The following is a 576,716-nucleotide window of genomic DNA, read 5'->3' as shown; positions in this document are numbered from 1 at the left end:
TTGTGAACCATGGCAATGCCATACTTAGAATTGTGAACGCTAAGTAAAGGCCGCACTTAGAAAGAATTGTGAATGCTAAGTAAAGGCCGCACTTAGAAAGAATTGTGAATGCTAAGTAAATGTCGCACTTAGATAGAATTGTGAATGCTAAGTAAATGCCGCACTTAGATAGAATTGTGAACCATGGGAATGCCTCACTTAGATAGATTTGTGAACCATGGCACTGCGGTACTTAGAAAGAATTGTGAACGCTAAGTAAATGCCGCACTTAGATAGAATTGTGAATGCAAAGTAAATGCTGCAGTTAGATAGAATTGTGAACCATGGCAATGCCATACTTAGAATTGTGAACGCTAAGTAAAGGCCGCACTTAGAAAGAATTGTAAATGCTAAGTAAATACCACACCTAGATGGAATTGTAAATTGTAAGTAAATGCTGCTCTTAGATAGATTTGTGAACCATGGAAATGCCGTACTTAGATTTCTGAACGCTAAGTAAATGATACGCTTAGTTAGAATTGTGAATTCTGAGTAAATGCTGCACTTGGATAGAATTATGAACCATGGCAATGCCACACTTAGATAGATTTGTGAACCATGGCAATGCCATACTTAGAATTGTGAATGCTAAGTAAAGGCTGCACTTAGATAGAATTGTGAATGCTAAGTAAATACCACACCTAGATGGAATTGTAAATTGTAAGTAAATGCTGCTCTTAGATAGAATTGTGAACCATGGCAATGCCGCACTTAAATATATTTGTGAACCATTGCAATGCCATACTTAGAATTGTGAATGCTAAGTAAAGGTCGCACTTAGATAGAATTGTAAATGCTAAGTAAATACCACACCTAGATGGAATTGTAAATTGTAAGTAAATGCTGCTCTTAGATAGATTTGTGAACCATGGCAATGCCTCCCTTAGATAGATTTGTGAACCATGGCAATGCCGTACTTAGATTTCTGAACGCTAAGTAAATGATACGCTTAGTTAGAATTGTGAATTCTGAGTAAATGCTGCACTTGGATAGAATTATGAACCATGGCAATGCCACACTTAGATAGATTTGTGAACCATGGCAATGCCATACTTAGAATTGTGAACGCTAAGTAAAGGCCGCACTTAGAAAGAATTGTGAATGCTAAGTAAATGTCGCACTTAGATAGAATTGTGAATGCTAAGTAAATGCCGCACTTAGATAGAATTGTGAATGCTAAGTAAAAGCTGCAGTTAGATAGAATTGTGAACCATTGCAATGCCGTACTTAGATTTCTGAACACTAAGTAAAGGTCGCACTTAGATAGAGTTGTGAATACTAAGTAAAGGCTGCTCATAGATAGATTTGTGAACCATGGCAATGCCTCCCTTAGATAGATTTGTGAACCATGGCAATGCCGTACTTAGATTTCTGAACTCTAAGTAAATGATACGCTTAGTTAGAATTGTGAATTCTGAGTAAATGCTGCACTTGGATAGAATTATGAACCATGGCAATGCCACACTTAGATAGATTTGTGAACTATGGCAATGCCATACTTAGAATTGTGAACGCTAAGTAAAGGCCGCACTTAGAAAGAATTGTGAATGCTAAGTAAATGTCGCACTTAGATAGAATTGTGAATGCTAAGTAAATGCCGCACTTAGATAGAATTGTGAACCATGGGAATGCCTCACTTAGATAGATTTGTGAACCATGGCACTGCGGTACTTAGAAAGAATTGTGAACGCTAAGTAAATGCCGCACTTAGATAGAATTGTGAATGCAAAGTAAGTGCTGCCGTTAGATAGAATTGTGAACCATGGCAATGCCATACTTAGATTTCTGAACGCTAAGTAAATGCTACACTTAGATAGAATTGTGAACGCTAAGTAAATGCTGCACTTAGATAGAATTGTGAACCATGGCAATGCCGCACTTAAATATATTTGTGAACCATGGCAATGCCATACTTAGAATTGTGAACGCTAAGTAAAGGTCACACTTAGATTGAATTGTGAATGCTAAGTAAAGGCTGCACTTAGATAGAATTGTGAATGCTAAGTAAATACCACACCTAGATGGAATTGTAAATTGTAAGTAAATGCTGCTCTTAGATAGAATTGTGAACCATGGCAATGCCGCACTTAAATATATTTGTGAACCATTGCAATGCCATACTTAGAATTGTGAACGCTAAGTAAAGGTCGCACTTAGATAGAATTGTAAATGCTAAGTAAATACCACACCTAGATGGAATTGTAAATTGTAAGTAAATGCTGCTCTTAGATAGATTTGTGAACCATGGCAATGCCTCCCTTAGATAGATTTGTGAACCATGGCAATGCCGTACTTAGATTTCTGAACGCTAAGTAAATGATACGCTTAGTTAGAATTGTGAATTCTGAGTAAATGCTGCACTTGGATAGAATTATGAACCATGGCAATGCCACACTTAGATAGATTTGTGAACCATGGCAATGCCATACTTAGAATTGTGAACGCTAAGTAAAGGCCAGGCTTAGAAAGAATTGTGAATGTTAAGTAAATGTCGCACTTAGATAGAATTGTGAATGCTAAGTAAATGCCGCACTTAGATAGAATTGTGAACCATGGGAATGCCTCACTTAGATAGATTTGTGAACCATGGCACTGCGGTACTTAGAAAGAATTGTGAACGCTAAGTAAATGCCGCACTTAGATAGAATTGTGAATGCAAAGTAAATGCTGCAGTTAGATAGAATTATGAACCATGGCAATGCCGTACTTAGATTTCTGAACGCTAAGTAAATGCTACACTTAGATAGAATTGTGAACGCTGAGTAAATGCTGCACTTAGATAGAATTGTGAACCATGGCAATGCCGCACTTAAATATATTTGTGAACCATGGCAATGCCATACTTAGAATTGTGAACGCTAAGTAAAGGTCGCACTTAGATAGAATTGTGAATGCTAAGTAAAGGCTGCACTTAGATAGAATTGTGAATGCTAAGTAAATACCACACCTAGATGGAATTGTAAATTGTAAGTAAATGCTGCTCTTAGATAGAATTGTGAACCATGGCAATGCCGCACTTAAATATATTTGTGAACCATTGCAATGCCATACTTAGAATTGTGAACGCTAAGTAAAGGTCGCACTTAGATAGAATTGTAAATGCTAAGTAAATACCACACCTAGATGGAATTGTAAATTGTAAGTAAATGCTGCTCTTAGATAGATTTGTGAACCATGGCAATGCCTTCCTTAGATAGATTTGTGAACCATGGCAATGCCGTACTTAGATTTCTGAACGCTAAGTAAATGATACGCTTAGTTAGAATTGTGAATTCTGAGTAAATGCTGCACTTGGATAGAATTATGAACCATGGCAATGCCACACTTAGATAGATTTGTGAACCATGGCAATGCCATACTTAGAATTGTGAACGCTAAGTAAAGGCCGCACTTAGAAAGAATTGTGAATGCTAAGTAAATGTCGCACTTAGATAGAATTGTGAATGCTAAGTAAATGCCGCACTTAGATAGAATTGTGAACCATGGGAATGCCTCACTTAGATAGATTTGTGAACCATGGCACTGCGGTACTTAGAAAGAATTGTGAACGCTAAGTAAATGCCGCACTTAGATAGAATTGTGAATGCAAAGTAAATGCTGCAGTTAGATAGAATTGTGAACCATGGCAATGCCGTACTTAGATTTCTGAACGCTAAGTAAATGCTACACTTAGATAGAATTGTGAATGCTAAGTAAATGCTGCACTTAGATAGAATTGTGAACCATGGCAATGCCGCACTTAAATATATTTGTGAACCATGGCAATGCCATACTTAGTATTGTGAACGCTAAGTAAAGGTCGCACTTAGATAGAATTGTGAATGCTAAGTAAAGGCTGCACTTAGATAGAATTGTGAATGCTAAGTAAATACCACACCTAGATGGAATTGTAAATTGTAAGTAAATGCTGCTCTTAGATAGAATTGTGAACCATGGCAATGCTGCACTTAAATATATTTGTGAACCATTGCAATGCCATACTTAGAATTGTGAACGCTAAGTAAAGGTCGCACTTAGATAGAATTGTAAATGCTAAGTAAATACCACACCTAGATGGAATTGTAAATTGTAAGTAAATGCTGCTCTTAGATAGATTTGTGAACCATGGCAATGCCATACTTAGAATTGTGAATGCTAAGTAAAGGCCGCACTTAGAAAGAATTGTGAATGCTAAGTAAATGTCGCACTTAGATAGAATTGTGAATGCAAAGTAAATGCTGCAGTTAGATAGAATTGTGAACCATGGCAGTGCCGTCCTTAGATTTCTGAACGCTAAGTAAATGCTACACTTAGATAGATTTGTGAATGCTAAGTAAATGCCGCACTTAGATAGAATTGTGAACCATGGGAATGCTGAACTTAGATTTCTGAATGCTAAGTAAATGCTACACTTAGATGGAATTGTGAATGCTAAGCAAATGCCACACTTAGATAGAATTGTCAACCATGGCAATGCCGCACTGAGATATATTTGCGAACCATGGCAATGACATACTTAGAATTGTGAACGCTAAGTAAAGGCCGCACTTAGATAGAATTGTGAATACTAACAAAAATTTCGCACTTAGATAGATTTGTGAATGCTAAGTAAATGCCACACTTAGATAGAATTGTGAATGCTAAGTAAATGCCGCTCTTAGATAGAATTGTGAACCATGGCAATGCCTCACTTAGATAGATTTGCGAACCATGGCAATGCTGCACTTAGAAAGAATTGTGAATGCTAAGTAAATGCTGCACTTACATAGAATTGTAAACCATGGCAATGCCGTACTTAGATTTCTGAACGCTAGGTAAATGATACACTTAGTTAGAATTGTGAATTCTAAGTAAATGCCGCACTTGGATAGAATTGTGAACCATGGCAATGCCACACTTAGATAGATTTGTGAACCATGGCAATGCCATACTTAGAATTCTGAACGCTAAGTAAAGGCCGCACTTAGAAAGAATTGTGAATGCTAAGTAAATGTCGCACTTAGATAGAATTGTGAATGCTAAGTAAATGCCGCACTTAGATAGAATTGTGAACCATGGGAATGCCTTGCTTAGATAGATTTGTGAACCATTGCAGTGCCATACTTAGAAAGAATTGTGAACGCTAAGTAAATGCAGCACTTAGATAGAATTGTGAATGCTAAGTAAAAGCTGCAGTTAGATAGAATTGTGAACCATTGCAATGCCGTACTTAGATTTCTGAACACTAAGTAAAGGTCGCACTTAGATAGAGTTGTGAATACTAAGTAAAGGCTGCACTTAGATATAATTGTGAATGCTAAGTATATGCTGCACTTAGATAGAATTGTGAATGCTAAGTAAATGCCACACTTAGATAGAATTGTGAATGCTAAGTATATGCTGCACTTAGATAGAATTGTGAATGCTAAGTAAATGCCACACTTAGATAGAATTGTGAATTCTAAGTATATGCTGCACTTAGATAGAATTGTGAATGCTAAGTAAATGCCACACTTAGATAGAATTGTGAATGCTAAGTAAATACCACACTTAGATGGAATTGTAAATTGTAAGTAAATGCTGCTCTTAGATAGAATTGTGAACCATGGCAATGCCTCCCTTAGATAGATTTGTGAACCATGGCAATGCCGTACTTAGATTTCTGAACGGTAAGTAAATGCTACACTTAGATAGAATTGTGAATGCTAAAAAAATGTTGCACTTAGATAGAATTGTGAATGCTAAGTAAATGCTGCTCATAGATAGATTTGTGAACCATGGCAATGCCTCCCTTAGATAGATTTGTGAACCATGGCAATGCCGTACTTAGATTTCTGAACTCTAAGTAAATGATACGCTTAGTTAGAATTGTGAATTCTGAGTAAATGCTGCACTTGGATAGAATTATGAACCATGGCAATGCCACACTTAGATAGATTTGTGAACTATGGCAATGCCATACTTAGAATTGTGAACGCTAAGTAAAGGCCGCACTTAGAAAGAATTGTGAATGCTAAGTAAATGTCGCACTTAGATAGAATTGTGAATGCTAAGTAAATGCCGCACTTAGATAGAATTGTGAACCATGGGAATGCCTCACTTAGATAGATTTGTGAACCATGGCCCTGCGGTACTTAGAAAGAATTGTGAACGCTAAGTAAATGCTGCACTTAGATAGAATTGTGAATGCAAAGTAAATGCTGCAGTTAGATAGAATTGTGAACCATGGCAATGCCGCACTTAAATATATTTGTGAACCATGGCAATGCCATACTTAGAATTGTGAACGCTAAGTAAAGGTCGCACTTAGATAGAATTGTGAATGCTAAGTAAAGGCTGCACTTAGATAGAATTGTGAATGCTAAGTAAATACCACACCTAGATGGAATTGTAAATTGTAAGTAAATGCTGCTCTTAGATAGAATTCTGAACCATTGCAATGCCGCACTTAAATATATTTGTGAACCATTGCAATGCCATACTTAGAATTGTGAACGCTAAGTAAAGGTCGCACTTAGATAGAATTGTAAATGCTAAGTAAATACCACACCTAGATGGAATTGTAAATTGTAAGTAAATGCTGCTCTTAGATAGATTTGTGAACCATGGCAATCCCTCCCTTAGATAGATTTGTGAACCATGGCAATGCCGTACTTAGATTTCTGAACGCTAAGTAAATGATACGCTTAGTTAGAATTGTGAATTCTGAGTAAATGCTGCACTTGGATAGAATTATGAACCATGGCAATGCCACACTTAGATAGATTTGTGAACCATGGCAATGCCATACTTAGAATTGTGAACGCTAAGTAAAGGCCGCACTTAGAAAGAATTGTGAATGCTAAGTAAATGTCGCACTTAGATAGAATTGTGAATGCTAAGTAAATGCCGCACTTAGATAGAATTGTGAACCATGGGAATGCCTCACTTAGATAGATTTGTGAACCATTGCAGTGCCATACTTAGAAAGAATTGTGAACGCTAAGTAAATGCAGCACTTAGATAGAATTGTGAATGCTAAGTAAAAGCTGCAGTTAGATAGAATTGTGAACCATTGCAATGCCGTACTTAGATTTCTGAACACTAAGTAAAGGTCGCACTTAGATAGAGTTGTGAATACTAAGTAAAGGCTGCACTTAGATATAATTGTGAATGCTAAGTATATGCTGCACTTAGATAGAATTGTGAATGCTAAGTAAATGCCACACTTAGATAGAATTGTGAATGCTAAGTATATGCTGCACTTAGATAGAATTGTGAATGCTAAGTAAATGCCACACTTAGATAGAATTGTGAATTCTAAGTATATGCTGCACTTAGATAGAATTGTGAATGCTAAGTAAATGCCACACTTAGATAGAATTGTGAATGCTAAGTAAATACCACACTTAGATGGAATTGTAAATTGTAAGTAAATGCTGCTCTTAGATAGAATTGTGAACCATGGCAATGCCTCCCTTAGATAGATTTGTGAACCATGGCAATGCCGTACTTAGATTTCTGAACGGTAAGTAAATGCTACACTTAGATAGAATTGTGAATGCTAAAAAAATGTTGCACTTAGATAGAATTGTGAATGCTAAGTAAATGCTGCTCATAGATAGATTTGTGAACCATGGCAATGCCTCCCTTAGATAGATTTGTGAACCATGGCAATGCCGTACTTAGATTTCTGAACTCTAAGTAAATGATACGCTTAGTTAGAATTGTGAATTCTGAGTAAATGCTGCACTTGGATAGAATTATGAACCATGGCAATGCCACAATTAGATAGATTTGTGAACTATGGCAATGCCATACTTAGAATTGTGAACGCTAAGTAAAGGCCGCACTTAGAAAGAATTGTGAATGCTAAGTAAATGTCGCACTTAGATAGAATTGTGAATGCTAAGTAAATGCCGCACTTAGATAGAATTGTGAACCATGGGAATGCCTCACTTAGATAGATTTGTGAACCATGGCCCTGCGGTACTTAGAAAGAATTGTGAACGCTAAGTAAATGCTGCACTTAGATAGAATTGTGAATGCAAAGTAAATGCTGCAGTTAGATAGAATTGTGAACCATGGCAATGCCGCACTTAAATATATTTGTGAACCATGGCAATGCCATACTTAGAATTGTGAACGCTAAGTAAAGGTCGCACTTAGATAGAATTGTGAATGCTAAGTAAAGGCTGCACTTAGATAGAATTGTGAATGCTAAGTAAATACCACACCTAGATGGAATTGTAAATTGTAAGTAAATGCTGCTCTTAGATAGAATTCTGAACCATGGCAATGCCGCACTTAAATATATTTGTGAACCATTGCAATGCCATACTTAGAATTGTGAACGCTAAGTAAAGGTCGCACTTAGATAGAATTGTAAATGCTAAGTAAATACCACACCTAGATGGAATTGTAAATTGTAAGTAAATGCTGCTCTTAGATAGATTTGTGAACCATGGCAATCCCTCCCTTAGATAGATTTGTGAACCATGGCAATGCCGTACTTAGATTTCTGAACGCTAAGTAAATGATACGCTTAGTTAGAATTGTGAATTCTGAGTAAATGCTGCACTTGGATAGAATTATGAACCATGGCAATGCCACACTTAGATAGATTTGTGAACCATGGCAATGCCATACTTAGAATTGTGAACGCTAAGTAAAGGCCGCACTTAGAAAGAATTGTGAATGCTAAGTAAATGTCGCACTTAGATAGAATTGTGAATGCTAAGTAAATGCCGCACTTAGATAGAATTGTGAACCATGGGAATGCCTCACTTAGATAGATTTGTGAACCATGGCACTGCGGTACTTAGAAAGAATTGTGAACGCTACGTAAATGCCGCACTTAGATAGAATTGTGAATGCAAAGTAAATGCTGCAGTTAGATAGAATTGTGAACCATGGCAATGCCATACTTAGAATTGTGAACGCTAAGTAAAGGCCGCACTTAGAAAGAATTGTAAATGCTAAGTAAATACCACACCTAGATGGAATTGTAAATTGTAAGTAAATGCTGCTCTTAGATAGATTTGTGAACCATGGAAATGCCGTACTTAGATTTCTGAACGCTAAGTAAATGATACGCTTAGTTAGAATTGTGAATTCTGAGTAAATGCTGCACTTGGATAGAATTATGAACCATGGCAATGCCACACTTAGATAGATTTGTGAACCATGGCAATGCCATACTTAGAATTGTGAATGCTAAGTAAAGGCTGCACTTAGATAGAATTGTGAATGCTAAGTAAATACCACACCTAGATGGAATTGTAAATTGTAAGTAAATGCTGCTCTTAGATAGAATTGTGAACCATGGCAATGCCGCACTTAAATATATTTGTGAACCATTGCAATGCCATACTTAGAATTGTGAACGCTAAGTAAAGGTCGCACTTAGATAGAATTGTAAATGCTAAGTAAATACCACACCTAGATGGAATTGTAAATTGTAAGTAAATGCTGCTCTTAGATAGATTTGTGAACCATGGCAATGCCTCCCTTAGATAGATTTGTGAACCATGGCAATGCCGTACTTAGATTTCTGAACGCTAAGTAAATGATACGCTTAGTTAGAATTGTGAATTCTGAGTAAATGCTGCACTTGGATAGAATTATGAACCATGGCAATGCCACACTTAGATAGATTTGTGAACCATGGCAATGCCATACTTAGAATTGTGAACGCTAAGTAAAGGCCGCACTTAGAAAGAATTGTGAATGCTAAGTAAATGTCGCACTTAGATAGAATTGTGAATGCTAAGTAAATGCCGCACTTAGATAGAATTGTGAATGCTAAGTAAAAGCTGCAGTTAGATAGAATTGTGAACCATTGCAATGCCGTACTTAGATTTCTGAACACTAAGTAAAGGTCGCACTTAGATAGAGTTGTGAATACTAAGTAAAGGCTGCACTTAGATAGAATTTTGAATGCTAATTATATGCTGCACTTAGATAGAATTGTGAATGCTAAGTAAATGCCACACTTAGATAGAATTGTGAATGCTAAGTATATGCTGCACTTAGATAGAATTGTGAATGCTAAGTAAATGCCACACTTAGATAGAATTGTGAATTCTAAGTATATGCTGCACTTAGATAGAATTGTAAATGCTAAGTAAATGCCACACTTAGATAGAATTGTGAATGCTAAGTAAATACCACACTTAGATGGAATTGTAAATTGTAAGTAAATGCTGCTCTTAGATAGAATTGTGAACCATGGCAATGCCTCCCTTAGATAGATTTGTGAACCATGGCAATGCCGTACTTAGATTTCTGAACGGTAAGTAAATGCTACACTTAGATAGAATTGTGAATGCTAAAAAAATGTTGCACTTAGATAGAATTGTGAATGCTAAGTAAATGCTGCTCATAGATAGATTTGTGAACCATGGCAATGCCTCCCTTAGATAGATTTGTGAACCATGGCAATGCCGTACTTAGATTTCTGAACGCTAAGTAAATGATACACTTAGTTAGAATTGTGAATTCTGAGTAAATGCTGCACTTGGATAGAATTATGAACCATGGCAATGCCACACTTAGATAGATTTGTGAACCATGGCAATGCCATACTTAGAATTGTGAACGCTAAGTAAAGGCCGCACTTAGAAAGAATTGTGAATGCTAAGTAAATGTTGCACTTAGATAGAATTGTGAATGCTAAGTAAATGCCGCACTTAGATAGAATTGTGAACCATGGGAATGCCTCACTTAGATAGATTTGTGAACCATGGCACTGCGGTACTTAGAAAGAATTGTGAACGCTAAGTAAATGCCGCACTTAGATAGAATTGTGAATGCAAAGTAAGTGCTGCAGTTAGATAGAATTGTGAACCATGGCAATGCCATACTTAGATTTCTGAACGCTAAGTAAATGCTACACTTAGATAGAATTGTGAACGCTAAGTAAATGCTGCACTTAGATAGAATTGTGAACCATGGCAATGCCGCACTTAAATATATTTGTGAACCATGGCAATGCCATACTTAGAATTGTGAACGCTAAGTAAAGGTCGCACTTAGATTGAATTGTGAATACTAAGTAAAGGCTGCACTTAGATAGAATTGTGAATGCTAAGTAAATACCACACCTAGATGGAATTGTAAATTGTAAGTAAATGCTGCTCTTAGATAGAATTGTGAACCATGGCAATGCCGCACTTAAATATATTTGTGAACCATTGCAATGCCATACTTAGAATTGTGAACGCTAAGTAAAGGTCGCACTTAGATAGAATTGTAAATGCTAAGTAAATACCACACCTAGATGGAATTGTAAATTGTAAGTAAATGCTGCTCTTAGATAGAATTGTGAACCATGGCAATGCCTCCCTTAGATAGATTTGTGAACCATGGCAATGCCGTACTTAGATTTCTGAACGGTAAGTAAATGCTACACTTAGATAGAATTGTGAATGCTAAAAAAATGTTGCACTTAGATAGAATTGTGAATGCTAAGTAAATGCTGCTCATAGATAGATTTGTGAACCATGGCAATGCCTCCCTTAGATAGATTTGTGAACCATGGCAATGCCGTACTTAGATTTCTGAACGCTAAGTAAATGATACACTTAGTTAGAATTGTGAATTCTGAGTAAATGCTGCACTTGGATAGAATTATGAACCATGGCAATGCCACACTTAGATAGATTTGTGAACCATGGCAATGCCATACTTAGAATTGTGAACGCTAAGTAAAGGCCGCACTTAGAAAGAATTGTGAATGCTAAGTAAATGTTGCACTTAGATAGAATTGTGAATGCTAAGTAAATGCCGCACTTAGATAGAATTGTGAACCATGGGAATGCCTCACTTAGATAGATTTGTGAACCATGGCACTGCGGTACTTAGAAAGAATTGTGAACGCTAAGTAAATGCCGCACTTAGATAGAATTGTGAATGCAAAGTAAGTGCTGCAGTTAGATAGAATTGTGAACCATGGCAATGCCATACTTAGATTTCTGAACGCTAAGTAAATGCTACACTTAGATAGAATTGTGAACGCTAAGTAAATGCTGCACTTAGATAGAATTGTGAACCATGGCAATGCCGCACTTAAATATATTTGTGAACCATGGCAATGCCATACTTAGAATTGTGAACGCTAAGTAAAGGTCGCACTTAGATTGAATTGTGAATACTAAGTAAAGGCTGCACTTAGATAGAATTGTGAATGCTAAGTAAATACCACACCTAGATGGAATTGTAAATTGTAAGTAAATGCTGCTCTTAGATAGAATTGTGAACCATGGCAATGCCGCACTTAAATATATTTGTGAACCATTGCAATGCCATACTTAGAATTGTGAACGCTAAGTAAAGGTCGCACTTAGATAGAATTGTAAATGCTAAGTAAATACCACACCTAGATGGAATTGTAAATTGTAAGTAAATGCTGCTCTTAGATAGATTTGTGAACCATGGCAATGCCTCCCTTAGATAGATTTGTGAACCATGGCAATGCCGTACTTAGATTTCTGAACGCTAAGTAAATGATACGCTTAGTTAGAATTGTGAATTCTGAGTAAATGCTGCACTTGGATAGAATTATGAACCATGGCAATGCCACACTTAGATAGATTTGTGAACCATGGCAATGCCATACTTAGAATTGTGAACGCTAAGTAAAGGCCGCACTTAGAAAGAATTGTGAATGCTAAGTAAATGTCGCACTTAGATAGAATTGTGAATGCTAAGTAAATGCCGCACTTAGATAGAATTGTGAACCATGGGAATGCCTCACTTAGATAGATTTGTGAACCATGGCACTGCGGTACTTAGAAAGAATTGTGAACGCTAAGTAAATGCCGCACTTAGATAGAATTGTGAATGCAAAGTAAATGCTGCAGTTAGATAGAATTGTGAACCATGGCAATGCCGTACTTAGATTTCTGAACGCTAAGTAAATGCTACACTTAGATAGAATTGTGAACGCTAAGTAAATGCTGCACTTAGATAGAATTGTGAACCATGGCAATGCCGCAATTAAATATATTTGTGAACCATGGCAATGCCATACTTAGAATTGTGAACGCTAAGTAAAGGTCGCACTTAGATAGAATTGTGAATGCTAAGTAAAGGCTGCACTTAGATAGAATTGTGAATGCTAAGTAAATACCACACCTAGATGGAATTGTAAATTGTAAGTAAATGCTGCTCTTAGATAGAATTGTGAACCATGGCAATGCCGCACTTAAATATATTTGTGAACCATTGCAATGCCATACTTAGAATTGTGAACGCTAAGTAAAGGTCGCACTTAGATAGAATTGTAAATGCTAAGTAAATACCACACCTGGATGGAATTGTAAATTGTAAGTAAATGCTGCTCTTAGATAGATTTGTGAACCATGGCAATGCCATACTTAGAATTGTGAACGCTAAGTAAAGGCCGCACTTAGAAAGAATTGTGAATGCTAAGTAAATGTCGCACTTAGATAGAATTGTGAATGCAAAGTAAATGCTGCAGTTAGATAGAATTGTGAACCATGGCAATGCCGTACTTAGATTTCTGAACGCTAAGTAAATGCTACACTTAGATAGAATTGTGAATGCTAAGTAAATGCCGCACTTAGATAGAATTGTGAACCATGGGAATGCCTCACTTAGATAAATTTGTGAACCATGGCAATGCCGTACTTAGAAACAATTGTGAACGCTAAGTAAATGTCACATTTAGTTAGAATTGTGAATTCTAAGTAAATGCCGCACTTAGATAGATTTGTGAACCATGGCAATGCCATACTTAGAATTCTGAACGCTAAGTAAAGGCCGCACTTAGAAAGAATTGTGAATGCTAAGTAAATGCCGCACTTACATAGAATTGTGAACCATGGGAATGCCTTGCTTAGATAGATTTGTGAACCATTGCAGTGCCATACTTAGAAAGAATTGTGAACGCTAAGTAAATGCCGCACTTAGATAGAATTGTGAATGCTAAGTAAAAGCTGCAGTTAGATAGAATTGTGAACCATTGCAATGCCGTACTTAGATTTCTGAACACTAAGTAAAGGTCGCACTTAGATAGAGTTGTGAATGCAAAGTAAATGCTGCAGTTAGATAGAATTGTGAAACATGGCAATGCCTCACTTAGATAGATTTGTGAACCATGGCACTGCGGTACTTAGAAAGAATTGTGAACGCTAAGTAAATGCCGCACTTAGATAGAATTGTGAATGCAAAGTAAATGCTGCAGTTAGATAGAATTGTGAACCATGGCAATGCCGTACTTAGATTTCTGAACGCTAAGTAAATGCTACACTTAGATAGAATTGTGAACGCTAAGTAAATGCTGCACTTAGATAGAATTGTGAAACATGGCAATGCCTCCCTTGGATAGATTTGTGAACCATGGCAATGCCGTACTTAGATTTCTGAACGCTAAGTAAATGATACGCTTAGTTAGAATTGTGAATTCTGAGTAAATGCTGCACTTGGATAGAATTATGAACCATGGCAATGCCACACTTAGATAGATTTGTGAACTATGGCAATGCCATACTTAGAATTGTGAACGCTAAGTAAAGGCCGCACTTAGAAAGAATTGTGAATGCTAAGTAAATGTCGCACTTAGATAGAATTGTGAATGCTAAGTAAATGCCGCACTTAGATAGAATTGTGAACCATGGGAATGCCTCACTTAGATAGATTTGTGAACCATGGCCCTGCGGTACTTAGAAAGAATTGTGAACGCTAAGTAAATGCTGCACTTAGATAGAATTGTGAATGCAAAGTAAATGCTGCAGTTAGATAGAATTGTGAACCATGGCAATGCCGCACTTAAATATATTTGTGAACCATGGCAATGCCATACTTAGAATTGTGAACGCTAAGTAAAGGTCGCACTTAGATAGAATTGTGAATGCTAAGTAAAGGCTGCACTTAGATAGAATTGTGAATGCTAAGTAAATACCACACCTAGATGGAATTGTAAATTGTAAGTAAATGCTGCTCTTAGATAGAATTCTGAACCATGGCAATGCCGCACTTAAATATATTTGTGAACCATTGCAATGCCATACTTAGAATTGTGAACGCTAAGTAAAGGTCGCACTTAGATAGAATTGTAAATGCTAAGTAAATACCACACCTAGATGGAATTGTAAATTGTAAGTAAATGCTGCTCTTAGATAGATTTGTGAACCATGGCAATCCCTCCCTTAGATAGATTTGTGAACCATGGCAATGCCGTACTTAGATTTCTGAACGCTAAGTAAATGATACGCTTAGTTAGAATTGTGAATTCTGAGTAAATGCTGCACTTGGATAGAATTATGAACCATGGCAATGCCACACTTAGATAGATTTGTGAACCATGGCAATGCCATACTTAGAATTGTGAACGCTAAGTAAAGGCCGCACTTAGAAAGAATTGTGAATGCTAAGTAAATGTCGCACTTAGATAGAATTGTGAATGCTAAGTAAATGCCGCACTTAGATAGAATTGTGAACCATGGGAATGCCTCACTTAGATAGATTTGTGAACCATGGCACTGCGGTACTTAGAAAGAATTGTGAACGCTACGTAAATGCCGCACTTAGATAGAATTGTGAATGCAAAGTAAATGCTGCAGTTAGATAGAATTGTGAACCATGGCAATGCCATACTTAGAATTGTGAACGCTAAGTAAAGGCCGCACTTAGAAAGAATTGTAAATGCTAAGTAAATACCACACCTAGATGGAATTGTAAATTGTAAGTAAATGCTGCTCTTAGATAGATTTGTGAACCATGGAAATGCCGTACTTAGATTTCTGAACGCTAAGTAAATGATACGCTTAGTTAGAATTGTGAATTCTGAGTAAATGCTGCACTTGGATAGAATTATGAACCATGGCAATGCCACACTTAGATAGATTTGTGAACCATGGCAATGCCATACTTAGAATTGTGAATGCTAAGTAAAGGCTGCACTTAGATAGAATTGTGAATGCTAAGTAAATACCACACCTAGATGGAATTGTAAATTGTAAGTAAATGCTGCTCTTAGATAGAATTGTGAACCATGGCAATGCCGCACTTAAATATATTTGTGAACCATTGCAATGCCATACTTAGAATTGTGAACGCTAAGTAAAGGTCGCACTTAGATAGAATTGTAAATGCTAAGTAAATACCACACCTAGATGGAATTGTAAATTGTAAGTAAATGCTGCTCTTAGATAGATTTGTGAACCATGGCAATGCCTCCCTTAGATAGATTTGTGAACCATGGCAATGCCGTACTTAGATTTCTGAACGCTAAGTAAATGATACGCTTAGTTAGAATTGTGAATTCTGAGTAAATGCTGCACTTGGATAGAATTATGAACCATGGCAATGCCACACTTAGATAGATTTGTGAACCATGGCAATGCCATACTTAGAATTGTGAACGCTAAGTAAAGGCCGCACTTAGAAAGAATTGTGAATGCTAAGTAAATGTCGCACTTAGATAGAATTGTGAATGCTAAGTAAATGCCGCACTTAGATAGAATTGTGAATGCTAAGTAAAAGCTGCAGTTAGATAGAATTGTGAACCATTGCAATGCCGTACTTAGATTTCTGAACACTAAGTAAAGGTCGCACTTAGATAGAGTTGTGAATACTAAGTAAAGGCTGCACTTAGATAGAATTTTGAATGCTAATTATATGCTGCACTTAGATAGAATTGTGAATGCTAAGTAAATGCCACACTTAGATAGAATTGTGAATGCTAAGTATATGCTGCACTTAGATAGAATTGTGAATGCTAAGTAAATGCCACACTTAGATAGAATTGTGAATTCTAAGTATATGCTGCACTTAGATAGAATTGTAAATGCTAAGTAAATGCCACACTTAGATAGAATTGTGAATGCTAAGTAAATACCACACTTAGATGGAATTGTAAATTGTAAGTAAATGCTGCTCTTAGATAGAATTGTGAACCATGGCAATGCCTCCCTTAGATAGATTTGTGAACCATGGCAATGCCGTACTTAGATTTCTGAACGGTAAGTAAATGCTACACTTAGATAGAATTGTGAATGCTAAAAAAATGTTGCACTTAGATAGAATTGTGAATGCTAAGTAAATGCTGCTCATAGATAGATTTGTGAACCATGGCAATGCCTCCCTTAGATAGATTTGTGAACCATGGCAATGCCGTACTTAGATTTCTGAACGCTAAGTAAATGATACACTTAGTTAGAATTGTGAATTCTGAGTAAATGCTGCACTTGGATAGAATTATGAACCATGGCAATGCCACACTTAGATAGATTTGTGAACCATGGCAATGCCATACTTAGAATTGTGAACGCTAAGTAAAGGCCGCACTTAGAAAGAATTGTGAATGCTAAGTAAATGTTGCACTTAGATAGAATTGTGAATGCTAAGTAAATGCCGCACTTAGATAGAATTGTGAACCATGGGAATGCCTCACTTAGATAGATTTGTGAACCATGGCACTGCGGTACTTAGAAAGAATTGTGAACGCTAAGTAAATGCCGCACTTAGATAGAATTGTGAATGCAAAGTAAGTGCTGCAGTTAGATAGAATTGTGAACCATGGCAATGCCATACTTAGATTTCTGAACGCTAAGTAAATGCTACACTTAGATAGAATTGTGAACGCTAAGTAAATGCTGCACTTAGATAGAATTGTGAACCATGGCAATGCCGCACTTAAATATATTTGTGAACCATGGCAATGCCATACTTAGAATTGTGAACGCTAAGTAAAGGTCGCACTTAGATTGAATTGTGAATACTAAGTAAAGGCTGCACTTAGATAGAATTGTGAATGCTAAGTAAATACCACACCTAGATGGAATTGTAAATTGTAAGTAAATGCTGCTCTTAGATAGAATTGTGAACCATGGCAATGCCGCACTTAAATATATTTGTGAACCATTGCAATGCCATACTTAGAATTGTGAACGCTAAGTAAAGGTCGCACTTAGATAGAATTGTAAATGCTAAGTAAATACCACACCTAGATGGAATTGTAAATTGTAAGTAAATGCTGCTCTTAGATAGATTTGTGAACCATGGCAATGCCTCCCTTAGATAGATTTGTGAACCATGGCAATGCCGTACTTAGATTTCTGAACGCTAAGTAAATGATACGCTTAGTTAGAATTGTGAATTCTGAGTAAATGCTGCACTTGGATAGAATTATGAACCATGGCAATGCCACACTTAGATAGATTTGTGAACCATGGCAATGCCATACTTAGAATTGTGAACGCTAAGTAAAGGCCGCACTTAGAAAGAATTGTGAATGCTAAGTAAATGTCGCACTTAGATAGAATTGTGAATGCTAAGTAAATGCCGCACTTAGATAGAATTGTGAACCATGGGAATGCCTCACTTAGATAGATTTGTGAACCATGGCACTGCGGTACTTAGAAAGAATTGTGAACGCTAAGTAAATGCCGCACTTAGATAGAATTGTGAATGCAAAGTAAATGCTGCAGTTAGATAGAATTGTGAACCATGGCAATGCCGTACTTAGATTTCTGAACGCTAAGTAAATGCTACACTTAGATAGAATTGTGAACGCTAAGTAAATGCTGCACTTAGATAGAATTGTGAACCATGGCAATGCCGCAATTAAATATATTTGTGAACCATGGCAATGCCATACTTAGAATTGTGAACGCTAAGTAAAGGTCGCACTTAGATAGAATTGTGAATGCTAAGTAAAGGCTGCACTTAGATAGAATTGTGAATGCTAAGTAAATACCACACCTAGATGGAATTGTAAATTGTAAGTAAATGCTGCTCTTAGATAGAATTGTGAACCATGGCAATGCCGCACTTAAATATATTTGTGAACCATGGCAATGCCATACTTAGAATTGTGAACGCTAAGTAAAGGTCGCACTTAGATAGAATTGTGAATGCTAAGTAAAGGCTGCACTTAGATAGAATTGTGAATGCTAAGTAAATACCACACCTAGATGGAATTGTAAATTGTAAGTAAATGCTGCTCTTAGATAGAATTCTGAACCATGGCAATGCCGCACTTAAATATATTTGTGAACCATTGCAATGCCATACTTAGAATTGTGAACGCTAAGTAAAGGTCGCACTTAGATAGAATTGTAAATGCTAAGTAAATACCACACCTAGATGGAATTGTAAATTGTAAGTAAATGCTGCTCTTAGATAGATTTGTGAACCATGGCAATCCCTCCCTTAGATAGATTTGTGAACCATGGCAATGCCGTACTTAGATTTCTGAACGCTAAGTAAATGATACGCTTAGTTAGAATTGTGAATTCTGAGTAAATGCTGCACTTGGATAGAATTATGAACCATGGCAATGCCACACTTAGATAGATTTGTGAACCATGGCAATGCCATACTTAGAATTGTGAACGCTAAGTAAAGGCCGCACTTAGAAAGAATTGTGAATGCTAAGTAAATGTCGCACTTAGATAGAATTGTGAATGCTAAGTAAATGCCGCACTTAGATAGAATTGTGAACCATGGGAATGCCTCACTTAGATAGATTTGTGAACCATGGCACTGCGGTACTTAGAAAGAATTGTGAACGCTACGTAAATGCCGCACTTAGATAGAATTGTGAATGCAAAGTAAATGCTGCAGTTAGATAGAATTGTGAACCATGGCAATGCCATACTTAGAATTGTGAACGCTAAGTAAAGGCCGCACTTAGAAAGAATTGTAAATGCTAAGTAAATACCACACCTAGATGGAATTGTAAATTGTAAGTAAATGCTGCTCTTAGATAGATTTGTGAACCATGGAAATGCCGTACTTAGATTTCTGAACGCTAAGTAAATGATACGCTTAGTTAGAATTGTGAATTCTGAGTAAATGCTGCACTTGGATAGAATTATGAACCATGGCAATGCCACACTTAGATAGATTTGTGAACCATGGCAATGCCATACTTAGAATTGTGAATGCTAAGTAAAGGCTGCACTTAGATAGAATTGTGAATGCTAAGTAAATACCACACCTAGATGGAATTGTAAATTGTAAGTAAATGCTGCTCTTAGATAGAATTGTGAACCATGGCAATGCCGCACTTAAATATATTTGTGAACCATTGCAATGCCATACTTAGAATTGTGAACGCTAAGTAAAGGTCGCACTTAGATAGAATTGTAAATGCTAAGTAAATACCACACCTAGATGGAATTGTAAATTGTAAGTAAATGCTGCTCTTAGATAGATTTGTGAACCATGGCAATGCCTCCCTTAGATAGATTTGTGAACCATGGCAATGCCGTACTTAGATTTCTGAACGCTAAGTAAATGATACGCTTAGTTAGAATTGTGAATTCTGAGTAAATGCTGCACTTGGATAGAATTATGAACCATGGCAATGCCACACTTAGATAGATTTGTGAACCATGGCAATGCCATACTTAGAATTGTGAACGCTAAGTAAAGGCCGCACTTAGAAAGAATTGTGAATGCTAAGTAAATGTCGCACTTAGATAGAATTGTGAATGCTAAGTAAATGCCGCACTTAGATAGAATTGTGAATGCTAAGTAAAAGCTGCAGTTAGATAGAATTGTGAACCATTGCAATGCCGTACTTAGATTTCTGAACACTAAGTAAAGGTCGCACTTAGATAGAGTTGTGAATACTAAGTAAAGGCTGCACTTAGATAGAATTTTGAATGCTAATTATATGCTGCACTTAGATAGAATTGTGAATGCTAAGTAAATGCCACACTTAGATAGAATTGTGAATGCTAAGTATATGCTGCACTTAGATAGAATTGTGAATGCTAAGTAAATGCCACACTTAGATAGAATTGTGAATTCTAAGTATATGCTGCACTTAGATAGAATTGTAAATGCTAAGTAAATGCCACACTTAGATAGAATTGTGAATGCTAAGTAAATACCACACTTAGATGGAATTGTAAATTGTAAGTAAATGCTGCTCTTAGATAGAATTGTGAACCATGGCAATGCCTCCCTTAGATAGATTTGTGAACCATGGCAATGCCGTACTTAGATTTCTGAACGGTAAGTAAATGCTACACTTAGATAGAATTGTGAATGCTAAAAAAATGTTGCACTTAGATAGAATTGTGAATGCTAAGTAAATGCTGCTCATAGATAGATTTGTGAACCATGGCAATGCCTCCCTTAGATAGATTTGTGAACCATGGCAATGCCGTACTTAGATTTCTGAACGCTAAGTAAATGATACACTTAGTTAGAATTGTGAATTCTGAGTAAATGCTGCACTTGGATAGAATTATGAACCATGGCAATGCCACACTTAGATAGATTTGTGAACCATGGCAATGCCATACTTAGAATTGTGAACGCTAAGTAAAGGCCGCACTTAGAAAGAATTGTGAATGCTAAGTAAATGTTGCACTTAGATAGAATTGTGAATGCTAAGTAAATGCCGCACTTAGATAGAATTGTGAACCATGGGAATGCCTCACTTAGATAGATTTGTGAACCATGGCACTGCGGTACTTAGAAAGAATTGTGAACGCTAAGTAAATGCCGCACTTAGATAGAATTGTGAATGCAAAGTAAGTGCTGCAGTTAGATAGAATTGTGAACCATGGCAATGCCATACTTAGATTTCTGAACGCTAAGTAAATGCTACACTTAGATAGAATTGTGAACGCTAAGTAAATGCTGCACTTAGATAGAATTGTGAACCATGGCAATGCCGCACTTAAATATATTTGTGAACCATGGCAATGCCATACTTAGAATTGTGAACGCTAAGTAAAGGTCGCACTTAGATTGAATTGTGAATACTAAGTAAAGGCTGCACTTAGATAGAATTGTGAATGCTAAGTAAATACCACACCTAGATGGAATTGTAAATTGTAAGTAAATGCTGCTCTTAGATAGAATTGTGAACCATGGCAATGCCGCACTTAAATATATTTGTGAACCATTGCAATGCCATACTTAGAATTGTGAACGCTAAGTAAAGGTCGCACTTAGATAGAATTGTAAATGCTAAGTAAATACCACACCTAGATGGAATTGTAAATTGTAAGTAAATGCTGCTCTTAGATAGATTTGTGAACCATGGCAATGCCTCCCTTAGATAGATTTGTGAACCATGGCAATGCCGTACTTAGATTTCTGAACGCTAAGTAAATGATACGCTTAGTTAGAATTGTGAATTCTGAGTAAATGCTGCACTTGGATAGAATTATGAACCATGGCAATGCCACACTTAGATAGATTTGTGAACCATGGCAATGCCATACTTAGAATTGTGAACGCTAAGTAAAGGCCGCACTTAGAAAGAATTGTGAATGCTAAGTAAATGTCGCACTTAGATAGAATTGTGAATGCTAAGTAAATGCCGCACTTAGATAGAATTGTGAACCATGGGAATGCCTCACTTAGATAGATTTGTGAACCATGGCACTGCGGTACTTAGAAAGAATTGTGAACGCTAAGTAAATGCCGCACTTAGATAGAATTGTGAATGCAAAGTAAATGCTGCAGTTAGATAGAATTGTGAACCATGGCAATGCCGTACTTAGATTTCTGAACGCTAAGTAAATGCTACACTTAGATAGAATTGTGAACGCTAAGTAAATGCTGCACTTAGATAGAATTGTGAACCATGGCAATGCCGCAATTAAATATATTTGTGAACCATGGCAATGCCATACTTAGAATTGTGAACGCTAAGTAAAGGTCGCACTTAGATAGAATTGTGAATGCTAAGTAAAGGCTGCACTTAGATAGAATTGTGAATGCTAAGTAAATACCACACCTAGATGGAATTGTAAATTGTAAGTAAATGCTGCTCTTAGATAGAATTGTGAACCATGGCAATGCCGCACTTAAATATATTTGTGAACCATTGCAATGCCATACTTAGAATTGTGAACGCTAAGTAAAGGTCGCACTTAGATAGAATTGTAAATGCTAAGTAAATACCACACCTGGATGGAATTGTAAATTGTAAGTAAATGCTGCTCTTAGATAGATTTGTGAACCATGGCAATGCCATACTTAGAATTGTGAACGCTAAGTAAAGGCCGCACTTAGAAAGAATTGTGAATGCTAAGTAAATGTCGCACTTAGATAGAATTGTGAATGCAAAGTAAATGCTGCAGTTAGATAGAATTGTGAACCATGGCAATGCCGTACTTAGATTTCTGAACGCTAAGTAAATGCTACACTTAGATAGAATTGTGAATGCTAAGTAAATGCCGCACTTAGATAGAATTGTGAACCATGGGAATGCCTCACTTAGATAAATTTGTGAACCATGGCAATGCCGTACTTAGAAACAATTGTGAACGCTAAGTAAATGTCACATTTAGTTAGAATTGTGAATTCTAAGTAAATGCCGCACTTAGATAGATTTGTGAACCATGGCAATGCCATACTTAGAATTCTGAACGCTAAGTAAAGGCCGCACTTAGAAAGAATTGTGAATGCTAAGTAAATGTCGCACTTAGATAGAATTGTGAATGCTAAGTAAATGCCGCACTTACATAGAATTGTGAACCATGGGAATGCCTTGCTTAGATAGATTTGTGAACCATTGCAGTGCCATACTTAGAAAGAATTGTGAACGCTAAGTAAATGCCGCACTTAGATAGAATTGTGAATGCTAAGTAAAAGCTGCAGTTAGATAGAATTGTGAACCATTGCAATGCCGTACTTAGATTTCTGAACACTAAGTAAAGGTCGCACTTAGATAGAGTTGTGAATGCAAAGTAAATGCTGCAGTTAGATAGAATTGTGAAACATGGCAATGCCTCACTTAGATAGATTTGTGAACCATGGCACTGCGGTACTTAGAAAGAATTGTGAACGCTAAGTAAATGCCGCACTTAGATAGAATTGTGAATGCAAAGTAAATGCTGCAGTTAGATAGAATTGTGAACCATGGCAATGCCGTACTTAGATTTCTGAACGCTAAGTAAATGCTACACTTAGATAGAATTGTGAACGCTAAGTAAATGCTGCACTTAGATAGAATTGTGAAACATGGCAATGCCTCCCTTGGATAGATTTGTGAACCATGGCAATGCCGTACTTAGATTTCTGAACGCTAAGTAAATGATACGCTTAGTTAGAATTGTGAATTCTGAGTAAATGCTGCACTTGGATAGAATTATGAACCATGGCAATGCCACACTTAGATAGATTTGTGAACCATGGCAATGCCATACTTAGAATTGTGAATGCTAAGTAAATACCACACCTAGATGGAATTGTAAATTGAAAGTAAATGCTGCTCTTAGATAGAATTGTGAACCATGGCAATGCCGCACTTAAATATATTTGTGAACCATTACAATGCCATACTTAGAATTGTGAACGCTAAGTAAAGGTCGCACTTAGATAGAATTGTAAATGCTAAGTAAATACCACACCTAGATGGAATTGTAAATTGTAAGTAAATGCTGCTCTTAGATAGATTTGTGAACCATGGCAATGCCTCCCTTAGATAGATTTGTGAACCATGGCAATGCCGTACTTAGATTTCTGAACGCTAAGTAAATGATACGCTTAGTTAGAATTGTGAATTCTGAGTAAATGCTGCACTTGGATAGAATTATGAACCATGGCAATGCCACACTTAGATAGATTTGTGAACCATGGCAATGCCATACTTAGAATTGTGAACGCTAAGTAAAGGCCGCACTTAGAAAGAATTGTGAATGCTAAGTAAATGTCGCACTTAGATAGAATTGTGAATGCTAAGTAAATGCCGCACTTAGATAGAATTGTGAATGCTAAGTAAAAGCTGCAGTTAGATAGAATTGTGAACCATTGCAATGCCGTACTTAGATTTCTGAACACTAAGTAAAGGTCGCACTTAGATAGAGTTGTGAATACTAAGTAAATGCTGCACTTAGATAGAATTTTGAATGCTAATTATATGCTGCACTTAGATAGAATTGTGAATGCTAAGTAAATGCCACACTTAGATAGAATTGTGAATGCTAAGTATATGCTGCACTTAGATAGAATTGTGAATGCTAAGTAAATGCCACACTTAGATAGAATTGTGAATTCTAAGTATATGCTGCACTTAGATAGAATTGTAAATGCTAAGTAAATGCCACACTTAGATAGAATTGTGAATGCTAAGTAAATACCACACTTAGATGGAATTGTAAATTGTAAGTAAATGCTGCTCTTAGATAGAATTGTGAACCATGGCAATGCCTCCCTTAGATAGATTTGTGAACCATGGCAATGCCGTACTTAGATTTCTGAACGGTAAGTAAATGCTACACTTAGATAGAATTGTGAATGCTAAAAAAATGTTGCACTTAGATAGAATTGTGAATGCTAAGTAAATGCTGCTCATAGATAGATTTGTGAACCATGGCAATGCCTCCCTTAGATAGATTTGTGAACCATGGCAATGCCGTACTTAGATTTCTGAACGCTAAGTAAATGATACGCTTAGTTAGAATTGTGAATTCTGAGTAAATGCTGCACTTGGATAGAATTATGAACCATGGCAATGCCACACTTAGATAGATTTGTGAACCATGGCAATGCCATACTTAGAATTGTGAACGCTAAGTAAAGGCCACACTTAGAAAGAATTGTGAATGCTAAGTAAATGTTGCACTTAGATAGAATTGTGAATGCTAAGTAAATGCCGCACTTAGATAGAATTGTGAACCATGGGAATGACTCACTTAGATAGATTTGTGAACCATGGCACTGCGGTACTTAGAAAGAATTGTGAACGCTAAGTAAATGCCGCACTTAGATAGAATTGTGAATGCAAAGTAAGTGCTGCAGTTAGATAGAATTGTGAACCATGGCAATGCCATACTTAGATTTCTGAACGCTAAGTAAATGCTACACTTAGATAGAATTGTGAACGCTAAGTAAATGCTGCACTTAGATAGAATTGTGAACCATGGCAATGCTGCACTTAAATATATTTGTGAACCATGGCAATGCCATACTTAGAATTGTGAACGCTAAGTAAAGGTCGCACTTAGATTGAATTGTGAATGCTAAGTAAAGGCTGCACTTAGATAGAATTGTGAATGCTAAGTAAATACCACACCTAGATGGAATTGTAAATTGTAAGTAAATGCTGCTCTTAGATAGAATTGTGAACCATGGCAATGCCGCACTTAAATATATTTGTGAACCATTGCAATGCCATACTTAGAATTGTGAACGCTAAGTAAAGGTCGCACTTAGATAGAATTGTAAATGCTAAGTAAATACCACACCTAGATGGAATGGTAAATTGTAAGTAAATGCTGCTCTTAGATAGATTTGTGAACCATGGCAATGCCTCCCTTAGATAGATTTGTGAACCATGGCAATGCCGTACTTAGATTTCTGAACGCTAAGTAAATGATACGCTTAGTTAGAATTGTGAATTCTGAGTAAATGCTGCACTTGGATAGAATTATGAACCATGGCAATGCCACACTTAGATAGATTTGTGAACCATGGCAATGCCATACTTAGAATTGTGAACGCTAAGTAAAGGCCGCACTTAGAAAGAATTGTGAATGCTAAGTAAATGTCGCACTTAGATAGAATTGTGAATGCTAAGTAAATGCCGCACTTAGATAGAATTGTGAACCATGGGAATGCCTCACTTAGATAGATTTGTGAACCATGGCACTGCGGTACTTAGAAAGAATTGTGAACGCTAAGTAAATGCCGCACTTAGATAGAATTGTGAATGCAAAGTAAATGCTGCAGTTAGATAGAATTGTGAACCATGGCAATGCCATACTTAGATTTCTGAACGCTAAGTAAATGCTACACTTAGATAGAATTGTGAACGCTAAGTAAATGCTGCACTTAGATAGAATTGTGAACCATGGCAATGCCGCAATTAAATATATTTGTGAACCATGGCAATGCCATACTTAGAATTGTGAACGCTAAGTAAAGGTCGCACTTAGATAGAATTGTGAATGCTAAGTAAAGGCTGCACTTAGATAGAATTGTGAATGCTAAGTAAATACCACACCTAGATGGAATTGTAAATTGTAAGTAAATGCTGCTCTTAGATAGAATTGTGAACCATGGCAATGCCGCACTTAAATATATTTGTGAACCATTGCAATGCCATACTTAGAATTGTGAACGCTAAGTAAAGGTCGCACTTAGATAGAATTGTGAATGCTAAGTAAAGGCTGCACTTAGATAGAATTGTAAATGCTAAGTAAATACCACACCTGGATGGAATTGTAAATTGTAAGTAAATGCTGCTCTTAGATAGATTTGTGAACCATGGCAATGCCATACTTAGAATTGTGAACGCTAAGTAAAGGCCGCACATAGAAAGAATTGTGAATGCTAAGTAAATGTCGCACTTAGATAGAATTGTGAATGCAAAGTAAATGCTGCAGTTAGATAGAATTGTGAACCATGGCAATGCCGTATTTAGATTTCTGAACGCTAAGTAAATGCTACACTTAGATAGAATTGTGAATGCTAAGTAAATGCCGCACTTAGATAGAATTGTGAACCATGGGAATGCCTCACTTAGATAGATTTGTGAACCATGGCAATGCCGTACTTAGAAACAATTGTGAACGCTAAGTAAATGTCGCATTTAGTTAGAATTGTGAATTCTAAGTAAATGCCGCACTTAGATAGATTTGTGAACCATGGCAATGCCATACTTAGAATTCTGAACGCTAAGTAAAGGCCGCACTTAGAAAGAATTGTGAATGCTAAGTAAATGTCGCACTTAGATAGAATTGTGAATGCTAAGTAAATGCCGCACTTACATAGAATTGTGAACCATGGGAATGCCTTGCTTAGATAGATTTGTGAACCATTGCAGTGCCATACTTAGAAAGAATTGTGAACGCTAAGTAAATGCCGCACTTAGATAGAATTGTGAATGCTAAGTAAAAGCTGCAGTTAGATAGAATTGTGAACCATTGCAATGCCGTACTTAGATTTCTGAACACTAAGTAAAGGTCGCACTTAGATAGAGTTGTGAATGCAAAGTAAATGCTGCAGTTAGATAGAATTGTGAAACATGGCAATGCCTCCCTTAGATAGATTTGTGAACCATGGCAATGCCGTACTTAGATTTCTGAACGCTAAGTAAATGATACGCTTAGTTAGAATTGTGAATTCTGAGTAAATGCTGCACTTGGATAGAATTATGAACCATGCAATGCCACACTTAGATAGATTTGTGAACCATGGCAATGCCATACTTAGAATTGTGAACGCTAAGTAAAGGCCGCACTTAGAAAGAATTGTAAATGCTAAGTAAATACCACACCTAGATGGAATTGTAAATTGTAAGTAAGTGCTGCTCTTAGATAGATTTGTGAACCATGGCAATGCCTCCCTTAGATAGATTTGTGAACCATGGCAATGCCGTACTTAGATTTCTGAACGCTAAGTAAATGATACGCTTAGTTAGAATTGTGAATTCTGAGTAAATGCTGCACTTGGATAGAATTATGAACCATGGCAATGCCACACTTAGATAGATTTGTGAACCATGGCAATGCCATACTTAGAATTGTGAACGCTAAGTAAAGGCCGCACTTAGAAAGAATTGTGAATGCTAAGTAAATGTCGCACTTAGATAGAATTGTGAATGCTAAGTAAATGCCGCACTTAGATAGAATTGTGAATGCTAAGTAAAAGCTGCAGTTAGATAGAATTGTGAACCATTGCAATGCCGTACTTAGATTTCTGAACACTAAGTAAAGGTCGCACTTAGATAGAGTTTTGAATACTAAGTAAAGGCTGCACTTAGATAGAATTGTGAATGCTAAGTATATGCTGCACTTAGATAGAATTGTGAATGCTAAGTAAATGCCACACTTAGATAGAATTGTGAATGCTAAGTATATGCTGCACTTAGATAGAATTGTGAATGCTAAGTAAATGCCACACTTTGATAGAATTGTGAATTCTAAGTATATGCTGCACTTAGATAGAATTGTAAATGCTAAGTAAATGCCACACTTAGATAGAATTGTGAATGCTAAGTAAATACCACACTTAGATGGAGTTGTAAATTGTAAGTAAATGCTGCTCTTAGATAGAATTGTGAACCATGGCAATGCCTCCCTTAGATAGATTTGTGAACCATGGCAATGCCGTACTTAGATTTCTGAATGGTAAGTAAATGCTACACTTAGATAGAATTGTGAACGCTAAGTAAATGCTGCACTTAGATAGAATTGTGAACCATGGCAATGCCGCACTTAAATATATTTGTGAACCATGGCAATGCCATACTTAGAATTGTGAACGCTAAGTAAAGGTCGCACTTAGATTGAATTGTGAATGCTAAGTAAAGGCTGCACTTAGATAGAATTGTGAATGCTAAGTAAATACCGCACCTATATGGAATTGTAAATTGTAAGTAAATGCTGCTCTTAGATAGATTTGTGAACCATGGCAATGCCTCCCTTAGATAGATTGTGAACCATGGCAATGCCATACTTAGATTTCTGAACGCTAAGTAAATGATACGCTTAGTTAGAATTGTGAATTCTGAGTAAATGCTGCACTTGGATAGAATTATGAACCATGGCAATGCCACACTTAGATAGATTTGTGAACCATGGCAATGCCATACTTAGAATTGTGAACGCTAAGTAAAGGCCGCACTTAGAAAGAATTGTGAATGCTAAGTAAATGTCGCACTTAGATAGAATTGTAAATGCTAAGTAAATGCCTCACTTAGATAGAATTGTGAACCATGGGAATGCCTCACTTAGATAGATTTGTGAACCATGGCACTGCGGTACTTAGAAAGAATTGTGAACGCTAAGTAAATGCTGCACTTAGATAGAATTGTGAATGCAAAGTAAATGCTGCAGTTAGATAGAATTGTGAACCATGGCAATGCCGTACTTAGATTTCTGAACGCTAAGTAAATGCTACACTTAGATAGAATTGTGAACGCTAAGTAAATGCTGCACTTAGATAGAATTGTGAACCATGGCAATGTCGCAATTAAATATATTTGTGAACCATGGCAATGCCATACTTAGAATTGTGAACGCTAAGTAAAGGTCGCACTTAGATAGAATTGTGAATGCTAAGTAAAGGCTGCACTTAGATAGAATTGTGAATGCTAAGTAAATACCACACCTAGATGGAATTGTAAATTGTAAGTAAATGCTGCTCTTAGATAGAATTGTGAACCATGGCAATGCCGCACTTAAATATATTTGTGAACCATTGTAATGCCATACTTAGAATTGTGAACGCTAAGTAAAGGTCGCACTTAGATAGAATTGTAAATGCTAAGTAAATACCACACCTGGATGGAATTGTAAATTGTAAGTAAATGCTGCTCTTAGATAGATTTGTGAACCATGGCAATGCCATACTTAGAATTGTGAACGCTAAGTAAAGGCCGCACTTAGAAAGAATTGTGAATGCTAAGTAAATGTCGCACTTAGATAGAATTGTGAATGCAAAGTAAATGCTGCAGTTAGATAGAATTGTGAACCATGGCAATGCCGTACTTCGATTTCTGAACGCTAAGTAAATGCTACACTTAGATAGAATTGTGAATGCTAAGTAAATGCCGCACTTAGATAGAATTGTGAACCATGGGAATGCCTCACTTAGATAGATTTGTGAACCATGGCAATGCCGTACTTAGAAACAATTGTGAACGCTAAGTAAATGTCGCATTTAGTTAGAATTGTGAATTCTAAGTAAATGCCGCACTTAGATAGATTTGTGAACCATGGCAATGCCATACTTAGAATTCTGAACGCTAAGTAAAGGCCGCACTTAGATAGAATTGTGAACCATTGGAATGCCTCACTTAGATAGATTTGTGAACCATGGCAATGCCGTACTTAGAAACAATTGTGAACGCTAAGTAAATGTCGCACTTAGATAGAATTGTGAATGCTAAGTAAATGCCGCACTTAGATAGAATTGTGAACCATGGGAATGCCTTGCTTAGATAGATTTGTGAACCATTGCAGTGCCATACTTAGAAAGAATTGTGAACGCTAAGTAAATGCCGCACTTAGATAGAATTGTGAATGCTAAGTAAAAGCTGCAGTTAGATAGAATTGTGAACCATTGCAATGCCGTACTTAGATTTCTGAACACTAAGTAAAGGTCGCACTTAGATAGAGTTGTGAATGCAAAGTAAATGCTGCAGTTAGATAGAATTGTGAAACATGGCAATGCCTCCCTTAGATAGATTTGTGAACCATGGCAATGCCGTACTTAGATTTCTGAACGCTAAGTAAATGATACGCTTAGTTAGAATTGTGAATTCTGAGTAAATGCTGCACTTGGATAGAATTATGAACCATGGCAATGCCACACTTAGATAGATTTGTGAACCATGGCAATGCCATACTTAGAATTGTGAACGCTAAGTAAAGGCCGCACTTAGAAAGAATTGAAAATGCTAAGTAAATACCACACCTAGATGGAATTGTAAATTGTAAGTAAATGCTGCTCTTAGATAGATTTGTGAACCATGGCAATGCCTCCCTTAGATAGATTTGTGAACCATGGCAATGCCGTACTTAGATTTCTGAACGCTAAGTAAATGATATGCTTAGTTAGAATTGTGAATTCTGAGTAAATGCTGCACTTGGATAGAATTATGAACCATGGCAATGCCACACTTAGATAGATTTGTGAACCATGGCAATGCCATACTTAGAATTGTGAATGCTAAGTAAAGGCTGCACTTAGATAGAATTGTGAATGCTAAGTAAATACCACACCTAGATGGAATTGTAAATTGTAAGTAAATGCTGCTCTTAGATAGAATTGTGAACCATGGCAATGCCGCACTTAAATATATTTGTGAACCATTGCAATGCCATACTTAGAATTGTGAACGCTAAGTAAAGGTCGCACTTAGATAGAATTGTAAATGCTAAGTAAATACCACACCTAGATGGAATTGTAAATTGTAAGTAAATGCTGCTCTTAGATAGATTTGTGAACCATGGCAATGCCTCCCTTAGATAGATTTGTGAACCATGGCAATGCCGTACTTAGATTTCTGAACGCTAAGTAAATGATACGCTTAGTTAGAATTGTGAATTCTGAGTAAATGCTGCACTTGGATAGAATTATGAACCATGGCAATGCCACACTTAGATAGATTTGTGAATGCTAAGTAAATACCACACCTAGATGGAATTGTAAATTGTAAGTAAATGCTGCTCTTAGATAGATTTGTGAACCATGGCAATGCCATACTTAGAATTGTGAATGCTAAGTAAATGTCGCACTTAGATAGAATTGTGAATGCTAAGTAAATGCCGCACTTAGATAGAATTGTGAATGCTAAGTAAAAGCTGCAGTTAGATAGAATTGTGAACCATTGCAATGCCGTACTTAGATTTCTGAACACTAAGTAAAGGTCGCACTTAGATAGAGTTTTGAATACTAAGTAAAGGCTGCACTTAGATAGAATTGTGAATGCTAAGTATATGCTGCACTTAGATAGAATTGTGAATGCTAAGTAAATGCCACACTTAGATAGAATTGTGAATGCTAAGTATATGCTGCACTTAGATAGAATTGTGAATGCTAAGTAAATGCCACACTTAGATAGAATTGTGAATTCTAAGTATATGCTGCACTTAGATAGAATTGTAAATGCTAAGTAAATGCCACACTTAGATAGAATTGTGAATGCTAAGTAAATACCACACTTAGATGGAATTGTAAATTGTAAGTAAATGCTGCTCTTAGATAGAATTGTGAACCATGGCAATGCCTCCCTTAGATAGATTTGTGAACCATGGCAATGCCGTACTTAGATTTCTGAATGGTAAGTAAATGCTACACTTAGATAGAATTGTGAACGCTAAGTAAATGCTGCACTTAGATAGAATTGTGAACCATGGCAATGCCGCACTTAAATATATTTGTGAACCATGGCAATGCCATACTTAGAATTGTGAACGCTAAGTAAAGGTCTCACTTAGATTGAATTGTGAATGCTAAGTAAAGGCTGCACTTAGATAGAATTGTGAATGCTAAGTAAATACCGCACCTAGATGGAATTGTAAATTGTAAGTAAATGCTGCTCTTAGATAGAATTGTGAACCATGGCAATGCCGCACTTAAATATATTTGTGAACCATTGCAATGCCATACTTAGAATTGTGAACGCTAAGTAAAGGTCGCACATAGATAGAATTGTAAATGCTAAGTAAATACCACACCTAGATGGAATTGTAAATTGTAAGTAAATGCTGCTCTTAGATAGATTTGTGAACCATGGCAATGCCTCCCTTAGATAAATTGTGAACCATGGCAATGCCGTACTTAGATTTCTGAACGCTAAGTAAATGATACGCTTAGTTAGAATTGTGAATTCTGAGTAAATGCTGCACTTGGATAGAATTATGAACCATGGCAATGCCACACTTAGATAGATTTGTGAACCATGGCAATGCCATACTTAGAATTGTGAACGCTAAGTAAAGGCCGCACTTAGAAAGAATTGTGAATGCTAAGTAAATGTCGCACTTAGATAGAATTGTGAATGCTAAGTAAATGCCGCACTTAGATAGAATTGTGAACCATGGGAATGCCTCACTTAGATAGATTTGTGAACCATGGCACTGCTGTACTTAGAAAGAATTGTGAACGCTAAGTAAATGCCGCACTTAGATAGAATTGTGAATGCAAAGTAAATGCTGCAGTTAGATAGAATTGTGAACCATGGCAATGCCGTACTTAGATTTCTGAACGCTGAGTAAATGCTACACTTAGATAGAATTGTGAACGCTAAGTAAATGCTGCACTTAGATAGAATTGTGAACCATGGCAATGTCGCAATTAAATATATTTGTGAACCATGGCAATGCCATACTTAGAATTGTGAACGCTAAGTAAAGGTCGCACTTAGATAGAATTGTGAATGCTAAGTAAAGGCTGCACTTAGATAGAATTGTGAATGCTAAGTAAATACCACACCTAGATGGAATTGTAAATTGTAAGTAAATGCTGCTCTTAGATAGAATTGTGAACCATGGCAATGCCGCACTTAAATATATTTGTGAACCATTGCAATGCCATACTTAGAATTGTGAACGCTAAGTAAAGGTCGCACTTAGATAGAATTGTAAATGCTAAGTAAATACCACACCTGGATGGAATTGTAAATTGTAAGTAAATGCTGCTCTTAGATAGATTTGTGAACCATGGCAATGCCATACTTAGAATTGTGAACGCTAAGTAAAGGCCGCACTTAGAAAGAATTGTGAATGCTAAGTAAATGTCGCACTTAGATAGAATTGTGAATGCAAAGTAAATGCTGCAGTTAGATAGAATTGTGAACCATGGCAATGCCGTACTTCGATTTCTGAACGCTAAGTAAATGCTACACTTAGATAGAATTGTGAATGCTAAGTAAATGCCGCACTTAGATAGAATTGTGAACCATGGGAATGCCGTACTTAGATTTCTGAACGCTAAGTAAATGATACGCTTAGTTAGAATTGTGAATTCTGAGTAAATGCTGCACTTGGATAGAATTATGAACCATGGCAATGCCACACTTAGATAGATTTGTGAACCATGGCAATGCCATACTTAGAATTCTGAACGCTAAGTAAAGGCCGCACTTAGAAAGAATTGTGAATGCTAAGTAAATGTCGCACTTAGATAGAATTGTGAACCATGGGAATGCCTTGCTTAGATAGATTTGTGAACCATTGCAGTGCCATACTTAGAAAGAATTGTGAACGCTAAGTAAATGCCGCACTTAGATAGAATTGTGAATGCTAAGTAAAAGCTGCAGTTAGATAGAATTGTGAACCATTGCAATGCCGTACTTAGATTTCTGAACACTAAGTAAAGGTCGCACTTAGATAGAGTTGTGAATGCAAAGTAAATGCTGCAGTTAGATAGAATTGTGAAACATGGCAATGCCTACCTTAGATAGATTTGTGAACCATGGCAATGCCGTACTTAGATTTCTGAACGCTAAGTAAATGATACGCTTAGTTAGAATTGTGAATTCTGAGTAAATGCTGCACTTGGATAGAATTATGAACCATGGCAATGCCACACTTAGATAGATTTGTGAACCATGGCAATGCCATACTTAGAATTGTGAATGCTAAGTAAAGGCTGCACTTAGATAGAATTGTGAATGCTAAGTAAATACCACACCTAGATGGAATTGTAAATTGTAAGTAAATGCTGCTCTTAGATAGAATTGTGAACCATGGCAATGCCGCACTTAAATATATTTGTGAACCATTGCAATGCCATACTTAGAATTGTGAACGCTAAGTAAAGGTCGCACTTAGATAGAATTGTAAATGCTAAGTAAATACCACACCTAGATGGAATTGTAAATTGTAAGTAAATGCTGCTCTTAGATAGATTTGTGAACCATGGCAATGCCTCCCTTAGATAGATTTGTGAACCATGGCAATGCCGTACTTAGATTTCTGAACGCTAAGTAAATGATACGCTTAGTTAGAATTGTGAATTCTGAGTAAATGCTGCACTTGGATAGAATTATGAACCATGGCAATGCCACACTTAGATAGATTTGTGAACCATGGCAATGCCGTACTTAGAAACAATTGTGAACGCTAAGTAAATGTCGCACTTAGATAGAATTGTGAATGCTAAGTAAATGCCGCACTTAGATAGAATTGTGAACCATGGGAATGCCTTGCTTAGATAGATTTGTGAACCATTGCAGTGCCATACTTAGAAAGAATTGTGAACGCTAAGTAAATGCCGCACTTAGATAGAATTGTGAATGCTAAGTAAAAGCTGCAGTTAGATAGAATTGTGAACCATTGCAATGCCGTACTTAGATTTCTGAACACTAAGTAAAGGTCGCACTTAGATAGAGTTGTGAATGCAAAGTAAATGCTGCAGTTAGATAGAATTGTGAAACATGGCAATGCCTCCCTTAGATAGATTTGTGAACCATGGCAATGCCGTTCTTAGATTTCTGAACGCTAAGTAAATGATACGCTTAGTTAGAATTGTGAATTCTGAGTAAATGCTGCACTTGGATAGAATTATGAACCATGGCAATGCCAAACTTAGATAGATTTGTGAACCATGGCAATGCCATACTTAGAATTCTGAACGCTAAGTAAAGGCCGCACTTAGAAAGAATTGTGAATGCTAAGTAAATGTCGCACTTAGATAGAATTGTGAATGCTAAGTAAATGCCGCACTTAGATAGAATTGTGAACCATGGGAATGCCTTGCTTAGATAGATTTGTGAACCATTGCAGTGCCATACTTAGAAAGAATTGTGAACGCTAAGTAAATGCCGCACTTAGATAGAATTGTGAATGCTAAGTAAAAGCTGCAGTTAGATAGAATTGTGAATCATTGCAATGCCGTACTTAGATTTCTGAACACTAAGTAAAGGTCGCACTTAGATAGAGTTGTGAATGCAAAGTAAATGCTGCAGTTAGATAGAATTGTGAAACATGGCAATGCCTACCTTAGATAGATTTGTGAACCATGGCAATGCCGTACTTAGATTTCTGAACGCTAAGTAAATGATACGCTTAGTTAGAATTGTGAATTCTGAGTAAATGCTGCACTTGGATAGAATTATGAACCATGGCAATGCCACACTTAGATAGATTTGTGAACCATGGCAATGCCATACTTAGAATTGTGAATGCTAAGTAAAGGCTGCACTTAGATAGAATTGTGAATGCTAAGTAAATACCACACCTAGATGGAATTGTAAATTGTAAGTAAATGCTGCTCTTAGATAGAATTGTGAACCATGGCAATGCCGCACTTAAATATATTTGTGAACCATTGCAATGCCATACTTAGAATTGTGAACGCTAAGTAAAGGTCGCACTTAGATAGAATTGTAAATGCTAAGTAAATACCACACCTAGATGGAATTGTAAATTGTAAGTAAATGCTGCTCTTAGATAGATTTGTGAACCATGGCAATGCCTCCCTTAGATAGATTTGTGAACCATGGCAATGCCGTACTTAGATTTCTGAACGCTAAGTAAATGATACGCTTAGTTAGAATTGTGAATTCTGAGTAAATGCTGCACTTGGATAGAATTATGAACCATGGCAATGCCACACTTAGATAGATTTGTGAACCATGGCAATGCCATACTTAGAATTGTGAACGCTAAGTAAAGGCCGCACTTAGAAAGAATTGTGAATGCTAAGTAAATGTCGCACTTAGATAGAATTGTGAATGCTAAGTAAATGCTGCACTTAGATAGAATTGTGAATGCTAAGTAAAAGCTGCAGTTAGATAGAATTGTGAACCATTGCAATGCCGTACTTAGATTTCTGAACACTAAGTAAAGGTCGCACTTAGATAGAGTTTTGAATACTAAGTAAAGGCTGCACTTAGATAGAATTGTGAATGCTAAGTATATGCTGCACTTAGATAGAATTGTGAATGCTAAGTAAATGCCACACTTAGATAGAATTGTGAATGCTAAGTATATGCTGCACTTAGATAGAATTATGAATGCTAAGTAAATGCCACACTTAGATAGAATTGTGAATTCTAAGTATATGCTGCACTTAGATAGAATTGTAAATGCTAAGTAAATGCCACACTTAGATAGAATTGTGAATGCTAAGTAAATACCACACTTAGATGGAATTGTAAATTGTAAGTAAATGCTGCTCTTAGATAGAATTGTGAACCATGGCAATGCCTCCCTTAGATAGATTTGTGAACCATGGCAATGCCGTACTTAGATTTCTGAATGGTAAGTAAATGCTACACTTAGATAGAATTGTGAATGCTAAAAAAATGTTGCACTTAGATAGAATTGTGAATGCTAAGTAAATGCTGCTCATAGATAGATTTGTGAACCATGGAAATGCCTCCCTTAGATAGATTTGTGAACCATGGCAATGCCGTACTTAGATTTCTGAACGCTAAGTAAATGATACGCTTAGTTAGAATTGTGAATTCTGAGTAAATGCTGCACTTGGATAGAATTATGAACCATGGCAATGCCACACTTAGATAGATTTGTGAACCATGGCAATGCCATACTTAGAATTGTGAACGCTAAGTAAAGGCCGCACTTAGAAAGAATTGTGAATGCTAAGTAAATGTTGCACTTAGATAGAATTGTGAATGCTAAGTAAATGCCGCACTTAGATAGAATTGTGAACCATGGGAATGCCTCACTTAGATAGATTTGTGAACCATGGCACTGCGGTACTTAGAAAGAATTGTGAACGCTAAGTAAATGCTGCACTTAGATAGAATTGTGAATGCAAAGTAAGTGCTGCAGTTAGATAGAATTGTGAACCATGGCAATGCCATACTTAGATTTCTGAACGCTAAGTAAATGCTACACTTAGATAGAATTGTGAACGCTAAGTAAATGCTGCACTTAGATAGAATTGTGAACCATGGCAATGCCGCACTTAAATATATTTGTGAACCATGGCAATGCCATACTTAGAATTGTGAACGCTAAGTAAAGGTCGCACTTAGATTGAATTGTGAATGCTAAGTAAAGGCTGCACTTAGATAGAATTGTGAATGCTAAGTAAATACCACACCTAGATGGAATTATAAATTGTAAGTAAATGCTGCTCTTAGATAGAATTGTGAACCATGGCAATGCTGCACTTAAATATATTTGTGAACCATTGCAATGCCATACTTAGAAAGAATTGTGAACGCTAAGTAAATGCCGCACTTAGATAGAATTGTGAATGCTAAGTAAAAGCTGCAGTTAGATAGAATTGTGAACCATTGCAATGCCGTACTTAGATTTCTGAACACTAAGTAAAGGTCGCACTTAGATAGAGTTGTGAATACTAAGTAAAGGCTGCACTTAGATAGAATTGTGAATGCTAAGTATATGCTGCACTTAGATAGAATTGTGAATGCTAAGTAAATGCCACACTTAGATAGAATTGTGAATGCTAAGTATATGCTGCACTTAGATAGAATTGTGAATGCTAAGTAAATGCCACACTTAGATAGAATTGTGAATTCTAAGTATATGCTGCACTTAGATAGAATTGTGAATGCTAAGTAAATGCCACACTTAGATAGAATTGTGAATGCTAAGTAAATACCACACTTAGATTGAATTGTAAATTGTAAGTAAATGCTGCTCTTAGATAGAATTGTGAACCATGGCAATGCCTCCCTTAGATAGATTTGTGAACCATGGCAATGCCGTACTTAGATTTCTGAATGGTAAGTAAATGCTACACTTAGATAGAATTGTGAACGCTAAGTAAATGCTGCACTTAGATAGAATTGTGAATGCTAAGTAAATGCTGCTCATAGATAGATTTGTGAACCATGGAAATGCCTCCCTTAGATAGATTTGTGAACCATGGCAATGCCGTACTTAGATTTCTGAACGCTAAGTAAATGATACGCTTAGTTAGAATTGTGAATTCTGAGTAAATGCTGCACTTGGATAGAATTATGAACCATGGCAATGCCACACTTAGATAGATTTGTGAACCATGGCAATGCCATACTTAGAATTGTGAACGCTAAGTAAAGGCCGCACTTAGAAAGAATTGTGAATGCTAAGTAAATGTTGCACTTAGATAGAATTGTGAATGCTAAGTAAATGCCGCACTTAGATAGAATTGTGAACCATGGGAATGCCTCACTTAGATAGATTTGTGAACCATGGCACTGCGGTACTTAGAAAGAATTGTGAACGCTAAGTAAATGCTGCACTTAGATAGAATTGTGAATGCAAAGTAAGTGCTGCAGTTAGATAGAATTGTGAACCATGGCAATGCCATACTTAGATTTCTGAACGCTAAGTAAATGCTACACTTAGATAGAATTGTGAACGCTAAGTAAATGCTGCACTTAGATAGAATTGTGAACCATGGCAATGCCGCACTTAAATATATTTGTGAACCATGGCAATGCCATACTTAGAATTGTGAACGCTAAGTAAAGGTCGCACTTAGATTGAATTGTGAATGCTAAGTAAAGGCTGCACTTAGATAGAATTGTGAATGCTAAGTAAATACCACACCTAGATGGAATTATAAATTGTAAGTAAATGCTGCTCTTAGATAGAATTGTGAACCATGGCAATGCTGCACTTAAATATATTTGTGAACCATTGCAATGCCATACTTAGAAAGAATTGTGAACGCTAAGTAAATGCCGCACTTAGATAGAATTGTGAATGCTAAGTAAAAGCTGAAGTTAGATAGAATTGTGAACCATTGCAATGCCGTACTTAGATTTCTGAACACTAAGTAAAGGTCGCACTTAGATAGAGTTGTGAATACTAAGTAAAGGCTGCACTTAGATAGAATTGTGAATGCTAAGTATATGCTGCACTTAGATAGAATTGTGAATGCTAAGTAAATGCCACACTTAGATAGAATTGTGAATGCTAAGTATATGCTGCACTTAGATAGAATTGTGAATGCTAAGTAAATGCCACACTTAGATAGAATTGTGAATTCTAAGTATATGCTGCACTTAGATAGAATTGTGAATGCTAAGTAAATGCCACACTTAGATAGAATTGTGAATGCTAAGTAAATACCACACTTAGATTGAATTGTAAATTGTAAGTAAATGCTGCTCTTAGATAGAATTGTGAACCATGGCAATGCCTCCCTTAGATAGATTTGTGAACCATGGCAATGCCGTACTTAGATTTCTGAATGGTAAGTAAATGCTACACTTAGATAGAATTGTGAACGCTAAGTAAATGCTGCACTTAGATAGAATTGTGAACCATGGCAATGCCGCACTTAAATATATTTGTGAACCATGGCAATGCCATACTTAGAATTGTGAACGCTAAGTAAAGGTCTCACTTAGATTGAATTGTGAATGCTAAGTAAAGGCTGCACTTAGATAGAATTGTGAATGCTAAGTAAATACCGCACCTAGATGGAATTGTAAATTGTAAGTAAATGCTGCTCTTAGATAGAATTGTGAACCATGGCAATGCCGCACTTAAATATATTTGTGAACCATTGCAATGCCATACTTAGAATTGTGAACGCTAAGTAAAGGTCGCACTTAGATAGAATTGTAAATGCTAAGTAAATACCACACCTAGATGGAATTGTAAATTGTAAGTAAATGCTGCTCTTAGATAGATTTGTGAACCATGGCAATGCCTCCCTTAGATAAATTGTGAACCATGGCAATGCCGTACTTAGATTTCTGAACGCTAAGTAAATGATACGCTTAGTTAGAATTGTGAATTCTGAGTAAATGCTGCACTTGGATAGAATTATGAACCATGGCAATGCCACACTTAGATAGATTTGTGAACCATGGCAATGCCATACTTAGAATTGTGAACGCTAAGTAAAGGCCGCACTTAGAAAGAATTGTGAATGCTAAGTAAATGTCGCACTTAGATAGAATTGTGAATGCTAAGTAAATGCCGCACTTAGATAGAATTGTGAACCATGGGAATGCCTCACTTAGATAGATTTGTGAACCATGGCACTGCTGTACTTAGAAAGAATTGTGAACGCTAAGTAAATGCCGCACTTAGATAGAATTGTGAATGCAAAGTAAATGCTGCAGTTAGATAGAATTGTGAACCATGGCAATGCCGTACTTAGATTTCTGAACGCTGAGTAAATGCTACACTTAGATAGAATTGTGAACGCTAAGTAAATGCTGCACTTAGATAGAATTGTGAACCATGGCAATGTCGCAATTAAATATATTTGTGAACCATGGCAATGCCATACTTAGAATTGTGAACGCTAAGTAAAGGTCGCACTTAGATAGAATTGTGAATGCTAAGTAAAGGCTGCACTTAGATAGAATTGTGAATGCTAAGTAAATACCACACCTAGATGGAATTGTAAATTGTAAGTAAATGCTGCTCTTAGATAGAATTGTGAACCATGGCAATGCCGCACTTAAATATATTTGTGAACCATTGCAATGCCATACTTAGAATTGTGAACGCTAAGTAAAGGTCGCACTTAGATAGAATTGTAAATGCTAAGTAAATACCACACCTGGATGGAATTGTAAATTGTAAGTAAATGCTGCTCTTAGATAGATTTGTGAACCATGGCAATGCCATACTTAGAATTGTGAACGCTAAGTAAAGGCCGCACTTAGAAAGAATTGTGAATGCTAAGTAAATGTCGCACTTAGATAGAATTGTGAATGCAAAGTAAATGCTGCAGTTAGATAGAATTGTGAACCATGGCAATGCCGTACTTCGATTTCTGAACGCTAAGTAAATGCTACACTTAGATAGAATTGTGAATGCTAAGTAAATGCCGCACTTAGATAGAATTGTGAACCATGGGAATGCCGTACTTAGATTTCTGAACGCTAAGTAAATGATACGCTTAGTTAGAATTGTGAATTCTGAGTAAATGCTGCACTTGGATAGAATTATGAACCATGGCAATGCCACACTTAGATAGATTTGTGAACCATGGCAATGCCATACTTAGAATTCTGAACGCTAAGTAAAGGCCGCACTTAGAAAGAATTGTGAATGCTAAGTAAATGTCGCACTTAGATAGAATTGTGAATGCTAAGTAAATGCCGCACTTAGATAGAATTGTGAACCATGGGAATGCCTTGCTTAGATAGATTTGTGAACCATTGCAGTGCCATACTTAGAAAGAATTGTGAACGCTAAGTAAATGCCGCACTTAGATAGAATTGTGAATGCTAAGTAAAAGCTGCAGTTAGATAGAATTGTGAACCATTGCAATGCCGTACTTAGATTTCTGAACACTAAGTAAAGGTCGCACTTAGATAGAGTTGTGAATGCAAAGTAAATGCTGCAGTTAGATAGAATTGTGAAACATGGCAATGCCTACCTTAGATAGATTTGTGAACCATGGCAATGCCGTACTTAGATTTCTGAACGCTAAGTAAATGATACGCTTAGTTAGAATTGTGAATTCTGAGTAAATGCTGCACTTGGATAGAATTATGAACCATGGCAATGCCACACTTAGATAGATTTGTGAACCATGGCAATGCCATACTTAGAATTGTGAATGCTAAGTAAAGGCTGCACTTAGATAGAATTGTGAATGCTAAGTAAATACCACACCTAGATGGAATTGTAAATTGTAAGTAAATGCTGCTCTTAGATAGAATTGTGAACCATGGCAATGCCGCACTTAAATATATTTGTGAACCATTGCAATGCCATACTTAGAATTGTGAACGCTAAGTAAAGGTCGCACTTAGATAGAATTGTAAATGCTAAGTAAATACCACACCTAGATGGAATTGTAAATTGTAAGTAAATGCTGCTCTTAGATAGATTTGTGAACCATGGCAATGCCTCCCTTAGATAGATTTGTGAACCATGGCAATGCCGTACTTAGATTTCTGAACGCTAAGTAAATGATACGCTTAGTTAGAATTGTGAATTCTGAGTAAATGCTGCACTTGGATAGAATTATGAACCATGGCAATGCCACACTTAGATAGATTTGTGAACCATGGCAATGCCGTACTTAGAAACAATTGTGAACGCTAAGTAAATGTCGCACTTAGATAGAATTGTGAATGCTAAGTAAATGCCGCACTTAGATAGAATTGTGAACCATGGGAATGCCTTGCTTAGATAGATTTGTGAACCATTGCAGTGCCATACTTAGAAAGAATTGTGAACGCTAAGTAAATGCCGCACTTAGATAGAATTGTGAATGCTAAGTAAAAGCTGCAGTTAGATAGAATTGTGAACCATTGCAATGCCGTACTTAGATTTCTGAACACTAAGTAAAGGTCGCACTTAGATAGAGTTGTGAATGCAAAGTAAATGCTGCAGTTAGATAGAATTGTGAAACATGGCAATGCCTCCCTTAGATAGATTTGTGAACCATGGCAATGCCGTACTTAGATTTCTGAACGCTAAGTAAATGATACGCTTAGTTAGAATTGTGAATTCTGAGTAAATGCTGCACTTGGATAGAATTATGAACCATGGCAATGCCACACTTAGATAGATTTGTGAACCATGGCAATGCCATACTTAGAATTCTGAACGCTAAGTAAAGGCCGCACTTAGAAAGAATTGTGAATGCTAAGTAAATGTCGCACTTAGATAGAATTGTGAATGCTAAGTAAATGCCGCACTTAGATAGAATTGTGAACCATGGGAATGCCTTGCTTAGATAGATTTGTGAACCATTGCAGTGCCATACTTAGAAAGAATTGTGAACGCTAAGTAAATGCCGCACTTAGATAGAATTGTGAATGCTAAGTAAAAGCTGCAGTTAGATAGAATTGTGAATCATTGCAATGCCGTACTTAGATTTCTGAACACTAAGTAAAGGTCGCACTTAGATAGAGTTGTGAATGCAAAGTAAATGCTGCAGTTAGATAGAATTGTGAAACATGGCAATGCCTACCTTAGATAGATTTGTGAACCATGGCAATGCCGTACTTAGATTTCTGAACGCTAAGTAAATGATACGCTTAGTTAGAATTGTGAATTCTGAGTAAATGCTGCACTTGGATAGAATTATGAACCATGGCAATGCCACACTTAGATAGATTTGTGAACCATGGCAATGCCATACTTAGAATTGTGAATGCTAAGTAAAGGCTGCACTTAGATAGAATTGTGAATGCTAAGTAAATACCACACCTAGATGGAATTGTAAATTGTAAGTAAATGCTGCTCTTAGATAGAATTGTGAACCATGGCAATGCCGCACTTAAATATATTTGTGAACCATTGCAATGCCATACTTAGAATTGTGAACGCTAAGTAAAGGTCGCACTTAGATAGAATTGTAAATGCTAAGTAAATACCACACCTAGATGGAATTGTAAATTGTAAGTAAATGCTGCTCTTAGATAGATTTGTGAACCATGGCAATGCCTCCCTTAGATAGATTTGTGAACCATGGCAATGCCGTACTTAGATTTCTGAACGCTAAGTAAATGATACGCTTAGTTAGAATTGTGAATTCTGAGTAAATGCTGCACTTGGATAGAATTATGAACCATGGCAATGCCACACTTAGATAGATTTGTGAACCATGGCAATGCCATACTTAGAATTGTGAACGCTAAGTAAAGGCCGCACTTAGAAAGAATTGTGAATGCTAAGTAAATGTCGCACTTAGATAGAATTGTGAATGCTAAGTAAATGCTGCACTTAGATAGAATTGTGAATGCTAAGTAAAAGCTGCAGTTAGATAGAATTGTGAACCATTGCAATGCCGTACTTAGATTTCTGAACACTAAGTAAAGGTCGCACTTAGATAGAGTTTTGAATACTAAGTAAAGGCTGCACTTAGATAGAATTGTGAATGCTAAGTATATGCTGCACTTAGATAGAATTGTGAATGCTAAGTAAATGCCACACTTAGATAGAATTGTGAATGCTAAGTATATGCTGCACTTAGATAGAATTATGAATGCTAAGTAAATGCCACACTTAGATAGAATTGTGAATTCTAAGTATATGCTGCACTTAGATAGAATTGTAAATGCTAAGTAAATGCCACACTTAGATAGAATTGTGAATGCTAAGTAAATACCACACTTAGATGGAATTGTAAATTGTAAGTAAATGCTGCTCTTAGATAGAATTGTGAACCATGGCAATGCCTCCCTTAGATAGATTTGTGAACCATGGCAATGCCGTACTTAGATTTCTGAATGGTAAGTAAATGCTACACTTAGATAGAATTGTGAATGCTAAAAAAATGTTGCACTTAGATAGAATTGTGAATGCTAAGTAAATGCTGCTCATAGATAGATTTGTGAACCATGGAAATGCCTCCCTTAGATAGATTTGTGAACCATGGCAATGCCGTACTTAGATTTCTGAACGTTAAGTAAATGATACGCTTAGTTAGAATTGTGAATTCTGAGTAAATGCTGCACTTGGATAGAATTATGAACCATGGCAATGCCACACTTAGATAGATTTGTGAACCATGGCAATGCCATACTTAGAATTGTGAACGCTAAGTAAAGGCCGCACTTAGAAAGAATTGTGAATGCTAAGTAAATGTTGCACTTAGATAGAATTGTGAATGCTAAGTAAATGCTGCACTTAGATAGAATTGTGAACCATGGGAATGCCTCACTTAGATAGATTTGTGAACCATGGCACTGCGGTACTTAGAAAGAATTGTGAACGCTAAGTAAATGCTGCACTTAGATAGAATTGTGAATGCAAAGTAAGTGCTGCAGTTAGATAGAATTGTGAACCATGGCAATGCCATACTTAGATTTCTGAACGCTAAGTAAATGCTACACTTAGATAGAATTGTGAACGCTAAGTAAATGCTGCACTTAGATAGAATTGTGAACCATGGCAATGCCGCACTTAAATATATTTGTGAACCATGGCAATGCCATACTTAGAATTGTGAACGCTAAGTAAAGGTCGCACTTAGATTGAATTGTGAATGCTAAGTAAAGGCTGCACTTAGATAGAATTGTGAATGCTAAGTAAATACCACACCTAGATGGAATTATAAATTGTAAGTAAATGCTGCTCTTAGATAGAATTGTGAACCATGGCAATGCTGCACTTAAATATATTTGTGAACCATTGCAATGCCATACTTAGAAAGAATTGTGAACGCTAAGTAAATGCCGCACTTAGATAGAATTGTGAATGCTAAGTAAAAGCTGCAGTTAGATAGAATTGTGAACCATTGCAATGCCGTACTTAGATTTCTGAACACTAAGTAAAGGTCGCACTTAGATAGAGTTGTGAATACTAAGTAAAGGCTGCACTTAGATAGAATTGTGAATGCTAAGTATATGCTGCACTTAGATAGAATTGTGAATGCTAAGTAAATGCCACACTTAGATAGAATTGTGAATGCTAAGTATATGCTGCACTTAGATAGAATTGTGAATGCTAAGTAAATGCCACACTTAGATAGAATTGTGAATTCTAAGTATATGCTGCACTTAGATAGAATTGTGAATGCTAAGTAAATGCCACACTTAGATTGAATTGTAAATTGTAAGTAAATGCTGCTCTTAGATAGAATTGTGAACCATGGCAATGCCTCCCTTAGATAGATTTGTGAACCATGGCAATGCCGTACTTAGATTTCTGAACGGTAAGTAAATGCTACACTTAGATAGAATTGTGAATGCTAAAAAAATGTTGCACTTAGATAGAATTGTGAATGCTAAGTAAATGCTGCTCATAGATAGATTTGTGAACCATGGCAATGCCTCCCTTAGATAGATTTGTGAACCATGGCAATGCCGTACTTAGATTTCTGAACACTAAGTAAAGGTCGCACTTAGATAGAGTTGTGAATACTAAGTAAAGGCTGCACTTAGATAGAATTGTGAATGCTAAGTATATGCTGCACTTAGATAGAATTGTGAATGCTAAGTAAATGCCACACTTAGATAGAATTGTGAATGCTAAGTATATGCTGCACTTAGATAGAATTGTGAATGCTAAGTAAATGCCACACTTAGATAGAATTGTGAATTCTAAGTATATGCTGCACTTAGATAGAATTGTGAATGCTAAGTAAATGCCACACTTAGATAGAATTGTGAATGCTAAGTAAATACCACACTTAGATTGAATTGTAAATTGTAAGTAAATGCTGCTCTTAGATAGATTTGTGAACCATGGCAATGCCTCCCTTAGATAGATTTGTGAACCATGGCAATGCCGTACTTAGATTTCTGAACGCTAAGTAAATGATACGCTTAGTTAGAATTGTGAATTCTGAGTAAATGCTGCACTTGGATAGAATTATGAACCATGGCAATGCCACACTTAGATAGATTTGTGAACCATGGCAATGCCATACTTAGAATTGTGAACGCTAAGTAAAGGCCGCACTTAGAAAGAATTGTGAATGCTAAGTAAATGTCGCACTTAGATAGAATTGTGAATGCTAAATAAATGCCGCACTTAGATAGAATTGTGAACCATGGGAATGCCTCACTTAGATAGATTTGTGAACCATGGCACTGCGGTACTTAGAAAGAATTGTGAACGCTAAGTAAATGCCGCACTTAGATAGAATTGTGAATGCAAAGTAAATGCTGCAGTTAGATAGAATTGTGAACCATGGCAATGCCGCACTTAAATATATTTGTGAACCATGGCAATGCCGTACTTAGATTTCTGAACGCTAAGTAAATGCTACACTTAGATAGAATTGTGAACGCTAAGTAAATGCTGCACTTAGATAGAATTGTGAACCATGGCAATGCCGCACTTAAATATATTTGTGAACCATGGCAATGCCATACTTAGAATTGTGAACGCTAAGTAAAGGTCGCACTTAGATAGAATTGTGAATGCTAAGTAAAGGCTGCACTTAGATAGAATTGTGAATGCTAAGTAAATACCACACCTAGATGGAATTGTAAATTGTAAGTAAATGCTGCTCTTAGATAGAATTGTGAACCATGGCAATGCCGCACTTAAATATATTTGTGAACCATTGCAATGCCATACTTAGAATTGTGAACGCTAAGTAAAGGTCGCACTTAGATAGAATTGTAAATGCTAAGTAAATACCACACCTAGATGGAATTGTAAATTGTAAGTAAATGCTGCTCTTAGATAGATTTGTGAACCATGGCAATGCCTCCCTTAGATAGATTTGTGAACCATGGCAATGCCGTACTTAGATTTCTGAACGCTAAGTAAATGATACTCTTAGTTAGAATTGTGAATTCTGAGTAAATGCTGCACTTGGATAGAATTATGAACCATGGCAATGCCACACTTAGATAGATTTGTGAACCATGGCAATGCCATACTTAGAATTGTGAACGCTAAGTAAAGGCCGCACTTAGAAAGAATTGTGAATGCTAAGTAAATGTCGCACTTAGATAGAATTGTGAATGCTAAGTAAATGCCGCACTTAGATAGAATTGTGAATGCTAAGTAAAAGCTGCAGTTAGATAGAATTGTGAACCATTGCAATGCCGTACTTAGATTTCTGAACACTAAGTAAAGGTCGCACTTAGATAGAGTTGTGAATACTAAGTAAAGGCTGCACTTAGATAGAATTGTGAATGCTAATTATATGCTGCACTTAGATAGAATTGTGAATGCTAAGTAAATGCCACACTTAGATAGAATTATGAATGCTAAGTATATGCTGCACTTAGATAGAATTGTAAATGCTAAGTAAATGCCACACTTAGATAGAATTGTGAATGCTAAGTAAATACCACACTTAGATGGAATTGTGAATTCTAAGTATATGCTGCACTTAGATAGAATTGTAAATGCTAAGTAAATGCCACACTTAGATAGAATTGTGAATGCTAAGTAAATACCACACTTAGATGGAATTGTAAATTGTAAGTAAATGCTGCTCTTAGATAGAATTGTGAACCATGGCAATGCCTCCCTTAGATAGATTTGTGAACCATGGCAATGCCGTACTTAGATTTCTGAATGGTAAGTAAATGCTACACTTAGATAGAATTGTGAATGCTAAAAAAATGTTGCACTTAGATAGAATTGTGAATGCTAAGTAAATGCTGCTCATGGATAGATTTGTGAACCATGGCAATGCCTCCCTTAGATAGATTTGTGAACCATGGCAATGCCGTACTTAGATTTCTGAACGCTAAGTAAATGATACGCTTAGTTAGAATTGTGAATTCTGAGTAAATGCTGCACTTGGATAGAATTATGAACCATGGCAATGCCACACTTAGATAGATTTGTGAACCATGGCAATGCCATACTTAGAATTGTGAACGCTAAGTAAAGGCCGCACTTAGAAAGAATTGTGAATGCTAAGTAAATGTTGCACTTAGATAGAATTGTGAATGCTAAGTAAATGCCGCACTTAGATAGAATTGTGAACCATGGGAATGCCTCACTTAGATAGATTTGTGAACCATGGCACTGCGGTACTTAGAAAGAATTGTGAACGCTAAGTAAATGCCGCACTTAGATAGAATTGTGAATGCAAAGTAAGTGCTGCAGTTAGATAGAATTGTGAACCATGGCAATGCCATACTTAGATTTCTGAACGCTAAGTAAATGCTACACTTAGATAGAATTGTGAACGCTAAGTAAATGCTGCACTTAGATAGAATTGTGAACCATGGCAATGCCGCACTTAAATATATTTGTGAACCATGGCAATGCCATACTTAGAATTGTGAACGCTAAGTAAAGGTCGCACTTAGATTGAATTGTGAATGCTAAGTAAAGGCTGCACTTAGATAGAATTGTGAATGCTAAGTAAATACCACACCTAGATGGAATTGTAAATTGTAAGTAAATGCTGCTCTTAGATAGAATTGTGAACCATGGCAATGCTGCACTTAAATATATTTGTGAACCATTGCAATGCCATACTTAGAAAGAATTGTGAACGCTAAGTAAATGCCGCACTTAGATAGAATTGTGAATGCTAAGTAAAAGCTGCAGTTAGATAGAATTGTGAACCATTGCAATGCCGTACTTAGATTTCTGAACATTAAGTAAAGGTCGCACTTAGATAGAGTTGTGAATACTAAGTAAAGGCTGCACTTAGATAGAATTGTGAATGCTAAGTATATGCTGCACTTAGATAGAATTGTGAATGCTAAGTAAATGCCACACTTAGATAGAATTGTGAATGCTAAGTATATGCTGCACTTAGATAGAATTGTGAATGCTAAGTAAATGTCACACTTAGATAGAATTGTGAATTCTAAGTATATGCTGCACTTAGATAGAATTGTGAATGCTAAGTAAATGCCACACTTAGATAGAATTGTGAATGCTAAGTAAATACCACACTTAGATTGAATTGTAAATTGTAAGTAAATGCTGCTCTTAGATAGAATTGTGAACCATGGCAATGCCTCCCTTAGATAGATTTGTGAACCATGGCAATGCCGTACTTAGATTTCTGAACGGTAAGTAAATGCTACACTTAGATAGAATTGTGAATGCTAAAAAAATGTTGCACTTAGATAGAATTGTGAATGCTAAGTAAATGCTGCTCATAGATAGATTTGTGAACCATGGCAATGCCTCCCTTAGATAGATTTGTGAACCATGGCAATGCCGTACTTAGATTTCTGAACACTAAGTAAAGGTCGCACTTAGATAGAGTTGTGAATACTAAGTAAAGGCTGCACTTAGATAGAATTGTGAATGCTAAGTATATGCTGCACTTAGATAGAATTGTGAATGCTAAGTAAATGCCACACTTAGATAGAATTGTGAATGCTAAGTATATGCTGCACTTAGATAGAATTGTGAATGCTAAGTAAATGCCACACTTAGATAGAATTGTGAATTCTAAGTATATGCTGCACTTAGATAGAATTGTGAATGCTAAGTAAATGCCACACTTAGATAGAATTGTGAATGCTAAGTAAATACCACACTTAGATTGAATTGTAAATTGTAAGTAAATGCTGCTCTTAGATAGAATTGTGAACCATGGCAATGCCTCCCTTAGATAGATTTGTGAACCATGGCAATGCCGTACTTAGATTTCTGAACGGTAAGTAAATGCTACACTTAGATAGAATTGTGAATGCTAAAAAAATGTTGCACTTAGATAGAATTGTGAATGCTAAGTAAATGCTGCTCATAGATAGATTTGTGAACCATGGCAATGCCTCCCTTAGATAGATTTGTGAACAATGGCAATGCCGTACTTAGATTTCTGAACGCTAAGTAAATGATACGCTTAGTTAGAATTGTGAATTCTGAGTAAATGCTGCACTTGGATAGAATTATGAACCATGGCAATGCCACACTTAGATAGATTTGTGAACCATGGCAATGCCATACTTAGAATTGTGAAAGCTAACTAAAGGCCGCACTTAGAAAGAATTGTGAATGCTAAGTAAATGTTGCACTTAGATAGAATTGTGAATGCTAAATAAATGCCGCACTTAGATAGAATTGTGAACCATGGGAATGCCTCACTTAGATAGATTTGTGAACCATGGCACTGCGGTACTTAGAAAGAATTGTGAACGCTAAGTAAATGCCGCACTTAGATAGAATTGTGAATGCAAAGTAAATGCTGCAGTTAGATAGAATTGTGAACCATGGCAATGCCGCACTTAAATATATTTGTGAACCGTGGCAATGCCGTACTTAGATTTCTGAACGCTAAGTAAATGCTACACTTAGATAGAATTGTGAACGCTAAGTAAATGCTGCACTTAGATAGAATTGTGAACCATGGCAATGCTGCACTTAAATATATTTGTGAACCATTGCAATGCCATACTTAGAATTGTGAACGCTAAGTAAAGGTCGCACTTAGATAGAATTGTGAATGCTAAGTAAAGGCTGCACTTAGATAGAATTGTGAATGTTAAGTAAATACCACACCTAGATGGAATTGTAAATTGTAAGTAAATGCTGCTCTTAGATAGAATTGTGAACCATGGCAATGCCGCACTTAAATATATTTGTGAACCATTGCAATGCCATACTTAGAATTGTGAACGCTAAGTAAAGGTCGCACTTAGATAGAATTGTAAATGCTAAGTAAATACCACACCTAGATGGAATTGTAAATTGTAAGTAAATGCTGCTCTTAGATAGATTTGTGAACCATGGCAATGCCTCCCTTAGATAGATTTGTGAACCATGGCAATGCCGTACTTAGATTTCTGAACGCTAAGTAAATGATACTCTTAGTTAGAATTGTGAATTCTGAGTAAATGCTGCACTTGGATAGAATTATGAACCATGGCAATGCCACACTTAGATAGATTTGTGAACCATGGCAATGCCATACTTAGAATTGTGAACGCTAAGTAAAGGCCGCACTTAGAAAGAATTGTGAATGCTAAGTAAATGTCGCACTTAGATAGAATTGTGAATGCTAAGTAAATGCCGCACTTAGATAGAATTGTGAATGCTAAGTAAAAGCTGCAGTTAGATAGAATTGTGAACCATTGCAATGCCGTACTTAGATTTCTGAACACTAAGTAAAGGTCGCACTTAGATAGAGTTGTGAATACTAAGTAAAGGCTGCACTTAGATAGAATTGTGAATGCTAATTATATGCTGCACTTAGATAGAATTGTGAATGCTAAGTAAATGCCACACTTAGATAGAATTGTGAATGCTAAGTAAATGCCACACTTAGATAGAATTGTGAATTCTAAGTATATGCTGCACTTAGATATAATTGTAAATGCTAAGTAAATGCCACACTTAGATAGAATTGTGAATGCTAAGTAAATACCACACTTAGATGGAATTGTAAATTGTAAGTAAATGCTGCTCTTGGATAGAATTGTGAACCATGGCAATGCCTCCCTTAGATAGATTTGTGTACCATGGCAATGCCGTACTTAGATTTCTGAACGGTAAGTAAATGCTACACTTAGATAGAATTGTGAATGCTAAAAAAATGTTGCACTTAGATAGAATTGTGAATGCTAAGTAAATGCTGCTCATAGATAGATTTGTGAACCATGGCAATGCCTCCCTTAGATAGATTTGTGAACCATGGCAATGCCGTACTTAGATTTCTGAACGCTAAGTAAATGATACGCTTAGTTAGAATTGTGAATTCGGAGTAAATGCTGCACTTGGATAGAATTATGAACCATGGCAATGCCACACTTAGATAGATTTGTGAACCATGGCAATGCCATACTTAGAATTGTGAACGCTAAGTAAAGGCCGCACTTAGAAAGAATTGTGAATGCTAAGTAAATGTTGCACTTAGATAGAATTGTGAATGCTAAGTAAATGCCGCACTTAGATAGAATTGTGAACCATGGGAATGCCTCACTTAGATAGATTTGTGAACCATGGCACTGCGGTACTTAGAAAGAATTGTGAACGCTAAGTAAATACCGCACTTAGATAGAATTGTGAATGCAAAGTAAGTGCTGCAGTTAGATAGAATTGTGAACCATGGCAATGCCATACTTAGATTTCTGAACGCTAAGTAAATGCTACACTTAGATAGAATTGTGAACGCTAAGTAAATGCTGCACTTAGATAGAATTGTGAACCATGGCAATGCCGCACTTAAATATATTTGTGAACCATGGCAATGCCATACTTAGAATTATGAACGCTAAGTAAAGGTCGCACTTAGATTGAATTGTGAATGCTAAGTAAAGGCTGCACTTAGATAGAATTGTGAATGATAAGTAAATACCACACCTAGATGGAATTGTAAATTGTAAGTAAATGCTGCTCTTAGATAGAATTGTGAACCATGGCAATGCTGCACTTAAATATATTTGTGAACCATTGCAATGCCATACTTAGAATTGTGAACGCTAAGTAAAGGTCGCACTTAGATAGAATTGTAAATGCTAAGTAAATACCACACCTAGATGGAATTGTAAATTGTAAGTAAATGCTGCTCTTAGATAGATTTGTGAACCATGGCAATGCCTCCCTTAGATAGATTTGTGAACCATGGCAATGCCGTACTTAGATTTCTGAACGCTAAGTAAATGATACGCTTAGTTAGAATTGTGAATTCTGAGTAAATGCTGCACTTGGATAGAATTATGAACCATGGCAATGCCACACTTAGATAGATTTGTGAACCATGGCAATGCCATACTTAGAATTGTGAACGCTAAGTAAAGGCCGCACTTAGAAAGAATTGTGAATGCTAAGTAAATGTCGCACTTAGATAGAATTGTGAATGCTAAGTAAATGCCGCACTTAGATAGAATTGTGAACCATGGGAATGCCTCACTTAGATAGATTTGTGAACCATGGCACTGCAGTACTTAGAAAGAATTGTGAACGCTAAGTAAATGCCGCACTTAGATAGAATTGTGAATGCAAAGTAAATGCTGCAGTTAGATAGAATTGTGAACCATGGCAATGCCGTACTTAGATTTCTGAACGCTAAGTAAATGCTACACTTAGATAGAATTGTGAACGCTAAGTAAATGCTGCACTTAGATAGAATTGTGAACCATGGCAATGCCTCCCTTAGATAGATTTGTGTACCATGGCAATGCCGTACTTAGATTTCTGAACGGTAAGTAAATGCTACACTTAGAGAGAATTGTGAATGCTAAAAAAATGTTGCACTTAGATAGAATTGTGAATGCTAAGTAAATGCTGCTCATAGATAGATTTGTGAACCATGGCAATGCCTCCCTTAGATAGATTTGTGAACCATGGCAATGCCGTACTTAGATTTCTGAACGCTAAGTAAATGATACGCTTAGTTAGAATTGTGAATTCTGAGTAAATGCTGCACTTGGATAGAATTATGAACCATGGCAATGCCACACTTAGATAGATTTGTGAACCATGGCAATGCCATACTTAGAATTGTGAACGCTAAGTAAAGGCCGCACTTAGAAAGAATTGTGAATGCTAAGTAAATGTTGCACTTAGATAGAATTGTGAATGCTAAGTAAATGCCGCACTTAGATAGAATTGTGAACCATGGGAATGCCTCACTTAGATAGATTTGTGAACCATGGCACTGTGGTACTTAGAAAGAATTGTGAACGCTAAGTAAATACCGCACTTAGATAGAATTGTGAATGCAAAGTAAGTGCTGCAGTTAGATAGAATTGTGAACCATGGCAATGCCATACTTAGATTTCTGAACGCTAAGTAAATGCTACACTTAGATAGAATTGTGAACGCTAAGTAAATGCTGCACTTAGATAGAATTGTGAACCATGGCAATGCCGCACTTAAATATATTTGTAAACCATGGCAATGCCATACTTAGAATTGTGAACGCTAAGTAAAGGTCGCACTTAGATTGAATTGTGAATGCTAAGTAAAGGATGCACTTAGATAGAATTGTGAATGCTAAGTAAATACCACACCTAGATGGAATTGTAAATTGTAAGTAAATGCTGCTCTTAGATAGAATTGTGAACCATGGCAATGCTGCACTTAAATATATTTGTGAACCATTGCAATGCCATACTTAGAATTGTGAACGCTAAGTAAAGGTCGCACTTAGATAGAATTGTAAATGCTAAGTAAATACCACACCTAGATGGAATTGTAAATTGTAAGTAAATGCTGCTCTTAGATAGATTTGTGAACCATGGCAATGCCTCCCTTAGATAGATTTGTGAACCATGGCAATGCCGTACTTAGATTTCTGAACGCTAAGTAAATGATACGCTTAGTTAGAATTGTGAATTCTGAGTAAATGCTGCACTTGGATAGAATTATGAACCATGGCAATGCCACACTTAGATAGATTTGTGAACCATGGCAATGCCATACTTAGAATTGTGAACGCTAAGTAAAGGCCGCACTTAGAAAGAATTGTGAATGCTAAGTAAATGTCGCACTTAGATAGAATTGTGAATGCTAAGTAAATGCCGCACTTAGATAGAATTGTGAACCATGGGAATGCCTCACTTAGATAGATTTGTGAACCATGGCACTGCAGTACTTAGAAAGAATTGTGAACGCTAAGTAAATGCCGCACTTAGATAGAATTGTGAATGCAAAGTAAATGCTGCAGTTAGATAGAATTGTGAACCATGGCAATGCCGTACTTAGATTTCTGAACGCTAAGTAAATGCTACACTTAGATAGAATTGTGAACGCTAAGTAAATGCTGCACTTAGATAGAATTGTGAACCATGGCAATGCCGCACTTAAATATATTTGTGAACCATGGCAATGCCATACTTAGAATTGTGAACGCTAAGTAAAGGTCGCACTTAGATAGAATTGTGAATGCTAAGTAAAGGCTGCACTTAGATAGAATTGTGAATGCTAAGTAAATACCACACCTAGATGGAATTGTAAATTGTAAGTAAATGCTGCTCTTAGATAGAATTGTGAACCATGGCAATGCCGCACTTAAATATATTTGTGAACCATTGCAATGCCATACTTAGAATTGTGAACGCTAAGTAAAGGTCGCACTTAGATAGAATTGTAAATGCTAAGTAAATACCACACCTGGATGGAATTATAAATTGTAAGTAAATGCTGCTCTTAGATAGATTTGTGAACCATGGCAATGCCATACTTAGAATTGTGAACGCTAAGTAAAGGCCGCACTTAGAAAGAATTGTGAATGCTAAGTAAATGTCGCACTTAGATAGAATTGTGAATGCAAAGTAAATGCTGCAGTTAGATAGAATTGTGAACTATGGCAATGCCGTACTTAGATTTCTGAACGCTAAGTAAATGCTACACTTAGATAGAATTGTGAATGCTAAGTAAATGCCGCACTTAGATAGAATTGTGAACCATGGGAATGCCTCACTTAGATAGATTTGTGAACCATGGCAATGCCGTACTTAGAAAGAATTGTGAACGCTAAGTAAATGCCGCATTTAGTTAGAATTGTGAATTCTAAGTAAATGCCGCACTTAGATAGATTTGTGAACCATGGCAATGCCATACTTAGAATTCTGAACGCTAAGTAAAGGCCGCACTTAGAAAGAATTGTGAATGCTAAGTAAATGTCGCACTTAGATAGAATTGTGAATGCTAAGTAAATGCTGCACTTAGATAGAATTGTGAACCATGGGAATGCCTTGCTTAGATAGATTTGTGAACCATTGCAGTGCCATACTTAGAAAGAATTGTGAATGCGAAGTAAATGCCGCACTTAGATAGAATTGTGAATGCTAAGTAAAAGCTGCAGTTAGATAGAATTGTGAACCATTGCAATGCCGTACTTAGATTTCTGAACACTAAGTAAAGGTCGTACTTAGATAGAGTTGTGAATACTAAGTAAAGGCTGCACTTAGATAGAATTGTGAATGCTAAGTATATGCTGCACTTAGATAGAATTGTGAATGCTAAGTAAATGCCACACTTAGATAGAATTGTGAATGCTAAGTATATGCTGCACTTAGATAGAATTGTGAATGCTAAGTAAATGCCACACTTAGATAGAATTGTGAATTCTAAGTATATGCTGCACTTAGATAGAATTGTGAATGCTAAGTAAATGCCACACTTAGATAGAATTGTGAATGCTAAGTAAATACCACACTTAGATGGAATTGTAAATTGTAAGTAAATGCTGCTCTTAGATAGAATTGTGAACCATGGCAATGCCTCCCTTAGATAGATTTGTGAACCATGGCAATGCCGTACTTAGATTTCTGAACGGTAAGTAAATGCTACACTTAGATAGAATTGTGAATGCTAAAAAAATGTTGCACTTAGATAGAATTGTGAATGCTAAGTAAATGCTGCTCATAGATAGATTTGTGAACCATGGCAATGCCTCCCTTAGATAGATTTGTGAACCATGGCAATGCCGTACTTAGATTTCTGAACGCTAAGTAAATGATACGCTTAGTTAGAATTGTGAATTCTGAGTAAATGCTGCACTTGGATAGAATTATGAACCATGGCAATGCCACACTTAGATAGATTTGTGAACCATGGCAATGCCATACTTAGAATTGTGAACGCTAAGTAAAGGCCGCACTTAGAAAGAATTGTGAATGCTAAGTAAATGTCGCACTTAGATAGAATTGTGAATGCTAAATAAATGCCGCACTTAGATAGAATTGTGAACCATGGGAATGCCTCACTTAGATAGATTTGTGAACCATGGCACTGCGGTACTTAGAAAGAATTGTGAACGCTAAGTAAATGCCGCACTTAGATAGAATTGTGAGTGCAAAGTAAATGCTGCAGTTAGATAGAATTGTGAACCATGGCAATGCCGTACTTAGATTTCTGAACGCTAAGTAAATGCTACACTTAGATAGAATTGTGAACGCTAAGTAAATGCTGCACTTAGATAGAATTGTGAACCACGGCAATGCCGCACTTAAATATATTTGTGAACCATGGCAATGCCATACTTAGAATTGTGAACGCTAAGTAAAGGTCGCACTTAGATAGAATTGTGAATGCTAAGTAAAGGCTGCACTTAGATAGAATTGTGAATGCTAAGTAAATACCACACCTAGATGGAATTGTAAATTGTAAGTAAATGCTGCTCTTAGATAGAATTGTGAACCATGGCAATGCCGCACTTAAATATATTTGTGAACCATTGCAATGCCATACTTAGAATTGTGAACGCTAAGTAAAGGTCGCACTTAGATAGAATTGTAAATGCTAAGTAAATACCACACCTAGATGGAATTGTAAATTGTAAGTAAATGCTGCTCTTAGATAGATTTGTGAACCATGGCAATGCCTCCCTTAGATATATTTGTGAACCATGGCAATGCCGTACTTAGATTTCTGAACGCTAAGTAAATGATACGCTTAGTTAGAATTGTGAATTCTGAGTAAATGCTGCACTTGGATAGAATTATGAACCATGGCAATGCCACACTTAGATAGATTTGTGAACCATGGCAATGCCATACTTAGAATTGTGAATGCTAAGTAAATGCCGCACTGAGATAGAATTGTGAACCATGGGAATGCCTCACTTAGATAGATTTGTGAACCATGGCACTGCGGTACTTAGAAAGAATTGTGAACGCTAAGTAAATGCCGCACTTAGATAGAATTGTGAATGCAAAGTAAATGCTGCAGTTAGATAGAATTGTGAACCATGGCAATGCCCTACTTAGATTTCTGAACGCTAAGTAAATGCTACACTTAGATAGAATTGTGAACGCTAAGTAAATGCTGCACTTAGATAGAATTGTGAACCATGGCAATGCCGCACTTAAATATATTTGTGAACCATGGCAATGCCATACTTAGAATTGTGAACGCTAAGTAAAGGTCGCACTTAGATAGAATTGTGAATGCTAAGTAAAGGCTGCACTTAGATAGAATTGTGAATGCTAAGTAAATACCACACCTAGATGGAATTGTAAATTGTAAGTAAATGCTGCTCTTAGATAGATTTGTGAACCATGGCAATGAAATACTTAGAATTGTGAACGCTAAGTAAAGGCCGCACTTAGAAAGAATTGTGAATGCTAAGTAAATGTCGCACTTAGATAGAATTGTGAATGCAAAGTAAATGCTGCAGTTAGATAGATTTGTGAACCATGGCAATGCCGTACTTAGATTTCTGAACGCTAAGTAAATGCTACACTTAGATAGAATAGTGAATGCTAAGTAAATGCCACAATTAGATAGAATTGTGAACCATGGGAATGCCTCACTTAGATAGATTTGTGAACCATGGCAATGCCGTACTTAGAAAGAATTGTGAACGCTAAGTAAATGCCGCATTTAGTTAGAATTGTGAATTCTAAGTAAATGCTGCACTTGCATAGAATTATGAACCATGGCAATGCCACACTTAGATAGATTTGTGAACCATGGCAATGCCATACTTAGAATTGTGAATGCTAAGTAAAGGCCGCACTTAGAAAGAATTGTGAATGCTAAGTAAATGTCGCACTTAGATAGAATTGTGAATGCTAAGTAAATGCCGCACTTAGATAGAATTGTGAACCATGGGAATGCCTCACTTAGATAGATATGTGAACAATGGCAATGCCGTACTTAGAAAGAATTGTGAACGCTAAGTAAATGCCGCACTTAGATAGAATTGTGAATGCAAAGTAAATGCTGCAGTTATATAGAATTGTGAACCATGGCAATGCCGTACTTAGATTTCTGAACGCTAAGTAAATGCTACACTTAGATAGAATTGTGAATGCTAAGTAAATGCTGCACTTAGATAGAATTGTGAACCATGGCAATGCCGCACTTAAATATATTTGTGGACCATGGCAATGCCATACTTAGAATTGTGAACGCTAAGTAAAGGTCGCACTTAGATAGAATTGTGAATGCTAAGTAAATGTCGCACTTAGATAGAATTGTGAATGCTAAGTAAATGCCGCACTTAGTTAGAATTGTGAACCATGGGAATGCCTTGCTTAGATAGATTTGTCAACCATGGCAGTGCCATACTTAGAAAGAATTGTGAACGCTAAGTAAATGCTGCACTTAGATACAATTGTAAATGCTAAGTAAAGGCTGCAGTTAGATAGAATTGTGAACCATTGCAATGCCGTACTTAGATTTCTGAACGCTAAGTAAAGGTCGCACTTAGATAGAGTTGTGAATGCTAAGTAAAGGCTGCACTTAGATATAATTGTGAATGCTAAGTATATGCTGCACTTAGATAGAATTGTGAATGCTAAGTAAATGCCACACTTAGATAGAATTGTGAATGCTAAGTATATGCTGCACTTAGATAGAATTGTGAATGCTAAGTAAATGCTACACTTAGATAGAATTGTGAATGCTATGTAAATGCTGCACTTAGATAGAATTGTAAACCATGGCAATGCCGCACTTAAATATATTTGTGAACCATGGCAATGCCATACTTAGAATTGTGAACGCTAAGTAAAGGTCGCACTTAGATAGAATTGTGAATGCTAAGTAAATACCACACCTAGATCGAATTGTAAATTGTAAGTAAATGCCGCACTTAGAAAGAATTGTGAATGCTAAGTAAATGTCGCACTTAGATAGAATTGTGAATGCTAAGTAAATGCTGCATTTAGATAGAATTGTGAACCATGGGAATGCCTCACTTAGATAGATTTGTGAACCATTTCAATGCCGTACTTAGAAAGAATTGTGAACGCTAAGTAAATGCCGCACTTAGATAGAATTGTGAATGCAAAGTAAATGCTGCAGTTAGATAGAATTGTGAACCATGGCAATGCAGTACTTAGATTTCTGAACGCTACGTAAATGCTACACTTAGATAGAATTGTGAACCAGGGCAATGCCGCACTTAAATATATTTGTGAACCATGGCAATGCCATACTTAGAATTGTGAACGCTAAGTAAAGGTCGCACTTAGATAGAATTGTGAATGCTAAGTAAATACCACACCTAGATGGAATTGTAAATTGTAAGTAAATGCTGCTCTTAGATAGAATTGTGAACCATGGCAATGCCTCCCTTAGATAGATTTGTGAACCATGGCAATGCAGTACTTAGAAAGAATTGTGAACGCTAAGTAAATGCCGCACTTAGATAGAATTGTGAATGCTAAGTAAATGCTGCAGTTAGATAGAAGTGTGAACCATGGCAATGCTGTACTTAGATTTCTGAACGCTAAGTAAATGCTACACTTAGATGGAATTGTGAATGCTAAGCAAATGCCACACTTAGATAGAATTGTCAACCATGGCAATGCCGCACTGAGATATATTTGTGAACCATGGCAATGACATACTTAGAATTGTGAACGCTAAGTAAAGGCTGCACTTAGATAGAATTGTGAATACTAACAACAATTTCGCACTTAGATAGAATTGTGAATGCTAAGTAAATGCTGCTCATAGATAGATTTGTGAACCATGGCAATGCCGTACTTAGATAGATTTGTGAATGCTAAGTAAATGCCACACTTAGATAGAATTGTGAATGCTAAGTAAATGCCGCTCTTAGACAGAATTGTGAACCATGGCAATGCCTCACTTAGATAGATTTGCGAACCATGGCAATGCTGCACTTAGAAAGAATTGTGAATGCTAAGTAAATGCTGCACTTAGATAGAATTGTGAACCATTTCAATGCCGTACTTAGATTTCTGAACGCTAGGTAAATGATACACTTAGTTAGAATTGTGAATTCTAAGTAAATGCTGCACTTGGATAGAATTGTGAACCATGGCAATGCCACACTTAGATAGATTTGTGAACCATGGCAATGCCATACTTAGAATTCTGAACGCTAAGTAAAGGCCGCACTTAGAAAGAATTGTGAATGCTAAGTAAATGTCGCACTTAGATAGAATTGTGAATGCTAAGTAAATGCTGCACTTAGATGGAATTGTGAACCATGGGAATGCCTTGCTTAGATAGATTTGTGAACCATTGCAGTGCCATACTTAGAAAGAATTGTGAACGCTAAGTAAATACCGCACTTAGATAGAATTGTGAATGCTAAGTAAAAGCTGCAGTTAGATAGAATTGTGAACCATGGCAATGCCGTACTTAGATTTCTGAACGCTAAGTAAATGCTACACTTAGATAGAATTGTGAACACTAAGTAAATGCTGCACTTAGATAGAATTGTGAACCATGGCAATGCCGCACTTAAATATATTTGTGAACCATGGCAATGCCATACTTAGAATTGTGAACGCTAAGTAAAGGTCGCACTTAGATAGAATTGTGAATGCTAAGTTAAGGCTGCACTTAGATATAATTGTGAATGCTAAGTAAATACCACACCTAGATGGAATTGTAAATTGTAAGTAAATGCTGCTCTTAGATAGAATTGTGAACCATGGCAATGCCGCACTTAAATATATTTGTGAACCATGGCAATGCCATACTTAGAATTGTGAACGCTAAGTAAAGGTCGCACTTAGATAGAATTGCAAATGCTAAGTAAATACCACACCTAGATGGAATTGTAAATTGTAAGTAAATGCTGCTCTTAGATAGATGTGTGAACCATGGCAATGCCATACTTAGAATTGTGAACGCTAAGTAAAGGCCGCACTTAGAAAGAATTGTGAATGCTAAGTAAATGTCGCACTTAGATAGAATTGTGAACCATGGCAATGCCGTACTTAGATTTCTGAACGCTAAGTAAATGCTACACTTAGATAGAATTGTGAATGCTAAGTAAATGCTGCACTTAGATAGAATTGTGAACCATGAGAATGCCTCACTTAGATAGATTTGTGAACCATGGCTATGCCGTACTTAGAAAGAATTGTGAACGCTAAGTAAATGCTGCACTTAGTTAGAATTGTGAATTCTAAGTAAATGCTGCACTTGCATAGAATTATGAACCATGGCAATGCCACACTTAGATAGATTTGTGAACCATGGCAATGCCATACTTAGAATTGTGAACGCTAAGTAAAGGCCGCACTTAGAAAGAATTGTGAATGCTAAGTAAATGTCGCACTTAGATAGAATTGTGAACCATGGGAATGCCTCACTTAGATAGATTTGTGAACAATGGCAATGCCGTACTTAGAAAGAATTGTGAACGCTAAGTAAATGCCGCACTTAGATAGAATTGTGAATGCAAAGTAAATTCTGCAGTTAGATAGAATTGTGAACCATGGCAATGCCGTACTTAGATTTCTGAACGCTAAGTAAATGCTACACTTAGATAGAATTGTGAATGCTAAGTAAATGCTGCACTTAGATAGAATTGTGAACCATGGCAATGCCGCACTTAAATATATTTGTGAACCATGGCAATGCCATACTTAGAATTGTGAACGCTAAGTAAAGGTCGCACTTAGATAGAATTGTGAATGCTAAGTAAATACCACACCTAGATGGAATTGTAAATTGTAAGTAAATGCTGCTCTTAGATAGAATTGTGAACCATGGCAATGCCTCCCTTAGATAGATTTGTGAACCATTGCAATGCCGTACTTAGAAAGAATTGTGAACGCTAAGTAAATGCCGCACTTAGAAAGAATTGTGAATGCTAAGTAAATGTCGCACTTAGATAGAATTGTGAATGCTAAGTAAATGCCGCATTTAGATAGAATTGTGAACCATGGGAATGCCTCACTTAGATAGATTTGTGAACAATGGCAATGCCGTACTTAGAAAGAATTGTGAACGCTAAGTAAATGCCGCACTTAGATAGAATTGTGAATGCAAAGTAAATGCTGCAGTTAGATAGAATTCTGAACCATGGCAATGCCGTACTTAGATTTCTGAACGCTAAGTAAATGCTACACTTAGATAGAATTGTGAATGCTAAGTAAATGCTGCACTTAGATAGAATTGTGAACTATGGCAATGCCGTACTTAAATATATTTGTGAACCATGGCAATGTCATACTTAGAATCGTGAACGCTAAGTAAAGGTCGCACTTAGATAGAATTGTGAATGCTAAGTAAATACCACACCTAGATGGAATTGTAAATTGTAAGTAAATGCAGCTCTTAGATAGAATTGTGAACCATGGCAATGCCTCCCTTAGATAGATTTGTGAACCATGGCAATGCGGTACTTAGAAAGAATTGTGAACGCTAAGTAAATGCCGCACTTAGATAGAATTGTGAATGCTAAGTAAATGCTGCAGTTAGATAGAAGTGTGAACCATGGCAATGCTGAACTTAGATTTCTGAATGCTAAGAAAATGCTACACTTAGATGAAATTGTGAATGCTAAGCAAATGCCACACTTAGATAGAATTGTCAACCATGGCAATGCCGCACTGAGATATATTTGTGAACCATGGCAATGACATACTTAGAATTGTGAACGCTAAGTAAAGGCTGCACTTAGATAGAATTGTGAATACTAACAAAAATTTCGCACTTAGATAGAATTGTGAATGCTAAGTAAATGCTGCTCATAGATAGATTTGTGAACCATGGCAATGCCATACTTAGATAGATTTGTGAATGCTAAGTAAATGCCACACTTAGATAGAATTGTGAATGCTAAGTAAATGCCGCTCTTAGATAGAATTGTGAACCATGGCAATGCCTCACTTAGATAGATTTGCGAACCATGGCAATGCTGCACTTAGAAAGAATTGTGAATGCTAAGTAAATGCTGCACTTACATAGAATTGTGAACCATGGCAATGCCGTACTTAGATTTTTGAACACTAGGTAAATGATACACTTAGTTAGAATTGTGAATTCTAAGTAAATGCCGCACTTGGATAGAATTGTGAACCATGGCAATGCCACACTTAGATAGATTTGTGAACCATGGCAATGCCATACTTAGAATTCTGAACGCTAAGTAAAGGCCGCACTTAGAAATAATTGTGAATGCTAGGTAAATGTCGCACTTAGATAGAATTGTGAATGCTAAGTAAATGCCGCACTTAGATAGAATTGTGAACCATGGGAATGCCTTGCTTAGATAGATTTGTGAACCATTGCAGTGCCATACTTAGAAAGAATTGTGAACGCTAAGTAAATGCCGCACTTAGATAGAATTGTGAATGCTAAGTAAAAGCTGCAGTTAGATAGAATTGTGAACCATTGCAATGCCGTACTTAGATTTCTGAACACTAAGTAAAGGTCGCACTTAGATAGAGTTGTGAATACTAAGTAAAGGCTGGATTTAGATAGAATTGTGAATGCTAAGTATATGCTGCACTTAGATAGAATTGTGAATGCTAAGTAAATGCCACACTTAGATAGAATTGTGAATGCTAAGTATATGCTGCACTTAGATAGAATTGTGAATGCTAAGTAAATGCCACACTTAGATAGAATTGTGAATGCTAAGTATATGCTGCACTTAGATAGAATTGTGAATGCTAAGTAAATGCCACACTTAGATAGAATTGTGAATGCTAAGTAAATACCACACTTAGATGGAATTGTAAATTGTAAGTAAATGCTGCTCTTAGATAGAATTGTGAACCATGGCAATGCCTCCCTTAGATAGATTTGTGAACCATGGCAATGCCGTACTTAGATTTCTGAACGGTAAGTAAATGCTACACTTAGATAGAATTGTGAATGCTAAAAAAATGTTGCACTTAGATAGAATTGTGAATGCTAAGTAAATGCTGCTCATAGATAGATTTGTGAACCATGGCAATGCCTCCCTTAGATAGATTTGTGAACCATGGCAATGCCATACTTAGATTTCCGAACGCTAAGTAAATGATACGCTTAGTTAGAATTGTGAATTCTGAGTAAATGCTGCACTTGGATAGAATTATGAACCATGGCAATGCCACACTTAGATAGATTTGTGAACCATGGCAATGCCATACTTAGAATTGTGAACGCTAAGTAAAGGCCGCACTTAGAAAGAATTGTGAATGCTAAGTAAATGTCGCACTTAGATAGAATTGTGAATGCTAAGTAAATGCCGCACTTAGATAGAATTGTGAACCATGGGAATGCCTCACTTAGATAGATTTGTGAACCATGGCACTGCCGTACTTAGAAAGAATTGTGAACGCTAAATAAATGCCGCACTTAGATAGAATTGTGAATGCAAAGTAAATGCTGCAGTTAGATAGAATTGTGAACCATGGCAATGCCGTACTTAGATTTCTGAACGCTAAGTAAATGCTACACTTAGATAGAATTGTGAATGCTAAGTAAATGCTGCACTTAGATAGAATTGTGAACCATGGCAATGCCGCACTTAAATATATTTGTGAACCATGGCAATGCCATACTTAGAATTGTGAACACTAAGTAAAGGTCGCACTTAGAAGTGTGAATGCTAAGTAAAGGCTGCACTTAGATAGAATTGTGAATGCTAAGTAAATACCACACCTAGATGGAATTGTAAATTGTAAGTAAATGCTGCTCTTAGATAGAATTGTGAACCATGGCAATGCCGCACTTAAATATATTTGTGAACCATGGCAATGCCATACTTAGAATTGTGAACGCTAAGTAAAGGTTGCACTTTGATAGAATTGTAAATGCTAAGTAAAGGCAGCACTTAGATAGAATTCTGAATGCTAAGTAAATACCACACCTAGATGGAATTGTAAATTGTAAGTAAATGCTGCTCTTAGATAGATTTGTGAACCATGGCAATGCCATACTTAGAATTGTGAACGCTAAGTAACGGCCGCACTTAGAAAGAATTGTGAATGCTAAGTAAATGTCGCACTTAGATAGAATTGTGAATGCAAACTAAATGCTGCAGTTAGATAGAATTGTGAACCATGGCAATGCCGTACTTAGATTTCTGAACGCTAAGTAAATGCTACACTTAGATAGAATTGTGAATGCTAAGTAAATGCCGCACTTAGATAGAATTGTGAACCATGGGAATGCCTCACTTAGATAGATTTCTGAACCATGGCAATGCCATACTTAGAAAGAATTGTGAACGCTAAGTAAATGCGGCACTTAGAAAGAATTGTGAATGCTAAGTAAATGTCGCACTTAGATAGAATTGTGAATGCAAACTAAATGCTGCAGTTAGATAGAATTGTGAACCATGGCAATGCCGTACTTAGATTTCTGAACGCTAAGTAAATGCTACACTTAGATAGAATTGTGAATGCTAAGTAAATGCTGCACTTAGATAGAATTGTGAACCATGGCAATGCTGTACTTAAATATATTTGTGAACAATGGCAATGCCATACTTAGAATTGTGAACGCTAAGTAAAGGTCGCACTTAGATAGAATGGTGAATGCTAAGTAAAGGCTGCACTTAGATAGAATTATGAATGCTAAGTAAATACCACACCTAGATGGAATTGTAAGTTGTAAGTAAATGCTGCTCTTAGATAGAATTGTGAACCATGGCAATGCCGCACTTAAATATATTTGTGAACCATGGCAATGCCATACTTAGAATTGTGAACGCTAAGTAAAGGTTGCACTTAGATAGAATGGTGAATGCTAAGTAAAGGCTGCACTTAGATAGAATTGTGAATGCTAAGTAAATACCACACCTAGATGGAATTGTAAATTGTAAGTAAATGCCTCACTTAGATAGATTTGTGAACCATGGCAATGCCGTACTTAGAAAGAATTGTGAACGCTAAGTAAATGCCGCACTTAGATAGAATTGTGAATGCTAAGTAAATGCTGCAGTTAGATAGAAGTGTGAACCATGGCAATGCTATACTTAGATTTCTGAACGCTAAGTAAATGCTACACTTAGATGGAATTGTGAATGCTAAGCAAATGCCGCTCTTAGATAGAATTGTGAATGCTAAGTATATGCTGCACTTAGATAGAATTGTGAACCATGGCAATGCCATACTTAGATTTCTGATCGCTAAGTAAATGATACGCTTATTTAGAATTGTGAATTCTGAGTAAATGCTGCACTTGGATAGAATTATGAACCATGGCAATGCCACACTTAGATAGATTTGTGATCCATGGCAATGCCATACTTAGAATTGTGAACGCTAAGTAAAGGCCGCACTTAGAAAGTATTGTGAATGCTAAGTAAATGTCGCACTTAGATAGAATTGTGAATGCTAAGTAAATGCCGCACTTAGATAGAATTGTGAACCATGGGAATGCCTCACTTAGATAGATTTGTGAACCATGGCACTGCCGTACTTACAAAGACTTGTGAACGCTAAGTAAATGCCGCACTTAGATAGAATTGTGAATGCTAAGTAAATGCTGCACTTAGATAGAATTGTGAACCATGGCAATGCCGCACTTAAATATATTTGTGAACCATGGCAATGCCATACTTAGAATTGTGAATGCTAAGTAAAGGTCGCACTTAGATAGAATTGTGAATGCTAAGTAAAGGCTGCACTTAGATAGAATTGTGAATGCTAAGTAAATACCACACCTAGATGGAATTGTAAATTGTAAGTAAATGCTGCTCTTAGATAGAATTGTGAACCATGGCAATGCCGCACTTAAATATATTTGTGAACCATGGCAATGCCCTACTTAGAATTGTGAACGCTAAGTAAAGGTCGCACTTAGATAGAATTGTAAATGCTAAGTAAAGGCAGCACTTAGATAGAATTGTGAATGCTAAGTAAATACCACACCTAGATGGAATTGTAAATTGTAAGTAAATGCTGCTCTTAGATAGATTTGTGAACCATGGCAATGCCATACTTAGAATTGTGAACGCTAAGTAAAGGCCGCACTTAGAAAGAATTGTGAATGCTAAGTAAATGTCGCACTTAGATAGAATTGTGAATGCAAAGTAAATGCTGCAGTTAGATAGAATTGTGAACCATGGCAATGCCGTACTTAGATTTCTGAACGGTAAGTAAATGCTACACTTAGATAAAATTGTGAATGCTAAGTAAATGCTGCACTTAGATTGAATTGTGAACCATGGCAATGCTGTACTTAAATATATTTGTGAACCATGGCAATGCCATACTTAGAATTGTGAACGCTAAGTAAAGGTCGCACTTAGATAGAATGGTGAATGCTAAGTAAAGGCTGCACTTAGATAGAATTGTGAATGCTAAGTAAATACCACACCTAGATGGAATTGTAAATTGTAAGTAAATGCCTCACTTAGATAGATTTGTGAACCATGGCAATGCCGTACTTAGATTTCCGAACGCTAAGTAAATGATACGCTTAGTTAGAATTGTGAATTCTGAGTAAATGCTGCACTTGGATAGAATTATGAACCATGGCAATGCCACACTTAGATAGATTTGTGAACCATGGCAATGCCATACTTAGAATTGTGAACGCTAAGTAAAGGCCGCACTTAGAAAGAATTGTGAATGCTAAGTAAATGTCGCACTTAGATAGAATTGTGAATGCTAAGTAAATGCCGCACTTAGATAGAATTGTGAACCATGGGAATGCCTCACTTAGATAGATTTGTGAACCATGGCACTGCCGTACTTAGAAAGAATTGTGAACGCTAAATAAATGCCGCACTTAGATAGAATTGTGAATGCAAAGTAAATGCTGCAGTTAGATAGATGCAGTTAGCAATGCCATACTTAGATTTCTGAACGCTAAGTAAATGCTACACTTAGATAGAATTGTGAATGCTAAGTAAATGCTGCACTTAGATAGAATTGTGAACCATGGCAATGCCGCACTTAAATATATTTGTGAACCATGGCAATGCCATACTTAGAATTGTGAACGCTAAGTAAAGGTTGCACTTTGATAGAATTGTAAATGCTAAGTAAAGGCAGCACTTAGATAGAATTGTGAATGCTAAGTAAATACCACACCTAGATGGAATTGTAAATTGTAAGTAAATGCTGCTCTTAGATAGATTTGTGAACCATGGCAATGCCATACTTAGAATTGTGAACGCTAAGTAACGGCCGCACTTAGAAAGAATTGTGAATGCTAAGTAAATGTCGCACTTAGATAGAATTGTGAATGCAAAGTAAATGCTGCAGTTAGATAGAATTGTGAACCATGGCAATGCCGTACTTAGATTTCTGAACGCTAAGTAAATGCTACACTTAGATAGAATTGTGAATGCTAAGTAAATGCCACACTTAGATAGAATTGTGAAACATGGGAATGCCTCACTTAGATAGATTTGTGAACCATGGCAATGCCATACTTAGAAAGAATTGTGAACGCTAAGTAAATGCGGCACTTAGAATTGTGAATGCAAAGTAAATGCTGCAGTTAGATAGAATTGTGAACCATGGCAATGCCGTACTTAGATTTCTGAACGCTAAGTAAATGCTACACTTAGATAGAATTGTGAATGCTAAGTAAATACTGCACTTAGATAGAATTGTGAACCATGGCAATGCTGTACTTAAATATATTTGTGAACCATGGCAATGCCATACTTAGAATTGTGAACGCTAAGTAAAGGTCGCACTTAGATAGAATGGTGAATGCTAAGTAAAGGCTGCACTTAGATAGAATTATGAATGCTAAGTAAATACCACACCTAGATGGAATTGTAAGTTGTAAGTAAATACTGCTCTTAGATAGAATTGTGAACCAAGGCAATGCCGCACTTAAATATATTTGTGAACCATGGCAATGCCATACTTAGAATTGTGAACGCTAAGTAAAGGTCGCACTTAGATAGAATGGTGAATGCTAAGTAAAGGCTGCACTTAGATAGAATTGTGAATGCTAAGTAAATACCACACCTAGATGGAATTGTAAATTATAAGTAAATGCCTCACTTAGATAGATTTGTGAACCATGGCAATGCCGTACTTAGAAAGAATTGTGAACGCTAAGTAAATGCCGCACTTAGATAGAATTGTGAATGCTAAGTAAATGCTGCAGTTAGATAGAAGTGTGAACCATGGCAATGCTATACTTAGATTTCTGAACGCTAAGTAAATGCTACACTTAGATGGAATTGTGAATGCTAAGCAAATGCCGCTCTTAGATAGAATTGTGAATGCTAAGTATATGCTGCACTTAGATAGAATTGTGAACCATGGCAATGCCATACTTAGATTTCTGATCGCTAAGTAAATGATACGCTTATTTAGAATTGTGAATTCTGAGTAAATGCTGCACTTGGATAGAATTATGAACCATGGCAATGCCACACTTAGATAGATTTGTGAACCATGGCAATGCCATACTTAGAATTGTGAACGCTAAGTAAAGGCCGCACTTAGAAAGTATTGTGAATGCTAAGTAAATGTCGCACTTAGATAGAATTGTGAATGCTAAGTAAATGCCGCACTTAGATAGAATTGTGAACCATGGGAATGCCTCACTTAGATAGATTTGTGAACCATGGCACTGCCGTACTTACAAAGACTTGTGAACGCTAAGTAAATGCCGCACTTAGATAGAATTGTGAATGCTAAGTAAATGCTGCACTTAGATAGAATTGTGAACCATGGCAATGCCGCACTTAAATATATTTGTGAACCATGGCAATGCCATACTTAGAATTGTGAATGCTAAGTAAAGGTCGCACTTAGATAGAATTGTGAATGCTAAGTAAAGGCTGCACTTAGATAGAATTGTGAATGCTAAGTAAATACCACACCTAGATGGAATTGTAAATTGTAAGTAAATGCTGCTCTTAGATAGAATTGTGAACCATGGCAATGCCGCACTTAAATATATTTGTGGACCATGGCAATGCCCTACTTTGAATTGTGAACGCTAAGTAAAGGTCGCACTTAGATAGAATTGTAAATGCTAAGTAAAGGCAGCACTTAGATAGAATTGTGAATGCTAAGTAAATACCACACCTAGATGGAATTGTAAATTGTAAGTAAATGCTGCTCTTTGATAGATTTGTGAACCATGGCAATGCCATACTTAGAATTGTGAACGCTAAGTAAAGGCCGCACTTAGAAAGAATTGTGAATGCTAAGTAAATGTCGCACTTAGATAGAATTGTGAATGCAAAGTAAATGCTGCAGTTAGATAGAATTGTGAACCATGGCAATGCCTTACTTAGGTTTCTGAACGCTAAGTAAATGCTACACTTAGATAGAATTGTGAATGCTAAGTAAATGCTGCACTTAGATAGAATTGTGAACCATGGCAATGCTGTACTTAAATATATTTGTGAACCATGGCAATGCCATACTTAGAATTGTGAACGCTAAGTAAAGGTCGCACTTAGATAGAATGGTGAATGCTAAGTAAAGGCTGCACTTAGATAGAATTGTGAATGCTAAGTAAATACCACACCTAGATGGAATTGTAAATTGTAAGTAAATGCCTCACTTAGATAGATTCGTGAACCATGGCAATGCCGTACTTAGAAAGAATTGTGAAGGCTAAGTAAATGCCGCACTTAGATAGAATTGTGAATGCTAAGTAAATGCTGCAGTTAGATAGAAGTGTGAACCATGGCAATGCTGTACTTTGATTTCTGAATGCTAAGTAAATGCTACACTTAGATGGAATTGTGAATGCTAAGCAAATGCCGCTCTTAGATAGAATTGTGAACCATGGCAATGCCTCACTTAGATAGATTTGTGAACCATGGCAATGCTGCACTTAGAAAGAATTGTGAATGCTAAGTAAATGCCACACTTAGATAGAATTGTGAATGCTAAGTATATACTGCACTTAGATAGAATTGTGACCCTTGGCAATGCCGTACTTAGATTTCTGAACGCTAGGTAAATGATACACTTAGTTAGAATTGTGAATTCTAAGTAAATGCTGCACTTGGATAGAATTGTGAACCATGGCAATGCCACACTTAGATAGATTTGTGAACCATGGCAATGCCATACTTAGAATTGTGAACGCTAAGTAAAGGCCGCACTTAGCTAGAATTGTGAATGCTAAGTAAATACTGCACTTAGATAGAATTGTGAATGCTAAGTAAATGCCGCACTTAGATAGAATTGTGAACCATGGGAATGCCTTGCTTAGATAGATTTGTGAACCATGGCAGTGCCATACTTAGAAAGAATTGTGAACGCTAAGTAAATGCCGCACTTAGATAGAATTGTGAATGCTAAGTAAATGCTGCAGTTAGATGGAATTGTGAACCATTGCAATGCCGTACTTAGATTTCTGAACGCTAAGTAAAGGTTGCACTTAGATAGAGTTGTGAATGCTAAGTAAAGGCTGCACTTAGATATAATTGTGAATTCTAAGTAAATACCACACTTAGATGGAATTGTAAACTTTAAGTAAACGCTGCTCTTAGATAGATTTATGAACCATGGCATTGCCGTACTTAGAAGGAATTGTGAACGCTAAGTAAATGCCGCACTTGGATAGAATTGTGAATGCTGAGTAAATGCTCCAGTTAGATAGCATTGTGAACCATGGCAATGCCGTACTTAGATTTCTGAATGCTAAGTAAATGCTACACTTAGATAGAATTGAGAATCCTAAGTAAATGTCGTACTTAGATAGAATTGTGAACCATGGCAATGCCGCACTGAGATATATTTGTGAACCATGGCAATGCCATACTTAGGATTGTGAACACTAAGTGAACTCCGCACTTAGATAGAATTGTGAATACAAAAAAAATGTCGCACTTAGAAAGAATTATGAACGCTAAGTAAATGCTGCACTTAGATAGAATTGTGAATGCTAAGTAAATGCTGCACTTAGATAGAATTGTGAACCATGGCAATGCCATACTTAGATTTCTGATCGCTAAGTAAATGATACGCTTATTTAGAATTGTGAATTCTGAGTAAATGCTGCACTTGGATAGAATTATGAACCATGGCAATGCCACACTTAGATAGATTTGTGAACCATGGCAATGCCATACTTAGAATTGTGAACGCTAAGTAAAGGCCGCACTTAGAAAGTATTGTGAATGCTAAGTAAATGTCGCACTTAGATAGAATTGTGAATGCTAAGTAAATGCCGCACTTAGATAGAATTGTGAACCATGGGAATGCCTCACTTAGATAGATTTGTGAACCATGGCACTGCCGTACTTACAAAGAATTGTGAACGCTAAGTAAATGCCGCAATTAGATAGAATTGTGAATGCTAAGTAAATGCTGCACTTAGATAGAATTGTGAACCATGGCAATGCCGCACTTAAATATATTTGTGAACCATGGCAATGCCATACTTAGAATTGTGAATGCTAAGTAAAGGCCGCACTTAGATAGAATTGTGAATGCTAAGTAAATACCACACCTAGATGGAATTGTAAATTGTAAGTAAATGCTGCTCTTAGATAGAATTGTGAACCATGGCAATGCCGCACTTAAATATATTTGTGAACCATGGCAATGCCATACTTAGAATTGTGAACGCTAAGTAAAGGTCGCACTTAGATAGAATTGTGAATGCTAAGTAAATACCACACCTAGATGGAATTGTAAATTGTAAGTAAATGCTGCTCTTAGATAGATTTGTGAACCATGGCAATGCCATACTTAGAATTGTGAACGCTAAGTAAAGGCCGCACTTAGAAAGAATTGTGAATGCTAAGTAAATGTCGCACTTAGATAGAATTGTGAATGCAAAGTAAATGCTGCAGTTAGATAGAATTGTGAACCATGGGAATGCCTCACTTAGATAGATTTGTGAACCATGGCAATGCCGTACTTAGAAAGAATTGTGAACGCTAAGTAAAGGTCGCACTTAGATAGAATTGTGAATGCTAAGTAAAGGCTGCACTTAGATAGAATTGTGAATGCTAAGTAAATGCCGCACTTAGATAGAATTGTGAACCATGGGAATGCCTCACTTAGATAGATTTGTGAACCATGGCAATGCCATAATTAGAAAGAATTGTGAACGCTAAGTAAAGGTCGCACTTAGATAGAATTGTTAATGCTAAGTAAAGGCTGCACTTAGATAGAATTGTGAATGCTAAGTAAATACCACACCTAGATGGAATTGTAAATTGTAAGTAAATGCTGCTCTTAGATAGATTTGTGAACCATGGCAATGCCGTACTTAGAAAGAATTGTGAAGGCTAAGTAAATGCCGCACTTAGATAGAAATGTGAATGCTAAGTAAATGCTGCAGTTAGATAGAAGTGTGAACCATGGCAATGCTGTACTTTGATTTCTGAATGCTAAGTAAATGCTACACTTAGATGGAATTGTGAATGCTAAGCAAATGCCGCTCTTAGATAGAATTGTGAACCATGGCAATGCCTCACTTAGATAGATTTGTGAACCATGGCAATGCTGCACTTAGAAAGAATTGTGAATGCTAAGTAAATGCCACACTTAGATAGAATTGTGAATGCTAAGTATATACTGCACTTAGATAGAATTGTGACCCTTGGCAATGCCGTACTTAGATTTCTGAACGCTAGGTAAATGATACACTTAGTTAGAATTGTGAATTCTAAGTAAATGCTGCACTTGGATAGAATTGTGAACCATGGCAATGCCACACTTAGATAGATTTGTGAACCATGGCAATGCCATACTTAGAATTATGAACGCTAAGTAAAGGCCGCACTTAGATAGAATTGTGAATGCTAAGTAAATACTGCATTTAGATAGAATTGTGAACCATGGGAATGCCTTGCTTAGATAGATTTGTGAACCATGGCAGTGCCATACTTAGAAAGAATTGTGAACGCTAAGTAAATGCCGCACTTAGATAGAATTGTGAATGCTAAGTAAATGCTGCAGTTAGATGGAATTGTGAACCATTGCAATGCCGTACTTAGATTTCTGAATGCTAAGTAAAGGTTGCACTTAGATAGAGTTGTGAATGCTAAGTAAAGGCTGCACTTAGATATAATTGTGAATTCTAAGTAAATACCAAACTTAGATGGAATTGTAAATTATAAGTAAACGCTGCTCTTAGATAGATTTATGAACCATGGCATTACCGTACTTAGAAGGAATTGTGAACGCTAAGTAAATGCCGCACTTGGATAGAATTGTGAATGCTAAGTAAATGCTGCAGTTAGATAGAATTGTGAACCATGGGAATGCCTCACTTAGATAGATTTGTGAACCATGGCTTGGCTGATTTCTGCAATCACTCCTTTTTCCACTGGATCTTTTCCATCACTCCTCAAGCACTCCCATGCGCACCCTCTGCTCAAAAAGCCTTCTGTCAATTTTTCCTGTCTGGCTAACTGCACCCTATTCCCATTACCCCTTTCCTGGACAAATCCTTAGAGAAGCTGCCCATCTCCCAGCTCATCCACCAGCCTGAATCTGTTGGCTGTCTCCACAACCACCAGTCTGTCTTCAGAGCTGCCAGAGGCCTGGAAACCGCACTCCTGAACACCCGTGAAGACTTGCTCTCTAATCTCAACTCTACTTCTATTCTCATCCTTCTTGACCTCTCCTCTGCCTTTGATACGGTCCTTCATGCCACCCTTATAAATTGGCTCTGTGATACCCTTGGCATCACAGACCTGGCTCTGGACTGACTGACCTTCTTGCTCTCTGAGCGGCCTTCCCAGGTTCAACTGGGACCTTTTCTCTCCTCTATCTCACTCTCCACCCCATGGCTCTATTCTCCCACCTTGGCTTTTCAACATCTACCTTGCCCTCCTAGCCCATCAGATTTCTGCCTTCTCTCCTAACTTCGACTGTTATGCAGACGACATGCAGCTCTCCTTCAAGCTTCCCTCCTCTGCCTCCTCCTCTTCCTCTCTCACACCTGACTGTCTGCTATTTAGTTATGGTGACCCGCTAATGATCTCTGCCTAAATGTCAGTAAGACCAATATCCTTCTTAATGGGATTTCTTCTACCTCCTTTCCCCCTACACTCTGGCCATCCTCCATGTGCCCCTTCGCCTCACCCTCCTGTGAGGCAAAAAACCTAGGTGTGTTCTTCAACTCCACTCTATTTTTCTCTCCTCGCATCAGGGACCTTGCCGGGGAGGGTCACTTTCGGCTTCAACTCCTCAGAGGCATTATTCCTTTCCTCACCTTCCCCCCGAACCGAATGTCTCCAGAGCTGTGGTCCTCTCCAGACGGGACTACTGTAACAGCCTCTTCCTTAACCTACCTAACTCCTCCCTTCACCCCCTTCAGCTAATCCAGACTAGGACTGCAAGGCTTATCCTTGGCCTCAAGCCCAGGGGCCGCATCTACCAAACCCTAAAATAACTCCACTGGCTCCCGGTTGCTGCAAGGATCAAGTCCAAAACCTTCTGTATCATCCACCTCTCTCACCCTAAACACCTCCCTGCTAGAGCTCTTCGGTCTTCTAGCTCCAACTCTCTGCAAATCAGACAGTTCTCCAAGCAGAGAGGGGGGGTAGATCTCTCTACTACACAGAGGTTCCTCCCTCTGGAATGGCCTCCCTGGCCCTTGCAGACTTGAGCTGGATCTCCTTAAGTTACGGAAGCTTTTCAAGACCTTCCTTTTCTCTTCCTCATTCCCTTGCCCCCTCCCTCTGCCTCTTGACTACCTGCCTCATTGCTTCAGATTGTCACAGGGCATCAGGCCCTCCCCTACCAGTCTACCCCTGCCCCTGGTCTACTCTCACCCATCCAACCTGCACTTGCCCTTCTGGGCTCCCTCCCCCTGCACTATCCTGGCTGGGCTTGCCCCCCCCCACCCTTCCAGACGATTCCTTGCACTTAGCATGTGGACCTTCTGCCCCTGCACCCTCTTCTCCCTGGGCGCTGTACACCTGGCTTCCTCTGGCACTCGCTTAACCCTCTGGAGCATCCCCCTCCCCTCTATCCTGCACTTCTAATACTGCACTTGCACGATCTGAATATCACAAGGCCTAGTAGGACCATTTCTGTTTCATCACTCCAGCCCCCTTGAAACACATTGTGTGTAGGAGCATTATAAAAAACCCAGTAAATTAATAAATAAATAACATGAATCATCTTACTTCTTAATGCTGTGTCTCTTCTGCTCCTTAAACCCCTGCACCTTTGGCCTGTCCTTGTCCTCCATTACCCAGACCATGTCCCCCTTTTTCCTTCAAGAATGTTTTCCACATGCTCCATCACACTCTCTGTTCATCTCAGTGCCTCTCTTTTGCATACACCTGCTGCTTTCCCTCACCAATTTTCCATGCCATGGCCATTACTCTCTTCAACTCTCTGACCGCTCCCCTTTCCTTCATTCCCCATGACCCTTAACTGTCCCTGTACCTGCTTTTCTGGGACCGCCACCATCACTGAGTCGTGTTGGTCTCCTTGCCTTTATCACAGCCACCACTTTGTTGCCTTACTCTCTAACTTCAGCTCACAGAGCTTTCTCTTTTATGTCCATATGTGTACTGTTCTCTTCCACACTCTAGAGCATTCCACCGTTCTCTCACTTCACTTTTCTGAAGAATGCAGGGGAGACTACTTTGGCCACAACCCGATCCTTTTTCCCTCCTGTTTCTTCCCCTACGCCAACCAGCTCTATTTCCTTCCAAGCTATCACCCCTTTCTGCTACTTATCTATCTGTTACATATTCCAGCATACCACATACCCTTTCAGTCCCGATCTTCTCTAAACATCCCTTACTTTTATTTATTTTGGCCTTTATAAAGCGCAACCCTAGGGTGTCTGGGTGCTGTCCCTGTCAATGCTGGTACCTTCTGTTTCTTTCCCAGGAGATATCACAACACCTTTTCTTGTCCCTCTTATGCTGGTCTTATTGTGTGGCTGCACCTTTGGCCAAACTGCCCATTCCTTAGTTCATGGCATCAGACCTCAGTTCATCTGCTTCCATCACACAAGAATTTTCCATTTCACTCCACTCTTAAGGTTGTTCCACTTTGTGGACCCATACATCAACCACCATCTGTACCCCAGTCACGAAATTGTCCCTTGTGTCGCCATCTTCTTTCACCCCATGTCGCCTACTCAGTTATTATCTGCTCAGCCCCTCTACACCTATTCGTGTCATTGGCCCCATCCTTCATTCTGTTATCCACTCCAAATGACACTTCACTATCACCCCATTTACACCTCCTTGGTACAGCCCGTTTTTCTTTTCTTTGCTTTGGGGGGAAAATATTCTGCTCCCCGCGAGCCTCATTGTCATGCTTCCTGCCCCTTTGGACCTGGTCTTTGCCCTAGTAAAGGGCATTTCCCTTCCTGTAGTACCATCCTGCTCCTCCCTGGATCTTCTTGGCTCCATCTTTCCATTACCTTCATTTTGTCCCCTAGGCTCTGCAACACCGCCACGTCTCCTTTTGGGTCCCAATATGCCTAAATGGTTCACAGTATACCAGTTGATGGAGCCCTCCTTCTGGGCCTCCCACTTTCTTCAACATCACTTCTTCCCCCTTCTTCACTTCCCCCACTCCACATACAACCTGCTTCTTGCAGTAATGCAATGGCTGTTTTGATCTATGCTTTAGGAGCCGCTGTATGAGGCTTCCATCTTCTCAACTTAAACAAGGTGTCCTCCCTCCTCCGAGTGAATTGTTTTGCGATGCTGGCACTGCATGACATTGCGCTTTCTCCCTCATCTCAAAACAAACTGCTCTTGGCCAGGATTGTTACTTTCCTGCTCATGGGGCACTCTTTGTTGGAAAACGAATGCCCAGAAAGAGCAGGAAGAGGTTGGCCATGTGTACAGAGGGTTCCAAGCCCTCCCTCCTCAACTGATATAGAGATAACATGGTAGGTCGGTCAAATAGTTCACTCTCCTGTCCATCAGTGTAGAAATCAGGATTAGGTTGCCTTTATTAAAAGTAAAAAGTACTTTGGAAATAAGGGATCACGGCACATACTTGGTTTGAGGTGGCACGGGAAATAATATGATATGATATAATATGATAGTTTATTTATATAGCACCTATACACAATGGCCCTCATTAGGACCCTGGCGGAGAGGGGTTTACGCCAGCGTAATGCATGGCGTACCTCTCCGCCAGACTACGACATTCCGTAGCGCCATGGAGATTTTTACGCCTGCTTTTTGCAGGCGGAAAAATCCATGGCGCTACGGGACTTGTTGTTAATTACGCCACCGTAATTTACGGTGGCGTAATTAACGCCTTCCCCACTCCCATTATACCCTATGGGGCAAAAATGAGAATGGGGAAGGGTAAATGGGGATTGGGGACTTACCGCCCCGCCAACCTCGGAATGGGCCGGTGAGTCCGCCAACCCCCATGGCGGTGTTGGCAGCTCTGCGCCATGGTCCATGGTGCAAATTGCACCATGGACCTCCGCCAGGGTCGTACTGAGGGCCAATGTGTTTCAAATGAGGGATGCATTCATATTACACACTCTCTATAGGTGCTAAATAGAAGAAAAGCACAGTGTCAGATAAATATGTATTTTACACAAATGCAAATGGTTTCCAGGCCTATAAAAGCCAGGAGTGGGGAACTATTAACCATGCCCGGGGTTTTGAGATAAGCAAGAAGGACTCATGCACGGATTTTGGCAGCACATTGTAACACGATAAGAGGCTTGGTAGGTTAAAAATGGAATTGGCATGGAAATCAGACAAGAATCAGATACGGTTAGGCAATTAATTAAAGCTTCTGACAAAAGTAACTATGTTCTTGAGTTCTTGTGGAAAACGTGCACAAAGTGTGTCATATCAATTTAGTTTCAATGCTCAGTTGTATTATTTGGCACCATAAATATGAGGATATATTCTCCAACAGAGTTGTGTACCAGAAAACTGAGCATAACCTCAGGAAGTAGATAAGCTGCAGACATTGACGCATGAAGAATGTCCTTGGCAGGAGTTGAGCACTTTCATAGTTGTGTCCAGCCAAGTCTAAAATAGGCATATTAATTTTGTGCATCAGTGAAAAGCTGTGGAGGCAAGTTATGCTAATGTGGAATTATTGTGCACGTGTGATAAGTTATCCAATGGTAATGGATGGATGGATGGATGGATGTTTGCCCTTTAATTTAATTTACAAGGTGCTAATGTGCATACAATGTTTGCATAATCTTGTAAAATCTATAGAGAGGTTGGATGCAGACATGCTTTTGAGTGTGTTCTTTTTTCTTGACAATTAAAGACATGTTTTGACTCCAGGGCATCTGTTTTTTCCCTGTTTCTGCCTGATGGATGGGAGCATGAGAACCCATGGATGTCTGATGAAGTTGTGGGGTATGTGGGGAGAAGGACCCCTGTACACATGTCTAAGCATTCATCTTCAAAAGATTCCTATTAACAAGACCTGTAAATAAGAAATGACGGGAAAAGTGAATTGGGTGTACTGTAATAAGCCCAAATGAAACTAGATAGAAGGGAGGAGGTCCAGCAGTAAAATAGGATGTATATGTATATTTACTGAGAATGTGGAATGAGATTGCAGCACAAAAAAGGACATGATAAAAAAAGGAAATTTGTTCACAAGGGCCTGTGGAAAAATAAGGGAATAACACTTTAAGAAAAACAAGGGTAAATCTTAGAAGCGTGTACACTGGGTGAATAAACAGCAGGCATTTTCTGGGTGGCTGGATGCATCGTCCAATCCTTATCAGTGGTCATATTTCTAAATATGATGCCATGTTTTCATATAACATGGCACCTTTTCAGTTTTGTCTAGTAGATGGTTCTAGAAGCACTGCTTATAAGCTGAAACTATTAGCATGGGTAGTGAAAATATGAGGGATAGAATATGAGTAGGGACACACACCCCATGGGTAGTGTTTAGTTTTTTACCTACGGGTTGACTGCCCATGACTTGGCAAATCTCCAAGGCCATTGCCATCCACTACTTGCCCCTTCCAACACAAAACACACCCCTCCCTAAGAACTCTCTGTTATCTATCTCTGTGCTTTCATGAGGATGGCAATCCTATTTTTAAGAAGTCTTCAGAAATGTACAGGCTTAATTGCACTGGTAAACAATATCGTGGTGTAACAAAATTTCATACCCAAGTGTGCCTATAGCCACTTCATTTAGAAGTCATGTGTTTCCTTAAATCTATGTTTGCATCCATTTCCCCTTTACAGCAAGCATTGGTAAAGCCAACAGTTTCAGCAATTTTAAATGAATTATATAGACAATGCCATGTGCGGCCAAAATCTAAAACGATTTGCCAGCTATTTAATCTGATGGCCATCTAGCACCCGTAGTGCAGTGCCTGGGAAATGCCCAACCCATGCCTAACCTAAAGCCAAAACGGTACAGATGTTTGCTTCTTGTTGCCTGCACAGTGAGGAAGTCCACCAAATCCAGATTTTCCATCAGGGTGACCGCCTATAATGGGTATTCCATAGTCTGACTTCCGATGCACACACACCATCACAGTAGCATGGATTCAAATGCATGTCAATTAATGTTTTAAAGATGGGGTAGGCATGGTTTTGGAAGTAGCCCTAGCTACCACTACCCCCCCATGCTCATGTAATAATGGTCCCCTTTATCCAGTACAGATGCTTTAGCAAGCAACACTCTGTGTGCTGGAACGTATAGGCTTGTAGTCAGAAATATACAACTCATCACACAACATTGGCAGACAAAATAATCAGATCTGTTTTCACATTTGAACTCTTAAGAGCATGATGGCTGACAGGGTGGGTGACAGCGAAAGGCCAACATCTCTAGACACCGCAGGAACATGTTTCCTAATTGATATAAAGGTTGTGGCACTGCAACCCAGGAATCAATTTGAATTATTGGCTATCGAGGATATGGGTACAGTACTTTTTTGCTGGTTTTGTTAAAAAATCATAACCAAGAGTGGAGTTTTAGGGCTAATTACCCCCAAGAGTGTCCCCTCATTCACCTAGAGTCCTTAGGGACTCGATGGGATTGGGCACTTACATTTTGCCAGTGCCTGACTTCCCAGGCCGCTGGAGTAGTAATCTCCCAGTGGCACCGGGAAGTCAGGTGCCGGTAAAATTTACAGGTGCAGTGGCAACCCGCCGGTAGCACCGGCAGGGTTACTGCGGGACTTGCAATGAAGCCCCTTGTGTAACCATATATGTACCTGTGACCCCACAATCCACTTAAGTATTAACTGATTAACATATTCCAGATATTAGCATGTGGAGAAGCTGAAGGAATATATGGCATGCAGATGTGAATAGTCTTGGATCTTTGCTCGCAGAGGAAGAGAGTTGCCCACCCATTGGTTCCTGCCCTGTGGCTGGGAGTGTGGGCGATGGGGGCTATGATTTCCCAACTACACCCTTCATCTTTCTTAATCATCTTGTGACAGAATGCTTCTGGCACCCCACAATAAAAACAGAGATTACAGAGTTTCTCCTTTCTCTTTTTTCTACTGTCAAGGGGACTCATTCCCCAACAACAAAATAGTCTGCCTTTCCGCAGGGGTAATTTATGCAGTATGTAGCGGATGGTGCTGCCACCTGCAGTGCGAAGCTGGGCCCGAAAGATGTACACAGGGATTTCTCAAACCATCCCACCATCCCACCTTCCCACCATCTCACCAGCATGGAGGTGGAGAAGTGTCAAGGAGTCATACCTGCCTTAGACCCTTTCCATTTAAGAGATACTCCTCTGTACTGTGATTCCCACCTGAGGCAATCCACACAGAGCTGACTGTATATAAATCTATAAAACAGTATTGCAATCATGTGTTTCAGGTTTTCAGACCATGTGTTGCACTTCGGCAGAGAAAAGCTTCCCTGCGGAGTATGTCTCATTCACAGGTTCCTTTGTGGAGCAGATACAGGTTGCCATGGCGCCTGTACAAGCTACGGCGGAACCCGTGTCAGCTAACACGTCTCGTACGTGATGGGCGTACAACAAGGCACGCCCCCATGCGGGTTTAAAACTGCCGTCTTCCATAGGGCTTGTTGCTGCTAAATAGTGTTTCTTACTATTTGCGGTTACATCCGTTTCCTTCGTGAAACCTTTGACACGAAATCCCGACTTGATCTCCTGGTTCCGACCCACGCTTGACCTTTGGATTGTTACATCTTCTACTCTATTGGTACTTCTTACAGACCACTACAGTATCGACCCGGACTGCTCCTGGACTGCCTTCTCTCCGTCCTTATCATTGTTGTGATCTCCTGGTATTCGACGCGGAATGTTATTTGGATTGTCCTTCCCTGCTCCTGCTGTCTTTGCAGCACATTCCCCAGCGGTTACTCGGAACACCTCAGTTGCTCCTCGTCTGGAAAGTGTGTGTTTCAGGTAAACTGCTGTGTTTGTTTTCTGCAATTTCTGCCAACACCATCTTTGACTATTGTGCCTCATTTACCTGCTGCTCTGTTGGTATTCCTCTCTACTGGATTTTGGGACATTCATTGGACGACAACACTCAGTGAACTTATTTTCAAAGTGCATATTGACGCTCTCCTGATCCTGCACCAACCCGACTCTAGCGCGACCCTCGCGCCGCCCGGGTTTACTTCCCTGTACTAACTTACCTGTTTATTATTTTATCCTGTCGTTTTCTCCAATCCTGGAAATCGTTAACCCTTGAGAGTCCCACAATTCAGGTCTGTTGTTTTGGCCAAAAAACTCTATAGGAAGAATACATTAGATTATTTCGCTCATTTGGGTTTAATTCTTTACTTGTAGGTCCATCCCGGGGAAAGTTCCACTCCAATCCTTGCCTAGGCATTTTCTGTCCAATACTGTTGCTTGATTGCTTATTTGTTTCTCTCAGCACTTTTATTCAACTGACACCTCTGTCTGTTCCAATAGAAACAGCAGAGAGGTACGTTGTAAAGAAGAGTCCCTCTTTGAGGAAGCCTGAGTCTTGTACTCAGGGGAGCTGGAATTGGAGGCTGAATTTCGATTCCTGTATACATATCGTCTCCAAGGTCATCTATCTATCTTCCTGACCTGTTTACGGAGCGATGAGTAACACCATGTCACTCCATGAACTCCATGAACAAGAGTGTGGGAGCCCCTCTACTGAGACTGAATTTGATTCAAATAGCCTGTTCTATGGAATTCCTACCACTCAGGATGGTCTACAACCACATGTTAGCTCACTGCACCCTTCACAGAGGAGAAATATCCATTTACATATCAGTCTGGTCCCTCCCACAAGAACAGTCCAGCACCGAAATGCCAGGTAATTCTCCCATGAACAAGAGTACCATCATCAACCACAGACAAGTGTTTCAGCCTTCTTGGACGTCATCAGTGAGGTGAAGCTGCCTTATAAATCATGAGACACATCTGTCCCTGTTCCCATACATTAGCCAGAGGGGAGGGGCTTGGACCTTATAAGTGGTTCAAGAAAAAGTTGCAGGTGAAGAAGGTGGTGAGTGTGTGACAGATGATGCTGCAGGCAGATACAGTTGGAGATGAAGGTGGAGCGAGGAGACGGAAAAAAAGGAGGCTTAGAGGCAAGAAGAAAACGTGCAGTGAAGGAGCTTGAGAACAGAAGAAAGAATGTAGAGAGCAACAAATGGAGGAGGAAAGTATAGAAGTGTTGAGGAGAGATGCAAAAAGGAGATTGGGAAGGGAGGAGAAGAGGTGGAGGGAGACATCAGAGAGAGGGACAGAGGAGCAAAGGAGAACAACCACATTTTCAGAGTAGAGAGTGGGGGAGGGGACCAGAAGACCAGAGGAAAACATTTCAGAAATATTCAACAGAGAGATGCTATTGAGGTAATAGATTTGAGATTAGAAGAAATACTGAAACCACAGTACGTACCAATAGAATGTTTTATGTCTTTCTTAGAAATAGCTTTGTGTAATAATGTATTTGTGTTCAACAATGTTGTTTCCATCAAATCAGAAATCAAAGAAGATGGCTTTCACCCCCATGAAAGAAGAAATAAATAACGAGGCTGAGTACCACAAAGGAAATACACCAATCATGGGCTAAAAAGATTCACCGATCTTTTATTACTTTACAGTTTACAAAGCAAAACAGATAGCTATCTGGCTCCCAACACCTCGCAGTGTGTACCAGCTGACAGGGAGAGGTGAGAGAGTGTTTGACATTGAAACATTCGTGCATTTATACAATTTGTGTAATATTGTCCAGCCTCTCTTCACGTTAATAATTTGTGTTCTAGAGTTTGTGCAAAGTTCACATACAGATTATACAATATTACGCAAAGGATTACAAAGGGGAGGAGGGAGGATCGATATCTCTACGCACCCTAGACAAAATTAGCAATCTGGGGATTGAAAGGATTGAGGGAATGGAATCTATATCTCTTAATAATCATAATGGGGCAAAAGTCTTTAGAGCTATGCTACTTCATGTCAGATCAGCTGTCAAGCATGCAATAGATATTCGTGATCTTATTCTATCACAGGAGCTGGACTATTTATTCCTAACAGAAACATGGTTTAATGAGACCTCGCAGGCTGTGTTTCACCTCCTGGTTCGACAAGGCTATTTGATAAAACATATCAGTAGACTAGGAAAGAGAGGAAGAGGGATTGCAGTTATTGTTAGGGCACCACTGAAATTGTCACGCCTGCAACCTTTAGACTGGGATGAAGACTCCCAGATGGGGCATCCCTGTATTCAGTGCTCTCCAAATAAAACTATAAAAATTCTCTTTGGGTACCGACCACCTGGCCCAGCACAGACTTTCCTAGAAAAACTAGAATTATTTCTGGCAGACACCGGGAGTAAGCATGATGAGTTGCTATGTCTGGGGGATTTTGATATATGTGCTCAGGACATGACAATGGGAGATGGGAGAGAATTAAGGGAGACCCTGGAAGCACATACTTTGGAACTCTTGGCATCATCCCCGTCACACTGTCAGGGCCACTGTCTTGATGTCTTGCTATACCGAGGGAAGATAATTCAATAGAGACAATTCCAATATCATGGACGGACCATTATGCCAGAGTATTTGAACTGGTAGTGCATAAAAAGTCTTCAGATGTGCACACAGATATTGGGGGTGGCAGTCCCGTAAACCAAAAGATCTACTGAAAATTTCAGGGGAAACACTTGATTGAGGATGCTCTTGCATGTGAGGAGTTCTTTAATAGAGGTACGGAAATCATGGCTATGATTTGTAATGAACAGCCCCCTATCCAACAAGAAAAAGTTAGGAAACTCACTAACCCCTGGTTTTCACCAGATTTGGCCAAAGCAAGGGGACAGGTGAGATCCTAAGAGAGAAAATTGAGAATAAAATCGCACAGAGCATAATTTAGAACAAGTCAAGAGCCACAGAAGAATATATGGAAAAGCCATCTTTGAAGCCAAAGCCAAATTTATAACCAGAAAAATCGATAAAGTTATGAATAGGCCACGGGAACTGTATGCTGCAATCTCCCAGTTAGCAAACCCTGGGTGTGCATCAGCAGCACCAGAAGCATCACAAGCACAGGCGGATGCATTTAACAACTATTTTGTGAATAAAATACAGTTAATACAAGGGAAGATTAGGGGCATTTAACCGTCAGATCCCCAAGAGGATCTGGAAGTAACAGAGGAGATTAGTTCAGAACGCATAGCTCATGATGATGACATTGGAGTGTGTCAGAATGTATTCATATTTACGGAAGTCTCTGAGGAAAGGATCTGCTCTTTGCTCTCCGCCTTGAAGCCAACTATTGATACGCTATTTGCCATTCCATCATCAGTTGCTAAACAAATAGCACCAGATATTAACCCATTTATTACAAAATTGTTAATAAATCTCTTACATCGGGGGTAGTACCGACAATCTTGAAAAAATCGGTGGTACACCGCGGCTGAAAAAAGCCAATTTAGACCCCAAGAATTTCCAGAATTATAGGCCAGTGGCAGGATTGACATGGCCATCTAGGCTCCTGCAGAAAATTGTGACTACTCAACTGCAGGAACATGTGGATCAGGAGAATCTGCTAGACCCATTACAATCTGGTTTTCGCCCAGGTTTTGGGACTGAGACAGCATTGTTGACGGTCTGGGATGATTTGTTAGAAACAACAGATCAGGGGGGCAAGTCCTTGTTGGTCATGCTGGACTTGTCCGCCACTTTTGATACAGTGGACCATGGGACTCTGTTGAGACGTCTGACAAAAGTAGGAGGGGTGGGGATAACAGTCCTGCAATGGTTCAGATCCTTTTGTTGTAGTAGAGAACAAAGAGTTCGACTTGGAGATTTCCTGTCGGACTCAGTACTACAAAGATGCGGAGTTCGCCAGGGATCCTCCCTTTACCCACTGCTTTTTAATCTATATGTAAAACTACTTATGGATATTCTGAGAAAGCATGGCATACAGTTTCACTTGTATGCGGATGACACTCAGGTGTTCCTGAGGATACAGAATCAAGAGGAGACATACAAGATAGTGGAACGATGCATACAAGAAATACAGGTCTGGATGTGTGCGAATCAGTTATTGCTGAATAACAGCAAAACCGAAGTGACTGTATTTGCCTCAAAATACCATCTACAGAGGGAGAAATTGCATCCCTCTTTCCTACTGGGGACACAGGTGAACTTTTCCAAGAAAATTAAAAACTTAGGCTGTGTCTGGGAGGACAACATGGGAACATGGGAAGTGGAGCTCAGGTCAGTGCGAAGGTGCAGGCAGCAACACACTCTACAATTCATTGCAAATGAGGACAGAGCGGCAGTTATCGGTACTCTGGTCAACTCGAGGCTAGATTATGGTAATGCATTGCTATCGGGCATCCCAGCCTATCAGCTGCGAAGACTGCAGGTGGCTCAAAATGCAGCAGTTAAACTGGTGCTTAGGGCAAAAAAAAAACAGCTACAACTTCTATTTTGAGAAGAGCCTTACATTGGCTGGCAATACACGGGAGAATAGAGTTTAAGGTCCTCTGTCTGGTTTATAAGTGCATCAATAAGATAGTACCAAAATACTTATCAGACAAAATTAGGAGGTATGTTCCCACCCGACACCTCCGCTCTGCAGACCAAAATCTGCTTTACATACCAGGTACCAGGTGTGTGAACAAAGGTGACCGTAGATTTGGAGTCTACGGTCCAAGAGCATGGAACAAACTGCCCAGAGAACTCCGTGAGATTAAACCACTCTCGGCCTTCCAGAGGGCCATCTGTTTTGTTAGTATTCTTTGTGTACTTTAGCTGGTGCCAAGTAATCTCATATGACCTAGTGGACCGTGTCATAGACAAACGGCAATTGATACATCTGCGCCCAATTATGATTTAATTCGTCCGGTGCGCGTTACAAATATTTCAATTCAATTCATTTCAATTCAACTACATAGGTTTTCATTTCCATGAATGCACAATGGTGATGTATTTTCTCGGATCCTGCGGTAAACCTTGTATAATTTTCCTTTACAATGCAGCTCCACCAATGTATACACTCGAGGTTTGTTCTTCATTGTCCCGATGTTTATACAAGGATGAGTCTTGTGAGCGTAGACAACACTTAAACAACAGTCCATATGAAGCACAAGGTCTCATTACTTAGGGCCTCATTACGACCCAGGCGGACTTCGCGGTGCTAAATGCACCGCGAAGCATGGCGGAAAGCCGCCGATAGCGCCATGGGGGTTGGCGGATTTACCGCCCCATTCCGACCTCGGCGGAGCGGTAAATCCCCAATCCCCATTCTGCCCTTCCCCATTCCCATTTTCGCCCCATAGGGTATAATGGGAGTGGGGAAGGAGTTAATTACGCCACCGTAAAATACGGTGGCGTAATTAACAACGAGGTCCCGTAGCGCCATGGTTTTCTCCGGCTGGTAAAACCAGGCGGAGAAAACCTCCATGGCGCTACGGGAACTCGTAGTATGGCGGAGAGGTACGCCATGCACTACGCTGGCGTAATACCCTCTCCGCCAGGGTCCTAATGAGGCCCTTAGTCTAAACAGTTGGCTCTCGGACAGCCTAAACATTAACAGAACTCAAAGGTCAAAAGGCTTGGTTGCAAGTTGAAAACATAGTCCACCATTCTAGCACGACAAACACACGAGTAGAAATCAAAATGACAGATGAATCTTAAAATGGTGGCAAAGTTAACTCGAAAATCGGAACTTTTGCAATGCGGTTTTCCGTGTAGCGCGAGTAGGCTTAGGCCAATATAAATACTAAGGAGGCACTATATAATTACAATTTAACAAACCTTCCTTTTGGCCTAAGCCAAGAGCCTTACTAAAAATATTCGCTGTACACGTAACTCCACGTTTCAATGTCCGTACATCCTGAATCACATTCATCATATATATCAATCACCATCAAATCCTTAACAGTAATAGCCTTCATTACAAAAACATTAGTCATCTTCTCAGGTGTGTGTATTTTTGGTCCTAATGTTCCTACAGTTTGCGCACAACATCCCCCTAACATCGAACATATGACAGGAAGACATTGTATGCAACAACAACACAACAACAGGATACCACGTATTACCATCAAGACTGAAAAAAGTTTCCATCGGCAAGACCATAAAAAGTCCCAGAACCAAGTACTAAGATCCCAGTTTCCCTCAAAAAACATGCACTTCTGTACTTAGGACGTATTGCCTTGAATATGGTTGGGGAGGAATCAGGTACGAAAACGCAACAAGCAGATCCCACCAATATATATACTCCACCACGCTCAGCCAGGATGACGTCTAACACCATCCGGAGCCACTAATCTAATTGCTTTCTGTTCTAGTGTCATGTTGTAGAGTATATCGGTGGTCCGGTTGATGGTTCTCTCCAATACTCCTGCTAGTCTCCAAATATCCTCGGAATTCATGATCTGTCCTCAAAATGGCACAAAGGATTTCACTACATCACCCATGAATTGAGAAGGAGTATCACGATTCTCGTCCTGCCTTGGACGAGCCCTGCAGACCTCAGAGGTGCTAGCTACATATACCCCTGGTAGCAAGATACTCAAATAACAGGTACCCTGCCGATCCCTAGGTAGCCACGGATAAGCGTCATTACCGCAAATGAAATAAACAGGATCACCTACATACAAAGGTCTGTCCTCACTAGTCAAGTTTGCAACATTAGTACAACCCTCACAATTACCCATTGACTGAGAACCATTCCTTTGTATGCAGAAGGAAAGAGAGTTGGGGCTGTGATTGATAATATAGGAAGTAGGCGTAGCATCCCGGTTGCCTACGGGAGCCATCTTGAAAGAGATTAACGATTGAAAAGGTCTAGATAGTCTATCGGAAGGCCTAATAGAAGCAACATTGAGCTTGCTCCTATTTGCAAAAAGAGAGCATCCCAGAGGCATCAGGGCTCACCTTTCAAACTCATTCAAATTAGCCCCATCAAAGTTCCCTGAGATGCTATCATGCCAACGACCAAAGAATAACGCCCTTAGAGAGGCATAGCATGCAGTAGTTAGAGGCAAAGGATGAATATACCAGCCCAACCCTTTTCCCCGTGTTGTGGTAATGCAAACATATCCAACAATTAGTTCTATTCAGGATCGCATGAGTCACATTCATTATTAACAGAAGGGCATTATTATGATAACTATGTCTGTGTTGGGAATCCCTAGGAGATAGAGTGTGCAGATGCATGAAAGGTGTAGACATAGTGGGAATACTTTCAGTAGGTAAAAGTGTTTCAAATGGACGCACCCCTTCAATGTGCCAAAACCCAAGAGCAATTACTACTCTTAGACCGGTTAACATAATTTCAAGGAAACAATACGTCCTCAAGAACCATGTATTTTTCTGTCCAATGTCTTTGTTAGCTACACAATCGATCGGTTGCTCCGTATGAGTAGAGATAGCGACAGGCATTGTTCCTCGAAGCTCTTTCCCAAAAACACTGTAGTTCGTTTGCTGGTGATCTCCTGATCACGTGATCTTGATTGAAGATAGCTTTTCCCGGTCCCAGCCACTTACTTATGTTTCTGCGCAAAAGTGGCAAAGGACAAGTTCATCAGTTGTTTCCGGTGGGCACAGCCATGCTGTGCAGTAAGTCTAGTGCCATGGATGCAGATCGTACCTCAAGACTTCAGGTACTGCGTGATCTGCGAACAGTGTGTCGTTGCTTTCTGATGGAAGTGGTGAAACAGAGGTAGAATCGTTCGAGGGTGTAGAAAGATTGGAAGAAGAATTCAGCGACAAAGCAGCAGTCTCCCCAGGCCCGTGGGCTCAGGAAGAGTAGCATAAATACCCTTGGTGTCGTTCAAGACCCATTGATCATCAGAAACAGAGCAAGTAGTTTTCTTCTTTTCTTCTCCGTCGTGTGGCAAAGGGAAAGGTATCCTCTTGATGTGTGTCACATGTATCCAATGTTGTTTTCCAGCTACTCGTACAGCCGTCTGTGTGGCCAACACGACTTGGAATGGTCCTCTCCAACGCGGTGCGAGGCTGGATGCTCTCTGAAATGACTTTGTGAGCACCCGGTCGCCAGGTCGAATTCTGTGACCTGGCTCATCTTATTTAACTGGGAGGGCTTCTCGCACCTGTTGATAAACCCTTAGGGCAGTGCCTGGAAAATGCCCAACCCATGCCTAACCTAAAGCCAAAACGGTACAGTTGTTTGCTTATTGTTGCCTGCACAGTGATGAAGTCCACCAAATCCAGATTTTCCATCAGGGTGACCGCCTATGATGGGCATTCCATAGTCCGACTTCCGATGCACATAGCATGGATTCAAATGCATGTCAATTGATGTTTTAAAGATGGGATAGGCAAGTTTTTGGAAGTAGCCCTAGCTACCACTACCCCCCCCCCACGCTCATGTAATAATGGTCCCCTTTATCCAGTACAGATGCTTTAGCAAGCAACACTCTGTGTGCTGGAACGTATAGGCTTATGGTCAGAAATATACCACTAATCACACAACATTGGCAGACAAAATAATCAGATCTGTTTTCAAATTTGAACTCTTAAGAGCATGATGGCTGACAGGATGGGTGACAGCGAAAGGCCAACATCTCTAGACACCGCAGGAACATGTTTCCTAATTGATATAAAGGTTGTGGCACTGCAACCCAGGAATCAATTTGAATTATTGGCCATCGAGGATATGGAGTACATTACTTTCTTGCTGGTTTTGTTTTGTCTTCCTGACCTGTTTAGGGAGCGGTGAGTAACACCATGTCACTCCATGAACAAGAGTGTGGGAGCCCCTCTACTGAGACTGAATATGGTTCAAATAGCCTGTTCTATGGAATTCCTACCACTCAGGACGGTCTACAACCACATGTTAGCTCACTGCACCCTTCACAGAGGAGAAATATCCTTTTACATATCAGTCTGGTCCCTCCCACAAGGACAGTATAGCACCGAAATGCCAGGCAATTCTCCCATGAACAAGAGTACCATCAGCAACCACAGACACGTGTTTCATCCTTCTTGGACTTCATCAGTGAGGTGAAGCTGCCTTAGAAATCATGAGACACATCTGTCCCTGTTCCCATACATTAGCCAGAGGGGAGGGGCTTGGACCTTATATGTGGCTCAAGAAAAATATGCAAGTGAAGGAGTTGGTGAGTGTGTGACAGATGATGCTGCACATAGAGACAGGTGGAGAAGAAGGTGGAGCAAGGAGACACAAATAAAGGAGGCTTAGAGGCAAGAAGAAAATGTGCAGTGAAGGAGCTTGAGAACAGAAGAAAGAATGTAGAGAGCAACAAATGGAGGAGGAAAGTATAGAAGTGTTGAGGACAGATGCAAAAAGGAGATTGAGAAGGGAGGAGAAGAGGTGGAGGGAGACATCAGAGAGAGGGACAGAGGAGCAAAGGTGAACAGCCAAATTTTCAGAGTAGAGAGTGGGGAAGGGGACCAGAAGACCAGAGGAAAACATTTCAGAAATATTCAACAGAGAGATGCTGTTGAGGTAATAGATTTGAGATTAGAAGAAATACTGAAACCACAGTACGTACCAATAGAATGTATCATGTCTTTCTTAGAAATAGCTTCGTGTAATAATGTATTTGTTTTCAACAATGTTGTTTCCATCAAATCAGAAATCAGAGAAGATGGGCTTCACCCCCATGAAAGAACAAAGAAATATCGAGGCTGAGTACAACAAAGGAAATACACCAATCACGGGCTAAAAAGATTAATCGATCTTTTATTACTGTACAGTTTACAATGCAAAACAGATAGCTATCTGGCTACCAACACCTCACAATGTGTACCAGCTGACAGGGAGAGGTGAGAGAGTGCTGGACATCTAAACATTCGTGCATTTATACAATTCGTGTAATATTGTCTAGCCTCTCTTCACGTTAATAATTTGTGGTCTAGAGTTTGTGCCTAGTTCACATACAGATTATACAATATTATGCAAAGGATTACAAAGGGGAGGAGGGAGGATCGATATCTCTATGCACCCTAGACACAATTAGCAATCTGGGGATTGAAAGGATTAAGGCAATGGAATCTATATCTTTTAATAATCATAATGGGGCACAAATCTTTAGAGCTATGCTACTTAATGTCAGATCAGCTGTCAAGCATGCAATAGAGATTTGTGATCTTATTCTACCACAGGAGCTGGACTATTTATTCCTAACAGAAACATGGTTTAATTGCAGGCTGTGTTTCACCTCCTGGTTCCACAAGGCTATTTGATACAACATATCAATAGACTAGGAAAAAGAGGAGGTGGGATTGCAGTTATTGTTAGGGCACCACTGAAATTGTCACGCCTGCAACCTTTAAACTGGGACGAAGACTCCCAGATGGGACATGCCTGTATTCAGTGCTCTCCAAATAAAACTATAAAAATTCTCTTTGGGTACCGATCACATGGCCCAGCACAGGCTTTCCTGGAAAAACTAGAATTATTTCTGGCAGACACCGGGGGTAAGCATGATGAGTTGCTATATCTGGGGGATTTCAATATATGGGCTGAGGACATGACAATGGAAGATGGGAGAGAATTAAGGGAGACCCTGGAAGCACATACTTTGGAACTCTTGGCATCATCCCCATCACACTGTCAGGGCCACTGTCTTGATGTCTTGCTATACCGAGGGAAGATAATTCAATATATAGAGACAATTCCAATATCATGGACGGACCATTATGCCAGAGTATTTGAACTGGTAGTGCATAAAAAATCTTCAGATGTGCACACAGAAATTGAGGGAGGCAGTTCCGTAAACCAAAAGATCTACTCAAAATTTCAGGGGAAACACTTGATTGAGGATGCTCTTTCATGTGAGGAGTTCTTTAATAGAGGCAAGGAAATCATGGCCATGATTTGTAATGAACAGCCCCCTCCCCAACAAGAAAAAGTTAGGAAACTCACTAACGCCTGGTTTTCACCAGATTTGGCCAAAGCAAGGGGACAGGTGAGATCCTAAGAGAAAAAATTGAGAAAGAAATCGCACAGAGCATAATTTAGAACAAGTCAAGAGCCACAGAAGAATATATGGAAAAGCTATCTTTGAAGCCAAAGCCAAATTTATAACCAGAAAAATCGATAAAGTTATGAATAGGCCACGGGAACTGTATGCTGCAATCTCCCAGTTAGCAAACCCTGGGTGTGCATCAGCAGCGCCAGAAGCATCACAAGCACAGGCGGATGCATTTAACAACTATTTTGTGAATAAAATAGAGTTAATACAAGGGAAGATTAGGGGCATTAACCCATCAGATCCCCAAGAGGATCTGGAAGTAACAGAGGAGCTTAGTCCAGAACACATAGCTCATGATGATGACATTGGAGTGTGTCAGAATGTATTCATATTTACGGAGGTCTCTGAGGAAAGGATCTGCTCTTTGCTCTCCGCCTTGAAGCCCACTAATGATACGCTCTTTGCCATTCCATCATCAGTTGCTAAACGAATAGCCCAGGATATTAACCCATTTATTACAAAATTGTTAATAAATCTCTTACATCGGGGGTAGTACCGACAATCTTGAAAAAATCGGTGGCTACACCGCTCCTGAAAAAAGCCAATTTAGACCCCAAGAATTTCCAGAATTATAGGCCAGTGGCAGGATTGCTATGGCCATCTAAGCTCCTGCAAAAAATTGTGACTACTCAACTGCAGGACCATGTGGATCAGGAGAATCTGCTAGACCCATTAGAATCCGGTTTTCACCCAGGTTTTGGGACAGAGACAGCGTTGTTGACGGTCTGGGATGATTTCTTAGAAACAGCAGATCAGGGGGGCAAGTCCTTGTTGGTCATGCTGGACTTGTCTGCCGCTTTTGATACGGTGGACCATGGGACTCTGTTGAGACATCTGACAGAAGTAGGAGGGGTGGGGATAAAAGCCATGCAATGGTTCAGATCCTTTTGTTGTAGTAGAGAACAAAGAGTTCGACTTGGAGATTTCCTGTCAGACTCAGTACTACAAAGTTGCAGAGTTCGCCGGGGATCCTCCCTTTACCCACTGCTTTTTAATCTATATGTAAAACTACTTATGGATATTCTGAGAAAGCACGGCATACAGTTTCACTTGTATGCGGATGACACTCAGGTGTACCTGAGGATACAGAATCAAGAGGAGACATACGAGATAGTGGAACGATGCATACAAGAAATACAGGTCTGGATGTGTGCGAATCAGTTATTGCTGAATAACAGCAAAACCGAAGTGACTGTATTTGCCTCAAAATACCATCTACAGAGGGAGAAATTGCATCTCTCTTGCCTACTGGGAACACAGTTGAATTTTTCCAAGAAAATTAAAAACTTAGGCTGTGTCTGGGAGGACAACATGGGAAGTGGAGCTCAGGTCAGTGCGGAGGTGCAGGCAGCAACATACTCTACAATTCATTGCAAATGAGGACAGAGCGGCAGTTATCGGTACTCTGGTCAACTCGAGGCTAGATTATGTTAATGCATTGCTATTGGGCATCCCAGCCTATCAGCTGCAAAGACTGCAGGTGGCTCAAAATGCAGCAGTTAAACTGGTGCTTAGGGCAAAAAAAACAGCTCCAACTTCTATTTTGAGAAGAGCCTTATATTGGTTGGCAGTACATGGGAGAATAGAGTTTAAGGTCCTCTGTCTGGTTTATAAGTGCATCAATAAGATAGTACCAAAATACTTATCAGACAAAATTAGAAGGTATGTTCCCACCCGACAACTCCACTCTGCAGACCACAATCTGCTTTACATACCAGGTACCAGGTGTGTGAACAAAGGGGACCGTAGATTTGGAGTCGACGGTCCAAGAGCATGGAACAAACTGCCCAGAGAAATCCGTGAGATTAAAACCCTCTCAGCCTTCCAGAGGGCTATGAAAACCCATCTGTTTTGTTAGTATTCTTTGTGTACTTTAGCTGGTGCCATCTCACATGACCTAGTGGACCGTGTCATAGACAAACGGCAATTGATACATCTGCGACCAATTACGATTTAATTCGTCCGATGCGTGTTACAAATATTTCAATTCAATTCAATTCAATTCAATTACATAGGTTTGCATTTCCATGAATGCACAATGGTGATGTATGTTCTCGGATCCCGCGGTAAGCCTTGTACAATGTTCCTTTACAATACAGCTCGACCAATGTATACACTCGAGGTTTGTTCTTCATTGTCCCAATGTTTATACAAGGATGGGTCTTGTGAGCGTAGACAACACTTAAACAACAGTTCATATGAAGCACAAGGTCTCATTACTTAGTCTAAACAGTTGGCTCTCGGACAGCCTAAACATTAACAGAACTCAAAGGTCGGAAGGCTTGGTTGCAAGTTGAAAACATAGTCCACCATTTTAGATCGACGAACACACGAGTAGAACTCAAAATGGCAGATGAATCTTAAAATGGCGGCAAAGTTAACTCAAAAATCGGAACTTTTGCAATGTGGTTTTCCGTGTCGCACGAGTAGGCTTAGGCCAATATAAATACTAAGGAGGCACTATATAATTACCATTTAACAAACCCTCCTTTTGGCCTAAGCCGAGAGCCTTACTAAAAATATTCGCTCTACACGTAACTCCACGTTTCAATGTCCGTACATCCTGAATCACATTCATCATATATATCAATCACCATCAAATCCTTAACAGTAATATCCTTCATTACAAAAACATTAGTCATCTTCTCAGGTGTGTGTATTTTTGGTCCTAATGTTCCTACAGTTTGCACACAACATCCCCCTAACATCGAACATATGGCAGGAAGACATTGTATGCAAAAACAACAGAACAACAGGATACCAAGTATTACCATCAAGACTGAAAAAAGTTTCCATCCCCAAGACCGTAAAAAGTCCCAGAACCAAGTACTAAGATCCCAGTTTCCCTCGGGAACATGCACTTCTGTACTTAGGACGTACAGATTTTGTATTGCCTTGAATATGGTCGGGGAGGATTCAGGTACGAAAACGCAACAAGCAAATCCCACCAATTTATATACTCCACCAAGCTCAGCCAGGCTAACACCATCCGATTCTGTAGAGGCACTAATCTAATTGCTTTCTGTTCTAGCGTTATGTTGGAGAGTATATCGGTGGTCCGGTTGATGGTTCTCTCCAATACTCTTGCTAGTCTCCAAATATCCTCGGAATTCATGATCTGTCCTCAAAATGGCACAAAGGATTTCGCTACATCACCCATGACTTGAGAAGGAGTATCACGATTCTCGTCCTGCCTTGGATGAGCCCTATAGACCTCAGAGGTGCTAGCTACATATACCCCTGGTAGCAAGATACCCAAATAACAAGTACCCTGCCAATCCCTAGGTAGCCACGGATAAGCTTCATTACCACAAATGAAATAAACAGGATCACCTACATACAAAGGTCTGTCCTCACTAGTTAAGTTTGCAACATTAGTACAACCCTCAAAAGTACCCATTGACTGAGAGCCATTCCTTTGTATGAAGAAGTAAACAGAGTTGGGGCTGTGATTGATAGTATAGGAAGGAGGCATAGCATCCCAGTTGCCTACGGGAGCCATCTTGAAAGAGATTAACGATTGAAAAGGTCTAGATAGTCTATCGGAAGGCCTAATAGAAGCAACATTGAGCTTGCTCCTATTTGCAAAAAGAGAGCATCCCAGAGGCATCAGGGCTCACCTTTCAAACTCATTAAAATTAGCCCCATCAAAGTTCCCTGAGATGCTATCATGCCAACGACCAAAGAATAACGCCCTTAGAGAGGCATAGCATGCAGTAGTTAGAGGCAAAGGATGAATATACCAGCCCAACCCTTTTTCCCCGTGTTGTGGTAATGCAAACATATCCAACAATTAGTTCTATTCAGGATCGCATGAGTCACATTCATTATTAACAGAAGGGCATTATTATGATAACTATGTCTGTGTTGGGAATCCCTAGGAGATAGAATGTGCATATGCACGAAAGGTGTAGACATAGTGGGAATACTTTCAGTAGGTAAAGGTGTTTCAAGTGGACGCACCACTTCAATGTGCCAAAACCCAAGAGCAATTACTACTCTTAGACCGGTTAACATAATTACAAGGAAACAATACGTCCTCAAGAACCATGTATTTTTCTGTCCAATGTCTTTGTTAGCTATATAATAGATTGGTTGCTCCGTATGACTAGAGATAGCGACAGGCATTGTTCCTCAAAGCTCTTTCCCGAAAAGTTCCTGCGAAAAACACTGTAGTTCGTTTGCTGGTGATCTCCTGATCACGTGATCTTGATTGAAGATAGCTTTTCACGGTCCCAGCCACTTACTTATGGTTCTGCGCAAAAGTGGCAAAGGACAAGTTCATCAGTTGTTTCCGGTGGGCACAGCCATGCTGTGCAGTAAGTCTAGTGCCATGGATGCAGATCGTACCTCAAGACTCCAGGTACTGCGTGATCTGAGAACAGTGTGTTGTTGCTTCCTGATGGAAGTGGTAAAACAGAGGTAGAATCGTTCAAGGGTGTAGAAAGATCGGAAGAAGAATTCAGAGACAAAGCAGCAGTCTCCCCAGGCCCCGTGGGCTCAGGAAGAGTCTCAGAAATACCCTTGGTGTCATTCAAGACCCATTGATCATCAGAAACAGAGCAAGTAGTTTATTTTCTTCTCCGTCGTGTGGCAAAGGGAAAGGTATCCTCTTGATGTGTGTCACATGTATCCAATGTCGTTTTCCAGCTACTCGTACAGCAGTCTGTGTGGCCAACAAGACTTGGAATGGTCCTCTCCAACGCGGTGCGAGGCTGGATGCTCCCTGAAATTACTTTGTGAGCACCCAGTCACCAGGTCGAATTCTGTGACTTGGCTCATCGTATTTAACTGGGAAGGCTTCTCGCACCTGTTGATAAATCAAATACAAGTTTTGAGTTAGCTGGTCACAGTATTCAGAAAGAAACAAATGCTCTACATCCTTTAATTGCTTTGACTTGGGCAGGCTCCAAATGTTAGCTGGCCTCCCCATAATAATATCATAGGGGGAGAGCCCAGTTCTAGTCTGTGGTGTTGTCCGCATGGACAGTAGTGCTATAGGTAAAGCGTCTGGCCATTTCAAATTACTGCTAGCACAGACCATGGCAATTATATTCTTCACGATACCATTGTGGCGTTCTACAAGTCCAGCATGTCTAGCCAAATGGAACCGTTTATCGTTCTGTAATCCCGTGCATACTTTCACAATAACAGCAGCGATAAAATGTAGACCATTATCCGACCAGATGACCCTCGGCAAACCAAACCTAGGAAAATATTCCTTATGCATGGTTTTCGCTGTTGTCATTGCTGTAGCATCTTTCACAGGGAAGGCTTCAACCCACTTGCTAAAGGCACAAATGACTACCAAAACAAACTTGTAGTTGTTACGATGAATTCGAAATGAATTACTTCAAAAGGCACAGAGGGGGGACCAAAACTACCCCTCGGTGTCATCGACCCCTCAGCACCACCCTCCGGAGCAGGAGCTCTTAGGCTGCCTGTGCTGCAGGAGCAGCATCAACTACTTGAAGCTAGTGAAGCTGAGGTAAGCCTCACTATTGCCAGCTGCCTTGAAGGCAGTACCTCTCCCAGTAGCCCGCCGCTACCATCACTGCATGTGATGATGTCCATATAGATTTGTGCACCTGAAGTGCACCAAATCCCCATATTCGGGATTTCCTTGTTTGCTCGCCTCATCCGACCCGCGAGATGCGGGATGCAACATCTCCAAAGATGGCCGCCACCGTGATGTGTTGCTTCGCCTGACTCTGTCCGCCGACACCAGGCACACAGTCCCCGCCGATTGGCCCAGCCGCCCTCTTCACCATTGGCCAACCACCGACAGGCAGAGTAAGGCCCAGGAAGAAGGCTGACTGAGCTGACCGAGCGCAGTCGGCGCTCGGTGCCCATTCCTTTTTCACATTCGCAAAGACGCTGCATGCATAGTATGCCGCAATATTCCTAAGGTGAGAAGGAAAGTAGGTGCTGCATTGAAACTGTCCCCATTCACGGGCCTTGTGATTGCACAGATATCTCTGCTAAACTGTATTTTGCAAATCCAAAATGGCGGCTCAACGTGCAACGAAGCACTGCCTAACATGTTGACCAGGCGCCTGTCGGCAACATAGCCTCTTTGACACTGCAACCAATTAAAGTTACTGCTAGTTCTCTACACAGCTTATATTATATGCTCTCCTTTATACCCTGTTCATTACCTTCTGCAAAACCGAATCTGGGTGACTGTATGTCCATTCTGAATTATCTCCCTTCTGGTTCTAACTACAAATATTTGCTTCAGTATGTGTGACACTTGCTTAGCCCCAAAGCACAGCGCATGGTTACTACGCACCCAACTCTACCAGATCTGTTAAACTCATGTTGTTACACACAATAATGGCCTGCAGCCTGATGCTACAAACCACATTTGCACATGCACCTTAGTCCCAGTGTGAATTCTGTATCTAGGTGAGCCCTGTCGGCACATGCATATTAGCCCTAGCGTGAATTCTGTATCTAGGTGAGCCCTGTCTGCACATGCATTTTAACCCTAGCGTGAATTCTGTATCTAGGTGAGCCCTGTCTGCACATGCATTTTAGCCCTAGCGTGAATTCTGTATCTAGGTGAGCCCTGTCTGCACATGCATTTTAGCCCTAGCGTGAATTCTGTATCTAGGTGAGCCATGCCGGCATATGCATTTTAACTCTAGCGTGAATTCTATAAGAGGTGAACTGTGATTACATTTGCATCTTGCATCCTTGATTTTAACTAGCATGCCTCCACTGCTTATTAACTGCCTTGCCTGCTCCCTGCTCCTCTTAGTCACCATCATACTGCCCAACATGTTGCCTCAACTTCCAACTACCACGTGCACGACCTTACCTAACTCCATCTCATCCAACGGCATACCGCCTATGATAAGTGAGGCAGCCTTTGTGCCACTAGTTAGCATCCCCTGCCCCACCATAAACAGGAATACTAGACTCAGAGCTAGATTAGCCAAAATCCACAAGCCACTCGCCCGTTCCTTGCCCACCACAACGAGACCTAGCACCACTCCCACCAACCCCACCAACTTCAAACTTGAATCATCTCTGAACCACCTTACAAAATACCCACCTCACCCCACTAACCAGAGAAATACTAAACCCATACAGAAGTTGTCAGCCTCTACTTCCACTGCAACCTTAGCGAGCCCCCAAATCAAGGGTGCGTTAATCAACGCCAGATCCCTAGTAGCTCACGCAACTGAAATTGCAAACTTAATTATTAATGAAGACCTAGACCTCCTTGCCATCACAGAGACCTGGCTCCATCCGGCAGCAGGCCCCATGCTTATGTTAGCAGTCCCTGATAATTACACTATCTTGAGACAAGACCGACCGAACTCCAGAGGAGGCGGTGTTGCCATCATTCATAAATGTAGCCTTACTATTAGAGTAGCTACCACCATCAGCGTCCCCTCTTGCGAACTACTCTCAGCCAAAGTTCCCATTACCAACGCCCAAACCCTTAACATCCAGGTGATCTATCGCCCTCCAGGCCCATTAGGTACATTCGATGAGGATCTTAACACTATCCTATCGACTAACATAAAAAACTCTACACAGGTGCTCACCTTTGGAGACTTCAATTTGGGTTTCAACGACCCCGAAGACCAAGCCGCCATCACCCCGCTGAACACCCTGACTGAATTAGGATTTACTCAAAGAAGCCTACAACCCACCCATGACAAGGGGAGAATACTTGACTGGGTGGCTGACTATAATTGCCTAGCTAACATCACTGACATCTCTCCACTAGCCTGGACCGACCACCACCTGGTATCATTCCTGCTGTCCACCACCAGACCCCCTCCTATGCAGTCTAGTAGGGCCCCACCCACTCTCACGAGAAACAAAAAGAGCATCACGGCAGAGAGACTCATCCCTCACCTTCTCCCCACACTTAACTTACTCCCTCACAACCTGAATCCTGAGAGCCTAGTCGAGGAATATAATAAAATTATGTCCACCTCCCTGGACATAATCGCCCCTTTCAAACTTAGGTCAAGCAAGCCCAAAACACACTTGAACAGCACACACCATTCCTCAAAAGCTTAAGACAGAAAAAAAGAAATTGTGAAACTATTTGGAAAAGAGACCCATCAGTAGCCAACAAAATCAAATTCACCAAACTAGCGGCCATGTATAAAAAAGAAATCATCTTAGCCAAACGCACATCCTTTGACTCCCGCATCTCCCAAGCCAGTTCAAACATGAAGGAACTATTTTCTATTCTGAAAGAAGTGGAAACCCCTATAGCACCACCAGACAACTGCATTAAGGATAAGAACTGGTGCAGCGACATCCAAAATGCCTTAGCTAACAAAATCGCCACGTTACAAAATAAAATATCCTGCAAAAAAGCATCTTTGAATAACCCTGCCCTGTCCAAGCTACCAGAGAAGCAGACTACAAGTGAACATACCCGATTCAATTTCACAAAAGTGACCATCCTCGAAGTCGAGAAAATCATCTTGTCACTGAAGCCTTCTAACTGCCAGGGAGACCTATGCCCAGCTCAGCTTATAAAAGATGCTGCACGTGACCTCTCCCCATTTATCACAAAGTTAATCAATGCCTCCTTCGCTACTGGGTCCATCCCAACTAATCTAAAACAATCCTGGGTTCTACCTTTACTAAAAAAACCTACTCTTGACCCAGCTACCCCCACTAATTACAGACCCATAACAACGGTACCGTTCCTCCTGAAAATCCTGGACAAGGTAGCCTATGTTCAAATACAGAAGCACTTGGAAGAACACCACCTGTTAGGAGCCAGACAATCAGGCTTTCGACCACAACATGGGACTGAGACAGCTCTCATCGACCTTAAAACACAGATCGATCTGCTCAGAGACAATGGCCAATCAGCGTTACTCCTCCTCCTTGACCTCTCTGCAGCTTTCGACCTTGTCGACCACTCGGTCCTTTTCACCCACCTACACACGGCTGCCCATTCCTCCCCCGAGGCCATTACATGGATTAGATCCTTCCTCGATGGCAGAACCATGAGTGTTTTTTCACCCATAGATGCTGCAGGCCCTTTACCCATCACCTGTGGCATACCTCAGGGCTCCTGTGTCTCCCCTACACTGTATAACATATTCACCAAGCCCCTTTTCGATGATCTGGATCATCTCGGTATCACCTACACTAACTATGCAGATGATACTCAGATCCTCCTTCCGCTTTCTGGAGATTATGGAAAGGATTTGGCCTTGGTGAATAGGGTTTACATCATCATCCAGGCATGGATGGCCACCCACGGTCTATTCCTGAATGATGATAAAACTGAACTCATCACCTTGGGTACCACTGCCAGCCTAAAGAAATTAAGCACAGCTTACTCCTCCTTCATGATTGATGGCAACATCATCAGAGTGGGACATGAAGTCAAAACACTGGGCTTCTACTTGGATTCCAACTTCTCCTTTAATAGACAAGTGAACTCACTAGTCCTCCTCCACGGCTTATACGTGCAAATTGATCCACACAGCCAAACCCTTTCTATCCATCACCAGCTGCCTAACCTTGGCCAGAGCCCTCATACGTTCCCGCTTAGACTACTGTAACGCGATTTATCTTGGATCCTCCAAAGCCATTACTAGCAAGCTTCAAACCCTCCAGAATAATGCACTTAGAGCGGCTTTGGGCATCTCCAGAAGAGACCACATAACAGTATACAGCCAGCAGAACAATTGGACCCCCATTAAAGACAAAATCTCCCTTAAAACTGCCTCACTCACCCACAAATCCCTTAATAATGCGGCCCCCATCTACTTGACAGACAGATTTCACAGACTGACATCCTCGAGACCGACAAGGTTAGCATATAGAGACTGCCTCTCCGTCCCTAACTAAAAACGCTCTACCATAGGAGGCAACAGCTTCCCAGTGAAAGCGGCGAAACTGTGGAACTCCCTACCACCCACTCTTAGAATGGACTTACCCTACCAAAACTTCCGCTCCAAGTTGATGTCTTGGCTGAAGACAGCTGCCATCTAAACATACTGAACCAGGACGCCTCTCCCTCCTTTCATCCGATTATGCAATTGTTAACTGTATATATGTATATACTGTGTGCTCTCCTACATTATTACTGCGTATATGCCATGCATATATTTTACTGTCTGTAACTAAGCTTCGCAAATTCTTGTATCTGCTGCGCCCTGTTACCCTCGGGTCTTCTGGCGCATTACAAATAATAAATCAAACCAAACCATCGCACCCTTCCCCGCATTATGCTGTAAGCAACACATACAATTCTGGACACAAACGCTCAGCAGTTTTTGAGATGTTAACATTTACCCAGACAGATTGTAACATTTTGTAGATTTTCCTAGCACATATATGATTGGGACCATGGGCCATTGTGATCATGGCGGTGACATATGCATTTGGTAACATCCATCTTCCTTTTGAATTATCTACCCAACACCCTTCCTCATCCAACTTCGCCAAACCCTCAGCCCAATGTTTAAGTTCTTCTAAAGTGGCATCTTTATCGAGTCAATCCCTTCATCTACAGTACAAGTGTTTGTGGCTTCCTTTGTAACATAAATTTCAGAGTACAAATCAGTTGCAGTCTGTTTAGCTATCCTGTCGGCAAAAGCGTTCCCTTTCCCTGCATCATTTGCTTCTTTCTGATGTGCCACGCACTTCATGATTGCTAGTTGAGTAGGAAGCGCTAGTGCTGAGAGTAGCTGAACTATCAAGGTGCCATGTTGGATTTTCGTTCCATATGAGGTCAAGAAACCTTGTTCTGCCCATAGTCTACCGAAGTTGTGAACCGGCCCAAAGGCATACTGGCTGTCAGTAAATATATTCACTCTAAGCCCTTCGGAAAGTTCGAAAGCTCGAGTCAGTGCAATAATTTCTGCGGCCTGCGCAGAGTTATGCGAAATTCTTTTGGTTTCCATGATCGTGCTTAGTGTAGTAATGGGTTAAGCAGCAGTGGATGTACCATCTGGAAGTTTGAAGCAGGAGCCATCGCAAAACAGCTACCATTGTGGATCATTCAGAAGTGTATCCTACAAATCAATCCTGCCTTTAGTTTCTTGTTCTGTAGTATAGAGGAAGTCATGTGACATTTCGTCAATGCACGCAATATCTTGCGGGAGAGGTAACAATTCAGCCGGATTCAATACACAACAACTTTTAATTTGAATATGTATATAGGTGCAAACAAGATCAGTTCATATCTTGTAAATCGTGCGGAAGTAAGGTGTTGCGTTTTCGTTCTATTTGATAGAAGGTCTACAGAGTGAAGTACCAACACAGTTAAAGTATGGCCTAGGACCATACCCTCGCTCTGCTTTACAGAGGCGGCAGCAGCAGCGACAGCGCTCAAACATCTCGGAAAAGCGCATGCAACAGGATCAAGTGTGGAGGAAAAATAACTGCATGGTCTATTCTTCCCCCCATGTTCCTGCGTTAACACAGCAAAAGCACATCCATCAGGTTCATGCATATACAACTCGAAGGCCTTATCATAATTTGGTGTGCCCAAAACTGGTGCTTGACACAGTGCAGTCTTGAGCAGATCAAAAGCTTTCTGGTGTTCCAAGTTCCACGGTAATGGCAAAGAAATGCCCTTCTTTGTCAATGCCAACATTGGTTTGATCACTAGTGAGAAATTATGGATCCACTGTCTACCGTAAGAAGCCTGACTTCCTTCTGTGTGTTTGGGACAGACATGCTAGAAATGCTCTTAATTCATTCATGTGTCAATCTTCTTCCCTCCTTTGACAGGAGATCGCCTAAATAGGCGATCTCCTGTCGACAATACTGAAGCTTTTTCAATTAAGCTTTATGCCCATGCTTTGCTAAATGAATAAGCAACAACACAGTGCCTTCCTTGAAAGCACCTTCTGAGTATGCAGCTAAGAGAAGGTCATTGACATATTGTAGCAATGTACAAGTAGAAGGCAACTCAAGTGTATCAAGCTGCTCTTTCAAAGCCCTACTTTAAATGCTCAGTCTCTCTGTGTACCCTTGTGGTGCACGGATGAATATAAACGAGCATCCCCCTAAGGTGAACACGAACAAATATCTACTATCCACGTGTATGGGAATGCTAAAGAAGGCATTCTTAAGATCCACAACACTGAAATGAGTAGCAGAAGCTGGAATCATTGTTAGTATTGTCATTACATCAGGCACAATTGGAAATTGTGGCGCAACAATCTTATTGATAGCACGCAAATCAATAGTGAAACGGAAAGGAATCGCATTATTGTTACGCTCACCTGGTTCCCACAGGGGCGTCGATCGGACCTGGACAGCTGCGTTCTCCACCAACGTGATGCGTAGTGAAGAGATGACAGTCTGGACTGGCCCACCTAATCTTGTCTGCTGGACTCGTAGAACTATTCTCCTGCAAGTGGAGAAAGGGATTTAGCCACCCGTGGACTTTAGTGATGGCCCCCCAACAGTTCTCGTTCTTCCCACAAATCACCTCCGATATCCCCTTTTGGTAATCTCACCTTATGTTTTTAAATGATGAACTCTCCATCCTGCATGGCATGCAGGGGCCCGTAGATACCAGTTACTTCACTGGGTTGAAGGTACTGGAGGAGTTCCGGAGGAATATTAACTCCAGTGTCTATAAAGTTCAAAGAGTTCAATATGTCCGATGTTCACTCTTGTTCCATTCCCTCGTTAGGTTGCAGCTGGGTCTAAAAGAATATTGCCTGGAGGCAGCTGATGGTGTTCAGGTAAGATTCTGTGTTACCAAACACTGTCCGGTAAAAGTTGCATGAGTTTAACTTGCTGTTTTCTTTCCCTTTATAGGTGCGGCATAGGAAGATGCGGCGAATTAAAGAATAATACCTCCGGTGGTAAAGCAGGTAAGCCTATGGTGGCAAAGAGATTGTCTTTGTCGGTTTTCTCGGCTCACCTTGTTATTCCTTTTGTTTTCCCCCCAGGTGCTGGATTTAGACGAAGAAAATGATGGATGCAGCGCCGAGTCGAAAGATGCGGTGGACTGGTGAGTATAACGCAGTGAAGCAAAAATGTGAGGCAGAAATTTGCTGTGGTGAAATCGTCAAACGCACTCCATCCGAAGAACAATGAATTACCACATTTAATTCCTTCAACAGATTCATCCCCAACAAATTCTCTCCACAGTTCGTTGTCAGAAGAAACGGACAGTAATCCGTAAATGGATCCAGTTAAATTGGTACTGCCAGAGAAACCGGACTAACCACTGGCGTACCAGAAAACCATACAGAAACATTATTCTGCCCTGACAATGAAATGTCTGGAACCCGTGAATGATCAATGGAACTCTTCTGTGCTCCTGTGTCTATCAGAAATAGATACTTCCTATTCCCCACCATCATCTCAACGTAGGGACCTTTCTGATTAACGGGAATAGGTGTCGGTTCCAGACCCTGCTACGGGCTGTCATAACGGAACAATATATCGTCAAAGACAAGATCTTTAGAAAGATAGGCAGTTGAAGGATTATCAAAGATATTTCTGCTATCTACACTAGGTTGCTGATTACCTTGCGAAAAAGACTGCGAATTTTGAGCAAACTGGCTTCTACCAGCACCCCCTACCCTAGGGCAATCTCTGGATCGTCTACCCATGACACCATATGTGTTATTCGACCTTTGCTGGAGTATCAGGCATTGTGCTCGCCAATGACCCTCTTGTCTGCAATAAGCACATTGGTTCGCGTGTACAGGACCAAATGGCACATTACTTTGTGGGACGAACTGACCTCAAAACTGCGTACTACAACCTCTAGGCCCTCTAACCATCTGTTGCAATAATACCTTAGTTTTTAGATCTCCCTGTTTCTTTTCAATCCTTTCTTTCTCATTGTTGACTCTATTCTCGTAATACTGAGCCATATGCAATACTTCGGACTGTGATTTAGTTTGCCAAGCACTCTCGGAAGTCATAATTTGTGACTGGATATCAGGCAACAATCCATGCACACATTTATCCACAAACAATCGTTTTCCTGACTTGGTGCTTAAATCCTGTTCGCTAAAATCTAAGAATACTTGTTTGAACCGATTAAAGAATTCGGTAGCACCTTCAGATTTTCCTTGGGTACAAGCAGTGAGTTTGTTCCAAACAATCCTGCTCTCGGGAATTAAAGTCTTCAATTTCGCTACTATTCCACCTGGCAAAGTCAGTATCACCTGTGGTGGTCTTTCACCAGCTGTTCTTTCTCCATCTAACCTAACCAATTTAACCCATGTGTCACCAAAACCTGCTGGATCATCTACAGTCCTGATCTGTTTCCATAAATCAGTAGGAAGTAGCACAGGAAACAACAAGTCTATATCACCCAGAGTGAAAACTGATGAATGCAAGAATGATTCTATTTCTTTGTAAACCCTGTTGGATTTTTCCTAATATCTGGAATCGACTGTCTAATAGTATTCACTTCCTGTCTTGAGAACGGGACGTGAACAAACTGTGATATGTAGTGAGCATCAATATCATAGGCTGCTGCACCTGTTGCAACATTAGCAGGAATCTCAACTTTGGGAACAAATGTCGGAGGAACCTCTCTCATAGGCAACTGAGAAGTTGGCAACTCCGAACGTTTACTAAGCAACAGAGCCAAATCGAGCGCTAAAGTGGTGGAAGTAGTATCAGACACAAAAGCTCTCTTAGAGATATTCAATAATTCTGGGGGACAACAAATCTTTTTCTTTATACATTCATCCTGCAGGTATTCTACAATTACCTGTAACACTTTCCTCTGCATTTCTGGAGTATACTGACTATACGTAGCATATACTTCTACGGGAGATATCGACATATCTGAAATCCATCCAAGCGCATCCCTTGTGCAAATTCGCGTTTCTTCACTCGTTGATTTACAAGGAGGAAGGAATCGTTTCTGCACGTAAAAAGCGTCCAAACTATCACCATCTATTTCATCATTCTGCAACCGTTCTAACTCCCTTCTAAACTCAAAAACCCTCCCGACATGCTCATGTACTTTCTCCGCAGTATCCCTTGAATAAGCTAAACATTCAAATCTCTCAACCCTTGTGGAACATCTGTGTCCGTCAATCTATTCCACATTACAGACAAATGTATCCCCATCCCCTCAATAAAGACATTCTGATCGGGAATACTTTCTAGATTAGAGAGCGTAGCTAAGACAGTATATTGTTCACCTTTCTCTATACATTGCTTAGCCCATGAATTCAAATTTCTCCTTGTCTCTTTGGAAACTGTGTTCCGCGTTACAATTTTTGATTCAACACTCACTCCTTTATCAGCTACAAGCAGAGCAGAACGGCTTGGAAAAGAGAGAGTAGACAAATCCTCTACAACAGGTATTGGAGACACTATCGCTGGCACCAAAGATGGATCTGTTGGAACCGTAATAGTCGGTAAAGGTGGAGGTATAGGCAGAGGAACAACAACAGGAAGCGGAGCAATAACTGGTGGCGGAGGAGCAACAGGAAGAACAGGAATTGTACAGGAGGAGGAATGACAGCAGGAAGAGGTAAGATAGCAGGAATAGGTAGATAAGGAGGTGGTGCAGTGACACCAGGCCTACGTTCATTTAAGAGTTTATCAGTTAGCTCATCTGAGGCATGAAAATCTTTAGACGGATATATTTTCTGTATACCAAGTTGAAAAGCCCTATCCATGTTTCTAACAGACTCTGACTGTTTTTGTTGATCATACAATAATGCCGTTTCTGAGTTTGACATGTGTCGACGTCTATGCTTCTCTTTACTCTTAAGTTGCTGCATAGCTTCCTTTTTCCAATTTTGTATTACATCAAATGCTGCAGGTCTAGCTTTTTTCTTTAACAATATGGATTCTAAATACTCTATTCGGGCAATCTCAAAACTACCATTGATTGGCCACTGAAGTTCGGAAGCATGTCTAGTTTGTCTGTGCCAAATATCATTGAATACTATTCTACCAATGCCGTACTTACAGTACATAGCACATGCCGGCGACCCCTCCTGTAGTGCCGGATGGCCAAATTCCAAAGATTATCTGTCTCTGCGGAATAATGCCCTGAAACAAGCAGAACATTTCCCAGGCATGTCAGATTACTGGTGTTACCTGGCACTGATTGTGCTCGCGAGTACAATACTACAACCAAATATCAGGATACCTAGGAATCGGGGTACGACTCACCTGATTCAAAGGACTAAGGGAGGTCCGATCGGATAACAAAGGCCAACAAAGGACCCTTGTATTTGGTGATTTCGGCAAAACTGCTTGCCTCGATATATGGACCCTCGTCAAGATGCCGTCTCGGACCGCAAGCTCACTGCCCAGGGATCGGATCGTGCAGTACTGTTGAGGTGTCGCGTCTCATCCAAGAAGGGGCCCCCTTTCTCACCGTCCGATCCCAGTCTGATAGCCGCGTCAACTCTTCAACGAGATGGCATCAATCTTGAGGGTCTCTATTCAGGCGCCATCTTAAAGAACGAAGAAATATCGAGGCTGAGTACCACAAAGGAAATACACCAATCACGGGCTAAAAGGATTCACAGATCTTTTATTACTGTACAGTTTACAAAGCAAAACAGATAGCTATCTGACTCCCAACACCTCGCAGTGTGTACCAGCCGACAGGGAGAGGTGAGAGAGTGCTGGACATATAAACATTCGTGCTTTTATACAATTCGTGTAATATTGTCCAGCCTCTCTTCACGTTCATAATTCGTGGTCTAGAGTTTGTGCCTAGTTCACATACAGATTATACAATATTATGCAAAGGATTACATAGGTTTGCATTTCCATGAAGGCACAATGGTGATGTATGTTCTCGGATCCCGCGGTAAGCCTTGTACAATGTTCCTTTACAATACAGCTCGACCAATGTATACACTCGAGGTTTGTTCTTCATTGTCCCAATGTTTATACAAGGATGAGTCTTGTGAGTGTAGACAACATTTAAACAACAGTTCATATGAAGCACAAGGTCTCATTACTAAGTTTAAACAGTCGGAAGGCTTGGTTGTAAATTGAAAACATAGTCCACCATTTTAGAATGACGAAAACATGATTAGAAATCAACATGGCGGATGAATCGTAAAATGGCGGCAAAGTTAACTAAAAAATCGGAACTTTTGAAACACAGTTTTCCGTGTAGCGTGAGTAGGCTTAGGCCAATATTAATACTAAGGAGACACTATATAATTACCATTTAACACCCAGACTAGGCAATGTTTACATGGCCCAATTTAAACAGCAAGGCACTTTCAGTTCAAATCTTTTTTCATAGAATGTAGCTTGCTGTAAAAGGTTTATTGACAGTGTGTTCCACATTTGGAAGAGTGTCAGAGACCATCTTAACAGCGTCAACCAATGCTTCACTGCCTACAACACTCATTTGGAATTCTTATGGAATTGAGGCTGAGATCCTAATTGTGGATGCCATCATTAAAAACGGCAAAATGGCAGATTTAAAACCACCCTGAGCCATAAATCCATGGGCATAAATACCATTTTACACTACAACAGGCAACAGACCCTGAACCACAAAAAAGATAATTTGCTGCGTAATCAATTTTATGGAGAAATAATACTCAGATGGCTGATTTCTTGGAAAATACCAAACCTCTCCATAGATCGATTGCTTGAACCGGGATATCGATGGCACCTTTCAAAAGCAGGTGGCTAAGAAATAGACGTTCGCCCACTTGAAGCCGTTATCCACCCCTCAGGAAGAAATGCCTGAGAAACAGAATGAATTATCTAACCACATTTTCTCTGCACACTAACAAACTGAAGCATTTTAGAAGCAAAACTCTGAATATTCTCAAATGAAATGACAACATGTAGCTTCCACCAATCCTTGTCCTAAACCCAAGACATTGCTTGGTTCATTTTAGTAACCACACTATTTAAATATCTATTTTCTCCAATTTTGATCACCTGCTAATGAGGGGTCGTTTTCACTGTGGCCAGTGCAGAGCTTGTCCAATAAAAATATTCAAAAAAGGCAACCAAGCTAACCATTGATACCTTCAATCTATCACTTAAACATCTCAACAAGCTGAAAAAGATATTTTAAGATATTCACTGGCTGCTCTAAGTCAGTGATAATCATTTGAACATAGCATGGTCTACAACCTTTGGCTCTCCAGATGTTTTGGACTACAACCAGCATAAACCCTAGCCACAAAGGCAATGATGAGGGATCATGGGAGTTGTAGTCCAAAATATCTGGAGCGCGCAGGTTGCAGAATTCTTGTGTATATTGTCTGTTTGTATGTACGTTTGAATCAAAACTGCAAGTGTTTCCTTATAAATTCTGTAGACTGACGTCATTTCAATATTCCATTTAGTAAAATCACAGGCTTTTATTATGCATGAGGATCCAATTCATTTCAGAGCATGTTGTTATTCAGGGATCTGCATTCATCACAAAACAAGGAACAATGATCTGTACTAAAACTACATAACATATTGTTCTCAAATCATTTATTCTTCAATGTGTCCTCAAATACCTCTACATACCTACCTGTGTTACAGCTTGTCACAAGGTCTGTAAGACATAAAAAACAAACAAACAATAATGCCAGTCTTATTCCCTAAATATTACTCACATATAAGTGTAACTAATGTTCATATGAATGATCATTTCTTTTTTTTATTATGAAATTGGTTTATAGTAGTAAACCTCACACAAAAAAACATTAAAAGACAATGGTTATTACAAAATACCTACAGAGGAGAGGAAAGAGAAAAATATTCGATATTGCTTATACAACATTGTAAAATACAAAATTCCAAAATCATATAATAGAATTTGAATGTATTTCAAAAATAAAGTGTGCAGTAAAGTACTTAATACCTGCTTAAAAGGTTGGTAATGTCCCCTACGAAGTATAACTGTATAAAGTTGAAGTGTGTTATTCTCAAAATAATACTTACAAGACAAAGTATAATTTGTGGTGTCATTCATGGTATTACCAGCTGATGGAAATTAAATTAATTCGATACAGGAATTTTAGTACTGCAATTGTAAGTGAAACTCTGTTACCACAGACTAATGGAAGACAGTACCCAGAGTCAACAAACATACTGAATATTGTGACACTCAATTTACGCAATGTTGGGCAGTATACCAGAACAGCAGACGAATAATAAATAATGCACACATATTTTAAAAAGCATATTATTTTAAATATTATTATTATTATTATTATTATTATTATTATTATTATTGTATTCACGGTTTACAAAAAACCTTACACAACACAGATCAAAGTATCAAAAAACAAATACAAATTAGTACATACAAATCTCATAAAAACATAACATAAAATAGCAAATTTCAATTAAAAGGAAAAAAAGGAAAATATCACATCAATGTCGTAATAGATCATGACAAATTGTGTTGTTCCCGTTCCGTTATGACATACGTCAAGAACCTGTCTAGGGCCAGGAACAAGGAAATATTCATACCCCACATGCACCTGCTCCAGAATCGATCCGTGGAAACCTACAGGTTTTTATCAAATGTATCCTTGAAACTCATTAGATGTATAGGTTCAAAATCAGAACATATGGTAACTAAATGTCTCAGAGTTTCAGGAGTATCCTTGTCCTCACAGAATCTACAATGGTTTAAAGAAAGATTACTGGCAGTCAACATAGATGGGTCCTTCCAGTGCTTGATCCTCTCATATGTAGCAAGCTGATTGGGCCTAAAACCCTTGTAAATCATGCGAATAGCACAAGTGAATCTTTGGAGATATAAAGGAATACATTCCCTTGCGTGAACAAAGTATGAATATTCCCTATACGTAGAATAAGAGGCGATACAATCAATGGTATCCACCCAGTTGGCCCTAAACAAAGTCCTCTTAACTCATGTCTTATGACCGCATTTTGAATGGCCATAGAAAAGCCCAACAGCTCCTTCCAAAGTTTCCCTTTTATCGTATTCAGGGTAGAACCCACATCATGAGTGGACAAATCGAGGCCATATAAGATAATGGGCTCAAATTTGACCAGATAGTATTGCCTCACAGGAAGCAATGAAAATGTACATACTTTATGTTTCCAAAATTTAAGTTGAGTTTTGAGTTTGTAGGCCTTGTCAGATAAGCTAGTTTTCCAAGATTCAAGGCTAGCACTATTAGTAAGATTGTACCCCAAATAGGTAACATCCTTGACCTGGTCCACTTTTTCCTGCCCTTAGCCCAGGCATATGTCTTCATCTTAGTACCCCTAGAGAAAAGAAGGACCTGTGATTTGGACACATTTGACAGGAGATTGTTGGCCACAGCGTATTAAAAAAAACAGATGCATTTTCCTTCTAAGGACTTGCGGTGTTCTTTCAAACAAAATAAAATCATCCGCAAAGGCCATCCATTCAAGCCTAATATTCCCCAGCCTGGCGGGGGCAATGGAAGGACCCTGCCACAGTCTCTCCACATCACACACGTACAGGTCAAAGAGTATAGTGGGCCAGTGAGCAGCCCCGTTTTACCCCAACAAAGGAAAAAAATCTCCTGTGAAAGCGACCCTTCCTTCGTAAGTCGAACACAAATGGTGGTATGAGTGTGCAAAAGTGCAAGAAGTTGAACAAGCTTACGCGGGATATTCATATCAAGCACTTTGGACCAAAGCCTTGACCTGATGACCCTGTCAAAAGCACTGGTCAAGTGCAGTGCAGCTAAGAAGACGTCCCCCACACGTGCATGATGTACAGAGTGTCTCATGTAAGCAAGAATGGTCGCATTTAAGGGGGTACCCATATCCTCCCTGAACCCTACCTGAAATTTTCTCAAAAGAGAGTTACTTTTAACCATGGAATTCAGGTCCCTGAGAAGTAAGATGGAAAACACGTTCTTTGTAGCGTCTGTCAGCGCTATGGGCCCATAATTGTTAGGGTCAAGCACATCCCCCTTTTTGTAAATGGGTACAATTATGGACTGTACCCAAGAAGCAGGGACAGTATTGGTCTGGAAGATATGTTGAATATAGACTTCAGAAGTTCGGCCCATAGACTGGGAGACTGTTTGAGTAAAAAAGGAGGAATGCAATCAGGTCCTGGGACATGGAAGGGTTTGAGTCTACCAATAGCCCAAGAGATGTCATTGTAATCCCAGGTGCACTGTCCTACAACAGGAGTACCCAAATGAAAACCCCCGATTTTACGGAATTTCTTAGGCAGGGCACATTTTTTGGTATAGAAAGTAACCCAAACATCAGCCTGTATGAGGCAATTCAGACTCTCCTTATTGGTCTCAAGAGTCCTATTAACAATAGACGAAAATGTACCGTCCTTCCCCTTGCAGAGTTGTTCCAGCATGGTCTGGTGGGACCTAAGACATTCATTCATCCTCAAGGATCTCACAAAGTTTTTATGTCTTTAGGAGATTTTTTTTAAGGGTCGTATACTCATATGCAGTCAAAGCCTGCTTTTTGAGAGCACCCAGGTACCTACGTTTAAGAAGCTTGGAATGGTATACTCTAATATCTCCCAAATATCAACTCGGTCTGATGTTAGCCTTAGGACCAATACTGCTAACCTTATAGGACAAGCCAGTATGATGTTGTTGTAAGAATCCTCAAAGCCTCTATTCCCTATCCACATAGCAGTATCGGCCAAAGATTCGGTTAGAAGATGTTTAAACTGAGAGATAGTTTTCCTATTCCAAGAGACTGTCCTCCCTTGTTTGCTAATATAGAGCCCCATTAAGTCTGGTCTAAAATCGAAAGTGGGGGTAGAAACAGTCAAGGTGAAGGAAAGAGGAATATCTTCTCCTAAGTCAGTGTAAATGTGTTTGAGATAACTACATGTATTCCTAATGCCATTAGCTATGTACAAGAAATCAATCCTAGAACTGTAGGGCCCTCTATGCCAAGTGTGGTTGTAGGTGGAGAAAAAAGGGGGATGATCCAACATGGTCAAGTCCCATTCCTCCAAAAAAAGATACCATCCGACAGCACGTTTAACATTAGGGTGAAGAATGGAAGGAGTAGCCCTGATGTTATTCCATGATGCTCGATCAGCACACAAGGAGTTCAAATCTCCTCCCAACACTATACGTTTCCCGTTGCCCATCTCATACCATTCACCAAGAACGTTACTCACCTTCAAACGGGACCCTCAAGGGGTTCCAATAGAGGTTAAGCAACAGAATGGGCTGCAGACAATCCTCCAAATCCAGCTTAATCACCAAAAGCCATTTTATACTGCATGCAACTTCACATCTAAACCTCAAATTGCAGTCAATCACTACTGCCAGTCCCCCTCTAGGTCTCCCCTCCAACCCCCTAACAGCTGGGCACGAAAGGGTATGAAAACATTCAATAACGGGGTGGACCAAAAGCATGGTTTCTTGTAACATGTATATACAGGGAAGGCCCCTGGTAGAAGAATTAGCCATAAATGTAGTCATATTATCCCGTGCATGCACATTCCAAGAGAGCACTTGGATCTCAAAGGTGTCATCCACTCCCTGTTCCTTGTCTAATGTTTTCCAATGACTTTAGCGCCGGGTGGATCCAGGACCAATTTTGACCATTACTCAAAAGATTAGTGATTAATGTCAATGCTGTACTTGAGTCTCGTAATGGGTTAGGATTGGGCATCCCCACTATCTCAGTTGGTATTGTAGCGTGTTCCTTAAAAGCAAAGAAAGTCTTAGCTTCGGCAACACTCAAATCCCAATGACTAGCTTTTTCTCTTGTCCCCTCACCATATCAGCGACCATCTACAAGTTTAAATTACTTACCCTTCAAGTATTATAAGTGATGGGAAGTGAGATAGCATCAATATCATCCGAAGTAAGGGATCGTAGGAGTGGGATCTTTTAAAAAATATTTAGTAGATTGATCCTATTTAGTTTTGTCGTTTTATCATATTTGTTGTTACTAATCCACCCAATTATTTTGCCCTTGTTGGTTGTTGAGCCCGGACCTTGAGGAGCATCAGCCTTAAGCTGATCCTGAAGGCCCAAGGAAGCACTGCTATTTATAGGGTTATCCTCCTAAGATGTAATATTCTTCGGGGAAATGTCACTCCTGGATATGTCCACAGCACCACCCACCAATGGTCCTAGGGGCAGAGAGCCCACCCCATGAATAGGAGATGTAACTAAGGGCTGCAAACCAGTAGATACCCAAGCATGTATCATGCTAACAATCTTCCCAAAAGCAGTCATCTTGGTCTGTTTAATTTGGGGACAATCAAGTAAGCTTTCCACCCAACCATCCAGGTAGGATCCCGCAGAGTTACTCGGGCCCTCCCTAAGCCGTTCACTGCCACTGCCTGTCACATCATGTGGTACAGCCTGACATTCCAACAGTTCCCTAGAATGTAATCCTTCTCTCCCTTGTGATGGTTTACAGGGGCTTATAATTATGACTTGTTCCTCTTGCTCGGGTATCTGCCAAAGAGCCTTACGATTTGAGTTCCTCCCCTTCATTTTGGCCGCAGGCATGTTTTTAGTTTTTTTAGCAAATTTGGATTTCTTCTTCCATTGGTTACCCCTGGGAGGAGAGGTCTTCGGTGGATCTGGAATTACATTGATGGGAATAGGAGGAGGCGGCCTCTCAGTCAACACTTTAGCATCTTGTTGAGGGTCTCCCCGTCCATAAGACTCGTGGCCTCCACCAGGGCCGATGGACTCTCAGGAGTACAAATTAACTCTCCGACCTGATTTGGTTCCCGAGGGGTCTGACAGAGAATCACAGGCTCCTCCCTCAGACCCCTAGTAGTAGAAGAAGATGCCCACTCCCCAGAGATAAGAAGTTCCAGTATCATTGTGAGCTTGGCATCTAGAGCTGATAGTCTGGCATTATATTCATCAGACATCCCCCTATTTTCTGTAGGATTATCATCAAAAAGAGTTTTTCCCTTGACAAGAACCTCCAAAAATGCCATAAGTGACATTAATTCATTAAAAGCTGTTTGTTGACCCACCAGAATCCCTCCCAAATTCTCCTGTGTGTTTCCCAGAGTCCTAAGCGCCAAATTCAAACGCACATGCAAATTAGACAACAAGGGAGATATCAGCTCACAGACACCCAGCACATTAGAATCTTTTGTGCATTCAGCCGGATTTTGAACAGCTGGACCCCCCTAGCATTTGTATCAGCAATTGGTGTGAGAAGAGCACGGGCACCAGGTTCTGGCAAGCGAACCATCACAGGGAACCTTGGGTTAATCATCCCCGATCTTATCTCAGAGGGACATAGGACTTCACTTTGAACCAACTCATCTAGGTCCCACCTAGGGGAAGTGGGTTGGGCTGCTATACACAACCCATTCACCCTCTGTGTTCCCTGGTTGGAATCTTTATGTTGACTCCACAAGGAACTTTGCATCCCCCGGGATAGGTTCTTTGTTTTGTCTAGGTGGGGCCCAATTACCACAAGGAATAAAGGCTTGGTTTAGGCCAATAGAAGCATCATGTTTTGCACCCACCATTCGAACATGCACCTTTTCTCCTTAATGAGATTAAATTCACCAACACTATATGGCATGTCTAAGTCTACTATTGCTTTCAGCAGATCCCCTTTAACATCAGCAATGTGTTGAAATGAATCTTCAAGACCAGCTCCCGCCTGTAGCTGCTCCAAGGTAGTTGCTTTAGGGTATCTTTTCCCTCATTCATAGTACAGGAGTTCTGTAGCTTAGTAAAGCACCCTGGTTGCTCCCAGCTTCCTCATTAGACCCTGCGAATACAAAAACCTTTGAAGGGCCAGAGAGGGGGACCACCTTCAGGGGTTGTGGTTTACTAGTGGAAGTGCTTGTACCACCACCATTAAATGAGTTTGTAAAACTCATTGAGCTTCTAGCTCCCATCTTACCACTCAGACGGGCAACATGCAACGGCGTTGGGGCATGAAATCTAACCACCATTCTTAGAGCAGGTAAGCATTCTTGCAAACATTAGGCATGTGTGCCCACAGTGATATGGGCATTTCCCGATGTAGCTTCTCCAACATTGGCTACCGCATCAGTCAATGCATGTGTGCCCGCCCACAGTGCTATGGGAATTTCCCGATGTAGCTTGTCCAGCATTGGCTACAGCATCATTCAACTCATGCGTGCCCACAGTGACATGGGAATTTCCCAATGTAGCTTCCCCAGCATTGGCTACAGCATATAGTCAGCGCATGCGTGCCCACAGTGCTATGGCAATTTCCCAATGCGGCTTCCCCAGCATTGGCTACAGCATATAGTCAGTGCATGCGTGCCCACAGTGCTATGGGAATTTCCCAATGCGGCTTCCCCAGCATTGGCTACAGCATCAGTCAACTCATGCGTGCCCACAGTGATATGGGCATTTCCCAATGTGGCTTCCCCAGCATTTTTTACAGCATCAGTCAACGCATGTGTGCCCACAGTGCTATGGGAATTTCCCAATGCAGCTTCTCCTGCATTGGCTACAGCATCAGTCAACTCATGCGTGCCCACAGTGATATGGGCATTTCCCGATGTAGCTTCTCCAGCATTAGCTACAGCATCAGTCAATGCATGTGTGCCCACAGTGCTATGGGAATTTCCCAATGCGGCTTCCCCAGCATTGGCTACAGCATATAGTCAGTGCATGCGTGCCCACAGTGCTATGGGAATTTCCCAATGCGGCTTCCCCAGCATTGGCTACAGCATCAGTCAACTCATGCGTGCCCACAGTGATATGGGCATTTCCCAATGTGGCTTCCCCAGCATTTTTTACAGCATCAGTCAACTCATGCGTGCCCACAGTGCTACGGGAATATCCCAATTTAGTTTCTTCAACATTGGTTATAGGCAAAGCATCTAAACACGGCTCCCCATTGTCATTTTCAGATAGCACTCCATTATCCAAAGCAACCTCGATGCCCATGGCATCTGACTCATTCGACTCCCTTGATCCTTTATAGAGTTCATCATGCACTGTGAGAGGTTCTTAGGCAAGGGCTGTGACCCAATGTGGTTCATAGTGTGCGGCTTGGCAGATATAATGCTAGGCTCCATGTTAAAATGTCCTTCACTGGAGCTAAAGCCGCTTCTCAGTATAGGTATAGATCCACTGAGAACAGCGCAAGGAATGCAACCAGAAAAAAACAAGCAAGAAACGTAACATAAAAAAGGTTGCACTAAATCCAAAAAGGCTATGAGACTCAAGGCCCATGGCCCGCAGTCAGCTCACGTTGGATTACAAGTAACTCTCCAGACCCCTCAATCAGAAATCATAACTGCTGAACCCATATGCATGCATTAGTATTGGCCGACCCCCAAGCCCTCACCGGTAATAATTGGCTCACAACTTGTGTCAAGAGTTGGCAATAAAAGGCCGTAGGATTTTATTGTACAGATATGGTTATGGCAGTACACAATATCACATATCATAATAGTATCATACTTTTGGGCACCGGGTCCTGAGGTTACCCCCTCTGGCCCGTGCCCGCCTTCTTGTGTCCCACGACTTGTTGTGGGCACTGTACAGTGCCCTGTACTTCTTTTTGTTCTTCTCCCCTTTTTTTGTAGGGTGGGAGGGTTCTGTGGTAAAGAAGAAAAACGATTTGGAAGACACTGAGTAAACAGTGAACCTCCTGTTTGTTTGGGTCCCCGTTCAGGGTCCACAAACAGATTGTGTTTACTCAGAGCATGCTGCTCTTATTTATAGGACCCAGAGAGGCCCTGAGTCATTGTTATGTATGCAATGGGGGCTGCTGTTGTCACAGCCCCCGGCCGGATAGCCGACTGTCTGGCCCCCTAATGGGGGCAGGTCTTTGAACCTGGGCCCTGCCTGACTGTTGGTTTCCTTATGGTGCTTAGCACCTTGTTGTTTGGAGGAAGGGTGAGGTGTCTGTTCACACCTCACCCTTCCTTGGCTTTGTGCTGCAGAGACTGCGTGTCTCTGTAGCTGGGGGGAGGAGAGGAGCAGGCTGAGATAAGGTTGGGGCTTCCCCTCTCCCAGGCTGCTGATGGTAACAGCAGTTACCCTGCCTCGCTTTTGGGATGCCCTGCAGCATTGCCCATAACTGCTGAACCCATATGCATGCATTAGTATTGGCCGACCCCCAAGCCCTCACCCGTAATAATTGGCTCACAACTTGTGTCAAGTGTTGGCAATAAAAGGCTGTAGGATTTTATTGTACAGATATGGTTATGGCAGTACACAATATCACATATCATAATAGTATAATTTGTTTGGGCAACGGGTCCTGAGGTTACCCCCTCTGGCCCGTGCCACCACACGCGGGCAGGTTGTGCGGCTGACCGTGTTCCCCCAGAAGTATGCCCTAAAGACAACCCCTGGAGGTGAGGGTGGCAGTGATTTCTCGAAAGAAATGCTCCTTGCCCTGGTTAGATAAATGTGTGCCATCGTGGAGAAAGAGGTCTGGGTTGCCTAATGTAATGGCTGGGTGTTTTATGAAGCCCAGTCCTCTTGTCGTACAGAATCTCTCTATCCCCCTGTTCAATTTTCTTCTGGAGGTGTCTACAGATTTGTAGCAGTTGGCCCCTAGCCATTTCTTTCTGGGCAGGATGGCTGAGAAGTATATTTCTGTACCCCCCAATTGTGTGAAATGCCTGCTAGGGAGGAGCAGATTTCCTCGCATAGAATTTGTCTACCCGTGTTGACTAGGTCATTGCCCCCTAGATGGATGATCAGGAATTCTGGGGGGTCCCTGTATGCCACTAGTTCTGCTAGTGTTTCGTGGATGTCGGCCCACCGTAGGCCTCTGTATCCCCACCATGAAGCGGTGGTTTTTCTGAAAGGTGGCCCTTCTTAGGTCTCTTCTGCCCATCTGCCTGTCCTAAAGATGAATGAGTGGCCGACTATCCATGCTGATCGCAGTGCAGTCCTCACTTCGCCTGTCGTTTCTGTAAGGGGGGGGGGAGAAAAAGAAAATTGAAGGATGGCTATATCAGTTGTGGTCTGATATATCTTTTGTAACAGTCTGACTTCCATCCCCCTATGATTTTTTGTTGTTGCGGTGCTAGGCCTCCCTGCCATGCTGCAGTGGCGGGACCTATCCTGAAGGAGTGGGTGCCGAAACCTTTGGGGTCCCACCCCGCTTTGCTGATTGCTTTCATCAGCACCCCTTTAAATTGGTAGCGGCTTAGCGCCGATGAATTCTTGTGGATTAGGAACCCCCCCCCCCACCTTGGGTCGTGGTGCGTAATAGAGATTAGTGATGTAAACTGGACAGTTTGTTGCTTCATCCATGCAACAAATGTTGATGGTTCTTTTGTCACCCGTTTTTGACTGTTGCATTTCTATGTTAACACTCTTTTGTCTTACCCTGACCTCCATGACACCCATGCCGTTTGTGGCCTTGGTGCTGGAAGCGATGAGTTCTCCTACCGGGAAAGCTACAAAGTAGGCTAGAAAAAATGCTGTTTTTAATAGAATTATCTCGTATGGGTGCCAACATATGGCTTCCAACTGGCTTGCTATCTGCACAAGTTTGTTGAAATCAAGGGGTCGGCGGTTGTCCACTTGGGGACCCTCTATTCTGCCCCATCCTTTCATTGCATAGAAGATGAGGGCGTTCTGGGTGGGATCTGAATCGCCCCGTAATTTTTGTAAAGTATGAGACTGCCACCAGGTGTCTTTTTGCCCAATCTCTTTTGAACCCTTGTCCCCGAGCCCATTTTAAAAATACTTCTGTGTCTTTAATCGTTATTAACTGTACATGGTTTAAACCTGTGGCTTTAAATACTGTTTGTAAAACTTACTGTACTGTGCTGCGGTAGTGCTTGCCACTGCTCTCCCTGCCATTTCCGTTAGGAAACCTGTGAGGTTGTTGGCACCCGTTTTTGATGTGCCTGATTCTTGTTGGGCATCCCGGCCTGGGCTCTCTGGCACTGGCGTTGATGCCAATGTGTTGTTGGCACCCGTTTCAGAGGTGCCTGGTCTCTGTTGGTCATCCCGGCCTGCGTCCTCTGGCGCTGGCATTGATGCCAATGTGTTGTTGGCACCCGTTTTAGAGGTGCCTGGTTTCCGTTGGGCATCCCGGCCTGTGCTCTCTGGCGCTGGCGTTGATGCCATTATTCATGTCTTCCCATTATTGCCCAGCATTCTGCTGGCATTGGCGTCATCTGTTCTTGGGCGTGCGGCACTAGCTCTCGGAATCTTGTCCACTGGAAGCGAGATAAAGCATCAGCAATGTTATTATCTGCCCCTGAAATGTGCTTCGCTTTGACCACAATGTTTTCTTGTAGTGTGACTGCTGTAATGGCTTTTAAGAATTTCAGCACTAAAGGGCATTTTGTAGACCTTCTGTTTATGGAGCCCACTACAGCCATGTTATAGCACCAGATCAAAAGTTCTGTGTTCGCTAGCTGCCTGCCCCAGATGTGTAATGTTAGCCAGTTGGGAAATATTTCTAGGAGGGTGATGTTTTGTGTCCACCCTGCTGGTTGCCATGAATTGGGCCAGTGTCCTGCCAACCATTCAGAGTCTAGTATGGCTCCAAAACCCTTGCTCCCGGCTGCATCGGTGAATAGGACCCTGTTTGTCCAGGTGTTTAAAGGTGTTCGCCAAAGTAAAGTCCCATTGAACTCTCTGAGGAACTTTGCCCATGTTTCCAGGTCCTGTTTAACCTCTTTGCCTAGCCAGATGTGCAAGTGGGGTTTGGTGAATGATTTGATTTTGAACTCTAGGCTTCTGGAAAATATCCTCCCTTAGGGTATTATTCTGGAGGCGAAGTTGAGACTACCTGCTAGGGATTGTATTTCTTTTACTGTCCCCTTATCTTTCGTTATCAGGTTTTGTATTTTTAACAAGAGTTCTGTTGTTTTTGTTTTTGGGATTCTGCAAAGCCCCTTTGCTGAGTCTATTTCGATACCCAGGAAAATTATGCTGGTGTCTGGCTTGGTGGTTTTCTCCTTCGCCAGGGGAATTCCCCACTGTGCGGCCATATGTTCTAGTTTTGCTAAAACCCGGCCGCATTCACCAGAGTTTGGTGCTCCCATGACCATGAAGTAATCAAGGTAATGTACTATTTTTGTCCCTGGTCTCTGTTTTTGGAAAGCCCATTGAAAAAAGGAGCTGAATTGCTCAAATAGTGCACAGGATACAGTGCACCCCATGGGGAGGCATCTGTCTACATAGAATTTGTTGTCAAAAGTGAAACCTAACCATTGCTGGGAATCTGGGTGGACTGGCAAGAGTCTAAAAGCGGATTTGATGTCAAGCTTGGCGATCAAGGCGCTCCTGCCACATTCCTGTATGAGTCTTACCGCTTCTTGGAAATGTGTGTGAAATGCGGCGGATTCCGTGTGTGGGATGCCGTCGTTTAATGATTGGACTTTGGGGTATTAAAGATGATGGGTTAGCCTCATTTTTCCGGGTTCTTTTTTGGGGACCAGGCCTAGTGGGGATATTAAGTAGTTATTTAATGGCATGCGGTCCCAGGGAACTGCTATCCTGCCTAGTTACAATTCTTTCTTGATTTTGGTTTCCACTATCTGGGGGTTGTCCCTGGCTGACTTTAGGTTCATCGGGACGGTCTGAGACCCTGTGCCCTTAAATGGGATGGAAAAACCCTTGGTGAAGCCCTGCCATATTGCCATGCTTGTTTCCTTGTCTGGATAGTTGTTAAGGGCTTCTCTAAAGTTGCCCGGATTGATGGGCATTCATCCTGGTTCTAAAATTGGGATGTCATTCTTTCTTGGCTGGTAGTCTGGTGCAGTTGCTTCCTGCATGGTCACCGTTGCAGTTTGTGCAGGTGTGTTTGTACCAGCATTCTTTGCCCCATGTACACTGGTTTTTCCCAAAATTTCTGCATGGGATGTTGGATTTGGCAGCTTGGTTTTTGTCCTGTCGGTGGGCATTATTTTTAGCCGCCCATGGCTGGTTCTTCCGAAAGGGCTGCTCCCCTTTCTTGGTTTTATCATTATCATTGGACCTGTTACCCTGAGTGTTTTTGTTATTTTTGGAGGAAGATTGCGTGGTATCTTCCTCTGGTGGGGGCTCAGCTTTGAGGGTATATAAGTCATTCTGGACCTCATCCCACTCAATGGCTGGCCTTTCTGACATGCTGCTCCTGAATCTGATATCATATGTTAGCCATGTTTTCCCCCTCCGGGTTACTTTTACTTCCCTTATTTTATCAACATATGCCCAGAGTTTCCCACAATCCATGGGGAATTTTTCTTCGTATATTGTTGCCAAGATGGCAAAATCTTGTAACCAGTTGTCCCAATTTTGTTCCACCTGGGCATTTCTGGCAATAGCCTTTTCTTCTATCTTTTTGGGATCTCTGAAAGCATCTTTCCCTTTGCGCTGGGCTTCTGTTAATGAAAAGATTTCTATGAATTCCTTGGCCCATATGGCTTCTTTGATTGTGATATCAATGTTCCATGCCAGGCATCTTTTGTATCTATTTAATATCTCTGTTTGGAAAGATTTCATTTTTTGGTCTAAATGTGCGTTACAGATCGTTACAATGTCTGTTGTACTGCTGCCGGGTGTCCCCGTCACGCCCATGTTGTCTGCGATAGGGGTTGCCCATGCTTTTAATGCACCTGCTGGGTCTGTTGATGGAGCTGTTGGGGCTATTGCATTTATTGCTGTGGGTGCTACTGGCACCTGCTGTACCTGTTGTGGCGGGTTGCTATAGGTGGCGTTACCAGGGTGTTGACTATTGTTATTGCAGGTTCTAATGCAATGGTGGGGTTTGGGGCCCCAGGTTCCCCTGCGGACGGTGTTTGTTTCGCCCTTACTCCTAGCATTAATCGCTGCAATTCCGCTGCATTCTCACATAGTATTGACAATTTTGTGTTACCTTTTTTGGCACCTTCTGATAGTTTTCTCTTTTTTGATGGTGCAGTGCCCTCCTCTTGGCTGGGTGGCCTGGCAATTCCTTCCCTGGGTAGGCCGTACATGTTTTCTCCAAACCATGCCCATCCGTAATGTTCTGCTGCTTCAATGGCTGCTAACAGCTGTGGTGATTTGGGCTTTTGTGCCGGTGTTGTGGGCGCCTGTGTTTTCCGTTTGGGCCCCATGCTCCTTTTTGGCCTGTTACAGGGAAAGGAAAAAATGTTTTACCAGGGTTTAGGGCTGTTGTTATCGGCGCGCTCCTTTGAGCTTTCTCTATTTGTTGCCGGTGTTGGGTAACTGGTAGCTGTTGCCCTCGTGTTGCTAGCATATGTTTTCTGCTAGCTCTTTTGCTAAAGAAAATGTATCTCCATTTGTTAATCTATGGAGGGTTCAGGGAAATGTCTCCTATTGCCCACCAAGTGTGGTGCTTATTTTCAAATAAATGGGCAGCCCCCAGAATTGTTTCATGTGTCTCTGTTGTTTAAAATAATGGTTTTGCTGTGGGGGCGCCCGCGTAAAAATTTAGAAGATATTTTTTAGTCAGCAGTATTTGGCCCCCACCGAATTGAATTTGCCAGGAACGGTGTCGGTACTACAGGCATCCCCATCCCCATTGAGCCCTATGGGGCTTAAATGGGAATGAAGATATACCAGCTCCGGCACCCGCGACCCATCCCCATTGAGCCCTATGGGGCTTAAATGGGAATGGATATATACCGGCTCCGGCACCCGCGAAAGGGCAATTACCGTGTCCAGCTGGGCCGGAATACCCCGGATATTACACATTCGCGGGTGCCGCATTTTCTTGCCGGTTTGGAGGTAGCCTTGCCGGTTTTACCAGCAAGGCTACCTCCAACCTCGTAATGAGGCCCAATGTGTACTGTGTAAAGCTATTGCTTATGTATTGTCGGCATCCACTGCTCTTAGGATGGGCAGAACAGCTCCTGCTTGTGTATGGAAAAATGGCTAAATGGAGCGCGTGTGTAGCAAAAAGCCTGGTAAAAAATACTATTTGAACAGTGGGGTCCTCTTTTTTAGGGGAGGCTTGTGGATTTGGACAGAAACATGGGTACACATACAAGTCCACGGAAAGCTACCCCGCTTTTACACAATATGGCGGTGGGTACAACAAATCAGTGTAGGAATGAACCCCTTGTCATTACTTAGAAGATCACAAAGGTCAGTAAAATGTTCAACATATTTTATTCAAAAAGTCATGGTTAAAAAAACACTCAATCATGGTTTAACCACAAACATTCCAATGGTCTCCATAATACATGTACATCAATTAGGTGTAAGACAGATATCAATATTGCCAATTTACTATTGGCTTCAAAAACAGGATGTGCCTAAACAGAAAGATCAGGTGAACACTGCTTCGAAGATGACTGTTTCTGGAGCAATGTGTGACTAGACAGAAGCTACCTGAATCAATCTCTTTCTTTTTTCAGTTGTTCATATGCTCATGCAAAGTAGTCAATGAACTGGCAAGTGATGCCGCGCACGTCGATAATACTGAATAGACTACAACAGGGGTCATGCAAGAAACATCCCCACAGGTAAATGACGTGGCTAAATAGGAACTGAAATCCAAATCGGTAATTTAGTCCGGGTTAGAAACAAGTCATGTATGTAGACTATCATTCCCGTTCATTGTAGATTTGATACTACAGTAATAACTTGAAGGCCATTTTAAATGACGCCTTTGCAACATTTCAGCTTGACACATCACTAAAGAAATAAAAAGCGGGTAAAATGGGGTTCAACTCAGTGTAAAACAACAGTCACAACAAAGGTCCGTTTTAACATGTAAATTTAGATTTTGTTGCTTTTTAGTAACCTGTCACCATCACAATTGTGCTGGAAGTGGCCGGAAGCCTTCCTACATCCTAGTTGCGTTTTGTGTCCTGATGATGGATTGAAAAACAGCTCAGGAAAGAGGAATGTATCTATCCATCATTCTGCTTGATACCACTATTACTCTTTCAATCCAGAAACACACGTGAGTGTTGACACCTAATAGAGAGAGCTATTGTAGAATTGATTGCTGCCAATTGTTTCTCTCACTCTTGTCATGTGGTATCTCAGTAAAGAAACGGGTGCGACCCTCATGTGTTTAAGGGTCTTTCTTTTTATCCCAGCGCTCCCTCACCCTCCGCACACCAACTCTCTCACTCTCCAACTGACAAGACCCATCAGCCGCGTTCCTACCGTCCCATTCATCTATTCGGAACACATTCTCACCATACACGCTGTGAAGGGAGCGCCAGCATGACACCATGGCACCTGCAATATGCACGTGAAAGAACAAAGAATACAACATATCCCACAAAGCAACTATATACAAACAGCAATTGAATCATAATAAAATGACAACAGAGTTCATCTCTAGGTGCAATAAGCGACTTTAGGAAAACATTCAAAACGGCATCTTTAGAATGCCACCAAATCTGATCAACTTCAAAGTGTTACAGGCTAATTCATCACATAGTCCCTGGACCATGCAGGAGGTTTGCTAATCCTACCCCCAGACCAGTCCATACTATTTTCAACATCATCCGCACACACACACCTGTGAACACACCACCTTGCTCTACTCTCCTCAGCCTCACCTCTCTTCCACCATCGTCTTCGAATAACTCACCCGCATTTCTTTTGCTTTCCTCACATGTAACAAACTCACCTTGCCACCTCCGCCTGCTCACATGATATAATTTCCAAATGGAACCATCCGGAACCCTGACTCCATTCATAAGAAATGAGTACGGAAAAATACAGAGAAATATGTGGATGGTACGGATGAAATATGTGAATGGTGTACATAAAACAACTTAAAAATACACAGAACGGATCGAAGTACATGGAACAGATTTGAATACATGGAACGGATTCAAGTGCGTGGGACAGATTCGAGTGCATGGAATGGATTGGAGTGCATGGAACGGATTGGAATGCGTGGAGCGGGCTGGAGTGCGTGGAGCGGGCAGGAGTGCACGGAGCGGACTGGAGTGTACAGAGCAGACTGGAGTGCATGGAGCGGACTGGAGTGCATGGAGCGGACTGGAACGCATAGAATTGTGTGACTTACATGGAATGGTTTGGAGTGCATGCAACGTTCGAAAGAGCATGTACCCCATCATATCACATCACCACGCTTACTCTCTTCTTTACACCACCATTCAACTGAAACACAGAGATACTATGACACCATTCGGTATATCTGTTCTCATACCAACATCTGCCTCATACTACCCATCACTCTAACTAAACACTGCTGGTTACACACCCCCCAGCCAGGCATTATCCTCAGGCCAAACGCAGCCACAATCGGTCTGGATAAATCCTGCCAGAACGAACACATACTCGTGATCTCTCAGCCACCACACCTACCGCTAAGAAGCAGTGATCACACGATTGCCACACCAGCTGCACACATATCCGGGGCTCACACGCACCTTTGACTCTCTCTACTCTCTCTACTGATGTGAACTTCGGTTCCCAAGGGTGTTCAACCTACCAGCGCCTTCAGACCATACCAATGGTACATAAGGCGCTATACAAATGCAAAGTAACATAACATAACATAACATAAACTCCTCCTTGACTCTCATGGGCTTGGAATATTTAGACTCCCCTTTCCTTACCATCCTCCCTTTCATAATCCTGAGCAAGCCACCAGGATTAACATTCGTTGTAATAGTCTTCTCGGGACCCACATCCTTGTCATCATTCATCCTCCATCTCCTATGCGTTACCGTCACCGGATTCAACATAGTGTTAGGCTCTCTACCCCTCCTTAACTCAAATGGTGATTTGCCAGTGTCACTTCTAACCGACGTCCTACTAATCCACAATTTTTCCTGCAACACCCTGTCAACTGACATATTATTGTTCAACGCTTGTTCCACTGTTTCCACTATTTCGCTGTTACATCTTCCTACTAATCCACTGGTGTGAGGATGATAATTCGCCGAGAATTTCCACTCAATGAATACCTGTTTGGCAAACACACCATCTCCCTGCTCCTGAACTGTGCACCATTATCACTGATAATCACCTTGGGAAATCCCTCTCTCCTGAATACTTGTTGCATGAACTTGATGACTTCCGAAGAGTCTGTTCTATTCACCACCTTGATTTCCATCCACTTGGAGCAATAATCCAGCATCACAATCAAAAATGTCCTTTCTTCCCCTAAGTTGTCATAGGGACCTATAGTATCGATGCCAATCCGTTCCCACGGCACGTATCTTAATGGGTGCGATCTTCAAAACACTTTGCAGCTCTTATCACAATTTTGGCAAGGCCAACAACATCTCAAAAATCTTTCTACCATGATATCAATTCCGGGCTACCAATACTTGGTGCAAACATTACGTTTCATGCCTGAGGAACCTGGATGACCCTGATGAGCTTTCCCAATCAACTCTTCACGTAAACTAAGAGGCGGTTTCAACTTATCTCCTCTAAGTAACAGCCTGTCCTCCAACGAACATTCATCTCCAATCTCCCAAAATTGAAGGCAACCTTCATCCAACAATCTTTTCTCAGGCCAACCTTTCCTGATATACTCGATGACCTTGCCTAACACTTCATCCCCCTGAACCTCCTCAATCCATTTCTCTCCTCCTCAATCCATTTCTCTCTTGAAGTCACCTCTACATCCACAGCTACACCTTCCACATCTTCACTCTGATCCACTTCTTCCATTTCCAAGGGCAACCTCGAAAGAAAATCAGCTACTTGATTTTTTTTTCCTGGAACAGACATTACAACAAAATGATAGTCCTGTAGCTTCAGACTGAACCTGGCTAACATGGGAGGTGCCCGACACATCCCTCGCACTGACATCACCTCCAGCAAAGGTGTATGGTCAGTGCAAACCACAAACTTGGTCCACACAGATACTTCCTGAAATAGTTCACCGCCCATGCACATGCTAACATTTCTCTTTCAATCACCGAATACCTGACGTGTAACATATGACTTTCTCATTTCCACTTTCAGGAATTTGTGAGAGAACTGCTTCTAAACCCACACCACTGGCATATTCAGTCACTCTGGTCTTCCTACCAAACATGAATCCTCCTAGGTCAACTGACTCACATATACACTTTTTAATGCATTCCAACAATTCTCCACATTCGCTGTTCCACACAAACTTTACATCTCTCTTCAGCAATCTCCTCAAAGGTTCTGTAAAACTAGCAACATTTTGCACAAACTTATTATAATATTCACATAGACCTAAACATGATCTAAGGTCTTCTTTACTCTTGGGTCTGGGTGCCTCTCTGAGGGCCTTCATAGCTTCCACTGTTGGTCTGTACCATTTTCCACTAACTACATGTCCCAAATATTCCACTACTGCTTTCTTAAACGTGCACTTACTCTGCTCTACTTTCAACCCTTTCTCACTCAATCTGGATAAGACACTTCGCAACCCCTCATCATGTTCATGTTCTCCTTTACCAAACACTATGATGTCATCTTGATATACCAATGTCCCTTTTACTCCTTTAAGAACTTGTGTCATCACTCTATGGAATACGGCAGCCGCGGAGGCCAAGCCAAACAGCATCTTCTAGTATCTATACAAACCAAATGGTGTGATGAAGGCTGTGAAACTTGTACAATCTTCTGTAGGCTGATCTGGTAATATGCATATGATAAGTCTAAAGTAGTGAAAACATCTGCACCTTCGATGCAATTTAGCATATCTGAGATGATGGGTAATGGATACATGTCCACTACTATGTTTTTATTCACTTGTCTACACACATTCTCAATTTACCATTTCTTTTCACTGCAACTACAATGGGTCTCACCCATTGAGACGAGTCTATCTTTTCAATCACGTCCTCTCTCTCCAGCCTTTCCAAATCTTGCTCCACTTTGTCCACCAACGCAAAAGGTATTAGTCTGGCCTTATTATATGCTACAGGTTTTTCCCCTTGTTTCATCACTATTCTGTGAACATAATTCTTCAATAAACCCAATCGCTCTTGAAACACATTTCTGGAGTCATCACTCTTATCTTTCTTCACCGCAGCCTTGTCATTGTTACTTCTCCTTACTTACAACACTGGTTCCTTTTCACATGGGTCTAGTCTTATCCTTAATGCTGCTTGGTCACCCCAACAAAGTACATTCACTCCCTTTTTTGCCACATACATTTTGATCTCCGCCTGATGATCTTTGAATTGAACTAAGCTTTTGAAACATCCATAATATGAATTCTCAACCCTTCAAATCCTCCAGGATTTCTGATGTCAGGTGGATGTAACTTTGCCTTGAGACCTTCCTGTATCAACCTCTCCAATGTTCCATTTGTGATTATGGTGTGGGGCGAGCAACTGTCAACCCATGCTGAGAGCTCAAAATTCTCAAAAATGATGTCACAACGTGGACATTTCAATTCATTTTAAGGTGTTGTATGGACAACCACCACCCTTTCTTCATCAGACTCCTCATCCTCCTGTACCACTGATATTCTATTTCTGTTTCTGCATACCACCGCAAAATGTCCTCTCATTCTGCGATTTGCACACATTTGGTTAATCGCCGGGCAATTTTTTGAGTTTGCATAATGCCCAAACCTGCCACACTTGAAACACTTGTCTCTGCTTTGAAAGGAAGCTGTTCCCGTCTCATTCCTGAACCACGGTTTCTTCATGCTGCTCTTAGACCCTTTGTAGTCTTGTTCTCTAGATGTATAATACCTTCAACTAGACTCATCTAATTTTTCTCTTTCACCTTTGCTCAGGACCACACTCACAGATGCTTGCTCTCCTGAATCTTGGGTAGTTTTGTTTATGCCTTGTCCAACACCTTGAGCCTTGCCAGTCTCTAGTTTTTTGTTCTTAATTTCTTTTGAGCATAGTTGTGTGTGTTCAATTCTTTTGGCCATGGCAATACTCTCTGTTAATGTGGGATTCCTTACCATCCATAACCTGTCTTGTATTAATGAATCCTTGGTGTGAATGATTATTTGATCTCGGATTAGTTTGTCTAGAGTGATACCTGTACTAAACCGGCAAGTTTGAGCCAATTTCCTCAGAGCAGACACATATTATTCAACTGACTCTTCCTCCTTTTGTACTCTGGTGTAGAAGTTGTATCTGTTGGTCGCAATGTTCACTTCCAGAGCATAATGCTTATCTAATTTCCTCAATTCCTTCTCATATTCGTCCACGTTGCCTGCTTCCTCTCCTGACAATTCGGGTAATTCACTATGTTTCTTTTGACCTTCCAGGCCGAAAGCATGTGACAACAGTAACTTCGTCTTTTGCGCCGACAATCCATCTTGTTCCACAGTTTTCATATAATTCTTCCAATCCTCTCTCCACTCTGGCCATACCACACTTGGTTGACATGGATTCAGCAGAAAATATGCTGGAGGATAAGCAGTAATTCCTTGCATGCTTTCTTAGTAATATATATTTTCCTGCTGATGTAATGTTCAAATCTCTCTTCTTGTGTTAAAAATCTCTCTCCTAATGTAAAGCCAATCTCGCTTCTTATATTGTTAATATAGTTCACCTTCCACATAAAGGAGGAGAGATAAAAAAACACTTTTTTTTTGTACTGTGAGAAGGAAGAGTCTGACTTGTAATGATTAGCGCCTGACTCGGTTCCGAAAAATATAATTTATTCAAAATGGCATCACATATTGTGATGCTTCTAGGTCCTTTCCTCTAGTATCCCTGTACTCATTTTAATGCGGCTATGTACCTTCGTTGGTAAGCACGTACAAAGCCTTTGAACTTAGCGTTTCTTTCTTTCTTTTACAATACACCGCTGCTGCCTTTCATGTATCGCTGCCGCATTCCTACTTACTGGAAGATTTACTGGGCCGGGCAGTGTTGTGGATCTGCACAGAGGGAGCTTAAAATTGACAATATCGATATCTGTCTTGCACATAAATATTGTACATGTATTATGGAGACCACAGACATTTTTGTGGTTATACCATGATTGAGTGGTTTTTTACCGATGACTTTTTTTTGACCTTCTTAGTAATGACAAGGGGTTCATTCCTACACTGATTTGTTTTACCCACCCCCATTTTGTGTAAAAGCGGGGTAGCTTTCCATGGACCTTGAATGTGTAACCATAGCATAAAGCATGCAAAAAGGTTAACTCGATGATGCCATTGCCGTGCTGATGTTGTGGCTGTTATGACGTCAGCACGCCGCAGCATGTCGTGCGCATGTGTATAGAAATAAAAACAGAAATATGCTAATATTCAGGAAATCTATTATACCTAATGAATACTATAATGTACCCAGCATTTATCAGTTACCCACATGTGTGCTAAAACATATGTATTTCTTAAAAATTAGTATGTGAATCATGTAAAGCATGATACATCCTAAAAAGTAACACATGTTGACTTCGCTCTGATATAAAAGCTAGCAATTATTTAGATCTATGATGCATAACACATTCCTTCTAATAAGAGTGAAACCTTTATCAGTAATCTGTAACAAAAGCTGCTAGAGGCTACTCTTTACATCACGTTGTTGCTTTGTTGACATTGACATATTGTTGGTGTATTTATTGAGTGCACACCTAGCCTCGAGATGCAACAGAGCGCTTTAAAGAGGTATAAAACAACCCAGATACATAATGGAGTGCTTTTCAGCGGTAGCAACATAACAGATAAACAGGGGGGGGTAGAATACAGGGCGGCACAGAGGAGGGGTACAGCTGTACCAGGTTGCAGGGAGAAGAGGGACAGGCAGCATCTAGCGAGTCAGGTAGCGGGTTGTTCTAGGTGTTGAGGAGAGACTCCTTGAGGAGGTGGGATGTGAGCTCTTGTTTTAATTGTAGGAGCGTGGGGTCGATGCTGACCGGGAGGAGGTTCCAGTACTGGGGCGTAGGCAGAGAAAGACTGTTTTCTGGTCCTTTCCTTTTTGGAGCAGCAGATTTCAATCCTGCACGTGTCCTGGCTTCGGCTGCTGCGCTGTCGCAGGAGATGTTGAGATTTTCTGCGAGGTGCCTGGGTGACTTCAGGGTGGTTGCCTTATAGATGATGCAGCAAGACTGAAGGTGATTAGTCTGTGTAGTGGGAGCGAGTGAAGGTCGATAAGGGCTGGAGTGATGTGGTCATATCTGCGTTGACCCTTGATGAGGCGTGCAGCAGCAGGTAGGACAATTCTCAGGGGCACATGGGACGATGACGGGAGGCCTTCAAGGAGTGCATTGCCCCCATCCGGGTTGGATAGAACCAGTGCTTGAACAGTGGATCTAAAGTTGTCTTGAGGGAGGAAGGGCTTGGCTTTCCACTGGAGGGAGAGCTGATACCAAGCTGTCTGAGTTTTCTTAGCTATGTGTGTATTGAAGGAGAGGTGTTTGTTGTGTGGATCTCGAGGGACTTGACACAGGAGGTGAGCTCAGGTGTGAAGCCTAAAGAGTTTGTGGTTGATAGTCAAGTCTGTATGTCTGGGGGTTCGGTGTTGAATGTGAGGAGTAGGAATTTGGTTTGAGATTAAAGTATGCTCTGGACATCCAACACTGGATCAGCGAGAAGCATGTTTTGAGTCTATGGATGTCCTTGATAGAGTCGATCTTGAGGTACAGCTGTATATCATCAGCATATCGGTGGATGTGGATGTTGTGTGTGGATAGGAGGGCATTCAGCGGCTCCATGTATAGATTGAAGATCACTGGGGAGAGGATGGAACCCTCCGGGACACCACATGTGATGGGTAGCATTGGCAATCTAGAGGAGAGAACAAAAGAAATTGTGCTTTATGACAAACACAGAGATCAACCACGACACAATACAATACAAACAAGATTGACAATAACTAAATGATTGTTCACTACATTAGTTGGTAAACATAACATTTTAAAAATAACTCCTTAATGCAGCACCTGCATCAAAATCAGGGGGTGACAGAGAATGAGAGAGAGAGAGAGAGAGAGAGAGAGAACAGAGAGAGAGAGAGAGAGAGAGAGAGAGAGAGAGAGAGAAAGAGAGACAGAGAGAGAGAATGAGACCAGCCTGAGACAGAGAGAGACATACCGACAGACCGAGAGACTGAGTTAGAGAGTGGGGGGGCACAGAGCAAGAGAGAAAGAGAGAGAGCGAAAGAGAGAGAAAGAGTGCGAGAGACGAAGAGAGACTGAGTTAGAGGCGGGACAGAGAGAGAGAGCAAGAGGGAGAGAGAGAAAGAGAGAGAGAGTGGGAGAGAGAGAGATAGTGCAACTGTGCATTGAGAGAGAACGAAAGAGGCAGATCGACACCGAGAGACTGAGTTAGAGAGTGGGGACAGAAAGAACGAGTGAGAGAGAGAAGAGAGAGAGATTGCGTTAGAGAGTGGGGGAGAGAGAGAGAGCGAGAGAGAAAGAGAGAGTGAAAGAGAGAGATAGGGAGAGAAAGAGACAGAGAGAGACTGAGTTAGAGGGGGAGAGAGAAAAATAAAGAGTGAGATAGTGAGACTGGGCCGAGAGAGAGGGAGATATAAAGAGATAGACAGATCCATGGAGAGAGAGAGATACTGAATTAGAGAGTGAGAACAGAGAGAACGAGTTAGAGAGAGAGAGAGAGAGACAGAGAGAGAGAGAGAGAGAGAGAGAGAGAGAGAGAGACTGAGTCAGGGAGAGAGAGAAGACGAGAGAGAAAGAGGAACATAGAGTGAGAGACATAGATATATATATATATATATATATATAGAGAGAGAGAGAGAGAGAGAGAGAGAGCAATAAGGGAACAGAGAGAGGGAGGGAGAGAGAGAGAGAAAGAGAGAGAGAGGGAGAGAGGGAGAGAAAGAGAGAGAGAGAGAGAGAGAGAGAGAGAGACAGATAGAGAACTTTCACTTGGTTTTGAGGTTCCAGTAAACATGTACATTTCAAAATGCATTACCAGTCATCAATCTACCCACATCTTTTGGGGGTGCTGTGCTGAACAGATAAGTTAGCATTTTGTTGCAGATAGTGTTTTTTTTTTATTGGGGGTGGGGGTACATCTTTCCCACAAACATTCCAGAGCAACCAAGCATAGCAAGGTAGCCCAAACTAAACAAGAGGAGCTTGGGCCATTCTCCTCCTGAGAAAATGCTTTGAAGATTGGTGCATTTTACAGCATACTTTAAGTCAAAAATCGAGGAAATGTAAGTCACCAACAATACAGAGGAGCATTTTCCAACACATTTTTATGATGACTTTACCCCCAATATATCCCAGTATAAAACATTTTCACACTGGCTGTGTCCATATATTTCCCTGCTGTGGACACCAATATATGCCAGTATTCCCATATAAGAACTTACTCATGTTTGCTTTGCACTTAATGCCAGTAATGATGCTATAAGAAAACATGTCCAAGCAGGCGATGGCGATATATGCCAGTACCCACACGTAAGAACATACTCCTGTTGGCTTTGGCATTAAAAATACCATGCCACATTATGAAAACATGTCCACACTGGCTCCAATGTAAGCCAGTCTATCCACGTAATAACACATCATGCTTGCTGCATCATGGACACCAAATAAAACAAAATGTCATGTCAATGTAAGAACTAGCTTGACTGGCTGCACCAAAATGCCATTCTGTCCAAGTAATAACACATATCATGCTTGCTTTAACACAGAGGCCCAGTAAAAAAAAAATGCCATGCCAAAAAAATATCTAGACTGGTTTAACCAAAATGGAAGTTTAACCACATGATACCACTTACCACGCTTGCTTTATTATAGATGCCCAGTAAAGCATGATGCCGTTGTATTCCAATCTCAAAGCAGCTGAGGGAGAATTCGTTTTTTACTTGGATGGCTCGGCTCTTTCATAATAGGCAAGGGTACGGGTGGGTCGACACTCCCTTCCCCATTAAGGACGAACCGCTACTGAGTGTTTCTATTAGTGTTTTTCTTTCCTAATGGGAAACAGTTTTTCGTCTCAGCCACAACATGTGGAGGGATAACTTGTCAAACCATTGAGCCTGTCTCAAAATGGTGACATGGATTTCCCGTCCTTTGTTTGCTTGTGGAGGTAAGAAATGGAGCTGCTGGCAGCGCAGGACGGAGAAATCAATGGCTCACCTGACCATGCTTGGGCTATGTAGTCTTGGGCTAGTAGACCGTGAGGCTTGTTTCTGTTCCCTAGATTGAAATGTGTGCCTCCTCACTGCTTGGTGGGCAGGTCTATGGATTTCCAATGCTGAGCCATTCTTCTGTGATTTACAGGCCTGTGACTCTCCAGGAATGGTAGGAGGCGGGCGCGGCGTGACGCAGAAGCCGTCCCACGGCGGGCCCGCCGCTCATCCACATCCTTTGACTTCTGCTTTCCTCTAGGAATAAAGAGAGATGCAGTGCCCGGGAAAGAGGATAGGTTCCATGGGTGACATCACACATTGCCTCAGTGACATCACTAATACCTTATGACATCATCAAAGAAGGGGTTGCTGTACACAACGTGAAACTCGAGTGTACACCAAACACAGCCCGATATGAGCATGCACATGGTATACCAACACTCAAAATACCATCATAGCATTGAAACCATCTCTTAAAATATGGCAGTCATGAGAAATGTTGAGGAATTGCTGTTAGGAGTAAGTACCGCATGCGGTCATTACCCTCACTGCATGTGATGTTGTCAGTGGATTAGTTGGGGTGACCATGTCTATGGTTGTGTGGTTATAACTGTGTTTTGGCTTGCATCACATCTGTGCAGTTTGCGGAAATGTGTTCGGTGGAAGGCCGGGGATGGAGGATGTCTGGTCTGATGAAGGTATGAAGCAAAAGCAGGAAGTGAATTATGGTTTTGATTACAAGACTCACAGCGTAAGCCCCATCCTGATATGATATGATCGTTTATTGATATAGTGCTTATACAAAATGTGTTTTAAAGCGCTTCAAGACAAGGGGGGGAAGAAGGGAAAATACATGACATTCTTTCAGGCCATGAACAGTAAGGATGTGAAATTAACTATGGGATTCGGTCTGACGACATGTCAGATAGTGCTGGGGGGGGGTCTAATGGGGGGAGGAGACAGACAAGGTTGCTATCATACTAGGTCCAGGGATAATTCTGATAGAGTAAGTACATCTTCATGTGTAAGGCCTTCCAGTTGTTTTCTCCTGATGCTTACTGACATGCATTCAGAGGCAAACATTTCCAAAACAGGTTCTTGGTCTTCCCAAACCTTTTCCAAAGGAGTTTGATGGGTTTTTGGGGCGGTAAGAGCACAATGAAGACCAGAGCTATCTTAAGTGATGTTGGGACGGACACGTGTCCCCCTCCCAAAACCTAAGAATGAAGGGATCCAGGATCTCTGTCCTCCCTCCCCCTGTCACAATCAGAACCCACAATTGTGTATGCAACCCCAACAGTGATCAAATTAAGCATGCATACTCCCTTCAAGTGCCCTTACCCACTTCATTCCTGCTGGAATAAGAATAATAAGTAAGCGCCATTTCAAGGGCAGCATTACCGGCACACGACAGGAGCACTTCTGTTCTAGAAGAGGTGCAGGGCAATTTTTTAACAACAGCAGCCACAGGGAAGGTACTCATGTTGCAGTGTAGATGCAGGACACGGCTCAGTGGCTATGTGACAATGCACACATAAACCAGTTGAAGACAGAGCACAGATCAGCAGCCTCGCAGAATGAAAAAGTGCTCAAGCATGGATACACAAGACAGATTGGAAGCATCGAAAAAGGTACACATACTAGATAATGGGCCTCATTACACAGAACGCGGTAAGGATTTACCGGTATCGGTAAGGGCACCGGTACCGGTAAACCCTTACCACCCTACTACGAGGTCCCTTTTCCGGACCCGACCTCAACGGCTGGTTTTAGCAGCCGTTAAGGAACAGGCCCGCAAAGGGACCTTGGTGCTAATTACGGTACCGCAATTTGCGGTACCGTAATTAGCTCCTTCCCCATTCCCATTCAGCCCTATGGGGGCAAAAATGGGAATGGGGAAGTGCCATGCTGAATGGGGAATTACCGCCCTGCACACCTTGGAATGGGGCGGTAATTCCACCATCCACCAAGGCGGACACAGTAAAATACCGGCGGCAACCATGGCGCTAATAGCGCCATGGTTACCGCATACCGTGTAATCAGGCCCAATGTGTTCGGAAGTAGAAATGAGCAGGAAAGTGCACATTTCCAAACATGGGCTGAAATGGCAAGCAGGCCTTGATTTTCAAGTGGTGTTTCCATTAGTAAACTAAGAAACACATGACTTTGTGGTGTACAGTATGTAAATGGTCACTGTTATGATACATGTAGTAATACTACAAACAGTTACACCATGAGTTTGTTTTTTTTAAGTGCACCCTGAGGGCTCATTACGAGTATGGCGGTGCAGGGAAAAAGTGGGGGTAACGGAATTACGGCCACTTTTCCCACACCGCCTTACTACGAGTTTGGCCCTGGAACGGGTGATGTACCTCTAGCAAGTGCTTGGAGGTAAATCCTCCCACTTTCTGCAGAGGAAAATCTGTAAATTCAGCAGAATTACTGCAGCATTAATTCTGCTGAAATCCCCAGTGGAGTCCTACGGACTACAAATTAATGGGGACTTACATCGCCACCACCACTTGTAATCTGGCGGTAAATTCACCAGACCAAGTGGCGGTAACGGTAATTCTGTTGGCCGGTATTCCAGCAGATTTCATCCCAGAATACCAGCCAACTCATAATGAGGCCCCATTGGGGGCTGACAATTTTGAAATATTAAACTACTGGTAATGTAGGCAGCTTATCCAATATGTCATTATATGAGTTGCCGAGGGTGACACGCCTGGTTAAGAGGTCAAGCTGAGATTTCAACTCTTTCGGCTCTTTCTGCATGTGACCATATTGTCCACGTTCTTGTGCTGCAGCAAGGTGCAACTATTTGTGTTTCTTTGACTTCCATGAACTAAAATCATTCTCATCCTCTGTCTAGTAGATCTGACTTGGAAAGTGCACAACTCACATAGTAACGTATCAGGAAAATCGCTAAGAAACCTGCAAGAATTATCTTATGTAAAAGTAGAATGATGCAAACTTATATTTTTCAATTTAGGAAAATAAACAAGCATCAGAAAACTAATTAGTGGGAGCCCATACAAATAGCATCTGAATGTACTACTGGATGTTCAAGCTTTAAATACACCTGAACTACAGATTTGCCGATTGTTATTCATGATGTGCAGAAGGACATTTGAAATTCTACAATAAGCAAACAATGTTAATGTCAAATAAGCATTTAGCTGTTTATTTATTTATTTTGAATGTATACAGTGCCTTTACAGCAAATGGCCTTTTATGGCGCCTCAGGATTAAAGAGGGTTTGGGGTGGGGGGCACGGGGATGAAGAATCACAGACGCAGTCCTACTAGGTCATGTGACATTCAGATCGTGCAAGTTCAACAACAGGAAGTGCAGGAGAGTGGAGAGGGGTGCTGGTCACAGCGAAATGCACTCATGCTAAGATTGGAAGGGAATAGAGGAGAGCATTAAAGTGCTGGGGGGAGATGGAGGGGTAAAGGGGTATCCTGGGCTAGGTGAGTTCTAAGGGGAGGCCAGGTGGACAAGTGCCAGGGGATAGCAGGGAGTGCAAGGAGTGAGGGTCCACCTGCTAAGTGTGAGGATGGAGCTGGGTAGGGCTCAGTAGGGGTGTAGGCGCTGCAAGGCTAGTACATGGGGAGGGAGCTTGGTAGGGCAAGTTCAGGTTTGGGGAGGTCAGGGGAGAACACAGTGCTTGGGTAGACTGGGCGAGGAGGGCCTGGTGCCCTTTATGACTCTGAAGGAACCAGTCAGCCAGTCAACATGTGGCAGGGGGGACATTAGCAAGGGAGGGGGAAAGGAAAGGAAGAAGAGAGAAGGAGTGTTTTGAGAAGCTTCCAGAACTTAAGGAGATTCGGCTGAAGCCTGAGATGTGCAGGGAGGCCATTCGAGAGGGTGGCTCTGGCGGAATAGAGAGATCTACCCCCACTCTCTGTTTGGAGAAGCATCTGATCTGCAGAGAGTTGGAGCAAGAAGACCCAAGGGCTCCAGCAGGGAGGTATTTAGGGAGAGAGAGTTGCAGGTAGCATGGTTCCAGACCTCAACAGCCTTGCAGATGATGCAGAGGGTCTTGAAATTGTTCCTCGGAACAATCGGGAGCCATTGGAGAGATTTGAGGGCTGGAGAGATGCGGTCCCTGGGCTTGAGGCCATGGATAAGTCTTGCAGTCCTATTCTGGATTAGTTGAAGGGGGTAAAGGGAGGAGTTCGGCAGATTGAGGAAGAGGATGTTGCTGTAGTCCAGCCTAGGGAGGACCAGAGATCTGGAGAGAGTGAGCTTCTGGGGGAAGGTGAGGAAAGAGAGAATGCCTCTGAGGAGCTGCACACCTGATAATAAGCCTGCCAGAGGCATGCAACATGGTCAACACTCCTCTGTGTATGGCCCCTTCTGCGCAAATGGACTGACTGGCAATGGGCATATTAATACCACCAAAGTATATTTGCACACAGGCTTATCAGGCACACAGAGAGAAAGGCTAAACTGGTCTTGCAGGGATTTTGTACAATCATCCAGCACATGAACACAGCTCTTACAACATGCTTGACACATTGAATATTTTCTCAACATTGCGGCGCTCACATGTATCATTGTGATTTTAAACTTTGCTTATTGCTTGTGATCAATATATTCCCAAGAAAAAGGCAAAAAATTCTCCATGATGTGTGCGGTAGCAAAAACATAACTGTACTATAGTGAACACAGAACGCATTACAGGATTCCTAGATCAGGTCGGAATGTACTTGTCAACAACAACCGCATCCAGTTCAGACCGTGAGCAGAACACTAGACAATATTGACATGTTACCTATGTTTTGTAAGAAATGGACATTGACTCCTTTGCAACCATATTAGGGCCCATCCCAAGGTGTGGGCCAGGTCACCTGGCTGTTTTAACAGCCCATAAAGACATGTCTGATGAAGACTGCCCTTGCATTTCTACCAATCTCCTTGCAATGCTTGAAGCTCATGGGAGGTTTGAGGCATTTTGAGGTTATTCAAAATGCAGAGATGTTTGTCAAACACTGAAGGTCCCTGTAGCTCAGTATGGTAGCTCAGAGGGTTAACAGACCTGCTGCAGTAAGCCATGTGCATCCCATACTTCACAGACTCAAATGTAAGCAGGGTGGAAACAGCCTTTTTAACCTCTGAATGAGTACCATATTCAAGAAATAAGTCCTATTGTTGCATCCAGACACAATTTCACAATATGAATAGCATTAACAGAACTGTTTATTCATAAGCCATAGACTGGCAGTTAACAGCCAAATGGTGACTTGTGTGTATTTTGTTTCTCACACACAGGTTCACCCGTCTGTCCCAGCCACGAGACACATAAAAGAGGTGGTAAAGTACAAACCCGCCTTCTTTTCAAATTTTGACACTTGGTAGGTACTGATTAGACCTACTTTGTTGTTGAACACCAAAAGACTGTCCTGAAGAAAGTGGCCATAATACACAAGATGCTGCTGAAACCAGTAGACAGTAATTGCTACACTATATAGACACCAATCTAACCTTCTGTATGTGAGCAAATTTTACTTCACCCCACTTGATGCTGTAATATTAAGATCCTGAAAAACACCAAGTGGAGTGCGTATTGTCTTTATGTTGGTCTGTGACACAAACTTGGAGTGTCTGTATTTTGTGTTTTTGTGTCTTTCTTTTAAACTTCGGTGCACGTGGTTTACACACAATCCCTCAGTCACTAAAGTTATGTATAACCAAATTGATGTTTGTACACCAAACCACTAAAAGCACCGACCTATTGTCTGGCTATTTGTCTCTTCCAATACATACACATAGTGGAAGAGAGTGGTTGATGGGCATGATTGGAACAAGGCTGAATGTTTTACAATAATTAGAAGTAAGTAGTTTATCTTCTTATCCTGTCCCCTGTTTTGTAGGAGTTACACCAGCGCACCATAGGGATAGACGTGGATAGGAGGAAGGGACATCTAGAACTTCACCATATCCTTTGTTGTCTTCCTCCACAGCCTTGTCACTGCTGTTGTCGTTTTTCACAGCAGTTCTCCTTTCTCTTGAAAAATATTTCTGCCCTCAACCACAGTAGTTTTATCCAAAAAAACAGGCTGTTGCTTCTCCTGTGTTTTTGGAAATCAGACATTTTTGGCTGTAACCAAATTGCATTACAAAGTCTACAAACAAAATCAGAAGGGTTGGAGGCTCCCTCCTGATCAGGATCTTCTTAGTATGGAATACATTCCAACATAAATGTGACTGTAATTAGCATAGTTAGGTTGTGGATGCAGCTTTGTGCATGTGATTTACAGCGATTTACAGTCAACATCACTGACAATTAGATTGTGGCCGCAACGTCATCTAAGTGATTTACTGTGACGGTTACCGGCATCGGCTTATTTTGGCTGCAGTCTCATAGACATGACATACAGTGACTACTACTGGCATGGAAAGGTTGTGGTTCAGGCTCATGCAAGTGATTTAGAGTGAAAGAATGTGGCATGGCTAGGTTGTGGGCGCAGCTTCATGTAAATGAATCGCAGTGACCATTAATGCTAATGAGAGATTGTGGCCACAGATTCATGCAAGTGATTTAGGATGGCCATTACTGTCATAGATCGTTTATGGTGGCAGTCTCATGCAGAGGATTTATAGTGGTCAATACCGGCATAGCTAGATTGTGGGCCCAGCCTCAGGCCTAGGATTTACACTGACCACTGCATTTACTGGATTTGTTCAGGTGTTCTACAAGAAAATCAATTGTACAGACATTATTTAAAAAATAATTTGCAGGGAAGACGCACCCTCCCAAACTGCCTACATTATTACGGCTCCTTCACTAGTCTTGGTTGTTTGCACTAATTTGGGGAAATATTTAGGGCCCAGCACAGACAATATTGACCAGGAATGACTGGCCTTGAATCATTAAAGTTCACACATTTGTTCATGTGATACACTAGAGAATCAATTCTAAATCGCATTGCTTTTTACCTTATTTTTCTCAAAAACTAAGCTTTTAAAATGCAGCATTCCAACATATTATTTTTAAACATTTTCTCAAGGAGGACCCCCTACTCCCCGAACCACCAGCATATTTTTTGGCTCCCTTATTACACTTGGTCGCTCACAATAATTAGGGTAAATATTTAGGCCCCACCTCTGAAAACATTCATCAGACATGAATCATGAAAGTTATAGGATGTGTTCATGCATTACTCTAGAGAATCAATTGTAAATTGTATTACTGTGTCCCCTGTTGTTCTAGTCTCGGAAATATGAAGGCCCCTCCACTGAAAATATGTCCACTCAGGAGGACTGACACAAGAATTGTTTGGAATCCTAGTGCCTCTTCTACTCCCCAGAGCCATCTGCTCTACTGGCACCAAGAGCTTCCTCTGCCACTGAGGTTTCCTTGTTTTCAATGTCCACACCTCTTCACAGGGTCCTCAACTATTTCCAGGACCATCTCTTTCCAAGGATCTGAGATCTTCATGTCACTCTTCCTGGAGTTATTAGATCTTCAGACTATGCCACTATGCCAAGGGTTCTCAGACTTTCAGTCGTTGCGACTCTGCCCAGGGTCCTAATAACTTCAGGCTATGCCACTCTGCCCAGTTTACTCACAACTTCAGACTCTGCCAGTCTTCCTAAGGTTTTCAGACATTCAGTCAATGCAACTCTTCCCAGAGTTCTCAGATGTTCAGGGAATGCAACTCTGCCCATTGTTCTGAAAGCTTCAGGCAATGCACTCTACCCATGGTTCTCAGACTTCCAAGCCATGCCACTCTGCCAGTGTTCTCTGACCATCAGGCTATGTCATATACACATGGTTCTCAGACCTTTTGTCTATGCCATTCTGCACCAAGTTTTTACTCTTTGGGCACTCCACTCATGGTTCTAAAAGAATCAGGCTATACCACCCTTCTGAGGGTTTTCAAAGCTTGAGGTTATGCCACTCTTCACAGGCTTCTCAGAGCTTCAGACTATGCCACTCTTCCCAGGATTCTCAGCGCTTCAGGCAATGGCAGTCTTCCTTGGGTTCTAAGAACTTCAAGCTATGCCACTCTTTCCTGGGTTCTCAGAGAGTCAGGCTATGCCACTCTTCCCAGGGTTCTCAGAGCTTCAGGCTATGCCACTCTTCCCAGGGTTCTCAGAGCTTCAGGCTATGCCACTCTTCCCAGGGTTCTAAGAGCTTAAGCATATGCCACTCTTCCCAGGGTTCTCAGAGCTTCAGGTGATGCCACTCTTCCCAGGGTTCTAAGAGCTTCAGGCTATGCCACTCTTCCCAGGGTTCTCAGAGCTTCAGGCTATGCCACTCTTCCCAGGGTTCTAAGAGCTTCAGGCTATGCCACTCTTCCCAGGGTTCTCAGAGCTTCAGGCTATGCCACTCTGCCCAGGGCTCTCAGAGCTTCAGGCTATGCCACTCTCCCCAGGGTTCTAAGAGCTTCAGGCTATGCCACTCTTCACAGGGTTCTCAGAGCTTCAGGCTATGCCACTCTTCTCAGGGTTCTCAGAGCATCAGGCTATGCCACTCTTCCCAGGGTTCTAAGAGCTTCAGGCTATGCCACTCTTCTCAGGGTTCTCAGAGCTTCAGGCTACGCCACTCTTCCCTGGGTTCTCAGAGAGTCAGGATATGCCACTATTTTAGGTTCGCAGAGAGACAGGCTATGCCACTCTTCCCAGGGTTTTTATTTATTTATTTAACATTTATGTAGCGCCCAAACCGGAAGGTATCACAGCACTGGAACAGAGTCAGTGAGGAAAGAAATATGCAGACAGTGCATGGCTTAATTATGCATACTTATTAAACAGCCACATTTTTACACGTTTTGTGAAGGCAAGGTGAGATGTTTTGTTTCTTATGTGACCAGGGAGAGCGTTCTAGAGGGTGGGCACAGTGATGCAAAAACTGGATTCCCCCCACGCACTTGGGGTTGAATCTAGGCATGTATAGCAACAGGTAGGAAGAGGAGCGCAGGGAATTCATAGACGTTTTAGCTATTATGCAGGGACTAAGGTCAGACGGGGTAATCTGGTGTAGGCAACGGTGGCTAGTGCACAATGTTTCAAATTAAATTCTAGCTTTAATAGGAAGCCAATAGACCTCTCTTCTTGTGGCTTATATGTGGTCTGAGAGTTTTACACCTAGTGCTGCCCTTATTGCCTTGTTTTGGAAAAGCTGTAGTTTAGTAATGTTCTTGGAGTACGTGCCTGAAAAAAAAAAGAAACATTTCAATAATCAAGCTTGCTGCAAATCATAGCGCGTGCGAGAGTCAGGCAGTTCTTTGAGGACATTGATTTTCTACTTAGGGTGATGAGTTTGGCAGTATGCGCAGTGGCAGAGACAAGAGCATTGATATGCTGAGTCATGTTAGGTTTGGCATCAAGGTAAACCCCCATCGTCTTCAGATGTTTGGAGACTTGGATGGACGTTCAGTAGCAGTTCAGTTTTCTCATCATTGAGCTATAGATTATAGGTGGCCATCCAGTTCTAAATGACACTGTACGTTTCGGTAAATTGCTTTGATGTCCTGGTTGTAATTCCCTGATATTGGAAACAAGATTTGCGAATCATCTGCAAAGTTTGTGTAGGGTATGCCCAAGGAATAGAGGTGGTCAAAGAGGAGCTTAGTGTAGGTGTTTTAGAAGGAGGGGGAAATGCCTAAGCCATGGGGAAACCCCACATGGGACGGGATGGAGTCAACAGTGGGGGCAGAGATGAAGATCCTGGAGCTGTGCTTGCTCAGGAAGGATTTAACCCAGAGGGCTGCTTCTTGGGTAAAGTGAAAGTTAGTCACAGATGCTGGTAGACGATGCTGTGATCCACAAGATCAAAAGCGGCTGAGAGGTCAAGGAGGAGCAGGATGGCAATGTTGACTGAGTCTCGGAAGCTGTCAAGTTCGATTTTGAGGTCTAAGAGCACAGATTCTGTGCTGTGTTGAGGCCAGAAACCTTTTTGTCTGGTCCCCAGTAGCTTGTGTTGTTCAGGCCCTTGGCCTACATCTGCACTCGTTTGTCTTGACTGCTGACCTTCGACCTGCTATGTATTGATTTGTCGTCCGTCTCATAACATCTGTGTAAACTCTCAAGCAATGCGCCCAGATACCTCCGGGTTAGGTGTGCTATATAAAAGAATAAATAAATAAATAAAATAGGTTAACACCTTTGAAAATGCAATGCGGTGAAGGATTTTCATGAGGAAAGGAACTGTGGTTATAGGCCTGTAATTTGGAAGGAGCGCAGGGTCAAGGGATGGTTTATTGATGAGTGGGGAAACCCATGCTGCATTGAGGCAAGTGGGGACATTGTTGGCAGCAAACGAGGTATTCACAAGATCAGCTATAGCTGGTGCCGCGGTGGATGTGCAAAGTTTGACAATGTGGGCTGGGCATTCGTCCCCTTTGAAATTAGAGGGTTTGTGGTGCTGTATCATGGTAGTGATGTCTTCCGATGTAACAGGGAAGAAGAATAATTGCATAGGTGCAAGAAGGGTGGGTGAGAGTAGGGGGGACAGGACAGAGGGTTTGGCTAAAAGTTGTAGTTTATTCTCTGTAATTTTGGTTTTAGGTTTTTGAAATGTATCTGAGAGGGCTGATTGGATGGTTTAGCGCCAATCTTTATCGATAAGGACAGATGAGGGTGCGGGTGAAGGGTTTTCCAGTTCTTTGAGGATGGAAAATAGTTCTTTAGAGCTGGAGCTGGCTTTGTTGATCCTATTATAGATTTGATCATGATGAGAGCGTTTTTAAAAGCTTTAGAGGCAGTGATAAAAGCATTGTGGTTTAGAGGTGTGAGGGGTTTTCTCCAAGTATGCTCGCTAGCTTGTTTGAGTCTGCGTAGAGCGATACAGTCATCTATAAACCACATGTTCACACTTCTGTCAGGTTTGGTAGCTTTAAGCTTGAGTGGTGCATGTTGGCTAATAGTAGAAGAGAGGGCTTGTATGATACATGTGGCTTGGGCAAGTGGATTATTAGTGTAAACGAGAGGATGGGCAAGATGTGTGAGCAAAGAAGGAGCAAGACTATCTTTAGTAAGTCTACGTGTGTTGCGGGAAAGGATGTGTGGCAGAGTCTTAGCTGGTATGAATTCAGAATGAGAGTGGGAGAGGCAGAACTCAATGAGAGAATGGTCAGACAAGGGCACCAGCAAAATAGATGTGATATTGACAGTCATATTTAGTGCGAGGAGCCAGTCCAATGTACACCCCTTGGAGTGAGTGGGGGATCTGCTGGGTGAAGTTCAATGCTTCGAGAGAGCTGACGAGGTTGGTAGCTTTAGTGTCGGCCTGGTCATTGAAATCTAACTTGAAATCACCTAGCAGTAGAAATTTGGTGGCAGGTTTGAAGAGGGGGAGAGGAGGAGGGGGATGTCCAGCTCAGGGGGGCTCTGTTGGTTAGGTTGGCGGTATAACAAGAGCATGTTGATGGTGGTTTGGGGTTTGAGGAGATGTTTGGTCAGCAGAATTTCAAATCCTGGTTGTAGGAGTTCAGGATCTCCCTGAGAGCTAGTGAGGTTCTGTTAATGAGGGCAACACCACCACCTGATTTGTTCAATCTGTCAGCTCCTTCGATGGAGTAGCCCAGCGGCATGGCAAGTACAAGGGATGGTCCTGCAGCACTGTGTACCCAGGATTCTGTGATCGCTAGGAAGTCCAGCTGGTATTGGGTAATGATGTTGTGGATGTTTGTGACATGTACGCAGGGTAGACGGGCATTGATAAGTGCCCCTCTAAGTTATATATTATTGTTGGGTCGGGGATCCTTATTCTGAAGACTGGGAAGCTGGTGGGGTCAACAGGAAATGGAGGGGATATGATGTAGGAAGATATCCTGTGGGCTTGTAATGTCCCTGTGATGGAGTGGCTGGTCGGGTACTCTCGGGGTGCCGTTCTGGTTTGCATGTTAGCTAGTATGCGGGTGCCAAGACAAGGAATCGTTTGAGCTATGACTGGCTGAGCGCCTGAGAAAAGGGTAGACTGGTCATAGATAGGGGGATTGCTAGTGGGGATGAAAGGCAATGGGATGGCTGTAGATGGTCTGAACAGGGGCTGAATGGTCGTGGTCCTTGGCAGTATGGTCATGGAAAGAACCTCTCTGTGTGGTGCAAGCCTGGCTGCCTGTAGCATCAACACTGGAATAGGGTGCATGGTGCAGCGACTACCAAAAGAGGCATGTTTGGGCAATAATAGCATGGGTGCTGGAGGCATCTGCCCAGGACTAGGCTGCATGGTGCAGCGACTACCCAAAACGGCAGGTTTGGGCAAAAATAGCATGGGTGCTGGAGGCATCTGCCCAGGACTAGGGTGCATGGTGCAGCGACTACCCAAAGAGGCAGGTTTGGACAACAATAATGTGGGTTCTGGTGGCATCTGCACAGGGTTAGGGTGTATGGTGCAGGGACTACCAAAATAGGAGAGTTTGGGTAAACATAGCGTGGGTGCGGGGTGCTTTGGCACTGGATTAGGGTGCATGGCAGAATGGCTGCTAAGAATGATGCGTTTAGGGAGTAATGCTATTTATTCTGGTGCTGTTAGCACTTGGTTCTCAGAGCTTCAGGCATTGCCACTCTTCGCTGGGTTCTCAGAGATTCAGGGTTCTCAGAGATTCAGGGTATGCCACTCTTCCCAGGTTCTCGTCGAGTCAGGCTACGCCACTCTTCCTTGGTTCTCAGAGAATCGGGCTATGCCACTCTTCCCAGGTTCTCAGAGAGTCAGGCTATGCCACTCTTCCCAAGTTCTCAGAGAATCATTCTATGCCACTCTTCCTAGGTTCTCAGCAAATCGGGCTATGCCACTCTTTACAGGGTTCTCTGGGAGTCAGGCTATGCCACTCTTCCCAGGTTCTCAGAGAGTCAGGCTATGCCACTCTTTCCAGGGTTCTCTGGGAATCAGGCTATGCACCTCTTCCCAGGTTATCAGAGAGTCAGGCTATGCCACTCTCCCCAGGTTTCTCAGAGCTACAGGCTATGCCACTCTTCCCAGGGTTCTCAGAGCTTCAGGCTATGCCACTCTTCCCAGGGTTTTTGGAGCTTCAGGCTATGCCACTCTTCCCAGTGTTCACTCTTCCCAGGGTTCTCAGAGAGTTGGGCTATGCCCCTCTTCCCTTGGTTCTCGGGGAGTCAGGCTATGCCACTCTTGCCAGGTTCTCAGAGTCGGGCTATGCCACTCTTCCCAGGGTTCCCAGGGAATCAGGCTATGCCACTCTTCCCAGGTTCTCACAGAGTCAGGCTATGCCACTCTTCCCAGGTTCTCAGAGAGCCAGGCTTTGCCACTCTTCCCTGGGTTATCAAGGAGTAAGGCTATGCTGTTCTTCCCAGGGTTCTCTGGGAGTCAGGCTATGCCAGTCTTCCCAGGGTTCTCAGAGCTTCAGGCTATGCCAGTCTTCCCAGGGTTCTCAGAGCTTCAGGCTATGCCAGTCTTCTCGGGGTTCTCAGAGAATCAGGCTATGCCAGTCTTCCCAGGGTTCTCTGAGAGTCAGGCTATGCCAGTTTTCCCAGGGTTCTCAGAGCTTCAGGCTATGCCAGTCTTCCCGGGGTTCTCAGAGAGTCAGTCTATGCCGCTCTTCCCAGGGTTCTCAGAGCTTCAGGCTATGCCAGTCTTCCCGGGGTTCTCAGAGAGTCAGGCTATGCCGCTCTTCCCAGGATTCTCAGACCTTCAGGGTACGCCACTCTTTCTAGGTTTCACAGAGCTTCAGGCTATGACGCTATTATCTCGGTTGATAGAGCTTCAGGCTATGCCAGTCTTCCCGGGGTTCTCAGAGAGTCAGGCTATGCCACTATGTCAGCGTTCTCTGACTGTCAACCCATTAATTTACTTGTAGGACCAGTAATCCTATTAACCCATTTATGTACAGCACTCGGCTACTTCTTGAAGCTTGGTCTGTGCTCAATAAAAACCCAAACTAAACAAATAAATGAAAATATAGGATTGTGTACGCACATCTCCCAAAAATAAAAAACATTGCCCAAAGAATTCCCTTGCCATAATGGGTATTTATCCTGGAGCCCCCTGCTTCCCCCATCCTCTTAGAGTGTTTTCCCACAGTGGCGCACAAGACCAGCCAAAAGGTCCCGACAAACAGAAAACAATGCACACCCTGTCCCCCCACCACCCACCCCTATGCCCATTTCTAATACCAGATGAGAGGCTATAAATGGAAAGGTCAAGGTTCACTGAACATTCTATGGGGGAGGGGAACTATTATGATGCCTAGTAATATTTATGAGTCGTAAAGCACTAGAGCAAGGATCAGACTGATAATCAATACACGAGTGATGCTTTTAACTTCCATCCATGGTAGTGAGGGGGAAGGGGGACGGGGTGAAGTGTGCTGGGGGTGGTAACGTTTGGTCACTTTCCTTCATGTTTGCCTCACCTTGGCCTGAATCACCCTTCCCCCGAATGGGCTCAGGTAGAAGTGGATAATTAGAGACTGTTTTTGTTTTGTTCATCCCTATTTTGTATTTTTTATGGTGTATATTTTTTGATTGAGCTTTTAGTTACCAGAGCCGCCTATTAGCCAAAACGATTGCATTTGAGTACAGACAGGGAGAATTGGCATATGAGGAGGGAAACACAGCTTGTATGTGTTGTTTAGTAATTTGCACACTCATGAACTGCCCACGGCCATGTCAATCGCTATGGCCATTCACACCCAGTCCCTGTCCCTCCCCGCCCAAAAGACCTTCTCATGGGAACTCTTTGAGCTCCCTTTATTCAAGCCTTACCATCAAACGTTGCACTCAAAGTGCCTGCCACTGTTTTTTCAGAGTGTTATTCTGATACTTAATGACTTAATTGGGTCTGTAAACATGCTACCGGTCTAATACAAATGTCTTATCCAGGTCTGCCTTCAGCCACTCGATTTATAAGCCTTCTGTGTGTCTTTCACTGAAGTCCTGTTAAAAACAAGCATTGGCAAAGCCTTCATTTTTGGCTTGTGTATAGGTTGCAGGCATGTGCCAGTCACTGATAATATATGCAGAGGTACTCACACCATTTGGAAGATGCTACCATCAATGGCTTAATAGCAGTACAGCAGTGCCTGGCAAGTGCCCTTCTCATGCCTACACACACGCCCAAACTGTCGGCATTGCCAGTGCTTGTTCTTCCAGGAGGGGGGATGTGTCTCTATGAGTCATGCCATTTATGTATGTGCGCATTTATTTATTTCAATCTCTTTATAGATGTTTATAATGTGTTGACTCAAACGGTGGATTACTTCTGAGCGCAAGGTTTGAGTGGGGGGGCAAAGGGGGGACCTCGAAGAAGCCATTGCTTGGGTCTCTCTGCGATGAAAAAAGCTTTAAAGTTATTTCATGTTAGTTTTCTTTGTGCGATGTAGGTGGAGGTATGACAGCAAGCTGAGAACGAGTAGATATGAATTCACAAGTCTTCGTGCAAGCATTAATTTACGATCAAGAATAATCTGAGGGAACATAGGGTTAAATATCAGAAGAAGACTAAGTGGGCCATGTCATAATATCGTGCAGCAAACTATGGTTTACCTTAGAATCGTCCTCATATTGGATGAGCGACAATTGGCTGAAATTGAGATGAACGGCGATAAGACGGAGGTACTGGTAGTTGGTCAACCCTCAGCCACTTCCCTTTGGACTCCTTTGTATTGGCCCCCTTCGATGGGGCCTTGTCCGACTCAGGTCTCAGTGGTCAATGATTTGGGTGTCAAGTTCTCAGTCTCTCTGTCTGCCGAACTCCAAATCAGTGCTCTTTGCCAATCCGGTCACTTCAAACTAAAGACTCTACAGAAGGTCCTTCCTTAGTCTCAGGAGGATAGCTTAGTGGCAACGTGCTCGCCTTGGAAGCAAGACGACATGGAACTGCACAGGTTCGATCCCCGGGTCCACGCTTAGAATCCTCGGGGTATTAAGTGCGTTATAAATAACCCATCATATCATATCGTTTACCAGCCCATATGCAGTCCCGAGTAGTTGCTTCCTTGGTCTTTGGTACGATGCACTGTTGCAACTCTGCTCCTAGTGCAGCCAACATATTTAATTCAGTGCCTGCAAGTTCTGCCATTGCGGCTACTAATTCCCTGTATGGGGCACAAGTTGCTGCTATTTTGCGTTCACTTCATTGGCTCCCTGTCCTTAGTCGTGTCCATTTGAAATCACGGTGCGCGTGCGGAATACCGTCAATCTACGTTTCATCCTTAGGTTCCCTCTCGAGCCCTTCGCTCTCAGGACGCGTGTCTTGTTCAGGTTGCACAGTTTAAATGCTCCCGGGTTGGCGGACGCGCGTTTTCAGTGGCTGCGGCTGGGCTGGGAATCAACTTCCACGCTTACTACGGGTTATTGAAAATCATGTAATCTTTAGACGTAACCTGAAAACGTACATGTTTTAGTTAGGTCCAGCCTGGTGTTTTTTTTTTTTTTGTAACAGTCATTCTGCATGGGTTTATATAGCGCCAAGATGCTACAGAATGTCCATTAAATACATCAGACCGTGACCGATATTTTGTCTTTCTATGCAAGGTGTTGACTTACCTTTTGAGCAATGATTTTGTGACCCTTCCACGCCAGGTTCTCTCTGAGATAAACAGCCAAGCTTCGGCAGGTGCTCATCAGGGGTCTTATCTGCAAATCCCTTCACCATATGCCCATTTTCCTGCAGCTACTCCACTAATGTCATGATGTCATTTCGAAGTACTCGTAGAAGGCACTCGGTGCTCTGCAACATGTAGTCTGAGTGTTTACTGAGGTAATGACATGGTGTCATTCAGACGAACTCATAGAAGGCACTCGGTGCTCTGCAACATGTAGTCTGAGTGTTTACTGAGGTAATGACATGGTGTCATTCAGACGAACTCGTAGAAGGCACTCGGTGCTCTGCAACATGTAGTCTGAGTGTTTACTGAGGTAATGACATTGTGTCATTCAGACGAACTCGTAGAAGGCACTCGGTGCTCTGCAACATGTAGTCTGAGTGTTTACTGAGGTAATGACATGGTGTCATTCAGACGAACTCGTAGAAGGCACTCGGTGCTCTGCAACATGTAGTCTGAGTGTTTACTGAGGTAATGACATTGTGTCATTCAGACGAACTCGTAGAAGGCACTCGGTGCTCTGCAACATGTAGTCTGAGTGTTTACTGAGGTAATGACATGGTGTCATTCAGACGAACTCATAGAAGGCACTCGGTGCTCTGCAACATGTAGTCTGAGTGTTTACTGAGGTAATGACATGGTGTCATTCAGACGAACTCATAGAAGGCACTCGGTGCTCTGCAACCTGTAGTCTGAGTGTTTACTGAGGTAATGACATGATGTCATCTAGAAGAACTCATAGAAGGCACTCGGTGCTCTGCAACCTGTAGTCTGAGTGTTTACTGAGGTAATGACATGATGTCATCTAGAAGAACTCATAGAAGGCACTCGGTGCTCTGCAACATGTAGTCTGAGTGTTTACTGAGGTAATGACATGATGTCATTCAGACGAACTCATAGAAGGCACTCGGTGCTCTGCAACCTGTAGTCTGAGTGTTTACTGAGGTAATGACATGATGTCATCTAGAAGAACTCATAGAAGGCACTCGGTGCTCTGCAACCTGTAGTCTGAGTGTTTACTGAGGTAATGACATGATGTCATCTAGAAGAACTCATCGAAGGCACTCGGTGCTCTGCAACCTGTAGTCTGAGTGGTTACTGAGGTAATGTCATGATGTCATCTAGAAGAACTCATAGAAGGCACTCGGTGCTCTGCAACATGTAGTCTGAGTGTTTACTGAGGTAATGACATGGTGTCATTCAGAAGAACTCATAGAAGACACTCGGTGCTCTGCAACCTGTAGGCTGCGCGTTTACTGAGATAATGGCACAACGTTATTTAGAAGAACTCATAGAAGGCACTCGGTGCTCTGCAACCTGTAGGCTGCGGGTTTACTGAGATAATGGCACAACGTCATTTAGAAGAACTCATAGAAGGCACTTGATGCTCTGCAACCTATAGGCTGTGCTTTTACTGAGGTAATGGCACAACGTCATTTAAAAGAACTCATACAAGGCACTTGGTGCTCTGCAACCTGTAGGCTGCACGTTTACTGAGGTAATGACATGATGTCATCTAGAAGAACTCATAAAAGGCATTTGGTGCTCTGCAACCTGTAGGCTGCACGTTTACTGAGGTAATGGCACAACGTCATTTAGAAGAACTCATAGAAGGCACTTGCTGCTCTGCAACCTGTAGTCGGAGGGTTTACTGAGATAATGGCACAACGTAATTTAGAAGAACTCATAGAAGGCACTTGGTGCTCTGCAACCTGTAGTCTGAGTGTTTACTGAGGTAATGACATGATGTCATCTAGAAGAACTCATAGAAGGCACTCGGTGCTCTGCAACCTGTAGTCTGTGTGTTTACTGAGGTAATGGTACAACGTCATTCAGAAGAACTCATAAAAGGCACTTGGTGCTCTGCAACCTGTAGGCTGCTCGTTTACTGAGATAATGGCACAACGTAATTTAGAAGAACTCATAGAAGGCACTTGGTGCTCTGCAACCTGTAGTCTGAGTGTTTACTGAGGTAATGACATGATGTCATCTAGAAGAACTCATAGAAGGCACTCGGTGCTCTGCAACCTGTAGTCTGTGTGTTTACTGAGGTAATGACATGATGTCATCTAGAAGAACTCATAGAAGGCACTTGGTGCTCTGCAACCTGTAGGCTGCGCGTTTACTGAGGTAATGGCACAACGTCATTTAGAAGAACTCATAGAAGGCACTTGGTGCTCTGCAACCTGTGGGCTGAGTGTTGACTGGGGTAATGACATGATGTCATCTAGAACTCATAGAAGGCACTCGGTGCTCTGCAACCTGTAGTCTGAGTGTTTACTGAGGTAATGACATGATGTCATCTAGAAGAACTCATAGAAAGCACTTGGTGCTCTGCAACCTGTAGGCTGCGCGTTTACTGGGGTAATGGCACAACGTTATTTAGAAGAACTCATAGAAAGCACTTGGTGCTCTGCAACCTGTAGGGTGCGCGTTTACTGGGGTAATGGAACCACGTCATTTAGAAGAACTCATAGAAGGCACTTGGTGCTCTGCAACCTGTAGGCTGCGCGTTTACTGGGGTAATGGCACAACATAATTTACAAGAACTCATAGAAGGCACTTGCTGCTATAGAGGAGCAGGTGGATACATTTCCCGAACTCCTGCCCCCTCACTGCCGTCATATTGGAATAGTAGGAGAAGGCCCTGCATGGGACTTGTGTTGTCCCTATACCCCATCGGGTTTACGAAAGACTCTATCAAATTTATCCTCGCACTGAGAGAGTGGAAGGATGTCGTGTGGAAGGATGTCAGGTAACGGGAGGGATAGCCCTTAATGTGGAAGGATGTAGAGCTATTATAGAGTAGAGAACAAAAAGGGGGGCTCCAACCCCATATCAACTTGTTGACAAAACATTGATATTTGTATGTCTTCTGATTTTTCAAACTGAATTACATAACCATGCTTCACAAGTAAGCTTAGTATCCCTTAATTTGGTAGTTTAAATGTGGTCTCAATCCATGTACATATCACTGAGCGACGATTTAGCTCATGAATCTGCTTTATTGTTTTAGCAGATATTCTGTTGCCTGCTTGCTAGGCAGACATCTTTAGTGGTGTCCAGTCAATATGTCGAATGCATTTTTTTGAAATGCAAAAATGTCGAAAAAATAAAGTCGAATTTTTTTTTTCTAGTGTATTATTTTTTTATTTAATACGTTTTTTGGGCGGTTTTGTAAGAAAAATAAAGTGTTAAAGAAAAAAAACAGGGGTTTGGGGGGGAACCCCCCCATAAAAAAAGAAGAAACTTCCGAAGAAAAAAAATTCGACTTAATTTTTTCCACATTTTTGCATTCGAAAGAAAGTAATTTGAAATATTCACTAAAACATGTCTTTAATATTGTACTTCATACATATAGAGCTAAAAACATATTCAGCATAAAGATAGGCATAAATGTAGCACAAAACATAACAAACAATATTTGAATCATAAGTGTGTTAGTTCTGTGATCAAAGAAAATATTGCATCATATTTATCAACCAACTCTTTTTAGTGGTACAAAAGTGAGAAACAAAGCAAACGGGCTAATAATCAAGTATTTCCTTGTTGTCGTTTGGGAGGATCATAGTTGGAGCCTGTATCTGGTACAGGTGGATATTAGTCTGTTATCTTAGTTAGTCTTAAAGGCTGGCCCTTGCTAGGGGGACCAGATTAAGGGTGGATTGAATGTCTCAACAGAGGACCAAACCGTTGGTCTAAGCCAGGGGCAGGAGCCCCCTAAAAGTTCAGGAGGACTTTTGAGCTTGCTGTAAATTGGGTCCACAGGCGTTTCGACCCCTGGTTGATAAGCCTTCTTCTAGGCCTCTGGGATAGTCTCTCTGCAGGGGGTCTTGCGGTACACACTGGGGTCGGACATTCCCAGCAAGCTAGGCAGTGATATCCTGGTTGGGAACAGAGCATGGGTCGATCCTACAAGGGTCGGTTGGCTTGAAAGGCCATGCAGACTGTTGGCTAGCTTGGCACTGGTCTATACATCTAAAGGGTAGCTGGATCCCTGGTCCGATGCCATGAGTAAAAGGAGGGGAAGGTGGAGCCTCTTATTGTGTCCTGCAGTATGTGGCACATGGGCCTTTGTCGCTGCTGGTATGGCGATGTCTTTGTTCGGGTGCAGGTTTAAACGGAGGCAAACTCTGGGGATCAGATGAGGAGTGGGCATAAGTCAGTAGCGCTGCTGGAGTCGGCATGCGAGACCTGGATCGAGCTGTGTGCTCAACAGGTTATCGCGCATGCGTCAGGCCATAGTGTGGAAGGATGTCAGCATGTACCATTGGGCATCATGTAGTGCTGAGTGAAATCTGATGATGAGGGCAGAGTAATGTCATGAAGAAGATGTGCGAAGAAACACTGAAACAATATGAAAATACTTAAGAGGGGGGATGTAACTGAAGTGACAGGAGAAACATGTATGCAATGATAAAGTAATCATATTTAAAGAAATTGATGTAACTTTCTGACCAATACGTGTAAATATGCAGCAACGCAAGGTAGATAAGACATAGAGAAGCTTGCTATAGAGGAATATATAATGTGGCTAGGACAGCCATAATTGGAAGATGGACGCCAGCTCATGCTAAGACTCAATCCAGCTACCTTAGAGACAGACCAGGGGTGCAGCAGCAGGAGATGCTGGAAAACAGCTTTGTGTACAAATCAAAGAGGAGTCTATTTTGGCCTGGGATCAAGGATGCTATTTTTAAGGAATAGCTGTAAGGCACAAAGGGAGGCACACAGATAAGCCATGGATGTAAGACATATTTCTCTTAAATTAAAGAAGAAGAAAACATGTGCAAGAGCTAAATATTGGACAATTAAAAGTGTATAACGTCAATACAAGATGGAGTGAGCACATTTTTAGAGGCCAAAAGGAACAATGACTCCCAGCATAACTGAATTAAATAGCAGTAGATAAGAGGTAGAAATTGAAAAATTTGTGGTCTGTTCATACGTGATTCAGAAGTCAAAAACAAGGGCTAGTCATTAAACTGTGAATAAAGATAGTGATGTGCTCACACTCCCTTGAATATACCAACAGAGAACAGGCTACATGGTCAACTACAGATGGGAAACTTTGGCTCATGGTTGGACTGATGACAGATGATGGACTAATTGGGAAAGTGGGGAGTAATCTGACGTGACTCAAGCACCTGGATTTAATTTCACTTACGTGCTGGTAACGAGCTGAAAGCCAAAGGCTGGGTGGGGGTGCCAACCAATCAGTGGGTCTATGAGTAACCTGCTATACAATATTTCATAGACCAATCAGTTGTTATTCTGTCGACTATAATCAGTATTATATGTATTTAAAAATAGTTTGAGGTGTGCCTTACAGATAAGAGGCAGCCAATGGTGTAGTAACACTTATGTATTCTATAAGTAGATAATTTCCCTCAACCAATCCCTCCCATCAATAGGTTTAACAGTTTGCCACGTAGGATGACGTCATAGATTATACATATTGGGGTACAAAACCTCTGTGCAATCTCGTTTGTGTGTGAGTTTCCAAGCATCAGTCCAATGTCTACCAGTTTGCCCTGCTTCATTAAATTGTGAATAAAGTAATACTTTGCCATATTCTTGGAGTTGGTCCGGTTATTTGGTCTGAGCTCTTTATTGGTAATCCCATCTAGCACAAGAGACGCTTCAAGGTGCTAAAGCACATTTTGGTAGCTGTGCGGATGAATCAGCTCTAATCGACCTAGACCAAGATCCAGTCCTCGGGACGCTCGGCTGCTCCCGCCCTTAGACAGAATACCACAGAGCTTCCTGTTGAGAACAGCGTGCAAAAACACGTGTAAGAAGATATGGTTGACAGGTACCCCTTTGATGAAATTCCTGTCCATTCCCTGCAGGTGCGCCGTGGATGGAAGCTGAACCGGTCGGTTAAGGGAGAGTCGATGCAGAGGGACTCGAGCTGAGCCACAGAGGTAACTAGAACATTGAAAGTGGCAAAAAAAGGAGGACGAGGGACTTTGCTGTAAATAATACAAATATATAAAAGTAACAGGATTGGGGGGGATTATAAGAAGTGAAGTAGATACCTCGATTCCTGGTGGACGGAAGGGTATGCACTAAAAACACTCTAAATAGGGGTGTTAAGGATTCCTGAGGCAAGACCAACAGGGTGACTGCGTATCAAACGCCAAGATGGAGCAACATTAGATGTGATTCATTTACTAACGATAGCAAAGGAAGGCATACGCAGAAACATTTACAAAGTGAACATGTGTGGGGTTTTAAATATGTCAGTATTCTTCTTTTGTTGTGTTTAAACTAATAGATATAAAATTATAGTAAAATATTAAGGTGATAATTACATTTTTTTAATCAAGAGATTGACGTCAATCAGGAGGATAACAATCAAAGGAAACTAATGAATGAATAAAGAAGAGATTCTTAAAATATCAATGATAAAACAATGAGATACTAAAAATTGATAGAAAGTGTAAACGAAGGAACAAAAAGAACATTGTTGCATGGATTTTGAAAAGAGGTAAATAAACCTATACATATATATTGTTGATTTTTCGGCTAAATAAGCAGGGATTGATGGTGCCTGCTCAAATTGATCAGTGTGGTATAATTGATAAATTAAAGAAAACAGTACACGGTCGGCTAAATGTAGACTGTCGGGATCGACTTGTCATTATGGAGGACACTCCTCTTCTACACTTATGTAGGACTTTACCAAGATGCACACTAAGATAAGGAAATAGCATCCGGAGTGGGTCCTAGGCACGACTAATAAAACACTCATGCCATGGCCTCAAGAGGGTCCATGGTCAGAAACAATATTGTGAGATATGACAGCATATATGCATGTCATATATAAGGGAAAGAAATTATAGAAAAGACTGGCTGTTTTAGAGTTATGGAAAATGGACCAGAGTGAGAAAGAAGATCCAGTCGGGAAGGAGTGGATGCTTAATCAGCATAAAGGGGAGGATATAGCACCTTTGGCACCTTTTCCCCTCCTAAAAACAAGAGCATAGATACAGAGGAGAAAGGATTTTATCCTTTAAAGGAATTGAAAGGAAGAGAACAAAAGCAGAGAACGTGATTATATCTTGATACAGATGAAAGTAAACAGCGTGATGAGAGAAAGAATAGGCAAGATAAACAGATGGAGATCATGGAAGAATCAAGGAAGCAGAACAAAATGACATATCAAGTTAAGGGAATAACAATAGTACCGAATGAATGCATGGAGGGACTAATATTACTCAAGCTGGACGATAAGGGCATTGATGGGGTTCGAGAAAGAGAACCGAGAGAAGAGCGGGAAAAGAAAAAAAGGGAGAAGAGAGAGCATATAAAGAAGAGAAAGAAAGAATGCAAACAAAGGGAAGAACGAAGAAGGTACGAGGCAAGGAAAGAAAAGGAGAGACTAGAAGAGAAGAGAGGAGGGGCGGTAGAAGCGCAAAAAAAGAAAGTACAAAGGTTGCAAAGAAAGCGAGAGGAAGATGAATTGAGGGAAATGAGAAAAAGAGAAGAAGAAATGAACAGACGTAGGGGACTAAAACATGTCGAGGTAGATTATCTATGTCATAGAAGCATAGTGCTGATCAAAGCGCAGGAACGATTTGTGGAAGAGAGAGGGTTACAAAAGTTCCGCAGGGAGCTGCAAGGAATACCACGAATACCAACATGGGCTGATGAGCGAGATACAGAAGACATAGGGAAAATAATTGGAGCTATACATAGACAGGTGAGGAATAAAGAAGGGTATAAACCCAAGAGAATGTAGTAGGATCTCTATCGAGGGAAACTGGAGCAAGGCTAGATGACGCCATAACAACCGAGCACGGAACGCTGTCTTTAAGTAGACTAGAGGATGTGGAAAAGGATAACATCCAAACAAGCTGGGGCATAATAATGTCAGACGAAGAAAGGGAAGACAACGAGAGAGCGTGAAGGGAGGGCATATGCAGATTTTCAAAGGAATTGAGTGTAGAACAAGGGGTAAAATGGTCAGATCTAGAGAACCTTAAAGAAAGAACACCTGAATCGACACAATACACTGATCGACCACAAGCACAATCGCGCAGTGCAGGGGATGTATCCCCACCATATGTAGGCAGATTAAGGGCATTACAAGGACAGAGACAAATGGGTGTGACTAGCCCAGGCTGGAAAACAGGAAGTGTAGGCAGGTATGATTATGGACCAGGATTTTCACAGTTCGCATAATTAGAGAAATGGGGAGGAGGACACTACCTCATAGGAGTACCAGCTACTCATAGTAGTTTGGTCTACTGTAGATAAAATACCCTCGCTTAAGAGTCAGAAAAAACATCTTTCAATCTTGGGGAAAGAGTGACACGAAAAAGTGATGAATACCTGCAGGAGCCTCAGTTGATCTATTCATTGGCCAAGAAATGTGTGCATCATTAATTAAATGTTTGCAGGAGGGGCGGGGCTCAGAGGGGGGTTGATGTTATCAAAGGTGACCAGATTCTCAACCTACATGTCTGAAAAACTCACTCTCTCCGGAGGGAGCAAAATTAGCCAAAAAATCCCTGGACCAGAAATCGAGAAAGGACAGGCAAACAGACAATCTCCAGCCACGCTCCAGGAATATGGAATAACATGGATGGACTGGCCTATAGGGAACTCTGGGGATTTCCAGGTAGGCCACTGCACCTTGGTCAGGGATGGACTGGCCTAGAGGGAACTCTGGAGATTTGCTGGTGGGTCTCTGCACCCTGGGCAGGGGTGGACTGACCTATAGGGAACTCTGGAGTTTTCCAGATAGGCCTCTGCACCTTAGGCAGGGGTGGACTGGCCTATAGGGAAGTCTGGAGATATCCCGGTAGGCCTCCACACTCTGGGCAGGGCTGGATTGCCCATAGGGAACTCTGGAGATGTCCCTGAAGGCCTCCACACTCTGGGCAGGGGTGGACTGGCCTATAGGGAACTCTGGAGATTTCCCGGTAGGCCTTTGCACCTTGGGCAGGGGTGGACTGGCCTATAGGGAACTCTGGAGATTTCCCGGTAGGCCTCCACACCCTGGGACTCTTTTGTGTGATAATCTATTTTATTTTCAAATGTTCTGATAGGAGAAGGGTTGGGCTTGCTGAAAATGCGCAAAAAGGGGCCACTTTGAAAATGATTTCCAGGGCCACTTTTGGTTCCCAGTCCACCCCGTCATCTCGTGCCACAACAGTCTGTCCGCTCCTCCCTCCATGTAATTTGCAGCCTGGATATCATAACCCCCTAAAGACCTACCAACCTTCACTCTTTGTTTTCCAGTGCACCCTCCTAACCTCGACGCATCCCTGCTTTTATCAATAATACAAATGTGTGCTCCTGTACAGGGCTTTATGCCAGATTCCTCCAGTTTCCAGGCGCTGTAATAGCAGGTATCATCCCTTGTAATGGTAATTGATTTAATCGACCTCGTAAGGATGAAAGGCTTAGTCGGCCCTGCTGGAGGGTTCATGTGTAGACGAACTGCCACGGAACACGGTAGCTCAGTGGATTGTGGGCCTGCTGTAGAAACATCTGAATAAACTGCAGTTAATAGGTTTGAATTCAAGGACATACTTTCATCCTTCTGAGATGGCTGAAATGAGTACCATGGTGCGTGTAACCCGATCACATATGATGCACCTGCCAGGAAACATTTGAGCATTGGATGTGCACTACATAAATGCTCAGCATTTCCAAAGAATGCACTATCCTTTGTTCGCTGATCCTCCCTTCCCAGGAGGGGGAGGGCCGGGCTACCCCCACAACTCCCACCTCTCCCTGCAGAGGATGATATCATGCCTAGACTATTAAATAAAGGCGGGTTGGGTGGGAGCTGTCATCCCTGCCTGGCAAATGCGGGGGACAAACATCTCCTCCCCCCTCCTCGGCCTGCCCCCTCCAGACTGCCCGTGCCACATCCTTCAGCGCTGAGTGCCTGCTTGTGCATTCCGCTCGGGAACTCTTTAAAATCAATGAGTAATGCGGCCTTTATCATTAGCTTCTCAGTGCAGTGAGCGTTCTCTCGCTCTCGCTCTCTTGTTTCCATTTCACTGCCAGGCAGGGGACTTCATGGAATTCATTATCGGCGACACAGCTCAGTGGGTTGTGCACCTGCCGCAGAGAGCTGCGCGCAACCTGCCATTCATCACGTCGACTACGGCGGGACCTAGCCACCCACCAGTCAGAAGTAAATAAAATGACAGCCATTAGGTTTGGGAGTGGAAGCACGTGTGTGCACCGCTCTGAAACGGTGGAACCGTGAGTTGTGTCTTTACATGTTTCATTCATGCTTCTCCCCACCCCTCGCCTCTCTCCCATATTCACAACCCTCTTCGTGTCATGCCCATTTCCTCATTTTCTCCCTGGCCGCCCGCAACCGCACCTCTGCACAATGTTTTCACCTAAGCAGTATAGTGAGGGCATCACAAAGTCACCCTTTGAAACAAGGTGTTATTTACCCTATTTCCACCCATTGTGTTCTGGGGTTGATGTTCCATTGTCCCAGTGGATTAGGGGGAAACATTTCACGTGGACACTGACACGAATAAAAAGCAAGCATCGCCAAGGGCAACAATGTGTGCTTTTGTGTAGGCATTGGAAAGTCACTTGCCAGACACTGCCGTAGGGGTATTAGGTGGCCCTTGGTGGCAGCAGGTGCATCTAATGGCAGTGCCTGGCCAATGCCTAATACCTACACAGAAGCCAAAACTGTTGGATTTGCCAATGGTTGTTTCTGACAGCACTTCAGTGAAGGACAGACATGGTGCTTATAAATCAAGTGGCTGAAGGCAGACCTGATTAAGACATTTGTATTACAGAAATATTGCATTTATAGCTCCAATTAAGTGATTAACTCTCAGAAGACTTCTTTAAAATATCTCTGGCCGGCCTTTCGAGGTCAACGTTTGATGGTAAGGCTTGCGTTAACCAAGCTAAAAGAGTTGTCATGAGGAGGTGGTTTGGATGGCTAGGGGCAGGAAGTGGGTGGGAAACGCCACAGGGTTTAGCATGGCCATGGGCTCTCAGTGGGTCAGCAAATAACCAAACAACACCAACAAGCTGTTTGTTTGTTTGTTTGTTTATTTATTTGGTAATGCGCTCCAAGCCCGTGGGCATCTGGGCGCAGCAATACAAGAGGACTCGAAACTTAGTTACAATGCCTGACACAGGCTATTACAGAAAAACAGTGGTCGCTTACAATAGGTGATACAATGCATATAGAATAACAAGGGTTAAGCGCATAAGAATAACATTTTAACAGGTTGTAACGTTTCCGCTAGGATGAGGATCGTTGCCTGTCGTTGTTGTGCAGCCATTTGAGAGCGTAGGATCTGAATCTTGTGTAAGGTAAAGGGCATCTAAGGTCGGATGGGAGTGTGTTCCATGATTGTGCAGCTCTAACTGGGAAGCTCGCTCCGCCCGCTGTGGTAAGTTTGAATCTAGGGACTTCCAGTAGGAAGGTGTTGGCAGATCTCGTCAGTCGGTTAGAGGGTCTCCAATTGATTCTTTCCGCTAGGTAGGGGGGTGCTTGATTGTTGAGGCATTTAGAAGTGAGGGAAATAGTTTTAAGGAGGATTCTGTCCTTTATCTTTAGCCAGTGGGCTTCTGTCCGGTGTTTGGAGATATGTTCTCTGCGTGGGATGTTCAGAGCTGCTCTAAGAGCGTTATTTTGTAATCTCTGGAGTTTGTCAGTGACCGACTTGTTAGCACCTGAGTATAAGGCGTTGCAATAGTCCAGTCTGGACATGACAAGGGCATTGGCCAAGGTGAGGCAGCTGGCACTGGACAGGAAGGGTCTGGCGGTACGGATTAGTTTACACGTGTAAGTGGTTGAGGAGGCGAGGGAGTTCACTTGCTTTTTGAGGGTGAGAGCTGAGTCGAGGTAAAAACCTAACGTTTTGACCTCGCGCATAACCTTAATAGTATTGTTATCGATGTTAAATGAGGCATAGTCCGGGGTGAGTTTGGATAAGTTGTGGTCTGAACCGAGGAGCAGGATTTCAGTTTTATCGTCGTTCAGGCAGAGGCCATGTGTGGCCATCCATGCTTGAATGAGGATGTAAATTTTATTCACCAGAGCCAAGTCCACTTCATAGTTGCCCGAAAGGGGTATGAGGATCTGGGTGTCATCTGCGTAATTAGTGTAGGTGACGCCCAGTCTGTCCAACTTGTCGAACAATGGCTTGGTGAAGATGTTGTACATAGTGGGTGAGACACAGGAGCCCTGTGGGACTCCACATGTGATTTGGATGGGATCGGCACAAGTGGAAGAGGAGAACACTCTCAAGGTCCGGTTGGCTAGAAAGGATTGGACCCATGCTATAGCATCTCCTGTGAAGTTGGCAGCCAGCTTGAGCTGTGTGACTGTCCTCATATTCCATTCCTCCCTAACTGTACTCTGGTGCAATAGTTTCTGCTTATAGGTGGGGCAAACACTACCTTGTAATCAAACTAAAAACTAGAGTGGGATAGACAGCTGTAAGGTGAGGTAGTGCGTATCGAATCAAATATTTGATATGGTTATTGGAAAATGTCAACATGTTAAAAATAGGCGCATTCCTCGATAAGTATATTCTTTTTAGTTACAAGTGTGTCTGTGAGTGAGTGAGTCTTTCTGAGTAGGGCAGTGTAGGCCCTGACTTTGACCCCAGTGAATCACTCATGAGACTGGCATCACCCACTTTAATCTAAAAAAGCTCCGAACAGCACAGAGGCCTGTCAGGAACAGCTCATGCCCAAATTTGCGGATGATGGCACAGGCCAGGAGGGTTTGCGGGGGCATGCTGACAAGGTAAGGAACGGGGTGAATAAGAGGCTGAGGATGTGGGTTGAGGATGGGGGTGTGGACAGGGACGGCATCATGACCTTTCATCCTCTTCAAGTGTACGGGGCCCGTGACTCAGGGACAGGGGCTGCGGGGGGAGGGGTGGGAGACAGTAACTGTCTCCATGTTGCCAGTCAGCAGTCTTGTAACACGGTAAAATATACATTTTCTATTTCTATACACTTTGCAGCGCAAGCATTAGAAGCTGCTTTTTCTCTTCCCATATAAATACAGAAGTGTTATCACCTCATTGCCTTCTAACACTGGTTCCTATACATTGGCCACTTGCTGACAAAGAAGGGTTTATAGCTCTTCAGTGGGCATTTAATGTTTAAGCTCCCCGCTGCCTGGCTGGCTCATGACAATCAGCAGCTACTAACCTTATCTCCATTATAATGTATGCATCCCATGGGAGCCTCAGACGGTTTTAGCTCTCTGCAGGGGGCCCCCAACCATGTTGAAATAGGCCCCAACCTATCGTCAGCCAATCCTGGGTGTGCAGAAAGTATGGCTGAGGGAGTGGAAGCGAGAGGCGGCTGGGGTGGGGGGGGTTGCAGGGAGGGCATATCCACAGGTTGTGGAGGTGCTCTTTGCATCAGAATAGGGGGCTGGGAGCAGCACTCCATGACAACATGTTTCCCTGCAGTACTAAGGCTGGACCTGGGAAACCGGGATACAGCGAGACTGGCCCTGTGTGGAAATCGCATGGATTCATGACACTCAATGAGGCCTTAACATATCTGCGGTTGTTTGTTTCCTTGCAGGAGGGACTTTGCAGGCAAGTAGCTTTAGAACTCTACCCCCTTTCAGGGTGGGGTGTAGAATGATTTGCACCAAAGCTCAGCACACGGTGTATACCGAGCTGAAACCGCCAACAGCACACCACTTCTCCCTCTTCTCCCACTCTCCTACTCCCTGTCCACCCGACTAACCCCACCCGCACCCGTTCTTGTTTATAGATCCGCCAGAGCATGTTAAATGACTCCAATCAAGCAATCCCACTAAGTCAGTGCCTGGTCTGGGATTCCCAAGGGAAGGCCTTATTTATATATTGTATGTCCAGTTCGTGTACTCTGGATGACAACCCTTATATAACACCCCTCTCTTAGAATCCCCCTGACCTCACTGAGCCAAGAAGTAAGTTTGTTTTGTAAATTTAAAAGGTTTATTTGAGAATTAAACAATATATATATATATATATATCGCACTTTTATAATAAATTAATAATTGATATCACACTTGTGAATATGAGCAGTAATCAGCAATAGGTAATCCTACAATAGCACAGTTCTGGTGACTTATGACTAGGAACAGGGGAATAAGGCATCAGAGAATGCTTTATGGTTTCAAGGAGATGCAAAGATGAATAAAAGGCAGTACAGAAATAAACTTGATATGATTTCAGCAAAAGATAATGTGATCACTTTTTCTTTGACAATTCACTCCCCCCCTATGCAATGTAAGGAGATGGAAGTAACACGCACAATTCTCAGGAATACACACAAATGCAATACAAAGTTCCAGTTCCCCCAGCGAGCTTAGAGGAAAACAGGTATGATTTTAAACACAGGCAAAATCCTTATAAATGTGGTGGCAATGAAGTGAAAAATATGCTCAAATTTCTTTTAATTCCCTATGAAGGTTCAGGGTGAGTGAGAGATACTTTAAATCAGTTCAAGCCAGCCCTATCAATGATTCAGGGATGGTTATCAAGTTGAAAACAGAATTCCGTGATGGAAGCAAAAGATAAATGTTTTTACACATGGCTGGAATGAAGCAAAATGTCAAATCGCAGCAATTTAGTCGCGTGCGTCGAGCGCAATTACGGAGGAAGTATAAGGAGTAGAAAGACTTGCTGGAAAGCTTAGAATCTCAGCTTTAAAATAAAAGTTAAATCTCGTTCCTAGGACAAACGGTTCCGGAGATACGGACGATTTTGTGAAGGTAGATTCTCAAAATGAAATTTTAAAGTTCAGAAAGACAGATGACAGTTTTGCAGCTTTGAATCAAAAGAAGGGACACAATTTCTATGATGCAGTTCTCAATAGGTTAAAATAGTTTGAATTTGATTATCTTAAACTAAGAGATTGGATTTTGCACAGTTCTGGCTGAGTACTCACACTATATGTTGGACAGGAATGCGACTTCGTCATGGATCGGGTCAGGATTGGCTGTGGTTCTCTCCCCACTGGGTACTGGTTCTCTGGTTCCGGATCTCTGGTTCTGGTCTCTGGTCCTGCTCACAGCGATCTGGGTCAGCTGTCAGCGATCTGGTCTGGGTTTGGTCTCTCTCGATAATTCTGCTTTCTGGGTCTGCTACCGGTTCTGGCAAAAGTTCTTGGCAAAGAATTCAAACAGCCTTCCCGGCTGTGAATAGTTTGTTAGGTTTCGAGGCCTGCTGAAGAGAACTCAGCTTGTGGGTTAGGCCTTTGCTTTGAGTTCTGGAGTCAGAGTTCTAAGTTCTGGTCTCTGTCTTGCTGGAGTCAGTCCGGATCACTGGATGTGAAGTCGTCTGTCAGCGTGCTCAGCAAGGAAATGGAAATTGAATGTCCCTATCTGTCCTGCACAGTCTCCTTTTATGTGTTTAGAAAGTGGGTGGGTCGGCTCATTCTGCATGCCCAACCCTCTCAACTTATCATTGGCCAGTTCCTCCTCTCTCCCTTGATTGGGGGAACTGGGTTGTGAGTCAGAGTGATGAGGTAGGTTTATGGTCAGAGGATCCTCCCCTTGTCAAATTGCACACAAATCTATTTCTGATCCAAATACATATTTATCTATGTACCATTTTTCTAATATTATATGTCCAGTTAACATATTTTCTGTAGCACCAAACCATCCGATCCCTGTCTTTGTAAGATGTTGTGTCCACTTATGACAGAATTCTGCCCTTTTCATCCAGATAACGACCTCTAAACCTTTCCAGATTTTACACAAACGTGCACCAGGGATATGGGTTTCAGATGATAAAGTGTCAGATTTTTAACATGCATACATTTGGAGTACCAGCCTTTTTTCCGCTACTATCCCCAAGAACATACCACAGAGTCCGAACACCTCTTAAAATGTGCACAGAAAAATCACAAGAATGATGATGTTATTTATATAATTTTTACAAGTCCGCACAATGAATTATCCATCTTTTTAAAATTATGCTCTGGCCCCAAAGGGGTGTGATTTCCAAAGCACATGGTGGAATTTCTGGTTTATCCACTTCCCCCAAGCTCAGCTTGCTCACAGATGCAGTGCCCCTGCCCGTTTCCTTCCAAGAGGAAGCCATTTACGACCCCCATAAGTTAACATTTGCCTGGGCCAAGGACAGTGCTTTGTTTAGTTTCCTGCAGTCCCCAGGTGCTCCTCCCCTAATTCAATCAGAGAGGTGTCATCTCCTTTTGGCAGGGGCAGCAGAATGCAGCCAGGCCTGGGAACACAGCTGCTGATCAAGTTTCAACTCCTGTCGGGGTTAGTTGCCGGGCAGAATTCACTCTCTTAAGCCAGGCTTCAGCTAAATGTCACTTTGGTTCCCAGTTTTTCTTCATCCAAATCAAACTTACAATTTTTACACATGCAGCTAGAACACTGATTCTAAGTTCAAAACTATGACATTTAACAGTTGGAAACTATGTGACACTGAACAGTAGGTCACTCATTTATTTTAAACATTTACAGGGTAATTCATAGAAATTCACACAAAAGTGGCGCACGCGACTGGTGCACAGCGTGCCCATGCGAATGTCTGCGCCAGCCGCGTGCGCTAAAATCGATTTCCGCGCACAGCGTATTCATGGATTTTCGCATCCAAAACCAGCCGTGGCGCAGCGTGGCACAGCGACCCTGCAGCAGCACCAGTTACGCCCCCAAGAACGCCCTTGCGCAAGGAAAAGCCTTCAAAATCCCCAAATAATCGCAAAGGGCTGCGATAACCCTGGACCAGTTCACAGGGCTGGCAAACAGCAAACGCAAAGCGGGGAACGTGTATTTCAGTGGTTCGCAGGAAGTTGCACACGCGATTGTCCTGTGTACGTGTGCATTAGGGGTGCGCGGGAAGTATCACACGCAAAATCAGCAGGGTACGTGTATTTCAGAGGTGCGTGGGAAGTATCACACGCGATTCCAGCAGGGTACGTGTATTTCAGGGGTGCGCGGGAAGTATCACACGCGATTCCAGCAGGGTATGTGTATTACAGAGGTGCGCGTGAAGTTCCACACTCGATTTCAGCAGGGTACGTGTATTTCAGGGGTGCGCGGGAAGTTCCACACGCGATTGGCCCCGTGCGAACAGGGTACGTGTATTTCAGGGGTGCGTGGGAAGTTCCACACGCGATTGGCCCCGTGCGAGCAGGGTACGTGTATTCCAGGGGGGCGCGGGAAGTTCCACACGCGATTTCAGCAGGGTACGTGTATTTCAGGGGTGCGCGGGAAGTTCCACATGTGATTGGCCCCGTGCGAGCAGTGTACGTGTATTTCAGGGGTGCGTGGGAAGTTCCACACGCGATTTCAGCAGGGTACGTGTATTTCAGGGGTGCGCCGGAAGTTCCACATGCGATTCCATCAGAGTACGTGTATTTCAGGGGTGCGCGGGAAGTTCCACAAGCGATTGGCCCCGTGTGAGCAAGGTACGTGTATTCCAGGGGTGCGCAGGAAGTTCCACGCGCGATTTCAGCAGGGTACGTATATTTCAGGGGTGCGCGGGAAGTTCCACACGTGATTTCAGCAGGGTACGTGTATTTCAGGGGTGCGCGGGAAGTTCCACACGTGATTGGCCCCGTGCAAGCAGGGTACGTGTATTTCAGGAGTGCGCGGGAAGTTCCACACGCGATTGGCCCCGTGCGAGCAGGGTACATGTATTCCAGGGGTGCGCGGGAAGTATCACACGCGATTCCAGCAGGGTACGTGTATTACAGGGGTGCGCGTGAAGTTCCACACTCGATTTCAGCAGGGTACGTGTATTTCAGGGGTGCGTGGGAAGTTCCACACGCGTTTGGCCCCGTGCGAGCAGGGTACGTGTATTCCAGGGGTGCACGGGAAGTTCCACACGCGATTTCAGCAGGGTACATGTATTTCAGGGGTGCGCGGGAAGTTCCACACGCGATTGGCCCCGTGCGAGCAGGGTACGTGTATTTCAGGGGTGCGCGGGAAGTTCCACACGTGATTTCAGCAGGGTACGTGTATTTCAGGGGTGCGCGGGAAGTTCCACACATGATTTCAGCAGGGTACGTGTATTTCAGGGGTGAGCGGGAAGTTCCACATGCAATTCCATCAGGATACGTGTATTTCAGGGGTGCATGGGAAGTTCCACACGCGATTGGCCCCATGCGAGCAAGGTACGTGTATTCCAGGGGTGCGCGGGAAGTTCCACACGCGATTTCAGCAGGGTACGTGTATTTCAGGGGTGCGCGGGAAGTTCCACACGTGATTTCAGCAGGGTACATGTATTTCAGGGGTGCGCGGGAAGTTCCACACGCGATTGGCCCCGTGCAAGCAGGGTACGTGTATTTCAGGGGTGCGCGGGAAGTTCCACACGCGATTGGCCCCGTGCGAGCAGGATACGTGTATTCCAGGGGTACGCGGGAAGTTCCACACACGATTTCAGCAGGGTACGTGTATTTCAGGGGTGCGCAGGAAGTTCCACACACGATTTCAGCAGGGTGTATTTCAGGGGTTCTGGGGAGTACTACACGTGAATTGGCCGTGTGGGTCCTCCCAGGTGTTCGCTCTACAACCTCCACGGCCCCTGCAGGCAGCCCACACCACGGGGGACTACCCTGCACCCCTGCTCATGTCCCGCAGGCAGCCCATCCACCATGGGCATGCCCCCAAGCCAACGCACATGTCACCTTGCACTACTGATCAACAATGCATGTCTCCCAGCACCCCCACCCCCCAGCAGTCAGGGGCACCCTCCACCAGGCCCCCACTCCTCTCTCCCTGCACCCTCACCCCCCAGCAGTCAGGGGCACCCTCCACCAGGCCCCCACTCCTGTCTCCCAGCACCCCCACCCCCCAGCCACCAGGGGCAGCCTCCACCAGGCCCCCACTCATGTCTACCAACCCCACCCCCCAGCCACCAGGGGCAGCCTCCACCAGGCCCCCACTCATGTCCCCTATTACCCCCACCCCCCAGCAGTGCAGGGGCAGCCTCCACCAGGCCCACACTCATGTCTACCACCACCCCCACCCCCCAGCCATCAGGGGCAGCCTCCACCAGGCCCCCACTCATGTCCCCTATTACCCCCACCCCCCAGCAGTGCAGGGGCAGCCTCCACCAGGCCCCCATTCATGTCTACCACCACCCCACCCCCTAGCCACCAGGGGCAGCCTCCACCAGGCCCCCACTCATGTCCCCTATTACTCCCACCCCCCAGCAGTGCAGGGGCAGCCTCCACCAGGCCCCCACCCATGTCTCCCACCACCCCCACCCCCCAGCCACCAGGGGCAGCCTCCACCAGGCCCCCACTCAAGTCTCCCACCACCCTCACCCCCCAGCAGTGCAGGGGCAGCCTCCACCAGGGCCCCACCCATGTCTACCACCACCCCCACCCCCCAGCAGTGCAGGGGCAGCCTCCACCAGGCCCCCACTCATGTCTCCCATCACCCCCACCCCCCAGCAGTGCAGGGGCAGCCTCCACCAGGCCCTAACTCATGTCTACCACCACCCTCCACCCCCAGCAGTGCAGGGGCAGCCTCCACCAGGCCCCCACTCCTGTCTCCCTGCACCCCCAAACCGCAGCAGTCAGGGGCACCCTCCACCAGGCCCCCACTTCTGTCTCCCTGCACCCCTTACCCCCCAGAAGTCAGGGGCTCCCTCCACCAGGCTCCAACTCCTGTCTCCCAGCACCCCCACCCCCCAGCAGTCAGGGGCACCCTCCACCAGGCCCCCACTCCTGTCTCCCTGCACCCCCACCCCCCAGCAGTGCAGCGGCAGCCTCCACCAGGCCCCCACTCATGTCCCCTATTACCCCCATCCCCCAGCAATGCAGGGGCAGCCTCCACCAGGCCCCCACTCATGTCTACCAACACCCCCACCCCCCAGCCACCATGGGCAGCCTCCACCAGGCCCCCACCCATGTCTCCCACCACCCCCACCCCCAGCCACCAGGGGCAGCCTCCACCAGGCCCCCACCCATGTCTCCCACCACCCCCACCCCCCAGCCACCAGGGGCAGCCTCCACCAGGCCCCCACTCCTGTCTCCCTGCACCCCCTACCCCCCAGCAGTGCAGGAGCAGCCTCCACCAGGCCCCCACTCATGTCCCCTATTACTCCCACCCCCCAGCAGTGCAGGGGCAGCCTTCACCAGGCCCCCACCCATGTCTCCCACCACCCCCACCCCCCAGCCACCAGGGGCAGCCTCCACCAGGCCACCACTCAAGTCTCCCACCACCTTCACCCCCCAGCAGTGCAGGGGCAGCCTCCACCAGGGCCCCACCCATGTCTACCACCACCCCCACCCCCCAGCAGTGCAGGGGCAGCCTCCACCAGGCCCCCACTCATGTCTCCCATCACCCCCACCCCCCAGCAGTGCAGGGGCAGCCTCCACCAGGCCCTAACTCATGTCTACCACCACCCTCCACCCCCAGCAGTGCAGGGGCAGCCTCCACCAGGCCCCCACTCCTGTCTCCCTGCACCCCCAAACCGCAGCAGTCAGGGGCACCCTCCACCAGGCCCCCACTTCTGTCTCCCTGCACCCCTTACCCCCCAGCAGTCAGGGGCTCCCTCCACCAGGCTCCAACTCCTGTCTCCCAGCACCCCCACCCCCAGCAGTCAGGGGCACCCTCCACCAGGCCCCCACTCCTGTATCCCTGCACCCCCACCCCCAGCAGTGCAGGGGCAGCCTCCACCAGGCCCCCACTCATGTCCCCTATTACCCCCATCCCCCAGCAATGCAGGGGCAGCCTCCACCAGGCCCCCACTCATGTCTACCAACACCCCCACCCCCCAGCCACCAGGGGCAGCCTCCACCAGGCCCCCACCCATGTCTCCCACCACCCCCACCCCCAGCCACCAGGGGCAGCCTCCACCAGGCCCCCACTCCTGTCTCCCTGCACCCCCTACCCCCCAGCAGTGCAGGAGCAGCCTCCACCAGGCCCCCACTCATGTCTCCCTGCACCCCCTACCCCCCAGCAGTCAGGGGCACCCTCCACCAGGCTCCCACTCCTGTCTCCCACCACCCCCACCCCCCAGCAGTGCAGGGGCAGCCTCCACCAGGCCCCCACTCATGTCTCCCTGCAACCCCTACCCCCCAGCAGTCAGGGGCACCCTCCACCAGGCTCCCACTCCTGTCTCCCACCACCCCCACCCCCCCAGCAGTGCAGGGGCAGCCTCCACCAGGCCCCCACCCATGTCTCCCACCACCCCCACCCCCCAGCCACCAGGGGCAGCCTCCTCCAGGCCCCCACCCATGTCTCCCACCACCCCCACCCCCCAGCCACCAGGGGCATCCTCCACCAGGCTCCCACTCCTGTCTCCTAGCACCCCCACCCCCCAGCCACCAGGGGCAGCCTCCACCAGGCCCCCACTCATGTCCCCTATTACCCCCACCCCCCAGGAGTGCAGGGGCAACCTCCACCAGGCCCCCACTCATGTACAACTCATGTTCCCCTGCACCCCCACCCCCCAGCACTGTGGGGCTCCTGCCAGCAGGCCCCCACTCATGTCCAACTCATGTTCCCCTGCACCCCCACCCCCCAGCACTGTGGGGCACCTGCCAGCAGGCCCCCACTCATGTCCAACTCATGTTCCCCTGCACTCCCACCGCCCAGCACTGTGGGGCACCTGCCAGCAGGCCTCCACTCATGTCCAACTCATGCTCCCCTGCACCCCCACCCCCCAGCACTGTGGGTCACCTGCCAGCAGGCCCCCACTCATGTCCAACTCCTGTTCAACTGCACCCCCACCCCCCAGCACTGTGGGGCACCTGCCAGCAGGCCCCCACTCATGTCCAACTCATGTTCCCCAGCCAACATGTCATCACAATCTAGATCCCCGGTCCCTATGGTCAGCCTCCAAATGCAAAACACCCACCCGAGTATTGCATCCACACACTCAGAAATGGCAATAACATGATAGAACAGCAATTGCAAGTTTGGAAACGAACACATGTCCCTCACATACACCCAATGGGTGTCAGTGAATCTCAAAACCCATATCATGATATGCATGAAACCAATGAGATGATAACACACATTGAAGTTTGATCAAAAAATATGTATTAAAGGAAACATGAATTGAATCAAAAATAAACTAACAGAAATGGGAATGTAAAAAAAGTAAAAAGAAGCATGTCCGTGAAAAAATGCAAAACCAAAAATCAGAATCCAAAGGAATGGTGTCCAAAGTCACAGTCCACAAAAGAAAATCCAATGGGAAATTATAATTGAAAGCCATTGCTCCATGGGTAAATTGTAAAAAGAAAAGAAAATTCAACAGTGAACTATGTACAGGTGAACAAGCCAGGGTCCATGATCCCAACAAAAGAAATGAAACCTATCTAACAACACTACCTAATAAAAAATAACTATGTACAAAAATGTGTCCCATTGTCCAAAGGGTCCAAAGAAAATGCAAAAACAAAGGAAACCTAACACTAACTACATAACTATTTACATGGGCAGCGAGCTAGTCCAATGGCTCACTGGATGTCATCATGGGCCATGGCATCATCGAACTCCTGTTCAATGGCTTGGAGGCGAGCATGTTCCCTGGCCCCGAGGTCTCGCAGGGATAAAGCAGTGTCCAGCTCCAACTCCCTGCGAAGACCCTCGAGCACTGAGCCCGCCTCAGCGCCCTCCGCATGGAGTTCTCCGCCCTGACCATTGTGAGCCGTACCTCCTCTGCCCGCTGCCGCTCCGCACCTATCTGCTGGCCCAACCGCTCCCACACGGAAGCCACTACCATTCCAGGGTTCTCCTGCCCTCCGGCCGATGCCTGCACCCCTGATGTTGATGGCCCCGAGCCATGATGCCTCCCACGTCGAGCCTGCCGCTGCCTCCGACGGAACTGCCTGTGCCAGCACGACGGCATCCAGGCTGATGGAATCCACCGACGCCGTCATGCACGTGCCCTGCCCGATGATGCCGTCACATCCTCCATCTGCTGGGGTCCAGTTGCTGGTGTGTCCACCCCTGCTGGACCTCCGACTCCCGACTGTGGCAGGGATGGGATCTCCACCGAGCCAGCTGCATTGGTCGGGGCAGGTCCACAGGGGGCCCTGGTGGCATCTGGGCCGGAAGACGGCATGGAGAACGACTGAACGACTGGTGCATAGTCTCCACAGAGGAGGAGAGGGTCGCCAGATTAGCCGTCACATGTAGGAAACCCCCCACCATGGCCGATCCCAACTGGGCCACATCGGCACGGTGCTCTCCGTGATGACGTGCATGCTCCTCCCGGGAAGTACGCACCTCATCACGAATTGCACCTGTGCGCAACGCGACACCAATCAGTACCTTCTCCATACGGCCAGGGGTCTCCTCGTCTGCAGGTGGAGGGGAGTCAGATGATAAGGACATCCCCCCTACCTGCGGACGGGCCTGGGATGGGGCATCCCTGCTGGTGCATGGTGGTGCGTCACAGTGTCAGGGACAGTGACATGCACAGGCCCCTCCACGGCGACCTGTGCTGCCTCCTGCCCCTGGACTGCAACACTTGCACCAGCAGGGATGCCCCCACCAGGCCCCATGTGCGCCTCAGTAGCGGCCTCCTCCTCCTCTGTGGAATTCACCAACCTGGATGGCTCCACCCCGTCTTGCCCCGTTGCAAGCCACTGTGGGGGCTCACCCACCCCTTCCGCTGCAGCTGTGGGGGCATCCCCCCTGCTTTGCTCCACAGAGCCGTCTCTGCCCTCTTCTTCACGTGGCGCTGTGTAGAGGGAGACATAGAACACAAGCATCAGGGTACTTTACAATGGTCCCCTAGACAGGAACCAATAGCAGATGAGTGGCACTGTCAAAGATCACTTCCATCATGTCCCTCCACAACACATGGCTCAGTGCAGGTAAAACACATGCGGTAACAGGCATGGTGCATGCTATGGACATTAGCATACATGTCCAAGTGATTCTTGAAACATACACTGTTGTTTGGGAACTCACATGCATCATGGGCCATGCCTATCACATACACACACTTCACCCTAGTTTCATCCATCTGGCCTCGTACACCACAGACAAAGTGGATACAAGGATGACTAGGCTGCATCAGTGAACCTGAACATTGCGACAGACATGTGTCATGCATCCCTGGCATTCACAAGTCACAGACACGCAGGTCAGACACACAGACATGGACAGCATACATGTACATGGCATCAGCACCCATCCCTCACCCATGTCCAGGAACAGAGACTGGCATGCTTTCATGTGGCCATTCTGCATAGGGCAACCCATGTTGCATTTGAACACATGCACCAACCGTGTGGTTCACACATTACTGGTCTCACATGCATGACGTCCCTGCACACACACATGCATACATGGCCTATGTCACACATACAGGCAAGTATCAGACAACCAGCACACTGCGACATGCCCTGTCTCACACAGCAATGCTTGGCCACTTACCGCTCAACTCCAGACGGGTCTGCCTTTCAAGGATCTGGGCGTGGAGCGCTGGGCCTACGCGTTCCAGGACCCTCATCTGGTGGTACTCATGTGTCCCCGGTCCCCCTCCACGAGGCGCCGGGCCTTCAAGAGGGTCCTGGACCTGCAGTCATCCCACCGCTTCTTGACATGTTGGTAGTCTCGGACTGCCACCCCCTCCGCGTTGATGGCAGTCACGATGTCCGTCCAGATCCGAGTCCGTCCTTCCTTGTTGGCGCGCTTACTTCCGAAGAGGGCATCATACTGCCCCAGGACTTGCTCCACCAGGACACCAACTTCGGTGGCACTGAAGCTGGTGCCCCTCTGCCTCTCTGGCCGGGGGTTGCCACTGGTGCCAGATGTTGCAGTGCCCGACATGGCAACCCCAGAGGCTGGAGTGGGTGGGCAACTGGGTCCTGGGGCTGGGCTGTGGAGCGATGGTATCCTAGTCGGGAGTCTTCTGTTCCAGCAGGGGGGGACACAGCAAATGGACCCCTGCAGATGGCTGATGTGCAGGCACCAAATGGCAGGGCACGGTGGAAGCAGGCAGGCAGGCAGGCAGCAGCAGCTGGCTCGTGAGAGGCTGCTCGGGGCTCTGGGGGGCAGTAATTCGGCCTTTTGGGCAGGAGCATGGTCTTCCGTGTGCTTACGCGTGGCCAGCTTGACACAGAGTGATTTGGCACTTGAAAATCCTGCACGTCGCGTGTAAATCGAGGAAAGGCCCTTAGCGCGTATGCACGTCAGCACGCATATGCGATTTCATTGGACCAAAGGCCCTTAGCGCGTGAGCGCGTCTGTGACGTGAGGCGCGCGGGTGTTTCCCTCATTACACGTGATGACAGAGCACATGTGGATTTCCACCAATCGCGTGTGGAACTTCCTGCGCACCCCAGAAATACACGTACCCAGGCCAATCGCGTGTACGCTCACTTCCCTCCGATTACACGCGATGACACTCGGACGTGCAGTTTTACCACGTGTGCTCGCATATGCGATTTCATTGGCCCAAAGGCCACCATGCGCAGCTGTGACGTCACGCGCATGGCCGTAGAGAATGGCGTGTGTAAAAATGAAGAGATATACGTCCGAGTGTCAAAGCGCGTAATTGTTGGAAATGGCCTCATCGCGTATGCGCGTCTGTAACGCCTGTATAAAAGGTACGTGTAGAACGCCATTTCCTTGTACGTGCTTTTCGTGGAGTGCGAGTGGGTGAAATCTGTACTTCTTGTCGGTTCACACGCGATTTACTTCACAGCGTTTCCAGTTCGTACTCCCTGTTACCTCTGACAGCTTTTTCTCTTTTCCTCTTTTTCCTGGGCCTGTTTCCTCAAACAGCGTTCCCCACTACTGTTGTCCTGTCTCCTCAGACAGCGTACAATTCTTCTTTTGGCGGGGGTGTTTCCAACGCACACACGCGCATATTTTTCACGCTTTTGTTCCTGGCAGACGGTGAGTCGCGCACATATTTAATATCTGTGCTTGCTCCGTGTGTCGCGTACCCCTTCAGAGGTCATTCTAGGCTGCGTGTGACACGCATACATTCATTCTTGTGTTCCTGGGTGCCACAGCGTAGTGCAGGTTTATTTTTCCACGCACGTGGTCTAGGAGGGATTGCGTGCACCTTACTTTGCTTTTTTGGGGTGCCTGTGCATTGCGTGACCCGTCATCTTTCCCCAGGGGTGAAATACAGCCTTGCTAGAGCACTAGGGTACGATTACCATCTGGTACCCAACCTCTTTGACCCCCAATTGCCCAGGACAATAGTTCACATTGACTCCCATACGCACAATAACATCAGTGCCATGGCTGGGAGGCGACTAAGCCGTAAGGGTGGCAAAGGTGGCCGAGCCCCGAGTGGTGGCCGTGGTGGATCCAGTAGGGGACGTGGCCGTGACTTGCAGGGTGCCCCTAGCCCCCCATGTGTGGAGGAGCAGTCAGGGACACCCATGCCCCCCCCCGGTTGAGGTTACCGTGGCTGACACCATCCATGCTCAGCCCTTGTTGGACCAGCCCACTGTGGAACCAGACCTGGCACAGGGTGACTCCATGGCTGACTTCCAGGTCAGCAGGTCTAGGCCACGTGCGCCGGTGAACGTTGGTGTCATCAGGCCACGTGGATCAGGGGCAGTTAGGTCATTTGCTGCCCCGCGTAGGCAGGCTGGGGAGGGTGCAGGGGCAGCTGCGGCTCCATCCACCCCACCTCTCACACACCCATCCGGGACAGTGTCGGTCCAAGTCCATCATGCTGACATTCCCCCTGACACCATCACACTTGAGATAATGCCTGCACCAACTCCCATGCTGAGTGTGCAATCCCACGCTCCTGCCCCTAGTGTCCAGAGCGGCCTATGACACTCAGGATCCCCACCACCTTCCAAGCGGAAGAGGAAGAGTGCTCGTCCAGTAGAGGCTGATGCCCCAGACACGGCTACACAGTCCGGCCCGTCAAGGAAGCCCAGCTTCAATGAGGCCGAACTGAATGCACTTGTAGAGTATGTGTCCGCACATGACCGCGAAATGGTGATTGTTGCAGGATCCAAGACCACACCTGCACAATGTCAGGCACACTGGCAGACCATTGCGGACATCATAGGTACCCTTGGAATCGTGAGGCGCACAGCTAATGAATGCTACAAGTGCTGGAATGACCTGAAGCGCAGGGCAAAGAATAAGCTGGCCTCAAGTCATGCCGCAACTCTAGTGACTGGAGATGGGTCTCCAGCAGACGACATAGAACTCACTCCACATGAGCAGGTTGCTGGGACCTACGTCACGGAGGAACAGATCCAAGGCGTGGGAGAACTGGCAGATTACGAGGCATTGTCCGGTGAGTGTACATGCATGTGTGTGTCATCCATGTGCATGGTGTGTGTGGGAGGGCTTCTGTTTGGGTGCCAGGGGAGGGTGTGTGTGCCTGCGTGGTTCGGCTCACCCATGTGCCTCTTCCTATACATTCTTGGCAACAGCATTTGGGTATAGCAGCATCCCTTCGGCCAACATTAGACATCCAGCCCAACACCACGCCAGTTGCCCTTGGAGTGTCATCTTGCCAAAACACTGTTGCTTATTTACCTCTGTTTATTCTGGCAGATTGTTTGCATAACACCACTTTTACTCGGGATTTCTCAGTCCTATTGTCACATGTCTGACATGGCTATGGTACAGTGGACTGGCTCAGTTTCGTGGACATGATTAGTTTGGACATGTCCCTGTGCTATAGGACCATTTTTGACTGGCAGCTGCAGGTTAAACATTTGAACCATTACAATGAAAATAATCAATTATATGAACAAACTGGACTGAATGAACAATTGGTGACCTCCTCTCCCTCTTCACTTCATGGCTAGGGTACATGCCATCTGTGTGATGGCATGTGTATTTGACCTGCCAATCACTGGCCAATGTGTGATGCCACTGCTAGGCAGCATGCAGCAAATGTGTTCATCTTCCATCTTGGTGTCATCAATGTGTGCCATCTGCATCCCCATCACACGCAGTGACGGTGCATGCATGGGGGTGTTTTAGTCATGTGGGACATGTGTCAATCAAGTACTGTTTCTGTAGCCTCTCAGCCCTAATTGTGTGCCATGGTGCTAATGCCTGTTTCCATTTGTTTTCTTTTATGTCTTTGCAAGGGAAGACGCACTTGATACTGCTGGGGTTGTGGAGATGGTGCAGACCCAGGAGGGGTCTGAGGGCCGACCGACCACCAGTGAGGGACGTGGTGTGGTGGTGGGTGAGAACCCACAACTGCTGCAGGTCGTGCTCTCAAGGGGTGTCTCTGGCTGCACCTCCCCCAAGCTGTACTCAGGTGTCGATTCGGATGATGAGACCTACGTGCCGTCGCAGGTGAGTGTTCCTGGGAGGGATTCTGTTCTGTCCGACCCACCTGCACCAGGGTTAGAACCCTCAATGGGGATGTCAGTGTTGGCAGGTACGCCTTTGGTGGTTACGGATGCAGGGTCACACTCCGCGACATCTGATCCTGTTCCTGGGCCAGCAGATCAGAGGGGGAATGCAGTCCTGCAGCCTCAGGCAGTGCCGGCACAGCAAGGCGCAGTTCGCCTTGCGCCAGACAGGTGTGGTGCCCGCCGACGTGGTGGTCGCACGCCACCTGGCAATACCGCATGGGAGCAATCCATTTATGGTATGGCAACCCAACAGGCAGCATCATCAGAGATGATGGCTCAGGCCATGGATAGGCTGGCCACTTCCATTGTCCCCCCCGAAAGGCTGATGGAGCGACTACAGCAGGCAACCGACTCCATCTGCCACTCACACAGGGAGGACATGTTGGCGTCCAACAGGGACAGGCGGGAGGCACTGGCGACTCTGCAGGAAGCCATCTCCATAGAGTCCCAGGGCCACAGGGAAGCCCTGAGGCTGGAACTCCTTCACCTCAGGACGACTCTTGTTGAGCTTGAGGCTTCAACAAACCGAAGGACAGAACAGCAGCTGGAGCGTCTCACCCGTACGCTCTCAGCTGAGATGCAGGCAACTAGGGTGGAGGTCCGGGCATCCCGTGAGTTGTTGCGTGGGGACCTCCGCACACTTATCCTCCAGAACGAGACCTACCACACCCGCATGCTTGCAGCCATGGAGGAACAGACTAGGGCTTTGCGTGGGCTGCCTCCCTTAGTGCCACCACCTCCTGATGCAGCTGCAGAGGGTGAGGATAGCGACAGCAGTGATACTCCCACAATAGGGTAGTCGTGTAGGCCATGAGCCCATGGAGGTGTTTTTTTTTAGCAAGATCCACACAGGTGGGTTTTGGTGTGCACCCTGTCCTCGGACCTCCTGGGTGGCCTCCCCCACCCCCCTGGGCCCATTAAAGGGCATTTTTTTTTTTTGTTTTTTTTTTTTGGACTGTGTGTCGCCTTGTGTGGCTCCCGTGGGCATACGCTGCATTGTGGCTGGGCACATGCAGGCTTGTCATGGATTTGGTTCAGATGCTTGGGTTTTTGTCACACACACCCTTCCTGCTTCCTGTTTCCATGGGCTTGCAAAGGGTGTGCCCAAGTGACATTGACGTACATGGTGACATTGGACTCCCATGAGCTGTGTGGGCAGTCTGTAGTCAATACTGTGTATACATTCATAGTGCATATTGTTGTTGTATTGTACACTGCGTGGTGTATTGATATGTGCCTCTGCATCCATCTCATCCTCCATATTTGCAGGTCCATTCCTCATGTCTTCACAATGCGGTCCACCTTGGAACTGGAGTCCATGTTGTAAGCAGTGCACCTACACTCTTGCGCTAACACTGTATATTGGAAGTGTTCGGAGGGCTGTCATCATCAGGTGGTGAGGCTAGCTAATTTTTAAGTCTGTAATGTCATGTTTAAGGTAGGTAGGAGGTTGTGTAGGTGATTGGTATTCTTGGTAAGTATTTGGTAATGTGGGTTCTAGGTCCTGCATTACTGTGAGCATTTCATGTGTGGACATGTTTCCATTAGGGACACTGTAGCTGATGACACTTGGGGCATGTTGTGGGGATGAATTTCTTTCCTCTCACATTGCATGACATGCCATGGTGTGTTGTGTGGCCATGGTGGAGAGGGGGTGGGTGACATGGCACTGTTTTCATGTAGTATTTTGCAAGTGGGTATTCATTTCTGCAGCATGGAAGTGTCTTTTCATGACACTGCATTGGTGGTGTTTGTGTAGGTAGGGATGCACACATTGTGACACTTCCACATGAACAATCTCAGGCTGCTATGGTTCTGACAGTTGACAGTCCCTTTGTTCGTCTTAATTGTCAGGTCGAGTCATCATTGCTTATCAGATGGTATGTGCCAGGCCTGTGTGCACTCCACTGGGGTGTGATTTCTATGTGAAGTAATTAGCCACCAGCTGCGTACGGGCTGCCTCACCCCGTGCCCTCTCCCCTCCCATGCACAGCGGCCGTGCATGTGGTTGGGGATGTGGGGGCACCACCAGGTCCACAGCCAGGCCCCGGCGTGTTGCAACATTGTGCAGGACACATGCTGCCACTATGATCCTGCACACTACTGGGGGCGCATATAACAGCTGCCCGCCAGAACAGTCAAGGGAGCAAAAGCGTGACTTGAGCACTCCGAATGTGCGCTCCACTATGCCCCGGGTTGCAATATGGGCTGTGTTGTATCTTACCTCTGGATGCGTGATGGGGTTCCGAATTGGCGTCATCATGTGGGTGCTCAGAGGGTAGGCACTGTCCCCTGGTGAGGAGGTGATGGGTATCATTAATGGGGTAGTGACACTACTCTGCATCTGACATGCATGCATGTGCAGTGGCATTCATACTCACCAAGCAGCCATGTATCGCCATGCCGCCCAGCTTCTAGGTCCCGGCTTAGGGTAGACATTCGGTAAATGAAGCTGTCGTGGGTGGACCCTGTATAGTTGGCATAAACTGAGGTGATGATTCCCTTAGCATTACATACTACCTGCACATTGATGGAATGCCAGTGCTTGTGGTTCCTATAGATGTGCTCAGATGCCCTGGGGGGACGTAGTGCCACATGGTCAGGTGTCCTGGGCAGGTATATGTGCCTACGGACTGATGGGCGTGCAGTGATGATGTTCAAGACCTGGTGTAGGCAGCGTGACTGAGTGGCCTGTGACACCCCACCCACTATGGCACTTGTCCGCTGAAATGATCCTGTGGCCAAGAATTGCAGTACATTGAGGACCTTCTCCAGAGGGCTGAGTGCTTGGGAGCACAGGGTGGGTGATGTGAGGTGATCCTCCCACTCACTGACCAGGTCCAGTATTTTGTGTGGGGGAAACCTCTACCTCCCATACACCTGGTCATCAGGCATCCCAAAAAGGCAGGTTCTGGGAGTGAAAATTCGGGCCCTCACTGACCTCCTCCTCCTTTGGTAACCCATGGCCACTGCTGCTAGGAATGGTATATTCATCCTGGCGTATGAGCTTGTTTGTTGTTTGCGCGCACTTTTATGCTGCGCGGGTCGACGTACGCCTGCTTCATGCTGGCGTACGTGTCTCAGGATTGGACCATTAATTTTTCGGCACGTCGTAGGTGAACGTGTGAATCTTCCCGCCCACCCCAGGAATACACGTAGCACGCTCTCACAGGCACAGTCGCGGGTAAATATTCCCGCCCACCCCTGGAATACATGTACCCCACTCTCACAGGCCCAATCACGTGTGGAAGTTCACGCGCACCCCGAAGTACATGTACCCAGGCCAATAGCGTGTGGGACTTCCCGCGCACCCCGAAGTACACGTACCCAGGCTAATCGCGTGTGGAAGTTCACGCGCACCCCGAAGTACACGTACGAAGGCTAATCGCGTGTGGAAGTTCACGCGCACCCCGAAATACATGTACCCAGGCCAATCACGTGTGGGACTTCCCGCGCACCCCAAAGTACACGTACCCAGGCTAATCGCGTGTGGAACTTCCCACGCACCCCGAGGTACACGTACCAAGGCCAATCACGTGTGGAACTTCCCGTGCACCCCGAAGTACACGTACCCAGGCAAATCGCACGGCTGGGGGGTGGGGGTGCAGGGGGACATGAGTGGGGGCCTGGTGGAGGCTGCCCCTGCACTGCTGGGGGGTGGGGGTAATAGGGGACATGAGTGGGGGCCTGGCGGAGGCTGCCCCTGCACTGCTGGGGGGTGGGTGTGATGGGAGACATGAGTGGGGGCCTGGTGGAGGCTGCCCCTGCACTGCTGGGGGGTGGGGGTGGTGGTAGACATAGGTGGGGGCCTGGTGGAGGCTGCCCCTGCACTGCTGGGGGGTGGGGGTGCATGGGGACATGAGTGGGGGCCTGGTGGAGGCTGCCCCTGCACTGCTGGGGGGTGGGGGTAATAGGGGACATGAGTGGGGGCCTGGTGGAGGCTGCCCCTGGTGGCTGGGGGGTGGGAGTGGTGGTAGACATGGTTGGGGGCCTGGTGGAGGCTGCCCCTGCACTGCTGGGGGGTGGGGGTGGTGGGAGACATGAGTGGGGGCCTGGTGGAGGCTGCCCCTGGTGGCTGGGGGGTGGGGTGATGGGAGACATGAGTGTGGGCCTGGTGGAGGCTGCCCCTTCACTACTGGGGGGTGGGGGTGCATGGGGACATGAGTGGGGGCCTGGTGGAGGCTGCCTCTGCACTGCTGGGGGGTGGGGGATGGTGGGAGACATGAGTGGGGGCCTGATGGAGGCTGTCCCTGGTGGTTGGGGGGTGGGGGTGGTGGTTAGACATGGGTGGGGGCTTGGTGGAGGCTGCCCCTGCACTGCTGGGGGGTGGGGGTGGTGGGAGACATGAGTGGGGGCCTGGTGGAGGCTGCCCCTGGTGGCTGGGGGGTGGGGTGATGGGAGACATGAGTTTGGGCCTGGTGGAGGCTGCCCCTGCACTACTGGGGGTGGGGGTGCATGGGGACATGGGTGGGGGCCTGGTGAAGGCTGCCTCTGCACTGCTGGGGGGTGGGGGATGGTGGGAGACATGAGTGGGGGCCTGGTGGAGGCTGTCCCTGGTGGTTGGGGGGTGGGGGTGGTGGGAGACATGAGTGGGGGCCTGGTGGAGGCTGCCCCTGGTGGCTGGGGGGTGGGGTGATGGGAGACATGAGTGTGGGCCTGGTGGAGGCTGCCCCTGCACTGCTGGGGGGTGGGGGTGCATGGGGACATGAGTGGAGGCCTGGTGGAGGCTGCCTCTGCACTGCTGGGGGGTGGGGGATGGTGGGAGACATGAGTGGGGGCCTGGTGGAGGCTGTCCCTGGTGGTTGGGGGTGGTGGTAGACATGGGTGGGGGCCTGGTGGAGGCTGCCCCTGCACTGCTGGGGGTGGGGGTAATAGGGGACATGAGTGGGGGCCTGGTGGAGGCTGCCCCTGGTGGCTGGGGGGTGGGGGTGATGGGAGACATGAGTGGGGGCCTGGTGGAGGCTGCCCCTGCACTGCTGGGGGGTGGGGGTGGTGGGAGACATGAGTGGGGCCTGGTGGAGGCTTCCCCTGGTGGCTGGGGGGTGGGGGTGGTGGTAGACATGGGTGGGGGCCTGGTGGAGGCTGCCCCTGCACTGCTGGGGGGTGGGGGTGCATGGGGGCATGAGTGGGGGCCTGATGGAGGCTGCCCCTGCACTGCTGGGGGGTGAGGGCAATAGGGGACATGAGTGGGGGCCTGGTGGAGGCTGCCCCTGGTGGCTGGGGGGTGGGGGAGGTGGTAGACATGGGTGGGGGCCTGGTGGAGGCTGCCCCTGCACTGCTGGGGGGTGGGGGTGGTGGGAGACTTGAGTGGGGGCCTGGTGGAGGCTGCCCCTGCACTGCTGGGTGGTGGGGGTAATAGGGGACATGAGTGGGGGCCTGGTGGAGGCTGCCCCTGGTGGCTGGGGGGTCGGGGTGGTGGTAGACATGGGTGGGGGCCTGGTGGAGGCTGCCCCTGCACTGCTGGGGGGTGGGGGTGGTGGGAGACATGAGTGGGGGCCTGGTGGAGGCGGTCCCTGGTGGCTGGGGGGTGGGGGTGATGGGAGACATGAGTGTGGGCCTGGTGGAGGCTGCCCCTGCACTGCTGGGGGGTGGGGTGCATGGGGACATGAGTGGGGTCCTGGTGGAGGCTGCCCCTGCACTGCTGGGGGGTGGGGTGGTGGGAGACATGAGTTGGACATGAGTGGGGGCCTGGTGGAGGCTGCCCCTGCACTGCTGGGGGGTGGGGGTGCTGGGAGACATGAGTGGGGGCCTGGTGGAGGCTGCCCCTGGTGGCTGGGGGTGGGGGTGGTGGTAGACATGGGTGGGAGCCTGGTGGAGGCTGCCCCTGCACTGCTGGAGGGTGGGGGTAATAGGGGACATGAGTGGGGGCCTGGTGGAGGCTGCCCCTGGTGGCTGGGGGTGGGGGTGATGGGTGACATGAGTGGGGGCCTGGTGGAGGCTGCCCCTGGTGGCTGGGGGGTGGGGGTGATGGGAGACATGAGTGGGGGCCTGGTGGAGGCTGCCCCTGCACTGCAGGGGGGTGGGGTTGGTGGGAGACATGAGTGGGGGCCGGGAGGAGGCTGCTCCTGGTGGCTGGGGGGTGGGGGTGATGGGCGACATGAGTGGGGGCTTGGTGGAGGCTGCCCCTGCACTGCTGGGGGGTGGGGGTGGTGGTAGACATGGGTGGGGGCCTGGTGGAGGCTGCCCCTGCACTGCGGGGGGTGGGGGTGCATGGGGACATGAGTGAGGGCCTGGTAAGGCTGCCCCTGCACTGCTGGGGGGTGGGGGTGGTGGGGGTGGTGGGAGACATGAGTGGGGGCCTGGTGGAGGCTGCCCCTGGTGGCTGGGGGTGGTGGGAGACATGGGTGGGGGCCTGGTGGAGGCTGCCCCTGCACTGCCGGGGGGTGGGGGTGCATGGGGACATGAGTGGGGGCCTGGTGAGGCTGCCCCTGCACTGCTGGGGGGTGGGGGTGCATGGGGACATGAGTGGGGGCCTGGTGGAGGCTGCCCCTGCACTGCTGGGGGGTGGGGGTGGTGGGAGACATGAGTGGGGGCCTGGTGGAGGCTGCCCCTGGTGGCTGGGGGGTGGGGGTGGTAGGAGACATGGGTGGGGGCCTGGTGGAGGCTGCCCCTGCACTGCTGGGAGGTGGGGGTGCATGGGGACATGAGTGGGGGCCTGGTGGAGGCTGCCCCTGCACTGCTGGGTGGTGGGGGTAATAGGGGACATGCGTGGGGGCCTGGTGGAGGCTGCTCCTGGTGGCTGGGGGGTGGGGCTGGTGGTAGACATGGGTGGGGGCCTGGTTGAGGCTGCCCCTGCACTGTTGGGGGGTGGGGGTGGTGGGAGACATGAGTGGGGGCCTGGTGGAGGCTGCCCCTGCACTGCAGGGGGGTGGGGGTGGTGGGAGACATGAGTGGGGGCCTGGTGGAGGCTGCCCCTGGTGGCTGGGGGGTGGGGGTGATGGGCGACATGAGTGGGGGCCTGGTGGAGGCTGCCCCTGCACTGCTGGGGGGTGGGGGTGGTGGTAGACATGGGTGGGGGACTGGTGGAGGCTGCCCCTGCACTGCGGAGGGGTGGGGGTGCATGGGGACATGAGTGGGGGCCTGGTGAGGCTGCCCCTGCACTGCTGGGGGGTGGGGGTGGTGGGAGACATGAGTGGGGGCCTGGTGGAGGCTGCCCCTGGTGGCTGGGGGTGGTGGGAGACATGGGTGGGGGCCTGGTGGAGGCTGTCCCTGCACTGCTGGGGGGTGGGGGTGCATGGGGACATGAGTGGGGGCCTGGTGGAGGCTGCCCCTGCACTGCTGGGGTGTGGGGGTGGTGGGAGACATGAGTGGGGGCCTGGTGGAGGCTGCCCCTGGTGGCTGGGGGGTGGGGGTGGTGGGAGACATGGGTGGGGGCCTGGTGGAGGCTGCCCCTGCACTGCTGGGGGGTGGGGGTGCATGGGGACATGAGTGGGGGCCTGGTGGAGGCTGCCCCTGCACTGCTGGGGGGTGGGGGTAATAGGGGACATGAGTGGGGGCCTGGTGGAGGCTGCCCCTGGTGGCTGGGGGTGGGGGTGATGGGTGACATGAGTGGGGGCCTGGTGGAGGCTGCCCCTGGTGGCTGGGGGGTGGGGTGATGGGAGACATGAGTGGGGGCCTGGTGGAGGCTGCCCCTGCACTGCTGGGGGGTGGGGGTGGTGGGAGACATGAGTGGGGGCCTGGTGGAGGCTGCCCCTGGTGGCTGGGGGTGGTGGGAGACATGGGTGGGGGCCTGGTGGAGGCTGCCCCTGCACTGATGGGGGGTGGGGGTGCATGGGGACATGAGTGGGGGCCTGGTGAGGCTGCCCCTGCACTGCTGGGGGGTGGGGGTGCATGGGGACATGAGTGGGGGCCTGGTGGAGGCTGCCCCTGCACTGCTGGGGGGTGGGGGTGGTGGGAGACATGAGTGGGGGCCTGGTGGAGGCTGCCCCTGGTGGCTGGGGGGTGGGGGTGGTAGGAGACATGGGTGGGGGCCTGGTGGAGGCTGCCCCTGCACTGCTGGGGGTGCATGGGGACATGAGTGGGGGCCTGGTGGAGGCTGCCCCTGCACTGCTGGGTGGTGGGGGTAATAGGGGACATGAGTGGGGGCCTGGTGGAGGCTGCTCCTGGGGGGTGGGGGTGGTGGTAGACATGGGTGGGGGCCTGGTGGAGGCTGCCCCTGCACTGCTGGGGTGTGGGGGTGATGGGAGACATGAGTGGGGGCCTGGTGGAGGCTGCCCCTGGTGGCTGGGGGGTGGGGGTGATGGGAGACATGAGTGTGGGCCTGGTGGAGGCTGCCCCTGCAATGCTGGGGGGTGGGGGTGCATGGGGACATGAGTGGGGGCCTGGTGGAGGCTGCCCCTGCACTGCTGGGGGGTGGGGTGGTGGGAGACATGAGTTGGACATGAGTGGGGGCCTGGTGGAGGCTGCCCCTGCACTTCTGGGGGGTGGGGGTGGTGGGAGACATGAGTGGGGGCCTGGTGGAGGCTGCCCCTGGTGGCTGGGGGTGGGGGTGGTGGTAGACATGGGTGGGGGCCTGGTGGAGGCTGCCTCTGCACTGCTGGGGGAGGGGGTAATAGGGGACATGAGTGGGGGCCTGGTGGAGGCTGCCCCTGGTGGCTGGGGGTGGGGGTGATGGGAGACATGAGTGGGGGCCTGGTGGAGACTGCCCCTGGTGGCTGGGGGGTGGGGGTGATGGGAGACATGAGTGGGGGCCTGGTGGAGGCTGCCCCTGCACTGCAGGGGGGTGGGGGTGGTGGGAGACATGAGTGGGGGCCTGGTGGAGGCTGCCCCTGGTGGCTGGGGGGTGGGGGTGATGGGCGACATGAGTGGGGGCCTGGTGGAGGCTGCCCCTGCACTGCTGGGGGGTGGGGGTGGTGGTAGACATGGGTGGGGGACTGGTGGAGGCTGCCCCTGCACTGCGGAGGGGAGGGGGTGCATGGGGACATGAGTGGGAGCCTGGTGAGGCTGCCCCTGCACTGCTGGGGGGTGGGGGTGGTGGGAGTCATGAGTGGGGGCCTGGTGGAGGCTGCCCCTGGTGGCTGGGGGTGGTGGGAGACATGGGTGGGGGCCTGGTGGAGGCTGTCCCTGCACTGCTGGGGGGTGGGGGTGGTGGGAGACATGAGTGGGGGCCTGGTGGAGGCTGCCCCTGGTGGCTGGGGGGTGGGGGTGGTGGGAGACATGGGTGGGGGCCTGGTGGAGGCTGCCCCTGCACTGCTGGGGGGTGGGGGTGCATGGGGACATGAGTGGGGGCCTGGTGGAGGCTGCCCCTGCACTGCTGGGGGGTGGGGGTGGTGAGAGACATGAGTTGGACATGAGTGGGGGCCTGGTGGAGGCTGCCCCTGCACTGCTGGGGGATGGGGGTGGTGGGAGACATGAGTGGGGGCCTGGTGGAGGCTGCCCCTGGTGGCTGGGCGGTGGGGGTGGTGGTAGACATGGGTGGGGGCCTGGTGGAGGCTGCCCCTGGTGGCTGGGGGGTGGGGGTGATGGGAGATATGAGTGGGGGCCTGGTGGAGGCTGCCCCCGCACTGCTGGGGGGTGGGGGTGGTGGGAGACATGAGTGGGGGCCTGGTGGAGGCTGCCCCTGGTGGCTGGGCGGTGGGGGTGGTGGTAGACATGGGTGGGGGCCTGGTGGAGGCTGCCCCTGGTGGCTGGGGGGTGGGGGTGATGGGAGATATGAGTGGGGGCCTGGTGGAGGCTGCCCCCGCACTGCTGGGGGTGGGGTGGTGGTAGACATGGGTGGGGGCCTGGTGGAGGCTGCCCCTGCACTGCTGGGGGGTGGGGGTGCATGGGGACATGACTAGGGGCCTGGTGGAGGCTGCCCCTCCACTGCTGGGGGGTGGTGGTAATAGGGGACATGAGTGGGGGAATGGTGGAGGCTGCCCCTGGTGGCTGGGGGGTGGGGGTGGTGGTAGACATGGGTGGGGGCCTGGTGGAGGCTGCCCCTGCACTGCTGGGGGGTGGGGATGCATGGGGACATGAGTGGGGGCCTGGTGGAGGCTGCCCCTGCACTGCTGGGGGGTGGGGGTGGTGGGAGACATGAGTTAGACATGAGTGGGGGCCTGGTGGAGGCTGACCCTGGTGGCTGGGGGGTGGGGGTGGTGGGAGACATTGGTGGGGGCCTGGTGGAGGCTGCCCCTGCACGGCTGGGGGGTTGGGGTGCATGGGGACATGAGTGGGGGCCTGGTGGAGGCTGCCCCTGCAGTGCTGGGGGGTGGGGGTGGTGGGAGACATGAGTGGGGGCCTGGTGGAGGCTGCCCCTGGTGGCTGGGGGCGATGGGAGACATGAGTGGGGGCCTGGTGAAGGCTGCCCCTGCACTGCTTGCGGGTGGGGGTGGTGGTAGACATGGGTGGGGGCCTGGTGGAGGCTGCCCCTGCACTGCTGGGGGGTGGGGGTGCCTGGGGACATGAGTGGGGGCCTGGTGGAGGCTGCCCCTGCACTGCTGAGGGGTGGGGGTAATAGGGGACATGAGTGGGGGCCTGGTGGAGGCTGCCCCTGGTGGCTGGGGGGTGGGGGTGGTGGTAGACATTGGTGGGGGCCTGGTGGAGGCTGCCCCTGCACTGCTGGGGGGTGGGGGTGGTGGGAGACATGAGTGGGGGCCTGGTGGGGGCTGCCCCTGCACTGCTGGGGGGTGGGGGTAATAGGGGACATGAGTAGGGGCCTGGTGGAGGCTGCCCCTGGTGGCTGGGGGTGGGGGTGGTGGTAGACATGGGTAGTGGCCTGGTGGAGGCTGCCCCTGCACTGCCGGGGAGTGGGGGTGGTGGGAGACATGAGTGGGGGCCTGGTGGAGGCTGCCCCTGGTGGCTGGGGGGTGGGGGTGATGGGAGACATGAGTGTGGGCCTGGTGGAGGCTGCCCCTGCACTGCTGGGGGTGGGGGTGCATGGGGACATGTGTGGGGGCCTGGTGAAGGCTGCCCCTGCACTGCTGGGGGGTGGGGGTGGTGGGAGACATGAGTTGGACATGAGTGGGGCCCTGGTGGAGGCAGCCCCTGCACTGCTGGGGGGTGGGGGTGGTGGGAGACATGAGTGGGGGCCTGGTGGAGGCTGCCCCTGGTGGCTGGGGTGTGAGGGTGGTGGTAGACATGGGTGGGGGCCTGGTGGAGGCTGCCCCTGCACTGCTGGGGGGTGGGGGTAATAGGGGACATGAGTGGGGGCCTGGTGGAGGCTGCCCCTGGTGGCTGGGGGTGGGGGTGATGGAAGACATGAGTGGGGGCCTGGTGGAGGCTGCCCCTGGTGGCTGGGGGTGGGGGTGATGGGAGACATGACTGGGGGCCTGGTGGAGGCTGCCCCTGCACTGCTGGGGGGTGGGGGTGGTGGGAGAAATGAGTGGGGGCCTGGTGGAGGCTGCCCCTGGTGGCTGGGGGGTGGGGGTGATGGGACACATGAGTGGGGGCCGGGTGGAGGCTGCCCCTGCACTGCTGGGGGTGGGGGTGGTGGTAGACATGGGTGGGGGCCTGGTGGAGGCTGCCACTGCACTGCTGGGGGGTGGGAGTGCATGGGGACATGAGTGGGGGCCTGGTGGAGGCTGCCCCTGCACTGCTGGAGGATGGGGGTGGTGGGACACATGAGTGTGGGCCTGGTGGATGCTGACCCTGGTGGCTGGGGGGTGGGGGTGGTGGGAGACATTGGTGGGGGCCTGGTGGAGGCTGCCCCTGCACGGCTGGGGGGTTGGGGTGCATGGGGACATGAGTGGGGGCCTGTTGGAGGCTGCCCCTGCAGTGCTGGGGGGTGGGGGTAATAGGGGACATGAGTGGGGGCCTGGTGGAGGCTGCCCCTGGTGGCTGGAGGGTGGGGTTGATGGGAGACATGAGTGTGGGCCTGGTGGAGGCTGCCCCTGCACTGCTGGGGGGTGGGGGTGGTGGGAGGCATGAGTGGGGGCCTGGTGGAGGCTGCCCCTGGTGGCTGGGCGTTGGGGTGATGGGAGACATGAGTGGGGGCCTGGTAGAGGCTGCCCCTGCACTGCTGGGGGGTGGGGGTGGTGGGAGGCATGAGTGGGGGCCTGGTGGAGGCTGCCCCTGGTAGCTGGGTGTGGGGGTGATGGGAGACATGAGTGTGGGCCTGGTGGAGGCTGCCCCTGCACTGCTGAGGGGTGGGGGTGGTTGTAGTCATGGGTGGGGGCCTGGTGGAGGCTGCCCCTGCACTGCTGGGGGGTGCGGGTGCATGGGGACATGAGTGGGGGCCTGGTGGAGGCTGCTCCTGCACTGCTGGGGGTGGGGGTAATAGGGGACATGAGTGGGGACCTGGTGGAGGCTGCCCCTGGTGGCTGGGGGGTGGGGGTGATGGGAGACATGAGTGGGGGCCTGGTGGAGGCTGCCCATGCACTGCTGGGGGGTGGGGGTGGTGGGAGATATGAGTGGGGGCCTGGTGGAGGCTGCCCCTGGTGGCTGGGGGGTGGGGGTGATGGGAGACATGAGTGGGGGCCTGGTGGAGGCTGCCCCTGCACTGCTGGGGGGTGGGGGTGGTGGTAGACATGGGTGGGGGCCTGGTGGAGGCTGCCCCTGCACTGCTGGGGGGTGGGGGTGCATGGGGACATGAGTGGGGGCCTGGTGGAGGCTACCCCTGCACTGCTGGGGGGTGGGGGTAATAGGGGACATGAGTGGGGGCCTGGTGGGGGCTGCCCCTGCACTGCTGGGGGGTGGGGGTAATAGGGGACATGAGTAGGGGCCTGGTGGAGGCTGCCCCTGGTGGCTGGGGGTGGGGGTGGTGGTAGACATGGGTAGTGGCCTGGTGGAGGCTGCCCCTGCACTGCCGGGGAGTGGGGGTGGTGGGAGACATGAGTGGGGGCCTGGTGGAGGCTGCCCCTGGTGGCTGGGGGGTGGGGGTGATGGGAGACATGAGTGTGGGCCTGGTGGAGGCTGCCCCTGCACTGCTGGGGGTGGGGGTGCATGGGGACATGTGTGGGGGCCTGGTGAAGGCTGCCCCTGCACTGCTGGGGGGTGGGGGTGGTGGGAGACATGAGTTGGACATGAGTGGGGCCCTGGTGGAGGCAGCCCCTGCACTGCTGGGGGGTGGGGGTGGTGGGAGACATGAGTGGGGGCCTGGTGGAGGCTGCCCCTGGTGGCTGGGGTGTGAGGGTGGTGGTAGACATGGGTGGGGGCCTGGTGGAGGCTGCCCCTGCACTGCTGGGGGGTGGGGGTAATAGGGGACATGAGTGGGGGCCTGGTGGAGGCTGCCCCTGGTGGCTGGGGGTGGGGGTGATGGAAGACATGAGTGGGGGCCTGGTGGAGGCTGCCCCTGGTGGCTGGGGGTGGGGGTGATGGGAGACATGACTGGGGGCCTGGTGGAGGCTGCCCCTGCACTGCTGGGGGGTGGGGGTGGTGGGAGAAATGAGTGGGGGCCTGGTGGAGGCTGCCCCTGGTGGCTGGGGGGTGGGGGTGATGGGACACATGAGTGGGGGCCGGGTGGAGGCTGCCCCTGCACTGCTGGGGGTGGGGGTGGTGGTAGACATGGGTGGGGGCCTGGTGGAGGCTGCCACTGCACTGCTGGGGGGTGGGAGTGCATGGGGACATGAGTGGGGGCCTGGTGGAGGCTGCCCCTGCACTGCTGGAGGATGGGGGTGGTGGGACACATGAGTGTGGGCCTGGTGGATGCTGACCCTGGTGGCTGGGGGGTGGGGGTGGTGGGAGACATTGGTGGGGGCCTGGTGGAGGCTGCCCCTGCACGGCTGGGGGGTTGGGGTGCATGGGGACATGAGTGGGGGCCTGTTGGAGGCTGCCCCTGCAGTGCTGGGGGGTGGGGGTAATAGGGGACATGAGTGGGGGCCTGGTGGAGGCTGCCCCTGGTGGCTGGAGGGTGGGGTTGATGGGAGACATGAGTGTGGGCCTGGTGGAGGCTGCCCCTGCACTGCTGGGGGGTGGGGGTGGTGGGAGGCATGAGTGGGGGCCTGGTGGAGGCTGCCCCTGGTGGCTGGGCGTTGGGGTGATGGGAGACATGAGTGGGGGCCTGGTAGAGGCTGCCCCTGCACTGCTGGGGGGTGGGGGTGGTGGGAGGCATGAGTGGGGGCCTGGTGGAGGCTGCCCCTGGTAGCTGGGTGTGGGGGTGATGGGAGACATGAGTGTGGGCCTGGTGGAGGCTGCCCCTGCACTGCTGAGGGGTGGGGGTGGTTGTAGTCATGGGTGGGGGCCTGGTGGAGGCTGCCCCTGCACTGCTGGGGGGTGCGGGTGCATGGGGACATGAGTGGGGGCCTGGTGGAGGCTGCTCCTGCACTGCTGGGGGTGGGGGTAATAGGGGACATGAGTGGGGGCCTGGTGGAGGCTGCCCCTGGTGGCTGGGGGGTGGGGGTGATGGGAGACATGAGTGGGGGCCTGGTGGAGGCTGCCCATGCACTGCTGGGGGGTGGGGGTGGTGGGAGATATGAGTGGGGGCCTGGTGGAGGCTGCCCCTGGTGGCTGGGGGGTGGGGGTGATGGGAGACATGAGTGGGGGCCTGGTGGAGGCTGCCCCTGCACTGCTGGGGGGTGGGGGTGGTGGTAGACATGGGTGGGGGCCTGGTGGAGGCTGCCCCTGCACTGCTGGGGGGTGGGGGTGCATGGGGACATGAGTGGGGGCCTGGTGGAGGCTACCCCTGCACTGCTGGGGGGTGGGGGTAATAGGGGACATGAGTGGGGGCCTGGTGGAGGCTGCCCCTGGTGGCAGGGGGGTGGGGGTGGTGGTAGACATGGGTGGGGGCCTGGTGGAGGCTGCCCCTGCACTGCTGAGGGGTGGGGGAGGTGGGAGACATGAGTAGGGGCCTGGCGGAGGCTGCCCCTGGTGGCTGGGGGGTGGGGGTGATGGGAGACATGAGTGTGGGCCTGGTGGAGGCTGCCCCTGCACTGCTGGGGGGTGGGGGTGCATGGGGACATGAGTGGGGGCCTGGTGGAGGCTGCCTCTGCACTGCTGGGGGGTGGGGGTGGTGGGAGACATGAGTTGGACATGAGTGGGGGCCTGGTGGAGGCTGCCCCTGCACTGCTGGGGGGTGGGGGTGGTGGGAGACATGAGTGGGGGCCTGGTGGAGGATGCCCCTGGTGGCTGGGGGGTGGGGGTGGTGGTAGACATGGGTGGGTGCCTGATGGATGCTGCCCCTGGTGGCTGGGGGGTGGGGTGATGGGAGACATGAGTGGGGGCCTGGTGGAGGCTGCCCCTGCACTGCTGGGGGCTGGGGGTGGTGGGAGACATGAGTGGGGGCCTGGTGGAGGCTGCCCCTGGTGGCTGGGGGTGGGGGCGATGGGAGACATGAGTGGGGGCCTGGTGAAGGCTGCCCCTGCACTTTTTGCGGGTGGGGTGGTGGTAGACATGGGTGGGGGCCTGGTGGAGGCTGCCCCTGCACTGCTGGGGGCTGGGGGTGCATGGGGACATGAGTGGGGGCCTGGTGGAGGCTGCCCCTGCACTGCTGGCGGGTCGGGGTAATAGGGGACATGAGTGGGGGCCTGGTGGAGGCTGTCCCTGGTGGCTGGGGGGTGGGGGTGGTGGTAGTCATTGGTGGGGGCCTGGTGGAGGCTGCCCCTGCACGGCTGGGGGGTGGGGGTGGTGGGAGACATGAGTGGGGGTCTGGTGGAGGCTGCCCCTGCACTGCTGGGGGGTGGGGGTAATAGAGGACATGAGTGAGGGCCTGGTGGAGGCTGCCCCCGGTGGCTGGGGGATGGGGGTGGTGGTAGACATGGGTAGGGGCCTGGTGGAGGGTGCCCCTGCACTGCTGGGGTGTGGGGGTGGTGGGAGACATGAGTGGGGGCCTGGTGGAGGCTGCCCCTGGTGGCTCGGGGGTGGGGGTGATGGAAGACATGAGTGTGGGCCTGGTGGAGGCTGCTCCTGCACTGCTGGGGGTGGGGGTGCATGGGGACATGTGTGGGGTCCTGGTGGAGGCTGCCCCTGCACTGCTGGGGGGTGGGGGTGGTGGGAGACATGAGTTGGACATGAGTGGGGGCCTGCTGGAGGCAGCCCCTGCACTGCTGGGGGGTGGGGGTGGTGGGAGACATGAGTGGGGGCCTGGTGGAGGCTGCCCCTGGTGGCTGGGGGGGTGGGGGTGGTGGTAGACATGGGTGGGGGCCTGGTGGAGGCCGCCCCTGCACTGCTGGGGGGTGGGGGTAATAGGGGACATGAGTGGGGGCCTGGTGGAGGCTGCCCCTGGTGGCTGGGGGTGATGGGAGACATGAGTGGGGGCCGGGTGGAGGCTGCCCCTGGTGGCTGGGGGGTTGGGGTGATGGGAGACATGAGTGGGAGCCTGGTGGAGGCTGCCCCTGCACTGCTGGGAGTGGGGGTGGTGTGAGACATGAGTGGGGGCCTGGTGGAGGCTGCCCCTGCACTGCTGCGGGGTGGGGGTGGTCGGAGACATGAGTGGGGGCCTGGTGGAGGCTGCCCCTGCACTGCTGCGGGGTGGGGGTGCATGGGGACATGAGTGGGGGCCTGGTGGAGGCTGCCCCTGCACTGCTGGGGGGTGGGGTTACTAGGGGACATGAGTGGGGGCCTGGTGGAGGCTGCCCCTGGTGGCTGGGGGGTGGGGGTGATGGGAGACATAAGTGTGGGCCTGGTGGAGGCTGCCCCTGCACTGCTGGGGGGTGGGGGTGGTGGTAGACATGGGTGGGGGCCTGGTGGAGGCTGCCCCTGGTGGCTGGGGTGTGAGGGTGGTGGTAGACATGGGTGGGGGCCTGTTGGAGGCTGCCCCTGCACTGCTGGGGGGTGGGGGTAATAGGGGACATGAGTGGGGGCCTGGTGGAGGCTGCCCCTGGTGGCTGGGGGGTGGGGGTGATGGGACACATGAGTGGGGGCCGGGTGGAGGCTGCCCCTGCACTGCTGGGGGTGGGGGTGGTGGTAGACATGGGTGGGGGCCTGGTGGAGGCTGCCACTGCACTGCTGGGGGGTGGGAGTGCATGGGGACATGAGTGGGGGCCTGGTGGAGGCTGCCCCTGCACTGCTGGAGGATGGGGGTGGTGGGACACATGAGTGTGGGCCTGGTGGAGGCTGACCCTGGTGGCTGGGGGGTGGGGGTGGTGGGAGACATTGGTGGGGGCCTGGTGGAGGCTGCCCCTGCACGGCTGGGGGGTTGGGGTGCATGGGGACATGAGTGGGGGCCTGGTGGAGGCTGCCCCTGCAGTGCTGGGGGGTGGGGGTAATAGGGTACATGAGTGGGGGCCTGGTGGAGGCTGCCCCTGGTGGCTGGAGGGTGGGGTTGATGGGAGACATGAGTGTGGGCCTGGTGGAGGCTGCCCCTGCACTGCTGGGGGGTGGGGGTGGTGGGAGGCATGAGTGGGGGCCTGGTGGAGGCTGCCCCTGGTGGCTGGGCGTTGGGGTGATGGGAGACATGAGTGGGGGCCTGGTAGAGGCTGCCCCTGCACTGCTGGGGGGTGGGGGTGGTGGGAGGCATGAGTGGGGGCCTGGTGGAGGCTGCCCCTGGTAGCTGGGTGTGGGGGTGATGGGAGACATGAGTGTGGGCCTGGTGGAGGCTGCCCCTGCACTGCTGAGGGGTGGGGGTGGTTGTAGTCATGGGTGGGGGCCTGGTGGAGGCTGCCCCTGCACTGCTGGGGGGTGCGGGTGCATGGGGACATGAGTGGGGGCCTGGTGGAGGCTGCTCCTGCACTGCTGGGGGTGGGGGTAATAGGGGACATGAGTGGGGGCCTGGTGGAGGCTGCCCCTGGTGGCTGGGGGGTGGGGGTGATGGGAGACATGAGTGGGGGCCTGGTGGAGGCTGCCCATGCACTGCTGGGGGGTGGGGGTGGTGGGAGATATGAGTGGGGGCCTGGTGGAGGCTGCCCCTGGTGGCTGGGGGGTGGGGGTGATGGGAGACATGAGTGGGGGCCTGGTGGAGGCTGCCCCTGCACTGCTGGGGTGTGGGGGTGGTGGTAGACATGGGTGGGGGCCTGGTGGAGGCTGCCCCTGCACTGCTGGGGGGTGGGGGTGCATGGGGACATGAGTGGGGGCCTGGTGGAGGCTACCCCTGCACTGCTGGGGGGTGGGGGTAATAGGGGACATGAGTGGGGGCCTGGTGGAGGCTGCCCCTGGTGGCAGGGGGGTGGGGGTGGTGGTAGACATGGGTGGGGGCCTGGTGGAGGCTGCCCCTGCACTGCTGAGGGGTGGGGGAGGTGGGAGACATGAGTAGGGGCCTGGCGGAGGCTGCCCCTGGTGGCTGGGGGGTGGGGGTGATGGGAGACATGAGTGTGGGCCTGGTGGAGGCTGCCCCTGCACTGCTGGGGGGTGGGGGTGCATGGGGACATGAGTGGGGGCCTGGTGGAGGCTGCCTCTGCACTGCTGGGGGGTGGGGGTGGTGGGAGACATGAGTTGGACATGAGTGGGGGCCTGGTGGAGGCTGCCCCTGCACTGCTGGGGGGTGGGGGTGGTGGGAGACATGAGTGGGGGCCTGGTGGAGGATGCCCCTGGTGGCTGGGGGGTGGGGGTGGTGGTAGACATGGGTGGGTGCCTGATGGATGCTGCCCCTGGTGGCTGGGGGGTGGGGTGATGGGAGACATGAGTGGGGGCCTGGTGGAGGCTGCCCCTGCACTGCTGGGGGCTGGGGGTGGTGGGAGACATGAGTGGGGGCCTGGTGGAGGCTGCCCCTGGTGGCTGGGGGTGGGGGCGATGGGAGACATGAGTGGGGGCCTGGTGAAGGCTGCCCCTGCACTTTTTGCGGGTGGGGTGGTGGTAGACATGGGTGGGGGCCTGGTGGAGGCTGCCCCTGCACTGCTGGGGGCTGGGGGTGCATGGGGACATGAGTGGGGGCCTGGTGGAGGCTGCCCCTGCACTGCTGGCGGGTCGGGGTAATAGGGGACATGAGTGGGGGCCTGGTGGAGGCTGTCCCTGGTGGCTGGGGGGTGGGGGTGGTGGTAGTCATTGGTGGGGGCCTGGTGGAGGCTGCCCCTGCACGGCTGGGGGGTGGGGGTGGTGGGAGACATGAGTGGGGGTCTGGTGGAGGCTGCCCCTGCACTGCTGGGGGGTGGGGGTAATAGAGGACATGAGTGAGGGCCTGGTGGAGGCTGCCCCCGGTGGCTGGGGGATGGGGGTGGTGGTAGACATGGGTAGGGGCCTGGTGGAGGGTGCCCCTGCACTGCTGGGGTGTGGGGGTGGTGGGAGACATGAGTGGGGGCCTGGTGGAGGCTGCCCCTGGTGGCTCGGGGGTGGGGGTGATGGAAGACATGAGTGTGGGCCTGGTGGAGGCTGCTCCTGCACTGCTGGGGGTGGGGGTGCATGGGGACATGTGTGGGGTCCTGGTGGAGGCTGCCCCTGCACTGCTGGGGGGTGGGGGTGGTGGGAGACATGAGTTGGACATGAGTGGGGGCCTGCTGGAGGCAGCCCCTGCACTGCTGGGGGGTGGGGGTGGTGGGAGACATGAGTGGGGGCCTGGTGGAGGCTGCCCCTGGTGGCTGGGGGGGTGGGGGTGGTGGTAGACATGGGTGGGGGCCTGGTGGAGGCCGCCCCTGCACTGCTGGGGGGTGGGGGTAATAGGGGACATGAGTGGGGGCCTGGTGGAGGCTGCCCCTGGTGGCTGGGGGTGATGGGAGACATGAGTGGGGGCCGGGTGGAGGCTGCCCCTGGTGGCTGGGGGGTTGGGGTGATGGGAGACATGAGTGGGGGCCTGGTGGAGGCTGCCCCTGCACTGCTGGGAGTGGGGGTGGTGTGAGACATGAGTGGGGGCCTGGTGGAGGCTGCCCCTGCACTGCTGCGGGGTGGGGGTGGTCGGAGACATGAGTGGGGGCCTGGTGGAGGCTGCCCCTGCACTGCTGCGGGGTGGGGGTGCATGGGGACATGAGTGGGGGCCTGGTGGAGGCTGCCCCTGCACTGCTGGGGGGTGGGGTTACTAGGGGACATGAGTGGGGGCCTGGTGGAGGCTGCCCCTGGTGGCTGGGGGGTGGGGGTGATGGGAGACATAAGTGTGGGCCTGGTGGAGGCTGCCCCTGCACTGCTGGGGGGTGGGGGTGGTGGTAGACATGGGTGGGGGCCTGGTGGAGGCTGCCCCTGCACTGCTGGGGGGTGGGGGTGTATGGGGACATGAGTGGGGGCCTGGTGGAGGCTGCCCCTGCACTGCTGGGGGGTGGGGGTAATAGGGGACATGAGTGGGGGCCTGGTGGAGGCTGCCCCTGGTGGCTGGGGGGTGGGGGTGGTGGTAGACATGGGTAGGGGCCTGGTGGAGGCTGCCCCTGCACTGCTGGGGGGTGGGGGTGGTGGGAGACATGAGTGGGGGCCTGGTGGAGGCTGCCCCTGGTGGCTGGGGGGGTGGGGGTGATGGGAGACATGAGTGTGGGCCTGGTGGAGGCTGCCCCTGCACTGCTGGGGGGTGGGGGTGCATGGGGACATGTGTGGGGGCCTGGTGGAGGCTGCCCCTGCACTGCTGGGGGGTGGGGGTGGTGGGAGACATGAGTGGGGGCCTGGTGGAGGCTGCCCCTGGTGGCTGGGGGGTGGGGGTGATGGGAGACATGAGTGGGGGCCTGGTGGAGGCTGCCCCTGCACTGCTGGGGGTGGGGGTGGTGGTAGACATGGGTGGGGGCCTGGTGGAGGCTGCCCCTGCACTGCTGGGGGGTGGGAGTGCATGGGGACATGAGTGGGGGCCTGGTGGAGGCTGCCCCTGCACTGCTGGGGGATGGGGGTGGTGGGAGACATGAGTGGAGGCTGACCCTGGTGGCTGGGGGGTGGGGGTGGTGGGAGACATGGGTGGGGGCCTGGTGGAGGCTGCCCCTGCACTGCTGGGGGGTGGGGGTGCATGGGGACATGAGTGGGGGCCTGGTGGAGGCTGCCCCTGCACTGCTGGGGGGTGGGGGTGGTGGGAGACATGAGTGGGGTCCTGGTGGAGGCTGCCCCTGGTGGCTGGGGGGTGGGAGACATGGGTGGGGGCCTGGTGGAGGCTGCCCCTGCACTGCTGGGGGGTGGGAGTGCATGGGGACATGAGTGGGGGCCTGGTGGAGGCTGACCCTGGTGGCTGGGGGGTGGGGTTGGTGGGAGACATCGGTGGGGGCCTGGTGGAGGCTGCCCCTGCACTGCTGGGGGGTGGGGGTGCATGGGGACATGAGTGGGGGCCTGGTGGAGGCTGCCCCTGAACTGCTGGGGGGTGGGGGTAATAGGGGACATGAGTAGGGGCCTAGTGGAGGCTGCCCCTGGTGGCTGGGGGGTGGGGGTGGTGGTAGACATGGGTGGGGGCCTGGTGGCGGCTGCCCCTGCACTGCTGGGGGGTGGGGGTAATAGGGGACATGAGTGGGGGCCTGGTGGAGGCTGCCCCTGCACTGCTGGGCGGTGGGGGTAATAGGGGACATGAGTGGGGGCCTGGTGGAGGCTGCCCCTGGTGGCTGGGGGGTGGGGGTGGTGGTAGACATGGGTGGGGGCCTGGTGGAGGCTGCCCCTGCACTGCTGGGGGGTGGGGGTGCATGGGGACATGAGTGGGGGCCTGGTGGAGGCTGCCCCTGCACTGCTGGGGGGTGGGGGTGGTGGGAGACATGAGTGGGGGCCTGGTGGAGGTTGCCCCTGCACTGCTGGGGGGTGGGGGTGCATGGGGATATGAGTGGGGGCCTGGTGGAGGCTGCCCCTGCACTGCTGGGGGGTGGGGGTAATAGGGGACATGAGTGGGGGCCTGGTGGAGGCTGCCCCTGGTGGCTGGGAGGTGGGGGTGATGGGAGACATGAGTGTGGGCCTGGTGGAGGCTGCCCCTGCACTGCTGGGGGGTGGGGGTGGTGATAGACATGGGTGGGGGCCTGGTGGAGGCTGCCCCTGCACTGCTGGGGGGTGGGGGTGCATGGGGACATGAGTGGGGGCCTGGTGGAGTCTGCCCCTGCACTGCTGGGTGGTGGGGGTAATAGGAGACATGAGTGGGGGCCTGGTGGAGGCTGCCCCTGGTGGCTGGGGGGTGGGGTGGTGGTAGACATGGGTAGGGGCCTGGTAGAGGCTGCCCCTGCACTGCTGGGGGGTGGGGGTGGTGGGAGACTTGAGTGGGGGCCTGGTGGAGGCTGCCCCTGGTGGCTGGGGGGTGGGGGTGATGGGAGACATGAGTGTGGGCCTGGTGGAGGCTACCCCTGCACTGCTGGGGGGTGGGGGTGCATGGGGACATGTGTGGGGGCCTGGTGGAGGCTGCCCCTGCACTGCTGGGGGGTGGGGGTGGTGGGAGACATGAGTTGGACATGAGTGGGGGCCTGGTGGAGGCAGCCCCTGCACTGCTGGGGGGTGGGGGTGGTGGGAGACATGAGTGGGGGCCTGGTGGAGGCTGCCCCTGGTGGCTGGGGGGTGGGTGTGGTGGTAGACATGGGTGGGGGCCTGGTGGAGGCTGCCCCTGCACTGCTGGGGGTTGGGGTAATAGGGGACATGAGTGGGGGCCTGGTGGAGGCTGCCCCTGGTGGCTGGGGGGTGGGGGTGATGGGAGACAAGAGTGGGGGAATGGTGGAGGCTGCCCCTGGTGGCTGGGGGGTGGGGGTGATGGGAGACATGAGTGGGGGCCTGGTGGAGGCTGCCCCTGCACTGCTGGGGGTGGGGTGGTGGGAGACATGAGTGGGGGCCTGGTGGAGGCTGCCCCTGGTGGCTGGGGGGTGGGGGCGATGGGAGACATGAGTGGGGGGCTGGTGGAGGCTGCCCCTGCACTGCTGAGGGGTGGGGGTGGTGGTAGACATGGGTGGGGGCCTGGTGGAGGCTGCCCCTGCACTGCTGGAAGGTGGGAGTGCATGGGGACATGAGTGGGGGCCTGGAGGAGGCTGCCCCTGCACTGCTGGGAGTGGGGGTGGTGGGAGACATGGGTGGGGGCCTGGTGGAGGCTGACCCTGGTGGCTGGGGGGTGGGGGTGGTGGGAGACATGGGTGGGGGCCTGGTGGAGGCTGCCCCTGCACTGCTGGGGGGTGGGGGTGGTGGGAGACATGAGTGGGGGCCTGGTGGGGGCTGCCCCTGGTGGCTAGGGGGTGGGGTTGATGGGAGACATGAGTGTGGGCCTGGTGGAGGCTGCCCCTGCACTGCTGGGGGGTGGGAGTGCATGGGGACATGAGTGGGGGCCTGGTGGAGGCTGACCCTGGTGGCTGGGGGGTGGGGTTGGTGGGAGACATCGGTGGGGGCCTGGTGGTGGCTGCCCCTGCACTGCTGGGGGGTGGGGGTGCATGGGGACATGAGTGGGGGCCTGGTGGAGGCTGCCCCTGAACTGCTGGGGGGTGGGGGTAATAGGGGACATGAGTAGGGGCCTAGTGGAGGCTGCCCCTGGTGGCTGGGGGGTGGGGGTGGTGGTAGACATGGGTGGGGGCCTGGTGGCGGCTGCCCCTGCACTGCTGGGGGGTGGGGGTAATAGGGGACATGAGTGGGGGCCTGGTGGAGGCTGCCCCTGCACTGCTGGGCGGTGGGGGTAATAGGGGACATGAGTGGGGGCCTGGTGGAGGCTGCCCCTGGTGGCTGGGGGGTGGGGGTGGTGGTAGACATGGGTGGGGGCCTGGTAGAGGCTGCCCCTGCACTGCTGGGGGGTGGGGGTGCATGGGGACATGAGTGGGGGCCTGGTGGAGGCTGCCCCTGCACTGCTGGGGGGTGGGGGTGGTGGGAGACATGAGTGGGGGCCTGGTGGAGGTTGCCCCTGCACTGCTGGGGGGTGGGGGTGCATGGGGACATGAGTGGGGGCCTGGTGGAGGCTGCCCCTGCACTGCTGGGGGGTGGGGGTAATAGGGGACATGAGTGGGGGCCTGGTGGAGGCTGCCCCTGGTGGCTGGGAGGTGGGGGTGATGGGAGACATGAGTGTGGGCCTGGTGGAGGCTGCCCCTGCACTGCTGGGGGGTGGGGGTGGTGATAGACATGGGTGGGGGCCTGGTGGAGGCTGCCCCTGCACTGCTGGGGGGTGGGGGTGCATGGGGACATGAGTGGGGGCCTGGTGGAGGCTGCCCCTGCACTGCTGGGTGGTGGGGGTAATAGGAGACATGAGTGGGGGCCTGGTGGAGGCTGCCCCTGGTGGCTGGGGGGTGGGGTGGTGGTAGACATGGGTAGGGGCCTGGTAGAGGCTGCCCCTGCACTGCTGGGGGGTGGGGGTGGTGGGAGACTTGAGTGGGGGCCTGGTGGAGGCTGCCCCTGGTGGCTGGGGGGTGGGGGTGATGGGAGACATGAGTGTGGGCCTGGTGGAGGCTACCCCTGCACTGCTGGGGGGTGGGGGTGCATGGGGACATGTGTGGGGGCCTGGTGGAGGCTGCCCCTGCACTGCTGGGGGGTGGGGGTGGTGGGAGACATGAGTTGGACATGAGTGGGGGCCTGGTGGAGGCAGCCCCTGCACAGCTGGGGGGTGGGGGTGGTGGGAGACATGAGTGGGGGCCTGGTGGAGGCTGCCCCTGGTGGCTGGGGGGTGGGTGTGGTGGTAGACATGGGTGGGGGCCTGGTGGAGGCTGCCCCTGCACTGCTGGGGGTTGGGGGTAATAGGGGACATGAGTGGGGGCCTGGTGGAGGCTGCCCCTGGTGGCTGGGGGGTGGGGGTGATGGGAGACAAGAGTGGGGGAATGGTGGAGGCTGCCCCTGGTGGCTGGGGGGTGGGGGTGATGGGAGACATGAGTGGGGGCCTGGTGGAGGCTGCCCCTGCACTGCTGGGGGTGGGGGTGGTGGGAGACATGAGTGGGGGCCTGGTGGAGGCTGCCCCTGGTGGCTGGGGGGTGGGGGCGATGGGAGACATGAGTGGGGGGCTGGTGGAGGCTGCCCCTGCACTGCTGAGGGGTGGGGGTGGTGGTAGACATGGGTGGGGGCCTGGTGGAGGCTGCCCCTGCACTGCTGGAAGGTGGGAGTGCATGGGGACATGAGTGGGGGCCTGGAGGAGGCTGCCCCTGCACTGCTGGGAGTGGGGGTGGTGGGAGACATGGGTGGGGGCCTGGTGGAGGCTGACCCTGGTGGCTGGGGGGTGGGGGTGGTGGGAGACATGGGTGGGGGCCTGGTGGAGGCTGCCCCTGCACTGCTGGGGGGTGGGGGTGGTGGGAGACATGAGTGGGGGCCTGGTGGGGGCTGCCCCTGGTGGCTAGGGGGTGGGGTTGATGGGAGACATGAGTGTGGGCCTGGTGGAGGCTGCCCCTGCACTGCTGGGGGCTGGGTGTGCATGGGGACATGAGTGGGGGCCTGGTGGAGGCTGCCCCTGCACTGCTGGGGGGTGGGGGTGGTGGGAGACATGAGTTGGACATGAGTGGGGGCCTGGTGGAGTCTGCCCCTGCACTACTGGGGGGTGGTGGGAGACATGAGTGGGGGCCTGGTGGAGGCTTCCCCTGCACTGCTGGGGGGTGGGGGTGCATGGGGACATGAGTGGGGGCCTGGTGGAGGATGCCCCTGCACTGCTGTGGGGTGGGGGTAATAGGGGACATGAGTGGGGGCCTGTTGGAGGCTGCCCCTGGTGGCTGGGGGTGGGGGTGATGGGAGACATGAGTGTGGGCCTGGTGGAGGCTGCCCCTGCACTGCTGGGGGGTGGGGGTGGTGGGAGACATGAGTGGGGGCCTGGTGGAGGCTACCCCTGGTGGCTGGGGGGTGGGGGTAATGGGAGACATGAGTGGGGGACTGGTGGAGGCTGCCCCTGGTGGCTGGGGGTGGGGGTGATGGGAGACATGAGTGTGGGCCTGGTGGAGGCTGCCCCTGCACTGCTGGGGGGTGGGGGTGGTGGGAGACTTGAGTGGGAGCCTGGTGGAGGCTGCCCCTGGTGGCTGGGGGGTGGGGGTGATGGGAGACATGAGTGTGGGTGTTAGGGAGAATTCTCTGTTAAGGCTGAATTTCCTAACCTAGTGAGTCCCCCAGCAGCTTTGCTGGATTTCTGGAGTTTGTTTTTTTCCATCCTGCCAAGAGTGAGACTCTTTTCTCCCACTCTTGGACATGTATGTGTCTGTAATTCCTTTGAGATGTCAATGTGTTCGATGGGCTATGGGGTCTTTTACTCCATAGGGTCTCATATGTTTTTCTATGTGTGTTACACCGCACCCGACGTGCCGTAACACTGGGGCGTCCTAGTGGACCCCCACCATAGACTCCATACCCGGGGACTGACTACTGTCTCCCCGGGCATGTAAAGTCACCATTGGCTTTACTAGACCTACATTTACTAACAGGACTAGTACAAACCATCTTATTGTGGACGTACTAGTAGGGGTAATTCGATTACTCCTAGACCTGTTACTCGAGGGGGCACTGTCCCGTCCCCCCTCGTCGAGGTTTGGCTGGTGGCAGTGGAAACTACTTGTTATGTTCGACCCCGAGCATAACCCTATGGGATTCGTCCCATTGTTGGAGATTGATACTTTTTCTCGTTAACCTCCAACGTACCACCGGTCTACTTATCCTAAATATGTTTATCGGATGGTATTTTCTGCCAGAACTCGGTTTTTAAAATGGCGTCTGTGTTCGTCGCTGTGACTCCTAAACCAAAGTTTGAGCCCTTTGTTCCACTTTGGGCGGGCCTCTGTACAGAGACCCTCCAAAGTGGTGCCATTCTGTCTGGGTTACCTCAGGGTTGTGGGAGGGGGTTTAGGCACCCTGGACCGAGTTGCCTTGCCAACTCAGGTCGCACTCTGGAGTGATTGGCCCAAGTGGTGAGCGTTCCCGCTCACCACTTAGCATGTGTTGATTGACAGCTAGGCTGAATGAATGGGGGTTTTCTGTATAAAAGCAGGGCTTTTGGGACTGGATCTTCAGAAGTCGCCACAGGACCTAAGAATCCGACGAGGGTAACGCTGAGCCGACCTGCACGACGACACCTCCGGTGGAGCCCTGCGGAACCGACTCACCACTTCCCGACGACAGAGGCGATCTCCCTGCCGGAGAGTCTCTTCCCCTGGCTGGTGGGAACAACCAGCCCCCTTTGCTTTTTATTCGCCTCAGGACGCAGTGGTCGAATTTCCCGTGCAGAGCACCCCGGCAACCGGATAGCCACTACCCCTGTACCACGACCTAAAGGTGGTGCCTTGTGACGGAGCACTCCGCGGCTGGTCTCTTCCCTGGTGGTGCACCGGACTTCCTTTTTCTTCGACGACGAGAACCTCTCTACTCTTGGCAAAGACCCGCCGTGCATCCACCACCAGGAACATCTGCCCCCGCCGGAGCTGCTCTCCACAATAAGGTACCGTGTATGCCTGGCTTCCCTTTCGATCGGATTGAGCGAGGTGTTTTAATCCTCTCCTTTCCGTTGGGTCGCCTCCAAGCTTTTCTCATTTATAGTTCTGAACTGGTTCAACCTGCCGATAACAATTTGCTAAAAAGACTTGAATGCATCTCCACTAAAGACTTTTTGGGACATCGCGCCTTGCCTCTCTCCGAGTGGGCCTGGCCTCTGAACTTTATGATCTATTGTGATTCTTGCCTTCCTGCCTTGCATTTTATCCGCGAAGGATTGAACTGTGTTGATTTCATGACCTGCCTATCTTTTTCTCTCCCGTCCTAACTAATGTTCGAGTGTCATCTAGGTTGAGGTATACACCTCTGTCTGAAAATTAGTGATACCGGTAGAACCTAGAGTTGTCGAAATATTGCTAGGGGGATTGATCGTTTTCTACTTCGTAGAGTAACTGTGTTTGATTTGTTTGCCGTGATTTGCCTTAGTGTTTTTCATAGATGTTCTGCTATAAATAAATGCCTTAATATCTTTACACTAAGCCTCGTTGCGTGTTTGCTTGTCTTGCTGTGAAGAATTGCCCTATTTTGTATACTCCACATACTGCTCAACTTTTCTTGAGAGAAGTCTGACTGCTCAGCCACAGCTACCAAGTGAATCTGTGTGGTACAGACTGCTACCAAGTGGGTTCACCACCAAACGCCTGTAGTCCTAAATCTTTTGCAGTGGTCCCAGAGGGAACTGCACAGGTTTCCGCCTAACACTGGTGTACAGCTGTGGGATTTGTATCGAGTATACAGTTTAGAGTGCTTTTCGACACTGTAGGATAACTAAACCACAAAACTTTGCACAAAAAGCAACTTTCAAAAACATGTCTACGATGGAAACTTACAGTCAAGAGTCTTTGTCAGGTGAAAATACTGAGAGTTTGCGAGCTCTCTGTAGGCAAGAGAATCTTTCTGTAAGAGGCAAGAAGTTAGAACTAATCGAGAGATTGCTGGCAAACCAAAGTCTGGGTACTGGTTCAGAGGAACCAATCTCTCCAGCGACTGTAGATAACAGTGATGGTGTTGATCTAAATCGTAATTCTGATGATAGCGATGAAGAGGCTGACGAGGACGGCGAGGCTAACGAAACTGTCTCACCTGCTCCTCTACCCGCCTTACCAGCTGTGCCTACGGGGCCCATACCAGGTCCCACAAGTAAACCTGCTTATTTTGAACTTGAAAAAATGAAGCTCGAACTAGAATACAAACGGTTCTTGGCTCAATCTGAACGAAACCAAGAGCTCGAGTTCAGATGGATGAATGCCCAGGCTGAGCAGAAGCAAGCTGAGTTAAGACTCCGGGAAATAGAACTTAATCACGAGTTAGAGATGAAAAAGTTGTCTATGGAAAATGCTTCTCTCTCCTCTGGTTCCTCTAGGAGCTCCAGTCCCAAAAGACCCCGGATGCCGAAGGAATTAGTGGGTATGTATGAACCGAGATTGGATGTGTTGGATTGGTTGAAACTGTTTGACTACAATCATGGGCTCCAGGACATCACCGGGAATGCTTTGCTTCCCTGGTTGTTCTCTAGGCTCCCTCCTGTTGCGACTGATGTGGTAATGGAGTTGGGGGAGGCGGATAAGACGGATTACGAAAGTGTGAAACTAGCTTTAATAGCTAGATTCGGGAAGACCCCTTCCCAGTATCTTAAGAGGTTTAGAACCCTCAAAAAGCATTTGGACTTCCTCCTCTGGGCTACCTGGGTGAGTGAAGGGTTGAAAAACTTAGAGGGATGGATTAAGGGTTACAAAGTGAACACTTATGAAGGTATGAGGAATCTTTTTATGTTGGAGTCTATTTATGATGCCTGTTCTCCTGAGCTCAGACAGCACTTGGCTGATTCGAAGGAATTGGATTCCAGAGAGCTAGCTAAGGCTGCTGACTTGCGGGTTGCCAACAGGGCTACTCATAAGGATTCTGGGGCAACTCAGAAAAAGGATGGGGGAAAACAGCCTAAAAAAGACTCAAAAGAGAATTCTAATAGCTCACATTCCAAAGAGGGCCCCAAACAAAACCAGAAGGGTAAGCCACCGGGAAAACCACAGCAGAATAGTATGCCTTCTGGTGCCAAACCGGAAGGAGGGCAGAACAAGCCACCATTCCAGAAAGCATTTGGTAAATGCTTTGTTTGTGGCTCGACTGACCACGTGAAAGGAGATCCCAGATGTAAGGGTAAACCTTCAGGGGTCCAGCTTGTCTCCTTAGCCTTCGCTCCAGAGGAGGAAGTCCAAATGGCAAGTGGAAACTTTCTACTGCTAGCTGACAAACCCATTGGAGTCTCAGTCAGCGTTTCTTTAGTATCTCTGGGGTCGTGGGAACAACAGAATTTAGATGTCTATAATTCTATCCCCGATAATACTAAAGAGTATTATAAGGACAGTGTCCAGGTAAATGGTCAGGAGACGCCTGCCATTAGGGACACTGGGGCCAGCATAACTGTGGTGGATAAATCGTTTTTTCAGGCTGAGGATGTTGCTAAGGCACCCAAACGCCTCACCAAGTTAGCTGGAGGGCCTGTGCAGATGCTTCCCCAATTACCAGTTCTCATCCAGTGTAACGACATGACTGTGAAGATACCTGTCAGCATACAGAGTGAGGTACCAGGACGTGTACTGTTGGGTAACAATTTAAAAACTCTCGGAGTTGTATCGCATACTCCCAGACCTCCTAGTAAATGGTTACAGGAGCTAACCAGACCTGCAAGAGAGAGGACCATGCGCAGAACTCTCCAGGAGATGATGAAGAAAGATATCACTCCTGCTCCACTGGAATTGTCGGCCGCTGTCTCCAAGAGATCGGAAGCGAAAGGGAAACCTAAGACTTCTATCCCGAAACCAGCAGCCAGCATTCCAGTGCAGCCAACACGGACTTCCCCGAGGTTGTCCAAAGTTACACCCCTAACTCCAGCTCCAGCCGAGGCTGAGAGGGAGGTACAACCCTGTGTGGTAGAATTAGACTCTGAGGAAGAGCTAATGGAAGGCCAGGAAATCATTGGAGATCTGGATCCTGTTGACCATCCTGAGCTGTAGTCGTTACTGGCAGAAGGTGGACCCATCAGGGCAGACTTCAGTAAGGGACTGAGAGAATGTCCAACTCTGGAAGGTCTTCGCCACCAGGCAGAAGCTCAGGCTGAAGGGCAAGAGCCTGGAAAACACAGGTTGCACTGGGAAGATGGCCTCTTCTACAGTGAACCGACCGAGTCTGCACCTGGAGACTACAAACGACTTGTAGTACCCCAAGAGAACAGACCACAGTTCTTGCAGTTAGCCCACGAGATTCCTTTGGCTGGTCACTTGAGTTTCAAGAAGACTAAGGAAAGGCTCTCTCTCTACTTCTATTGGCCAAAGATGGGGGCCGAAGTAGAAAAACACTGCAGGAGCTGCCACAACTGCCAGACCTCTGGTAAGGTTGGTTCCAAGAATGTGGCACCTTTAGTGCCTCTCCCAGTCGTGGGAGTCCCATTTGAGAGAGTAGGGATTGACATTGTTGGTCCCCTTGATCCTCCTACCTCCTCAGGCAACAGGTTTATACTTGTTGTAGTAGACCATGCTACTAGGTATCCTGAGGCAATTCCTATGAGGACTGTTACAGTTCCGGCTGTGGCTAAGGCCATCCGTTGTATTTTTACTAGGGTCGGGTTTCCGAAGGAAGTAATCTCTAACAGAGGGTCGAACTTTATGTCCCACTATATGAAAGCCATGTGGAAAACCTGCAGAGTTACTTACAAGTTCTCAACGGCTTACCACCCCCAAACCAATGGGTTGGTGGAACGGTTCAACCGAACCATGAAGAGCATGATAGGTGCTTTAGAGGAACCCCTTAAGCGTAAGTGGGCCTTCTACTGCCATGCCTTCTCTTTGCTTATAGAGAAGTCCCTCAGGAGGGAGTAGGTTACTCTCCCTTCGAACTACTCTATGGTCATCCCGTCAGAGGTCCATTGGCCCTGATTAAGGAGGGGTTGGAGAGTGCTCCTTCCCCCAAGCCAGTCAGAGTGACTGACTACGTGATAGGTCTCCGGAGGAGAATGTCGCACATGATGACGGAAGCAAGCGATAACTTGAAAGCTGGACAAGCATTGGTCAAGCACTGGCACGATCAAAAGGCTAACATGGTTGTGTTCGCTCAAGACCAGCTCATTCTCGTTATGATCCCAACAAGGCAGAGGGCCTTGCAAGATAAGTGGATGGGACCCTTCCGAGTAGTGGGTAAACTCGGAGAGGTTAACTATCTGGTGGACTTGGGCAATCCTAAGGAGGCTTCGACAGTCTTTCACACCAACCGACTTAAAGCGTATGTCTCACGACCTGATGTAGGAGCGTTGCTTCTAGCATCATCTGAGGAAGAAGAAGAGAGTGAAGCTCTTCTGGATCTCCTCAAAGGCATGCCTTTAGACGAAACAATTGAAGGAGTAAATCTCTCCTCCAATCTGACACCCGAGCAACAAGAAGAGTGCAAATCGATGTTGAATCAGTTTGCCCCTCTGTTCTCGCTTTCGCCAGGCTTGACCCCTTGGGGCCAGCACGACATACTCACTGGTGACTGTCTGCCGGTCAAGAGCAGAGGATACAGAATGTCAGAGAAAGTACAAACCCAAATCAAAGGTGAGGTCAGCAAGATGCTCGATCTCGGGGTAATAGAGCCCTCTACTAGTCCATGGTCTAGCCCCGTTGTGTTAGTACCAAAGGCCGGATCTAAAGAACTTAGATTCTGCGTGGATTATAGAGCTCTTAATGCAGTCACCAAGACTGATGCCCACCCTTTGCCAAGAACAGATGAGTTGGTGGATAAACTTGGCGCCGCCAAGTTCCTCAGCACATTTGACTTGACGTCAGGCTATTGGCAAATAGCCCTGACAGACCATGCCAAGGAGAAAACTGCATTTTCTACCCCCGTTGGCTTATACCAGTTTAAGGTAATGCCATTCGGATTGAAAAATGCACCTGCTACGTTTCAACGGATGGTAAACCAGGTTCTGAATGGGATGGAGGACTTCTGCATGGCGTACTTGGATGACATCGCAGTGTTCAGCAATTCCTGGGAAGAACATGTAACCCACCTGAGAGATGTTTTGCAGGCTCTTGGACGAGCCAGTCTGACCATAAAGGCGAGTAAATGCCAAATTGAACAGAGTAAGGTAGTCTATCTTGGGCATGAGGTAGGCGGTGGAGAAATAAGGCCTTTGCTCAGTAAGATTGAAGCTGTGCAAAATTGGACAACACTGACTACTCAAACCCAGGTGAGAGCCTTCCTAGGCCTCACCGGGTATTATAGGAATTTCATAGAGAACTATGGGACCATAGCTTCTCCACTGAATGTCATCTCCTCTCCCAAATTCACTAAAAAGGTTAAATGGAACGAGGAGTGCAATCAGGCTTTTGAAAACCTGAAAAAGGCTCTTTGCCAAGCCCCAGTACTCAGAGCTCCTGATTACCGCCAACACTTCATTGTGCAGACAGATGCTTCAAATGTAGGAATAGGTGCCGTACTCAGTCAACTGGATGGGAAAGGTAGGGAGCACCCCGTTTGCTTCATCAGCCGCAAGCTGAAGGATCCTGAAACAAGGTGGGCAACAATCGAAAGAGAGTGCTTTGCTATCGTAAGGGCTCTGAAGATGTTTAGGCCGTACTTGTATGGTTCTACTTTCGTCATTCAGACTGACCACCAACCCTTGAGATGGTTAATGCAAATGAAAGGGGAAAACCCAAAACTATTGAGATGGTCGATCTGCCTGCAAGGGTTTGATTTCACCATTGAGCACAGGTCAGGGTGTCACCACCAAAATGCTGATGGTCTCTCTAGGATGTATGTCATCGACTAGAGGTATGAGATTCATCCAGGAGTGGATTAAATCCTCCTGTCCCTTAGTCTGGGGGGGGCGAGTGTTAGGGAGAATTCTCTGTTTAGGCTGAATTTCCTAACCTAGTGAGTCCCCCAGCAGCTTTGCTGGATTTCTGGAGTTTGTTTTTTTCCATCCTGCCAAGAGTGAGACTCTTTTCTCCCACTCTTGGACATGTATGTGTGTGTAATTCCTTTGAGATGTCAATGTGTTCGATGGGCTATGGGGTCTTTTACTCCATAGGGTCTCATATGTTTTTCTATGTGTGTTACACCGCACCCGACGTGCCGTAACACTGGGGCGTCCTAGCGGACCCCCACCATAGACTCCATACCCGGGGACTGACTACTGTCTCCCCGGGCATGTAAAGTCACCATTGGCTTTACTAGACCTAAATTTACTAACAGTACTAGTACAAACCATCTTATTGTGGACGTACTAGTAGGGGTAATTCGATTACTCCTAGACCTGTTACTCGAGGGGGCACTGTCCCATCCCCCCTCGTCGAGTTTTGGCTGGTGGCAGTGGAAACTACTTGTTATGTTCGACCCCGAGCATAACTCTATGGGATTCGTCCCATTGTTGGAGATTGATACTTTTTCTCGTTAACCTCCAACGTACCACCGGTCTACTTATCCTAAATAAGTTTATCGGATGGTATTTTCTGCCAGAACTCGGTTTTTTAAAATGGCGTCTGTGTTCGTCTCTGTGACTCCTAAACCAAAGGTTGAGCCCTTTGTTCCACTTTTGGCGGGCCTCTGTACAGAGACCCAATAAAGTGGTGCCATTCTGTTTGGGTTACCTCAGGGGTGTGGGAGGGGATTTAGGCACCCTGGACCGAGTTGCCTTGCCAACTCAGGTCGCACTCTGGAGTGATTGGCCCAAGTGGTGAGCGTTCCCGCTCACCACTTAGCATGTGTTGATTGACAGCTAGGCTGAATGAATGGGGGTTTTCTGCATAAAAGCAGGGCTTTTGGGACTGGATCTTCAGAAGTCGCCACAGGACCTAAGAATCCGACGAGGGTAACGCTGAGCCGACCTGCACGACGACACCTCCGGTGGAGCCCTGCGGAACCGACTCACCACTTCCTGACGACAGAGGAGATCTCCCTGCCGGAGAATCTCTTCCACTGGCTGGTGGGAACAACCAGCCCCCTTTGCTTTTTATTCGCCTCAGGACGCAGTGGTCGAATTGCCCGTGCAGAGCACCCCGGCAACCGGATAGACACTACCCCTGTACCGCGACCTAAAGGTGGTGGCTTGTGATGGAGCACTCCGCGGCTGGTCTCTTCCCTGGTGGTGCACCGGACTTCCTTTTTCTTCAACGACGAGAACCTCTCTACTCTTGGCAAAGACCCGCCGTGCATCCACCACCAGGAACATCTGCCCCCGCCGGAGCTGCTCTCCACAATAAGGTACCGTGTCCGCCTGGCTTCCCTTTCGATCGGATTGAGCGAGGTGTCCTAATCCTCTCCTTTCCGTTGGGTCGCCTCCAAGCTTTTCTCATTTATAGTTCTGAACTGATTCAACCTGCCGATAACAATTTGCTACAAAGACTTGAATGCATCTCCACTAGAGACTTTTTGGGACATCGCGCCTTGCCTCTCTCCGAGTGGGCCTGGCCTCTGAACTTTATGATCTATTGTGATTCTTGCCTTCCTGCCTTGCATTTTATCCGTGAAGGATTGAACTGTGTTGAATACATGACCTGTCTATCTTTTTCTCTCCCGTCCTAACTAATGTTCGAGTGTCATCTAGGTTGAGGTATACACCTCTGTCTGAAAATAAGTGATACTGGTAGAACCTAGATTTGTCGAAATATTGCTAGGGGGATTGATCGTTTTCTACTTCATAGAGTAACTGTGTTTGATTTGTTTGCCGTGATTTGCCTTAGTGTTTTTCATAGATGTTCTGTTATAAATAAATGCCTTAATATCTTTACACTAAGCCTCGTTGCGTGTTTGCTTGTCTTGCTGTGAAGAATTGCCCTATTTTGTATACTCCACACACTGCTCAACTTTTCTTGAGAGAAGTCTGACTGCTCAGCAACAGCTACCAAGTGAATCTGTGTGGTACAGACTGCTACCAAGTGGGTTCACCACCAAATGCCTGTAGTCCTAAATCTTTTGCAGTCGTCCCAGAGGGAACTGCACAGGTTTCCGCCTAACAGTGGGCCTGTTGGAGGCTGCCCCTGCACTGCTGGGGGTGGGGTGGTGGTAGACATGGGTGGAGGCCTGGTGGAGGCTGCCCCTGCACTGCTGGGGGGTGGGGGTGCATGGGGACATGAGCGGGGGCCTGGTGGAGGCTGCCCCTGCACTGCTGGGGGGTGGGGGTAATAGGGGATATGAGTGGGGGCCTGGTGGAGGCTGGCCCTGCACTGCTGGGGGGTGGGGGTAATAGGGGACATGAGTGGGGGCATGGTGGAGGTTGCCCCTGGTGGCTGGTGGGTGGGGGTGGTGGTAGACATGGGTGGGGGCCAGGTGGAGGCTGCCCCTGCACTGCTGGGAGGTGGGGGTGGTGGGAGACATGAGTGGGGGCCTGGTGGAGGCTTCCCCTGGTGGCTGGGGGATGGGGGTGATGGGAGACATGAGTGGGGGCCTGGTGGAGGCTGCCCCTGCACTGCTGGGGGGTGGGGGTAATAGGGGACATGAGTGGGGGCCTGGTGGAGGCTGCCCCTGGTGGCTGGTGGGTGGGGGTGGTGGTAGACATGGGTGGGGGCCAGGTGGAGGCTGCCCCTGCACTGCTGAGGGGTGGGGGTGGTGGGAGACATGAGTGGAGGCCTGGTGGAGGCTGCCCCTGGTGGCTGGGGGGTGGGGGTGGTGGGAGACATGAGTTGGACATGAGTGGGGGCCTGGTGGAGGCTGCCTCTGGTGGCTGGGGGGTGGGGGTCGGGGTGATGGGAGACATGAGTGGGGGCCTGGTGGAGGCTGCCCCTGCACTGCTGGGTGCTGGGGGTGGTGGGAGACATGAGTGGGGGCCTGGTGGAGGCTGCCCCTGGTGGCTGGGGGGTGGGGGTGATGGGAGACATGAGTGGGGGCCTGGTAGAGGCTGCCCCTGCACTCATAGCTCTCAACCACCTGTCTCGCAAAAGCGGGTGAAATCACCCCATTTTGTTTTTGGCGGGTGAGACGCCCATTGGAATGAATGGGCGTGCAGGAGGCTTAGCGGGTGAGTCAGCCCTTTGCAAGGCGGGTGACACCCGCCAAAAGCGGGTGAGTTGAGAGCTATGCATGCAATGCTGGGAGATGGGGGTGGTGGTAGACATGGGTGGGGGCCTGGTGGAGGCTGCCCCTGCACTGCTGGGGGATGGGGGTGCATGGGGTCATGAGTGGGGGCCTGGTGGAGGCTGCCCCTGCACTGCTGGGGGGTGGGGGTGGTGGCAGACATGAGTGGGGGCCTGGTGGAGGCTGCCCCTGGTGGCTGGGGGGTGGGGGTGGTGGGAGACATGGGTGGGGGCCTGGTGGAGGCTGCCCCTGCACTGCTGGGTGGTGGGGCTGGTGGGAGACATGTGTTGGTGATCAGTAGTGCAAGGTGACATGTAGGTTGGCTGGTGGGCATGGCCATGGTGGATGGGTTGCCTGTGGGACATGAGCAGGGGTACAGGGTAGTACCCTGTGGTGTGGGCTGCCTGCAGGGGCCGTGGAGGGTGTAGAGGGAACACCTGGGGGGACCCACATGGCCAAATCACGTGTAGCATTCCCCGGCACCACCGAAATACACGTACCCTGCAGAAATCGCGTGTGAATCTTCCGCGCACCTCGGAATACACGTACCCAGGCCAATTGCGTGTGGAACTTCCCGCGCACCCAGTAGTACACGTACCCAGGCCAATCGCGTGTGGAACTTCCCACGCACCCCCACCTACCCAGGCCAATCGCGTGTGGAACTTCCCACACACCCCGTAGTACACGTACCCAGGCTAATCGCGTGTGGAATTTCCCACGCACCCCGAAGTACACGTACCCAGGCTAATCGCGTGTGGAACTTCCCGCGCACCCAGGAACACGCGCACACGCTATTTTTCACACAGCGGGTGTCCGTGTTTGTCGGTGCCCCTTTGCACCTCATTTGTCCTAGAGGGCCACTGTATGGGCCATTCATCATGGCTGTATATGGGTGCTTTTTGTTAGCGCACATTTTGGCGCACATTTTTTTCAGTCGCAGGGGCGCTACCGCCTGCTTTCTTGTGGCGTACTTGTTTGCCCTGTGCGCGTCTTTGACTGTGTGCTGGTTTGCCCTATTCGATTCCATGAATACGGGTTGTAGGCGAGCGTGTGGGCGTTCCGCGCACTTGCCTCCTGTATTTCCCTCGTGACGCCCATATTTTCACGCGTTGTTCCCCATTCTGAGTGTTACGCCCCGTGTTCCGCCTACTTTTGTGATGTGCGCCGCGCTATGTGCGATTTCGCAGTGGCCGTGGCGCACGCTGTTGGATGACCTGTGCGCCGGCGTGCGCGGCGCACATTTTTAGCGCACATCCAATGTTTTTCTCAAGCATGGAGTTCCATGAATCGCTGTGCGCTGGTTTTCCTGCGATTTTCGCACTTGCACTGCGATTTTCCCACTTTTCCTGCGATTCGCACGTTTTGGCACCTCTGCGCGGGAATTTTCGGCGCACATTAATTCCATGAATCGACCCCTAGATTTTAGTGTCTTTCAGTCCCATTTCCCATTTCACTTCAGCTGCTGACATCCACAGCTCAGCCAGTTTTGTTATGAACATTGTTTTGGGCTCTTTCTCTTTCCAGATTTAGTATGCACACAAGAATACATTCTGCCAAATGTCTGCTGGTGTTCAGTGAGATTTTTTAATATCTTGCAATGTTTAAAATAGGCATTTTAGCTTGCGTTTCAGAGAAAAAAAGGTGATTTCAAAGCGCTTTCTGAGCTAACCGGCACTGCTGTTTTTTCTTTGGCACCACCTTTCACCCCTGGCGCTTCCGGTCCATCACGCTTACACTGGTGGGTGGCAGGTTAGGCGACCATTTTGTTGTGCGCAAAGACTGCGCGGTTCTCCAGGATTCTGGTGCAAATGTGGCCTTTTCCGCCCTCTTGGATTTCCTAAGCCCACAGCACCAAATGTTGCAGCATAATAGTCCAAACGTGGGTCATGACACCCAACAAGCACCAGGGGACCAATTCCGTTGGTGACGGTGCGCTATATAAGTACCTTTAACATAACATATGAAGTCCCTTTACTGTCAAAGCACAGACGGTCCCAAAACGATGGAGTGGAATGCCACCCAGAGGATTATCCACGTGTTTAGGAATTAAATAACAAGGAAGGCCCTCACATGCCACAGGCTGTGGAGCAATCGGCACCAGCTCCTTGGCATGCCACTTCTAAGCACTGCAGTAATTGCTGGCATTTTTATTATTATGCAATTCAATGGTTGTGAATATATTTCTTTATTTTTTAATTGTATGCAGTTAGACAAATGTCAACCTTTACAATAACCAAAAAATATTATAACCTAAATATTCCATTAATTAAAAAAATTAAAGCGAACACATCAACACAACTTAATTGTACAAATATTTTTAAAACATCCTCTCATTATATCCCTAAATCTCTAAAGAAGTCCATAGATATAAGATAAAAGAATAATATGAACAGTTTAAATTAAGCTGTCTATGCATATTTTTCACTCTGTCTGGGGGGTCAATTTCAATTCTTTTTTAAAATCCAAATAGTGCACGAGCAACTGAAGTCGGATGGTCACCCAGACATTGGGGGTCATTACGAGGTTGGAGGTGACCATGCCGCAATTTGCGGTTACCGGTTACCGGGTCGGGGTTCCTCAAGTGGTTTCTGGTTCATTCATTTCTTTTGAAAGTCAACAATACGACTTATCCTGGGATATCAATTTACATCGCAACAAGATCACTTTTTTTGGATAAAGATTCCATCGGAACCTTGAGAATTCATCCCAAAGGTGTCGGTTAGGAAAAAATATTCAATCACGGCCCTACAACACCTAAGTGTTAATGTTCATGAATGAGGTAGGTTATAGAGGCGTAACTCTGGAACATATCTATTGTATTGCACCAGTGAGCCTGATACAGTGCTGTGTTCACTGCACCGGGATTTTCCACAAGATGTAAAGGACCTTTCACAATGTCAGAATGCATACAGTCACACAGTTCACAAAATGGATTCACAACTCTTTCATTTTTAGCCTTTAAGATACCTTCAAAGTCCTCATATACTGAATTTGTAATGGGACAGATCATTTTACTATAACGAGTAAGAAGTCTCCATTGTGCTCTTACTTGCAACGACTTAAGTCCCAATTCGTACGTAATCGCTGCAATCTGAACTTTCCACCAAATTAGAGCTTCCATTTTCCCAAAGCTCTCTAGTACCCATGACCGCAATACCTCGACTCCATAAACAAGCTTAAGGGTAGGTTTACCCTCGTAAACATTCAGCCCTAGTTTCATGGAACACCTTCCATACTGCAGGTTGATCTGTACTATTTGACCAGAAAGAATTTGGGCATACATTTTACAGGGAAGCCAAGAAAAATCCAATCACCAGGTGCTCTAAAACGTCCGTTTGCAAAACCACTTAAATAAGGACTTCCTGTTGTGGGTAGCGATTTGCATAACCCTGGTTTTCCCTATGTTTATTTTTAATGTGTTACTTTGTGCAAAAGCGGAAATAGTGGTAAGCAACCTTTGCAGTCCGATTGACCTAGAATCAAGTAATAAGAACTAATCTTCATAGGTGAGTCAGGTCAGATTAAGTGAGCCACGTTTTAAGGAAACAAAAGATGCACGAGTCACATACTCGGGAAACAAAAGATACCTGAGTCACATACACGGGACACAAAAGATGCCTGAGTCACATACTCAGGAAACAAAAGATGCCCGAGTCACATACTCAGGAAACAAAAGATGCCCGAGTCACATACTCGGGAAACAAAAGATGCCTGAGTCACATACTCAGAAAACAAAAGATGCCTGAGTCACATACTCAGGAAACAAAAGATACCTGAGTCACATACACGGGACACAAAAGATACCTGAGTCACATACACGGGACACAAAAGATGCCTGAGTCACATACTCAGGAAACAAAAGATGCCCGAGTCACATACTCGGGAAACAAAAGATGCCTGAGTCACATACTCAGAAAACAAAAGATGCCCGAGTCACATACTCGGGAAACAAAAGATACCTGAGTCACATACTCAGAAAACAAAAGATGCCTGAGTCACATACTCAGGAAACAAAAGATGCACGAGTCACATACTCGGGAAACAAAAGATGCCCGAGTCACATACTCAGCAAACAAAAGATGCCCGAGTCACATACATGGGTCACAAAAGATGCACGAGTCACATACTCGGGAAACAAAAGATACCTGAGTCACATACACGGGACACAAAAGATGCCTGAGTCACATACTCAGAAAACAAAAGATGCCCGAGTCACATACTCGGGAAACAAAAGATGCCTGAGTCACATACTCAGAAAACAAAAGATGCCTGAGTCACATACTCAGGAAACAAAAGATGCACCAGTCACATACTCGGGAAACAAAAGATGCCCGAGTCACATACTCAGGAAACAAAAGATGCCCGAGTCACATACATGGGTCACAAAAGATGCACAAGTCACATACTTGTCAATGTCTGACACATACAAGTAGAAGAGGCAGGGAGCAAGAATGGATCCCTGCCTCAATCCCAACCTCGATTGAATTTTACAGGATTAAGCCCCCTCAAGATTCAGTCTGACCTGTATGACTAAATTCTTGTGCTGACCGATGATCAACCTTAGGGCACCTGGTGGGATTCCCCTCTTTGCTGATTTAGAACACAGATGGTTGCAGTTATTGTGATCAGACGCTGCTGAAAGGTCTATGGAAGCTGCATTAATAGCGGATTTCTTCCCTGACCAGACTAACCCCTGCAAGCTTTTTACAATAAAGCAATTTAGACTAGTGCTAAGAAGATTTCTGAACCCATTTTGAGTATTTTTTTTTTTAAACCTTCCCACACGTTGATTGTTTTCTGGTTTAGAAAGCTTGGCAGTTTGCAATTCACACCCACGCCTGAAGGTGGCACCAATATCCATCATAGCCGTTCATAAAGTATACTTTTGTCACTGTGCATTGCAGTGTATTTGCCTGTTTTTTATTGCCTATAACATTGAGGTGTTCTGGAGTAGATGAGTGAAAGAGAAAAAGATATCATCTGTCTACATTCCACAGGCTTTCGGAAACTGAATTACACAGGAATGTGTAGAAAAATGCTCCTGGGTCACCATTAAGTAGGGTCTCCTCTTGACCCCACATCTTGCACGCCACTTCCCCTAACTCAACCCTATTGTCCAGTTCCATGGCACGCCCATCCTCATTCTCTTCTTCCTGTCCACTCCCGCCAACACATCCTGCCCGCCCCCTTCCTTTCTGCCTGTCATGAATTAGAAACCAATGGACGCCACATGGATCAGGACCGTGCGTTAAGGGGGATGCCCTCTTTCATATGATGTATGTACACACCGTCATGGAATTATACCCTGTGTACGAAAAAGACATCTTCTTGCCGCATTAGAAGTATCTGCGGTGTCGAACATCAATATTGCCAAGATCTAATTTGAAATGAGTTTGGCCACCTGTTTAAAGTGAGACACTCATGATCCATTGTTTTTCTGGCCTCATTTATTGAGACCTTAACCAGTTGGTTGTCTGTTCCCTTACCCTGAAACATACGATTACCTGATGCAAGTATATATATGTTTTTCCTGATGAAGACGTTGATCAAATCATCTCTACACGTCGAAACCAGTCGAAAGAAACTGGGCATGCGATCATTGGACAACATCTATTTGATCCACTCCACTAGTTGAACACATATGTTATAACTGTAGTGGTTTTGTACGGTTTATAGTCATAATCTCGAATTTAGAAATCTCGAAAAAAAAATGTCGAAAAAAAAGGCTGAAAAAAATAATGTCGAATTTTTTTTTATGACGTTTTTTTTTTCGAAATGGGGGGGTTGCCCCCAACCCCCCTTTTTTATTTTTTTTTTACCTATTTTATTTATATATACTAGAGCCCAAAAAAAATATAGAAAAAAAAAAAATCGATATTTTTTTTTCAGCCTTTTTTTCGACATTTTTTTTTCGAGATTTCTAAATTCGAGATTATGACTGACCACCGTTTTGTACATTGAATGCATTATACGAAACAAGATTGTTAGTTGTGACTATTAGAAAGGTCCTATTACATATCAAATGTATTTTGGTATAGTTTTAGAAGTCAGTTGATGGATGAGTGGTGCTGAATGTGGACGAATGAGTGAATGATTCACTGTCTGTTTTTCAAATCGGCATGTTTTTATTGGTATGTTTTCCTGCAATGTAAACACAAGTTTAAGTCTCAATTAATATGATTAACTCATTTCTTACAAATGGTGTATCACGTTAAATACATTTTTGATACTTTATTAAAAACTAATGTCCTCTGGACAATCTTTCTGTATAAATCTGTCATGAAATAGAGACCAGCCCTGCCATTATGGCTCAGTAAAGCCTTGTGCTGCTACTTCGGCGTGGTAAAGACCTGTGATGCTAATGAGGATGTGTTACGGCACATGACATGCGGCTTACACACAAAATGTGTTTTTCTTTTGTTTAGATTACCATCCGTCTGAAAGGCACATCTCGGCATGGCCGGAGCCAGCCTCAAAACATTGGACGCTGGAGGACAGCTTTAAAATTCAGGTTGTAAGTGGGGCTATTAGTGCTCTCCCAACACCCAATGCCTCCCCCACATGTCCTCACGAAGACTATCAGTTCTGCGTTTGCTTTGTGAACTCTGACCTCGGTAACCTTCATGCATGATATGATATGATATGGCATTTTATACACAAGTGTTTCAAGGCGCGACGAGGCAAGGGAGGGGGAACAAAGGGAAGACAGACAGCGATCTTACTAGGCCAAGTGCCATTCAGATCGCGCAAGTGCATGGGAAGGGGGAAAGGGAAAAGTGCAAGGGGGAAGGGAGAGGAGAAAGTGCAGTACATGGGAAAGTAGAATAAATAAGATAAATAAAACGGCCAGCTTGTGGCAAGTGCAAGGAAAGTGCAGTCATAAGTGCTGGTAGGAGGACTGTAGGGATACAGAAAACAGTACCCGGGCGCATAGGTTGCCAGGGAGGCAGTGCAAGTGTGCAACTGGCAGGGCCTGGGCCGAGATCAGAAAGAGTGGCCAGTTAACCAGTGCAGTTTCAGCCAGGAATTCAGCATGGGAGAGGGGGGAGAAAGCAGAAGTAAAGAGGAAGGTTTTGAGGTGCTTACGGAACCGGAGATGGTTCTCCTCAAATTTCAGGGAGGTAGAAAGGCTGTTCCAGAGGGAGGCCCCTACTGAAGAGAGAGATCTACCAAAACTCGTTGCTTGGTGAAGCGGCTGACCCTGAGGGAGTTGGAGGCAATGAGCGAAAAGCTCGAGAAGGAAGATGTTTAGGAAGAGAGAGCTGAAGGTATTGCGGCCCCAGAAGGCCTTGTGGACAATGCAGAGGGTTTTGAACTTAATCCTCGCAGCCACTGGGAGCCAGTGCAGAGATTTCAGTCTTGAGGCCAAGGACAAGTCTAGCAGTCCTGTTCTGGATAAGTTGCAGAGGGCAGAGAGTAGAGGCAGGCAGATTTAGATAGAGGCTGTTTCAATAGTCCAGCCTAGAGAGAACCAGGGCTCTGGAGACAGCGAGCTTCTGGGGGAAAGAGAGGAAAGGAAGAATACCTCTGATGAGGTGCAGCTGGTAGTGTGACTTCTTAGAGACGTCAGAGATGTGAAAAGAGAAGGAGAGTGTGGAGTCAAAAATGACCCCGAGGTTTTTAGCCTTGCAGGTGGGAGCAGGAAGAGGGCCAAGAGAGGCTGGCCAGAGAGCTGCAGGGAAGGAGGGAGTGGGTGTGCCAATGAGTAGAATCTCAATCTTACTGGCGTTTAGGCAGAGGTCATTGGCGGCACACCACTCCTGGATAGCAGACAGACAATCGGAGATGAGGGAAGGAGAGGAGGAGGCCGAGGATAGCCTGAAAATGAGCTGGGTATCATCCGAATCTCTTTGGTCCCAAATATCCTGAAAAAGTAGAGGACAAAAAGTAAATTGTAGGGGTCATCGTTGATGCATTACTCGTGCTGAGAATCACACAAGGCGCCATCTTATGGAAATGTGAGGTGACTACAGCTCCCAGCATGCCAAGCAGACCTGTATGAGTTTCTCCACTCCACAGTTGGTGCCTTAACCCATTTCACCGGCATTGGGGAGGGCAACCCCTGCCTCTCAAATAGGGATGTTGAATTCAGCAGTCATCCCTTTGTCGGGGCATACCGGCGTGGTAGTTGGCAATCAGCACAAACCCAGGCAGGCACGAGGAAAACGAGGGCCTCTCTGAGAGATCAGGGTCGCTACTGGGCTGGTACGCCCCTGGCCGTTATTGGTCCATCAGAATTGATGCAGATTAGTGATGTCATCGGTGATGCTATTTGTGATATCATCTTTGATGTCCTGGGTTTTAGTCCGAGCGGTGCATGGTGGTGGCACAAGGTGTGGTTGATTAGCTTATCATAACAAGCATTTCTTTGGATTTTTGATTTTGAGCTGCAACAATCACGTCCCTTTTAACAAAGCTTTTTCTGTGAATTTCAAAGATTTTTATTACAGAAACTTAACCATAACATCTTTTTTTGCATTGATGTATATATATATATATATATATATAGATAGATATATTTTATGAAATAAAGATAACATTTAAGATTTTTAAAAGCATTCATAGTTTTACCAAAGAAGTCCACATTTCACAACTTTTCAAAAAGTTGACATCTTTAAACTTTTTATATCTTCCAGCAATTTTCTTAAAATGTTTCATATTTTGTGAACAAACACAAACAAGTGTCGCCTTTTTTTAATGTAATTGTGAGTTTTTTCAGAAACAACACCGACTTTTTAAAATACATTTGTGCCACCGTTTGATGGAAAACAATCCCTGCATGTCAGGCAACATTCTATTTTTAGGAAGAAAAAGTCCTGTGGCGAATTGTACTGTCCACAAACAGTGAACACAGTGAAAACAGCTAACATTTCCAGTTTCTTCTTTGGCAAAATAAACTTTGCCCATCATTAAACATCTCATAATCTCTTTAATATTTTCATAAATTGTGTGTTATGAGGTTTTTCCGTAGTTTGCAATGATTGGAGAACATACTCAGCAAAATTACAAAACATCCAGTAAACAGAGCACAATCACGCATGCATTTTCTAGTTGACAGTGAGACATGTTCTGCCACATGTACGCAAGTCATGTGAGGCCTATGTAGCCAATCCTGGCCTTTTGTTCAGCACAATTCAGCATTATGGGATTTGTAGTTTCAATTCTCTATTATAAGTGCAGACTTTTTAATTATGCACATTGCTCTACTAACTTGGAGAAAGCAACTCCGACTATCCTTCTGATATGCGTGCAAAGGAGGGTCTCTACCCGAACAACCAGACCTGGTTAATTCTTTTAGGGTTTAACCCTCGTCAAGCATAGCAACTCAATATGGCCGAAAGAGCTATTTTAAAATGTGCTGCCACTCCTCACTGTCACCTGAATAAACGTCCCATCAACACTGAATGCCGTCCGCGCAGCTCTGAGAACCAGCTTGGGTTTGCACCTGTTATTTCATTTTCATACGATATTGCACGGGTCTGCAACCTTTGGCTCTCTAGTGGTTTTGGACTACAACTCCCTTTAGCCCTTGCTGGAAGGGTCACTGCTTAGGGGTCACAGGAGTCGTAATCCGAAACATCTGGAAATCCGCAGGTTGGAGACCTGTGCTGTACTGGAAACAAGCCTTGCATTGCTCATCCATCTTACCACATATGCAATTCCTGAAAGTCATCTATTTGTATTTATGCAGAGACAATATTTGAATTAGGACATTCGGATAGTTTCAGTTATTCCAAAAGTGTGTGTGTCTTTAGCAGAAGATTTGTACTTGAGCACCATCCCCTACTCTGATCGGGACTGGGTCAACATTATCAAATGTAACACACAAGGTTGTCCCGGCAGGTAACATTTTTTTAATCCGAAACTTAATTGTTGTTACTTAGCAGGAGATTGACGAGAAAGAAAGCATTGCTCCATGGACCGTCAATACACAGAAGCCGGCCAAAGTTCTTGCATGGAAGAGGTAAGACGTTTTCAAGTCAAGAAATCCGGCTGAAACCTGAAGAGATCTCCTGAAACAGATCTGTGTAATGCACGGTTACATGTTATGTATTCTTTCTCTCTCTGTGTCTCTCTCTCTCTTTCTCTCCCGCTCGCTCTCTCTCTCATTCGCGCTCTCTCGCTCTCTCTCACTCGCTCTCTCTCGCTATCTCTTGATCTCTCTTTTGCTCTTTCGCGCGCTCTCTCTCTCTCTCTCTCTGGTTCTTTCGCTCTCACTCTCGCTCTCTCTCGCTCTCTCTCTCTCTCTCTTTTTCTCTCTCATTTATTCATTCACTGAACACATCTCAATTGAAATAACTGATTTAACACACAACACCTTTGAAATGTGGCAAGTGTTGGAGGCTTTGCCCTCTTAACGCTGTGCCCCATATTGTGCAACCCATGAGTGCACTCATGACATCACCGTTGACATCAGTTATGAGAGCATCTGGTGAGCCAGTTTATGAGGGTGTATAAAAAAAGTCGGACATAGGGGACGAAACAAAAAACATGTGACTTACAAAGGTGACATTACCTCCAGGGGGCAAGTGTTGGAAACTGAAGAGGAGTACTGTATGAGTATATAAAGAGCATTATTACGTGGCACTCGAGGGAGTGGTTGCGTGAGGTATCGAGTGGCGCATGCGTGCATAGGTGCGCACACCAACTTTCTCTCTGACCCCTCCGACCCCCTGCAAAGACCTATTTTGGTCATACGAAGCTTGAATAGGTTTAGTTTCGGTCTCTAAATTCTCCAAGAAACGACTGGGTGGCTGAAGGCTTGTGGTCCAGCCTACACCCTCCAGAACTCTTTACCATTACAGCTCCAGGGGCAACAGGGCCTCTCCTGCTTCCCTGATGCACTAAAGACGGTTTTATGTTGGTTACATCGACAGTCTCTTTTTCGATGTTTTTTTTTCTTTTTTCTCGAAAATTCTCAAAAAATGTTTTTTTATAAATTGTTGGGGGGTTATCCCCTCCCATGATGCTTTGTCTCTATTCCTGACCTCCACCCCATATATGCCCTTAGTCAAACCTCTATTTTCTCAATTATTTTTTCAGAAAAAACTATTTTGAAAAAAAACCTTAGAAAAAAAGACTGCTGATGTAACAACATCGTACCCTAAAGACCCATTTGTTTACCTTTATCCACGAACAAACTCACTAGATCTGTTCTTCTGGTGCTGCCATGTTCGCTGCTGCCTTTTCACCAGTCCCTTTTCCGCCATCTGATTGCATCTTGCCCACTAGGCTCTATAGTGACCAACCGGCCTGATGGCGGCGCGGACACAACGGGTTAACCGCGTCCCTCTAGGCCAAGTGGAAGAGCGTCTGATTCTCATCAGTCTCCAGCTCTTTCCTCATCTATCAACGCTGATCTAATTAGTTTACGCGTGACGCGTGCATACATTACGAGCTGCCTATGTATGATTTATACGTCCTGTTAATAGTGTTACCAATTTGTATCTTCATATTTACGTGAGCCGGAGTCGTAAATCGTGGCGTGGACCAAGACGTTAGACCGGGGGGTGGGCGATGCTGGCCATTCTGCTGGAGGTTCGCGGTGAAATAAGCATGAGACCAGAAGAAGGATAACTGCTCCGCGGACTATATGGACAATGGAAATAATGCCTTATGAGTACATGTGGAGGCTATGCAGTAGGAGTCATTATATCATAATAAAGGTCAAACATATAGGTTCCTGTGCAGTCTCTGGGAAGACTGGGCAGCAGACAGTGCACACGCCAGGACCACTCCATGATCCACAGGGAGTGTGCAGACGAGTAAGACTCTCCTGTGTACAATTCCGCTACCATAATCTATACATCATCGGCTTGCAGTTAGGGGTTCCCTTTGAAATTCCCCTTCGCTCCCATATTTACAAATGACAGGGGTGCGATTACCTAACTTCATATGGCCGATGCACTACAACAAAATGGCATGTTTTTATGCGGCACAAGACGTAAACCTACAGTATCACACCTGTTGGGGCTCTGCAGGACTTGTCCCTATGCAGGCTAGCATTTTTCTTGAAATACATAAAAACCCACCATGTCAAGCTCTACTCCTGTCCTATGAAAGGCTAGCATCGTCCTTGAAAGACAAAACCCAACCTGTCAAGCTCTACTCCTTTCGTATAACAGGCTAGCATCTTCCTTGAAATACAAAACCCAACCAGTCAAGCTCTACCCCTTTCATAAAACAGGCTAGCATCTTTCTTGAAAGACAGAGCCCAACCTGTCAAGCTCTACCCCTTTCAATAACAGGCTAGCATCTTTCTTGAAAGACAAAACCCTACATGTCAAGCTCTACCCCTTTCCTATAACAGGCTAGCATCTTTCTTGAAAGACAAAACCCAACATGTCAAGCTCTACCCCTTTCCTATAAAAGGCTAGCATATTTCTTGAAAGTTCACACCCAAAATGTCAAGCTCTACCCCTTTCCTATAACAGGCTAGCATCATTCTTGAAAGACAAAGCCCAACCTGTCAAGCTCTACCCCTTTCCTATAACAGGCTAGCATCTTCCCTGAAAGACAAAACCCAACCTGTCAAGCTCTACCCCTTACCTATAACAGGCTAGCATCTCCCTTGAAAGACAAAACCCAACCTGGCAAAGCTCTACTCCTGTCCTATAACACTTGGCACCCCTCTGGCTCTGTCTTATATCACCCATCTTCAGGTTCTCTGTGTGTCTCCTTGCAAGCATCGCCTGCGCCTATGGATGCCACTTCTATAGGTAAGCAGATGGCACAGAGGTCCTTCTCCGCCGCGATGAGAAACATTGCCCCATAACACTCCTCCTTTGTCACACCTCCAGTCTAGGATTTCAGGGTTGGGATCTGACCGAAACTCAGCTACCCAAAGAGTGAATTTATTCTCCATGGTGAAGGCCCCAACCTCTGATGGGAAAGTGTCTGGCCACCGCTCCTTTGCGAAGAAGATCTCCTCTTCACACTCTAACTGAGCCCTGTCATCAAGACTCAAACTCCCATACAATGCAGTCCCCTGTTTATTCTTTCCCAAATGATTCACTGCCGTAAGCACCCTAAACTCCTCCTACCTTGACAATAACAATAGTCTCTAACTGTCCCACCCATCCAAGCAAAAGGCCTCTATCAGGTCCAACATGCCATGGCCAAGCTCTTACTCCTGCTTGACCATACATTTCGCCAGCATTGTCTTCCCTCCACTGGCCTACTATTGAAAAACAAACTACATTCAGTGCCACCTATGTGTTATATTAAGTTTTCATGTACTCTTTCAAGAAATCCTCATTTTCAAATGCATCACTCACACCAAAAGCTGGAATCTGTGATCCACAAATATTAGATCCTAGACATCCCAAAAGAATATGAGGCGGACCAGTGGAGAATGAGGCGTCCCCTGTGTTAATACCAGGCTGAGGGTCTCCCTCCACACTTCGCGCCACCCTGAACTCAAGTTCCTCAGGTCCAGAAAGGACATCAAAACCTAGTGGTTATTCTGAACTTACCCGCCCCCCTCCATTGGCCCCTTACTCATCTTGCTGTCCAACTCATCATGACCTCGCGCTCTAAGAGCAGCAGTGGTATCCACCGTGTAGCAAAAGATAAATAAGTAAACAGATCAATATCAAACAGAATTGTAGATGGGTTCCTATCAACAATGGAATGCATGTTCCACCAAGGTGGTGCGAGTGATATCTGATAATTGCAGCCTTTTTCAGTTCTACCCCGCTTTGACATCTACCTGCTGCTGGACCAATGCAACTGCCTGAATTCAGAACCACCAAACAGCACAGGGAAGCCGGGTTCGCCGTTGTGTTGAACCTCCAGAACATAGCAAAGATATTATTGACTGATAACTGCCCCACTGGTCCATTTTGGGCTCGGGAGAATGGCCAGGTCACATTAATCACTTTTTGCAACTCAATAACATTTCCTTTTGAGCAACATATTTTTTTTTGTTGCCTTTTCTTCCTCTGTCTCATTACCCAGAATGCCGCATCTTGCTATTTAGCATATTCTGTGTTCTTTCTACGGGGTGGCTTTTTTTTGTAGTGTTTTCTATTTAGTTATTGCATACGGTGTGTTTAATTAAAGTTTAAATATTTTTATAGAACGCTGATTGGACCTTGCCTTTATTGTGGACTGTTATACTTCATGTTTTGGGGTGCTACTTGAGAGTTTAGCCTTCCCTCGGCCCACATTACCACAAAAGGCGAAGGAGGTATATCGCTTAACTGTGCCTGTTTTACCCTTATGATTGTGTGAGCTCTTGGTTTGTGAAAGTGGGGGGCTGAGTGGGTGTTTTAGCCTCTGTTCATCCTTGTACGCCCGCAGGGCAGAGGTCATTTAGTCACATTTGCTGATTTCTTCCTTCTCACACATTCCCAGAAAAAGTCCAGGACGCCATTGATGTGGACACCATTTTGTTTGATGTGCCCTCGTACTCCCGGGGATCTGCACAAAGACTGCAGATACCTTCAATGTACCTCACTGTAAAGCTAACACCATGAAATCCAACACAATGCAACTCAATAGGAGTGTATACAAAACAAGCACAAATACCCACAACAGAGATGGAATGTAACGGTCTAGCCATTATGTCTAAAACATTGGCATTCCATTGTTCTTGTGTCTTCCCATACCGAATGGAAGCAAACAAATGCACATCAAACTTGACTCCTCCCCTAGTTGCAACAAGACTCCCTGGAAAGACATGTCTCTTCTGCCCAGAAGCACATGCAACACCCCGAAGAAGTCGCTGTAGCCTGCTTGTGCCATTGAAAACCTGTAACAACCATATGCAAATATAACCCCAACCCCCAACCAATCCACAGCAAAGTTTCATTCTTGGAGATAAGAGATAAGTTTGAGCAAGTTACACAGAGACGACATTCATTGTGCATCTATAAAAAAAGAATCCACTGCAGGAATCTGAGATTTTATATTCTGGAGACAAAAACACATCAGATTTTTAAAAGTCTTCACTCACTTGTGTGTGCCAAGTGCGCTTACAAGTGAGAAACATGCATCTGCACTGTGTACTGATTCACAAGAGGGGATCTAGATATGCAAGTCCCTTTGTGCTTTTGGTTCCTGTGCAACCACCTGTGCGCTCTGCTACGGAGTGGCACATGCATCCCATATGGTATCCCCCATTCATAAAGGGGTGAACTCTGGGATCAGTTTTCGCTGTGTGTGATCTTACCTGTTGGAAGCCAGGTACCGTAGAAAGGTGAAGGCAAATAGGGTCTGCACTGACAGGAATATTGATGCCAAGCATAAGCATTTCTATTTTTTTTTACATTTCCACCAGAGCAACAGGCATGCAAATGTAAACACTGCATGAGCAGTGAAGGGTCCCTTGAGGCCTTCATTTCCAATTCACACTCTTACCTTTTACTTTGCTTTTACTTTACTTTACGTCATTTATACCGTGTATCCTTGGACCCTTGGGCGTTAGGGCACACACATAACAAAAACAGCAACATAAAACACAGAGAGATGAATCCTAATGTATAGCCAGAAGATATGAATCAGAGTGGGATCTCTCCAAAGAGCCAGGTCTTCAGTTTTGTCTTGAAACTAATAAGCAGTGCTTGATCCCGCAGATCTGGAGGAAGAGCATTCCAGGCTGCTGGGGCTGCAGTAGAAAAGGCTCCCTTTTCCATCTTTTTAGATTTGCTTCTGGGATTGTTCATTAGGTTCTGGAAGCTGGATCCAAGGGGACGTCTATTCGATTTCTTCTAAATCAGGCCTTGAAGGTAATTCGGCATTAAGCCAAGCCTGCATTTCATGGTTATTGTTAATAACCGAAAGTGGAGTCGAGATGCTACAGGGAGCCAATGCAAGGACCTTCTTGCTTGAGAAACGTGATTGCGGCGGGTCAATCCGACTACTATTCTAACAGCCCTGTTTTGCACTATTAATAGTCTATTAATAGTATTTTTGCTAGATCCAATGAGAAGGCTGCCACAATAGTCCATATTTGATCCCATAATGGCTCTAGCTAGGGTCTCGGCATTTGCTTGAGTGATAAAAGGGTACAAATGAGCGAGCAGTTTAATAAAGTAGATTGCTGAGGAAACCAGACTTCTCACGTGAGCTTGCATATCTAGATGTTGATCGAATACTACACCTAGAGTTTTCACTTTCTTCTGTGGTTTGATGATAACATTGCCAAGATGAAATTCAGAGTAACATGATCCCAGCTTCTTGATCATAGAGTGTGTGCCAATCAACATTAAATCAGTTTTATCCCTGTTGAGGGCTAGGTTGTTTTCTATCATCCACTCTTCCACTACGGAATAAACTCTGTTGAGTTCCTCCCCATCACAAGAATGGGAGCCTGCCAAAGGGACGACACACTGGGTGTCGTCAGAGTAATTGGTGAATAGCACTCCCTCTTGTTCTAAGGTGTTGAAAAACGGGGCATTAAAGATGTTATAGATACAAAGGGACAGGCAGACCCCATGGAGCACTCCAAACGATACAGTCACAGGGTCTGCTGTTGCCTCATCTATGAAGGCACGGCTGTTTCGGTTGCCAAGAAACAAGATGGTCCATTGAATTGCTTCAGGAAAAAAGTTAGCTACTTCCCCTAGCCTGTCAGCCAAGATCGCATGATCGACCAAGTCAAATGCGGCTGCGCCCTTATCCATTCTTTCCAAAAGCCTTGATTTTAATTCTAGTAAAGCAGTCTCTGTACCAAAACCCGTTCGAAATCTAGATTGATGAGGATTTAAAATAGGATATAAATCGAGGTGTTGAGAGATTTGATTATAAGCTGCACAATCTATAATTTTGAGTAAAAAAAGAATATTCGTTATTGGCCTATAATTCAAGGGATTGTCAATAGCCATGCCTGATTTTTTCAGGATTGGTGAGACCCAAGCTTGCTTGATATTGGAAGGTACTTGGCCTTCTGAGAACGAGGCATTAATGAAGTTGCAAATAGCCTCCAGGAGAAGCATAGGGTAGGTTTTTATGATTAAAGCGGTGCATGAGTCTTCCTTACAACATGTTGTTTTGAGTTGTTCAATAATACGGGACAGATCCTGCACTGATCAACAGTTAAAATGAAATTGAGGTATCGATGGACATCTTATGAATGAAGCCTTCTCTGTGATGGTCTGTGATATGGCCTTTTTTTGGGCTATATTTTCCCTGATTGTAGAAAGTTTGTTTTGCATAGAGTCCTGTATATCTTGGCACCAAGAGGCACCTGTCTTTATAGAGTGATCTCTGGGTTTAATGCCAGTTTCATTTTCTTTTAAAATGTTGAAAGATTCTTTAATATTAGACTTGGCATTTGTTATTCTATTGTTATGAAAGGATTCTTTCACCATCACAATCGCTAGTTCATAGGCTTTTGCCATTGCTTTGTATGTGGCCAGATGCTCAGCAAGAGTTTTTTTTTCTGCAAATATAATAGGATTTTGTCATCAGAGACTTACTCTTTTGTAGTTCTGGTGTGAACCAAGATTTACTGGTTCTTTCAACTATGGTTTTATGTTGTTTTAGGGGTGCCAATGCGCTAGTAATATAACGTAGGTTAGCAGTGATAACCTGTGACATGGATGCAGCTGAGTTCTCCTTAGAAAACTGTAGCCCTGGAGCTAACAGCAGCATAATCTTCTACGTGGTCATAAATTTGCTATTTCTAACATGAGGGCCCAACATGCTGTCACGACCCACATCCGAAAACCCCCCTGGCAAGCCCATGGGCCAGGAGAGGTCTTGGCTCAGGTCTCCAATAAGCCTTGGCATCCACTTTCTAGGCCTTCTTGGAGCCAGTCCTGGTGCCTATGGCGCAGACTCATACACAGTGATGACATGTGCTTGGGGAACTACTTTATTTTGAAACTGCCAAGCAACATGGAGGCATCCACATAGCTTGGCTCCTTGGAACCAAGCTATGCGGCATAGTGTTTTACACTTGCTGTTACTTTGCAATCTTGCAACGTGACGTTCACCGTGTCCAGCTATACCCTCGAACCTCGGAGAAACAGCACCTGTAAGGAGACAAAAGGAACATTGTTAGCAGCAGCATCTTACCTGCAATTTTCATCTTTAGCTGCCCACAGCTCCTGCGAACAGCTTCCTAGGATCAGCGCATCTCCCGGACCGACGGATCTGCAAAAAGGAAAGAAACAAGGTATTAGAGACATTACAACGTAACAAACTGTGCCGAAAAGCTTACCTAGCAGGTCGCCCCTCGACCAGCATCGCCTCAGAAATCCACACCCTGGGTGAACAGCGCGATCTATGGGAAAAGAAAAGAAAACAGGTTAGCAAAGGCAAGGCATCACTGCGCTGCACAAAGCGTCTACTTACCGCATCATAGCACTCATTACACGCAATCATTTACCGGCAAGACCCAATTCAGCCAATGCACCACACTGGACTTACGCACATCTAAGGAAGAGAAAGAGACATTATTAAACCAAGAAAGGCATGCAGGAATAACAACAATATACAACAGCAATAAGACCTACCTGAAAGACTTCAAACGGGCGGGCATCAGTGAAGTAACTAGATTGCATCCGCCCACAAAGGACAACGCGCCCCTGCCAAGAAGGCAGGACGGAGAGCATACCTGAATCAACAATAAGGTGAGGAGAGGCCCCAGAGGGGCTGAAGGCATACGGGGTGGTGGGAGGCTAATTACCCCAGTTGGCCAGTCCTGAACATAGCCCTCCTGTATTACAGGCAGAACCTTCCCACTGGCCACATCCGGGAACCACAGAGAAGGATACCAGTGTCCATACGGCTGGGTGGCGTCCCCGTGCATACCAGGTGAGCGTAACACATTCCTGTACATTTATTCTTAGATGGAAACTCCACTCTGATAGTAAAGTGGATGAATGAGTGATCAGACCATGGGCATGATAGTATCTTGGTGACCCTGTTCTCAATGTTATTGGTTGAGATCCAATCAAGGGTATGGCCCAAAAGATGTGTGGGAGCTCAAACTCTTTGTATGAAGCCCAATTCCGATAAGCCTTTTTCCATATCTGTAGCCAGACGATCGTCTAAGTGATCCAACCACAGGTTAAAATCACCCATCAATAGGCACCTGGAGTTAGGTTTTAAGAAGGAGAGTAAATGCTTTGAGAGCACGGAAAGGAAATCCACTGTGCAGGATGGAGGTCTATATATCAGAACAAGATTAAGGGTAGTTTATACATTCATGCCTAGTTTGACAAGAAGGGATTCTATGGATTCTACACCCTCCAAAGTACAATTTTGAGTTTTCCAAATGTGAAGGTCCGCCCTAAAAGTAAGTGACACTCCACACCCCGCCACCTTCTATTCCGTCTTGGCGTAGCATTGCATAGCCCTCAGGGATGGCTATATCAAGCGAGGGGTCTGCTGCTATAGAGGCCCAGGTTTCAGTTAAAGCACATATGTCAATGTTGTTATCTGTGATATATGGGCATGTTTAATGAGAGAGTGTGTGTTGAGAAGAAGACATTTAAGGTCGTATATGGGGTGATAGGACAGATAATCATGGTTTTAACAATGGTAGGTAGAAATTCTTTTATAGTTTTGTGAGTATTAATAAGTTCACAAATAGGGAGTACTTCTTCATGTAATAGTTGCGATGGTGTTAAATCTGCTAATACGTTATTACATGAGTTATCATTGGAAATGACCATGGGAATCATAATAGGCAGATGGGACACAGTGCCTTTTGAATCAACCTCACGTGATGCATGATTCAGTCTCACGTTTTCTGATAATTGTTTTCTGCCCAAGGAAGCATTTCTAGCTACAGAGATGGCAGCAAGTACGTCTTGTAATCCCATAACGTAGAAGAGCAGAGACGTCCACACGTCCCAAACACGGACTGGCACAGACCGGCTAGTTGCTTTTGCGCCAGCCCGTTCACGCCGGGTTCGGAGATAAGAAGGCCTGTGAACTGCAGGGAATGATGGGTAGTGTAGTCTAGGAAGCCGCGAGTACGTGCAGAAAGCTCTGTGTATTTCTTCCTACCTTGAGGTAGGGCTGTTCTAGGCTTTACCCATGTGGGTGTTGGGAGCATGCGCTACATTCCATGGAGCTCTCAGCCAGTGAATTTCCCTGCATCCAAACCTTCATCATGAACCAGTGGATGTGTGCACTGGCAGGTGCAGGGGGTGACCGTGAAGGCTCCTTTTCCTCTTTGATACAGATGGCCTCAGAAATCCACAGACAAAGATAGTAGATTTAAGGAGTTTTGAACCTGTCTGCGAAGACTTGGGCGGTGGAAACTAAGCAGGTACCTACCACTCTCTCACCCACCATGTGGGCTCCTTCCACTCTAGCCCAGGTGCTCCTAACCCCCACCAGAATCTCCCAGACATACTCTAAACCAAGATAATCCCAACTATATAAGTCTTTACAATCTTGCCAGGGAAACCTAAAGGCTGCAGCCTTTTCAATCTATCGACATATGGGACTTTGTAAGGCATACCTCTGGTCTGTTGGACTGCCAGTTGTCACCAGGGTTTCCTCTTCCAGTCTCTACCCATGTCACTCTCTAACTCTATCTCTATATCCCCTCTCCTCCCACCGTTATCTTCCTCATCTCTCTCTCTACCTCTACCCCTTTCCTTTCCCTCTCATTTATCTCCCTTCCCGTCTCGTTCTATCTGCTCCATCCACCTTATCCTCTCCCGTCTCTCCACCACCCTCGCACCTCTCTCCTCTGCCCTTTTATCTCCCTCTCTTCCCTTTTCTCTAGCAGCCTTTGCTTGTCTCTGAATCCATTCTCCTCCCACTCTACATTCCCCCACTTCCTTCTCTCACCCCTTCTACTTCTCTCACACTTTAAAACCTCTGTGCCCTAATATAACTCACGCTCTCTGTCTATCTGTTCCAACTACCACCCCCCTACTGCTTTACTCTGCCCTCATCCCTATTCCTACTACCAATTTGCACTCTCTGCACACCCTAGTACTCACTCAAAGTTAATTTTCTGTTGCCCCAAAGTCTGGGGGTGGTAGATCGTGTTTTCATCGTTCTATCTTTGTTTGGCAGGAAAAATCCCAGTCTACTCCATTTCTGGTCTCGATTGCATTCCTCTGGTTCTGGTCCAGGTTTTCTTGGTTGCTTCCAGTTGCATTTTGGGATTTGCTGTCCTGTGAAAGAAAAAAGAGAACATATCCAATGCACCATGGGGTGGTGGGAGGTCATGCCCCCCTACTCCTTCACCATGCCTCTGGGGTAGGATCGGCTCTGGCAGACACCCTGGTATTCTGCCCATCTAATACTGGGAATGGTCCTTGCAAGCCCTTTGCCCACCCCCGGTCCGGATGGGTCCCTGTTCCCCATATGGGGTCATGACCCTGACCCTGTCACATCTTACATTCTTCTGATGCATCTCATTTGGATTCACCATATAATCCTCCTGGATTATTGTACATGCAAGTCAAAGGGCTTGTAAAGTCATGGTGACTTCCTGTACTTCCCGCCCCTGTGTCCCTCACTTTGCTCTCCTCTCCCAACCTCCAATAAGAAGCTGTTGAGGGGATACAATTGCGGCAAGGGGTGGGAACACTCCTTCAGTAACTAAATGTTTTATGAATGTATGCTTATTGCACTTTTTCCCCACGAGTGATGGCACTTCCTGTGATTCCACAAGGCTCAAAGGTCATGTGACATATTTTCCTGCAAGATGGCGGCGAAGGGGGCGGTGACTCAAAGGTTATCTGATGCCACTTGTTCAGCTGCACAACTTCGCTTCTGCTACATTTGGCACTTTGGTGAATTTACATCCTTGCAAAAATACTCATGTAAATGGTTTGAAATATCAAACAATGTATTTGCAGTCCCTGGTCCTTTAACCCTTTTCACTACGACAGTGTCCTGTCAACCATCACCATGACAGCGGATTGCCAGGGACACACTGTAGCTTGCATTCTGCTGCGACACTTTTGGGTATTAGCCCTGTGGTGTCAATTTCACTGCGTAATCAGAGGTCAAATCCTAAAAAAGTGTGGGTCTCATTAACATACCAAATTGAATATGGCCTCAACAGAAATGAGTATATCAAGGTGGCCACTGAAAAAAAGGGGGGAATCCGTCCACCCGCGTGTACCCTCGACTTGAGCCCTGTGCTTAATGCTTGGCAGAATGTACACTTCCATACAATTATATTGACATAAATATTCTACTATGCAAAATTTATGGAATTAAACTCCATTTCTAATCTCCATCGTGTGAGGCATTTCTATGGGGAACATTCAGCAAAGAAATTCAATGTTTTTCCGCAGGCTTTTCCGCACGCGAGGAAATCGCGCAGCGTCCTGTGAGGCCGCCAATGAAGGGGAAACAGCCAATAATGCATCGCGAGGCTTCAGGTTTATTTGGCCCGATAATATAATCGTTGCCCATGTGCAAAAAGTTAAGCAACTTAATTTAGCACCAATTTTGCGGCTTGTGTAATAGGGAATTGAGAAACAGGTTTTGCCCCTATCTGGATTATATAAGTGTTTTCAAACTACTTTTTGCTATGTTTGTTAGTAACATAAAAAAGGAATGTGTGGTAACATAAAGAGGAATGCAATTAGCACATTTCTTTTTATATTACACATCAAACATAGTACAAAAACCAGTCTGCTTAATTTTTATTTGGGCTGCCCTCTTTTAACAGTAGCGCAGTACTGTGAGGTCTGTGCGTCGGCAAGTGCGTCCATTGGAATTAGTCCTTGGTCAGGTGTTGTTGAAAGAGCCATGTTTTGAGTGAATTGCGAAATTGGAGATTTGTGGGGGCATTCCGCAGTCGAGTTCCAGAGGGTGGGTGCATGACAAGAGAAGGGGTGTTAGCGGGTCCTAGAGGGTGGGTGCATGACAAGAGAAGGGTGGTTAGCGGGTCCTAGAGGGTGGGTGCAATGCAAGAGAAGGGTGGTTAGCGGGTCCTAGAGGGTGGGTGCATGACAAGAGAAGGGTGGTTAGCGGGTCCTAGAGGGTGGGTGCAATGCAAGAGAAGGGTGGTTAGCGGGTCCTAGAGGGTGGGTGCAATGCAAGAGAAGGGTGGTTAGCGGGTCCTAGAGGGTGGGTGCAATGCAAGAGAAGGGTGGTTAGCGGGTCCTAGAGGGTGGGTGCATGACAAGAGAAGGGTGGTTAGCGGGTCCTAGAGGGTGGGTGCAATGCAAGAGAAGGGTGGTTAGCGGGTCCTAGAGGGTGGGTGCATGACAAGAGAAGGGTGGTTAGCGGGTCCTAGAGGGTGGGTGCAATGCAAGAGAAGGGTGGTTAGCGGGTCCTAGAGGGTGGGTGCATGACAAGAGAAGGGTGGTTAGCGGGTCCTAGAGGGTGGGTGCAATGCAAGAGAAGGGTGGTTAGCGGGTCCTAGAGGGTGGGTGCATGACAAGAGAAGGGTGGTTAGCGGGTCCTAGAGGGTGGGTGCAATGCAAGAGAAGGGTGGTTAGCGGGTCCTAGAGGGTGGGTGCAATGCAAGAGAAGGGTGGTTAGCGGGTCCTAGAGGGTGGGTGCATGACAAGAGAAGGGTGGTTAGCGGGTCCTAGAGGGTGGGTGCATGACAAGAGAAGGGTGGTTAGCGGGTCCTAGAGGGTGGGTGCAATGCAAAAGAAGGGTGGTTAGCGGGTCCTAGAGGGTGGGTGCAATGCAAGAGAAGGGTGGTTAGCGGGTCCTAGAGGGTGGGTGCATGACAAGAGAAGGGTGGTTAGCGGGTCCTAGAGGGTGGGTGCATGACAAGAGAAGGGTGGTTAGCGGGTCCTAGAGGGTGGGTGCATGACAAGAGAAGGGTGGTTAGCGGGTCCTAGAGGGTGGGTGCAATGCAAAAGAAGGGGTGTTAGCGGGTCCTAGAGGGTGGGTGCAATGCAAGAGAAGGGTGGTTAGCGGGTCCTAGAGGGTGGGTGCAATGCAAGAGAAGGGTGGTTAGCGGGTCCTAGAGGGTGGGTGCAATGCAAGAGAAGGGTGGTTAGCGGGTCCTAGAGGGTGGGTGCAATGCAAGAGAAGGGTGGTTAGCGGGTCCTAGAGGGTGGGTTCAATGCAAGAGAAGGGTGGTTAGCGGGTCCTAGAGGGTGGGTGCAATGCAAAAGAAGGGTGGTTAGCGGGTCCTAGAGGGTGGGTGCAATGCAAGAGAAGGGTGGTTAGCGGGTCCTAGAGGGTGGGTGCAATGCAAGAGAAGGGGTGTTAGTGGGTCCTTTCTTTGTGGACGAGTTGTGATTCAAGCAGGTTGGTCGATTTGCTGGGCGAGGAGCATGTGACACCAGATATGTGGAGCTTAGCCGCCAAGTACGCTGGTGTGCTACTCCTGACTGCCTTGTAGATGATACATGCAGGCTTGAACAGTACCCTGGACTGGAGAGGAAGCCAATGTAGTTTGTTTTTAGGTAACATGGATAGTGACAAAACCTCTTTGCTCCATTCCATATTATCAAAGCATTTGCTCAATTGGTGGCATCAGTACAAATGTAAGAAAATCTGCCGCCTCCCCCGACGCCCTCCGGTTTGGCATGCAGCAGCACACTGGAGGCTTGTGGGCACCCATGTGCCAATCTGTTTCGTGAGTTGGTGGCAGGAGATAAGATTCTGCGCACACAAGAGGCGTGCAATCAATAACCTCCTCCTATAGGTATTGTAATGGTGTGTAAGTGATCTTGGAAGGGCAGCTAGAAATCTTTACAGCAGGGTCTTTGGCAATTCAGTAATCTTAATAGCAATCATTTTAATTCCAGATTCCTACCTCGGTGTGGTGAAACCAGAATTGCTTTTTTTTTAGATTTAGTTCATTATTTGGGTGAAATGAGCAGGTTATGAAGCAAGACATTAGCATAAGAATTCCAAGGAAAGAGCGGCGTGTTTTCATTTTGAAGAGTTGCAGAAATTCACTCTGCGCTTTTAGTTCTTAGATAGAGAAATCGTGTAGATAAGGTATATTTCATTTGAATTATTCAAAGCAGCGAAGCGAGATAGATGGACTCTGGTCAGAGCTATGTAGGTTTGGAAACGGTGCATTATGGGAAATCGTACTCCAGTCAAACACTAGCAGCTCCTGGTGTCTGATCAGCCTAAAGCTTTTTCCTCCCTATGCAGTATTTTTTTTAAAGCAGGCAAACAAGTTTAACTCTTTAAAATCTATAAAAAAAAACATTTTCCTTTCATGCTAATAAAAAATGTCACATTGATAAAAGAAAGATGGATCCAGAACCTGGAAACTCCTTTGTCCTCATTGCCGGGTTCTCTTTTTATTATACTTTCAAATGATGAAGTGCCTTCCTCTTTCCCTCCCCCTCCCATCTATATTTCTTTTCCCCTTCTTTAGTGCTCGCCATCCTATTTGTCTGTCCTCCAGTCTCTCTTCCTTATGTAGGGCTCATTCAGAGGAGTCTGTAAGAATTGCAGTACATCGCGCGACCGAAAGAGCGGTCACAGCCATGCGCTCCTCCCATTGATTTTGACCCTCTATTCCTCACTGAGAGAGTATGCATTGGGGGCTGGAAGTCACAAGCAGAACTGACAGAAAGCACCACACATACATGCGGGTGATGGTTAGATTGTGGTTTTCATGATCGCTGTGGGGGATGGGCATGGCCGTTAACGGCTAGTCAGCCAAGCCAGGGTAGGCTCGAGCGAAGCTGGGACAAGTCACTACAGCGCCGACAGAGGAGGAACTGCTGAGCAGTCTCCCTCTTTGCAGGAAACCCAAGTAAGGATGCCTATTTGCTATGGCGCGTTATAAATAAATAAATAACAAATAAGGACTATTTGGGACCTACATGGTAGGTTTTGCACTTTCAACAATTCCACACACCTGATAACTAGAAAGTTGCTATTCTTATGTACAAGAAAATGTCATTTTGGGTGACTGTCGAGTACACAAACCCCTGGCCCTAGAATATGCATGGCGCTTGCCTCATGGGCGGAGGGGCAATTGAGCATACTACTCCCAGGAAGACAGAACTCTAGGATTGACCTGTTGCTAATTGACAACTGCCGTGTTCCTGTGGCAGAAAAGGTTGTGCTCCAAACCATAGCCATTAAAGACAAAGCCCCCTAAATTCAGAACACGCTCCAACCCCAAATGAATAGAGTTCCAGGGTTGGGAGGTTGGCCACCCACATCTTTTGTGGCCCTTTTATTTAAGGGTGAAATCGAACAAAGGGTTTAAGATCATATGCTAACCAATGGCAAGGGAGCTGTGTCCAGCAGCCCACTTGGGGCGTGTACCCTGGGGGGAGTACCCTGAAAACAGTAGTGAGGGGCAAGATAATCTCATTGCCATCTACATTTTGCAGAATTAAAGAAATAGATAAGGAATGGTTGGAGAGTGACTTCGGGGAGTGGGAGACTAAAGACAACGCCAGAGGATTCTGGCAGGCCTGAGCAAAAATAGGTACCACAGAGGGGGAATTCAATATTGTACTCAACACAGGGGCTCAACTATGTTTAAAAAAGTTCAACAATCATGGTAAGAAACCACATGAGATACTAAACAGTCAATTGAAATCCAAGTATGAAACATGTTATAGGGATTTCCTTCTGTTGCTAGGGGAGTGCAAAAGTTCACGGTGAACCCCAGAAGTTAGACAGATTTTGACATGTTTATTAGAACCTCTATGAGGCTACCAGCAGGCTGCAGCATGTATGTATGTATGTATGTATGTATTTATTTATTTATGTGTGTGTTTATTTATTTATTTACAGGAGGATCAATGCTCTTTTGATCACAAAAGAACCTACAATAGATAACAAATCAGATATGACGGGAAGTAGGGAGCTTCTTACAATGGGGTGAGTTTGAGAGGCATTCTGACAGGTTGTGGGGGGCTTTAATCGCAACAGTCACTGGGGACAATACATAAGTGGCCATACATAGATGAAGGACAACCAACAATGGCCATTTGCAAGTCATGTAGGTGGTACAGTCAGCTGTGCTCAGGATGTGACCGTGATGGGTGAAGTGCTAGAGGGAGGGCAGAGGAACTGAGGGACAGAGTCAGTCTAGAGTCGAGGAAGCAATGTTAGCTAGCAGGCAGATGAGAAGAAGGTTACGAGGGCGACTCAGAGGTGAGGTTGTGGGCTTTTAATTTGGTTTCGAACAAATCTGTGTGGAATGTTTCTAAGATGTTCATGGGAGAGAATTCCATGCAAGTGGAGCAAGAAGAGAGAAAGAGCGGAAGCGAGAGGAAGCACAGGGAGGGTGATTAGCCACAAAGTTAGTCGAGGAGGCAGAGCAGAAATTACGAGATGGATTGTAGAGTTGGATAAAGGAGGATAGATACAGTGGTGCCTCACCGTGGATAGATTTGTGAACCAGGAGAAGACATTTAAATCTGGTCCTGTTTTCATAATCAGCCTTCCAGCCTGGTGATGGTATAAGGAAGTAGGTGTGAAGTGAGGAGATTCAAAGAAAGTCCTGGTTGCAAACTTAATGATCTTGCCGCTAGGACAGAAAGCATAGTTGGGGAGACCAGAGGGGATGTTGGCACAGTAGTAGAGTTTAGAGAATGCAAGAGTGGTTATGAGATGCTTGGCAGTGTTGAAAGAAAGGAGGTGGCTAATTTTCATAATATATAGGAGGTTGAGGATCGCTTCTGTTCCAGTTTTGGAGATAAAAATAGAGAAGGTTTGAGAAGGGTTATAGAAGATACTGAGGTTTCGAGCTGAAGATGAGTAGGGAAGGGATTCAGGTGGGAACTGGTTAGGCAGAGGAAGACATGAGAGAGAGCTTTTGGCAGAGATGAAGACCACCCCTGTTTTTGTAGATTTTAACATCAGAGGGTGCAAAGCCATCCAATATTTAATGGCCGAGAGACAGTTCAGAAAAAGAGAAGAAGATGTTGGTGTCATCAGGGAAGTGCTGTTACGAGAACCCAAAGGAGGAGATTAGTGCCCCAAGAGCAGAGGTGCAGAGTGTAAAGTGGAGCAGACCCAAGAGAGAGACTTCTGGGATGTCAACAGTTAGAGGAGTGAGTTGAGAGGGGCTGTTGCTCCAGGAGACAGAGAATTGCCAAGGTGCAAAGTAGGAATCAATCCAGGCAAGGGCGTGTTCGAGAATCCCAAGAAGAAAGAGAGTATTAAGGAGATCAGAGTTATTGAAAGTGTCAAAGGCAGCAGACAGGTCAAGGAGAATTAGGATAGAAGATATGTTGGAGTGCTTAGCAGAGGCGATGAATATAGAGACATTCATAAGAGCAGTTTCAGTGGAGTGACAGAAGCAGAAACTCGCACGTAGGAGGGTCTCAAATATTGTGGATGTCTAAGAAATTGGTAAGACGGTGGAACACAACCCTTTCGAGCACTTTAGAATAGTGCGGAAGGAGACAAACTGGGTGAAAATTAACTGATAGGTTCAGTCAGACCCTTGCTTTTGTAGAGGGGCAGTTGCATGCCTCTGCAGGAAACCCCACCTCTTACCTCCTGTATGTTGGAAGCCTGAGATTGTACCATGTTTGACACCAGCAGTTGTGACCATACCACAGCAAAAATTCAAAAGAAATTAGTCTCTGAGAAAACCCTATCAAATGTATTCCCGAAGATATGACAATCTGAGGGAGGAACTCCCTGAAGGAATATGTGGACCTTATAGAAACTGATGACGAAGTTAAGAATCAAGAACATTTTCATATGGGAGAAGTCGAGTACATGTGTGAGACGCACTGCAGAAAATACAAGCCGTTCAATAACTGTACAGATGCTGTAACGCAAGTAGACTAAGTGATCATAGAAGTTGGCTATACATAGTGAATAGACTGCAGGCAAAGCCACCATTGTATAGAAACTGGACATCAGTGTCATGAATTTAGTAAGCCCGGACCCATGGTGAGGAATAGCCGAAAACTGTGTGGCAGCAAGGAATTAGCTGAAATCATGGATATGAATGGCGAGGCTGTTTGGCCTGGTGTCAAAGTCAAAGCAGCCAAGGCCGGTTATCTATTCTTGAAGGCAGTAAACATGCAAAGCTGAATCCTCCCGTCTTAAGGTTCATTTATTGAAGACATTTAAATGCTGCAAAATGGACCAAATCGTGGTCTCCTGTCACGTGAGCCAAGAATGGAAATAGAGTTCAGCTTGGAGTTCTAAAACAATGATAGTGCATGCTCACACTCCCTTATATTCCCAGAGACAAGAATACTCTGCAAGGCTAAGTTCAAAGACAATCTTCATGGCAGAAGGAATGGGTGATGAGAGACGATGGGCTAAATAGGTGGAGAGGTAAAGTCAAGTCCACCTCCTGGGACCTGGGTTTGAGCATACGTGCTGCTAAGTGAGCTGAATCTTCCAGACATGACACGAGCGTGCCAACAAATTGTAGAGGTCCATATAACAAAGGGCCTTATAGTTTAAGAGCCAATAATATACTGTGTTCTTAAAAGTGTTGAAGATTACATGTTTTAGAGGTAGCCATAACTTGTCCACCTGACAGTAGAGATCCAATCACAATCCCATCCCTTATAGAAAGTATATATAGATGTTTCCCTTGAGCCTATCACAACCCCTCATAGGTTTTTCTCATTTGCCACATAGTATGACATCGCCTATAACTATTCTTTTTATATAAATGTGTTTTTGTGTGAAATGTACTGAGAACTCTAGCGAACGTCCGTTGATGTCTGTTGTAATTCTCTGCTTTAGACAATTGATATTAAAACCGTAAACTTTGACATCTTCCTGAGTTGGATCGATTATTTGGTGTCAGAGTTATTCTGCATCCCCATCCATTGCATGCATGATACCCAAAAGGCTCTACGCTCACTTTTTTGGGAGAGCGATGACTGTGGTTGTTTTGAAAACAGAGGGAAAGCAAGAAGAGTCAGAGGACAGGCTGAGGAGTTCAGCAAGGTGAGATGCCATTAATGAAGTGATAGGCTTCGCTAGATCAGGAGCAAGAGGGTCTGATGAGGCACAATAGGGGTTAGCCTTCATCAGTAGGGATAGTCAGTATTAGCAAGACTAAAGTGGCAGATTGAGGCAGAGGATGATGGTAAATGAGGGTAGAGTAGGCAGAGTGTAAATGTAGGAGCAGTGAGTGTGATTAAGGTCAAGACATAGAGCCTCATTACGAGCTTGTCGGTCCAGATACAATGGTATCGGTAAGCTTGGCGGTAGCGTTGTACTCGAACCGTAAAACTCAGAGTTGTGATCGCGGGTGCCTTTCATTCCACCAGGTCTTACCTGGCAGAATGAAAGGCACCCGTGAGCACCGTAGGTTGGATGCACAGGCACCGTTATAAACGGTGCCTGTGCATCTGACTTCCCCATTCCCATTGAGCCGTATGGGGCTCAAATGTGAATGGGGCAAAAACATTTCCAGCGCCCAGGCATGGGCAAATACCAGGTCCAGCAAGGCCGTAATGACCCGGTAATTGGCCATTTCTGGGCACCCGTTTCTGGGCGGCGGAAAAAAATGAATACCGGAAACAGCTGTGCCTGTATTACAGGCGCGGCTACCGCCAGCCTCGTAATGAGACCCATAGGCCCTCATTCCGAGGTTGGTGCTAGTCATGGCGCTATTAGCGCCATGACTAGCAACAATACCGGTACCGCCACCGACGTGGCATTATGGGGATTTACCAGTCCATTCCGCCCTTTGCAGGACCGGTAAATCCCTATTTGAAATGCCATTCCCCATTCCCATTTGAGCCCCCATAGGTATCCCTTTGCGGGTCCCGTCCTTAACGCCTGCTAAAACCAGGCATTAAGGAAGGACCCGCAAAGGGACCTCGGAATAGGGTGCAAAGGGATTACCAGCACCGGTGTCATTACCGGTGCCCTGTATCCCTTTGCGCTCGGGTCGTAATGACCCCCATAGTCTCTAATTCTGGAAATCTTTGCAGCAAAGTATTCAGCTAGGTAAATAGCTGTGAGAGTGGAGTTGATAGTCATAGACTTAGAAGGAGTAAGGAGTGAGTTTAGGGTGCCCTCTGGTCAGCAAGGATGGTTGGAGTGAGAGTCAATGAGCATTAGGTAGAATTCCCTTTTGCTCTATCAAGAGTGGACTTGAAAGAGTTCAGGGCTCAGAGGATAATTTGCAGGTCCTAATGCAAGTGGGTAAACCTCCATTTGCACAGCAGCTGATGCATGTCTCTGCAGAGAGACCGTATGAATGGGGTGACCCATGGTTGAGGATAATGTCACTTAGCGGTGAATGTAACCAGTGGGAAGTGAGAGGAGAATGAGTCATGTAGGAGGTATTGGAATCTGGATAAGGCAATTTTAGTGAAAGAGGCATTGGGTGTTAAGGAGGAGAGTCAGAGCTGTCGGTCAGAGCAAAAGGGGTAATGGTAGAAGGTTTCAATTTCCTTTTAGTACTAGGTTAAGAAGTGGTGAGGAGAGGTCAGAAGGTGGAAAGGAGATGGTGGTGGAAGCAATTGACTGATCAGATATGGATGGTGTGACGGTAGTGTTAGTGGCTCAGAGAGAGGTGGTGATGAATAAGATATCCAAAGAGATCCAAAGAGTTACCCCTTGTGTGGGTAGATTATGGATAGAGTGGGGACCGTGATCAATAAGAAAAGACTGAAGTTCAGATATCTGAGCAGCGGTTGGAGAAGGCAGGTCAAAGTTACCTAAGCAAATTAGGTGATTTTTAGTCGAAATGGAATAAAGCAGCTCCCCAAGACCATAACGGAACGGTCCAGTGGGACCAGGAGGGCAATAGATGGAGATAAGATGTGAAATCAGTGAGGCAGAGCAATAGTCGAAATGGTGAATTCAAAAGAGCTAGGAAGGAATGTGGCATTGGAGATTTATGGGGCATTAGGGTGGGAAGACAGTAGGTGTCCGGCGCCGTCACCTCTTCAATTGAGTCAAGGAGAGTGAATGAACAATAGTTTGGAGTTGTGTAGAGCTGGCCGGGTGGAAGTGGCAGTGGCAGAGGGAGATATCCAGGGTTCAGTGACAGCTAGAATGACTAGGGGAGGGGAGCTGGAGTGAAAGTAGTCAGCAATAAAGGACATTTTGCTCCATAAAGACTGAGCATTCCAGAGTGCAATGTTCATTTATGAGGTAAGTAAGAGTAATGAAGTTGAGTCTCAGAGGAAGAGAGGCGAGGTGGATAGGTGTTAGGGGAGGTTTTGTGCACTCATCGGCTTTGTTTGTTGGAAGGAGGTGGAAGAGAGATGCAGAAGTGGAAGTTTTGAGCTGCGAGGTTTATAATAGTGATAGGAAAGGAGGAAGTTGTGGCATGATTGGAGAAAGCATGGGGAGAGGTGAGTAGGAGCAGCAGGAAGATCAGGAGTGAATGCATTATGGGTGAGTAATACAGTGTGGACAGACAGTGCAGTAATTAGGAAGCTTGGGGTACTCGCAGGGAGAAAGGCAAAATCAAAGGCTCATAGGCAAAGAGGCAAAGAGGCTGGTCAATATCTGATCTTCACACTTTACTGTTAAACCCTTAACTGGGACGCCCCTGGTTGGACGCCCTCGGAGGTTCAGAAGGGATGACACATGCTCTTGTCACCTGATTGCCTAGGCCATCACTGGTTGGCCTCTCAGATATTGTCTCTGGTGTTGCTGGGATGAGGCAATTTCTTCCTATTTGAATGCATATTTAGAGAGGGTGTTGCTATTGTTGTTAAGCACTGAACCGAGAGGCAGCTTAGAGGAGCCCATAAAAGTAGAAGTCATACAATGGCTCAAAGGAAACAAATCCTAGAACCAGGGCCTTGTATGCTATGTTATGTTATGTTATGTTATGTTATGTTATTTGGCATTAATATAGCGCTCTATATATCATTGGTATGACCTCAAAGCGCTGATAGGTTGAACGCCCTCGGGGACCATTTTTGACAGCAAACTATCTGGGATTTCACCTATGGCAAGACTGGTCAATTCCTTCCTGCATTCATCTTAGGTCACTCGCTCTATGAGATAGGTAACTGAGTCAGGGATCCGAAGATGTATTACTATAAACTGGTATCCCAGCATCTAGACTGCAAAGAGTGATAGAAAACCTGCTTGACTCGAACCAGACAAGGTTTGCTGCTGGTGTTCAAAACTAGTGAACATGTTAGATCAGTTGTCTACGATTTCTGTTACAGACAACTGTTTAAAGAAGACCCTCATTAGTGCTTTTAACATTAGATGTCAAAAACGCATTCAATAGAATTGATTGGGATTTCTTTAAGTAAATTGCTAGTAAAGGTGGCACTCGCTCTTAATTCTGCTCCACATGTTATGGTTAACTACTCTAACCCATTTGCAAGGATCAGAGTTAATATCTATCTCTTGAAAAGCGGAACGAAACATTGTTGCTATCCCTCCCCGCTCTTGTTTGGTGAAGGACACCCTGGTGGTCTCCATCAAAGGCAATAAGGACATCAAAGACATTAAACGGTGGATAACTAGAGTAGTTCAAATGTTTGCAGATTACATCATAGTTTCTCCTGCCTCACCATATCAATCAATCATGGGCAATGCTACAGGAACTCCATAAATATCAGATGCATTCTGGGTCTGAGATGAAGTTTGGGAAGTCCTTACGGATTCCTTTGAGGGAGTCAAATGGAATCTTCACTGGTTGTTGCTGTTTATATGGGCTGATACATCAATAAAATGCAAAGGCATTCATGATCGATATCTGAACAATAACTGAAAGAGCTGGATCAAGAGAGTATTCAGCCACTCAATATTCTGGTGCCATAAACTAAGAACACATTTAAACTTCCCCAAAAAAGATCCACTGATCAAATAGGAATTGAATATGCAAAAACGAATGATATGATATGGCATTTATAACGCACCTAAACACAAGTGTTTGAAGAAATCTAGAGAGGAAATGGAGAAGCTTCCAAAATGAAAAAAGATACACTTCGCTTTAGAATCCAAGCACAAGGATAAGAAGCACTGGTTCAAAGGAAAAACATAACTGTATTCCCACAACGTGTGGCCTCAGCAATAAACATCACTTTTGAAGTATTTGACATCCTCAGGGAACTTTGTGTTCCTCCTCAATCTACAGCATCACTGGCATGCTCTCAAAACAAAGCAGATACATCAGCGAGGTCCTTTGCAGATAAAATACAAAAATACAAGAGTCAATAAAAAAACCTAACCACGTCAAAAAGAAATATTGAACACAGTGCCCCACCCTCTACATCGTTGAAGTCTTTTACCTCCAGCAGAGTATATCACTGTAACTGCCAAAATATGGAAGGCCTTGGGGTTAAAATGGAACCCTATAACTAGAAACCTCTATTTCAGGATACTAGCACTTACTCTCTCTGCTCCCTGCCAGTCGCTTTATTTGTATCTTCTTTTGATTTGTGATTAGTTAGGGATAGGGAAGACTATGTTGCTTTCAATGATTGCTGAGGCTGGACTCCCCTAGTCCCTATGACCCTGGATCTGGTGCCCTGAGTAAAACCTGTTGTGAATGTGCACGCTACAAAACACAACTAATTCAAATAAAATAAAATGCACCTAGGCCATTTGAAAAATGCTTATATGAGTCGACGTGGGCCCTCTGCTAAAGAATACAAGACGTGACGTGCAAAGATAGCATTCTGGAGCCGTATCTTGGATTTGTGGAATAGTTCTCGTTAAGATGAATATTCTACCCACACTTCCTGCTTAGACCCACCCTGGTACAACTTTAAAAACTATTAAAAGTGACTGAAAGAAATGTAGTAATCTATGTGGAATTGTGAACAGAACAGTGTTCATGATGCTGAGACATGATGGAGGGGGATTGGAATACCAACACTTTCTAAAGATGGTCATACTTTGGTGTAGCTATGATTTCTGAACGAATGTTCAAGGACTCCTTCCTTTAACAGTCGGTGACCTTGAGTGACGCAGCCAATGATCATCCCACTCTAATCTGCAATATTTCTTTCCAAACCTCAGAGGTCATCCTAGCTTTACACAGACCCAATTATGAGAACCACTATGATGGTTTTTAATTACTGGGTTAACAAAGTTAACTCTGCCTCTTTTCCATGGTCGTGGGTGCACCCCTTGTTTCCCAAACCCTATATTGTTGCCAGCGAAGGTCATTAGGTCCACCATGCCTTGAGACAGAAGGCGGTGAGAAAGAGCCACGCAACATTTTAGAAACAGCGGCATTAGGTCCTTTCCTCCACGTAAGCATGAGAGGGATTTGACCAATCCTGAGTGGTTCAGGAAGACTCAACTACGTCAGTGAATGATGAGCAATCAGTGCCGGATTCACAAGGACAACTAACACATCTGTAGAGATGAACATTTTTGATTGAAACACGTTCTGGAATGACCAGGGTATAGACTAATCCAAAGAGCCAACACAGCAATGGCGGAATTGCCATGTGTCAACAACTGTCGGATGGAACTGCGGAGGGAGACGAGGGATAACAAATGGATTTTTTAATCTGGGTATTGCTCCCTTCCTCAACACTGAGTGCTCATTAGATGGAAACCAGCAGTGAGATGCCACTTAAAGGGATTCATACACTGACCTTATGGAAAATGGACCCAGGGATTTCTCCGCTCTGTTGGAAAAATTGAAATGGGCCGAAATCTATCTCATACCTTATCCTAAAACGCCAAACATTGTTGGCTTTGAAGAACTCTACTCCAGCACATTGACGGTGCATTTGTAGAGGTTTTCGATAAAACCCCACAGGAGGTCTTCTTTGATCTCCAGGTAAAATGTATTTACCCATTACGATCACCAGTCGGCCAAATCATTGCTTCACTTTTCCTGGCAGTCAATAGTCATGGGTGCCTAATTCACTGATTGACCTAAATTGGTGGCAAGACTTCACTCATCAGATATTTTCATGAAGTCAAACCATCTTTTCTTAGTGATCACAGTCTCCATTGGATGGAGTGTATCGGGTGAAAGATGGTGCTAGAGATGAGGGGATATAGCTTGACATGTGTGCTGTACTACAACAGATAATGAAGGCCGAACCCTAACATTGGACATGCCAGTGATTATACAACTCTGTTTTTGTTGTCATCATCGCTTTGCGGTTGGTTGACAATTGGGAGTTTGCTGTATTAGTTGCAGTTTGTTTGTTATGAAGATAACCATTATGTTGCATAATATAGTGAGAGGAGTTGGCTTAAACCTTTGGAATTGAAAAATGTACCTCTTGGGTGACGGCTCTATATGGGATCAGAACAGACCCGAAAAGACAAACCAAGTCATCAAAGGACCTACAACCACTCACTGATATACATAGATAGGGAGTTGTATCAGAGCCATGAGGAAGGAGATACAGTGGGTGTGGGCCGGGTGGAATCTGTGTTGAAGGAGTGAGAGAACACAAGCCCTTGCCCCTTGCAATCATTTTAGAACAGGATTATGGATGGCTGTGTTCAGCACATTGTCACTGTTATGGTGTGTCCGGTGTTGTATACCTCCTGCTGAAAATGCAATGTCCTTCGTTGCAGGCATCAGGTTGGTGGACCTTCCATGGGGAAGCAGGCATGGCTGACTCATGGTAAAGGTAAGGTTCCTTCAGCATTATACTAGAATTATGTGGCTCCTAAGAGTAATGTATTATTTCTGCTGCGGACTCTCCCTGTCTTTTTTTTCTTTTTGACTGTTTTTCTAGCTTGTGTTAATATGTGATGGTATAACACAGTTAGATCATTGAAACTACATTAATCCAAGCTGGCATATTTTGGTATGAAGCCCCTTACTACTTTTACTTTATAATTGGTTATTTATAGCACACTTAATACCCTGAGGTTTCTAAACCAGACCCAGGGATCAAACCTGCGTTGTTCTAAGCCATCTTGCTTTCAAGGTGAGTGCATTGCCCCTGAGCTATCCACCCAGCGTGATGATAAATAATCTTGTTAGTGTGATGATCGCATTTTGACAATATTATGTTATGTGACTAAGCCTCTCCCCTGTCTAATACTAAGGAAAGTGGCAAGTTATAAACTCTTTGACCATGGTTATAATTTTTTCACATTTGTATGCCTAAATCTTGGCAAGCATTATACACCATTACCGCATGCGGAGCTCAGAGGGAATCCAGCTGATTATGAGTATATCAATGGGGTTGTGCTAATGGGATGTCTTCTTACAGATAATTCAAGGCTTAGATAGGTTGGGGGATGCAGAGTGAGGTGGGATTACCAGGCCCTTTGCGGTAAATGACTGAGCCCTCCTAAAGTCGATCAGTGAGAGTCAAAGACTCACACCGTTTGCATAATCCAGGCTAGACATTACCAAGGCCCGTGTAAATTAGGGTCCCATCCCCCCCACACCGGGAATTGGCATCTCTGGGTCAGGAGGGCACCCTGAAGCACATCAGGAAACCGAAGCAGGATTTTCAAAGTCATCAAGTTTATTTTCTTCCAGAAGGTAGGACATATCATACAGCACCAAAGACATCTCTGCAACACTCCTAAAGTTATAAAATGTCCCTCCTTATATACTCTTCTTGGTTGTCTCAGCTCCCTATGTATGATGCAGTGCACTCTCATAGGTGTAGGCACTCCAAGACAAGCTTCTTCCCCTTCTAGGGTTGGTTTACTGAACTGTCACTTCACAAAGCTCCCATGTCATACCTACGTATGTAACTGATTAAAATTGTGTGTGATGTACCTGACCTTTAAAATGGGAACATTACTGACGTCAGTCCTGAGATAATTTTAGCAACAGCATCATGCCTTCCTGTCACAGATGCCCAAATATGGGCATCAGCTGTGCCCTCTCTGCTAATTGAAACAGCTGCATGCAACAGTTACTATCTTCCCTTGAACACTACCTCACTCCCCCAGCTCGTCACTGCCAAGATTAGACCTGAGAAATCCAGACACCATGTCCTTGACTACTGAACTCTCACTGAACTACCATGAGGTAATTCTTTCATCATTTCAGCATGGTTTTACAGAAATCCACTATTGGTATGCCCAGCATTATCTCAGAGTTTGCCTGACTTTGTCCCACCCAAAACGGCTGATCACTTATGAAATGCCTGACTAACCCAGTTTTTACTTAAAACTTGGTACCTGCTCAAATTCGTATCTAGTTTTTCAGTAATTTATACTAAGCATATGCTACTTAACAACCCTTCAATCACACAAGACATTCTGACCACATAAAATAGATCGTCCTTCAAAGCGCTTTTCTGCAAAGCACTATATTTCTGATTTTTACAACATTTAAAGTCATTGATCACCCTGACAAGTTATAAACATTTGGTTTGAGGTGGGTGGGGGGTTCTATCTCCACTACATTCAGTTTGAGGGGGATGTAACAAGCTTCTGTACACTCCCTCCTCTGATTTGTATTTAGTCATTTACTCAATACATATCACTACAACCATGTCCACCCTCCATATTTTTAAATGTACCAACACATCTCTGACCTAATCACCCTTTTCTATAAGACAATTTATTTCAACCTGCAAGGTATCCTAACACATTCCTACAACATCAGTGCTAACACATTATACTCTCCTAGTCTAAACATGTATGTGTTCCTAAAAACTACTTTTATTTACTTGTATCTGAGCCTCACATACATTACCCAATTTACTTTAAACTAACTATATGCCTCAGATAATTTTACAGCCATTATGACATAGACAGTCACTCCTTGAGGTATCCCACCATCCCGTTCATCATACAGTGTTCACATGTGACTTTTACTCCACATTTTTTCTGTCACTCCCACCCTAAGACATTTTCCTTGCTCCCATTTTCTTCCCCATGCCACTTTTCAATGCTTCAAAAGTTCTGTTTTTTCTTTTCACTGGTACATCTTCCACACGACTGATCTTGGGTTGGCATCCACGGACCGTCTTTTGTCCTGGTAAAGTTTTCCTTTTTTGGGTTGCCTTGGGGCAAGTCCTTGGGCCCTTTAGTTCAAAGGCCAATCCTGTCGCATTTTAGTGTCTCTTTTTTCCACATAGCACTCATATTCATAGTTCATATTTCCATTTAAAAGTCACCACCAGGCGGCATTTAGCTTGGGAACGCAAGGATGGGGAGTATTTTGCAGAAACAATTTGAACTGGGGTGATTTATAATTGGGCATTCCTCTGTGACTTCTGTCTGCTCATATGGTCCGATGCTACCAATTCTCTGAGTCACAAAAGTCACTCGTTGTTCACCTGTAATAAAAAACGGAATGAGTTTCCTTTAAAAAATAAGTATGTCTCTTTTATCAATACATTTCTTCTCAACCCAAAGCTTAAAATCTACACTCATATGTCTTTCACACACTCCTGCCTCCTAAACAAAACGTCACTGACTTATTTTCTGAACATCCCTGCCTCCTAGAAAAACTTCATCAGGCAACACTTTTGAACATCCCTATCTCCTAGAAAAAGCTTCATCAGATATTTTGGTTCTTTGTATACCAACGCTACTAATTCTCTCCCTTTTTTGGACATGATCACATTTACTTTACTAAATGTGGTCTGCCTGCTGCGACCTGGTTTGTTTACAATAAACATATTCAGTTGCGTCTATTTTATTAGGCAATAAATACATCTGCCTGTCTCATTTTGTCTGCCCTTATGTCTTCTGGGCTTGTTTCTTCCATTTACAAAATTGTATATTCCTTCAGGGGGCATACTTATCTATCCCCTACATTGACATTTTCAAATGTAGAGACACTTAAAATAATACATGATAAACAAAAACAACATCTCAAAAAGGCATGTTGTCGTCGTCTCCATCTCGTAGGCACATCTGTAGCAGAAGAGGACTTTTTAGCAGGGATCCCTGTTTTCTGTTGAGAATTGAAAATAGAGACAAAAGTCATTCAGGAACTGGCAAGGAGGTCAAGTTTCTTTCTAACCTAAATTCTTTCTCCTTGCTGCTAACAAAACATGTTTTCTACATTAGTTTCTATTTTTTTTTTTAGCCCATTTAACTCATAGGCTGTCCCTAACTCGTTGGTGCACAAAATAATGATACTTCCTATTAACTCTGTTTAATCCTAGGGCTGATACTTAGGGCCTCATTATAACCCTGGCGGTAGCCGTGCCTGTAAAACAGGCACGGCTGCAGCTGGAGTTGTATTTTTTCAGGCACCCGTCAATGAGGAATTACTGGACCTGGTAATTCTTGCATTGCCGGGTGCCTGTCAGTCCCCATTCCCATGGCAATTGGGACGTTAGATGCAGTGGCACCGTCAATGACGGTGCCAGTGCATCCGACATGCTGCGCTCCCGGGTGCTGCTCTACCCGCAAGGCCAGACCTGGCTGGCTGAAAGGCGCTTGCGAGCACAGGTCGTAGTATGGCGGTCCAAAAAACTATGGTAACGGCATGCTTACCGGTACCGTAGATCCCAGACCGCCATGCTTATAATGAGGCCCTTAGTCTTTTTCTCTGCTTGGCTGAACAGTCTTTGCCAGTCTGCTATAAATGCTTCATTCTGATTTGCTGCATGTGCTTCCTGCTATGCTGTGAATGCTTCATTCTGCTTTGCTGCATGTGCTTCACCTTTCCTTCGCCATCTTCCTTTCGATCGAGTTGGACCATGGTAATTTTCTTTCTGTGCTTTGTTTTCATCCTGTTGAGACAAAATAAACTGTTATGCTGCACATTATCTCCTCCTAACCCCCACTACACTAATCTAGTCTACCCCTGTTTTTCTAGACTATGGCACCAATTCTTACTATGTGCCTTGCCATTTTATCATGAAACTACTTTGTTTGCCTATACTAAACATTTTTATACACTCACCAAGTCTATCCCTTTTGGCGTCTTACCAATAAAAAAAGGTTACCCACCTTCCATTCAGCATCTTCTATTTATTTTCTGCATGTGTCTGTGGTGGCCATGCTTACCTTTAGATGCTACTCTATTCACACCTATTTACACCTATCTTGGGAAAAAATGGCTACATAATTGAAGGCACTGTGTCTCTATCTGCCTTTTATTCTGTTACTCACCTGGGTCCTCTTACTCTTGATAATGATCAACAGTGTGTCCACACCCTGTGGTGTGAACCAGCACCTACCTCTTTTTTCTTTTCTCTTCTCCCTATCAAGGCCATGCAGACATTCCACCTATGTTCATGCAAGGTCCTTCATTTTCACCTGTAACATAAACTAACATCGTTACAGACACTCAAAAAACTGTATTTTACATACTCTTGTATTTTCTTCTTGAATTGGCTCTGTACAAAATGTTCTTGTCTGGTTAACCCAGTTTTGGTCAACTATACCCCTTTTGGTTTCTTCATTTTAATCCCGTAATTCTTTTTCATTGCACTGCGCAACTTTTTCAATTTTGGCCTTCAACCTTTATTGGTGCTGTTTGTTTTTCAACTTTAGATTTCTTGCTTATTTTATGCAGGGTTTAATTTTTCTGTCCATTTATTCACATTAATCTTTTCCATTCATACATGTTTAATGTATTTCTTTATTTCATACAAATAACAAAAAAAACATTTTTTTGAACTGAGCTCTTTACTCCTATAATGTTTAACATAAATTATTTATTTTCATCTTCTCCTAATTCATTTTTCTGGACCCATACCAAAAGGCCCAAAGTCTACCTAACGTTTTTGACACTATCTCCAAACTTCTTTAGTTTATACTGCATGCTGCTTCATAATTGCCGTATATACTAAAATGTTTCCTTTCCTTTCTTTTTAATGTGTGATGCTCGTAAAGAAAGCACCACTTCATACTCCATCAAGCCCTATCTAGATATATTGCTACCCGTAATGATACTTAACCTAAACCTTTTTATGAGAACCATTACTGTCCTCCATGATTCATTTTTATTATTCACTCCTTGATCATTTGCCATGTTTCTTTATACTATGACTGTTTCTAATTTCATGGAGGTCATCTGTTCCCTCCATCCTCTTTGTTTATAAATATCCGTGGTCTGAGACTAGATTCACCAAATATTTTCACCACTTTTCCACTAGGTCACACAGTTATCTATAATACTGTGCTTTTACTATAACAATAAAAACCTCTGGTTTCTACCAGAAACGTCTCATCGGGCCTTTTGCCCTGTACATGGCACTGTGCATGCACCCATATTCAAATGGTGCATTCCTAAAACAAAACACGCTTTTCCTTAATCACCTAAACAACATCATCATGCTTAGGCTTGTATTATCCGCTTCTCTCCTCAGAACACTGGCAAGTGCCTGTTACAAATGTAACAAAAATTTGCAACAACACACTCACCTCCAGAGACTACTAATTCCTCACTAGGCAAAAAACAACATTTATAGTCTTCAATAAACACCCTCAATCTTTTAATATTCATTCACTACCTTTCTGTCTTTGCTGCATGGACATACAGTCCCAATGTCTATCATTAGAACAAGCATTGTTCTCCCTTTTCCATATTAATTCTTGGCACTCTTTGTGGCCTAGAGAAACTAACAATTATGACCACATCAAGTCACTCTATGAGGCTGTCCTACTGTGGATGCATGCATTCCTCTATTTTTGTAAAAACATTTTTTCCCTTTTATAATAACACTTTTACTCCTGTGTGTCACTATTTATTTCAAGTTTGCATATTGCTGAGCATGCATGTGGGCTCACTTACTTGCCCTCTGCAATAAACCGCTGTGCCTGCTGCACTCTCAGCGCTCATGTCTGGTACAATGTCTGACCTTGGTCAAAAACCCTTCCTTGATTTGTAAGCTACATACTGGGGTGTGTGGCTGTCCCCCTCTCGAGAATTGTCAATTTCTACACAAATCCTTGGCTTCTACACATGTGTGCAAGGTGCTCTGACATACCGTATGTCTAACCTACAGGAGGTCTCCTAATGTGCCCCTCATGCATGTTTTGATGATTATTCTGCATGCTTTGAAACCCACCTGGGTTACTCTGGAAATGTCCCTGATTATTCTGAAAGCCTCTACCTCGGGAGCCTTCCCTACCATGTGGTACGAATCCATTATTACCTTGATTAAACTACCTTTGGATACACACCTGCGGCATGCTTGCTGTTTGCTGTGAATCCGATCCTTCCCCACTAGTCAACATTGTCACTTCTTGGTGTATTTTGACTATTTTTTCTGCACTAATTTCGCCTCTGCATCTTTCCTAGCATCATTTTTCTTTCAATTCTACTCCTGCAGGAATCTACAATAATGTGCGATGGTCAGCTGAATCTCTGACCATGGCTTTGCTTCCAGGCCCACTAATTTCTTAAGCTGCTTCTGCATGGGTTTTGACATCCTTTGGCATGTTTATAGCTCCCACATCTGATGTGTCCGGATACAGCACTCTTAAGCGATTTCCAGACTGCCGCCCTACAATTGTTTAAACTGTGTTCCATCATGAGCGGTGCTCAACATGGTAATACTCAAATTTCCTTCCCTTGACCAAATGTCATCATCCCTTTTTCCCAAGAATAGCGGCTAGAAGACCTTTAATGTCTTCTGTAGCTAATGTGTCTCTTCCTGTCATGTTTTCTAGTTCACATATCCTTTTCCCAGCATTGGAAATTATACCCTAAAGTTTGCATCTTAAATTGTCATTATCCATCTATAGCCAGTGAATGTGCTGTGGCCTAGCGTCTCCTTTCTCTAACAAAGGAAGCTGTGAAATCCCAAACTCACATTCATCTCATCTCCCAATGTCTGTCTGCTTATAACAGGGACAATGGCTTTGCACCGCCTTATTCCTTGCCGCGACCTTAGCCTACTAAAATATAGTGGCAAGTCCCCCCTCTTGATCATAGTACTGCTCATTTAGGTCGATTTGGCCGCGTCAATGATTTTGACGCCCTCTATTTTTGTAGGTCTGGGTGTGACCATCCCACTTCTTTGTCTGTTTAAAAACACCTTTCCCCTTGGGATCATATGTACAAGCACCCTGTTTCTCTCAAAAGATTCTCCCTGTCTTGATCTGACATATTTTTGTTCCCAACTTGCCATTCTAGTCTTTATTTTAAATCAACCTGTCCACAGACAAGGCTATATGCTTCTGTACACTGTGCGCTCTGTCACATCTGCATGGGTGCAAGCTGTTGTTTACAAAAGCCTTCTTAACTCTTAATTATTTGCCCGCAATGCACTCACTGAGTGCCACATTCCCAACTTTCTTTATCACTAGCCAATTTTAACTTTGGCAGACTTTTCCTCAGGGCCGCCGAGAATGTGTGATACTGCTGCACTCCTCTCCTGCGATCTCACAGCACTCCCACGTTTTCCCAAACTGCTTTCCTATCTACTTTAAAAAGTCTTTGCTTACGACTGCAGTAAAATATAATTGCTGTTCTTCATTCTCACTGACGTACTGCAAGAATCTCAGTATTTGTAAATATAAATATGGAGATCTCTACTCTTTCTAGTTATCCAAAAAGGACCAGCTATTCTTTCTGTCAGCAATCATTTTAACTTGTAAAAGACATTGGGCCTCATCAAGAGACTGTCGGTAACCCTTAAATGTGGTGGTAGTGCTATTACCACCGCATTTAAGGGTCCGCTAGATCATGGCCTTGGCGGATTTGCGCCCAGCTCAGAGCTGGGGGGAAATCCACTGCAAACTTGCTGATTTTCGGCCCTATTACCGCCAGTGGGAAATCTGCTGGCGGTAATAGCGTGAATTTTCTCCATTGGGCCCAATGGGGAATGAGGAGTTCCCGAATGGGCGCAATGGGGAATGGTCACTAACCGTTCCGCCAAACCCGTGATCCGGCGCTAATAGTGCCGGGGAGTTTTGCAGTAGGGCTAATAGCACTGGCGATAATAGCGCCAAAGTTACCGCCCAACTTGTGATGAGGCCCATTCTGTGTATACATGGGTGTGTGCTTGCAAGTGTGCATGCACGTTCTTAAATGCATTGTCCATGATGCACAGATTACTTACACTTCCATAAGATGATGTGGACCTTTGTATATGTGTCTGCATGTGTGCGTGTCTGTGTGTGTATCCTTTCTCATGTCAGTGCATCTTCGTGGATGACTTTCATATGCAGGTACAGCTTGCTAGCACTTCCTTCATTGCTTTACCGCTTCTTTTAAACTGCATTTAATATTTTTCCTAATTTGCCATGTTAGCTCAAACATGTCTCTCAAATAATGTTTTTTCCAATTTATTCTGTCTTTTCCCATAATTTATTTGCTGTGCCTGGTCCAACCACTGTCCTCTAGCACATTGTGTTTTGCCATATTTTGCCCACAAAACACATTTTGAATCTCAGCTACACCCCTCTCAACTTGTGTGATTCTGAACAAATCTTTTCCACGTTTGTCTCCAAATGTCTTCAGAATCCTCAGACATAATACATATTGCTATAGTTCACTTTCTCCTGCCTAAAATAATTCTAATCCCAATGTATTCCTATCGGAAAATTAACTTCTCCCGATTTCTCTGACTAAATCACGCCCCCCCAGGTGCTTCAGAATGTTGGCATTTATGCTATGGGACTCCATGGGAAAAGGAATTTACGGTACCACAGCCGTCGCCTGTGATATCACGTTAGCAGCTGGATGTCAGGTGGCAGTAACAGGGTTACAGGGTTACTGGTAACCCACCGGCTACCAGTGGGTTTTACTGGCAACCTCGTAATGACGCCCAGTATGGTCTGTACAGTTATGGGGTTAATATATTTCACCTGTAACTGTCTAGTCTTTAGTAAATGATAATACCTACTGTAGGGTATGATCTCTCTGGTGTGGATACGGTTTAGATAAATGTATACAATTCTTGACTTCGATGTCTTCCGCAAGGTATGCCTGAGAAGATATGGTGGAGTCATCAAACCTTTTGATAGTAAAATGAGACTAGTCAATAATCAAAGATGGAATAAAATAGTAAATACCCAGCATTTTAAGTAATATAGTCAAATGACCAGGAGAGGGTAAATAGATAAAAAGACATGAACTCTGTAGTGAGACAAAGAAAAGAAAAATAATGTTTTCGGGACACAGGGGGTCAGACATGGGAACAATCCTACACGTGGTTGTCCTCGGAGATAACAAGTACCTCTTCTCTACTTTTAAAGTGGAGATTGGGCAACAGGTGTTTTTGGTTGAAGGGAAGGCCACTAATTGTGGGATCAGCCTCCTCATTTAAACAGGTCAAATGCATTAATTGCTTCTTATTGTTGTAGGGTTGAGCAAGCATTGATTAGGGCAGCCTTCCAGCACACCTGATTAGGGCAGCCTTCCAGCACACCTCAGTGCCGGGTCTAGCTTCAACATTCTGTTCAGAGAGGGGAGGCATTGTGATGGGAATGGAATCAGCCTCGGTCCAGAGCGCTAGATTATGACAATTTTACAGATAGTGATAGGGAGAGACAGCACCTGTCGCCACAGCGAGCTAAGTTTTGAAGACGAACTGGGCACCTTACCAAGAAACTTTGTTGAAGTGGACAACATGTTGCTGCCTGGGAATGGCTCTAGTTTGACTGACCTGTCTTTGGCGTGATATCCGTGCACACGATGTGTGGGTGTCTGCTGTGTGGACCCGGACCCAGACCCGGACTCATTTAAATAGACTAGGAATGAGGAACGGGGCAAACGATCACTGTACGGACCGGCCATCTAGCCACGGCCATTTGTATCCTGTTTAAAGCCCATTATTTCACCAATAAAGTGTAAGTGTGGAATGGAAAAATATATAGTCACATCCTTTCAACACAGCCAGAGCATTTAAACCATATAAACAATGCAAATCTATAGCATTTAAAACAAAGCAAAACCTAGAACAGCAAAGCACATGTGAATGTTTAGAATTAGATTTGGTAAGTGTTTCAGCAAAGTTGCTAGTTTAGAAAATCATCAGAGGTCTTTGTAGGTAAGTACATGCAAAGCATTAAAAGGTACAAAGTTGTTAGGCAATAGCTTTGGGGCTGGATGGCACCCAAAACGTAGGCCAAAAACCAAGGGAAAGTTGAGTCAGGCATTCCATACTGGGGGTGTTGACTCCTCTCCCCCTCCATCTGTACTACCACATCCCCCTGTCCTGCAATTGCAGCATAAGCAGCTGTACATGGTTGATGGACATGAGTGCCAAATACATGTTACTGCACATGAGGAATTCTGACCTTTCGACAGCTATAAGCTTCTTCAGATGATAGTCTGCACCTGGCTGGGAAACCAAGGTGAGTGGTATTGTAATGTTAAGATTGGCCCAGATATCAATAATCAATTAACACTCAATAACCAATGTAACTCTAAGTGCACAAAGAAACCCAGCTTTATTCCAATACAGTCAGCTGCCGGGAGGGTGTTCAAAAGGAAAATCTCAAAATAGTGTCAAGGACAACAACTTTTTATATCAAAACTGCATCACAGATGCCGTCACAACAGGTAGTATCATAAAACATCTATTCTAGTTTTGGATTGGATGTTAGAGTATAGGATATATAGTTATATATAATTGAATCTCATTATAATTGGTTCTTCTACAACTAATATCTCCTCCTCGGTTCAACCTTTTACGATACATTTCTTCTTAACATCTTATTGTTTGCCACTATACTACATTAGTTGATAGAAGAACATGACATGATTGTCCAGACCTTCGTTCATCCGGCCTTGGACACGGTTATGCTGTGCCAAGTAACGTGGTGAGGAAGGAGAAGTGAGCAAAACGCCATGGTCGTGCGAAAGTAATACTCCTATACTCCTAACTCATTCCCATGCTTGAAGTCCATCTACCATCTTTGTTCATGGCCTCGGGCATCTCGTTTTGGTGTCTAGACATGCTAGAGATATGGAAGGTGCACTATTTAATTGGGCCTTGAATGAATGAACATTGTTTTGGTCATGTGGTGAGGGACCGCTGTGCTAAAATAATTTCAACCATTTATTGGGATTTTCATACTGTTCTACATGTGTGTGCTTTCCTTCAGTGGCCATTTGGGGGGGGTATGTTTGTTCATTGTGGGATCAATTGTCACAGTAGCTACCTGTACCTGGCATTCAAAGATGTGTGTTTTTTTCACTGCTACCAATTAAAACTAATTAACCTTACAATTGTATGCAATGGGTTCTGGGAAACGTTATCGTGTGTAGTTTCCTCAAGCAAACCTCACTTCAGCGCACTAACCTTGGTGTTGCTCTGCTGTCTGTGTTTCATGAGGCCTGGAAAGCTCTTTGCTGAGCAATTTATGTTTGGATGCAATACTTCAGAATTCAGACATTGCTAAATTAGGTCAGAGTAATTGCAGCACTTAGGGTTTCTTTCTGCCATATTAGTGTTCTTCATGTCTGGTGTATGTTCTTTGTGTCTGCTGCATGTGTGCCCTATCTACGTGTTCTGGAACCTAGTACTTGTGCCCTACTTTTGTTGCATAGCATTTCTACTCTTAATTGTAGCTATGCGCCTCTTTGTGTTTGCTGACAGTTCACTGAGCATTTCTTAGTTTGCATCACTGTTCATAACTGGGAGAAAATGGGGGTGGGGCCTGGCCTGGTGCAACTCTCATCTCCATTGCCACAGTAGCATGTTAACACCAGTGACCATGTTCATAAAGTTATTATGTTATGTTAATGATATTTGTAGAGCCCACTATCACCCGGAGGCATCATGGCATTAATGGAGGAGACAAAAAGAAGAGAACGGAAGAGACAAGCTACAGAGAAAAGGCTCGGAACAGGAGGGTTTGAAGGCGACACCGGAAAAGCACATGATTATCAATGGTGTGAAGGAGAGCGGAAGCTTATCCAGAGAACCGTGGCAGACATCGAAAAGGTCTGGCCACCAGTGCTCGTCCAATGAAACCTGGGGACCTGAAACAAAAATCAGAGGCGGAACACAAAGCTCTGGCCAGTATATATAGCGACAGAACTTCTGCTGCAAAAACTCTGCACCCTGGTCAGCAAAGGCTCGATGCAAAATGCATAGAGGGTTAAATTGAATATGGCGGCTAAAAGGGTGCCAATGAAGGTGACGTGGAGAGGTGGAGATGTGATCCTGAATAGAAAGGCCAGCAACCACTCTGGCAGCAGTGTTCTGCAGTATGTAAAGACGGTTAATTAAGTAAGAGGGCTGAGACAGAAAAAGAGCGTTGCAGTAGTCTAAGGAGACAGAGATAGAGGGAGCCACCACAGGGGCATGCATGTCACGAGGCAGGAACGGAAGAATCTTCTGTAAGATTTTAAGTTTGAAGTAGCCTCCATGACAAACTGAACTAACTTGCGTGTCCATAGATAGTGTAGCTGAGATCTTAACTCCAAGGTCCTTAACAACGCAACAAGTTTAAATGGACCAAGATAGGGGGCCAATACTCAGGCATTCAGGCTGAGGCCATTGATGAAGAGGCACCCACAATTAAAACTTTGGTCCTTCCCCATTCAGTTTAAGCCAGTTCTGCCTCATCCATTCACCAATAGCACTCAAGCAATTCCTAAGATTGTCTGAGGCCTCAGAAAGGGCAAGAGAGGAACCAACCTTGGTATCTTCCGCATAGATGCAACAGCGGAGACCAAAGGGCTGGATGTGACAGCTAAGTGAAAAATGAATACAAAGTTACTACATTTAATGACAATGTTACAAATGCAGCCCCATTGCAGAAATGGAGAAAATGACATTAAACATTGTTTAAAAATCAGAGGTAACGTCTATAAATAATAAGTCTTGGTCAGGAGCTTGCCGGACCCCTAAGGGACTAAGGACAAAGGAATAATGTTGATGTGCAGTAAGTACCGCAGAGTCAATCCTGCAGAGTTTCGAATCAGGTTCAAAGTGCCATAGGAATGAATGAAAGGAGTTAAAGAACCATCAGCTTTAATGGCAGTAAGTATGATCTACCCCACAGGTATAGATTCTGCTAAGAGCAACCACAGGAAGGACAGAGGAGACCCAAAGGAAGTGTCCCAGACAGGGCCAGTGCTAGGCCTGTGCAGCAGGGGCAGCTGCACTTGACCCTGCGCTCATAGGGCCTCGCGCCAAGGGTGACGTTAACTCCCTCTTCTTGCAGACTGCAGCATGGGCCGTGTGCTCAGAGTACCTAAGCTTGCTACTGTCCACTCTGAGCGCAGGGCTGGCACACGCTGCAGCATGCATGATGAAGGAGAAGCTTATCTTTTTGAAAAGCAGCTGTTCTCCCTCGAGGTTTGGCTCCCTTTTGTTTCTTCTGGTGACGCAACATGTTGCCTGTCAACTTCCTGCTGCGACGCTGGAGAGACAAATGCCCCCCTCTTAGCTGCCCAATAGGTGCTGCGGGCCTCGTAAGCACTGCTGATCACTTTCTTTCTTAAAGCAGAGCGTTTAAAGTGGGTGCGATTTACTAGTGATGGCCCATTTAAGAGACCATTGTTGTGGACAAGGCCTTCTTAACGTGTTAAGAACTGCAAAGGTGCATTTTTATTTTAAAAGCACATGCAAAGCAGCAGTTAGCTGCCTAAAATCTGTGCCTTCCTCCAGCACAATTAAACATGTCGCACAAAATCGATTTAGCTATTTGCCTTATGTCCACATGTTAATATTTCCCAAACCAAAAAGCATTTAAGTAGAATGTAACTTTTTCCTCACATTATACATGAAGCATGCAAGTGAGCCATGAATATTTACCAAGGATGTTACAAGAGAGGTTATCATCCTGGAGACTCGGGATAGTTTCTCTGGTTCTGGCCTTGCACTGATTTTCAGGGCACAAATCAATAAATGTTAGTGGACAGTGTTTGCCCACTTTTTTCAACGGGTGGATGCAACCCCTGTTGTGTGTTTTTGAGGCCAGCCTTAAAAAACGTTTGCCTGCTCAAGTGTTCAGTTACTAGGATTTCACACCAGGTTGTCATGTTTCCAATGCAGACGCTTACCCACAGGAACACATAAAAGTGCCATTAAAGCTCAAGTCTCATGTTTGGATCTTGCTTTCTTTGGAATATTTCATTATACATTGTTGGGCTTAAAAGGTGAGCATCTTTTATACTTTGCTGGTGTAGGTATTGGAAATGTTCCTCTCAGTTTATTTAGTTATTTACATGTATATATGTTCAGTAAAAAAACTTTGTTAAAGGGACGTTATGGTTAAGTTGCGCTACTAAAAACCTATGAAATTCAGTAAAAAACTTTGTTAAAGGGACGTTACGGTTAAGTTGTGCTACTAAAAACCTATGAAATTCAGTAAAAAAACTTTGTTAAAGGGACGTTATGGTTCCAAGTAAAACCGAAAACCCCTGAAATTTGCCAGTTATGGTAAGCTAAGCAACCATAACTCGCGCCACCACCGTGCACTCTTAAGACTAACACCCAGGACATCAAAGATGATATCACAAATGTCATTGATGACATCACTGATGACATCACATGTCTGGCTCCCTCTTTTTTCCTTTACTGACATATCTAGGCCACATGGTTTACTTCAGTAACAGTCAGGAACTAAAAATTGTAAACGTACTATATTTGTAGACTTATCCTTCAAGTATGTTCTTACAGTAATTCCCTTAGGGTCCAGTCACATCATATGAAACATATACATAGGTGAAGACACAAGCTTGAAAGACAGCAATCCTTTCTGTGCATGAAGATAATCAGTAGAGTTATCAGCACTTTCTGATAGTTCTGTTGTTTTTGTATTACTGTACTTTCCTTGCATATTCTCATATTTGTATACATTGCACTCACACTACTTTCCTTAGGGTCCAGTCACATCATGTGACACATATACATAGGGAAAATAGCAGCTTTGAAACAGAGCAATCATTTATTTGCATGAAGATAATCAGTTAGGTTATGAATCGGTTCTGCTACTACTTCTGCTTTCTTTTGCTTACTTCACTTTCTCTGTATATACCCATATTTGTATGTGTTCTTGTCTCTTTGTGTTTTGTCTGTAGTAATGCAATTATGTAATACGTGGGTTTTATTAGCTACTTATTACATATTTCACAGTACGCAAAACTCTAATAAGAAAGCAGTTATCATTTCATTATTCAACATATCAACATTATGAATATTGCACCGTCATCATGTATGCTGCACACAATGCCTATGTTTCTGCATGAGTAGCTTAGTATACTGGATAGAACTTCATAATAGAATGCTCTTTATATCAATGCATTGCTTAATGCACTAATTAGCTCATGATATTTATTCCAATGATCCTTGACACTTTTTTCTCAACATTATAATAAAAATCCCTTGTACAGACATGAAAAGTAAATGCACATGTGATGTCATCAGTGATGTCATCAATGACATTTGTGATGTCATCTTTGATGTCCTGGGTGTTAGTCTTAGAGGTGCACAGTGAAGGCACGAGTTATGGTTGCTTAGCTTACCATAACTGGCGAATTTCAGGGGGGTTTCGGTTTTACTTGGAACCATAACGTCCCTTTAACAAAGTTTTTTTACTGAATTTCATAGGTTTTTAGTAGCGCAACTTAATCATAACATCCCTGTAACAAAGTTGTTTTTACTGAATTTCATAGGTTTTTAATAGCACAACTTAACCATAATATCCCTGACTTTATATACATGTAACATAGAACATACTGAACCCCAGCTAGTGATTTTGATGTCCGCGGACTGTGCGAGTGTCCGCGGACAGACGCGGACAACAGCAATACTACACAAAAACACAGGGGGTATCTTAAATTGTTATATCATGCCATATGAACACTTCATAAGTTCAAAAACCAGTACACAAACATGTTATATGTACTAATAAATAAGAAGTGGAACCTATATATCTAACACATCAACCATTCATTTAAATACAATATGTTCTAAAATGGAATATACCAAAAGAAGAAAAATAGCCTTCCAACATGATTACCTCACAGAAACTCCACAGCTAAGAGCAACAGTGTCCGTAGAACACCAACGCGCATGCGCAAAACAGTTTCAGTGCATTTGATGTCCTGCGGACACCCGCTCCCTTCGCGGACATGTTCGCGAAGCTATCATATGACCGCACCCACACTGTGCGTGTGTTCTGACTGCGGACACTGTTTGTGTCCCCAAACAATTTAAAACTACTTTTTCAAGCAATCCACAATATTTTTCAATAATAAATCACCATAGCACAAGTCCCAGACGTGTCCATGAACCGTGCACAAGCACCCCTATAAAGGGACACACCCTAGAACACATTCTCATTGTGTTTCTGGCTAATTTACAGAACACAGTGCATTTTGCTGCTAACTTTCCAGATTTTCATCTGAAACCTGATGGCATCCATGGCTGCAGTACTGCCACCTGGTGCTACATATGCCTCAGCACCACCCCCAACCCCTCCACCACCACCACCTCCCCAAGGGCCTGAAGAGGGGAACAGGAGTGAGGATGCCCATGAGGATGAAGAGTATGATGAGAATGAGATAGTGGAAGTCCCTACTACCAGCACTCGCTGTGAGTCTTGGGTGTGGTGGATATTTACCATTTATGGTAACGTACCTAAGGCGTGTACGAACCAAGTCACTTGCAACCAGTGCAAAATGGTACTGAGTCACGGGAGGCCTCGTTCATACAGATTTGGTACGACTACTATGAAGCGACAACTAAAGTCGTTCCACACGGGGGCCGTTCGCAAGGTTGTACCTTGCGAGGAGCATAGTAGGTTGACTTCCTCTACTACATCCTCTGTTTCCGATCCTGTCACCACAAGAAACACTCCTTTAGGACAGCGTATTGCTCAAGCTGCCTCACAGGCCATACGCAATGCTGATGACCCTTACCTTTCGAGGGTCACAGTTATGTGTATGTACTGCGATGCAGTACTCTGCAGGGGGGAGAGACTTCGAAGTGCTTTTGAGACTCTGATCTCAGAGCACGGGAAGATCTGCTCACTATCTAAGTAAGACCCACTCTACATCTTCCTCTCTCCACCCACCCTTTCTTATCCCTGTGGTTGGTGTCCCCCCCTTACCCTCCTTTTCCCTCCTCTCCTAGTGTGTCGTATATAAAAAAACCCAAAAGATATAAAACAACAAAAATAAAAAAAGGCTCTTTTCAGAGCCGCCTTTCACAGTTTAAAAATAGAAGTGAAAATAAATTAAGCAGTGACTTGTGTATTTTTTAGAAGTCCGCAGACAGTCCGCGAACATCTAAAATTTTGGAGTGCTGCCCTATCATAACCATTGCAGTTTTGTCTGGGAGGAAGTTGTGGCTCTGAAAAGAGCCTTTTGGTGGTGTTTGTTTGTGTTTGAAAAACTTGAAATGCTCAACACCTACTTCAAAATAGATGCTGTAATTCCAAGAAAGGTCGCAATGCATTTTGTACATTTCTCAGAAAAATCTGATTGCCAGCATAAGTAAGATGGACTCCATCTCTGCGAAAAATGTATGTGCTACGAAACATAATATTTTCATTGTGAAAAGAGGACATGCCAAAATCTCTTAGAAAGGCACAGACAGCCTTATTGACATTGCGCCTTGCTTTCTCCATTTGTGGACGATATGAAGAGGAATTAAGCCACATTTGTCTGTGCGCAATCCGTGAAAAAAATACTTAAGAATTTGGAAACATGTCCATGACCTTCCCAAGACCTTCTTTCATTGCAAATTGCAAAGACATTCCAGACACATGTCCTAAATTGATCCCTCCACAATGAATTACAATTATGTCTGGATGTTGCTCTGTCTCCAAAGTAGCACAGAGAGGTAGCAAGTCCAACCACTTCATTCCAAGTACTCCATGCCAGTGCACTTCCACATGTGGGAATCCAAGATCTACAGCTACTCCACAGCTTTCTGCATGCACCTTCAACCAATGTATCCACAAGTCTGCCAAAGTCCAAACAATCTGTTTTCTGAAACACACAGCCATAGCTATCTGTTCTTCTCTCAGCAAAAAGAGTATCTGAGAAACTATCTCCTGGCACAACACACCCACTAAACTTTACTGACCAATCCCTTGCTCTGCTCATTCTCATTTGCATGCCTCCCCACCCCAAAATCCCTGGATGTAACACGCGATGTCCGCGGACTACCGCCATGTCCGCGGACATATCGTAACATGGACAGTCCTTCTACCATTTCCATTTCACTTTCTGTGCCATTCCCTCATTGGACATAGCTAAGCAATCACACAACCATCCACCAATCACATCCAAGACCTCTACATCTAACTGCATCATCATAGATCAGCACTTCAAATGTACTGTTAATCTCTTTGAGTACAAGTGTCATATCATTGGAAAGCACATTCTACAAGAAATACTGTACAAGTCTCCAAGATTTCTACTTGCAGCCAGCTGCATGCATATCCATATACATGAACACAAACTGCAGGTATACATATTTTCTGTATAGTACATGTACAATTCTTATAGATTCATATAAACAAATTAACTGACTTTTACCTTGTATAACCTATAAAATGAACTTACTGTCATTTTTCCATCTCCTATAAGCAGCTGTCACTTCCAAACCTATCTGCTATTTAATTTCTTTTTACACACACATTTGCAAAGCATGTTGAACTAACATATTTAAAGTACAATATAAAGAGTTAACATACTTAAACAAAATTGCATGCACACACTATGTTCAAATGTCAAAAAACAATACTGTCAAGGAGTTCGCCTCTTCTCACCTGAGTTAGATCTTTGCTGGATTTCTTGGTCGATGCCTTCTTGCGGACGGATCGGGTTTTGAATAAGGCTGCAGGAGTCTCTTCCGACTCCAGCGTGCGTTCAAAGTTCTGGGATGCAAGGGTCTAGGAATCTGGGAAATTTACAGAGTGCGCTACAAGCACACAAGTCCAAGAATCAAGAGGGGAAGGAAAGGGACTAGGAATGGGGTAGGCTGGGAAAGAACCTAGGAAACAATACCGCGAGCTATGGAGCACACGTCTGGTCGCTATTTCGCAATAGCATTGAGACGCGCAGAGCCGCGGGAGGTGTGGTCTATTAATAGAACACACTACATCCAACATGTAGAGCAAGAAAGGTGTTTCACAGTGGGCGGCCATGTTGGGAGTACAAGGGAGTGTAAGCTGCGTTGAGACAAGGACCAGGAAGTCCAAAAGGGGTGTGTTCTGTAGGTCATGACAGCATGCCTCCTCCAAAGAACCGTTCCTCTGGGTTTGCCTGGGTGTATAAGGTGAAATCTTCTGAGCAGTCGAGGGGCCTTGAGATTAGAAAGTGGTTCCCAGGTTCTTTCACTAGGAGGATATCCTTTCCATTCAACCAGGTATTGAAGCTGACCCCGTTTATACCTGGAGTCACATATTCGGGATACTTCCTATTCCAACTGGTTGTCGACCAGCAGAGGAGGAGGTTGGAAGGATTTCTGAGAGGATTGGGTGTAGGGTTTTAATAAGGATGTGTGTAATACTGGGTGGATTTTCTTCCAGGAGTCTGGTAGTCTGATCCGGTATGAAACTGGATTGATCATTTCCTTGATGGGAAATGGACCATAGTACCGAGGGGCCAACTTGTTTGGCCGTAGATGTTGGGGTAGTAGTTTCAAGGACAACCAGACTTGATCACCAATTGCATAAGAAGGACCTGGTCTTCCTTTGGAATCCGCATACCTCTTAGTCTGTGTTCTGGCCTTCTCATAATTTTCTTTGGCCTCGTGGTGTACGTTGATGAGGGTTTCTATCCAGGAGTCGACAGTAGGTACTGGTGTAGGATAAAGGAGAACAGAGGGTAGAACCGATGGGTGGAAACCTTGGCTACAATAAAAGGGACTGGTCTTAAGTGCTGAATGATCAGAATTGTTGTAGGTGAATTCAGCCACGGGTATCAGGAGCAACCAGTCACCCTGAACCTTGGTGGCGAAACATCGAAGATACTGCTCCAGGGTCTGATTAGCACGTTCTGTGGCCCCGTTGGTTTGGGGATGATAACCAGATGAGAGGGCACGTTGGATTCCCAAAATGCGACAGAGATGTTTCCAGAAATGAGAGACGTATTGAGGTCCTCGATCAGATATGATCTTGGAAGGAAGTCCATGCAAACAGAATATGTGTTCCAGAAAGATTCCGGCAAGCTCGGACGAGGATGGTAGCTTACACAGAGGTGTTAAATGAGCCATATGAGTGAACAAGTCTATGGTAACCATGATGGTCGTGTATCCTCGGGAAGGTGGTAATTCCACAATGAAGTCTGTAGCAATGAATTCCCATGGCCTTGTTGGCAGTGTAGGTTGCAGTAGAAAACCCGCCGGTCTCTTGTTATCATGTTTATTTTGACTACAGATAATACAAGCTTTGATGTACTGCTGTACGTCGGTCTTCATTCCAGGCCACCAAAACTGTCTTTGTATGAGACGGAAGGTGTTGGTTATGCCACAATGTCCGGAGTGAAGGGTATCATGACAGAAGTTTATTATTCTTTGTTGTAATTTCTGTGTAGGAATGACCAGTGAATTGTCCTTGAATAAATATCCTTCCTTAACACTTAGGTTCCATGGATTCCTCCTTGAAATATCCTTCCAGAGGTCAGAGGACTGGGTTTGCACTTGAATTTCTTCCAGGAGATTGACTGCTTGAGCTACAAAGATTGTGTGGGGAAACATCTTAGGATAGGCCTTATCTTCAGTAGCTACATAGGCAGGATGTCGAGATAAGGCGTCAGCAATCAGGTTTTGTGATCCGGGAACATGAGTGATGTGGAACTGGTACTGGGCAAAGAAGTAGGCCCAACGTGCCTGACGACTGTTCCTAAACTCCATTGATTGTAGAATTTGAAGATTCCGATGGTCCATGAGGACCTGAACTGGATATCTAGCACCCAGGAGTAGATGTCGCCATTCAGTGAAGGCTTGGCGGATGGCTAACAGTTCCTTTTCCAGGACGGAGTAATGTGTCTCACTGGGAGTCAGGGTTCGTGAAAGGTAAGCAATGGGGTGTTCCTGTGTATCCTCAAGTTCCTGCTTCAAGACCGCTCCTGTGGCGTAGTTAGAGGCATCCGTTTCCACTAGGAATGGTCGATTTATGTCGGGTTGGGCCAAGATGGGGGGTTGTGTGAACTCTGTCTTTAAACGTTGGAATGCCTTATCTTGAGGTGTAGACCAGATAAAGGGGGTGTGTTTCTTCAAGAGAGCAGCGATTGGCTGAACGATCGCGGAAAAGGTAGAAATGAACTTCTGGTAGAAATTGCCAAGCCCCAGGAAGGATTGAACTTGTTTTACAGACGTGGGAGCGGGCCATGCTAGTATGGCCTTTACCTTTGAAGGGTCCATGCCAATTCCTTCTGGGCCAAGGATGAATCCTAGGTAGTGAACAGAAGTAACGTGAAACAAGCATTTTTCGGGTTTGGCTAAAAGTTTGTGTTCACGGAGTCGTTGTAATACTGCCTTTACATGTTCTTCATGCTTTAGAGGATCCTTGGAAAAGATCAATATGTCGTCCAGATAGACAATGACGAAGAGGAATAACATGTCAGAAAACACCCTATGCATAAAATGTTGAAAAACTGCGAGGGCATTAGCTAGTCCAAAGGGCATGACTAGATATTCATAGTGACCAAAGGGTGTTCTAAAGGCTGTTTTCCATTCGTCTCCTTCCCGGACACGGATCAAATGATAGGCACCCCCGGAGATCCAACTTCGGGAATATTACGGCACCTCTCAAGCTTCCAGGATATCCGAGATCAGGGGCAGTGGGTACCGATCTTTGAGGGTGCATTGATTTAAGCCACGATAGTCGAGGCCTTGAGTTCCTTGGTGTCCTTCTTGGGAACAAAGAACAACGAAGAACCCACTGGAGATTTTGAGGGTTTTAGGGTGCCGTTTTCAAGGTTGGTATCTAGGTATTCTCGGAGGGCCCTTTTCTCTGGTTCGGAAAGGATGAACATTCTGCCGAAGGGAATCACTGCTGAGGGATCTGTATCTATGGCGCAGTCTTCAGGTCTGTGAGGGGGTAAGGCCTGGACTATGGCAGTTTAAAACACATCAGCATATCCCTGATAGGCCTCTGGGACTTGTATGATATTGGAAACCGTGAGTGGTGTTTGCTGGTCTCTTGCTGGTTCTTTAGGGGCTGTCGAGGAGGAATCCAGGAATAGACAGTGGGTCATACAAAACTCTGAGCCTAGGAATAGTGATCCTGCTGTCCAATTGATATACGGATTGTGCTTCTGTAACCAGGGCATACCCAACACCATGGGGTAATGAGCTGACTTAATGATGTCGAATGTAATCCGTTCTTGGTGATGGTTTATAGAAAGCTGGATCTCTTTTGTCTGCAGGCTTATGGGTCCTGAAGTGAGGGGTCTTCCGTCGATAGCTTCCACCGGCTGCATGGTGCTTCTTGACTCGTATCGAATAGGACGACTAACAACCCAGTCTTGATCAATGAAAATTCCCATAGCTCTGCAGTCTACCAAGGCCAGAATGGGGTAGGTCTTATTCTTGGAGGGCGACAGCAAGGTCTGTAGTATCACCAAATTGTTTTGTCCAGGAGAGTTCAAGGATGGAATTGATGTGGAGCAAACATCTCTCTCCCGAAGCTCTGCTCCATCTAGGATCGGGAGCTGGCGTTTCCCGAACGCAGAGGAGGGCTAGAGGACGCTCCCTAACCAAGTGTTTGTCTGAGGCACAATACATGCACAACCCCGTATGAATCCTTCTCATCCTTTCTTGCGGGGATATAGGTCCACGGAAGGCTCCTATCTGCATGGGTTCTGGTTCAGAGACTGAGCATGGGTTTGTGTTCGTCTTGGTGGTACTCTCAAAGGACACTTTCGGAGGATTACCTCTGGATTTCTTCTTCTCTGCCTTCCTTTCCTGGATACGGAAATCTATTTGCATGGCAAGGTCCATTAGTGCCTAGAATGAGTTTGGGCGGGCCACTCTGGCCAACTCATCCTTAATCTCCTCATTCAGTCCTCTCCTGAAAAGGGTAAAACTTGCCTCAGGGGACCAATCAGCTTCCTTGAGTAATTGATTGAATCGGGTAACATAGGTAAGCATATCCTGGGATCCTTGCCGAAAGTCTAACAGGCGTTCCTGGGCACTATAGACCTGCTCTGGACGTTCAAACATGGTCTTAAGGGCTTGTATGAATCCATCATAGTCATCTAGGAGAGCATCGCCGGAATTAACGAGGGGCGTAGCCCAGGTTAAGGCGTTTCCTGAAAGATGGGAAATTATGAACCCCACCTTAGCCCTGGGAATCGAAAGGTAGTAGGGCTTAAAAGTAAAGTGGACCCAACATGAATCCAGGAATCTGCGAAGGGTTTTTGCCGACCCATCGTATTTGTCCACTATGCCGCCCAGCAACACACTTTCTTTTGTGGCAGAATCACGGGATAGAACTAATTGTTTGAGAGCAGCGTTTTCCGCCTTTAGATTCTGCACCTCGGTTGATAGCTCTTGCATGCCACGCATCAGGTCCTGGACGGCCGCTTCCATGACCGTATCGAGTTCGGTCGGGTGGCTTCTCAAACTGTCAAGGAGTTTGCCTCTTCTCACATGAGTTCGATCTTTGCTGGATTTCTTGGTCGATGCCTTGTTGCGGACGGATCGGGTCTTGAATAAGGCTGCACAAGTCTTTTCTGACTTTTTTTTTCAAAGTTCTGCGATGCAAAGGTCCAGGAATCCGGGAAATTTACAGAGTGCGCTACAAGCACACGAGTCCAGGTATCAAGAGGGGAAGGAAAGGGACTAGGAATGGGGTAGGCTGGGAAAGAACCATGGAAACAATACCGCGAGCTACAGAGCACAGGTCTGGTCGCTACTTCGCAATAGCATTGAGACGCGTGGAGCCGCGGGAGGCGTGGTCTATTAATAGAGCATGCTACATCCAATGTGTAGAGCGAGAAAGGTGTTTCACAGTGGGTTGCCATGTTGGGAGTACAAGGGAGTGTAAGCCACGTTGAGACAAGGACTAGGAAGTCCAAAAGGGGCGTGTTCTGTAGGTCATGACAAATACTTGTACAAAAACATAAAAATCAATGTCTAAATTAAAAACAGTATTATATACAAACAGAATTACTAATTTGTTTCCTTTACAATTGCAGTGAAGACCACTCTCCTGGAAAGAAGCAGCCAAATTTGAAGTACAAAGAAGAACTAAGAAGAAACCTGCTCATTCCAGAAAAAAGTAAGTTAAATGCCACCATGATATTTGTACTAATATTATGCAACTAATACTTTGCAGTTACTGCACTACAAAACTTGACAACAACCAAACTCCTTCACGTGCTATCACAAATAATTTGGAATTATTTCCACTACTAAAACCCCTACACCAACTCAATTTATATGAGAGCATCATAATTAAAACAGTGCACTCCTTTCAGGCAATAATACGCCTTCAACCAAAAACAGCAAAATTACCTCCTCTGAATTAGTGAAAGGTATTCAGAAAAAAGTAGTATATTTACCATTAGATCTAAAACAAAATGGCACACTCTGGGAGTGCAACGTCCAATGGAGCAATCTTTAAGTATCTTAGTAAATGGTGTACCTACAAAAGACAAAAAATTGGCAACAACTGGTAGATTTACATAAAGTTAGACAAGCCTTGCAATTTCTAAAAGACAATAATGAATACTACAAAGAATTAATATTGAAGAAAACCTCTGAAATAATTCAAGAGACACAAGAAGCTGGTCAATTTGAGCTCCTAGATCCTGCCACAGTATCTGATACTTTAGACCATTATACAATTCACCCATTGCACTCTAATGACACTGTAGAAGGTGCACTAGAAACATACCAAATGCGACAAACAAAAGGATCACCAATAAGCATATGGGAAAGAAAGTATAGAAGCACATGCTTTTCCTCTACTCTTTCCTACTGGCAAAGGAGGAAGATACGATGATAGACCTATTCAAATAACAGCATCGGAATACCGCTCGTTACGGATGTATTCTGAAGATCCCAGATTTAGACAAAATGTGGAATACATATTCCACCTACTCTTTGAAAGTGAACTAGCAACTTTATGTTACGGAGTTGCACACACATTAAAATCAGGATCCCACTTTCAAAATATGTCAGCTACACAATTATTACAAAACGTGCAACAAAAAGATGAGGTTTTACAATCAAGTATTACAATCTATTTGCAAACATGCGTAGTACTAAAGAGTACTGGTTTCAACGTCATGGAGATGTACGTTGTATGATAAGAAACCTTGGCCCACCCACTTGGTTTGTTACATTAAGTTGTGCAGAATATGCTTGGGAAGATTTACATGATTTCCTACGCATATCAAACAAAAACAAAACAAACATAGACATACTAACACCTGGAGAACTTTGTTCTCTAGATCCTGTTAATGTTTAAAGATATTTTCACCATCGCTTCATTGATATGCTAAACTTTATTCGGAGAAGTGCAACACTTCTTTTGGAGAAAAGAATACCAAGCCAGAGGAGCACCACATAACCATATGCTTTTATGCATTAAAGATGCTCCTAAATTCGGTCAAGACAATGGCGCCACTGTGTTACAGTTTATTGAAAAATATGTCACTTGTGAAATTCCATCAGATGCAACAAATAGTGATCTTCATGCACAAATTATACAATTTCAAAGACACAAATGTGGCAAATATTGTCGTCGCAAATAAAAAAACAAAGGGAAATACTACACCAAATGCCGCTTTGGTTTCCCTAGACCGGTTACAAAAACAGGTCAAGTGAACAACTTCATGTCTTCAGTTAGACATAGTGTTAAAGGTAAATCACCTAAAAATACATATTACATAAAAAGAACAGAAGACGAAAAATATATCAATGATTACAATGCAATCATTGTCCACTTATGGAACGCAAAAATAGATGTGCAGTACATTGCAGACAATTCCACTGCAGTTGCACGATATGTTACAGCATACTTAACAAAAGCAGAAAAAACAGAGCTCCAAGACCTCTGGAATGACCTGTCATCAGACAAAACACTGTCTCAGAAATAATGCAGCTTGGGCATAAAAATGCTCTCCCATAGAGAATGTGGCTCCTATGAAGCAGCAGATCGTTGAACTGGTACTGCTCTGTATGGAAAATCTGAAAATATAGTATGGCTAAGTCTTGGTCCTGCTAAATCTAGAAAAAGAGTTCTAAAATCATACAAAGATATAGAAACAATAGCCCAACAGCCGAGACAATTTAAAAAACAATTTACTGGACGCATACTACCCAAACAAAAGTAACACTTTGGAAACCATGTGTCTATACCACATAGCCCAAAACTTCACATACATAAATAATATCCGACCCGATGAAATAAAAGGTAAATACAGACTGACAAATTGTGAAGGCAGCTTAGTAAAACTCACCAAACCAAATGTTATTAATCATATCAAATTGTCATTAAAGACTCCTCAACATAAAGAACCATATTACATGTCCCTACTACAACTCTTTAAACCATGGAGAAAAGAAGAAGAAATACTAGATAACTATGACTCATAAGAAGACGCTTTCAAAGCAAATGAAAGCACTATAGCCGATGTAAACTTTACACAGTACAAAACAATGTTGCACAATGAACAGCAACACAAAGAAGAACTCCAGGCCCAACTAGATAAGGACACTCCTGACAGTAGTCAACCTTCTGCAACAGGAAGCCAAGAACCACTGGGAGAGCCACTAATTACAAATTAGGCAGAATTAGGTATGACGGAAGTAGAAAACACCATGTGTCAGTATCAAGATAAAGAAGACTTAACTATACTACAATCAAAACTAAACAATGAGCAACATAGCATTTTTCAAGAAGTAACAAAAGAAATTGCACATGGTGTACAACATGAAAACAAAGAATGCACCTGCCAAAATTACAAACCTATACTACTGTACGTCAGTGGTGAAGCTGTTTCTGGCAAAACATTCTTAATCAAAATCATCAGTAAGTTCCTTCAACAATTGACAAACAACAAATTGTCAGCTGTTGTCACTGCCCCCAAAGGTTTAGCTACCTACAACATTGGAGGCGTCACTTTACACCGATTACTACTCCTGCCAGTAGAACACCAAAACAAAATAGACTATTACAAACTTTCTACAGAAGCTGCAATGGAACTACGCACAGTATTAAAACAAATGAAAATGCTACTAATAGATGAAGTGAGCATGGTCTCCAACCTAATGTTGGCTTTGATTCACCTCAGACTACAAGAAGTACTCACAACAAACTACGAAGAGCTCTTTGAAGGAAAACACATTATTGTTTCGGAGATCTTCTTCAATTGACACCAGTGAAAGGTGAGCCTATTTTTAAAACATTAGGGCACAAACTCTGCCGTAAAACTTTTGGCAGCATTGGAATTGTCAACCTTTGGCAACATTTCCAATACAGAGAATTAACACAAAATATGCGTCAATCTGCAGATCTCACTTCTGCCAACATCTTAAAAAGTATTAGAGTTGGTATACTATCTCAAGAAGCACAAGCAATATTGAAAACCCAGCAGATTCATGCACTTTATGGCGATAATGTATGTGCAACAGATGTTATGGAACAATTAGCCCACAAAAATGTCAATTGTATGGCCTTAATGCCAACTCTTGCAAGCTGTTTCAAATTCAATGAAACAATGTTAAATAAAGCAATGCAACCAATAATGGAAATTAGCGCCACAGACAAACTAGACATACATGGTATGACACTACCCATGTGTGAGCAAGCCACAACAAGACTAAATAGTTTAGAAAATTCAATCTCCAACCCAGCTGGGTTGGAAAAAAATATGAAAATTATCCTTAAATTGCAGTGTAATGCTTAAACGTATCCTTGACGTGGACCAAGGACTAGTTAATGGAGCACTGGGTACAGTTGGCTTTCAAACATACCCACATGACAACAACATTCAGTTTGTCAATATTCTCTTTGACAAACTTTCAGAAGTAAAAAGGATAGGATGCTCAACAGCTCGATCCCTTCTCTTCAAAGACATGTATGTACGCATAGCACAATTTTCTCTAACTCTTGCATACGCAGTCACCATTCATAAATCACAAGGTTTTACCCTAGACAAAGCATTAATAGACATTGGTAACACAGTCTTTAAAGAAGGCATGAGCAACGTAGCACTATCATGCTTACGAACACTTGATTGTCTATTTCTAATCAACTTTGATGCAAGTAAAGTAAACGCTGATATTCCTTGAATTTTAGAATACAATAGACTTCGTTCACTATACACCCCCATCTAAAAACATATCTGTTCCACACAAAGTAAAATGTTGTAAAAGAAAAGTAAATCAAACAGAAATACAACAGGATAGCACTGCAAATCCTCCAAAGAGAGTAAAAGAAACTAATACTTCATCAAGTACCACAAGCAAAAAAGAACCAATTAGGGAAAGTAAACCAGGTACTTCGTCAACGAAGGAAGACAAACTAAAATAAAATCACTCAGATACAGAATTACCTGGTCCATTTAAACTCTCAAATATAATTGGTGTAAGTTGCTACGCAAATGTAGCAATGAATATTCTATTTCATTTACCACCAATTGTTGACAACATATACTTACACAGTACAGACCAATTGTGTTTGCAAATGTTAGTACTTCATAGAGATGCAACAAACAATCCTAATAACACATGTAGTGTTTATGGAATAAGACAACAATTGGACTACTGTGCTGGAATAATGAAATTCACTATAAACTCACAGGAAGATCCACAAGAATTTCTAATGTACTTACTACAAGTACTGGAAAACAAAAACATACCTATAAATGAAATCTTCCAGATTTCATACATGTGGAGACATACATGTACCCTCAGCAACAATGTGACACAAGAACAAATGCCCAATGAGTGTTTCATGTATGTATCAATACCTAATTGTGAATCCGTTCCATTTCAGCAACTTGTACAAAATGCAAAGCATGGTAGATTATGTACTACCTGCAATTCGGATAATCGCTCCACCTTACTAATACAAACACATAGTAAATACATAATACTAATGCTTCTACGTTACAATGCAGATGGTACCAAAAAAAACTGCAAGCTGACTGGATTCACACTTGGTCAAGTATCACTTGGTAAGAAAACGTTCACAACAATAGGTATAATCTACCACAGAGGATACACAACCAATGCAGGTCACTATACTGCATATATAAAAAAGAATGTGGATGGTTCTAATGTAATGATAGTACCATTACTCTAAAGCAGAGATTACCTGCAAATCTTACAAATGCTTATTCAATCTTCTTAAAACCAAAATTCATTATCTAAACTGTACTTAAACCTTAACTAAACTTCCATTAAAAAAACTATAAAATGTTAGAATATGCCAACAGCCCCAAGATTCTACAACAACTAAACAGATAAATGAATACCACTAAATTATATCAAACAATAAACAGTTATAATACGCCAACTGGTATCTAACTACCCCAAGATTTTCAATAACCAAACAGATAAGTCAATACCACTACATCATAACAAAAAAATAGACAGTTAGAATACGCCAACTGGTATCTAACTGCCCCACAATTTTACAATATCCAAACAGATAAATCAATACCACTTAATTATAACATAAAATAGACTGTTAGAATATGTCAACAGGTATCTAACTGCTCCAAAAATCTGCAACAAGCCAATATATAGAGCATTAGCCAGAAACAACAAGTGAACACTGAAAACAAACAAACAAATAGACTGTAGCATAACAAAAAAAGGTTATTTTTTTAATCCAACATGGATTTTTTTTTCTCCCACAGACCCAATGAGTTTAGCAACAAACACAGAAACTGAGCAGATTGCACAGTACACTGGTTTGTAACCTACTAAATATGAGGGTAAAAAAAGAAATGTTGATTATTCAATGTTATAAGTCATTACAAAATAGCAATACTAACATGATCTTTTCTTTTATCACAGAAATAAACAAGAAATACATGTACTTCATTTACTGAACCAAACAGTAGTATGTTATAATAAGTACAACCATCGCAGCAAATCACACCGATAGTGACTTATAACTTTGGTGCTTATAAATTTGGTGTTGTCCATGCACCCAAGACTATACGCTCTGCCCACAACCACCACAGCATATCACACCCATAGTGGCTTACAACTTTGCTGCTTATAAATTTGTTCTTGGATCCCAAAGTTATAAGCCACTATGGGTGTAATATGCTGCGGTGGTTGTGGCCAGGGCATAGAGTCTTGGGAGCATGGCCATGCACCCAACACTCTATGCCCTGGCCACAACCATAGCAGCATATCACACCCATAGAGTCAAACATTTTGACTATGCCATATGGGCACTTTTAATGTCCGCGGACATGATAAGTGTTCTTAGAACACTTTCAACTTGCCAGCGAACAATACGGACAGCGTCCTCAGGACACCCCCATTTCGTCTATTTACGAACAGTTCAGGACACCGCAAGCCTTCTTAGAACAGTTTCAACTTGCCTGCGAACAAAACGGACAGGCATACCGTCGTCAGGACACCCCCATTTTATTTATTTACGAACATCCCAGGACACATCATTTTTTATTAGAACAGTTTCAACTTGCCAGCGAATAATACGGACAGCGTCCTCAGGACACTCCCATTTCGTTTATTTACGAACATTTTTGGACACCACGAGTGTTCTTAGAACAGTTTCAGCTTGCTTGCAAACAGTACGAACATTCATACCGTCCTCAGGACCCCCCATTTTGTTTATAGACGAACACCCACCGTCCTCAGGACACCCCCATTTTGTTTATTGACGAACATCCCAGGACACATGATAAATTCTTAGAACAGTTTCAACTTGCCTGCGAAGGAAACGACAGACATACCGTCCTCAGGACACCCCCATTTTGTCCATTTACGAACATTTCAGGACACCGCAGGTCTTCTTAGAACAGTTTCAACTTGCCTGCGAAGGAAACGGACAGACATACCGTCCTCAGGACACCCCCATTTTGTCCATTTACGAACATTTCAGGACACCGAAGGTCTTCTTAGAACAGTTTCAACTTGCCTGCGAATGAAACGGACAGGCATACCGTCCTCAGGACACACCCATTTTGTTTGGTTGTTAATTTTATTTATATCGCGCACCTGACCGGGGGGTAATTGGGCACTAGAGGATGGTGATGGTTACATGGCATAGTATAGCATTCACAGAAAAAAAATACAATGGTACATATATACATAATAGACATTGTGCATATTATACATAGGTCATGGCAGTAGTATAGGATGGATGACACATGCTAGTTGTACAGATCATCTCACGGTTAGTGGTGACAGGAACTGTAGTTTTATGTTTTGTTGAGTATCCATGTGATGACATGGCTTCTGAATTTGTTAAAGGTTTCAATAGCCTGAATATTCTGAGGAAGAGTGTTCCAGAGCTGGGCGGCTAATACCGGGAAGCTGGAGACTCCGGCTCTTTTTAGATTATATCTGGGCACTGCCAGACATGGTATGTTGGATGATCTAGTGATTCTTTTGGATACCTTCCAAGTGAACTTGTCTGTGAGATAAGGGGGGTGGGGAGGCTTGGTAGTTAAGCGCTTTGTGAGTTAGGCAGATAGTTTTTAGGACAATTTTGTCATGTATGGAGAGCCACCTGTAGTGTTTTCTAGTTTCTGATATGTGCTCTCTTTTGGGAATATTCAGTGCTGCTCTGAGCGTGTTATTTTGCATAATCTGGAGTTTATTTAGGATGGTTTTGTTCTCTCCTAGATAAAGGCTGTTGCAATAATCAAGTTAAGATTGTATAAGCGCTCTCGCCAGCGTAAGGCAGCTGGTGGGGGATAGAAAAGGTCTACAGGCTCTGATCAGCTTGCCTGTGTAGGCTGTGGCCGATGAGGTCATGTTAATCTGCTTAATTAGGTTGGACTGGGCATCGAAGTAGAAACCTAAAGTTTTTACATGTTTGGCAATGGGTATACTGTTCCCATCGATGAGGATATTTGTGTAATGATGACTTAGTTTGTGAAGGTTGTTGGATGATCCGACTAGGAGTAATTCTGTTTTATCATCATTCAGGCAGAGGCCAGGTGTGGCCATCCAAGCCTGAATGATGATGAAGACTTTGTTAATCCGCGCAACGTCTCTGTCATAGGTTCCTGAGAGGGGTAGGAGTATCTGGGTGTCATCTGCATAGTTTGTGTAGGTGACACCCAGACGGTCCAGTTTGTCAAATAGTGGGTTTGTAAAGATGTTATACAAAGTGGGCGAGACGCAGGATCCTTGAGGGACTCCGCAGGTGATGGGGATGGGGTCGGCAGCTGCTGAAGGTGAGAACACGCACATAGTTCTATTATCGAGGAAAGATTGGATCCAGGCGACTGCAGAACTGGAGAAATGGGCCGCTGACGATAGGTGGTTGCAAAGTATGGAGTAATCCACCAGAGTGATCCACCAGATCGAAAGCCGCCGAGAGGTCGAGTAGAAGTAGGATGGCCATCTTTCCTTTGTCTTTTAATTCATCGATCTGGCTTTTAAGGTCAATAAGTGCGGTTTCTGTTCCGTGCTGGGGTCTGAAGCCAGATTGACGGGTGCCGAGTAATTTGTGGGCTTCAAGGTAATCTTGTATTTGCAAGTAGGCTATTATGTCCAAAATTTTCAGTAGAAAGGGGACTGTCGTAATTGGTTGGTAGTTAGTGGGTATGGCCGGATCTAGGGTCTGTTTTTTTAATAGTGGTAGAACCCATGACTGTTTAAGGTTACTAGGGATGGAGTTGTTAGTGAAGGAGGAGTTTACAAGTTTAGTAATGAATGGGGCAAGGTCTCTAGCTGCATCTTTTATAATCTGGGCTGGGCAGCTATCGCCCTTACAGTTAGATGGTTTAAGAGACGCAATGATTTTGTGGACTTCGGGAATGGTGACTTTTTTTAATGTGAAACCTGAGTTAATGTGAGGGGTAGGGGTAGGTGCTGGTGTGATGACTGTTAGTTGGGATCTTTTGTCAGCTATTTTAGTCTGTAGTCCTATAATTTTATTGGCGAGGGAATTTTGAATGCTCGTGCACCAGGCTTTATCCTTAGTGCATGTCTCTGGTGGTGGGTTGGGGTTCTCTAGTTCTCTTAGAATGTTGAATAATTCTTTAGTGCTGGAGCTGGCTTGGGCTATTCTGTTATTGTAGGTTTCTTTTTTAGCCTGGATAATCTTAAATTTGTAGGTGGCAGTGGTGATGGCAAGATTGGTTTTGTTTTCAGGCGTAGGGGATGATTTCCAATGTGATACACATGTTCTTTTTTCAGTGCAAAATGCTTTTAGCTCTGGAGTGAACCACGAGTTGAGATGGGCTTTGGGTTTGCTTTTTCGTAGTTTAAGTGGGACAATAGCATCAATGGCTTTAGTCATGGTCTCATTGTAGATGTTAATTAGCGTGTTGGGATCATTAGTGTCCGGTAGGGCATTGAGTAAGGGGGCTACCAGGGGAACTAGTGCTCCTGCTGTAATGTTTCGTTTATTCCTTGTGTGGCAGGCGGGAGCAATAATGGGCTTTTTCTTTTCCAAATTGTCGATGTGCACTTCGAAAGTGATAAGGTGGTGGTCTGACCATACTACTGGAGTCAGATCTAGTAGGGTAGTGGTGCAATTGAGAACCGCAACCCAGTCAAGTATCCTTCCTTTTTTGTGGGTGGGTTTGGTGCAAGTTTGAGTATAGCCTTGTTCTAGTAATGCGGAGGCTAGAGAGATGGCGTGAGGGTCGCTAGTGTCCTTGTAACCAAGGTCGAAATCTCCTAAAATTATATTTTGTGTTGTAGGTTTGGTGGTGTCGGCTGCTAAGGCTATGATATCTTCTTCAAAGGACCCAGGGGGTGCTGGGGGCCTGTAAATGATGTGTAGTGTAATGGTGCTGTTAGGTGAAGTTTGGAACTTAACTGAGAGGAGTTCGCATGATGCCAGTGACATAGGGGTGGCTGGTCTTATATTGAGAGTGGTTTTAAAGATAATGGCTATTCCCCCTCCTCGAGTCATTGGTCTGTCTACGCGGAGAATGAAATAATTATCTGGGACGGCTAGGGCAATAGAAGGGCCTGCTGCCTCATGCAGCCAGGTTTCTGTCATTACAAGGAAGTCAAGGTTATTGTTCACAATAATATCGGCAATCTCAATAGCGTGTGCTACCAATGACCTGACATTCAGTAATGCTCCTTTAGTGGGCTGTATTTGTGTGACCTTCGCTGGTTGACTAGGGCTAGTGTCTCCTGGGTTGTTCAGAGGGGCTGTACACCTTTTCTTTTTGTGCCTGCGATTATTGTCAGTGCATTCAGGGTGATCTGAACGTATGCTCTACTGATGAGTGTCTGCTAGGCGGTAGTCTGCTGGTTAGTCTCTCGTTACGCTTAGAAATGTCAGGAGGGGAGGTGGTTGAGGCTATAGGCACAAGGGGCAGCTTATCATGTGTATTGCACATAGTGGAAGCTGGATGTAGTTTGGTTGTGATTGATGTGGGAAAAGGGGGTTGTATGGGAAGGAATGGTGTGGGGCAGGGGAAAGGGTGGTGACGAGGACATCTCAGTCTTCCTAACCCTTCATCAAACTTAATGTAATGACCTCTAGTGCAGGGGGTGGCAGATGGTATAGTGCAGAATGGGAACATGGTTAATGTTAGCAATGCCTGCATTCTGTAATGATAATAGGCGACTATAGAGAGAGCTTACTGATACAGGGTAATTTACGAGGCACAAGTGTACTGCAGCCTATATTCAAGATTTAGCAGATAGGGCATAAACAACATACAGTAAACGGTTACCATTGATAACAGGTAGGCGCTAGGCACAAGTATACCACTGGGTTTGACTAGGCTAGTATGCATAGAGTAGGTGCAGAAACGGCTGTGGCTTAATGAACATTAGTTTGGGCTGATTCAAAAGCATAAACAGGGCACACCTAGATTCAGGATTAGCAGTGTGAGCCAGAATGGCACTAGTTCACAAGCATAGACAGGGCACACCTAGATTCAGGATTAGCAATGGGAGTCAGAAGGGCGCTAGTTCAAAAGCATAAATAGGGCACACCTAGATTCAAAATTAGCACTGGGAGCCAGAGTAGCGCTAGATCACAAGCATAAACAGGGCACACCTAGATTCAAAATTAGCACTGGGAGCCAGAGTGGCGCTAGATCACAAGCATAAACAGGGCACACCTAGATTCAAAATTAGCACTGGGAGCCAGAGTGGCGCTAGATCACAAGCATAAATAGGGCACACCTAGATTCAAAATTAGCACTGAGCGTCAGAGTGGCGCTAGATCACAAGCATAAATAGGGCACACCTAGATACAGGATTAGCACTGGGAGCCAGAGTGGCGCTAGTTCATAGGCATAGCCAGGGCACACCTGGGTGTATGTTGGGCCAAATACAAATCAAGGCTAGGCTCGGCAGTCTGGCAGAATGCAAAGTGGGCTAGGGTGTGTTAATTAGGCAAAATACAAGTATTAGATGTACAAGTTACAAGTCCGAGCTAGGGCACAGAGGTAATGCTGGATGTCAATCAGGCAGAGAGCAAGGTAAAAGCTAGACCTCTATATTCAGGCAGTATATAATGCAAGGCCAGCGGCGTATTAGTCAGGCAGGATGCGAGATAAGGCTGGAGCCTGGTGGGTCAGGCAAAACGCAGAGCAAGGATAAGGTGCGACATTCGTACGTATGGCAGTTTGACTGAGTAGTACATAAGCAGATGAATAGCACTGTGTACATATATATGTGGGTGAAGGTCAGCAGTCCTTCAAAGTGAACTAGTGGTACAGAGGGGTACCTATCATGGTAGGCGTGGGGCTCAGCAATAATTGTGTGTGATTCATGAGGTAGGGACAAATAGAAGCAGTGTGGGAAGCTTACTCCACGTGGCAGACAATCAGTACAGGAGCATACAATCAAATTAGGGGTGGTGTGCAGCACAAAAGATAATTTGTGACAGGTATTGTGAGGAACATTAAAGAACAATGTTTAGACAATAGTGTGGGCGGGTGCTCATAGAGGGCCACTTTAGAATGTCGTTACTAAAGTCATAAGGATGATGTGGCAGTAGCTTTCGGGCGGTTAGTGCAAGCAATGTGTCACCATCAAAGTAGGGGTCCAGGCAGGAGGCAAGGCTTAGAGACCTGGCGCAGACGCAGCTCGGCACGCTCGGTCAGCTCAGTCAGGATCTGAGCCTTTTCTGCCAGCCTTCTCTCGCAGGCCGGCTCACGCCTCCCGGGGACCCGATTGGCCACTTGGTGGGCTGGTGAGCCAATCAGGGTGCTCACATGCAGCAGCAGAGGGATGAGGAGGTAGAGGCCTTTGCGTCAGCCATCTTGGAAGGGGTATGAAGCCTCGTGGCTTCCAATGGTGCCAAATGGTGGTTGGATGTTGTAAAGGGGCTCAGCTCCTTTATTGCACCAAGATACTGGGTGAGTCCTTGTAGGCTTCCCAGTTGCGGCAGAAAAAAATATTAATGCCGATTTTGGCAATTTTTTAGCGCATACGCGGGGGTCGTGGCCCTGAGGAGCATTCAGCCCTCTCTTCCCAGTGCATCTCGGGATGGTGAGGAGGTGGAGGGTTGCTCCTAGGACGGAGGGGCCAGGCCAGGAGCTCCTGATCTGGTGGTGACGTCTTCCAGATAGAGGCTCAGTCGGGTCTGAACCTTTTCTGCCAGCCTTCTCTCGCAGGCCAGCTCACGCTTCCCGGCGACACTTATTTACGAACATCCCAGGACACATCATGTGTTATTAGAACAATTTCAGCTTGCCAGCGAACAATAGGGGCAGCGTCCTCAGAAAACTCCCATTTCGTTTATTTACGAACATTTCAGGACACCGCGAGTGTTCTTAGGACAGTTTCAGCTTGCTTGCAAACGATACGGACAGATGTAGCGTCCTCAGAACACTCACATTTTGTTTATTGACGAACATCCCAGGACACTTCATGTGTTCTTAGAACAGTTTCAACTTGCTTGCGAACAGTACGGAAAGTGGGACCGTCTTAAGTCACACCCATTTCATTTATTTTCGAACATATCAGTACACCACGTGTGTTCCTAGAACAGTTTCAACTTGCCTACGAACCATACATACGGACATAGTGTCCTCAGAACACCCCAATTAAATTTATTTAGAACATTTCAGGACATCTGTGTTGTCCGCGGACAAATCGAACACAACAAGGAGATCTACCACCTAAATAAATACAACATTTAACCCATCTCTTACTCCCCCACCCTCCCCAAACAGTCTTACACACCAACACACTCTACTAAATAGCATTTCTCCACCAAGTTTCACTGCGCTGTCCGCAGATTCAAGATGTCGGGGGTTCCCGAAAATCTGACGCGCTTCACGCTCTTCGCCGTCCAATCAGCGAACACATTGCATGTCCGCGGACATGACGCAAGCCGGTTGGCCAATCAGGACACTGTCCGCGGAGCGAACAGGGAAGTGTGTTCGCGGACCGAACATAGATATCACTAATCTTTTTTAACCTATTTTTTGCTCATTTTATAAAAAACTACTGGACGGATTTTCACCAAATTTGGTGAAAATGCATCCAGCGGTTTGGGCTGTAGGCATGAGCAAAGTTTTTTTTGCCATTCAGTCTATGGGAAAAAAGGAAGTTTTGGGACCCCCCTTATAACTTTGCCCCCCCTGGACCAAACCTCACCAAACCTTGCAAAAAGAATCAAAGTGACCCTTATACGTTTTTTGCAAAGTTTAGTGAGGATTCGTCCAGGGAGAGCGAAGTTATAAGCCACCCAAAAAGGGCTCTTCCTATGGAAACAGCAATTTAACCATAACTACACAGCCACTACTGTGGCTGTGTAATATTGTAGCGCCTGGAGACCTCAGGGCTTTTGCCTCTATAAATAAATAGAAATAGAAATGTGTATTTGTTTTTTTTTCTCCATGTTTTAGCTCCTGCCTACATAGATAGTGGTCATTACCTTGTGATGTCACTTTCTGTGATGTCACTTCCTGTGATATCATCAAATGCAAATTAAGGGGCCCTGCACTTAATTTGCTGCACTTTGCTCCACAAATCCTATTGCCGGCCCTGCTCCCAGAGGTCAGAAGATGAACCCGGGGCCCCAGAGGAAGAAGTAGCAGAACAGAAGGACCTCCAAGAGCACTCTCTGGGAATTGTGGAACATCTAATCTGTACCAGAAGGAATACTGGGGTTAAACGATAACCCTGGAACCCAAAGGTAAGTACTCACATCAGAATGTTCATTGAAAATTGATCCAGGAGCACAAAATAACCCAGTGAGAGAGCGTCTCTTTTCCCCAGGGTTCGGTTGTCAGGGACTTGCACCCTGGGCCAACGAAGACCCCCAGATGCAGAAAAAAACAATAAAGGCTCTTCCCAGCACCTTTACCCTCAAGCCTAAATTGGAGATTTCAGCAAAAAACACCCCCGGAATATGTAGGACCCTGAGAAAATGGCTAAAAGCAGCTCAATGAGCACACGATGAAAGCAGCACAGCAGGACATTGTCCCCAGAACAGTGCCAATAGCTGGAGGCCACCTTGGGCATCCCAAGCTGAGGATCTGGTAGAGGGATGCAGGCTTAGCACCCCTCTGGACACCTGAAGATGATCCTGGCAGGTAAACGGCCCAGAAAACAGTTCCAGTGTTTAAAGCTCTACCCTATACATGTGGGGATTCACCAGTAGTCTCCATTAAGCACAGCTGAAGCGGCCGTGGCGAAAAGACATAATCAGAATATGCCTTAGCCCCTGCGCATAGCACATGTCTCGAATTGAGAGCTATGCAAATGGCAAAGACAGGGAAACTCCTTCAGCAGGTCAGCAGACATGCTACCTTCAAATTGCAAAAGCAGAGGCAGGACAAAGCCCACATACCCAATCACTAACAGGGGCTGGGGCAAAAGGTCTGATGGACAACCTTTCTAGTTGGTCACTAGGACTGCCACTTAGCCAAAGCCCCCCTACCCCCATAGAAAGTGAGAGGGATAGCCCAGGGACATATACTGGCCTAAAACATATCGGTGGGGGCTGCCACTGTGGACTCCCAAAGAGATTACCTAGTCAGAAGAGCCATTATAAAGCCACCCTGTGGTTACCCTGAACAAAGGAAGCCCTAAAACAGAAAATGTGCTAGAGCCGAATAAAAAAATTAAAAAAACTTTGGTGCCTCAAATAAGTACATTGGGCTACCAATTTGGCAAAATGGCTTGTACGCTTGGTGAAGCCAGAACAATAGTACAGCTGCCATCAACCTACTCCAAAAAACCTGTGTAGGGTGATAAAACTACTCTACAACCAAAATGGGGAGCCTGAGAGGCGCCCCTGGTACTGGACACCCTTGGAGCTGCCTAATACTTTAAAGCTTAAGCAAGGGATTAAGGGACATAATGGCAGGCAGACTTCAGGGGTGCTCCTTCTGACCCTCACAAATAAGTCAATGAATCAAAAAGACATGGGAAAAATCAAAGTGTTGAGGAACTCCAACAAATGGTCCTAGTACATCCAACAAAGGGCTTCTGATTTAACAGGGGTAATGCCCATGTCAGGAGTTTAGTCAGTGGACTTTCCTAGTTGTATCTGTGTATCACACGTTATAAAGCACTTCACGGTCAATTAGTTCACTTGGCGCTGGGAAAAGAACAGAAAAAAGCAAGAGCGGTATCAGTGAGGAAGAGCAGTGAGATCAAGTACTGTCCAACAGCATGGACTTAGGCGATCATCCAAATGCCTCATAATTACTAGGAGGGTGTTTCACATCATGTCCACATGAGCCAAGAGGGCTCGCGCTCGCTGAACGAAGGCATCTGGAGGGAGTATATATCTTAATTTAAATGTGTCTATTCCAAACCTGGGGTCATTGCCCAAGATGGCATAAGGCCCAGACGTGCTGCTTTACACAAGATTCTATCACACACTGGGAGTCACAGCGGGCTCCTGAGGACGGGGGCCATGTGATCCCTCTTGGTCCAATGACATGCAAGCGTAGTCTGAATCATCTCTAATCTGAAAATAGATGCCTCAGTAATGCCTGGACATACTGTGGTGCAGTGAGAAGGAATGCTGTCATTGGCACAATTAACACCCTCACACTCTTTCCCGGGTGTCATTAACGCAGACTGTGGCAGTAATCTGGCGTCTGAAAACTGGCCAGTCCAAAGATTGTGAAGCCAGATATCTGGTCAGTGGGAGTATGGTGAGTCAGCAATCTGGTCAGTTAGAGTCTCCTGAGTCAGCACGCTGGTCAGTGGGAGTATCATCTGGTCAGTGGAGTATGCTAGTGTCCGAAATTGGAACAGAGTGGATATCTGTGACAGTTTAAATGCCTGGTCTCCCTTTTCTCCCCCTTCTGTCGAACTCTCCTCACCTGAACCGCCGGAATCGCTGTCGGGGTCCTGCAGATGCCGTCGGAGTAGATAATCCTTCTCCTTTTTCCGATGAGCTTGCTTGTTATGGAGGGAGGCCACCGTGACCGCTGAAGAGAACAGCTCTCCGAGGACCTCCCTTCCGGAACCAAGCCGAAATAGGGGAAAAAACCCTGAATGGGGTAAAACCCTTGGACTCCTCTGGTCTGTAGCCCGGAAGGCGTAGTTCCAGCAGAAAGTAGACTTTCAGATGGGTCGGAGGTAGATAGTAGACTGGATCCGTATGCTTCCAAAGGATAGTTGCAACGCAGGGACCGCTGGGCCGGGAGAGAAGATATACTCCCAGCTGCCCCGCGCTACAAGGAGGAAAAAGTAACGGACACAAAGGAGGGACTAGTACCTCCCGTACCTACGTCCCAAAACCCAGCGCGGAAGAAACCGCCATTCGGAACGCCTGCGGGTGACAGTATGCCCCCTTCCAGTCCGCACCACCCCAGGCTTCCCCGGGTGCAGGCGGTGGAACCTGGCGAGCAAGCGAGGAGCATGCACCTGAGAAGCAGGTTCCCAAAAGTCCTCCGACTCCGGATAACCCTTCCAGGACAAAAGGTATTCCAACCTCCCTCGGTAGAACCTAGAGTCTCTAATGTTGGAGACCTCAAATTCTGCTTGATTGGGTGTCTGTGAGGGAGTGTGTCTGGGCACTGGTCTGTGATGAGAATCGGAATAGAAAGGTTTAAGGAGAGACGAATGAAATACAGGGTGAATGCGATTCAGAGAAGGAGGCAGCCGAAGACGGTAAACCACAGGATTGATCTTGAGAAGAATGGGAAAGGGACCCAGAAAGCGAGGGGAGAGTTTAGAGGGCCTTGTCCATCTGGGTAAAAACCGAGTGGACAACCACACCTTGTCGCCTGGCTTCCAATCTGGACATTCTTTGCGGTGTTTATCTGCTCCGATCTTCGATCGTCTCCTGCTGTTCTCTAAACTCCGCAATGCCGTGGCATGGGCATCCTTGATCTGATCCAATACCTCTTCGGCCGCTGGGGAGTTGGTGAAACTGGGAACCTCAGGAAGAATGGACTTAGGGTGGACCCCATAAGTACAAAAGAATGGCGAGAGACCAATGGCAGCGTGCCTGGTATTGTTATACGAGAATTCTGCAGTAGGCAGTAGTGAAACCCAATTGTCTTGATGCTGAGTGACGTAACATCTCAGATATAGTTCGAGAGTGGCGTTCAGACGTTCCGTCATCCCGTTGGATTGGGGATGGAATCCCGAAGAGAGTGCTCTCTCAATCCCCAATCGGTTACACAGGGCTGTCCAGAATCTCGAGGTAAACTGATTACCCCGATCAGAGATGATCTTGTCAGGTAAACCGTGAAGTCTGAAGATGTCTCGTGCAAACACCTCAGCCATCTTGGTGGCTGTAGGAACACCAGAAAAAGGAGAGAAATGTGCCATCCTGGAGAACGCATCTCCCGTGACGATGATGCAGGTACAGGATTCGGATACCGGTAGGTCTACAATGAAATCCGTAGAAACCAACCCCCAGGGGCGAGTAGGCATCTCAACTTGGGTGAGTAACCCCAACGGTCTCCCTGTAGGATATTTAGACCGAGCACAAATAGGACAGGTCTTCACAAAGTCCAGGGTATCTCTTCTCACGGTGGGCCAGGAAAAATTCCTCGAGATGAGCTCCAGGGTGTTAATTCCCCCGCGGTGACCTGCAGGGCGAGAAGTGTGACACCAATCCAGAATCTTCTTCCGCAGCATACCTTCCGGAACATACAGTCGTTTCTTGAAGAACAGCCAGCCGTCCTTCTCCTGGTAAGGAGAGTCGGAGTGTAGCGGTAATTGGGGAAGTTCCTGAACCACAGCGGCTTTAACCTCTTGTAGGAAAGAGCTAACAAGGGCCAATATCCGGTTGCGATGAAACATGGGTTCAGTGGATAACGAAGCCCTTTCCTTGCTGGAGTCCTTGCGGGATAGGGCATCTGCCAGGTGGTTTAGTGACCCAGGAATGTAAGAAATCTGGTAATCATATTGCGAGAAAAGATAGGTCCAACGTGCTTGCCTGGAATTAGAACACTTCATTTCCTGGAGGGCTTTCAGGTTCTTGTGGTCAGTCCTGATAAGGAAGGGATGTCGGGCCCCCATGAGCAGATGGCGCCATTCGTTGCAAGCCAATTTCATTGCCAACAGCTCCTTTTCTAGGACAGAATAATTCAATTGACTGGGTGAGAGTGTCTTGGATAAGTAAGCTACCGGATGTTCCACTCCACCGACAGCCTGAAGTAGTACCGCTCCGATGGCAATTGCAGAGGCATCGGTCTCCAGGATGAAGGGCTGAGTTTGGTCCGGGTGTCGGAGAATCGGAGCTGAGCAGAAGAGATGTTTCAGCAACTTGAAACTGTTCTCGGTATCGGTTGACCAGCGGAACGGAGAGGCCTCCTTCTTGAGTAGGCGAGTGATGGGGTACACCACTTCCGAGAAGTTGGGGATGAACCTTCGGTAATAGTTGGAGAGTCCCAGGAACCTCTGCACCTCTCGGACAGAAGTGAGGGCGGGCCATTCGAGAATGGCCTGAACCTTCCTTTGATCCATGTCTATTCCTTCTTCCGATAACTTGTAACCCAGATACTGCACAGAAGGTACTGCAAATTTGCACTTCTCGGCTTTAACCAATAGCTCGTTCTTCTGTAGACGTTCAAGAACTTGAGTGACATGAACGATGTGTTCCTGTAAGTTTGAGGAGTAGACCAAGATATCATCCAAATAGATGATGACAGAAGTGGAAAGCATGTCGGAAAACATTCTGTCCATAAATCTTTGAAAAGCTGCAGGAGCGTTAACCAGTCCAAATGGTATCACCTTGTACTCGTACAGGCTAAATGGAGTGCGGAATGCCGTCTTCCATTCGTCACCCTTGGAGATTCTGAGCAGATGGTATGCGTTTCTGAGGTCAAGCTTGGTAAAAATTTTGGCTCCTTGTACAGCCTCGATGATATCGGAGCTCAATGGCATGGGATAACGATCTCGGATAGTCACCTTATTTAGACCTCTGTAGTCTATACAGGGTCTAAGTTCAGTGGAATCCCTTTTCTTGATGAAAAATAAGGGAGCCCCTGCAGGGGATTTCGAAGGCTGAATCAGCCCATTCGTCATTTTTGTGTCCAAATAGTTACGTAACACAAGCTTCTCCGTAAGTGTTAAAGAGAACATTCTGCCGAAGGGAACTAGTGCATTGGGTACCAGATCTATGGTACAGTCCTCGGCCCGGTGGGGTGGCAGTTTGGAGTGAAGGCTTTCTTGGAATACTTCGGAGTATTTCAAACAAAAATTGGGTAGTGCAAAAACCCCCACACAGTTGGAGGTGTGAGCCGTAATAGATTGAAGGCCCTTCTGACTCTTCGGTGGAAGACAGTGTTCGGTGCAGTATGCAGAAAAGAAATTCAGCTGGTTCTTTGTCCAATCGATTCCAAAATTATTCCAATTATTTTCCAATAATTCCCAAAATTATTGGAAAATGTGCAGCCCGGATGATGTCGAACCTTATCACTTCCGAGTGCTGAAAAACTGTTAAGGATAGCTCTTCAGTGGTATGGGTGATGAGTCCGGATGATAGTGGAGAGCCGTCAACTCCTTCTATCTTCTGACCTTCCTTCCGGGGTATCCTGCGCAGACCGACCTTATCGGCCCATAGGGTATCAACGAAGTTTCCTGCTGCTCCACAGTCCAATAATGCGAGAGTCTCCACCTTCTCGCCTTCTATCATGATGATAGCTGAAACTACCATGAGTCTGGAATCTTCCTTGGAGTCAGAAGAAGAAACTGTTAGAGAAACATAGGCACAATTAGACAATTAGACAGAACTGGAAACCCCCGGACACTAGTCCCTATTGATGCCGAGGGTGATCGTTTCCCTGCCTCTTGTTAAGCAGTTCTGTGCAGTCTTTTAGGAGGTGTTGATCCGACCCACAGTAAGCGCAAAGTCCTTTTTCTCTTCTTCGCCGTCTTTCGGCAGCAGTCAGAGGTGCTCTTGTGAAGCCAATCTGCATCGGTTCCCTTGAAGCGGCAACGGGAGAACGACTAGGGGGAGAGTATGTCCGAGAATCCGGGAGGAATCCTGAGCCTTGTTGTTTGCGTCTTTCCATCTTCCTTTCCTGTAGGCGATACTCGATATGTAGTGCAGCAGTTAGCAGGTCCGAGAAAGTAGGTGAGCGAGTAGATCTGGCTAACTCATCCTTAATTTCCTCTTTTTGACCCCTCCTGAAAATGGCATACTGTGCCGGTTCTGGCCAGCCTGCGCCAGAAGCTACTGTTTTGAAAGCAGAGATATAAGACAGGACGTCCAAAGAACCTTGCTTTACATCCAACAACTCTTCAGAAGCAGTAAATGACAACTCTGGGCGTTCGAAAGTCTGTCTCAGAGAATTTTGGAACGCTGCGTAATCTTGGAGAATGGCATTGTTGCTTGTGACTAGGGGAGTGGCCCAGGTAAGAGCGTTGCCTGTCATGTTCGAGATTAGGAAGCCGACCTTCGCTTGGTCTGTAGAGAAAGTGCGGGGTCGGAAAGTAAAGTAGACGGTACACGCCTCTAGGAATTCCTTCACTTTCTTCAGGGCACCATCAAATTTTCCCGAGGAAAGTGTTGTAGGCGGTAGTTCTGGAGGAGGAGGTTCCCGAGCGGATACCATTTGTCTAAGGAGGGCGTTCTCAGCTTTGACTCCCTGAAGTCCTGAGACATAGCTTGAATAGCCTTCCAAAGTTCTTGCACTTGCCCTTCGGCTGACATGGTGTCTTTCTTTGGCGTTGCAATCTGTGACAGTTTAAATGCCTGGTCTCCCTTTTCTCCCCCTTCTGTCGAACTCTCCTCACCTGAACCGCCGGAATCGCTGTCGGGGTCCTGCAGATGCCGTCGGAGTAGATAATCCTTCTCCTTTTTCCGATGAGCTTGCTTGTCACGGAGGGAGGCCACCGTGACCGCTGAAGAGAACAGCTGTCAGAGGACCTCCCTTCCGGAACCAAGCCGAAATAGGGGAAAAAACCCTGAATGGGGAAAAACCCTTGGACTCCTCTGGTCTGTAGCCCGGAAGGCGTAGTTCCAGCAGAAAGTAGACTTTCAGATGGGTCGGAGGTAGATCGTAGACTGGATCCGTATGCGAAACTGAAGGCAACACTGCAGCGGAACAGGGGAGTCCTGTCGTGGGAGCCGGAACACCCACCAGCCAAGGCCGCAAGCGGAACAAGGGCAAGGAGGAGAGGTAAGCAAAGGAGAAAGGTGCCAGGCAAGTAGCGGAGAGAGAAAAGAAAAGCGCTGGGAAAGGGGCGGCGCCTATATGCGGGGAGGGGCCCGCAAGAGAAGAGAAACAGAAACCGCCGAGGCGCGGCGGCAGCAGAGAAAACTGGAGGGGAGAGAAAGTAAGAAGAACACTCGCTGTAGGGCGCGAGTGACTGGAGCCTGGACAGAGCGAGGCAGGAGCGAAGAAACCCGGAAGAGCGAGAGCTTCCAAAGGATAGTTGCAACGCAGGGACCGCTGGGCCGGGAGAGAAGATATACTCCCAGTGGCCCCGCGCTACAAGGAGGAAAAAGTAACGGACACAAAGGAGGGACTAGTACCTCCCGTACCTACGTCCCAAAACCCAGCGCGGAAGAAACCGCCATTCGGAACGCCTGCGGGTGACAATATCCTGGAATCAGAAACGTGGTCAATAAGAATGAGGTGGAGTCCGCAATCCAGTCAGTGGGAGAGTCCTAGTGTCAGGAATCTGGTCAATGGTAACATCTTGGGACAGAACTCTGAACAGTGGGGGTATCCCGCTGCCAGGAATCTGGTTAGTGTGAATATCCTGGTGCCGTAAAGCAAGTCAGTGTGGGTGTCCAGAATCTGGTCAGTGGGAGTATCCTGGAGTCTGAAATCTGGTCAGAGGGAATATCCTGGTATTAAGAATGTGGTCAGTGGGAATATCATGGAATCAGAAATCTCGTCAGTCAAAGTATCCTGTGTCAGGGATCTGGTCAATTGCACTCTATTGGGAGAACGACATGTGGTCATTGTGAGTATCCTGGAGTCTGAAATCTGGTCAGTGGGAGTAAACTGGTGTCCAGAATCTGGGCAGTGGAAATATCTTGGGAGTCTTCAATGTGGTCAGTGGGAGTATCCCAGTGTCAGGAATCTGGGCAGCGGGAATATCCTGGAAGTCAGAAATTCGGTCAATGGGAATATCCCAGTGTCAGGAATCTGGTCCGTGAGAATATCCTGGAATTAGAAATCTGTTGTCTTCGAGTATCGTGGATTTTGAAACACGTGCAGTTGGAGTGTCCTGGTGTCAGGAATCCGGGCCCTGGGAATATCCTAGAATGAGAATTATGGTCAGTATGAATATGCTGGAATCAGAAATCTGGGCAGGTGGGAGTATCCTGGTGTCAGGAAACTGGTCCTTGGGAATATCCTGGAAGTCCGAAATGCGGTCAATGGGAGTATCCGGTGTCAGGATTTGGTCAGTGGGAATATCCTGGAATTAGAAATCTGTTGAATTAGAGTATCATGATTTTGAAACAAGTGCAGTGGGGGTGTCCTAGTTTCAGGAATCTGGTCCCCGGGAATATCCTGGAATGAGAATTATGGTCAGTATGCATATGCTGGAATCAGAAGTCTGGACAGTGGGAGTATAATGGTGTCAGGAATCTGGACTTCGGAATTACATCTGGTGCTAGGAATTTAGTACATGAGATTATAGCCATGTCAGGAATGGGGTATTCAATGCAATTCACTGCTTCCCCTTTTTATCGACGGTAATTAATGGGGTCAGTCTGATGGACCCATTTCTCTCGGAATTATATTTTTGCAAATAGAATTTCTTTAAGCACTTCTAAGAGACAATTTGAGAAATGTGGCGACGCGATTGGCAAGCATGTTGTCCGGATGGGCGATGCAAATGTTATACCTCCTCTCCTAAACCGAGGGTGGGTGTGTGCATAAATGATGTGCCTTCTTTCAGGCTAGTGGGTGGTGGGTGGGGCGGGGGTTCCGGTCGCGCTTCCGCCTCCCACTGCAATAGCCGTGCGCCAAAGCCTTGATGAACAGAAGCACTTTGCACGAGCCGGAAAGCACACGTTGAAGCTTCGCACTGACGGCCACGTGAGACTGATGGATAGAAGATTTATTTCCTGTATTCCCCTCCACTCAGGCTCAGGAATTTAGTGCCAGTTTGGAGACCTGTGTGTCAGAGCCCTTGCGATGGCCAGAAACATGTAGTGTCTCTAGTAGAGTGAGGTTTTAGCCAAAGAGTTAGGGCCTCACTACCGTTTGGGCCGAATTTGGGGTAAAATACCACTGGAGCTATTTTAAAAACCCTCCCAATTACAGAAATACCGGCGACCAAGTGGTAACGGTAGTGGTTTTTAGAATACCGCCAATGCTATCAAAAAATACCACTTGATGCAGTTTTATGATTTCCTTAAAATGTTTATATCCAAAAATACTGCTAAAAAAATGGCCCCATCCATTTTCCTGACCATTCATTGGATGCAAAGTTGGTGAGAGATTGGGCCCTCGCTATGCCCGCTTTCTCACCCACTTCTAATTTCTTCATCACTACAAGTCTGTGTTTGTCTCTATCGAAAGGAAATGCATGTTTCCTTTCAGTGATGCCCAAACCCTTTTAAAACTTCTAATGTTTACCTCCAGACTTAAAATGGAAGCACCCATTGCTAAATTCTGTAATCAGATATTCCATTGGAATACTGTGCAAGTGCAGAGACATCCAAACATGTGATGAGGAGGAAGGGTGGAGGAGGGTGGGAGAGGGTGGGAGAGGGTGGGGTAAAACCCGCCACAGGAGGTTTATCCTGACCCAGGTCCTCTTTCCATCTGGGAAGTGAGAGCATCCTCGTGGGATAGGAGTGGACGGACACTGCAGAGAAGAGTCCGAATGTATTTCAGAGGCGTTCGTTAAACAAGCAACATATATATTTATTTATTTCATCGTATTTTTTTTTTTTTTTATCACACGCCTAATACCGTACGGTTCGGTTTCTAAGCGCGGATCCGGGATTCGACACGGCCATGCTACTAAGACCAGCGCGTTGCCCTGTGCTATCCTCCGTTCACAAAGCCCAGGTTGAGTCCATTGGGTGGCAGGAGAGTGGGGGGAAGGAGGGGGCGGACAAAACAAGCGTTGCAGTCACTATTCAAAGATGAAGCAAGGAATTAGATACAGGAGTAATTGAAGAATTGAGCTGGCACAGATGCCTTGAGGTACCCACATGAAGGACCTTCCGAGCACACCTAGACACGCTGGGCATGCATCAGTGGGGGGGGGGGGGGTGGGTACAATGTATTATCTTTCCCACAATGGAGCCACTAGGAACACTTGCACGTGTCCTCCTGGGTTAGTGCACCGGCTGCACAGATTTGTTGTAACCAGAAGGGCACACACTTGAATCTGGGTAGGGACGACTCCGCCTTTCATCCTTCTGACGGTGATATCGTGCCTACCATTCAAGTGGGTAACATGAACATACCTTATGGAAGACCTACATCTCCAGGGCAGAGTCACTCACATATGGCGAATGACTGAGTCTGTGTTTCCCTCTTTGGAGGTTGGGAAAATGAGTGCCCTAGAGAAAGAGAGGGAGAGAGAGTGTGCGTATGTGTGTGTGTGTTATTACAATATTGTCAGTTCATAGCAGTCCTATACCCTTAAGATGCCTCTATGGTTCAGACAGAGTCAGTCACATGTTGAGTACACACGGTGCCGCCGCCTGTTCGTTTGAAGTTACTAACATGAACACTGTTGTAGTTGCTAATATTGGAATAGTCAAAGTGCACAACATTGTTAATACTGAAAGCTGTGTCGGCTGAACCAGACACAAGGGAAGCATGCATAATGTTGCATGTCCTCATTTTGAAGTCGTTTATATCATGTAGTATGGGTCATATTACAATGGATAGAGGTAATAGCAGACATGTACCTCTGAAAGCCCAATACAACATGCATCTCTTCAGCAAACAATGTCAGGATACGGGTTCTATTTTCACTGAAAAAAAGGTCAATTTCATGGCCGGCACGGTGTAAAGTGTCAAGGACGAGTATGCTCGTCCTTTTTGCATAGACTTTGATATTAGCCTGGCACTTAAGGGGTTTTAAGGTGATTAAATTAGTAACAATTAGATGGGTAATTTTAAATTGAACAGAGGTAATGGCAGGCCGTATCCTTTAAATAGCCAATAGAACATGGACCAGTGAATGAATTTAGGATAGGATTTCATTTTTGCAAGCTCAGCACAAAGAGTCAATTTTGGTTTTTTCAGAGAACAACTGCATGTATCGATGTAAGCAAAGTCTTACGAGGGCCATTTTCTTTCCTGTGAGGATGTTTAGACAGAGAGGCTCCGACCTTTTTATCCCACTTTTTACAGAGCCTTTCAGCAGGATGACACTATCAACAGACGTACCCCAAACTTCGAAAAGGTTTGTGAGGTTCATTGAGCTTCCACTGCTCTGAAGGTTCAGATTGATTTGGGTTTGGAGGAAAAAGAAGGCTATTGGTAGAACTAGGCCGGGCCAATTAATAGAAAATGGCGTGATCCAGAATCCAAGCACCCCGCAGTGTGGATCCAAGAGAGAATCCAATGTGTTCCCCTATTGGTAGGGTGACCAGATAAAAAAATAAAAATAATAGTGACAGGCCATGGACATAGAAGTAGGACTACAGTAAACATACCTATGACTCTGATAGAAACCGTGGTCCTACATCTATGTCTCTGGCCTGATGCAGGGGATGGGGGTGGTGGGTGCTGGTACGGGAATGGGGAGGAAATGGGGGTGTGAAAAGTATTCACACGCAGCACCGGGCCAATTTCGGGATTTTGGAATCGGTTCCTGCAAAATCCAGGACCTTATCCACCCACCCATCCAATCCCTGGACCCCGGGACGGCGGGCGATTGCCCAGGACTGTCCCGGGAAAACCAGGTCGTCTGATCACCCTACCTATTGGGCTCCACAATGTGTGAAGAAAGGCAGGTCCCAATTCTGACCCTTCTTCTCTCCAGTAGAACTTGACAGCTACTAGTGTTCCAATCCCTGGAACTTCCTGCTGCGTCGCTACTTTACTAGAGGTGGGCACAGTTTTATTGAGCGAAGTTCCTGACTTCACAACTAAGGTAATAGGGTCCTTACCAGTGCCAAGAGGGCAGGTCTCTCATCCTCTGTTTCACATCCAATAGTGCTTGTTTAAGGGCACCCGGCAGTCCCCTCTGTGTTCTCCTCAGTTATGTGATGTTGTGCCCTCCTGGAGATACGGGCATAGCCGCGTGTTGCCTGTTGTGATGTGACGTCTCCAGACGGGAGCTGGAGAGTAGCATATGCAAGCTTTGCAGCGACTAATTTTCCTTATATGCTGGGTCATGGACTCAGTCGTGAGACGGTCCCACAGCTATTTCCCATTTTCTGCTGGATGCATATATATGTGGGGTAGGTGTTTTTGCTCTTTGCTCCCGTGAACCTCACACTTGCCCCCACGCTCCTACAATTCAGAAAACAACTCAAGACCCAACTCTTCAAAGAGTCTCTCCTCCTCAAGACCTAGGCCACCACGTCGGCCCTCGTGCCACCTGACTCACGAGACGCTGCCCGCTCCTCTCCTCCCCGGCACCCATTACATTTGTACCCCTCCTCCGTACCCCTCTGTATCCTGCCCCCCTGCTGCATATCTGTTCTGTTGTTACCAATGAAAAGCTGTATATCTGTACTGTTGTATACCTCTGTAAAGTGCTCTGTTGCTTCTTGAAGCCAGGTCCGCGACCTCAATAAATACAATAATAATAATAATAATAATAATAATAATAATAATAATAATAATAATGATAATAATAAAAGCTCCGGAGAGTGGGTTTTCTCGTTCACTAACCCTTTCCTGTATCCTTCCACACTGTCCTCTTGGTGTAAGTGACCTGATTGCTGCAATCTGCAGATTCTCTGGTATTCTGGGGTTCCACCCTCTTGGTTCCTTGCAGCAATGTTGTTTCACTTTTCCCCAGGCGAGGTGTTCTGACATTCTTGAGCACAATCCATTTCTCTTTTGGTTTTGAAAAGTGAGTTGTTTCTCGATCTTAGGTCTCTGGTTGGTTGGTAGAGTTTGTTTGTTTGTTTTTTTATTATATTTCTATAGCGCTCCGGACCCGGGAGTATAAGGGCGCTTAGTACAGTACATGGTAATAATCAGTAGTAGTAGTAGATCAACAAATACACATAGTAAATATACATATATATATATATATACAGAATATACAGACAGTAGAGGTAATAGCAACCAATAATGACAGAAGTGAGACATGTGCAATAAGTACGGTTTATAGCTGAGGTCTAACTTGAAGGTTGACTTTTTGTCAGAAGCCACCCAATGGCAAGCTTCCTGAACAATTGGAAGGATTTGAACGACTTAATATTCAGTGGCAGGGTGTTCCAGAGTTGGGAGGCGAGGACAGTGAAGCTCGAACCTCCGGCTCTTTTAGAGGTAAATCTAGGTACTGTGAGACATAGGGTATTGGAAGATCTCGTAGTTCTAGGGGAAGATTTCAGAGTGAATTTGTTAGTAAGGTAGGGAGGGGCTAGCTGGTTGAGGGCTTTGTAGGTAAGGCAGAGAGTTTTTAGATCGATTTTATGTTGGATGGTGAGCCATTTGCATGAGGTTCTAGTGGCAGAGATGTGCTCACGTCTGGGAATGTTTATTGCTGCCCGTAGCGCATTATTTTGTAGGACTTAGAGTTTGCTAATTATATCTTGATTGGCACCTAGGTAGAGGCTATTACAGTAGTCTAACTTAGATTGTATAAGAGCTCTAGCTAGTGTGAGGCAACTGTTAGAGGAAAGAAATGGTCTAAAAGCTCTGATTAGTTTTCCTATATAGGCAGTGGCTGAAGCGGTCGAGTTGACTTGTTTGGTGAGGTTGGTATTGGCATCGAGGTAAAAGCCAAGTGTTTTTACATTTTTGGCAACCGGGATAGTATTACCATCGATTATGATGTTGGAATAGTTGGGACTTAGTTTTTGTAAGTTGTTGGGTGAACCAACAATGAGCAGTTCAGTCTTCTCGTCATTCAGGCAGAGGCCATGTGTGGCCATCCATGCCTGAATGATGGAGAAGATTTAATTGATCCTAGTTACATCAGTTTTGTAGTTGCCCGAGATAGTGAGGGATATCTGGGTGTCATCCGCGTAGTTTGTGTATGTGACACCCAGACGGTCCAGTTTATCAAAGAGGGGCTTTGTGAAAATGTTGTATAAGGTCGGTGAGACACATGAACCTTGTGGGACGCCGCAAGTAATGGGGATAGGGTCTGCTGATGCCACCGGAGAGAAGACTCTCATGGTTCTATTAGCCAGGAAGGACTGTATCCACGCGACAGCAGAGGGGGAGAAGTGGGCAGCAGAGGAGAGGTGATTGCAGAGAATCTTATGGTCAACCAAGTCGAACGTGGCTGAGAGATCTAAAAGGAGTAGGATGGCAGCCTTGCCCTTACCTTTAATTTCTTCAATCTGGCTTTTAAGATCAACAAGGGCCGTTTCTGTTCCATGCTGAGGCCGGAAGCCAGACTGACGCAATCCAAGTAATTGGTTAGACTTTAGGTAATGCTGCATTTGCAAATAAGCAACTCTGTCAAGAATTTTTAACAGGAAGGGCACGGTTGTGATAGGCCTGTAATTAGTAGGGATGGCTGGGTCCAAGGTCTGTTTTTTTAGTAACGGGAGGCCCATGACTGTTTCAAATTATTAGGTACCGAGTTAGTGGAGAAAGACAAGTTTATGAGCTTGGAGATAAAGAGGGCGAAATCTCTTGCTGCGTCTTTTATAATCTGTGCAGGGCAACTGTCCCCTTTGCAGTTTGACGGTTTGAGGGAGTTTATGATGTTTTGCACTTCTAGAACAGTGACTTTTTTAAAGGTGAAGCCATGGTTAGTGTTAGGGGTGGTGGGTGAGCTGGGGATAGGGTGCCTGGGGGTGGGGCTGCTATTAGAGAGTTGTAGTCTTTTGTTTTCAATTTTAGTTTGTAGGCCAGTGATTTTGTTCGCAAGGGCATCTTGGATACTGGTGCACCAGAGTTGGTCCTTCACAGACGTGTCCGTGGGTGGATTAGGGTTTTCTAACTCCTTCAGGATGGTGAATAGTTCTTTGGTACTGGAACTAGCATTACTTATTCTTACATTATAGGCTTTCTTTTTGGTGCAAATTATTTCTCTTTTATAAAGGGAGGATGCATTTGTGAGATTGATTTTATGTTCCTCAGATGGGTTCATTTTCCAAAGGGCTTCCAATTTGGACTTTTTATTTCTTAGTATTTTAAGTTCAGGAGTGTACCAGGAGTTGAGATGTGCTTTAGGTTTACCTTTACGTAGTTTTAGAGGGGCGACAAGGTTGATAGCTTTGGTCATGGCGTTATTGTAGGTGTCTACTAGTAGGTTAAGGTCCGCTGAGTTGGGGATCATATTTAGAGTGGGTAGAACCAGTGGAATGAGGCCTTCAACGGTGATGTTCCGCTTATTTCTCGTCAGGCATGCTGGTGCAGGTGGGCACGGTATATAGTGTGGATTATTAGTGCTAATGTCAAATGAGAGTAGGAAATGGTCGGTCCATATGAGTGTTTGGGGGTCCTTACAGATAATGTTGCAGTTATGGGCAGCGAGCCAGTCTAAGGTTCTGCCTTTCTGATGTGTGGGTAGGGTGTTAAATTGAATTTAGTTCTGTTCGCCAAGTGCCTTGGCAAGGGCGGATGCTGGAGTGTCGCGAGGATCGTTGTATCCCAAGTTAAAGTCACCTAGAATAATGTTCTGTGATGAGGGTTTGGATTTTTCAGCTATGAGGGACGTTATATCTTCCTCGAAGGAACCTATGGGACCAGGAGGTCTGTATATTAATTCTAGGGTGATGGTATTTTTAGGGGTAGTTTGAATTTTAATGGATAGGTGTTCACAGGAGTTTAGAAGAAGGGAGATCACAGATCTAATATCCAACGAGGATTTGAATATAAGTGCTACACCTCCTCCACAGGCATTAGGTCTGTCGGCCCTAAGGATGGAGTAGTTGTCTGGAACCGCAAGGGTTAGGGAGGGACCTGCTGCGGCATGAAGCAAGGTTTCTGTGACGGCGAGGAAATCCAACTTTGCTGAATGGATGATGTCGGCGATTTCCGTAGGGTGGGCCACAAGGGATCTGACATTGAGTAAGGCTCCTTTGAGTAGTATAGTGTTTGCAATGATGTTTTTGTTAGTGACTTTAGATGTAAGATAGTTGGTCATTTTGTTAAGTAAGGTAGGGAGTCTCCAGCCTAGTCTATTGTTGCGAGTCATAAGGTTAGGGTGGGCTGTAGGGCGATGTTCGAGCAAATTCAGAGTGGTTGTCTGTGACGAGGTTAGGTGGAGGGTTACCTAGAGTAATGCTAATTTTAGTGCTTTGGTCTGTTGGAGCAATGTGGGGGAAAGGAGGCTGGGAGGGCAGGAAAGGTGTGGGGCAGGGAATGGGGTGGTGTCTTAGACAGCCAAGCTTGGTGAGTCCATTGCTAAATGGGATATAGCTGTTTCTGCTGCATGGTGTGCAATCGGGCAAAATGCAGAAGGGTAGCATGATGAGTACTAGCCAGGCTGGCATGGTTCAGAAATAGGATCGGGACGGGATACTAGAGGGATGATGGAAATTGTAGGCTACGCTAGTGCTTATAGGCCCAAGGGGCAGACAGGCTAGTTAGAGGTATCGCTAGACTAGGGATTGAAGCATGCTTACAGGTAGCTTGTGAATGGCACAACTAGTAGTTGGTTTAGTGTAGCAGCTAGCTAACGGCCATGAGGTACAACACAATCGAAAGTGGTCTACTAGTGACCATGGGGCATAACACAATCAAATGTGGTCTGATGATGATGATGAAGAGTGATGATGAAACTCACCCGGTTGCTATTACCTGCAGATTCCTGGTCGGCCTCCCATGACTCTGAGGGCTTCACCTGACTTTTGGCACCTGCCCCTCTTGGCTCCCTGCAGAGGTGTTGAGTCACCTTTCCTCCAGGGATCCTCCTCAACCTCCAGGTGAATCTTACATTCACCCCCAGGTTGTGATCTGAACAGTTGCAAAGCTTCCTGTTTCTATTCCCTGACTTCCCCGACAGAGACGTTTTTATGCATAACATTCATTTAGCCAATGGAACTTTCCTTGGTGTATCTTTGCAGCTAAAACTCATTGCACACATGTACATCTAGTCAAAAAGAAAAAAACACATAACCACAATTGTGAACTCCATTACTCTTTAAATAAAATTTAGTGGAAAACAAAATGCACAAAACCTCATTTGCTGAAGTTTATTACTGATAAAATAGCAGAAAGCAATGCACGCTTAATCACAATTTTATCCTTCCTAATAAAAATGTATTAAAAGTTCACTAAAAACGAATTCATGAGTTCTAAAAAATAGAAATGAGTTGTGTTTTAGGATAACAATATTGAGGATCACATCTCAGATCAAAGTTTGCCTTCAGATTTTTCTAGTCCAAAAGATTCCCTCGCAGGGCAGTCACCAGATAATCTGGAAGTGGAAGTGATATACTTCCCATCCTGTTGTCTGTAGTGCATAACATACACCACTCTTGCACCCTTTTTAGTTTTGGCTATTAGGTGGCGCGGAAAGCGTTATCTATAAAGCCGAAAATATTGTCATTAAAATAACATGAGAGCTAGAAATAGGGGCTTTGAATGTAGGTCTGTAAGGCTTTTCAATGCAGAAGACATATGAGGATGGCTATATGTAGTTTGGCTACGCGTCCAACCCATTTGACGCCCATTGCTAATTGAAATCTATAGGATTTTCCGCCCATTCCCACAAGTTCTCCCTCCAACCACACCTCTTTTTGCACTCTTTGGCTGAATTTGTACTGTGTGGTGAATTTGTCAGCCATTTTTCCTTCCAAAATGGCGGTTGCCATGCTTTAATGCTATTAAAACTGTTTTTTGACTTGATTGATGCTTTAAAATATATGTACTGCAGCTTTCAAGTTATGTTGCACATTTTTCAGTATTTTGTATTAAAAATAAACAAGATAGTGTAATAGTTACGCTTTTATTTAAAATGGCTGTGAAAACATACATCTACTGACTTGTGAGGGATTGGTCAAGAGTTTTTGATGTAAGGAGCACCCGATTAGCTGTGTAATTAGTGATGTGATTGGCTGTACAGTCTGTGTGTGTTTGTTGATGTAAGCCATTTTGTTTCTTGTAGCCTATTTTCTTTGTACGTTTGAAGAGAGCACTAAAGCCCTTTTAGTTTTTTATTTTATTTTACTGAATGTTTTTTGAATCTGCTTTAATTTGACGCCGCCACGGCTTGTTTTGTCTAGCATTATAAAGCCGCCAGCGGCACTCAATTTGTTTTACTAACATATGTATGTTAAGTTGTGTCACCGGCTGAAAGCCGTCGTCGTTATTAATTTTGTTTTACTAACATTTGAAAAATGTTTTTAACCCGCCGCTAGCACCTATTTCTAACGTTATTGAAACAAATTTAAAGTCAGCGGCTGCTTGGCTTGCCTGATGCCACTGTCGATGACTTTGTTTTTCTAAAGTTGCAAATATGTTCAAATATGTGCCAGAGGCGGCTTAACAACATTGCAAAGAACCGACAACACATGTTTGCAACTTTAGTAAAAACAAATTTGGTGCAACCGCTGGTGGCTTGCTTTCCCTAATGGAAAGCCCGCACCGGCAGTGAATTCATTTTGCTAGCTTTGCAAATCTGTGCCAGCCGTGGCTTGCAACGGCACATGTTTGCAACTTTAGTAAAACAAATTTGGTGCCGCCGCCGCCGCCGGCAGCTTTTTTATTAAAGCTACTAGAGTCTCTAACCAGTGGTGGTCCTCTGTACCTCTGTGCCAAACAAACTGGGCCCTGACTTCAATATCTCAGCCACAAGCACTTTCAGTTCACAGTATTCAAACGGAATGCCATTTGCAGTACCACTCATTTTGCTGACCAGTTGTTTTTATGTTTACCTCAGTGGGATTCTGCCTGCAAGATCCTGGATAGGTGTACAACAGAGACTCGCTCTATAGAAGAAGAGAAGAGCGTTTATTTGGTAGAACCTCCGTGGCGTTCTCCTGAGTTTCTAAGATATGTGCATTGTTCCAGCCACACATGGGAGCGTCCTTGCCGTTCCTTGCTGCTCTGGTAATTTTGATTTATTGTGGGTGGCCGGTAGATATCACTTCTGTTGGTAGCAAACTGTGCTTTGGCTCAATGTTCACCTGTGTTATGTCCACTGCGTCGGCAGGAGGGCCACTGACCCATATCAGCAGTACGCACTCATGGTGCTATTTTTTGTGCCAAATTATAATTTGGTAAATGATTCTGGGAAAACACAAAGCCACCATTTCCCGAGGAAGATTAGTATCAGGGCTCCCAAATAGGCAATGAGGCAGGCAGGGAGCAAGCATCAATGAGGCGGGCACTAAGTTAGGAATGTATAATATTTATTGTCAGTCAGCACTCTGCGCTATTCTCCAAAATGATGCAGAGCCAAAAATGCAATGGCCCCGTTCTGCTGGCAATGTTGCCATTGAAGCCAATGACTGGGGGTCCGTGTAGATTTCTCAGTACTTTCCTGCCATTATGGAAGCTTCTCCCTTAAGGGCAAGGATGAAAGTAATCTATGCCTTTTGTTGATTAGATATTGCGATAGTCAGATCTATGAGTTCCTAAAGAATTCTATGAACGCAATAGTCAGGCATTCGCATAACGTCTGATGGCAAGCAGGAAAGACTAGCGGCATTTTAAGGGTACAACGTCCTTTCATGGCCGGATTTTTCACAGCCTGCCACTTCACTGTGCACTAATGTTCATCGAATTTTTTAGGGGAGGGAGATAAGCGTTTGGGGGGGTTAGGGAATAGGTAAAATAGATGGGGGAGGGAGGTTCGCTGGGAACGCCCACAGTCCCCCAAAACACATTTTTTTAAAAATGTGATGAACATTTCCACGTTGAAATGCCAGGCTTTGAAAATTCCGGCGATGAAATGACATGGAACCATTTCAGTGTTGCTAGGGTCCTCCCTGGTTTGGCGTCTGGGTAGTAGGCCCGCAGAGATTTGCTAAGACCCCATAGTGTCCTTGGCTCCCCTAAGATAGCTGTGATTGCGTAATGAAGGCCAACGCTCTACAGGATGGGTGTAGAGGGTGGAACAGCATACTGTGTAACACACACTCACCCTCGGATCTCTCATGGCAGGGCATGTACTGGAGCAGACTCCCGAATGCTTGTGACGCAAGCATGCTGGACCTGTCGGCTTAGTCCCAAACATGAGTCAAAGGCTCTGTGGAGCTGAGGATCATTTCACTCACCACAGACGGGCCATCCATTTAGTGTAAAGTGCTATATTCCTTGTTTGGTATTGCTATGTTTCCACACGTTATCTAATAACACGCACTGAAAATGCCAACAGTTTGGGCTTTTGTGGAGACATGGGAAAGGCACTTGCCAGCCACTGCCGTAGTGGTATCAAGTGGTCATTGACGGTAGCAGGTGCAAAATGGTGCGAGTACCTGGGCATCTAATAGCAGTGCCTGGCAAATGCCTAATACTTAAAAACAAGCCAAAACTGTTGGCTTTGCCAATGCTTGTTTTACATGGAAGTACATATTTTGCGAGGATTCATTTGAAATAGTTTTTGGCCAGAACATTTCTCTGAACCCCCTTCCTTGTTTCCATGGGTATACAGGAAAACGGTTTCACTGTTATGGCTCTTTGTAAGGGGGAAACCCACAGCACCTCCAGAGAGCCATTTACAGGGGCGGACTGGCCTATAGGGAACACTGGAGATTTCCTGGTAGACCTCTGCACCCTGGGCAGGGGTGGACATCCTGGTAGACCTCTGCACCCTGGGCAGGGGTGGACTGGCCTATAGGGAACTCTGGAGATTTCCCGGTAGGCCTCTGCACCCTGGGCAGGGGTGGACTGGCCTATAGGGATCTCTGCAGATTTCCCAGTAGGCCTCTGTACCCTGGGCTAGGGTGGACTGGCCTATAAGGAACTCTGGAGATGTCCCGGTAGGCTTCTGCACCCTGGGCAGGGGTGTACTGGCCTATAGGGAACTCTGGAGATTTCCTGGTAGGCCTCTGCACCCTGGGCAGGGGTGGACTGGCTTATAGGGAACTCTGGAGATTTCCCAGTAGGCCTCTGTACCCTAGGCCTCTTTTGTGCGGTAACCTATTTTATTTCCAAATGTTCTCTTAGGAAAAGGGTTGGGCTTGCTGAAAATGTGTAATATGGGGCCATTTTTAACATTATTTCCAGGTCCACTTTTGGCTGCCAGTCCACCCGTTGCCACTTATCGTGCAAATAATTGCATGTTCGCAGTTAAATTCCAACACAACCCAATTTGCTGCCATTTAATGGCACCTGCAAACAATGTTGAAACTTTGTGAAATGTGCAAAGTTTTACAATAAACCACAAAAAGTACGTGATGGAAAAGCCGGCAACTTTGCACAGTCCTACATTTTACAGAGCAATAGTTCCAAACGTGCATGAAGCAGGCCATGGCAGGTCATGGAGTGTCGCCCTGGTGCCTTGAGACGGTTCACTCTGTAGGTAGGCGCTTGATAAACGTCTTTTCATTCATTCATTTCTTCATCTTGAAGGCAGCTCTTACGTCTCGATTTTCGAAAAGTTAATTTCTTTGATCCATTTAAAAAAGTGATTGGTGATCACCATCGACGATTTAAGGACATTTGGGGTGGGCCGGCAAGCAGGAGACACGAAACCGGGTCTGGGGGCAGGAGCGAATGAGAGTGGCTGGGAGTCGGCGCATGCAAATAAGGCGGTGTTAAGATGGCGTCGAAAAGTCAAGCAGAGTAGTCTGCCTTCTTGACTCCTCCACCCCAGCACCACCCCTCCTTCCCTCGTGGGGGCCCTGCTTCTGCACATCAGCGTCTGATTACCGTCTTAGTGCGCACTCTGCATTACCGCACGGTTATTACTGATTGGGTGCGTCTTGTAAAGCTGAGCGCTAGAGTTTAACTTGTTTTTTAAATTGATTTTGCAAGTGCACAATTAGTAAATCATTATAACACAGCAATTATACTACAGTTTTCCAATTGTTATGCATGTAGTGGTATAGATTCTAAAGCAAAATCAATAAATAATTAAATAAAAAGGTAATAACATCCAAGTGGTTCTGTATTCGAGCCTGTTAGGGAGTCAATGAGAGTAACTTGATTTTATCCTGCTATTTCTATGTGTGATGCTTCATTAAATTGCTGTTACTAGGGGTTGCTATGACCTAAATCAATAGTGAAACACCGAGCAGGGCAGGATGGGAAGCTAACCAGTAACATGCAGGTTACACCTAGACGGCAACAGATAGTGCTTAATCAAATAAGTTGTGTCAACAGACCGTTCATAGTAGTTATCTCGTGAGAGACGACACGGTGGTGAACTTCTTACAGGAGTTATGGTGGTCAGAGATCACATGATGGTGAACTTGTGAAAGTAGTTATGCTGGTCAGAGATCACATGGTGGTGAACTTGTGACAGTAGTTATGGTGGTCAGAGATCACATGGTGGTGAACTTTTCATAGGAGCTTTCATGATGAGAGACCATATGGTGGTGAACCTATCACAGTAGTTATCATGCTGAGAGACCACACAGTGGTGAACCTGTCACAGGAGTTATCATCGTGAGAGACCACATGGTGGTGAACTTGTTAAAGGAGTTATGGTGGTCACAGATCACATGGTGGTGAACTTGTGACAATAGTTATGGTGGTCAGAGATCACATGGTGGTGAATTTTTCACAGGAGCTATTCTGGTGAGAGACCATATGGTGGTGAACTTATCACAGTAGTTTTCGTAGTGAGAGACCATACAGTGATGAACTTGTCACAGGAGTTATTGTGGTGAGAGAACACATGGTGAACTTGTTGCAGGAGTTATGGTGGTCAGAGATCACATGTTGGTGAAGGTGAAATTGTCACAGTAGTGATCGTAGTGAGAGACCACATGGCAATGAACCTTTTACAAGAGTTAAGGTGGTAAGAGTTCACATGGTGGTGAACTTGTCACAGTAGTTATGGTGGTCAGAGATCCCATAGTGGTGAACTTTTCACAGGAGCTATCGTGGTGAGAGACCACATGGTGGTGAACATATCACAGTAGCTATTATGGTAAGAGACCATACGGTGGTGAACTTGTCACAGGATTTATCGTGGTGAGAGACCACATGGTGGTGAACTTGTAACAAGAGTTATCATGGTGAAAGACACATGCTGGTGAACTTGTAACAATAGTTATCATGGTGAGAGACCACATGCTGGTGAACTTGTCACAGTAGCTATCATGGTGAGAGACCACCTGGTGGTGAACTTGTCACACAAGTTATTGTGGTGAGAGACTACATGGTGGTGAACTTGCCACAGGAGTTATTATGGTGAGAGACCACATGCTGGTGAACTTGTCACAGTAGTTATCATGGTGAGAGACCACATGGTGGTGAACTTATCACATGAGTTATCGTGGTGAGAGACTACATGGTGGTGAACTTGCCACAGGAGTTATCATGGTGGCAGACCACATCGTGCTGAACTTGTCACAGGAGTTATCATGGTGAGAGACCACATGGTGGTGAACTTGTCACAGAAGCTATCATGGTGAGAGACCACATGGTGGTGAACTTGTCACAGGAGTTATGGTGGTCAGAGATCACATGGTGGTGAACTTGTCACAGTAGTTAGGGTGGTCAGAGATCACATTGTGGTGAACTTTTCACAGGAGCTATCATGGTGAGAGACCACATGGTGGTAAACCTATCACAGTAGGTATCATTGTGAGAGACCATACGGTAGTGAACTTGTCATAGGAGGTATCGTGGTGAGAGACCACATGGTGATGAAATTGTTGCAGGAGTTATGGTGGTCAAAGATCACATGGTGTTGAACCTGTCACAGTAGTTATCATAGTGGGAGACCACATGGTGGTGAACTTTTTACAGGAGCTATAGTGGTCAGAGATCACATAGTGGTGAACTTGTCACAGTAGTTATGGTGGTCAGAGATCACATGATGGTGAACTTTTCACAGGAGCTATCATGGCGAGAGACCACATGGTGGTGAACCTATCCCAGTGTGTATCATGGTGAGAGACCACATGGTAGTGAACTTGTCACAGGAGTTATTGTGGTGAGAGACCACATGGTGTTGAACTTATCACAGAAGCTATCATGGTGAGAGACCACATGGTGGTGAACTTGTCACAGTAGTTACCATGGTGATAGATTGCATGGTGGTGAACTTGTCACAGGAGTTATCGTGGTAAGAGATCACATAATGGTAAACTTGTCACAGGCGGTATCATGGTGAGAGACCACATGGTGGTGAACTTGTCACGGTAGTGTGCAGCAGAACTTTGAAGCGTCTCATGTGCATGATGGAATTACCAACAATGATCTCAGACAAAAATAATCGCACAGATGCAAAGAATATGGCAAAGTGCTATTTTATTATCATTATTATTTAAATTCTTATTAGGCACTACATGCCCATGGGCCTCAGAGCGCACGGGAGAAACAAGAAGGAAACAGAAGAAGAATACAGAGAGGTCAAAGCCAGGGAAGCAAAAGGAAGGAGCCATTCAGCTCAGTCAGCGGAATTAAAGGGCGGTTTTGATAGTCCTCTTAACCGACTGTTTGAGTCAGTAAAGATCTGACAGTAGATGACAAAGCATTCCATTCCTGTGGGGCACGGACATCAAAACTTGTACTGCCAAATTTCTTCAACCGAATACAAGGTTGATTCAGAAGATGCTTTTCAGTGCACCGCAGCGTCCAACCAGGCTGTCTTAACCTAAGCCCTTTAATAAGGTATTGGGGAACAGCCTCAGTCTGACATTTGTAGGCTAGAGATAGGATCTTATGACTTACTCTTTGCTTTATAGGCAGCCAGTGTAGCTTTCGGCTGTAGGCCGAAATGTGATCATGCTTGTAGAGTCCAAAAACAGCACTGACGGCTCCATTTTGAGTGAGATGAAGGCGATGGAGATGTGCCTCTGATGTACCCGTAAGGAGGCTATTGCGATAGTCCAGCTGTGACATGACCAATGCAGTGGCTAACAGTGATCTGTTCTTTAAGGAGAGATAAGGCCTGATCTGATGGAGCAATTTAACATGTCCACATGAAGAACAACCTGTGAGACGTGTTGTTTCATGGAGAGTTCGGCATCAAAATGGACACCCAATGTTTTCACTGATTTGCTCACGGGGGTCAGGTTACCAGAGATCAGAAACTGGGCACACTGAGTGTCAAGTTTCTTTAAACCTGGACCAGAGGCCACAATAAGCAGCTCTGTCGTCTCATTTTTGAGGGCCAACACATTTAGTGCCATCCACATTTAAATTTCGTTGAAGACTTTGTTGATCACCAGCACATCATCCAAACATATACCAGTCAAAAGGACCTGGGTGTAATCAGCATAATTTGCATATTGGACACCCAGTCCATCCAGGAGATGAGCAAGGGCTTGGAATAAATATTTAAGAGCAGGGGGGATAAACGTGAGCCCTGTGGGACTACACAGGTCTGGGAGATGGATGAGGCTTGAGCGTTCTTTGTGGACACTCTGGAGGTCCTAGGGCCCAAGAATGATGTGATTCCTAAAGAGGGCTTTTCTGAGCAGTTGGTGATGGATATTAGCCTCTAACAGAGCCAATTATGATCCACAAGATCAAAAGCAGTGGAGAGGTCCAACAGCATAAATAACACAGGATGACCTTTCTCAATTACCAGAGCGATGTTTGATTTTAGGTCCAGAAGAGCGGTCTCCGTTTCATGATTTGTTCTAAAACCCGATTGACAGGGGTTGAGAATGTTCTTTTCTTCCACAAAGTTTTGTAACTGCAAATATGCTTCTCTTTCTATAATCTTAAACAGGTAAGGCACATTGGTGATTGGTTGATAGTTCTTTGCTACTGCTGGATCAAGGGTGATCTTTCTTAAGAGTGGAGATATGCAAACATCCTTCAAGGAGGTGGGAACAATGCCACCCCCAAACAGGAATTGGACTTAAGTTTCATAACAATCGCAAGCAGCTATGTTTCCGAGCAGCTGTGAAATCAAACTTTGGGGGTGTTGCAAGATTATCCAGGATGATGGTGTTATGATTATCTTGACCTGTATTAGAAGCAAGGCAGGATTGATGGTTTGCAATGGTCATCTGTTGCCCAATGATTTTGTTTTGGAATTCACCTTGTATAGACTGACACCACACAGAGTCTTTACAAATAGGTGCAAATGGTGATGTGTGTCTCTCACAGTTTTTGAGAATTTTGAAGAGTTCATTGGAACTAGATTTGGCATTCTCAATTTGTGAGTTATATGTTTTTGTTTTTGCTTCAGTAATTGCATAATTATAGGCGTACACAGATTCTTTTATATTTCTCTAAAGTGTGTGGACAAGTGTTCTTTCACCAGTCTCATTCCAAGGCTCTTTTTACATTCCTAGCTTCCAGGATATTATCATCAAACCATCATTTATTGATGGTTACAGATGTCACTTTCTTTTTCATCTCGGGATAGGGTAACGATAGTGGCCTTGATGGCTGATGAAAGATGAGATGTCAGATCAGAGATCTTCTTGAAAATATCTATAGTGCCCAACTTATTTGAGAGTAGAGTGGAAAAAGCATCCAATGAAATATTTTTGGTGTTCCTGCATTTAATCTCAGTTTTTATATTCCTGTCAAGTCTAGCAGGGGGAATAGGTAGCAGGACAAGTTTGACCAGGAAGTGATCGGACCTGGGACAGGCCTGAATATCTATTGCTTTGCTTTGCAGATTATGGGATAGAATCCAGTCTAGAATGTGTCCACTTTGATGTGTTTGACCCTTTACTAACTCAGAGTAACCAACGGCTTCTAAGGAAGAGAGCAAGGATGCGGCCTGTAAGTCGGCAGGGTCATCGGCCCATGGGTTAAAGTCTCTGAAAACCAGTATGTGTGAATTGGGCTTAGTAATGCTTTATTACCAGCTCAATAAAGTAGGGCAATCTGGCGAACAAAAAGCTGCAGTCCATGCACTCACACTTCAGTATTAATTACACAAAGGTTTAATACCTCAATGTACGTCACCTGTGATGTCATCCTATGTGGCAAACTTAAAAACCTATTGAAGGGAGGGATTGGTTAGGGGAACATATGTACCTATACTTTGTTTAGGTGTTAGTGATATAATTGGCTGCCTCCTCTGTTAGACACGCGTTGAACCACCTCTAAATACGTATAATACAGATTATAGTAGAATAACAGCAGCGGATTGGCCTGTGCAACACTGTATAGCATGTTGATACATAGACCCCTATAATTGGTTGGCATTTTCTCCCAAACTTCGACCTTCGGCTCATTAGCAGCATGTAGCTGATCTGGTCTGCATGCCTGGAACTTCTTCTCTTGCATCGCAGTCAACAGATGTCATCTGGGTCGGGGTCTCTCCTTTGCAGAGCTTCACATCATTCAGTTGGTAATCTGAACCAGGCTGGATTCTCAGTAAGAACAAAGCAAGTGGTAAGCAATGTAAACACCCCTTCTTTAAAGTAATTTTTATTTTAGCTGTCCTTTCTTTAAGGAGTCCGTTTAAATGTTTGCAAATACCATCCACATGTGGGTGATAGGCAGAAGAGAACTTATACTTTATTCCTAACAAAAGAGTGATCTGCATAAATAGTTATTTTACCAAATGCGGTCCATTGTCAGACCGCAGGACTTTGCCCACACCCCATCTTGGAAATACCTCACGTACGAGAAACATGGCAGCGCATGTGGCATCGGGGTGCATACATGGACCTGCCTCAATCCATCTCGAAAAGGGACATACTACTACCAGCATGTACCTATAGCCATTGCATACCTGCAACATATCCATATTGTCTATATGATATGTAGATGCTGAAAAAGAGCACTAGGCCTTGAGATTGCTCCTCTCACTGTTCTTAAAGTGTGTCCTGCTGTGAATTTCTGACACACGATGCAGTTCACAATAAACTGTGCCACATGCTCTAATACATTTGGTGTGAACCAGTCTTCTGCAATTGTTACAGCAAGACTATCTCTTGTTATGTGCATTGAGTAGTGAGCCTGCTCCAGTGTCACCTTCAATAATGCTAGAGGCATGACCAGCTTTCCAGTGCTGTCCTGCCTCCACAAGCCCTCAGTGGTGGATAAAGAACGCCCCCGTTTTTTCCATAGATCATATTCTTCCTGTGGTGCTCGACCATGCAGCTCAATTAATTGTACAATAGATAACATATTAAACCCTTACTTCATCATCATGCATCTTCCTGGCAATTGCTTAACAATCTCTACATCAAAATCGATAATGTTTGGGAAATACAATACTCTTTTGGCTTCTACATCTGCAGCTTTGTTAGTGTGAGAAATTACATCTGCACTTTTAGATTGGACTGCGCACTTCACAATGGCGATAGCCAATGGAGGCTTTAGTACTTTAATAGCTTCTTTTCCGATGTGACAATCCTGCATGTACGGTTGATGTCACATAGCTGGAGTCAGAGTACACTGTCACTTCCTCATCCTTGTTTCTCTGGACTGCGGCAATAAGCGCTACTAACTCTGCAGCTTGTGCTGAACAGTGCAAGGGTACTGTCTCACTTGACACAACCTCAAATTTGCCCTCAGGGTTCCATTTCACTACTGCTGTCGCATTATGCCTTTCTTTCACTAGTCATCTGGTCAATTTTTGAAGAACCATGAATAAAAATAACTTCCCCTCTGCAAGAGCATTTTCTCTAACATTGGGAATATCATCATAGAATTCAGTATACATTGGCCCTCATTACGACCCAGGCGTTGGACCATGGTGCTAATAGCACCATGATCCATGCCGGTAACTTACCGACTCCGCCATGGCGGAATGGGGAATTACCGCCCCATTCCGAGGTTGGCGGGGCGGTAATTCCCCATGCCGCCATGGCCCTTCCCCATTCCCATTTTTGCCCCATAGGGCTCAATGGGAATGGGGAAGGCGCTAAGTAAGGTGCCGCAAATTGCGGCACCGTACTTAGCACCAAGGTCCCTTTGCGGGTTGGTTTTTTAACGCCTGCTAAAAGCAGGCATTAAAGTGCCACCCGTAAAGGGACCTCATAATCAGGCGTTAAGGGTTTAACAGCGCCGCCACCTTTTACGGCGCCGTGAACCCCTTAACGCCTGGGTTGTAATGCGGGCCATTGTACAATCATGCACATAGTCTTATTTCCCTACCAGTTCTGCTACAAATATAACTGGATTAACTACTCTGCATCTAACAATATTTATTGCTGGATTCAAAATAATCTCCTCATACCCTGATGCTCTTTGTGAAGCTGATGGACTTTTTGGTTTCACTTAAATAGCAAATAAGTCATGTTCGACAAATAAGGTAATTGAGCACCCCATCATAATGCTTGCTGCCTTTTCAATCGCAAATGCAGCAGCAGCTTAAGCTTGTTCACAAGGGTAATGTCCTTGCATTACTGGGCCTAAAATCCCACTGTAATATGCTAATTGTTTTTGACCATGTCCTAAAATCATTTTCTGTGTAGTGACTGCTGTCATCATTACTCCATTTGAATGTGAGAATAAGTAAATTTCTTCATTATAATCTGGTTTTCCTAGCACAGGGGTTCTGTTCATTGCTCTTTTATTTCTTCAAATCCCTCAGTCATTTCCTCATTCCATATTATTGTTTTTTCTCGTCCACCTGTGCTTCCTTGAGTCCCTTTAAAAATGGTTGAATATATGTACTGTATAGGCCTAGAAATTGTTGCATCTCTCTTCCAGCCTCTGGTTGAGGAGTCTTTTGATTTGCTTCTGCTCTTTCGGGTGTGACTTTTCTCCCATCTTGAGGGATCAACTGTCCTATGTATAGGACCTCTTCCTGACAATACTGTAGTTTCTCAGTTTCTCCTTGTCTACTTTATATACATTCTCTGCTAATATAGTCATAAGTTGAATTGTGTCTTCTCTTCATCTTTCTGCTGGCTCGCTGCACTCTAATATTTCATCTATGTACTGGATTATGGTACCCTCAAGCTGTAAATTGCCTAGGTCAATCTGAAGGACCCTATTACAGATTGAGGGAGACTTATAGTACCCCTGAGGCAAACAATTGTGTTTTAGGTGCATATTTCCATATGACAATGAAGTCAAATCCTGTGAATGTACAGGTGCTGGCTCGCTGCACTCTAATATTTCATCTATGTACTGGATTATGGTACCCTCAAGCTGTAAATTGCCTAGGTCAATCTGAAGGACCCTATTACAGATTGAGGGAGACTTATAGTACCCCTGAGGCAAACAATTGTGTTTTAGGTGCATATTTCCATATGACAATGAAGTCAAATCCTGTGAATGTACATGAAGGGAAATTGAGAAGAACATGTTTTTTAAAATCTATTGCTGTAAAATATTTGGCTGTTGATGGAAGGCTGTACAATATTGTGACTGGGTTTGGAACTAGACCAAACTCTGCTTCAACAATATTATTAAGAGGGCAGATATCCTGAATAAATCTTCATGGCTCCCTTTTGATTTCTTCACACTGTACATAGCCATGTTGCATGGAGAGTATGATGGTACTAATATTCATTGTTGCATTTAAAGTGGAAATGGTTTCAAATATGCCCTCATCAGCTTTTCTGGACATGGGGTATTGTTTTGCTCGTGGCAAGATAGCTCCGGGCTTGAGCTTAATTTTGACTGACCCATACTCCTTTTAGCAGAACTGCATCATAAGGACTACTAGTCCACAAGATGCTTGGCGATTTCTCTAAGTCTTCCTGGAACTATGAAGATTTCTGTCTCACTAATGTCATTCCTTGTGGGATGTCCCTGTTCACTATTTTAATCCAATAAGTAAGACTTACAAAATAATACCAATTCCTCTTCTGTCAAATCTGTCAGTCTATATCCTTCACCAAGGGCTATCACTGCCCTCCATCATCTTCCCTCATCGTCTGTCCCATGGACAACCACCCTAACCTCTCTGACTACTGCTGCTTCTAATTCTAGAGGAATTATCTGTCTGTCTTTATTATCCATAGGTATTTCTGGTCTGAACAAAAATCCATTAGGTATTATCAATATTTTGCTTACTAGTCCGGGAAGCCATGTTAACAAAATGGTTACTCCGAACAAAAATACTTCCGGATCTATGAACCCTTCACAATGGTTTATATTTTGCAAATGCTAATATAAACTCTCTCACATTCAAAAAACGTAATCCTGGAGGGGAGCACACAATCCAATTTGTCAGTAAAGATATGTTAACTGTTTTTTGTTGAGAGAACATTAATGGCATGTATCTGTCATGTTCCCCTATAGAAATTGGTAACTCATCAGTAAAAGGAAATAAGCATGTTGCCCCAAAAAATCCCTGCACATTCATGGCAATGCCAGACATTGGGTATTTGCCATCGAACACAGGAACAAGTCGCTCCAGTCTCTACAATAAATAAAAATGTTTTGCCTCCTATTGTTACCCTGACCCGTAGTTCCTCTTGGGGGTCGGGTGTCACTGATAATATTGAACACATCAGGTCATCCTGGGGCTGTCCTATTGTGGATATAAATTCATCCCAGTTCCCGTGAAAGGATTTCCTCCTACCACAGTCCCACTCCCGTTCCTGGGTGTTGGTGCTTGTGGAGCCCCTGCATTCATATTCTATTGGTGTGCCACTGCTAGCTGAGTATGTACTTGCTGTGCTTGTATAGGCGCTTGCTGCAGATACCCTTGTGGCATTTGCACTTGTGTTGGGCTTTGTTGTGCCTGCTGTATTTGCAGTGCATGTGTCTGATTCTGTGTGTGATCTTGGGCATAATACTCCTGTGATTCTGGATTATGCTGTGGAGAATATTCCATGCCCCCTCTTGAGGCTTGCCAGTTCGGTTTCATTCCTCCTCTACTTCTACATATTCAGGCTATATGTCCCATTCTTCAACAGTTCCAATATTGCTGCGGCTGACCTCCATTAAAACCTGCTTCACCCTGGGAACTCTGAAATCCCCCTTGTCCTCCTCTAAGTGTATTCCCTCTGCCTCGTGGCCAAATCTTATACCCACTCTGATCCATAAGATACACTACATTACTTTGCTGTGTTGGCTGTACTCCTTGTTTTACCACAACTTCACCACTTGTCAATACCGCTTCTTCTACACCAAATATGGACAACTTTTTCTGAACTAGCTTTGCTTCCTCTTGCTTTCTACCCTCAACTTTTTTTTCATAGTCATCTCTTGCAACCTTTGGCAATGGTGTACAATAGTCAACTGTGTTTATGGTGAGGGCTTCCCTTCAATTCCCCCTGTTTCTTCATCTGACTTTGCACTGTCGGGCAGTCCCTGACACAAAATGTGGTAAAATAGTGGCACAGTTTGTTCCCAAGGCTCTCTCATCTCAAGCCACCAGCGTTCTTGAATCTCTTTAATAAATTCTTGAATCTTTTGAATAAAGGAAACAGGGTTTTCATCCGCCCCCATTTTCCTTGTCATAATTGTGGCTATGTCTGATGTGTCGGGGTACTATACTGAAAACACTCCCAATATGTCTGCTCTACAGTTATTGAATCGCGCTCCGTCATGTGTCATGTTTTGTGCTGTTACACTTGCATACCCTGCTCGTCTCCAAATGTCATCAGCTCTCTCCCCTAGAATACCTGCTAGTAGGACTTTTATGTTACCCACTGCTAATGTCATTCCCGCAGTCATTCCTTCTAATTCATACATCAATTTTCCCGCACCTGCAGTCAAACCAGGCAATTCACACTTCAAGTTTTCTTTATCAATCTGCGAGCCACATAATATATTGTGGTATATATTGTGGTCTTCTTCCCCCTTTCTCTAATAATAGGAATAACGTATACCATCATCCATATCCACACCTACACTTCTCGTTTTCCTGGTGGGGCTAGTTTCGCCTATCTGTCTTCAGCCAGATATATCCCCTGCACTGCATGATTGTGCTGGTTACCGTTCAGAATATGATGTCAATTCCAGTGTTTTTTCTTTAGGGACTTCTAAATCTTACAATTTTACCCCTTTAGCTCTGCTTGGATCTATTTAAAAACCACATGCACCCTCTCTATGTGTCTTCTCGTTTTGTTCCCTTTCTTGGTCTGACATCATTATACCCCAGTTTGTATGGCTATCGTCCTTTTCCTCGTCATCAAGATCTAACCCGGTTAAGGACAATACCCAATGCTCATCTGTCATTACATCACCCAATCTACTTCCTGTTCCTTCTGTTAAAGATCCTTCGGCATTCCTTTTATCTTTATATCCACCCTTATCCCTGATTTTCCTGTATAAATCCCTGACCCTTTATCCTATATTTTCTGCCTCATACTCGTCAGCCCATGCCTGTGCTCTCGGTATTCCTTGCAGCCCCTTCAGGACTGTTGTGACCCTCTCTCTTCCTCCCACTGTTCCCATTCATTAAACTGGCACCATACTGCTATTAACAAGATCATCTATTTCGTCATCCTTTTGTTCCCTACTTCTTAACATTTATTCTCCCCTTCTCCTCATCTCCCTGTTCTCTTGTTCCTCTCGCCTTCTTTGCAACCAACATTCTTTCATTCTTTGGGCTTCTATTTTACTGCGTTTTCTGTTTTCTATTCTTTCATTCTTTTTCTTTTGTTCCTCATACCTTCTTTGTTCTTCCTTTGGTTTCCCCTCTTTCTCCTTTTCCTCTTAGTATGCTTTTTCTTGTGCCTTTTATTTCTCTCCCCAATCTTCTCTCTCATCCCTCATAAAAAACAATCAATGCCCTTTCCGTCTAACTTGAGTAATATCTGTCCTCCCATTTACTCGTTTTGTACTATAGTTCCTTCCTTGGTTTTATCTGTTCCTTCTTTTTGTCTTTTAGCTTCCTCCTCTTTTTCTACCTGTCTATATCTTCGTTCATCACACTCTTTACATTCATTGCATGCTGATATATTTTTCTGTTCCTTAATCTTACTCTCCTCCATACTTTCCTCACTGTTATAATCGGGAGGTGCGTATGTTGGATTAATATACCCAGCCACAACTTTAATTCCCTTAAAGGATACATTCCCTGTTCGTCTTCCATTGTGCTATCATTTAAAGGAGGAGTGGGAGGAGTGAGGGCATTACATCCTCCTCTTTCTGCTGATTAAGAATCAGTTATTTTTCGGGTAAGTCTTCTTTTTCATTTTGATACATCTTCCAAAGTTCTAAAATGGGTAACCTTTTATGCAACTTCTTACCTGTGTATGTAGCATACAAATACGTTGTCATGTGTTAAAAGACTGTTTTTGACAACGAGCCCTCTTGAGGCCACAGCATAATTGTTTTATTAGTTGTGCCTCTGTCCCACACTGCACGATACTGTCTTATCTTGGGTGTGTATCTCGGCAGTTTCCTGCATAAGTGTAGAAGAGGATTGTCCCCCATGATGACAAGTCAGTTTTGGCTGTCAATAGTTACTGGATCTTTTATTCTTTTATTTACTTTATCAAATACACTACATCAATAGACTGGAGCAAGCACCATTAATCTCAGCTCTTAGCCACGAAAGATCAATATTTTAACCAATTAAAAAAATATATACAATAATATTCATTTTTATTCCTTCGTTTACACTTTCTATCAATTCTTGCTGTCTGGTTATTTTATTATCGACATTTCAAGAATTTCTTGTTTATTTAGTTATTATTCTCCTTTAATTTTTATCCTCCTAAATGACGTCAATCTCTTGATTTAAAAATCTGAAGAGCACCTCAATTTTTAACTATCATTTTATATCTCGTAATCTAGACACACTAAAAGTTTGACTCTGACAAATTTCTAACCACAGACACATGTGCACTTTTCATTTTTTGCAGACGCCTTCCTTTACTATCTCTAGTAAATGTGTCTCATCTCACTATTTACCCCATTTTGTAATGTGCATTCTTCTCATTGGCGCGTGCCTCAGGAATCCCTACCATATACTCTTCTTAGTCTAAGGCATATTCTTAGATCCCCTCACAACCCAATATGGCGGTATCTATCTCTTTATACACAAATCATGTTACCATATATATATATTTGGTAGCGGCCGTGTAATTATGGTTAAGTTGCTCAACTCATAGGAAGAGCATGTTTTGGGCGGCTTATAACTTTGGTCACCATGGACAAATCTTTACCAAAATTTGCAAAAAAAAGTATATGGCTTGGTCTGAATTATTTTGGCTAGTTTTGTGAGGTTTTGTAAAGGTGGGGAAAAGTTATAGGGGGTCCCACATTTTATTTCTTTCCATAGACGCAGTGGTAAAAAGATGTGGCTCATGCATACAGCCCAAACTGCTGAATGGATTTTCACCTAATTTGTGGCAGAAGCTGCGGCGTGGTCCCCAAAGCGTGCTTTTGTAAATTTGGTGTAAATCTGTCCAGTAGTTTTCTTTAAAACAGGCTAAAAGCAGATAACAAAAAAAATGATGATATCTGGGTTCGGTTTGCGGACTCACTTCGCTGTTCGTCCACGGATGGGCATCCAATTGGCCTAGAGGGTGACGTGATGTCCGCGGACACCGGACTCGCCCACTAATTGGATGGTGAAAAGCGTGAAGTGCATCAAATTTTTGGAAATGCCCGCCATGTTGGATTCGTGGACATCCGCCAGTGTACACGAACATCGCGGTAGAAACATGAAAAAAAAAACATTTCACTTGTCAACCTTATCAAACAATCTCTGGGGAGGTGAGAGGTGATGAGGATGGGATGGGATATGGCTCTAAGAAGCCAAAAAATGAGTAGAGTCCTGTGATGTTTGTGAACACTTCAGATGTTCGGGGACATCCATGCCTATTTCTGCATTACAGGGTTGGTGAAAAACAGTTTGGATGGCTTATAACTTTGGTGCCACTCAATGAAACTGCTTTATATTCTAGACCTGAATATAAATGTGTTTGCAAGGTTTGGTGGGATTCTGTCAAAGGGGGCAAAATAAGAGGGGGTGTCCCAAAATATTGAATAGGCTTACATTTGGTGCCATTTGACGAATCTACACAAAAGTTTGCAAAAACATTCTAAATCTAGATATAAATGTTTTTGTAAAGTTTGGTGGGATTTTGTCAAAAAGGGCTAAATTAGAGGGGGGTCTCAACATTTTTGAATGGCTTATAACTTGGTTGCCATTTGCCAAATGTGGACAAACGTTTCCAGAAAGATTATAGACCCAACAATGAATGTTTGTGTAAAGTCTGAATGGATTTTGTCAAGTGGGGGCTAAGATATAAGACTATTGTATGTGCATACATTTTGACACTTTTGAAAAAATAAAACCTGTGTGGATTTCCAGCAAACTCATGTAAGGAGCATTGGCAAGAACCGTAAAGCATGGTTTTGCAAATGTGCCTATGTTTTATGTTTTGACAAGTGCCATAATGTAGGTACAAAAAATAGTGATATATGTTTGGTGAATGAGGTATAGCCTGGGGCAATGGGCAGTGGCCAGATTGTCCTGATCATGGCATATGGTCATGACCTGGACAATCTGGCTACTGCCCATGACCACAAGGGCGACAAATGAGGTTAAAGTGACCATGTCCACCTGGGACTGGCTATGTGGTAAAGTTATTTGAAAGTGGGATAGGTTTGAAAGGGAAAACAATTGTGCTTGTGGTAATATGGTCATAGGGTTCTCCCTTCGCTGCCATGGAAAGGGAAGAGGGGCTCTGTATGGAGCTGCGCTTTCCATTTCCATGGTGGCCATCTCGGAAAAGGATTTTCCTTCCTGCAGTGGGACGACTCAGAGGTCCCGATGTAGGAAGAAAAATCCCTTTTTTTTTGCACCCCGAGTTATCGCTTTGGGAACCCAGGTTGCTAATGGCCTTCATCCCCCATTGCAGGGACTGGAACGGGGGATATGCTTCGCTTGGCCCGATAACTTGGACTGCCAGGCCGTTATCCCCTTTTCCAGTGCCTGGAACGGGGGATGAACGCCACATTATTCCCATTAGCATAACACAACACGCTCATGGAAATCTTTTAACTATGAAAGGTGCTTCCTAAAGGAAGCTTCCATTTTTTGTTTTTTGATGTATTCTTTTTTGCAGGAGAGGTTAGAACGTATGATGCAGTGAGAAATGAGGGAAGAGGCACCAAGCACCAAAATGGAGGGGCAGGTGGATGGGGAAGATGTTGCACGTGTGTTACTTTTATGGTAGGGGGCAGTGTTTCTCATGCTTCTTGATAACAGCTTCCAAAGCTTCCAAAGCACTTCGAAATTGCTTCCCCCTTCAGAGAGGTGTGTTGCACTATATACAGAGGACTGTTGTCTTTGAAAGATATCGATCAACAGCATCTTTTATTGGTTGCAGGGTAGCTGGTGGGATTTTGTGTCCGACAGAAGTAGGCTGTGTGGTTAGAGTATTGGTTGAGGAAGATGAGGTGGCAGAAGACAGCCTACTACTTGCTAAGAAAGGAACAACCTTTCTAAGTGCATTGCAGTGGTTGGAGTTTGTGTGGTGGTGCATGGAGGTGGTCCCGTAGGAGTACTGTCCAGGTAGTCTGCGACTGAGTGCACTCAGTGCATTTCACTTTGGTAGCTTTAGGTTTTTTGTTACACTCCCAACAGTAGCAAATAACTGGCACACCCATGATTATCTCTGGGTGCAAGAGGTAGGCACTCCCTCTACCTTATCTTCTTGGTCCTCTTCATTGTCTTTGGAAGTACTGCGCTTTTTTTGTTGTGTAGGTCCTCCAGCTGGTGGTGGCTCTTGGGAAGGAGGGATGGCATTAACTGATGCCATTTTTAAGATAAATAGCATTTTTGCTAATATTCTTCCAAGTATGTGCTTTGTACTAGATTGTTAATGGATAATGAGTAAGTATAGGTGTAGGAGCTTTGCAAGGGTACATTTTGATATTGAAAGTTCCTAGATCAGTAGAAAATGCAGTTCCAAACTGTCCTCGAAGCACGGACCCGTACGCTGACACGTCATCATGTCACGCGGCAGCGCATGGTCAAGTGGCACTATCCGGAAGGTCTGCGATGATGTCAGACGTTCGCGGACATTGACAGACGCAAAAAAAGTGGAAAAAGTTGCAAAAAGTGGGCAGAAGTGTTAAAAATGATGCTAGAAGGTAGGAAATGGAGTTTTAAGGTGAAACTTTGTAAATTGGACAAAAATGTTGCTACATTGGGGTAAGTATGATATGATAGTAAGTTGTAGGAAAATAGCATGCACTGGTAAAAACTCATGAAATTCACTGAAAAAACTTTGTTAAAGGAACATTATGGTTAAGTTGCACTAACTGAAAAAACGTTGTTAAAGGAACGTTATGGTTAATTTGCACTAATATGGTTACAAGTAAAACTGAAAAAACTCGCGCCACCACTGTGCACTGCTAAGACTAACACCTTGGACATCAAAGATTACATCACCAATGTCATTGATGACATGAAAGAGAGGGAGGAAGAGAGAAATAGAAATAGAAATAAAGAAAGCAATGGAGAGAGAGAGAGAGAGAGAGAGAGAGAGAGAGACAGGTAGAGAGGCAGAGACAGGGAGCAAGAGACAGAGAAATAGAGAGAGACAGAGTGAGAAATAGAGAGAGCAATAGGCAGAGAGAAATAGAGAGAGAGAGAGAAAGAGAGGGGAAAAAGAGCGAGCCGGAGGAAGAGAGAGAGAGAAATAAAAAGATAAATAGAGAGAGCAATAGAGAGAAATAGGGAGAGAGAGACAGAGACAGAGAGAGTGAGAGAGAAATAGAGAAAGAGAGACCGTGAGACAGAGACAGAAAGAGAGAGCGAGAGAGAAATAGAGAGAGAGACAGAGAGACAGAGACAGAAAGAGAGCTAGAGAGAAATAGAGGGAGACAGGGAGAGAGAAATATAGAGAGAAACAGAGAGAGCAGTAGAGAGAGAGAAATAAAGTGAGAGAAAGAGAGGGAAATAGAGAGAAGGGGAGAGACAAAGAGGGGGACGAAGAGAGACATAAATAGAGCAATATAGTTAGAGAAATAGAGAGAGAGTGACAGATAGAGAGACAGAGACAGAAAGAGAGAGAGAGGGCAAAAGAGAAAGAGGAAAACGAGAGTGAGAAATAGAGAGAGAGAAAGAGGGGGAGGTGGAGAGAGAGAGAGATAGACAGGGACAGGGGCAAAAGCAGAAAGAGAGGAAGAGAGAGAGGGGGAGGGAGAGAGAGAGAGAGAGAGAGAGAGAGAGAGGGGGAGTGTGAGGGAGATATTGGGAGATTTGCATATGTTATACCGGGCGCAATCAATTAAATATCTCACATCCATACATTTGTGCAACATTTTAAATGTTTGGTTATTTATAATGCGCCTATACAGCAAATGGTGTTTCAAGGTGCAACAAGACAAGAGGGTGCTGAGGGGTCAGGGGATGGGGGGCACGGATGGATAACAAAAACAGTCCTACTAAACCCTGTAACATTTGGATCGTGCAAGAGAAGTACCAAGAAATACAAAAACGGAACAGAAAATAAACAGGATAACAAAAACGGTCCTACTAGTTCATGAGTCATTTGACTCGTGCAAGGGCAATGAACGTTAGGATGGGTGCACAAAATGGGAAAGGCTCACTTCATAATATGGGGGGCTACATCAAATATGCGGGCAGAATGGGTAAAATGCAGCATTAGGGTGGGTGCACAAACTGGGAAGCCTCCGTTCCTGGTTTGGGGGCTACATCAACAGACAGGTGGAATAGGTAGAACAGCACAGGGCTGAGAGTGACAATCCAGAGTTATGAAGGCAGCAATGCTGCTCGGGCCCTTCCAGGAAGGTGCCACAAGGACTACCTGGGTTGCAGGAAAACAAGTCAAAGGGTTACGGGCAAAGCACAGCACAAGCTCAGTAAAAGTCAATTCAATGGTTACTGCTGCCACTTGCTGTGAAGCAAATTCAGTGTGTAAAAGACATAAAGATTGATAGCAGCACTGGGAGGGACACTGGGAGGGACAGTGCTGCAGTGGCAAAGTGAGAAAGAAGCACGAGAGGAGACAGTAGGGAATCCAGCCAGATCGGGCACGTTGGCTGGGTAAAGTGGAGCCGGTTCAAGTAGCAGGGACAGGCGAGCAGGCAATGGGCCATTTCCTGTCATAGTGGACGCAACATCCACTGGTCTGGTTTTGACTTACTGGCCTGGAGCGATATTCATTAATGTTGACAGATAATGGTACAGCTATTTAAGCAATAAGCCCCTAGCAGGGGGGGCATTACCACTTCAGGTAATGCCCCAGTGCTCCTGGTTACATTCCAGAGGGAAGCGAGGGCCTGTAGTGAAAAAGGAGAACCCGCACCTCCTTGGGACCAGCCCTTAGTGCAATAAAATCACTCCTAATCACCTTCCCACACAAGTAAGTTTATACGAAGCACGATGAACTCAGTCTGAAAGAAAGCCAATCACACAGAATATATGATGCTTGCATTTATTTCTATAGTGTCTAGTGAGAACTAAGCAGCATTTTACAATAATATGGGAAAAGAGAGTGCAAGCTGTATAATGCCAATTGTCAGTCACAGATGAATTTGCAATTATTTTGTCTTACGCTCCTAGATAATGTAGATGAAGGTACGATCGTTCACACCCAGGACCCTCGCTGCTACAGGTGCCCGGCACCCCTCGAGTGAGGAGGGGAGGACTGGCCAAGCCCCCCACAGTCCTACACCACAGCGGGGATGTGATGCTAGGAGTCTCGGCCCAGATAGTGCACGGCTGGTCGTCCAGGCGCTGTTCCTTTTCATGCGTGCGTTTCACCAACAGCCCAGGATGAGTTCCTCCCTCACTGACCCAGGTATAGTTCTCTTATTAGGGGCTGTACGTCAATCATTATGACGTACCAGTTCTTCAAGAAGCTTCTAGACTCACCCTTCCAGGCAGCAAACATGTTTTCCCCTGGAAAGTTACAAGACTGGAAACAGCCAGTCTTGGCTCCCAGGCTCTGTGTACATTGTTTTGGCATTCCTGTGCTATCAGTGCACCTGACTTGCAGCGCGAAGAAGAGCAAGGCTGTGCAAAGCTGTGCGTGGCTCCCAAGGACTGCATAGAGCCTCCTGCAAAAGCTGGATGTTTCTGTCTTCAAGAAGGGCCTTCGCAGTTAACCCCTTACAAGCATATGGGCTCACCCAGTTCGAGAGGCCTGGCTGATTTCAGCATTTTCCTCCACGCTTCGAATAAGCTCTAATACACACAACTTAGCTCAGTAGGTTAGTGCAAGTGCAGGTTACTGCAAGCGCCTAGCAGCTTATCACGACATTCCACCCCTTTCGAAGTGAGGCCTGAAAATGCTGACTCAGTTCCATGATCTGGAAGCATGCACAGTGTGCTGTAGGCCGATTAAGTGTTTTTCTAGCGCAGTCATTCTAGTATAAAGGAAAGACATTCTGCGCAAGAGCCCAATGAAAACGATAAGAATAAATATTAGGGAAATCAGCAGCCACAGCAATGGATGCAGCATTATATTAAACAGTTTAGTGGAGGAGGGAAACCATCCAGTGAATACAACCCACCAGTGGTGAGCAGTAACCGATTGCAGATGGTCAGCAGTTTTGATTAATTGGTTCCTATCATCAGCTTGTACTCTGCAGAGATAACTGAGGTAGCTAGCGTCTGGAAATCTTTCCAAGCAGTTTGGGCAAATTGTCTAATAGCTTGAATCCGGGCAGTAATCACCCCATAGTGTAGAGTCCAGTTAAGCAGATGTGTGAGCTCGGCATGCAGAGTAGTGTGAGACCACTGGGTTAATTAATATAGGGATTGAGTAACAATGTCTAAGATAGTCCCAACCTGATCTACGCAAAAAACTTGAGGATTCCCTAATAACCTATAATTGTTATTAAGCAAGGAATGATTAGCAACTACGCAAGCTTTATGCTGATCTATCTGGAAAATGTCAGTCCCATTAATGTGGTATTGCATTCAGGTGCACTCCCCTGGTACGGGATGCATACATGGGTCCGGAATCCTCCCAGTTTGGGGACACACCCACCCCTGATCCCAGGGCATGCAGGCGTGACTGTGGATGGGTGTAGTTTTGGCTGTCTAACCATTCCCCTCGTATCTGCGGAACCCACCAGGAACCATTGATTTTCATAGGCAATACTATAAAACGACACCATATTTCTAAAGCATAAGCGGTTCTACTAACTTGCATTAAAGCATGGCATGTGTTATTCATGCAATCAAAAGCAAGCAGTTTAATCCATATGTTTGCTGGTAACTGTAGCTCTGTGTGCCAGTGGGTTGAAGATAGTTCCCCCATTCGGAGTGGAAAGCCAACACCTGCTGATTTAACAAAGTTTGCCATAAAATGCATCGTGTGTCTTTAGCAGTCTCGTTGACCTGCCCTATGGCAGAAAAAATGTCTTCATAGCTAAAATTCGTCCATCTCCAGTGGTTGCCAATACTTGTAGCAGTGTTGCGCAGGGTAGGGCTTATCAATGGGCCCCACTGGGCCAGAAGTTTTATAGTGGCGCTGGCATCAGAACCCATAGTGGCTAACTTATTGCACACAGTTTCTATGTCAGAAGCATTTAAAGCTCCCGTTCCCACCCCCGCTGCTCCCCCAATTAATGAATCTAACCCCCTAGCTACGCGCAATTTGGCGATGGGTCATAGAAATTGACTCCATTTGTAGCAGATTGGTAGTACTAAGGAAACATTGCCTTGTGAAAAATCGATGTCTAAGTGTACCTCTGTAATGATAGAGGCGTGCATTACGTGTTTGCAATTTAAATGTTGTCTTACTACTAGAAAATATAGCATGTTTACAGTTTCTACTTTGTGTGACTTGAAGAATACCATTCTCCAAGTGGGATGCCTGCCATATACAATATAAGGTTTAGATACAAACACCATACTACCATCCGGTAGTGGCTGTTTCAACGTACAATTGTATGAAATGCATTTAGTCAAGCTATAGTCCAAAAAATCTTGGCGAGTACACTCGCTGCAGTTCTTGGGGCAGAAGAAACATGAAACATCAAACAAATTATTGGATCCATTCACTGAAACGTTTGGGCCTAAGATTTCATAAGCACCAGTCATATGAGTTAGTGACAAAACGTGTCCGACAATATGCCAAGCTAGTACTTTTGCAGTTCCATGTGGATACTCATTTGTAGAGCTTTTCTCACAGGTTACAGTGCGGTTCTAGTTATCACGCAGGACTGGAACATCAGATGTAGTGCAAGCGATTCTCAGAGTCCATGTAGCGTCTTGCATCAACCCATTCTTTACAGAGAAAGCGTTTGCTTGGCAGGTCAGGAGCACACACAGCAAGGTAAGTCCCATCCCCTTCATACTGCTCTACGTTTGTGGTGTGAGCCTAGTAGCGGGAATATAAACAGGCATGTCAGAATTTTGCAAAAGTACAACATAAGTACTTCCAACACCTTGATTTAACACTTCCCCAGCCTCAGGCTTTTTGTTGGATGGTGAACCCACACTTTTTTCTCCGTGCTACCAAAGCCTCCTTCCCCCCTCAGTGTTGTGCCTGGGGCTTGCTTACTTTCAACCACTAGGGGAACAACTTCTTGCTCACAAATCAATTGTGCAATTCGGTCATATTTGGTTAACGGTACTGCAGATGCACTAGCGTTATGTAAGAGTACCGAAACAGTCCCTCTATAATCAGGATCAATCACACCTCCCAAAATGTCAATGCCTTTTTTCGCCAGGCTGGATCATGCAGCAATGCGTCCATAAGTGCCAGCCGGCAATTTGATGCCAATACCCAGCGAGATGGATTTGGTTTGCCCCGCTGGTATAACATCATCTTCACAGGTAGATAGATCAAGCCCAATGCTGCCTGCAGTGGCTTGCACAGGCAGCTTTGCTTCTTTGTCAGTTTTCCACACAACAAGATTCTTTGTGGATTCCACTTTCTCACTTGTCAGTCTCACAAAGGGGGTCTGCCGGTTTCCCAAACAACGATTGTTCAGTTCAAACAGCGCTTGTGCCAGGTGTTTGGACCACCCCTTGAGAGTGTGAGTCTTAGTCAGTTTCTTTATTTGTTGCTTGAGCAGCCCATTGCTGCGCTCCACCAGAGCAGAGGATTCTGGGTACAGGCTGATGTGCAGTGTCCATTTTATGCCTTGTTCTAGTGCCCAGTTCTGCACATTGTGTCCAACAAAATGGCTGCCTTGGTCTGATTGGATTTCATCCGGAATGCCATAGTGCCTGATGAGGTATTCCATACCTTGCAAGGTAGCCCGTTGATCTGCATGGGTGACTGGATAAGCTAATAGCAGTCCAGAGTATGTGTCTATCATGGTTAAGACATAATGCTTTCCATTCTCGGGCGGGAAAGGGCCAATGTAGTCAACTTGCCATACGCTATCAGCTCTTTCACCTCTTCTCAAAGGGCCTTGAGGTTTCCTCTCCAGGGGATAGTGCTTCACTTTGCAGCACACGGACCATTGGGAGGCAGCCTGTCTGGCTTGATCCATGATAATGGGCAATTGTCTCCTTTTAGCCCATTGATAAGTTCCTGTTTGCCCTAGATGCCCTGAGGTTTGGTGTTCCCAATCCTCCATTGCTTGCAGTACCTCAGCTTCTTCAAGTGTTGTCACTGGGCAAATATTTGCCCTTTGATCCACTTTGTTGTTGAACAGGGCAGCCAGTGAGGTGTCAGGGGGCATGTGTGCATCGACATGCCCAATGCAGATTTTGCACCTCACACCTTTGCACCACATCTCTTCCCAGATGTCCGGCCCTCCCCAGGTCGGAGTGTTCTTGATCTGCCAGCTGTCTCTTCTCCATGCCGGTGCCCAATGCGTCAGGCCTTGATACGTGGCCCAACTGTCGATGTATATGTATGCAGTCTCTGTCTCTTTCACCTGTTCAATCACGGAGGCCACCGCCTGCAGTTCAGCATATTGACTGGATCCTCCTACACCTCCTCTCATCAGCAGTGTTTCTCGGTGGGGCTGGAATGCAACAGCTTGCCAGTGTCTTTGCTCTTTATCATACTTTGCGGTGCCGTCCGTGAACCATGCAGACTTTTGTTCTTCCTCTGTCAATGTATCATAGGCTGGTGCGACTTTGAAGGGAGATTCTGGCAATGCCACAGGGGTGCTCGGTTCAGGCATCGCTTCCAAGTTCACTGCCTCCAGCATTTGTTCTTGCAGTCTGGAAACCCCTGTGCGGCCAGCTTTCGCACGTTGCTGTAAATACCATTTCCATTTGACATGAGTGGCGTCTTGCGCTCTGCCACTTTTTCCGCTTGCAGCAGTGTCGCGCACCCAGCCCATGATCGGAATTTCTGTGCAAATTGTCACTGGTTGCTCGCCTGTGATTCTTTCAGTCTCGACTAGAGCCCAGTAAACTGCACCAACTTGTTTCTCAATCGGAGTGTATCTTGTCATAGGATCTGTAAGCTTTCTTGACCAGAACCCTTGTGGCACTCTTTTCTGTCCTTGCTTTTGCCACAAGCTTCACACAGCAACATCATTGTAGACAAGAATTTCCAGTTCAAAAGGATCAGTTTTTGTCATGGGGCCCAGCGTGATGTAATTTTGCAAAGCGCCCTTAGCCTACTGAAAGACAGACTGTTGCTCTAGGCCCCATGTAAAATCATGTTTCTTCCTGATGACTTTGTAGATGGGTTTCAGTATCAGGCTTAAATGAGGTATGTGATTTCTCCAAAAACCCATTAACCCAATGAACCTTTGTGCCTCTTTCTTATCTGCTGGTGGAGCCATCTGCTGAACCATGTCAATTACCGGGTCGGGAATTTTCTTAACTGACCCAGACCAGATTGCACCTAAGAATTTCCCCTCTTGGGCAGGCCCCCGTACCTTTTTAGGATTTATGGCCCACCCCCGGTTTTGCATGTGTGTAATCAATTTTTCAGCAGCTTTTTCTACATGTTCTTTCTCAGCACTGGTTAGCATGATATCATCAATGTAATGAGCAACATACACATCATCCAACTGCACCATCTTTAAGTCTCTGGCAATCAATCCATGACACAGAGTGGGACTATGCAAATACCCCTGGGGCAATTTAGAAAATTTAAATTGCCTGTCTCCCCAAGTGATAGCAAATTGGTCTTGTGATTCAGTGTCAATATCAATGGAGAAAAATGCATTGGCCAGGTCAAGGACCACATGCCACTCACCCACTTCTTTCATAAGGTTTTCAATCAGTGTAATGATGTCTGGCACTGCCAAAGCTGAGGGCGGCACCTTCTTATTCAAAATGCGGTAATCAATTATCAGATGCCACGCCCCATCTGGGTGGCGGACAGGCCAGATAGGCGAGTTGAATGGACTGTCTGCCGGCCTCATTATGCCAGCTTTCACCAATGACTCCATAGTTTCACCGATCTCTTTGTGCCCTCCAGGCTACCTGTACTGTTTCACGCACACTGGCTCAGCAGGAGGAGGTAAATGCAAGGGGGACCATTTGGCATGCCCAACCACAACGGGGTTAACAACTCTCACATGGACCTTCCGATTGCCAAAAATAAATTCACCTAAATCTGTAGTCACACTTTTGCCCAACAACACATCCATGCCAAGAATATACTCTGGTATGTCTGCAATCAAGACATTTGCTGTGAAAGGCAATCCCTCGCCAATTGACATTTTTACATTAAAGGCTTTTGCAACAGTTTCTGCTCACCCATAACCATTGACTAAAAGTCTGGGACCAGATTATTTACTGGGATTGCCATTCAAAATGGTTACCTCAGCTCCTGTGTCTAATAGAGCCAAGAAGTGTTTTACTTTCTCATCCAAATACAACGTTAGTGGCACAAAAGGGCGTCTGTCTCTGGGACTGGTTCTCTTTATTAACCGTACTTCAAAGACAGAGCCAGGCTTTCAATCAAAAATGGGGTCTGGGACCTCCCACTTGTCCTTTGCCAAATCAGGGTAACCTTTTGCCCGCACTTTGGGCTTCAACACCTCTTCTTCAGAGGGTGCAGAGAGCTTAGTTTTTCCTGATTCCTGTTGTCTCAGTTTCTTCCATTTCTCAAGCAGCACAGGTGTGGGTTTACCGTCTATCGCTTCCCTTGGAATTCCCGCTTTTAGCAGGTCCACCCACATTTGTCTGCGCGTGACCTCAATGGTGTCAGTTTTCTCTTTAGATTTTACATTTTTGCCACGCTTTTTCTCTGAATCATTATTCGCCGCCACTAGGCGTGCCGCTTTGCGCACATCCAGCCCTTCTAATTGCCCTAACAGAAGTGCCACTTCACCAATGGCAATGCTCCCTTTATATGACTCGGAGCATTTCTCAACAAGCGCGCACGCACGCATTCCAACTGTAAACAACTCCATGTCAGGCCCTGCAAAATTTGCACTGTACAGTGCACACTGTAAACCCATCTCTCTAATCTGATCTGCCGCTTCCGTTAGTGACCCCCAAACACCCCAATTCTCTTACATATCCATCGGACTCGCATACAGATTCAATAGGGCAGTCTGAAGCCAATTAATCAAGGAAATCGAGCCTTGCTGCCCTAGCGCACCATGCCCTATCTGCCCCAGCATTACATTAGTAGTGAGTGAACCCATCTTTAACAGTTCTTCTGGGGTTAAGAAGATGCTATCGGCACCCGTATCCCACAAACGTAGATACCACTTCAGACGTGCTTCACCTGCCCTCTGTCTAAATAATTTAGCAATCTCTAAAAGCTCTGTCTGTGTATAATCACAGATAATCCTATTATTCTGAATGTTTGCACCACCAGCTTGGCCTTTTGACTTGTTAGTGATTAACGGCCGTGCAGGATAAACACATTTCTTTGGAGCACATTCCAGCTCCTCTTCGTCAGAGCAGTCTAACTCTGCAAGCCTGACTTCAACAGATTCATTCCAGTCAAATGTTTGTTCAGTTTCGCTGTCACTAACTTCACCCGACCATAAATTTGGGTCCCAGTTATCTTTCCTAATTAGTGCAAGAATCCTTATCTTTGACGGATTGCCCCGCCGCTGTCTGCGCTTGTGCGTGGCTACATGCACAGCTAAAGAGGCACACCTGTCCTCCATCTGATCGGCCCGCTTAACGGACGATTCAAGGGTCTCTCTCATAATGATTTGTTGCTCCTGGAGCAGGGAAATCTCATCAGTCAATTTGCGAATCTGCGCTTCTTTAAGCAATTCATTCTCATGCAACTTCCTGAGCGCCTACAGGAATAACCACCCTATGTTTCCTGCTGCTTTTAGCTCCCGTCTGCATTTCCCAAGCGGCAAACTCTCCAAGCACTCACTAATTACCGCCGGGGAAACATCATTTTCAAGCATGTCCCATGCCCTCGGTGCCGAGTACCGATGCAAAATGTGTGCCACACCCAACCAGGCATTTGTTGCCGGCCATCCTTTTCGTGACGCCAAATGTAGTGAAAAAGGAGAACCCGCATCTCCTTGGGACCAGTCCTTAGTGCAATAAAATCACTCCTAATCACCTTCCCACACAAGTAAGTTTATACGAAGCATGATGAACTCAGTCTGAAAGAAAGCCAATCAAACAGAACATATGATGCTTGCATTTATTTCTATAGTGTCTAGTGAGAGCTAAGCAGCATTTTACAATAATATGGGAAATTAGAGTGCAAGCTGTATAATGCCAATTGTCAGTCACAGATGAATATGCAATTATTTTGTCTTACGCTCCTAGATAATGTAGAGGAAGGTACGATCGGATCACACCCAGGACCCTCACCGCTACAGGTGCCCGGCACCCCTCGAGACAGAGGAGGGGAGGACTGGCCAAGCCCCCCACAGTCCTACACCACAGCGGGGATGTGATGCTATGAGTCTCGGCCCAGATAGTGCACGGCTGGTCGTCCAGGCGCTGTTCCTCTTCGTGCGCGCGTTTCACCAACAGCCCAGGATGAGTCCCTCCCTCACTGGGCCAGGTATAGTTCTCTTATTAGGGGCTGCACGTCAATCATTATGACGTACCAACTCTTCGAGAAGCTTCTGGGCTCATACTTCCGGGCAGTGAACATGTTTTCCCCTGGAAAGTTACAACTCAGAAACAGCCAGTCTTGGCTCCGAGGCTCCTTGTACGTTGTTTTGGCATTCCTGTGTTATCAGTGCACCTGACTCGCAGCGCGAAGAAGAGCAAGGCTGTGCAAAGCTGTGCTTGGCTCCCAGGGCTGTGTAGAGCCTCTTGCAAAAGCTAGACGTTTATGTCTTCAAGAAGGGCCTTCGCAGTTAACCCCGTACAAGCATACGGGCTCACCCAGTTCGAGAGGCCTGGCTGATTTCAGCATTTTCCTCCACGCTTCGAATAAGCTCTAATACACACAAGATAGCTCAGTAGGTTAGTGCAAGTGCAGGTTACGCTTAGAGACTTTTCACGACAGGGCCTTAATGAAGGCCCTAGGGTATTACCTGAAGTGGTAATGCCCACTCCCGCAAGGGGCTTATTACTATTAGTACCCCGGCCTGTAAGACTCGGGAACTAAAAGCATTTATTTTTCTGTTCCGAAACATGCCGGCTTTTCGGAACAGTAAAAAAAAAGTTTTTAAAAAATGACCGCTGGGCAAGGGAAACTTAAGTCTGTTTTCCTTTTCCATGGCAGCCATTTGAATAATTTAAAAAATGTAAACAAACAAAATGGCCACCTTGTAAAGAGAGAAGGGACTACACATACACATAGTCCCTTCGCCCTGTCCATCGCGGCCTTTCAAAAAATATGAAAAAAAGTAAACAAAAAAATGGCCACCCTGGAAAGGAGACAAGGGACTTCGTGCAGTCCCTTCTTGCTTTCCATGACGGCCTGTCATGAATCGGTTGCGGACGCGCTGCGGACAGAAGTGTTTTCAGCATGTCCACTCCCAAAATGGACAGAAAAGAAGGTAAGTGGTGGTGGGAGGGTGGGGAGGGAATTCTGTGGATGGGGGTAGGGTGAAAGGAATGACTTACCTCATTCCCCGGCAAGGGGAGTTGGCGGCTGCCAGCTCTGTGGAGGCTCAGGGCGCAGGATTACCTTCTGGTAATGCCCACATTCTGAGCCTCCTCATGTGCTGGGAGGCCACCACACCCCCCTCCCCGGGTACTAATTTACAGTATGGCTCTAGGGAACTTTCCATCTTACCCTTTACTTAATTCCCTGTGGTTCCCATTTGAGTTTTTAAGGGGGTCTCTCCCAAACTTTGTTGCTGACTTATGCTGCCCTCGGTCATCTTCAAATGTTATTTGGTGACAGATAAAGAAAGAGATATGAGAATAAAGGAAGGAACAGGGAAGACGGAAGTAGATAATGGGGGAGAGGGAAGAAGTCATATGCTGTCATGAGATATAGGATACCTGGACAGGCATATGCCACGCTTAGGACACTCAAAGGTTTGTGAGGGAAGAGGAGAGGAGAGGGGGCAAGAAAAGGAAGGAATGAAGCAGAAGGAGGGAAGCAGGGTTCGCTATAGAGTGGGGAAAAGGGTAATTGGTAGTGCTAATGCCATGCAAAGGACACTTCTATGCACAGTAGGAGAATGCAAGAAGGAAGGAGGAGCGTTATATGGAAAGAGGGTGGGGAGAGGGGATTAAGGGGGAAACATGATGTCATGTCACGACTGGTCCTCAATCATCACGGGCTGAGTTTTCTCCAGACATGCTCCTAAGGGCAGAGTGTGAGGATGCAAGAGAGTTCTGGGGGAGATGAAACAAAGTGGGCCTCATTATGAAACCAGCGGTAGATGTGCCGGTAAAACCGGCACGGCTGCCGCCGGTATCATTTTTTTCTGCCGCCCACGAATGGGCAATTACTGGGTCATTATGGCCACACCGGACCCGGTAATTGCCCATTTGAGGGCGCCGGAAAAAATGCTCCCCATTCCCATTTGAGAAGGGCTCAATGGGAATGGGGAGGTCGGATGCACCGGCACCATTCGTGAATGGTGCCGTTGCGTCTGACATCCTCTGCTCACGGGTGCTGGTAAGGCCGCCAGGTCAGACCTGATGGGCGGGAAGGCACCCGCGAGCAGACTCGTAGTTTGCCAGTCTGGTAACAATGGTACCGGCAAGCTTACGAGTACCGTTGTCACCAGACCGACACATTTATTATGAGGCCCAGTGTCTTTTAACACACGCCAGGAAAATTACCAGAGACAACACAACCTGGTTCATTGCTTCATTTACATACTTGGTGCCCCACAACCCTTCAACTGTCTGGTAAACAGGAATTATTAGTTTACTATGCTGTGAATGCCTACTGCACTACCCCTCCCCAGGCCCGAGCTGCATCTCCCCCTGCTTCCTTTCTCTTGCCATGATGGCTGCTATCTAGCGTATTATTGTAATATGCGCCTAAGAAAACTGCAACTCATATAATCAAACAGATGCACAGTGAGGTCTGGGAATAGCCGGGATAAAGAGTGAGGCAGCAGTCAGGGGAGCTTACTTCCCCGGAAGCTAGAGGATCTGCAGCCTTGAGGTGTTTGGGTTCAAAGGATAGCGTTTCCCAGTGCGTTGAAGACGTGCCTAACCATCACCATAACTGTGGTGCCGCACCCGCACACCTAAAAGCCGTCCCCACATATTCTAGGACGGGTATAATGCTCTGTTATATACTCCAGTCGTAGAATATTTGGGGAAAGTGCTTCATTTTCTTTGGAGTGAATATTTGGGGAAATGTCTACCCCTGGTGGGCATTTCCCAAGCAACTTTATCACTGGATACCGAACCAGCATGTAACACTTTGAGGCTTGCTGCATGTCTTTTGGCACTTGTAGATTCGTTTTCTACCATATAAGTACGGGTATAAAAGTTCCATGATGCAAAGTGAAATGCTAGGACTTCATCAGGATGGAGTACATGGCATAGATCCTCTTGGCATCTTTGGGCATGTGTTCGACAAAGAAATGTTCTAAGGTTCACACTAAAGTCTAGGAAAACTGCATTTCAGGGTCATTCTGCAGTAAAGGGGTATTTAACTGCTGTCTACCGTTGATCGATATCATTACAACAATGTGCTTAAAAATGCTCAATTTCATCACTAACATTCATAGAAAATTCCATGGGTAAGATTCTGCATCCGGCCTCCAACTTTAACATGCTGATCAGTTTCACTACTTTAAGATCTCAAGCTCTCTCTTCTCTGCACAACAAATACTACATTTATTTTACATGTATATTAGTGATGTTGCTTACCCTATGAGTTTACCGGGAAGGCACAGATGTTTCGGGGCGGTATGCCAGTCAGGCTTACGCTGCAGGCCTACGCATTTGATGGCTTTGTTTTAAAGTTTAGGCAGCTCTGCTACTTCCACTCCCATTCTGAAGGATTACCATCTGGAGGGGTAGGGAAACCCTGTTTTTTTCATTCTTATGAATCATAAAATGATACAGGTAATATATCACAGAAAGGGTGGTTTGCTAACCAGACTGTAGAGGAGCAGATGTACAATTAATCTTTATCTCGCGCCCCCTTAAATCTGCCATAATGGAGCACTAGGAGAAGAGCCCTATGTGTGACACCAAGCATTGTCCCAATACCGCATCGAGTGTATTAGAGACAATGTGCACTTAGACAACCGTAGTGAATGTAGCAAGCCCAAAATGAAGAGTGCTTCTCAAACTCCAAAATGGGGTAAAAAGTGAGATGAGATACATTTACTAGAGATAGTAAAGGACGGCGTACACACAAAAAAGTGAACATGTATATGGGTTATAAATATGTCGGTGTAAAGCATTTATTGTGTCTAGATTAAGAGAAATAAAATTATTGTAAACATTTAAGGTGATTATCAGATTTTTAAATCAAGAGATTGACATGTATCAGAAGGATAGCAAATGAAAGGAGAATAATAAATAAATAAAGTCGAGATTCTCAGAGTGTCAATAATAAAACAACGAGACAGCAAAACATTGATAGAAATTGTAAACGAAGGAATAAAAAGAACATCGTTGCACAGATTTTTAAAATCGGTTAAAAACAGTGTATCTGGTAATGGGCAGCAATTGATGGTGCTTGCTTAAATCAGTTAGTGTGGTATATTTGATGAAATGCAAACAAATCTGGTAAGTATTGAACGTCAAAATCGACTTGTCACCATGGGTCACACTCCCCTTTTACATCTATGCACGACACTGCCAAGATACGCACCCAATATTAGACAGTGCCACGCAGAGTGGATCAATGGCATGACCAATGAAATACTCATGCTGTGGTCACAAGAAGGCTCATTATCAAAACGAATACTGCAACATATGACAACATACTTGCATGCTACATATAAAGGGAATAAGTTACAGAAAATATTGTGCATTTTAGAATTATGGAAGACGTACCTGAGTGATAAAGAAGATCCGCCTGAGAAGGAGTGGATGCTTAATCAGCATAAAGGGGGGAATATAACACCTTCACCACCTCTTTCCCCTTCTGAAAACAAGAGCGCAGATACTGAGGAGCATGGATTCTATCCTATTATTGTTAATCCAACATACCAGACCCCGCTTATAACAGTGAGGACAATATGGAAGAGAGCAAAAGTAGAGAATGCAACTATATGTCAACACGCAATGAAAATAAACAGCGTGATGAGAGAAATGGCAGACAAATGGAGATAGAGGAAGAAGTAAAGAGACCATGAGAAGCGAAGGATAAGGCGGAGGAAGTGACGAAAGGACAGAATGAATGTATCCCTCGGCACCATCAATCCCTCTGCATCATCCATAAGGCTGTCTGGGGCTGAGGACCACGCTATCTACAACTGGCTCTGACTAAATACTCTCCCTCCAGATCTTTACGTTCCTCCGGCACCAACTCACTGTGTGTCAAGCACTTCGCTAAACAGCAAGCTGGTGACCAATCTCTTTCCTCGACAGGCTCCCTCCTATGGAACAGCCTCCCCCTTTCTCTTCGTCTTGGGTCCTATCTCCTCAAATTCCAGAAGCTCCTCAAGACCTTCCTTTTCACCTCTTCCTTTCCTTTCCCCTCCTCTGCGAAACCCCACAGTTGCTGAGATTGGTGACCAGGGCCCTTATGTGTCCTCCTGGGCCTTGGCCTCCCACTCCCAATTGCCTTCAGTCTCCGCCCGCTCCCAGCACTTGCCTCGGCACCAACTGTCCTATTCCACCACAGGCCGGCACTTACCTCCAGTAGCAGCTGACCACTCTCACCAAGGCACTTAACAGCTGCTTACTCCCTAGCACTTCACTCTTGGTTACACCTAGCACTTAAACCCCACTTCCTCATCCCTTCTCTCTCTCTCTGCGCACTGCATGTTCTGAATGCTCACAAGGCCTAGTAGGTTCGTCTCTACCTTTCATTGTTATATTTGCTTTCTTTCCCATGTACCCTCCCTGCCCCGTCAGCGCTTTGAAACACAATTTACTTGATGTATAAGCGCCTCACAAATGAACAATAAATAAATAAAAACAATAAATAAATGTATGGGAGGATAGATATAACTAAAACTAGATGACATGGGCATTGATGGGTTAGGGAAAAAGATTAAAGAGTGCGAAAAGAAGGAAAGAGAAGGAGAGAAAGCATAAAACGGGGAGAAGGAAAAGGAAGTGAAAGGAAGAACAAAGAATGTATGAAGAAAAGAAAGAAAAGGAGAGACTATTGGAGAAGAAACAAGAGGAGATATAAAAACAGAAATTGTAAGTATGCAGGTTGCAAAGAAAGCAAGAGGAGGAAAAGAAAAGAGAGATGAGGAGAAGGAAAAAAGAGATGAATAGGAGTAGGGAGTAGGGGACAAAGGGATGATGAAATAGATTATCTATTCAACAGAGGCATTTTGCCAATCGAAGCACAGGAATGATGGGAAGAAGAGAGAGTGCCACAAAAGCCCCACAGGGAGCTGCAAGGGATACAGAAAATACAAACATGGGCTGACAAGTATGAGGCAGAAGACATAGGTAAATGGATTGGGGATTTATATAGGCAGATGAGGGATACATTTGTGTATAAAACAAAAGAGAATATTGAAGGATCTCCATCAAGGGAAACAGGAGGTAGATCAGATGACATAATAACAGACAAACATAGAATGCTGTCTTAAGGTAGATTCGATTTCGATGATGTGGAAAGGGACGATAGGATAGCACAATAGATACAAACTGGGCTAAAATGATGTCAGACGAAGAAAGGGAAGAAAACGAGAAAGCGCAAAGAGAGGTCTCATGTGGTTTTTGAAAAGACTCAAGCATAGAACAATGGGTAAACTTGTCAGACTTAGAGGACCCTAAAGAAAAAACACCAGAACTGACACCATGCACTGAGCAACCACAAGTATGATCGTTCAGTGCAGGGGATATATCCCTGCCTTATGTAAGCAGATTAAGGTCACCACCGGGACGGAGATGAATGGACGAGAAAAGCCCCACCTGGAAAACAAGTAGTGGAGTGGGTATGATTATGGACCAGGATTTACACAATTCCCGTTAATAGTATATACCGTGGCCACAAATGGACAAGGATTATTTTAAATGTAAATTACTTAGTTTGCCATCAAGTGCGGGAACGTGTATTTATAAATTAGAGAGAATGACATCAGAAATGACGTTAGCAGTAGACAATATAAAAGGCCTGCTAGCAACCATTCTATTTGAGAGGGCTGATGATATTTGAAGAGGAGTAGAGTATGCAAGTGTGACCGCACAAAACAGGATGCAGGATGGAGCACCATTCAATAACTGTAGAGCAGATGTATGGCGGACGCTCAGGATACAAAATTCTGATACATCAGACATGGGTGCAATTATGACTAGGAGAATGGGCGAGGATGAAGATCCTGTTGCCTTTATTCAAGATATTTAAGAGACGAGAGATCCATGGGATACAACAGTGGCATTATTTTACTACATTTTATGTCAGGGAATGCCTGAGCCAGTGCAACAGAAGATGAAGAAACGGGTAGGGATGGAAGTGAAGCTAATGCCAGAGATGCAATTGACTATATGCATCATTGCTGATTGTTGCAGGAGAAAAATAAGAAGAAGGCTGGAGGAAGCTAATTTAGTCAAAATTAGCCATAGAGGGAGTGGTATTGACGAGTAGTGACAGTGTGATGACACAAGAGATACAGCCATTGCAGCAAGGTAATGTAGTGACCCTATACATCAGAGTGGGTACACTTTTTCACCACGAGGGAGAGGGAATGGACATTGGGGAGGTCGAGGTGGATTCCAAAACCCTCAGGGAGGAGGAGGATTTAATGGCAGACAGCCGCAGCAATGTTGGAATTGTGGAAGGATGGCACATATAGCCAGAACATATAGAAGTAGAGTGGGCATGCAGCAAAACTTTCAAACTCCAAGAGGGGGATGGGCTCTGTTCCACAATATAATCCAGAACCACGGAGTATTATTCCAAAGATCACATGCACACTCAGACATGTGTGCCGCAATCATAGCAAGCTCCATTTCAATTGCAGCTGCCACATAGGCACCCATAGCAAGTGCCTATGCAAACGCGACAGATACAAACTCAGCAAGCGCAGACGCAACATGCCATGGTACCACAATGGAATACAAATACAGGAGTCCCACAAGCACCCACAAGTAGAATAGGGAGTGTGGCCATGGTAGGAGGAAATACTTTCACAGGTGCAGGGATGCATTTTTATCCAGAATAGGACAGCCCACAGAACAACCTGATTTGTTTAGTACTATCAGTGACTCTAGACCCCCAAGAGGAGCCAAGGTTCTAGGTAATGATCGGAGGCAACCCATTTTCTTTTCTTGTAGACACAGGAGAGACTCATTCCTGTGTTTGTGAGGAAAAATACCCAATGTCAAGCATTGCCATGAATGCACAGGGATTCTCTGGGACAATGAGATTAGTTCCTTTTACAGATGACTTATCAATCTCTATAGGAGAACATAATGTATCTATGCCATTATTGTATTCTCGACAGGCACCAGTTAGCATACTGGGACATCAATTGATGGCAAAACTTAACATGACAATGGGCCTCATTACACGGTAGGCGGTAAGGGTTTTCCGGTACCGGTAAGGGCACCGGTACCGGTAAACCCTTACCGCCTTACTACGAGTTCCCTTTGCGGGACCCGACCTTAACGGCTGGTTTTACCAGCCGTTAAAGTAGGGTGCCGCAAAGGGACCTCGGTGCTAATTACGGTACCACAATTTGCGGTACCATAATTAGCTCCTTCCCCATTCCCATTATGCCCTATGGGGGCAAAAATGGGAATAGGGAAGGGCCTTGGTGAATGGGGAATTACCGGCCCCTCTCACCTTGGAGTAGGCCGGTAATTCCGCCATCCACCAAGGTGGACACGTTAAAATACCAGCCGCAACCATGGCGCTAATAGCGCCATGGTTACCGCACAAAATGTAATGAGGCCCAATATCTTTTACTGACAAAGGAGTAGTGTGTTCCACTCTTCACATACATTACATGAATGTGAAAGAGTTTATATTAGCATTTTCATGCCAGAATGCACTAAGAGGAGCCCTTTCAGATCCAGACATATTTCTTTATAGAGTTACAGTTTTACGAACGTGGCAATCAGTTCAGCCCCTGTGCTAGGAATTCCAGATTATCATGAAGAATTTAACCTATTTTCCCATTCAAATGGAGAAGTTGTGATAGCATTTCTCACACAGAAAACGACACTAAGACAGGGACACAAACCATTGGCTTACTAAAGTCGAATTTTAGATCCAGTAATTAGAGGGCATTACCCTTGCGAACAAGCTTTAGCTGCTGCTGTGTTTGCTATTGAAAAAGCTTCAAGTATTACAATGGGGTGTTCAGTAACATTATTTGTTGAGCACTCATTATTCGCTATTCTAGAGAAATCTAAATGTACACTGACTAAACAAAGAACATCAGGATACAAGGTAATTATTTTGTACCCAGCTATCAAAATTGTTAGATCTAGAATAGTGAGCCCAGCCACATTCATAGCAGAACCAGCAAGGAAGGAGGACTATATACATTTCATAACCTGCCTGTTCATCCCCAGGCTTTTTAACGTGCACATTCCATCGAATGTGCGCATTGTTTTTTTTGTTTTTTTTTTGTTTTTGGGGGGGGTACCCGCCATACCCTCCAGACCCCCCTGACCCCTCCCACACTTATTTTTTGCTTTTGCCCACCCGCCCAAACCCTTATCTGCCCTTTCCCACCCCCCCTAAAAAATTCGATGAGCACATTCGATGGAATGTGCATGTTAAAAAGCCTGGGGATGAACAGGCAGACGATGAAAGGACGTCGTACCGAATGAGGGATATTCTCTTTATTTACGGTTCTTCAAAAATTGACCAAATGACTAGCAAAAAGACATACTCAATGCATCAGGAGTAGGAAATCTGAACTGTGTTGGTGAATTTGAATAATGGACACGTGCGAGAATGCCTTTGCATTGCTCAGCACTAGGCTGCAGAATTAGTGGCGCTTATTGCCACACTCCAAAAATATGAGGATGAGGAAGTGACGGTGTACTCTGACTCCACCTATGTGATGTCACCTCTACAGGCAGGATTGTCAGATTGGAAAAGGAGGGGTTTCCATCGTGCAGACAGCACACCAGTGCAACATGCACCCCTATTGGATATGCTTATTGAGGCACTAAGACTCACATTAGCTATCGCTGTTGTGAAATGCACAGCACAAACTAAAAGAACAGGCATGATTTCTCGCGTTAAGCCACATATGTAGATGAAAAAAGAGCAGCATATTTCCCAACCATTTCTTATTTTGAAGTAAAAAGTGTTAAACAAATGTCAGGATGATGTATGATGGTAAAGGAGGGTTTTAATGTGTTGTCTATTGTTCAGCTAATTGAGTTACAGGGACAAGCCCAACAAGAAGAGCCAGATTTATGGAAGAAGCCAGGGTGTTCTTTATCCCCCCACTCTATGGAGGCAAGATAGTGCTGGAAAGCCAGTTATGCCTCTAGCATTATTGAAGGTGGCGTTGGAGCAGCTTCACTACCCCTCACATACGACTCGAAAGAGACTCTTGTTGCTATGATTGCAGAAGATTGGTTTTCACCAAATTTACTAGAATATGTGGCACAGTGTATGGAAAATTGCATCGTTTGTCAGATATTTACAGCAGGGCACACTTTGCGGACAGTGAGAGAAGCAATCCCTACACCCAATGGCCCTTTCAAGCATATACATATAGATTATGTGTATATGTTGCAGACATGTAATGGGCATAGGTACATGCTGGTATCAGTATGTCTCTTTTCCAGATGGATTGAGGCAGGTCCATGTAAGCACCCTGATGCCAAATGCGCTGTCAAGTTTCTTGTGCATGAGGTTTTTCCAAGAAAGGGTGTGTGCGAAGTCCTGCGATCTGACAATGAACCACATTTTGTAAATGAACTATTTGAGCAGGTCACTCTCTTATTAGGTATAAAGCATAAGTTCACTTCTGCTTATGACCCAGCAGTGAATGGGATTTGTGAACGTTTAAACAGGCTCCTTAAAAAGAGGATAGCTAAAATCAAGATTACTTTAAAAAGGGGTAGTTACATTGCCTATCCCTTGCATTATATGCACTGTGAAATCAGCCTGGCTCAGATCACCACCTGACTCATGAGTTGTTGACTGGATGCCCTATTAGAAAACCTCTTGCTCCACCTACTAGGATAGCAACTGATGTCTACTGTGTAGCAAAGACATTAGGTGATGAGATGCATAATTATTTGGCAAATATGATCACTAGTGTCTCTTTTATTTCTCAACAGATCAAGAACCGGAGTGGGTGAGGGTCAAAGAGGATTGAAGAAGACAGCCAAACAATTGATCCTGAATATCTATTGAAGCAACGCAATTTATACCTAAGGGACCAGGTGGTACTACAAAGGTTTGGTTGCATCTTTTGAATAAACCCTGTTTTGAAGGACCATACAAAGTAGAGGCAGTTACTACCACAGCTGTCAAGCTACAAGGAAAACAAGCCTGCCTACATCTGCACAACATCAAACCATACAAAAGAGAGACCTTGACCCGTCCTGCATCAGTTGACAGTGAAGCAAGAAAAGAAGGTCTGTGCATGCAGACCAGATCAGCTACCAAGAGCAAGGAGAAGGAATCAGTGGATTAAAAACACTCTGGAACAAACTGACATTTCTAAAGTTTAAAAGGGAATGAATGGACAATTTTGGATAGGAGCAAGAGACAATGCATTAATATAGTGGATCCAAAGACAAAGAGCACAATGCCTCTTTACTGTTGCCGATAATAATAGCCTTACACCCATTCTTGTATTACCTATATATTGCAGTCTTATCCAGCACTAGTAATATGACATGTGGACATTGTGACATTTTTAGGCAACCCTAAAAACAGTCATATTGTTTGTTTTCAGAATCATTGTTGCAATCATTCTGCAGTTTTTGATATAATATTGTGATTTACAAAAGATAACTACATTACATATTGAATGATGAGATAAGATGAAAATGTGTCAAAATATAAGAGACCTACTAACAACAGGAAAATCAATATGTTTTTCTGGAATAGTAATTGTGATTTCATTTTTGCATTATTATTTGTCTTCCCTTATTACTATTATGGCATTCAGACATAGAATGATAAAAAATGTAGATGCAGTGGTTGACAATGAAAGATCTCTTATGATCCCTAACAAAAGCACGGCAACTCATACATTGAAAGGATAGCTAAGTCCAACCCAGTATGAAAGAATTATTTTCAATCCTAAAAGATCTTGAATCCCCTATCTCTCCCCCTGATATCTGCCTTAAAGACAAGACTTGGTGCTCAGAGATACAATCAGCACTAACCAACAAAATGAACACCCTCCAAACCAAAATAAAAAACAAAAAAGATTCTCTGAACATATCTCAACCAACTAACCACCACTCCCCACCCAACGCAAATATATCCGATCCAAATACCACATTCCGCTTCACTAAAACTACTATCCTCGAGGTGGAAAAAACTATCCTCTCTCTCAAACCATCTAACTGTAAAGGTGATATCTGCCCAGCGCATATCATAAAAGAGGCCGCGAGAGACCTTCCCCCTTTCATCTCCAAACTGATCAACGCCTCTTTTGCTTCCGGCACTGTTCCAGCCAATCTGAAACAATCTTGGGTATGTCCGCTTCTCAAGAAGCAAACCTTAGACCCACTCATCGCTACCAACTACCGCCCCATCACAACAGTACCATTTCTTCTTAAAATGTTTGATAAAATTGCATATTTGCAGATCCAAAAATACCTCGAACAGCACAAACTCCTAGGGGTACGTCAATCAGGATTCCGACCGTTGCACGGGATGGAGACTGCACTGATAGACCTAAAGACACAAGTCGATGAGATGAGAGACCAAGGTAAAACAGAATTATTACTGCTACTCGATCTCCCAGCTGCATTCGACTTGGTTGATCATAAGGTCCTATGTAGGCACCTTGATACAGCAGCCCACTTCTCTAGAGGCGCTTTTAAATGGATAGAATCCTTCTTGAGCGACAGAACTAGCAGAGTATTCTCCACATCTGCAGCTGCGGACCCTACCCCTATCCTGTGTGGAGTCCCCCAGGGTTCTTGTGTGTCCCCCACTCTCTACAATATATTTACCAGTTCGACGATCTGGACCTTCTGGGTGTCGCCTACACTAACTATGCAGATGACACTCAGATTCTCCTCCCGCTTTCCGGGGATCATGGCAAGGACCTGGCGCTGGTGAATAGAATTTATCTCATCATTCAGGCATGGATGGCCACTCACAGCCTATGCTTGAATGATGACAAGACAGAGCTGATAATCCTAGGCTCCCCATCCAACATCTCCAAACTAGGACACAAATATACCTCGTTCATCATTGACGGCAATAATACCATTGTCTCCAAGGAGGTAAAAACTCTTGGTTTCTACTTGGATGCAATAATGTCTTTTACCAAACAACTAAATTGTGTGGCCTCTACCACAGCCTATACCTGTAAACTGATCAGAGCAGTCAGGCCCTTCCTTTCCAACGACAGTTGCCTTATACTGGCCAGAGTATTAATTCTATCAAGATTAGATTACTGCAATGCCCTCTACAGCAGTGCTAATAAAACCATTATCCAAAAACTCCAAATATTACAAAACAATGCCATTAGAGCTGCACTAGGCATCAACAAAAGAGTGCATATCTCTGCCATTAGACGTCATCACAACTGGTTATCGACCCAAAATAAAATACAACAAAAAAATCACCTCTTAGACACATAAAGCGCTACATAACGTGGCACCGAGCTACCTCATTGACAGAATATCCAGAAGAAATTCTAGTAGACCGTCCAGAACCATTAACTCTAATTGTCTGGTAGTACCCAGGTTCAAATTGTCCAAGATTGGCGGCGTTAGCTTCCCTGTGAAGGCCGGCAAACTGTGGAACTCCCAGCCACACCAGCTGAGAGCCGACCTACCCTATTCTTTCTTCAGAAAGAACCTCATTATACACCTCAACCTGACTGAGAATTAGCTTGCCTTGAAGCCATGGTACGTCAGCTCGACCTACCGCCAGACTGTAAATTGTGTATTGCTTGAACTACCTAGTTGTAAATTACTCAGCCTCTCTGTGCAATTTAAGTTTAGTATATTGTATTATATTGTATTATTTCAGATGTAAAGTCGACATTTTGTATCTTGCCTGTATATTTGTAACATATGTAAGCTTTGCAAATTCGTCTGCGCCCTGCTACTCCTGGGTCTGGTGCGCCTTATAAATGCAATAAACAAAAAAACAAACTAACATGAGTAGTATTTTCCCTGATGATTTTGCTAAACAAATTGTTCAACTTAAAAGAGATGCTGGTAAAGATCATGAAGATGTAAATACATATCTTGATAATCCAGCCCTTTTAGAGAATAACATGTGGTATCAGCACATGAGAGAGGTGGGGAAGAGAACGCCAGATGAAAGCTGCTACATATGCTCTCTCATCCTTTATGCCATGAGCACAGCCAGAACATTCATTGCAAGAGAAATACCTCACACAACGTGAAGTGCCTCAACCATTTAGCAGCATGCATAAAAGAGGACAGTTCAAAGGAAGATGGGCGATCGAAGAAATCATTTCCATATGAAGATGGTTCGTAGAGATGGAAAAAGACATAAGTTGGTTGAGCAGAATGTCATATATTCATCCATGACTGGGGAACAAATAAGGGTTGCTGAACTGAAGAGGTTGGGATGTGCAGATATACAGAAAACACCAGGATTGCCAGGATGCTGGGAGCGACCTCAGCTATTGGTATATGGATGAGTTGCCACAAGTACAGGATGGGAAGACGGAATGCTATCCTGCAGTGCACATTTAATGATGAAAGAACTAGTAGACATAGTTTTTTAAAAAAAACAATTTTTATTGAAACTTCAGCTCAACGTGCCCTGAGTGCAAGCAGTCAGGACACTGAACTTTTGTTACAACATATCAATTCATGATGGTCCAAGTTCCGATTCAAGCAGTAAAGGAAGCACGAAGGCCTCCTTTATATTGGTTACAACATTTTATTTTCCGTAAAAACAAAAAAAAATCATTATGGGGCAGAAATCACGTTTAACTGTAATGAGTCCATAAAGTCCACGACGGCACAGCTCAGTTTGACGTTTTGTCCCGTGGTGGCATATGACCACCAGTTTTGGTTGTTCATTTCAACAGGGAGGAATCCCCTTAGGTGGCGCATCCGACGTGCCGTTATCGCAGGGCATCCAACAAGTAGATGTTCAGTTGTTCAAATTCAAGATTACAGAATCGGCAGAGACTGTCATTCACCTCATTGATATGACAAAGCAATTGCATCTCTTTAGTCTTCAATGCGTTTGGGCATAGTCTCAAAAATTGATAGTGATGATGTCGTGATGGGCAGTTTGTTAAGTATCGACACTGAACATTCAGTTTATGAGCTCCGATGCCCGATTTCAGGGTCGTTGGCATTGTTTGTCGCAGGTCATAATTCTGGATCCAACAACAGGACTCAAATTTCTTTTTTACTCGTTGGGGTATTAATATCAGGTCGGCTAGATTTAAGTCGGCATTTGTTAGAGTTGCTTCCAACAGCTCTCGCCATTCATCCAAGAGACCTGAACTCCCACGTCCTTGTCTGGCTGCACATATTTGATATGCCGGAGTCAGAGAATTCAAGTTCATCTTGCGCAATGCCATCAAGGATTTCCAAATGACACAAGTATGCAAGTTATTTAATGATAGCTCATAGCGTAATGAGGTCATTGAGATATAAGAGGGTAACCTCAGTACCCAACGCCAGAATAAGCCTTCTAGCTTCTGCCAAAACTGAACGTCTATGTTCCACCCAGTTTCAGACCCGAAGGTTATTGCTGGGACTACTTTTTGGGGCAAGGGTGAATTTCCTGTAGGTCTTATTTATCTTTGACCCTTGAATACTGAATTGAGTCATTCAGTTTACAAGGTCCAACTTCGAGTGGTGTTCATTTAATGATGTGTTAAACATTATGCCGAGATATCTGATGGAGTTGACCAGACTTAGTGGTGTACCGTTGATTGTACACCTAAAGGCTTTTTGTTTTCTCATTCCACGTGCCCCGATGGTCATTATGTTGGTCTTTTCAGTGTTTAGTACCAAGTCATTCATACTCAGGTACTCTTGTAATTTGGTTAATAGCCATTGTAGGCCAATCTGCGTTGAGTCCATTAGGACAAGATCATCGGCATAGATTATACATCGAGTTTCGGTGTTATTTATTTTTGGCGGAAAACAACAGACTACTTCTAAGTGTTTTGGTAAGTCGAGATGAACAGTTTGAAAAGTTCAGCGGCAAGAGGGCATCCCTGTTTCACGTATTTTTGTTGTTGGTATTTTCTTTGATAGGATAGGTCACCCTGATTGTTTAGGCATATCCAAATGATGGTGTCGGAGTGTAAAGCTTTTATCGATTCAAACAAGTTTTGGGGACAGTGCCAGTTTAACATTTTCTACCATAACTTTCCCCGATTTACACTATGGAATGCACCGCGTAAATCAATGAATGCCAAATGTGTTTTTCTTTTTGCCTTTCAAGTTTCAAGTTTCAATATGTGCAGTACCAATAGATTGACTTCCACACCGACCCCCTTAGTGAATCCGGTTTGTTGGATGTCGTAGATCTGTTCTCGTCTGGTCCACAAAACCAGTTTTTGACATAAAAAGGAAGCAAAGATTTTGCCAATAGTGTCTAACAGGGCAATCGGGTGATAGTTATTAGGATCAGCCGATTGCCCTTCTTGTATATTGGCACGATTATGGCTTCCCGACTGGACTCGGGAATCAACATTGAAGAGGATAATAATGAAAACAGTGTTTCGATGAAGACTGCCCATTGAACTTCCTTTTTTTTAGCATCATGTTGGTTATCATGTCTGGGCCAGCAGCATGAAAATTTTTCAGGCCGCATATGGCAGATTCGATGTCCTCCAAGGAAATTTTCAGATCCCATGTAGTAAGATCATTTTGTAGATCTACCGTTGGCTCATTCAGGGGATTGCTGAAGATGTTCTCAAAATGGGATTCCCAAATAACACTTGCCATCGTGATCGAATTGCGGTTTTGATGTCACTATCACAATTCTTTTTTGTCTTTATCTTTTTCAATGCTCTAATATCACGTTGCATCGTTCTCTTGGCATTTGTAAGTATCACGGTTGACAGATTTTTATGGGTTATGCCCATCACCCTATCAGACGCTTTGATGAAGAGGAATTAAGAGAGAAGCGGAACATAATCGTCCGACAAAGCTGTGTTCTGAGTGAGTAATTGCTGACTCATGGTTTGAATTTGAGAACAATTGATCTGAAGTCAGTTGCCACCTGCATTAACCGATAAAGGAGTTGCATATTTCTTAGTGCATTGTGTCCATTCAATCATGCCAAAGTCAAAGAAGGTTGTGATCACTATTTGGCATATCACGTGTCATTTCTTGTTCGAAGAGGTTTTGAGATACCCAAAATAGTCAATAATTGACCGTGATTTTAAGTTTGACCAGGTTGCGTGGGGTGGTTGATCCCCTTTCACATTTCTGTTGACCATTTTACAATTGCAATTTTGGAGTGCATGTCTCCACAGCTGTCCTCTTGCCGTTACCTCATCACTTGGATCAGAGGTATAAAGAGCTGGGTTATATGGTCGATTTTGAACCATGTACAATTTAGATCCCCACAACATATGATGGAAAGATTCTTATATGTGGTTAGCGCTTTGTTGATGTACCATGTGATCATATTCAGAAAAGTCTTAGTGCTAATTATTTCGGGATTCCAATACCCATTTAATACAAGCAGATGTTTCCTTGTTAGCAGGTTTTCGTCTTCGGTCCGCAGCAAAGCTCCTTGGACAAAGGGATTGGGACAGAAGGAATCCACAATTGACCACCAGGGATTGATTTCTATTAGCATCAGGAGACCCGCCGATGGTCTTCCTTTTAAGTTTTTGATGGCAGGATTTAATAAGGTGACATAGCCATCCCTTGATGGTGCCTCGCTTAGCCAGGTCTCCTGAAGAAAAATTACGAAGACTTTTTCCAGCACTGTATCAAAGTTGTTAAATAGATGGGAAAATCCTCTGATGCTCAAAGATAGAAATGGTCACTCGCCTCTTGTCGTGGCTAATTATGATCCACTACTTTATTCAGATTGTCGATCGAGTTTGTAGGTTTCCTGAAAGAATCTGTGTCACAATGTTGTATATAGGCAGGAATTTTCATAGCTTTTCATACCTTGGAACATCTTTCTGCTTGTTAAGCCTGAGTCCCAGTCCTTGGACTCAAATTTGCCACACTGGAGTCAGTGTAAGTTGGTTCAAGAGTTATGTCAAATCCAAAAACTAGCAGTTCCTCCGTAGCTTTCAAAATAGTGTTGCGAACCAGGGCTGACACTATGTGTAGGAGAACTTGATCACAACATTTTTCGGTCGCATACTCAACTATTTTGATGTCATCAGACGTGATTGTACGAAGTGAAGGAATGCAGTTAAACAGTTTCATCACATTATAACGATTCAAGTTTAAATCGCTGTCATCTGAGTGGAGATTTTGCAGTCTCAGTTTGCAAATTGATGTTGCTGTTCTAGAACTTGTGGCCAAATGAACACGGGAGGAATAGTGGGTTTGATTATTTTGCTGAATTGTAGTTTGTTTTGGGTTCAGTTTTGAAATCATTATGGATTTTCGCTCAAGTGCTCCCTTTTTTCCATCCACGTGTTAAATGCTCTGCACAGCCGGTTTCGTAGTTCTTAGTTCGCTTTCGCTTGCGGAATCTTTTACCACTTGTTCTCGTGCTGCTGGTTGATTAAGAAATTCATCAGAGTAGGTCGATAAATCGCATAGATCAGTAACAGACTCAGTTGACCCACACACAGACCCTTAGATTTCAGATTCTGCTCTACGTCGTTTGTTTAGAGGTGGCAATGAACGACGTTGGCAGAGTGTCGAGTTGTCTTCGGTTTCAAAGCCTGTTGGATTACAAGAATTTGACGTCTCATTTCTGTAGAACAGCCCAGATTTTGTTAAGGGAGTCGTATTTCTAATAAACTTCTTTTGTTTCGTGGCATCATGAGTTATTTTGGAGACTTGAGCTCCTTTTGTTGAAGACAACTCCTGTAGGTTAAGTTTTTTGGTGGTTATTTTAGGGTCGAATTTCAGATTTAGGGCGATAGATTTTGCAGCTCCCTCAAATATGCCAAATGAGACCATTGAACTTGCCACAGTAGAACTTGGATGTTTACAGTTGTTTTGTTGATAAGCCTTAGTGGCTTGATCAGGAGTCTCAGTTGTTGGTTCATTCCCGATTGTTGGTACGTTTTCAGTGGTGCTTCGTAAAGTTCCAGGATTTGGTTGTTTGTCCTCCAAGTGTAAGACATCTTGTGGAGCATTTTCACCAGAAGCACCATGTAAATTAGTAATTTTCGTGTCTGTTTGTCTTGGCTTTTTTCTTCACGTGGGTCACACTGGACTGTGGGGCGTGCCGTTGTGACTGAATTGACGGCCCGCCCGTAAATTCAACAGTTAATGGGTCATGAACCAGAGGATTCTCCGGTTTCTGTGACATCATGACAGAGGAATGACGCATCCATTTTACTGCTTCTAGCAGACCGTCGGACAGGGTGTCATTCTGACAGTGATGTCAAGCAGCTGAATCGCTCAACCTTTCTTGCCAATGTACTGTTTGATCCACTTCTCGTAGTAGTTGAGTTTGCAGAAACGTGGTCACCGATTCAATATTGTCAATTTGTTCTTTTAAACGTATTATGAGTGAAGACTGGTCCTTGAGAGCTTCATGCAGGGATTTGTACATCTTTAGGAATTGAAGCAACGCAGTTGATGAGGCAGCCATAACATTGTTATAAATCTGCATTGCAGCAGCAGAAGAGAGACTGGGTTTTGTTCTCGAACCGGGATTCTCATCCGCACATGAGTGCATACTGTTCACAGTATCAGAATGAGAGTCACTGCTTAGGGATGTGTTCACGGCTGGAACAGCATTTGCTTCTCTAAATGAGTGTGTTGAGGTCAACCGTGTACCTGCATTTCTCAGGGTACTAGAGGAGACCTTTCTATTTTGCTGAACACTTGACTTGAGGTGCGAGGCCTGCTGTGAGGTGACGTCTGAAATACTTTTTCTGACCACTTCGTTTGTAGGCGATCCTGTGATGTTCCCAAACGCTGTAAGTATATTCTGTATTTCTTTCAGTCGTGTTCCTATACTCTGAATGCCAGGGTATATACTGCAGTTGTGGAGCGGCTCAGAAAGTCTCTTCTTGCTTAGGATCAACTTCACCTTTGAACTGCCAGAAGTTTGATGAAACAACGTCAGCACCGTCTCCACTGTAGCCATTTGTTGATTTACGTTTGGACCAGCCTTTTTCTTTTTAATCAAAGTATTGCAGGGGCTTGCAGGTGGATTGGGGTCGCATGTGTCCGCCTTCATGAACAGTATTTGTGGTCATTTTCACTGCAGACCCGCGACGCCCCATCGCGGACTGACGCAGACGATCTCTGCACCCGACTTTGCGCGCTCCGTACACAGTTTCCTCTTTTATAGACACACCCAGAAGTTGAAGCTTGAGGCTTCAAGGCTTAAAGCCACAGTACACAGATCCACAGTTCCACTGGAAAGGCAGAAAGCACGTCGCTGCAGCTCCTCTGGGATTGAAAAATCAAAGTGGACTGACGCAGACTGACTCTGCACCCGACTCCACGCGTGCTCCGTGCAGAGTTTCCTCTTTTATAGACACACCCAGAAGTTGAAGCTTGAGGTTTCAAGGCTTAAAGCCACAGTACTCAGATCCACAGTTCCACTGGAAAGGCAGAAAGCACGTTGTTGCAGCTCCTCTGGGATTGAAAAAACAAAGTGGATTGACGCAGACTGACTCTGCACCCGACTCCGCCCTGCAAATTGTAATGATGGATTCCTAAAGTCATGGACCAAGTATTCCAAGTTACTAACATGGGTTGAAAATGAACCAGGACCATTGTCCATAATACCGATAAAGAATGCAAGAACATGCTTCAGGAACGTACACATGGTTCTAGTTGGAGAAAATAAAGGATTAAAGGATGCAAGCAGATGCTCGAAGTGCCAGGAATGAATGGAGGATCTGCTGTGCTAATGGATTACTATTGAGCCTGTGGATCCAAAGCTAATTTGCAGCTGCCTAAAAATTGGGAAGGAATATGTTTCATTGTGGTCATACATGTTCCTGTATTAGTGATCCCCCAAAGTGATCTCTATATTGAAGAGTTTCCAAAGATAGATGTACACCAGAGAAAGAAGAGGTCGCTCAACCTCCTTCGACTGAAAAGAGAGAACTGTTTCTCAGCAAAATCAATAGAAGCAAATGGCGATATTGCAGTGGAGCATAAATTATTCAGCAAGACGGCAGTGATATGTACAGCCATATTCATGGCAGGAATACAGACTGCAGCAAGCACCAAGTGGTTACGGATCACCAGGTGTGAGATGCTCCAAACGATCAACACAACAATAAAAGGATTTAATGCACTCAAAGAAGAACTGAGGGCAATCAGGCTCATGACCCTTCAGAACCAGTATGTCTGCAATTGAATTTACAGCAATGGAATTAGGCATGTGCGCCAAGATCAGGCCTTTTTGCTGTACATATCACCTACACATGATGGGGGAGGAAATGGAGCCCTGATAAAGGCAATAACAATACTGACAACCCTGCATACGAAGATGGAGGATGAGGTTGATGACACTAAGGAAGATGAGTGTTTTTCGTCCCTGTTTTCATGGATTGAAACGTAGCTGGCAAATGCCTTCAAACTACTTGGAGCAATACTAGTGTTGGTATTACGAGGATTCTGTCTTGTAAGGATCATTATAGGACAATGCAAGAAGACAGCTAATAAAGCTATTGGGATGAAGATAATTATTGATATGAATGGTGACCACACACCACAGATGGAAGACACCACTCATGAGGACATAAAGAAGAGTTTGCTGGGACACCCAGGGATGAAGTTGTATTACCCAAAGATTCATAAGAACTATATTGGATGTTGGGAATTCTGTCAACTGACTGGAGAATGTTGTCATGTGACCTGGAGTGTGGATGAGCATATATAGAATGCAGGTGTCCTGAGGGGGGGTGACAAATGTATGGATCCTGAAGAACCCAAAGTATGGAGAACATATGAAGAAGACTGAAGAAGAGGAGGTGGTCAAGGACCCAACCAGAGGGGAGAATGTAGAGAAGCAGATGTACACATCATTGCTAGCTCCCGTCCCTTCATCTCTGCCATACTGGAACAGCAGTAGAAAAGCCCTATGTGTGACACCAGGTTTTGTCCCAATAATGCATCAAGTGTATGAGAGATGATATGCACACGGACAATCGTATCGAATGTACCCATGAACTGAAGGGGTAGTGGGAGATGTTCAGGAACAACTAAGCTGTAAAGAAAAGCAGTGTTAGGACACTTACCTGGCCTTCTCGTCGTGTCCGTCCCCGGACGTGGCAGTTGTACCCATATTACCGGCTTGGGAAGCGTGGCTGTAGGCAGCGGGCCGGCGCTCGACACCTTCGCTTGCATACGCGAACCTCGCGGGTAACCAGGAACGGGCAGACAAGCTTGTGTTCCAAGCCTCGTTCTGGTGCCCGCTCGGCCGCTACGCATGCGCAGCCCCGCTAGCGTTCCGAGCCTCGCTTTCGTGCCGGACGCTGTAAATAGCGTCCGGCCCTCTACAGATCGCGTCTTAACGCGGTTTGTTCCCCACTTACCGTCGCTTGGTGCCTTTGTATCAGGTTCCTCCTCCTTGGCTCCCGCTTCCTTGTCCGGTTCCCTGGCCTTTTGGGCTGCCTTAGCTCCTGTTGGGTCCCTTCCTTGTGGTTCCTGCCTTCCAGTTTTCCCCTCTCCCCCTGGGTTCATTCCTGTTGGGATTAGTTTCCCTTGGCCCTGTGGCCCCTGGGAGGTTGTGGGTCCCTCCTCCTGGCATTCTCCCCTCTCCTTGGGCCTCCCTGTTCCCTGGGCTCCACCCTCTTCCTGATCTCCTTGTTTGTCTGGATCTTCCTTGCCTGTTTGGCTCTGGGTGCCAGCCCTCTTGATTATCGACTGCCTTGGTGGATTGTGCCTGGACATCTTTGAAGACCTTCTCATCCTCCAGCTTGAAACCACTCTAACGGACCTTACCAGCTCAGCACCTCATCACCTCCCTGTCAGTGCTTGCACTGTCCCGGCGTCACTTTAATCCGCAGGGAGGTGAGCCAGTGGCGTCGGGAGGTGATTCCAATCCATCCCTGTTCCATTAGGGTTGGGTCGGGGTCACTTCCTAGCGTTACAATCTCTGCACTCCATTTGAAGGTCTACCAGTGTGGCGTCACCGGCGAGACCAGCAACTGAAACTTCAGGTACGCAGCGCTCCAGAGACGCGCAGCTTAACAAGCAGACGAGTGCAGAGTTATGACATGAAGAGAAGATATAAAGACGAATTAAAACGATGTGCAAATAATTAAAGAATGAAGATTTATCTGAAGTAACAAGCGAAACTTGTAATCCAATACGAAGAAATCATGTGCACCAAAGAGATAAGTGAGTAGAGACAAAGTGAATGTACATACGCAGAAACACATGGTAGACATATAGAAGCTTGCTGTAGAATAAAATGTAACATGACTAAAGCGGCCATGAGAAAAAAGATGGACACCGGACTCATGTTGAAACCAATCTAGCTCCCTCAGAGAGAGACCATGGCTGCAGAGTCAGAAAAGGCTGGAAAAACAGCTTTGTGTGAGGAATAAAAAGGAGTCTAATGACCTGGGATCAAGGATTGCACATCAAGTAATAATTGCAAAGCACAAAGAGAGTTAAGAGGGTAAGCCATGTACGTAAGACATTTTTCTCTTAGATTAAGCAAGAAGAAAACATCTGCAAGTGCCAAGTATTGGACTGTTAAGGATGCAGAAAGTATATGTGAAGTAGAGCAACCAAGTCTCCAGAGGCCAAAAGGAGAAATGACACCCAGCCTGCTTGAATGAAATAGCACTGAATAAAAGGTTGAAATTGACAGAATCGTGGTCTCCTCACACGTGATTCAGAAGTCGAAAATAAAGGCTATTCGTTAAGCTCCAGATGAAGATAATGGTGTACCTACACTTCCCTGAAAGTCCCAGAGTGGCGAACAGGCTGCAAGGTCAACTACAAAGAATAAGCCTTGTCATGGGGCCTGACTGATGAAGGATGACTGACTAATTGGGCAAGTGGGTAGTAGTCTGACATTGTTCTCTGCACCCAAGTTTCGTTTTGCCTATGTGCTGCTAATGGCCTTTGTGCTGCTAATGAGCCGAAAGGCCAAGGTTGGGAGAGAATGCCAACCAATCATAGTGGTCTATGTAGCAACATGCTATACAATGTTGCACAGGCCCATTCGCTGAGGTTATTCTGCTATAATCTGTAGTATACGTATTTCAAGGTGGTTTAAGGCGTGCCTACCAGATAAGGGACATCCAGTAACATTACTAATACTTATATGATATATAGGTACACGTGTTCCCTTAACCAATCCCTCCCTTGAATAGGTTTTTCATTTTGCCACATAGGATGACGTCTTAGCTGACACATCTTAAGGTATCAAGCCTTTGTGTAATCGAAATATAAGTGTGAGTGCATGGACTACAATGTGTTGTGTGCCAGACTGACCTACTTTATTGAGCTGACACTAAAGTAGCACTTTGCCATATTCTTTGAGTCTGTCCGGTTATTGGGTCTGAGATCATTATTGGTAATTCCAAATGGCACATGAGACGCACCAAGGTACTGTCATGATGCCTACCACCCGGGAACCAGACCAGGTCCAGCAACCCCGGAAGCAGGCATCAAGTTATTTTGAGCAAGCCTAAAAACCCCTGCTAGGGCTGTTTGGGTGCGGTCCTGGTGCCTATGGCGCCAGGCTCATATGGAGAGTCAGTCCTGGCGGCATAGGCGCCAGGCTCATAGAGTAGAACTTACCTGATGCAGACCATGCTGCAAGCTTACCTGATGCAGACCATGTTGCAGAGCTTCAAGCCAAATGAGGCTTGGAAGGGACTATTTTACCTAGGGACTACTTTTTTACTCGGGTGGGGCTGGGGAGGAATACTTACCTGGGACTACTTTGGAGGCTATTTAAACCACGCCCGAAGAGCAACACACGCTTCGCATTATTCTGCATCCAGCAGCGTAACGCTCACCATGTCTGCAAGCATGCATCCAGTCTTCTGCCACGCCCGCCTCGAGTCTACAGCTCCTAGAAAAAGGGAGGAACAGAAGGAGAAGAGGTTAGAATAAGAGCAAAACCTTCGATCCTTACCTGAATTCCGGATGCACTGCACCTTCGAGCTGGAAGAAAGAAGCATTTTACGCCCGCCGCCTCGCCTGCTGCAGCGCCGCGCTGAACTCACCGGCCTTCGCAGCATCCTCACGATCACTGCATCCTTCTGCATGTTCCTGCCGCACTGTGGCACCTAAGGGGAACACAAGAACAGCAAAGGTGAGCCAAGGGAATAAACAGAGGCAATAGTAACTACCCCCATAGACTTACCTGATTACCGCCGGGGGTACTATTACTCTTCACGGGTCACGCAGTCTCCATTGCATCCTCGCCGTACCCCGGCCCCTAAGGGAACAAAAGGACAACAAGGTGAGACGAAGGGACAAACAAGGGGAACTCTTCTAACCACAATAGACTTACCTAATTTTACCGCCGGAGGCATTATTCCCCGAACTTCATATTTTCTCTCCACACCTGAATAAGGGAGCAAGCCACAGGTTACATTCTGGCCTTATTTTATTGAACTGTGTAGGATAAGCCAAACCCTTACCTGAACTTCATCAGCTACCACGAGGAACTGGGTAGTCAAGCTGCAAACTGCAAGGAATCGGACAAGAGTGAATGTCAGACATGTGAACTCTTACGAACTACATACTTTTCGGAGTCAATATTGTTCTGGTACTCACCAATTCCTTCGAGGCAGTGAAGCAACTGGTTATCAACGCTCCCCTGCGCTCAATGCAGGATGGAGAGCTCATCTTTTCAAACCATCAGTTGAGACTATAAGAGGGGACATCAAAGGTGATCTGTGGGGAGAACAGCGGGGGTGGGGGTATTTACGCTCAACCCCACGGGTGGTTAATTCCCTTTCTCCATTTACAGAAGAATATTCCTACGGGCCAAGCAAACGAAACTAGGTGGGCCAGTCCAGTCCGTCATCTCGGCCCTACGCGTCACATTGGTGGAGACCACAGCTGTCCAGTTCAGATCGACGCCTCTGTGAGAGCCTTGTGAGTGTAACAGGTACTAGTGCACTAAATCTCCCTTTCATCAAACTCCATGCCAAAATAAATGTGTATACCTGTTCTCTTCTGCATCGGCCTGCCTGATCTTCAGTCCCTGCTCTCCAGTGGCAGGGACCAGGTTCAGAGGTCACAGGTGCCCGGATTGACAGCTGCTGTGGCAGCAAAATCACTGCCGTGCCGAGGCTGCATTTAGATTTGCATCTCTCTTCCAAAGCCACATAGTTCAGATAATCTATCAGGCTTTTGGCAGGAAATATAAGCCGTATCTACGTGTTGGTATGGTGGCTGATGCTTCACATCATTATTAAAAGCCACATATGATTGGTGGAATACCAGTGTCAACCCTTTGTGTTCAGACGAGCTATGAGAGGAACTGTGGATACCAGGCACCAGTCTGTCTGCATTCCATTGAATGGGACACAGGACAGGATGGCTTTACTGTTGACACTATGGGAGCTTGGGTAACTCCTACCAGCCAATCTCTGTGACGTACAACAGGAGATCTCTTGGGAGCCTGGCTTCAAAGAGGCAATTTCACAACAAAGATTTTCCTTCCAATAAGGAGTTGATCACAAAGGGGCCCTTCAATGGCAGGGCTAAGGAAGGGGGTGGGTTTAGGCAGACACGCAGAGCAGAAGGGATACTGGATTCCTCATCTCGATGTTCTGCAGGCTTCTCTTTCCTTCCTGTCACCTGCGCTTCCTGCACATCGAAGTACTTCGGGTATGATACAAAAAGGCACAAGTCACTTGCCATCTTAATAAGGTTTGGGGCCCTTAAAGTAGGCTTGCATTTAACCAATCCCCTGTGGTGTGTTGCCTTTATAAGAAAGGGGTCTCCCCCTCTTTCTTTGATTGATTTTGGGATTCGCTCCTGGAATTCAAGAAGAATTCATTTGGGAGAGAAGACCTTTCCAAAGTCCTCCACCACTCGGGGGAAGAGGAAATGTTCCAAGGCAGTGGCATGGTCTCTTCCCTTCCCATCCCCATGGCACATTTGGGGTGAGCTGCTGCTGGATCAGGGCCTGCCTCTGCCAGCCACACTGGTACTCAGAACCTCCGTGCAGGTGAATCACTCCTGCAGTTTTCCAGCCAACTGTGGTTTGGGAAAACGAGAAAAAGGACTGATTTTATCCCCGAACCCCTGGATTGGGACAGTGCTATAAGAATCCAAGCAGCTTGTTTCCTGTATTCTGCAGTGTCAAACCTCCCTTGAACCATCGTCAACTGCATTCAAAAATGCATTCAAACCAACTTAACCCACACTCCGTCCTTTAGAACTTCTTCAAATCTTTTTTAACTGCTGTTGCTGTTCCTCGAAAACAGTTTGCTGCAGCACCGCACCAGCTCAGCGCGCCAACCGCCCTGCCTTGAAAAAGAAGCTCACCGCTGTGGAAGCCTGCAAACTTCCACGCACCTTGAACCACCAGCATCTTAGTCATTGGGGGTCATTCCGAGTATGGCGGTAGGGGGTTAATGACACCGGTAAGGATGCCAGTGCCGTTAACCCCCTACTGCCGCATTCCGGGGTCCCTTAGCGCGCCCCACCAGCCGCCCTTAGCGGGACCCGTTAAGGGACCATGGAGCTAATTACGGGTCCGCTATTTGCGGGCCTGTTATTAGCTCCTTCCCCATTCCCGTTGAGCCCTATGGGGCTCAAATGGGAATGGGGAATGGTTTTCGAAATGAGGACTTACCGGGTCCGCATAGGTCGGAATGTCCCAGTAAGTCCCCATTCCGACACCACGGACCCGGACATGGGTTTGGAGGCAGCCCTGGTGCTATTTGCACCATGGCTACCTCCAAACTCGTAATGACCCTCATTGACCCTAAAATGGGTTATGCTCACGAATGGCATTTCTCCCAAAACATAGGGGTAGTGGAAGCAACTCCCAAGTCCTTTGATGCCTAATTGCATCACATTAACCCTTTACCTTCAAAAGGAGTGACATCACACACCAGTTGATCCTGACAATAAGAAGTGAATAGAAAAAATCTATAATGTAAAACAAATAATTTCAAAATCTAAGAGCAGGGGACAGTGAAGTGTTGCTACAGGGTTGACAGGGGGGTAATAGGCCGCTGATAATTGGTGTCCCTTCCACCAGGTGCTGTTCTGTGCTGCAGCAGAGCGGTGGTGCACGACAGCACCGTTATCTCCGCTCCAATGGGCGCTAGGGACTCAAGGGTGCCTTACATGTAAGGGTGGGTCTTTCAGGGGTCCAGTCACAGCAACATAAAATATAGGGATTATATGGTGACCCCCACAGTACCTTGCATGGCACCTACACCACACACACAAGCACACACACACGCGCATTGTTTGAAATCCCCAGAGTGGTGATTTAATGAAGCGTGAGTCATTTTATGTGCGTTTAATTACACTGGGCCTCATTACGACCCTGGCGCTAAGGGGTCTGCGCCAGCGTTAGCTGCGCGGACCCCTTACCGCCAACTACGAGTTCCTGGAGCGCCATGGTCATTTTTCCGCCCGCTTTTTGCGGGCGGAAAAATCCATGGCGCTCTGGGACCTTGGTGTTAATTACGCCACCGTATTTTACGGTGGCGTAATTAACTCCTTCCCCACTCCCATTGAGCCCTATGGGGCCGAAATGGGAATGGGGAAGGGTAAATGGGTCAATGGGGACTTACCGCCCCGCCGACCTCGGAATGGGGCGGTAAGTCCGCCATCCGCCATGGCGTAAAGGGACTTTGCGCCATGGCCGGAAAGTCCGTCGATGGCGGAAAAAATCCGCCAGGGTCGTAATGAGGGCCACTGTGATAATTAACATTGTGGGCGCTTTCTCCGCATTCGCCGCGGCTGCAGTCCTCTCCAGTTAAAGTCCCTGCCTATTTGTAAATACAGAGCTCGGCAACGGAAAGAGACGTTTTTATAGCCGTGTTTAATCACGGCCATTTGTTGCCTGTAGCATGTCTTTCAATGTATAACTTCTGATCCTGTCGCCATTACACTGGCAAGCAAAGCAGAGCTGTAAGGAAACATCAAGACACAGTGGTCTCTGCCATGTGCCATCCCTGGTGTGTAACTATATTGCCTGGTGTCAGGGACGTCATTTAGGGTCGCCAGGGGTCGCACCTGCGACCCCAGAGGTCTCCCTTGCTACACCTGTGGTCTCCCTTGCTACCCCTAAAAAAAAAGATAGGGAAAAAAGTTTTTTTCTTTTTAAATTTTTCTTTTAAAAAAAATAATACATTAAGGCTCCTGGCCTGTGGCCAGCTGCATGCGGCTCTTTGTTTCTGGAGTGGCTGGTTTTCTGATAGCTGTAGTTGTTAAGATAACTCCCTGGGTTGAGCGCTTGCTGATGTAATAGGTGTGTGATCTGCAGGTTGCAGTTTCAACTCCCGGCAAGGTCGGCTCAGCCTTTCATCCTGCTGAAGTTGATAAATGAGTAACAACACAGGTTGGGTAATATTGTATGTATATTTGTTCTATATGACGCACATAAGTGCTATATAATAACCCATCATTATCATTTGGCCATGGACGTCTGCTTGCATTCACAGTAATTTGGTAATATGGGCCTATACACACTGATATTAACGATACATATGGTGATCCTTTACAGTGATATCATGACCATATTTTTTGTAGCGTACTATGTGATACCACTTCCTTTTTTGCCAAGGGGTGAAAGGTTGTGTTCCATTGATTCCTGTGATGGCACTTTGGGGTGGGGTCAAATGACATGTCATCAGAGGTCAATGGTCATATAATGTCACTTCTGCAACCCCTGACATTTTGGTGAAATGACGTCCCTGCCTGCGGTATGTGGGGTGGGGGATAGGAGGTGCGGATTGGCAGCAACAAATAACATCAGTGATGACGCCAGCAAATAAACACAATAACGTGCATTAGAGAGGACACATCACCCGTCATTATTAGTTTCATTTGTCCGGTTAGACGTTGTAGGCTGTAATGCTGCATTGACTTAGTTATAAATTGTTAGAGGACAGATTCTGTAACGCTGCTTGACTAACTTTGAAACTGCATAGAATTCACGTGTATTGATTCTGTGTGCGTTTTATTTTCAGTTGAATAAGTGCAGGAAAACGCTGGGTAACTACAACTTCCAGCAGCCCTAGCGGGTGGTTACTTATTTTTGCAACAGGCGCATCACAGCCCGCGCATCAGGGACCAGCCGGTCTTTGCTGGTCCGCGCCAGACACGTCTACTGCCTCTACTCTCTGATCAATGTAATGTCTCGGTGGCACTGGGAAGTCAGGTGAGTGATTCGGTGGTACGAGGACGGCGGCAACCCGCCGGCTGCACCAGCGCGTTATGGCCGTCCGCGTAATGAGGCCCTATGCGTTGCTATTTACTATGCATCCTCTTAAGTCCGGAGTTCTGAATCATGAAGTCATTATAGAAAGCCATGCTGTCGACCGTGCGATTGTTGCTAATCTAGCAAAGTAATGCTGATACGTAGACATCTTATCAAAGTATCAGCCTTTATATGACATCTCACAATGCAATGATTGTAACTCTGATGCCAGTCAAATCTTTCCCTTTAAATTGAAAAAGTCCCCTTTTCCGACCCCTCCTGGGATCAATGCGACGCTCACTGATATTGATAAGTATGTCAGCCCCAAATCACCTTCTCAATTGTCCACAGTTACTCCCCGCCCTCCTTCCGAGGTATCCTTCCAGGTCAGAAGTGGCTATCTGAACTCTGTCCCAGTAGCCATGTTGCCGGACGCTGCCAGACGGTTTACAGTACCCACTCCTGATTGAAACACTAACTGGGCGTGCCACTCGGCTCCTGATTGGGGATGGTAAGGGAATCTCTGCACGTAATTCATGTGCTACAGGTTTGCCCACTTTGAAAGGCGCCCTTCTTAACACAAGATTATTGGGGCAACTTGTCCCTGAACTATCAGACGTGATGTGCACATTGAACATTGATTGCTTATTTGTGACTGAAACCTGGCTGCATGAGGCCGCCACACATGCTGCCTTGCTTGCTACCCCACATGGGTTTCAGAACTTTCGAACCAATCACATCCATGCTAGAGGGTGGTGGGGGGGTGTTGCCATTATTGGACATGAGTCTTGGAAATGGTACCTGCCTGATGTAATTGTGTTGGCTAGCTGTCAGTGCTTGCATCTTAAACTCAGTGAGGACTTCAATACCATTGTGTCTTTCATTGTTGCACATAGACCACTGCATAACACATTTGTTGAAGAGCAAATTGTGTCACTTCTTAGTGACCTATTAAAAACATCCTTTTATATGGTAGTCTTTCTGATTGTAACAACTGGGCCCCTGATCACACTGATATGGAAACCAGTGATCTAATATCTGCCTTCTCCGCCATGGGTCTTAACCAACGTTCCTACAAGCAATGATGGTAACATCCTCGATTGGGTGCTCTCTCACAATCTGAGTCTGTCAACTCCCATTTGTACTACTTGTCCGTGCACAGATCATTACCTAATTTCCTCCGATCTCATGTTAGCTAGTCCTCCCTTCCGAGTTAACTGCCACCACATAGGGTCTCAAAGAGTACGCAACTTAAGTAAGGTCTCTCCAGAAGCATGTGCTAACATCGCCACACCATTGCTTCTGGATAGGCCTCCCTCTGTGAACACTTCGGTATTATCTTATGATATGATAGGTTATTTATTACACGCTTAATACCCAGAGGTTTCTAAGAGCGGACCCAGGGATTGAACCTGTGGTGCTCCATGTCGTCTTGCTCCCAAGGCAAGCACGTTGACCCTGAGCTATCCTCCCGAGGATTTCACAATTGGTTTCACAATTTCCAGAGATTACCTTAACATTAATTGAGACACTTGCACCCAGAAAGAATTAGAACTGTAAAAACAAGAGTCAAGAATAAAAACTGATTTAACAGCAGCATCATATTACATAGAAAAGTAAAAAGATCCTGCGAACAAGCACGGAATAGGGGTCCGTGCGTAGAAACCAAAACTGCGTATTTGCAGGCAGCTATCGCCTACACAAAGTTATTATACATGCCAGGAAGGAGAACTTTAATAGTAGAATCACGATGCAATGTCTGGACCTAAGGAACCGTTTGCCATTCTTAAAGATATTGAGGGCAGAAATATAATGGTAGCAATGACCACTTGAGTGACAGCTCATGTGAAACCATCCAATCTGTCATAACCAAGAAAATGGTCTCTCACGGTCAGAACATTAAATCCTGGCAGGCTGACCTTCGGGATAATCCACTGCCGCTATCTCCCGGGAACAGGGTCTCAGGAAGTATAGACACTACTATCTCCCAGTTCAACTCTTGTCAAGCCACCGAGGCAGATATCCACAGGATGGTAGTGGGCCTCAAGTCTACTACGTGTAAAGGTGATGCTTGCCCTGCAAGTATCAACAATGGTTCTCTCTGTGGCCTTGCCCCTTTGATAACATGTCAATCAACTCATCTTTAGTCACCTCTAGCGTGCCTTTGAGCATCAAAGAGGTATGGGTGACTCTCCTGCTTCAGAAGGCGACACTTGACCCTGGGGTTTGCGGGCAACTACGGTCCTATAACAAGTGTCCCTTTTTTGTTACAAATCATTATAGGACAACTCGCCTGCAGCTCCGGGAACCCATGGAAAAGCATGGCCTTTTTAGAATACAGCAATCTGGCCATAGGAAATCTCATGGCAGTAAAACTGAGCTGCTCTTATTTGGGTGTGCCCAATGATACCCTGGTGGCATCACCTGTTAAGATCTTGGGAGTTGTTCTGGTTTCTAATTTTTCATGAACAAACATGTTGTACATGTTAGATCCTCCTGTTTATGCAAAACAGATCAGGGCTTCTCCTGCTTCCCCCAACTTGGCCTACCTTGCCGGGGCCTTAATAAGCATCAAAATCGACTACTGTAATGGCCTGCTGGCTGGCAAATCTAAAACCAAATTAAAATCATTGCAGACCACACAGAATAGCGCAGTTAGAGCTGTGAAGGGTTTCAGAAGGATGGCACACATTACCGAGGCTAGGAGAGAGCTCCATTGACTCCCGGTGTGCCACAGAATATGACATAAAATCCTGTCGTTAACGCACACATGTCCTTCTGGAATCGCTCCTGGCTGCCTTGTGAATCGTGTACAGGAAGCTGTGGCATCCAGAGTACCCATATCTAATGGGAATAATAGACTACAGCAGACAGGCATTCAACTGTAGACCTTTGGTGCACAAGCTCTAACTACTGCCCCCCTGGGCTTTGGAACAAACGTTCACCTTTCCTGCAGGAGGTCATGTATTTGAATACATTTAAGAAAGCCATAAAAACATACTTGTTCAATGAATTCAAATGACTAATTGGCTACCACTACTACCTTATGACCCACCTGGATCTTGAATACTGTAAGTTTCTGACACATCTTATGTTGTTTTATCTTGTCTGTTTTTTTGTGAGCACTGAGGCCTGAGGGCGAGTGGCGCGTTATAAGAAATTAAAATAAATAAATAAATTAAGGCATCTACAAACATCAGACCCTTTTTCCATCTATTGCGGACTTTCCACCAGAATCGAAGCAGAAAGCTTTAGGTATGCACATTTTCACATTTTCACAGCATAAATTTCACTTTCTTTGTCACCATGATACAGACAACTCTCAAAGAAATTCAACAATAACAGACAAACCTTGGCCTGTTTGGGGTTTCTGAGTTTCTGAGTTGGGTGGAGATGGAAAGTGTGTGGACAGGAGTTTTCATCTGAACTGCAGCTCGTGGGGAAACCTGCAGGTGGCGGTGATGAACATTCACTATGCCTGTGGGAGAACGCAGCGGAGCAATATATTCCAATTGTCAACAACTCAAGACCATGATCTTGCATTGGTCATATAGGCAGGCTTGTGTCTAGAACTGGCTCCCATAGTTGTGCGATTCTCCTAAAAAGGGGTTGTATGTCAGAAAACTGAATATGTTAAGCTTGCAAAAGCTTCCAGAAAAGCGAGCAAAAAGACCTCACATTTCTTTTTTACCACATTTATTTCACGGTTACCAAAACCCTAGGCTTGTGTGCAAAGTGCTTATGGCCAGACTTTGGGCCAGTATTGGATCTGCCAGTACTGCAACTGAATGATATTATATATGGCATTTGTAGCGCGCCAATACACAAGTGTTTCAAGGCGTGACGAGGCAAGAGAGGGGAACAGAGGGAAGATGGAAACAACGATCTTACTAGGCCAGGTGACATTGAGATCGTGCAAGTGCAGGAGAGGGGAGGGGGGAAGGGGAAAAGTGCGAGGGTGGAGGGAGAGTGAAAGTGCAGTACATAGGATGACAGTAATAAATAAGAACAATAAATAAGAAAAATAATAAGAAGTGTGGCCAGGTGGTGGCAGTTGCAAGGGTAAGTGTAGACATCAAGTATCAAGTGCTGGTAGGGGGCTGTAGGGATACAGAAAGCAGCCCCAATTTCAGGGGCTGCCAGAGGGGCAGTGCAGGTGTGCAACTAGCGGGGAGGGGACCTGGCCCGAGATCAGAGGGTAGCCAGGTAACCAGTGCAGTTTCAGTTTCAGCCAGGGGATCAGGCAGGGAGAGGAGGAGAGAAAGCAGATGCAAAGAGGAAGGTTTTGACGTGCTTCCGGATCCGGAGTTGGTTCTCCTCAATTTTCAGAGAGGCAGGGAGGCTGTTCCAGAGGGAGGCCCCAGCCGAAGAAAGAGATCTACCAACAACTTGTTGCTTGGAGAAACGACTGACCCTGAGGGAGTTGGAGGCGGATGAGTGAAGAGCTCGAGAAGGAAGATATTTAGGAAGAGAGAGTTGGAGGTATTGAGGCCCCGGGGCCCTGAAGACCTTGTGAACAATGCAAAGGGTTTTGAACTTAATCCTCAGAGCCACTGGGAGCCAATGCAAAGAGTTCAGTTCTAGAGAGATACAATCCTGGGGCTTGAGGCCAAGGACAAGTCTTGCATTCCTGTTTTGGATGAGTTGTAGAGGAGGGAGAGTGGAGGCAGGCAGATTTAGAAAGAAGTTGTTGCAGTAGTCCAGCCTAGAGAGAACCAGAGCTCTGGAGACAGTGAGCTTCTGGGGGAAGGAGAGGAAAGGAAGAATTATTTTGAGGAGGTGCAGCTTGTAGTGTGACTTCTTAGAGACGTCAGAGATGTGAGGAGAGAGGGAGAGTGCAGAGTCGAATTTGACCCCAAGGTTTTTAGCCTCACAGGTGGGAGCAGAGAGGGCCAAGAGAGGCTGGCGAGAGAGTGACAGGAAAGGAGGGTGTGCCAATGAGGAGAATCTCAGTCTTACTGGCATTAAGGCAGAGATCATTGGCGGCACACCACTCCTGGATAGCACACAGACAGTCCGAGATGAGAGGAGAAGAGGTGGCTGAAGGGAGCCTGTAAATGAGCTGAGTGTCACCCACAAAGCACTGAAAGTTGGGGCAGAGAGCGGAAATGCGGTGGGCAAGACTTGCCAGGTTCTGGTTGACCAGCCAGGGAGAGAGGTTAGACCACTGGGGAATGCCACAGGTAGAGATGGAGATAGAGGAGAGGAAGGCCACAGGAAAGGAGTAATAGAGATTGAGCGATAGTTAGCCGGGCAGGACAGGTCGGCAGAGGGTTTCTTAAGAAGAGGGTGCACATGGGAGTGCTTCAGGGGGGAAGAGAAGACTCCAGTGGCAAAGGAGTGGTTGCAGAAGTCAGCCAGAATAGGATTCAAGGTGTCAATGTGGTCCTTGATGGTTTTGGAGGAACAAGGGTGAACCTGTATTGACAAGACTTTCATAGATCGGACTTGTCTAGAAACAACGTGTGGGGAGAACAAGGTTAAGGCAGAGAAGGAGGGGGGAGAGGTGGCAGAAGAAGGGCTGGAGGAAACGCAGGGAGTAGAGGGAGGAGGGGGAGAGGAAGAGAGAGATGACAGGATGTCTTGAGTTTTAGAGATGAAATATGAAGCCAGAGCCGTGCAGAGGGCCTGGGAGGGGATACAAAGCTCTGAAGAGAAAAGAACATCGAAAGTGTTCCCTGCAGAGTGAGTTGGGCCATAGGGGAGAATAGAGAGTGAGAGTCGCAGAGGTCACAAACAAGTCCAGAGGAGGGACAGGAAGCATCCAGGTGGATGTTAAAGTCTCCAAGAAGGAGGAGATGAGTGGTCGAGACCAGGAGGGAAGAGGAGTGGTCCCCCACACAGAGAGGAAGGAGAAGATATGACCAGGTGGCTGATAGATGGTAGATGAGAGATGGTACAAAAAACAGACCTTGGCAGTGTGGCCAGCGGTGTGGGCTGCACACCCTTAATCCACTATACAGTGGTATAATTCAAAAATAATGGTAAAGAATATTCTCGAATTACGTCTTTCTTTCCGAATGCTCTTTAATTCATCAACCTTCATACGTTTTCTTCAAATCAAATTTTCATGACAGAATTCATCACATATGCGGCCTATGCATTTCGGGTATAAACCCTTCCTCAGGGCCTGTGATTACACCTTTCAACTATCGTAGCATAATTAACATTGCATCACAAAATGAAACAAAAAAATCATCCGTTCCCAAAACATCAATGAAACATTCACATATCAATGTACTCATACATATATTGACCAGATCATCAAAAGTCAAAAGAAATAAATTAAAACACAATAACGTTAGTACATTAGCCCATTTTCATATTGGTGATGTAGGTTCCATGAATTATGTCGAGATTACCAAGATTGAGACACCATAAAAAACAAATAATGAAAAATAACAAAAGAACAATAATCAGTGTGATGGTCATGGTGTAAACCTCCTTATCCATAACATAACCTTCCTTTTAGACAGGTTTGCCACGCCGAATCCACTAACCTTCAAAAAATGCGAGTGTTCAAAAAATGACTTGTGCGTCACCCGCGGATTCGTCCGTGGGGGGATATCTATTCCGCAGTGGTCTCTGTAACGAGATCGACCGCATATTTTTGAGTAAGTCCACACTCCCAACTTAATTCGGAAAAACAAGCATCTGGTTGCATAAATATAAACTTACATCAGTCGTAGCAACGCTATATTTCACTAGACCAGAACCGGTCTGACTTTGTGCCTTCCACTTCCACCAGCGGTCATATCCGCAGGATACCAACACGTACAACAGCGGTCTCTGATGATAGATGGTAGCCACAGTGAGGGAATCACCAGGACAGAGAGAGTGACTGCAGACGAGGCATTCGAAAGATGAGTAGGCCTGTGTAGGAATGACCAAGGCAGGAATACACTCAGGGAAGATCAGGACTACACCCCCTCCTCAACGGTTGGATCTGGGCACAGAGAGGATCTTGTAGCCATCAGGGAGGAGAGTGTCAAAGCTTGTGTCAGAGCTGGCTGTGAAACATGTCTCAGTGAGACCAAGGACATCAAGGTCAAGTTTTTCCAGGAGACGGCAGATGTCAGAGGAGTGTTTGACAGCAGAGCGAGAGTTGAGAGTGGCAATATGGAGAAGGTTTCTGTCCTTAAAATATTTCCGGGGAGGCATACAAATCAGAAATACGCCCTGCTGAGATGTAGAAGAAGGAGAGGGCAAGGTAGCCAAGGAGTAGACAGCATGGGGAGGCAAGAAAGCTGTGGGGAGGAGAGAGGGGACAGCAGGAGAGAAAAGGAAATTGATGAGGCGCGGAAAGCGTCTATCAAAGAGGAGAAGTTTGGCCTGAAGGCCTTAGACCAAGATGGTACCATTCAAGTAGACATTAATGATGACCTCAGAGGAGTGGAACGAGGCCAGGAGGGCCTCCCACGGGGTGCCACCATTAATGTGAGAGGAGAAGAAAAAAGAAAGCACAGAGAACATATGAAGAGTCCATAGGTCTGGCGAGGGAATGACAAAGAGGATGTCAGTGAGGGTTTGCCTGGAGGAAGCACTGGTATAGGTATCAGCGATAGGGAGGCCTGGGTTGGAGACCAGGATGTCCTTTTTAAACGTCTTCCTTCCAGATTTAGTGAGGAGAGCAGGATAGTCAATATAGGAGCAGTTAGAAAAGATAGGAGAGACAGATAGCACCATAGAGTAGGTAGGGAGAGGAGAGAGGAGGAAGGGCGTGGGAGGAGGAGAGGAGAAACACTAGGGAAGGACACAAACAGAAGCAACAGACAGCGACGAGACAACAGTATACAATTGGAAAGACGACAGACAGACTGCCCGTATTGTCACTGTAAGAGCACACACAACATATTGGAGGTCCCAATAAAGTTGATACTCTGACTGTACAAACTCACTTATCATGTTATTTGCTTCCTATTGTACCAGCATTGCAATGTCATAACACACTCATGGGGCGCGGACTGTTGCCCGCAAAATGACCACTTAACTGCGGAGCTCCTGAAACCCTGTTAACCTCCCTCAGGCAGATGCCCCATTTTAAGCTTCGATCCACCCAGAAATAATAGACTTCTGGGTCAATATGACACTGGAGAAAAAAATGGGCTTTGACAGCATAACCCGGGGTGGCCTGGATCACTAGAAACAGGGAGGATCAACAGCCGATAAGAGCGAGGGATTGGTGGCAGAAAAAGGTGGACAGCTCTGCCCCGGGTGTTTGACGAACCGCAGGGCAGCGAAGAGCGGAGCGGGATGCCGGTGCCAAGTTGAGGGGCTGCGGCGGAGGCTGAGGAGAGCGTATGCGACCAGGCAGCAGGAAGCCTAGGGCTGAACGGTGAACCTCGTTACAGCAACCAGCGCTGACTACAGAAGTGCCCGCATGGCGGAGAACCAGAGTGCCGTATGGGGCAGCCGGTGCGCGGCACCCCCACTGTCAAGCAGGCCCATGTGGAGGTGATCCTGGTCAGCTGTGTAGAGGTGGGTGTTACGGGGGGGACCAATCATGGACATCGCACCAGCCCCCCCGTGATACTATGGGACACCAGCATTACGGAGGCCCAGTGCCTCAGAGGATTGATGGGTTGGGGGGCTGTTCATGGACATCGCACCAGCCCCCACCGTGAGGTGCTATTAGACAACAGCACCTATGAGGCCCTGTACCTCTAGGGGTGTCAGGCATCGACCTACCAGCTCATGCGGACTCCGCTGCCTTCCTGGCAGGGGGCCCCATGGCAACCTGGCCTACAGGCCCTGATGGTACTGGGTGGGCCTGCAGGCCATAATGAGAGACAGACTCAGTTTGTTCCTGTTATGGAGTCTGCAGCCGTTCTGACTCATGTGCCTGTAGGGCTCCCTTTTATTAGCTTGGGCCATGACATAGTCATAGCTCATCTTAAAAGGATAATACACTTGGGAGGGATATATCCCCTTAAAGGGGCAACACACATGGGAGGGTTACTCTGTAGCAGTGGGAGCTGTGGTGCGACATGAGCGCCCCCCACCACCCTGAGACACCAGGAGGAGGAAGCTTGCAGCGCGGCCAACGAGTATGCTGCTCAACACTTCACAACCCGGAAAAAACAGTGAGGGGAGAGAGCCTGCTGAAGTAGTGGAAGCAGAGGCCCAGCAATCCTAGCATGAGACTAGTGGCACCTGGCATCATCCCGGCAGACCCACGCATGAGCTGAATGAGCCCACAGAGAAAGATGGCACCTGTCCCCCATGATGACCCTCACAAGCAGTCACAGGCAGCAAACCTGAAAATGCTGGTCAAGCGCCCAGCCTAATTGGGGGCATGCAGGCTTCAGCACACTGAAGGACACCAGCCCACAATGGAGAGCCCCTTTTGGATGGGTGTAGATTCAGAGGTGACACCTATCACATGGCAAATGGAAGGAAGTGGAATTGCCGGCCACCACTCCCCTTAATGTGGAAGTAGAGGCAGAGGAAAACACTGTTGGAGTTTGCTTCTTCGCAAGAGCAGGCAGCACATACACTGATATAAGCCCAAGGTCTGTTAAGTGTCAGCAGTGCCGCCTATGCAGACCCACTGCTGGTGCAGTGTATAAAGGGTTCAAGAAGCAGGCCCACACCTAATGGAGGAATGGGCAAGGAGACCTTTGCGTCAGCCAGGCCAGAGGCAGAAAGGAATCAGCAGAAGGGCCGCACAGACACGCAGACTGCACAAACAGGAATTTAATGCAGAAGAACCCTGGGGAGTAAGAGGCTGACAGGGAGGCCAAATTGGAGAGCACATTAGTGGAGAGGTGAGACTGCAGGTGGCAACAAGTATCTGGCACATAGCTGTGGCCATTGGACAAACAACAGAGCCAGTGAAGACCTGCATGGCTACTACAGAGACGGAGATGGAGTCCGCTAAATTGGATCTAATCCTACAGCAGTTTGCGAAGCTTAATGGGGCCATTGTGGGCTTGGATGTCAGGGTGAGAGAAACACACTGAGGTGCTGGCATTGAAGACGTATATGAGCAGACTGGGGAACAGGTTTACGGAGGTGGAGGAGAAAGTGGGGAGAGTAGAGGAGGTGGCAGACAACAATTTCATGCTTCAGGCACAACTGGAGGAAGGGAAGTCTGCGTGAAAAAGGAGTTGGAGGATAGGAGCATGAAGTGTAATGTGCGCTTCTTTAGCTTCCCAGAGAACGTGGAGGAATGGGACCGAGTGGTGTTCTTAGAGAAGTCGATACCATCAGATTTGAAACTGGAGCTGATAAGACCTCTGGAGATCCAAAGAGCGCACATGATACGGTGACTAAATGGGAGCAATGCAAGAACACCCCAGCACCGCATGGCATGCCATAAAAGATATCATCAAGAGTGGCAGATCCTGACGCTAGCCCAGAAAGGAATCCCCCCAGCCTGAGAAGGTCATAAAACGTACATATCAGCAGACGACTTCAGGGAGATGATGGAGACTTGGAAAAAATTCCCGACGCTCAGATCGCAACTGAAAAAGCTGGACATGAAATATGGACTGCTTGACCCTGCTGCAATGCTAATAACAAAAGGTCAAAGGATGCTGGAATTCAGGGAACCAGTGGTGCTGTGGGACTTCATACAGTAACAATTGCCATTATCAATTGACATGTCTCAGCTGGAGCGCAGTGGAGAAGCATGGAGCAGCATGAACGCCTGAGGAGAACTGCAAGACGGGAGGAAATGGGGGTACCAGACAGGTTGCCAGCTTGTCAGAAGAAATTAATGGCTGACAGGCCCACAAAGCACAATATGCCTGGAGGGTAGAGGCAAAGAGAGAAATCCAAATCCCCAATAAAGTCTCCCCGTTGAATGGGCTTGAGGGGAGGAGGAGCAGACTGTTGGGTTGATTGAAGCAGGCGGTGGAAGGACGGGTCATGCTGACCTCGAGTGGATATGCAAGTATGGAGCTGAGGAGGGGAGGGAGCGGAAATTCGATCTGGGGGAGGGTGATGAGAGGAGGAGGAGCAGGGTTAGCACGCCACAGAGGAACATAGTGGTAAGGGCGAGGGGGTTTATATAAATTGTCTCAAGGGGATGCCCATGGCACCATCATCGAATGGAGAGAAGGACGGAGGAGGGAAACCATGGGATCCTCATGTTGCTGGTTTACTGTTTATAGTGACTCGGCAAGTGGATGGCAGGCCAATGTTAACATGAGCTCTCACCAAGGGGTTCCGTCAGTGGGGGGTAAAGGGCCCCACAAAGAGCTCATGGTGGGTTCAGTGCCTAGACATAGTAACCACTGCAAACATCACAGTATGGGTAGGAATGCCATGGAGCAAACATGGGGGATGCAATAGCAAAAAAGGGATTTGAGTATAATCTCACTGAATGTCAATGCCCTCAGCCATTTTGTCAAACGTAAAAAAGAGCTGCAATACTTAAACTCTATTACAGGAGACACATCTGCTGAAGGCGGAGGAGGAAAGCTACGTAGGAGTGGGTGGGAGGCATAGTTCAACTGCCGCGAGAAAGGGAAAATATGTGGGGTGGCCATCCTTATTTGGAAGTCTCTAAAGGATAGGATCAGCAAACTGTGGCAGACGGGCGGGCAGGATGATCGCGATCAGGATGCAGGTGGGGGACAACACTATGGTAGTCAGATCAATATATGTGCCCACTGCGGAAAACAAGTCTTTTTTTTCTTATTCCTTTCTAGGACCCTAGATGAAACAAACAACAATAGCATAGTTCTGGGAGGGGACTGGGACTTGACCCTGGATCCCTTTCTTAATAAGTCAGACAAGCACATAGATGGGCTGAAGAGGGTAAGGGACATTTTAAAGCAAATTGTTGAAGATCAAGGGCTTGTAGTTGTGTGGAGGTTAATAAATCTGACAACCAGAGAGTACACCCTTACCTAGTGTGTTAATGGCACACAATCGAGTATAGACTTTTTCTTGGTATCGAGGAGAGTAGTGCCCCAAATGACACGTGGGGAGATACTCCAGGAGGGATATCTGATCACGATCCAGTCCTGCTAGCCTTGGAATTGGTGTCAAAGTGTCAGGGCTCCAAAAGATGGCGATTAAACATCAGCCTACTAAAGGAACCCGAGCGATAAGAGAGAGGTAGTGAACATGATAGAGGACTTCTTTGCACTTAATGAGGGCTCAGTGGAGCAGGCGGGCATTCTATGGGCAGCGGGAAGGCATACATCCAGGGGGCATTACTACAGAAAGGGGCCAGGAAGAAATTACAGGACAGGGAAAAGCTGGCGGGTCTAGAAAAAGAGGCAAAGGCTTAACACAGCAATATGAGAGGGATCCCAGGGCTGATGTTTTACTGGTGCTAAGGAGGGCTAAGTACAAGGTTAAATAACTATTACACGCAGAAAGCAGAATACTCCCTTTTCCAGCTGCAGGCCTCTCATTGTGAACAGGAGGAAAACGCAGGACGATTAATGGCAGCCTGCCTCAAGAAGAGGGAGGAGCTAGGAGGAATCACAATGATCCATAGCAGGGACAATGGGAGACAGAAAAACAGAGGTCGATGAGATCCTACAGGAATGCTGTGCTCTCTGCGGAGCTCTGTACACAGCAGAACCAGCCACCGATCTGCCAACAGTACAGCACTTCTTTGACCCTTTGACAATTCCACGAATGGCCGTAAAAGGCCTTTTGGTGCTGGGGAGTCCGATACAAGCAGAAGAATTGTGGGAGAGTATTGAACAGTGGGAGGTCGCTGGGGGTAGACGGCCTACCAATAGAGTTCTACAAGTTGGGGGGGATCAAAGTGGTCGCCAGCTGGAACATGTATTTAACAAGGCAGTGGCATGGGGGAGCTCTGGATGGAATTTATTGAGGCTTTAATATCTCTGATCCCGAAGCCAGGCAGGGACCCCCTTTTCTGCAGCAATTATTGGGCGACTTTGCTGATCAATACGGATATCAAAATGTTTGCCAAGGTTTTAGTGGAGAGAATAGTCATCTCAAAGCTGATCCATTAGACGCAGGTGGGGTTTGTTCCAGGCAGATCAGCGAAAGATAACATATGATTGCTCTTGCAATTGTTGTGGCAGGAAAGGAATGGGACAGAGCCCAGAGTAGCGCTTTCGCTCGACGCTGAGAAAGCGTTTGATCGGGTGGGGTGGGAGTACCTGTTCAGGGCAATGGAACGCTTTGGTTTAGGACAGGGGTTTGCCACAATGGTCCGGCTCCTATACAAATGTCCCAGCACCAGGGTTAGGGGGAACGGCTCGGAGTCTGAGGCATTTTACATCAGGAGGGGAATGAGACAAGGATGTCTGCTCTGCCCCCTACTATTTATCTTGGCGTTTGAGTCATTGTGCATTTTGTAGATGGGGGGCCAAATCTAACTCTAATGCCTCACTTCTAGTCCCATCACCACAAGCTTCGATGTATCGCAGGTTCAAGAAGCGCTATTCACTCAGACAACCATTCAGACCATGCCCAATCGATGACCTGGATTATATGGAAATGAAATCGATTGGGGAAGTCGACTGACTGCAAAACTAGAAATCATTGACGTCATCACTGACTTCATGACTTGGTCCCATTATACATGAAGTACTTATTCATCCATGTGTGACGTTGCACGAACATGCACTATTCTATTGCATATAGGCATGAAGCACACGCTTATGACTCATGTAGGTAAGAGGACAGATACAAGTCCATATTGGGTTCATATCTTTTGCTAAGGCCTCAACTGCAAGATGCAAAGAGTTCATATATTCAGCTTGCATATGCTTGACTGCTACTAAAATGGAGAAGCCATTGCGAATGATACAGAAGCTATAGGTCTCTGAAATGGATAGCAAAGGATAGACAGGCTTCGAGCACATGGAATGGCTGACACGATCACTGCAGCCAGAGGTGAGCAGAAACATGGCACTCAACCAAGGAAAAGTGGAGACGGAAAAAGTCCAGTTACCAGGATAATGAGCCAGCTGTAAAAAGTCAGGCTAAAATCCTCATAATTACAGACGAGAGGGCTTCATTTTGTGTTTTGAGCACAAGTGAACCAGTCGAACAGGACAATTCCCATTCAACCAAGTAGACAGCGAGAGCCGTTCCCATCCAACCAAGGGAGAAGAAGCTAAAAGTGTTGCATCTGGATGTTCCACTGAATACACTCTCACAGGCCTAGGTCAACAGAGAATGCAAACATTAGGGAACATTTCACACCTCCATGTTCATTCGCAGTGCCTTGAAAAGGTACACTCAGTCTGGTAACTGTCCAGGGTCCCAGGGATGGGAGGACACACTCTGACCAATCTAGATTTGACTTTCACAGAGGGATCATTTGTTGCAAGCGCCAATGGTCTCACTGCGACCCTGCAACATTGTAGACTGATATTAATCGGGGCTCCTAGACATGACTGTCCAATCGTAGGACTAACCTATAGGTTCTTTATATATTTTCTATATAAGTAATCAGCTCAAACTGACCAATGTAATCTGCTGATAGGTTTTTGGGTTGGAACCTGAATTTGTGATGTCACACTGGCATAAAACCGGGTGACACATGCTTAGAAGACGAGAGCGCTCTGGAGAATATTAGTTTTTCCTGGTATGATCCCTGTCATTTTTGTTCTGCTAATAAAGGACAGCAAACTTTGCCCCATGGCTGAGTCTCTCGTTCTTGTGGCTGGGAGTCATTTATGGGGCTGAGTGTTCTTTGCTGATAATTGAGGTGACTGCCACGCTATACAAAGAGGTAGCAGAGGATGGTCGCCAGGTTCTTTCGACAAAAAAACGTCTCTTCTCGCTGCATGCGCGAGGGGCTGTGTGGCGACCTGTGGAAACCAATCCATACAACCAAACGTGTCTACAGAAGAGGTGGACAAGAGCCGCCTTTGAAGAGAAATACCTGCCCACTTCCATTGGGATGCTATCAGACCGGGCAGCAGAGTGGCAGGTGGTGGGAGAGTCGGTGTCCGAGAGACCTCGGTGGATCACAGAGTGAAAGTATAGACTCAGCTATCCGGCAAATAGAGGGGAGAAACGTCAGTTTGGTGTTTGTGTTGAAATATTTGGTTGATGTAGACATGTCCGTTTGTTAGGATGTCAGTTTGGGTGATTGGCTGTGACCGTCAGCTTAACCTTGAAGAAAAAAACACACATAAATAAATATATAATGGTTTCCCTGTGAAATTAGGCAGTTAGTTTGATTCATGTATAAGAAGAGAGAAGACATTCTCAACGCTTCAGGTAAGTAAGCGCAGACAGAGACACAATTTTGGGAGGCAGAGAGAACACCAGTAGGAGAGAGGAGGACGTTGCAGGGTGACTACCACAGTCCGAGAATGGGTTACAGAGCACAGACAATATCACTCCATATGCATAGAGGCTCAGGGCCCAACCAGGACAGACGAGGATGGAGATGGCAAGGGCATTAACCACCACTAAAAGCATGTGAGGACAGGGTGGCAGAGTTCCCATTACTGGAAAAGAGTGGGCGGTGACCTCAGTATATACCATGGCAGCAGATGGACAAAGATGATCTAAAATGTAAGCTACTTTCATTAACTGCGGGGGCTGGCAAGTGTATTTATGAGAAATCGAATGACTAACAGCAGGAACGACACTAGCGGTAGGGGACATGAAGAGTTTACTCTCAGCCATTCTTGGGGAAATAGCTGACAACATATGAAAAAGGGCAGGGTATCCTTTTTACATTATAAATAACCCATTACAATCACAATTGTGACTCGGGAATATAGCTCAGGGGCAACACGCTCGACTTGGAAACAAGACGACGCTGAGCAACACAGGTAGGTTTCATCCCTGTGTCTGCGCTTAGAAACCTCTCAGTATTAAGTGAGTTTAAAATAACCCATTACAATCCTGCACAAAACACGGCACACAATGTGCATTGTTCAATAACTGCTGAGCGGCTGCTTGGTAGGCTCTAAGGGTTCAGTACCCAGACACATCAGACATACGTTTAATCATGGCATGCAAACTGCGTGAGGATGAAGACGCACTTCAATAAATTCTACAGATTCGTGAGTGATGGCGCTTCAAGACAAGAGAACCGTGGGACAGAACAGTGGGGTTATTTTATCATATACTATGACAGGAATTACCTGAACCAGTACAAAAGCAGCTCAAGAAACTAGTTGCAATTGAGGTTAAGCCGTTGTCAGAAATCCATCTAACTATAATTCACTATTGCAGGCTAATGCAAGAGAATGAGAGAAAGAAGTGTGAGGAGAGGAAACAGGAAGAGGTGAAGGGCGAAGTTAGTGCAGAAGAAATTATCTTAGTAAACAATGGAAGGGGTGATGTTGACGAGCGGGCGAGTAGTTGCTCAGCAGGTTCAGAACCGGCTACAGATGGCCGGGAGGGTTTTGCAGGATGAGGAAATATCAATCAGTGGCTGAGAGGATGAGGAGGGATACCTCGGGGAAGAGGGTTTGGATACCCAATGCAGCAGAATGCAGGAGGGTTTCCTAGGGGACAGCAAAGACCAATGGGGGTCCCACACAATGATGGGTGTGCGGACAGATGGGCCATATTTCATGAGTATATAGATACAGGAGCGGGATGTCTGAGAATGAGGAATGCAACAACAGCCCACATACCAGACCCAGCAGACTGCCTATTATGCCCAAGATCACACGCAAACACAGATGTACACCCCAAAACAGTTGCATACGCAGGACATGCAAATGCAGCAATATCAGCCCATGACACATACAGTACAGACGCAGGGACATATGCAGCAATTGCAACCAGCACAGCAGGTGCCAGTTACGCAGAAAATGATAAGCACGACACATGCAGTCTCCATAATGTCGGCTCTCATGTGAAAGCTGGGAGGGGCAACTGTTGTAGTGGGCAATCCATTCACAGGAATGGAAATGTCACTATATCCATAATAGGACAGCCCACAGACAGACCTGATGTGTTCAATTCTATCTGTTACACCCAATCTGGCTCGGGAACCATGTATAGGAGTGACTATACATGACAAGAATCTTTACTTTCTCATGGATACAGGGGCGACAAGGTCTTGTGTCAGAGAGGGGAGGCACCAAAACATGATTTGCTTGTGCCTCTATGCGCTAATAGCACTCAGGAAGGGTGAGTATTGCTTTTTGGGCCATAACTTGGTGGCAGGTCATTATGCCACAATAATGGCCCCTCTTAAGTCTATAAGGCTGTAGTATTATTGTCTATTTGATGATAGCTATGAGAACATTTATTGCACCCTGTAGTTTCCCACCTGTTTACTCATATTTATTCTACCCAAACATCTACTAGAGAAAGTCAAAATGAAGAGGTGGGGCGCAATCGAGAGCAGCAAATTACCCAAATGTTATCTGCAAAATAAAAAAAAGAAATCAATACAAACTTGCAGTCTGAAACCTGAGCTCCCTCTGATACTGTTACATAAATACTAGTTACTGAGAACAGAATGCATAGTTAGAATGCCTTTAAAAATTAATTAAATGATGAAACATAGGGCCAGTTTGTTAATTGTCCAGACCAGGTACGCGTAGAATATGAATACACATTGCAGAAGCTACTCCTCAATGTGTACCTTTCATTTCCCAGATGAGTCACATTTTAGCACAATTATTATTACTGATAAACCAACTGGCTTCAATCTTCTTCAAACCTCTGTAATAATGGGGGTTAGAATCTGTTAGAATGATTCACAAGTATCCAAATTGAAACTCAAATGATTTGCAAGATTCAAACCCTAATTTGTGTGACTCTAAAAAAAAATCTAACTGTGAGCATATGATATTGTTCTTAAAATAGGCCATTGTTCAGGTCAAATCAATATGAATCAGATTTGCATCATTAATTAGTTAATTAATTACTCTTTTATAACAAGCTTAACACTGGAGACCAGTCTCTAAGCGGGGGACCGGGTTTTGAACCTATCTTGCTTCCAAAACAATTGCATTGCCCCTGAGCTATCCCCTCGGCCTGCAGCTGCCATTCTTTCAAACCAATGTGTACAAACATTTTTTTAAAAAAGGCTAATCTGGTATGTTAATGCTTAATTTGAATCCAGCACAAGTTAAGTTTTTAAGGGTATCTGATTCACACAAGTTTGAGCCCTTCTTTTAATGATCCCAATCATGTTTCGAGTCACCCCTATGTATGTATAGGATTTGTAAAGCCCAATCCTAGCAGGGAAGCAACAGAAGGCTGCAATTATACCCTTATAATTAGGGTTTCGATTTTTAACTGAATCTGAGAAACCCTGGAAAATAACCACCAGGCGAAAAAGTGCCTCTCTGGTTTCAACCTAATAACACTGTTTTGCGCCTTATTATGAGCAAGGGTGGGAGATAGTTGAGGGGTGTGAAGAGGTGGCTGGAGAGGGCCCTTGGCATACAATAGAAGGGCCCTACTTTGTCCCCCTCTCGCTTCCCCCCAGTATGCCTTTATGCTTCTCCCAGTGCTCCCTCTCCTGTCCCCATTGCACATTCTGTGTTACATGGTTTTCAAAAATGTGCTAGTGGACTAGGGCTAATTTGAAGAATTGTAGACCAAGTTGATTAATTTTTGTAGCTGTCAATTCACATCTCAAAATTGGCCCAAATTCCACAGCCCTTGACCACTGACAAATATTTGTATAACATGGGGCAAAACATGGTTTAACATAGATTTTTCATTGTCTGTGCCCCCAGGTTCTCTTTTCCCCCTTGATTGAATGTAGGGTTTGCACAAGACATGCACAGACACCAGCACATATATGTTACATTGTTTTTTTGTGTAAAAAAAAGCATTAGTCAGTGGGCAGGTGCTACTTTGGGTGCAGCCATTTTTTAGCCTTCTTACGCGACCGTGATTTTACACACATCCCAAAAAGAAACTTAACTCAAAATTTGCCACAATTCCAAAAAATAGCCCCAGAATAGTGACACGTATTTTATTTTTCAACTAAACAAGGTTTTTACAGACTTAGCAGCATACATATGTGTGCTAAAAAGGCTGTCTTTGTGACTATTCCAGGGTACGTACTGTTACAATAAGACATGCAAAGGCACATCAAAATCCCTGTTACATCCTTTGTTTGTACTATAAAATATGTATTAGAGGACAGGGGCAGTTTTAAAAAATTGTAGTCAACGCTTAGCCATTTTTGCAACAACGCATACACTGCCCCAAAAATAAAAATGGCCCTAAAATGATGGGCAACGCACTTGCCTTCGAAGCAGTATGATGTGGAGCAACAAAGGTTTGATTCCCAGGTACGCACTTCAAAACCTCTGGGTATTGAGCATGTTATAAATACCCAATTACAATTACAATATGCAGGTTAAGGCTCCCTCCACATCCTTCATCACACAGGCCCTAACACAGCAAAGAGCCTGCTCATGTTATGGATAAAGGGCATCATTCCGTACACACAATTGCTGACATCCTTTCCAGTGCTATTGCCGGCTTCTCAGTAGAAGCTTCTTCACTGCTCCTTCAATAGTCTTTCAATTGAGAACATTGTATATCCCGTGATATTTCTACTCCAAAAAGTATGTTTGTTAATTAACGCATGTTTTGCATATACACTGGACAAACACAATTGTGCTCCATTAATTTCTGTAAAAATGGTATAAACACTGATATATACAGATTTTTTTTAATTGTGTGAAAACTCTGGAAATACACCACTGAAATAAACACTGAAACCGGAAACCCTACTTATAGTACATGGAAGTCTGCAATATCCATATGAAAGGCAGGAAATAATGTTCTTATTACAGGCTACTTGTGACATCACAACTGGCTTGTAATATGTAGATGATATCACAACTGCTCTGTAATCAATTATTAAACTTCAGGTGTGGCGTCACAATGCGTGCTGCTTGAGCCACCAACGGTCAGAATTCCAGCGGCTACTGCAGTAGTTAATGTAGTCCATTACAAGCTTTTCAAATGCCCTGCTTGTTAAATAGTTTGTCACTTTACAGCGATAAATTGACAAGCAACTGTTTATGATGAAATGTTTCATTTGTGCACTGCTAGAATTTAACACGCGAGCAAGAAGCGGCATGTTATGACTCATCTTAATGTATCAAATGAAAAGTCTTATTCAATGTATTTTATGAAAATGTTGAAACAATTTTTCTGCATCACATTCAAAGCAGCATATTGGCTGTTTTATATCCAAACAGATTCCACATTAATTAGATGGATGAGCAAATGGAAGATCTCTTACATTAGATTAAGCAAGAGGCCAGGTATCAAAGGGGATGACAGTGTGTGGCCATGTACTATAAGCCATAAATACCCCTACCATACGTAAAAAGGATATTGCAAGTCACCTTGGAGTTCCGTGACCTTATGAAGAAATGTGGCTTCTATTTGGTCTCGGATCTCCTCTGTGACTTGCAATATCGTTTTTACATACGGTGTTGGTATTTTATTACTAATAATACATGTCCACTTCTTGTGCAAGATGTGCGAGTCGGGTGGTGTTACCAACTCCTCTCCGTGTGAATTTCTGAAGGGTATGGAAGGGCCCTGTGTTATTGTGCTGACGTGTCAGTTTAGGGAGTGTTCAGGGCTGTTGTCAGCAGTACCTTTTGCTTGTATAGTTTTCTGCTTATACAGCAGAGCTAGTTCCTAAATTGCGCAGACAGCGCCGACATCTTAGATATGACGCTAGGACAGCCATTAGCCTAGACCTTCTTCAATGGAACGTCGGCCATTTTCTTTTCTTCAGAAACAGAACCATGTCATCTCTATGGCATGAAAATTGTTTGCTTTTGCTCTTTAAAGAAAACCATGCCTGCAAATGATATAGCCGGTCCCCCACTGGGCACTAGACTCACATAAAAATAAAACAACCCAGAATTGCCGCCTCGGTGACTTAGCTCTTTCTCATTCTTTGCTCACAGATTTCTGAAGGTGACAACTTTATGGGCTGGACTGAATGATAAAACTTGCGCAGTAAATACATCGCAGAGCTGGGAATACGCGTTTTATTCTATGGCGTGCTGTCCACGCGATTTAATACAGCCCATATGGGCTCACAATTCACCTTTCCAGGTGCCCACCTAGTCTATTCTCACCCTTGAAGTGAAGGTATTACTCAAGAAATGGAGAAAGGCTCCAATCAGACAGAAAATTCTGGATTCCATAAACAATGGAAAATTGGAAAAAATGTGTCCCTGTAACCCAGGCAGAGGCAGCACTGGAGCTGTGGTCGAATTGGGCCAGAGTGGTTGGAGGCGGTGCCCCGCTACCTTTTAAAAAATGTTTTATTGTTCCTATATTGTTTATTATCTTCAAAAGATACCAATCGGAAAGATTTCATTATAAAATAAAAGTGTAGGAAGAAGTTGATCCTTGCACTTCTGGTGCACTGCACACTCCCTTAAACAGCAGGTGTGTTTGCTTGGGGGTTTAAATTGCGCGTGGGAGAGGGCATGGCGATGTGGTTTATTGGGAGCGGGGACAGGCCAGCAGGGAACATAGTTCCACTACCTCTTTTCGTACACTGCGACCACTGCTCTGGAGGGTCATTCGAGGGTGGGCGGGGTTGGCAGATGGCATATTCCCCCTTGCCGGCTTCTCTCTGCTCCTATCCCTGGCGTTAGCTCTGGCCTCACTGCACCCTCTCCCCCCTCCACTGTTCCCCAGGAACGCAATTGCCATTAGGGCTCTCCTAGACTAAAACAATCTGTGACAAAGTCAATCATTTTGGAGTTTGTAGTCGTTGATGGAATTTACATCAATCTGCATGAATGGAGTAAATGCACGGAACCTACATACCCGGTAATTCAATTTAAAACTTCAAAACAATTCTGCAAGTTTGGAGGCACATAACATTAGTAAGTGACATTGTGAAAAGGCTTCGTTCACACAATGATTGTCTTCCGAAGTGATGCAGGCCGAAGTAACGCCTGGGCTCTGAACCATTCAGGGGACATAGGTCAGGGGCCGGATGCATGGAATTATTTGCACGGTTCAAAGTGACTTCGCACTGCTGAAAAGTGACTTTGCACTACTGGCACAAACCCTGATTTATGGAACTGTGCAAAGTTTATTTTTGCCGTGCAAAGTCAGTGCAAGGTCATTTCTGAAGTACACAATGATTTTGCACTGGCTATGCACAGCAAAAATACACTTTGCACAGATCCATGAATCAGGGTTTGTGTTGGTAGTGCAAAGTCACTTTTCAGAAGTTGAAAGTCACTTTGAACTGTGCAAAAAATGTATTGACTCGATTTGTACAACCTAACTGCTAATTTGCATACATTTAGTACATCAACCTCTCTTGGGTTTACATGGCAGGAAATACAATAAAAAACTGTGAAGCAGCTGATCACATTCTAGAAGCATTTAAATCTGCTCTGCTAACAAAGTATTCTGCTTCTCAACACCCCTTCCCTTTTACTTTCTCTGTATCATTGCATTGGCCGTAGGGAAGTTCACAAGTTCCCGCATGTACACCATAATCAAAAATGTGTATTCCCGAAGCACAAGTAAAACAAAAAAGCAATGCAACAATGAAGGCATGGAACTAGGAAACACACAAGCGGAACATGCAAGCATGCACCCTCCAGCTGTGAGCATCCTCCAGCTGTGAAAGGGGTGTAGCTTCTGAAACACTTCGATTACTAGACTGGCGCACAATGGAACAGGAGGTACAAGGTAGAATGGAGACACGAAAAGGCTTGGTTTGAGTTACAGAATTATGGAAGTAATGACATTGCAAGAGCGACGAGTTCCAAGGTCACACAAGTTCAAAGGCGGTCCCTTGCGGAGCCACGTGACTTTAGAGTAAGGCAGCTTCAAGCAATTAGGCCTTATCCATGTAGCCACATGCACATCGTTTTTTTTTGGGGGGTTTGGGTATGATTGACCTTTTGCAAATTGCCCTCTGCAATTTGACCTAAAAACATTTGACCATTTTGACCAAATTGACCTTTGGCCATACCACATGCGCCAACAAGCAAAACATGTGTCCTTGCAGAGGACAAAGCCCACTGCCCAGGCATCAAAGTTATATCACTATTTTGTTTTCTTACATTTTGACATTTTGGAAAAAATAAAACACAGGACACATTTGCAAAACCATGCTTTCAGGTCTTTGCTCATGCTCCACACACAAGTTTGCTGCAATCCCGTTGAGCTGCGAGCAGAATTATTTTCCCCATTTAATCCCACCACCCCCATTTCGAAAAACATCACCACATAGCCGGTTCCTGGAGGCCATGGCCACTTTAACCCCATTGCCAGTGCCTTGTGGCCATGGCCAGTGGCCAGATTGTCCAGGTCATGGAAAATCTGGCCACTGGCCATGGCCACAGGCCATACCTCAGTCACCAAAGGTATATCACTATCTTTTGTATCTACAGTATGACACTTTTCAAAAAATATAACACTGCCACAATTGCGAAACCATGCTTTCGGGTCCTTGCCAATGCTCCTCGCACAAGTTTGGTGCAAATCTGTCCATGTTTTATTTTTTGAAAAGTGTCAACATGTAGGTACAAAAAGAAATACTGATATATCTTAGCCCCAACTTGACAAAATCCATTCAAACTTTGAGCAAACATGCAAGGATGGGAATACAATAGTTTTCCAAGCATATGTGCAGATTCATCAAACGGCACAAAAGTAATTTCAAATTAATGAGAACGCCCTACTTTTTATCCCTCTTGACAAATCCATTCAAACTTTTCACAAACATTCAGAGTTTAATCTAACATCGTTTTGCAAACTTGTACGCAGATTCGTCAAACGGCACCAAATTTAAAAGCCATTCAAACATTTTGGGATCCGCCTTCTTATTTTGCTACCTCTCCGTGGGACAGCATCAAACTATGTAAAAACATTTGGTGTTGGGACTAAAATGATATTTCAAAATATCATGCAGTTTCATTTAATGGCTCCAAAGTTATAAGCCATCCAAAAACAGCTCTTCACCAACCCTATAATGCAGAAATATGGATGGATGCCCTCAAACTTTTCTGAAGTTCATGAATATCCCAGTAAGGCTCCCGAACATCAGAGATGTTTGCGGACATTTGAGAAGGAAAAACACCAAAGCTTTGGCTTTTTCTAGACATATCCCATCCGCATTACCCTTCACCTCCCCAGAGAATATTGTGTTTTTTAAAATGGTTTTACCGCATTGTCTGTGGACTACGGGTGCAGTTCGCGAATCCAACATGGCGTCTGTTTCAATGGTTTTGATGCACCTCATGTTTTTAATTGACCAGTCAGAGGGCGTGTACGATGTCTGTGAATATTACGCGGCTCTCTCATTGGTCCAAAGGCGTCCGCGGACACCAAATCAGGAAGTGAGTCAGTAGACTGGACACAGATATCACACATTTTTCAGGACATACTTTTTGCCCATTTAAAAACATCTACTGGACATATTTATACCAAATTTGCAAAAGCACACTTTCGTGACCAAGCCGCCTCTCCTCACACAAGTTTGGTGCAAATCCGTCCAGCAGTTTGGGCTGTAGGCGTTAACAAATACATTTTCAATGTATGTGTATGAGGATTTCAACCTTTTGGGATCCCCCCTATATTTTTGCCCCCCTTGACAAAACTAAACCAAACTTTGCAGAATCATTCGGAGGTGGCCATACACATTTTTTGGAAATTGGGTGAGGATTCATCCAACGGTACCAAAATTATAAGCCACCCAAAAAATGATCTTGATATGGGTAGAGCAACTTAACCATAATTACAGGGGTGTTACCGCAGGCCCTTCAATATATATATATATATATATATATATATCTCCTCTTGACCCCCAAAGTTACGCCGCTCAGCCTACTTAGCCAGGCGGTGCCATGAACAAAAGAGAGGAGCCTCTCATTTTGCATATAATTACCCACTCTCGCCGAGTCTATTCACGCATCCAGAAGGAAAATAATTCACAGCACTCCACTGATCAAAATGTTCTCTAATGGTTTTAAATATATGAATCAACAAACCATGGCAGAATGAATTTCATTGAGCCAAAAACCGCTATGCGTTCCACCCCTGCCGGGGCTTCGTCAGGCTGCTATTACAAAAGCATTAACAAGCGTTTAATTTAAACGTCATAATGTTTAGGTGCATGTTCAAACAAACTCAACATAGAGAAAGGACTGGTACCTAGTATTCATTTCATTTTTCGAGTCGTATTTAGGTAAACACCAACTATTTATCATCAAGTATACCACAGTCCATTACATGCATGTTGAATTTCACTAATAATACACATTTCTTTCCACTTTAATGTGCAATATATGGCAAACAAATTTAAAATCTGGGCTCTGCTTTATACAATATGAAGCAAGCCCTATTGTAAAAGCCCAATGTGTTTCCAAAAAGCTCACTGCTGGCAGCAGCAAAGTTCTCATATTTCCTGTCATATAACTCTGTATGCAGACCTCGAATCACTTGCTGATTTATGTATTCAGAGGTGATGTCCCACAAATAATCGGACACTTGTCCAATCTTATTGCACCAAAAACATCAAAAGTAACCCGCAGCTGTATGTGTAAAGCACAAGTGTGCAACTATGCATCATAACAATACTGAACCACATGATCAAACAACCCATAGCACCCAATAGAGATCAGCCGCACATCACCGTTGGAATAACAGATGGATACATGCACCAAGGAAGACAGAACAACTCAGTATAAATTACAGTACACAAAGGTGAAATGTAAGTGCCCGGTTAAGACCAGCACCAAACTTGGAAAAAAACATCCGTTCACTACATGCACATGTAAACAGTGCAACTGCATTGTGTGACTTGCGGGCGATCTGAAATACCAATAGATATATAGAACAACCTAGAGAGCAATCTTTCACAAGCAACAACAGCACCATACAGCTGTATACAGTTATGTTATTATAGTATATCTAATGTACATCCAACTGCGATGACACTCGGTCCCTTGGGCAATAGGAGGTACGTAACCATGTACGCACCAGAACCATTATATAAGGCTATTGGGTCATGAATAATTAAAGTGCCAGTGCATCATTAAAACCTGCCTATCACATTGAACAAATCTCTACATATAGTAGTAAAACGTTGTTTTGTATAAGGCAATCTACAGTCCATAGATAACAGGACCCTACTTGGATAAATATAAAGCCGCAATTGTGGCCATTTATAACATCAGTTTCTACATCTGTTCCTGAGTTCTAAAAATCTTGGATGTGCAAAATGAAGCAATCATAGCAGCTAGTGGTTAAACTTAGATAAGGTGCATAAGTTCACTGGTGCAAAAAAGGCAATCATAGCAGCTAATACTTTACGTTTGTTAAAGTGCATTAGTGCAGGCAATAGCTATGCATACATTATCTGTCCTCAGTCCGATTAAACTGCTTGTGCATCAATAAAGTCACCAAACCACAGAATTGATGCAGGATAAAAAGCTTGGTTATAAAAATACATATAATTCATTGTCAACATTATGACCATGGGTCTGTAATGTATCGAAAAGGATAATCAATTTGGCTTCAAGTTGTTGTAGCTTTAGCAGACGATTCCCTTTTCGAATATGCTCCATAATGTGAGCTAAGCCAACAAAAGGCTCATTCTCAGGCTCTCCATTATGTTTTTTGTGGAATAAAAACTGTAAAAAAAACAAAACAAAAAAGGACTTTGCCACTTAATATCAACAAATTAAAACAAGATAGTTATATAACAGGCTAAAATAACAAAAACTGATAAAGTACAAAGCACAAAACAAAGGACAAAGGTAAAAGAACAGGAAAGGTCAAAAAAGGAATGGATAAATCAAGGAACTGATTTTAAAAGTTTCTGAAGGCTCACAATGCAGGTCTCACACCAAAAGACCAAAAGCAATGACAGAAAACATAATAAAAGTGTTTGGGAGAGGAGTGTAACTGTGATTACACAATATAGCCATCCAAAATGTGTTTTCTGTACACACAGGTACACCCAAGCGCAATGACGTATACACACCTAAATGATTGACCAATCACATCTCCCAATCAGGAGTCATGGCTGCATGTGGCAGTAGCGGTGTCAATGGAAGACCCATTCACTACATAAGCTACGTTGACGCGGCTGTTTTTAAATGAAATTTTCCAATATTCTTAAAATGTTCTATGGGTGGCTCTTAAAAGAGCCTTTGAGTTCTTTTACCAATATATAACCAAAAAATGTATTTTTAATCAGAGAAATACCCTTGACCTCTATTACAATTTAAAAAATCTTGGAACATCTCTCTCTGCTCTTTCTTTAGATGATTAATTAATTTTCTTTGCCAAAGAGAAAAAAAACTGTGCTCCCTGTCAAAAATATGTCTCCACAATTGCACCATAAACCTCTCATTTCAAACACTCAATCTTAACAAATATTATAGAACCAAAACAACTTTGTAAGCCAATGCTTTGACAACACATCACCTATGTCCTCAACATCACTATGAACACCATTCTCAAAATTCTCAAATTCTTCGCAGTCTTCTGAACAATGAAAAGGCTCTTCTTCTGAAATTGGCTGCATGTTTAAATATCCAATCAAACAACAAACATACCCCACCAATAGCTCAATCTCCTAATATTACACCTCAGTCTCAAGCAATACAAATTTACTATGTAGAAAAACTATTAATACAATATAATCTACAATTGTATTGGCATAAATAACGATCACTCAAATAATACATTCTCTAATAGGCTCAACATTTGAACAGCATCTGAGGTACTTGACGTCCTATTTGCAGCCAACCACCACATATACAAAGAACAACCAATCAGAAAGTAAATACAAACATTCCAGCACTTCCCTCATGTACTCTTCCTCTGTTGCTAATTCTAATATCTGAAGTGGCAAACAGTATTTCCTTCTACCACAATGGAAAACTACATGCAGTGGTTGGAAGATAATTATCCTACAGATGAAGAAATTAATAAAGAAGTCGCTGAAGAAAATGAACCTGAAGACAATACACCACATTCAGGATTCTGTAAGTCCATTCTTTATATTTCTGTAAAATAATATTAACAATAATATTTTAAGGAGCATATATCAGTCATCAAACACACATACGTTATCTTCCTACTATCAAATGTCTATACAACCAACACAAATATTTTTAAAGTGTATTATATCTTCAATTATTTAAAAATATTTCAAATATTTTAACAGATTAAGAAGTCATTCAATTAGCACAAATAATCAAACAAGATGCACCACAACACATACCCACAAACCTAATTAAGGATTCATTAACAGAATTTAAAAAAGAAATACAATCAATGAAAAAGGACATTACAAATTTAAGATGAATCATGGACAGAAAAAATCCATATAATTGGGCTAAAGAAGATTTATAATGTGTTCCAACTAAAAGAAAAAGAAAGCCCACAACCACAACACCCCCCAAATAAACCTGTTTTCAACAAACTTTGTTTGCATATTTATTTACCTTTTTCAAGTATGTACACTCATATGTATTATTAATGAATAAAAAGCATTTCAAATATTACAATAACTGTTTACAAACACTACACTCAATACCGCCCACATGTAAATTATTTTTTAAAAAATGTTCCATAGCCGCGTCTACCAACCCAGCACATGGGGTGGGTTTGGGATAGCCATGAACAAACACACCCAGATGTTGATATTCCTAGAAACGATCATGAATATACCAAAGGTCCTCCATCTATACTAGCTGCAGCTATAGGATTCTGTGTTTTTTAAAGAAACTGAGTATAAAATACATATAAGAAAAGACACAGTAGAAAGAGTGCATAAAAATAGTTATGTAAAGTACATAATAACTCATCACTCATAGCTGTGACTTTTTTATTGCTGTGGTTACAACATGAAACCTTTGCGGTTGAGTCACATAGATTGTTATACATATAAACATAAAAGATAATTCTTAGAAAATATTCTTTCAGGTTCAAACAGCGTACTTTTTTGCACATTGAGGCCATGAACCTGAGGCTACAACCCTCACCTGTCGTTGCTGGGGTTAACCGTGCCTCCAAAACTCAACTACCCATTGGGCTACACCATAGCTGCAGTTATTAATCTATGTTTAAAAAAAATAATATCCTTCTATCTGAAAAAAAGAAAACGTAATCGGTTATGAACATCATATCTTGAATGCAGCACATCACATACACTATAAAAGATACAACATTTGTGTGTAAAACACTGTTGTTCTCTTTGCACATACTAATCATTGGGTCATTTAAAGAAAAAATCCAACTTCAATAAAAAAGAAAACATACAATAATACACAAAAGTATAAGAAAAACCACTACGATAAACAAACAGATGTATATATATATATATATATATAATATATATATATATATATATATATATATATATATATATATATATATATATATATATATATATACACACTGGGTAAGAATAAACAAAGGATATTATACTGGGTGGTTGCAGGACAGAGGATGGGGAACATTAAAATAAACTTGGAGAACAAGAGAGAACAGGGCGGGATTACTGAACCTGGAGAACATGCAATAGAAAACAATCAAACACAAGTCGTTTTTCATATTTTGTGTCAACAAAGAAATAGAGAAAGTGCAATGCACTTTGTGCAAAAAAAAAAACTCCAAGATGTGGAACTTCAAATGTTTCCAGCTGGTCTGCCCCATACTAGGCTGCAGTCTTTTTTGACCTACATGTGATCATGCTTCATCACCGGAGCTGTGAGCGGTGGTTGTGCTCAATCAACCTACACACATTAAAGGTGCTGCAACCAACAGCCAGAGCCTTAAAACACATGCAGCACTAGAGCACTCTATGTAACAAATTATCAGAAATGCTAAAAAGGTTCAAAAAGGAGGATTTTAATTAGCTGACTACAGAAGTACTGCTCCTATCTCCAGCAATAACACTACGTTTTGAAAATAGGTTGACCTTTCACAGGAGTTAACTATACAGCATCTGGTGCAAGTACACTAGGATGATCACAAGGATGCGCCTACAACAAAATACAAAAATAAGAAAAGAACTAAAATGAACTTGCAATACACCATCAATTGAACTACCTCACATAAAACCCAAAACATCCAAGAGTACATTATAACTGAAAGTTCATTAGAATTACAACAAATACAATCAAATAAACCTTTAACATCACTAACATGAATACAAAAACTAAATGCCTGCATAAAAATGTAATTTTGTAGGTCCATGTTAGTAAACATATAAAATACATTAAAACATACTTGCCACACAATCAGATATAACCAACACTCACAACAATGCAAACAAATCTTCAAATATATAAATATTAATGAAAACTTACTTTCACATCAGCCAGCCACACTCCTGCCATGTGTACAGAGTTCTGGAATCAAAAGGATAAAACTGCAGAAAAGGTGGCTTTTATCCAAAATGAATGCCAAAAAAGAGGACTACATATCATTAGAACTACTAAAATGGATGACTCATTTTCACTACTAACAATCACAAAGAACGACACACATAGAATAGTCACAACTAATAACAAACAATGAAAATCACAGAAATCTATTTTTCCCCACGGAACCTCTTTCATAGCTGCAACTATTTGACACAGCTGCAGACCTTGCTTTGTATCCGCGGCTACATGTACATTTTTCTACAAGCCCTAAACCAAACTAAATCGGCCTTCAAACCTTCAAATGATATAAGAGTACACCTAAAGGGATAAAATAACACACACAAATAAAATTCTGTACTGTATGAGCCATATAAAAATATGATTACTGCACAGGCAATTTATAGTTTATAAACACAGCTTTAAATATAACCGTGCCTACGCGTACAATCAATAAAGTGACGAAAGCATCAATGTGCCTATGCACACACGTTTCAATAGCCCTTCATGGCCATTTGCTGTTAGCCACAGCTATGCTAAAAATACTACAAATACAAATATATATTTTCCCTCACCCAAACAAGTGTCCCTATAATGCCTACCAGCCCCCTTCCACTTCCCATGGTCAACCTCCACTGCCCTGGTTTCTCCCAATCCCCCAAAACACTGAATGCATCTATAATGCTACTCCACCCAAAATGTTGGATAGCAGTGGATACCACACGTCCACAAACACACAACCTGCCATTTGCCAGAATATAGCTACACAGGGTGCCACATCTACATGTGGGTCGTAGCACAGTGCACTAAGTGGCTTCTGGATAGCCACAGATAATTACAACAATACCATTAACCAATTACAATCTCGAAAACACACACATCATACATACCCTGCTCATGCATACTACTAGAAATTAAGACTAGGAATAATTTTCCTGGAAACAGAGAAAGACTGCAGATATCATGGCTGGCTTGAAAGGTGTGGCTGATTGGAGACAGTTGGCTGTTTTGGTTACAGCCTTTTTGTGTGAAACTAAATATGGACATGGACCTAGGTTTTGAGAGATTTTACAATTAAATGGTTTGGGTTGTGGGGAATGCTTTGCTTCCGGGTTTTTCCAAAATTGTTAAGTCTGAGAAATACAGGGCAGTACAATGTCATACCTTTTAATTGTGGAGGCAATGATTTGCGGAATGTACGAGGTGTGTCTCTTACTTTCATGATCAAACAAGACATGGGAAAACTAATGGAACTACTTCCTCACACCATCTTTATCTTTTCCAATTTGACTCAGAGGTAAAAATGGAGATGGACCACCAAATGTAATTGTAAAATTGAGAAATCACAGAGAAATGTTAACAAAGTAGTTTCAGCATTCATGAGACCATAACCAATTATAGATTTCAAACAACAAAATACAGTTCTGCATGGCCAATTTCTATAGACATGATGGAGTAAACCTAACCGATGAAAAAAATGCTGTGTTCCTTCATAACATCAAAACAGTACTCCAAATATATTAAAAAATGACACTCATTGTACCCCAAAGCAGCCGTTTTAAGTACTACTTATCACATATAAATACACAAATGCAATAAAATAATACCCCCAAAAATAGTTTTTATTATACCCGTGGCTACAGTTCATTGACCTTTATTATAACCACGGTTAGAAATTCTTAGTTAAAGGGGGGATCACATCAGGTTTTATGCTACAATAGAACTTAAAAGATCAATACAGCACAATACTACTCAAGTAGCTGAAGATAAAGAAAGCATAGAATAATACATAACCGTAAACTGGGTAGGCAAACATTTCACAGCCAAAAAATATAATACTATAAGTGAGAAGACACATGCTAAATATCAGTGGATGGGGCGTCTAAAACTAGAGTATGATTGCTCCTTTTCATATTAATTTTGTTAAACTATTTCTTCTGTTTTTCTCCAAAGTCTCACATGTACGAAAGTCTGAAAACACACAGACAAAATAAAAAAGACTCCTAAATACCTAGTGTGTCACTGACCATGGCCTCAGGCCATGGCCAGTGATCTTTCACTCCCAACATCTCTATATCTATACACATAACTTTAAATAAGAAATAAAACACACACACACCAAAATATATAGCCACAGGCACAGAACTAATCATACCCACGGTTATCTGTAGTCTTACCGTATCTTTAGATATGGGTGCGAATAATGGAAAAAAGGCCATAGAAAATAATTATTTCCTGGCACCCCAAGCCCTCACCAAGCAGCCCCCTCATCTGTGCCAACTCCTCCAGTCCCCAAATAGCCTCCTCACCTCCACTTCCCTCTCCTTTGCCCCTCTACAACATACGCTGTTTCAGTGACAGAGTTTGCTTTCAGATGTCGGCTATTCACGGCTATAACCGAAGCTACAGAAAACCTCTTCTTGCAACTCAGCCCCTGGACCTCCTATAACTTCAAATTTGTACTTGCTGTCCTCAACCAACCTCCTCACCTCGAGACTAAAGTCATTTCAAATATGTTAACCTGCAAATAGCTCCTTAATTACTTTTCTTTTCCCGTTATCCTTGGCTAGAACCACGGTTTTTGCTCGCATCAACAGAAAAACGACATTCTAAAATAACCCGGTTTTGGGTAAATCCCCAAGATATCTCCATCTATTTTTGGGAAGGTGCACCCCCTTTTACATTAAATATTTTTAAAAATGATTGCACGGAATATCCCCAAGCCATGCATGGATCGCAAGTCAATACATCGTGCCCAAGTTGTTTTGGAATGCTCCATATCCTTCCAGTCATTTGGGCTGTGCGCTTTGGAAAATGTATCTTGTTTGTCGATGGGAAAATGAAAGTAGGCCGCACTTTTGGAATTTTCTAATTTTTTTAAAATGAATAACTTTTATATTTTTAACAAATCTTTAGGAAACTTAGGGGTCGGAGGTGGCTGGGGGCGCAGGTTTTTAATCACTTTTGAAATTTCAGCCAAAAACACTACTTGAATCAAAAGTTATTAATGATAATGATAATGATATTTGAGGAGTTCAACTAACCTTAACTATCGCCACCCTATAATATATATATGTATATATATATATATATATATCAGAAAACCTGCGGCAGTGGCTCTGTAGTTATGGTTAAGTTGATCAACTCATAGGAAGAACACTTTTTGGGTGGCTTATATCTTCGCTCCTCTGGGACGAGTCCTCCCAAAACATTGAGAATAAGTATTTGGCCCCCACGGAATGATTCCGCAAAGTTTGATGAGGTTTCGTCCATCGGGGCAAAGTTATAGGGGGTTTGCTAAATTTGTGGAAATCCTCATAAGTCCAACGGAAACAAATGTTTGTTCACGTCTACAGCCCAAACCAGTGGATGGATGTTCACAGCGTGCTTTTGTAAATTTGGTGTAAATCCGTCCAGTAGGTTTGGGAAAAAACGGTAAAAGAAATGTGTGATATCTGGGTCCGGTCCACGGACTCACTTCCCTATTTGGTCACGGAAACACCTCTGGTGCAATCACGGCCTGGCATGATGTCCGCGGACATCAGATGCACCTGCTGATTAGATGGTGAAAAACATTAGCTGTGTCAGATATTTTGAAACGGTTGCCTTGGTGGATTCGCAGACAGCCGCCGTTTTCCGTGTACATCGTGGTAAAAATATATAAAAAACACAACATTGCACTTGTCAAACTAATTAAACTATTTCTGGGGAGGTGAGGGGTGATGAGGATGAGATAGGATATAGCCATAAAAAGCCAAAACAGCGGGTGTTCTTCATCTCCAAAGTCTGCAAACAGTCGAGATGTTCGAGAACATTTGAGATGTTCGGAGACATCCATGCCTATTCTTCAATTACAAGGTTAGTGAAAAGCAGTTTTTGGATGGCTTATAACTTTGGCGCCACTCAATGAACCTGTATGAAATCTTTGAATATCATTCTAAACCCAACCCTGAATGGTTCTGAAAAGTCTGATGCTGTTTTGCCAAGAGGGAGCAAAATTAGACCCAGCTTTGAATGTATTTGCAAAGTTTGGTGGGACTTTCTCAAGAGGGGGCTAAATTAGAGAGGGCTCTCAACATGTTTAGATGGCTTATAACTTTGTTGTCATTTGCTGAATGTGTACAACACTTTTCAGAAAGATTATAGACCCAACGTTGAATGTTTGTGCAATGGATTTTATCAAGTGAGGGTTAAGCTGTATGATTATTTGATATACATACATTTTGATACTTTTCAAATAACATGGAGAGATTTGCAGAAAACTCGTGCAAGGAGCCTTGGCGATGACCTGAAAGCATATTTTTGCAACTGTGTCGTATTTCATTTTTTGAAAAGTGTACTAATGTAGATACACAAAATAGTGATATACCTTTGGTGACTGAGGTATAGCCTGTTGCCACGGGCAGTGGCCAGATTGTCCGGGCCAAAGGCCATGACCCAGACAATCTGGCTACTGGCCATGACCACGAGGGACCAGCAATGAGGTTAAAGTGGGCATGGCCACCAGGGACCAGCAATCGGGATAGGTTTGAATGGGAAAATACATTCTGCTCATGGCTACAGCTCAGAGTGTTGGACAGGATTTGCAGCAAACATTCAGGAGAAGCATCAGCAAGGACCTCAAAGCATGGTTTTGCAAATCTGTCCTGTGTTTTATTTTGTCTAAAGTGTCAAAATGTAAGCACAGAAAATTGCGATCTATGTTTGATGCCTGAGCAATGGGCCTGGCCCTAAGCAAGGACAAATGTGTACTGTGATTTACTTATTGGGGAATGCCGCATTACCAAGTCCTTGGTTTAAATGAGAAAAATTATTCTGCTTGCAGCTGCAGTAAGAAGTGCAGCAAACCTGCACAAGGAGCATCAGCAAGGACCTGAAAGCATGCTTTTGCAAATCTGTTCTGTGTTCTGTGTTTTACTTTTTTGAAAGTGTCAAAAAGTAAGTACAAAAAATAGTGATATACCTTTGGTGCTTGGGCAGTGGGCCAGGCCATCAGCAAGGATAACTTGTCTGCTCTTATTTGCATTTTGGGGAATGCAGCATGGCAGAAACCCATGCCCCCGTGGATTGTGGAGACTGGCCAGGGCTGCAAGCCATGTGCACTGGCCATTGGTCATATTATGAGGGTATAATGGGCACTGAAATAGGGTGCTGGGTCGGTGCAGGGGATGACAGCGGTGTTTTGGTGGGTCTGGGTCATTGTCGAGCCACATGTCCTAGGCAATTCAGCCATGACTTGCATCGCCAGCGTGCGGTGCTGATAAAGACACACATCAATATGCGTTGCAAAAAATATGTTTATTAAAGAGGGTTTACAGTTCTTTCATATATGTTAAAAGAGGAATTATTAATAACTTTATACAGTGATGTGTAGGACCAGCTGTATAGAACAGCAGGAGAGCCTGCCCCCTCCCTCCCCTCTATTGGAGACAAGAGACCCTGTCTTGCCTGACACCAGCTATCGTGCCAATACCGCAGCGAGTATTTGGAAGGAGATACCCATTGAGACAACCCTATGGAATGTACCCCCAAAGAGATTTCAACCTGCAGTAGGAACTCCCTGAAGAAATATTAGAAGGAGCTAAGCACATGAACTGATAACATCATAAAAAAGTTTGCACAACATCCTGAGATACCGACTGAAGACAACAGGGGTCATTACAAACCCGGCGGCAGCTGTGCTGGTAAAAACGGCAGGCTGCCAGCAGAGTTGTGCATTCTGTCTGTGGGGAACTACCGGGCATTACAGCCCCGGCGGTCCCTGAAAGCAGGCATTGGAAAATGTCACTCCGCATTCCCCTTCGAGTCCCATAGGACTCAATGGGAATGGGGAGAACGGATGCACCAGCACTGTGTGCAACAGTGCCGGTGCGTTCATAAAAGTCTGCGGGCAGCTGCCATTCTGCAAACCAGGTCAGACCTGGCGGGCGGGAGGGCATCCCGCCCGCAAAATTGTACTTTGCCGGTCCGGTAACAACAGTGCCGGTAAGGCTACCGGCACAGTTGTTACCGGACTGGCAATGGTATAGTGAGGCCCAATATAATTATCCTAAATGACGAATTATGAAGTAAAGAATCGAGTGAACTGACAATGTGGAAAAGAAGAAGATTACATGTTAACAAAATGCTTCAGAAAACAGAAGTTCAATAAATGTAGACGCTGAAATGCGGACCGAGTCATCATAGAAGCTAGCTATGAGTAGTAAATAGAATGCAGGCAAAGCCAAAATTGTACGGAGACTGGACATTGGTATCATCAATGAGTAAGCCTGAAACCCTGATGGGAGAGGTGAAAGCTGTGTCGCAGCAGTATAACAGGCTAATGGAATTGCGTGGCAAGGCTGCCTGGCCTGAAGTCAAGATTGAAGAAACCAAGGTCAGCTATCTACTCGGAAGAAGTACGAGTATGCAGAGGTTGAATCTTCTCACATTAAGGTGCAAGAACGAACACAAAGGATGCACATTTTTAATTCATTTCAATTTATAGTATTTAAAAAATGCAAAATGGACCAGATTGTGGTCTCCTGTCATGTGAGCCAAAGATGGAAATAGAACTTGAACTTGGAGTTCCAGACATGATAGCGAATGCCCCCACTCCCGTGCATTCCCAAAGGTGGGAACACTCTACAAGGCCAAGTACAAAGACAATTTCATGGCAGAAGGCATGGGTGATGAGAGATGCTGGGCTAATTGGGTGGTGAGGTAGCTTCATTTCCTATATCCCTGTACCTGGGTCTGGGCTTACGTGCTGCTAAATGAAATTAACGTTCTAGACATGGCGCAAGCGTGCCAACCAATTGTATTAGTCAATATAACAAAGGACCTTATAGCTGGTAAACCCAATGAGAAACTGTGTTTCTATGTTTCTGAAATGACATGTTTTAAGACGTAGGCATAAGTTGTCCACCTGATAAAGGACAGCCAATAGCAATCCTAGCTCCTATATAAGTGTATCTAGATGTTTTCCTTAACCAATCCCGAACGTTGATAGGGTTTTTACTATCGCCATGTAGTATGACGTCACTCTGATGCATTATTGAATATAAGAATTGTATTTTTTGTGGAGATCATTGAGAGACTGAGCGTTAGTCCGTTGATGTTTGTTGTAACCTCCCTGTTTTAGATAATTGTTAATAAAACAGTAACTTGCCATCTTCTTGAGTTTGTCTGGATATTCGGACTCAGAATTATTCTGGTGTAATCCCATCCATTACATATGCACTTTCCAAAGGGCCATAAACTCACATGGTATCAGTGCAGATGGTGTCAGATCTAAACGTGTTTGACTTCAGAGTTTCGGATGACTGAGCATCCTCTGCCATTAGCTGGAAGATCGTGGAGTTTCCTTTGGAAAGCGGGCGATAGAAATACATTTGCAAGAAGAATCAAGACACTGGGCAGGTCCCTCTTTGAAGAAATCCCTGCTCGGTTTCCACGGGTGCTCCGTGGACGGAAGGTGAAGTGGTTGGATTGGAGGAGGAGTCGATACGGAAGGCCTCGAGTTGATTAACGGATCTAAGTAGGCTAAGGGAAATCTCAATATAAAGAGGTGGGTTTGTGATATTTTTGATTAACAGGACATTTTGTGTAGATAAGAGAACGCCTAAGTAATCCTATTTCAAGGGAAGTAGAACAAGTAGTTTCAAATTCCCATTGGAATATTAAAAGAGACAATATGCACAGTCAGGACTGTGAAAGGTGACATCTTAAACCATGTATAGGGTAATACAATTGGGGGTGGGGGAAGTATACCTCTTACTATAATTATGGTATTGAAAAAGTGAATGGGATCACTAGGGTTATTAATGTGTATAGGGTTATTGTTTCAAGTATTATTCGTTGTGTGACATTTTTAGAAGTAAGAAGCTTTAAAGAGTAGAAGTGATGTTATCTTGAATTAAGGTGTAGTAAACTATTGGCGCCAATCAGAAGACGAATAGGTTGTTGGAACAGAAGAGGATTGAGCCGCGATTGATGGTCCTTGCTCATATTTGTTGTTTTAAGACTAAAATTGGTGCCTTGATATAGACAGAGATGGTATTAATGATCTGGCAAGTATTGAAAGTCAATTGTGACTTGTCATTATGGAGGACACTCCTCTCATGCACCTTTGTAAAACATTACCGCAACATGTGCCCAAGCTCAAAAAGTACAGTGCAGAATGCGTAAAGGGTACAGCTGATAAAATGTTTATGCCATAGCCTCAAGGGGATCATTGTCAAAAGCAGTATTACAACACATGACTACATATGTGCACGCTGCATACACAGGGAAGAAATTAGAAAAAAGACTGGCAGTTTTAGAACTTTGGAAAACGTACCAAGAGGAGAAAGAGGACATGGATGCTTATTCGGCATAAAGGGGAGGGAATCAGGCTCTCAGCTCCTCTTACTTTGTCCAAAATTAAGAGCGCAGATACAGACGAGATAGGAGTTTACGCTTTAAAAGAATTGAAAGTGGCGGCATGGTATATTAACCCAATATATGAACACCCGGCTTATAGTAGTGACAATAGTCCAAAAGAGAGCTAAGTTCACACGAGATAAGGAAGAAAGAGCGAGAGATTGAATATTTCGACAGACATAGACTGAGAAATTAAGAGATGGAAAGGAGAAAAGGATAGGGCTGATGAGGTAACGCTCTCACAGAATTAATGGATGGGAGAACAGATATTACTCAAGTTAGATGGAAAAAAATTGAGGAAGTTAGACAAAGAAAAGACAATGACGAGCAAGAATAGAAGGACAGTGAATGAGAAAATAGATTGAGGGAGGAGGAGCAAGGAAGAAAATGCAGGGATTGATGAGAACAAATATATAGGGAAGAACAAGAGAAAGACAAAAGCGGGCAGAGGAACAAAGGAAGTATGACATTCAGAAAAAAGGAAAGAAAGAGAGAGGAAGAAGAAGCACAAAAATTGAAGGAAAGAATGTAACAGAGATGGAGAGAAGAAGAACAACAATGACAGGCATTGAGAAGGGAAGAAAAAAGGCAAGAGGGAGAAAGGGTAAAAACGGATGCTAGAAAGTGAATGGAAGTGGATGAAGAGATAAAACAAAATAGAAGCCAGCAAGGTCTTGATGCCAGTCTTATTCTTAAAAAACGAACAAGACCAAGCGATGAAATACAAGGCAATGGGACAAGATCAGTGAAGTTCTCCCGATGAGGGAAAAGAGTCAAGAAATACCTACAGTACCACAGAAAGAGCAAATATATGATGCAGAAAGTATTGGAGAAAGGATTGATAAGATACAACAACAAATGAGGCAGGACACTTAGTATGGGACTCGATAGAGCGGTAGCCGATCCCTGATACCTATGCTTTGGGATGAGGAGGACAATATGTTTAGTGATGAATGCCGAGCATTATTGTTGAGCAGATTAAATTTAGACAGAGTTGAAGAGGATGATAGTCACACTAGTTGGGATCTAGTAATGTCAGATGAAGAAAGAGAGTCTGGTCATGAGACAGATGTCCCTCTGGGAGGTCAACAGATAGATAAAGGCGTAAGATGGTCAGATCTGGAACATCCTGAGGAAAGGACACCAGAACCTATACCTTTTCCTGAGCTTCTCTGAATACGATCTAGTAGTGAGAGAGGAGAGTCTGCACCATATGTGAGTAGGTTATAGTTGTTACCAGCACAGAGACAAGTAGGGATGATTACACCTGCCATAGGTAAACAAATAGTGGGATCCGATTATGGGAAGGGGTTCTCACAGTTCCCCTTGTTAGAGAAGGGGGGAGAAAGACTGCAATATATTCCATGGCCCCAGATGGATAAGGATAACTTAAAATGCAAGCTCACTAGTTTCACTTCGGGGGCTGGGAAATGGATATACGAATTAGTGAAAATGACAGGAGAAAACACACGGGCCATAGGAGATATAAAAGGTCTATTGGCAGCTATTGTTGGAGAGAGAGCTGATGCCCATATGGAGGCGAGCAGGATAGGCAGGTGTGACAGCACAAAACACAGTTCATGACGGAGCGCCAGGTAATAATTGTGGCGCAGATGTTTGGAGGGCTCTCAGGGTATAGTATCCTGATACATCAGAAGACCATATTGCTTATATTGAGGATATTCAAGAGAAATGGCAGCTTGAAACATCTGAACCGTTGGAAAAAACAGTGTCACTATTTTATCATATCTTGTGCCAGGGATTGCCAGAACCGGTACAGAGACAGATGAAAAAAAGGTAGGGATGGAAGCGAAGCAATGGGCCAAGATACAGTTAACTATTGTGCATCATTGTCGGCTATTACAAGAGAAGAACAAAAAGAAAGATGAGAACAGAAAGATTGGGGAAGGTAAGTTAGTTCAGAAGAAATTGTCAAAGTTTGCTATAGAAGGGCCGTATCGACAAATGGAGAAGGAGTAGGAACGCAAGAAATAACGGGCATGTCACAGGTGAATAATGCACACCCATTGGATTAAAGTGGGTAGTGGTTTTGGCCACGAGGTAGAGGGGTAGGTTTAGAGGAGGCGGATTTCAGAACGCCCAAGGTGGACTTCAGAACACACAAAGCGGATTTCAAAATGCCCAGAATGGAAGTCAGAATGCTCAAGGAGGGTTTGCCAGAGGGCCACCCACAGTATGTTGGAATTGTGGGATGACAGGGTATATTTCACACATATGCAGAAGCCGAGGGACCGTGCAACAAAATGGGCAACCTTTAATAGGGGGGCAGCTTATCCACCGCCATACAGCACACAAACACAAGAGGGCTTTTCCCAGTATCACACATCCTATCAGGCACAGGTGCTGCAAGCACAGCAAGCACAATAACACGGATCGATGCAGATGCACCCACTGCAAGGGCAGTCACGACAAGAGCTTATGCAAACACAACAGAATTGCAATACAGGGCACATATTAACACCTTGGATCAGGGGTGTCACTGTAGTAGGAGGAAATCCTTTAACGGGGATGGGGATGAATTTCTACCCTCAGTAGGACTGCTCACAGGGTGACTTGATGTGGTCAGTACTATCAGTGACACCAGCCCCACAAGAGGACCCAAGAGTCGATGTGGCGGCACATCCTTTTCTTTTCTTGTAGACACTAGGGTGATTTGCTCTTGTATAAGAGAGGGAAACATCCAATGGAAGGTATTGCCATGAATGCCCAAGGGGTATCTGGAGCTACAAATTTAGTTAATTTTACTGATCGATTTCCTGTTTCTACAGGGGAATGTGACATAGCTGTCCCTTTGTTATATTCACGACGGACACCAGTTAAGATTCTTGGAAGAGAATTAATGACAAAACCTAACATGATGATTTCATTCACTGATCAAGGAATAGTGTGCTCCACTCCAGGAATACACTATTTAAACATAGGAGAGTTTATACTGGTGTTTACAGGGCAAGTGGCTCTACGAGGAATCACGGTAGATCCGGATGTCTTCATGTATGGGATGAGCACTTTATTAACATGGCTACCTGGATTAGTAGGGAAAAGTGTTAGAATACCTGATGTGTTCTTATTTAGATCGCACATATCTATGGATGAGGAAGAAGGACAGACTATTCCTATAGAAATGGAAGCAGCTATAGTAAGAGGGGAAATAGCAATACTTGAAGGAGTAGATGACGAAGGCAGATCATGAGGACAGTGATTGCTCTTGAGGAGGGATATAGATTGACTGACATCACAGATGAAGATGTGTTCAGAGATGAACGTATAGTCGATGAGGTAGTGTTTTTTTATAAGCATTACTTACTGGATAAAGATCACGAAGAAGGAAGTCCCACAGCGAATGGTGCTAGTGCAGAAATTCACCAGCGTTCTTTCAGGAAGACCTAGAAAAGGGGCCAAGTGTCCTTTGGACTACGGGCCCATATGATGTAGGCCTATTGAAGGGAATATGAGATCTTAAGATAAAACTTAAGCCAGGAACAATTTTACCACAAGCAAAATAGTACCCCATGTCACGAGAAGCTAATGAAGGCATATTTAAGACCATTGCAGCACTGATGAATCAGGGAATCATAGTGCCATTGGAATCCTTGTGCAATACTGCTTATTAAAAAATCCAAAGGAGGGTCAAAGAGATTTATCCAGGACATGCACCCTCTTAATCAGATTGTAGAAGCTGAGTTTCCATAAATTCCTAATCCTGCAACAATATTATGTAGCATTCCAGTTGAAGCCAAGTATTTCACGGTGATCTATTTGAAATATGCGATTTTCAAGATTCCATTGCACAAAAACTCACAAGACCTTCATTCCTTTACATTCAGACAAAAGAGACTGCTACATAGTTGTTTACCTCAAAGGTATTGTGAATCTCCATCGATCTTTAAAAGGGTCCTACAGATGGATCTAGGTATCATTGAACTCAAGAGTGCGCTAATTCAGTACGTAGATGACATATTCATTTGTAGTGAAACAGAAGATTAATGTAATCCAGTGCAAAATGCGTCTTTATTGGACAGGCTCATTAAGGCACTACAACTCCTAGTAGCAATAGCGATTGTAAAATGTGCAGCGCATACTAAACAAACAGACTTTATCTCTTGTGGAAACAAAGCCGCAGACATAGAAGCCAAAACAGTTGCATATTCTTCAGAAATGTTGAGTTTTGATACTGAAGATACTAAAGAAGTTTTGAATAGACACATGCTAGTACGTTGGGGGTTTAACATGCAGTCAATTACGCAACTAATAGGGATTTGGGGCAGAGCCCCACAAAAAGAGCAAGAGCTATTGAAACAGAGGGATGTTCTTTTTCCCCCACGGAAGCATTCTGGCGACAGGAAAGCACTGGAAATCCAGTGATGCCAGCAGCATTGTTGAAAGTCACACTTGAGCAGCTGTATTACCCCGCGCATATTACCAGAGTAGGTCTTGCTGCCACAATTGCAGAAGACTGGTTTATTCCCAATCAATTGGAACACATTGCACAGTTCATGATGAATTGCATCATTTGTCAAAGGTTTACTGTTGGGCATACACTGAGAACAATTAGAGAACAATCAAATATTGATTACGTTGATATGCTGCAGACATGCAATGGGTACAGGTATCTAATAGTGGTGGTATGTCCCTCTTCAGTTGGATCTAAGCTAGTCCATGTACACACCCTGATGCCACTTGTGCAGCAAAGTATTTAGTGGTCCCATTAAAAAAAGAACTCCTATGATTTTTCCAAGTATGAGTACAAATGATAACAATTTCTTTAACCTCTATGGGCATGTCAGACGGCACAAGAGGGATTAAAAAAAATATAATCAGGGGATACATAACTATCTTGAAAATGCAGCTCACCTGGGGAATTATATGTGGTATCATCACATGAAAAAGGTGGGGCAGAGAGCATCTGATGAGAATTGCTATGTCTGCTCTCTCATTCCCTATGCCATGAATACAGTAAAAACCTTCATTTCAAAAGAGATGTCAGCACATGACACAACGTGCCTCAGTCATCTAGCAGCATGCACTACTAGATAACACTTTCAAGGGAGCTGTGCAACCTTGCGATGGAGATCACGTCAGTCCTGTCCATACCAGGATGATTGTATCAAGACAACACAAATAGAGAAAGAGGCTGGATGGACAGACAGGATGCTTGTGTATCTTGCTGCAGGACAAGACAAGGTGATTGTTAAAGAAATGAAAAGAATGAACTGTTCTGACATGAAAGAAAAGAATGGAATGCCTGCATGCTGGGAATGTTCACAAATACTGATCTATGAATAAGTAAGAACAAAGAAAGTTTGGGAAGATGGAATGATGGTCTGTAGCCCAATTTGTTAATGTCCTTTTGGAGTCAGGATAAAAATCACGTTGGCTATAATAAGTGGTGCAAAAATACCATTGATGTTCCAGAAATGAAGAGAGGGACGGCTGTCCTAATGGATCGATATTGGGCCTGCAGATCTGGAGCAGATATGAAACGGCCCAGGTATTGGGGAAGAGTGTGTTCCTTGGTATACATCCATGTTTCGTCATTGGTGATTCCACAAAGTGACCTAAAGATTAATGAATTTCCAACAGTGGATGATCACCTGAGAAGAAGGTCAATAGAATGTTGGCGGATGAAGGGATCAAATTATTTCTCACAAAAATCACTAACGGCTTATGAAGACATTCCAGACGCGGACAAACTGTTCATCAGAACTGCACTGATGTTCACATCCATGTTCATGCCTGGAATTCAAACAGTGGTGAATGCCACATGGCTACAGATCAAAAGATGGGAGCTACTACAAACAATCAATGCCACTATAATACGATTTAGAGCCATAAAAGAAGAGCTAGGGCCATAAGGTTGATGACCCTTGTAGTGATACACAAAATTGCAAATTTGCCAATCAGGGCTTTAGATGACAGCATTAGCCGCTGAAAGCCAATAGTTTATTCAAAGTATGTGCCAAAAATGCTGACAGTAATCTGTTGTAGCACTTCCATTACGCAGTAGTGAGCTACAAGGAATATGCAGGCCTAGTAGGAGTGGTAGGTCACATTATGCATTGTAGATAGACAGGCAGGGCAGAGGCCCCAGTTCTGTAGCTAATAGACATTATTGGAGTGTTTGGAACATTATGGTACATATATAGGGCTTAGATAGCCAATCTTAAGCGCTATGAACACTAAGCTATGAGTGCATGCCTTTTAGAGCTTGCTCACATAGGCTTAATTCATCTCGACTTTCTAACTGTAGCCCTGCATGGTTTCGTAAACTAATCTTCTTTCTCTGTGAAGGCACTGATAATACATTCGTGAGCTTTCGCACAGATGGGCTCCAAGCAGGGAGGGGCACAGAAAAGGAGCACAGTGGAAATTCACAGAGATGGGTTCTTCCATGGGCACGCCTATATTTTGCACAGGGAAAGTTCTGGAACTGTGCGTCATGGACTGAGAGCACGAGATTATAAAAATGCATGCCCACATGACTCAGGTGGGAGATCGATCTGTGGACTTGGTTAGAGCAAAATCGAGTGTCCGGAACCTGCTGCTCTGTCGGCACCCTGCAGCGCTGTCCTCTGAGCGGGGCTTGCTACAGCTAGCTTATGAGGGCCAGGGTCTCCCAGTGCTGATTGAAGGGGCGTAAGACTGTGTTTCTTTATGTTTCTCTAAGTTCTATGTTTCTCTATATTTTGTATTTCTCTAAGTTTTGTGTTTTGTAATCTTCTCTAACTTGAATCCCAAGATGTTGCTGAAAGTCCCTGTTTAGAATAAATGCTAAAACTTTTTGAAGGTGTCATTTGTCACTAGTATGAGTTCAGTGCTTGGCACAATAGAACCTGTATTTTGGGCTGAATTGGGTAATTTTTGCTCTCAAGGGCTGGTCCCGAGGAAGATTTTCCCAATATCAAGACATTTGGTGGCAGCTTGGGGATTTGTGCAGAGCAGTGCCTTGCTGTGAAATGACAAATTGTGTGAGAGAACACAGTGCAGAGTGAGGAGCAGGCTGTCGCATTTCCTTGGTGGTCTCACTGCAGCTCTGAGACACCAAAAAAGACAGCATGTTGGTGTCAGCTTGCCGTGGCCGATAGCTTGTGTGGTTAAGACTTTCCCCTTCAGTAAATCAGTCATAGCTGACTTATTGCTTGGGAACAAAGCCCGGGAGCACAAGGCGATAAACAAGCAGGAAATGGCTATGTTTAAAGCGCTCCGATGAATGGTCAAGAAAGATTTATGTTCAATTAGGAAAGCATTTTATCATGCGGTTTCCCCAAGTTAAAGTTGCAATTTGAAATGCAAAGTGTGATGGAGTTCTCAACTCTATTCTGTCATGAGGGCAGGAAAATAGTTGCGAGGATTTGACATGCAAATTGTGAATAGATCTAACCATTGTGATTCAGCCCCAGTGTGCTAGCGAGTGGGGGGCTATAATGTAAGGAGGCGAAGGTTCGCTTTTTAAATGTATGCTTTTGAAGTGTTGACATTCCTGAAGATTACGTGGGAATGAGCGGAGTTAAGGAGAAAGAGTAACATCTGTGTTGAGAGCCTAACGGGTTTGTTTTTTGGAAATTGTAAATTCCATGTGCTGGTGGTGCATTCTGTTTAAAGGAAACACACTAAAATGGCTACATTGCATTATAGCTGTGCCATGTTTGCAATGGGTGAGAGAATCACTTAAAAAAGAAAGTGAGTGAATGTTATTTGGATTTTCGATTTTTGTGTATTGATTTGGAATTGCAGAATCAGTTTGCAATGGTTTGGGGAAAAGACAATTTATATTTTTCTAAATTGCCCCTAAATTGCCCCTAGAGTATGTGACTGCTTCCCACGGTATGCCATGGATTTGCTGCTAAAAGACAAAGAACTGTTGCGTTATAAGTGATGTATGTTTTGGAAATAGTGACCTGTTGACTGCGGTACATGGTGAAAAATGTTGTTGACACATTAACAGCCCACAAACAATATAGAGTGTGGGTTGCTCTTGCAGGAAAAATCGTGCAGGGAGCTGCACTACAAATGACATCTTTTAAATGCACTGAAATAAGTGGTTTTAATTTGGCAATGGTACAACAGAATGAAAAATCTGTGTGTGATAAGACAGCACAAAGATTTAGTGGGTTGTGGGTTCTTTTGAAAGATCGCACATTGCATTAGAGTGAGTTTGTGAAGCCAAACTACAAGGTTACGAGGAAAAAGAAAAATGTATGCCTTTAGATGGGACATTGATCAGTTTAAACAGGCTAAAAAGACATTTTGCAAAATTACATGGAGTAGAATCTGATGACAAGAAATGTGCCTCTTTTGAAAATAAGAGTCTTGCTGTGCAGAGCTTGTGCCTTGAAGATAACTTGCACTGACTTGGGCGAGGTGCGCGAAAAAAAAAAAACTGTTCGAGGAAGGCAGGAAAGCAGAATGCTGCGCTCCTGTTCAGTAAAATGGTGTTTACAGAAGCTGGCAGATATGGGAGCTTTTCTGAGTTGCTGAAGCAGTGCAGGAAACAGTTAAACTGGATGAACTGTCTGAAACAAGTGCCTTCCATTGAAGCCGCCCCAGTTTAAGAGTTATAGGCAAAGAGATAAGCTTGCTGCGTGGTATGGCGCTGCCATGTGCACAGGAAAGATAAACAATGACATTCCTGCATTCCATCCCCTGTGAGAGACACCGTCAGTGTGAGCAAAGACTGAGGAGGGGGGTGCAAAGCCACAATGCTGAAACAGAACTGAAGGCAATAATTGCTGTGAGTGAGAAGATGAAAAAGAGCGCAATCTACCTTACACATGCTGATGTACGCATGCTTTCTGACACTGGCATGCAATAACAGAGCTGATCAGAAGTAACGAATTTGCCCAGTATAAACACTGGAAGGCAAATAATGCTGCATGCAGAATGGCAGAATGGGCGCATCGCATCTGAACATTTGGGGAACCTGTGCATCTGTGAATGGGCTAAGAAAAGACAGCCGCCCATTTCAAGAGACATTGCCGTGCAAGCTGCATCCCCATGCCCCATGTGATGTGAAGTGAAGAGACATTGCCGTGCAAGCTGCATCCCAGTACTCCATGTGATGTGAACTGAAGTAAAGCACTGTGCACTGGAGAAGAAACCTCTAGGCGCTTTGAGAAGTGAAAATACACAGATGGCAAAAATGCAAACTACGTTGCCAGGGCTGGAGTAACTGACAAAGACATTATGGTGTTCCAGATGGAAGCAAAACTGACAAAGGTAGCCGTTTTGCAAGAAACAACATGCAGAGCGGGGCTTTGGAGTATAACATGAACACTGCACATTAGCCATGATCCAGAAGCCTCACGGCTTAGTGCAAGAATGAATGATTTGTTGAAGCAAATAAAGAAACTGACTTAGACTATCGCGCTCAAAGGGGTGGCCCAAGAAATCAGCAGACACTCTTTGGGAAAATGACAAGTGGAAAACCAGAGGCTTGAAAGACACTAGTGTATGGAGAAAAATAAACAAAGCTGCTTGTGCAACTGCAGGCGATATTGGACTGAAGGACTTTATCTTTGAAATATGGAGTGATGCCAGCAGGGCAACCTAAATCAAGACCATGAAACACTGGAAGCAAGTTGGCGCCTGGCATTCGTGATCGCTCTGGTGACAAAGAAAAGCATTGATCCATTGAGAAGTGCGACCTGGGTACTTATTATATGGCTTTTGTAAAATCACAGATCAGTCTGAAGTACCATTGACCAACTATGATCGCATTGCAGAAATGAGTTTGTGATTAGGTAGTTTCACCCCCTATGGTTAAGTGTAAATAATCCCCCAGTAACACAAAGAAGGGTGACCAATCATTGTGGTAGCAATGATAAAGTGTGTAGTTACCTGATGAGACTTCTGAAGGTGGGGGTGGTGTTAAGGGAAGGGGTGGATAACGCTGATATTGTAGTTTTGATGACATCCTAACGTGAATAACAATGACATTGTACTTTTGATGAAATCCTAACATTTCTGTTTGTATTTTGCCTAGGCAAAAAACCAAGACAATTGCGTGTCATGATTGGGGTAGATGTGTGCAATTTGCGGGTGACACTGATCAGTCAAGCAGACGCATTCTCAGAGAAAGCGAGTCACTGCGAGATGATATATGAACTTTGAACCTGTCCTGCACCGCACTCAATGCTGCTAACATGCATGACGTATGAGGACATTTGTTCTGCAACCTGCGAGAAGTGTCCAACAGAGTAATAACTTTTGCTGAACTGGCACAGTGCAGACTTGGCTAGTTATCAAACATTTGATGCTGCACATTGAAACATTCAGTTGCTGGAAATAACCTGGTTGATATGTTTTGCCTTTTTTGTTTAAAGGACTGTGGACAATGGGTTGTGGACTGTGACATCATGCACCACAAACAGCTGTGTAACACAGCACTTGAATGCTAACACATTGAAAAATGGTTTTAAAATGCACTTTTTGAGATGAATCTGAAAAAAACTAAATGTTTTGCTCTTCTAACTTAATTGCTTTAACCAGAGATGCTTTGCCTTTTCTAAAAACTACGACGTTGCACGTAGCCAGGAAAATGATTTATGAATTGTTGGGGCAGCAGGATTATGCAAGCAGGAGCGTAATATATTTTGAGATAAAATGAGTGCGCACACCAAAGTTAGCTGTGCGTAGGTTAAGGTCCTTAATTTGAAGTAATGCTGCCAAGTGTGTGAGCTCTAATTTGAGATGGTAACCTTTGAAACACTGGATACTTTTACAGCCAGCCTTAAGGTGGGTAAATGAAACCATGACTGACTTGATATTTGATTTTATGACACAGTGTGTGACACGGTTTTTGTTAAACCAACAAGTTTCATGTTTTTGTGGGGACAACTGTCTCCAGCACACTAATGCAAAGAGTCACCTTTTGATTGTAGACATTTAGTATAATTCCTTGGAAAAGCGCTACAAATGAGTATCCACATGGAATTGCTAGCGTACTGGCCTGGCACATTGTCGGGCATCTTTTGTCACTGACTCATATGACTGGTGCTTATGAAATCCTAGGCCCAAACGTTTCAGTGAATGGATCCAACAATTTGTTTGTTTTATGTTTTTTCTGACCAAGAACTGCAGCGAGTGTTCTCGCCAAGATTGTATGGACTATAACTTGACTAAATACATTTCACACAATGGTACGATGAAACAGCCACTGCCGGATGGTAGTATGGTGTTTGTAGCTAAAACTAATATTGTATATGGTAGGCATCCCACTTCGAGAAGGGTATTCTCCAAGTCACACAAGGTAGAAACTGTGAACATGTTAGATTTTCCAGTAGTAAGGCAACATTTAAATTGTAGGCTGGTAATGCACACCTCTATTCTTACAGTGATACACTTAGACATAGATTTATCACAAGACAATGTTTCCTTAGTACTACCAAGCTGCTACAAATGGAGTCAATTTCTATGGCCCATCACCAGAGTGCGCGTAGCTAGGGAGCTAGATTCATTAATTGCGGGAGCAGCGGGGGGTAACAGGAGCTTTATACGCTTTTGACATAGAAACTGTGCACAATAAGCTAGCCACTATGGGTTCTGATGCCAGCTCTGCTATAAAACTTCTGGCCTAGTGGGTCCATTGATACGCCCAACACTGCTACAAGTATTGGCCACCACTGCAGATGGCAAAACTTTAGTTATGAAGACATTTTTTCTGCCATAGGGCAGGTCAACAAGACTGCTAAATACACACAATGCATTTTAATGCAAACATTGTTAAATCAGCAGGTGTTGGCTTTTCGCTCCGAGTGGGGGCGACCATCCTCAACCCACTGGCACACCGAGCTACAGTTACCAGCAAACATATGTATCAAACCGCTTGCTTTTGTTTGCATGAATAACACATGCCATGCTTTGATGCAAATTAGTAGAATTGTTTTTATTTAGATAACCTGGTGCCCATGGGTTCACCTTGCTCATGAAATTAGATGGTTTTTGGTTGGGTTCCACATACATGGGGGAAGTGTCTAATCACACAGCCCATAGTCACGTTTCAATGCCCTGGGATCAGGGGGAGGGTAGGCCCTTAGAGTGAAAGGCTGTCAGGTTTAGAATTGGTAACCATACATAAATGCAATAGTGCATTGTAGATTCGACTACACCGGATTGCCTTGATATTCTAACTGCATGCTGCTTTTTAACTGACAATCAGTTATACAATAATTATTTATGTATTTTTGTGTAGGCCAGGTTTTGGCTAGAGTAAATGTCCATGTTCACTTTGTGTAGGTATTTTTGTGTAAGCCAGGCTTTGGCAAGGGTATATGTCACTGTTTAGGTAGTGTTTTTACTAACCTTGCATGCCACGCTGACTAACCGCTAGAAGATAGTTTGCTTTAACCTTTTGCAAAGCCCCAAGGTCTTTATCACTGCACTACATACTATGTTGATGGGTATTAGCCAGCATTGTCGCACACACTTTGAATAGGGGTGGAGTGTAGTGATACACAAAATTGCAAATTTGCCAATCAGGGCTTTAGATGACAGCATTAGCCACTGAAAGCCACTAGTTTATTCAAAGTATGTATCAAAAATGCTGACAGTAGTCTGTTGTAGCACTTCCATTACGCAGTAGTGAGCTACAAGGAATATGCAGGCCTAGTAGGAGTGGTAGGTCACATTATGCATTGTAGATAGACAGGCAGGGCGGAGGCCCCAGTTCTGTAGCTAATAGAAATTATTGGAGTGTTTGGAACATTATGGCACATATATAGGGCTTAGATAGCCAATCTTAAGCGCTATGAACACTAAGCTATGAGTGCATGCCTTTTAAAGCTTGCTCACATAGGGTTAATTCATCTCGACTTCTCTTAGAATATTCTGCCTTTCTAACTGTAGCCCTGCATGGTTTCGTAAACTAATCTTCTTTCTTTGGGAAGGCACTGATAATACATTCCTGAGCTTTCACGCAGATGGGCTCCAAGCAGGGCGGGGCACAGAAAAGGAGCACAGTGGAAATTCACAGAGTTGGGTTTTTCCATGAGCAAGCCTATATTTTGCACAGGGAAAGTTCTGGAACTGTGCGTCATGGACTGACAGCACGAGATTATAAAAATGCATGCCCACATGACTCAGGTGGGAGATCGATCTGTGGACTTGGTTCGAGCAAAATCGAGTGTCCAGAACCTGCTGCTCTGTCGGCACCCTGCAGCGCTGTCCTCTGAGCGGGGCTTGCTACAGCTAGCTTATGAGGGCCAGGGTCTCCCAGTGCTGATTGAAGGGGCGTAAGACTGTGTTTCTCTATGTTTCTCTAAGTTCTATGTTTCTCTATATTTTGTATTTCTCTATGTTTTGTGTTTTGTAATCTTCTCTAACTTGAATCCCAAGATGTTGCTGAAATTCACTGTTTAGAATAAATGCTAAAACGTTTTGAAGGTGTCATTTGTCACTAGCATGAGTTCACTGCTCGGCACAATAGAACCTGTATTTTGGGCTGAATTGGGTAATTTTTGCTCTCAAGGGCTGGTCCCGAGGAAGATTTTCCCAATATCAAGACAACCCTCCAGAATAGATATGTCCGTGACATGATTACCGCAATTGAAGGAGGTGTTAGCGCCAAGATCGGGCCATCATGTTGTACATTCTTACAATCTCATGACAGCGGGAAAGGGACCATGACAGAGGCTATATCGATGTTGACAGATCTTTCATTAGCAAATGGTGGATGAGACAGAGGCCATTGTAGATGACAGTTGGTTTACACTCTTGTTTTCCTGGATTCCTTATTGCATGTCCAACCTACTCAAGTTCCTTGTAGCAATATTGGTGGGCACCTGAGAGGGGGTGATGAAGATATGGACACCCAAGAAATACTTCTACAATGGAAGGCACAAAGAAGCAGAATAAACTCTAGGAGGTGGTTGAGGACTCAACCAGAGCAGGGAATGTAGAGGAGCAGCTGTATACAGCCGCAGGAGACCCTGCACCCCTTGCATCCCCTGCATTGAAGCCGTGAGACCCTGCCTTGCCTGACACCAGCTATCGTGCCAATACCACAGCGAGTATTTGGAAGGACATACCCATTGAGAAAAGCTTTCGAATGTACACCGTAAGTGATGACAACTTGCAGGAGGTACACCTTGAAAGAATATGAGAAGGAGCTAAGCACATGAACTGATGACATCATAAAAAGTGTTCACAATGTCCCGAGATACAGACTGACGACAATATATGGGTCCTAAAGGAAGAATGATGAAGTAAAAAATCGAGTGAACTGACAAAGTGGAAAAGAAGACAATTACACGTAAAGTGCTGCAGAAAACAGAAGTTCAATAAATGCAGAGACGCTGAAACACAAGGTAGATCAAGTCATCATAGAGGCTAGCTATGAGTAGTAAATAGAATGCAGGCAAAGCCGGCATTGTACAGAGACTCGACATTGGTATCATGAATGAGTCAGCCAGAAACCGTGACGGGAGAGGGGAAAGCTGTGTCACAGCAGAATAGCAGGCTCATGAAACTGCATGGCGAGGCTGCCTGGCCTGAAGTCAACATTGCAGAAATCGAGGTCAGCTATCTATTCTGAAGAAGAGCGTGTGTGTGGATGATGAATCTTCTCACACTAAGGTGCAAGAAAGAACACAAATGATGCCAAGTTTGAATTTATTTAGAGTATCTAAAAACTGCAAAACGGACCAAATCATGGTCTCCTGTCACGTGAGCCGAGGATGGAAATAGAGCTTGAACTTGGAGTTCCAGGCACGATAGCAATTGCACTCACTCCCGTTTATTCCCAAAGATGAGAATACTCTACAAGGTCAAGTACAAAGACAATTTCATGGCAGAAGGCATGGGTGATGAGAGATGCTGGGTTAATTCGGTGGGGAAGTAGCTTCATGTCCCATCTCCCTGCACCTGGATCTGGGCTTATGTGCTGCTGAATGAACTGAACGTTCCAGACATGACACAAACATGCCAACCAATTGTATTAGTCCATATAATGAAGTACCTTATGGCTGGCAAACCTAATGAGAAACTGTGTATCTAATGTTTCTGAAATTATACGTTTTAGGAGGTAGGCATAAGTTGTTCACCTGATAAAGGACAGGCAATAACAATCCTAGCTCCTATATAAGTGTATATGTATATGTTTACCCTTAACCAATCCCAACCCTTGATAGGTTTTTCACTATTGCCATGTAGTATGACGTCACTGTGATGCATTATTGAGTATAAGAATTGTATTTTTTGTGGAGATCAATGAGAGACTGAGCGTACCTCTGTTGACGTTCGTTGTAACCTCCCTGTTTTTAGATAATTGTTAATAAAACAGTACCTTGCCATCTTCTTGAGTTTGCCTGGTTATTTAGACTCAGAATTAGTCTGGTTAATCCCATCCATTACATATACACGTTCCAAAGGGTCATAAGGAAACATCCTGAAACATTTTCACTCATGAAAACCACATAAATTCACAGAAAGAAATGTCTAAAGGAACATTATGGTTAAGTTGCACTAATACAAACCTATGAAATTCAGTGAAAAAACTTTGTTAAAGGGACATTATGGTTACAAGTAAAACCAAAAAAACCCAGAAACTCGCAAGTTATGGTAAACTAAGCAACCATACCTCATGCCACTACCATGCACTGCTAAGACTAACACCCAGGACATCAAAGATGACATCACAAATGTCCTTGATGATGTCACTATTAGGCACTGGTGAGGATAGAGAGCCCGAGGTTAGCGGCCAGAAAGTAGGAAAGAAACAGGGCACAGGTGTCCCAATACGAAAAGTCTCTGTCTTACTGGCATCCACACAGAGATCGTTAGCCACACGCCATGCATGGATGGCGGTCAGACAATCGGGGATCAGAGAGGCAGATGAAAAAGTAGAAGAGGAAGGTTTCAAGCAAAGCTGTGTATCATCACTGTAACACTGGAAATTAGGAGAGAAGGAACAGATGTGTTGAGCCAGAGGGACGAGAAATATATTAAAAAGCCAAAGCTATAGAATATAACCCTGGGAGACTCTGCAGGCAGAAAGTGACGTGGAGGAGCAAAAATGGCCCAGTTATAGTTATTGGACAGGGCGGTTAGTCAGGAAAGAGGTCAGCCCCGCCTTTACGAACTTTAGAATCGGAGACAACATCATCCCTATCCAAATGAAGGTGAAAACAGTGGGTGTCCAGTTGGAGGCCTCTTTGAACTCCAAAGCACATGTCAACCAGTTGAGCCAAAATTGTAATTATCACCTTCATCTCCTTAGAAACATTCACCCTTATATCTCTGAAGTAAATAGGGCCACTATTGCTCAAGCTACTATCATCTCAAGCTCGACTATTGCAACTCCTTACTGACTGGAGCTTCAAGTTCCAGCCTAAACAAACGCCAGGTACTACAAAATTATGCAGTACGCATTGTTCTAGAGGAGAAGAATTCACTGACGGGCCCAGAAGTCAGCGCTCACCCTCTAGAACTTGTAAAACAAGATAGCTGCACTATGTGAGGACAGGGGGTGCAGGATTCACTTACTCCAACACGACCCAATAATGAGGACTCAGTAAATTGGCAAAGGGAAGTCCGTTTAATGACAAGTACATCAAATAGAGAAACAAATGGAAATCAGCAGCATTCCGATCCCCTGTCTCGCTCCGACTTGCTCGAAATTCAGTTGAACAGCAATTTTTATGCATAAAACTCGTCATCATTGACGTCTAACTCTACAAAACTCGTCATGCAATTTAATTGGTTAGGAAAGGTAATTTAAGTATAGGTGCTATATCTGTATATGGTAATATGGCATGTGGATTGGATAACTCTTATTGGGTGGGCGTCTATGCCCATCCCTCTACATCACGCGTGATGGACGTCACTACAACTACGACGTCCTATTGGTTACAATATCTATAGGACTCCAGATAACTTGGTCCATTGTGATTGGGCAGGTTACACCCCTAGACATAAATGTCCACTTTTAATTAGCAGCATGCAGAATGGAAACCCATGTGCCTGGTGTCCCAAGTTTCACCCTGCCTCCCTTCCATCAATCAGTGTTTTAGGGCGATGTGTCAATTAGTTGGCTAAGGATGGCCTCGAAACTGTAGTTTCTTATCAGGAAAGTTATGGCATCCTCGGGTCCTGGATGACATCAGGTGATGGTACTTCTTCGCGTCTGGCTGGTCACGTGTTGGTTCACCATGAATCTGCTTCAGTTTTCAGCTTTAAGTGCATTTAATTCTGTTTCAGCCTCACCACCTGCATGGGCCACCCTTATCTTGACCTTCATGAGCCAGGCTGGTATGCTCTGAAGTTTGAGTCTTGTTAGCTGACACTCTCCTCTCCTTCTCTGGTTTACCCCAATTTCCTAGGCATGAGCCGCTCTTTGTTGAGTTTCTATTCCGCTCCTTCTTTTGCCTTTGGCTGGCTTTCGAAACTTGGCCTGTCAGGCCTCTGGCCGCCTGGGTACATTTCTGCTTATACAAAATGGAGTCGTACTTGTACTATGTGCCTTATTGAGGTAGATATATGGTTGGCGCTTGCCGCTCTATCTTCTACTAAGCATTGCAAGCAGTATCGATTTCTTAGCATCTTGCGTTTCAAGCCTATTTACACACGTTTAACAGGTTGGTTGCTTCCATCTTGTCACGTAGCACCGTTTCCTCACATTTTACCATTGTCTCTTCTCTGTGTCCATTACATTTATTTCGTAGTTACTCACACTGGCGTGCTTGTCTTTGATAGCCTCTTTTGTTCATTCACGAGTCTGTCCAGGCCCTTAAGTCATTTCCACTGGCCTTCCATTAAGGCTTTTGGGGTCTCTTTGTGGACCGTATGTAGGTACTCTTCATTCCGTATCAGTGGCTGGTATGGCTGTCTGATAGGGTACCGTGCTGCCCAGGGTTATCTGGTCATGGGTGCTTCAACAGGTATGGATCTTCTGATGTATACTGGGCAGAGTCCCAGTGAAGCTCTTTGTAGGTTCATTTTCTCTTCATACATCACATACCTTGGCATGTCCGCTCCTGGTACCTCGAAATGAGGGGAAAGGGTGCAGGCCATGTCTGGGACCTCCTCTACACTCCCCCCCCTGGTTGGTTCACGACCACTTCTGCAACCTCCTTTGCATTAATTTCTTTTGATTCTTCGCTGTCACGTTCATCGTCTTCAGGGTTTGTGCATGATTGTGTGAATGTGTGAGCCTTTGGAGTCCATATTTTTATCACTCCATTCAAACTCCCTGTTGTTTTCACATGTTCGTCTTTGTTCCATGTCATTAGCTGACATTGTCCATTTGGGCTGCAGTAGATCCATTTTCCTTCATACCTTCTTCGTATCTTAGGGTATGTGAACTTTGTTCCTTCTGGTGCAAATTTGCTGGCTTTCACAAAGTCTCTTATTTCTTCATCTGTCAGGTCTCTGGACTTCCATCCTGGTTCAACATCGACCATTATTTTCATCCCTATGGCTTTCTTTTCAGTTTTCTGGCACTGTGTAATGATTATCTTGATAACACAGAATCTTAGCAATACCAATGCTAGTAGAGCTCCCAAAAACTTGAATATATCTGCCATCCATTGTGGGACCCATGTGCATAGGTCTCCAAACCAGCTGTCATCGTCCACTTCGTCACTTTCATCGATCATCTGGTTTTTCAGGCTTGTCAACATGCTTATGGCCTCTGTTAGGTTTCTGTTTTCTTCATCTTGTGATGGTACAAATGTGCAACATTATTCTCTGATTTTTGCACAAACACCTCCATCCATTTCAGTGATCATGTCAAGCACATATGTGTTTTGAAGGGTCATCAGTCTGATTGCTCTCAGCTCTTCTTTGATCACGTTGAATCCTTTTATAGGGGTATTGAAGGTCTGCAATAACTCCCATCTGGTTATCTGCAACCATTTAGCATTCACTCCAACTTGGATATGTGGCAAGAGCATAGTTGTGAATACTGTTGAGGTGAGGCTGAACCGCCTGTGTTCGTACGTGATTGCATGAAATGCCTCTTCTGATTTGGCAGAAAAGTAATTTTCTCTTTTCATCCTGGATACTAGTTCCGAAGATCTCCTTCTCCTTAGATGAGCATCTGCTTTCGGTAAACTCTCCAACTTCAGGTCATTCTTAGGGATCACTAGCACGGGAACGTGAACGTTCACTAGTATGCATATGCCTTCCCAGTTTTTCGGCAGCCTTATTTATGCCTTGGATCCACACGCCCAGTAATGGTCCATAATAGCTGCGGTTCCTTGTGTCATTCCTGGAGCTTCAAAGATTCGTCTGTAGTTTTGATTCTCTCCCATCATCCTTGTGGCTTTGTTTCTGAAACATAGTTTCGGGCTCTCCAGTGGCACTTTCTGTAGGGGTCATCCTCTATCTTCAACCCATGTTAGTAGCTTTACTAGCTTTGGCCACAGAGGTTTGCATAACCTCTGCAAATTCTCTATTTCTTCCTTGCAGGCTCCAAGGACCATCCATGCTCGGCAGATTACTACTCCGTCCTCCCATCCATCTGGGGAGACCACTGTCCCCCAGATCTGCATTTGGCCTCTGTTCTTCCAGATTTGAGCCTCTTCTGCAGTCTTCCCTTGAACGTTCAGTCTCGGGTTAACTTCCCATCTTATCCCTGATCCTTTGATGCCAGTGTTCTCGTACCTAATCACATGATTTCTGGTGTGCGCTCGGTTTCTTGTTTTAATGTCCTGGACATAGCCATCTTCATCCGGGTAATCATTTTCGTTGGCCCACATCAACAAGGCGTCTTTTCCCATAAATTGTCCTCTGGTGTTACACATTGCTACATTTGACATACTGTGTGCTGTAGGGACATCCATTTCTACAGCCTGAAGATCTTGGATTTTCCCATGCTGTATGGTAGAAGAGCACAGACAAAGCATTCTCCTTCTGACTGCTTTCGTCCTACTTCCTTCATGTGCTGGTACCATATGTTGTTTCCGAGATGGGCTGTGCTGTCCAGTTAATCATTAAGTTCATTGTTATCTTTGTGTGTGCTCCTCTTGATTCTCAGTGTTCTTCTGTAGTTTGCTATGACTATGTCATTAAATGCGTCTGTGCTGCTTTTCCTCTCTGGGTGTCTCAGTGGAGCATGCTGCCGCGACTGCATCGCTGTGGTAGGAGAAGGTTTTGTGTTTCTCTTCCTCTCTTCTCTGGCTGCCATTGGCTCACCATCTCTTCAGCGCGTGGTCTTGTTGTAGGACTGAGGCTTGTTAATTGCATTGGAGCAGGTGTGCTTGCTGTTATACACTCTATAGTCCTGTCTTTCAGCTCCTCGTGCAGTTTCTTTGCTCTGGCTATGAAGGGGAACAAATAGTCTATCAGCATTTGTGTTTTCTCTGTAAATTCCTTTGTGGCCTGTTCCGTCCTTTTGAGGGATTTTGCTATGCCCTCGTCTTTGGTGTCTCACTTGGCTTCTCTTGGTCACTTCCACTGTTTTCTTAATCTGCTTGTTCGGCAGGCAGTCTCCCCTTCTCTACTGCCTTTGTTGGAGGCCCTGTAGCCATTCACACTTGCCCATGTCTGTGTGCATCCTGTGTGTGGGTGCGTGCAGTGGTCAATGCAGCATTTTCATTCATTCCGTGCTGACCCTGTCTCCAGCTTTTCTCTTCATTTGTTACCTCAAATGGGTCTAAATCATTGCTTATTACATTTAAATTTAGTTTGTTATTTTTATCATCAGGTTTTCTGGGGACTGGAATGACTATATAGGGTCTGGGTGCTTTTGTAGGCCCCAGATGTTCATTAGCTGGTGGGTGCACTGAGATAGGGACACGTCGTGCACCAATAAAGAAAGCTCTTCTGATTGTTAATGACAGAAAAACAATAATAATAACTAGGGCTGTACCGAATAGCATATTTAGTATTCGGCCGAATACCGAATAGTTTGTCAACTATTCGGTCGAAGCCGAATATGAAGCCGAATAGTTGCTATATTTATAAATAATGTTCCAAACTTCCAAAAAACACACTTATTACCAAAACAAATAAAGCACCATTTTAAATGCATTCTATACTTTTATTTCTCTTCATTATAATGAATGTCGCATCTTTATTTAAAGTATAAAAGCCAGAAATAAAGCAGATTTAACCAAAATGAACGGACCAAATGTACAGAGGATTGTTGCATATTTATTGCCAGTTAAAGTAGGAGGCTTCACAAATGCAAAAGAACTGCCTTTGTGAATCAGATGCATTGCATTCTCTATCCAGTTGCAACGTCGATGTGGTCGAGTTTCAAAACTTCTTTGCAGCTCACATAGAAATGTATAAAATGGTTCATGTCGGCTCATGCAGGACACAAGTCAAGAGGAAACTGAAATGCGTGAACTCCCCACCCAAACAAATGCTGCTCACTTTTCACTTATCCTCGCCACTCTTCCTCGCCAATACACAAACCAATGCAACTTATAATTCCTGATAAAATATCAGATAATGTTAAACTCAAGACTCAAGTCCTTACAAAAAGAATAGGGGGGATTATGACATACGCAATGGGAAGTGACATGACAGGAACTGAAAGTACCTACGCACATTTCTTTCAGTTTGTTTTTTCCAACTGAAAAAAGTGCACATTGTGTATAAACATTCACCAAAAGAAAAGATGTTCCTGTATTGTTGCAGGCTACGTATAAAAGATGAGCACCTTTTTTGTCTAAGACTCTGTAACAAAACATGCCCTAAAGAGCAGATTACAATATAAGATATTTTTCAGCTGAGTGATAGCAATTTGTCTGGTCTAATTCTATTCAGTTTTGCAAACTGAAGTCTATATTTGTCTTTCTGAGTTCATGTTGCATTGTATTCAAATGCGAATGTCAAAGTATTCGGCAAGAGCCGAATAGCAAGAAACTATTCAGCTGGAGCCGAATAACTTTTTTTCAGCCGGAATTCGGCCGAATACTTACTCGAAGCCGAAGTTCGGTACACCCCTAATAATAACTATACATATACACGTAATCGTTCGGAACGACAATTTGCAGCATTTTCTTCCAGGGAAGTGGGGGCGCCCTTCTGTTGAGGGTAAAACCAAGTTACTGTTCTGGGCTCCCATTTCGAATGAGTTCATAGTCAGTTATTTATTCCTTCTCTTGCTCTGGTCTCACAGTTCGAGAGTTCCTTACTGTTAAAGCGACGAGTGGTTCTCCAAATGTCCCCCCTCATGTGAGTGAAGACGGTAGCCTCTGGGTACTCAGTACAGTTCCTGTGCTAGACTATGGAGAAGGGTTAGGCTAGCAATGTTGGTACATCACATTAATTATGCATATCGATAATAGGTGAGGTCCCAATGCACGCCTCGAATTTGCCTTGGCCCTGAGGACATGCTGGAACATGCTCAATGTGAAAGACTGAAAAGATGGAACTGCTAAAAATCACACAAAAATAAAATGTTGTATAAAAAGAAAAACAAAAATAAAAATAAAAGTGAACATGAAAAAATAGGAAAAAATGCGAAAAATGAAGAAACAGGAAAATAAGTTGGTGAAGTTCTTGTGTCCGCTATTTTCGCTCGGTCTCTCAGTGACAAGTTGAAGAACAGTGTCTCTCTCCTCGATCTGCTCCACGGCGGAAAGTTTATTGGGATATCCTCTTCACAAGGCTCTCCTCAGCAGTTGATGAACATAATTACTTCTGAGTTGCGCTATGATGGCTCTCAGGAGCTTGTTTAATTGTGCGTTCTTTACTGGGTCTCTGAGGAATGCGGGTATGTCAACATTGTTGGGTCTGCCCACTAGTTCTGGAAAGTTATCAATAAGGTGGAAGAAGACATGGTATACATATCTGCTGTCTTCTGTTGATAACAACATTTGACCTGTTCTTGCTGGATTCAGGATTACAGGCCTTTCTTGTGACGTGAACAGTCTTTAAACTTTCCTGCTACGTGGATTGTGACCACGTAGTCCAGTTTGTACCACACTCGGTTTAGGAATTCGTTGTTTCTTGGATCTCTGATAAAGGATAAGGTATCTGTGGTTCTCCCGACGAGTCCTGGGCATTCCTCTATGATGCGGAAAAACAGAGTGTATGTCAGTTCATCAATGATCACTTGTGGTGGAAGCATCTGTATCCTTATCACCGTACTCGGGCACTTCGGCAAATGCCTCCGTGAGGACAGTCAGTAGTTGCCGTATTATCTTCCTGTTAGCTAGATTTTGAATGAAATCTAGGATACTTGTGTCTCTCCCTACAAGTGATGGAAATGTCTCTAATACTAGTCGAAAACAGGAAAGCACATCCTTTGTGATATTTCTACTTGGGGATACCATAGGTTCAATGAACAAAGTCTTGGTTCTTGTTGCTTCAGGATATCGTTTTTGGTTCTCAGAAATGTCTTATTTGCAGTCTATCAGAGTCTTGATTCTTTGTACTGCTTGGGCATGTCGTGCTTTCAAAAGTTCTTTTATCAATTTTGTTGTGGCTTTGGATGTGCTTCTCTTTACCCTGCAACTGGGATGTACAGCGTGTTCGTTATGTCCTTATTCCCCTTTGCTTTGGGAACCTGTACAGTTTTATGCCACAACTTGCATCCAGGTTCTTTGTCTTGTTTTTCTACTCATGCGTCCTTCTTCCTCGCCATGGATCTTGTCTGCACGTGCTGAGGTTCTTCCCCGTTGTCTGTGGTTTCATTGCAGTTGGATGCAGCAGGAGGGCTCTCCCCTATATAGGGTTTAATGTCATTCAGGAATAACCATGCCCTTCTGCCCTGGAGCTTGACGGCGGAGGGGGTGCAGTCCTCTACGATGAAAGGGCCATTAAATCTTGGTGCGTCCCACCTTTTCCTGGTAAAGTTCTTCACAAGCACGCTGTCACAAAGGAAGACGAGGGGCGGATGTATACCTTGCTCGGTGTCTGCCTCAGCACTTCCTACGGTGTTTCGTGCTGCGCCGTCCCCTTTTCGCCGTCACTGCAGCTGGCCTGTAATGACGGAGGTGCTGGATGTCATACAGTTAAGGTACTTTTGCATCTCTGTTCCCAGGACCTCTCTATTCAACTGGGCTTCACAACTAGCTCTATCTCTGGGGGTAAAGGGGGTCCTCATCCTTCTGCCTTTAACTATCTCGTGCGGGGTGAGATGATGGTCAGAGCCTGGTTGGTGCCGAAGTGCATACAATGCCAATGGCAGTGCAGCCATCCCTTCTTTAATGTGAGCTTCAACTTGGTTATCCTTTCCTTAAGCGAGCCGTTGATCCGTTCACATATCCCATTCCCCTCAGGATGATACGCCGACGAGAGCTTGTGCTTTATACCAAGCAAAAAGCTAATCTGTTCGAAAACTGAATTTACAAAGTGAGCCCCGTTATCTGATCTCATTACTTCGCACACCCTCCATCTAGGAAATACTTCCCTCACTAGGAACTTGGCAGCACAGGTAGCGTCTGGGTGTGTACAGGGACCTGCTTCCATCCATCTAGAGAATGGACACACCACCACAATTAAATACCTGTACCTGTTGCACACTTGAATCATGTCGACGTAGTCGATATGCAAGTGCTGGAATGGTCCATTTTGTCTGGGAATTATTCCTGTCACTAATTTTAATGTGTGCCCAGCGGTGAACTGTTGGTAGATAATGGAGTTCACCATGAAAAATGCAACATGCTCTGCTAAATTCAGTGTGAACCAGTCTTCTGCGAGCGTTGCAGCGAGATTTTCTTTTGTCATATGGATGGGGTAGTGTAGTTGTTCTAATGCTACTTTTAGAAGGGCAGCAGGCATTACTGGTTTACCAGTGCTGTCTTGCCTCCACAAGCCATCAGAGGGGTTTAAAGAACACCCTTAACGCTTCCACAAATTTTTCTCTTCCTGGGGTGCCTCCCCCTGGAGCTCCATTAGCTGAGTCTGCCCCATATTGCTATAGGCTTCTGGTGTGGCTCGTGCTACCATCATCCTCTCATGGGTACGTGCCATCTCCACGTCCATGATTGTTTCAATTTTGGATGCCATGCGCTTGACTTCCGTGTCCACTTCATGATTTCCACGTGACACGAAATCCGTCCCCTTGGTATGAGTGGCGCATTTCACGACCGCTATGCCCATTGGGAGCTGTAGTGCTTTTATCAGCCTGTCCAATAAGGCTGCGTGCTGCACTGGCATGCCGTCTGCTCGGAGGTAGCCGCTCCTTTTCCAGCGCGCTAAGCCTGCGTACACTGTGGATGTCACATAGGCGGAGTCACTGTACACTATTACTTCCTGGTCTGCATGGTTCTCAATGGCGAGTATCAATGCCAATAGTTCTGCAGCCTGTGCTGAATAATGAGATGGTATTCAGGCACTAACAAGTACTCGAAACTCTCCATTTGCTAGGTGCTTTACACAGCCACGCCTGTCCGTCTTCTTGGTCAATTCTCAAAGACCCGTCAATGAAGACGATCTCTCCACTTGCCAGTGCTTTTTTTATTACCCTGGAGATCTCATCATAGAATTCCTCAAAGTTCGTACAGTCGTGTATAGGTTCTCCCTCTGTGATTGGCTGAACTATGAACGTAGCAGGGTTTACAGTTTTACATCGCACTATTGTGCCCTTTGGCTTCTCCAGTATGTCAAACAGTGAATGCTCAACATACAATGTCATGGAGCACCCCATCACAATGGATGACACCTTTTCGATTGCGAATGCGGCAGCAGCTAGGTTTTGTTCGCATGGGAAGTGGCCCTTCATGACCGGGTCCAGACTCCCTCTGTAATATGCCAGGGGCTTGTACCCCAGCGAGGTTCGCTGCGTGAGCACTGCTCTCATAAAATTACCATTGGTATGTGAGAACAGATAGAACTCCTCTGCATAATTAGGAATCCCGAGAACTGGGGCCTTACAAATTGCCCCCTTGAGTTCTGCAAACACTTTCTCCATTGTCTCATTCCATTCAATTTATCGTTTTGTTGGCTGGGCTTTCTTCAAAGCCTGAAGCAAGGGCTTGGTATACGAGCTGTAGTCGAAGACCCATGCTCTGACATAATTGCACAGGCCTAAGAAGCTCTGCATTTGTTTTATCGTGCGTGGCTTGGCCGTGTTCATGATGGCTTCAGCACTTACTGGGGTCACCTTTTTTTCCGCATGAGAGATTAGTTGCCCTATGTACAGCACCTCCTGTTGACAGTACTGCAATGTTTCCTTATCAACTTTGTATCCCTTTTCAGCCAGTATAGACAATAGCTAGACTGAGTCGTGCCTGCATTGCTCTTCAGTGGAGCTGCAGATCAGAATGTCATCTACATACTGCAAAACAACACTGTCCACCGCAATAGGTTAGGTCCATTTGCAGGACTCTGTTGAAAATATAGGGGGACGCGCAATACCCCTGTGGCAACCTCGTACTTTTCAGGGGCATTTGTCTGAAAGTGAATGACGTCAGGTCTTGAGAGTCAAGGTGAAACGGGATTGAGAAAAACGCATTTTTCAAATCGATCACCGTGAAATATTTTGCCTCAGTGGGTATGTTACACAGTATTGTGGATGGATTAGGGACTAGAGGGAACTCGGCTTCAACTATATCATTTAATGCTCGTAAATCTTGGATTAAACACCAAGACCCTCCCTTCAATTTTTTTGACAGGGGAAATCACTGTATTGCAAGGTGATTCTGACGTTACTAGAATGCCCTGCTCCATCATGGCGGAAATTGTCTTCGTGATCCCTTCATCTGCTTCTCTAGACATGGGATATTGTCGCGCTCATGGTAAAATTGCTCCTGGTTCAGTTTAATTTTCACTTCACCTGCCCCCTTTAAGAGACCTACGTCAAAGGGCCCTTTAGTCCATACTGTGGCAGGCACTTGGGCCATGTCGTCATCAAAGTGTTCTGGACGTAACAGCGCCAACATCATTCTCTGTGGCACCTCCCGTTTGATAATTTTGACCCAAAATGTGAGACTTACTTCCAATCTTGTCTCCTCTAAGTCAGGGTGCTCTTCGAACAGATCGTCATTGGTGACGTCAGTCACTCGATACCCTTCTTCGATGGCGATAATCGCACACCATTGTCTGCCTTCGTCATCATATCCTTCAACCAATACTACTTTCCCTCGCACTGCGGCAGATTGTATCATTAAGGGAAATACTTGTCCCTCCTCTTCATGCACGGGTATTCTTGGCCTGAACAAAAACTCATCAGGTGTCCTCATAGTTCTATCTGTGAGGCCTGGCAGTCCCGCCATAAGCACACGCACGCCATATGCAAAGACTTCTGGCTCTAACGGTACAGCTCTCATGGCTATACATCCTGAGTATGCTCTGATCATTTCGCACATGTTTGAATAATGCATTCCTGGAGTGGAGCACACTATACAATTCTCGGTAAACGAGATGGTCATGTTTAATTTAGTCATCAGGTCTCGGCCCAGAATATTTACTGGGATCTGATGTGAATATAAAAGGGGTACATTCATTTTGCGCTCTCCCACTGAGACTGGGAGTGCGTCTGTAGAGGGAACTCTACCATGAGCTCCAGTGAAACTCTGAGTATCTATAGCCTCGCCGGACAAGGAAAATTTGCCCTCTCATATACACAAGCGCGTTGCACCCATGGCAAATAAGAAGGAATATTCTTTCCCCCCTATGGTGACATTCACCCTTGGTTCCCTGTTAGGGTCTGGTGTCACTGATAGGATGTAGCACATCAAAGTCCCCCGTGAGCTGTCCTATTTCATATATAAGTTCGGCCCACTGTATACTTGTGAGTTCCCCCCATTTCCAGGGTTAATTCCCCCTCTGGAATTAATACCCTGTGCTATCTGTGGCGGTCCCTGCTGGGGTTGTCCCTGTGGCAAATTCCCCATGTTCGGTGGTTGAACCACTTGCTGTGCACCTTGCTGCAAGCCTGACGCCTGTGGCTGCACTGTGTAATTTTGTGCACCGCCCTGTTGCAGGACGGCTGGCTGATTCACCATGCCTGGCCCCATCCCTTGGCTGTTTTGCCACATGCCTTGGCTTCTACACATGCACGCCACGTGTCCTGTCATTCCACATAGCCAACACACTGGCGGTGGTCGGGCCATCTGTCCATCTGGCATAGCTGGACCACCCATCTGCGCGTTCTGAAAGCCATTTTGATTATTCTGAAAGTCTCCCTGGTTACCTCGAAACCCTCCTTGATTACTCTGCCATCCTCTTCCTCCAAAACCCCTTCCTCTTGTGTAAAATCCTGCATTACCCTGATTATTCTGCGATGGGTTGGTTGCGTGTTGTGCGCTTGGTTCGGCTGGGCTGGTGAGCATGGCTCCCTCGAGAGCATACTTCGAGAGATTCTTTTGCACCAGCTTCGCCTCCTCGCCCTTACGAGTTGCCTCCTTTTTCAGATTCTTTTCTTGCAACAATCTACAGTAATGTGCAATTGTCAACTGTATTTCGGCCCATGGTTTTGCTTCTATTCCTACCAATTGTTTGTGCTGCTCCTGCACTGGTTCAGGAAACCCTTAGCATAATATGTGGTAAAATACAGGGATAGATTTTGTCCAAGACTCATGCTTTTCGAGTACGCACGTGTCGTGGAAATTCTGGATATAAATCAACGGATCCTCTGATTCTTTCATTTTTCAAGTCATTATAGCTCCCATATCAGATGTGTCTGGATATAGCATTTGCAGTGCTTTCCACACTGCTGCCCTACAGTTATTAAATGGTGCTCCATCATGGGAGGTGGTAGTTAGGGTTACCCTAGGATAGCCTGCCCGTTTCCATACATCATCTGCTCTTTCACCAAGTATGGCAATTAGGAGGCCCTTAATGTCCCCTATAGCTAAGGTGACACCCTTTGTCATTTTCTCTAACTCATGTATCCACCTTCCGGCTCCCGATGTCAACATTGGAAGCTTATTTTTTAAGGTTCTCTTGGTCCATGTGTGGCCATGGAATATATTGCGGTCTTGCTCCCCCCTTTTCTAGCAATGGGAATTGGAATGCACAGTCCTCCTTCTCTTTCCCCATAGCTCTCCGGTCTATTGCTGAAGTAGCATTCCCGCATCGCCGTCTACCTGGCAATGCCCTTAATCTGTCCGCATAGGCAGGTGCTGATGCCCCCCTCTGAGCGAGGGGTGTTTCTTCATGTCAGCTGGACTGTCCAGCGGACTTCGGTGCTCTACTTGTGGACCCGCTAGCGTCTGACCATCATACCTCTCGGTCCCCGGGAGCCGTTTTACGCACCGTCTCCCTTCTTCATGTGTCACATCCTCCGTTTCCCCACCGGAGTTAGATCCTGAATGCTCTCAGTTTACACGACTTCTTGCATCTTCTTCCTTCTGTCCAATCTCCAGCCTGTCTAGTGACAGTCCCCTGCTCCCACTACTTCGGTTGACGTCCTCAGTGTCATATAGCTGAGTGCTCTCTAAGCGCTCATCTTCCCTTCCCCCATCGGATACCTGTTCTAGCCCCATCTCATCGTATATTTTATCGATCGTTTCCCCAATGCTTCTGGTGTCAAAGTCATCTTCAATATTTGTCCCGTTGTACCTGGCACTGCATCACTTGCAGGAAAAAAATCTTCTATGTCTTCCCACTCTATTGTAGGATTGGGTTTAATCACTTCCCGCTCCAAATATTCAAGCTCCCGTGCCCTCTGTCTGTGCTTACGTTCCATTTCCTCATCTATTTCTTTTCGCTTCTTCGCTTCTTCTCTAGCCTTATCTACTTCCCTCATCCGTTCATTTCTACGTTATTTTGCCGTTCTACTTTCCTCGTCTTCCTGCTTTTTTACCACCCTTTTGTGCACTCTCCTTTCTTCCTCTAACTTTAGCATGTTCTGCCTGTACTTTTTATAGGCTGCATATTGTGTGGAGGCAATATTGTTTTCCTGTTCATTTCCCTTATTATCGTCACTACTGTACGTAGGCAACTCATATGCAGGCTTGCTATACCCCATGGCTGCCTTAAGTTCTCTTAGTGGATAAAGACCCTCTGACTTGCTTTCTTCAATAACTAACAAGAAGGGGTTTGCCCCTGGTGATGCAGCTTTCGGTGGGGGTCTATACAAGATAAAAACGTAAAGTTTCCAAAAGGCTGCTAATAAAAGTATAAGTTTTGCCCAATTTGTGAAATAAATTCAATCTGATTTATAAATGTGAGTATCGTTAGATATCTCTAATCTATTGATACCTTTGTAGTTAAAATACACCGTCAGCCGAAAAAAAGTATGACGAAAGAAATGTTTTGAATATTTTTTATTGTGTAATAATTAATGGAATGAACAAAAAGAAGAAAAAACTAATTCTGAAGCATATAATGCAGATTCTTTATGGGCAACAAGTCGTTTATGAAAATCAGGAAATGAAGCAAGATATGAGATACTGAAGTCCAAAGAAAATAAACAGAGGTTAAAAAATGTACTGTATTAAACAAAAAGCCATTGTGTTTTCAGACAGCATAGAACAAAAGAAAAAAAAACAATTTACAGTTTGTGAAATTGTTATATGCAGGTTGAATATTCAGAATCTCAAATTTGCCTGAATACCCAGAATCTCAATTACTGCAACAGGTTTGCCTGCTTACTCAGGTTTAGCTGAATGTCCACACAATTGGTAAAACAGGTTTGCCTACGTAAGAGACAGCTGAATGTTAGTTGGCTAAGAGGTCCAGTGATACTATAATTCAAGTTTATCAAGAATCCCAAAATTGTTTTTCTTGGCTGATGACCTCAATTACGTTTCGGGGAGACCACCTGTCGAGTCAAGATTACAAAAATACGCCTTCCTCAGAGCAGTTTTTTTTTAAGGGAAACCAATCCCACAAAGGTTGGTAAGGAATTGACAGGGGCAGTTTATCCCAAAGCAGAGATGCGTTGTTGCTGGCTTGTGTGATTCAGCATTTTGAACAAACTTTATGATTGATTTTTTGAAAGAGAAAACTATTCTTCAACTTGCAGTGTGTCTTGGAGTTTCATATATTTGTTTAAGCCATGGGTACATCTGTAATTGTTCAATTGGAATCAATGTAATTGGAGCGTCATTTGGGTTTCGTTGTTTTGCATTGTTTTCAGTTTTCCAAAATCCAAATTAGTATAATGGCATCAAAAAGGCAAGATTGAAGTAAGTCGCTTTCGTAATGAATCCCGATAAACAAAGCACTCGTTCGGCTTACGCCAGTGTTCCAACTGTTCCTTCCTTCAATGACTGGCTCAGGGGAGGCTGGTGGTGCGGTAGGCATCTCACTCCCCTCCGTACATACATTTAGTATCCAGTCTGTGGGTGGTTCTTCCAACTTCGTTTCTTCAAACATTTTCCACAATTCTAGAAGAGCAAGATGTTTCTCTAACTTCTTGCCCATATATGTGGCATGTAGGAAGGTAGTCATATGCTGTAAAACAGCCTTAGAGAGTGACCCATTCTGGGGCCAGTGCATAAACATCTTATTGGCGGTACCCTTGACCCACTCCGTGCTGTATTTCTTTAGTTTTGGTGCATGCTTGGGTAGCTGCTTGCACAAATGCGCAAGCGGGGTAACGTCCTCCATTTTTAATTTCGTCACAAACAGTATTTATACCGTTTTTGAACCTTTAAATGGTATGAGCTAGAACCACATACGCAAACTCCAATCCAATCTTTTCCCGCCAAAATGTATACCTACAATTTACTCAAAACCCATCAATTCAATGGCGATTCCCTCTTAGTTCCAGAATCGCGTAAAGCCAAAATGCATTTCAACCAATCATTAATACAATTATTTTACATTTGATCTACAACAAGACACATATGACAGACACTCGACAGACTAGACAAACACCAACTGGACACACGTATACCTGCCTTCTAATCAATACCCCGAAATGGTGTGTAAACTAACCCCTTTGATGCCGTCTTTAATCGTCACCATAGCCTAAATTGTCCCCCCACTGTGTGCTATGAGTTCACGTTTCTTCTGACCACTCTTTAAAGCGCAGGAATAAACGTTTTTATCTCAGGTGCCCCCCTGGTAATCCTTACGTTTTGTCTCAGGTGCCGCCCTGGTAATCCTTACGTTTTATCTCAGGTGCCCCCATGTAATCCTTACGTTTTATCTTGGGTGTCCCCCCGGTAATCCTTATGTTTTATCTCGGGTGTCCCCCCGGTATCCACTCTTTATTTCTTATGCTCGAGTCATTACCCCCTATATATATACAGTCTTCTCTACTTCTACCTACTTTATTTTTTCTCCGCCACCGTCCATTACCTTTCCCTTACTTACTCTAATGCATACAAGACTTTTGCCAAAGTAACGAGTATACTGTTTCACTCACCGATCGCATCTTATCCTCTCTGGAACTTCGGTATCACCGCCCCTTCCTCTTCCTGCTTTTAAGGTTTTCGTCCAATCTGCTGCCTGAGGGAATGAGAAGGGTTATGCTTGGAAAGGCAGGTTCCTTCAGACCCACTGCAGATGTTTGGAATTTTACTCTATCATTGTTCACGGGGAGCTTCTCAGTCTACTCAGCCGGAATGGCGAAAGGACTCGTGATCTTACCGAAGGCCTAGAGTTACTTCGTACCGTCGGTCTAAAGGTGTCTTAGTATTAGTAATCAATTATCAATGGCCGAAACTGTCCTCTGCTACCAAGTGTTCTAGAGGAGAAGAATTCACTGACGGGCCCATAGGTCAGCGCTCACCCTCTAGAACTTGTAAGACAAGATAGCTGCACCATGTGAGGAGAGGGGGTACAGGATTCACTAACTCCAACACAACTCGATAATGAGGACTCAGTAAGTTGGCAAAGGGAAGTCTGTTTAATGACAAGTACATCAAACAGAGAAACAAATGGAAATCAGCAGCATTCCGATCACCTGTCTCGCTCCGACTTCCTCAAACCTCAGTAGAACAGCAATTTTTATGCATAAAACTCATCACCATTGCCGTCTAACTCTACAAAACTCGTCATGCAATTTAATTGCTTAGCAAAGGTAACTTAAGTATAGGTGCTATATCTGTATATGGTAATAGGGCATGCGGATTTGATAACTCTTATCGGGTGGGCGTCTACGCCCATCCCTCTACATCCCGCATAATGGATGTCACTACAACTACAATGTCCTATTGGTTACAATATCTATAGGACTCCAGATAACTTGGTCCATTGTGATGGGACAGGTTACACCCCTAGACATAAATTTCCACTTTTAATTAGCAGCATGCAGAATGGACACCAATGTGCCTGGTGTCCCAAGTTTCACCCTGCCTCCCTTCCATCAATCAGTGTTTTAGGGCGATGTGTCAATTAGTTGGCTAAGGATGGCCTTGAAACTGTAGTTTCTTATCGGGAAAGTTATGGCATCCTCGGGTCCTGGATGATATCAGGCAATGGTACTTCTTCGCGTCTGGCTGGTCACGTGTTAGTTCACCATTAATCTGCTTCAGTTTGCATCTTTTAGTGCATTTAATTCTGTTTCAGCCTCGCCACCTGCATGGGCCCCCTTATCTTGACCTTCATGAGACAGGCTGGTATGCTCTGAAGTTTGAGTCTTGTTAGCTGACGCTCTCCTCCCATTCTCTGGTTGACCTCGATTTCCTAGGCATGAGCCGCTCTTTGTTGAGTTTCGATTCCGCTCCTTCTCTTGCCTTTGGCTGGGTCTCGAAACTTGGCCTGTCAGGCCTCTGGCCGCCTGGGTACATTTCTGCTTTTACAAAATGGAGTTGCGCTTCTATAATGTGCCTTATTGAGGTAGATATATGGTTGGCCCTTGCCGCTCTATCTTCTACTAAGCATTGCAAGCAGTATCGATTTCTTAGCATCTTGCGTTTCAAGCCTATTTACACACGTTTAACAGGTTGGTTGCTTCCATCTTGTCACGTAGCACCGTTGCCTCACATTTTACCATTGTCTCTTCTCTGTGTCCATTACATTTATTTCGTAGTTACTCGCACTGGCATGCTTGTCTTTGATAGCCTCTTCTGTTCATTCACAAGTCTGTCCAGGCCCTTAAGTCATTTGCACTGGCCTTCCATTAAGGCTTTTGGGGTCTCTTCGTGGACCGTATGTAGGTACTCTTCGTTCTGTATCAGCAGCTGGTATGGCTGTCTGATAGGGTACCGTGCTGCCCAGGGGTGTCTGGTTATGGGTGCTTCAATAGGTATGGATCTTCTGATGTATACTGGGTAGAGTCCCAGTGCAGGTCTTTGTAGGTTCATTTGCTCTTTGTACGTCACATACCTTGGCAAGTACGCTCTTGGTACCTCAAAATGAGGGGAAAGGTGCAGGCCATGTCTGGGATTTCCTCTACAGCATCATTAAAAATGTCCCAAGACGTGTGCATTTCTCAAAGCACAGAAAAAGCACTCACTGGCTCTCATTAAGGAAAGAATCAATTTTAAAGCAAGAACCATGTTTCACATATGTATTTTTGGACAAGGTCCTGCTTATTTAAAAAAAATCTGTTCCACAATATCATCCCCTCAGAATACTGTGCTATACAAACAAAAGACAGATTACTTGTCCAGATAACAGACACCCAAAGGGACTTGGAAGACCTTTTCCAATAAAATTAGCCATCTTCTAGAATTCACTTCCCAATGCTCTGAGAATGGAACCTGACCTAGGAACTGTCAGAAAATCTCCTAAAAACCTTCCTCTTTGAGTAACTCACCCTCCTCTACAACAGCCGTTCCTTGCCTATGTCCTGTCACTGGTCATTCTTTTGTGTAAATGTCTTGGCGCCTCCATGCCTGCAGGCTTTCGGTGCCTTACAAACAAGTAAATAAATTAGTCTTCTCAACAAATTCTTCAGTGCACCTGCAAAGATCCTGGAGTCACACAGCCAAATCTCACTGATACATTTATATATAAAGATTGTGGGCAAATCCTTAATAACCAGATTACAGAGATTACTTCCATATGTCATTGATCCAACATAAGTGGAATAGGTCCAGGTGGAGAACAGCCTAGGGATGACATGAGTATGTTACTGCATATACTCTGGTAAGAAAGAAGAGCAGCTACCCGTACTCCAGCAATATTATTAGATGCTGAACACGCTTTTGATAGGGTGAAGTGGGGGTATCTGTTCAGAACCAGGTCAAGATTTGACTTTTGTGAGTACTTGATAGGTACACTAGCCTAAGTACCCGGCTTCGTCCGGGATGTCCATTTTCAGATTTTTAAATCTCTGATTCGTAAGTCTCACTTTCATTCTGTAGTAGTTTCATTGCTTTGTTTTTTAGCAGCACAAATTCACAGATCAGTAAGTCTCGCTTGAGTTTCTTCAACTGTTTTATTCCTTCGTTGTTTAGCAGCACTGATTCTCTTAACAGCAAGTCATGTTTCAGTTACTCTAGCAGTTTTGTTGCTTTGTTTTTTAGCAGCAGAAATTCTCTGATTTGTAAGTCTTGCTTCATGTTCTTTAGTACTTTCATTGTTCTGTCTGAAAGCATGATGAATTCTATGAGTGTGATGGTCGTGAGATCTTCCTTCTTCAGAATGTTATTCATGTTTCAGCGTTTGATGTTTTGTTTTGTTTTGATTCGGATGGGATTAAATACTGCTCTCTTTTTTAGTGGCATTTCTGTAAAAATATATGTGTGGGATAAAAACATTAATGAAAGGAGAATGTACAGAAGAAGGAAGTCTTTTTGTTAAACATGGATCCTGATTCAAATCAAATGATTCAACTATGACATCTGCAAATTGTAGCAGAATTCCATTTGATGTCATGTGTCTGAAGTACCTGTTCTTTGCAAAATGTTGCGATATAAATTAATCAGGTGTTGATCATGTTTCAGCTTTGATGTGCGATGATGAGCACTTTCTACAAATGACCTATAGATGGCAGTGTAATGCCAAACTACGTAATGCCGAAAAACGGGGCAGAAAACCCCCAAAAAATATTTATCTCAGGATTGGAATGACCTATTGAGCCAGAAATAGTTGCATTAATTCGACAATGGAATAAAGAATATTCCATGCAAAATTCATGACAGCAGACCTCACAGTACTTGAGGAGTTACATCCCCAAGAATGTCACTTACAAACCCACAAACACAACTTTGTTATATATATATATATATATATATATATATATATATATATATATATATATATATATATATATATATATATATATGTATATGTAAATATTCTTTTTATTTTTTTTGCAGTTATTCATGGAAATCCCACCGCCAGCGTGTTAAGTGAGGGGCATATATCAAAAGAATTTAGCATCATGTTTGGATCGGAAAATTATGTCCCTTGTCCTGCAACTAGTTTTACTAGCCGTAAAGCCATTTTTGTTGACGATCCATCAAGAACCACAGATCAAAGCAGCACAAAGACCTGCTGGAATCACAACGTTGTTATCATATGCTGACAAAATGCTCCTGACATTCAAAATGTTTCTAAACTCTACTACACAAATTATGAAAATGATGAATGCGTTCTCCACATTTGCAGGTTATAACACACATGTGTCAAAGTGCACAGCCCTCCCAATCCCAGCACTGATGATGAAAGCTAATTTACATCATCTCCAATTTCAATGAGTATTCAAAAGGCTCAAACATTTAGATATTAGACTAAATCCAGACCTACAGAATGCAGTATCAATTAACTTATCACCGAAATGTGGGATGAAAACCACACAGAAATTATTTAATTATTTGGTCTTGGGTCCTCAATATGGGGTAATATACAGTTAATTAAAATTACCATTGCCCCAAAAATACAATATATCTTCAACTTGCCCTCCTTAAAATAAACAGAAAATGGTTATGGAGAAAGTACTGAAAATTATTCTTTGGGGCTCTGTATGCAAGCCAACATTCAGGCTTATTCTGATTCCCTTATATTAAATGATATTACTAGCCTTCCATTTAACACCTATGACTAATGCATATAAAGAGAATTTAGAGAAACCTAATTGGTCCATTCAGAAAGCATTGATCAGTTCACAATAAAATGATGATCTACTTTTTCATGTCACATCACCTAACCCTTTGGTGTTGCCCTCTTAACAAAGCATTCTTCTAGCAAACTGTTCTACTATTGTCTGAGCCCTTTTTGTCTTCTTCAATTGTTTACTATTGACTTGTCGCTCTTTTTCTCATCTTCTTGCCCCCCTCCCTGTGTCCTTCCCTACTGTTCTCCCCACCCTCTTCTCTCCTCTCCCTACCTACTCTATGGTGCTTTCTGTTTCTCCTATCTTTTCTAAATGCTTCTCTATCAACGATCCTGCTCTCCTCACTAAATCTGCTAGGAAGAAGTTTAGAAAGGACATCCTGGTCTCTAGCACAGGCCTCCCTATCACTGAAACCTATACCAGTGCCTCCTCCAGGCAAACCCTCACCGACATCCTCTGTGTCGTTCCCTCACAAGACCTATGGACTCTCCATATGGTCTGTGTGCTTTCTCCTTTCTTTTCTTTTCCCATTAATGGTGGCACCCGGTTTGAGGCCCTCCTCACCTCCTTCCACTCTTCTAAGGTCATTAATGTTTACCTGAATGATACCGTCTTTGTCCAAGAACCTCAGGCTAACCTTCTCCTCTTTGATAGATGCTTCCTGTGCCTCAACAATTTCCTTTCTTCTCCTGCTGTCCCCTCTCTTCCCTCCACTGCTTCCTTGCCTCCCCCTGCTGTCTCCCCCTTTGCTACCTTGCCCTCTCCTTCTTCCTCTTCTGCCCCCCTCAGGCTTCTTCTACACCTCTGCAAGGCGTACCTCTGATTTGTACCACTCCCTGGAATTCTTTCAAGAATGGCAAACTTCTGCACATTGCCACTCTCAACTCTCGCTCAGCTGTCAAACACTCCTCTGACATCTGCCGCCTCCTTGAAGAACTTGACCTCGATGTCTGAGACATGGTTCACGGCCAGCTCTGTCACAAGCTTTGATACTCTTCTCCCTGACAGCTACATGATGAACTCTGTGCCCAGGTCCAATCAATCCTCAGGGGGTGTAGCCCTGATCTTCCCAGACTGGATTCCTGCCTCTTTCATTCCTACGCAGGCCTAGTCCTCTTTCACATTCCTTGTCGGCAAGCTCTCTCTCTCGTAGCCATTCCCTCACTGTGGCTAATATCTATCGATCACCTGGTCAGATTTCCTCCTTCCTCTCTGAGTGGGCGGGCCTCTCCTCTTCCTTCCTGGTCTCAACCACTCAACTCCTTCTAGGAGACTTTAACATCCACCGGATGCATCTTGTCCTTCCTTTGGACTCTTTTGCAACCTCTGCAACTCTATCTCACTCCCTATCCTCCCCTCTGGCCCGACTCACTCTGCAGGGCACACTCTGGATGTTCTGATCTCTACAGACCCTCCCTTTTCTGGCCCTCTCACCCCACTCTCTCCACACCTCAGGCCAAGCCAACTCCAGCACTGCCATCTAACTTCCGGTTATTCCCGACCCGTGAAGCATGTGTCAGATGAGGCCTTCTTTGCCACTTTATCACTCCCCCTCCTCCTCCGGCTGACTCACACCCTGACACAGCCTTTTCTTTGCTCCACTCTGCTATATCTGATACTCTTCATGTTCTTGCCCCTGCCATGAGGATCCGCTTGAAGCCCAAATCTAAGTGCAACTTCTGCTACGACTCAGACCCTATAAATGCAAGTGCAGGGTGGCTGAGAGGAAATGACGTTCTTCCAGTACATCCTTTGACAAACTGGCCTGCTGACTGCTCCAAAGGCAACACCAGCTCTCTGTCCGCACGAAGAAGAGAGCCCTCATCCAAGCCCGAATCTCTGTGGCATCGAACAACTCGGCCAAACTCTTTAAAATCTCTGAGAAGCTGGCTAATCCTGCTGCAGTCTCGACCTCTCCTGTCCCCTCCTATGCCCTCTACATGGCCCTGGCTTCTCATTTCATCTCTAAAACTCAGGACATCCTATCCTTGCTCTTCCTCTCCTCCTCTTCCCTGTACTCCCCTATCTTCCTCGTGGCCACCTCTCCTCCCCCTTTCTCTGCCTTTCACATTTTCTCCCCAGATGAGTTTTCTAGACAAATCCGATCTATGAAAGTCTCGTCAAAACAGGTTCTCCCCGGTTCCTCTAAAACCGTCAAGGACCACATTGACACCCTGGCTCCTTCTTTGGCTGACTTCTATAACCACTCCTTTGCCACTGGAGTCTTCCCTTCCCCCCTGAAGCATTCCCTTGAGCACCCTGTTCTTAAGAAACCCTCAGCCGACCCCTCCTGCCCTGCTAACTACCACCCAATCTCCATCACTCCTATGCCGGAGAAACTCCTGGAAAAGCTGGCCATCTCCCAGCTTAATTTTCACACTGAATTGGTTGGTTCTCTCTATGACCATCAGTCTCGCTTCAGAGCTGCCAGAAGCATGGGAACTGGTCTCTTGAACATCTGTAAAGACCTGTTCTCCAACCTTGACTCCAATATTCCCTGTGTCCTCATTTTACTTGATCTCTCTTCTGCCTTTGACACGGTCAACCATGCCATCCTGCTCAACTGTCTCCATGATAACCTGGGTATCACCGATCAGGCACTGGCTTGGCTGACCTCTTTCCTCTCCGATCGGACGTCCCAGATCTAACTTGGGTCCTTCCTCGCCTCTATCTCTACCTGAGTGTGTTACCCAGGGGTCTAACCTCTCTCCTTGGCTGTTCAACCAATACCTGGCACTTCTTGCTCACTGCATTGCTGCTCTCTGCCCCAACTTTCAGTGCACAACCTCTTCTCCTTCTCTCATCTCTGAATGTCTGTCTGCTATCCAGGAGTGGTGTACCACCACAATATCTGCCTTAATGCCAGTAAAAAAGAGATTCTCCTCTTTGGCACACCTGCTCCCTCCTTTCCTGTCGCTCTCTGGCTGGCCTCTCTTAGCCCTCTTCCTTCCCCTACCTGTGAGGCTAAAAACCTTGGAGTCATCTTCGACACCACTTTTCCTTCTCTCCTCACATCTCTGACGTCTCTAAGAAGTCACACTACCAGCTGCACCTCCTGAGAGGTGTTCTTCCTTTCCTCCCCTTCACCCAGAAGCTCACTGTCTCTGGGGATCTGGTTCTCTCTAGGCAGGGCTACACCAACAGCCTCTTTCTAAATCTGCCTGTTTCTATTCTCTGCCTTCTGTAACTCATCCAGAACAGGACGGCAAGACTTGTCTTTGGCCTCAAGCCCAGGGATAGCATCTCTCCAACTCTGAAATCTCTTCATTGGCTCCCAGTGGTGGCAATCATCAAGTTCAAGACTTGTCATTGGCCTCAAGCCCAGGGAGTGTATCTCTCCAGGACTGAAATCTCTCTGCACTTGCTCCCAATGACTGCGAAGAGTAAGTTCAAACCCCTCTGCATTGTCCACAAGGCCTTCTGATGCCTGGGGTCTCAATACATCCAAATCTCTCTTCCTAAATATCTTCCTTCTCGAGCTCTTTGCTCATCTGCCTCTGTTACGCTCACCTGGCTCCCACAGAGGCGTTGATCGGAACTGGACCGCTGCGGTCTCCACCAACGTGACGCGTAGGGCCGAGATGACGGACTGGACTGGCCCACCTAGCTTTGTTTGCTTGGCCCCTAGGAACATTCTTCTGCAAATGAGGAAAGGGAATTAACCACCCGTGGAGTTGAGCGCAAAACCCCTACTCCCCGCTGTTCTCCCCACAGATCGCCTTTGATGTCCCCTCTTATAGTTTCACCTGATGGTTTAAAAAGATGAGCTCTCCATCCTGCATTGAGCGCAGGGGCGTGTTGATAACCAGTTGCTTCACTGGCTCAAAGGAATTGGTCAGTTCCAGAACAATATTGACTCTGAGATTCCCGGCAAGACGCCGTAAGTATAAAGTTTGTAAGAGTTCAAATGCCTGACTTTCACTCTTGTTGGATTCCTTGCAGGTTGCAGCTTGACCCTATTGAAGAGTTCCTCGTGGCAACCGGTAGTATTCTGGTAAGGATTTGTATTTTCCAACACAGTTCGATAAAATAATGTCAATATGTAACCTGTTGCTTTCTCCCTTATTCAGGCGCTGAGAGAAAGTATGAAGTCTTGGGGAATAATACCTCTGGCTGTAAAATCAGGTAAGTCTATTGTGGTGGGGACAGTTCCCCTTGTTAGTCCCTTTGTTTCACCTTGCTGTCCTTTTGTTTCCCCTTAGGGGCTGGGGTTCGGCGAAGATGCAGTGGAAGCTGCGCCGACCCGTGAAGAGGAATAGTACCCCCAGTGGTAAAATAAGGTAAGTCTATGGGGGGGTAATTAATATTCCTCTCTGTATTCCCTTGGCTCACCTTGCTGTTCTTGTCTTCTCCTTAGGTGCCGGAGTGAGGCGGGAACATGCAGGAGGATGCGGTGGAATGTGAAGATGCTGCGAAGGCCGGTGAGTTCAGCGCGGCGCTGCAGCAGGCGAGGCGATGCGCATAAAATAACTTCTTTCTTCCAGCTTGAAGGCGCGATGGATCGGGAATTCAGGTAAGGATTACAGGTATTGCTCTTGTTCTAACCTTTTCTCCTTCTTTCTCCCTTTTTCTAGGAGCTCCAAACTCCAGGCGGGCATGGATGCAGACTTGCAGGCACAGTGAGCGTTACGCTGCTGGACGCAGAATAATGCGAAGTGTGTGCTGCTCTTCGGGCGTGGTTTAAATAGCCACCAAAGTAGTCCCAGGTAAGAATTCCTCGCCAGCCCCGCCCGAGTAAAAAATAGTCCCTAAGTAAAGTAGTCCCTTCCAAGCCTCTTTTGGCTTGGAGCTCATGCAGCATGGTCTGCATCAGGTAAATTTGTAGCATGGCCTGCATCAGGTAAGTTTTAATCTATGATTCTGGTGCCTATGGCGCCAGGACTGACTCTCCATATGAGCCTGGCGCCATAGGTGCTAGGAATGGACCCAAATAGCCCCTAGCAGGGGTTGTTGGGCTTGCTTAGGATAACTTGATGCCTGCTTCCGGGGTTCTGGGACGTGGTCTGGGTCCCCGGGGGTAGGCATCATGACAGCCTCCAACTTCCTCAGGGTCAGTCGCTTCTCCAAGCAACGAGTTGGTGGTAGATCTCTTTCTTCGGCTAGGGTCTCCCTTTGGAACAGCCTCCCTGCCTCCCTTAAACTTGAGGAGAACCATTGACGGTTCCTGAAGCACCTCAATACCTTCCTCGTTGCTTCTTCTTTCTGTCCTCATCTCCACTACTAAACTCCTGACTAGAACTTCACTGGTCACCTGGCTACCCTCTGATCTCAGGCCCCCACCCTGCCAGCTGCACACCTGCACTGCCTCTCGGGCAACCCCTGCACTTGGGGGCTGTTTCTGTATCCCTACAGTCCCCCAGCTCTTGACACTTGATGTCTGCACTTACCCCTGCAGGTGCCACAAACTGGCCGCACTTAGCTATTGTTTTATTTATTTTATTTATTCTTTATTGTTGATCCTATGTATTGCACTGTCCCCTCCCTCTTACCTCCGCACTTTCCCTTTCCCCCCTCCCCTGCACTTGCGTGATCTCAATGTCACCTGGCCTAATAAGATCGTTGTCTTCCCTCTGTTCCTCCTCCATTGCCTCGTGGCCATTTGAAACACTTGTGTATAGGCGTTTTATAGATGCCATTTTATATTTATATCATACAGCCAGAAAGACTATATTATTGAATTTCCACTTCTGCTGGAAAATAATTCACTCTTTACTCCATCCTGACTCAAAACGTTCTACTAGGCTGACTGGGACTCTCTTGGCACACGCTGTATGCAGGATGTATGAAATAAGCTTGAGAATAAGGTTTTAAGACCTCTCCCACAAATATGGCAATTCTACACATCACCGCTGGCTATATTTGTAATAGAAATCTTGCCCTGATCCTGCTGGCACAAAATCTACATATCTTTTAACCAACTCTCCAGTGTTGAAATTGATATCACAGGATTGGGAGAGAAAGTCACACTCTCTTCCTACAAGGCATATATGGCGATATTAATTCCTCAAACATCTTGGGAAAATGAACTGAACCGTATTTTCACAGCAGAACAATGGAAACAGTTGTCGGTTGGTAACAAAAAGCATTGTGAGTGGCACAACTACACTCCATGCAATTCAAAGGGCCCCCAACAAGCTGTCCAAAGCTAGACACATTGGACAAAGCGTATGTTGCAGATGCGATGGCATGATGACCATATTTCTCACATAATAGAGTCCTGGACACAGATACCACCATTTTGGTCCAAGATACATGCTAAAATCGAAGCTACAATAGGCAAGTGCTTTCCAAATACACCATGTGTAAACATTCTATATGAGTTATCAGACTGTCTCACTCAGAGGAAAGACTGCCAAGGATGAGGAGCAACAGCACCTATAGCGACTATAAGATGTGTCCTCCGACCTTGGGTCAGGCGGTCGGTACCATCGGCACAAAGGTGCATTTGAAATTTCAAAGGTAGCCTCAAATGAAAAGATCATGTACAGACTCCAAGATCAAGAATCAATTAAATTCATAGACCATATCATAAATTATAGAGGGCACTCACCGCATGATATGTCTGGTTAACTATTGTTTATGATTTGGAACATGTCTAGGTGCAGAATTGTGCCTGTTAGGTTTGTATTGTCTCAGTCATTTCATTTAACATTCAGTTCTGTCTGTGTGTCCTTTGTAAGAGAACAGATGGTTTAAATTGACCTCCAAAGTTGTACTATGTAATAGTGTCAAATCACTTCAATAAGGAATATTAACCCTTTATGACAACAGAGAATATATAGCACACTCTGCATGTGCTGTATTTATCTTAGAGGATCAACAATAGGCATGCTGTTCAAGAATGGGTTATATATTGAAATGCAAGACATTGTAACCTGGTAAATTCTCACACTGTATTTTGAGTTGCAATTTACAAAACACATGGGAAACAAAGAAAATACATTGGTAAAGTGTCAATTTGAGAATGTGTCCATTGAACATGTAGGGTGTATCGTGCTCCTCTTTGGACTGCCAATATACCCTTGGAAATTAGCTTCCATGGTTTAGAGGGCCTTTACCTTCCTCTGTGAAGGAGGCTCAGTGAATGCCAAATTCTATAAACCAGAGCAATTCTTTTTTTTAATTCTAAGATTTCTTGTTTGCTTTAGAAGGAGACCCTGATGCAGAGTCTTTCATGGTTTGATTGGGCCGAGAGAGCCTTTGTGGTATTGACGGGAGCTTTTACTTCTGGGCCAGCTCTGAGGTATCGCGATCCTCCTTAATTCTTTATTGTTGACTTGTGTGCCTCTGATAGATAGTTTGCCTCCACTTTGTTGCAGGATAAGGTGGATGATCATTTGGAGAACCCCATGTTTTCTATCGCTCTTGAACATCACTTGCCATGACAGGTGTTCTTCATTCGCTGAAGGAGAGAGCACTGGAAGCAATGAAAGAGACGTGTACACAGTGTAGGCTTTTCTTGCTGGGAGATAACTTTCCATTCCAGATTCCCACTGATCACAGTAATTTCTGGGCAACACAACAAGTTCTCTTCTGAAGTACCTTTCTACTCGAGCACTTCGCTCCTCCACCTGCAACTCCTTGAGGGTGAGTCGCTTCTCCAAGCAACGAGTCGCGGGAAGATCTCTCACTTCGGCTGCCACCTCCCTCTGGAACAGCCTCCCTGCCTCTGTGAAACTTGAGCAGAACCATCTCCGGTTCCGGAAGCAGCTGAAGACTTTGCTCTTTGCTTTTGCCTCTCTCTTCCGCTACCCTGCTGATCTCCTGTTTGGTACTGCACTGGTTACCTGGCTACCCTCTGCATCATGGGCACAGGCGCCTGCTCTCCCAGTTGCACACCTGCACTGCCCTCTGGCAACCCTGCACTTGGGGCTGTTTTCTGAAATCTTACAACCCCCCTACTGGCACTTATCTATCACCTGTTTTCTGCTCTTAACTCTTGCACTGCCACCTGCTGGCTGCACTTCCTGTTTTTAATGCCAGGTCCTATGTCTTGCACTTGCTCCTACTCCCCTTCCCCTGGAACTTCTCTCCTTCCTCCTTCCTCCTTCCCTGCACTTGTGCGATCTCAATGTCATTGGGCCTAGTAAGATCATTGCCTTGCTCCTTCACTCGCCTCGTCGCGCCTTGAAACACTTTTGTATAGGAGCGATATAAATAAAAGAATCATATCCAATGTTCATAATCTATCAAAACATGACTTTTTCAACAACACCTGGCCATAATTTGAATGGATGCAGATACCGACACACAGACCTCATATCACAGTACTGCACTATTGTTCCAACCCAGATGCTGGCTACCCACATTGTACAGCGCTCCGCTGCTCTCGAGATAGTTTATCGTTTCAATGAATTAAACAAAATCTCATTGCAATGTTGCTCCAATGCCCTTGTCTTCTTCTTGTGATCACCATACTGGTGCTTTTTGGAGGGGGTATTCTGAATTGGATCGTTAGGAACGTCCAACTTCCTCTTTGGTCTCTGAAGGATGGACCATAGGCCGGCTCTTTTTCTGCCAAGGCACTTGCGCGATCCGAATGACACCTGGCCTAGTAGGATCGCTGTTCGTCCTCCCTTTGTTACCCTCCCTTACCTCGTCATGCATTGAAACACTTGTATATAGGCGCATTATAAATGCCATATCATATCATAAAAATGACTGAAAAACAGGACTGGTGGTCACTACTAGCTTTCATGACCGGAAACTAGGAGGAGGATTTGTGGAATCAGAGTCATGTTTTCGCTGAACACCTTTCTGCGGAACATGCCTGCACACATACCTTTTAGACTCCTACCACCCCCCACAAATCTTTCCAGACCTCCCGGTAATTTTCATGGGGCCCTCGCTGACCCTCAACTGTTCCTGTCCACTCTGCTCCTTTCTCCCTTTGCTGTGCCCCACATCACACAGCACATTTGCAGTGTGTGCCTCAGCTACAGGAGGTGCCCGGGCAACACCACATTGCCCTGTTGATTTTTCCCCTTCACCTGAAGGTGCGGGGGGGGCGTTTTTTTTTTTATAGCCCTCTGACCCTCCAGTCATCTTTTTTATTTTTATCTTTGCAAAATCATGATCCGTAAAATTGTGGCCATGAAATAACAGCACATGCCTGATTAGCTGTTGCTTGGACATGACCGGATGTGCCTTGTTCTAATTCCAAAAATGAGACGTTTGAAATATGTCATGAACATACATGCCAACACGCCCCATTCCATTCGGGAGATGCTAGTCCAGTCTTAGTTTTAACTTTGCGTTCAGGGGCTTGTGTACAGGAGGGGGGAGCATCCTCTGATAGGTCAGAGCTCACCCTCGAATACCTGTAAAACAAGATAGCTGCACCTTGAGGAGGATGGGGTGCAGGATTCTCTTACTCCGACACAATTCAATAAGGACAACTCAGTGGTTTGGCAAAGGGAAGTCTGTTTAATGACAAGTACAAAAACAGGGAAACAAATGGAAATCAGCAGTGTTGCGATCGCCTGTCTCGCTTCAACTTCCAAATTCTTCATGCAAACAGTAACTTTTATAGTAAATTCTCATCATCGTTGACATGTAACACTCATAATTTTGACATGCAATTCTATTGGTTGGAAAAGGTAACTTAAGTATAGGTGCTATATCTGTATATGGTAACAGAGCGTGAGGATTGGATAACTCTTATCGGGGTGGGTGCCCATCCATCTACATCACTCGTGATAGACGTCACTACAGCTACGATGTCTTATTGGTTCTACAAGCTATAGGACCCTAGATTATTTGGTCCATTGTGATTGGGTAGGTTACACCCCTAAGCATAAATCTCCACTTTAATTAGCAGCATGCAGAAGGGACACCCAGATGTAGAGTGCCCCTAGATTCACCCTACCTCCCTTCCATCAATCAGTACCTTCAGGGCTATGTGTCAATTAGTTGGCTGAAGATGGCCTTGAAACTGTTTTTTCCTATCAGGAAAAGTGATGGCATCCTCGGGTTCTGGGTGACATCAGACGTTGGTACCTCTTCGCCCTTGGCTGGTCACGTGGCTGTTCACCAAGAATCTGCTTCATTTTCCTTGTATTCGTATATTTGATTCTCCTGTAGCCCTGCCACCTGCCTGGGGCCTCTTTATCTTGAGCTTCAATGGCTGGCTGGTATGCTCTGAAGTTTTGATTCTCTGAGGCTGCCGCTCTCCTCCCTTCCTTAGGTTGACCTCGAATTCCCAGTATTGAGCTGCTTCTTACTGAGTTTCGATTCCGCTCCTTCCTTTGGCTTTGGCTGGAATATGAATTTTGGCCTTGTTTAAAGATGTGAAGGCAGGCACTCTGTTAGCAGTCTTTAGCTTCTCCTCCTAACGCACGTTTTCATGACTTCATCAATCTTCAGGGAAGCTGAGTTTCTGTGTTTTTTCAGGCGGGTCTGCATTTCTGTTTCAGGTGTAAAAAATTAATTAGCTCTGAGGATTCTGGTACTTGTATTTTTCGCACTTGATTTTGCTGGCAGGTGACTGGAAACAACTCCCTCCATAGCACAAATCTTCCCCTTGATGGGGGGAGTGGGAAAGCCAACATCTTTAAACATATGAATCTTGGCCTTGTTAGCCCTTTGCTGCCTGGGTTTAATTCTGCTTTTCCAAAATGGAGTCGCACTTATTTAATGATGCGCTTCATTGAGGTAGATATATAATTGGTGCATGCTGCTCTATTCTTCTACTAAGCATTGCAAGTAGTACCGTTTTCTTAGCTTTGTGCATTCCAAGCCTATTTACAAGCGTTAGCTGGTTGAAGACTTCCATCTTGCTTCACAGCTACATTTCCTTACGTCTCTTTATGTATCAACATCGTTTCTTCTTACAAGTCCATTACATCATTATTTTCTGTATTTCGCCCTTGTGTGTCATCTTTCGTTCGTCGGTTATGTTCATCTGTACGTCTGTCTGGGCTCTTATGTCGTCACCATTTGCTCTCCATTAAGACTCTTTGGGTCTCTTCAGGGACAGTTTGTAAGTAGTCTTCATTTCGTGTCAGCTGCTGGTACGGTTCTCTCAGTGGGTACCGAGCTGCCCATGGTTGTCTGGTTATAGGCACTTCAACAGGTATTGCTCTTCTGATGGGCACTGGGCATAGGCTCAGTGCAGCTCTCTGTTGGTTCAATTGCTCCTCGTCCGTCACGTACCTTGGTGAGTCTGTTCCTGGTACCTCAACCTGTGGGGCTGGGGTGTATGCTATGTCTGGGACCTCCTCTACACTCCCCCCTCTGGTCTGTTCATCGACCTCTTCTGCATCCTCCTTTGAGTTTGTCTTATTTCGCTCTTCTGCTTTTTGTTCAAATTCTTCTGGGCTTGTACACGATGGTGTGAACATATTTATCTTTGGAGTCCATATTTGTATTACTCCTTTCAGACTTGCTGCTGTTTTTACATGTTCGTCTTTGCTCCAGGTCATGAGCTGACATTGTCCATTTGGGCTGCAATAGATCCACTTCCCTTCGTACCTTCATTGTTTTCTGGGATACACAAACTTTGTTCCTTCTGGCGCAAATTCGCTAGCCCTCACACAGTCTCTGATTTCTTCATCAGTCAGGTCTCTGGGCTTCCATCCTGGTTTGACATCGACCACGATCTTCATTCCAATGGCTTTCTTCGCAGTCTTCCGGCATTGTGTGATGATTATCTTGATAACACAAAATCCTAGTATTATCATTACTACCAGGGCTCCCAGAATTTTGAATATGTCTGCCATCCATTGTGGGACCCATAGAAATAGTGTTCCAAACCAGCTGTTGTCATCAATCTTGTCGGTTTCATTGATCATTTGGTTCTGCAGGCTTGTCAGCATACTTATGGCTTCTGTTAAAGTTCCATTTTCTTCATCATGTGAGGGTGTAAACGTGCAACATGATGCCCCGATTTTTGCGAAAACACCTCCATCCATTGCAGTGATCATGTCGAGTACATATCTGTTCTGGAGGGTCATCAATCAGATTGCTCCTTCTTCTTTGATTGCATTGAATCCTTTTATGGTGGTGTTGATGGTCTGCAATAACTCCCATCTGGTTATCTGCAACCATTTCGTATTTACTCCAACTTGGATATGTGGCAAGAGTATTGTTAAGAATACTGATGAGGTGAGGCTAAACAGCCTGTGCTCGTAAGGTATTGCATAAAATGCTTCTTCTGATTTTGCAGAAAAGTAATTCTCTCTCTTCATTCGGTGTACCAGTTGCTCAGAGCTCTTTCGCATGTGAGCATTTACCTTTGGGAAGCTGTCAATACTCAGGTCACTTTTTGGGATTACTAGTGCAGTAACATGCACGTTCACTATCGTGCATATGCCTCCCCAGTTCTTCGGCAGCCTTATGTATGCTTTGGATACACACGCCCAGTAATGGTCCATAATGACTGCGGTTCCCTGAGTCATTCCTGGAGCTTCAAAGATTTGTCCGCAATTTTGATTCTCTCCCATATTCTTCGTGTCATTGTTCCTGAAGCACAATTTTGGGCTTTCCAGTGGCAGTATGTGCAGGTGTCCTTCTCTGTCTTCGACCCACGTTAGCAACTTCTCCAACTTTTCTATTGCTTCCTTGCAGGCTCCAAGGACCATCCATGCTCGGCATATCACTACTCCTTTCTCCCATCCGTTTGGAGAAAGCACTGTTCCCCAAATCTGCATCTGGCCTCTATTCTTCCAAATGTGGGCTTCTTTTGGAGTTTTTCCTTGGACGTTGGTCTCGGGTTTATCTCCTATCTTGTTCCTGTTGCTTGTGCTTCTGGCTTTGTATACCTGATCACGTGATTCCTGGTATGGGCTCTGTTTCTTGTCTTAATGTCCTGGACATAGTCATCTTCATCGGGATATGCTGTTTCTGTTGCCCATATCAGTGAAGTGAGGCATTTCTTCCCATAAACTGTCCTCTGGTGTTGCACATTGCTACGTGTGACACACAGTGTGCTGTCGGGACATACATTTCTACAGCTACGAAGATCTTGGATTTTCCCATGCTGTACAGTAGGAGTGCACAGACGTAGCATTCTCCTTCAGCTTTTCTTCTTCCGACCTCTTTCATCTGTTGGTACGAAATTTTATTTCCTAGATGTGCTGTGCTATCAAGGTAATTGTTCAGTTCATTATTATCTTCATGCAGGCTTCTCTTGATTCTTAGTGTCTTTCTGTAGTTAGCCATAACTACATCTGTAAATGCGTTGGTGGGACTTTTCCTTGCTAGAGGACTCTCAGGCATGCTTGTCGGTGAAGCAGGTTTCATTGTCTGTATTGCTGTGATAAGAGGCGGTTTTGCATTTCTCTTCCTCTCCTCTTGTATTCTTTCGTAGAGAGCCTTTATCCACCATCCGTTTGGCATCGGCCCAACGTAAGGTTGTATTGTGGGCCTGGCTTTTGCCGTTTTCGTTGGAACTGGTATGCTTGTCACTCTAGTCTCTGTAGTTTTATTTTTCAGCTCCTCGTGTAGTTTCCTTGATTTAGCTATAAACGGGAGTAAATGTTCTATCAGCATTTGTGTCTTTGCAGTAAATTCTCTTGTAGCTGCCTCCGTCTTCTTGAGGGCTTTTGTTATGTCTTCCTTAGTTGGTCCTTCACTTGATTCTTCTTGGTCAATTCCACTATTTTCTGGGACTGATTGTTTGGTAGGCAGTCTAGTACTTTCTGTTGCCATCGTTTGGGGTTCTGAAGCCATTGACACTTGCCCCTGTTCATGTGCATTCAATGTGTGTGTGCGTGTAGTGGTCAGTGTTACATTGTCATTCATTTTGCGCCGACCCTGTCTCCAGCTTTTCTCTTCATTCGTTACCTCAAGTGTGTATAAATCACTGCTAATTACATTCAATTTTAGGTCGTTTATTTCACCATCAGATTTTCTTGGGACTGGAATTACTGTATAGGGTCTAGGTGCTTTCGTGGGACTCATGCGTGCCTTATCCAGTGGGTGCACTGAAATTTGGACACTTCGTGCACCAATGAAAAATGCAGTTCTGATTGTTAATGACAGAAAAACAATTATAATTACTATGCATATACACATAACTGTGCGATACGACAATTTGCAGCATTTTCTTCAGGGAAAGTGGGTCCGTCCCTCTGTTTGTGGGAGGACCAGGTTACTGTTCTGGGCCCCCATCTGAATCATGTAAATATCAGTGTTTAATTCTTTCACTTACTCCATTATTGTTTCTCAGAAAGTTTGTAACATAAAGTGACTTGTGCTTTGTAAGTGTCCCCCCTCTTGCGGGTGACAATTGTCTCTGGTTACAGGATCCAGTTCCCTTGCTAGACTGTGGAAAAGGTTAGACTAACACCTTTGGTGAGGCACGTTCATTATGCATATTCGAAATAGGTCAATTCCCAGTCCACCCCCTGACTTTGCTTCAGTCCTGAAGACATGATGGATCCTGTTTAATGTAAACATGGAAAAATGGCAAAAGTGGTATCACTCAAAATTAAACCAAAACTAAAAATAAAAATGAAAAACAAAAATAACAAATAAAACAAAACAGTGAAGTTCTCTTCTCTACTCTTCTCGATCTGTCCCACGGCGGAAAGATGAAGAACTGTGTCTCTGTCCCCTCGATCTGTCCCTCGGCAGAAAGATGAGGAACTGTGTTGTGTCTCTATCTCTTGTATCTGTCCCTCTGTGGAAAGATGAGGAACTGTGTTGTGTCTCTGTCTCTTGGATCTGTCCCACGGCGGAAGGTTTCACTGGAATCTACATAGACATTCTCGTTGGAAGTTGGAATGCTCCACTTGGAGCATGATCCCATGGAGGAGTGTTCCCATGTGTGCAACATTAGCTGGATCTCTGATGAAGGTGATGACGTCAACCTGGGAAGGTCTCCCCACCATTTCTGGATAGTCAGTGACTAGGCGGAATAGGACATTGTGAGCCAGCCGGCTGTCCTCGGGATACAGGGACATTGTCCTGCTTTGCTGGTTTCTAGATCATAGGCCTTTCTTTTGATGTGAACAGTCTTCACATTTTCCTGCTGCTTGGATTGCCACTACGTAGTTTAGCTTGATCCACAGTTGGTTCAAATGTTCCGTGTTTCTTGGATCTCTAATGTACGTGAGTGTGTCCATGGTTCTACCGACCTGTCCTGGGCACTCCTCTATGATACAAAAGAAAAGCGTGTACGTGAGTTCATCTATGATTACCTGCGGTGGAAGCATTTGTGTCCTTATCACTGTATTCTGGCAACTCGGCAAAGGCTTCCGCGATGACAGTCAGTAGTTACCGGATTACTTTCTTGTTGGCAGGATCTCGAACAAAGTCTGTGACACAGGTTACTCTCCCTATAAGTGATGGATAAGATAATACCACTAACTGGAAGTAGGTGAGTACATCCCATGTGAGATTTCTGCTGGGAGATACCATGAAGTCTGCGAAGCAAAGTTTTGCTGTTGGTTGCTTCAGGACCTGTTTTATGCTCTTACACAGAAAGTCTTTGCTCACAGTCTCTCAGAGTTTTGTTTTCCAACAATGCTTAAGTGTGGCTTGGTTAAAAAGTTTATATTATCAATGTGTTGTGGCTTAGATGCGTAATTCTCTTCTTCACCCTGCAACTAAGATGCACATAGTGTCCATTATGTCCCTATCCCCCTTTTTGCTTAGAGGAAATGTCCAGTTTAAAGCCACAATTTTCAAACATAGTTATTTTGTCTTGGCTTTGCTGCTCATGCGTCCTTCTTCCTCGTCATGGATCTTGTCTGCACCTGCTGAGGTACTTCCCCATTGTCTGTGATTTCTTTGCGGTGGGGTGCAGCTAGAGGGATCTCACTGATATAGGGTTTAATGTCATTAAGGAAGATCCATGCTCGCCTGCCTTGCAATTTCACAGCTGACGGAGTGCAGTCCTTGATGATGAAAGGGCCGTTGAATCTTGGCTCATCCCACCTTTTTCTCATGTGGTTCTTTACCAACACGGCATCACCAGGGAAGATGATTGGCACACATAGACCTTGAACTGTGTCTATTTAAGCACCTCCTGCTTTGTCTTGTGTTGTGCTGCACCCTTTTCGTTGTCGCTGTACTTGGTCTGAAACAATAAGAAGGCTTGATGTCATGCAGTTCAGGTATTCCGACAATTCGGTTCCCAGGACCTTTCGAGTTGACTGGGCATCACATCTAGCTCTATTTCGTGGGGTAAGGAGGGGGGGTGTTCATTCTTCTTCCTGTGACTATCTCGTGCGGCATAAGATGATGGTCGGAGCCTGGTTGGTTCCGAAGAGCATACAATGCCAGCGGAACGCAGTGCAACCATCCCCTCTTTAGAGTAAGCTTCAACTAGGCTATCCTTTCCTTTAACAACCTGTTGAGCCTCTCACAAATACCATTACCTTCCGGATGATATGCCGATGAGAACTTGTGCTTTATACCAAGCAGCAAGCTAATCTGCTCAAAGACATTTACAAAATGAACCCCATTGTCTGATCTCATCACCTCGCACACGCCCCATCTAGGGAACACTTCCCTCACCAGGAATTTGGCAGCACAGGTTGAGTCTGGGTGTGTACAGGGACCTGCTTCTATTCATCTAAAGAATGGACACACCACTACAATTAAATACCTGTACTTGTTACACACTTGAATCATGTCGACATAATCGATATATAAGTGTTGAAAAGGCCCATTTGGCCGGGGGCTGACTCCTCTCATTACTTTTAATGTGTGCCCAGCAGTGAATTGCTGGCAGATTATGCAGTTCACCATGAAGAATGCAACATGCTCCGCTAAATCGGTATAAACCAGTCTTCTGCAAACATTGCTGCTAGATTTTCTTTTGTCATATGAAATGGGTAATGTAGTTGTTCCAATGCTATTTTTAGTAGGGCTACAGGCATTGCTGGTTTACCAGTGCTGTCTTGCTGCCACAACCCATCTGAGGGGTTTAAAGAACACCCTTGATGCTTCCACAGGTTCTTTTCATCCTGTGGTGCCTACCCTTAAATCTCCATCAGTTGAGTCTGCCCCATATTACTGTAGGCTTCTGGGGTGGCTCGAGCTTCCATCATTCGTTCTTGGGTGCGTGCCACTTCTACTTCCATGATCATTTCATTCTTGGATGCCACACACGTGGCTTCCGTGTCTGCCTCGTGATTTCGGCGTGACACAAAATCTGTCCTGTGAGTATGGGTGGTGCATTTCACGACCGCTATGCCCACTGGGAGCTGCAGTGCCTTTATCAGCCTGCCCAATAAGGCTGCATGCTGCACTGGTGTGCCGTCAGCTCGGAGGTAACCCCTCCTTTTCCAACTCGCTAAACCTGTGTGTACTGTTGAAGTCACATAGGCAGAGGCGCTGTACACTGTTGCTTCCTGATCTGAGTGATTCTAAATGGCGAGTATCAACGCCAATAGTTCTGCCCCTTGTGCTGAATAATGAGACGGTATTCGTGCGCTGACGAGTATTTAAAATTCTCCATTTCTATGTGTTTCATTACGGCAACGCCTGTGTATCTTTGCCCATCTTCTTGGTCGATTCTCAAAGAACTGTCAATGAAAACGATCTCACCCCCCACCAGGGCATTTTCCTTCACCCTGGGGATTTCATCATAGAATTCTTCATAGTTTGTGCAAACGTGTATCGGCTCGCCTTCGGTGACTGGCTCAGCTATGAACGTAGCTGGGTTTACAGTTTTACATCGGACTATACTATTTTGATCAATGGATTTGATATAATCCCTTCATAGACAGAAGCCCTCTGTGATGTCAATGCGCCTTTTGGTTTCTCCAAGATGGCGAATAATGAGTGCTCGACGTATAACGTCATGGAGCATTCCATTACAATGGTTGTCGCCTTCTCTATGGCGAATGCTGCAGCAGCTAAGCTTTGTTCACATGGGAACTGGCCTCTCATCAATGGGTCCAGATTTCCACTATAATACGCCAGGGGCTTGTACCCCAACAAGGTTTTTGAGCGAGCACTGCCGTCATAACTCTGCCATCTGTGTGCGAGAACAGGTAGAATTCCTCTGCCTAATTAGGAATCCCAAGAACTGAACCCGTGCAAATTGCTCTCTTGAGTTCTGCGAACACTTTGTCCATTGCCTCAGTCCATTCAATCTGTTCCTTTGTCATTTGGGCCTTCTTTAGGGCCTGGAGTAAGGGCTTGGTATGCAAGCTGTAGTCGAAGACCCATACTCTAACATAATTGCACAGGCCTAAGAAGCTCGGCATTTACTTTATCATGAGCGGCTTAGCCGTGTTCATGATGGCTTCAGCCCTTTCTGGGGTCACCTTTTTCCCTTCATGCAAAACTAACTGGCCTATATACAGCACCTCTTGTTGACAGTATTGCAGCTTTTCCTTGTCAACCTTATATCCTTTCTCTGCCAATATGGTCAGTAGCTGGACGGAATCGTGCCTGCATTGCTCTTCAGTGGTGCTGCAGATCAGAATGTCATCCACATACTGCAAAACAACACTGTCTACTGCAATATTGCTTAGGTCCATTTGGACGGGGACTCACAATACCCCTGTGGCAATCTCGTGCTCTTCAGACGCATTTGTCTGAATGTAAATAACATCAGATCTTGCAAGTCACAGTGTAACGGGATTGAGAAAAAAGCATTTTTTAAATCGATCACCGTGAAGTATTTCACCTCAATCGGTATATCACACAAGATCGCAGATGGATTAGGGACTATAGGGACCTCGGCTTCAACAATATCGTTTAATGCTCTTAAATCTTGGATTAAACGCCAAGATCCTCCTTTTGATTTCTTGACGGTATAAATCACCATATTATAGGGTGATTCTGGCGTCACTAGGATGCCCTGATCCATCCTGGTGGAAATTGTCTTTGCGATCCCTTCATCCGCTTCTCTGGGCATGGGATATTGCTGCGCTCTTGGTAAAATTACTCCTGGTTTTAGTTTAATTTTCACTTCCCCTGACCCTGCACCTTTCAGAAGGCCTACATCATAGGGCCCTGTAGTCCATACTGAGACAGGCACCTGGGCCATATCATCATCAAAGTATGCGGGACGGATCAATGCTAACATCATTCTCTGTGGTACTTCTCGTTTGATCATTTTCACCCAGAATATGAGACTTACTTCCACCCTTGTCTCTTCTAAGTCAGGGTGTTCTTTGAACAGATCGTCATCGGTGACGTCAGTCACTCGATACCCTTCTTCAATGGCGATAATTGCACACCATTGTCTGCCTTCATCGTCGAACCCTTCGACCATTGCTACCTTCCCCCGTACTGCTGAAATATGTATCGTTAAGGGAAATACTTGTCCCCCTTCTTCAAGTATGGGTAATCTTGGTCTGAATAGAAACTCGTCAGGGGTTCTCATGGTCCTATCTGCAAGACCCCGCAACCCAGCCATAAGCACACGTATGCCATATGCGAAGACTTCTGGTTCTAATGGTATAGCTCTCATGGCTATATGTCCGGAGTATGCTCTAATCATTTCACACACGTTTGAATAATGCATTCCTGGAGTGGAGAATACTATGCCCTTCTCCTGTAAAACTCTGAGTGTCTATGGCCTGGCCGGACAAGGGAAACCTGCCTTCTCGTATGCACGAGCGTGTTGCACCCATGTCAACTAAGAAGGAATGTTCTTTCCCCCCTATGGTGACATTTACCCTTGGTTCCCTGTTAGGGTCTGGGGTCACTGATATGATAGAACACATCAGGGTTCCCAGTGAGCTGTCCTATTTCATGTGTCAGTTCGGTCCACTATATGCTTGTGTATTTTCTCCATTCCCAGGGTTGCCTCCCCTTCTGCAGTTTGTGCCCTGAGACATTTGCGGTGGTGCCTGTTGGGATTGCCCTTGTAGTGGGTTCCCCATGTTCGATGGTTGAACCCCTTGTTGCGTACCTTGCAGCAAGCCTGGTGCTTGCTGGTGTACTGTGTGATTTTGTGCACCGCCCTGTTGTGGGATAGCAGGCAGATTCACTCTGCCTGCTCCCATTCTTTGTCCATTTTGTCATGTGCGTTGGCTTCTGCACGCGCGTGCCACATGCCCTGTCATACCACACAGCCAACATATTGGCGGTGGTTAGGCTATCTGCCCATATGACATATCTGGATTGCCCATCTCCACGTTTTGAAAGCCTCTTTGATTATTCTGGAACCCTCCCTGATTACTCTGCCATCCTCTTCCTCCAAATCCCCTTCTCCTCGGGTAAAATCCTGCGTTTCCCTGGTTATTCTGCGACGGGTTAGTCGCCTGTGGTGTGTTCGATTCAGCTGGGCTGGTCAGCATAGCTCCTTCGAGAGCATACTTAGAGAGTTTCTTTTGCACCAGCTTCGCTTCCTCACCCTTACGAGTTGCCTCCTTTTTTTCAATTCTTTTCTTGCAACAATCTACATTAATGCGCAATTGTCAACTGTATTTTGGCCCATGGTTTAGCTTCTACTCCTACCAATTTCTTGAGCTGCTTTTGCACCGGCTCTGGCAACCCTTGGCACAATATATGGTAGAATACAGGGATAGATTTCGTCCAAGATTCATGCGTTTCGAGCACCCACGCTTCTTGGAAATTCTGGATATAAATCAACAGATCTTCTGACTCCTTCATTTTTCGAGTCATTATAGCTCCCATATCGGAAGTGTCTGGGTACAGCACTTGTAGCGCTTTCCACACTGCTGCTCTACAGTTATTAAATGGTGCTCCGTCATGGGTAGTGTTAATTATGGTTACCCCAGGGTACCCTGCTCTTTTCCACACATCGTCTGCTCTCTCACCAAGTATGGCAATCAGTAGGCCCTCAATGTCCCCTATAGTTAACGTGACACCCCCTGTCATTTTCTTTAACTCGTATATCCACTTCCCGGCTCCTGATGTCAGCATTGGAAGCTTGTTTTTCCGGTTTTCTCGATCCATGTGTGGCCATGGAATATATTGTGGTCTTAGTCCCCCTTTTTCTAGCAGCAGGAATTGGAATGTGCAGTCTTCCTTTTCCTTCCCCATCATTCTCCTCTCTATTGTTGGAGTAGCATTTCCGCAGTGCCATCTACCTGGCAATGTCCTCAATCTGTCTACATAGGCAGGTGCTGACACCCCCCTCTGACCGTGGGGTGTTCCTTCATGTCGGCCAGGCTGCGCAGCAGACTCTGATGCCCTAGATCCAGACTCACTGGGTCTGACCATGGTACCCCTTTGTCCCTTGGGAGCCGCTTCTCACGCCCTTCTTCATTTATCTCGTCCTCCGTTTCCCCTCCGGAGTCGGACATTGATTGTTCCAAATTCACACAACTCCTTGCATCATCATTGTTCTTACTAATTTCTAGCCTGTCCAGGGACAATCTCCCGCTCCCACTACTTCGGGTGACCTCCTCTGTATCATATAACTGAGTCCTCTGCAAGCGCTCATCTTCCCTTTCCCCGCGGGATGTTGGCTCCAACCCCATTTCATTAAATATTTTATCGATCGTTTCCCCGATGAGTCTGGTGTCGAACTCATCTTCTATATTTGCCCCACTCGTGCCCGGTACTGAGTCGTACGCGGGAAAGAATTCTTTGATATCTTCCCATTCTACAACAGGATTGGGTTTTTTAACTTACCGCTCCAAATATTCAAGATGGCGTGCCCTCTGTCTACGCTTACGTTCTATATCATCATCAACTTCCTTGCGCCTCCTCGCGTCTTCTCTAGTCCTTTCTTCTTCCCTTTTTCTTTCATTCCTACGTTCATTTACCCTTCTAATTCCTCATCCTTTCGCCTCTTTATCCTTTTTTCATGTACTCTTTGCTCTTCTTCCAAACTTTGCTGATTCTGTCTGTACTGGTCATAGGCTGCCTTCTGTTTGCAAACGAGCCGTTTTTCTTGCTCTTCGCGATATAGCTGTTCTCGCCTCAGCCTATCTTTCCTTTTTATCCTTTCATCCCTTATTTCCTTCTCCTTTTCTTTCTCCCTTCTCTGCGTCTCATCAGACTCTCTCGGTCTCACATCATCACCTCCTTTCACATCGAGTTTCAATAATATCTGTCCTCCATCCATTCGCTTTTTTCGAATGCTATCTCATCAGTTCTGTCTTCACTTCCCTTCCACTTCTTTCCTTCTCTCTCTTTATCGAGAGGTGCACCAATCTGTGCCTGGTCCTTCCTTTCACCATTGCGTCTCTCCTTGTCCCTCGGGACAGTGGAGGTAACATTAATTTCCTGCTACTTCCCCTTAATTTCGTCACTACTTTAAGTAGGTGACTCATATGCGGGGTTGCTATACCAGGTGGCTGCCTTAAGCTCTCTTAATGGGTAGAGTCCCTCTGACTTACTTCCCTTGATTTCTGTCTCAGGCAGGGCTGGTGGCGTGGTAGGCGTCTCACCCCCCTCCGTGCATACGTTTAATATCCTGTCTACGGGTGGCTCCTGCTCCTTCGGCTGTTCGAATATTTTACAAAGTTCTAGAACAGCGAGGCGTTTCTCTAGTTTTTTACCTTTATATGTGGCATGCAGATAAGTCATCATGTGTTGTAGGACGGTTTTGGATAGGGACCCATTCTGTGGCCACGGCATAAACATCTTGTGGGCGGTACCCTTAACCCACTCAGCACTATATTTCTTAAGCTTGGGTGCATGTTTAGGCAATTGCTTACATAAGTGGGCGAGTGGTGTAATATCCTCCATGCTTGAATTCTGTTTTCAAGAATATTTTCATGCACTTTCAATACTTCCAACAATACGAGCGAGCACCAAATACTGCAAGCTCCAATCCAATCTTTTCCCTCCAAAATTTTATATCATCAATTTATTAAGGAACATCAATCCATGTGCGATTCCCTCTCAGTTACAAAATCGCGTAAAACCCAAACTTGATTTCAAACAATCAATGATACAGTTCTCTACATTTGACATATAACAGAACACGCGCAACAGACACTTGACAGACCAGACAGACACCAGCTGGACACACATATCTCTGCCTTCTAATCAATACCCCGACATGGAGTTTAAACAAACCACTTTTATGACGTCTTTAATTGTCATAGTAGCCTAATTTTTCCCTATTATGTGGGACTATGAGTTCACGTTTCTTCTGACCGCTATATTAAGGTGCAGGAACAAGGCGAATCCTCTTACTTTTTTTAATCTCAGGTATCCTTCCTGGTATCCTCAGTTTTCTCTCAGGTGTCCTCCCGGAAGCCACTGTTTTCTCTCGGGTGCCCTCCCGATAACCACTGTTTTTCTCTCGGGTATCTATCCTGGTAACCACTGTTTTTCTCTATTATACTTGAGTCATTATCCCCTTATATATATACAGTCTTCTCTACTTTTGATTACTTTATTTTCCCGCCACCCTCCGTTACCTTTTCCCTTACTTGTTCTAATGCCTACAAAACTTTTGCCAAAGTATTGAATCTTTTTTGGTCACTCACCGCTCGCATGGTTCCTCTCTGGATCTTCGGGATCACCTGCCCCTCCGTTACCGCCTCTCTGGTCTTTTCGTCCGATCGGCTGCCCGTAGGAATGAGAAGGATTATGCTCTGTAAGGCAGGTTCCTTCAGACCCACTGCAGATTTTATGGACTTACACTATCATTGTCCACGGGAAGCTTATCAGTCTACTCAGCCGAATGGCAAAGGACTTGTGATATTGCCGAAAACCTAGAGTTACTTCATGCAGTCGGTCAATAGGTGTCTTATCAATAGTTAATCAATACTCGATGGTCACAATCATCCTCTTGCTACCAAGTGTACAGGAGGGCGGAGCATCCTCTGACAGGCCCATAGGTCAGAGCTCACCCTCGAGTACCTGTAAGACAAGATAGCTGCCCCTTGAGGAGGATGGGGCGCAGGATTCTCTTACTCCGACACAATTCAATAAGGACAACTCAATGGTTTGGCAAAGGGAAGTCTGTTTAATGACAAGTACAAAAACGGGGAAACAAATGGAAATCAGCAGTGTTGCGATCGCCTGTCTCGCTTCAAATTCCAAATTCTTCATGCAAACAGTAACTTTTATAGTGAATTCTCGTCATCATTGACGTGTAACACTCATAAGTTTGACATGCAATTCTATTGGTTGGAAAAGGTAACTTAAGTATAGGTGCTATATCTGTATATGGTAACAGAGTGTGGGGATTGGATAACCCTTATCGGGTGGGCGCTCATCCATCTACATCACTCGTGATAGACGTCACTACAGCTACGATGTCTTATTGGTTCTACAAGCTATAGGACCCTAGATTATTTGGTCCATTGTGATTGGGGAGGTTACACCCCTAGACATAAATCTCCACTTTAATTAGCAGCATGCAGAAGGGACACCCAGATGTAGAGTGCCCCTAGATTCACCCTACCTCCCTTCCATCAATCAGTACTTTTAGGGCTGTGTGTCAATTAGTTGGCTGAGGGTGGCCTCGAAACTGTAGTTTCTTATCAGGAAAAGTCATGGCATCCTCAGGTTCTGGCTGACATCAGACGTTGGTACCTCTTCGCCCTTGGCTAGTCACATGTCTGTTCACCGTGAATCGGCTTCATTTTCCTTGTATTCGTGTATTTGATTCTCCCGTAGCCTCGCCACCTGCCTGGGGCCTCTTTATCTTGAGCTTCAATGGCTGGCTGGTATGCTCTGAAGTTTTGATTCTCTGAGGCTGCCGCTCTCCTCCCTTCCTTAGGTTGACCTCGAATTCCCAGACATTGAGCTGCTTCTTACTGAGTTTCGATTCCGCTCCTTCCTTTGGCTTTGGCTGGAATATGAATCTTGGCCTTGTTAGCCCTTTGCTGCCTGGGTTTAATTCTGCTTTTACAAAATGTAGTTGCACTCATTTAATGTGCGTCATTTAGGTAGATATATAATTGGCGCAAGCAGCTCTATTCTTCTACTAAGCATTGCAAGCAGTACCGTTTTCTTAGCTTTGTGCATTCCAAGCCTATTTACAAGCGTTAGCTGGTTGAAGACTTCCATCTTGCTTCACAGCTACATTTCCTTACGTCTCTTTATGTATCAACATTGTTTCTACTTACACGTCCATTACATCGTTATTCTTTGTATTTCGCCCTTGTGTGTCATCTTTCGTTCATCGTTTATGTTCATCTGTACGTCTGTCTGGGCTCTTATGTCGTCACCATTTGCCCTCCATTAAGACTCTTTAGGTCTCTTCAGGGACAGTTTGTAAGTAGTCTTCATTTCTTGTCAGCTGTTGGTATGGTTGTCTCAGTGGGTACCGAGCTGCCGATGGTTGTCTGGTTATAGGCACTTCAATAGGTATTGCTCTTCTGATGGGCACTGGTCATAGGCTCAGTGCAGCTCTCTGTTGGTTCAATTGCTCCTTGTACGTCATGTACCTTGGTGAGTCTGTTCCTGGTACCTCAACCTGTGGGGCTGGGGTGTATGCTACGTCTTGGACCTCCTCTAAACTTGTAGTCCTACATTTCCCCATTATAGGCATTCATTGCGGTTCTTAAATCAGTGATTGGTGTGTGCTGTTTTGTGTTTGGACATTCATTGTCTGGCGAGAGTAAATCCTCTAGCTGTCCATTGACTTGATCATTGATCCCAGTTGCTCTACAGCCCTAAAGCACTATTTTAGAGGTGTTCAACTCCAGGCCTCGAGGGTAGGATCCATGCCGGGTTTGCAGTATACTCCTCATTTATATTCATGCAATACATTTGCATACAATGATACAAAATATACTGAAAATCTTCCCCATGAATGTTAATGAGGCATATTCTGAAAAACCATCAGGATTCCTGCCAGAGAGGCCCGGAGTTGGACTATATCAACTCACATTACCTCCACGTCCACTCTTCCACGTCCCAGTACTTACCTCATGAGGCCCCTGCCTCCGACACAGGACCATATTTTATTTTTGAATCCCTATAACTCCTCCCCCATAACCACATCACTCTGTTTAATTTTGCATTCCTCTGGCAGTTTGGGCTGTTTTTCTTCCCGGCGCGGGGCCCCCTGGCCCCCTGCTGGCCCCCTGGTGGGGCTGTGGGGTGGGGCCTTTGGCTCCCTCAGATGTGGCAATACTCCTGGGTTCCCTGCAGGACTCGGGACCCGGTCGTGTCAGGTTGCCTTGCCTGGTTTCTGCGTGGCTATGGCCAGAGCAGGGCATTGCGGCCCAGGTCCTTGGAAACTGACCCAGGTTAAGGTAAGGAGTTTGGGGGCATGTTTTCCTGTCCTATGGCCATACTTGCACGGGCGGCTGTGTGCAGCTTGTCGCCTCCCTTTTTGTTTGATCTCTCTCTCCACGTTGCTCCGGAGGCGAGTAGGCTCTGCCTGCGGTGCTGCAAGCGGTGTTGCCATAGGAATTAATTGATTGTTGCTTTTCCGATTGGTTGTTGTTCTTTCTGGCCTCTATTTGAATGTGGGAGAGGCAAGTGGGCAATTGGTTGTATGTGGAGCCTTGGTTCAGTGTACAGAGGACTGTAGTGTTGAAGCAGGCATATTTTGGTCACTGTTTTTGGAAATACTCGCCCTGGGTAAACATTCTGCAAACAGCAGTCATCTGGCCCTGTCTTCTTCTTTGTCTTCCTCTTCACTTGAGTTGTACAGAAAGAGAAACAAGAAGGCTAAGCATATTGCCCTTTTCAGAAAGGAGTTGAAGAAGCTACTGAAGCATCGTAGAGGGAGTCACGCTCATACACATGGACACAATCACAGGCGTCTGTCTTCCTTGTCCTCCTCTTATTCTGGCACTGAGTCTTCGCCCTCTTCATGTTCCTCATCTGCTGATGCTGAAGGTAAGTATCTGGACAGAGAGGGAGTGGAGGAGGTGCTTGCTTAAGTTGGGGATTGCATGGGGTTTTCGGAGCCTCTGGAACTGGTGGAGGGGGCCAACCCATCTATCCGCCAGTATAGACATACCCCTTCTGATATCCAGGATAAAATCTTCGGGAATGGCAGGACCCTGAGAAGATTGCAATGCCCCGCTTCATGTACAAATGTTACCACTTTGCTTGAGTTACCACGTTACCACTTTGAGAGAGAGTTTGCTGTCTGATCCAGTTGAAGTTGACAATATCCTCGCCAGCCTGGTGGGTCACTCCTCTATGTCAGCCGAGAAGGCGGCTGTCCGGGATCCAGTGGACCGCCGGATCATTCCAGCCTTAAGAAGGTTCATGCAGGGGTGCATCTGGACCGTAGGGCAAATGTCTATGGTTCCTACACGGCATGGTTTCAGGAAATTGAAAAAGGCTGTTGACGGAGGTTCTGATTGTGCCCCTTTTTCTATCGGACATGCAGAGACAAGTTGAACTTTTGTCCGATCTGGCTTTTGATGGGTTGCCTGGTTTGGCCATGGCCATGGGGGCTGTTGTGTCTGCCCAGAGGATTGTGCATCTGAGGGATTGGAAAACTGATGGTTCTCAGAAGGCTGCTGCCCTGAAACTTCCTTTCGATGGGTCCAAACTGTTTGGGGATTCCCTTGAGGGTAAGGTGTACAAAGTTTTTAGGGCAGACAAACATGATGACAAATTGTGACGCAAGCCTTCTTCAATGGCCAAGAAGTCTTCCTCTAGTGCTGGTGCGGTGACCAGCAGGTCTTTCCCTGGCTCCTCATCACATTCTTTTTGGAGAGCAAGGGGAGGTTGGGGTCCTCCACGCTCTTCGCGTCCTGGGCCAGTACCTAAGTCCTGATGGTTTGGACATACCGGTAGGCGGGTGGCTCTGGCCGTTTTTTCCGGTGTGGGAAAGGTAGTGTTTCGACTCCTGGGTTCTGGACACAGTTTGGAGAGGTTATCAAGTAAATGTCCTGTCTCCTCCTGTCCAGAACTGCATGGTTCGGACTGTGGTTCCCAGATCACGGATCAAGAGGTTTGCCATGGAAACCGCTCTCTCTGAATTGGTGTTAAAGGCGGCCATCGTGCCCATTCCTCTACCTGTTCAGGTTCAGGGTTTCTACTCATGGGTGTTCCTGGTCCCCAAACCTTTGTGGAAATATTGCCTAATTTTGGACCTCAAAGCCCTGAACTGCTTTTGTCCGGAAGGAGCACTTAAAAATTGAAACTTTACAGAACATTCTTCCAATGTTGTTCAAGGGGGATTGGATGGCATCTCTGGATCTCCAGGATGCCTATTACCACGTGGCTCTCTGTCCCTGGCACATGAAGTTCTTCCGTTTTGTGGTGGGATCCCGAGATTTTCAGTTCAGAGTGCTCCCGGTCGGGCTGCATTCAGCCCCCAGAGTGTTCACCAAGCTGATGGCTCCCCTGGTGGCGCATTTACATCAACGGGCATTCAGATTTTTCCCTACCTGGACGATTGGTTGATCAAAGCCGGCAGACTGTCATGACTCATCTCCGATTGGTCTGCCAGGTGTTGAAGGACTGGGGTTTCCTGGTGAACTGGCAGAAGTCTCATCTGGAGCCTTCTCAGGATCTAGTTTTCATCGGGGCACAGATTTGCACCAGGATGGGGAGGGTGTTCCTGTCCCTGAAGAGGGTCCGTCGCTTGCTGGCTGTTCTGGGCAGGGTTCTCAGGAGGCAGTATGTCTCGGCTCGCCTGTTGCTGAGGTTGCAGAGGCACATGGTGCCTTGCTTGTTTCGAGTTCTATGGGCCTGTCTTCATTTAAGTCCCCTGGTGTCTTATCTTCTCTCCCACTGGATCCCGATGTCTCAAGCTTTCAAGGCTTTGATTTTAGTGTCCCCAGCGCTGCGGGACTCCCCGCTCTGGTGGTTGCGGGTTCCAAATCTATAGGCTGGGTTGTCCCTGGTCCTTCCTCCTGTGACCACTCTTACTACTGATGCCAGCGGAAAGGGTTGGGGGGCTACATTGTGGGTCCTCTCAGCTCAAGGGTTGTGGGATCTGGAGGAGAGCCATCGATCATCCAATTGGCCAGAGTTGTGTGCCATTCTCCAAGCTCTGGTGTACTTCAAGAGGTTGACGGAAGGCCAGGTGGTTTTGGTCCGGACGGAAAATACAACAGCCTTGACATATGTCAACCCCCAAGGGGGTTCTGGCCGCTCCTTGAATGCTCTGGCAGCTCAGAGAGGCGCCTGGGGAGAATCTCATCTGGTGTCCCTGGTGGCCTCACATATCAGGAGGGTGGACAATGTTCGTGCAGATCTTCTCAGCCGCTGGTTTCCCTCCTCTGCGCAACTGGTCCTGTCGGCCCAGAGATCTGTGTCAGATTCGGGACACCTGTTCTAGAACTGTCCGCATCTCCGGCCTCGGCAAAAGTTCGCCTCTTCTGCTCTTGGTTTCAGGCCGAGGAGGTTTGGGGGGTCGACACCCTCTCTGTACCGTGGCCTCAGGGTCTCTTTTATGCCTATTCCCCTTCTGCCCCGGGTGGTTCAGCACATCAGAGTGTCCAGGGTGACTGTGTTGTTGTTAGCTTCATTCTGGCCCCGCCGAGTTGGTTCCCCTCTCTGTTGGAGCTTCGGTCCCAGAAACATTGGCAAGTTCCGAGGTGGCCTTGTCCCCTTCAAGGGGATATGTGGTTGGAAGTCCGCCGGATGCAATGGGCAGTGTGGCTATTGCACGGTCTAGGCTGCTATCTCAGGGGTTCTTAGGTCCCGTAGTCGAGTCCATAATGAATGCTCTTAGACCTTCCACTCTAAAGGCATAGGGCAGGCATTGGGGCCATTCCCGGGACTGGTGTGGGCCGTATGGGATCCCTCACCTGCGTTCTGGCCTCCCCGCTATCCTCCAATCCCTCCAGGAGTGGTTTGACAAGGGCCTGGAGATTTCCACGCTTCGCTCTCAGGGGGCCTCCATTAAATTCCTTTTGTGGTACTCTGATGGTCATTTGGATGGGGAGGTGTTGGTGGGGAAGTTGCTCCAGGGTTTTTCTTCTTCCCGTCCTTGTACTTATAAAGGTCTTCCCCCTTAGGATCTCCCTCTTGTCTTACGGTTCCTTCAAGAGCCTCCCTTCAAGCCCATTTCCGAGATTGACATCAAACATCTTATGCTAAAGACTGCCTGTTTTATTGCCACCACTTCTGTCCGTAGGCTTGGGGAGATTGGGGCTCTATTATGTCACCCCCCTTTCCAGAGGGTGCTGCCGGACTCGGTGGTGCTGAAGTGTGATCCGAGGTTTCTCCCTAAAGTTGTTTCTCGGTTTCACACCTCTCAGGATCTGGTTCTCCCTGCCTTCTCTCAAGATCTGCAAACGCCAGAGGAGGTGGCTTGGCATAACATTGATGTACGGCGGGCAATGTTGGAATATTTGGCTCGGAGTGCTCTTTTCCGCCAATCTAATAGTCTTCTGATTACTTTTGGCCCAGTTGGGGTTGGGCGTAAGGCATCTGTGGTTTCTATTAGCCGGTGGATCTGTGTTGTGGTCTCCATGGCCTATGTGGCTTCTGGCCTGCCTGTGCCTTTGCACATTCCGGGGCGGTCCACCAGGGGTTTGGTGGCTTCCTGGGCCGATGCAAGAGGGGGTTTCTCTGCAGGAGATTTGTAGGCCTGCCACCTGGGCTGATCAAAGCACTTTCATAAACCACTATAGGTTGAACGTCTCCCACTCGAGGGTTGGTTCCTTCAGGGTCAGAGTTTTGTCTGTTGAGATGTGAATTTGGAGTTAAAAAAGGTGTGTGTTTTGCTGCACTGTTTTCGGCTCTGTGTCTCATTGAGACCGTTTCCCTATTGCTGCTTTGGCATACCTCATGAGGTAAGTACTGGGACGAGGAAGAGTGTACATCGAGGTAATGCTCTGATTACTTACTGGTAATCTTCATTACTCCTAGTCCTCATCACAGTACTGACGACCCTCCTCACCCTCCCTGCAGTGAAGGTCCCATGCTACGGCTTTGTAATATGAAACTGAATGACATGGTTATGGGGGAGGAGTTATAGGGATTCAAAAAATAAAAGAAAGTCCTGTGTCGGAGGCAGGGGCTTTATGAGGCAGTACTGTGACGAGGAAGAGTAGGGCTTGGAGTAATGAAGATTACCAGTAAGTAATCAGAGCATTATTGCAATGTTGTCCTTGAGCACTATGCCATGCACTATTCGGCCAGCTGTTGCTTCACCAAAGAGAAAGTCTTCACCACGGGAACATCATTGCACTGTGATGGGTAGACTGGCAGTGGGCACTGACTGAACCTGTTCACTTTCTGAGCTTATCGCTACCCTTCATGGCATGCCTGCATGTGCCCAAGAGCACAAGGCTAGCAGGTTCATGCAACCTCCATGAATAAAAACTGCCTTCGCAGATTTATAAAGAAATATAACCTTTTATTGAGAAAAATAAGTATTATATAATTATATGCTAGAAAAACATCTGACTAATGGTACGAATCAGAAAGGAAAAACTCTAAGCATTGTAAAACATTAAGCACAAAAAAGGTTAAGAATATAAAATACAGGGCTGTTTCCCTCCTGGAATCCACTTAAGAACATGTACTTGTGAATTAATGGCCCTGCGTACAATGGCAAATAAAAGGTCTCTGACGAGTCTCCCAGAAGCGTTTTATAATAGCAACACCCCTTTGGAAAACGGTCTGTGAATCAGGGCCGAAGCCTCATTAAGAGTTTGGCAGTATTACCTCTCAAAATACAGCCCAATTATTTTACTGTTAGTGTATGTGATAAGCAAGCGGTAAGGCAATCCGCATGATTCAGAGTAATGCAGACCCTTTAGTTAGTCCCCATTTTGCATTCCAATAGGACTTCATGGGGGAATGTCAAATTACCACAGGCGGTAGTGTGGCACCTGGGAACGTTCATGCTCAGAGAAAGTGGTACCACGCAAAAGCAGGTGGTAACAAGGACTTTCAGATGAAACTCAGAATTTGGCAGTGCGGTAAAAGTGTTGATAATTCTGTCACGCCACTTTCTTACTGAACGGGTAAACTTTTCAAGTGGCCCCTAAAAAGCCTTATGGAAATAGAGCTGTGTTGGGAGGGTGTTCCCACTGGGGCAGGGGCGCCGCGTACGCGGGTGCTCCGGGGCCCGGGCATCCCCCGGCAGAATGAAGTCGGGGCTGAACTCCCCCACCCCCGGGCCGCAAGAAAAGAGACACAGTATGGATGGCCCTTTGTTCCATCCATACTGTGTCTCTCTCTGGTGGCCCGGGTAAAAGCTGGGTAAAAAAACAATGCTTAGAAATCGTTGTGGTTTGGGAATACTTCTACAGAAGTACGTTAAAAGTAAAACGATTTTTAGAAATGGAGGCACAGATGCAAAGCAAGTCTGTCCCTCAATTTCTAAAAATCGTTTTAGGTCGGGTGTATTTGTACATCTGAGCACCCCTCTTGCAAAGAGGGCTGCACAGATGTAGAGGTAAACCCAACCCAAAACGATTTGTAGATATGGAGACACAGATGCAAAGCAAGTCTGTCCCTCCATTTATAAAAATCGTTTTGAGTTGGATGTATTTGGTCATCTGTGCACCCCTTTTGCATTGCATCTGTGAAGGGAGGTGGCAAGGAGCGCGCAAATGAGACTGTTTGCATGTCTCTGAGTGTGTACGTGGTGAGGGTGAATGCTATGCTATGGGCGGGGAACGGAGGCTTTGAGGGAGGTAACTCCCCTGAATTATAAGGAAGGTAACAGCGTGGGGTCACCTTCTTTGGGGGTTTAGTGGGGTTGGGGGGGCAGTAGAATGTGTTAATTCGGCCTTTTGAAGACGACACAAATCAGCCAAAATAAATCGGTCTTTTTTGTATGTGTTCTTCAAAATGCAGAATTATCACATAAAACCCAGTACGGACCTTGCCATACTGTTGACCTTGTTCAGTGTAATAGCATTCAATGGGACAGTACTTGCAGGGCCTAATGGTGCAGAGCTAATGGGCTTCTATACGTTTAAAGAGACAGTAACAGCACTTCTCAGCAGGGCTGTGTAATCTATTTCCTACTAGAGCTGCCATATTTGAAATGGGGCAATGCTGGTACTCCTCAGTTAGCTCGCTAAACAGGGCTTCTATAATTGTAATAGTATGCTTTTGTTGAGGCAATGCTAGTTCATCTTAGTGGGGCTGCTGTACTTTTGAAGGGACAACATCAGCACTTCTCAGTTGAGCTGTTACACTCTTATTGACAAGGCCCCAGCACTTCTCAGCAGATTTATTTATTTTAATTTTAATTGGTTATTTATAATGCGCGTAATAATACCCAGAGGTTTTTAAGCGCGAACCGAGGGATCAAACCTGTGTTGTTCCATGTTTTCTTGCTTTCAAGGCGAGCATGTTGCCCCTGAGCTATCCTCCCAAGACACTGAAGATCTGAAGTACATTTAATGATACAGAACCAGAACTATTGAGTAAGTTTTACATCATCTTCATCGTCATCAGAAAAACTCAACACTGTTGTAGTTATACAACTGCTAATATATTTAAAGGGATGGAATTACTCAGAATGTAGCAGCACTATTCAATAACCCAAAGTGCTTAAGCATAGTCAATGTGAAAATACTACACTTTTCACCATTGGGACAGTACTGCCACTTTTCACAGAGGCTTCTACACCTTTTATGGGGCAGCACTAATCCAGCCCACTGGACAGTTTCACTTTTAATGGCACTTCTCAATAGGGCTGCTATACTTCAAAAGGAAATCACCAACACTACCCCGCAGGGAATTGCATACTCTTGATGCCAACAAAGCAGCATTTCCACCCACCAGAGCTTCTTTATTTTTAATGCCACAGTGTACTTCTCAGCCACTCTGCTTTACATTTAAATAGACCGAATTGTCATTTATCAGTAGGACTGCAACACTATACCATTGTGTTCTGTATGTTGAGTTCTTCTTTGCCACCACTGTGGGTTTATGGCACTCTCCCAGTGTCTAAATAGTAGATCTTGCTACATTCAATTGGCAACAGACATGTCCCGAGCTGTCTGCTGTCCATAAGATGCCGCTCAGGATGTTGGAAGCTGTGATGGGGCAAGGGATAGAAGGCTCAAGCATGTAGGATAGCAGAATCAGCAGGGTATTAAAACCTGTCATTCATTCTGGAGTGAGGGGCCATGGGGCAAAATGACCCTGATCCCACATACAGGGGGTTGTTACCCCTTTATCTCTCCTGAATGAAAGAATGAGCTCTCTCAGACACAAGTTATCATCCCTGCACACACAATGAATGAATATGGTATGGATCTATAGATCGAGAAAACTGGAGTGAGAATTCAGTATTTTAATAGAAATATAATTGTCTTCCCAGATGGGAGACTGACTCTATTAATATACGTGGGGTCACTGAGATGACCAAGAGTGAAACTGTACGTTCAGTTGTGAGATTACCAGCAACAGGTGATACTATGCTCCAATGAGTGAGGTGCCCACTCAATATATCACACTGTTTAAAGGTGTGAGACCCATCCTGAATGCTTGCCCAAAGAGCCTTGGCCAGAGTTTCACACTGAAGAAGTGAGCATGTGATCCAGGGTCTGTAGCCCACACACACATGGGATTCACATGCACCCACTTGTGAGATTCGCACCAAATTAGTGAGATTGTGCTACAAGGTAGGAGGCACACACACAGTCTTTGCTCTGAGGTTTGACACGCTCACAGGATGGGATGGCATTTCGTTCTCCCATCCTAGTTGTGTTGCTCTGGCTTTTGAGGGCTACTACAACCTGGATGATTATAGAGGGGTGGAGTAGGGGCAGTGTTGGCCTACTGGAATGCAACTGGAAGGCTTAAATCTCCTTCTTACTTGACTTTAGTATATGCAGTACATGCTAGCCAATGTTTCCACTGTTCTGCGCCCCACCCACCCCCCTCGCACCAAGTTGGCGGCTACGTGCAAATGCAGTCATATAACTACTGGTGATGTCACTTTCTATATTTGGGCACCCCCCCAGGAAATTCATAAGTCGGCTCCCCTGCACCGGGGGCCAGTTTGGCAGTGTACTACTATGTGTCACGCCCGCTCTGCACCTGGGTGGTGTCTACACAGTGAGCTAGTCAGCAGAAACGCGAGGCTTTCACCTGTGTGGCCTCAGCGCTTTTGCCCATGGGTGCCCCCCTGGGTAGGCGCGTGAGAGAACGGAGGATTGCTGACCCGCCGCCTGCCTGTTTAAGGGGCTCTCGCAGGATACATTAAGGGTTGCAACGAGACAACGCTTTTTTCCCAAAGCAGTCTTGGGGTCAGGAAGGCTTGGTGGGGTGGGCTCGTGTGAACTTCGAGGGAGTAGGCAGAGGTTTCTTACAAAGGATCAAGTGGCCAGGGGCACAAGCACGTTCCTGCCATGCCTGTTCTTGCTGACCAACACTGGAAGCAGAGCAACTCCCCACATCCAGTCAAGCAGGGGGCGTAGTGCCTTCTCGGGGGCTGTTTATCATCCGCCATGTTCTACCTATTTCCATATTTCGATAGAAATGAGCGCGGAGCTACTTTAAGCCTTTTCTGACGGGTGCTGGAGCAAGAGGACCCAGCTTCCGAGCTATCTGAACAGAGGCCCTTTCTGCTATATTGCTGCTTTTTTTATGCTACCATGTCTTTTTTCAATTTGTTACATTGTTCCTTTCCCTTTCATGGGTTTTGCTTCCTGACGCTTCAAGCAACTATTAACATCACGTGATGGCTTCTTCACCATCTGGCAGTAGCAGACACGGAGCACGGAGATTCTGGCATGGCGAAGGCACAACCAATGCAGCACCATTGTTATGAAGTGGCAAGTTGCCATGCCCCTATGCAATGAATACATATACTATCCTAAAATACACACACATACAGACGCATGGACGCACGCACGCGCGTGCGTGCTCTCTCACACACACAGAGCAACACATTGGTGTTTGCAAAATTATACGTTTATTTGGTTCTCTCTCTACCTTCCCCTGCCCTCTCTTTCTATGTTTCACTCTGCCTGTCCTACTAGTGCGCTCTCTCTCTCTCTCTCTCTCTCTCTCTCTCTCTCTCTCTCTCTCTCTCTCTCTCTCTCTCTCTCTAACGCTCGCTCTCTCCCTCTCTCTGTGTCTGTCTCTCTCCCTTTCTTTCTATCTACCTATCCTATTATCTCGGTCTCTCTCAGTCGCTTTCTCCCTCTATTTGTGTCTCTTTCTACCTATCCTACTGTCCCCCTCTCTCGCCCTCTCTTTTTCTGCCTGTCCTACTAGCTCCCTCGTTCTCTCTCCATTGTCTCTCTCTCCCCCCTCTCTTTCTCTGTCTCTCTCCCTCTCTTTCTATCGCTCTCCACCTATCATACTTTCTCTCTCCCTCTCTTTCTCTCTTTGCCTATCTTACTATCTCTCTCTCTCTTTCTCTCCCATCCTACATGCTCCCTCTTTAACTCTCCATTGTCTCCCCCTCTCTCCCTCTCTTTCTCTCTGCCTATCCTACTATCTCCCTGTCTTTCTATCTCTCACTCTACCTATCCCACTCTCTCTCTACCCCTCTCTTTCTATCTCTCTCTGCCTATCATATTATCCCTCTCTCACTCTTTTCTCTTTCTCTTTATATGCCCATCCTATCATTTCCTGCTTTCTCTCTCCATGTTCTCGCTATCCCTCTCTTTCTCTCTCTGCCTATCTGCCTATCCTAATATCTGTCTCTGTCTCTCTCCTGCTCTTTCTATCTCTCTGTACCTATCCTATTAGCTCTCTCTCTCTCTCTCTCGCTTTCCATCTCTCTTCCTCTCTCTTGCTCTGCCTATCCTACCATCCCCATCTGTCTCTCTCTATTGTCTCTCACCCTCTTTCTATCTCTCTCTCTCTCTCTGCATATCCTTCTCTCTCTCTCTCTCTCTCTCTCTCTCTCTCTTTCTCTCTCTCTCTCTTTTTCCCTTTCTATCTCTCTCTGCCTATCCTGCTATTTCTCTCTGTCTTCCCCCTCTCTCCCTCTTTCTCTTCCATCCTACCATCTACCCCCTTCTCTCTCCAGTATCTCTCTCCCTTTCTTTCTGTATCATGCTGTGCCTATCCTACTCTCTCTCTCTCCCTCTCCCCTTTCTCTTGATATCCTACCATCTCACTTGTAGAGAAGGAGCCAAGTACCCCCACCTCAGCGGGTCCGCCCCTTTTACCTGTATGCTGCAAACCAGGGTATGTGACATACACAGAACAGTTGAACCAACAAAGAGCAGAGTAAGGACTTTGTGCAGTACCAGTTAAAACGCTGCCAGGAAAGGGACTCCTGGAGGCAAGATTCACGTTAAGAAAACCCTACCTGCATACAAGAAAATATGATGGTCATCTGAATGAAATCCTGGAAGAAGCAGAGCCAATGATCAACAAGGGCGAGTGGTAAACTTCACTAACCTTGCCAGTATACATTATACGAAGCTGAGATAAAGTACATAAACGAGATGCAGAGACCAGAGAATGCAGATATTCTATAAGGCCTCAACAAAGTATCAAGGATAAGTGACATCTTGGCATCAAGGTGAAGAAGCTTATGCCACAGAAATGGGTAAAGACATTGGGCTTCACTACGAGGAGGACGGTAAGAGGTTAACGGCGCCAGTAAAGGTGCCAGAGCTGTTAACCCCGTACCACCCTATTACGAGGTCCACTCGCGGGACCCGCTCTGAACGTCTGGTTTTACCAGAAGGCCTCATTTCTCTTGTGTTGCAGTTAACAAAGCAGTTGAATTACAAAGTGATTCTCAGGAGACAAGGCTGGACGAGCCAAGAAGCCAAGGTCTTCTCAAACTGGAGCGAACTGACATTGGATACAATATCCTGGGAAAGACCAAAACTTCTGTTCAGAAGGCATGAATATAACAAGAAAGACGTCAGAGGTTTATTAAAAAATAAAGTTAAATGGATGAAAAGGCTCAATTCCATGGTCTCCAGTCACGAGGAAGCATGAAGATGAATGAACAAAGTATTCACACCTGCGCATGGGTGCACAGCGTGCCCTCACTCCCTAATTATCTCAGAGCTAAAAACACTCCCAACATCGAGCTTCAAAAGCCTAACTGACATTTTGAGTAACAGCAACAGTTAAATTGAGCTCACCAGCACCTGGGTGCCAGTCTGCATGCTGCTAGACATAGGTGGAAAAGTACTAATGAAGGGTAGAGTGCCAACCAATCATAGAGGACCATGGATATAGGGGTCCTATAGTTATGTAGACCAATAGAATGTCTTATTTTTAGTGATGTTTGTAGTAGTCATTTTTAAGGGAGGGTTTATTTGCCCCACCTGATGTTAAGTAACCAATCACACAGTCAGACTTCTTAGACTAGTATGGATCATATACTTCGATCTTCACTCAAGAGCCAATCAACCATACTCATAGGTTTTGTAGTTTGCCACGTAGGATGACGTTAGGAAGATGGTAGTACATGCGTAGATTAACGTCATTGATGACGATTTTTCTTTATAAAGTTTCAGTTTTTATTAGAATGCATTGAGTAAGAAGATCAAGTGATTTTGTTGATGTTCCCTATGCTCTCTGTTTTAAATAATTGCTAATAAACTGTCTTCCTTTTGTCTATTTCCTGAGTTATCTCTATTTTTGATGTATGAATACAATCTGCATCCCCATCCATCTCACGGGTAATTGCTACTCATCTTACAGAGCTGGGGTTATCCAGCACACTTGAAACCAGAGGATGATTCAGAGACATTGTCATGAGTAAACTTTAGAGTCCTGGCAATATTGGACGACCTTTGCCATTCGGCTGAAAGGACATGAAGCTCCCCGTAGATAGTGGTTAGTGTAATTTGAAAAGCCTTGAAAGCTGGGTGTGACGGGTCCCCTAGTTTCCATAGAATCCCTTCCCACATCTACGAGAAGCAAATGTATGGGTGATGAGTGAAGAAGCAAAATGAGTAACGGAGGGTGGCGGGATAAAATGTGACGTTGAGAGTAAGAGTGTGATATATATATACGTGGCAAACATTTCTCTATACCCTTGGGAACATCAGCACAGGGACTGATAACTTTCAGTGCTGTTAATCTTTGGTGCCATTTCAAAGGATATAAGAGTAAGCTAAACGTCAACAATATCCACAACAGCATCGTGTATTTGTTTGTTTACTTAGTAAATCAAACACCTTACAATATTACAATGACAGACAAGGAGGGCAGCAGGGATGCAGAAACCTTTAATGAAACCTTGCAACAATTACCTAAACAGACTGATAAAGCAATCCCACCACAATTGAAAACGATACAACAGAAGATGTTTAAATTGGAAAAGCTACACAAAAAGGAAACCAACAAATGGTGGGAAATTAAGTCTTTACAAAACTATCTTGATAATCGGAGAATACCAAGAGGTCTTAGAATCTTTACTATACCAACGTATGAAGACCCTGACCCGGCAATGCTGAATGAATGGGGGGAAGCTACAAGTGAATGTTCTTTCAAAATGTTGACAATACTTGTTAAATATGCCAAGAGTGACAGGATCAAGGCACTCAAAGAGATTGAAGTGCTTGAACAAGATGTATACAATGGTGCAGATGCGGAAACAGCGAATAAAATCAAGATTCAAATGCACACCAATATCAGTAAATACGAAGAGGAAAAAAAAGAACGTAAGCAAAGAAAGTTTTTAAGAGATAAGGAAGACTATGCCACTGGCCGTATCTACACCTTTGCCAGAAAATATGATAGTGTTTGTAAAGTAATTCAAAAGAAAGCAGAGATCAGTGATGAAAATGCAAGTCTGACAGAATCAGAATTAGAAGAGGATGCCAGCACTTCCACAGACGTCTCAAATTCCAGCAATGAAAGTACCCCCATCAGGCTGAATTTTTTAGAGGAAATGAGACTTTTACATCAACCTACACTAGACCCCGCGAACCCCAACAACTACCGTCCAATAACCACAGTTCCATTCCTTCTAAAATTACTTGACAAAGCCGCCCATATACAGATCCAACACTACCTGGAATCCAACGCAATCTTAGGTAAAAGGCAATCTGGATTCCGTAAGGGACACGGAACTGAAACCGCCCTTCTAGACCTAAAAAACAAAATCACCAACATCTTCGACAAAGGCAAGCCCGCTCTCCTCCTCCTCCTCGACCTATCTGCAGCATTTGACCTAGTAGATCACAACACTCTCACCAACCATCTAACACATGCAGCACACTTTTCCAAAGACGCTGCCTCATGGGTAACCTCCTTCCTACAAGGCAGAGCGATGAAAGTCTTCTCCAACACAGCTCATGCAGCGCCATCTATCATCCACTGCGGGGTTCCTCAAGGCTCTTGCACGGCCCCAACGCTATACAACCTCTTTACCAAGCCCCTATTCGACAAACTGGACTCTATGGGGATCACCTACACAAATTACGCTGACGACACACAGGTACTCCTGCCCATGACTGGTAACTATCATCAAGACTCCACCTCCCTCCAACTAATCTACTCCACCATACAAGCCTGGATGGTCACTAACGGCCTCTGCTTGAATGGGGACAAAACTGAAATCCTCATCTTAGGCCAGAAGCCCACCCTCGCCAACCTGAACCCACTTTACATTAACTTTAACATTGACAACTGCTCTATCCCAGTCCTATCATCAGTCAAAACACTAGGAGTTCACATAGATGCCACCCTATCTATGGATAAACAAGTAAGCACAATAGTCTCGGCCTCGGCACTGAGCACCAAACTCATCAATGCAATAAAACCATTCCTAACAAAAGATAACTGCTTATCCATCGCAAGAGCCACCATTGGAGCTAAACTAGATTACTGCAACACGCTCCTAGCCGGCGCATCCAAGAACAACCTAGTAAGGCTCCAAACCACCCAAAATAACGCGCTCAGAGCAGCACTCAGCATACCAAAAAGAGAGCACATCACCACAGCTAGGAAAGCTGTCCATTGGCTCCCAGTTAAGGATAGGATTACTTTCAAAATCCTCACCACAACGCACAAATGCATCAATCATACAGCACCATCTTACCTATCCGACACCCTGTCTAGATCCCAGTCCACAAGACCAACCAGAACTACATACAGCAACCGTCTCACCATACCACGCATTAATAGATCCAAAGCAGGAGGTATAGGCTTCCCCTACCTGGCACCAAAGCTCTGGAATGCTCTGCCCACCAACCTCAGAGCAGAAACATCCCTCCTCTCTTTCCGGAAACAACTTAAAACTGCTCTCTTCAACTAACAAGTGCACCTGACTACTCACGTATTCACCATGTACATGTATTTAAGCATAACCATTGCCCAATGTAACCAAGGGCTTAACTGTTTGTAACTAAGTTTAAGAAACACTGTAACCAGCGCCACAATGCCTTCGGTCTGATGTGTGCTTAACAAATGTGAATAAATAAATAAATAAATAAAATCAAGTGGGAAAAACAGGACAAGTGCGAAATACAAACAAAAGCAAACAATTCCCAAAAACATAGTCAGCAAAAGGAGGTCAAGGGGGCTCCGGGGACAAAGGAAGAAAAGGAGAGCAATCGACAGGCCGTCTGACACGCTCTGGCAAAACCAAGAAGACCTCCCAGTAGAAGACACCATGCAAGTAATCAACTTATCTAACAGAATCTTGACTCAATATGAACAAGAAGTATTAACAAAAGGCCTTTCCTTTTGCCCTATAGCTGACTTTGATTATTCTCAAGTAAGAATCGATCTGTACTGTTTCATTCGTAAATTGAGACTGACCAAATTCCATGCTAGTCTAAATGATGCACCAACTCCTGGACAGAACAAAAATCCTTCACAATTGAACATCAGCGACATACCAGCATTAAGAGATCTTGTAAATCTAGTAGATATGGATACCATCCAGATTCCCTTACATGCAACACAAGACGAGTGGCAAATTGAATTACCTCTGGAAATAGACACTGGCATGGCGATTTCCATTGGAATGAAAAATAAGTCTAAATTCAATCCCTCTAATGTATTCTGCCCAACGATAGATCTCTTTGAGGACCTTGTTATAAATGATCTAAAAAAACTGGCGGTCAGACCACATGCAGCCCAGAATTTGACGAAACTACAACATCTAGGGATGGAAAACTTACAAGCAGACACGTAGATCCTCGGATAAAGCTGGAAATGTGGTAGTTCTCAATCCTAAGGACTATCAAAGAGAAGCAGCTTGGCAATTGAATGATCCAAGTAATTATGTTAAACTGCCCTGTGACCCTTACCCTGAATATAAAGTGAAATATGACATCATGTTGGACAGATGGTATAACCTGGAACTCATTTCCATTAAAGAGAAACAGTATCTAATTAAAAACCATCCCAAAACTCCAATTATTCACTTTATACCAAAAATCCATAAGTCCATGACTAGACCACCAGGAAGACCTATAGTGGCATCAATAGACTCTCTCTTTGAAAACACCTCTAAGTTTGTTGATACATTTTTATTCTCCTTTGTAGAAACCTTACCCTCATATACAATGGATACAACAACACTTCTGAACCAAATTGCACACATTCCATGGCAATCTGACTTTCTTTTGGTTACATTAGATGTTGTTTCTCTTTATACGTGCATTAATCACTCAAAAGGTATACAGGCAGTTAAAAGATTTTTGTCTACAAGATCTTTGAGTTTTCGTGAACATTCCATTATGCTTTTAGATATGCTGTCTCTCATCTTGACCCATAACACTTTCATGTTCGATTCCACATATTACAATCAAATTTGTGGGACGGCCATGGGCACAGCAGTATCTCCGACTTTTGTTAATTTATACATGGGCGCATGGGAAGAAGATCTCTTTTCCAATGATGACTATAAGGAACACACAGACAAAGTAATTATGTGGCAAATCAGGTACATTGATGATCTATTCATCATCTGGAGTGGGACGAGTGTGGAATGGACACATTTCTTTCACATTCTGAATCAAAATCAGCAGAATTTAAAATTTACGGAACAACATAGCAAAACAGAAAGTCTATTTAGACATAAAGGTGAAAATCATTGAACATAGTATAACCACAGAGTTGCATAGAAAAGAAACAAGTACCAACACATTATTACACGCAACAAGTGCGCACCCACAATATCTCAAAGACAGCATTCCATTCGGTGAGTTCTTGCGAGTGAAAAGAAACTGCAGTGAGAAGGAAGTATTCGAGACAAATGCCAAATAAACTGCGGCCAGATTCCTAACCCGAGGCTACAAAAGAACAGTTATAAATAAAGCCTACAACCGGACTTGTGACAAAACCCGCAAAGTAATCTTGGCCAAAAAAAGTACACTCAGGGATCAAACAAAGGATCAACTGCACGACAATGGCTCACTCAGATTTATCACCACATTTAATTCTGGAGCCAAAGAAACAAAACAAATTTTAAACAGACATTGGCACCTTTTGAAAAGAGATCTGGATATCAGCCCACATTTGCCGACACATGCCAGTGTGACCTATAGAAAACCTCCATCTATACAGAATAATGATATTTGTGATGTCATCTTTGATGTCCTGGATGTTAGTGTTAGCAATGCACGGTGGCGCGAGTTATTGTTGCTTATGTTACCATAACTGATGAATTTCAGGGGTTTTTCGGTTTTACTTTGAACCATACGTCCCTTTAACAAAGTTTTTTCACTGAATTTCATAGGTTTTTAGTAGCGCAACTTAACCATAACGTCCCTTTAACAAAGTTTTTTCACTGAATTTCATAGGTTTTTAGTAGCGCAACTTAACCATAACGTCCCTTTAACAAAGTTGTTTCACTGAATTTCATAGGTTTTTAGTTGCACAACTTAACCATAATATCCCTGACTTCATATACATGTAACATAGAACATACTAACCCCCTCGTAGTGATTTTCATGTCCGCGGACTACCGCCATGTCCGCGGACATATCGAAAATCTGAGCGTGGTGAATGTAAATTTAAATAGTGTGCCCCATTTCCCCTTTGAAGTTGGCTCTGAAAAGAGCTGTTTTTTTTTTTTACAGATTCTTGACAGACACCTGTTATTTTGTATTTTTATTCTTGTTTTCTTTTCTTACTTTACTCTTACTTTACTCCTAAAATCTTCACATAACCTTCTCCAAAGCAACCCTTACATTGCAAAATAGAAAGGCATTTCCCGTAAAAGATAAAGAAATGCCATCTTCTTTAAAATTAACAGCATTACTGGCATCAATATTCTCATTGTTACAGAAGAACATACCAGCTCTAAGCATGAAGGCACACATGCCTCGGTTGATGACACACCTAGCAATGTTTTGCTGAGGACAAAACACTGAACTATTGTCCCATATTGCCCTAGGTAGTAATCCAGAAAAAATTACTTTCGCATTTGGAAGGATCTTCATTACGGCTTGAACCAAGCATTCCAAATCAGCCAACAAAGTAGGGGCACTGACGTTGCCCAAATGGAAAGCACCATAGTGCAAAACTACCACATGCGGACTGTTCATCGTGGCCATATCCTCACAAACGTGTACAATTCCCTGTACATTGCAATCAGGCACAGTGCTCCACACCACCTCCACTCCTTTCACATCAAAGTTCTTTGCAACATGCCTGCATTCAGCGTACTGCTGTAAACCATGCACAAACATATCTCTGAGCACCAACACCCTGGCTTTCTCCACTTTTGCCATCTTCACTACACACAGTCTCTTTCAACACAAATCCACAACCTCGACATCTGATTGGCTGATCCGTACAGTCTTCTTTCCATGTTGGATTTCCTGGAAAAACCCGGATGTAGCATGCCCTGTCCACGAACAGCTGCGGTGTCCGCGGACGGCGTCCACTTTACTCTCTGTGCCATTCCCTCATTAGATACAGCTAAGCAATCACACAATACGAATAACGTCCTCAGAACACCCCCATTTTGTGAATTTCGAACATTTCAGGACAATTATCATTTCATTATTCAACATATTAACATTACAAATATTATACTTTCATCTTGTACTCTGCACACAATGCTATGTTTCTCCATTAGTAGCTCAGTATACTAGATAGAATCCCATAATACAATGCTATTTATATCAATGCATCGTTCAAAGCACTAATAACGGTATGATATTTATTGCAATATCCTTGACACTTTTTTCGCAACATTATAATAAAAATCCCTAGTACACAAATTCCATGAAAAGTACATACACATGTGATGTCATCAGTGATTTCATCAATGACATTTGCGATGTCATCTTTGATGTCCTGGGTGTTAGTCTTAGCAGTGCACGGTGGTGGCGCGAGTTATTTTTCATAGCTCACGATAACTTGCGATTTTCAGGGGTCTTTCGGCTGTACTTAGAACCATAAAGTCCCTTAAACAAACTTTTTTTAATATCACGCAAACAATATACAAACATGGCGTGCAAAAACCAACTTCTCACAGATGGCTTTACACAGAATGTTGCAAAGTAAGAATTTATGCTTGTTCACAGTGAAGGTGAGCTGCTTCCATTTTTTTCTCGGGCCCCGGAGAGTCTCACGAAGCGGACTATAAGGTTGTATTGTGTTTTGACCTTGACAGACAGAGATTGTGATGAAAGACTTCTCTTGAAAGAGTGTTGCTAAAACGTAAGAGAAGATAAGGATGACATTTCTGAAACAAAACCACTTTTATACATTATATCACTATGTGAAAGATCGTTCGCACACGCTGAGTCGTATTTTGGGACTGCACTACTCGTAGACAATGGAAATTGCAATTGTACTGTAAGTAACCCTTTAGATTATTTTATGCCAAATATAATTACAATAGCGTAGCATTAAAGACCGCTCAAGTTGAACTTGTTCGTTGAAAGTGGCATAATGTTTTCTACCGCGCACTATCACTGCCAAATTGATCCCCTGTCACTTAGAGGGCTCTGAAAAAGGCAGACGGCACAGGGTGGGTAAATAGAAATAATTTAACCGGTCTATAGGCGGTCAAGTGCTCTACTCGCTGTGCCACTTCACTGCACAGCGAGTACAACGCTCGCTTTGACATCCGTGCACACCTTGCTAACGCAAGTTCGAATCCCGGCAAGGCAAAACTCAGCCTTTAATCCTTCCGTGGTCGATAAATGAGCACCACACACCGTGGTTAATAATAAGCACCGCTTAGATACCTCACGGTTCTTAGCGCTATATGAATGGGAAAATATAATTATTTTATTATTAACGTACTCCTTTGCACTATCTTCGATAGCAAATAGTTTCACGCCCTAATAAATAAAATGATGATTTTTAATGAAGATCGGCTGGTGAGACTAATTTATGTTTTTTAAAACAGGTACGTGGCCCCATTTTGCCTATGTCACGATTTACAGACTCCAGCGGATGGGGTCTTCAACTGCCAGGTGCAGGTCCAAATATGCAACTTCATGACCCTCACCATTTTATGGGACAATCGCCAAGGACCAATATGCCCTTACGCAGTACTAGCGGCTACAAACAACATACCAACCAATAGGGTGGTCTAATGGCTCGTTGTTGGAGCAACCTTCCGATTATCAGAGCAACCATTTTCTGCTTTTATCATAAACCAACAGCCTATCTACCGCAAAGGAACAACGCGTGGCTCAAAATAAACTTTTGCTGATCGACAGCAGAGACAATAGCAAATCGCTGAATATTCACTAAACATTTCATGTGAAATAAATGTACTTTACCAAATGTACAATCCTGCTGTTTACTTTTAAACCACAGTTTCATATTCCGAATTGTGGCGCACTGAGTTGTAAGCTGATCTAACACCCTCTGTACCGCAAAGGAACATCGCGTGCCTCAACATGAACTTTTGCGGATCGACAACAAAGACAAATGCAAATTGCTGAATATTCTCTAAACATTTGATGTCAAATAAATGTACTTTACAAAATTTACAATCTTGCTGTTTGCTTTTAAATCACTGTTTCACATTCCGAATTGTGGCGCGCTGTGTTGTGACATAATATGTGTTGTCTTCCGGGTTCTGTGTAAAGTCACTTAGCACTGGAGAGGACTGGGCGCGTTTGATGACGCACCCTGTAACGTCACGGACAGAGGCGGGGAATATGAATGCTTTGATAATATCAGGCTTAGGGGCAGGAGATATGATTTAGTGTCGCAAAAGCAAGTCAGCCAGGTCAAAAGCACCAGTCATAGGATTATCACATAATGTCAGCGCACACCAGCCGGATTTATCGTTTCTTTAGTGGACAAAAAGTCGGTTGACGCCCATAGGAAATTGTACTATTAGCGGACAAAAGGAGTGGTCTTAAAACACTTTCACCCTGACAACGAACAATACAAACAACGTTCTCAGAACACCCCCATTTTGTGTAATTGCAACCATTTCGGGACACCGCAAGTGTACTTCGAACACATTCAACTAGACAGATTACAATACGGACAGCGTCCTGAGGACCCCCAGTTTGTGTATTTACGAACAATTAAGTACACCGCGCGTGTTCATAGCTCATTTTTACCTTCCTTGCGAACAAAAATGACACATACTCCGTCCTCTAAACACCCCACCATTTAGTTTATTTACAAAATGTCAGAACAGCCGTGTTGTCCGCGGACAAATCGAACGCAACAAAAACGTCTAGCACATAAAAAAACAAAACATTGAACCTATCTCATACTCCCCCACCCTCCCCAAACACTCTTACACACCAACACACGGCACTAAATACAATTTTTTATCCATGTTTTACCGCGCTGTATGCGTTCGACGGCGAATACAAGATGGCGGGCGCCACAGAAAATCTGACGCACTCCACGCCCCTCGCCGTCCAATTAGCGAACACATCACATGTCCGCGGACATGACGCAAGGCCATGGGCCAATCGGGGTGCTGTCCGCGGAGCGAACAGTGAAGTCCGTCCGTGAAGCGAACGCAGATATCACTAATTTTTTTGCCTTACGTTTTGGTCATTTTATAATAAACTACTGGACGGATTTACACCAAATTTGCAAAAGCATGCTTTCGGGACCAAGCCCCCGCTCCTGCCGCAAATTTGGTGTAAATCCGTCCAGCGGTTTGGCCTGTGGCCGTGCGCAAAGTTTTTTCCCATTCAGTCTATGGGAATAAAAAAAGTTTTGGGACCCCCCCTATAACTTTGCCACCCCTGGACGACTCCTCACCAAACTTTGCAAAAGAATTCATAGTGACCCATATACTTTTTTTGCAAAATTTGGTAAGGATCCGTCCAGGGAGAGCGATGTTATAAGCCGCCCAAAAAGTGCTCTTCCTATGGAAACAGCAACTTAACCATAACTACATGGCCACTACTGTGGCCATGTAATATATATAGGGAATGAGATATTGACTTGAGTGTGGCCAAGCAATATAAATCGTGAGGGAGGCCACAATAAGAGAATATGCCCTGGCCTGTGTTTTTATAACGTAACAGAAGAAGTTTGAACCCAGAGTCCCGTAGCAGAACACTTGGGAAACAAATCCAATTAAAGGCGTTTCCAAAGGGGTTGATTTACACTTTGTACAAAGTATTTTTAGAGGGCAAGACAAGTCTTAGAGAGAAGATTGTAGAAGATTTATGTAACCGGTTGAGTTTGTCTTGTCTGTTTTATGTGGTTTTGAAAGTGATGACGTCATAAACGGAAAAAATGGATAGTTTTTAAACTGAACCTGATGGTTGTTTTTTAGCAAGATTAAAGTAAAAATTGTGATTACGGGATTGGAGCTTGTGACAATTGCTGCCTGCTCATTTTATGTTATTTTTCTGAAACGTACCCTTTAAATCTGTGATTAAAAATAAGCAAGTATCAAACAGATTAAGAGTAGACGAGTTGAGAATGGAGAGTAGTACTCCACTTAAGCATCTTAGCAAGCAGTTGCCGAAAATAATGCACCTAAACTGAGACAGTACAGTGTGGAGTAGGTTAAAGGAACTGCAGATAAAATGTTTATGCTGTGGCCGAAAGGAAGGTCACTATCAAAGGCAGTCCTGCAGCATATGACAACATATTTGCATGCAGCATATACGGGGAAAAAGCTAGACAAGTGATTGGTTTGCCTAGAGCTTTGGAAGATGTACCAGGAAGAGCGAGATGAACCACCTCCTGTAGATTGGATACTTAATGTATGCAAGGAGGGGGGTGAGGAGCCCTCTGCTCCCCCCACCCCAGTTGAAATAGAAGACGAGAGCAAGAAAGACGATGGGCTGTATCCATTGAGGGAGCTTAAAGCAGCAACGGGGTATAGTGACCCGGCATATGAGTCGCCTACGCAGAGTAGTGACGAGGGCCTGGAAAAAAGTACAGAGAAAGATACGATATCTAAGTTCCCGAGGGACAAGGAGAGATGCGATAAAGAGAGAAGTGATCGAGCAAGCACATCTCTGGATATAGGAAGAGAAAAAAAGAGATGGAAGGGAGAAAGCGATAAAGCTGATGAGATAGCACTTCTACAGAATGAATGGATGGGTGGCCAGATTTTGCTCAAACTTGATGGTAAGGGCATCAAGGATGTAATACAAAGGGAAGATTGGGACGAGCAAGACAAAAAAGATTAAGAAAGAGAGGAACGATTGAAAGACAAAGGAGCGAAAAGGAAGGATAGGCAGGGACGAGAACAGCTATATCAAGAGGAGCAAGTAAGGAAGCAAGAGAGGGCTGAAGAGCAAAGAAAATGAGACAATAGACAAAGAGCGATCGATGAGCAGGAAAGTCTAGAAGGAAAAAGAATAGAAGAGGAGGAACAGAAATGAAGGGATAAAAGAACACAGAGACGAAAAGATGAGGAAATACGCAGGGCAAATAAAAGAAGGGATATGAAGAGAAAGGAGGAAGACAGAGTCAGAAAGGAAGCAAGCAAACAAAGAGAATTTGATGATGATATGGAATGCAAAAGAAGGCAGAGAGCACGCAATCTCGATTGCCTAGAAAAGGAGATAAGAAATCCAGAACAAGATGAAGCATGGGAGGATATGGAAGAATTCTTCCCAGAATACAAGTCATTACCAGGCTCGTCTAGAGTAAATCTAGGAGACGAGTTTGACTCTAGGAGCATTGGGGAAGTGGTTGATTAGGCATATCATGATATAAGAGCTCAGAAAGAGCCAAAATGGAAGGGAAAAGATGATCGACTCGAAAGCACTCAGTTGTATGACACAGAAGGAACCTTGTGTAGCATGAGGCAAAAGGAGTTGTCTCTAGATAGACTAACTCTGAGTAGAAATTATGAGGAAAGAAGTTGCACGAGTTGGGCACAAGAAATGTCAGACGAAGACAGAGAGACCTTCCATGGGGAGGAGAGAGGGAATGTATGTTGTCCTGAGGAATGTTTTTCAATGGAAAAGGAAATCAGATGGTCAGATTTAAACACACCTGTAACAAGGGCATCAGAACCATTAATGCAGTCCGACCGACCTAAAGGGCAATTCCATGGTGAGAGGGGGGAGTTGCCACCATATGTGAGCTGATTAAGAACGCTACCAGGAAGAAGGCGATGTGGGAAGTCTGTCCCTGCGCTGGGCATACAAATGATGAGAAATGAGAGAGTTTGGGGCATGAAAGTTTCCCTTATTGGAAAAAAGAGGGGCCAGACCACAGTATATACCATGACCAGAGATGGATAAGTATAGTTTAAGGTGTAAACTCCTGAGTTTAACTTCTGGTGCTATAAAATAGATACATGAGTTAGAAAACATGACAGGGAAAACACATTAGCTATAGGGGACATTAAGTGTCTCCTGGTTGCCATACTTGGTTAGAGGGCTGATGACATGTGGACAAGGGTAGAATATGCTGTTGTTACTACAGTAAACACTGCTCATGATGGGGCACCATTCAATAATTGCAGATCGTCAGTCTGGAAAGCGCTTAGAGTACTGTATCCAGACACGACTGATGTGGGAGCTATAATGACAAAAAAGATGCAGGACGGAGATGACTCGATTGTTTACATTCAGAATTTTCAGGAACAATGGTCCTTGAAGACGCCTGAGGCTTGGGGAAAATCTATACCTGTGTTTTATCATATATTGTGCCAATGGCTGCCAGACCCTGTGCAAAAGCAGCTCAAGAAGTTAGTAGGCATGGAAGCCAAACCATGGTCAGAGAGTCAACTGACCATTGCACATTATTGTAGACTCTTGCAGGAAAATAATCGCAAGAAAGAGGATGCAAGAAAAAGCACAGAGGCAAAATGAATACAGAAGAAACTGTCAAAGTATGCCATTGAAGGGGCAATGTTGACTAGGCTAGATGGATCAAATTCACAGCAGATTGCAAATATGCCAGTGGTGAATAACCAAAGGCAGTTTGATCAGAGTAATAATGGGCTTGTTCCACGAGGAAGAGGTGGATTTCGAGGACGAGGTTTTCAGAATAAACAAGGGAATTGGCAGAATAATGCGGGAAGCTTCCAGACCAATCAATGATGGTTTCAAAGTATGAATGACAGTCAAAACATGCAGGATGGGCAAATTAGGAGGCCACTTAAATGTTGGACATGTGGGATGATAGGGCATTTTGCTTGTATGTGTAGAAACCAGTTTTTAAGAGAGGGGCCTTCAAACTCGCCTGCGTAGTCAAAGCAGAGTAGTGATGCGATTGCTCAGAATCAAATGGTGCAGCAACAGCAGACACTGAGAATGCAGCAAGACTTGCAAACACAGCATGTAGCAGTTAACCCACTGCAAGGGCAGTCATAGCACTCACCCATACAGATACAGCAGAGTACTAGTACAGGACAGTCAATGACTCCTAGAGAAGGGGGTGTCACTATCGATTGAAAGGAATCCTTTTACAGGTAACCGAATGAGGCTGTACCCGCCATAGGACAGCTCACTGGGAGACCTGATGTGTTCAGTACTGTCTGTGATGCCGAATCCTCATGAGGAACAAAAGGGTAGACGCCAATATAGGAGGCAACCATTTTTTTTGTTTTTAGTATACACAGGTGCAACGCATTCATGTATATGACAGGGAAAGTTTTCAATGTCTGTCAATGCCATGAATACTCAGGGGTTTTCAGGAGCTACAAGCAGAGTTCCTTTCACTGAAGAATTACCAGTCTCTATAGGAGAATGCGACATGAAGGTGCCTTTGCTATATTCAAGGCAGACACCTGTTAATATATTGAGTTGAGATTTAATGACAAAGTTGAATATGACAATTTCGTTTACCGATGAAGGCATACTGTGTTCAACACCAGGAATGCAATATTTAACAGTGAGCACATTTATTTTGGCATTTTCAGGACAGATAGCCATGAGAGCAACGCCTTTAGAACAAGGGGTTTTTCATTATTGAGTACGCATTTTATTAACATGGCTACCAGGCCTAGTAGACAGAACAATGAGAATACCTGATGAATTTATCTTCAGACCAAGGATATCAATGCGGGAAGAAGAGGGACACATTTTTCCTTTCAAACTAAAAGCAGCTATAGTGCGAGGTGAAATGGTTTTGCTTGATGGGAATGATGACAAAGGCAGATGATGGTGCACAGTAATTGCCATCTGGGAAGGTTACGGATTAACTGACGTCACTGATGACAATCTGTTTGGCGATCATCCATCCGATGACAAAGTGATATTTGAGATGAGTATTACTTATTGGGTGAGAGCAATCAAACGAGAGGTGCCTCAGAAAATGCTGCTAGCATAAAACCGTCCTCAGTATTTTGATGAAGACATGGCAAAAGTGCCAACCTCATTATGGACTACAGGTGCCTTTGAGGTAGGTCTACTAAAAAGGGGCTGGGGAAGTGAAAATTAAGTTGAAACCAGGAGCAATTGTACCTCAAGCACGACAGTATCCCATCTCTCGAGAGGCAGATGAAGGTATTTTTAAGATAATTTCCGCCATGATGGACCAAAGTATCTTAGTGACGTCAGAGTCACTGTGTAATACTGCTGTGTATCCTATCAAAAAATCTAAGTGGAGGTCGTGGAGACTAATTCAAGACCTTCACCCAATAAACCAGATTGTAGAGGCCGAGTTCCCTCTAGTTCCTAATCCGGCTACGCTCTTATGTAATATACCTGTTGAAGCATGATAGTTCACTGTGATTGATTTGAAAAATGCATTTTTCTCAATCCCAGTGCACAAAGACTCGCAGGATCTGACATAATTTACGTTCAGACCGACTAAGTTAAAAAGCACCACATTGCCACAAGGTTATTGGATTAGAGCAATATCGATATAGAAAATGTTGTGTTGAAATACGTAGATGACATTTTAGTATGCAGCACTTTAGATGAAGAGTGTAGACGTGATTCTGTTCAGCTGATGATTATACTGGCTGACAAAGGATATAAGGTTGACAAAGACAAGTTACAGTATTGGCAACAAGAAGTGTTGTACATTGGCCAATTGATTTCACATGAAGGAAAGAGGTATACTCCTGAGAGAGCTGAGGTTATTTTGAAAACCACAAAGCCGCACACGATAAAGCACATGCAGAAATTACTAGGATTGTGTAGCTATGTCAGGGCATGGATCTTTGATTACAGCTCATATATAAGGCCTTTATTGCAGGCTTTAAAGAAAGCACAGGTAACGCAGGAAAATATCATGTGGACTGAGGAAATAGAAGACAGGTCTGCCGAGTGAAAAAAGCAATTTGCACAGCTCCAGTTCTAGGGATTCCTAATTATGCTGAGGAATTGTTTTTATTTTTGCATACAGATTCACTGTTATGATAGCAGTCCTTACACAGAAAACCACATTGGGGTACAAGTCCCTTGCATATTACAGTGGGATTTTGGACCCAGTAACGACGGGTCAGTTCCCATGCGAACAATCGCTGGCAGCCACCACGTTTGCTATAGAGAAAGCTCCAAGCATAATGATGGGGTGCTCCATGACATTATTTGTTGAGCATGCACTATTTGCCATTCTAGAGAAACCAAAAGGCACATTGACTTCCCAATGGGCTTCTGCCTATGAGGTGGTCATATCAAATCCAGCGATCAAAGTAGTTTGATGCAGAATATTGAATCCTGCCAAGTTTGTGGCTGAACCATTAGCAGAAGATCAGCATGCACATGACTGTGCAAATTATAAAGAATTATATGACAAAATCCCTAGGACAAAAGAAAATGCCTTGGCAGGTAAAGAAATTGTTTTTATTGACAGTCCTTCAAGAATCGATCAAGACAATGGACAGAGATACACAGGTGCTGTTGTGGTAAAATACACAGCCAATGGAAATTTTCAGCCATTGGCAAATGCACGACTCCCGTCTCACTATTTATTCAGCACAGGCTGCAGAGCTAGTGGCGCTGGTAGTCGCGCTCAAGAATCATCCAGACCAGGAAGTAACAGTGTACAGTGACTCCGCCTATGTGACATCAAGGGTGCATGCAGGGTTAGCAAGATAGAAAAGGAGGGGCTACCTTAGAGCGAGTCGCACGCCAGTGCAGCATGCCACCTTATTGGAGAGACTTATTAAAGCACTGCAGCTCCAAGTGGCCATCACGCTCGTTAAATGCGCAGCACACACTAAAAGGGCAGACTTTATCTCACATGGAAACCAGGCAGCAGACGATGAAGCGAAACTCGCTGCATGTTCAGAAAATGTGATGGCTTTTGATACAATTGCTGTAAAAGAAAAAAATAGTGTGATGATGAATGTGTCTAAAGGATACAATCACCTGTCCAAGACACAATTAATAGAGGTTCACAGAGAAGCACCTTAAGATGAAAAGGATTTGTGGACGCAGAGAGGGTGTTCTTTAAACCCCTCTGAAGCATTGTGGTGACAAGACAGCACTGGTAAACTGGTGATGCCTACAGCCTTATTAAGGGTGGCACTGGAATAGCTACACTACATGCACATGTAACTAGAGAGAACCTCAATGCAACTATTGCAGAGGATTGGTGTGTACCAAATTTGTTAGAGCATGTTGTGTTCTATGTAGTGAACTGCATTGTGTGTCAAAAATCTATGGCTGGGCATACACTGCGCACAGTTAGGGGAGTTATTCCAAGACCTACCGGCCCCTTTTAGCATTTGCATATCGACTATGTAAGTATGTCAATATGTAAGTATGTAATGGGTATAGATACATGATTATTGTAGTTTGTCCTTTTTCAAGATGGATTGAGGCTGGTCTGTGTACTCACCCAGACTCTACCTGTGCAGCTAAATTCCTAGTACGGAGTGTGTGAAGTAATGAGGTCAGACAATGGCCCACATTTTGTGAATCAAACATTTGAGCAGATCAGCTTGTTGCTTGGCATAATGCAGAGGTTTTCTTCGGCTTACATCCACAAGGAATTGGGATCTGTGAGAGACTCAACGGCCTGCTAAAAGAAAGAATAGCCAAATTGAAGCTTACCGTGAAGAAAGGGTGATTGCATTGCCTACCACTGGCATTATATGCTTTAAGGAACCAACCGGGTTCTGACCACCATCTCACGCCCCACAAAATAGTGACTGGGAGGTGAATGAGGACACCCCTAATGCCTCCATCCAGAGTTAGAAGTGATGCTCAGCCAACTATAGATTTGTTTGGAACGGAAATGCATGACTATTTGAACTGTATGACTTCAAGTATCTCTGTCATTTTAGGACAGCTGCGGCGAAAAGGATGTGGGGCAGTACAGAACACAGAAGGAGATGCTTCAACAAGTCATGTTCAAGAATAATGTATTCCCCAACTATTCCTCAGAGATGCAGTTTTAATCCAGAGATTTACAAGGAAGTGGCACAACCTGAGATTTAATGGCCCTTTCATTGTGGAAGTCAGAGTGCAAGGCAAACGTGCTTGGACTTTCCTGGGAGACACCAAACGTTACACAGGAGATACCCCTCTGCCCCCCCCCAACAAAAGCAAGCATCAGGGAAAAACCTCACCACGTGCAGGCAAGATCTTTGACGAGGAAGAAGGATGCAGAAGCTGCCGAATAAAAAGGAAAATTCTTTATTTGACTTTGGCTTGGTTCAGGACACTCTTTTGGCCATCTCTGGAAGGGTTAAGGGAAGCCAATACGAACACTCTGTGCTGTCATTTCAGGGTGAAAGAAAGATCTTTTTGTTCTTAAAGCCACAAAGAGTTTACTGACTTTGGACTGAGGCATGCTTTAAGCCTTGATAAAAAGAGACAATGTGCCAAATTCTGAGTTCATTTTCAACAATTGGAAAAAAGTACAGTATCCTGATTAATTCCTCACTGAATTCCTGTTTAGATTTGCCCATGTTGAATCCGAATGACAAAGTGCCAAGGATCATATTTGAAGTGTTTTGCTTTATTCTACACAAGTATACGGCTCTTGTGGGGAGAACTACTAGTTTTTTTTATTTTTCTGCAAAATCCTAAGAACGGTCCAAAAGTAAGAAGTGGCTCACAGCAATTATTGTGCAAATTTTGCAGTTGCCAGGGTACAGTGGGGAAAGGACAAATGCCCCTATCCGCTGATTCAGCTCATAGACTACTCAGTGTGGTGTTCTTTTGACTGATTGAGGAGTACCCACATCTTGTTGGAAGGCACACTGATATGCTCACCTTTCTAAGGAATCCGAGAAACACTGCAAATCTGAATGTGATCTTGGAAGGCATTATCATCCAAATGAGCATATATTCTGAGTGAAATCACAGATCGGTGTGAAACTTTCCTTTGAGGGACAGATCGAGCAGTTGCTGATAAAGAAAGTCTCTTGTTTCAAGCTGAAAGAAATTCGACATGTCAACTGGGCTGAAGCAGATTCAAGGCATTGACTGTGAGCTGGTATATGTGGTTGAACTTATTTAGACACACTGAGAGCTGTTTTCTTCTTGCTGAAAAGGCATCTACATTTAATTTGGTTAAAGACTGGTTGCAGGGGGATATCAAGAGTTGTTCTTATCATCCAGTAAGCGGACAGCAGATCGGGAACAACATTGCTGAGGCAAGAGGGTAGTTTTCAGAAGCAGTTGACAATGCTGATGTATTAAAGTTTGAGTTTTTCCTTCCTTAGGCAATAAAGATGGGCAGTATTAATAGTAGCATAATCATACCTAACACAGAGAGACGCTCACGTTGTCCAAGAAGTAAATGTGATAGGGTGACATATCTTTGGGTCATCTACACTTGCATTCTGTTTATACTCATACTGCTTTCATTAACTGTACGAACGGCTTTCTAAATTGGTGCACATGGAGCTAAGACTCCTGTGCATGCTCCTGTGCAGAAGGAAAATGTAAACTTGGCAGCTACTAGGAAGCTCGGACCCTATGTGATCATTTCTGTCCCAAAGAAAGATGACAAATTGCCTAAACCTGAGATAAGTGCTATTACTAATCATTCACATATAGGTGTCTTAGAAACTCTTGTAGGACCAAAGAAACTGGCCTTATAAGACGGACAAGATAAAAGGTTGGTAGACGATGAGCCTATACAGGTAAGGCATGCAAACACATCTGGTCCTGTGATAAATGACCGGAAGATGATCCCTAGAAGACAGACACAAATGGAGATTTTGCAAGACATCTCTATGCTTAAAAGGTATGTTGAGAGGATGAAACTTGCTGAAACTTCTCCTACACAGGGAACACTGATGGATCTTCCTTTAAGAAGGCCAGCTGGAAGAGGCTATGCTGGTACACTTCATGATATGGTTATGGAAGCTCACATGAAAAGAATGAAGCCTAAAAGAAGCACCCAGGAAGATCATTTTGAATTAAATGATTACCTGGACAACATGGCACACTTGGGAAATAACATATGGTATCAACATATGAAGGAAGTTGGGAGAAGTCCTGCAAAGGAGGAATGCTTTGTATGTGCACTCCTGCCATACAGCATGGGGAAGGCAAACATCTTCATAGCTTTCATAGCTGTTGAAATAGATGTCCTAACTGCACATTTCATAGTGCATCTAGCATTCTGTAGTTCAAGAGGCCAGTTCATGGGCTGAACAGCCTCTCTCAAAGGGGCACCCAAATGGACAGATCCAGATGAAGATGACTATATTCAAGACATAAAGACAAGAAACAATGCCAAGATGAGGAATCTTGTGATCAGACATGAGAAACCCGGAGTAAAAGGAACTGGAATTAGATGGGAAGTGAATAAAAGACTGAAAGTTCCAGGAAAGTGTGCAGAAGACATTTGTAAATGGAAGAAGCAAGGCCAGATGCAGATTTTGGGGAACTGTCCTATCACCAGATGGCTGGGAAGAAGGTGTGGTGATCTGCAGAGATTGAGTAATAATGGGTAACTACCAGCCAACGATTGAAAATGCACAAATGTTGTGTAAGCATCTATGGCAGAAACTTGCAAGGTCACTGACATGAGTCGAAGACAAAGGAGGACCCTTGCAGATAGTGCCTGTAGAGAATGCAAAGCTGTGTTTCAGAAATAATGGGAAAAGGAAAATGGGAGAAAACCAGAAATGTTGTTGAATATTTGAAGCACCAGGAATGAACATTGGAGCAGCAGTAATTATGGATCACTATTGGGCTGTGGATCCAAGGCCTACATGAAGTTACCTAAAGACTGGGGAGGAATATGCTCATTGATGAATGTCAGTGTTCCAGCATTGGTGATTCCAAAGAGTGATCTGAATCTCGACAGTTTTCCAAAAGCAGATGCTCACCTGTGGAAGAAGAGATCTGTGGAGCTGATAAAGAGGATGAAGAGAGAGAATTATTTCTCAGCCAAATCAATAGAACCTTTTGACTCTATCCCGTACGAACACAGACTGTTCAGCCAGACTTCTTCAGTGTTCATGTTGATCTTCATGCCAAGAATCCAGGTTGGAACAAACACCAATTGGTTACAGATAACCAGGTGGGAATTGCTGCAGACAATTGACACTACAATAAAGGGATTCAATGCAATCAAAGAAGAGATGAAAGCCATAAGATTGATGGCTCTCCAGAATAGATACATCTTGGATATGATCACAGCTATTGATGGAGGTGTTTGTGTAAAAATTGGAGAATCTTGTTGCACATTTATACCTTCTCATGATGACGACAATGGAACATTGGCAGAGGCCATAGAAATGCTCAGCAAACTCCATGGCCAGATGATAGACGAAGTGGAAGACATTGCTGATGGTAGCTGGTTTGGATCGCTATTTTCGTGGGTTCCACAATGGATGGCAGACATGTTCAAGTTTCTTGGAGCCCTGATAGTGTTGGTGTTGCTTGGATTCTGTGTGATCAAGATAATAATCTCACAGTGCAAAAAGACAGCAAAGACAGTCATAGAGATGAAGATCATGATCGATGTTGAGCCAGAATGGAAAGCCAGAGATCTGACAGATTAAGAAATTAGAGACATTGTGAAGGCTACTATCCATGCACCTGAAGGGACAAAGTTCCTGTATCCAAAGAATCATAAGAAGTATGTGGGAAGATGGATCTATTGCAGTCCAAATGGACAATGCAGTCTCATGCCACGGAATAAAGATGAGCATGTGAAGACAGCAGGATGCCTGAAGGGAGTCATAAAGATATGGGTCCCAAAGAAGCACATCTTCATACCAAGATGTTTTGATGTAAAGGGCAATAAAAGAGTGGTATATGACTCGCCCAGTGGGGGGAGTGTAGAGAAGGAGCCAAGTAACCCCACCTCAACCGATCCGCCCCTTTTACCTGTATGCTGGAAACCAGGTTATGTGATATACACAGAACAGTTGAACCAACAAAGAGCAAAGTATGTACTTTGTTGTGGTACCAGTTAAAACACCGCCAGCAAAGGGACTCCTGGAGGCAAGGGTATCGTTAAGAAAACCCTACCTGCATACAAGAAAATATGATGGTCATCTGAATGAAATCCTGGAAGAAGCAGGGTCAATGATCAACAAGGGTGACTGGTAAACGTCACTAACCTTGCCAGTATACATTATACGAAGCTGAGATAAAGTACATAAACGAGATGCAGAGACCAGAGAATGCAGATATTCTATAAGGCCTCAACAAAGTATCAAGGATAAGTGACATATTAGCATCAAGGTGAAGAAGTGTATGCCACAGAAATGGATAAAGACATTGAGGTATTTTACAAGTGTACAGATGCAAAAGAAACGCAAGCAAACGAAGTAATCTTAAGGCAGGCTTTATAGTGAATAGATTGTAGCAAGCGCCAATATATACATATATGCATATGGACAAATGAAGGATGGTTGTTTCCACTACACATTATAGCAGGCTGGACAGTAGCTAGAAGGCCTCATTTCTTGTGTGTCGCAGTTAAAAAAAGCAGGTGAATTACAAAGTGATTCTCAGCAGACAATGCTGGACCAGCCAAGAAGCCAAGGTCTTATCAAATTGGAGCGAACTGACATTGGATACAATATCCTGTGAAAGAACAAACTGCTGTTCAGAAGGCATGAACATAACAAGCAAGCCATCAGAGGCCTATTAAAAAATAAATTTAAATGCACGAAAAGGCTCGATTCCATGGTCTCAAGTCACGAGGAAGCATGAAGTTGGATGAACAAAGTATTCACACCTACGCATGGGTGCAGAGAGTGCCCTCATTCCCTAATTTTCTCGGAGCTAAGAACACTCCCAAGGCTGTGCTTCAAAAGCCTAATTGACATTTTGACCATTGAGGTGTTGATGGATTGATATGCTAATTGGCGGGAAGCAACAGTTAAGGCGAGCTCACCAGCACCTGGGTGCCAGTCTGCATGCTGCTAGATGTAGATGGAAAAGTACTAACGAAGGGTAGAGTGCCAACTATTCACAGAGGACCGTGGATTTAGGGGTCCTATAGTTATGTAGACCAATAGGATGTCTTATATTTAGTGATGCTTGTAGTAGTCATTTTTAAGGGAGGGCTTAGTTGCCCCACCTGATGTTAAGTAACCAACCACACAGTCACACTTCTTAGACTAGTATGGAACTTATACTTAGATCTTCACTCAAGAACTAATCACCCATACTCATAGGTTTTGTAGTTTGCCACATAGGATGACGTTAGTACATTCGTAGGTTAACATCATTGATGATGATTTTTCTTTATAAAGTTTCAGTTTTTATTAGCATGCATTGAGTAAGAGGATCGAGCGATTTCGTTGATGTTCGCTATGTTCCCTGTTTTAGATCATTGCTATTAAAACAGTCTTCCTTTTGACTACTTCCTGAGTCGTCTCTATTTCTGATTTATAAATAAAATCTGCATCCCGATCCATTTCCAGGGTAATTGCAAATCATCTTAAAGAGCTGAGGTTATCCAGCTCACACTCTTTCTCTCTCCATTGTCTCTCTCCCTCTCCATCTCTCTGTGCACCTATCCTACTTTCTGACTCTGTCTCTCTCTCCCTCGCTATCTGTCTCCACCTATCCTACTCTCTCTCTCTCTCTCTCTCTCTCTCTGTCTTTCTTCTCTCTCCTGGCTCTCTCTTTCTCTGCCTATCCTACCATCTCCCTCTTTCTCTCATCACTGTCTCTCTCCCTCTCTTTCTATCTTGCTCTCTGACTATCCTTCTCTCTCTTTCTATTTCTAGCCTACCATTTCACTCCTCACTCTTTCTCTCTCTACATTGTCTCTCTCTCCCTCACTCTCCTTCTCTCTCTGCCTATTCTAGTTGAAGAGGGAGTTGGGATCCTCGTACCATCTCCCGTCAAGTTCATGACAAGACGGAAGGCCCACCGAGAATGCAAGCACTCATTCTATTTTGGATGAATCCCAAATGCACCAATGCTCTACAAATACACCGAGAGGTCCCATCTCAGCCAGCCATACAGACCAGGTGTGGTACAAATCTATCCATGCATGAGTGAAGAGCCAACAACCACGGTCAGAGACACATATATGGACAGCCCGGACTAAGCACTAAGAAGACATGTTGCTGATGTCATTAGCAACACCACAACACAGCAGCTTTAGACATGAAGTTTATTTGCAGTCCGCACTGCACCACACAAACACACATTTGAATACATGAAGGACATGAATGAGAGGACAGATACATATACATAATGTCATTGCTTTTATTATTTTCCCATTAGCCAAATGCAGTAACGCAGAAACTGCAAGGCACAAGAGATCCTGAGCGAGCTTGATGATGCTTAAAGCCAATAATCGCATGGACATACACGAGTATATATGGAACCTGATCAAACCACATATAGCTAACCCATAGGGAATGTAGTACAAACTGGATAAACATAGAAACCACACTATAAGGTTTAGGAAAATTACAGCAGGCCTCAAATCATTGAGCAGGAGACAAGCTGAGCTGTTTCAGGCAGGACAGAGAGCAAGATAAGTGAGACAAGGTTCACAGCCAAGGTCAAGAGATACGAAGAAATTGCAATCCCAAGACAACAAAGGGATCAGCTACAGGAAAACTGAATACATCCTCATAATTAGGATCTGCAGAGCTCGACGCTGTGGTCTTCAAACATGTGGTACAGCCGAATGGAACAATGGACAGTCTTCCAGGGTGGTAAGAAGAAGCCGGTCCCAGCAGTCAGCCTCAGATTGCTACAAGTGTTGCTACCATAGTAGAATATTCTCATAAGTCAAAGGTGATGTACACAAGTTCCAATACAGACACATAATCATTCACATTACCTTGAAGAAGTACACTGCGAACTGAGAACCCGACTAAGTCCCGGGCCTGGAGGAAAAAGCTCTATCCAGGGGTGGGCAGCATCGGGTGAGTACCAATGGTAGGCTGGCTACTCTGCAACAAAGTGATAGTTAGTAAATTGAGAATGGGACAGGCCAGCCACCTGACATGTAAGAGCCAGTAGAATAAAACATATAGGTGACTATATAGGTTATTAGACTCCTGATGGCCAATCTCACACATCAATAGGTTTTTTCGAGAGCGGCCAAAGTAATGACAGAGTAGTGATGTAATTGTATACTAAAACTGGCCTACGAGTCAGGGGGAGCTGAGATGTACTGAATCCACCTGTGTTCTAGTATCGATCCCTGTTGGTTTTATTTGTTATAAACCACAGTTTGAACTTGGGGTTGACTGAGTCCTCTGAGTATACTCACAGAGGGAGTTGGGCTCTCCAAGTCCGCAGACTCCAGCATCGCTCTGGCATACTTGGCAGTTCTCCCCAAGAAGTTGGTAGCAGAGTTGGTGGTTTGCTGAGTCAGTCCGGCACAAAGTCGTCTCCGCTGCCGTGGTACCTGAGAGGCTGCAGGACCATCGCATATTTCGAGAAGACGGGGACGCGTACCTGTGGAAAGGCCATCACTATCCAGCTTAGAAAGCATCCTGCCCAAAGTCAGCGAGGAGTCCAGGCACCAGGATGGGGAAGTGGAACCTTCTGGGGGACATGGCAGCTGAGCAGCACCAGCAGACCACAGAGTTTAAGCATTGACCCAGCCGAACTGCAACTTTGGGTGTGAGGAAGGGTATTGAATACTGTGGAGTTTTAGTATCATCGAGTAGTGTTAAAGTATTGTCTGGCATTGTCAAAGTGAATAGGGACAGGAGTGGAGGTAGATGTCCCTTTTCTATGTCTAGGGCACATTCGAGGGTTAGAAGTAAACAGTTCTGGTGAATAACCATAGACTATTGACTTGAGGGCGTGGATGACAGAAGTTATGTAAATAGTGGATTTCCTGTGGGTTGAGTGTTTTAGCTCGGATCATAGATGACAGTATCGCCGTAAGGGTTAGTAAGGGAAGCAGGCCTAGATTGCAGAAGGTGCGTTGACTGGTTAAGTCTCCTGGAGTGATATGTTTTACATGCTAGGCGACGCAGCGTGTACAGTTCAATCACAAGAGAATATTGGTATACTCTGCCTGGAGGCGGTAGGACAGCTGTGGGGTTTTGTGTGTTTTGGGAGTAACGGGCTATAACGTGTGTGCGGAGTATTTAATTTTTTAGCATTACCTTGATTAGTAAATTGGTGGCGTCATCCATAGGTTTGCGCATACGACACAGAGAACATGAGACGGTGAGGAGCTAGCATTGGGAACTTGGAAGTGGCAAAGGAGGTGAACAAGTGGCAGTGTGCAGAAGGCGCATGCACAAGATTGTGGGTGTGCCTGAGGAGGTAGTGATGGCGGGTTTGTAAAGGGGCGGTGTGTGGAGCACGCCTGATAAGTGGTGGAGCCAGAGAGGCTTTTAGTAACCTGAAAAATATTGTTATTACATTGTACCTTTTCCCATAAACAGCGGATTGTTGATACCCTCAACTTGAGGTCAGATAAAGGCAAGGAAAATGCATCAGGGGGAAGTGCAGGGTTGACAAGCCCCTACAGCACCTGTGTAAGACACTCACAACCTACAGGGAAAAGATATGTAAATATAGCATGTAATGGTCCAAAAGCACTGGGGGAAAGTTAAATAAACCACGACTACCTTGGGGAAGCTTCTCCAAAGACGAGCAGCAATCACTACTGACACAAAATCAGGGTGCCTATAAGGGGAAGAAGTTAGCAACGCCCTTGGCCATATTCGGATTGTGGCGCATGTTCCAAGGCTGTGAGGGGGACGCAGCAAATCGTCAGTGGATGCTGAGCCAGCAGAAGTTATGGGGGTCTGCGACCGCGCCATCCGCACCCCCCCACATGTCCCTCCGAGTGTAGCATCAGATGACACAGAAGATGAGCAAGGGATGTACCCGTTACAAGAAGTAAGAGCCTTATGGGAATTAAGAGCAGCAGAGGGGTATTCAAATCCAACAAAAAAGCCACCACCATATACAAAGGAAGAGGGGCCAAGGGGTGCAGGGCAGCCAGCTACTGAACGAGAGACGAGCAGCGAGGCACAGAAGGGAGCAAAGGAGACACTCGGGAGCATAGCTACGAATGAGTGGATAGGAGGACAGATACTCCTGAAGCTGGAATGGAAAACAGAAGGGGAGACAGAGAGAGCGGCTAAGGCGATAGGGAAGCAGCAAAGCAATAGACTGGGCTGAGATAATGGACAAGACAGATAGGAGGGGGCAGGAATAAGAGGAGGAACTAGAAAGACAGGACAGGGAGGGGCGAAGAGAAGAGAGGTTAGAGAGAGAAGATAGGGAATGAAGGAATGAGGAGGAGGAGGAGCAGATGCAGAGAAAAAGAGAAGAGAGGATCAAAGGGATCAAAGAGGGAGGAAAGGAGTGGAATGGGAGCAGCAGGACAGAAAGACAAGCTCGAGAGGCGGAGGGAAGTAGCAGAGCAGGAAAAACTCAAGTTGGTTGAGAGGGAACAGAGGATGTTACAGGTGCTCAGACGGGTCAGGGAATGTGCACGCAAGGAGGAGGATGAGAGAGCAAAAAGGATGGTAGAGACACAAGGGACACTGGACAGGATAAACGACAGACTTGAAGAGGACCGACAAGCAAAACCAGATAACACAAGCTCACGGGGCAGGAGCACAATGGAAAGAGACAGAGCAGTCCTAGGGTCTGGGGAAGTAGATATGACTTGAGGGATATTGACCTCAGCATGAAAGCTAACACAGACATCACATCTTGGAGACTGTGTTTTGCAGATGATTTTTGCTGTAACATGGGCTCAGGGTCCAAAAATGAAATCAGGAATAGTGGGAACGAGAGGGGCAAGCAATATCGATGCCAGTCAACGGGAACAGGGACAGACAAGCGGGTCACATGAGAGTACAGGACGCACACAGAGGAGCAGGAGGGGGAAGCTCAGATGAGCAGGCCTGGCTGGCGACAGACACCCTAAATGACAACACTACATATGCGGACAGGCTTAGAGATCTCTCAGGATGAAGGAAGGGGGAAACAGCCATAGCTTGCTTAAGGGTAAGGTTAAGGAGGAAATATGACAACAGTGTTCCGGGTACCCATACTAGAGGCAATAGATGTATACACAGGCATCAAGAGCAAGAGCAGACAGGTCAGACTGACTAGAAGCATGCAGGGGGAGGAGGGGTTCACAGAGATGCCCTTATTGGAGAGGGGAGGGGTGCAAACTCAGTATGTACCATGGAAACAAGCTGACAAGGAGAACGTGAAGTGTAGACCGCCCTTATTGCGCACAGTTGCTGGGAAGTGTATTTATGAAATGGAGAAGATTACAGCGGGAAATAGGTTAGCAGTGGGAGACGTAAAGGGACTTCTAGTGGCGATCCTCGGGGACACTGCTGATGATGTATCGAAGAGGGCAGGGTTCCCTGGGGTGACAACACAAAACACAGCAAACAATGGTTTCGCTGTTTGCAAACTGCAGAACTGCCGTATGGCGAGCATTCAGGACACAATACCCAGACACATCAGATATTGGGGTAATTACGTCCTGAAAGATGAGGGAAGATGAAGATCCTGTACAGTATATTCAGGAGATCCAAGAGCTTTGGCGCCTTGAAACTCAAGAACCATGGGATAAAAAAGTAGCAATATTCTATCACATACAAGATATGATATGATATGGCATTTGTAATTCACCTATACACAAGTGTTTCAAGGCGGGGTTTGCCAGAGCCTGTTCAGAAACATTTAAGGAAGTTGGTAGGCATGGAAGCAAAATGATGGCCAGAAATATAGCTCACGATAGTTCACCATTGAAGGCTATGGCAGGAGAAGATCAAGTAAAAGGTGAGGACAGGAAGATAGACGAAGCAAAGTTAGTACAGAAGAAATTAACAAAGTAGACAATGGAAGGGGCAGTACTAACCAGCCCAACCACACAGGGACAGTAGCAGCGACAAATGCAGCAGTTCCCACCAGCCCTGGGGGAATGGGGTTATGGGGAGGGGGAACACACAGCATGGATTTCGAGGAAGGGGGAGCAACCGAGAGTTCACAGGTTTGGACCACAGATGCATCACAATCAAAGGGAGTGCTCCAGGAGGATTTCGGGCATATGGGCAGCAGATGCAGGAGAGCCCATCGGTCTTTTCAGGAGGTTTGCAAGGGCAAGGGAGGGAGCCACCACAGTGTTGGACATGTGGGCAAATAGGACACATTTTGAGAGAGTGTGGGTGCAGGGGGATGCATCCAGACTGGGGAGCAAAGGGCCAGCAGCCATATCAAGGGGACCAGGATGACTGCTGTGCACACGACCAACAGCAGCAAGGACAGATACAGGACACACACCAGCAGATGCCGCAAGCACACGTACAAGCCCCACAGATGCAACTGCTGGTACCACAGATGCAAGCCCCAGTACCATGGTATTTACAAGCAACAAAGGCTTGCGGGAACACACAACAATTGGCACAGATACAGAGCAATGACGCAGGAGCACATGTGGACTCCATTGCAACCGTTCCCGTTAGACAACTGGGAGGGGTTACCATGGTGGGGAACAACCTCTTTACAGGGAATGGGATGTCCTTATACCCTCAGTGGAACAGCCCACAGATGAACTTGATGTGCCCCATCTTGTAGATCTCACCCAAAGCTGCAGAGGAAGCTCTCATAGGGGTGTCGATAGGTGACAAAACATTTTCCTTTCTTTTAGACACAGGGGAGGCTAGGTCCTGCAGTCGGGAAAAAGTATTTAAATTGTCAGGCAATGCCATGAACACTCAAGGATTCTCTGGGGCTATGGAAGTCTCATTTCACAGATGATATCTCTCTACCTATAGAAGATCACAATCTATCTCTACCTTTACTTTACTCTCGACAGACACCTGTAAATATCCTGGGACGAGACATTATGATCAGACTGAACCTGACAATTTCATTCACAGACAAGGCGATAGTGTGCTCCAATAAGGAATACACATGCTCAATGTAAGAGAGATCGCTCACAAGCTTATTGTGGATGTGGGGTAAAGAGGGGGGTGTAGGTGGACGAGGAGATGTTCCAGTACGTGACTGACATTGCTATTGGATGTCTCCCAGGCATTGCTGGGAAAATGTGTCAGGTTCCAAACGAGTACCCATTCAGGCCTGAGACACCATTGGACAAGGAAGAGGAAGCCATAGTGCCAATAGAAATAGAGGCAGTGATAGCGAGGGAGGACTGGATAGCGGTGCATGGGATGGACGACACGGGATGAGCATGGAGAGCAGTGTTCGCAGTGACAGAAGATTAGCTATTCAGGTAAAATAATTTAGAGACAGAGATGGTGTTCGAGATGAGTGTGACTTACTGGCTAAGGATACACTGCAGGGGGTGGCAATGGCACTGGAAGCACAACCCCCATTCTTTGAGGAGGATATGGCAACGGTGCCCAGCACCCTTTGGACGGCAAGTCCCTATGATGTGTGGCTCTTAAAGAGCATAAGGGGGAGTGAAAATAAAACTGAAACCAGGAGCCATTTTACCAAGAGTGAAGCAGTAAACACTCACAAAAGAGGCAGATGAAGATATTTATGAGGCAATTACAGCACTAACGGAGAGAAGCATCCTTGTACCATCAGAGTTCTCATGCAATAGGGTGGTGTACCCAGTAAGAAAGGCGAAAGAGGGGTTGTGGTGTTTTATCCTGGACTTAAGGCGTCTTAACCACATTGTAAAAGCAGAGTATCCATTAGTTGCTAATCCAGTGACAATCCTATGCAGCATTCCGGCGGAAGCTTCCTGCTTCATGTCATTTTGACTTAAAGAATGCATTCTTCTTGGTACCACTACACCCAGACTCCCAAGACTTGACTTCCTTTATGTATTGAAACCGGAAGTGGAAACATACAAGACTTCCTCAAGGATACTGCGAGTTACCATCTATCTTTAAGAGCGTGATACAGATGGACTTGTGCAACATACAGATGGAAAGCATGGTTTTACAGTACATAGATGACATTTTGATTTGCAGCAAGACAGAAGACCAGTGTAGGAAGGACTCATGCACATGTTGACATTGTTAGCCGACAAGAGATACAAGGTGGACAAGGGCAAGCTACTGTACTGCCAGAGAGAGGCGCTATACATTAGGTAGATGATCCAAAATGGCAGACAGATTACCCCAGAAAGAGCAGAGACAATACACAAGACAGCTAAGCCCACGGCAGTGAGAGAAATGCAGCAGTTCTTAGGTTTGTGTAACTACTAAAGATTATGGGTCTTCGATTATAGTACATACACAAGGCCTTTATTGGGCGCTCTGAAGGAAGCACAGAAGGGGCACAAGGCACTGACACGGACAACAGAAATGACTGATGCATTTGACATGCTGTTAGGGAGAATTCTCATTTATGGCTAATTTCCCTCACCTAGTGAGTACCTCAGCAGCTTTGCTGGATTTCAGGGGTTTATTTTTTCAACCCGGTAAGAGTGTGAGCCCTTTTTCCCACTCTTACATGTGTTTTGCCATGAGTATTTCTATTGTTTGTGTGATCTTGGGCTCTGGAGCTACACCACTCCATGAGCCCCACCTTTGTGTGTGTTACACAGCACCTTCCGTGCAGTGACACAGGGTTGTCTTTGAGACTTCCCTCTGACTCCATTTTTCTGGGGCTGACTACTGTCCCCCAGAAACAGGTAGAGTTGCCATTTACTTTATGTAGTCATTTAAAATTACAGACCCAGTACACCCCATCTTACATGGAGTATTGGAAAGGGTTAGTTCCTATCCCTTTTTGTCTGTACCTCTCTGAGCTTTATTTAGCTCTCTTAACACTAAGACTTGGCTGGTGGCAGTGGTATCTACCCTAACTTTTGTACCGCGATTATACTATATAAACGTGGTACTGTTTTAGGCTATTACATTAGCCTCAAACTTAAACCCGCTTGACCAAATGCTTTTTATTTCAGCTCCGGTTGGGTTTTATCGCCATTTGTTTTTGTTAAAGTCCTTCTTGTGTTTTACTTTGCACGGCAAACCAGGTTTGCCTCCTTTGTTTGCCGACCTTTGGTGGGCTTCTGTCCAGAAGCCCTCCTTTGGCGTCTGTGTGTCTAGGTGGGCTGAATGTGATGGAGGGGTGTAGTCACTCCTGCTGAGTGATTGACAGCCAGGCTGTGTGAATCGGGGATTTTGGGCATAAAAGGCAGGACTCGAGCTGGAAGTCAGAGTCACCACTGGAACTGCAAAGAAACGAAGAGAAGTGGAGAAGAAGACAGCTGCTGCAACTCCCGAGTTTCGGTGAAGCCCTGCTGCAGTCCTGAGATATCTACCCTTCAACGACAAGAGAAGATCCAGTCCGGAGTCTTTTTCTCTTGAGCCTGGTGGGATCAACCAACTCAGCTTCCAAGGGCAGAGGATCCTCTTCTTGGTCGAAATCGCTGCACACAGCTGTAGTGGTCCGGATAGCCACCTTAAGAGCCTCTCCTGTTTTAAAGGAGCACACCTTTTATTCACTGTTGCTTTTCCTGCTGCTGGCTTCATCCCTGGGTAGTGCAGATCCCTCCAAACGTCCTCCTTCTTGTCCCCACAACTGAAGCTTCAGGAACCATGAGTCTGCAGGAACTACCAGAAACAACTGCCATGGCACCAGCTCTTCTTCATACGAATAAGGTACTGTGTCCAACTTCGAGGAACTAGGGTGAACCCTTTTCTCCTCACCAAAGGCTTGTCCTTATCTTCCTTCCCTCTTATAACTTTTGCTTCCCTTTTGACAATATCTAAGTACTCCTGGCAACCTCAAATCGTGAACTGTTCTAACCTTGTGATCCTCGACAACAGGACCCATGTCCCATTAACACTAGCGCAGGCCTATTGACTTTTATCTACATTTTAGAAAGGGTCTCTTGATTCTATCTGCCTTGACAAAAGTATTGCCTATGATTATTATCCGAAAGTCTCTTGTGTTAATTCATATACTAAGTGTGTTCTGACTATGGTAACATTTCTGTTTGCGTGTACGCTTCTCTTTCGTAAGACGGAACTGTCATTACTGATCAAAAAGTGATTGTGTGATAAACCCCGGTAACGTCTTTGTTTCACAACACCAGTCTGCCAAATCCAAAGGTACTTACCTTGAATTGTAATGCACAAGGGGAATTGGTTGTGTGTAGTGTATTAGGATACAAACCCATAGCATACTATAGAGGGAAGCTTGACCCAGTAATGAGAGGACATTATCAGAGTGAACAAGGCTTGGCAGCTGTCTCATTCGTAGTGACGAAGTCAGCAGCAATTACCATGGGGTGCACTACCACTCTGTGCGTGGAGCACTCCATCTTTTCAATACTGCAGAAGCCAAAGAGCACACTGATGACACAAAGAGCGTCAGTGTATGAAGTGATACTATCAAATGTATCTCTGAAGATAGTTATGTGCAGGTTGGCAAACCCCACAATTTTCCTAGCAGATGTCCTACAGGAAGTACACGACTGTAGAAAACATACAGGCATTCAGTGACACTCACCAGGTAAATGAGGATGCACTTGAGGGGGGAAACATGTTGTACATTGTCAGGTCTTTGACTATCATCCAGACAGATGGGGTCAGGCATACAGGAACCCCAGTGTTAAGGTTGAAGGACGATGGGACGAGTGAGGTAGTGTCAAGTGCGCGATTACCATCCCATTACTCAGCTCAAGCAACCAAACTAGTGGCCCTAATACCAGCATTGGAACACAGCAGAGTCAAGGAAGTGACAGTATATTCTGACTCCGCTTATGTGACATCAACAGTACACTCAGGACTGGCACGGTGGACAAGGAGAAGGTTCGGAAAGGCAGATGGGATACCAGTATAGGATGCACTTCTATTGAGCAAATTGATCAAAGTAATTGATTATCCAGCAGGGGTAGCCATAGTGAAGTGGCAAGCACACACAAGAGGGGAAGACCCTGTCTGAAGGGGGCATCAGACTTTGAAGCAAAATGTGGAGCATATTTTGGGGAGCTATTGGAAATGGAGTCAGCATCAAATGCTTGAGAGTGTGTCAGGAACATGGTACTAAAGGAAGGGTACAATGCACTACTAGAAACACAGAACATGGAATTGCAGGGAACTGCACACAGGGAAGCAAAGGAGTTGTGGATTAAAAGGGGGTGCACAATGTCTCCAACAGATGCCCTATGGTGGCAGAATAACACAGGGAAAGTGATCATGCCACTAGGATTATTAAACACTGCCCTGACACAATGCACCACACAACACACACAGGAAAAGAGGTCATTGCTGCCTGCATTGGAGAAACATGGTTCTGTCCTAATTTGGCATAACACATGGCTGAATTTGTAAGTAAGTGTTTGATGTGTAAGCAATTTACAGCAGGGCATACCTTGATAGTTGTGAGAGGAGCCATACCTCGGCAAATAGGCCCATTCAGGCATTTACATATCGACTACGTTGACATGATCCAAATGTGTCAAGGATAGCGCTACATGATAGTGGTTGTGTGTCCATTCTCCAGGTGGATTGAGGCAGGTCCCTGTTGACATTCTGATGCCCTCATAGCGGCCAAATTCTTGGTTAGGGAAGTGTCTCCAAGATGGGGCGTGTGTGAGCTTCTGAGGGCTGACAATGACCCTCACTTGGCCAATGAAATGTTCCAGCACATCACCACATTGCTGTTGTTACCGGACCGGCATTCTCATAATGAGGCCCTGTGAGAATAGTGCAGATGTGTTAGGACAAGAGATGTATGGATACATTACTTCCTTGATTACTAGTGCCGCTTTTATCTCTCGCCAGATACGCTGACACAGGGTGGGACCCAGAAGACAGCCGAGAGAGCAACTGCAACCATGCACCAAGAGACTCAGAACTCCAGAGACAAGTGAATGTGGGGGTTCGTAGGGGTGCTGCAGAATTTTATCTACCGGTGGAATGTACCAAGATTTACAGGTCCTCACACTGTGGAAAAGGTGGCAGAGCGTGCTTTCAGGCTCGAGGGGAAGACAGTTTGGAACCACCTGCTGGATATAAAGACCTATTAAACAGTAGCCTCACCTAGCAACATGTTCAACAGGGCCAATGATCAGCAGCAAGGTGAGCAACAAGCAGATTCTGAACTTACACTGCAGAGTGGAGGACACCCAATGGTTACTTGCTCACGGCAGCAAGGTTAGGGACACGACTGCTCAATAATTTAGAGTAAGGAGACACTGTCTGTTTGGTATTTTATCCTCTACACACCATCGACAAGACATCTGTTGTAAGTGTTGATGATTGTTCATATTGCCCTCTGCCCACCACCCTAATACTTACTCAAACCAGTTTGTCCACACTGTGGGAAGACACAGTAGATTCTGAGCACGATCTCCTAGAGTATATTATCTTGCCTTTTTAGAATATTTAGCCCAAACATACCCACAACTCGAACAAGGCAATACCACTATCCTCGCCCCACCCAGAGACCCATCAGTAAGGACAGTGTGCGAAGAAGTGTTTGTGTTCGCCATAAATGACTACTTGGTGCACGGAGCTTAAAGAGTCACTTACAATACTAAACAAATAATGCATTTCTTTGTGTATTTCAGGTGGGCAACTATCAGGGTAATTCATAGAATTCAGCGCACAAGTAGCGCACGCGGCTGGCGCACAGCGTGCGCGTGCGATAGTCTGCGCCAGCCGCATGCGCCAAAACCGAATCCGGCGCACAGCGTATTCATGGATTTTAGGCTCCCAAACCAGCCGTGGCGCAGAGTATCGCAGCGACCCTGCAGCAGCACCAGTAACGCCCCCAAGAACGCCCTCGCGCAAGGAAAAGCCATCAAAATCGCTAAATCATCGCAAAGGGCTGCGCTAACCCTGGACCAGTTTACAAGGCTGCCAAACAAGGAACGCAAAGCGGGTAACGTGCATATCAGGGGTACGCGTGAAGTTATACACGCGATTAGCCAGGGTACATGTATTACAGGGGTACGCGGGAAGTATAACACGCGATTAGCCAGGGTACGTGTATTACAGGGGTATGCGGTAAGTTTAACATGCGATTAGCCAGGGTACGTGTATTACAGGGGTACGCGGGAAGTTTAACACGCGATTAGCCAGGGTACGTGTATTACAGGGGTATGCGGGAAGTTTAACATGCGATTAGCCAGGGTACGTGTATTACAGGGGTACGCGGGAAGTTTAACACGCGATTAGCCAGGGTACGTGTATTACAGGGGTACGCGGGAAGTTTAACACGCGATTAGCCAGGGTACGTGTATTACAGGGGTACGCGGGAAGTTTAACACGCGATTAGCCAGGGTACGTGTATTACAGGGGTATGCGGGAAGTTTAACATGCGATTAGCCAGGGTACGTGTATTACAGGGGTACGCGGGAAGTTTAACACGCGATTAGCCAGGGTACGTGTATTACAGGGGTACGCGGGAAGTTTAACACGCGATTGGCCAGGGTACGTGTATTACAGGGGTATGCGGGAAGTTTAACACGCGATTAGCCAGGGTACGTGTATTACAGGGGTGCGCAGGAATTATCACACGCGATTTGGCTGGGTACGTGTATTACAGGGGTGCGTGGGAATCATCACACGCGATTTGGCTGGGTACGTGTATTACAGGGGTGCGTGGGAAGTCACACGCGATTAGGCTGGGTGGGTCCTCACAGGTGTTCCCTGTACACCCTCCACGGCCCCTGCAGGCAGCCTACAAAACAGGGGACTACCCTGCACACCTGCTCATGTCCCCCTGCACCCCCACCCCCCAGCAGTGCAGGGGCAGCCTCCACCAGGCCCCCACCCATGCCTCCCACCACCCCCAACCCCCAGCAGTGCAGGGGCAGCCTCCACCAGGCCCCCACCCATGCCTCCCACCACCCCCAACCCCCAGCAGTGCAGGGGCAGCCTCCACCAGGCCCCCACCCATGTCTCCCACCACCCCCACCCCCCCGCCACCAGGGGCAGCCTCCACCAGGCCCCCACCCATGCCTCCCACCACCCCCAACCCCCAGCAGTGCAGGGGCAGCCTCCACCAGGCCCCCACCCATGCCTCCCACCACCCCCAACCCCCAGCAGTGCAGGGGCAGCCTCCACCAGGCCCCCACCCATGTCTCCCACCACCCCCACCCCCCCGCCACCAGGGGCACTCTCCACCAGGCCCCCAGCCATGTCTCCCACCACCCCCACCCTCACGCCACCAGGGGCAGCCTCCACCAGGCCCCCACCCATGCCTCCCACCACCCCCAACCCCCAGCAGTGCAGGGGCAGCCTCCACCAGGCCCCCACCCATGCCTCCCACCACCCCCAACCCCCAGCAGTGCAGGGGCAGCCTCCACCACGTCCCCACCCATGTCTCCCACCACCCCCACCCCCCCGCCACCAGGGGCAGCCTCCACCAGGCCCCCACCCATGCCTCCCACCACCCCCAACCCCCAGCAGTGCAGGGGCAGCCTCCACCAGGCCCCCACCCATGCCTCCCACCACCCCCAACCCCCAGCAGTGCAGGGGCAGCCTCCACCAGGCCCCCACCCATGTCTCCCACCACCCCCACCCCCCGCCACCAGGGGCAGCCTCCACCAGGCCCCCACCCATGCCTCCCACCACCCCCAACCCCCAGCAGTGCAGGGGCAGCCTCCACCAGGCCCCCACCCATGCCTCCCACCACCCCCAACCCCCAGCAGTGCAGGGGCAGCCTCCACCAGGCCCCCACCCATGTCTCCCACCACCCCCACCCCCCGCCACCAGGGGCAGCCTCCACCAGGCCCCCACCCATGCCTCCCACCACCCCCAACCCCCAGCAGTGCAGGGGCAGCCTCCACCAGGCCCCCACCCATGCCTCCCACCACCCCCAACCCCCAGCAGTGCAGAGGCAGCCTCCACCAGGCCCCCACCCATGTCTCCCACCACCCCCACCCCCCCGCCACCAGGGGCACTCTCCACCAGGCCCCCACCCATGTCTCCCACCACCCCCACCCCCCCCGCCACCAGGGGCAGCCTCCACCAGGCCCCCACTCATGTCTCCCACCACCCCCAGCCCCCACCATCCAGGGGCACCCTCCACCAGGCCCCCACTCATGTCTCCCACCACCCCCACCCCCTGCCACCAGGGGCAGCCTCCACCAGGCCCCCACCCATGTCTCCCACCACCCCCACCCCCCCGCCACCAGGGGCACCCTCCACCAGGCCCCCACCCATGTCTCCCACCACCCCCACCAGTGCAGGGGCACCCTCCACCAGGCCCCCACCCATGTCTCCCAACACCCCCACCCACCAGCACTGTGGGGCACGTGGCCAGCAGGCAGTCAGGCAGCAGCAGATGGCAGGTGGGAGCGTGCTCAGGGCTCTGGGGGGCAGTAATTTGGCCTCCTGGCCAGGAGCGTGGTCTCTCGTGTGTGAACGCGTGGACAGCCTGATAGGGAGTGAAATCCCACACGTCAGCAAAGGCCCTTAGCGCGTAAACTCGTCAACAGCATATGCGCGCCTATAGTCACCTGCACGTGCAGGAAATTGTTGCGTGACACGTCCCAGTGTCAAAGCGTGTGATTGGTGAAAATGGATCTACACGTAGAAGTGACAAAGCGTGTGATTGGTGAAAATGGATCTACACGCAGAAGTGACAAAGCGTGTGATTGGTGAAAATGGATCTACACGCAGGAGTGACAAAGCGTGTGATTGGTGAACGTACACGCCGCGTAAGTGACGCTGTACGTGTGGGCCTGTATATAAGGTACATGTAGAACACCATTTCCTTGTACGTGCTTTTCGTGGAGAGCGAGTGGGTGAATTCTGTACTTCTTGTCGTTTCACACGCGATTTACTTCACGGCGTTTGCAGTTCGTATTCCCTGTTACCTCTGACAGCTTTTTCTCTTTTTTCTCTTTTACTGGTTTACCTGGGCCTGTTCCCTCAAACAGTGTCCCCTTCTACTGTTGTCCTGTCTTCTCAGACAGCGTACACATCTTCTTTTGGCGGGGGTTTAGCCAGCCAAACGCGCTCATTTTTCACGCTCTTTTACCTGGCAGACGGTGAGTCACGCACGTATCCAACTTCTGTGCTTGCCCCGTGTGTAGCCTACCCCTTCAGAGGTCATTCTAGGCTGTGTGTGACACGCATACGTTCATTCTTGTGTTACTGGGTGCCACAGCGTAGTGCAGGTTTTTCTTTCTGCACACGTGGTCTAGGAGGGGTTGCGTGCACGTCATCTCCCTTTTTTGGGCCTCCTGTGCGTTGCGTGACCCGTCATCTTTCCCCAGGGGTTACAATCAGCCGTGCTAGAGCACTAGGGTACAATTACCATCTGGTACCCAACCCCTTTGACCCCCAATTGCCCAGGACAATTGTCTACAGCCACTCCCATACGCACATTAATATCAGTGCCATGGCTGGGAGGCGAGGATTCCGTAAGGGTGGCAAAGGTGGAAGAGCCACAAGTGGTGGCCATGGTGGATCCGGTAGGGGACGTGGTCGTAACTTGCAGGGTGAGCCTGTCCCCCCATGTGTGGAGGACCAGTCAAGGGCACCCATCATCCCCCCCCTCCCCCCCTCCCCCCCTCCCGTTGAGGCTGAAGTGGCTGACACCATCCATGCTCAGCCCTTGTTGGACCAGCCCATTGTGGCACCAGACCTGGCTGACTCCATGGCTGACTTCCAGGTCAGCAGGGCTACGACACGTGCGCTGGTGCACGTTGATGCCATCATGCCACGTGGATCTGGGGCAGCAAGGTCATCTGCTGCACCAAGGAGGCAGGGCGGAGAGGCTGCAGGGGCAGCTGCGGCTCCATCCACCCCAGCCCTCACACACCCAGCCAGGACAGTGTCGGTCCTAGTCCATGCTGCTGACATTCCCCCTGACACCATCACACTAGAGCCAATGCCTGCACCAACTCCCATGCTGAGTGTGCAATCCCACACTCCTGATACAGAGTCCACCAGGGCTCCTGCCCCTAGTGTCCAGAGCGGCGCAGGACACTCAGGATCACCACCACCTTCCAAGCGGAAGAGGAAGAGTGCTCGTCCGGCACAGGCTGATGCCCCAGACACGGCTACACAGTCCGGCCCGTCCAGGAAGCCCAGCTTCACGGATGACGAACTGAATGCACTTGTCGAGTATGTGTCCGGACATGACAACGAGATGGTCATTGTTGCAGGATCCAAGACCACACCTGCACAACGCCAGGCACACTGGCAGACCGTTGCGGACATCGTAAGTGCCCTTGGAATCGTGAGGCGCACAGCCAATGATTGCTATAAGCGCTGGAATGACCTAAAGCGCAGGGCAAAGAGTAAGCTGGCCTCAAGTCATGCCGCAACTCTAGTGACTGGAGGTGGGTCTCCAGTAGTAGACATGGAACTCACTCCACATGAGTCAGTCGCTGGGACCTACGTCACGGAGGAACAGATCCAAGGCGTGGGAGATCTGGCTGATTACGAGGCATTGTCCGGTGAGTGCACATGCATGTGTGTGTCATCCATGTGCATGGTGTGTGTGTGAGGGCTTCTGTTCGGGTGCCAGGTGAGAGTGTGTGCGCCTGAGTCGTATGGGTCAGCCATGTGCTTCATGCAATCCTTCCTGCGCAGCTGCATTTGGCCATAGCAGTATCCCTTCTGCCAACAGTAGACATCTAGCACAACTGCACGCCAGTTGCCCTTGAAGTGTCACCTTGACACAACATATTTGCTTCTTTTTCACTGTTCATTCAGTCAGTTTGTTTGCATTCCACCACTTTCACTAGGCATGTCGCTGTCCACTAGTCACATGTCTGACATGGGTATGGTAAAGTGGAGTGACTTTGTTACCTGGATATCATTTGTACACACATGTCCCTGTGCAATTTGACCATTTCAGACTGGCAGCTCCAGGTGAAAAATCTGACCTGTTAGAATTAGAAAAGCTATTACATGCGGGAACTGGACTGAATGAATAGGTGCTGCCCTCCTCTCCATCTTCACTCAATAGCAATGGTACATGCCATCTGTGTGATGGCATGTGTGTTTCACCTGCCAATCACAGGCCAATGTGTGATGCCACTGCCAGGCAGCATGCAGAAAATTTGTTCATCTTCCATCTTGGTGTCATCAGTGTGTGCCATTTGCCTGCACTTCATACGCAGTGAGGGTGCATGCATGGGAGGGTTTTAGTCATGTGGGACATGTGTCAATCAAGTACTGGTTCTCTTGCTTCTCAGCCCTCAATGTGTGCCATGGTGCTAATGCCTGTTTCCATTTATTTGTTTTCATGTCTTTGCAGGGGAAGACGCACCTGATACTGCTGGGGTTGTGGAGATGGTGCAGACCCAGGAGGTGTCCCAGGGCCGACCAACCACCAGTGAGGGACGTGGTGTGGTGGTGGGGGAGAACCCACAAGTGCTGCAGGTCGTGCTCTCAAGGGGTGTCTCTGGCTGCACCTCCCCCGAGCTGTACTCAGGTGTTGATTCGGATGAGACCTACGTGCCGTCGCAGGTGAGTGTTCCAGGGAGGGTTTCTGTTCTGTCTCACCCACCTGCACCAGGGTCAGTACCCTCCATGGGGATGTCAGTGTTGGCAGCTACGCCTTCGGTGGTTACGGATGCAGGGTCACACTCCGCGACATCTGATCCTGTTCCTGGGCCAGCAGATCAGAGGGGGAATGCAGTCCTGCAGCCTCAGGCAGTGCCGGCACAGCAAGGCGCAGTTCGCCTTGCCCCAGACAGGTGTGGTGCCCGCCGACGTGGTGGCCGTACGCCACCCGGCAATACCGCATGGGAGCAATCCATTTACGGTATGGCTACCCAACAGGCTGCATCATCCGAGATGATGGCTCAGGCCATGGATAGGGTGGCCACTTCCATTGTCCCCCCAGAAAGGCTGATGGAGCGACTAGAGCAGGCAACCGACTCCATCTGCCAGTCACACAGGGAGGACATGTTGGGGTCCAACAGGGACAGGCGGGCGGCACTGGCGACTCTGCAGGAGGCCATCTCCATTGAGTCCCAGGGCCACAGGGAAGCCCTGAGGCAGGAGCTCCTTCACCTCAGGACGACTCTTGTTGAGCTTGAGGCTTCAACACACCAAAGGACAGAACAGCAGCTGGAGCGTCTCACCCGTACGCTCTAAGCTGAGATGCAGGCAACGAGGGCGGAGGTCCGGGCATCCCGTGAGTTGTTGCATGGGGACCTCCGCACACTCATCCTCCAGAACCAGACCTACCACACCCGCATGCTTGCAGCCATGGAGGAGCAGACTAGGGCCTTGCGTGGGCTGACTCCCATAGTGCAACCACCTCCGGATGCAGCTGCACAGGGTGATAATAGCGACAGCAGTGATACTCCCACAATAGGGTAGCCGTGTGGGCCATGAGCCCATGGAGGTGTTTTATCTTCCCAGGATCCACGCAGGTGGGTTCTGGTGTGCATCCTGTCCTCGGACCTCCTGGGTGGCCTCCCCAACCCCCCCGGGCCCATCAATGGCCATTTTTGATTGTTTCTTATTTTTATTTTTATTTTGATTTCTTTTATTCCCAATTTTTTTGGGACAATCTGTTGGCTTCGATCTGTTGGCTTCGATCTGTTGGCTTCGATCTGTTGGCTTCCGTGGTTCCTGTGGGCATACGCTGCATTGTGGCTGGGCACATGCAGGCTTGTAATGTATTTGGTTCAGATGCTTGGGTTTGAGTCACACACACCCCTCCTGCTTCCCGTTTCCATGGGCTTGCAAAGGGTGTGCCCAAGTGACAGTGAATTACACAGTGACGTTGGACTCCCATGAGCTGTGTGGCCAGTCTGTAGTCAATACTGTGTATACATTCATAGTGCATATTGCTGTTGTGTTGTACACTGCATGTTGCATTGATGTGTAACTCTTCTTCTGTGTCTACCTCCCAATTTGCAGGTCCCTTCCTCATGTCCACACAAGGACCTCTAGTCTGGAGATGGGGACCATGTTGGCAGCAGTGCACCTACAACTCTACATGGCGACAACACTGCACAGTTGGTAGTGGTGGGAGTGCAGGCATTTCCAGGTGGTGAGACTACTAATATGTAACATTTGTGATGTCATGTTAATGGTACTACGTGCTCAAGTATGTTGTTGGTCCGGCTTTGCTGTGAGCATTTCAGGTGTTGCAGGTTTCTAATAGTGCCACTGTACATAGTGAGACTGATGTCATGTTGTGGGGATTACTTTGTTTACCTGCAATTAGCATGACATGGCACGGTGTGTCGTGTGGCGGTGCTGGGGTTGGGTTGGCTGACATGGCACTGTCCTCTTGTTGCATTTTGCAAGTGGGTATTCATTTTAGCTGCTTCAATGTGTAACTTCACAAAACTGCATTGGTGGTGTCTGTGTGGGTAGGGATGCACACATTGTGACACTTCCAGGTGAACAATCTCAGGCTGACATGGTATTCCCGGTTCATTCTCCAGACATTCAGGATCAGTGTCAGGTTGAGTCATCATTGATTGTCAGATGGAATGTGCCAGGGCAGTGTGCACTCCACAGGGGTGTGATTTCTATGTGAAGTAATTAGCCACTAGCTGTGGGCTGCCTCCCCCCGTGCCCTTTCCCCTCCCATGCGCAGCGGCTGTGCATGTGGTTGGGGATGTGGGGCCACCACCATGTCCACGGCCAGGCCCCGGCGTGTTGCAACGTTGTGCAGGACACATGCTGCCACTATGATCCTGCACACTACTGGGGGAGCGTATAACAGCTGCCCGCCAGAACGGTCAAGGGAGCGAAAGCGTGACTTTAGCACTCCGAATGTGCGCTCCACTATGCCCCTGGTTGTAATGTGGGCTGTGTTATATCTTACCTGGGGTGGCGTGGTGGGTTTCCGAATTGGCGTCATCATGTGGGGGCTGAGAGGGTAGGCACTGTCCCCTGTGGAGGTGGTGATTGGTATCATTGGTGGGGTTGTGACCTTGCTCAGTATCCAACATGCATGCATGTGCAGTGGCATACATACTCACCAAGCAGCCATGTATCGCCATGCCGCCCAGCATCTATGTCCCGGCATAGGGTGGACATTCGGTAAATGAAGCTGTCGTGGGTGGACCCGGGATAGTTGGCATATACTGAGGTGATGATTCCCTTGGCATTACATACTACCTGCACGTTGATGGAATGCCAGTGCTTGCGGTTCCTATAGATGTGCTCTGATGCCCTGGGGGGACGTAGAGCCACATGGGTGCAGTCGATGGCACCTAGCACTTTGTGGAATCGTGCCACTCCGTAAAAATCCAGGGCGGCAGCATGCCTTTCTGCAGGTGTTCTGGGCAGGTATATGTGCCTGCAGACTGATGGGCGTGCAGTCATGATGTTCAAGACCTGGTGTAGGCAGCGTGACTGGGTGGCCTGTGACACCCCACCCACTATGGCACTTGTCCGCTGAAATGATCCAGTGGCTAAGAGGTGCAGTACATTGAGGACCTTCTCCAGGGGGCTGAGTGCTTGGGAGCACAGGGTGGGTGATGTGAGGTCATCCTCCCACTCAGTCACCAGGTCCAGTATGATGTGTGGTGGAAACCTGTACCTCCCATACACCTGGTCATCAGGCATCCCGAAAAGGCTGGTTCTGGGTGTGAATATTCTGGCCCTGACTATCCTCCTCCTCCTCCTTTGGTAGCCCACTGCCACTGCTGCTAGGAACGGTATGTTCATCCTGGCGTCTGAGCTTGTTATTGTTAAAGTCCGCAATTTTATGCTTTGCGCGTGTTCTAGGCGAGCGTGTGACCCGCGCACCCCTGGAATCCAGTTCCCAGTCCAATAGCGTGTGGAAATTCACACGCACCACGGGATACAGCGTGTGACCCGCGCACCCCTGGAATCCAGTTCCCAGTCCAATAGCGTGTGGAAATTCACACGCACCACGGGATACAGCGTGTGACCCGCGCACCCCTGGAATCCAGTTCCCAGTCCAATAGCGTGTGGAAATTCACACGCACCACGGGATACAGGTTCGCTGACGTACTTGCGTGTGTAAGTGGCCGCGCACCCATTAAATACACGTACATAGGCCAATCGCGTGTACGCGCACTTTTGTCCAATTACACGCAATGAAATACACGTACATAGGCCAATCACGCGATGACACTCTGACGTGCAGTATTTCCACGTGTGTTCCGTCATCACGTGCTGAGTGGGGAACGCCCGTGCGGGTCACGTCAGACGCGCTTACGCGCTGAGGGACTCTGGTCCAATAGAATCGTGTATGCGTGCTGACGCGCTTACGCGCTAAGGGCCTTTCCTCGGATTTCACGCTGACGTGCAGGATTTTCACGTGCCAAATCACTCCGTATCAAGCTGGCCACCCGAAAACACACGGAACACCACGCTCCTGCCCAGAAGGCCGAGTTACTGCCCCCCCAGTGCCCCGAGCAGCCTCCCACGTGCTATCTGCTGCTGCCTGCCTGCCTGCCTGCCTGCTGCCACCGTGCCCTGCCATTTGGTGCCTGCACATCAGCCATCTGCAGGGGTCCAGTTGCTGTGTCCACCCCTGCTGGAACTGAAGACTCCCAACTGGGATTACATCGCTCCACAGCCCAGCCCCAGGACCCAGTTGCCCACCCACACCTGCCTCTGGGGTTGCCATGTCGGGCACTTCCACATCTGGCACCAGTGGCAACCCCAGGCCAGAGGGGCAGAGGGGCACCAGCTTCACTGCCACCGAAGTTGGTGTCCTGGTGGAGCATGTCCTGGGGCAGTATGATGCCCTCTTTGGATCGTCCCGCGCCAGCAAGGAAGGACGGGAGAGGATCTGGGCCGACTGTGTGGTTGCCATCAACGCGGAGGGGGTGGCAACCCGCAACGTCCAGAAGATCAAGAAGCGCTGGGAGGACTTGAGGTCCAGGACCCTTGTGAAGGCCCGGCGCCTCGTGGAGGGGGGCCGGGGCCGCATGAGTTCCATCCAGAAGAGGGTCCTGGAACGCGTACGCCCAGCGCTCCACGCCCAGGTCCTTGAGAGGGAGGCCCGTCTGGAGTTGAGCGGTATGTGTCCAAGCATTACTGTGTGAGACAGGGCATGTTGCGGTGTGCTGGTTCTATGATACTTGCCTGTATGTGTGCCATGGGCCATGTATGTATGTATGTGTGCAGGGACATCATGGTAATGCATGTGCGACCAGTGATGTGTGACCCACATGGTTGTTGCATGTGTTGAAATGCGGCACGGGGAGCCCTATGCAGATTTTGGACATGAGAGCATGCCAGTCTCTGTACCTGGACATGGATGGGGGTGAAGGATGGGTGCTGATGCCAGGTACATATATGGTAGCCATGTCTGTGTGCCTGACCTGCGTGTCTGTGACTTGTGCATGCCATGGATGCATGACACATGTGTGTGACAATGCACAGATTCAGTGACGCACCCAACTTACCCTTGTTTCGCCTGTGTTCGGTGTGTTTGGGGCCAGATGGATGTGACTGAGGTGAAGTGTGTGCATGTGATATGCATGAGCCATGATGCATGTGAGTTACATATCATTGAATGTTTCTAGAGTCCATTGGACATGCATGGAAATGTCCATGGCATGCACCATGCCTGTTACTGTGTGTGTTTTGCCTGGACTGACCCATGTGTTGTGGAGGGACATGATGGAAGTGTACTTTGACAGTGGTGCTCATCTGCTATTGCTTCCTGTCTAGGGGACCATTGTACAGTAGCCTGATGCTTGTGTCCTTTGTCTCCCTCTATGCAGCGGCTAGTGAAGAAGAGGGCGGAGACGGCGCTGTGGAGCAAGGCGGCGGGGATGCCCCCACGGCTGCAGCGGAAGGGGTGGGTGAGCCCCCACAGGGGCCTGCTACGGCGGGAGACGGTGAGGAGCCATCCAGGTTGGTGGTTTGCACAGAGGAGGAGGAGGCCGACACTGGTGCACACATGGGGCCTGGTGGGAGCATCCCTGCTGGTGCAAGTGGTGCAGTCCAGGGCCAGGGGCAGGAGGCAGCACAGGTCACCGTGGAGGGGCCTGTGCATGTCACTGTCCCTGACCCTGTGAGTGCACCACCATGCACCAGCAGGGATGCCCCGTCCCAGGCCCGTCCGCAGGTAGAGGGGATGTCCATGTCACCTGACTCCCCTCCACCTGCGGACGTGGTAACCCCTGGCCGCGTGGAGAAGGTCCTGATTGGGGTCGCGATGCGCACGGCTGTGATTCGTGATGACGTGCGTGCTTCCCGGGAGGAGCACGCACGTCATCACGAAGTGCACCGTGCCGACGTGGCCCAATTGGGATCGGCCATGTTCGGGGGTTTCCTGCATGTGTTGGCCAATCTGACGGCCCTCTCCTCCTCTGTGCAGGCTATCCACCGGTCGTTCTCCTTGCCGTCTTCCGGCCCAGATGCCACCAGGGCCCCCTGTGGACCTGCCCCGACCAATGCAGCCAGCTCGGTGGGGATCCCATCCCTGCCACAGTTGGGAGTCGGAGGTCCAGCAGGGGTGGACAACACAGCAAGTGGACCCCAGCAGATGGAAGATGTGACGGCATCATCGGGCAGGGCACGTGCACGACGGCGTCGGTGGTTTCCATCAGCCTGGATGCCGTCGTGCTGGCAGAGGCAGTGGCGTCGGAGGCAGCAGCGGGCTCGACGTGGGAGGCATCATGGCTCGGGGCCATCAAGATCCGAGGGGCAGGCATCGGCCGGAGGGCAGGGCAACCCTGGGATGGTGGTGTGTTCCGTGTGGGAGGAGTTTGGCCAGCGGATAGGTGCGGAGCGGCAGCGGGCGGAAGAGGAGCGGCTCGCCATGGTCAGGGCGGAGTTCTCCATGCGTCGGGCATTGAGGCGGGCTGAGTGCCTCGAGGAAGCTCGCAGGGAGTTTGAGGTGGACATGGGGTTGTCCCTGCGAGACCTCGGGGCCAGGACAGAGTCCCGCCTCCAGGACATCGACATGGAGTTCGATGATGCCCTGGCCAGCAACATCACCAAGTGAGCCGCAGGACTTGCCCGCTGCCTTTGTATATAGTTATTTAGTTAGTTAGTGCTAGGTTTCCTTTATTTATTTTTATTATTTTGGACCGCTCGGACAATGGCCACTTTTTTGTACATATATTTTTCATTAGTTAGTGGTAGGTTTCATTTTTGGTGTTGGGCTCATGGACCCTGGAACATTCCTGTATATAGTTTGTTTTTTTGGGAGATACATTTTTTTAATTTCTTATTGTTTTCACCATGACGTAATGGTTTTTCATTAATTTCCTATTACATGATATTGCTTTGGACAAATTCATTTTAATTTTTTTTTCCTTTGTTTTTTTGTTTATCACTTTTGTTCTCGGACATGGACCATTTATTTACTTAGCCACATCGTTGTATGTTTGAAAATTTCACTTATTTTTGGTATTTAATACATTTTTTATATTTTCTTACACTTGTGTTATTTTCTCATTGGTTTGTTACATGTCATGATATGGGTTTTGACATTCACTTGCACCCATTGTGTATGTGTGTGTGACGGACATGTGTTCTTTTGCATACTTGGCATTGGGGTTGTGTCATGTGATTGCATTCACTATGTGGGTGGATGCAATCCTTGCCTGGGTGTTTGTGCTGGGTATGCTGGCCATTACTGCCATGATTGTGTATCGTCAGGACCTGGGGCCAGGGGGACATGTGTGGGGGCCTGCTGGCAGGTTCCCCACAGTGCTGGGGGGTGGGGGTGGTGGGAGACATGAGTGGGGGCCTGGTGGAGGGTGCCCCTGGTGGCGGGGGGGTGGGGGTGGTGGGAGGCATGGGTGGGGGCCTGGTGGAGGGTGCCCCTGGTGACTGGGGGGGTGGGGGTGGTGGGAGACATGAGTGTGGGCCTGGTGGAGGCTGCCCCTGCACTGCTGGGGGGTGGGGGTGGTGGGAGACATGAGTGGGGGCCTGGTGGAGGGTGCCCCTGGTGACTGGGGGGGTGGGGGTGGTGGGTGACATGAGTGGGGGCCTGGTGGAGGGTGCCCCTGGTGACTGGGGGGGTGGGGGTGGTGGGAGACATGGTTGGGGGCCTGGTGGAGGGTGCCCCTGGTGACTGGGGGGGTGGGGGTGGTGGGAGACATGAGTGGGGGCCTGGTGGAGGGTGCCCCTGGATGGTGGGGGGTGGGGGTGGTGGGAGACATGGTTGGGGGCCTGGTGGAGGGTGCCCCTGGTGACTGGGGGGGTGGGGGTGGTGGGAGACATGAGTGTGGGCCTGGTGGAGGGTGCCCCTGGTGGCGGGGGGGTGGGGGTGATAGGGGACATGAGTGGGGGCCTGGTGGAGGCTGCCCCTGCACTGCTGGGGGGTGGGGGTGGTGGGAGACATGAGTGGGGGCCTGGTGGAGGGTGCCCCTGGTGACTGGGGGGTGGGGGTGGTGGGTGACATGAGTGGGGGCCTGGTGGAGGGTGCCCCTGGTGACTGGGGGGGTGGGGGTGGTGGGTGACATGAGTGGGGGCCTGGTGGAGGGTGCCCCTGGATGGTGGGGGGTGGGGGTGGTGGGAGACATGAGTGGGGGCCTGGTGGAGGGTGCCCCTGGTGACTGGGGGGGTGGGGGTGGTGGGAGACATGAGTGTGGGCCTGGTGGAGGCTGCCCCTGCACTGCTGGGGGGTGGGGGTGGTGGGAGACATGGTTGGGGGCCTGGTGGAGGCTGCCCCTGCACTGCTGGGGGGTGGGGGTGGTGGGAGACATGAGTGGGGGCCTGGTGGAGGGTGCCCCTGGTGACTGGGGGGGTGGGGGTGGTGGATGACATGAGTGGGGGCCTGGTGGAGGGTACCCCTGGTGACTGGGGGGTGGGGGTGGTAGGAGACATGAGCAGGTGTGCAGGGTAGTCCCCTGTTTTGTGGGCTGCCTGCAGGGGAAGTCGAGGGTGACAGGACCCACCCAGCCTAATCGCGTGTGTAACTTCGCACGCACCCCTGTAATACACGTACCAAGCCAAATCGCGTGTGATAATTCCCGCGCACCCCTGAAATACACGCGCCCAGCCTATTCGCGTGTGGAAATTCCCGCGCACCCCTGAAATACACGCGCCCAGGCTATTCGCGTGTGGAACTTCCCGCGCACCCCTGAAATACACGCGCCCAGGCTATTCGCGTGTGGAACTTCCCGCGCACCCCTGAAATACACGCCCCCAGCCTATTCGCGTGTGGAAATTCCCGCGCACCCCTGAAATACACGCGCCCAGCCTATTCGCGTGTGGAAATTCCCGCGCACCCCTGAAATACACGCGCCCAGGCTATTCGCGTGTGGAACTTCCCGCGCACCCCTGAAATACACGCGCCCAGGCTATTCGCGTGTGGAACTTCCCGCGCACCCCTGAAATACACGCGCCCAGCCTATTCGCGTGTGGAACTTCCCGCGCACCCCTGAAATACACGCGGCCAGGCTATTGGCGTGTGGAACTTCCCGCGCACCCCTGAAATACACGTACCCTGCTGTAATCGCGTGTGGGACTTCGCGCGCACCCCTGTAATACACGTACCAAGCCAAATCGCGTGTGATAATTCCCGCGCAACCCTGAAATACACGCGCCCAGGCTATTCGCGTGTGGAAATTCCCGCGCACCCCTGAAATACACGTACCCTGCTGTAATCGCGTGTGGGACTTCCCGCGCACCCCTGTAATACACGCGCCCAGCCTATTCGCGTGTGGAAATTCCCGCGCACCCCTGAAATACATGCGGCCAGGCTATTCGCGTGTGGAACTTCCCGCGCACCCCTGAAATACACGTACCCTGCTGTAATCGCGTGTGGGACTTCCCGCGCACCCCTGTAAATGACGTACCCTAGTTTTTCGCGTGTAGGATTTCACGCGCACCCCTGGAATTCCCGTAGCCTAGCTTTTCGCGTGTGAAACTTCCCGCGCACCCCTGTAAATGACGTACCCTAGTTTTTCGCGTGTAGGATTTCACGCGCACCCCTGGAATTCCCGTAGCCTAGCTTTTCGCGTGTGAAACTTCCCGCGCACCCCTGTAAATGACGTACCCTAGTTTTTCGCGTGTAGGATTTCACGCGCACCCCTGGAATTCCCGTAGCCTAGCTTTTCGCGTGTGAAACTTCCCGCGCACCCCTGTAAATGACGTACCCTAGTTTTTCGCGTGTAGGATTTCACGCGCACCCCTGGAATTCCCGTAGCCTAGCTTTTCACGTGTGAAACTTCCCGCGCACCCCTGTAAATGACGTACCCTGGCTTTTCGCGTGTGGAACTTCACACGCACCCCTGGTATCGACGTGGCCAGGGCAATCGCGTGTGGGACTTCCCCGCACCCCGGGATACACGTACCCAGGGCAATCGCGCGAGTGACTTCTCGCGCAACCCGTTGTACACACACGCGCGAGTTTTTGAACAGTGGGTGTCCGTGTAAATGGCGTTCACCTTTGCACATCATTAGTCCTTTGGGGTCACGGTATGGCCCATTGCTGTATGTGGGTGGTATTTGTTGGCGCAGGTTTTGGCGCACTTTCGTTGAGTGCGTCGGGACGCTACCGCCTGCTTACTTGTGGCGTACGTTTTTGGGCCTGTGCGCTGGTTTGATCGAGCGCTGTTTTGCCCTGTTCGAATCCATGAATACATGTTGCCGGAGAGCGTGTGGGCGTTCCGCGCACTTGCCTCCTGTACTTCCCCGTGCCGCCCACATTCTTCCCCATTCCGAGTGTTGTGCCCCATTTTATTCCCCATTCCGAGTGTCCCGCCCTGTGTTCCGCCTACTTTAGAGCTGTGCGCTGCGCTCGGAGTGATAGCGCAGTGGCCGTGGCGCACGCCGTTGGTTGACCTGTGCGCCGGCGTGCGCCGCGCACTTTTTCAGCGCACGTCCTATGCTTTTCTTACGCACGGACTTCCATGAATCGACGTGCGCTGGTTTCCCTGCGCTTTTCGCTATTTTTCGGCGCAGCGCACGTATAGGCCCCTCTGCGCCGGAATTTTCGGCGCACATTTATTCCATGAATCGGCCTCCATATCTTCAGGCTGCACGAGGATCAGCAGCACAGGTAAAGATGAGTGAAGTAATAATAAAGTAGCTATCCTGTTGTTTCTCCTTGTTCCTAGCAGAATTGTTGTGTTCATATTTTGGAGGATCTCCTTTGTTGCCAGTGCTACTGCAATATCCTCTACTAACATTCCCCAAACCAAGCAGGTGGAGCGACAATGTCAGGTAGACAGTAGAGCACTGCGGACATGGTAAGGAGAGGTAAGCGCAGTGTTGACACAGACATAAATGGGGTAGATATGTATCTCACAGACACTGCTCCAATGTCTAATAATATGTGGTACAAACACATGACCAAAGTAGGTAAGGAAACCACTGGGGAGAGCTGCTATGTCTGCTCTCTAATCCCCTATGCGATGAGTGTCTCTAGAACGTTCATAGCAACTGAAATACCAGCAGCAAGGGCACAGTGCTTGATGTATCTCTTGATGGTGACAACTAGAGGGAGGCTTAAAGGGAAAACAGTAACATTGAGGTGGATATCTCGAGCAACGTTCCCCTATGAAGATAACTACATAAAGACATTAGACATTATGAAAAATTATTGGCAGTTAGATGAAGCTATACTGTACCTAACAGATGAGCCCGAAAAGGGAGAAACTAAGACTATAACAATGAAAGAATTGCCATTTCCTTGGAAGAGAGTGAAAGAGACCGGAGGAGAACCCAGATGCTGGGAAAGGCCACAGATACTTGTATTTGGCCAAGTATACACAGAGGACGAATGGGAAGACGGAGTGGTGGGAAGCACATCACTGACACTAGCACGCACACTCACCAGTGAACAAGGTACAGGGAGAAAACGACAAGTGCCTGAATGAATGGGAGGCGAGTGCAAAGTAACTGACATGGGTGGAGAATGAAGTTGGACCGATGCCAATAATATCCCTTAAGACACCAGCACTGTGTTATCAGAATAACAGTGAAGTAGAAGTTGGCGAGAATGTCAGATGCAGAAGCATAGAAAAGCATGCAGCAATGAAGGTAGGCACAGCAGTACTGATTGACCACTACTGAGCATGCGGATTGAAGGCATATGAGAAGCTGCCACCCAATTGAGGAGGAGTTTGCTTGTTGGTACACATCAGTATGCTGTTATTGGTCATGCCCCGAAAAGATGTGAAGCTCGTTGAGTTCCCGAAAGATGGACACTAACAAAAGGAAGAAGAGATATGTGGAAGGGGAAGAAACAGCCAACACAGAGAAGCCAGCTGAATTGAGCAGAGGAAAGAGAGGATGCAATTACTTCTAAGAAGCATCAGAGATAGCATTAGATGAAGATCCGGCACAACAAAGACTGTTCAGCAGGACACAAATGTTCTTCACAGCAATCGCACCATCTATACAGGCATACACAAATGCAAAGTGGCTGCAGATTACCCGTTGGGAACTGATGGTGACGATCAACTCCACAGTGAATTGGTTCAACACAATAAAGGAAGAGCTCCGATCGGTGAGGATGGTGGTGCTCCAGAATAGATATGCCCTGGATCTGCTCACAGCAATGGAAAGAGGAGTTTGTGAACGAATTGGGAGTTCCTGCTGCGCGTTCATACCTGCTAATGGCGAAGACAATGGTACCTTGTCAGAAGCGGTATTTCAGCTCCCAGATGCATGCCAAAATGGAAGAAGAAGCGAAGGAGACTGGAAAGAACCAGAGCTGGATAGCGTAGATATGGTCATGGATGCCGTTATGGCTGTCAGATGGACTAAAGGCAATAATGAGAGCACTAGTACTGGCAGGAGTGTCATTGTGTGGGATCCAAATTTTCCTCACTTAGTGTAAGGAGACGGCAGAGGATGCTATCAGGATGCAGGTCCTGATGGATGTGAACATAGGAGGAGCAAAGGACAAGATTGTGGCAGAAAGAAACAAGATAAGAGAGAGATTAGCTACATGTAAATAGATTCCTGCTTGGGGCAATGAAGTTGGACAACTCATTAGATGCAACGTATTAAGAAGGAAAGTGGGTGTGGTGAAAACCCAAAGGAGTGTGCTGTTATATGAACTGCAATTTCGATGATCATGTGAATTACTATGGACACCTCGGAGGAATAACGAAGATATGGCAATCAAGAGCAAAAGGATTGAGGTATAAGGATGTGGTTGACAAGTCGACTAGAGGGGGGCTGAAGAGGTAGTCGGGATGCTGGGATCCCCCAGTCCCGTCAAGGTCGTGACAAGGTGGAAGGCCCATAGAGAACGCACCACCCATTCTATTTTGGAAAAATCCTAAATGCACCAATGATCAACAAAAACACTAAGAGGTGCCCTTTCAGCCAGCCATACAGACCAGGTGTGGTACAAATCTATCTATGCGTGAGTGAAGAGCCAAAGACCACAGTCAGAGACACCTATATGGACTGCCTGGACCAGGCACCAAGAAGCCATGTTGCTGACATCATTAGAGACACCACGACACAGCAGCATTAGACATGAAGTACATGTGCATTCCACACTCCACCACAAAAATACACATTTGAATACATAAAGAACATGAATGCACAGTTCTATAGTTAGAGGACAGAAACATATACATTCTGTTGATGCTTTTATCATTTTGCCATTAGCCAAATGCAGTAACACAGAAACCACAAGGCACAAGAGATCTTGAGACAGCTGCTTAAAGCCAATAATTGCGTGGACATACAGAAGTATATATGGAACCTTACCAAACCACTTATAGCTAACCGATAGGGAATGTAGTACAACATGGACAACATAGAAACCACATTAGAATGTTTAGGAAAATTACAGCAGGCCTCAAATCATTGAGCAGGAGACGAGCTGAGATGATTCAGGCAGGACAGAGAGCAAGATGGTGAGACAGAACCCACAGCCAAGGTCAAGAGATATGAAGACATTCCAATCCTCAGGCGACAAAGGGACCAGCTACAGGAAAACTGAATACATCCTCATAATTAGGAGCTACAGAGCTCACTTTTGTGGTCTCCAAACTCGTGGTCCAGCCAAATGGAATAATGGACAATCTTCCAGTGTGGCAAGAAGAATCGGGTCCCATCAGCCAGTCGCAGATTGCTACAAGTGTTGCTACCATTTGGAGAATATTCTCATAATGCAAAGGTGGTGTATACAAGTAACAATACAGACACATAATGTGTTCACATTATCTTGAAGAGGTGCACTGTGAGCTGAGAACTCGATCAAGTCCCAGGCCTGGGGGAATCAGCTCTAGCAAATCACTGTTTAGCACTCCAGGGGTGAGTAGCAATGGTCGAGAACCAATGGTAGGCCCACTATTCTGCAACAAAGTAATAGTACATTGGGGATGGACAGGCCAGCCACCTGACATGTAAGAGCCAGTAGAATAACACATATAGTTGACCATATAGGTTATTAGACTCCTGATGGCCAGTCCCACACATCAATAGGTTTTTGGAGAGCAGCCCTAGTAATGACAGTGTAGTAACGTAACTGTATACTAAAACTGGCCTGTGAGCCAGGAGGAGCTGAGGCGTACTGGAATCCACCGGTGTTCTTGAAGCGATCCCTGTTGGTTTTATTTGTAATAAACTGCAGGTTGAACTTACTGTTGACTGAGTCCTCCATGTATATTGGGGGAGGGAATTGGGCTCTCCAAGTCTGCGGATTACCAGCATGGCTCTGGCATACTTGGGAATTCTCCCCAACATACTACCTAGCTCTCTTTCTCTCTCTCTCTCTCTCTCTCTCGCTCTCTCTGTCTCTCTCTCTCTCTCTCTCTCTCTCTCTCTCTCTCTCTCTCTCTCTCTCTCTCTCTCTCTCTCTTTTCGTTACTTGGATCTCATAACTGCCATTACAGTTGGGTTTCCCTTTCAAAGATGTCTGCTGCTTTTATGCCTTTGGTCATTTTGGTATTGCCATAGATGGACTCTAATGGAGCCAACCACAGCCCCCAGACCATCTCGACAGGAAGGGGCGCTACTCAACCTGCAATGACAATTGTTACATCAAACAGTACATGGGCTACGCTGAGTTATGACCTTACTCCATACAATGTGACACAGATGCCGAGGTGGATGTTTAAAGGGATACCATCGAGACACTCTTTTGATTTTAAACAAAACACAAAAACTATATAATCATATATAGGTCTAACCTACTCCTGTTGTGACCTGCCTCTAAGGGATCTGCTCAGTCAGCCCGCCCACCCCCACCCCCCTGAGGCAGTCAAAGGTAAATCCTAAGGGTGAGAGTGATGGAACAGGCCAAAACTCCCAACCTGGCACTAACCACTGAAGAGGGGGACCAGGAGATTGACTCTGTGGGTGGTTCTGTCCCCTACATGGCCTTTGGCAGACCACCACTTCCCTCTCTTCCTTCCTGCTTGTGTACTTATAGATACTAGCATAACCTAAGTCCATTTATCTAAACCCCCTCCTCTCACTGCAACCCCCCTTCTATATACATACCCTACTTAAGCAATCTATTTATATAAAGCAGAATATCTGTTAGTTTGTTCCTTATACAATTCCACATTGTTGCACCCATCTTCACCAAATGTGGACAGTTACCTGCGAGGACCCTCCAGACATTACTGGCTACTTGACATTTTCAAGTCCCCACCCTTTCCCCGGATTTCAACCCCTTCGCACATGAGACGGTTGCCTGAAATCGGCAAAACATCAATGTGGTTGTAGAAGGACCAGACAGAGCTAATTTTAAGCGGCTCAATGCGAGAAACAAAACTCAAAGGTCCCAATGGGATGTTGAAAACCATGTTTCAAGGCCCCAGGACGTACTGTTTCTAGAATATTTGTACTGCAACATACTGCACCAAGCCAGGGTGAGGCGACAGGTGGGGAGAGTGCACATAAGCTCTGAATATGCTGCAGCACGCCAACTCTCGCCTCCCCTCCACGTCTGCTCCGGGGGTATGTCAGCCAGATACATGCACCCATTCTCAGTGCAGTTCACTTCAGAGCTCAAACCACATCAGGTGATAAGCGACTCGGAGCAGTGACCTACAGGGTCATTGATTTTCAGCAGTTGATGAGAGTGTTATGTCGGTCTGCAAAACCTGTGCGAAGTACAGGTACTTTTTGCTAGCTTCATATATACCTAAAAGAAATATATAAACAACTATAAGTCTATATCTAAACATAATCACATATCTGACAGATAAGTATATCCAATTCAACTATATATAGTGAAAATAACTATCCACATTATTCAGAGGGGTGTGACTGCTGCAGTCAGCCACACCCAGGCGCTATATAGTACCTTGACTCTTTTTTTCATATGAGGTACTAATTGTGCCTCTTGACAGACCTACAGTGGTCCCATGCCCTGGTGGTTTGGTCATCATCACGACCGTGCAGCCTGTTCCCTTTCATTGTTCTTAGAAATGCCCCAAGGGGCACGGCCTTCAACGCCTCCATCATACTTGCCAAGCCTACAGACTTAGGCAGTAGGCTACTGCTTTTGAAGCAGCCCTACTGCCTACAGATTTCAGTGACAGATCCTACTTCTTTTTACAGTGGCAAGTAATTTATGTAATCCTAAAGCAGACTGCTAGAGACCAGCCCAGGACAAAGCATGCAGCACATTAATTAGTCTGTCTATACAGTGGGCTAATAAGTGATTACTTTGATTGGGCTCAGACCAATCCACTGACCATTCAGCTGCGTGACTCTCTCTTGCACTCTTGCTAGTACAACCCTTAGGTGAACCAGCAGTGAAAGCAAGTGGCAGAGTGTAACCATCACACAGGATCTGCCTACAATTTGGTGTTAGCATTCAGAATTATACATTTTTAACATTTCAACATCTTTCTGTGTTGTGCTGTTTGTATGTTTTGTATTTTCCTGTCATTGTTATGGGAATTATTATTTTTTAAACTTGAAAAAGTCTACATCTTTTTGGTCACAGAATGTTGGCAAGTATGCTCCATGCTGGCACGCAACTCTCCTGTTCTGGCGGCCCTATCCTCCACAGGGGGGCACCAGCGTCACTGCGGCGTCCTCTGGTGCATGCTCTCTTCTAGCAGTGTCCCCATTGATATGGCCCCGGGCCGCCGCTGGCATATGTGACCCGGAAGGGGTTCCTTTGTGGGCCTGCCCTGAGTGGCCCGACATGTTCCGCTGCTTCGTTCCCTGGTATGAGCTGCCCCACACATGTGGCTTGGGCCGGGCGGCCCTGATCTTCTCTCCGGGTGGGCCGACAGCTCTGCAGGCCTTGAGGATGCCCAGGCTGCTCCGGGCAAACAGTACAGGCACTCGGTTGACCCAGGCTCATTGATTTTGTCTCCAGTCCCTTCTCTGTCTTCCAACCGTTCTCCATCTAACGATTACTTTTTCAAAACGTTCTTTCCTGTGCCCATTCCACTTCAGGCCAGGGAGTCTTGCTCTTTGTTCTTTGCCGTTTCTTTCTTGTCATTTCACGTTCCATCCAGGCCCCATGCGGGGGCGGCAGGGGGGCTGGATGGCTGTGTTCACTTCACTCAGGTAAGTGATGTACTTATACAAACACACACAAAATAAATAAATGAAGCACACACCTTGGCGTCTGTGTCTTTATTTCTTAACTTTCCCTTTATTTCTTTACTTTTCCTGGCTAGGGTGGCAGGGGTATGTAGCCCCCACCACTCTATGCAAGTTCAAATCGGGCCAGGGGGCTACATACCCCTCTGTGGCCTGATTGTTGTGGTAGGGTATCCTCCCAGGACTCTGCTTCAGCTAAAATGTGTCAAGGACAGATGGACTTCTACCTGGCAATTTCCACCCACTTGGGTCATTTATCATTCTTCGCCGTGCGCTCCACAAATGGCCATCTGCATTGGGGAAGAGTCAATCATGTCGAAGAGTGGGTCGGCCCCACGTGCCTCGCAAAATGAAGAGAACATGTTAGTTACTGTCCCTTGTCTTGTACAGTGGGCGTTTCCTCGTTCCCCTTCCTCACACATTCTTGGTATGTGGTGGGTTAGAACTAAAAGAGGGCAGACTGAAGAGGCTCCAGCCCAGCTGCTAACACACTGTTAGTGCTGGCTGATTTCAGAAGTGTGTTACTTCCTCGTACGTAAGAGACTGCGATCCCACCCCCACAGAGATGCAGAGAACATCCTGCTAACATAGCTCAAGGTAGATCCTATTGAAACAGTCCATCACCTCACAGCTAGCTTATTAAAAAGATAATTAGTTACACTCAAAAATGTGAGGAACTTGGAACGATAATGTTGTCTTCCTTTCAGGGACCCAGGGGAGTAGATAGATTCTCAATACATCGTTTTCCAAATCAGCCACCAGGTCAAGCCTAGAAGAAATATTCCAGCTATTTCGCCACTCACAGCCACAGAACCACACCTCAAATAAGCAGGACTGTGGCATTTGCGTCAGCTTTTCTCTTGCTTACACACATCTCAGCTCACGGACTCAATGGTGCACAGCCCAATGCACCATATTTAGAAGCAGCAAGCTCCCATGCACACTTGTGCACAGTCCAAAGCACTATATATAGAAGCAGCAAGCTCACATGCAACTTGTGCAGATTCCAAAGCACAATAATTAGGAGCAGCAAGCTCACATGCACACTTGTGCAGAGTCCAAAGCACTATATTTAGAAGCAGCAAGCTCACATGCACACTTGTGCACAGTCCAAAGCACTATATTTAGAAGCAGCAAGCTCACATGTACACGTGTGCACAGTCCAAAGCACTATATTTAGGAGCAGCAAGCTCACATGCACACTTGTGCACGGTCCAAAGCACTGTATTTAGAAGCAGCAAGCTCAAATGCACACTTGTGCACAGTCCAAAGCACTATATTTAGAAGCAGCAAGCTCACATGCACATGTGTGCACAGTCCAAAGCACTATATTTAGGAGCAGCAAGCTCATATGCACACTTGTGCACAGTCCAAAGCACTATATTTAGAAGCAGCAAGCTCACATGCGCACTTGTGCAGAGTCCATAGCACTATCATTAGGAGCAGCAAGCTCACATGCACACTTGTGCAGAGTACAAATCACTATATTTAGAAGCAGCAAGCTCACATGCGCACTTGTGCAGAGTCCAAAGCACTATAATTAGGAGCAGCAAGCTCACATGCACACTTGTGCACAGTCCAAAGCCATATATTTAGAAGCAGCAAGCTCACATGTACACGTGTGCACAGTCCAAAGCACTATATTTAGGAGCAGGAAGCTCACATGCACACTTGTGCAGAGTCCAAAGCACTATATTTAGAAGCAGCAAGCTCACATGCGCACTTGTGCAGAGTCCAAAGCACTATAATTAGGATCAGCAAGCTCACATGCACACTTGTGCACAGTCCAAAGCACTATATTTAGAAGCAGCAAGCTCACATGCACACGTGTGCATGGTCCAAAGCACTGTATTTAGAAGCAGCAAGCTCAACTGCACACTTGTGCACAGTCCAAAGCACTATATTTAGAAGCAGCAAGCTCACATGCACACTTGTGCACAGTCCAAAACACTATATTTAGAAGCAGCAAGCTCACATGCACACTTGTGCACAGTCCAAAGCACTATATTTAGGAGCAGCACGAAGAATGACTTGAACACTAGTGTTGAATCTCTCGAAAAGCACATTTTTAACCATGTATCTTCTGCACCACTACTCACATGTTTTTGTTTTTTATTTATTGTGTATTTATATTGTGGCTATACACAAACTCCTCTGAGAACGTTACTCACACACCCACATCTTTGTCCCACGTCTGCTCATATCTCCACTCCCTCATCCACTGCCCTTCACACCACTCCTTGATGCTCCACTGCCAACTCAAGCTATCTTGCCAGATCAGCACTCAAAGATCCACTCCCAGCTCTGCTTGTAGCTTCACTCACATCACCACCTAGGTTCAATTGGGCCCCTTTCTCTCCGCTATCACACTCTCCACCTGCAGCATCCCTCAAGGCTCTATTCTCTCGCCATGGCTCTTCAACATCCACCTTGCCCGTCTTGCCCACCTGATCTCCTCCTTCTCTCTTCCCTTCCAGTGTTATGGAGACGACACACAGCTCTCCTTCAAGCTTGCCTCCTCTCTCATCCCTGACTGCCTGACTGCTATGCAGGCATGGTGTGCTGTAATTTATCGCTGCCTTAATGCCAGTAAAATGGAGATCCTTCTCATTGGGACCCCAGCCCCTGCTTCCCTCCTATCCTTTGGCTGCCTTCTATTGGTCCCCTACCCTCACTCTCTTTCGAGGAAAAAAACGTGGTGTCATCTTTGACTCCTCTCTCTCCTTCTCTCCTCACATCACAGACCTTGCCAAGAAGGCTCACTATCAGCTGCACCTCCTCAGAGGCATTCTCCCTTTCCTCACCTTACTCCAGAAACTCAATGGGCCTCATTATAATGTTGGTGGTACGGTGTGAACGGTGCCGGTAAGGCACCGGCACCGTTCACACCGTACCGCCGAATTACGAGTTCTGCTCGCGGGTGCCTAACAGTGTGCGGCAACTGCGTGCATAACTCGTAGTTGCACTGGCACCGTTATCAACGGTGCCGGTGCATCCATGCTCCCCAAACCCATTCTGCCCCATTGGGCAGAATGGGGATCGGGAGCCTGGCAATACCGCCTCCTGTGAATGGGCAATTACCCGCCCATTCAACTCGTAATGGGCCGGTAATTGCCCATTCGCGGGTGGCGGTGCCTGTAGCGAGTTTGGTGCTAGCCATGCCTGTAAAACAGGCATGGCTACCGCCAAGCGCATAATGAAGTCCAATGTCTCCAGAGCTCTGGTCCTCTCTAGGCTCGTCTACTGCAACAGCCTCTTCCTCAATCTCCCTTTGTCCTCCCTTCGCCCCCTTCAACTAATCCAGAATAGGACTACAACACTTATCCTTGGCCTCAAGCCCAGGGACTGCATCTCTCCAGCCCTAAAATCTCTCCACTGACTCCCAGTTTCTGCAAGAATCTAGTTAAAGACCCTCTGCATCATCCACAAGGCTTTCCAGAACCTGTGACCCTGCTACATCCAACTCACTCTCCCTAAATACCTCCCTGCCAGAGCCCTTCAGTCTTCCAACTCTCTGCAGATCAGACACTTATCAAAGCAGAGAGTGGGGGATAGATCTCACTCCTCTGTAGGTGTCTCCCTCTGGAATGGTCCCCCTGCCCCTCTCAGGCTTGAGCCGGATCTCCTTAAATTCTGGAAGCTCTTTAAGACCCTCCTTTTCTCTTCCTTTTTCCCTCTGCTCCTCCCCTGCTAACGCCCCCATCTGCTGCAGTGACTGGCTGCCTACAATTTATCTGAGATCTACAGGGCACCGGGCCCCCCTGTCCAGTTCCCCCTCCTCACACTTAGCATGTGGACCCTCACCCCCTGCACTCCCCTTTTCACTTGCACTCTCTCCTCTTCCCCTTCTCACCCTAGCACTTTCCATTTTGCGCAAACTGGCATCGACCTCGCACTTCTTGTGACTGCACTTGTACGATCTGAATGTCACAAGGCCTAGTAGGACCGTTATCGTTATCTTTCTCTCTTGTCCCTTGCTGCCCTTTTTGTGTCATGTGGCGCCTTGAAACACCATTCATTGTATAGGCACCTTAAGAATATCTAATAAAGTAAATTACATTTCAGCTACCACTGCAGCTCTCTTACTGCTCAACTTCTTTTCCCCTGCAGGTAAGGCTTTACTGAGGGATGCACTCAAATCTCCAATGAACTGTCCACTCACAAGAGCTCCACTCACATCAATACTCTCAACTCCTGCTTACATCTCCACCCATGTCTAAACTAGCATCCCCGCACATGTCTCCACTCACCTCTCTCATGTCTCCGCCTACAACTCCACTCACAGCTACGACACCACACTTACACTTTAGCAGGAAAATGAGCACTGGTGTGAGCCCTATTCTCCACTAGACACTTCCCTCCCCACATACACACTCACCCTCAGGAGAAAACACTACGCGTTAACCACGGCAACACCCACTTTGCTTTCAAATTAATGATTCAGCCTGCTGTGAGTGGTAAGGATGACTTGTTATATATATAGCGCTTACGCCTAAGCGCTTCACATAGAACATATTTACAAACATTCATCAACCCAACCGAAGTTGGTACTTTAGAAAGTGATTTCAGCATCCATTTGCTTTTCGTACCCTCACTAGCACTACTCATTCACCCACACTCATATCCCACTCTCAACTCCACATGCAACTAGACTCTCGGTCCTCTCGCTTCTCCACTCTAGTCCCTCTGTGTATATCCACACCCCATCTCTCTGCTTATGGCTCTATCCTTCCAATCTTCAACCGTGTCCCCACTCATATCTCCAGACACAGACCCGCTCAACATCTACACCCACACCTGCTGCACTTACATGTCCACTCACAACTCCACTGACATTTACACCCAGGTCTCCAGTCTCCACTTACATCTTCAGTCATGAAGACACAAATAACAACTCAACCCTCGACCCCACTCATTGCACTTTAAAGAGAGCGCACACTACCACCACTCCCTCTTCACCATACATATTCAGGATAATTGGGGATGCAATTCAAAGAACTTGATAAGAACTTATGTGGCACCCCAATACTTACTGAATTCTTATAGAGTATTGTAAGGTTTAAGCAGTGCTTAATTTTTTAAGAAAATAAGTGCCAGGGGCCAAATATTTTGTAGCGCTAGTGTGAAACTGCAGGTGGGCACTACTGCTGCCACCACCCATAGCTGCTCCCTCACAGTGTCAACATATTTGGGGTTACCCTACAGCTCACACCTGCTCATTGTGGTTGATGGATACACTGAATATCAGCACTTCATAATTAAAGTGTGCCTGAGACAATAAGTGCCGGGGCTCAAAATTAAGTGCCAGTGCTGAGCCCTGGAAAACACCCCCAGAAATTAAGCACCGTTTTTAAGTAGGATTTGTATAATATTTCATAAGAGTCTGATAAGCTCCTTATAAGAAAATTAAGAAAAAATGTTTCTCTGAGACGGTCTGGCAGGGGATGCTCTTTAGCCGACGAGGAAGATAGCTTTTCTTGAAACCCGAATCAAGAGAGAGAGGGACTTGTGGGCCTCCTGGCCAGCAGACGGGTGCTTTAATCAAGACACTCACAGTCCAGGAATAATTGGAAGCACTTCAGAATTAACATCTAATCTTCGATCGTTATTACAATTAGCTGTAATGTCTCCTCTCGCGCTCTACCAAACCCAATAATGATTAAAGTGCAGAAGAAGAGCAGCTCCACTTTATTAGATGGGAAATTCAAATCATGCGTTCAAGTCCTCGGGTCAGGAGGCGACGAAAGGGCCTTTGATCCCCTATGGAGCCACAGAGTGGACCCATGTCATTAACCCATGGTCTCAGGTGTGACCTTTACCTTGTTAATAGTTCACCTAATGACACTGAACATGTGTAACAACCAACCAGGATTTCATATAACACACCTACTGGAAACTAAGACAACATATTCAACACCTTGCTGGCAACAGATAGGCCATAGTAATATTCCAAGACATTGCAATACGTGTTTTAGTGGACAAGGTGTTATTAGAACAAGGTTACTGAATAGCAGCATTATTTCAAATGGGAATGTGTTATCAGATGTACTGTAAATGAGTCTACAGTCCCCTAGCCTGCCAGCAGATGTTAGCTTGTTTTCTGTTCTGTAACCCTTAAGGACTGACGTATCTCCAACCACCTAGGTTTCGTTTCTATGTACGTGCTGCTAACAAGCAGAATGTCCAAGGTTGGATTTGGGTTGCCAACCAATTAGAATAGCCTTCCATGACCCTTTTTATATAATTTTGGACAATATTATAATAATGATTTTATTGTGATGTAGTCCAAAATCTGAACTTTACACAAATAAAGTAAGTACATCCATTAACTTAATACATAAAATCACAACTTCATAAAGAATAGAATCATATGTCTACGGTGAAGTTTAGAAAAAAAATCACAGAACATAAGCTTAAAAACGTAGAGACATAAGAATCATAAAAATGTGGCACACATGATAATAATACAATCAGAGAGTGATACCAATTCCAGAACAATGTCGGACAATATTATCTTGCTGCCACATTTTCTGCTTTGACGATTGCCCTACACCATGTGATTAGAAGTAGCTCAGGGTGTGTCTCACAGACAAGAGTAGGCAGAATAAAAACACATGGTCTAATCAAAGAAATATTGATAACACAAAGAATATATGTGATGGGTGCTTTCTGCAAGACACCTCATAAACATAAAGCAAATTTAAAAACTCAAAAGTTAAAAAGTCCAGCAAAAACACATTTTCTACTAGTGATGTCTAGAGTTAGTATAGTGACATTTGTAACAGATCACCTTGGCAAACTATTTCAAACAGTTTTGGTTCTTTTACAATTTTTTCGGGGGGAGGGGGTGAATACTCTACATATACAGCATAAAATTCTAATGCTGCAGAGAAAAGACACATTAGTTGTTCTGTGGGATGTCTACATATGTTTCGGCACACTGATTACATCAACACCATCCCTGCTGTTCTGCTGTTTTTAGTTGTGGCCCTCTTCAGGACGGTATATTGTTTTTCAGTTGACAAAAAGTTCAAAAAACAGATCCCCAGGTGTTTCACACTTTTTTTTGTGCTGTAAAAAATGGAGAAGCGGACTTTGTGTTAATGCTTGGTCTACAATGAAAGAACACGATAAAAACTCTTTTGGGAAAAGTTTGTGTGAGATGGGCCTTTTTATTTCCCATTTCTCAACTTTTCACTGAACTTTATATGCTCTTGTGGTTGGACTAAAGGTTGGTTTCTATAGCGGGGGAAGTGGAAGATCACTTCTTTTTCATGAATTCCGTTGTGCAGCGAAATTATTTCTTTTCTGCTTTCGCGGTCAATGCGTGATTTTGTCAGCCAGGAGGCACTTGTGAAAATATTTTATTTCAAGCCAAGATTTCTTCTCCGGACCTACTTATGGAAAACAATCATATTTTTGATTTTGCTAATTGTTTCTTAATATGCAGGATAGCACATGTTATCTAGCGTATGCACTAACCTTGTGTTTCTTTGGTGATTTATTGTTAGCATTGACGCTAGGTCCCAGAAGCCTTCAGACTTGATTCGGACACAGTCGTTCAGTTTAATGTCGTTTTATTTCTGTCTCGCCCACTGGCATGTGACGACAAAAGGTGGGGAGGACGTTAGGAGGGCTCTTCTTTAGTTACTCATAGGCTTTCCATAATTTAAAAGAAAAGACATCCAGATGTTTCTGTGCCTTAGTTCATGCCGCTTTTCACATCTCGGATATTGGAAAAAACGGGGATGGTTTACCTTATAAGTGATACCGGTGGGTTCAGAAGTCTCTCGGTTTGCAACAGCTCCTCTTGGTCTGCACGCGGAAGCCAATTCGTCTTTCGCAGTGCCGTGGGAGGATTGTTGTTCTCTTCCGTGTTTGCGTGTCACGTCACTGTACGTGTGCATGCCTGGTCCGCGTTTTTCTTTGGAAAAAACATATATGTCTGGTCCAGACGGCCATCTTGGAAAGGTGTAAATTCATTCGGAGGGCTGGTAACTCCGGCTGAGATTCCTTTTCTTGCGAAATATTTGACTGAGCTTATCCCGAAGTTCATTTATTCTGCATGATTGCACATTTTATTTGAAATTAATTACTTGTTGCAAATGGTGTCATGCTGCCATTGATGTGGTTTGTGATTGTTTCCTATTTTGGAGCACCTTCATACTCCTGATGGTCTGGAGAATATTATGGATTGTATGTGGCACATTATAAATTAATGAAGTCCTTCCTATACCCAATCCCATTGTGGAAGAGCCATGGAGTCATGGACTAGTGGTCTCTTAGTGCCTACTCTTTGGAAAATAATCTTTCTTCTATGTGTTTCCTAGATAGATGAAACAGATAATCTATCACAATATTCTCACCTTTTGTCCCTGACCCAAGTGTAAGGTGGACTAAAAGTGGGGTAATTGAGCTCTTTTGCGTGTTTTTTGACACTTCACAATGTAGTCCCTACTTCAGCTCAATCCCCCTTTAACAAAAAAATTGTGACTCAACCCTTTTTTACGCCTCACAGACAAGAGAACACCAATGAGATATTAACATGCACATTTCTATAATTATACATGATCCCCTAATCCAATCCCACCCCTCAATAGGTTTTACAGTTTGCCACGTAGAAGGACATCATAGATGACGCATCTAGTATTATAAAAGCTAGAACTAAGTGAGGAAACTTTGAGATCTTGCATGAATCGGATTGATGGGTGTTTATTCGCCCTGCTTTACTTCTTGAGATTAAAGCAGTTTTTCACCATCTCCTTTGAGTCTGTGCGGTTTTCGGGTCCGAAGTATTTAATTGGTAATTCCATCTAGCACAATAGATGCTTCGAGTTGCTACAGCACAAAACATTTTGGGCCTCATCATGAGTTGGGTGGTAGCCCATAAATGCGGCAGTAACTGTGTTACTGCCACATTTACCGCTCTGCCCAATTCCGAATCTGGTCTGTTTACCCCGGCAATATTACCGCAAAGTAATTGCACCAAAAATTCCCCATTAATTGACTCAATGGGGAATGTGGAGCAATGGTTAGCGCCCAACCCGTGATCCGGCATAAATATTGCCAGACGGGTGGGCTGTAACGCAAATGAAGTTGGGCGGTATCCTAGTCGGGATACCACCCAACTCTTGATGAGGCCATGAGATTTTAATTCTGCGTAAAGTAAATAGACAACTGAGTCTGTTTTATTTTGAAAAATTGAAATAACAGTTGTTGAACATTTTAATTGCAAAAATGTCTGAACTGAAACAAGTTTAACATGAGCATGCATTTGGTGTCTTGCAAAAGTAAACAGTGTCTCTATAAGAAAGTGGAACCAGTTTCCCATGTTTTAGCTCTTTCGTGTGTTATCAGAGAGGAAGTGTCTTGTTGAAAGAAATCTTGCCTGCAAATTGCATTGTTGTTTCCCTGTCTTATTCTGAAGACAGAATGTCCAGAATGCAGTAAACACCAGTAGTTATTGACTGCACTCTAAACATTCTTATTGGCTGAGAGGAGGTCAATAACAATCCACATGTGCTAATAGTTTAAAGCACTAAGTGCCAACCACTGGCCATGTGTCGGCTCTCATGGTGCTCACTCCCTTAAATGTGACTCATGTTTATAAATACAAAGTCACATTAAAGAAAAACAATTTTAAATATTATGAATGTTTTCTGCACATTTCGCTCTTGTTATTAATAAGTATTTGTATCTCTACAATCATTGCTCCTATGGTATTTATATAAAAGTTGGCTTCACTTAAAAAACAATCAACATAGCACAGGGACATATCCCCTCCAAAAACATCACCTATAACCACTTGTGTCCTTGCAATTGCTTCTCTGTTCAGTGTGTTCCTTGGTGATTGGGTCCTTGTGTGTCATTGCACAATGGTATGCAGCAATATTTGCAAGGTTTGGGATGTTCTTTGATTAGAATTTGTTATTATTGAGTCCCTCTTGCAGCGTGGCAGCCTGCAACACCCATATAAATGCCTGTGAACAATGTTCATGTTATAGACTAGTTGTGACATCACTAATGACCTGCAAAAAGAACACCTGGAACCACTTATTACAGGTGCGTCTGAGGCTACAATACCTGCTGCTGAGCTGGGCACATAGCAGAATGCCTGCTGTCATTGCAGACCTGTATTAAATGCTTGACAAGCTTTTCAGATCCCTTTATTGTAAAATAGCTTTCTGTGGCACTGATTTACACCATTCATTGATAAGGAGTGCTTTCTACTAATACAACATGTTGTGCACTGCTTGAGTCTAAAATGAAAGATCCTTAATCTATCTTCATGATATCAATTATTTTGAGCAAAACCAAAAGTTGATTGCTGGAAGGTTTTGAATAAATCATAACCACAGGCACAGCTTTGAGCAACCCTCCAGACCATTGTTTTTTGAGCCTGCAAAGCCATTACAGAAGAGGAAGCCATATGCAAAACAGACTTGGTCCCAACCCAAACTGGCAAGTCCAGCCCAAACTGCTAAGTCACATCTCTTCTGCGTGAGACCGCAAGCATCCCCAGCCATGTTTCAGCCTTGTTGGGTGTCATCAGTGAGGAGTAGCTTGCGTCTCTTGGCCCAGCAGGATCAAGACCCACATTTGGGCATACCCGTCCCGCTCGGGGTGACTAAAGCAAAACCAAAGATTGATGGCTGGAAGGTTTTGAATAAATCATAACCATGGGCACAGCTCTGGCCAACCATCCAGACCATCGTTTTTCAAATATTTTTAACCACAAAAACGTTTTTAGATGTTTATTTAATTAAACAATTTTTCTGCAACACATTAGATGCTGCCCCTTAGTGCTTGTATCAATCTAAACACATTTTTCATTGACATGTATCGACTACGGGAAGATCTCTGACATTAGCTTCAGCAAAAGGCTAGATATTAAAAGTGATGGAAGTGTTTCTTGACGTACTATACAGAATAATATGTGACCTACCATACATACAAATAAATATTGTAAGTCACCTTGGTGTCTTTTAAAGCAGCTCAGCCTTCAGTCTCGTTCCGCTGCTAGTTACAGCCCTGTTCCTCTGTTATGGTCACAGAACTCCTCAGTGAATTGCAATGTCCGTACAACCTACTGTATGGGGTACTTTAACCCATATATACGTGAGAAAAGCTCAGAGGTAACCCATTCACATTTGGAAATGGGCGATGTTGGTCAACATGGGTTCGATCCTTAGTGGAGTGCTTAGAAGATGCAGGAGTCTGGCATGAAATGTTATATTAATAATCCATAACCTAACCTACATCTCAAACTTAAATCGGGAGACAATGACAGAACAGAGAACAATACAGGAAATGATCTCATAGTACAAAGTTCACGCTGTAACTGACAGAGGAGCCACGATTCAAGCTGACGTTTATGACGATCATATTTAATGCATATATTTGTAAGGATCTCATTCAAATAAGAGTACATTTATGCAAAATATAAAACAGTAGTGGGCGGAGCAATGAACGAATGACATGTCTAGTGTCCGTATGCGACTGGTTGCTGTGCGATTAAATCACAATAACATTTGATAAAAAATCACTGTGAATTTGAATGTGACAGTGTTGCTATGATACAACATTACACGTTGATTTGCCAGTAAACGAGCCATTGACTATTCATTGTAATGATAATTGTAATTGATAAGTTTAACTAAATCAATGTCACACTAAAATTAAGCATTAGTTTAATTATAACCATTTGCAGCAGAACATACAAATTACAACTATGATATGATACCCTGGACTGGACAGTTCCCATCGGTATTCCTCCTCCGACATAACAGCACAATCAGTTAATTGTAGGACTCTGACACCTCACCATTGACTATGGGGTTTAGGGCTGATGGGAGTTGTTGTTCAAAACATCTGGAGAGCCAAAGGTTGCAGACCCCTGGTTTTCAGTTTCAGCTGATCACTAAGGAAGTCAGGGAAGTGATATCCCCATCCCTGCCAGCCTCTGTTCACTTCTAATCCCTCAGTGGCCATAAGGAATGTTGTATGTTATACAAGTTTGTGATTGATCCTTATCACAATCTCTGACACTTCTAACAGCTTTAACATGGGGATTGAGAAACAATTCTTCAGATAGCTTAGCTGCCCCTGTACCAAAGGCCATGCAATTGAGTTCAACTCAATTATGAATAGTTGGACTTTAACATGAGTATTGTGGAAAGTGGACTAACATCTTTGGAAACCGTAGAGAAAGGTGATCTATTCAAGGACACAGAGAACACCGGGGATCCCTGACTGTATCTCTCACATCTAGACTCTCGAGCGATCAACCCATGGCATGGCAGCAGAGGACGAGCCTCTAGTCAGCTCATCAAACCCCAGCTGTACTGAGAGAAAACTCCAGGGGTCTTAGGAAGTCCTCTTGCTCCAGTTCCACTTCTACTGTTTTGGTCAACATGGTGGGCCTCATTATAAATTGGGTGGTATGGTAAAGATGCAGTGGTAATACTGTGGTAATACTGTTACCGCCGCATTACTGCACTGTCCAATTATGAGTTTGGGGTTAAGGTGGAGAAATAAAATCCAGCAAGAAGCTGGATGTAATTCCGCCACCTTACTGCCCAGAATTGGCTAATTCAGCGGTATTACCGCCAACGGTAATACCACCAAAATCTCCCATGGAGTCCTATAGACTCCAATTTATCGGAACTAACACCACCTACCACAACTTGTAATCTGGCGGGAATACCGCCATACTAAGTGGTGGCATTGGTAATACAGTTTGGTGGTATCACTAAACTTATAATGAGGCCCAGCGCCTTGATCCCCAGTCTCTTACTGCAGGAAGGGACTTTCCTTCTTTCTTTCTTATTACTTCCCCAGAATGTCTTGTTTGCCCTATTCATCTCCCTATAAACATGACTAGATTGCATCTATTCCTCTATTTTGTGCTGGCCAAATAGGGAGACCCCACTGGTCACATCTAAGAAACATGTAGCAACATTAAAGCCCACACTGATTGGCTCCAAATACTGCTGACATAATCATCACTTCTCAGATAGCTAGATGGTGCCCGTGTTCACGCGTGCAGTGCCTCCTGTCATGATGACCACTGGCTATAACAGACAAGCGTGACACATAAAATCCAGTTCTGGGTTTTATTTAAAATATAAGAATAAACACTCCTTGCAATCTGGGTCAAAACAACAGAAACAATAGTACAGTATGGCTTCATTTGGGACGCGCCGCAGTGAAGCAGCTTGAGCTGTAGGTTCCCTACCCAGTTATTGACACCCTAAAAGGTTTATCTATGTGCAGGCTTTCTTAGGAAGTCCCAAATCCTGTAATGGAGTGCTTGCCAACTCAGTGCAGTTGAGTGCGGTCACTACCTGGTTCTAGGTTAGGGCCCAGATGCAAAGTCCAAGTCTCTCTTCTGCCCCCCTTGACAGCGATGATGGGCTTCTTTGGGAGTGAGATTTCTGCTCCACCAGGGACAAAGCAGTGGTGTAAAGGCACTGCCCACTTAGTCAATCCTAACCTCCTTTACACCACACCTCACTCTCGCACTTCCTCTGGCCTTGGCTTCAAATCGGGGCCTCTACCCTAACCACTCCCTGTTTGCTCGAGGACCCAAATTCTCTCAGTAACTTCTTGTCCCTTCCCTGTCCACCAGCTTCCTGATCTCTTCTGACTTTCCCCTCACTCTACTTCTTAATCTACCTCTTAGTTTTCTTTCATCTGCTTCTCACTGAGAGTGAGGTCCTGTTTCCACCCTCGTGGCCATCTGTTGTTCTCCTGCATGTCACAACCATAACCCCTGGCCTGGGAACTAGGGCTCTCTGGCCCTCACTATAGTATTCCTGCACAGCCCCAAGGGCCCAATCATGCCCCTCTCGGCTGTCCTGGAGCCGGTCCTGGCGCCTTTGGTGCCAGGCTCATATGGCAGGTGGAGTTTCCATTGGGGAATGGACTAACATGGCTGCCCCCACAAGGATCGTCATGGAACTGCATCATGCAGTCTAGCATCCAGGGAGGGGTCCGCCCTGGAGGCAACTGGGATACCTGCTGGGTATTTAAGCCACGCCCGAGCTGAGACTCGCGCTTCGCATTGTTTTGCAATTGCAGCGTGACGTTAACCAAGACCTGCTTGCAGCATCCTTGGCCTGCATCTTCAGGGAGAAGAAGAACACCATTATTCCTCTTTACCTGTTTCGCAGCCAGCTCCTTGTTCACTCCTGAATCTTCCCTGGAGTTTGTCTTCTTCCGCTAGCAACATCCTGGAGAAGAGACAAGAAGAGGACAATTAGTTAGCTTTCATCTTCGGATTCCATCGTCTCCAGACTCTGCTTACTTACCGAAGCTCTCCTGGAAATTCCAACCGCCGTCCAGACATCTTCCATCCTATGCTCTGCTTCCATCTGGCCGCATTTCATCCAGGAACTTCTCGGCGACCTGCAAGGAAGAATAGAACAGGTTAGCCTTATTCCAAAAGACGCTCATAGCCCACGCTCTGCACATTCTCTTAGCTTCTCAAGCACTGCCCTCTCCATAAGCTCGATGTCTTCATCATCCTTCTGCATCTACGAGAGAAGAAGAAGTTTAACAAGGCAACAACAATTGCGGACACACATTCCTTTTAAAAAAAAACCACTCACCTCAAGAGTGGAGTCGCAGCCGGCCTGGACTCCAGGGCCCACGCCAGTGAAGTAACTTGGCCGAAAGGTGCCAAGCCACGACGCGCACCTGCACAGAACGGCAGGACGGAGAGCGCCCCTTATCGAAGTACAAGGTGAGGGAGGCTCTAAGGGGGTTGCAAGGGGAACACTTGGGAGGCGGGTCCCCGAGAGGAGGTGATTGTAGCTAAAACTGAACTCCTGTCTTCCAGCATAGACCCACAGCAGTGCGAGTCCCCGGGGGAGGTGACTCCATCCCAGAAGCGCTCCAGACCAGTCGGGTGGCGTCCCTGTATCCACATGTGCAGTGTAACACTCACCTGTATCCACAAGGTGAGCGTTACAGTGCACATGTGGAGTTTGTGCATAGCTGCTGACCATTCCATAAGGTAGGTGCACTTTCTGTGCATTACTGCACCTCCAGGGGAATTATTGATCCTGAAAAATCGAAACTGGAAAAAAAAGAGAAGAGAAAGAAAAAAAATGAAATTTGCATAAATTTGTTTGAAAGGACTGTTTTATTTGGCATTTTCATTGTGCTGCCATTTTTTGAGCTTTTTAATACCTGGAGCTGCCTTGCTATTTTGGAAGGACAACTTTTTTTTCCACTATTGCCTGCTTATTTGACAGTTTTTTGGCCCTTCCAAGATGGCCGCCATGGTTTTCTTTGTTGTGTAGTCAGGCTGTGCTGAACCACCTCTCCCTGTGCTGCACTCCCATTGGTTGCTGAGTGTTTTTTTCCATCCAATCAGGGACCGGTAGGCTTCAGCCGGCCCTCTCAGCAAAGGCCCACTTCTAAGTCCCCTGTCTGCTTCCTGTCCGCTTCTGGAACGCTAATTTGGGTCCTTCCTGCACCTTAACCACAATGATGCTGCCACCTCACTCCTCTAAGAAATCCGGACTGCCTTGACTTTAACTCCTCCAGAACTATGGGTTAGTTCCCTCCTTATGGACTCACTCCTACCGCCTTTGACAATCAGTGTTCTTTCTGCTTGTTACTCCCATGTTGTCATCCCGATGCGCAGTGCTTCCTAAAACCCTTTGCTAACATCCGATTCCAAGATTGAAAAGTCAAATCTTGCTGTTTTTGCTTTGTGCTAAGTCAAATCTTGCTGTTTTTGATTTGTGCTAAAAAGTCAAATCTTGCTGTTTTTGCTTTGTGCTAAAAAGTCAAATCTTGTTGCCCATTGCAAAATTCTCTGTATTTCGCTTGTATACAATTTCTTCTCTGTAACTTGCCAGCCCAGTGACCTCACCACTCTCTTTTGTCCCACACCTACCTGCCTTAGGCCCCCCAGTATCTCCATCCTCTCCACATTTCCACCCCAATGGCGCTTTCTGTTTCTCCTATCTTTTCCAACTGCTTCTCCATTGACTTTCCTTCCCTTCTCACTAAGTCTGGTAGGAAGAAGTTCAGGATATCTTGGCCTCTAACTCTGGTCTTCCTATCGCCGACACCTACTCCACTGCTTCCGCCAGAGAGACCCTCACCAACATCCTCTTTGGCGTTCCTTCGCCAGATCTATGGACTCCTCATATGGTCTCTGTGCTCTGCCCTATCGCCTCCTCTCCCATTAATGGTGGCACTCGCTGGGAAGTTCTCATGGCTTCCTTTGACTCCTCTAAAGTCATCATTAATGTCTACCTAAATGGCACTGTCATTCAAGCCTCAGGCCAATCTCCTCCTCTTTGATAGGCGCTTCCCTCGCCTCATCAATTTCCTCTCATCTCCTGCTGTCCCCCCTGTCCCCCGTTGGCTACCTTGCCCTCTCTCTCCACCTCCTCCTATTCCCCTCCTAGGGCTCTTTCTCCTCCGCAGGGCGTAACTCTGATCTGTACCCCTCCCCAGAAGGTCTTTAAGGCTGGCAACCTTCTTCATATTGCCACTCTCAACTCTCGCTCTGCTGTCAAACACTCCTCTGATATCTGCCACCTTCTTGAAGAACTAGACCTTGATGTCCTTGGTTTTACTGAGACATGGTTCACGGCCAGCTCTGTCATGAGCTTTGACACTCTCCTCCCTGATGGCTACAATATCCTCTCAGCACCCAGATCCTCCCGGTCTGGTGGGGAGGTAGCTCTTATCTTTCCTGAGTGGATTCCTGCTTCTATCATTCCCACTCAGACCTACTCCTCTTTTGAATGCCTTGTCTCTAGGCTTTCTCTCTCGCCTACCCATTCTCTTACTGTGGTTACCATCTACCGGTCTCCTGGTCAAATCACCTCATTTTTCTCTGAGTGGGCAGACCTCTCCTCCTCTCTCCTGGCCTCTACCACTCAACTCCTCCTCCTCGGTGACCTCAATGTACATTTAGACTCTCTTTGCTCCTCCTCTGTACTCTTCCGTGACCTCTGCGACTACCTCCTGTCCATCCTCCCCTCTGGCCCGACTCACTCTGCAGGGCACACACTCGATGTCTTGATCTCCTCTGACCTCCCCCTCTCCATCCCTCTGACCACTCCTCTCTCCTGGAGCGATCACTCTCTCCTCTCCTCTCATCTCTCCCTCTCTTCCCCCCAAGCCAAGCCTACCCCAACACTGCCACCTACCTTCTCGCACATCCGGCCCATGAAGCGTGTGTCAGTTGAGGCTTTTGCCGCCACTTTATCTCCCCCCTCCACCTTTGGCTGTCTCACATCCTGACACATCCCTGTCTTTGCTCTACTCTTCAATTTCTGATACGCTTGATGCTCTTGCCCCTGTCATGAGGATCTGTTTGAAGTCCAAAGCCAAGTGCAATTCCTGGTATGACTCTGACCTAGCTACACTTAAATGTAAGTGTAGGGTGGCTGAGAGGAAATGGAGGACTTCCTGTTCATCCTCTGACAAACTGGCCTGTCGCCTGCTACAAAGGCAATACTGACTCTCTGTCCTCACCAAGAAGAGAGTCCACATTTAAGCTCGTGTCTCTGTGGCATCTAACAACTCGGCCGAACTCTTTAAAATCTGCAAGGAGCTGGCCAACCCTGCTGCAGTCTCTACCCCTCCTGTTGCCTCCCAGGCTCTTTGCAATGCCATTGCCTCTCACTTCATTTAAAAAACCCAGGACATCCTTTCCACCCTTTCCACCCACCCCCCTCCTCTCCCCTCCCCATCACTGCTTGCTGACCCTCCTTTAGGCAACCCCCACCATCCTTCCCATCCTTTCCTCTTTTCTCCCCTGACGAGTTCGCTAGACAAGTCCGATTTATGAAAGCCTTGTCAAAACAGGTTCATCCCTGTTCCTCTAAAACCATCAAGGACCACATTGACACCCTCGCTCCGGCCCTTGCTGATGTTGCAACCACGCCTTTGCCTCGGGATCTTTCCCCTCCCCTCTGAAGCACTCCTTTGTGCATTATCCTCTCAAGAAACCCACAGCTGATCCTTCTTGCCGAGCTAACTATCGCCCAATTTCCATTACTCCCTTTCTTGGCAAACTCCTGGAAAAGTTGGCCATTTCTCACCTTAACCTTCATTCCAATTCTGTTGGCTGTATCCATGACCACAAGTTTGGCTTCAGAGCTGCCAGAAGCATAGAACCTGCTCTCCTGAACATCTGTGAAGATCTGCTCTCCAAACTTGACTCTAACATTCCCTCTGTCCACATCCTCCTCAATCTCTCTTCTGCCTTCGGCATGGTCAACCATATCATCCTGCTCAACCGTCTCTGTGAAAACCTAGGTATCACTGATTAGGCTTTGGCCTGGCTGACCTCTTTCCTCCCAGATCGACCCTGCCAGGTCCAACTTGGATCCTTCCTTTCATCTATCTTCCTCTCTACCTGTGGTGTTCCCCAGGGGTCTAACCTCTCGCCCTGGCTTTTCAACCAATACCTGGCAACTCTCGCCCACTGCATTGCCACTTTCTGCTCTAATTTCCAGTGCTACGCTGACGACACTCAACTCATTTTCAGGCTGCCCTCTGCCACCTCCTCTCCCTCTCCCATCTCTAATTGCCTAACTGCCATTCCAGATTGGTGTGCCGCCAATGATCTTTGTCTGAATGCCAGCAAGATGGAGATCCTCCTCATTGGCACACCTTCACTATCTTTTCCCCTCACTCTCTGGCCGGCCTCCCTTGGCCCTCCTCCTACCCCCATATGCGAGGCTAAGAACCTTGGGGCCATCTTTGACTCCACCCTTTCCTTCTCCTCCCACATCTCTGAGGTCCCTAAAAAAGTCAAATTTCCGACTGCACCTCCTCAGAGGTACTTTGCCTTTCCTCTCCTTCCCCCAGAAGCTCATGGTATCCCAAGCTCTGCTTCTCTCTAGCTTGGACTATTGTAACAGCCTCTTTCTAAATCTACCTGCCTCTACTCTCCGCCCTCTGCAACTAATCCAGAACAGGACTGCAAGACTTGTCCTTGGCCTCGAGCCCTGGGATCGTATCTCTCCAGCTCTGAAATCTCTCCATTGGCTCCCAGTGGATGCAAGGATTACATTCAAAACCCTCTGCATTGTCCACAAAGATTCCTGGGGCCTGGGTCCAAAATACCTTCAGCTATCCCTATGCAAATACCTCCCCTCTCGAGCTCTTCGCTACTCTACCTCCAACTCCCTCAGGGTCAGTCGTTTTTCAAAGAAATGAGCTGGGGGTAGATCTCTGTCTTCGGCTGGGGCCTCCCTCTGGAACAGCCTCCCTGCCACTCTAAAACTTGAGGAGCACCATCACCGGTTCCGCAAGCACCTAAAGAACTTTCTCTTTTCTTCTGCCTTTGCTCCCCCTCTCCCCTGCTGATCTGTTCTCTCTTGGCACCGTGCACCTGGCCACCCTCTGTACTCCAGGCCCAGGTACCTGCTCACCCTGCCACCCTCCTGCACTGCCTCTGGGCCACCCCTTGCACTAGGGTCTGTATGTGTACCCATACAGCCCCCCTTTTTCTTCCTGCACTTATCAGACCTACCCTGTCTGCTGCCTTAAAACTAGCACTTGCAAATTGCTGGCTGCACTAAAACTGTTTGTTGTCTTATTATTTATTTATTGTTATTTATCTGTTTCTCCTCTGCTCCGCACTTTCCATTTCTCCCCCCTTCCATGCACTTTTCCCCTCCCCCTCTCCCATTCACTTGCGTGTTCTCAATGTCACTGGGACTAGTAAGATCGCTGTTTTGTTCTCCCCTGTTACCCTCCCTTCCCTTGTCGCGCTCTGAAAAACTTGTGTACGAGCGCGATAGAAATAAAATATCAATATCAATATCAATCTGACTCTGGAGTTAAGTTCTTTTTCTTAACTCCCATCCAGCTTCCTTCTTCCCTGACTCCAACAATCGCTCAAACTCCTCCTGTCTAATGTGATGTTTACCGGCCTCCCCTCAAAATGCCTCTTCTGCCTTCTGATTCTTTACTCCTCCCAATTATTCTGGGCAACCACATCCTTAAACATATTTCCCCTTTCTCCTCCACTCCAGCTCCTTCCTTAACTTCTCCAACTTATTTTCTCTGCTGTTCTTTATAGGTACCTTTGCTTGTAATGTATCTTCCTTCCATCTGCTGATATTCTACCCTCCCACTGATTCCCAACTCCTCTCCAGATAAATCTTTCATCCTTTAGTTCTCAATGCTCCCTCCTTCTGCCTCTTTCTGTTTCTCCAACTCCTTTACTCCACCTACTTTCATATCTCCTCCTACCCCCTTCCATCTGCTAACACCCTCCTACCTCTTCCAGCATCATTCCACCATCCTCCTATACATTTACGACCTCCTCCAACAACTACTTCACCCCTTTCCTAGATCTTTCCTAGATCTTCCCAACTCCCCCAATAAACCACCTTCCACTTCCGCTGCTGACCCCCCATCTTCCACACCCACCTCTACATCTCCCTCCTTCTATAACTCTCATCCAACCCCTGCAGGGATATGGTGCCCTGCTCACCCTGAAAGGATATAATGACCTGCCCACTAACCCCTTCTTCCCCCCTTTTCCTCTGTACAGAGTTAATTATTTCCACTGCTCCCCCAGACCCTTGCATTGCACTCAACTCCAGGCTCTCATGCTCCCTGGCTGTCCTCCACACCTGCTTCGGGATGAGTCTCACCAAGAAAGCGGCTATAAGGTGGGGGCCATCTTTGATTCCAATACAGTGCCTGTTTTTCCCCTGTATACCTGTGATCTGTCACCTTCCCCCTGCTGTAAACACAGTAAGCCGTGGATTCCAACTTGACTTTCAGGGTACCCCTAGTCATAACTCTTTCCCCTGGTGCTCGCTGGGATCAGACCTCTGTTGGTTATGGATTGTAGAGGGACAGAAAGGCTGCAATTTAATTTGGTCTTCCCTCTTTTGTGAAATGGGTGTGGGTTCTGCTCAGCTATTTTCCACGGATCTTATGGAACACTTCAGTGGGATGACCCATTTTGCTCACCCCAGTCTTCATATGCCTGTGATTTTTATATCCTGGTCTGGTTTGAGTTTTCACTGAGTAACCCAGAGGGATTGTGGGAGTTTTGATCCTTCGCATTCTACCCTATAAAAACACCTTGGGGGGCCTGGGCTGGGGTACTTTACTATGGGCCTCAAATAAATGATGTTCATAAAGTAGGATCTCAATACATTTAGTCCCTTGAAATTCCTTTCCTTAACAAGTTACATGAACGGAACTTGGCTCATCAGACTAGTCATAAACGAAGCACCACAGAAGGTCTAGCATATATGCCTCGCCAGTATTTCTCATAAAGCTATTGATTCTAATGGATTGTCTCCTCCTATGCATTTCTTATCTTTGATATATCCGATATCCTGCTAGCAGATTTGGAAACATTTTACAGCAGAGGGTTCTGTGCGTCGACAACTAAATGTCCCTCAGTGGCTTCCATCCCACTCTCGACCATAACATGTAAACTGGAATAAATAGCAAGCATCGCGTCCGTTGCCTCAGTTCTGTTTTTCTGCATACATAGCACAAATGGGTAAGAATCACCTCAGTATTATTCAACTGTGCTTTTGTCCCAATCTTCGAAGAATTTCTATTTCAAAGACCGGGTTTAAAATGTGTACCAACTGTGGGTCGAAGATGTCTATCAACGATCTGCATCGAATATGCCTTTGGTGTCTTGGAACCGGCCACAAGGTTGATGATTGTGGCTCATGCCAGTCAATGTTAAGGCCTTGAAGGAGAGGAAGGGAACGCTCACCATAGGTATGCCCTGTCTAAGTCTCCTTCTACTACCCCATCCAACATGATGTCATTCTATTCGAGAATCTCGAGGGATATTTCACCCCAGCTGGAGAAGAAGCGTTTGAAACATTCTAAGCGCTCTCAGTCGAGAAGTGGTTCTCGGCACTCGTCATCGTCGGCCTCTCATAAGAAGTCGAACAAGAGGCGTCATCCAACCAGCTCATTATCTTCTGACTCCTCCCCCAATAGGAAATGGGTACGTTTCCCCGGTGAGTGAGCATCAAAAGCCAAAGGGATGGATTTTCGCCTACAAATGATGAAAGTGTTTGAGAAGGCGGCTTTTCCCACCCCTTCAAAAGAATCGAAGGGGGCTTTAGACCCTACCACGCCTTATAAGGCCGATAGGGAGTCAGTTGAAAATGTTGCTCATACGTCTTTGATCCCGGGCAAGAAAGCAGCAAAGTTTCCTCGAGAAGTGGTGAGAGTCACGAAAGTTTGAGATGCCTCGAAGCCTAAGCCTCTGCCCTCCACTCCTTCGAGGGAATTTGCGCTCAATCCCAAAACTGTTGAAGTTGAAACCATCGACATCTTCGATGGATCTGTCAAAGAGTTTCAAACCCCTAGCCAAGAAGGACTTTTTTAAGTCCATGAGCTCAAATGTTGATGAGGATGAGGAGGATGAAGATACTCCTCTATTTGGCCTGGAATTTGATACTCCAAATGTACCTGAGGTGTTCATATCTGAGAAGTCCAGGTCACAGAACATTGCAGACTCATTGAAGGATGCTACTTGGCTAGATACCTCTCCTGAGGTTGATTTTGCCACCCCTGATCCTACTGCACACGCAGATGCTTCGTATAGAACTGTCATGGGTGAAGTGACAGAGTATCTAGCCTGGGGTAGACCTGTCTGTGCATTTGAGCAGAATTACCCTACTGACATCCTCAATAAAGGTCCTCCAAAGGATCCTGTCCTACCATTCCATACAGCCCTAAAGTGCAAGGTCCTGGAAAACTGGAATAAACTGGACACTACTACGGCTGTCAATAAGGACTTTACAAAAAAACAGGCCTTCTGCTGTGGATCCAGAGTTCTTGTCAAATCATCCTACTCTGGAAAGTCTGGTGATTCAGGCAGCCACATCATACTTCGGGAGCGGCAGCAAAATCACTGGGTGCAGTGATTCGTCAACTGCAGCAGGCACACACGACCTCTCAGAATTGTCGGGGTCGGTCCTCTCGATACTCCTCTTTGGTCAGAAAAGGACAAGAGACCAGATTTCTCAAAGGGGACACAGAAGGTTTCTTCATGGTGGACAAGGATGTGGCGGTAAGCTTTTCCACGCAGCCGCAACCTTCTTTGACATTCGTAATAGCCACAACACCTAAACCTCTCTGAGGCCTTGGTCCACAGGACAGTAGTCAGGGGCAGATTGACACAGCATTTGGAAGAATGGTGAAGCATTACATCCGATACACGGACACTGCAAACAGTAGCCCACAGTTACTGCCTCCCATTCATAAAAAGGCCTCTGGATTGTCCACCGAGCAGTTAATCCCTTTGGGATCCAGATCTGCTCAGCTTACAAGATTTTTTTAACCTGTTAGAGAAAGGTGCAATAGAAAGGGTACCTGTAGCAGACATAATTGTGAATATTAGCTTGCGTCACATCTAGGCAGAATTGTGAATATTAGCTTGCATCACATCCGGATGGAACTGTGAATATTAGCTTGCACCATATCTACACAGAACTGTCAATATTAGCTTGCCTCACATCCGGACGGAAGTGTGAATATTAGCCTGAGCCACATCTGGACGGAACTGTGAATATTTGCTTGCATCACATCCGGACGGAACTGTGAATATTAGCTTGCGCCACATCTAGACGAAACTGTGAATATTAGCTTGCCTCACATATGGACGGAACTGTGAATATTTGCTTGCATCACATGTAGACAGAATTGTGAATATTAAATGTCAAGGTTAGGGAATCTGATGCACTTTGGTGGATTTCAGAGATAGGAAATGTGATGCACTTAGATGGATTTTCAGGGGAGGGGTGGGAGGTGGGCCACACTCAGATTGATACTTAGATGAATTTCAGGGGTAGGAGTTGTGGCACAGTTGGGAAGTGTGGAGCACTTGGATGAAATTCCATCACTTTGACCAACAATCAGTTATAATAACCTAACTCCTCTGCATACACCTCTCAAACTCTGGACTTAAAACAACCAGATGTCCACAGCACCACAGTTTGCACATACTGCACAACACCACAACAACAAAACAAACCACACATAATCTTGCAGAACAGCATATGGAGGCCAACTTCTGAAAATCACAATTATGCTCAGTGAACAGTGTTCCCAAACTGAAGCTGTCAACATCACGTCATAGCTTGCTTGCTCTTTTCCTGCTCAACCCTACTAACCACCCGCCCTCCCTTGTTGAATTACAGATCCGTCCGATCGACTGGAGACCACACATGTGTCATCAGTGTGCGACATATAAACCTTCAACATTAACATTAACACCCAAATCAGAAACATACAGATTAAACAGGACAAGAACAGACACTCGTTTTATACCTCTTCTGATTAGTACCTGGGCAGAAATGGCACACACACCATTAAAGCTTATACAGGCTTTATTATTATGGTAAAGCATTTGACAGGCATATAGTAGGTTAGCCGGCATTCCAAGATAATGGAGTTTTCTTCTCAATTTGACTCTATCAGCAGCATCGAAAGCCACTGAGAAATCCACATACAATGCACATAAAGGTGACACATCTCTTTCCCTGGACTGCTCAGTTAGCATGTTGACCACACATGCATGTTGGTGGAGAGACCTCAGCTAAAACCAGTCTGAAGGCAGCTCAAGACCTCACTACTCTCCACCCACCTGTTTAATTCCTTCACCAGGCAAGTAGCACAGATCTTTGCTAGTATTATCTGTTCAGGCCAAAAGCCTAAAACTTTCCGGGTCCTCTCTCTTACCACTTTTGAAGACTGGGATAAGATGAGACATTAACAAGGAATCCGGTATTTCCTTGCTCTCCACTATCTTACGGAACAATAGCAGCAATATCTTTGACCAAACAGGCGGATTCCCCTTCACAATCAGATTACAATGCCCACCTGGACCTGGAGCACTGGATTGTTTGAAATGCTTTATTATTCTTTATTATGTTCATTAAATCTCTCTGTGAACATTCCAGCCCTAGACCTATTACGGACGGCTCAGCTTGCTCCGCGGCATGGAATTGATTACTTAAGTACCTACACCATGTAGCTTCACTGATACCGCAGACCAGCTCATAGGTGGCTTTCAAAGAGTGTTTATTGAAGACTGACCAAAGACGTTTAGTATCACCAGACCTCAATAAATTATACACAGATTGCCAGGCTGCATTATGGCCCTGCCCCTTGTATATTCTTACCCACTTCCAGGATCTGTTTTTAGATTATCTCAAATTCTTTCTCATCAGCTCGGCCAGTAGGCATGAACGCAATAGATCTCAGTTCTTGTCTCCACAACATCTTTTTACAACTGATCAAAATACAGTCTTGATGGCCCCCTTCCCAAAGGAACATACAATTACCAAAATAACATAACATAGGTAATAACTTTAAGATAATCAAGCTTATGCAGTTAGCAAGCTCATTAGGGGGATCCAGGGTTTTATAATCCTCGTTCAACAGTGTCATGAAATTATTGATCTTTTGCACATTCCTATCAGACTTTCAATCCCAATCTGTTCCCACCAGCATTGATAGCCGCAGTGCCCACCGTATCATAGAGAATCACTGGGACACAAGGCCAGGTGAACGTAGCTGTTAAAGTCATCTCATGGGCACTAAAGTCAGTGAATAGAATATTCATATCTACAGCATTTTGCAGCATAGAAACACAAGCAAGAAGATAGTCAATGGTTCAGGATTTATGTCCACTTCTCCACATATCGGACGCAGGGATATCCCCCCCTGCAACTCCATTCAATATGTGTAGCTCCAGGTCTTCAAAGGATCCCACACCTGGCAGGAGAAGACTTCCCACACTGCTTCCTGGACGAGTTATTACAACCAGACCTATCATTAGTCCCCAGAGGAGGTTTGGGTCAATGGTTCAAGACTTATGTCCACTTCTCCACATATCGGACGCAGGGATATCCCCCCCTACAACTCCATTAAATATGTGTAGCTCCAGGTCTTCAAAGGATCCCACACCAGGCAGGAGAAGACTTCCCACGCTGCTTCCTGGACAAGTTATTACAACCAGTCCTATCATTAGTCCACATAGGAGGTTTGGGTCAATGGTTCAAAACTTATGGCCACTTCTCCACATATCGGATGCAGGGATATCCCCCCCTCGAACTCCATTAAATATGTGTAGCTCCAGGTCTTCAAAGGATCCCACAACAGGCAGGAGAAGACTTCCCACGCTGCTTCCTGGACGAGTTATTGCAACCAGACCTATCATTAGTCCCCATAGGAGGTTTGGGTCAATGGTTCAAGATTTATGTCCACTTCTCCACATATCGGACACAGGGATATCCCCCCCTACAACTCCATTCAATATGTGTAGCTCCAGGTCTTCAAAGGATCCCACACCTGACAGGAGAAGACTTCCCACGCTGCTTCCTGGACGAGTTATTACAACCAGACCTATCATTAGTCCCCAGAGGAGGTTTGGGTCAATGGTTCAAGACTTATGTCCACTTCTCCACATATCGGACGCAGGGATATCCCCCCCTACAACTCCATTAAATATGTGTAGCTCCAGGTCTTCAAAGGATCCCACACCTGGCAGGAGAAGACTTCCCACGCTGCTTCCTGGACAAGTTATTACAACCAGTCCTATCATTAGTCCACATAGGAGGTTTGGGTCAATGGTTCAAGACATATGTCCACTTCTCCACATATCGGATGCAGGGATATTCCCCCCAACAACTCCATTAAATATGTGTAGCTCCAGGTCTTCAAAGGATCCCACATCGCGTCCGTTGCCTCAGTTCTGTTTTTCCGCATACATAGCACAAATGGGTAAGAATCACCTCAGTATTATTCAACTGTGCTTTTGTTCCAATCTTCGAAGAATTTCTATTTCAAAGACCGGGTTTAAAATGTGTACCAACTGTGGGTCGAAGATGTCTATCAACGATCTGCATCGAATATGCCTTCGGTGTCTTGGAACCGGCCACAAGGTTGATGATTGTGGCTCATGCCAGTCAATGACTGTTAAGGCCTTAAAGGAGAGGAAGGGAATGCTCACCATAGGTATGCCCCGTCTAAGTCTCCTTCTACTACCCCTTCCAACATGATGTCATTCTATTCGAGAATCTCGAGGGATATTTCACCCCAGCTGGAGAAGAAGCGTTTGAAACATTCTAAGCGCTCTCAGTCGAGAAGTGGTTCTCGGCACTCGTCATCGTCGGCCTCTCATAAGAAGTCGAACAAGAGGCGTCATCCAACCCGCTCATTATCTGCTGACTCCTCCCCCAATAGGAAATGGGTACGTTTCCCCGGTGAGTGAGCATCAAAAGCCGAAGGGATGGATTTTCGCCTACAAATGATGAAAGTGTTTGAGAAGGCGGCTTTTCTCACCCCTTCAAAAGAATCGAAGAGTGCTTTAGACCCTACCATGCCTTATAAGGCCGATAGGGAGTCAGTTGAAAATGTTGCTCATACGTCTTTGATCCCGAGCAAGAAAGCAGCAAAGTTTCCTCGAGAAGTGGTGAGAGTCACGAAAGTTTGAGATGCCTCGAAGCCTAAGCCTCTGCCCTCCACTCCTTCGAGGGAATTTGCGCTCAATCCCAAAACTGTTGAAGTTGAAACCATCAACACCTTCGATGGATCTGTCAAAGAGTTTCAAACCCCTAGCCAAGAAGGACTTTTTTAAGTCCATGAGCTCAAATGTTGATGAGGATGAGGAGGATGAAGATACTCCTCTATTTGGCCTGGAATTTGATACTCCAAATGTACCGGAGGTGTTCATATCTGAGAAGTCCAGGTCACAGAACATTGCAGACTCATTGAAGGATGCTAGTGGGCTAGATACCTCTCCTGAGGTTGATTTTGCCACCCCTGATCCTACTGCACACGCAGATGCTTCGAATAGAACTGTCATGGGTGAAGTGACAGAGTATCTAGCCTGGGGTAGACCTGTCAGTGTATTTGAGCAGAATTACCCTAATGACATCCTCAATAAAGGTCCTCCAAAGGATCCTGTCCTACCATTCCATACAGCCCTAAAGTGCAGAGTCCTGGAAAACTGGAATAAACTGGACACTACTACGGCTGTCAATAAGGACTTTACAAAAAAACAGGCCTTCTGCTGTGGATCCAGAGTTCTTGTCAAATCATCCTACTCCGGAAAGTCTGGTGATTCAGGAAGCCACATCATACTTCGAGAGCGGCAGCAAAATCACTGGGTGCAGCGATTCGTCAACTGCAGCAGGCACACACGACCTCTCAGAATTGTCGGGGTCGGTCCTCTCGATACTCCTCTTTGGTCAGAAAAGGACAAGAGGCCGGATTTCTCAAAGGGGACACAGAAGAGTTCTTCATGGTGGACAAGGATGTGGCGGTAAGCTTTTCCACGCAGCCGCAACCTTCTTTGACATTCGTAATAGCCACAACACCTAAACCTCTCTGAGGCCTTGGTCCACAGGACAGTAGTCGGGGGCAGATTGACACAGCATTTGGAAGAATGGTGAAGCATTACATCCGATACACGGACACTGCAAATAGTAGCCCACAGTTACTGCCTCCCATTCATAAAAAGGCCTCTGGATTGTCCACCAAGCAGTCAATCCCTCTGGGATCCAGATCTGCTCAGCTTACAAGATTTTTTTACCCTGTTAGAGAAAGGTGCAATAGAAAGGGTACCTGTAGCAGACATAATTGTGAATATTAGCTTGCGTCACATCTAGGCAGAATTGTGAATATTAGCTTGCATCACATCCGGATGGAACTGTGAATATTAGCTTGCACCATATCTACACAGAACTGTCAATATTAGCTTGCCTCACATCCGGACGGAAGTGTGAATATTAGCCCGAGCCACATCTGGACGGAACTGTGAATATTTGCTTGCATCACATCCGGACGGAACTGTGAATTTTAGCTTGCGCCACATCTAGACAGAACTGTGAATATTAGCTTGCCTCACATATGGACGGAACTGTGAATATTTGCTTGCATCACATCTAGACAGAATTGTGAATATTAAATGTCAAGGTTAGGGAATCTGATGCACTTGGGTGGATTTCAGAGATAGGAAATGTGATGCACATAGATGGATTTTCAGGGGAGGGGTGGGAGGTGGGACACACTCAGATTGATACTTAGATGAATTTCAGGGGTAGGAGTTGTGGCACAGTTGGGAAGTGTGGAGCACTTGGATGAAATTCCATCACTTTCACCAACAATCAGTTCTAATAACCTCACTCCTCTGCATACACCTCTCAGACTCTGGACTTAAAACAACCACATGATCACAGCACCACAGTTTGCACATACTGCACAACACCACAACAACAAAACAAACCACACATAATCTTGCAGAACAGCATATGGAGGCCAACTTCTGAAAATCACAATTATGCTCAGTGAACAGTGTTCCCAAACTGAAGCTGTCAACATCACGTCATAGCTTGCTTGCTCTTTTCCTGCTCAACCCTACTAACCACCCGTCCTCCCTTGTTGAATTACAGATCCGTCCGATCGACTGGAGACCACACATGTGGCATCAGTGTGCGGCATATAAACCTTTAACATTAACATTAACACCCAAATCAGAAACATACAGATTAAACAGGACAAGAACAGACACTCGTTTTATACCTCTTCTGATTAGTACCTGGGCAGAAATGGCACACACACCATTAAAGCTTATACAGGCTTTATTATTATGGTAAAGCATTTGACAGGCATATAGTAGGTTAGCCGGCATTCCAAGATAATGGAGTTTTCTTCTCAATTTGACTCTATCAGCAGCATCGAAAGCCACTGAGAAATCCACATACAATGCACATAAAGGTGACACATCTCTTTCCCTGACTGCTCAGTTAGCATGTTGACCACACATATGTTCATGTTGGTGGAGAGACCTCAGCTAAAACCAGTCTGAAGGCAGCTCAAGACCTCACTAGTCTCCACCCACCTGTTTAATTCCTTCACCAGGCAAGTAGCACAGATCTTTGCTAGTATTATCTGTTCAGGCCAAAAGCCTAAAACTTTCCGGGTCCTCTCTCTTACCCGTTTTGAAGACTGGGATAAGATGAGACATTAACAAGGAATCTTCCTTGCTCTCCACTATCTTACGGAACAATAGCAGCAATATCTTTGACCAAACAGGCGGATTCCCCTTCACAATCAGATTACAATGCCCACCTGGACCTGGAGCACTGTATTGTTTGAGATGCTTTATGATTCTTTATTATGTTCATTAAATCTCTCTGTGAACATTCCAGCCCTAGACCTATTACGGACGGCTCAGCTTGCTCCGCGGCATGGAATTGATTACTTAAGTACCTACACCATGTAGCTTCACTGATACCGTAGACCAGCTCATAGGTGGCTTTCAAAGAGTGTTTATTGAAGACTGACCAAAGACGTTTAGTATCACCAGACCTCAACAAATTATACACAGATTGCCAGGCTGCATTATGGCCCTGCACCTTGTATATTCTTACCCACTTCCAGGATTGTTTTTAGATTATCTCAAATTCTTTCTCATCAGCTCGGCCAGTAGGCATGAACGCAATAGATCTCAGTTCTTGTCTCCACAACATCTTTTTACAACTGATCAAAATACAGTCTTTATGGCCCCCTTCCCAAAGGAACATACAATTACCAAAATAACATAACATAGGTAATAACTTTAAGATAATCAAGCTTATGCAGTTAGCAAGCTCATTAGGGGGATCCAGGGTTTTATAATCCTCGTTCAACAGTGTCATGAAATTATTGATCTTTTGCACATTCCTGTCAGACTGTCAATCCCAATCTGTTCCCACCAGCATTGATAGCTGCAGTGCCCACCGTATCATAGAGAATCACTGGGACACAAGGCCAGGTGAACGTAGCTGTTAAAGTCATCTCATGGGCACTAAAGTCAGTGAATAGAATATTCATATCTACAGCATTTTGCAGCATAGAAATACAAGCAAGAAGATAGTCAATGGTTCAGGATTTATGTCCACTTCTCCAGATATCGGACGCATGGATATCCCCCCCTACAACTCCATTCAATATGTGTAGCTCCAGGTCTTCAAAGGATCCCACACCTGGCAGGAGAAGACTTCCCACGCTGCTTCCTGGACGAGTTATTACAACCAGACCTATCATTAGTCCCCAGAGGAGGTTTGGGTCAATGGTTCAAGACTTATGTCCACTTCTCCACATATCGGACGCAGGGATATCCCCCCCTACAACTCCATTAAATATGTGTAGCTCCAGGTCTTCAAAGGATCCCACACCAGGCAGGAGAAGACTTCCCACGCTACTTCCTGGACAAGTTATTACAACCAGTCCTATCATTAGTCCACATAGGAGGTTTGGGTCAATGGTTCAAGACTTATGTCCACTTCTCCACGTATCGGATGCAGGGATATCCCCCCCTCGAACTCCATTAAATATGTGTAGCTCCAGGTCTTCAAAGGATCCCAAAACAGGCAGGAGAAGACTTCCCACGCTGCTTCCTGGATGAGTTATTACAACCAGACCTATCATTAGTCCCCATAGGAGGTTTGGGTCAATGGTTCAAGACTTATGTCCACTTCTCCACATATCGGATGCAGGGATATTCCCCC

This window comes from Ambystoma mexicanum, chromosome 10 (genome assembly GCF_040938575.1).
Source record: "Ambystoma mexicanum isolate Mex_15411 chromosome 10, UKY_AmexF1_1, whole genome shotgun sequence".
Classification (NCBI taxonomy): Eukaryota; Metazoa; Chordata; class Amphibia; order Caudata; family Ambystomatidae; genus Ambystoma; species Ambystoma mexicanum.
Note: the sequence above shows the minus strand (reverse complement) of the source record.